Source organism: Malaclemys terrapin, chromosome 5 (genome assembly GCF_027887155.1).
Source record: "Malaclemys terrapin pileata isolate rMalTer1 chromosome 5, rMalTer1.hap1, whole genome shotgun sequence".
Lineage (NCBI taxonomy): Eukaryota > Metazoa > Chordata > Testudines > Emydidae > Malaclemys > Malaclemys terrapin.
Genome location: NC_071509.1, coordinates 1,452,710 through 2,013,323, shown reverse-complemented (window position 1 = coordinate 2,013,323; position 560,614 = coordinate 1,452,710). Strand labels below are relative to the sequence as shown.

At 55.2% G+C, this 560,614-nt stretch overlaps 12 protein-coding genes and 3 non-coding genes across 36 annotated transcripts; 7 read left to right on the top strand and 8 right to left on the bottom strand.

The window, feature by feature from the left end:
* The first annotated feature begins 125,734 nt into the window (after positions 1-125,734).
* CPXM1 (carboxypeptidase X, M14 family member 1) lies at positions 125,735-155,182 on the top strand. The gene is made up of 14 exons (XM_054030550.1): positions 125,735-126,021; positions 128,284-128,391; positions 134,267-134,376; positions 135,189-135,328; positions 135,540-135,624; positions 138,174-138,324; positions 139,545-139,633; positions 139,787-139,910; positions 140,650-140,846; positions 141,742-141,921; positions 142,632-142,929; positions 148,633-148,772; positions 151,287-151,389; positions 152,389-155,182. The coding sequence occupies exons 1-14, from the start codon at positions 125,805-125,807 to the stop codon at positions 152,658-152,660; spliced, it is 2,214 nt and encodes a 737-aa protein (XP_053886525.1). The 5' UTR covers positions 125,735-125,804; the 3' UTR covers positions 152,661-155,182.
* A 494-nt stretch (positions 155,183-155,676) lies between these two features.
* LOC128838510 (probable N-acetyltransferase camello) lies at positions 155,677-162,519 on the top strand. Of its 3 annotated transcripts, XM_054030760.1 has the most exons (3): positions 155,690-155,763; positions 157,015-157,109; positions 160,858-162,519. In XM_054030760.1, the coding sequence occupies exon 3, from the start codon at positions 160,864-160,866 to the stop codon at positions 161,527-161,529; it is 666 nt and encodes a 221-aa protein (XP_053886735.1). In that variant the 5' UTR covers positions 155,690-155,763; positions 157,015-157,109; positions 160,858-160,863; the 3' UTR covers positions 161,530-162,519. The 3 variants fall into 3 exon arrangements, with proteins under 3 accessions (XP_053886734.1, XP_053886735.1, XP_053886736.1); XM_054030759.1 differs by lacking the exon at positions 157,015-157,109 and having other exon boundaries at positions 155,677-155,763; XM_054030761.1 differs by lacking the exons at positions 155,690-155,763; positions 157,015-157,109 and adding an exon at positions 157,728-157,812.
* Positions 162,520-188,998: 26,479 nt separating this feature from the next.
* On the top strand, positions 188,999-195,644 carry LOC128838635 (putative N-acetyltransferase 8B). Of its 4 annotated transcripts, none has more exons than XM_054030993.1 (3): positions 188,999-189,291; positions 191,587-191,756; positions 194,816-195,644. In XM_054030993.1, the coding sequence occupies exon 3, from the start codon at positions 194,838-194,840 to the stop codon at positions 195,507-195,509; it is 672 nt and encodes a 223-aa protein (XP_053886968.1). In that variant the 5' UTR covers positions 188,999-189,291; positions 191,587-191,756; positions 194,816-194,837; the 3' UTR covers positions 195,510-195,644. The 4 variants fall into 4 exon arrangements, with proteins under 4 accessions (XP_053886968.1, XP_053886965.1, XP_053886967.1 ...); XM_054030990.1 differs by lacking the exon at positions 188,999-189,291 and adding an exon at positions 189,517-189,669; XM_054030992.1 differs by lacking the exons at positions 188,999-189,291; positions 191,587-191,756 and adding an exon at positions 193,493-193,655.
* A 7,526-nt stretch (positions 195,645-203,170) lies between these two features.
* Positions 203,171-219,241, bottom strand: PCED1A (PC-esterase domain containing 1A). Of its 2 annotated transcripts, XM_054031101.1 has the most exons (9): positions 219,164-219,241; positions 214,809-214,918; positions 214,025-214,104; positions 212,203-212,435; positions 211,096-211,246; positions 208,338-208,584; positions 208,048-208,131; positions 207,067-207,279; positions 203,171-204,242 (listed from the first exon to the last, which is right to left on the bottom strand). In XM_054031101.1, exons 2-9 carry the CDS (start codon positions 214,879-214,881, stop codon positions 204,016-204,018), a joined length of 1,308 nt encoding a protein of 435 aa, XP_053887076.1. In that variant the 5' UTR covers positions 214,882-214,918; positions 219,164-219,241; the 3' UTR covers positions 203,171-204,015. The 2 variants fall into 2 exon arrangements, with proteins under 2 accessions (XP_053887076.1, XP_053887078.1); XM_054031103.1 differs by lacking the exon at positions 208,048-208,131.
* Positions 219,242-270,973: 51,732 nt separating this feature from the next.
* VPS16 (VPS16 core subunit of CORVET and HOPS complexes) lies at positions 270,974-305,609 on the top strand. Of its 3 annotated transcripts, XM_054031051.1 has the most exons (24): positions 270,974-271,086; positions 280,062-280,150; positions 282,026-282,123; positions 283,412-283,540; positions 284,702-284,846; positions 284,923-285,038; positions 285,341-285,463; positions 287,491-287,546; positions 289,352-289,441; positions 291,128-291,222; positions 292,933-293,009; positions 294,794-294,925; positions 295,001-295,128; positions 295,957-295,992; positions 297,066-297,174; positions 297,266-297,400; positions 297,687-297,795; positions 298,376-298,473; positions 298,707-298,814; positions 300,014-300,091; positions 300,483-300,652; positions 301,499-301,595; positions 302,109-302,212; positions 304,681-305,609. In XM_054031051.1, the coding sequence occupies exons 1-24, from the start codon at positions 271,034-271,036 to the stop codon at positions 304,823-304,825; spliced, it is 2,520 nt and encodes an 839-aa protein (XP_053887026.1). In that variant the 5' UTR covers positions 270,974-271,033; the 3' UTR covers positions 304,826-305,609. The 3 variants fall into 3 exon arrangements, with proteins under 3 accessions (XP_053887026.1, XP_053887025.1, XP_053887027.1); XM_054031050.1 differs by lacking the exon at positions 270,974-271,086 and having other exon boundaries at positions 279,976-280,150; XM_054031052.1 differs by lacking the exons at positions 270,974-271,086; positions 280,062-280,150 and adding an exon at positions 280,159-280,822.
* Positions 305,610-306,331: 722 nt separating this feature from the next.
* IDH3B (isocitrate dehydrogenase (NAD(+)) 3 non-catalytic subunit beta) lies at positions 306,332-323,116 on the top strand. 2 transcript variants are annotated; one of them, XM_054031054.1, is made up of 12 exons: positions 306,332-306,402; positions 307,111-307,194; positions 309,370-309,462; positions 311,133-311,253; positions 313,316-313,376; positions 313,878-314,010; positions 314,879-315,012; positions 315,581-315,683; positions 316,567-316,713; positions 316,948-317,042; positions 317,204-317,264; positions 322,886-323,116. In XM_054031054.1, exons 1-12 carry the CDS (start codon positions 306,367-306,369, stop codon positions 322,961-322,963), a joined length of 1,146 nt encoding a protein of 381 aa, XP_053887029.1. In that variant the 5' UTR covers positions 306,332-306,366; the 3' UTR covers positions 322,964-323,116. The 2 variants fall into 2 exon arrangements, with proteins under 2 accessions (XP_053887029.1, XP_053887028.1); XM_054031053.1 differs by lacking the exon at positions 322,886-323,116 and adding an exon at positions 318,015-319,956.
* A 1,768-nt stretch (positions 323,117-324,884) lies between these two features.
* NOP56 (NOP56 ribonucleoprotein) lies at positions 324,885-334,481 on the bottom strand. Its single transcript, XM_054029853.1, has 12 exons — positions 334,426-334,481; positions 333,468-333,557; positions 332,305-332,419; positions 332,051-332,212; positions 330,253-330,451; positions 329,774-329,961; positions 329,077-329,228; positions 328,685-328,785; positions 327,779-327,927; positions 327,309-327,430; positions 326,963-327,103; positions 324,885-325,723 (listed from the first exon to the last, which is right to left on the bottom strand). The coding sequence occupies exons 1-12, from the start codon at positions 334,426-334,428 to the stop codon at positions 325,550-325,552; spliced, it is 1,596 nt and encodes a 531-aa protein (XP_053885828.1). The 5' UTR covers positions 334,429-334,481; the 3' UTR covers positions 324,885-325,549.
* Positions 327,188-327,256, bottom strand: LOC128838761 (small nucleolar RNA SNORD57). Its single transcript, XR_008445265.1, has one exon. It is a non-coding gene; the product is annotated as a small nucleolar RNA SNORD57 (small nucleolar RNA).
* On the bottom strand, positions 327,577-327,647 carry LOC128838762 (small nucleolar RNA SNORD56). The gene has a single exon (XR_008445266.1). It is a non-coding gene; the product is annotated as a small nucleolar RNA SNORD56 (small nucleolar RNA).
* Positions 330,032-330,167, bottom strand: LOC128838765 (small nucleolar RNA SNORA51). The gene has a single exon (XR_008445268.1). It is a non-coding gene; the product is annotated as a small nucleolar RNA SNORA51 (small nucleolar RNA).
* Positions 334,482-336,956: 2,475 nt separating the features above from the next.
* On the bottom strand, positions 336,957-468,113 carry DCTN1 (dynactin subunit 1). Of its 10 annotated transcripts, none has more exons than XM_054030299.1 (32): positions 468,007-468,113; positions 425,536-425,784; positions 411,909-411,987; positions 408,268-408,299; positions 397,345-397,365; positions 382,461-382,478; positions 376,817-376,837; positions 371,381-371,572; positions 365,938-366,135; positions 362,955-363,159; positions 359,477-359,555; positions 357,559-357,718; positions 355,385-355,489; positions 354,826-355,017; positions 354,018-354,134; positions 353,067-353,219; positions 351,816-351,976; positions 351,000-351,168; positions 350,010-350,078; positions 349,437-349,499; positions 349,103-349,252; positions 347,737-347,898; positions 347,285-347,416; positions 346,613-346,741; positions 346,070-346,212; positions 345,337-345,503; positions 343,611-343,625; positions 342,887-343,020; positions 341,872-342,061; positions 340,291-340,367; positions 338,549-338,638; positions 336,957-338,085 (listed from the first exon to the last, which is right to left on the bottom strand). In XM_054030299.1, the coding sequence occupies exons 2-32, from the start codon at positions 425,761-425,763 to the stop codon at positions 337,948-337,950; spliced, it is 3,789 nt and encodes a 1,262-aa protein (XP_053886274.1). In that variant the 5' UTR covers positions 425,764-425,784; positions 468,007-468,113; the 3' UTR covers positions 336,957-337,947. The 10 variants fall into 10 exon arrangements, with proteins under 10 accessions (XP_053886274.1, XP_053886275.1, XP_053886270.1 ...); XM_054030300.1 differs by lacking the exon at positions 468,007-468,113 and adding an exon at positions 467,894-467,963; XM_054030295.1 differs by lacking the exon at positions 468,007-468,113 and adding an exon at positions 441,229-441,416 and having other exon boundaries at positions 340,291-340,364.
* Positions 468,114-469,803: 1,690 nt separating this feature from the next.
* Positions 469,804-474,951, top strand: LOC128838260 (uncharacterized). Its single transcript, XM_054030305.1, has 4 exons — positions 469,804-469,949; positions 472,172-472,329; positions 472,593-472,759; positions 473,516-474,951. The coding sequence occupies exons 2-4, from the start codon at positions 472,179-472,181 to the stop codon at positions 474,839-474,841; spliced, it is 1,644 nt and encodes a 547-aa protein (XP_053886280.1). The 5' UTR covers positions 469,804-469,949; positions 472,172-472,178; the 3' UTR covers positions 474,842-474,951.
* On the bottom strand, positions 474,914-507,133 carry LOC128838261 (retinol dehydrogenase 13-like). The gene is made up of 6 exons (XM_054030306.1): positions 506,815-507,133; positions 495,277-495,516; positions 486,040-486,129; positions 485,609-485,797; positions 478,409-478,515; positions 474,914-476,433 (listed from the first exon to the last, which is right to left on the bottom strand). The coding sequence occupies exons 1-6, from the start codon at positions 506,969-506,971 to the stop codon at positions 476,239-476,241; spliced, it is 978 nt and encodes a 325-aa protein (XP_053886281.1). The 5' UTR covers positions 506,972-507,133; the 3' UTR covers positions 474,914-476,238.
* Positions 507,134-536,626: 29,493 nt separating this feature from the next.
* Positions 536,627-544,042, bottom strand: C5H2orf81 (chromosome 5 C2orf81 homolog). 2 transcript variants are annotated; one of them, XM_054030188.1, is made up of 4 exons: positions 543,952-544,042; positions 542,331-542,558; positions 541,036-541,248; positions 536,627-537,861 (listed from the first exon to the last, which is right to left on the bottom strand). In XM_054030188.1, exons 2-4 carry the CDS (start codon positions 542,553-542,555, stop codon positions 536,830-536,832), a joined length of 1,470 nt encoding a protein of 489 aa, XP_053886163.1. In that variant the 5' UTR covers positions 542,556-542,558; positions 543,952-544,042; the 3' UTR covers positions 536,627-536,829. The 2 variants fall into 2 exon arrangements, with proteins under 2 accessions (XP_053886163.1, XP_053886164.1); XM_054030189.1 differs by lacking the exon at positions 543,952-544,042 and adding an exon at positions 543,266-543,561.
* WDR54 (WD repeat domain 54) lies at positions 543,958-560,377 on the top strand. Of its 3 annotated transcripts, none has more exons than XR_008445119.1 (11): positions 543,958-544,097; positions 544,592-544,817; positions 547,627-547,689; positions 548,607-548,673; positions 551,925-551,981; positions 552,432-552,559; positions 555,203-555,303; positions 555,511-555,673; positions 556,083-556,157; positions 557,513-558,306; positions 558,366-560,377. XR_008445119.1 is itself a non-coding variant. In XM_054030191.1 (10 exons), the coding sequence occupies exons 1-10, from the start codon at positions 544,027-544,029 to the stop codon at positions 557,642-557,644; spliced, it is 1,083 nt and encodes a 360-aa protein (XP_053886166.1). In that variant the 5' UTR covers positions 543,958-544,026; the 3' UTR covers positions 557,645-560,377. The 3 variants fall into 3 exon arrangements, 1 of the variants encoding a protein (XP_053886166.1); XR_008445118.1 differs by having other exon boundaries at positions 557,513-558,548; positions 558,608-560,377; XM_054030191.1 differs by having other exon boundaries at positions 557,513-560,377.
* The last annotated feature ends 237 nt before the right edge of the window (positions 560,378-560,614 follow it).

Genomic DNA, 560,614 nt, shown 5'->3' with positions numbered 1-560,614 from the left:
CCTGGAATCAGGAATGTGCCTTTTGCTATTCTTGGGGGAGGGGGGGGGAAATGCCAAAATGTGGCTGTTCTAAACCTCTGAAAAAAATCTCCGTTCATACATGCTCAGTAGAGACTTGGTAGAATTTGGCAGCTAAAAACGGAGGGTTCCAGCCATGCGATCGCTCTTCCCAGCGGCTACTGACCCCGGAGAGCCGGCACCGGAACCGAGAGCAGGGAGACGCCCCCCAGGGCTCTCTGTGTTCCCCTTGGAGAGAGCAGGCTGCTTGAATACAGGAGGGACCAGAGCCAGACATTGGGGAAGGGGAAGTGGATTAAGCGAAGGAGCCAGGCGAGGGATGGGGACTAGGACCAGCTGGGCGAGAAGATTGCAGTAGGGAGCCGTGCAAAGGGGAATGGAGATGGGGAGGACTGGGAGCCAGTGGGGTGTTGGGGGTGGGGGACGACTGAGCTCAGAGGAGCCAGGGAAGTGAGGCGGGACAGGCTGGATGGACAAGGAGACTAGGAGAAGTCTGGAGGGGAGACTAAGACTGAAAATAGTCTGAGTCTTCCCCACCCCTGGCCCAGTCTCCTCGTCTACCCAGTCCCAGTCCCCACTCCTCAGGGTTCTCATCCCAGTCCCAGTCTCCTTGCCCAGCCAGTCTTCACCTCCCACTCTGGGCTTGCTGCCTGGGTCCCAATATCCCCAGCCAGTCCCAGGGTCCCTGCCCCCGGTCCTTAGCAAATCTCAGTCCCCCCACCCAAACCAGCTCCTCGTCCCAGACTCTTCACCCAGCTGGTCCCAGTTCCCCACCTCTACCCAGCTCTGTGTCCCCCCGCAGCCAACTAGCTCCCAGGCCTTCCTCCTCCGTTTCCCCCCGCAGCTTCCAGCCCAGGCTCCTTGCCTAGCCAGTCCCCGCCTCCCTCCAACTCCCAGGCACAGCTTGTCTCTCTGCAGTCTGGGGCACAGCTTGTCTCTCTGCAGTCTGGGCCCATGGGCGCTTTCGGGGCATGGGGCACGGCTCAAGGAGGACAGACTCTTTGGAGATTTTAGCTGTCAAACTCTAAGGCTCTACTGAGCATGTCTGAACTGATTTTTCAAAGGCACAGCAACTTCGGGCAGATTTTCACAGGAACAGCAAAAGGAACCTCCCTGACACACAGGCCACCCCGCTGCCAAATTTCAAGTCCCTGCCCCCAAAGTATGGGGGTGCTAGAGCTTCTCAGAGAAAAGGTCACCTTGCAAAACAATAGATTTTTCCTAAGCCACGTTCCTGGGAACAGCTGAACCATTTTGGCTGAAATTTTCCCATAACATCCAGCCCGGGGAAGACATCTGGCATGGAAAATTTCAACTCAAACAGTTACAATTTGGCAACATTACTGAAAACAGGGGCTTATAATGGGAAGCATCAGGCAACCTGGTTAATAGCGGCGCTATCAGACCTGCCTATACTTGATCTCACTGGAGAACCTAGAGGCTGCAGCAAGGCGAGGGCCTCATTGTGCTGGGTGTTGCACAAACGGGGGAGAGACAGTTGCTGCCTCGAAAACAGATTAAAGCAGGAGCAAGGAAGCATTTTTACCCATGCCTAGCAGAGGGGAAACTGAGGCAGAGAGCGCAATGACATGATTCAGGCAGAGCTGGGACTCCAACCCAGCACTCTTGGTCTTTGATGAAAGCGTTAACCACCAGCTCGGCCTTCCAGTGCTCCAGGGAGTGCCCGTCGGCTCCCCCGGGGCAGTTTGCGGCTAGGAACGCGGCTTAGCTGGGCAGTGCCCTAGTGGAGAAGATTGGAGAGTTTAGCTGTGACTTACACAGGGGGTAAAAGGCCCTAGTGGGTCTGTGAAAATCAAGGGGGGGGGAATCCCCTCCCCCTTGTCCCTGAGACAGGCCCAGACTCTCCAGCAGCTTCTCCTCTCCTTGCGGATGTTGGAGGTGAGCGGGCGCCGAAGCGCCGGCTGCCTCCCTGACGACTCCGGGCAGCTCCGTGGCGTGAGGCGATGTGCCGGCTCGCAGCCCACCTGGCTCCTCGCCCCCCCGCACACACATTCTCTCTCTGGTGTGGAATGAAGCCCCCGCGCTGGGCCGCGGCTCAGTCACGCTCAGAGACTCATCGGGCAGCTGGGCCGCCAGATGTGACAAGCTGCCTCAAGACATCAAAAAAAAAAAAAAAAAAAAAGCCCCTTCCCATCTGGGCTCCTCCGACGGCAAGAAAGACACGCGACTTCCTTTCCTTTAGCACGGACAGCGTGTCCATGGGCTGTAGCCACGCAGCCCTTCTCGGTGTGCTGAGCTCACACAGGGCATCCGCCTCTGCTTCCTGGGGGCAGCCTGGCACTGCCGGACAGCTGGTCTCTGCTTCCTGGGGGCCGGGGCAGCGTAAGTAAGTAGGGAAGCCCTGGGGCTGCTCTTTCTGACGCCAGGGGCAGGCGGGTCCCAGCGCAGCACCAGCGCACCAGCAGCACTGGGGAGCTCAAAGCCACTCGAGCCCCCGGTCGCTGTCTCCGCCTCAGGCACAAGGAAACAAGTAACTGGCACCAGGCCCCTGGAATCTACCGACACTGGGCCCAAAGCTGGAGTCTGGAGCCCGCCCTCACCTGACTCTTGGGCGTGGCTGAAATCCACACTGGGCTCCAGGCCTGACCCCCCTGAAGGATCCCCGTTTCTAGGGCAGGCACCGCAGTCTGGGGGTGCTGGTAACCCAGCCAGGTCTCCACACGCTGCCCCTTGATCCCACTGCGGGTCAGGATCAGCCACAGGGAGAGCGAAGCCGGCCGGAGAGGGGCCCAGCCTCCGGGCGCACAGCCCTGCAGGTTCAGGCGGTCGGACTCTCGCTCCGCTGGGTGGGACTGGGGTGGAGCTGCACGCAGCGGAGGAGCGGCTGGTCTCAGGACATCATCCCTCGCCCACGCCGGGGGCAGGGCGCCCCAGACATCTCACCCCAGACTCTGACCCAAACAGCCCAGGTTTGGCCACCCAAGGCCAAAGCGGAAGTTAAATCAGCAACCAGACTATGCAACCCCCCCGTCACGGCTCAGGGACTGGCTGGCACTCACACGGGCTGCCAGAGCCACCCCCCCCGGCCCCAATACCAGGGTGGTGGGTGCTGTATAAAAACCTACAGAGAGAGATGCCCCGTCACAGCTGCATTGTAGCAGATCACAGCCCCCAGGCTGTCAGCCTGCAGCCCCGGGGGCAGCTGGACATTTCATGGGCAGGGCAGGGCCAGGATCAGATTCTCCTGCCCTGAAGGCCTAGGCCCTGGCACAGGGTGCTCGACTCACCCCTGGAGCGCCTCCTTCTGGCCACATCCGGGGATGCGCTCAGCCAGGCCGACACCGCTCCGGTGGTTGCACTCCAGGCCAGCAAGCTCTGTCTCGGGACTCAGCTGCTCCCGCTTTGCGGCTTGGCCCTTAGGCCAGGTCACCAGGGTTTTCCCCTTCCAGGGAAATCAAGTGCCCCTAAGTCTCCTCAGACCCCGGTCCCAGGCTGTCTTCTCTTCACTGCCCCGTGCCCCTTAGCGGGGCAGGGGAACCCAAGCCCGCCCACCCTCTGCCCTGCGAGGGTTTGCAGCCTCTCTGCAGCCCCCTTCTGCTCTCAGCTACCTGGCTCTAGGCAGCCCCCATTCCTGCCCGGCCGCACCTCATCTCGAATCAGGCCTTGCTCCCTGGCTCCTCCTGCAGGTGCAGCCTGGGTGGCTAACTGGCTGACATGGCCACCTTAACCCCTTCCGGCCTTGTGTGGGGCGGACACCCCGTCACAGGCCCCCACCCATCCACGCTGCCAGAGAATCACCAGCCCTTGTTGCCCTATAAGTCACAGGCCCCTAGTCACCACCCTGTTTACACCCCTTCAGCTGGGTAAGAACATGCTCCCGGGGCCGCCCCACTCTCACTGCCAGCATGGGGAGCTGCTGCCCTCAGCTCCTTTTTGCCCTCTGTGCGTCTCTTTCCAAGCCGGAGCGGTTTGGGGGAGGCCCGGATGAGAGCCGGGGCAGAGAGGGGCCGAGATCCGACTAGCCAATCGGTCCCCGCTGCGCTGGAAGAAAGGGAAAGTGAGGCAAGCCAGGCTGGTCCTGAGCCTGAGTGGGGGGCAGACGGGAGTCAATCCCGGTGGCTTGTGCAGTCCTGGGACTCTCTGCTGGGAATGCCGGGGGGGCCGGGGGGAGGGTCGGTGCCAGTGCAGGGGCTGGCTTTTGTCCCGTGGGCTCATCCCACTAGGACCTGCCTGGAAACGCTCCGGCTCATTCACCCAGGGCACTAGCTACCTTCCCTGTCGCCCGCCAGGTGAAAGACGGGGGGGGGGGGGGGGAGGGGGCTCACCAGTCCTTGAGCCAGCTGCTCCCCCAGGGACACGGATATTAACAGCGGGAGATGAACCATCAGCCAGTTCCTGGGTGGAGGGAGGATGACATCTGGTGGTGATAGGCAGATCTGTTCTGCACAAGGGACCGCTCTGGTCTGCCAGCGTCTCTCTCCCTGTGAAAGGAGGCTGCCAGGTGTCCAGGGGGCATCACTAAGCAGTGCCCACGCCAAGGGGGACCCCTGTCACCCCCAAGGCCCACCTGACATCCAGCCCTTGTTAAGGGCAGGGCGTCAGTCCGAATGGAGGAATTTCACTGACAACATTTCCAGCTTCCGACTGTGCCGGGACCCAGCCTAACCACAAGGGTTTTCAGTCAACAGCTCCAGCGACACAACAAAACAGTCTCAGCCACGGCCCTCTCCCCTTTCCTAGCTCCTGCTAGCCAGGGATCTGCAGACGTTACCCAGAGCGAGTGGGATCATGGCCAGGAAGGCGTCTGTGTACCAATGGCCCCTTCGCGCTCAGCAGTCCTGCCTGCCGGTAGGTGCAGGGAGCCAGATCTGCTGGGGTTGGTGACAGAAATCCGTCTGGACTCCCCCCAGCAGAGCGGACGTGGTTCTGGGAAAGGTGCTCGGACATCATCAGCAGAGACTCTGCAGCAGGGTCCAGCACCACCTCCAGGGTCCTTCTGCAGCTCCCCTGCGGCCAAGGCCCTGGGGTCACCGAGGGCAGGATTTGGCCTGCAGAACCCTCTTACTGCTGCTGAGGCAGGCGGAGGAGAGAGTCCAGCTTGGCTTTCAGATCCCGGGGGGAGCTGGCTGGGCTGGCAGTTAGAAAATAACAATTTGACTTGTCATTTGAGCCCAGAATAAACCTGGGGCCCTACGGTGCCACTTTTCAGAGTCTAAGCGGCCCATCAGCCTCACGGTGCCCCCGGGGAGGGCAGTCCAGTAGTGTGCCCATTCTACAAATGGGGAAACTGAGGCACGGAGAGGCAACATTTTGCAGTAGCTCCCTTAATGTCTGGGACTTTCCAGATCTGTGAGCTGGGACAGTCCCCTCCCCAAAGAGCTCACAGCAATTGCACATGGCAAAGGCCCACCCCCCAGATTGCCCCCAGAAGTCAGTGGAGTCTGGCCAGTTGCACCGGATACCCGTCCTTCTCCTCTGGGGAGCTCCTGCCATAACCGGCCCATGGCAGCAGCCAGGCGACCATGTGGCACTGCTGTCCTCCGTCTGATCCCACCGGGCCGCGCTCTCCACCACTCCCTCTGCACTCACGCTGCTCGGCTGGAGAGACTGGAGCCTTTTCCTTCCCTCCAGCTCAGGATCCGCTGGGGCCAGGACCGGGGGAGGGCTGGGGGAGGGGGCCTGGCATTGCCCCGGGGGACCTTTCTTAGCATCTGCAGAGCAGTGAGCGAGGGGGAGGTTTAATCACCAAATGTCCAGGTGGGGTGCACGAGTCCACGGGGCTCTGATCCAATGTCGGCTCTGCTGGCGCGAGTTAGGGGGATCTGGGAACAAGCGAGCCCAGAGGGAATGGCCAATGACTCGGGTGCTGCCCCCTGGCAGCCCGGCCCAAAGCTCTCAGGACAAGCCGTGCCTGGTGCCACCACAGACGCTGTTATTCTTCCCACTGGGTGCTCCACGCCCACTCCTCCCTCTCCCCGAGGCCCCCTGCCCGCCACTGTCCGAGCACCTCCCGCCCGCCGCCAAACAGCTGCTCAGTGGTCCCACCGGACAGCTGTGGCTGGTGGGGGCTGAGCACCCCGTTTATTTTCCGTGGGTGCTCCAGCCCCGGAGCTCCCACGGAGTCGGCGCCTAGGGGTGGCACCTGATCCCACGGCCTGGCTGTAGCCACTCTCCTGGGCGCGGCTCTGGGACAGCCGGGGCAGCCGACTCCAGGTCCGACTCTTCCTTGGGCTGCCGCATCCCAGACCCGCTCGTCGTTAGCTGGGACCCTCCAGTCGGGCTCAGCTGTCACCTGCACGCTGCTGGGCCCAGTCAGCGGGAGGGGGAACGGGGGGACTTGGCACCGTCCGTGGGGGAGCAAGTGGCCCAGACCAGCCGTCAATGGCCTAGGCAGCTTTGCCGCCACCTCTGCAGGGCGGCCTCAGCGTCCGCGAGGCTGGGGGCTGAGCGGGGGCACGGCCGGCGGATTGTCCCGGTGCTCAGGGAGCCCACGTCCTGTGCACGAGGCAGGGCCGCGCTGGGGGTGCTAGGGGGAGGCGAGGCCCTTGGGGTCAGGGTATCTCCTGGGCAGTGAAACAGGGAGCTCCAGCTGGGGACCTGAGCCCACCCCCTGCCCTGGGATGGGGGTCCCTAGCGCGGAGGGAGGCCGTTCCAGGAGCTACAGGAGAACCTTGAGGCTCAGGTGAGAAATGCCCCTACTGCCCAATGTGCTGCTACATCTATGGCTCATCCTGAACCCGGATCCACGCGGCCGCCTCACCTGGGCTCACCGACGGTGGCTTGGCCCTTCCCCCTGGCTGGAGAGTGCCAGGTCCGGGGGGGGGGTGCTTTGCCCAGCTGGTTGCCATGGGTTTGTGGGTGGGCAAGCGGGTCTACCGGGAGGCGGCTTCACGAGCGTATTGTCCTTCTCCCGCCCCGACTTCCCTGCCCCAGCCAAGCCGCCGTGGAAAGCGTCGGGGATGAGCCAAACCAGGACACAACCGCCGGGAACCCCCTGGAGCGAAGGCAGGACTGAACGGCGAACCAGAGAGAGGCCGAAAGCCCTCAGGTTCTCCATTCAACAAATACCATTCAGCCAGAGTGGATGGACAGACAGACAGATGCTGTGCCTGGCCCTGAGTGCCAGGCTATGGCGGGCTGGCAGAGTGGGCACCCCAGAGAAGAGAAACCGGCATCTGCAGGAGACATCTGAAGCAGCCCCCAGCGCTCAGGATAGGCAGCGGAGATACCCCACGCACTCTCCCATGGGCAGAGGAGGCCTGTCCCATTAACCCTTCGGATGCACTGCGCGGGGTATCAGCCAGGAGAGAGCTGGGGGCAGCATGGGCAAGAGGCGAGCTGGTCCATATAGGCACAAAGAGCAAGACAGGGACGTGAGGTGAGGAAGAGCCCCCAGCCGATCCCACCCCCTGCCTCCCAACGCCCACCTGCAGCACCTGAGAGGAAGAGGCCAGCAGCGCGGGGGGTGGGGCCGGAGGCTGCAGCATCCGGCGGCCGTCGTGGGGCTGTATTTCAGAGAGAGACGCTGACATTTCCAGCAAATGGGACGTGTCAGGTGCTCGCTCTCACCCGCTCCTCGGCGCTCGTTAAAAGCCAGACGAGCCGCGGCAGTAATTGCTTTAATTTATTTGCTCACGGCTCGGGCAGAGGGAAAGAGGCATGTGGCACTTGCTGCCTTTATGGGGAACATATGGAGAGCATTTATCACCATTTGCCGCAACAGGGCGGGGGGAGCAGGGAGCCAAAGACTTTTATTAACTCATTTGTAATTTGAAACTTTTCTAATCAACCCCCTGCTGTGAGCTGCCTCGGTTTTAATATGGCCCATGGGCCATAAAGCAGGCAGCTGCCTCCGGGGCTGTCAAAGCCAGGCGGTGGGGAGGGGCTTAGCTGCCTGCAGCAGCATTGGCAGGCAGTGCGGTGGTGCCGGGACCGAGCGCTGAGGAGGGGGCGGGGAGTCAGCATACGGCCCCCACCGCAAAGCATGGCCGGGCTGGACCGAACACAAGGGGCCTCCCGGGCCTCGCTTCAGGAGACGCCAACTGAAGACACTGAGGCTTCAAGAATTCCCCCCCCCCAAAGTTAGGGGGAGACCCCGAGCGATCGGAGCCTTGCGCCCCTCCCCACCCCATGGCGGGCCCAGCGCAGAACTGTGCCCTGCACTGTGTGCCCGGCCTCGTGTTCACGGTGCCAAGCCATGGCCCTTCCTTCCCTCCGAAGATTGTGCCCCACGCCCCCAGAGGTGATGGTCCCTCAGTGTCCCATGGCCCCCCACTGCCCCCTCTGGCTCCTCGTCCCTCCGCCCTCCCTGTGCGCGCGAAAGTCAGGACCAGCCGTTTCCTTCCCTGCACCCCTCTGCTTTCATGCAGCGAATCTAGAGTTTGTCTCTGGTCCCGGGAACGCAGGGATGCCCGGTCGCCCCCGCAGACCCATGCCCTCTGTACCCCGACAGAAGAGGCCGTCGGCCCCCAGGCACCACGCCCTAGCAGCATGCCTTAGTCCTGCCCTGGAAAAGGGGTGCAACTGGCCTCTCTCATCCCGAGGGAGGCACCCGCTCCAGTGCTGCCCTCTTCCTGCTTTTAGCCCAGTGGCATTCTGGGAATTGTAGTTTCCAGGGCACATGGGCACTGCAGGCACCACAGCAAGGAATCCTGGGAAGGGAAGCTTGTATATAAGCAGCTCCCTTTCCCTGAGTACAGGAGAGACCAAGGAGGGGTAAAAAGAAGAACAGGAGTACTTGTGGCACCTTAGAGACTAACAAATTTATTAGAGCATAAGCTTTCGTGGACTACAGCCCACTTCTTCGGATGCATATAGAATGGAACATATAATGAGGAGATATATATACACACATACAGAGAGCATAAACAGGTGGGAGTTGTCTTACTAACTCTGAGAGGCCAATTAATTAAGAGAAAAAAAAAAAAACTTTTGAAGTGATAATCAAGCTAGCCGAGTACAGACAGTGTGATAAGAAGTGTGAGAGTACTTACAAGGGGAGATAGTGAACGTTTGTAATGGCTCAGCCATTCCCAGTCCTTATTCAAACCGGAGTTGATTGTGTCTAGTTTGCATATCAATTCTAGCTCTGCAGTCTCTCTTTGGAGTCTGTTTTTGAAGTTTTTCTGTTGTAATATAGCCACCCGCAGGTCTGTCACTGAATGACCAGACAGGTTAAAGTGTTCTCCCACTGGTTTTTGAGTATTTTGATTCCTGATGTCAGATTTGTGTCCATTAATTCTTTTGCGTAGAGACTGTCCGGTTTGGCCAATGTACATGGCAGAGGGGCATTGCTGGCACATGATGGCATAGATCACATTGGTAGATGTGCAGGTGAACGAGCCCCTGATGGAACAGAAAAACTTCAAAAACAGACTCCAAAGAGAGACTGCAGAGCTAGAATTGATATGCAAACTAGACACAATCAACTCCGGTTTGAATAAGGACTGGGAATGGCTGAGCCATTACAAACGTTGACTATCTCCCCTTGTAAGTACTCTCACACTTCTTATCACACTGTCTGTACTCGGCTAGCTTGATTATCACTTCAAAAGTTTTTTTTTTTTTTTCTCTTAATTAATTGGCCTCTCAGAGTTAGTAAGACAACTCCCACCTGTTTATGCTCTCTGTATGTGTGTATATATATCTCCTCATTATATGTTCCATTCTATATGCATCCGAAGAAGTGGGCTGTAGTCCACGAAAGCTTATGCTCTAATAAATTTGTTAGTCTCTAAGGTGCCACAAGTACTCCTGTTCTTCTTTTTGCGGATACAGACTAACACGGCTGTTACTCTGAAACTTGTCAAGGAGGGGTAGACTCTGTGGTGGGGGCTATAACAGCCGGGAGACAAAGCAAGGAGCCAGGAGGGGAGCTGCCTGGGAAGAAGGACGGGGAACCCCAGCCAGCGGGAAGTCTATGTGGGTTTTGTCAGAGTCCTCAAGGGGACAGAGCTGGGGCTGCCAGTCCAGGGTTTTCTGCTGCACCTGGGGAGGCGAGGCAGCCCGACCGAGCCCTGGCCTGAGAGCTAGCTGTGCCATGGGGAAGGAAGTAGCCGTGGGGAAAGAGAAGCAGGGGAGTCTGTGGTCAGACCTGAGGCCAATGTCTGTCCAGGGCCAAGGCCGGGCTCTCCGAGACAGGAACGGGGGAGCGGGAGGCATTTCTGTTACACCTGGAGACAGGAGTGGGGGGCTTATAGAATCATAGAATATCAGAGTTGGAAGAGACCTCAAGAGGTCATCTAGTCCAACCCCCTGCTCAAAGCAGGACCAATTCCCAGCTAAATCATCCCAGCCAGGGCTTTGTCAAGCCGGGCCTTAAAAACCTCCAAGGAAGGAGACTCCACCACCTCCCTAGGTAACGCATTCCAGTGTTTCACCATCCTCCTAGTGAAATAGTTTTTCCTGATATCCAACCTGGACCTCCCGCACTGCAACTTGAGACCATTGCTCCTTGTTCTGTCGTCTGCCACCACTGAGAACAGCCGAGCTCCATCCTCTTTGGAACCCCCCTTCAGGTAGTTGAAGGCTGCTATCAAATCCCCCCTCATTCTTCTCTTCTGCAGACTAAACAATCCCAGTTCCCTCAGCCTCTCCTCATAAGTCATGTGCTCCAGACCCCTAATCATTTTTGTTGCCCTCCGCTGGACTCTTTCCAATTTTTCCACATCCTTCTTGTAGTGTGGGGCCCAAAACTGGACACAGTATTCCAGATGAGGCCTCACCAATGTCGAATAAAGGGGAACGATCACGTCCCTCGATCTGCTGGCAATGCCCCTACTTATACAGCCCAAAATGCCGTTAGCCTTCTTGGCAACAAGAGCACACTGTTGACTCATATCCAGCTTCTCGTCCACTGTGACCCCTAGGTCCTTTTCTGCAGAACTGCTACCTAGCCATTCGGTCCCTAGTCTGTAGCAGTGCATGGGATTCTTCCGTCCTAAGTGCAGGACTCTGCACTTGTCCTTGTTGAACCTCATCAGGTTTTTTTCGGCCCAATCTTCTAATTTGTCTAGGTCCCTCTGTATCCGATCCCTACCCTCTAGTGTATCTACCACGCCTCCTAGTTTAGTGTCATCTGCAAACTTGCTGAGAGTGCAGTCCACACCATCCTCCAGATCATTAATAAAGATATTAAACAAAACCGGCCCCAGGACCGACCCTTGGGGCACTCCACTTGAAACCGGCTGCCAACTAGACATGGAGCCATTGATCACTACCCGTTGAGCCCGACGATCTAGCCAGCTTTCTATCCACCTTACAGTCCATTCATCCAGCCCATACTTCTTTAACTTGGCGGCAAGAATACTGTGGGAGACAGTATCAAAAGCTTTGCTAAAGTCAAGAAATAACACATCCACTGCTTTCCCCTCATCCACAGAGCCAGTTATCTCATCATAGAAGGCAATTAGGTTAGTCAGGCACGACTTCCCCTTCGTGAATCCATGCTGACTGTTCCTGATCACTTTCCTCTCCTCTAAATGTTTCATAATTGATTCCTTGAGGACCTGCTCCATGATTTTTCCAGGGACTGAGGTGAGGCTGACTGGCCTGATGGGCACTACATTAGCCTTTTTCCAGTCATCTGGGACCTCCCCCGATCGCCATGAGTTTTCAAAAATAATGGCTAATGGCTCTGCAATCTCACCCGCCAACTCCTTTAGCACCCTCGGATGCAGCGCATCCGGCCCCATGGACTTGTGCTCGTCCAGCTTTTCTACATAGTCCCGAACCACTTCTTTTTCCACGCAGGGCTGGTCACCTTCTCCCCATGCTGTGCTGCCCAGTGCAGCAGTCTGGGAGCTGACCTTGTTCGTGAAGACAGAGGCAAAAAAATCATCGAGTACATTAGCTTTTTCCACATCCTCGGTCACTAGGTTGCCTCCCTCATTCAGTAAGGGGCCCACACTTTCCTTGATTTTCTTCTTCAGGGGCTTTCTTTCTTTCTTTCTTTCTTTCTTTCTTTCTTTCTTTCTTTCTTTCTTCAGGGGCTTGGCAGGTAGAGGGAAATTGCTGAGCCTGCTGGGGGAGGGGGGGACCCGGGGACCAGCCTTGCATCTCGGGGGAGGGGGTGATGCAGATGCTGATCTCCTAGGGATGGGACTGACACCCACCAGACCCAGCTGGTCTTGGACCCATCGGCTGCAGCCCCTCTGGGTCGCTGCTGGCCTGTGAGCTGGCGGCGTGGCTCCCTGCGTGGTTCCCCGCCCCGGAGACGTCTAGTCTGGGGCTCGGCTCTCTTGGTATCGGATTGGAAGAGGGCCTGGATTTGCAGAGTTTCCCAGATACCATGGTGATGGGCTCAGAACAACGCTCATGTAAACACGCATGAGTTCTTCCCCAGACTCCGTAGGGCGAGGGCGGGGGCCTGAACCGGCGTCAGCCAGGCAGTTCTGTCGGCACCAGCCAAGCTCCTAAATCCGGATCGAGGTGTCTAACACCCAGCTTGGAAAAGTTGGGCCTGTCTGTGTCTTTAGCCTCTTCTAATTGGCCCTTGTGACCAGCCGGCGCCGCACGAGCCAGTGCGCCGGGGACCACACGGGGGACACTGCTGTATCTAGCTCCGCTCAGAGACAGCCAGTCCGTCAGGTGCAAACACCCCCTGGACTTGGAGCTGAATGGGCTGCTTGGGCCCACCTCTGCTGGCCCCCGGGGCTGCTGCTGGTCCTTCCTGCGGAGCAAGGTGCCCAGAGCTGCCTGCTCCTCCCAAAGCCCATCCTCGTCCTCCCTCGTCACAGTCCCTATGAGAGGGGAGGGGGACGGGTGACCTGCTCTCCCTGGTCTGAGCATCACACCCGAGATCTCTGTATCCCAGCTGTGTGACTAAGGGCTCCTCCATTATCCTCGCCCTCAGGGGTAACCCAGACTCACAGTCCTTCTCCGTCTCCCCACCCCCTCGCTGGCTTCCCCCTCACTCCGCCGCTCCCCCCAGCACACCACCCCTTTGCTCTGCAACATCTGCTCTGGAGATGAATAAATCAAGGCAGGAGACAGCTGCCATCCTGCAGCTCCCAGCTCCCCACCGCATCTCCAGTGCCCTGGCAAGCTGGCATCCCCACTCCGCGGCTTGCCCCGGACCCCTCCCCTGCACCCCTGTGTGCTAATTAACAGATTGCGTTCTTCAATGATCAAAAAGTCAGAGCTAATTCAGGGGCCACGTGCGCATCACTTATGCAGGGAAACGAGCTGTGCTCAGAAAGGCTGCACCCGAGATCAATTAATCTACTCCAATTAGCGAGGGCTGTCAGGCCGCATCATTGTCTCGCTAGCAACTTAACTTGAAGCAACAACAAAAGATGGGGGGGGGGGAAGGAAGGAGACAGGTATCACAGAACCACCCCTGGCCTCAGGCAGCTGCCGCGACTCCCGGAGACAGTGGGCCAGAGGACTCACCAAGGGGATAGCACCTTTCATTAAGAGCCAGTGGGGGCAATGCCAGAGTCAGGCAGGTGTGCCCTGAACTGACCGGCCACCCCTGGGTCCCCACCCCAGGGTCCTAGCTCAAGCAAGGTGCCGTGCTGGTACCGGGAAGCAGAGGGCTGTGGGAGTCAGGGACAAGGTTTTCCTGTGTTGGCATCCAGTGCATGCAGCTCCCTTGAGAAATCTGCCCTCCTCCTGCCTCACTTCCACCATCACCCCCGTGGGGAGGAGAGAAACTTCAACCAGACTCTGTTCTCCTGGCCCCGAGTTTGCCCTGGTACGGAGTCCGGCCACTCGCTGTATCGCAGACAGCTACCCAGACACCCACCATGCATGGCAAGGGCCACCTCGGCTGCAGTTACTAATACACTGTAAGTGCCATTTCGGGAGTGCGCCGAGTGCCACCTCAGAGATCACCCCAGATGGGAAAAGGGACAGAGAGAAGGGACGGACGAGGAGAAGGAACAGTAAGATGGAGAGAGTGAGGGGGAGAAGTGATGGAGAAAGGGGGAGGCATTATAGACCAATGGTCTGCCCATGAACACTGGTCCATATTATAGACTGATGGACCTGCCACCTGTTGCGGAGTGTGGGGGAGTCAGGGCCCTGCACCCCTCTTCCCGAGATTCACTGCGACTCTCAACCAGCCAGTAAAGCAGAAGGTTTATTTAAGGACAGGAACACAGTCTCAAGCAGAGCGTGTAGGTACGACCAGACCCCCTCAATTAGGTCCCTCTGGGAGGTTCAGGGAGCTTAGACCCCAGCTTGGGGTTCCCTGCGTTGCACCACCCAGCCCAAACCGAAACTAAACTCAAAACTCCTCCCGCTGCTCCTCTCCTTTGTTCAGTCTCCCGGGCAGAAGGTGTTAATTCTCCCCACCCCCGTTCCTGGCTCAGGTTACAGCTCAGGTAGCTTCCTTCAAGGGAAGTCCCACATCCCCAGTGCAACCCCCCTGCAACATTCCCAGGTCAAATCTGCCCTGCTCCCTGCTCCGTCACACCACCTGAAGTGGTCAGTCTGTATAGACCAATGCAGTGGTTCCTGGCACACAGTTATCACTCTTCTGGAGGCCACCATCCATTCCATAAGCCCACTCAGTGGCCTTAGCCCATATTACAGACCCACCAGGAGACAGCAGTCCATATCGCTGATCAGTGGATAGCCCAGAAGCATTGCTTCATATGATAGATCAATGGTTCTTCTGACGTTGTCAGTCCACAACGTAGTCTGATGGCCCACCAAGAGAGATCAGTGCAATGTATAGGCCGATGGCCTGCTCAGAGACATTGGTCCACATTATAGACCGATGGCCTATTGGAGACATCGGGACAATAGCAAAAGAGTCAAGGTGAAACTGATGAGATTCTAAATACACACACGGGGACACACACACACACACACATCTCCTGGATTAATCAACAGTGCAAATGTTTTTCACAAGGCTTCAGCGGAAACCAGCCAACGCTGAAGTCTGGACCCTTGGAACGGCCGAGGAGGAAATGCTGCATGGGGAAAACACAGCCCTGACTCATGTTGCTGAAAAGAGACAGAAGAGATGCAATGCCTGCAGCGGGGAAAGGGGCTCTGCTTCCTGACTCCCCCCCAGCACAGAGTGAGCCAGCAACGCGGCCCCTCCACAAGGCAAGGCCTTTCTGTCTAGAAGATCAAGGATCCCCTCGAGAAAAAAGCCAGAACACAAACATAGGAATATGGGGCAGGAGAAGCAGCCGGGTCCGGGACCCCAGCAAGAGAGGAGATCTGTACAGACACACTGACATGACGGAGGTGCCTGGCTCTTGGGATGGACATGGCCCGGGATGGAGATGTACAGTTCTTAGTGCACTGACAGCAGGGGATATTCATCAGGGTGGGTCTGACACTGGCAGACCAGCTGCCAGCTCATGCCCAGGCCCCCAGGCCTCGCTGAACACTGACGAATGCGCAGCTGGAGACCAGTCTGAGTCACCTGTGGGTTCGCAGTGTTTAGACGTTAGGTTGATCAGAATGTGGTTAGTGTTCGGACTTCATGAAATACGTGTGAGTTGCTGCCTGCATTAATCTCACTCAGAATACCCACGCTCCAGGGCACCCACCTTTACCCTTCCACGGGCTCCGGGCGTAATCCCACGCTCTAGGGCACCCACCTTTACCCTTCCACGGGCTCCGGGCGTAACCCCACGCTCCAGGGCACCCACCTTTACCCTTCCACGGGCTCCGGGCGTAATCCCACGCTCTAGGGCACCCACCTTTACCCTTCCACGGGCTCCGGGCGTAATCCCACGCTCTAGGGCACCCACCTTTACCCTTCCATGGGCTCAGGGCGTAACCCCACGCTCTAGGGCACCCACCTTTACCCTTCCACGGGCTCCGGGCGTAACCCCACGCTCTAGGGCACCCACCTTTACCCTTCCACGGGCTCCGGGCGTAACCCCACGCTCTAGGGCACCCACCTTTACCCTTCCACGGGCTCCGGGCGTAACCCCACGCTCTAGGGCACCCACCTTTACCCTTCCACGGGCTCAGGGCGTAACCCCACGCTCTAGGGCACCCACCTTTACCCTTCCACGGGCTCCGGGCGTAACCCCACGCTCTAGGGCACCCACCTTTACCCTTCCACCGGCTCAGGGCGTAACCCCACGCTCTAGGGCACCCACCTTTACCCTTCCACGGGCTCCGGGCGTAACCCCACGCTCTAGGGCACCCACCTTTACCCTTCCACGGGCTACGGGCCTAACCCCACGCTCTAGGGCACCCACCTTTACCCTTCCACGGGCTCCGGGCGTAACCCCACACTCTAGGGCACCCACCTTTACCCTTCCACGGGCTCCGGGCGTAACCCCACGCTCTAGGGCACCCACCTTTACCCTTCCACGGGCTACGGGCGTAACCCCACGCTCTAGGGCACCCACCTTTACCCTTCCACCGGCTCAGGGCGTAACCCCACGCTCTAGGGCACCCACCTTTACCCTTCCATGGGCTCAGGGCGTCACCCCACGCTTTAGGGCACCCACCTTTACCCTTCCACGGGCTCCGGGCGTCACCCCACGCTCTAGGGCACCTTTACCCTTCCACGGGCTCCGGGCGTAACCCCACGCTCTAGGGCACCCACCTTTACCCTTCCACGGGCTCCGGGCGTAACCCCACGCTCTAGGGCACCCACCTTTACCCTTCCACGGGCTCAGGACGTAACCCCACGCTCCAGGGCACCCACCTTTACCCTTCCACGGGCTCCGGGCGTAACCCCACGCTCCAGGGCACCCACCTTTACCCTTCCACGGGCTCCGGGCGTAACCCCACGCTCTAGGGCACCCACCTTTACCCTTCCACGGGCTATGGGCGTAACCCCACGCTCTAGGGCACCCACCTTTACCCTTCCACGGGCTACGGGCGTAACCCCACGCTCTAGGGCACTCACCTGTACCCTGCCACGGGCTCAGGACGTAACCCCACGCTCTAGGGCACCCACCTTTACCCTTCCACGGGCTCCGGGCATAACCCCACGCTCTGCGGGTGTGCTGGGTCTCTTACCAGTGGTTGAGCCTTATACAGTAATATCCCACCTAACCTCTACTTATTAACAATCCCCAAACCAGACGCACACGCTAAGCAGACAGTGCTCACCACTCCCCTGGGGCCAGTCAGGACCAGGTTGTCCAGGGACTCCAGTTTCTGCACGGTGTGATTGGCAGGTGTTGAGGTCTGGCAGCTCTGATCTCGGGCCGTGTCCTGCAGTTGGTTCCAATGAACTTCCTTTTGGACCCCAGTTTATATAGTGAAACTTGAGTCCTGCTTAGCTACACCTTAACCAATCATTGTAAACTAACGTCCTACAAAATAATTCTTTGACCAGTCCGAACATATTGTGAAACAATTCTTCACCCAATCATACCCCACCGCCTTCGTTGATTTAAATCTTGTAAAATTAATTATGCAACAGACAGAAACAATCAAAGAACCAGACAGAGACCATGCAGATAAACCAGAGAGAAATGGCGGCCATAAGGACAAAACAATAAAGAAGTAGAGATTTCACACCCACGGCTGTTGATAAGTGGTTTCTTGCCAGACAGAATTCTGTCAAACGAAGTTTTCTTTAACCATCTTAAGCTCTGTCTCTCTGCCTGGTGATGGAGGGGAGGGGGCTATTAGGACAGGAACCTCCTGAACAGCCGGATGTGACATCGCTTTCACGTCAGTTCGATGGGATGGGAGGAGGAGACTTTCTGCTTCGAGGCGCATGGCTGCTGCTCTCCTAACATGGCTGCAGACAAAGGCCTCCGACCCGACACGCTGAAACGTATTCAGGGCTCCAGCACTTCGGGGCTGGACCCAGGGCCGTCCCTAGGAGGGTGCGGGGCCTGGGCAGAAGTGACGTCACTTCCAGGACCAACCATGCCTGGGTGGGTAGGGGAGGCTGGGGGAGGCGGTGGCTCCCCAAACAGCCAGCCTGGCCCCACCCCCACTCTGCCCCCCCCCTCCACCGCAGGGCCCCGCTGGGCTCCAGGGGTCTGGGGCCACCCCAGACGCCTTCCCGGTGCTGGGGAGGCTGCGGCGGCACGGCGCTCTCCCTCGGGTGGAAGGGGCAGGGCTGGGAGTAGCCTCCCCCAGCCAGCGATTCACCCGCTTCCCATGCGATGCTGGCCAATAGCACCAACCCACAGGGGCCCCCAAAGCGCGGGGCCCGGAGCGATCGCCCTGATTCACCATCCCCTAGGAACAGCTCTGGCTGGACCGGAATGTGCCGCCACACTCGCTGAGCCAGCCACTAATGTGAGTGTCCAAGATTGCAGCTGGCTGTATGGTGGGAGTCCGGTCCAGCGGTCAGGGCCCTAACTAGGACTTGTAAGACCGGGGTTCACGTTGCTGCTGCAGCCCGAAAGTCACTTAACCTCTGTGTGCCTCAGTTCCTGTCTGTAAACACCAGCATTCCCCACTGCGGTGACTTTCTCCCAAGTCTTGTCCTGGTGACGCGATTGTGGGGAAAGCTCGGCTTTCACGCAAAAGGATGTTTCTAGCCCTCGTGATTGGGAAGAAAAGCTTGACCATGAGCTGCGAGAGCAGCCAGGAGGCTGGAGGCCCAGCAAGCAAACCGAACCCCAAGGGACCAGTCGCTTCTCAGAAATCCCATGTTTTCGGGGACCTGACTTGGGAGTTTTTGAATGTTAGGTGTTGACAATACTGAAGTGGGGAATTAATCCTTCTGTTGTAAGTCCTTCGCTGCAGGGGCTGTCTCAGCCCACATATGTCCAGTGGGGCCCTGCCCTCGCCCGGAGCGCCCAGTCACTGGGTAACCGATCTGCAGGCCACGCATTGCCCACTAGACTGTCACGGCACAGGGCGCAAGGCCCAGAGCTGGGGATTTTGCAATTGGCTCACGGACAATTCGCAACAAGGGGGAAAAAAGGCAAAAAATGTCTTAACAAATGATTCATGGCAAGTTCTTTGCTCAGCAACAGCAAGTGCTAGCCTCTGGCTTCCCCGTCCAAGCCGTTCACCCGCTGAAAGAGTCCTACCCCCCCCGCCCTCACCCTTTGGGACTCCCCCATCTCCAGTCCCTGCGCCAGCGGCTCACTGCACTGGGAGAGGCCAGCCTGGGGGGATGGAGCCGGAGTCCCTGCCTGGCCACGTTCTTCTCCTCCCAAGATGTACGGGGAAGCTGGAGGCCTGCAGGCGTCTCACACAAGGGCTAAACACGCTCCACCTGCTACTGTCCCGGGGAAATCCCAGTACTGCTATCCACAGCCGTTAGAAATCCTGCCTCTCAGAAAGCCCAGTACAAGGGGCGGGCGGAGGGGCGGGGGGTTGGCACGGCTCTGTATCGTCCCACCCCCTTTTAGCCCTTTGCCGCAGTATCACCCTGCCCACGCACCCACCCACGTCTGCTCCCCTCCAGCCCCAAACCACCTCACACACCCACATCAGGCCATAACCCCCCCATCTCCCCGACCCCCTGTGTCCTAGGGCCACCCCTTGCCAGCCAGCTGGGAAGAGAGGCTGAGCAGCCTCCGAGGGGGTCCCGGATGGACAGTAACTGCTCCCGTAATGAGAGAGCTTCCAGCTGCTACTGCGTCCGTATGCGCATTCCTGACCCCGGGTAGCCTAGAGCACCGCCTCTCTGTAGTAATTTCAGGCCACACAATGACTGGCATAGCAATGGAGCTGCCATGCAGAGAGAATGCCACTTCCCTCTGCCCCCTGCTCCAGGGCGCCTCGCCTCCGCCCACGTGGGCATTTTCTGTAATATTTTTATGAATTCTGTGTGTGCCTCAGTTTCCCTCTCCACTTTGCAGGCTAAAGCCTGCGCTGGGGGCAGAATTGAAACTGGGAGTGACTTTTCTGCCACCCCCCTCCCATCCCCAGTCAATGATCCTTTCCCCTGAACCCTGCTCTGAGTGCACGGGCATCCAGGGGGGCAGGAGCTGCTAGCGCTCGCCTCAGGCGGGGGCGTGCTGCCAAGTACCAAAAGGGAGACGGGTCGCTGTCCTGGAGCACTCCAGCCACCCCAGCAGGCAGCTAGTTCAGCCCATGGTCAGCGATGGGGAAGGAATACGTCTGGCTGACCGGGGAACCCGGTTGTGATGTCCAGGGGTCACTCCGGGTATGTCTACATGTATTAGGGTGACCAGATCACCCAAGACAAATATCGGGACGCGGGGAGGGGGGTGACGTGGGGGGGGGGGTGACGTGGGGGGGGCGTGGCCAAAAAAAAAACCCCTTCCTCCGCAAGCGCTGGAGGGAGGCCCGGAGATGCAGGGGAAGCGCGGGGCCGGGGTGAGTGAGAGTCCGGCCTGGTCCCGAGCAGGCAGGACTCAGTCGGGTGGTAGGGAGAGGAGGGGGGCGGCCCGCGGGGCCAGGCGGCGGCTGTTCTCCCCCCCGGGCAGCGGGACTCGGGAGCAGCCGCTGCTGCAGCTCCCACTGCCGCGGGGGAGGAAGCGGCCATGGCGCTCTGCGGCTGCGGCTCTGGCGCCTCCAAACCTCCCGAGCCGGGGCCTGCTGCGGGGACCCAGCAGCGCGCACGCTGGGCCCAGCCCCTGGCCAGTCGCGTCTGGGCTGCCCAGCTGGTGCAATCCCGCGGCGGCCCCGGAGCGAGGGCAGCAGGCCCCAGCCCCCCCGTCCCGCTCGGGTCCTGCAGGGGAACGAACGGGGCTGGGCTGCCGATGCCGCCGCGGGATAGCACCAGCTGGGCAGAGCCCAGACGCGACTGGCCAGGGGCTGGGCCCAGCGTGCGCGCTTCTGGGTCCCTGCAGCAGGCCCCGGCTCGGGGGGTTCGGGGGCGCCAGAGCCGCAGCCGCCGAGCGCCATGGCCGCTTCCTCCCCCGCGGCAGTGGGAGCTGCAGCAGCGGCTGCTCCCGAGTCCCGCTGCCCGGGGGGGAGAACGGCCGCCGCCTGGCCCCGCGGGCCGCCCCCTCCTCTCCCTACCATCCGACTGAGTCCTGCCTGCTCGGGGCCAGGCCGGACTCTCACTCACCCCGGCCCCGCGCTTCCCCTGAGTCTCCCGGGCCTCCCTCCAGCGCTTGCGGAGGGGGGAGGAATGGTGAGCCCGGGGAAGAGGCGGGGATTCGGGGAGGGAGCCAATCGGGGGAGGAGGGGGTGGAGTCGGGGCGGGGGGGGGGCGCGAGCACTTCCGGGCTCCGGGGCATTTCCTTGTTTGTCCAGTGTCCCGACTGCACGTCGGTCGGGATGCGGGACAAACAAGGAAATATCGGGACGGTCCCGATAAAATCGGGACGTCTGGTCACCCTAACATGTATGTATTGAACTCCCGTCCGCCAAGACACCTAGGCCTACCAAACGTGAATGAACCACTCTGGGCCTAGCATCTCACTAGACACCACGAGCATGTAAACCCAGCAGAGGCGAGACAGTGCGAAAACTGCCCCAGGCATGGTAATAACTAAAGACCATCGCCGCCATTCCCCCCACCCCCCTTTGTTGCAGCTCGGCACGCCCCCAATGAGACACACTGAGCTCGCTTGCTGGCTGGCTGATGGACTCAGCTGGAGCTGTTCAAACCACACTCTAAAGCGCATCCAGGAGGCGGAGGAAGGAGGAGCCGAGGCCCTGCAGGCAGAAGAGGAGGAACATGGCTGGGACGAGGTAGATGAGGAACAGGAACATGACTGGTAAAAGATGAGCAAAGAAGATTTTCCCGGCTTCGACGGTGGAGTGCACAAAGAGGACCCCAACTTCCATCAAGAAGAAGACTAATATCAGGCAAGCAGTCAGATCCAGGAGCCAGATGAGACAGGGCGGGGTGAACAGCAGGGCTTCCCCCATGACCCAGGGCCTCTCCCCCAGCACTCGCTCCCAACCGGCTTCGCTCCGCAGTCTCCCCCGAGGCGTCACGCTCTCCCTAAGAGGAAATAGAGGGAAAGTTGGGATGAGGCCTGCACTGTGGAAGGGGGAAATGGTGGTGGACAACTAACTCCTGCCAGTAATAGGTGCCTCTGCAAGTGGAGATAAGGGTAAGCAAGCTCGGGCTCCGTGGAATGTGCTGATAGCTGCCAGGCCAGGGGCCTGGGTTACCAGCCTAGCTGAACTAGCCTGCTTGGGTACGGCCAATCCCCCGTGTCTGATAACTCCTCCAGACACTCCTGACATGTGCTTCCAGGAGTGCTCCGCCCACTCCCATTTGACGCCTAAATACGGGCCAGAATTTCAGAAGTGCCCCCAGCCCGCGTTCTGAGCTCTTGTGAAAATCTAAGTCCCAGCTGGTGGCCGTTCAGCGAACCCATCTCGTTCACATGGAGGGACGACGAAGGGCTGTTGATTCATGGCCTAACAAGACTCGACATCGAACCTTCCCCCAGAATTATGGGCCAACTCCTTAGCCGGCCTAAACTGGTGTCACTCCACGGAAACCCCGCCAGGTTACAGCAGCCGCGAGTCTAGTCCTGGGATGTCCTCCAGGTTTAGAAAAACTGCATCTCTTGGAAGGGTATTAGCCACGTGGGGGGGAGTGATTGTCTAGGGTGGCCCAAGGGGCTGGAATTGGCACTGGTGGGGTCCAGGCGAGCAGAGGGAAATGTGGGATGGACAGCAGGAACCCCTCCAGGTGGCTGGTGCCTGGGGAGTTTATCACATGGACTCAGGGAAGAGGTGGAAACCCCACCCCATGGAGGATTTAAAAATAAATTGGACCCTGCGCGGGAGAATCTAATGTGTGAGGAAGGTTCTGCCCTGGCTGGAAAGGATGGTGCTGTCTGGGGGTCTTGCCCATGCCCAATATCTATTGGAGCAGCAAAGAGGGCAGTTTTGCCAGGGAGTGCTCCAGGTGAACGAGGATCGATTATGCGGCTCTGGGGGTGAGGCTGTGGTCACTTGTTGTTGTGCTGGTGCCTGCTGGCTCGCGGTTTATAGTGTGCTCAGTTTGGGGGTGGTGCGCTGAGCCCAGTGGCCTGTCAGCCTTCGGCTGGGCACTGGGGGTGAGCAGCAGGCAAAGGAGAAAAATCACAACTGCCTGTACTTCCGAAGGGAAGGGCTGGGTTCAGCACGATGCTGAGTGCCCGCTAGTCCTGCTGGCGTCCACGGGACAGGAAGCAGCTCAGCATCACTCAGGATTAGGCCCTGGAAGATAATTCACTGGCATGAAACTCCAAAGAAACTCCAGCCGCCAAACTCCATTGGCACGTTATTACTTGACAACTCACTCACGCCGGGAAACATTACAAAACTTGGACTAGAATCCTAGGACTGGAAGGGACCTCGAGAGGTCATCTAGTCCAATCCCCTGCACTAAGTATTATCTAGACCATCCCTGACAGGGGTTTGTCCAACCTGCTCTTAAACATCTCCAATGATGGAGATTCCACAGCCTCCCTAGGCAATTTATTCCAGTGTTTAACCACCCTGACAGTTAGGAAGTTTTTTCTAATGTCCAACCTAAACCTCCCTTGCTGCAATTTAAGCCCATTGCTTCTTGTCCAATCCTCAGAGGTTAAGAAGAACAATTTTTCTCCCTCCCCCTTGAAACAAACTTTTATGTACTTGAAAACTGTTATCATGTCCCCTCTCCGTCTTCTCTTCTCCAGACTAAACCAACCCAATTTTTTCAATCTTCCCTGATAGGTCAGGTTTTCTAGACCTTTCATCGTTTGTGTTGCTCTTCTCTGGACTTTCTCCAATTTGTCCACATCTTTCTTGAAATGTGGCGCCCAGAACTGGACACAATACTCCAGTTGAGACCGGATCAGCATGGAGTAGAGCAGAAGACTTACTTCTCATGTCTTGCTTACAACACTCCTGCTAATACAGCCCAGAATGATGTTTGCTTTTTTTACATCAGAGATACACTGTTGACTCATATTTAGCTTGTGATTAGCATGACCCCCAGATCCCTTTCCGCTGTACTCCTTCCTAGGCAGTCATTGCCCATTTTGTGTGCGTGCAACTGATTGTTCCTTCCTAAGTGGAGTCCTTTGCATTTGTCCTTATTGAATTTCATCCTATTTACTTCAGACCATTTCTCCAGTTTGTACAGATCATTTTGAATTTTAATCCTATCCTCCAAAGCACTTGCAACCCCTCCCAGCTTGGTATCATAGAATCATAGAATCTCAGGGTTGGAAGGGACCTCAGGAGGTATCTAGTCCAACCCCCTGCTCAAAGCAGGACCAATTCCCAACTAAATCATCCCAGCCAGGTCTTTGTCAAGCTGGGCCTTAAAAACCTCTAAGGATGGAGATTCCACCACCTCCCTAGGGAACCCATTCCAGTGCTTCACCACCCTCCTAGTGAAATAGTGTTTCCTAATATCCAACCTAGACCTCCCCCACTGCAACTTGAGACCATTACTCCTTGTTCTGTCACCTGCCACCACTGAGAACGGCTGATCTCCATCCTCTTTGGAACCCCCCCTCAGGTACTTGAAGGCTTCTATCAAATCCCCCCTCACTCTTCTCTTCTGCAGACTAAATAATCCCAGTTCCCTCAGCCTCTCCTCGTATGTCATGTGCCCCAGCCCCTAATCATTTTTGTTGCCCTCCTCTAGACTCTTTCCAATTTGTCCACATCCCTTCTGTAGAGGGGGGACCAAAACTGGACACAATATTCCAGGTGTGGCCTCACCAGTGTCGAATAGAGGGGAATGATCATTTCCCTCGATCTGCTGGCAATGCTCCTACTAATGCAGTCCAATATGCTGTTGGCCTTCTTGACATCGAGGGCACACTGCTGACTCATATCCAGCTTCTCGTCCACTGTGACCCCTAGGTCCTTTTCTGCAGAACTGCTGCTTAGCCATTCGGTCCCTAGTCTGTAGCAGTGCATGGGATTCTTCCGTCCTAAGTGCAGGACTCTGCACTTGTCCTTGTTGAACCTCATCAGATTTCTTTTGGCCCAATCTTCTAATTTGTCTAGGTCACTCTGGACCCTATCCCTACCCTCCTGCGTATCTACCTCTTCCCTCAGCTTAGTGTCATCTGCGAACTTGCTGAGGGTGCAATTGATCCCATCATCCCCGACCCCTGGGGTACTCTGCTTGATACTGGCTGCCAACTAGACATCGAGCGGTTGATCACTACCCACTGTGCCCGACAATCTAGCCAGCTTTCTATCCACCTTATAGTCCATTCAGCCAATCCATACTTCTTTAACTTGCTGCCAAGTCCACAAACTTTATAAGTGTCTTCTCTATGCCATTATCTAAATCATTGATGAAGATATTGAACTTCTCCTGAGCTGGGTAGTGTAGATCAATCTCTGATAATTTTCATATGACTTTACATTGTGCCTCTTCATATAACCTTGTGGTGGGTCTACCCACGTGTGACCTCTGTATCCTGGGACTTTGTATCAAAGCCTCATATAGAAACTTTGCATTGCCCTTGGTATAATATTATAGCCCCTAAGGACAGATAGAAGAAATTTTTCTGTTTGCTAGCAGTAGAACAAGAGCTCTCCTCCCCCACTCTTAATCAATTGCCCTGTTGAATGAATGAGGTGTGAATGAGCAAGGCATGGAAGGCAGCACCTCCAGACAGCCTCAACTGTTGGAGAGGGGCTGGGAGCCAGACCCAAGGACAATAAAACGTGTCAAGTGGGCTCATTAAAGACAAGCAGACATACCGACGGCCTCGGGGGTTAGAAGCAAGCTCCTTCTTTTGGAAACACCCTCTTTGCAGCATTGGGACAACACTCAAAAGAAAGCAGCACAAAGGACCAATGGACACAGACACAGAGTTGGAATCTGGTCTAGATTTGCATAAGAGGAAAGCTGCTATAAAAGTGAGGTGTCTTGCAGAGGACCCCGGGTCTCGTCTTGTCAACATGGGAGCATCGATCCGGATCGGCAGAAGCCCGGCTCCACCCCCTCCCCCATCTAACTCACCTGGCCAGTGAAGTTAAGGGGAGCAACTAATTGGTAACAACAAGACGGAGTGTGTTTGTGTGTGTGTGTGAGTGTAAGTGTAATATATTATTGTGACGAACTGGGCCTGTTCTCGCTGTGGTCTGTGAATGCTGACAGGGGAGTGTGACTAGGATGGTCTGCATTGCAGGATGGGATCTGCCCGAGGGCGCATACCTGAGTGTGTAACATGAGAACCCAGGAAGGGGTTGAAGGGGAGGCGACTCCTTAGCCCGGGAAACTGAACAAAGGCTGTGGGAGGGGTCGCTAAAGGCAGAGTGCTGGAAGCAGGCAGGGAGAGAGGGCTGGGGGGCAGAGATGGCTCTGACCTCCCAAGGGGGGCTGGGCTGGGATGCCCGGGGACCCCAAGATGGACCTAACTGAGGGAGTCCCTGTTGTCTGTGCCTGCAAGACCTGTCTTGGACTGTATTCCTGTCATCCAAATAAACCTTCTGCTTTACTGGCTGGCTGAGAGTCATGGTGAATCGCAGGAAGCCGGGGGTGCAGGGCCCTGAGTCCCCCAATACTCTGTGACAATTATATGCATATAATACAGTGTTAATGAATACATGTATTACTAATAAATGTGGCGTTTTGTCTTATTCCCCCTGAAAAGATCCTGTGCAGTACTTTAAGTACAACAGTAGATACTCTGAGCACAAGACATCGTTACCTGGGCACTTCAGAGCCCTGGCGTCTCCCCCTATAGCTAATTCGTGGCAAGGCAAGAGGTGAGGGTTTCACAAAGGGTTGGAAACCTAGGGCGAAGGGGCACTGGCTGCTTTCTTTAAGTGTCAAGTTCTTTTCCTGGTGCCACTAACTGGAGGCTCGAGGCTGCTGGGAGGAGGGGGGACGAGGGGAGATCTTCCAGCACGGTCCTGGGTGGGTAGCAGGTCTGAGCTGCTAGCAAAGGCAACATGAGAACACAATACACCTGGGACCACTTACCTGCACTGGGGCTGTTGGAATCGCTGGTCACACGAGATCGAGGAAGATGATGGACAGGGACAGGCACATGAGAAAGTAGAAGTAGATGAAGGTAATTGGGATGAGGAGGTAGGAGAAAAGGACAAAAAACGGAATCAGGTAGAAGGAGGAGATGATCACGGCTGGCAGCAGGAAGTAAAAGAGGACGATCGCAGCCCGTGACAGCAAGAGGAATAAGGCCACACAAATGAGGACATCCAAGATGCCTTCGGGACCATAAATGACTTCCATGGAGTGGGTCCCTGCCACTCACTGCTCAGCTGAGACCAGCTCCCGGCTGCAAATGTCTCGCTCTCCCTGCAGGGAAACAGAACAAATGGCTGTTAACACGGGGATCTCCACCCTCAGGTGAGACAAATCAAAGGAGTTGGGGGGGATTGCCCTGCACATTGGCCAGCTGTGTTCTAGGAGCATCGGGCCTTACTCCGATGCATGGGGTGTTGCCCACTGTCACAGGCCAGACTGATGCCCGAGTTCATGGACCAGTTTGAGCCAACACAGCAAGAAGCAGGATTCTGAATATTTGCGATGTGCAAACGGAATCAAGGCCAGAGCAGTGAGATATGTACCTGGTGCTTTCAAAGGGTCAACTGCACAAAGCCAGAAACAACTTGGAGCCCAATCCGCTGGGAGGAAGAGTTGAAATAGAAACGTGAATGGTAACTGGGAAGTGTTTAAGAAGCTGAAAAAGCCACTCAAGAAAGAAGCAGACGGACAGTCTGGTTTAGAGGGGAAGTAAAGGCAGCCGTGCTATAGCAAAGCGAATAAAGGGGAAGTTGATAGTAATGAATAGAATGATCAGAAGCTAGAACTGATAAGTGAGGCAAAGGGACACAAGGAGAAATCTATGGCCAGCGGAGTTAAGGACAGGACGGAGGAGTGGTTTTAAGTATACGTTAAGAACAAAAAGAATCCTAACAATGGGATTGTTTCATTACAAGATGGAAACGGCAGAATTGTCAATGCTGCAGAAAAGGCAGAGGTGGTCAATACATATTTCTATTCCGTATTTGGGGAAAAAAGATGTAGCCATATAATCTGATGACGATGCAGCACTTCCCTTTCCAAGAGTCACTGAGCAGGATGTTAAAATGGCAGCTACTAAAGATAGAAATTTTAAAATCAGCAGGTCTGGGTAACTGGCATCCAAGAGTTTTAAAAGAGCCGGCTGAGGAGGTTTCTGGATCACTAATGGTGCTTTTCAATAAGCCTCGGAATACAAGAAGTTCCAGAGTATTGAAAGGAGGCGAATGTTGTGCCAATATTTAAAACTGGTAATGAGGATGATCCAGGTAATATAGGCCTGTCAGTCTGACATTGATCCTGAGCAAGATAATAAAGCAGCTGATATGGGACTTGATGAATTAAGAATTAAAAGGAGGTTAATATAGTTAATGCTAATCAGCAAGGGGTTTATGGAAAATAGACCCTGTCAAACTAACCTGGTATGTGTCTTTGAGGAGATTATAAGCTCGGTTGATACAGGTAATAGTGTTGATGTAACAGACATACACTTCTCTAAGGCATTTCCCTTGGCATCGCACACTTTAATTAAAAAACTAGAACGATACTAAATGAATATGATCCACATTCAATGGATTAAATCCTGCCTGACGGCTATATCTCAAAAATATAGCCTGGTCCCTGAGCGGGGATGTTTCCAGGGGTGTCCCACAGGAATCGGTTCTTGGCCCTACAGAATTTAACATTTTTATCAACGACCAGGAAGAAAACAGAAAACCGACCCTGAGGAAGTTTTCAGAGGGCACAGCAGAGCCATCTGGATCACTCGGTAAGCTGGGCACAAGCAACCAACGTGCGCTTTACTACGGACAGATGTAATGTGTACATCTAGGAACAAAGACTGTTGGGCAGTGGTGCCCAAACGTCTCCCGTCACGCCCCCCTTACCCGTAATGGAATCCGTCCGCGCCCCCCTCCGTTACTGCCCCGTTGGCTCAGCAGAGGAGCTCAGGTGACAGCGCGGCTGGGGCAGAACTGGGGATGGGGAAGGAGCTGGGGCTAGAGGTGGAGCTGAGCTGGGGGCAGAGAGGGAACAAGGGCACAGCTAGGCCGAGGGCGGAGTGGATCTGCAGCTGGGGCTGGAGCTGGGCTGGGGGCAGAGCGGGGCTGGGGGGGCTCCCTTCCCACCCCCCATGGGCCTGGCCTGGGCCCCACCAACACATCCCCTCCCTGAATGTTCCTCTGTGTCCCCCTTAGGGGGGCACACCCCAGTTTGGTGACCACTGCTGTAGGCCATACATACAAGATGGGGCACTCTGCCCTGGGAAGCAGTGACTCTGAAAAAGACTTGGGGGTCATAGACTCCCGGGTGAGAAGGGACCACAAGGGCCAGCTAGTCTCACCCCCTGGCAAGATGCAGGATTTGATGTGTCTGACCCAGGGCCGGCTCCAGGCACCAGCTTGCCAAGCAGGTGCTTGGGGCGGCCACTCCGGAGAGGGGTGGCACGTCCAGCTATTCGGCGGCAATTCAACGGAGGGTCCCTCACTCCCGCTCGGAGCAAAGGACCTCCCGCCGAATTGCCGCCGCAGATCGCGATCACGGCTTTTTTTTTGCCTGCTTGGGGCAGCAAAAACGCTGGAGCCGGCCCTGGTCTGACCCATCCCAGACAAACGGCTCCCACATCCTTTCGAAACCCTCCAGTGAAGGAGCTTCCACAACCGCTCTAGGTGTCTGTTCCATTGTCCTACTGTTCTGACAGTGAGGAAGTTTGTCCTGAGATTTAATCTCAATCTGCTGTGCTGGAGTTTGAACCCATCGCCTCTCGTCCTGCTGTCTGTGGCAAGAGAGAACAATTTTTCTCCATCTTTCTAATGGCAGCCTTTCAAGTGCCTGAACACCGCTATCATCTCCCCCTTTCCAAAGCAAACGTACCCAGTTCCGTCAGCCTTTGTGCGTACGGCTTGCATTGCGTTCCGTCCCTTTGATCATCAATATGGTGACAATCAGCGGAACACGAGATCCCAGTGCGATGCTGTGGCCACAAGGGCTAATGCCATCCTGGGATGCCCAAACAGGGGAATCTCGGGCAGGAGCAGAGAGGTGATTTTCCCTCTGTATCTGGCCCTGGTGCGCCCGCTGCTGGGATCCTACGCCCAGGTCTGGTGCCCACCATTCAGAACGGATGTGGATCAATTGGAGGGGGGGCAGGGAAGAGCCAGGAGAATGGTTAAAGGGCTGGAAAACCTGCCTTCTAGTGACAAGCTCAAGAAACTAACTATTTAGCTGAACCTTCTCTTTGGTAAGGGGTGACTGGATCCCAGTCTACAGGCAGCTATGAGGAGAACCGACATTTGACAATGGGCTCTTCGACTCAGCACATAAAGATATGACAAGATCCAGTGGCTGGAAGTTGAAGCTAGACAAGTTCAGCCCGGAAATAAGGCGTGTGTTTTGAACAGGGCGGGTAACGAACCACTGGAACAACGTCCCCAGGGGTGGGATGGATGCTCCATCACTGGTGATTTTTCAGTCAAGACGGGCTGTTCTGCTCCAGGAATTATTTCGGGGCAGGACTCCGGCCTGGGCTAGGCAGAAGGGAAGAACGATCAGGGTTGTCCCTTCTGGCCTTGGAATCTCTGGACCGTGGGGCTGGTGTACCAGGAGATCAGACCAGGCTGTGATCCAGGGTGCTTTGGACAGCACTCGGGACTGTAGGAAGCTGGTGACTAGTGAGCAGGGCCAGGCAGGGACCCCTGTTTTTGCCCCTGCCACTTCACCCTGAGTCTGGCCCACTGAACACTGACCCCACCCTACAAATTAGAGATTTATTTACAAAATCAAAGTCGCCCGGTTCCACCGGCAGAGGGAATGTTGCCTGGGAAGTGGTGCCTGTTCACGGGCGATGGCAGGGCCCCTGCCAGCGTGCTCCACCTCCCCCGGGCAAGAGGGCAGCTCGGCCCCAATGCTCCACTCAGTCTAATACCAACTGTGCCGCTGGTTTGTGCGTCGAGGGCACCTGGTCCCTCGGGACTGGGCTGAGACCCCCAGCTCATTTCACAGCGGGGCCAGCGAACAGTCTCTAGGGGGGCAACTTTCCCTGACCCCCAGCCTGCCCCGGCAAACCAGAACTTGCCTCCTGCGTGGCCCGCGCTTCCGAAGCTCTGCATTTGCGAATGCGCATCCACTCTGCCCTTCAGTCCCTCATCCTGCTGCATGGGAATATGCCCCCCCCCCCGCCTCCCAGGGAGAGCCACGCATGGCAGCAACCTCATTGTGACACTGGAGCAGACGTGCTGCTTCTGACATCACAGACCAGGGCAGTGCACACCAGCCGCTGCGGAGCGAAGGGGGCAGCTGAGTTTCATTTCAGCCGCCCTCGGGGCTGGGCCAAGATGCACAAGTGGGGCCAGCGTTAGTGGGGAAGCACCTGGCTCCAGGAGCAGAGGAAGGCAGCTCTCGTGTTTAAAGCACTCGACTGGGACTCAGGAGATTTGGCTTCATTTCTCCAGCTGCAGAAGAGGGGTAACCATTGCCCCTTGTCCAGCAGCCCGGCGCTGCACAGAGGCGCATGCTGTGAACCGCCACGAAGCGGCCTGGCTCCCTGTGCGCAAGAGACACACGCAGCCAGGGGGGCCTGGACAAGCGGGGCCCGCCCCAGGGGACTCTGGGATGAGCTGGGCCAGGGCAGGGGCAGTGTTTCATAGAATATCAGGGTTGGAAGGGACCTCAGGAGGTCATCTAGTCCAACCCCCTGCTCAAAGCAGGGCCAATTCCCAACTAAATCATCCCAGCCAGGGCTTTGTCAAGCCGGGCCTTAAAAACCTCCAAGGAAGGAGATTCCACCACCTCCCTAGGTAATGCATTCCAGTGTTTCACCATCCTCCTAGTGAAACAGTGTTTCCTAATATCCAACCTGGACCTCCCGCATTGTAACTTGAGACCATTGCTCCTTGTTCTGTCATCTGCCACCACTGAGAACAGCCGAGCGCCATCCTCTTTGGAACCCCCTTCAGGTAGTTGAAGGCTGCTATCAAATCCCCCCTCACTCTTCTCTTCTGGAGACTAAACAGTCCCAGTTCCCTCAGCCTCTCCTCATAAGTCATGTGCTCCAGACCCCTAATCATTTTTGTTGCCCTCCGCGGGACTCTCTCCAATTTTTCCACATCCTTCTTGTAGTGTGGGGCCCAAAACTGGACACAGTATTCTAGATGAGGCCTCACCAATGTCGAATAAAGGGGAACGATCACGTTCCTCGATCTGCTGGCAATGCCTCTACTTATACAGCCCAAAATGCCGTTAGCCTTCTTGGCAACAACAGCACACTGTTGACTCATCTCCAGCTTCTAGTCCACTGTGACTCCTAGGTCCTTTTCTAGGAGAGCCCTGCAACAGTTCTCAACCAGGGGTCCGTGGCCCAGGGGGGATCCTCAAGTTGGTTTTAGGGGGTCCGCAAAGCAGAGCCAGCATTAGACTGGCTAGGGCCCAGGGCAGAAAGCCCAGAGGCCCAAGCTCTGGTGGCTAAAGCCCCGCTGTCCTGTGGGGCAGAAGCCCTGAGCCTCCCTGTCATGCTGGGCTAAAGCCCAGAGTCCCAAGCCCCGGCACCCCACGGGGCAGAAGCCCCAAATCTCAGCACCCTGCGCTGATCTGTCCTTCCATGACTCGGCCCTCCGGCCAGGCCTCTGGTACGTAGTCTGTAAGGAGTCCAGCGACAGGTTAGACAAGGGGCTCCGGGCTTCCCCTTGGGTTGGGGCCTCGTGGCCAGAGTCTTCTGTCTTCAGGGCCTTTCCTCAACTGGATTCCCTGCCCTGGGGTAGACGTCTATCGTCAGCCCTGCCTGGGGGTTGGGAGGGGAACCTGGGCCCACCCTCTGCATCTGGTTCCAATCCAGGCCCAGAGGTAAGCAGCAAAACCCTGCACCCCAAAGTGCTGGACTGGTGCCTCCTTGGATCACTCCCCTCTCTTCCCAAAGGATAAAGTCAAGTCATTCAACAGCTGGACTGGAAGGACCAGTCTCAGAGTTGCAGGGCCGTCCTTCTGGCGCTTGTCCACAGAGCTGGGCCCCAGGCTGCCGACACTCCTGCCACCCCCTTCCCAGGAGTCCCTTCCCCGCCACCGGCTGCCTCCTGTTCAGCTGCCCTCCTCCCCTTTTAAACTGCTCTGTGGCGGGGCGACGACTGTCCGGCACGGCACCTCCTGCTGGTGGCCCAGGGAATTAGCTCTTCCAGCCGGCTGATGCCTCGCCTGCCACTGGCCCCCATGTCCCTCCTGGACCCCAGTGCCCTTTGCTCAGGGGTTCTGCCCACCGCAGGAACCCACAATCTGGGTCTCCCCACCCAGGGGAACCCCCAACCCTCTATCCTCCCCTTGCCTCAGTGGCTACTGCCAGTCACCATCTAGCTCCTGCTCTCTGGGGCAGACGCCGTCTGTAAACCACTCATCATCAGCAAGGGGGGTTGGACCAGCTGCCTCTGGGCTGCCCCCCTGCAGCCCCAGTATCCTTTGTGGGCCCTTAACTCGGCCTGCAGCCTGGGGCTTTGCTAGGCCGGAGCTCCCCAGCTCCCTCTGCCCTTCCCCAGCCCTGCTCCACCCTAGGTCCCCTCCTCAGCTCCCAGGCAGCCAGGTCCTTCTCTCTCTAGGAGCTAGAGAGTTTTTTCTTCAGCTTCTGGCCCAGCGCCCTCTTATAAGAGACAGCTGGGCCCTGATTGAGCTGGCCACAGCTGTGGCTGCTTCTCCAATCAGCCCAGCTTTCCCCCCCCCCGGCCCAGCCCCCTCCAGGGCTGCTTTAACTCCTTCAGGGCAGGAGCGGGGGACCACGCCGTTACATGCTCTTCCAGCCCATGCATTGCAGGTGTGGCAGGGCAGGACCCCCTGGGCACAGAGCAGCTCTGCTGAGCCTGGCCAGTCCCTGCCACAGCCTAGTTTGGGGCACAGCTGGGGCCTCCGAGCTGAGCAGCTCCGTGGGTGTGTACAGAGAAATGGGCTCCGGCTGCAATCCACGCCCCCTCCCACTGGCTCGCCCTGACTCTGGACCAAAACCCATTAACAGTGCTGCCGTATAAGCTGTGGGTGCCACCGGCAGGGAGGGAGGGCTGGTCAGGTTCTGCGGGACAGCCCCTGTGTTTCGGGGTATCTGGGGGGTGGAGGGGCTGGGACTGAGGGGTGTCAGCAGAGCCACATTGCGGGGGCCCGAACCTGAGTGACCAGGGAGTGCTAGAAGAGCCTTGTAGACAGGGATTCCCGTTGACGGGGGACATCTTTGGACTGGGACGGCGAGTGCGGTGAGGGCACTGCTCGGGCTGGGCCCAGAGGAGACGGGGTCACTCAGTGACATGGAGTTCACCGCGCGCATGGATCCCGCTGGAACGCCCAGAGCCACGTTAGCCAGGTCATTGCACGGCCCAGAAACCAGCGCTCGCCCTTGGCTTGGCCCGAATGCCGTGCCGATCGCATGCTGGGCGACGGGATGTCTGTCCTGGCAGCTCCTGGAGAATTTACCTACGGTGGCGCAACATGCTGACCCAGCAACAGAACGAATGTTAATCGGTGGAGCCCCTGCCCCATGCAGCCACCAGCTGGTGTAGGGGGTGGGCCCCATTGGGGAGGTCCAGGGCCTCGCGGGAGAAGCAAAGGGGACCCTGATAGGGACTACAGTGGGGCAGATTCCCCCCCCCAGTCAAGAAGGGGTTAACGGGCTCCTCTGGGCACCGTCGGCCCAGCCGGCGCACCAGTGCGGCCCGGCCAGCCTGGCGAGGGCCGGCTCCTGGAAGGAGGATCCGGGCCCAGGCAGGGTGGCACGCTGCAGTGAGCAGAGCGAGAGTGTCGGGCTCCCTCGCCCCGCGGGGCAGGGCCGCCTCCCAGGACGGCTGCCGAGAAGCCCCTGCCACCTGCCCCCCGGGAGAGCCTGAGGGACCGTCTGTACTTTGGGTCCCTTTTCAGAGCCAGGGCGCTCAGCCGGGCCCCTCAGACCCACAGGGGGAGAAGGGCCCAGCCCCTCACACAGACCAGTCCCCGTTTGCCATGTGGGGAGCACAGGCTGGGCTCAGACCATCAGGAGTGGGGGCAGGATTCGTTTGTTTACCGTCTGGGCTGCAGCCATGGGAAGCTGCCTCCCTCGGACCCAGGGCCCCACCCCGAGCCCCACACGGCGCTGCAGTGATGTCTACGTCCGGGCAGGGCGTCTGGGATGAGAGAGGTGCCCACCCTCACCCCAGGGGGCACCCTCGAGGTACGGTAGGGTTACCATACGTCCGGATTTTCCCGGACATGTCCGGCTTTTGGGGGCTCAAATCCCCGTCCGGGGGGAAATCCCCCAAAGCCGGGCATGTCCGGGAAAATCGGGAGGCTCGGCCGGGGCCTCTTTGTGCGGGGCCGGGGGCATGGTGCCCGGCCGGGAGCCGGGCCGGGGGCCAGGCCGGGCCAGGGTCGCAGTGCCGGGCCGGTCCGGGCCCGCGGGGCCGGGGAGCCGGGCCCGGGTCGGGGAGCCGAACCGGGCCCGCGGGGCTGGGAGCCGAGCCGCGGGGCTGGGAGCCGGGGGCCGGGCCGGGCCCGCGGGGCTGGGAGCCGAACCGGGCCCGTGGGGCTGGGAGCCGGGCCGGGCCCGCGGGGCTGGGAGCCGGGGGCCGGGCCCGCGGGGCTGGGAGCCCGCCCACTTCCCGGTTCGCCAATACGGCCAATACGGCTGGGAGCCGAGCTGGGCCCGCGGGGCTGGGTGCCGGGCCGGGGTCGGGGTCGGGGAGCCGGGTCGGGGTTGGGGAGCCGGCCCGCGGGGCTGGGAGCCGGGCCGGGGTCGGGGTCGGGGAGCCGGGTCGGGGTTGGGGAGCCGGCCCGCGGGGCTGGGAGCCGGGGGGTGCGCCGGGGGTGGTCGGCCAGGGCCCGAGCCGACCCAGGCTGGAGCCGCCGGGGGCCAGCCTGGGCCGCGCCTCCCCCCCCCTTACCTGCTTCAGGCTTTAAGCAGGGGAGGGGGCGGAGACTTTGGGAGGGGGCGGAGTTGGGGCGTGGGCGGGGCTGGGGGCGGGGCCGGGGCCCCCAGGAGTGTCCTCCATTAGGAGGCACAAAATATGGTAACCCTAAGGTACGGCCTAGAACATCGCAGCACCAGACTGCCCCGATATCGCCTAACAACGATCCCCCCCCCAACCCCAGTGTTACTCAGGTGGGGGGGGGCTCTCTTGAGCAAAGGACACCCCCCCCCCAGTCTGCCTCGTTCCCTGGCTCTGTGCCGGCTGCGCGGAATGAAGAGGGCGGCCCCAGGCGATGCAGACGGCTGCTGTATTGAGCTGGGGCTCGGGGAGCTGCTCACCAAATGAGCAGGAGCAGCTGGATGGAAAAGGGCAGCAGGAGGTGCCTCCAGGCGAAGTAGATGACAATGGGGGGGAACAGGGAGACGAGGAAGGTGGCCAGCGCCGGGACGAGTCTGTTGAAGAAGTTGTCGGCGACTGGCCTCAGCGATTTCGCGAAGACGAGCGAGGCTGGCAGCACGTGGTCGTATACGATGAAGACGGGGAGGAACAAGAAGAAGACGAGCATGAACGCAATGCGGAGCAGGATGTCACAAAATATCACCGTGGCGAGGAAGGAGAGCACCCGCCGGAGGGCCCGGAGGGCGCTTCGTAGAATCGCATTCATTCTCCAGGGCCTCTTGCCCGGGGCTCAGCTGAGCCTGGCCCGCAGCGGTCGCTTCGCCTCCGATGTTGCTCTCTCCCTGCAAGGAAGCAGGAGGAAGGTGCCAGGGTGAGTCACCTGCAGCGGAAGGGGAACCTGGCCTCATTTCTCAGCCCTGAATTGATGCTGCTGATTTAATAGCTCTACAGTGGTAACACCTGCGGGCCAGGTTCCCCAGCTGTTATGCTCAGGGTTGTACAGACACAGCGGGAGACCTGGTCTGGCGATTTAAGGGGAGACACTGGGGGCAGATGGATTTCTCTGGCTGGCTATTGTTTCTGAAGGGGCGTGTGTGTGTGAAAGAGGCAGAAGGACCAGGGGAGCAGAGCAAGAAGGCAGCAAGGAAGCACCAGACACAGTGAGAGAAGCACGGGCAGCGAAGCCCTGAGAAAAAGCTAAGAGCTTTTGGGCCAAGTGCTGCCTGAAAGGGGCTTGGAGTTGTGAGCAAAGAAACTGTCTCCCCCTCTCTGTGTTCAGGGAAACAGGACTTTGACTATTCTTTGTAAATACACAGGATTGCATCAAATTTACCTGCCTCCATCCTCATTTCTCCTCGTAACCCAAACAACCCATAGGACCTGAAGTGTGGCTAATTGCCTGGTCCTAAGGGGTAACAGTACGAAGGGCGTGGTGTGGAAGACAAGCAGATACAGCGACGAGGATGTTTGCACTTCAGCCGTCTCAGGTTATAAGGATCAACAAACCTCTGCCTCAGAGCATCGCTGAGGTAAGAGATGGAAATGCCTGGCTAGGCCCCAGCCAATCCAGCTGGGCCAATGCAGAGTTCTCCCCGGGCGACCGCGTCCCAAACAGCAGGGCATCCGGCCCTTAGCCAGATCTGTCTCATGGGTCGTGTTCAGCCCAAACTACCCTTCCCCGGGGTCTGATTCTAAACTCCCTGACAGCAGCAACCCTCCACTGACTCCCCTGGAGTTCCTCCTGAGTTACACTCGTCTAAGGGACGTCAGAATCAATCCCTTCGTTTCCGGCTAAGGATCTGGCCCCATCTTCCAGGGCAGCCACTGCAGCACCATCTAGGCCTGACCCACACTAGGAAATTAGGTCAGCATGACTACGTCGCTCATGGGTGTGAAAAATGCACCCCCTGAGCAGGGCAGTTACCTGACCCTGGTCCCTGTGCAGGCACCGCTAGGTTGACAGAAGAATTCTCCTGTCTCTCAGGGAGGTGGATCACCCATGACTGGGCCACCATCGCGTTGTAAGTGTGGACAAGCCCTTAGAGAGGGACTGTCCCCTCCCGTCTCTGTGATAGGAAGCCTTGCCCCTGGTCACTCTGGCATGGCTCAGTCACTGTGTCCTGTCACCTGGAGGCTGAGCACAGGCTAGGAAGGAATTTCTCCCCACATGTACAAGAAGACAAGGGCGTTGTGGATGGGTTTTGCCTTCCCCTGAAGCATAAGGAATTGGCCACTGCCAGAGGTACTAGATGAGAGAGACCCGTGCCTCATCCAGTCTGGCAATTCCTGCAAACTCACGGATGGATGCTGTGACGGAGCAGGGAGCAGGGCAGATTTGACCTGGGAATGTTGCAGGGGGGTTGCAGTGGGGATGTGGGACTTCCCTTGAAGGAAGCTACCTGAGCTGTAACCTGAGCCAGGAACGGGGGTGGGGAGAATTAACACCTTCTGCCCGGGAGACTGAACAAAGGAGAGGAGCAGCGGGAGGAGTTTTGAGTTTAGTTTTCGGTTGGGGCTGGGTGGTGCAACGCAGGGAACCCCAAGCTGGGGTCTAAGCTCCCTGAACCTCCCAGAGGGACCTAATTGAGGGGGTCTGGTCGTACCTACACGCTCTGCTTGAGACTGTGTTCCTGTCCTTAAATAAACCTTCTGCTTTACTGGCTGGTTGAGAGTCGCAGTGAATCTCGGGAAGAGGGGTGCAGGGCCCTAACTCCCCCACAATCCGCAACAGATGCCTTTTAGGAGGGTTCTCAAGAAACACCGGCTTTTCACTCCCTGTGTCCCTCTGTAGGGTGGTGGAGTCCTGAGCTCCAGCCACGCAAGGCCCGACGGCATCTGCCTGCTCTGTTAATCTCAGACAAAGCCCAATAGCCCCAGGCCAGAGCCAGGAGAGCTAGGATCTCAGAAACAGGTCAGCGAAAGCAGAACTTGCCTCCCGTTTGGGCCAGAGCCTGGCATATCGCATCCCCTGCATGTACTCTAGCACTCAGGTCTTCCTCACGCTGGGTGAGAGCATCACCTCCCTCACGGCTCCTCTGCCGCCGGGCTCTGAGCTCGGCAGCCCTGGGCCTGCGACCCAGCCGGCTGGTGGCTACGCTGCCCGCTTGTGATGTCACAAACCGGGTGTGGGGCTCACAGTCTGGAGGGCAGCTTAGCAGTTGCTGCAGGGGTCCAGGGATTTCTTCCCTGTCCAAGACATCTCCCTGCGGTGCAAATCGATGGGGGCGATTTTCAAAGGCTCAGACGTTGGCGAGGCGGTGCACCCACCTCCTGGGGAAAGTCGATGGAGGCTGAGCCCCTGACCCCATCTGGGCCTCTGAAAATCCCCTTTTCCAAATCAATCAGTGACATCGATAAAGGAACCAAGCAGCCAAATATAATACAGGGGAATGTAGTGGGTCGGACTCCCCCCTGCGGCGCCTCCTGCTGGGCTCTTCTGGGAATTAGCTCAATTCAGCGTTGGAGCGCCCCCTGCAGGCCGGTGGTCTGTCTATCCCCTGGCCCCCCCTGTGTCCCTCCCTGGACCCCGGTGCCCTTTTACCTGGGGTAGGGTGACCAGATGTCGCGATTTTATAGGGACAATCCCGATATTTGGGGCTTTTTCTTATATAGGCTCCTATTACCCCCCACCCTCTGTCCTGATTTTTCACACTTGCTGTCTGGTCACCCTAACCTGGGGTGCTGCCCCCACCCACTATCCCCACCTCACCTCAGTACCAGGCCACTGCCAGTCACCATCAAGCCCCCGCTCCCTGGGGCAGACTGCAGTATCAGCCACTCATCACTGGCAGGGGGGGTAGGGGGGGGCTTGGACCTGCTGCTCTGCCTACCCAGGGCTGTCCCTTTGCAACCCCAGTACCTCGCTGGCCTTACTCTAGGCCCACAGCCTGGAGGGTTCCCAGGCCAGAGCTCCCCAGCTCCGTTAGCCTTCCTCCAGCCCTGCTTCCCTCAGGTACTGCTCAGCTCCCAGCAGCCGGGCCCGTCTCTCTCTAAAGCAGAGAGAACTGTCTGGGCCGCTGGCTGGCCTGGCCTTTATAGGACCAGCTGGGCCTTAATTGGGTAGGTCACGTCCGCACAGCAAGGGGCAGCCCTTGGCCCCAGGCTCGGAGTGCTCTCGTTGCAGTGCTGTAAATAGTGGGGCAGATGTTTGGGCACGGGCTGGAGCTTGGGCCATTCTCTGCACAGCTGTTTTCAGCACTGGAGCGGGAGCCCTGCGAGCCCCAGTCTGTCGCCCCAGGCACTGAGACTCACTGCCGTGGGCTGGGCAGGGCCGGCTCCAGGCACCAGCTTGGCAAGCAGGTGCTTGGGGCGGCCACTCCGGAGAGGGGCGGCAGGTCCAGCTATTCGGTGGCAATTCGGCGGAGGGTCCCTCACTCCCGCTTGGAGCGAAGGACCTCCCGCCGAATTGCCGCCGCAGATCGCGATCCCGGCTTTTTTGGGGGGGGCTGCTTGGGGCGGCAAAATCCCTGGAGCTGGCTCTGGGTCTGGGCCGACGTTCCAGTCTAGATGGAGCCCAGCCTCCAGGGCCATGCATGCTCTGGCTAGCAGGTTGTGCCAGTGAGTTGGAAGGCGCTAAGCAGAGGGGTAACAAGTGTAAGCCCTGCCCCAAGGCACTTCGCAGGGTACTTTGCTGTCTCCTGGCAACGAACCTCTCACTCGTAGGAGCTCATACTGCTGCCCATCGTAGAATCCTAGGACTGGAAGGGACCTCGAGAGGTGTCTAGTCCAGTCCCCTGCACTCGTGGCAGGACTAAGGATTATCTAGACCATCCCTGACAGGGGTTTGTCCAACCTGCTCTTAAACATCTCCAATGATGGAGATTCCACAACCTCCCTAGGCAACTTATTCCAGTGTTTAACCACCCTGACAGTTAGGAAGTTTTTCCTGATGCCCAACCTAGACCTCCCTTGCTGCAGTTTAAACCCATTGCTTCTTGTCCTATCCTTAGAGGTTAACAAGAACAATTTTTCTCCCTCCTCCTTGTAACAACCTTTTATGTATTTGAAAACTGTTATCATGTCCGCTCTCAGTCTTCTCTTCTCCACACTAAACAAACCCAATTTTTTCAATCTTCCCTCGTAGCTCATGTTTTCTTCCTGAAATGTGGTGCCCAGAACTGGACACAATACTCCAGTTGAGGCCTAATCAGCGCAGAGTAGAGCGGAAGAATGACTTCTTGTGTCTTGCTCACAACACTCCTGCTAATATAGCCCAGAATGATGTTTGATTTTTTTTTCCAACAGTGTTACACTGTTGACTCATATTTAGCTTGTGATCCACTCTGACCCCCAGATCCCTTTCCGCAGTGCTGGTCTGTATTTCCCTGGGGTGTCCTTAATCCCCTTTTAATAGCTGGGCACTATATTTGCCCTTTTCCAGTCCATTGGAATCTCTCCCATCTTCCAAGACTTTTCAAAGATAATCGTTAATGGCTCAGATATCTCCTCAGTCATCTCCTTGAGTATTCTGGGATCAGGGCCGGCTCTAGGCACCAGCAAAACAAGCTGGTGCTTGGGGCGGCACATTTTTAGGGGCGGCATGGCCGGCGCCAGAATCCCGCCCCTAAAAATGTGCCCCGGCCGCCCTAGCTCACCTCCACTGCTGCCGCTCGCGCGCCGCTACTCGCCCTCCCTCCCAGGCTCTTAAACCTGGGAGGGAGGGGGAGATCCCGAGCGGCTGCGGCACGCGAAACAGCTGATTCGCGCGCCGCTGCTCCCCCTCCCTCCTAGGCTTGAGAGCCTGGGGGGAGGAGGCAGGGCTGGGGATTTGGGGAAGGGGCGGAATTGAGGCGGGGCCGGGGGTGGGGTAATTAAAAAACGGGGGGGGGGGGGGTAGACAAAATTGTTTTTGCTTGGGGCGGCAAAAATCCTAGAGCCGGCCCTGTCTGGGATGTATTTCATCAGGCCCTGGTGACTTGAAGACATCTAACTTCTCTGAAAAAAGAAGAACAGGAGTACTTGTGGCACCTTAGAGACTAACAAATTTATTAGAGCATAAGCTTTCGTGGACTACAGCCCACTTCTTCGGATGCATATAGAATGGAACATATATTGAGGAGATATATATACACACATACAGAGAGCATAAACAGGTGGGAGTTGTCTTACCAACTCTGAGAGGACAATTAATTATAAGACAACTCCCACCTGTTTATGCTCTCTGTATGTGTGTATATATATCTCCTCAATATATGTTCCATTCTAGATGCATCCGAAGAAGTGGGCTATAGCCCACGAAAGCTTATGCTCTAATAAATTTGTTAGTCTCTAAGGTGCCACAAGTACTCCTGTTCTTCTTTTTGCGGATACAGACTAACACGGCTGCTACTCTGTAACTTCTCTGAGTAATTTTTAACTTGTTTTTTCCCTATTTTAGCCTCTGATTCTACCTAATTTTCACTGGCATTCGTTAAGTTAGATGTCCAATTGCTACTAACCTTTTTGATGAAAACTGAAACAAAAGGGTCATTTAGCTCCTCTGTCCACATTTTCTATTATTGTCTTCCCCCCTCATTGAGTAACGGGCCTATCCTGTCCTTGGTCTTCCTCTTGCATCTAATGTATTTGTAGAATGTTTTCTTGTTACCCTTTGTGTCCCTAGATAGTTTAATCTCGTTTTGTGCCTTGGCCTTTCTAATTTTGCCCCTACATACTTGTGGTGTTTGTTTACATTCATCCTTTGTAATTTGACCTAGGTTTCACTTTTTGTAGGACACCCTTGTATCTGTGCTCCTACCTCGTGAAATCAAGAGCAAAAGCAAAGTCCACAGTGGATTTCATGGCATCTCTAACAACTTTTCCTTTTGCGGGTAAAATCTCTGCTTGGGGTAGGTTTATTTTATTTGTTGAGGGGTGGTCAGTTGGGATTTGGGGGGGAGGATGGTTGTGGGTGTTATGCTCGTGGGGGAAAGGCTATTCCAAGGAGGAAGGTTTGGCGGTGTCTCCTAGTGACCTGCATTCGCCTAAGCACCTCTGGATGGTTGTCCCAGAGCCTGATCCCCTCCAGCATGATGTACTGAAGCACAGCTGCTGCTCCATCAGCTCCCCAGACTTCCATCCCCTGGCACGCACAGCCAAGACTAGCACATGCTTATTCCTCCGCACTTACCGCAGGCTGGATGTCAGGAGCCTGCTGGAGGGCAGAGTGGCTCAGAGGTAATTGCGTGGCAGAACTGTGGGTCTGGCGGGGACTGGACTGGCAGTAGGAGCAGCGACAAGACGGCGAGTAGAAAAGCCTTGTAGGCAAAGCTCTTCCTTAAGAGGAATGTACCTGGCTTGGCTCACGGACCGAGGGTAGGACAGGAGACTCCGTGCGGGTGACAGCAGCCACGTACCTGCCAGAGGGGCGACGGAAATCCTGGGCTCATAGCACTGGCGTGGCTGAGGAGTTGCTCTTTAGGTAACGTGAGGTTGTTTGGATCCCTCTGGGGGGTTTATGACGTCCCCTACCCTCTGCACAGGGCACGCACAATGAAAGGCGGCCAGCGCGACACGCAAGCACCTGACTGCTCCGGTGAGCCGCAGCCGCTCAGAAAACAAGCCGCGCTAACGTGAGGTACAAAGGCAGCAGTATGAGCTTCAAGGCCAAGAAGAGGGAGACAGGGAGAGAGAGGGAGACGAGGAAGACGGCCAGAGCCCGAAGCACATCGTGGAAGAAGACGTCTGCGACCGGCATCAGGGCTTGGAGGAAGAGCAGCAAGGCTGGTAACACGTGTTCGTATAAGGCAACGCCAGGGACCATCAGGAAGATGAGGAAGTAATAAAAGGCATCTCCCAGGGCAGCAATATAGATCACGAAGGCAAGGAAGCAGAGCACCCTCTTGAGCTCCTGGAGGAGGTCTCTGACGGTGGGATGCATGTTACAGGGCCCTGCCTGGCGCTTCCCTTTCTGCCGGCGCCTCTCCTCGGGTATCCTGCTCTCCCTTTGAAGGCTGAGTTGGGGCGAGGCCTACACAGCGACAGGGGGAACAAACCCGTTCTCGTTTCCTGCGCACTGATCACGTAGCGTTACAATGCAATGTTTATATTGCTGCAGCTCCCAGGGGCCTGGATCAGGACCAGCGCTCCGGTGTGCTGTGTATCCAGGTACATGTCAGGCCCCCTCTCTGAATCACACCGTCTTTGATGCATTTCAACTCACACCACCACTGTGCAGTAGGGAAGTGCTACTATCCCCATTGTTCAGACAGGGAACTGAAAGATACGGGCTTGTCAACATGGAGACATCCAGAAAGATCCATCCGAATTAACTCAAGGAGGGAATTTGAAGTGAATTATTTAAACCACATTAAATCCTTGTGTGGACACTGTTATTCAGAATTGAGGTGGCATTAATTTGGCTTAGTTTAATTCACTCTCAGAGTGAAGGCCACTGTAATTATTAAAGAGGGTGTTCACACAGGGATTTAATACGGTTTAACTAATTCACATCGAAATCACACCTTGAGTTAATTTGGATTAATTGTCCCAGATGTCCCCATGTAGACACGCCCCAAGTGACTTCTCCAAGATCACACCAGGAGTCTGTGGCAGGGCCAGGAACAGAATCTAGCTCTCCTGAGTCCCCCGCTAGTGTCCTAACTCCTTTCCCATCCCCCCTCTCACGCTCCCTTGTGCTGGGTGTTAACACGGAGGCAAACTCAATCCCTGCCGCAAAGCGTTGACCACCTAAGCAGATGCACAGCCCCTGGGGTGACAGATTGAGGGGGGGGAGCTGACCACGTGCAGACAGTCAGACGCATGTTGGCACTTCTGCTCAGTACACATGAGTCAGAGCATAGAGTCATGAAAACGGACCTCACCTCCCGTTTGGCCCAAACATTCACATCTCAGCGTTTCCTCATGTCACTTCCCCTGCACCTGCTCTAGGCCTCAGTCCTTCATCCGGCTGGACAGAAGCAGCGTCTCGCCCGGGGCTTCCCAGCTGCCACTGTCAGCCAGCGAGGTGGGAGTGTGGCAGCTCGGTCATTGAGTCCCAGCGAGCTGGTGACCCTGTTGTCTGGTTCTGATGTCACAAATGACCCGGTGGTGAGACAGGGGCTCCTAGGACGCACAGATTGCTGCAATGGAGGGGGAGGGGTTTCCTCGCTCCCTCAGCCATGCAGGGGGCACGCTGAGTGAGTTGGCAGGAGATGTTCCTTGACTTCCATCCCAATGCCCTGGTCGCTGGACCCTCCTTTTTACCGTCCGTACGCCGCACAGGGAGAACCAAAGTAAATGTGAACTGATTGTCCCCAGGGGCGCGGGGCAGTCTCTATCACCGGCAAACTTTAAATCCAGATTGGCTGTTTTGTAAAAGCTCAAGGAATTGTTTGGGGGCAGGTCTCTGGCCTGTGCCACACAGGGGGTCAGACTAGATGGTCCCAGTGGTCCTGTCTGGCCTTGCAATCTATGAATCTAGGTGATCCCAGCTGGACGTGTCCTCTTCAAATCCCATAGTGAAAAGCAACCCGCAGTACTGGGCAGTTATGGATAACGGGCCATAAAGTCACAGATTCCAAAGCCAGAAGGACCCGCTGTGCTCACCTGGTCTGACCCCTGGAGAACAGAGGCCAGAGCATCCCTGAGTTAATATCGGCTTGCACTCGAGCAGATCCTTTAGAAAAACAGCAGGTCTGGATTGAAAATTTGCCTGTGATGGAGAATCCCCACCCCCAGGTCGATGGTTCCAGTGGCTGGTTACCTTCACTGCTAACATTTATCCCTTATTCCCAGTCTGAATGGGTCTAGTGTCAACTTCCAGCCCTGGGGGCGATTAGATCTTCCTCTACTAGACTGAAGCTCCCTCTGGTGTCAAATACGTGTTCCTCCTGTGGGCACTTGGAGCTGTGAGCATCACGCCTTACCCTTGATCCCCGTGACCAGGCAGGCTAAGATTTAGTCACGGGTATTTTGGTAAAAGTCATGGTCCCTGACTTGTTCATCACTTTTACAAAAAATACCCCAACTAAATCTCTACGTCTGGGGCCCCGCTGCTCCGGGGGGCCCCTGCTGGGCGGGAGGGCCCTGCTCCAGTGCTGGGAGTTGACTGCCCCCCAGGGACCGCTCTCCAGTTGGCCTCTGGGTGCTGGGCCACGGCTCCAGCCGCCCCAGAACCGCTGCTGCTCGGGCGCTCCCTGGCGCCAGCCACACTGGGCGCTGTTCTGGCACTCCCCAGAGCCAGCTGCCCGGGGCCGCCCAAGCAGCAGCCGGTGCGGCTGGTCGTTGGGCCCTGATGTCAGCCGCACCAGCCGCTGCGGAAGTCACGGAGGTCATAGAATCATAGAATCATAGGAATCCCTGACTTCTGCGACCTCGGTGAAAGAATCGCAGCCTTAGTGATCAGGGAGGAGAAGGGTGGGGGGCAGAATGCGGGTCGCCTGGCGAAGACTTCCTGCAGCAGTGACGATTGCAAGGCGCGGGGTATGCTGGAGATGTACGGGTCCCACAGCGAGTGATCTCACCACCTTCATGCCTGCTGAGAATCAGAAGGCCTCTTTCCCGTCAGAGCCCGACTCCCAAACAAGAACCTCTCTGAATCCTCCTCATAGCAAGGGCATTGAGTGCAACAGGCTGCCATAGGCAGCGAAACTGCAGGCAGAATACACCAGGGCTCCAACAGGAGACCCTGCTAGCCCTTGGGAGGGAGCTGTGAGGACCCGAGGTAGTCTGGATCCATGCTTATGGTGAGCCGTGGGCCCTTGCCCGGTGCTTATTGGCCAGCTAGACCAGGCAGGCGCAGTCTGCCTGGATAATGACACTGACGAGAGGTGAGTAAAACCAGACCCGGCTGAAATCCTGGCCTCATTAACGGCTATGGGAGTTTTTCCATTGACTTCTATGGGACCAAGGTTTCACCCCCTCATCTTTTTATTGCAGGGGGACGATGCGGAAGCCCGGAGTTGAATGCATTGATGTGGAAAAGACGAACAGGGGGAAATGTTTAGATTCATAGAGTCTAAGGCTAGAAGGGACCACACTGATATCTAATCTGACCTCCTGCATAACCCAGACCATGGCGCTTCCCCAAATTAATTCCTGTTTAAACTAGAGCCGAGCTTTTACAAAAACATCCCATCTTGATTTCAAACTTGCCAGTGGTGGAGAATCCACCACGGCCCTTGGGAAGTTGTTCTGGTGGTTAATGACTCTCATGGTTAAAATTTACATCTTATTCTGATCTGAATTTGTCTCGTTTCAACTTCCAGACACTGGAGAAAGTTCTCTGCTAGATTGAAGAGCCCAATATCAGATATTTATTCCCTCTGTAGGTACTTACAGACTTCGGTCAACTCGTCAGCATGTTTTCCAATCCTTTGATCATTCTTGTGACTTTTCTCTGACCCCTGCAATTTATCAGCCTCCTTGTTGAACTGTGGACACCAGAACTGGACACAGCATTCCAGCACCAGGCGCACCATTGCCAAGAGTGATGTCATGGTAGGGGGTCTACTACTGACCACCTAGCCAGGAAGAAGAGGTGGATGAGGCTTTTTTTAAACAACTAATAAAATCATCCGAAGCTCAGGACTTGGTGGTGATGGAGGACTTCAACTACCCAGACATCTGTTGGGAAAACAACACCACAGGGCACAGATTATCCAACAAGTTTTTATTTCAGAAGGTGGAGAAAGCTACTATGGAGAGGCTGTTCTAGGTTTCATTTGGACAAATAAGGAGGAACTGGTTGAGAACTTTAAAGTGGAAGACCGCTTGGGTGAAAGGGATCATGAAATGGCAGAGTTCATGATTCTAAGGAATGGTAGGAGGGAGAACAGCAAAATAAAGACAATGGATTTCAAGGATGCAGACTTTAGCAAACTCAGGGAGTTGGTAGGTAAGATCCCATGGGAAGCAAGTCTAAGGGGAAAAACAATTGACAGTTTTTCAAAGAGACATTATTAAGGGCACAGGAGCAAACTATCCCACTGCGTAGGAAAGATAGGAAGTATGGCAAGAGACCACGCTGGTTTAACCAGGAGAACTTCATTCTTCAATGATCTAAAAATCAAAAAAGAGAGAATGTGGAAATGGCAGAAGTGCTTAATGACTTCTTTGTTTCGGTTTCCATCAAGAAGGCTGGTGGTGATTGGACGTCTAACATAGTGCATGCCAGTGAAAATCAGGTAGGATCAGAGGCTAAAATAGGGAAAGAACAAGTTAAAAATTACTTAGACAAAATAGATGTCTTCAAGTCACCAGGGCTTGATGAAATGCACCCTAGAACACTCAAGGAGCTGACTGAAGAGGTATCTGAGGCATTAGGGATTATCTTTGAGAAGTCATGGAAGACGGGAGAGATTCCAGAAGACTGGAAAAGGGCAAATCGTGTGCCCATCTATACAAAGGGAAATAAGGACAACCAGGGAATTACAGCTCAGTCAGCTTAACTTCTGTACCCGGAAAGATAATGGAGCAAATCATTAAGCAATCAGTTTACAAACATCTAGAAGATAATAAGGTGCTAAGTAACAGGATGGATTTGTCAAGAACAAATTGTGTCAAACCAACCTGCTAGCTTTCTTTGACAGGGTAACAAGCCTTGCGGATGAGGGGAAGCGGTAGATGTGGTATATCTCGACTGTAGTAAAGCTTTTGATACTGTCTTGCAGGACCAGCTCATAAATAAACTAGGGAAATGCAACCTAGATGGAGCTACTATAAGGTGGATGCAAAGCTGGTTGGAAAACCATTCCCAGAGTAGTTATCAGTGGTTCACAGTCATGCTGGAAGGGTATAATGAGTGGGGTCCGCAGGGATCAGTTCTGGGTCCAGTTCTGTTCAATACCTTCATCAATGATTTAGATAATGGCATAGAGAGGACACTGATAAAGTTTGCGGACGATACCAAGTTGGATCTATCAGGAAGAAAGGCATCCATTCCCAGGCTCCACTACCAGAGAAAAATTGGATGGGACTCCCCATCTGCCACTGGGCTAGATGGACCTTTGGTTTCACCCAGTCTGGCTGTTCTTGTGTTCTTACCTAGGGGATTTTGAAAACCTCACCCGGGCTCTTTCTGCCTCTTTAGGTGCCTAAAAGCCTTCTAGATCTGGCTCTTCACCTCTCTTGGCCCCAGATACAAGTAGCCCGGTCCTGCCTCACACGGGTCTTGTGAGGGTAAATACATTACAGATTGTGAGGCGCTCCGATACTGGGGCCAGATAAATACCTGAGGTAGACAGACACACGGTGTGCAGATGCCAGACTCAGGGATATTTGTTTGAAAACCTGTGGGAAGGGTGAAGTTCCCATTCCTCACCTCATCCAGGCCACTTCCTAAAGTAAAATCTGAGCCTTGACCGTGTCTCTGCTGGCTATGGATCCCAGAGGTTGTCTCTGCCTTATATGGTCATGTTGAAATGACACGGGATGCTGGAGCCATTGTTCGTGTCATAGCTGCCCCTTTAAATACAGACCAGCTGAAGCACCTCTTCTGAGCTCAGGGTCAGCATCAGAAAAGAACTGGCCTGGTGGAGCCTACAAGGGCTGCTCCTTTCCCCGCAGTTTTAATACCACCCCAGGCCCAAGACAATGGCGAGATGCCCCTGCGTGCCTGCTACCAGGAGGAACAAAAGAAGGGGGAATGGGGGGAGGAGAAGGCGAGCCAAGCATGGGAGGAGAAGGAGGCAGAGGAGAGGTAAGAGGGAACGTGGTGTATTGAAGCTGTTGGTTTTAGCTGTGTGTTGGAAGAGGGTGGGGCTGAAGATATTCTAGATCACAGCAGGCTACTTGCCAAACCCTTGACTGAGAAAATAGTTCCCAGCAACCTGGTTTAATTTCCCTGGTTTGTCCCCTTCCTGGTTTGAGTTAGAATTATAAACTCGGGAGCGGGAAAGAGGCCCCGGTCCTCCTTCACTGTCTTCTCTTCCTAGCGTTCACCACTCGCACTGTGTACTACTACCGGAAAAAGAGATAACCCACGACTCCTCCTCTTCTCCGGCCCTGGAACTTGGCAGCGGTTCCTGCGGCGTCCCCACCAAGGTGATGGACTGACTTTCCAGGATCCAGGAGCCCTCCTAGCAAAGGAACAAGGCCCGAGCCCTCATTAAACTGGCAGCTGCATTCCCTGCTCTCGGTGCCGTTGTTAGTTTGTCGCCATCCTTGGGCCCACACAGAACCTGCCTCAATGTCCAAGTTACACAAGCTGGTGGTTAAAAAAAATACTTGAGAACAAACAGGGAAGCTTGGGACGAATTTGTTCTTCGTGTTGCTCTGAGTTGTTAGTGCAAAGATCCCCCAGGAACACGATTCTGTTCATTTAAATGAACTGAATATTTTGAGTTCCCCTTGGGCCAGTGCGTGAAGTCCAGTTAAATCATTAGATCTCTGGCTGCTGCAGACTAGTTCCCTACCACTCCCTTCTCATTCTCCCTCCTCCCTACCAGGTACCCACTGTGGGAATGGGGGCTGTCGAAGTACCTTAGACAGGTATCTGAGCACCTCACAATCTTTAGTGGATTTACCTCTGAGGCCCCAGTACTGAGCTCAGTGGCCCAAGCTGGTGACATATCAATCAAGGAGGAGGGAGTTGGATTGGGATGTTCCTTGCATCTGTAATTGTGGGGCTCAATTTTGTGCATTTGTCCACTTGTGTCTCTGGATAGAGTTCCTCTGGCCGGCACCCACTAGCTCCCTTGACTCTTTCAAGGATCAGTGGGGACTGACTGGGTCTCTCTGCTCAGTATCTCCCTCGGTACCATGATTCTAAACAGTCTCATTCCCTGGACTTAGTTGATCTCAGTGTTTTTTTTCCAGTCCTTCCCTTCTGGGTTACGAGATGGATCCCCTTTAGGGTCCATCATAATCCATGGGGACCAGATAGGCCTGAACCTAGTGGCAACGACTCAGTGTTTGCAGGATTGAGGTCATAGTTTCTAGATTCTTTATGTGCCCCCCCATGGGAGTTGTGAGGCTAAAATCACTAGCGAGTTCAAGCTATCATCCCATGGAAGGCATAGTTAGGGTCTGAAGGTTACTCACTCTCCCTGGTAAAGCTGCCGTTCTTGTTCGGCGTTGCTCTGCTAGGCTAGGGAGCCCTTTGTAGCTGGTATTTTCTCCCCAGGAAAGTGCTCAGACACTGTAAACAAGTCACCGCTCAATCGCCTTTTTGATCAACTAAACCCAGTGAGTTCTTTAAGTCCCTCCTTGTAAGGGATTTTCTCCAGCCATCGAATTAAAAGAAACCCTTCAGCATATTACCCATAAAGCTTAACCGTAACTCTGAAAGACTAAGTGGGTTTAATAAAGAACCCTGGGGGGGAAGTCTGTAGATGGGCAACAAGGAAAAGTCACAGCCAGAATTGCATTGAGATGATTTATTGATCAGCGGCTCCTGCTGCCGGTTCTCTTGGGTCTTGCCAGGTTGCCCAGTTCTCCCGTTGGTTTGGTTTTGTGATGGGGGGGCTGCTTGTTCTCAGGAGCAGGAGGAGGGCACACAGCTATGGCTTCAGAAAACCATACTCCTCCGGTAATGGTAAGAGCGTCTGCCTGGGGAGAGACAAGAGACGGGGATGAGTGCAGGCCAGCCCGAATACTCCTGGACAGAACCCTGCTCCAGGGGCCCTTGTTCAGCACCTGCAACATACACGCCTTTCCCCAGTTCATTTGCAGTAACTTCAAACAGGAACGTGAAACACGTGTTTTTACCTCTCCTCGTGCGTCTCCTTCTCCTCCTCCTGGGTCTCCTCCTCCTGCTAGGCCTGGCTCTTCTCCGAGGCCTCCTTCGCCTGCATGAGCTGACATAGCGTATGTATCTGGACATTGTCCCTTTTCAGGCGATCACTGGGTTGAACTCGTCAGCCTTTTACATTAGATGATGATCTTCTGACCGAGCTGGGGAGCTGAATCACAGCTGGTCTGTTATTAGAGAGACTGACAAGTAGGACTCCTTGTGCATCACAATAGGTTTGAATTAGCATCTTCCATATATGGCAATGACCATACATGGACATGAAACTAACCTTAACAGTCACCAGGTCTCAGTGCTGAGGCCTAAACCTTTAAAAGTGGCCTGTAATGTTGGGTATCTCCAGGCTTGGATTTCAACTGGAGAGCTAAGTGCCAAGCACTTCTGCGAATCAGTTCTTAGGAGACTGAAGTTGGACACCTCAAAATTAGAGGCCACTTTGGGGCCTTCATATTTAACCAGTAACCTCTGACCCCAGGCGTAGATGGGCTGGATCCGGCGGGCTGTAGGATCTGCTGTGCAGGGGCTGTGGGTTGGGAGTGTTCCCCTTGGGGAGGCAGAGGCAGAGCAGGGAATCATAGAATCATAGAATATCAGAGTTGGAAGGGACCTCAGGAGGTCATCTAGTCCAACCCCCTGCTCAAAGCAGGACCAACCCCCAACTAAATCATCCCAACCAGGGCTTTGTCAAGCCTGACCTTAAAAACCTCCAAGGAAGGAGATTCCACCACCTCCCTAGCGAACCCATTCCAGTGCTTCACCACCCTCCTAGTGAAATAGTGTTTCCTAATATCCAACCTAAACCTCCCCAACTGCAATTTGAGACCATTGCTCCTTGTTCTGTCATCTGCCACCACGGAGAACAGCCTAGCTCCATCCTCTTTGGAACCCCCCTTCAGGTAGTTGAAGGCTGCTATCAAATCCCCCCTCACTCTTCTCTTCTGGAGACTAAATAACCCCAGTTCCCTCAGCCTGTCCTTGTAAGTCATGTGCCCCAGACCCATGATTATTTTCATTGACCTCCGCTGGACTCTCTACAATTTATTCACATCCCTTCTGTATGGGGGCCCAAAACTGGACACAGTACTCCAGGTGTGGCCTCACCAGTGCCGAATAGAGGGGAATAATCACTTCCCTCGATCTGCTGGCAATGCTCCTTCTAATACAGCCCAATATGCCATTGGCCTTCTTGGCAACAAGGGCACACTGTTGACTCATATCCAGCTTGTCGTCCACTGTGACCCCTAGGCCCTTTTCTGCAGAACTGCCGCTTAGCCAGTTGGACCCCAGCCTGTAGCAGTGCATGGGATTCTTTCTTCCTAAGTGCAGGACTCTGCACTTGTCCTTGTTAAACCTCATCAGATTTCTTTTGGCCCAATCCTCCAATTTGTCTAGGTCACTCCAGGGCCAGCTACAGGGTTTTGGCCGCCCCAAGCAGCCAAAAAAAAAAAAAGCCGCGATCGCGATCTGCGGTGGCAATTCGGCGGGAGGTCCTTCGCTCCCAGGCGGAGTGAGGGACCGTCCGCCGAATTGCCGCTGAATACCTGGACCTGCCGCCCCTCTCCGGAGCAGCCGCCCCAAGCACCTGCTTGAGAAGCTGGTGCCTGGAGCCGGCCCTGGGTCACTCTAGACCCTATCCCTACCCTCCAGCGAATCTACCTCTCCCCCCATCTTAGTGTCATCTGCGAACTTGCTGAGGGTGCAATTTATCCCATTATCCAGATCATTAATAAAGATGTTGAACAAAACCGGCCCCAGGACTGACCCTTGGGGCACTCCACTTGAAACCGGCTGCCAACTAGACATGGAGCCATTGATCACTACCTTTTGAGTCCGACAATCTGGCCTGCTTTCTATCCACCTGTGACGTTATTGACATAAACTGGGACCATGTAGATCATTGTTGCAACCAAGGTCCTGTAGTGGCACCCAAATCTTGTATAAAGGGGGTCAAATGGGGTGTCTAAGACAAGGTCATGGTTTACTGGTTATGATTATGCTGTCTATATGTGTGTATCAGTTTTGTAATTGAAGTTATGAATATTGACTCTATACTGTCTGTATGGCAAACTTATGCTATGCTTCTGGGTGACACCCCAGACAAGCTGGTGTTAGCTCTGCCTAGCCTGCTTGATGGCCTATTAAGGACCATCAGCTATACAATGGACCCATTGAGAGAAGGCAAATATGCCTTCAGACTCAGCAAAGTATGCAGGGACTGGCCCATGTGACTCCAGACTCCATTTTGCTGTAATTTTCCACAGTAAGAACAAAGAGGTGTTCTTACACCTGGAAAAGACTATATAAGGCTGATGCCTCATCTCCATCTTGTCTTCAATCCTGCTTCTGACCTCTGGAGGAACTTTGCTACAAACTGAAGCTCTGAACAAAGGACTGAGGACCCATCCCAGGGGGGGATGTATTCCAGAGACTTGATTTGAATCTGCAGTTTATTCTATTGCTGCTGCAAGCCTGAACCAAGAACTTTGCCATTACTGTATGTCATTGATTCCATTTAACCAATTCTAGCTCTCATCTCTATCTTTTTCCTTTTATGAATAAACCTTTAGATTTTAGATTCTGAAGGATTGGCAGCAGCGTGATTTGTGGGTAAGATCTGATTTGTATATTGACCTGGGTCTGGGGCTTGGTCCTTTGGGATCAGGAGAACCTTTTTCTTTTACTTGGGTATTGGTTTTCATAACCATTTGTCCCCATAACGAGTGGCACTGGTGGTGATACTGGGAAACTGGAGTGTCTAAGGAGATTGCTTGTGAGACTTGCGGTTAGCCAGTGGGGTGAGACCGAAGTCCTCTTAGTCTGGCAGGTTTGGTTGGCCTTAGAGGTGGAAAAATCCCAGCCTTGGGCTGTAACTGCCCTGTTTGAGCAATTTGTCCTGAGTTGGCAGTCTCAGTTGGGTCCCGCCAGAGCCGCATCATCACACCACCTTACAGTCCATTCATCCAATCCATACTTCTTTAACTTGCTGGCAAGAATACTGTGGGAGACTGTATCAAAAGCTTTGCTAAAGTCAAGATATATCATGTCCACCACTTTCCCCATATCCATGGAGCCAGTTATCTCATCATAGAAGGCAATCAGGTTGGCCAGGCATGACTTGCCCTTGGTGAATCCATGCTGACTGTTCCTGATCACCTTCCTCTCCTCCAAGTCCTTCAGAATGGATTCCTTGAGGACCTGTTCCATGATTTTGCCAGGGATTGAGGTGAGGCTGACTGGCCTGTAGTTCCCCAGGTTCTCTTTCTTCCCTTTTTTTAAAGATGGGCACTATATTTGCCTTTTTCCAATCGTCCGGGACCTCCCCTGATCGCCACGAATTTTCAGAGATAGTGGCCAATGGCTCTGCAATCACCTCAGCCAACTCCCTCAGCACCCTCGGATGCATTAGATCTGACCCCATGGACTTGTGCACGTCCAGCTTTTCTACATAGTCCATAACCTGTTCTTTTCACAACTGAGGGCTGCTCACCTCCTCCCAATACCGTGCTGCCCAGTGCAGCCGTCTGGGAGCTGATCTTGTCTGTGAAGACCAAGGCAAAAAAAGCATTGAGTACGTCAGCTTTTTCCACATCCTCTGTCACTAGGTTGCCTCCCCCATTCAGTAAGGGGCCCACACTTTCCCTGACCACCTTCTTGTTGCTAACATATCTGTAGAAACCCTTGTTACCCTTCATATCCCTTGCTAGCTGCAACTCCAACTGTGCCTTGGCCTTCCTGATCACACCCCTGCGTGCTCTAGGAATGAGCTAGGCTTGAGTCAAGTTCTTCTTTTCCTGGTTCCATGGTGACCCTGGGCCTTTAAGGGGACCGTGCTCCAGCCCCTGCTCCAACCAGGTTTGTGCCTGGCCTTGGGTCCCTTCTTGGCATCCTGGAGCAGCTCTAGGCTCCCTTGGGGGCAGAGAAAATGAAGGGTCTAGCTCTAGTGTCTCTCCCCCAGCATCTCCTGCAGAGGGGCTGAAGGGAAGGAGACTCCTGGCACAGGGGGGACTGGCAGGTGACAGGAAAACGCTGATGGAGACCCCTCTCCTCTCCCTTCCATTAGAACTCAGCACAGTTCCCTAGGATGGGACACCATGGGGCACAAGCTGGCTCTGTTCGTCGGTGACCCAGCCAAGGACATCCGCCGGCGGGCCAGTTCATCAATACCTAATAAGGAGCATGGTCCTCCGGCAGCAAAGACTGAATGTGGACCCCACTTGGGACAGGCCTACCTTGGAAATGGCCTAGACCTAGGAACGGAACAACAAATACCTTTATCGAATTCAGCCAAGATGTGTATCTTCTAATGAAGCCCAATGATTGTATTTGTTACTCGTTTGTTAGTAGCACTACAAATATGGGTAGAGATGGGCTCTGCTCCATGGAATTTACCGTTAATGAAATCCAAGTGAGATGGATTGGGAACAACATTGAGATTAGCCAACAGGTAGTGTCCCTTTTTCTGGAATCTGGAATCTTGCCTAGCTGCTCTCTGAATCCTGGGACTCTTACACCAGCTGGTCATCAGCAGCGGGTAGGAACGCCCCAGCACGTCAGCCATGCTCCTAGCGCACTAATCCTCCTCCTCTTTGCCCCAGCCACTAATGGGCCTCGAGAACATGCAAAACCACAGGGACCCATCGGCTTTTGGGATGAAGATCTACAGGGGAATGGACACAGCCCTTCCGCCGCTGGCAGGTTGAGCTCCACTGCCTCCAGGCCTGTTTCCCAGGGACAAATGGCTTTCCCCAATCACAAGGGTGAGGAGTATAATAAACCCACTTAGCTGACAGGGGAGCTGTACAGCAGTAGGTGCTGCAGAGGAAACTACAACGCACGACGTTCCCGTGACGCTTCTGGCTGTCGCTCATTCCCAGAGGCAGCAGGGATAGCAGTGCACACTGCAGTGCGGTGAATGACTTGCCAAACCATTTATAAATGGGGAAATTCCTTGTCTTCAAAAACGTTTTCACCTGTTAAATCTGTGTCCTCTTGAGGTAGCAGCTGTGCCGTGCCCTGGGATGGGGTGTGCTCCCCACGCTGGCCCTGCGAGAGCTGAACTGGGCCAGTCACCCAATTAGGCTGCAAGGGGGAGAATTAAGCCTGTGAGGAAAGCCCTGATTAGGGGAAGCTCAGCTCTGTGAGGATTGGTGGGCTTCTATCAAGACAGGAAGTTGGAAGCCGAGAGGCTGCGGGGAGGTAGCCTGCATCACTCCCTGGGAGGAGGGCGGTGTGTTTGGGGGTATAGAGACAAGTAGCCCATGGTTACCCCTAGAGGGAGGGAGTTGGGAGTTCAGCAGCCCCAGAGGCGTGGGGAGGGCCAGGAGGTAAGGAAGAGGCCCAGGGAAAGGCAGCAGGGTGTGGAAGGGAACCAGACCTTGGCTGCTGTTTGGAGGACCCTGAGCTGGAACCTGGAGCAGAGGGCGGGCCCGGGTTCCCCTGCCAGCCACTGCGGGAGTGGCACCTGGGGAAGCCAACGGGAGGACTATCTGGGGTCGCTGGTGAGCAGGACTTTGATACACATCACGCCCAGGAGTGGGACCCCCCCCCCAGTGAGCTGGCTGGAGTCACAAAAGGGAGCTGTGGTTCCCGGAGCCAGAAAGGGACCACAGGCTGAGATGCACGGCCAGGAGGAGGCGCCATCCAGCGGTAAGTAGAGCCCCCCCCCCCCCCCCCCCCCCCGGGTCACAGCTTCATTTTGAAAATGTTTATTTAAGCCTTGGGCCTATTCTGTATATGCAACTTGAACAGCACTTCCTCAGCACCTACGTCTTTGGGGGGCTTATATGAAAACCTGCCCAAGCAATATTAGCATGGTTTGTAGCAATCTGCTCATTTGGCTTTGGAGTGTGTTTGGAAACATGAAACTGTCTGGGGCTGGGACAAACATCTGAGAAGAAAAGACATCTTCCTTCCTCATCGTCTTCGTTCTTCCCACTCCCCGGCCTCACCACGCCCCTGGGCACTGCAGCTGCATCGCATGCTTGCCATTTCCTGGCGTGGGTTTGGCTTCCAAGCTCTCAGGCCCTGGAGCACCCCCCACCGCCCTTCTCGATGGAGAGGCAACCTGTCTAAGGTGAGTGCGCTGGAGTCTCTGAGATTAACTGGCCATTCTGTCCTGTACATAAAGAGGCGGATTCGTCTGCCGGCTAGCGCCCCGTCACTCACCTTTGAGGGACCATACTGTGTTCTGCGTGGGGTCTCTCAACTGCAGTGACCATATAAAGAGAACCTTACCATGCATGGCCACCAAAAAACCCCTGTCTATTGAAATGACCACATAAGGGAAATGTGGGATCATGGCCGGCCATCAAACAGCACTAGTGATAGAAATGACCAGAGATGGTAAAAACTCCAAAATCTTTGCCCAATACGCAGAAGAAATAAGTATAGTTGTTGCACTGAGCATATGAGACCAATGAACTGGGTATTAATGTCACACGTAGCACTAGTGTGGCCCGCAGCACGGAGAGTGATGACTTTGGGAGGAGGTGCTCCATAAAAGCTGGGTTGTGACCCACGTGACTACGGGACTCCTCCCACTTTTCACAAGAGCGAGACCCGAAACTGCAGAGCCCCTAGAGGTCACAGTGCAGGACCGGGACTTAACAGTTTCTGAGCTGGGTAATTACATTCTCTCTGTGTGATCCCTGTTGTTTTTCACTATAGACACAGGTGCCCCTCGGTGGTGGGGGAAGAGACCCCTGTTGAGGTGGTAGATCGGTGTGCTAGGCTGGGGGCACGCTGCAGGTAGATGGTGCTGGGAATATTCCTGTGATGGTTAATGGAACTTGGGCAATTACCACCAGTGTCCAATGATGCAGCAGAGTTGGGGGATGGCTGAGCAGCCAGAATTCCCCGCCCTGCCATTTGCCTTATTAATTACACTTCAGTGTTGATGACTGTCAGGGCCTGGCCGCTCCAGGACGTGCCGCTTGTTCCACACCGGTGCTGCTCGGTCCCTCTCTCCGCACACCTGCATATCGGGGATCGGCTGAGCCATGCCTGGACCACCACTGAACCTTTGTTTAACCAGAGTGAGCGTAACAGGAGCATAGCTGGCATTCAGTGACCGTCTCCTCCTGACTCCCAGAGGGGAAATCTAACCTGAGAAGTGCCTCCCTTCCTGACGACAGTCTAGCTCCCCGGCCCTCTCCATGACCCGGCTGCTTCTCGCCTCTGGAGCCAGCCAGTGACTCTTCACATTCAGTCCCCTCAAGTTCCAAACAAGCAGGTTGGTGAAATTTCTGCCCAGGAGTCCACACCCCTGTGTCTTGTGCACCCAGGGGCGTGGATTCCTTTGGTTGTCATCCAACAACACAGCCCAGCATACGATTTTCCTTAACATTGCTCCCGTCACAGCGTAAGAGCAGCCAGACTGGGTCAGACCAAAGGTCCATCTAGCCCAGTATCCTGTCTTCCCACAGTGGCCAATGGCAGGTGCCCCAGAGGGAATGAACGGAGCTGGCCATCATCAGGTGATCCATCCCCTGTCGTCCTCTCCTGGCTTAGGCAAACAGAGGCTAGGGACATGCAGAATATGTTTTTGCATCCCTGACCATCCTGGCTAATAGTCATTGATGGATCTATCCTCCAGGAAATTACCTAGTTCTTTTTTGAACCCTAGTTATAGCTTTGGCCTTCACAACATCCTCTGGCAAGGAGTTCCACAAGTTGACTGTGTGTTGTGTGAAGAAATACTTCCTTTTGTTTGTTTTAAACCTGCTGCCTATTCATTTCATTGGGTGACCCCTAGTTCATGTGTTATGTGACCATCTCACATCAGGCCACTGCCCATTACCGTAGTCCCTTCTCCACAATGATGTTCTGAGTATGTTCCAAGTAGTAGAATAACGAGCATTCCCTCACTACATTGGTGTCAGCCCTGTGCTTTCTTTCCTCCATGCTATGATCATTTTCTGGAGTGGGGGGCAGGATAGCTCAGTGGTTTGAGCATTGGCCTGCTAAACCCAGGATTGTTAGTTTAATCCTTGAGGGGGCCAGTTAGGGATCTGGGGCAAAAATCAGTACTTCATCCTGCTAGTGAAGGCAGGGGGTTAGACTTGATGACCTTTTGGGGTCCCTTCCAGTTCTATGAGACAGGTATAGCTCCATATATTATTATTATGGTGTGGTGAGGGGATCCAGCGGAGGGAAGACTGCTACACACACAATTCCAACAGCCCTCCTTGCATCCCCTAACTGATCCTTGGAGCCACCCTCTACAGGGGACCCACCTGACCTGACTAGCTTATAGAGTGAAACGTCTTGTGTCAGTAAAATAGATCTGAATTTAGGCCCATGACATCGGTTCATAGTTGTATGGAAGATAGGTCTCCTCACACAAACGTTATCATTTCTGGACGAGATCACAAGCTTGGATCATAAAAGTAACTGTGCAGACATCACAAACTCTGTGAGGCGTCTGTCCCATGTGACATTCTGTTAAATAAAAAATAAGTGCTGTGAAAAACCAGTGCAGCCCATGTCAGATGGACTAAAAACTGGTTATCGGATACATGGGAAGCAAAGAATTGTAAATGGGGAATCAGCATCTCTCTTAGGTACTTATAGGGCCCCCGTCACTGATCTGACCACCTACCAATCTGTAACATTTCTCCTCCCAACCCCTGTGAGGCAGATAGGGGCTATCCTCGTTGGGTAGGTGGGAACTGAAGCCCACAGACTTACATGAGGTCACCCGGGATAGAGCTGAGAACTGACCCTGGCTCTCCCAAGGGCTAGCCTAGGGTCCTGGGCCGATAGGGGTGTTTCTAGTGGGAGCCTGCAGGGATCTGTTCTCGGCCCCGTGCTGGTCAATATCTTTATCAGGGACCTGGAAGAAAATAACGGGCTATGCAGACTGACATGGGTCACTTGGTCAGGTGGGCCCATTTGAGCGACGTGTTTTAACCCAGCCAATTGCAAGGGGGGAAAGACTGTAGGTCACACTTACAAGATGGGGGATTGTAGCCTGGTAAGCAGCGACTCCGAACAGGACTCGGGCACCACAGTAAATAACCAGGCGAACGGGAGTTCCAGGTGCCCATGTGCTAGCTAAGAGGACAAACACCATCCTGGGATACATTCCAGTGTTGTATCCAGCCTGGTTTTAAAAATCCCCAGAACTGGGGGGTTCCACCCCTTCTCCTGGGAGAGGATCCCAAATTCTCTCTTCATAACAATCAGCCCCTTTGCACTTCTTGGGGTGGGACAATAAAACAAGGGATCCGGCCATCTCCCTCACTCCTCACGTGCCCACCGCGCAGGACATGCCCAAGGAAAAGGTTTATATCACGCATGAACGCGCCGGACGGCTCTATTGAGTGGGAGCTGTTCAGGGTGCTAGGAAAACAAGGTGGAACAGCTTGAAGTAGAAGGGCAGCAGAATGAGCTTGAAGCAGAAGAAGAGGAACACGGGGAGGGACAGGGAGGCGAGGAAGATGCCCAGTGCCGGGAACACGTGATTGGCCATAACGTCGAGACATGGCATCAGGGTTTGGCAGAAGATGAGCATGGCTGGGAACACCTGCTGGGAGAAGACGACTCCTGGGAGCAAGAGGAGCATCAGAAAGATGAAGGAAATGCGGAGAATGAGATCGTAACACAGAACGAGGGCAAGGAACGCCAGCAGCCTCCTGAGAGTGGAAAGGAGACCTCTGAGGACTGGCTGCATGTCGCAGGGCCTCTCGCTTGGCGCTCAGTCACAGCTTCGGCTATCGCATCCAGCCTGTGAAGGAGACAGGAAGGCTGAGCTGGGGTGAGAGAGGGAAATGAACCATCTCTCTAGCGCCTAGGAGTGCCAGTCATGAGCCAAACCCCGCTTGCACTGAGTGTGCACAAACAGAACAAAGACAGTCACTGCCCCAAAGAGCTCACAAGCTGAGGACAGATACAGGCAGACAGAGGAGTACAAGGGAACCAGGAGTCAGTACTGATCGGCTGGGGAGAAAACAGCTGGTTTCACGGCCATGGATCATTTCAGATGATCTGACGTGTGTATTGCACTCATGCCCAAAGGATCTGATTCGAACCAGGGCTGAGTGAGTTACAGACACAATCCCTGCCCCAAAGAGCTGATAATGGGAGAGGATGAGTGACACGTGGTACCGGTAGGGTTACCATACGTCCGTTTTTTCCCGGACATGTCCGGCCTTTCGGCACTCAAACCCCCGTCCGGGGGGAATTGCCAAAAAGCTGAACATGTCCGGGAAAATGCCAGCCGGGCACTTCCCGTCCCACGGCGGCTCTGTTCCTCCCCGGACTCTTTGGCTCTGTTTAAGAGCCGAGCTGCCCGAGCACTATGGGCTTCAGGCAGCCCCCATACCTCTGGACCCCAGCCGCCGGCCGGGCACTTCCCCTCCCGGTCTCCGGCGGTGCAGGGTCCGGAGGCATGGGGGCTGCCCGAAGCCGGTAGCGCTCGGGCAGCTCGGCTCTTAAACAGAGCCGAAGAGTTAGGGGAGGAGCAGAGCCTCCGGCCGCGGCGGCTCTGCTCCTCCCCTGACTCTTCGGCTCTGTTTAAGAGCCGAGCGCTACGGGCTTTGGGCAGCCCCCATGCCTCCGGACCCTGCGCTGCCGGAGCCCGGGAGGGGAAGTGCCCAGCCGGGGCGCAGGGTCCGGAGGCATGGGGGCTGCCCGAAGCCCAAGCGCTACCGGCTTCACGGTTTGCCGGGCAGCCTCCAGACCCTGCGCCCCCAGCTGGGCGCTTCCCCTCCCGGGCTCCAGCTGTGCTGGGGAAGCGCCGGCCGGGGGCGCAGGGTCTGGGGGCTGCCCGGCAAACCGTGAAGCCGGTAGCGCTCGGGCAGCCCTTTCTGTGTGGCTGGGAGTGGGAGGGAGGAGGGGGCGGAGTCAGGGTGGGGTTGGGGCGGGGAAGGGGCGGAGTTGGGGCATGGCTAGGGTGGGAAATGTGCGGGGCCAGGACCCCGTGGAGGGTCCTCTTTTTTTATTTGTTAAGTATGGTAACCCTAGGTACCGGGGGGGGAGCGGGGGGGGTCACAAATCCCCTTGTACTTCTGCATCCTAAGGGCCAGATGCTGAGCCCCTCCCTCACGCGGAGCAGTGCCGTGTTCCACACGCAAGTCACAGAATCGGAGCAGTGGGGGCTGCGAAGGGACGCGATAGGTCGCCTGGCCCAGTCCCCTGCGCCCAAGGCCGGGCCTGCCACGGGACTCACAGGAGCCAAATGAGGAGTAACAAGCTAGACAATGTGCAGAAGAGCATGAGAGTCTAGCCTGAAAGTCCCCAGGGTCCCCAGACAGGCTGCACATGGTCATAGCAGTAAGTGATGGAGGACACTGGCTCAGTCCCCCAGCTCCCAGGGGCCAAGGCAGCATGTTCCCGGCTCCGGTCCAGGCCGGGTTTAAAGTCTCACCTCTTTCCCTGGGGAAAAGGATGGTTCTGTGGGAATCCCCGGTTCTGTTTCCTGTGTGACCTTGGGCCAGTCACTCGGCCCTGCCCTGCCTCCCGGGCGCTGGGTAGAGAAATACCCAAAGCCTGCGAGGTGCTCACGTACTATGGAAATGGGGCCAGCTACGCGGATCCTGGCGGCCGGAGCTCGGCAGCCCTGGGCCTGTGACCCAGCAAGCTGGCGGCTCCGCTGTCCGCTTGTGACGTCACAAACGGGACGTGGGGCTCGCGGTCTGGATGGCAGTTAGCAGCTGCTGCTGGACTCCGGGGCACACAGCAGCCCTTGGATTTCTTCCCTTCTAAGACACCGATTCCAAGCCGTAAAGGAACGGACCAGCCCAACAGCCCAGGGAGGAGTCGCTCGAGGGCACAGTGCCTGCCAGGGCTGCCCCGGGTCTGTGCAGCTCAGGCCCTGACCCAATCTAGCCCTGAACGATGGGCCCAGGAAAGAGCAAAGGGCAGCAGATAACACAGGAAGCAAAGCGCGGGGAGACCCCAACCAATCCCACACAGGCCAGCCCACACCGACCAGACTGTCAGTGTCCCATACAGGCAGCTAGCAAGGGGCACGGGCCTGGCTTCGGAAGGTGTCACGGAGTATTGGGGAACTCAGGGCCCTGCACCCCCGGCTTCCTGCGATTCACCATGACTCTCAGCCAGCCAGTAAAGCAGAAGGTTTATTTAGATGACAGGAATACAGTCCAAGACAGGTCTTGCAGGCACAGACAACAGGACCCCCCTCAGTTAGGTCCATCTTGGGGTCCCAGGGCATCCCAACCCCCCTTGGGAGGTCAAAGCCATCTCTGCCTCCCAGCCATCTCACCAGCCAGCTTCCAACACTCTGCCTTCAGCGACCCCTCCCACAGCCGTTGTTCAGTTTCCCGGGCCAAGGTGTCACCTGGCCTCCAACCCCTTCCTGGGTTCTCATGTTACATGCTCAGGTATTCTCCTTCGGGCCGTCTCCCATCCCCCAATGCAGACTATCCTAGCCACACTCCCCTGTCAGCATTCAAAGACCACATTAAGAACAGTCCCACTTCGTCACATCTCCCCCCTTCGAGACCGAACTGAGCGGGGTCACTTTAGCCAGTGACCCGGGGAAGTTCGAACCTACCCCCGTTCCCATGGATGCCCCCGCATCCCTCCCATTCCTTGGTGGGAGTTACACCAGACCCCTCCAGTTTCACGCCCCCGTTAGGTCGGGGGTGCTTGATGGCACTCGCAGTTCGCATGTGGGAAGGTTTATGCGGCCTGTGCCCTTTTCCCACCCCAACACCCCTGGGGTTCCAACTGGGCTGGGGTCTTCTCCCAGCGCTCCAGTCTGGAGGTCTGTGCTTTGGGCTCTCTTGGTTTAGAGCCGCCCTTTTAACCTTGGCCACCCTCCGGAAAGGCTCCTCTATGCTGGGCAAGGGTCCTAAAGCTGTTTTCCCCTTGTCCCGGGCCTTCCTCCCCCTCTGACAGGGGTCACAGGATCCGCAGTACTGTCGGACAGTAGCAAAGACCCCAGGCCAGTAAAAGCTCCGTAGCAGCCTCTGCTGGGTACGCCAGGTTCCCTGGTGCCCTGCGAGGGGAATGTCATGGGCCCGGCACAGCAGCTGGCGGCAATACTTCTGGGGTACCACCAGCTGCCTCCTGATCCCCCCTGACTCCATTTTCCCTGGGGGAGCCCATTCTCGGTACAGGAACCCCTTCTCCCACAGGAACCTTTTCCGGCCACCTCGTCCCATGGTCTGTACCGCATTGAGGTCGGCCAGGTCCCTTATCTTCCGCAAGGAGGGATCTCTCTGCAACTCGGCCTGGAACTCAGCAGCTGGGACAGGGATGGCCACCTGCTCTTTCTCGCCCGCTGGGTCTGAAGCCGCAGCCTCCCTGAGCCATGTCCCTGGGCGTTCCCTCCCCACCAGGTTAGGGTCCTGCGCCTCAGGCAAGGTACCCCCCCCAAGGCCAGGGCGCAGTGCCCCTCGCCGGCTCTGACTGCGGGTCACAACCAGGGCACCCTGGGGGTTGCTTGGCCAGTCCTCCAGGTCCCCCCCCATCAACACCTCAGTGGGCAAATATGGGTGTACCCCCACATCCTTGGGGCCCTCCTTGGCCCCCCACTTCAGGTGTACCCTTGCCACGGGCACTTTGACTGGTGTCCCGCCCACCCCCGTCAGGGTCAGGTAGGTGTTGGGCACCACCTGATCTGGGGCCACCACCTCGGGCCGGGCCAGCGTCACCTCTGCGCCCGTATCCCAGTATCCACTGACCTTCCTCCCATCCACCTCCAGGGGAACAAGGTACTCTCTCCGGAGGGACAGCCCCCCGCCTACCGTATAAACCAAAAACCCTGAGTCTGGAGCATCCAGCCCCCATAGGAGCTGTCCTGTAGCTCTCCTCCCTCCTTAGCAGGTGGTATTCTGCCAGCCCCCCTTCCCTGGGAATGCTGCCTCTCGCCTGGCTGGGTCTCTACCCAGTCAACCCTCTGTGGGTTTGGTCTGCTCAGTCTGTCCCTGAGCCTGGGGCACTGGGCCCGTATGTGGCCTTTCTGGCCACAGTGGTAGCAGCCCATGTCCCATGGGTCCCCTTGAGTGGGTCGGATGGTCCTGACGCCGGATGTTCCCCTTTGATGGGGTTTTTCTGTATTTTCCCACGGGGAGGTCCCATGGTGACTCTCTCTCTGCGTTGTGGTGGGACTGTTCCTTTGGGACTCCTCCCTGTTATCCCCTGACCAGCTCTTTACAAACTCATCGGCCAGCCGGCCTGCATGTCGTGGGTTCTCTGGTTTTTTGTCCCTCAACCACAGCCTCAGGTCGGATGGGCACCGCTCATACAGTTGCTCCAGTACCAGCAGTTTAACCAGGTCCCCCTTCGTCTGGGCCCCATCTGCCCACTTGCTGGCGTATCCTTCCATGCGGACGGCTAGTTGCAGATATGAGATCTCAGGGGTTTTATCCTGACTCCAGAACCTTTCCCGGTACATCTCAGGAGTCAGCCCAAACTCACGTAGCAGGGCCTTTTTGAATAGTTCGTAGTCCCCTTTCTCTGCCTCTTCCAGTTGGCGGTACAATGCCACGGCTTTGGGGTCCAGTAAGGGGGTAAGGACCCGGAGTCTGTCCGCAGGATCAACCCGGTGCAGCTCGCAGGCCGTCTCAAAGGCCTCCAGGAAGTCATCCATGTCCTCCCCCTCCTTACGTGGGGCCAGGATGCACTTATCAAAGCTCCGTGCAGTCTTGGGCCCCCCCTCACTCACCGCAGCCGGGGGCTCGCGGCCCCTTAGCCTGGCCAGTTCCAGTTCATGATGCCTCTGTCTCTCATTCTCCTCCCGTTCATGCTGATGCTGTCTCTCTTCATGCTGTCTCTGTTGTTCACGATCCTCCAGCTCTCTCAGTTTTAGCTCTTTCTCCCATTCCAGCCAATTCCGCTCCACGGATGCCGAACGTCGCCGGGAGGCTCCTCTGCTGGCCGGCGAGCTTCGCCGGGAGGATCCCCTGCTGGCCGGGGGGGTCACGGCGCCCTCGGTATTTGCTGGGCTCCTCCCCACCCTTCCCCTAGGCATAGGAAGGAGGGGTCTCGGGAAGCCCTCAGCAGCCGGCTGACCACTCCCAGCTGGGACAGACACTGGTGCCTGCGCTGCATTTGCCAGGCTGCTTCCCTGAGAGACAGGGATCAGTTCATTCGCGCGATCTCCCGCCTCCAGCCGGGCAATGAGCTGTTCTTTGGTGAGCCTCCCAATGCGCAGCCGCCTCTGCTTGCACAGCTCCACCAGGTCGCTCTTAAGCCGCTTGGCATACATCTTCCTGCTGGCCACTCACCGCCCTGTGTGCTCACAGCTCCCCACAGTTCCCAGGGGGACCCCTAGTGTGCCAGCCCTTCTCGAGGTCACCGCCTCTCTGCCAGGGTCGAGCTGCAGACTCCTCCGCCCCTGGGACCACTCGCTGCGATCCCCCCGGGGGACCCTGTTACTGCAAAAGTCCTTCTCGCTGGTCACACACTCCCAGGGGTAATAACCGTCTCTCTCTCACTCTTCAGCCGGCCTGGTCCCCGTCAATCCCCCTTTGTTTTACTGCTCCCCAGTCACTTACTGCAGGAAGCGCCGTCCACGGGGTGCAGTAGATCCCGCCGCTGCCACCAGTTGTCGCGGAGTATTGGGGGACTCAGGGCCCTGCACCCCCGGCTTCCTGCGATTCACCATGACTCTCAGCCAGCCAGTAAAGCAGAAGGTTTATTTAGATGACAGGAATACAGTCCAAGACAGGTCTTGCAGGCACAGACAACAGGACCCCCCTCAGTTAGGTCCATCTTGGGGTCCCAGGGCATCCCAACCCCCCTTGGGAGGTCAGAGCCATCTCTGCCTCCCAGCCATCTCACCAGCCAGCTTCCACCACTCTGCCTTCAGCGACCCCTCCCACAGCCTTTGTTCAGTTTCCCGGGCCAAGGTGTCACCTGACCTCCAACCCCTTCCTGGGTTCTCATGTTACATGCTCAGGTATTCGCCTTCGGGCAGACTCCCATCCCCCAATGCAGACTATCCTAGCCACACTCCCCTGTCAGCATTCAAAGACCACATTAAGAACAGTCCCAGTTCGTCACAGAAGGAACTCCCAGACCTCCTGTGTTTGGGGCACCATGTGCCTGTCGCTGGATCTCACCCGGAGAACCTGTAGGCAGCAGTTCCAGCAAGAAGAAAATCATAGACCGATAAGACTTTACGGCCAGAAGGGACCATCGTGCTCACCACCCTGACCTCCTGCGCATCGCAGGCCACAGACCCTCCCCCGCCCGCTCCTGTGACAGACCCAGAGCAAGAGACGCAGGGCGCATCTACACTGGAGCGAGAGGTGTAATTTCCCACACCCACGTGATGCTGCCAGGCCAGGTGCCAGGTCATGCCAAGGCCCCCATGTCTCATCTCCACACTGACCGATGCACAGCTGGGCTCACTAGTGGGTTCACACTGACAGGAGAGAGATGAGAATTCTAAGGAAGTGTCTCGTGTCTGGACTCTGGTGAAAGCTGTGAGTTGCTGCCTGCATTGATCTCACCTGTAATACCTGTGTTCCATCCGGGTGGGGTGTGAGCCTCTGTGACCATATAAATCACCACATGGGAGAGCGACTCTTCTACAGACATTGTTACACCCCTCCCGAAAGAGGCGACCCATCCATACCAGATTGGCTCTGGTTGGATTTTACAACTGGCACCTCCCCACATCTGGAGTGAGAAACCATCAGCAAAAGGATTAAAGATTCGTATTGTCCCATTTTCTGCCCTGTGCAGATGAGACTGTCATGGAGTGTGGGGGAGTCAGGGCCATGCACCCCTTTTCCTGAGATTCACCGTGACTCTCAGCCAGCCAGTAAAACACAAGGTTTATTAGACGACAGGAACACAGTCCCAAGCCGACCATGTAGGTACAACCAGTACCCCTCAATCAAGTCCTTCTGCGGGAGTTAGAGAGCTTAGACCCCAGCTTGGGGTTCCCTGCGTTGCACCACCCAGCCCAAGACTGAAAACAAAACCTCCTCCAGCCGCTCTCTCCCCACTCCCCACAGCTCCTCCTCTCCTTTGTCCAGTCTCCCGGCCAGAAGGTGTCACTTCTCCCAACCCCCCTCCTGGCTCAGGTTACAGCTCAGGTAGTTTCCTTCAAGGGAAGTCCCCCATCCCCAGTGTAACCCCCCTGCAACATTCCCAGGTCAAATCCGCCCCGCTCCCTGCTCCGTCACAGAGACATGCAAGTGGACTCCTCCCATCTGCAGCTCAGGACAAATGGAAGGAGGGGGATAAAACCCCCAGACTGTTAAGGAACTAAAGATCTCTATGTTGCTTGGACTCTGGTGGGCCAGGTTTCTAGGCATAAGCAAGAGATCCCCAGCTAGCCATAAAGGATACAAAGTGCTTGCTTATTATAAAAATCTCTATTACCATTTGAAGCCTAAGACTGTACCTCATTTGTGTGTGTATGTTGCCTGCTTTAACCTTGTAGATAACTCTCTAGCTTCCTTTCCCTATTTAACACATCTTCATGGAGTTTATTACAGGATTGGCTACAAGCGTCTTTGGTGTGAGAGCTAAAGCACAACTGGCCTGGGGTAAGTGACTGGTCCTTTGGGATTGAGTAACCTGAACATTGCTGACAAGTTTCAGAGTAACAGCCGTGTTAGTCTGTATCCGCAAAAAGAAGAACAGGAGTACTTGTGGCACCTTAGAGACTAACAAATTTATTAGAGCATAAGCTTTCGTGGACTACAGCCCACTTCTTCGGATGCATCCGAAGAAGTGGGCTGTAGTCCACGAAAGCTTATGCTCTAATAAATTTGTTAGTCTCTAAGGTGCCACAAGTACTCCTGTTCTTCTTTTTGCTGAACATTGCTGTGACTCTTGGTGTAAGGGACAATGGTGCACAGAACGACGCTCAGCCGGGTGGCGAGACAGCCCGGAGTTCCCAAGGGGACTGGCTGTGACTCCATTTTGAGGCTGTTTTGGTGCCTGAGCAGTTTGCACTTGGTGCAGTTGGTTGGTGAAATCTACGTGTAGAACTCACAGCCAATCAGGAGTTTGTTCCCCGGGTTTTAACAGCCTCAGGGCCCTCACGCTCTAGTGTCACCATCGGGAGCGTCACAACCCACACTCGCTCGGATCGTGCTAGCATGCTAAAAATAGAAGTGTAGCGCAAGTGGGGGGGCAGGCTAGCTGCCCCGATACAATCTCCTCTGGAACCCCAGGGGTGTTCTCCAGGCAGCTGGTCCACTCCACTGCTCAGGCTGCGGTCGCTTCACGTCTGTTGTTTAGCACAGCGACTCGATTAGAGCTGGCGCTCGTATGTCTACCCGAGCAGAAATTACACCTCCATCTCCTGTGCAGACCTACCCCAAGCAGAACAGACTGTACCACAGCCCCGCACCACAGCCAACAGTAAGCATTTCTGCAAGATCTAACTCCTACACACTCAGCTTAACAGAGCACGTAAGATCATCGGCAGCAGTGACTCGCAATAATGTGACACGTCCAGTCCTGGCTGAACCTAAGGACTGAGAGCAGACCAGCCTTGGCCAGTCCTGACAGACACAGACCTAGAGTAAAATTCAAAGGGGTCTAAATGAGTTAAAGCCAATGTCACCTTCCAAGCCCCTCAATGTGCAGACTACACCAGTTTAGACGCAGTTCTCCCATCGGATGACATGTAAACAGAGGACGCTGGCTCTCTGTCTCAGACCACTGGTGACCCCAGTAACACCCACCCACCCAGTCACTAGGAACGCGGCAGCACACAGCCCCCAGTTCCTCCGGGAGCTGAAGGGAATTCCTGCGGGGAGAGGTCATCAGAGGGCCCGGGCCCAGCACCCGCTTGCCTCTCCTCCTTCCTGTGCCCTCGGATTGACAAAGACGGCACCACGGCGTAGCCAGGCCCGGCGCCTGTATTGCACAGGAGCTGTTCGAACTGCTCACCAAGCAAGCCGAAGCAACTTAATGAAAACGGCCAGCAGTATCTTCTGCATGCAGAGGTAGAGGAAGATGGGTGGAGACAGGGAAATGAGGAAGATGACCAGAGCTCGGAACACCTCATTGAGCAAGACTTCTGTGACGGGCAGCAGGGCTTTGACGCAGACGAGGATGGCTGGTAACACCTTGTTGACTAAGACGACCCCGGGCAGGAAGAGGGAGAAGAGAAAGATGCTGCCGATGCGGATCAGGAAGATGAAGATGATTGTGGCAGCAAGGAAGCACAGCACGCTCCTGAGGCCATGAAGGATGCCTCTTCCGACGGGATGCATGTCTCAGGGCCTCTAGCCTGGGGCCCGCTCGAGTTGTGGCTTCTCTGCAGACCCGGTGCCCGCCCTGTGAGCACACAAGGAGAAGAAGCTATGGTGAGGCCTGAGCAGGGAATGGGGGAAACAAACGGTTCCTCGGGAGAACGCTGCTGCTTTCATGGGCGCGACTAAGAGTTCATGGTTCTATTGCCAGCGGAGCTGGGGTCGCGCTGTGCTGGGCACGAGGCCAATGCAGAGGCAGCCAAAGTCTTCCCCAGAGATCTGCCAGGCTAAGCAGATGGGCAGCCCATGGTAGGAAGGGTTGAGGAGAGCAGATGTGCTCCGCATTCACCAAACCTCCTGCTTCACAGAACCACAGAGGTCAGAGAGGGGAAAGGCCAGTTGGGTCCCATCCTGCCTATCTCCCCTGGGGCCGGTGCAGGGTTGTTCCCTACGGGCCACCTCCCAGAGTTGTGTCCAGTCTGCTTTACAATTCCCATCGCAGCCCCTGAGCGACTGCTCCTCGGCCTGATACAGCTCGTGCCAGGACAGGTCTCCTGAGTTCCAGCCAGACTCTTCCCTTTCTCCGGGCCCGACTCTGATCTCCTTTGCACCAGTGGCACTCCGTGGCCCACAGTGGAGTGACTCCTGCTTCACACTGGTTGTAAGGGAGGTGAGAATCAGGTCCTTCCTTTCCTTCAGTTCCTCCTGCCTCTACCCCTGTGAGTCACGCTCAGCCATTCCTTTCCACGCTGGTGATCCCAGCCTTCCAGTGTCCGTCGATTAATGTGGTGTTCTCCCACCACCCCCCTGTCATCACACAGCCACCCTGTCCTGGTTTATCCCTTGCGCCACCCTCCAGGCATGGCTCTTCTCAGACACACACCCCGCCTCCAATTTGTCCGTCTCTTTCTGTGAACACGGTGCCCGGAACTGAGCATCATAATTACAGTGTGGTCCCCCCAGACAGTCACCAGCCATGGCTCCAGCGACTGCTGTCCTATCGCAGTGCAGACACCTGTCCGCCGGCATCCCTAGGTTCCTATTGCCGGTCGTGAATGGCTCCTGTGGCTGGACCAGCAAGAACCGCGTCACCCAAATACTGTTGTACAACTAGCTGAGGGCCTAGTTTGCCTTCCCCTGAAGCAGTAAGACTTGGCCATTGCCAGAGGCAGGCTCCTGGCCCAGGTGGCCCAATGGTCTAATCCAGTGTGGCAAATCCTACAGAGCCACTGGGGCCGCTGAAGATTGTCCCTGTGTAAAGGCATCGGCTTTCGGGGGCTAGGAGGGGACGGCCAGACTGGCTTTGTCTGCGATTCCCAGAGCAGGGAGATGCGAGCGGCCCCATGCAATAGCCCAGAGACCTAGGGCACCGGCAACAGAGCAGTGAAACCAGAACTTGCCTCCAGCTTGGACCAAAGGCTAATAGCTCCGCACCAATCAATCCAGCCCTTCCCCTGCCTCTGCTCCAGCCCTCAAGACCTGCGACCCCCGCGTGGCTCGCCAGCGGCACCACCACTCCTGAGCCGGGGCACAGCACCGGCATTGTGACACGGCCCAGCGCTGCCCAGGCTGCCTTCGGCTCCCGCTCCTGTGAGACCGACCACTCCCCGTTCAAAGTTCAGCAGCACGTGGGCAGCAAACGCTCCCACCCCACCGCTCGGGGACTCCACGTACCCGTCACCAGCCCTGTCCATCCCCTTCCTCTCATCTCCCTCCCTGCCTCACTCATACTCTCTCCAGGCTCCCCCGTCTCCTCTCCCACACCGGCCCCCCATACGTCCATTTCCCTTTCCCCATGCAGTCTCCTCTCCTCAGTCTCCCTTCCACATTTCCCTGTCCTGCCACAGCTTCCTCTCCATAGACCCCAAGGCTGCAGCCATCTTCCTTGAGGGCAGCTTGCCTTCGGACACATTAGAGACAATGGGGGAGACGGTGGCCATTTCAACAGCTCCTGCAAAGGCCTGGAGAAAAAGGTGGCCATCCTCTGGCTTCACCCCCCGGGGCAGTAATGGGTGATGGCAGCCATTTAAAGTAAGGGCAAAAGGAGACTTTGAAAAACCCCACGTACTAGCCCAGAGATGACTGTGGATCGTGCGACAGGAGTGAGTCTGGCCGAGGTCCCGTGAAAAGGGGCCACTGGCTGTGTTTGAAGCTTGTTCTTGCCACCTCGTACCCCCCCGGAGGGGCTAGTGAGGTGCCCCGAGTTGAGGCGGTGGCTCAGTGGATTAAACGCATCTTTAAACGGGGAGATGTGGCGCATCTTGCTTCCGGAGCAGATTCTGCCAGGCGACTTGTAGCCTGATGTCAGGAGGGGCCAGCAGTCAGGCCCGCTTGGTCAGTCTCACGTGCCTCGGATTAAATGCATCGTTTCATTCACTGAGTGTCTGTTCGTCCACCCTGACCACGCCGGGTGCAACAGCACGCGGCAAGCCCAGAATTCCTGAGTCTTTGCACGTTGGTTCCCCAGGTAGAACCAGTTAATTTGCTGATCAGGTTGTTTTAATTTTCAGCCAGGCCTCGGTAAGACTTCCATGTTCCTTGGACGTCAAGGTACGGTGATACCGTCCTAGCGACAGGCGCTTTCGGTCCTGGGCCAGCCCATGTCCGTTCAGGCTTTTGTGCATTATAGATGGGAAGTCGCTTTTTAGCACTAGGTTTAAGTCTCCCCCTTTCACAACAATGGTAGGGGCACAAAGCGGGTCCCGTCGGCTACCCCGGCAGTGCCCCACCTCCATAGGGGAAACCCGAGCCGTAACTAGCCGGACAAACCTTTCAGAGCATTCAAGTGACTGCTGCAGGGGCCATGTTCCAGGTCAGGGCCTGCAGTTCCCTCCCACTGCAGCCAGTGTCCTGCAGGAGAACAAAGCTCCCTGCGCCAGGCTGAGGGGAGCGGGGGTGTCATGGTAGCAGCACCTCACCTCCCTGTTGCACAGCTGTGTGGTCCCCAGTGTGTTCGTCGGTCCCTATCACTGTTACCCATTCACTGTGCGAGTCTCTTGCTGCAATGCCCTGGCCTCCTTTCAGCCCCCATGTGCTGCCCGCGGGGCAGGGCGCAGGCTGGCATATCCTGGGCCCCGTAGTGGAGGGAGGGCCCATCCCAAAGCAATACTCAGGTGCCTTGCCGACACCTGCGGGGCTCACGGGCCCACCCCTCCTGCTGCTCCGTCAGGTTCCCAGACTCACTGTCTGGGTTTCTGCTACCCCCCAAGCCGCGGTGCCAGACTGAGCCGGGGAGAGGGCTGGACTCCATTGTTAATGACTGGCCAGGACGCCGCCCATGTCAATGGCAGTGTGACGAGGTGGTTTGGCCCCTTAAGCGTAGTAGGGCCTAGGGCTCGTGCCACCCTGCCCCATGGTGTGGCCCCTTTAAGGTTTGATACCGCACGTGTAACCCACACACCTCCTGTGTAAACAGTCTGACTGAGCTCTCCCCTGACATCTAGTGGTGAGCTGTGGAAAAGGACTTCAAGAGCTGATCTCATTTGCATGGGCACACCCACCCTGCCTCGGTGCTCAGCATGATGGGATTCCTGGCCCAAATAACCAGGTGTGGCTGGTGCTGGATCCCCAGTCTCCTTGTTATTGGGGCAGGAGTAATAAAGGGGTGTTTTCCTTGTTGTGTGAATCGAGGGCAGCAGAACTGTACCTGGCATACCCCAATGGAGAGGCTTACCCTCAGCTGAACGGCACTTGCTAAGCAGGGGACATGGGGAGGATGAGAAAAGATATATACTTGTATGGTGGGGCTTGTTTAAGTGTCACAGTAACATCATTTGGTGTCTCAGTTCTCCATGGTATAACAAAAGAGCCAATTTAGACTCAATGGGGGGTTCTGTTACATGCTGTAGAAGTGAACTCAGCAATATTTAGGTTTAAGTATTAGACCTATTCTGGGACAGTGTCTGTAGTGCAAGGGACTGCCCAGTGTGCACCAGCAGTGAGGCTCCCCCCAACCGCTGAAATCACTGAGAGCTGTGTGAAGTGGGTCCCTGAAGACATCTCGGTGAGTGGCCAGCAGGGCGGCTGGCGGAGAGGGTCAGAGCAGAGCCTCACTGCTACACTCAGACTCGGTGCTTGCGAGAGGGGAAGTGTTGCCACTTAGAGGCATCCGGGGGTGGTGTGTAATTGTCCCAGGTCACTGGGTGGGGGCTCAAGCCGGTTTTGTGTTGTATTGTTGAAAAAGAAACCGGCCCTAGATACTGAACCCGGCCCTGGCTGCTGCTGGCTCCACCTGGCAGAAGGGTCACACCTGGGGGTGGGGCTCTGTCCCATCGAGTGGCACCGAGACCACGTAGAGGGAGATTAATGAGTCTGCTCGACAGCCTTCGCTAACGGCCACGTGGGTTTTAGCTCATGCAGTTGAGGCTCATGCACTAAGCTCCCAAGGCCCCAGGTTCAATCCCACCCACTGATGACCGGGTCTGTCAGTGTTACAGGCATCTAGGAAAATGAAAGGCAGCTATGGGGAGAGACGAAGTGGTCCCAGGAGCAGGGCCGGCTCCAGGCACCAGCTTCTCAAGCAGGTGCTTGGGGCGGCCGCTTGGGAGAGGGGCGGCAGGTCCAGGAATTCGGCAGACGGTCCCTCACTCCGGCTTGGAGTGAAGGACCTCCCGCCAAATTGCCGCCGCAGATCGCGGCCGCGGCTTTTTTTTTTTTTTTTTTTTGGTTTTGGCTGCTTGGGGCGGCCAAAACCCTGGAGTCGGCCCTGCCCAGGAGGAGAGTCTGTGTTTGGGGAATCCCTGGGCTGCTGTTCCTTTAAAGGCCTGGGACCTGGGCTCCCCTTCTCCGAGCCAGCGCTGGGGAAGGGAGCAGTCTATATTCTGCTTCGGGACATGGGGAGACAGCAGCAGGAGACGGCTGCCCGCTGAGCCCAGGGACTATGGAGGCGGGGACCAGCTGAAGGAGAAGCTGGCTGAAAGCCCCCACTGGCCTGGGGCGACGTGCACAGCCCAGCAAGGGGAGCTGTGAGCCAAGCAGGAGGGCCAGGAAGAAGACCCTAGCCCTGAAGAGGAGCCCTTTCGGGAAAGCTGTGTGAACTACGCAAACCAGACCCCCGGAGAAGGGGAATAGTGGTTAAAGACTCAAGAGGTGAGTGATTTATTTCTGACACCCCACCTCTGTCCCCCCCTCTGCGCGCCCCCCCCCTCGCTCCGGGGCCAGCCAGAGGGGCTGGGCGAGGGACTCTCCGCGCACAGCCCCCAGCCCCCGTGGAAATGAAGACACGAGGGCACGTCCGTGCCTCAATGCTGTATTGAGCTGGAGCAGGGCCGGGCGGGCTCGTGAGCCAGGATCTCGCTCAGCCACTGTAGACAGAAGAGGAGGAGCAGGGCTGAGAGCAGGAACTGGACGAGGAGCAGAGCGGACGGGAGCAGGCTGCTGAAGAAGACGTGCACGGCCGCGATCAGGAGGGCGGTGAAGAGGACGCCCACGTAGCTGGTGAAGACACATAACGCCAGGAAGAGAACGATGCTCAGCAGCATCTTGAGCCCGTCGAGCAAGTCTCTCAGGACCCCCCCGGCGTAGTGGGGCCGCCTGATCACTCTGCGGCAGGGCCTGGCCATTGGCTGCTGCTTCTGAGGAGACATGGCGCTGTCCCTGCGAGGGGGACACAGCGGGAAGGCGGGATCAGACCCCCACAGTGCCAGTGGGGAGCAGCCTCTCTCTCTGGGATGCTGAGCTCATCACCCCTGATAACACAGAGCTTGCGCCAAGCTAAACATGGCCCAGGCTCAGTCTTCAGGGCCCAAGACAGTGGAGGGTCAGGAAGGTTTTCATCTTGCACGCTTGGCCAGGTGCATTGGTGGAGTTGGGTTCACCGTGCTCTGCAGCACGGTGCATTGGCCACTGGCAGAGGCAAGATACTGGACTGCCTGGTACTTTGCCCTGCTATTGAAGGAGCTAGAGGGCACATTAACGACATGTATTAATTAATTGAGCCTCACAAGCCCCCCCTCGAAAATGCAGTGGGTAAGTGTTATTATCCCCTTCTGATAGATGGAGAAACTGAGGCACGGGGCAGGGCAGTGACTTTGGCCCAGGGTCACGGAGTAATAGAAATGTAGGGCTGAGGGGGATGTCGCCCAGGGAGCTGGAGACCTGCTAGTCCAGCCCCCCGCATGGAGGGAGGCCCAAGTGAACCTAGACTATCCCTGACAGGTGTTCATCCAACCTGTTCTAAACACCTCCATTGATGGATCCCACAACCCCCCTTAGACGCCTGCTCCAGAGCTTCATTCCCCTGAGCGTCTGACGGCTTTTCCCAATAGCTGACCTAACTCTCCCTGGCTGCAGATTAAGCCCGTTACTTCTCAGCGGGCAGGAGGGATAGCTCAGTGGTTTGAGCCATGGCCTGCTAAACCCAGGGCTGTGAGTTCAATCCTTGAAGGGGCCACTTAGGGATCTGGGGTAAAAATCTGTCTGGGGATTGGTCCTGCTTTGAGCAGGGGGTTGGACTAGATGACCTCCTGAGGTCCCTTCCAACCCTGATATTCTGCTTCTAGTGGACCCAGAGAACAATTGATCCCCATCCACTTTATAACAGCCCTGCACAGATTTTCTCAAGACTAACCATGGCCCATTTTTTGAACCTTTCCTCACAGGTCAGGTTTTCTAAAGCTTTTCTCTTTTTTGGATTCTCTCCATCTTTCTTAAAGTGTGGCCCCCAGACCTTGACACAGGACTCCACCTGAGGCCTCCCCAGTGCCAAGCAGAGCGGGACAATTACTCACAGGGTGAGTAAGTCACTGCGGCATAGAAAGACTCACCTACGAAGAGCGATGGGAAAAAAATGGGATTGTCACCTTAGAAAGGAGATTAATAAGAGGGGATGTGACAAATGTGTATAAAATAAGGAATGGGCTAGAGATGGTAGATAAGGAACATCGGTTCTCCCTCATAACACACAAACAAGGGGACAGGCAATCAAATGAAAAGCTGGCAAATTCAAAACCAATAAAAGGATTTTTTCCCCGAACAACATGTAATTAGCCTGTGGAACTCACTGCCACAGTAAGTCCTTGAGGCCAAGAATTTAGCCAGTTTCAAAAAGGGGCTGGACATTTATATGGAGAAGAGGCATACTCCGAGTGACCCTAGCTGATGCTAGCTCAGCTTCTGGAAGGGACATTAGACCTCGTGCTTCAGGGCTTAAACCAATCTCTGACTTTTAGAGATCAGGAGGTGGCCTTCATGGGGAGCCCATCACCCCACATCTGCTACTGGGAGATCCTTACACCTTCCCTGGCCCCTGTCAGAGCTGCCTGGCAAGATGGACCTCGGATCTGATCCCCTCTGGCCATTCCCGTGACTCCCCGTCCCCTCCGTGAGCGCCAGACCAGCCGTTCCCAGCCAGTGGGTGGCGACCCCTGGGGGGCAGGAGACGCTGAGAATGTTACTCTAATCTAACGCAACGAAGACTTCCCCCCGCCCCGCCCCTCCCTGCACACCCCTCCCGAAACGCGCCCAGAGCGACTCCACGGCTTTCGCACTGTTAGCGGCGCTACCGTTTTCACTCGCCCGTTTGCAGTGAGTGTAAGGGGCTCGCGGACACGTCTGTGGCCAGTGGGAACCGGTTGCAAAACACTCCCCTAGCCCTGCTCTCCAATTCCCGCCCGGGGAAGTGGGGTCAGGCCCTCCGGCACTTCACTAGCGCTTGGTTTAGAAAAGGGTCTTTGCTGCTGAGCCGGGTTCCTTTAGCACCACCTGGCCCCAGCTGTACTGTCTTGCCGAGGGAGGCCGGGTATTTCCCACGATTCTCCGGGAGGAACCCCCTCACCTCCATTGCTTGTTGCAGCAGCAGCCAAAATACTTTCCAATCCCCCTCCCCGCCTTCACCTGCTCCATGAACCCTCCGACCCTGGACTCCCCCTCACAACGCGTTTTGCCTGGTCTGTGCTGACTGCAGGCCCGTCGAGGCTGCCAGTTGGTGGCCATTGCCGGGGGGGGGGGGACCCCTACCCTCTAGGACATGGATGGAGACCCACCACCGCCTTCCCCAGGAGCTGCTGAGCAGTGACCGCTGGGAATGGCGTTCCGTCCTGGCCGCCCCCAGCCGTGTGTGAGCGCTGAAAAGAGAGAGAACCAGCACTCGCCTCGTTAGCGGCTCAGCATCAGGTGTGATCCTGGCACATCCCCGTGCTCTGGAGGTATCTGCCACACAGCTTCACAGCCGCCCCTCTGCCATGCCTGGCAGCCCGAGGGCACTGAGCTGGGGGCATGCAGCCAGCCCATTTGGACAGGCGTCTGCTGATGTCATAAACAGGACTGGCTGGATCATTTCCATCCAGGTAAAGCAGCAACCCCCCCCCCATAACTCAGGGGGTGGCCCTGGGCAGGACCTCGCGGTTCTTTGTGGCCCTCGGCTGCCACGAGCCGCTAACGAGCTCTGGAAATGGTGGCCTGGGTAACTTGGGGCTGGGGCTGGAGCAACTTCGGCTGGGTGCTCTGTGCTCTGACCCCCCCGATCCCTGGACGGGGGTGGCCGGGAAAGAGCAGTGTGTCTGGCTGCGGGCGGCTGGTTCGTTCCCATCCGGGAGGAGTTAACTCCCGGGCTGTGTGATTCTCTGCCCCCATTCAGCTCCAGCCAGGCTTTGTTCCCTTGCTCCTGGACCTCCTGTCACGGAGTATTGGGGAACTCAGGGCCCTGCACCCCCGGCTTCCTGCGATTCACCATGACTCTCAGCCAACCAGTAAAGCAGAAGGTTTATTTGGATGACAGGAATACAGTCCAAGACAGGTCTTGCAGGCACAGACAACAGGGACCCCCTCAGTTAGGTCCATCTTGGGGTCCCCGGGCATCCCAGCCCAGCCCCCCTTGGGAGGTCAGAGCCATCTCTGCCCCCCAGCCCTCTCTCCCTGCCTGCTTCCAGCACACTGCCTTCAGCGACCCCTCCCACAGCCTTTGTTCAGTTTCCCGGGCTAAGGAGTCGCCTCGCCTTCAACCCCTTCCTGGGTTCTCATGTTACACACTCAGGTATGCGCCCTCGGGCGCCCCCGGGCAGATCCCATCCTCCAATGCAGACCATCCCAGCACACTCCCCTGTCAGCATTCACAGACCACAGTGAGAACAGTCCCAGTTCGTCACACCTCCCCCAGGGGAGAGCTGGACCCAGCACTGCTGGCAGCCCAGGGTGGACTCCCAACGTGTGATCCCATGTTCCTGGCCTGACACACCCGCGGCTGCCTCCCTGACTGCACGGTGCTGGACAACACCACTGCCGACTTGGCAGGGCCTTTGGAACGTCCACCGGGCGTCCGGCAGGTGCTCAAGGGAGCTGTGGGGAGGCTGCACCTGGTGGCGGGACGCTCTTCCCAACTGCCGGGGGGGGGGAAGGAGCCCGGCACTGATGGTCGCTGGCCCAGCACAGCCCTGCAGCTGACGTCCTCCAGGGAAAGCGCTGTCCCTGCAGCACACTGGGGCCGTGCTAAGTGGGAGGGGTTATTCATAGACCCGGGGGCGACAGGGCCAGAAGGAATCACCTCGCCCGACCTCGGTCTGACACAGGCTGCCCTGGGTTCATTCCGGCAGAGCTCTCCGAAAACCAGCCAGCAATGGAGAGTCCCCCACAGCCTCGTTACTCACCCTCCTTGTCAAAACTGCACACTTTGTTCCCAGGCTGAGCCTGTCTGGCTGCCACTTCCAGCCTGTGCTGGGACAGCCTCCCCCCCCCGCCCAGTCAGGAAGGGGTTAACGGGCTCCTCTGGGCACCGTCGGCCCAGGCGGCGCACCAGTGTGGCCCGGCCAGCCTGGCGAGGGCCGGCTCCTGGAAGGAGGATCCGGGCCCAGGCAGGGCGGCACGCTGCAGTGAGCAGAGCGAGAGTGTCGGGCTCCCTCGCCCCGCGGGGCAGGGCTGCCTCCCAGGACGGCTGCCAAGAAGCCCCTGCCACCTGCCCCCCGGGAGAGCCTGAGGGACTGTCTGTACTTTGGGTCCCTTTTCAGAGCCCAGGGCGCTCAGCCGGGCCCCTCAGACCCACAGGGGGAGAAGGGCCCAGCCCCTCACACAGACCAGTCCCCGTTTGCCGTGTGGGGAGCGCAGGCTGGGCCTGGACCGTCAGGGGTCGGGGCGGGGGGAGAATTAGTTTGTTTGCTTTCTGGGCTGCTCTTACAGCCAGCCGTGGGGAGCTGCCTCCCTCGAACCCAGGGCTCCACTCCGAGCACCACACGGCGCTGCAGTGATGTCTACGTCCGGGCAGGGCGTCTGGGATAAGAGAGGTGCCCACCCTCACCCCAGGGGGAGCCCTCGAGGTACCACCTATCACACTGCCCTGGGTTCGTGTTATAGTTTTGTCTGCTAGAGTGAAGAGCCCATTATTAAATATTTGTTCCCTAGGCAGGTACCTACAGACTGGGATCAAATCACCCCTGAACCTGCTCTTTGTTACGCCAACTCGACTGCGCTCCCGGAGTCTGTCACTATCAGGCAGATGTTCTAATCTTCAGTCACTCTCCTGGCTCTTCTCTGACCCCTCTCCAGTGTATCCACCTCCTCCAGACACTTCACCGGAGAGCAAGCAGTCCCATGACCCAGCGACCTGCCCGTCTGCGGGAGGATTCCCCATAGCACCCCACTTCTAAACGCTTCCCGGGGGATCATAGACACGTCGGGCTCAAGGGTCATGTCCAGCCCCCATGTGCTTAGACCTGGTCTTAGACACCTCCCATGACGGGGATCCCAACCCCCTTGGACGCCTGGTCCAGGAGCGTGTGGCAGCTTTTCCTACTATCTGACCTAAATCTCCCTGGCTGCAGATTAAGCCCATTGCTTCCTGTCCTGCCTCCAGGAACAACTGATCCCCGTCCTCTATAACAGCCCTCAACATGTGTGAGACGGTTACCAGGTCCCCTCCCCCTCGGGCTGCTCGTCTCAACACTAACCAGGCCCAGCGTTTTTGCCTGGCCGCACAGGGCAGCTTTTCGAAACCTTTTCCTTGCTCTCCCCTGGACACTCTCCAGTTTGTGCACATCCTGGCTAGAGTGCAGCGCCCTGCACGGCATACAGGGCTCCAGCTGAGTTCTCACCAGGGCTGCGTGGAGCAGGACAGTTATCTCCTGCATCCTACATACAGCCCTCCTGTGAATACACCAGTGACGGGGTGTCCACCGCACACGCGGCCTCTCGGGGTGCAGGGCCAGTGAACTCCTGGAGGAGGAGCCAGGGAGCAGGGAATTAATTAGACATTAGGCTCAGCTGGGCAGGAGTAGGAACCTCTCCAAAGCCAGCAGCTGAGAGCAGAGAGCGGGATCTGCGGTCACGCCCGGGGAGAGGAGTGGGGGGCTATGGAGAGCAGGCTGCGGTCACGCCCTGGGAGGGGGGAGAGGAGTGGGGGGCTATGGAGAGCAGGCTGCGGTCACGCCCTGGGAGGGGGGAGAGGAGTGGGGGGCTATGGAGAGCAGGCTGCGGTCACGCCCTGGGAGGAGGGAGAGGAGTGGGGGGCTATGGAGAGCGGGCTGCGGTCACGCCCTGGGAGGGGGGAGAGGAGTGGGGGGCTATGGAGAGCGGGCTGCGGTCACGCCCTGGGAGGGGGGAGAGGAGTGGGGGGCTATGAAGAGCGGGCTGCGGTCACTCCCTGGGAGGAGGGAGAGGAGTGGGGGGCTATGGAGAGCGGGCTGCGGTCACGCCCTGGGAGGGGGGAGAGGAGTGGGGGGCTATGAAGAGCGGGCTGCGGTCACTCCCTGGGAGGGGGGAGAGGAGTGGGGGGCTATGGAGAGCGGGCTGCGGTCACGCCCTGGGAGGAGGGAGAGGAGTGGGGGGCTATGGAGAACAGGCTGCGGTCACGCCCTGGGAGGGGGGAGAGGAGTGGGGGGCTATGGAGAACGGGCTGCGGTCACTCCCTGGGAGGAGGGAGAGGAGTGGGGGGCTATGGAGAGCAGGCTGCGGTCACGCCCTGGGAGGGGGGAGAGGAGTGGGGGGCTATGGAGAGCAGGCTGCGGTCACGCCCTGGGAGGGGGGAGAGGAGTGGGGGGCTATGGAGAACGGGCTACGGTCACTCCCTGGGAGGAGGGAGAGGAGTGGGGGGCTATGGAGAGCAGGCTGCGGTCACGCCCTGGGAGGAGGGAGAGGAGTGGGGGGCTATGGAGAGCAGGCTGCGGTCACGCCCTGTGTGACGGAGCAGGGAGCAGGGCAGATTTGACCTGGGAATGTTGCAGGGGGATTGCAGTGAGGAGGGGGGACTTCCCTTGAAGGAAGCTACCTGAGCTGTAACCTGAGCCAGGAACGGGGGTGGGGAGAATTAACACCTTCTGCCCGGGAGACTGGACAAAGGAGAGGAGCAGCAGGAGGAGTTTTGAGTTTAGTTTCGGTTGGGGCTGGGTGGTGCAACGCAGGGAACCCCAAGCTGGGGTCTAAGCTCCCTGAACCTCCCAGAGGGACCTAATTGAGGGGGTCTGGTCGTACCTACACGCTCTGCTTGAGACTGTGTTCCTGTCCTTAAATAAACCTTCTGCTTTACTGGCTGGTTGAGAGTCGCAGTGAATCTCGGGAAGAGGGGTGCAGGGCCCTGACTCCCCCACACTCCGCAACACCCTGGGAGGAAGGAGAGGAGTGGGGGGCTATGGAGAACGGGCTGCGGTCACGCCCTGGGAGGAGGGAGAGGAGTGCGGGGCTATGGAGAGCGGGCTGCGGTCACGCCCTGGGAGGAGGGAGAGGAGTGGGGGGCTATGGAGAATAGGCTGCGGTCACGCCCTGGGAGCGGGGAGAGGAGTGGGGGGCTATGGAGAGCAGGCTGCGGTCACTCCCTGGGAGGGGGGAGAGGAGTGGGGGGCTATGGAGAGCAGGCTGCGGTCACGCCCTGGGAGGAGGGAGAGGAGTGGGGGGCTATGGAGAGCAGGCTGCGGTCACGCCCTGGGAGGAGGGAGAGGAGTGGGGGGCTATGGAGAGCGGGCTGCGGTCACGCCCTGGGAGGAGGGAGAGGAGTGGGGGGCTATGGAGAACAGGCTGCGGTCACGCCCTGGGAGCGGGGAGAGGAGTGGGGGGCTATGGAGAGCGGGCTGCGGTCACTCCCTGGGAGCGGGGAGAGGAGTGGGGGGCTATGGAGAGCGGGCTGTGGTCACGCCCTGGGAGCGGGGAGAGGAGTGGGGGGCTATGGAGAGCAGGCTGCGGTCACGCCCTGGGAGGAGGGAGAGGAGTGGGGGGCTATGGAGAACGGGCTGCGGTCACGCCCTGGGAGGGGGGAGAGGAGTGGGGGGCTATGGAGAGCGGGCTGCGGTCACGCCCTGGGAGGGGGGAGAGGAGTGGGGGGCTATGGGGAGCAGGCTGCGGTCACGCCCTGGGAGGAGGGAGAGGAGTGGGGGGCTATGGAGAGCAGGCTGCGGTCACGCCCTGGGAGGGGGGAGAGGAGTGGGGGGCTATGGAGAGCGGGCTGCGGTCACGCCCTGGGAGGGGGGAGAGGAGTGGGGGGCTATGGAGAGCGGGCTGCGGTCACGCACTGGGAGGGGGGAGAGGAGTGGGGGGCTATGGAAAGCAGGCTGCGGTCACGCCCTGGGAGGAGGGAGAGGAGTGGGGGGCTATGGAGAGCGGGCTGCAGTCACGCCCTGGGAGGAGGGAGAGGAGTGGGGGGCTATAGAGAACAGGCTGCGGTCACGCCCTGGGAGGAGGGAGAGGAGTGGGGGGCTATGGAGAGCGGGCTGCGGTCACGCCCTGGGAGCGGGGAGAGGAGTGGGGGGCTATGGAGAACGGGCTGCGGTCATGCCCTGGGAGGAGGGAGAGGAGTGGGGGGCTATGGGGAGCAGGCTGCGGTCACTCCCTGGGAGGAGGGAGAGGAGTGGGGGGCTATGGAGAGCAGGCTGCGGTCACGCCCTGGGAGGAGGGAGAGGAGTGGGGGGCTATGGAGAGCAGGCTGCGGTCACGCCCTGGGAGGGGGGAGAGGAGAGGGGGGCTATGGAGAGCAGGCTGCGGTCACTCCCTGGGAGGGGGGAGAGGAGTGGGGGGCTATGGAGAGCAGGCTGCGGTCACGCCCTGGGAGGGGGGAGAGGAGTGGGGGGCTATGGAGAGCGGGCTGCGGTCACGCCCTGGGAGCGGGGAGAGGAGTGGGGGGCTATGGAGAACGGGCTGCGGTCACACCCTGGGAGGAGGGAGAGGAGTGGGGGGCTATGGGGAGCAGGCTGCGGTCACTCCCTGGGAGGAGGGAGAGGAGTGGGGGGCTATGGAAAGCAGGCTGCGGTCACGCCCTGGGAGGAGGGAGAGGAGTGGGGGGCTATGGAGAGCAGGCTGCGGTCACGCCCTGGGAGGGGGGAGAGGAGAGGGGGGCTATGGAGAGCAGGCTGCGGTCACTCCCTGGGAGGGGGGAGAGGAGTGGGGGGCTATGGAGAGCAGGCTGCGGTCACGCCCTGGGAGGGGGGAGAGGAGTGGGGGGCTATGGAGAACGGGCTGCGGTCACGCCCTGGGCTGGGGAGGTTGGCTGACAAACCCAGAGAAGGCTCAAGGGAAAAGCCGCGAGGTCTGGGATGGTGCAGACCCTGGCTGCTGACAAGAGGGTCCCTGAGGTGGAACCCGAGCAGGGAGCGGGCCCAGGGTCCCCTGCCAGCCACTGGGGAAGTGGCACGAACCAGCCCGTGGAGAGTGGCCTGCCTGGGACAGTTCGTCTTGGAAGACTTTTTACCCCGGAAGGGGAGGACCGTAGTGCCCTGGCTGGACGGCCAAGTCCCGAACAGGAAGCTGTAGCTCCTGGAGCAAAAGGGGCGACAGGGGGAGAGAAGCAGGCGGGTGGAGAGACGGGGGGTGGGGTGCAGCACCTGGAAAGAGCTGATCCCCAGAGCAGCCGGGGGAGGTGTCCCCAGCGGTACGTGGACCTCGTGACAACACCCCAGAATAGATTTGCCTTTTTCACAACTGCCTCAAGTTGTTGACTCATTCTCAACTTGTGACCCACTACACCCCCAGCCCCTTTCCAGCAGTACCACCACCTAGCCAGTTATCCCCCAGTTTGGAGCCGGGCATTTGATTTTCCCTCCCTAAGCGAAGTACTTTGCACTTGTCTTGACTGAATTTCATCTTGTTGATTTCAGCTCAATTCTCTCAATTGTCAAGGTTGTTTTGAATTCACATCCTGTCCTCCAAAGTGCTTGTAACCCCTCCCAGCTTGGTGTCCGCTGCCAATTTTACAAGCACACTCGCCACGCCATTAGCCAAGTCATTAATGAACATATCAGACAGTACCGGACCCAGGACTGCCCCACTAGACTGTCCCGCGGGACTGCGTGAAATGCAGTGGAATGGTTTCTCGATGCAGTCGCTGCACCACGTGGCGGCCTGGCTGTCTAGGCCCCATGACGCTGTGAGTGGACCGTAGGAGTCAGCCATACTGCCCATTACTGGGGACTATGCCGGGCGGGGCCGAAGCGCTGGGGCCTGTCGGGGCTGGGCTCAGATTCCGGCGATGATTAGGTGAGACCAGGCTGGTGGGTGCACGTTGTTATCGTGTGTATCCAGGGCCTGCAGGGTCCTGGGCGCTGTACATACCCCAACACGCCCCATACAAGCGAAACAGACAAAGAGCAGGGGGAAGGGCCCCCTCCTAGCCAGAGAACCTGGCCCATGTCTGGCTCAGTGGGCCAGTCTCCTGGGTCAGACCCGGGATGCCCACCCAGCTTTGGGGCACTGCTGAGTGGTAGCCAGGGGGCAAGCACCCTCTGGATCCGCGTAAGAGGGTCCCTGTGTTCCCCCAGATGTGGCCACAACCTCCTCAGGGTGGCGTTCTGGCCGGCCCCCTACAAACAGGGCCGGGTTTGCCCAGAACCAGCCTGTGAACAGGACTGAGGGGCAGGCCGAGCTCTGCAGGGTGGCCAGGTCTCCAGCAGCGAGGAGGCAAGGAAAGCCAGTCCCTCCACCCGGCTCTCCGGACGGACAGCCCTGGGGAGAGCCCCCTCTCCCCGGTGCCATGCGCGTGGTACCCCGCCCCCAGGCTAAGCTGAGACACAGCAGCCTGGGCATGAAGGCGAGTGGTACTCGAGAGAGGGGCAGAAGAGGATGGTGGGGGTGGGGGAGATGTGGTAGGAGGGGGAGGGGCAGCAGTAGGGTTGCCAGGTGTCCAGTTTTCAACCAGAACATCCGGTCAAAAAGGGAACGTGGCAGCATTGGCTCAGCACAGCTGAGCGGATGCTGAAGTCCGGTTGCCTGCGGTAACCGGCCCCCGCCGCGGGGCAGCGGGAAGAGCAGCACTGCGCTGACGGGCAGGGGCGTCGCGGCTGCATGAGGAGCCAGACCCACCCCAGGAGCCAGAGGGGCTCGGCTGCTGCTGCGAGCCAGGGAGGGCGCGTGGAGAATTCCTGCCATGGGCAGTGTATGTCTGTGTCCCTCACTGGCTCCTCACCTCCGTGGAGACACCAAGCCCCATGTGTTCATGGACCAGCTGGCCCGGGAAGTGACAGGGTTCCGTGCCCGCCGCCGAGCCTGGGAAGTGCCAGGGTTTGGTGCCCGCCGCCGAGCCTGGGAAGTGCCAGGGTTTGGTGCCCGCCGCCGAGCCTGGGAAGTGCCAGGGCTTGGTGCCTGCCGCCAGGCCTGGGAAGTGCCAGGGTTTGGTGCCCGCTTCTGGGCTTGGGAGTGCCAGGGTTTGGTGCCCCACGGGGAAGTGCCAGGGTTTGGTGCCCACCACCGGGCCGGGGAAGTGCCAGAGTTCTGTGCCCACCGCCGGGCTGGGGAAGTGCCAGGGTTTGGTGCCCGTCGCCGGGCCAGGGAAGTGCCAGGGTTCTGTGCGCGCAGCTGGGCACCAGAGGGGCAGCATTGGGGGCATAGCAGTCAGTCTGGAGTAAGGACCCTTTCCCAGCAGTCTGTAGCCCTCTCACAGGTGCCCAGTGGCTGATCTTCTACCACACTGCTCGTGCCCACGCTGCCTCTTGCTACCCGGCTAACCCACTGACCAGCCTGTCCCTCCTGCCCCAGCCCAGAACACCCGGCGTTGGAGTCTGGCTGGCGTGGGGTCCTGAATGAGTGGTTGTCCCTCCTCAGCTTGTAGTAGCCCCCTATGCTGGGCACAGCGGGTTGGCTGGCGGGTGGGGGGCAGGGTTAGGGTTGCTGGCACTCAGGAAAGGAGGTCGGACAAACCTCCCGCCCCCAGCTGCGGCTCCGTCCGGCTCTCAGACTCTGTCCAGGGGGCCTTGTCGCTCCCGGCCTGGCCCGAGTAGGACCCGCAGACGAGAGCCGGTGTGGTGCCGGTCTGGGAATGGCGATGGCTGAGCCGACGCGGTGGGCAGGGAGGGGCTGCCAGGCCAGGGCTGAGGTGCTGCCCTCAGCACAGAAGAGACATGTTCATTAGGCAGCACCTGGCTCCCTTTGAACCGGTGCCGCAATCCATCTGCGCTGCCCCTTTATGGAACATTCACCCGCTCCGGAGCCCGGGCTGCCTGTGCCGGGGGTGGGGTTTGTGGTCATTACTGAGCAGGGGATCTGCCTCTCCCTGGCAGATCTGGGACTGGCACGGCTTCTCACCTGCCCCGGGGCAATTCACCGAAGAGCCGGTCGCAATGCATCACCCGTGCCCGCCCCAGTGGAATGGAAAGGGTTAGCACCAGGGTCGCTGCACCCTCTCGGCCTGGCTGTGCTAAGGCACAACGCCCAGTGCCCGGCTACACTGGGAACTACGGCCTAGCTTCACAAAAGGGCCTTGGCATTGTGTGGGGTTTAGGCCCCTCAGTGCTCTGGTGAGTCTGGGCCCATGTGCCAGCCCCACCATGGCAGCGGGGAGCCTTCCCCCCAGCTATGGACACTGGGCACCCCCGGATCTCCCCCAAACCCGGCAGCGCCGAACCCGTGTTGTCCCTGTCCCTGTCCCTGCTGTCCAGCCCGTGCCCAAGAGTGAACAGAAAGCCCCCAAGCCACGTCTCTGTCTGCGGCTGTATTGAGCAGGGGCTTTGCCGGGCGTTCACCAGCCAGGCGGGAAGGCGCGGGGGAGCAGGGCCCGCAGCCCCGGGATGCCGGCGTAGACGAGCGAGGCTGCTAACACGGACATGGAGAAGACAAGCAAGGCTGGGACCACGTGGCTGAAGGTGACGAGCGCGTCCAACAGCACCGGGACCATGGGGCCGAAGAAGAGGAGCGCGGCTCGGGACCGAATGGTGGCCTCAAGGATCCCGGCGCATGACAGGCACTGGCCGAGCGCCAGGAAGAGCGTGAGCTGTACGAGCCAGTCGAGAGCGGAGCTGGCGTCCACCCCAGTGCCCAGCCACCTAGACGGGGCACGGGCTGCAGCATCTCCTGCGACGTCTGGGCACTCGCCCTGCCAGGGGACAGGAGACACCGTGGGAGGGGGGAGAAGGGGACGTGCTGCTCCCCTCTTCACCGGGCCAGGAGACGGTGCCCCTTCCTCTAGTCAGAGGGAGCCCTGCCGCCCTGCCTCCCGCCGCAGCTCCCTCGGCCCGAACAGGTCTGGGGCAGCCTGCGGCAACGCACCCACGAGCAGCGATGTGCCAGCCCAAGGCCGTCCCTGCAGCCTCGACCAAGCCCCTCAGCAGCGTCCTTTATGGCACCTCCTTGCCCCCATGGTGCCTCTGGCTCCACAGAGCATGGTCTGGCGCAGCCCAGGGGGAGAGGACAGAGGTCTGGGGGGAAGGTAAAGTTCCCAGGGAGGGGGGGATGGGTGTAGCATTCCTGGGGGCGGGGTGGGGCAGTGCAGAGGGGACACATGCATAGGGATGGGGGCAGTCCAGGGGTGATGGGTGCAGGATCCAGGAGGGGTGGTGCAGGGGGGCATGGGTGCAGGATCCCTGGGGAGGAGGCAGAGGGGATGGTGCAGGATCTAGGGGGTGTAGGGGAGGATGGGTGCAGGATCCCGGGGGGGAGGGGATGGTGCAGGATCCAGGGGGGGATGGGTGCAGGATCCCGTGGGGGACAGGGGGGATGGATGCAGGATCCAGGGGGAGGCAGAGGGGATGGTGCAGGATCCGGGGGGGGGCAGAGGGGCTGGTGCAGGATCCGGGGGGGCAGTGCAGGGGGGGATGGGTGCAGGATCCGGGGTGCGGGGGAGGCGAGGGGATGAGGGGAAGGTGCAGGATCCAGGGGGGCGGTGCAGGGGGGGATGGATGTAGGATCCTGTGGGGGCACAGGGGATGGTGCAGGATCTGGGGGGGGGGGGCGGTGCAGGGGGTGATGGGTGCAGGATCCAGGGGGGGCGGTGCAGGGGGTGATGGGTGCAGGATCCAGGGGGGGCGGTGCAGGGGGGATGGGTGCAGGATCCCGTGGGGGGCAGAGGGATGATGCAGGATCCGGGGGGGCAGCACAGGGAGGGATGGGTGCAGGATCCGGGGTGCGGGGGAGGCGAGGGGACGAGGGGAAGGTGCAGGATCCGGGGGGGGGGCGGTGCAGGGGGGATAGGTGCAGGATCCGGGGGGGGGGGTGCAGGGGGGGATGGGTGCAGGATCCGGGGGGGCAGTGCAGGGGGGATGGGTGCAGGATCCGGGGGGGGGCCAGAGAGGGGCTGGTGCAGGATCCGGGGGGGGGTGCAGGGGGGGATGGGTGCAGGATCCGGGGTGCGGGGGAGGCGAGGGGACGAGGGGAAGGTGCAGGATCCGGGGGGGGGGCGGTGCAGGGGGGATGGGTGCAGGATCCGGGGGGGGGGGCAGAGAGGGGCTGGTGCAGGATCCGGGGGGGGGTGCAGGGGGGGATGGGTGCAGGATCCGGGGGGGCCGTGCAGGGGGGATGGGTGCAGGATCCGGGGGGGGGGGCAGAGAGGGGCTGGTGCAGGATCCGGGGGGGGGTGCAGGGGGGGATGGGTGCAGGATCCGGGGGGGCAGTGCAGGGGGGATGGGTGCAGGATCCGGGGGGTGGGGAGGGGAAGGTGCAGGATTCTCCCCAGGAGGAGAGAGGAGGCATGAGGACAGGTTTCCCGGGAAACAGTTCCCAACTCACCACTGGAGAGTAATGTCTGAGCTCCCCGCTCCCCCTCGGCACTGGGCCCCCCAGGCATGTGCTGGGAGCAGCCGCCACCAACGCCAGGCCTGCCTCCCTTCTCCGGCCTCACCGAGCCTGCCTGGGCCACCAAACGGCCCTCGGACGGGACCCAGCCTCGCTCTGCGGCTGGCTACCCGGCCCCCACGCAGGAAAGCGCCCGCCCCGCCCTGGGACTCTGACCCCGCAGTCCCCCCATTGTGACACACCAAGCAGAGCTGCTGCTTGCCCCGAGGTCATAAACCCGGCTGGCCGGGTAACCTCTGGGACGTTACTGACGGGAACTGGGACCGGATAGATCATGGCTGCAACCAAGGTCCTGTAGTGGCACCAAATCTTGTATAAAGGGGGTCAAATGGGGTGTCTAGGACAAGGTTATGGTTTACTGGTTATGATGATGCTGTCTATATGTATGTATCAGTTTTGTAGTTGAAGTTATGAATATTGGCTCTATACTGTCTGTATGGCAAACTTAGGCTATGCTGCTGGGTGACATCCCAGACAAACTGGTGTTAGCTCTGCCTAGCCTGCTTGATGGCCCATTAAGGACCATCAGCTATACAATGGACCCATTGAGAGAAGGCAGATATGCCTTGTAACTCAGCAAGGCAGGGAGAGGCCTGTGGACAGCACTCTGAGGTTTTTCCAGGCCATGTGCTGGACGGCTTGTCTTTGCTTTGGGACTGTAGCGGAGCGGGACTCACCCCTGCAGCGCCTCCTGCTGGTCTCTCAGGGAATTAGCTCATCCAGCCATTGGAGCACCCCCAGCAGGCTGGTGTCCCACTGCCGCTGGCCCCTGTATTCCTCCCAGGACCCCGGTGCCCTGTTATCTGGGAGTGCTGCCTCTCTGGCAGTAACCCCCAATCTCAGGGTCTCCCTTCCCAGGGGAACCCCCAACCCTCTAATCCCCACCTTGCCTCGGTATAAGGCTACTGCCAGTCATCAACTAGCCCCCGCGCCCTGGGGCAGACTGCAGTATCAGCCACTCATCACAGGCAAAGGGGTTTGGACCTGCTGCCTCTGTCTACGCATGGGCTGCCCCCTGGGTCCCGCCAGAACCAGCATCGTTACAACCTCCCCGCGGAGAAAGCAGCACTCATGGGGCAGGCTTGGTGCTGCCCGGGTTGGCTTGTGTGGCGGGCAGCCGGGGAAGAGGGTCTCTCTGGGGGGGCTCCTGTCTCCCCAGCACAGCCCCGAGGCGAGCGCCAGGGCAGAGTGGGCAAGGAGACCCTGTGCACCTGGCCCATGCCCTGCCTGTCGCCCGGCGCTGGGTTATGGCCGCTCAGAGCTCGGCACAATCCCCTCATTCTCCTGTGCTGGGGTTTGGCCGAACCGGTGCTCCCCCGGCCATATGACGCAATGTACATAATATATAATTTTATTATTTATATAGTTATGGAAAGTAAATAATACATGGAAGAAAGGAAAGGCTTTTTTTACATGGTTTTTTCTTTGTAGTCATCCCTGCTGGGGCCCCACCAAAAATGTTCGAATTGGGCCCCACACTTCCTAAAGCCGGCCCTGGCCGGGAGTATAAAAAGGGGTGCTCATCTGAGGCTAACCTGAGGGTTCGGGGGCTTTCTGGGGGGGCTGAGCTTGAAGCTGGGTATCAGGGGGACAGTGGAGAACTGGTTGGGGGCTGGGTCACAGCTGGGGCTGTTTGGGGTAAAGTTGGAGGCTGAGGGGGCTTTCTTGGTGGGCTGGGAGTCTTGGGGGCAGTTGGAGTGAAGCCACGTTCACTTACAGCCTAGTACCCCACAGAACCCAGGCTCCTGGCCGCCCGAAGGCGCTATGCAGTGACCCCAAACTCGGGCCAAATGTGGTTTGCAAACACCCCTGGCCACCCATGCTGCTCCAGGTCCTCCATCTGTCTGCACGCAGCTCCCTCCGCTCTGCTTCCCGTCTCCACCAGGGGCAGCTTCAGGGGCGCCTGCTCCAAAGCCGAGAGCAGGGGTGGGGTGCCAGGCTCGGGCTGGTGACCCCTGCGCCCAAAGGGAACGGGCTGGTCCGTGGGCCGCAGCTCGGAGATGTGTGGCGTTAATCGGGCCCCTGGAGCCTATTGTGCCACTCAGCCCTTCGCTGCCTCCTCGAGGCGTATTTATGAAGCTCCTCGAGTGGGCGGAGTGTGGGCGGGAGGAGGCGGAGCCTCAGGGGGAGGAGGCCGAGCGGGGGGAGGGCCACAGGGCAGAGTGGGGGCGGCGCCATGGTCTGGGTGCCAGTGCACCCCCAGCACTTCTAGGGAACTTCCGGTGCTCCCACCTGCCCAAACGCAAGTGTCATGCGCCCCTAGGACTGTGGCTCATGGGTGCTTGAGCCCCAGAGCACCCAGGGAGTCGGTGTCTAGGCCTGGATGGGGGCGGGGGAAGGGACAGCAAGCGGGGGGGGGGGGGGGCTGCCTGCACTGAACTGTATTCCCTTGTGCCAGGGGATGGGGTGAGAAGGGCCCCAGGTGCCCCGGCCTCTCCCACAGCCACCCGGGAGAGGAATAAAGAGGCCAAGCCACACAAACGTGGAGATTCTGTATTCAGCCCCTCACCTCCGCAGGCAGGGTCAGCCAGGACCCAGACGAAGACGAGGGGACAGACGCCGAGGCCAGTGAGAATCAGGAAGTAAACGGCCACCAGCGAACCCAGCCTGTCCAGGGGGCCCCCCAGACACAGGAGGACGTCCCCCCGGAGAAGCCCCTTGTCTTGGGGCCACTGGCCTGCTCTGTGCCCCAGGCTGCCACTTCTCCTCAGCTGCTGGGCTCCCCCTGCCAGGAACAGAGCAGAGAAGTCAGGGTGAGGTGCCCAGCTTGGGAGGGGGAGAGGAGCCCTGTTGGGGGAAGTACCGCCATGCCAGGCCTAGCCCCACTGAGAGAACAGGCACAGAGGGTCAGGGACTTGCCCCAGGCACTCTGGGGGCCAGTGGCAGAGCGGGGACTAGAACCCAGGTCTCCAGAGCCCCACGCTGTGCGCTCACCATTGCACCAACCCTCCTCCTTCCTCTCCCTAAACGTCTGAGCTCATCCGCTTCTCCCTCGCGAATCTGTCGGTAACCACGTATGAGCCGAGCAAAAAGAGGGAAAGAACTCCCGGTGCGCGTATACCCCGAGGTCAGGGCTGGGACAGATCTTCAGCTGGCTTAGATCGAGGTAGCTCCACTGATGTCAACAGAGCAACCCCAAATGACACCAGCTGGGGATCTGCCCCATTGACTCACGTGGAGTGGGGCTGATTCACACCAGCAGGGGATCTGGCTGACAGTATTCCATTTGTTGAAAATCCTGCAGCAGTGAGTTCCACCGGTCACTGCCAGCTCTGTGTGGATCTGTATTTCCCTCCCTTTGTGTTAATGTACCTGCTGTGAATTTCCAAGAAGAAGAAGCTCAAGGGCAGTACCAGGAAGAGGCAGGAGAAGGTGGCTGCAGCCTGAGAGAGGACGTGGAGAGCTGCCAGGAGCAGCAGGGTGTCCAGGACCCACTCAGTGCTGGCAAGGACGTCTGCTGGGAGGAGACTCCCCCCGTCAGAGGGACCCTTCCCTGCTCCTTGGGCCAGGCTGGGCTGGGGAGCCTTCTCCTGAAGCATCTCTCCGTCGCTGCAAGGAAGAGAGATGGAGCTGGGTGAGACCTCGGCAGATGGGACGTGTGACCACCCCAAGCCAAGGGCTTCAGCCAGTGCCGGCAGGGCCAGCAGTGTCTGGCTCTGGCCCAGACAGAGCCGTGATGGGAAGGTGCCAGCCCTGGAGACTGGAGTCCCCTGCTTATCCCAGCTCTGCCTTGAGCCTGGGCCCGGAGGGACCCCTGGGCCAGAGGGGGGTTCTGGTTCCACAGGCCGCTCACCTCCTTGGTCTCTCTGCTGAGGCTGGGTGTGTGTGTGTGTTTCTGTGTCTAGCACCCTCCGCGCCATGCAGCGACAGGCAGGAATAAACCAGCCTCCAGCCGGCTCCCGAGCGCTGCCCAACTCACCGGAGCCGGGACTCGCCTCCTCTCGGCCAGGCACACGCAGCTCTGCCTTGGCTCGCTGTGCCCCCGCAGCTGGGCCTGGCAGGCAGCGCCGGCCGGCCAGGGCACACTCAGCCTGGCAGCGCTCTCGCTGGGCACCCGCTACCTGACCCTGATGTCACAAACGGGGCCAGCTGGGTCATTTGCATACAAGATGAGCCAGTGTGACCTGGGCCGGTCATGTGGCTGCTCCATGCCTCAGTTTCCCCTTCCCTAGAATGGGGATGATGATCCTGCTGCCATTTGTGAAGCGCTTTGCGAACTCCACTCCTGATAAGAGCTAGGACTTGGGACAAGCATTAACCCCCCCCCGGAGCCTCAGTCGAGCACGCGGCTTCTCTGGGAGAGCTGGGTTTCCTCTGGAGCATTCCTGGCGATGGTGTCTGGGCTCCCGCCCTCGCACCCCGGCCGCAGTGACCCCGTGGGTGCAGAATCGCCCTAGCTCCTCCCAGCCCTGCGGCTGTCCTGCAGTGTCCCCCGGCCGCCCCTGCACAGCCCCACAGTGCAAAGGCAGCTGTGAACCAGGCCCTGTGCTGGCAGCCTGGAGGAGCTCTGGGATGCCTTGGGTTAGACCAGGACAGCAATGGCAGAGCAAGGAACAAACCTGCCGGGGGAACTGGGCCTGTCACATACTCCCCATCACCTTCCGCCCAAACCTGGTTCTCCCCCTTCCAAATGTCAGTGTCCGGCCGCTCCCCCAGACGGGGGCACGGTAAGACAGAGCACTCGCGGGGCACCGGGATCGCCTGAGTCTGACCGGGCCACTCCTGAGCACCTGCCGCCAGACCCCTCTCCCAGCACCCCCTGGATGGAGGGAGCGCCAGCCCCCAGCATGCACGGCTGCATTCTTGTGGCAAGGGACCTGGGGGAGGGATTCAGGGCAAACTCAGGTTTCAGAGTAGCAGCCGTGTTAGTCTGTAGCCGCAAAAAGAACAGGAGTCCTTGTAGCACCTTAGAGACTAACAAATTTATTAGAGCATAAGCTTTCGTGGGCTACTGCCCACTTCTTCGGATGCATCCGGTGCCACGAGTACTCCTGTTCTTTTTAGGGCAAACTCAGGTAGGTTTGGTCCTGGCTTGGTAGGACATGTAGCCACAGCCTCCCTAGGGGCCAGTGCCCCCCCCCACGCCCCCACCCCCTTTCCCTCATTGCCTTAGCCTGACCCAGTGTCCAGGGTGGTAGCTGCCCCCAGCTCCTGGCAGAAGAGGGACAAGGCAGCCCCGAGCATCGCAGAGCCGGGCAAACGCAGGCCAGGGAGGGGTGGGACACGTGGAGCTCTGTCTCCGGCTAGTGGTGATGGGGAAACGTTCTGCAAACAGGAGACCTGTGGTGTGCCCAGATTCCCAGGCCAGAAGGGCCCGTTGTGATCATTCAGTCTGACCCCCGTACAGCCCAGGCCAGAGACCGGCCCCCCAACAATTCCTAGAGCCGAGCTTGGAGGGAAACAGCCCGTCTTGGTGATGGGGAATTGGCCACGCCCCTGGGTAAATTGTTCGAATGGTTAATTGTCCTCCTTGTTACGAATGGACACCGGATTTCTAGCCTGAATTTGTCTAGCTTCAGCTTTCGCCGGTGGACTGTGTTCGACCTCCTGTGCTAGGCAGAAGAGCCTGGTACCAAATATTGTCCCCACGGAGGTGCTAGACAGGGATCGAGTCACTAGCAATGGAGCTCCGGGAGTCTGTCACGACCAGCCAGGTTTGCTGAGCCTTTCGTCCTGCTCGCGGCTCTGTGAGCCCTGTCCAGACTAGCAACATCCCTCTTGACTTGTGGGCCCCGGAATGGACCCAGGAGTTGTGACACCGGGATCGCCTTAGCTCCTTGGGCCACAGCGTCTCACAGGGAGCGTGTGCCGCTGATTATCCACCACACCCCCCGATTCGTTCTCAGACGCGGCTTGCCAGGATGCAGCCCCCAGTGGTACGTACGGCCTGTGGTCTCTGTTCCTAGGGGTTCACATTGACAGCAAGCCGTATTAACACGCTTTTCGCTTGCGTGCGCCCAGGTTACCGCCCCGTGCTCGTGGCACCTGGGTCAGGGTCAGGGGAGAGGTCCCTGCACAATTGGGGCCCATCAACCAGCATGCCCTGTGTAGTGCTTCTCTGTTTTTCAGAGCCCAGAGTGCGAGGAGAACAAAGATCATCAGCCCCATGATATGGGTGGGGAAACTGAGGCACAGAAGGGGAGGGAGAGAGTGTGCGAGAGCAATACAGAGTGTAATTTGTAATGAAAGAGGTGCAAGGGCTCAAGCAAATTTTTTACTTTTATAACTGATGTGGCAAGTCCAGAGACGCCGGGCTCTGACCTGCCAGGCCTGGAGGGGTCACGGCTCTGATCTGCCAGGCCCAGAGGTGCCGGGGCTCTGAACTGCCAGGCCCAGAGGTGCTGGGCTCTGAACTGCCAGGCCCAGAGGTGCCGGGCTGTGAACTGCCAGGCTCAGAGGGGCCGGGTTCTGACCTAGCACAAATTAAGCACTGGAGCGAGAGGTTTGCTCCAGGTCACACCGCACTGGGACAGAGCCCAGGAGTCTCGGCCCCCTCAGACAGTCGGTGCTCGAGCGCACGGTGTGTCTGAAGGCCTGTGTGGTGTGGTGCGGCTCCGGGGAATCAGCAGGGCTCACGCGGGAGCGATCAAGGGGCCACCCTTGGAGCCAGAGATGCTGCACCGAGACCACATGGAATGAAACGAGGGTCGCCCTGGCGGGGAGTGGGAGCTCTCTGGAGCCATGGGGCTACGCAGGGGAGGGGGAGGACAGCGCAGGGGGAGCAATGGGGGGGCCTGGGGGAGAGCCAGGCCTGGGGGAGGGTGCAGCAGGGGCTGCACAGCCTGGGGGAACTCCGAGCGCCACCCAGTGTCTGGGGATGACCCAGCCCCACTGTTCGGGGGAATTCCTCCCACGCCCCACGCCCCGCCTTTCCGTACTCCCAGGCTGGCCGCCAGCCCACCCAGCCCACCAGCGACGGGGCTCTGTACTGAGCTGCAGCTGCTGACGCTCCCCGCCTCAGGCAGGCTCCTCGAAGAGGAGGATGAGGGGCAGAATGAGCAGGAGGTAGAAGAAGAAGAGGGCTCCGTGGTACAGGAAGTAGAGCACGGCCAGGCACACCAGGGCGTCCAGGACTGTCTCAAATTCCCGGAAGAGATCCATCGGCTGCCTGCCCTCGGCACAGGGACCCGCTGCTGGACTCAGCTTCTCCAGAGCCGGCCCTGTGCAGGGAGAGAGGGGACGGGAGGGGCCCGCGCTGAGGAACGGGGCAGAGACTGAACACAGTCCGCAGTGAAGGCAGGCTGAGAAACGCTGATTCCTGCCCTGCCATGTGCACCATTCTGTGCAGGGACAAGACAGCAGCTCTCATGCTCCAGGGGACTGGTCACTGCAGTGGTCAGGAAGGGATTTCCCCTCCTCACCACGTTGGGTCTTTTATCCGCCTCTGAAGCATCCAGAAGCAGGATGCTCTCGGCCAGGCCAAGGAGGCGGGATCCCAGACTGAGGTGGAATCCAGTTGGGCGGGAGCCGGGAGACGAGGCCAGGTGGCTGTGGGTCTGCCGGGGTTGGGCAGGAGACAGGATGCCAGGCTAGACGCAGCAGGACTCTGACTGGCTATTGCAAATGGCACGTTGCTAACAGCACCTTCGGGTCTCGTAGCTGTTGGGGATTGTAGCAGGGGGGTCACCCCGCTCCTGTCCTGAGGGGCTTAAAGCGGCCCGGGAGAGGGCTGTGGCAGAGAAAAGCAGGGCTGATGGGGAAAGCAGACACAGCTGCAGTCAGTGCAATCCAGGCCCAGCTGGCCCTTACAAGGCTGGGTACCAGGGAGGCTGCGCTAGCCACGGGGTGCTGTGCCCGCGGGCAGTGGTGGAAACACACTGGCAGCCAGGCTGGAGGCACCGGGGAGGGAGCAGCCTCGCGCTGACCCAGAGGGAGTGATGAGCTGTGAGTCTTCCCCGTCTCTGATCCCTGGGTCCCAGCTCCCCACCTCCACTCTCACTGCTCCCCCCACTCTCAGACTGGGCCCCCACTGCCCCAGAAGGACCCCGCTCCCACCCCACAGGCGCCAAACCAGCCTCTGCTGGCCACAGCCTGCAAACCGTGCTTCAGACAACCTCCACTCCCCTTCCACCAGGCCCCAGCGGTCAAACCCTCGTCTGTCTGTCTGCCTCCTCCCTCCCGGCCACCTTAACTCTGCCTGCGCCTCCCAGGCCGATACGGATTGTACAGACCGGGCTGAACCTCCCCATACTCCTGCCCCTGCCTGGCGCGCCGGCCCTCTCCTTCCCCTTGGCAGGGTCTCTCCCAGCGCTGTTCATTATCCCCTCCCGCGGGGCCGTGTCTGGGACACGCTGAGCCTGGGACACTCGCAGCGCTGGCCACAAGGCTGGATTTGCAGAGGGGGATCCAGGCGCTGGCCTGTTCAGCCCGGGGCCGCTCTGCTGTGACTGCCCACATGGGGGCTGGACTGTGCCAGCCGTGCGCCAGAGCTGGTGCGGACGCCCGTCCATAGGGAGCCGGGCTAAGACCCACCAACTGCATTTCACGCAGGGCCACCCAGCCGCCACCAAACAGGAGCGGCTTCCGGTTGCCACGAACGCAGCAGCTGGCCCAGGCCGCCTGGGCAACCTTCCCTGCCCCACACTTACGTTCCCCTCTCGTCGGGGCTCCTCTGGGTGCTGGGTCCGGCGGGGTGGAAACGCCCCATTCAGTTCCCCTGCTGGCCCCTGACCCCACTTGCTCCGGAGCTTGTCTGCCCCACGAGGCAGCTGCTACCCCTGGCCATGCTGGTTGCTTCTGATGTCATAAACTGAACTGGGGGGTGGGGTCAGTGCAAATTCACACGTCCCAAGGCAAGAGGCGGCTTCCCAGGGGTGCATGGGTGGTGGGTGGGAGCTAGATCATGTCCGTGAGGGAGGCGGATTTGCTGTGGGCAAGCGGTGGGACCAGGGGGGGTGCAGGTTGGGAGGGGCACCAGCAGAGCTGGGGGGGCAGGGGGCTGCAGGTTGGGAGTGAGGGGCACCAGCAGAGCTGCGGGGACAGGGGGCTGCAGGTTGGGAGTGAGGGGCTGTTGCGGATTGTGGGGGAGTTAGGGCCCTGCACCCCTCTTCCCGAGATTCACTGCGACTCTCAGCCAGCCAGTAAAGCAGAAGGTTTATTTAAGGACAGGAACACAGTCTCAAGCAGAGCGTGTAGGTACGACCAGACCCCCTCAATTAGGTCCCTCTGGGAGGTTCAGGGAGCTTAGACCCCAGCTTGGGGTTCCCTGCGTTGCACCACCCAGTCCCAACTGAAACTAAACTCCAAGCCCCTCCCGCTGCTCCTCTCCTTTGTTCACTCTCCCGGGCAGAAGGTGTTAATTCTCCCCACCCCCGTTCCTGGCTCAGGTTACAGCTCAGGTAGCTTCCTTCAAGGGAAGTCCCACATCCCCACTGCAACCCCCCTGCAACATTCCCAGGTCAAATCTGCCCTGCTCCCTGCTCCGTCACATCTCTCCCCCCTTCGAGACTGAACTGAGCGGGGTCACTCTGACCAGTGACCTGGGGAAGTTCAGGGCTCCCTCTCCGGGACAACGCGTCCGCTATCAGGTTGTCACGTCCCTTCACATGGACCACGTCCATGTCATAATCCTGCAGGAGCAGGCTCCATCTCAGGAGCTTGGCGTTGGCTCCTTTCATCTGGTGCAGCCAGGTCAGGGGAGAGTGGTCGGTGTGCACGGTGAAGTGACGCCCAAAGAGATATGGCTCTAGTTTCTTGAGGGCCCACACCATGGCCAGGCATTCCTTCTCGATGGCCGCGTAGTTCTGCTCCCGGGGTAGCAACTTCTTGCTCAGGTACACGATGGGGTGTCTCTCCCCCTTTTCATCCTCCTGCATTAACACCGCCCCCAGTCCTGTGTCTGAGGCGTCGGTGAACACCATAAAGGGCTTGTCAAAGTCTGGGTTTGCCAGAACTGGGCCACTGACCAGAGCCTCCTTCAGCGCCCGGAGAGCCTCCTGGCACTCCTCGGTCCAGACCACTTTGTCTGGCTTCCCCTTCTTGCACAGCTCAGTGATGGGGGCGGCTATGGCGCTAAAGTGGGGCACGAACCTCCGATAGTATCCTGCCATCCCAATAAAGGCTTGGACCTGCTTTTTGGTTTGAGGAGCGGGCCAGTCTCTGATCACCTCCACTTTGGCTGGTTCCGGCTTTAGGCAGCTGCTTCCCACCCGGTGGCCTAGGTAGGATACCTCAGCCATCCCCACCTTGCACTTCTCCGGTTTTACGGTCAGCCCAGCCTTCTGGAGTCGGTCCAGCACTTGTCTAACCTGGGATATGTGGTCCTCCCAGGTCTGGCTAAAGACACAGATGTCATCGATATACGCCACGGCAAAACTCTCCATCCCCCTCAGTAGCTGATCCACCAGGCGCTGGAAGGTGGCCGGCGCTCCCTTGAGGCCGAAGGGCAGGGTCAGGAACTCATAGAGCCCCAGAGGGGTGACAAAGGCCGATTTCAGCCTGGCATCTGCATCCAGCGGCACTTGCCAATAGCCCTTTGTAAGATCCATGGTGGTAAGGTACCGAGCACCTCCCAGCTTGTCTAGGAGCTCGTCCGGCCTGGGCATGGGGTAGGCATCGGCCACAGTGATGGCATTGAGCTTCCGATAGTCCACACAGAACCGGATCGACCCGTCCTTTTTGGGGACCAGCACCACCGGCGAGGCCCAAGGGCTGGAAGACGGCTGGATCACCCCCAAAGCCAGCATGTCATTGACCTCTCTTTCCAGGTCCTGAGCAGTTTTCCCTGTGGCTCGGAAGGGGGAGCATTTTATAGGCGGGTGCGATCCTGTCTGCACCCGGTGGACAGTCAGATTAGTGCGTCCAGGCTGGTTGGAAAACAGCTGCTGGTACAGATGCAGCACCCCTCCGATCTCAGCTCGCTGGGCAGGGGTTAGCCGATCAGAGAGGGGAATTGCTTCCAGGGGGAAGCCAACTCTTGTCCCAGGGAATAGATCTACTAAAGGGTCATCTCCCTGCCCCTCCCACTGTCCACACACGGCCAACACCATATTCCCCCTGTCATAATATGGCTTCATCATATTCACATGGTACACCCGGTGGTGGTGTGCCCGGTTCGACAGCTCCACCACATAGTTTACCTCGTTTAGTTGCTTGACAACCTTGAAGGGCCCTTCCCAGGCGGCCTGGAGTTTGTTTTTCCTCACGGGGATGAGGACCATCACCTGATCCCCAGTGGCGAAGGCGCGGGCCTGTGCTGTGCGGTCATACCAGACCTTCTGCTTCCTCTGGGCCCTGGCCAGATTCTCCCTGGCCAGGCCCATGAGCTCGGCAAGTCGTTCCCGGAAGGTCAGGACATACTCCACCACCGACTCTCCGTCAGGAGTGGCCTTCCCCTCCCATTCGTCTCTCATCAGGTCCAGGGGCCCCCTTACCCGCCTTCCATATAGCAGTTCGAAAGGCGAAAACCCGGTAGACTCCTGGGGTACCTCCCTGTACGCAAACAGCAGGTGAGGTAAGTACTTGTCCCAGTCCTGCGGGTGCTGATTCATAAATGTTTTCAGCATCATTTTTAGCGTCCCATTGAACCTCTCCACCAACCCGTTGGATTGGGGGTGATATGCTGAGGCCCAGTTGTGCCGGACCCCACATCTCTCCCACAAGCACCGGAGTAGGGCCGACATGAAGTTGGACCCTTGGTCCGTCAAGACTTCCTTGGGGAACCCCACTCGGCTGAAAATGGTCAGCAGCGCATCCGCCACAGTGTCTGCTTCAATGGATGATAAGGGCACTGCCTCGGGGTAGCGGGTGGCGAAATCTACCACCACCAGGATGTATTTCTTCCCAGACCGGGTCGTCTTGCTGAGAGGTCCCACTATGTCCATGGCCACCTTCTGGAAAGGCTCCTCTATGATGGGCAAAGGTCTCAATGCTGCTTTCCCCTTGTCCCGGGCCTTCCCCACCCTCTGGCAGGGGTCACAGGATCGGCAGTACTGCCGGACGTTGGTGAAGACCCCGGGCCAGTAAAAGTTCTGTAGCAGCCTCTGCCTGGTGCGCCGGATCCCCTGGTGCCCTGCGAGAGGGATGTCATGGGCCAGGTACAGTAGCTTGTGGCGAAACTTCTGGGGAACCACCAGCTGCCTCCTGATCCCCCACGACTCCACTTCCCCTGGGGGAGCCCACTCTCGGTACAGGAACCCCTTCTCCCACAGGAACCTCTCCTTGCATCCTCTCCTCATGGTCTGTACCACACTGAGGTCAGCCAGGCCCCTTAGCTTCCGCAGGGAGGGGTCCTTCTGCAACTCGGCCTGGAACTCGGCGGCTGGGGAAGGGATGGGGACCTGCTCCCTCTTGTCGGCTGGGTCGGAAGCCCCAGCCACCCCGCGGCCTGTCCTTGGGTGTTCCCTCCCCACCCGGGAAGGGTTCGGTGCCTCCGGTGGGACATCCTTCCCAGGGTCCGGGCGTAGTGCCCCTCGCCGGCTCTGGCTACGGGTCACGACTAAGGCGGTCTGGGGGCTGCTTGGCCAGTCCTCTAGGTCCCCCCCCATCAACACCTCAGTGGGCAAATGGTGGTGCACTCCCACGTCCTTGGGGCCCTCCTTGGCCCCCCATTTCAGGTGTACCCTCGCTACGGGAACCTTGAATGGGGTCCCGCCCACCCCGGTCAGGGTCAGGAAGGTGTTGGGCACCACCCGATCTGGGGCCACCACCTCGGGCCGGGCCAGTGTCACCTCTGCGCCCGTGTCCCAGTATCCATAAACTTTCTTCCCATCCACCTCCAGGGGAACAAGGCACTCGCTCCGCAGGGACAGCCCCGCGCCAACCCTGTAAACGGAGAACTTTGAATCCGGAGCATCTGGCCCCCCAGAGAAGCTGGCCGGGGGCCCTTCTCTCTCTTGAGCAGTTGATAAGCTGCCAGCCCCTCTTGCGTGGGAAGCCTGCCCCTCGTCCGTCTGGGCCTCTACCAAGTTAACCCGGTGCGGGTTCGGTCTGCTCAGTCTGTCCTTGAGCTTGGGGCACTGGGCCCGAACGTGGCCTCTTCGGCCGCAGTAATAGCAGCTCAGGTCCCGTGGGTCCCCTCGAGCCGGTCGGTTGTCCCTGATGCTGGGCCTTCCCCGTGGGAGGGGATTCCCCATATTCCCCCTTTGGGAGGTCCCAGGGTGACTCTCTCTCTGCATCGCGGCGGGCCTGTTCCTTTGGGGCTCCTCCCTGCCACCCCCTGACCGGCTCTTTACAAACTCATCAGCCAGCTGCCCGGCGTGTCGCGGGTTCTCTGGCTTTCTGTCCACTAACCACAGCCTCAGGTCGGATGGGCACCGCTCATACAGTTGCTCCAGTACCAGCAGTTTAATCAGGTCCTCCTTCGTCTGGGCCCCACCAGCCCACTTGCTGGCGTATCTTTCCATGCGGACGGCTAGTTGCAGATATGAGATCTCAGGGGTTTTATCTTGACTCCGGAACCTTTCCCGGTACATCTCAGGAGTCAGCCCAAACTCTCGTAGCAGGGCCCTTTTGAATAGTTCGTAGTCCCCTTTCTCTGCCTCTCCCAGTTGGCGGTACAATGCCACGGATTTGGGGTCCAGTAAGGGGGTAAGGACCCGGAGTCTGTCCGCGGGGTCCACACGGTGCAGCTCGCAGGCCGTCTCAAAGGCCTCCAGGAAGTCATCCATGTCCTCCCCCTCCTTGTATGGGGCCATGATGCACTTATCAAAGCTCCGTGCAGTCCTGGGTCCCCCCTCACTCACCGCAGCCGGGGGTTCGCTGCCCTTCAATCTCGCCAGTTCCAGGTCATGCTGACGCTGTCTCTCATTCTCCTGTCTCTGTCTCTCTTCATGCTGACGCTGTCTCTCATTCTCCTCCCGTTCACGCTGATGCTGTCTCTCTTTCTCCTCCCGTTCATGCTGACGCTGTCTCTCTTCACGCTGATGCTGTCTCTCTTTCTCCTCCCGTTCACGCTGATGCTGTCTCTCTTTCTCCTCCCGTTCACGCTGATGCTGTCTCTCTTTCTCCTCCCGTTCACGCTGACGCTGTCTCTCTTCATGCTGTCTCTGTTGTTCACGATCCTCCAGCTCCCTCAGTTTTAGCTCTTTCTCCCATTCCAGCCAATTCCGCTCCCCGGATGCCGAACGTCGCCGGGAGGATCCTCTGCTGGCCGGCGAGCTTCGCCGGGAGGGTCCCCTGCTGGCCGGGGGGGCCACGGCGCCTTCGGTATTTGCTGGGCTCCTCCCCACCCTTCCCCTAGGCATAGGAAGGAGGGGTCTCGGGAAGCCCTCAGCAGCCGGCTGACCACTCCCAGCTGGGACAGACACTGGTGCCTGCGCTTCATTTGCCAGGCTGCTTCCCTGAGACACAGGGATCAGTTCATTCGCGCGATCTTCCGCCTCCAGCCGGGCAATGAGCTGTGCTTTGGTGAACCTCCCAATGCACAGCCCCCTCTGCTTGCACAGCTCCACCAGGTCGCTCTTAAGCCGCTTGGCATACATCTTCCTGCTGGCCACTCACCGGCCTGTGTGCTCACAGCTCCCCACAGTTCCCAGGGGGACCCCTAGTGTGCCAGCCCTTCTCGAGGTCACCACCTCTCTGCCAGGGTCGAGCTGCAGACTCCTCCGCCCCTGGGACCACTCGCTGCGATCCCCCCGGGGGACCCTGTTACTGCAAAAGTCCTTCTCGCTGGTCACACACTCCCAGGGGTAATAACCGTCTCTCTCTCACTCTTCAGCACGCCTGGTCCCCGTCAATCCCCCTTCGTTTTACTGCTCCCCAGTCACTTACTGCAGGAAGCGCCGTCCACGGGGTGCAGTAGATCCCGCCGCTGCCACCAGTTGTTGCGGATTGTGGGGGAGTTAGGGCCCTGCACCCCTCTTCCCGAGATTCACTGCGACTCTCAGCCAGCCAGTAAAGCAGAAGGTTTATTTAAGGACAGGAACACAGTCTCAAGCAGAGCGTGTAGGTACGACCAGACCCCCTCAATTAGGTCCCTCTGGGAGGTTCAGGGAGCTTAGACCCCAGCTTGGGGTTCCCTGCGTTGCACCACCCAGTCCCAACTGAAACTAAACTCCAAGCCCCTCCCGCTGCTCCTCTCCTTTGTTCAGTCTCCCGGGCAGAAGGTGTTAATTCTCCCCACCCCCGTTCCTGGCTCAGGTTACAGCTCAGGTAGCTTCCTTCAAGGGAAGTCCCACATCCCCACTGCAACCCCCCTGCAACATTCCCAGGTCAAATCTGCCCTGCTCCCTGCTCCGTCACAGGGGCACCAGCAGAGCTGGGGGGACAGGGGGCTGCAGGTTGGGAGTGAGGGGCACCAGCAGAGCTGGGGGAGCAGGGGGCTGCAGGTTGGGAGTGAGGGGCACCAGCAGAGCTGGGGGGGCAGGGCTGTGTGACATTATTGACATAAACCGTGACCGTATAGATCATTGTTGCCACCACTGTTATATATTTGCAGCAAATATTGTACAAAGGTTGTTGTGTGAGGTGTCTATCACAAGATTATGATTTGCTGGTTATAATTATGCTGTCTGCATGTACCAAGAACTTTGCCATTACTGTATGTCATTGATTCCATTTAACCAATTCTAACTCTCATCTCTATCTTTTTCCTTTTATGAATAAACCTTTAGATTTTAGATTCTAAAGGATTGGCAACAGTGTGATTTGTGGGTAAGATCTAATTTGTATATTGACCTGGATCTGGGGCTTGGTCCTTTGGGATCAGGAGAACCTTTTTCTTTTACTGGGGTATTGGTTTTCATAACCATTTGTCCCCATAACGTGTGGCACTGGTACTGATACTGGGAAACTGGAGTGTCTAAGGGAATTGCTTGTGTGACTTGTGGTTAGCCAGTGGGGTGAGACCAAAGTCCTCCCTGTCTGGCTGGTTTGGTTGCCTTAGAGGTGGAAAAACCCCAGCCTTGGGGTTGAGGGACATGGGAGCTTGTGAGGCCAGGAGGGGCGGCTGTGCTCACCTCACTGGGTCTCCTGCGTCGGCCCGGCCAGAGAACGGCCCCGCCGTGACTCAGAGGGGAATGAAGCTGAGCTTGTAGGAAAACCGCCACCGCGGCCCTGGGGAAATGGCCAAACACGGACATGTTGGGCTCCAGCTCCCAGCCCTTGCATTGTGTCGGACCCTCCTCTGCTAGCCTGAGGAGCCCGTGATGAGCGCTTTGCTCCCCTTGAAGAAGGAAGAGGCCAGTGCGCTCCTCGGCTCCCCCAGGTGGGGCTTGGAGAAGGCCCCAGGCCATAGAGATTGGCAGAAGCAGGAAAGGAGGGTGCCTGCAAACAGGTACGCGGAGCCCCAGAGGCCATGGGAGATGGGTGGTGGGTATCGTAGGCTGGGGGAGGCAGTGCCTCCCCAAACAGCCTGGCATGGCCCCGCCCATGCTCTGTCCCCAGACCTCCTCCTGCAGTTCCCAGTGCTCTGCCCTGGCCCAGGCTGGGGCTGGGGCTGGCCGGCCTGCCTGCCGCAGGGACTCGGGGTGGCTGCACTGGGGCCATGCCCGGTGCACTGGGTCTGGGGGTGCTCTGGGCACGCTCCTGTGGGGGAGGGGAGACAGGAGAGGAGGGCCGGGGCCTTGGGCACAAGGGGAGGGACCGGGGGTTAGCCTCCCCCAACAGCTGGGTCATCGGCCGTCCATGCATGGGAGGGAAAGCCCGGGTGGCTGGAGCTGCCCAAACCTGGGCCCTGACGAGCAGAAGGCTCGGGGGGCCCGGAGGAAAAGGGGTCAATTCAGCCAGGGCAGGGGAAGCCAAGGCAGGAGGGCTGGTGCTGGAGGGCAGGTCCCCAGGGGAAGGACTCGAGGCAGGGAGGTCTGGTAGCACAGCGCTGCAGCAGGGGAGCTGTCAGCTGCAAGAAGAGGCCAGGAACAGGAGGCAGGTCCCCGAGGGAAGGCCCCAGGGTAGGGTGGGGCTCGCAGGCAGGGTCCTGGACAGTGGGAGACCTGACACAGGGGCGCAGTAGAAGAGGCATGAGACTGGTGACTCTCCGTGGGGTGGCCTGGACAGTCGGGCCCTGGAGAAAGGCAAAGGACTGGGCAGAGAGTGCTGGTGGGCGCTGGGGCGGGGGACTGGGAGGAGATGTCCCCGGAGAGAGGGATGGGGAACCACTGCACTGGGCGTATGCAGGGCCGGCTTTAGGCCGATTCAGCCGATTCGGCTGAATTGGGCCCCGCGCCAAGAGGGCCCCGCGCTGCAGCTCTCCACCCCGCCCCCAGCTCACTTCCCCGGCCCCTCCTCCCCTCCCCTGAACGCCCCGCCCCCTCCCCTGCTTCCCGGGAATCAGAGGTTCGCGGGAAGTCTGAAAAGAAGAGGGGTGGGCCGGCAGCACAAGGTAAGCTGGGGTGGTGGGGGCGCGAGAAGGGCTCCGGGGAGGTGCCGCCCGTTCCCGCCGAGCAGGCAGGCCCCAGCGGCTCTGGCCCGGCTTGGCTCCAGCCCAGCCCCCGCAGCGCTGCTCGGGTCCAGCCCGGCCCTGGCCCAGCCCCCGCGGCGCAGCCCTGCTCCGGCTCGGCCCGGCCCCCGTGGTGCGGCTCGGGTCCGGCCCGGCCCCAGCGCGGCTCCCGCAGTGCGGCGCGGCTCGGGTCCGGCCCGGCCCCAGCGCGGCTCCGGGTCGGACCCAAGCCTGGCAACCCCGGCCGGAGCGCGGCTCGATTCCTGGGGGCGGGGCTTGCAGCAAGTCCCACCCCGAGGAATCGGGCCCCGCTCTTGCTAAAGCCGGCCCTGGGCGTATGCACCTGTCTAGCCGTGGCTTGATGCAGGAGAGGGCTGCCCCATTACACACCCGTTGGCTTCTCTTTGTTCAGCTAAACAGACTGAGCTCTTTGTGTCCGTCACTACAAGGCAGGTTTTCTAATCCTTTAACCATTCTCCTGGCTCCTCTCTGACCCCTCTCCAATTTATCCACATCCGTCCTGAATTGCAGGCACCAGACCTGGGTGCAGGATCCCAGCAGCGGGCGCACCAGGGCCAGATACAGAGGGAAAATCACCTCTCTGCTCCTACCCGAGATTCCCCTGCTTATGCAGCCCAGGATCACAGTCGCCCTTTGGCCTCAGCACGGGGATCTCGTGTTCTGCTGATTATCCACCACAGCCCCCAAGTCTTTGTCAGAGTCGCTGCTTCCCAGGATAGCGTCGTCCCCCCCCCCATAAGTGCAGCCTGCGGTCTTTGTTCCTAGCTGTATATCTCTGTGTTTGGCCATATTAAAACACACTGTTTGCTTGTGCTCAGTTTACCGAGCGATTCAGATCGCTGCGTTGGTGACCCGTCCTCTGCATTATTTACCCCCCCCCCCTTTGTGTTTGCAGATATGATTTTTGTTTTCTTCCATAAAAATGTTAAATAGGGCCCAGAACCAATCCCTGCGGGCCCCCATTAGAAATACACTCGATGAAAAGTCCCCGTTTTGAGACCTCTCAGTTAGCCAGTTTTTAATCCATTTAATTTGTACCATGTTAATTTTGGGTCATTCTCGCTCGGGGCCGGGGCAGTGGGGCCACGCGATAGCGGCTGAAGCAAAGCCCCTGCCTCAGTCGCTCGTTCTGAGCTTCCCCCCGTGAACGGCGCTGCTGCTTTGGGGGTCAGGCTAGATCCCATTAATGTCCCATGTCCTAGGATGGCCCCCAGGGTCCAGGAAGGGGCAGCTAGAAATGAGCGAGCACAGAACAGTCCCAGCAGCTCTGAGGCACTGGCTGGTGAATACAAACATCCAGTGCCCTGAGCTCACGAGACAGCAGAGCTCCTGCACCCAGAGAGACGCAGGACGGAATCCCCCGGCTAGAGACATCCCCTTGGGGAGAGAGAGACTCCATCTTTATCCTTCACCTCCGCAGACAGGGAAACCAGCACCTCCTACTTCTGACAGAGACAGTCAGCGGGGCTGGCCAAGGAATAATTGGTGGGAGAAAACTAGGACGGCGCCTGGCTAGAGCCCATTTTAGATTTTCCGATGCCTGTTTTCACTTCTGTTGGCTTGTCGCCATCTCCGCCTTCATCTCCTTCACTTGGCTTCACTTTAGCCCATGTGCTCTTGTTAATCAACTTGTTTTATTTCAGCCTAATCCAGCCCAGTGCAGGGTTTGAACTGAAGTGATTGTTAACTCCAGTTACCTGGCAAGCTCCTGGGTATTGACTCTTTTAAAGGAGCAAACAAACCTTGTTGTGTCTCTGAGTGGCCCAGGAGACTTCAGGCCAGATGGTTTGGGGGAAAGTCAGGACGGGGAGTGTGCTGAAGTCCCCTGATACAGCTCTGATTAGCCGAATCTAGTCCACATGGAGAACGGTACAAGTTCTCCCAGCCGCCATCAAGTTCTTCCACCTTTCTCACTAGGCCCATCATGGCCGCCACGCTGCGGCTGGGAAGGCTGTCGGTCTGTGGTCCTTTGATCACATACACTCTAAACGCAACGCGTTTGTCTTTGTGAGTTGTTTCTGTGGGAAACCGGCCCATGCCGTTCAGAAGCATCCCCGTCAGACACGCAACTTCCAGAAGTTCTAAGTTGCATTGGGGCGCCTGGCCCACATATCCAGAGGACACAAAGGAAGTGACAAGAGACTACTTTGCAGTGTGTGGACAATTAAATGAGTCAAATGGACTCATGATTAAAGGCGATTGTATTGTAATTCCAAGCGGAATGAGAGGAGAAATCCTAAACCTCATCCATGAAGGACATCAAGGATTAACGAAATGCCACGAACGGGCCAACCAGTCAGTATAGGGGCCGGGCGTCAGCAAGGACATAAAGACTAAAGTATTGTGAGTATTGCAGAACTAACAGACCAGCACAACACAAAGCCTCCACCAGCCAGACCTTGGAAGAGATGAGCTGCAGATTGATGTGAATTCAGAGAACATCATGACCTCGTTCTTGTGGACTATTTTCCTAGAAATATTTAAATAATTTACTTGGAAGCCATAACATGGAGCAGTGTTGTTGAGAAACTGAAGGGCACTTTTGCACACTTTGGTAATCCAGCACAATTAGTGATGGACAATGGACCTCAATTCACTGCAGCAGAATTTAAGTCATTCCAAATGAAATATGATTTTGATCCTATTCCCAGCAGCCCACAAAAGAAGTCTCTCCGCAAAAGAATTAATGGACACAAATCTGACATAAGGAATCATAATACTCAAAAACCAGTGGGAGAACCCTTTAACCTGTCTGGTCATTCAATGACAGACCTGCGGGTGGCTATATTACAACAGAAAAACTTCAAAAACAGACTCCAACGAGAGACTGCAGAGCTGGAATTGATATGCAAACTAGACACAATCAACTCCGGATTGAATAAGGACCGGGAATGGCTGAGCCATTACAAACATTGACTCTATCTCACCTTGTAAGTACTCTCACACTTCTTATCAAACTGTCTGTACTGGGCTAGCTTGATTATCACTTCAAAAGTTTTTTTTCTCTTACTGAATTGGCCTCTCAGAGTTGGTAAGACAACTCCCACCTGTTCATGCTCTCTGTATGGTGTATATATATCTCCTCAATATATGTTCCACTCTATATGCATCCGAAGAAGTGGGCTGTAGTCCACGAAAGCTTATGCTCTAATAAATTTGTTAGTCTCTAAGGTGCCACAAGTACTCCTGTTCTTTTTCCAGCAGCCCACGTTACCCAGAAGCGAATGGAGAGGCTGAGAGAGCTGGACAGACAGCCAAGAAAATCCTACAGCAGGAAGATCCATTCCTTGCTCTTCCGGGGTACAGATCATCACTGAGAACCACTACTGGATACAGCCCAGCACAGCTCCTTATGAGACGACAACTCAGAACTACTGTTCCAACTTCCACTCTCCAAAGTGGCCAGATGTCCCTTAGGGCAGGTCTACACTACAGACTTACATTGGTATAACTACGTCCCCTGGGGTGTGAAAAATCCATACCTGAGTGACTTAGCTAAACCAACCGAACCCCCCCGCCCCCGTAGACAGCGCTATGTTGGCAGGAGAGCCTCTCCCGTGGGCAGGGCTGCCGTCTCTCAGGGAGATGGGAGAGCCTCTCCCGTGGGCAGGGCTGCCGTCTCTCAGGGAGATGGGAGAGCCTCTCCCGTGGGCAGGGCTGCCGTCTCTCAGGGAGATGGGAGAGCCTCTCCCGTGGGCAGGGCTGCCGTCTCTCAGGGAGATGGGAGAGCCTCTCCCGTGGGCAGGGCTGCCGTCTCTCAGGGAGATGGGAGAGCCTCTCCCGTGGGCAGGGCTGCCGTCTCTCAGGGAGATGGGAGAGCCTCTCCCGTGGGCAGGGCTGCCGTCTCTCAGGGAGATGGGAGAGCCTCTCCCGTGGGCAGGGCTGCCGTCTCTCAGGGAGATGGGAGAGCCTCTCCCGTGGGCAGGGCTGCCGTCTCTCAGGGAGATGGGAGAGCCTCTCCCGTGGGCAGGGCTGCCGTCTCTCAGGGAGATGGGAGAGCCTCTCCCGTGGGCAGGGCTGCCGTCTCTCAGGGAGATGGGAGAGCCTCTCCCGTGGGCAGGGCTGCCGTCTCTCAGGGAGATGGGAGAGCCTCTCCCGTGGGCAGGGCTGCCGTCTCTCAGGGAGATGGGAGAGCCTCTCCCGTGGGCAGGGCTGCGGTCTCTCAGGGAGATGGGAGAGCCTCTCCCGTCAGTGCAGAGCATCTCCGTTAAAGCACTCAGTCCTTGGCTACATTGGTGCTGTACAGCTCTGCACTTGCTGCGCTCAGGGGTGTGAAAACGCCCCCCCCCCGAGCGCAGCGAGCGCAGCGCTGTCAAGCACCAGTGTAATCAGCACCTGCAGCGCTGCGAGCTACTCCCCTCGGAGAGGGGAGCGCTGTGAATTGCCAAGTGTAGCCAAGGCCCAGGGGTGTAGAACTGCCCGGCCTGGAACCTTCCTGTGTGATCCAGACCCACAGCGGAGAGTTCAGCAGAAACCATCGAACACTCAACGGCGCAAACGCTGCAGGTGGCCGGTGCTGGACAAGAAGAGGAAGACGCAAAGATCCCAAACCGGCCCCAGCCAGTCGTCGCAGTTAACGGGCAGCCGGGTGGCCAAGTTGTTGCGCGTTCGGGTCGTGTGATTAGAAAACCAGGAGCCACTGAACAGCCTGTTACATGCTGAACCTCACAGACTGGAATGTTAAACTGTATTACACAGTTCGGCCACGAGGTGGCGCCATGCACTCCACATCTTGTCTACACACGTACAACAGCTCTACCTGGCCCGGCAGTACAGGAGCTTGTGGGGAACAGACCTGGTCTGTATGTCTCTGTGGCCAGCCCGTCTCTGGTACAAGACCCTGATGTGCTAGTAGCAGCCCTGCCACCCACCATGTACAACGCATATGTGACAGAGCCAATCTAGTGCCGTTACTGCTTGTGTTACGGCCACACCCAGGCCCCCCGCCCGGAGGGAGGTGCTCGGTGCTGTACGTACGTAGAATGAGAACCAGGCCCTGCCCTGAAGAGATAAGGCAAAAGGTGGGAGAAAGGAAGGCGTATTTGTCCCATTTTACAGATGGGGGAATTGAGGCTCCTCAGAGTGTGATACAGTGATTGTACAGCAGCTGGTCCGCTGGGTGTTGGAGGTCAAGGGACTGTACGGCACACGGTCCATTGGGTGTCAGAGATCAGGGAGACATGGTGACTGCACCACAGCCGATCCGTCAGGTGTCGAGATCAGGAAGACATGGTGACTGCACCACAGCTGGTCCAGCGGGTGTTCGAGGTCAGGGGACTGTACGGCACACGGTCCATTGGGTGTCAGAGATCAGGAAGACATGGTGACTGCACCACAGCTGGTCCAGCGGGTGTTCGAGGTCAGGGGACTGTACGGCACATGGTCCATTGGGTGTCAGAGATCAGGAAGACGCGGTGACTGCACCACAGCCGGTCCGTCGGGAGTTGGAGGTCAGTGTCCGTGACCCCCTGCATATAACACATTGGGGCCAAAAGTTTCACATTTAGCTTCCCACAGTCCGCCCGCTCTGGCTGTATGTAGGTGCCTGGTGAGGGGTCTGCGGGTCGGGGTGCTGATTGTCAGCCTGCCCTGCAGGGGCTCAGGAGCGGGAGGACCAACCTCAGGCAGGCTGTTTGGAACCAGGACACAAAGCCCACGCTGGCCTGGAGTTCTGTACTTCCATTTCACTGTCTCGCTGCCCAGCTGAGCCTGCCTGTGTGACAGATGGTCCCTTCCTTACACCCAGAATCACAGCACTAGTCCGGTTACTCCCAGTCCCAAACCACCAGTCACTTACTCCAGCTCCGTTGCACCTTAGAGCTCACACCAAAGATGACGCTTGTCACCAGTTCTACAATAAACTGTCTACAGCTGTTGTGACGTTATGAGTGTGATATAATATTTCATTGGAAGGTGACAGGGCCAGAAAGAGTTAATTAACTCATAGACTGACCTGACCCATGGCCGAACTTTAGAAACTGGTTAGGAAGATCTGTAAATGAACAGAGCTTTGAAATGCAGCCGGTATTGTTAGAGGTAGAAGGGGAGGTGTTTGCTCAGGGCTTGTGATGTCAGCAAACAAGTCTTGTCTATTGCTATAGTTTTGATTCAAAGACCAAAAAAGGAATAGTAACATTTAGGAAGACACTTGAGGGAAATAGTATCATTGTCTCTATGTCTCTTTGAAGGTTGTGGTAACCTGGATCTGAACTATGTAATGGATAAATTACCCTGTGCTAATTGCCAGGATGTTTGGGAGAAGAAGAGTTAAGCCTATTGTTTTCTCAGGCCAAAAGGCTGCTGGAAATGTATAAAAACCCTGGGACACAATCCTGCTTCATCTCAGATCTGCTTTGGGTTTCAAGAGGGGGAAAGCTTAAGCCATAAGGATTGAGATCCCCAGTCACTGACTGGAGTCACCCTGAATATGGACATTGGACTATAACCTCTGGACTATTTCTAAAAGGAATGTTGGCAACTACAAGCTCATCTCTGCTATGCAACTGAACCTCAAAAATTGAATTCAAGTCTGTCTGTAGATTGATCTTTTAACCAGCACTCTCTCTCTTTTCTTTTTTAATAAATTTTAGTTTAGTTAATAAGAATTGGCTATAGCGTGTATTTTGGGTAAGATCTAAGTTATAATTGGACCTGGGTATGTGGCTGATCCTTTGGGATGGGAAGAACCTTTTCTTTTATATGATGAGATCAGATTTTCAGTAATCATCATCATATCTGATGTGTGTGTCTGGACGGAGGCCTGAGGCTGGGCACTTTAAGGGAACTGCGTTGTTTGGACTTCTGAGTAACCAGTGAGGTAATACAGGAGCTGTTTTGTGCTGGTTGGTAAATCTAAGTATTGGAAGATCCACCAGCTTTGGGGTTTGTCTGCCCCGTTCTGTTTGCAGTTCACCCTAATTGACAGCGCTGGCTCCGGGCACTAGCCCTCCAAGCATGTGCTTGGGGCGGCACCTGGAGGGGGGCGGCGCTCACCCGGGGAGAGCGGGGCCGCGGCCGGGCTCTCCGCCCTCCCCGCGGCACTCCAGCCGGCTGGGGAGAGAGGGGCCCGGCCGGGGAGAGAGGGGCCCAGCCGGGCTCGCCACCCTCCCCTGCCGCGCTCCCCTCCGGGGGGCAGCGGGAGGCTTTTTTGCCTGGGGTGGCAAAAAAGCCAGAGCCGGCCTGTAATAGGTCCTTGCCGGGGCTCGACCCTTCCGGGCAGGAGGGGAGCCACACCGACTCACTACTGTTGGGGTAAATAGTCAGTTATTTCAGCAGCTCCAGCCCTCCGGTGCAGGGGCGGAGCAAAACCGACAGCTAGCTCAGGGCTCGGGCCCTCAGACAGGGGCTGAGCAGGTAACCGTTAGTTCGGGGCTCAGGCCCTCTGGTGCAGGGGCTGAGCAAACCGCTAGGGAGCCCAGGCCCTGGATCAGGGCGGGGCACACACAGTTCTAGCCCAGGCCCTTAGGTGCGGGGGCTGAGCGAGCAAACCGCTAGGGAGCCCAGGCCCTGGATCAGGGCAGGGCACGCACAGTTCTAGCCCAGGCCCTTAGGTGCGGGGGCTGAGCGAGCAAACAGTTAAAGAACACAGGCCCTGGGTCAGGGCGGGGCACGCACAGGGATAGCTCAGGCCCTTAGTTGCAGGGGCTGAGCAAGCAAGCAGGTAAGGCACGCCTAGGCTCCTGTCGCCGAGCGTTGGGTGAGGGGGAAGCCTGCCACCCATGAGCGGGGGTGGCAGGGGGGGAACGCAGGCCCACCCACTCCACTGCGTTCCAGCCCGGGGCCCTAACAGCGGTTGCTGCCACTGCTGGTCAGTGGGGTATCCAGACCGCAACACACGGACATTGGCTCACACTCGTCTGCAGCCGGACCGGGGTCAGCTACCCCCGGGCTACTTCCAGGTTCCCCCTCAGAGCCTACCTCATTCATCACACCGGGCTCGGGCCAGTCCATCTGCATGGGCTCCTCTCGGCCAGGGCTCGGCGGCAGGTCCGGTAGCTCCGCCGGGAAATCCGGCCAACGGCACTCGGGCGGCTCCTCCAGGTAGCAGCAGGGGTGGAGGGGTTCGGGTGCAGTCTCGCCCTCAGGGTTAGTGTGGGGGGGCTCCCAGGGTTCCTCCCAGCGACGGGCTCGGACGGGCTCCGGCGGCTCCTCCTCGTAGCGGGCCCGGGGTAGCTCAGGCCAGCTAGGGTCCAGGCCTCGGGCCTCGGCGGTCTCCTGGCTGGGAGCTCCCGGCCGCACATCTGCTCCCTGTGATGGCTGGCCGCGGACTGAGCTCTGGCGGCCGGCCTTTATACTTCCTGTCCCGCCCCTTGACTTCCGGGGGGCGGAGACAGGCGGTGGTGGCTCCACCCACTCTGGTGCCTGCACGGGGGCTCCCTCTTCTGGGCAGGAGGGGAGCCACACCGACTCACTACACGCCCCTGCTAATTGAGTGACCTCGTCTGGCTCCCACGGGCAGCGCCGTCACAGCTGTATTAACTAGGGAAAGGAAAGGAGCGTTATTTACAAGGCTGAAACAGGTAAACATAGATACACAAACACGTTCCCATCTTAAGTTTCAAAAGGTAACAGAAGCTTCTATCATCCTTTAGGACTAAGCCACTGGGGTCCCTGGTATCTGCCTAGACACCTCACTCCCCCAGAGGTCAAGTAGCACAGAGATCCCGTCCCTTCTTGTGAGGGATTTCTATTCCCTTCCCCCACCTCCCGTGTGCGCCAAGCTGCAAACACAGCTGACAGAAGAAATCCCCTTGGCATGACTCGTCTTCACGTGCGGGGGAGGGCAGAACACAAAGTCTTTTGTCCTCTTTAATGTCCCGCAATAGTCCACCTGCTGTTGCTGGGCCTACCCTGGTGGCGAGGGGTAACACCTTCTGTTGGAGGCCAGCAGTTCACACTGTTACTGTCTCCCTCCTGTCTGGTGATTTACAGTGTCAGAGAGGCTCACAATACAAATGCTTCAATATTACCTTACAAGATGCGCTACAGATGGGATAAGTGAGATGAATGCTGGCAGCAACTCACCAGCATTCCAGAAAGTCTGAACGCTAAACACATTCTTACTGTCCTAGGAAAGTAAAAGCTTTGTTATCCGGCATGTTGGGGGAATGAGGGGTGCCGGTTAATCCAAATTTCCGGTTCACTAAGAGTTCTACTTGCCAATGGAATACCAATTTTCAAGAATACAATAAAATGAATAAAGTGTAAAATAGTTTGCATGTCCTCGCCAATCCAGTCGTAGTCTGCACTGCAGAGCGGCTGGGTTCTTGACGCACTCAGGTGAGCCAGGTAAAGTTTTCTAGACAGTACATTGATCTTACGACACTTCATATCACTAGGGGCGTACACCCAGTACACATGCGCACACCCAGATCACTACAACTACACAACACTAAAACTAGACTGAACAGAAGTGAATTTTCAGAAGGCGCGTCAGGATCTAGCAGTGCCTCAGGGTCATTCTTACCAACATCACTTATCGCTGTAGCTGTAGCAGGTGTCGGAGCTTGGGCGGAATCTGTACTGAGCCGATGACACACCCTGGAAGCTGCTTTTGTGAATAAATCCCAGAGATCAGCTTGCTTGTCTTCTGCCCCTTTCGCATAGCAGTTGAGTGCAGACTGTGCAGTGGGCAGTATACTGGCCCCGGTTACTAGACTGAAGATTTGTACTGGGAGAGATGAGAAACGCCGGTTACTAGAGCTTTCGGGTTGATAAAGTGCCGGATAACACAGCTTCTACTGTACCTATTTTACCAACCCTAGCGCCCAGGGGAGCCAGGCTGCTCCCGGCGTGTCTGCCAGTGTTCAGCCGAGAGGTGGGACCTTGGCATGAACTGGCACCTGGCCTGCCAGCGTCACAGCCCTCACCCGCACAATGTGGCCATTTGCCCTGGGGAAAGGCTGGGGGAGGGGACTCTCCGAAAGGCCCTACAGGTTCCATCAAACCCCTATTGTAACGGTGTCAGATGCCCAGGTCCCGTTGTTCCTGATGCTGCGATAGGGGTGTGTGTGGGGGGGTGACGCCCACCCCCACTTCCCAGGGACGTGCAGATGCCAGCAGCTGGTGCTGTCCATCCCTCAGCAAGCCAAGAGCTCTTTGCCCTGCCCTCCTGGTGCCTGACGCAGACCGGCTCCCCTCGGGGCCCTGGTGCGGGGTCAGCGCTCTGACAGGTGCCTCTGCTGCTCCTCTGTTGTCCCTGCGTCTCCGGGGCCCGTGCAGAGGAGAGCTGAAGTGCAGCTGGTTTGGGCAGGTGCCATGTGGTCATCGGGCTGCCACCAGTGTTTGCCTTGGAAAGGGGCCCGCAGCCTCAGCCGTGCCTCGTGGCCGCACAGCCGTGGGGAACTGGGGCCTGGCCAAAGGAAGGGGCAGCCTTGCTCACGTGAGTCCTGCAGGGGCTAAGGGGGCCGGGGCCAAGCCATGGGGCAGCCCAGATAGCCAGGGCACTGCCAGCATGGCAGGCAGGGGGCCGTGACCTGGGCGGTTTAGGGTTAGGCTGTCTTGGCTCAGTGGCAAAGCAGCCAGGAGATGGGGGTGCTGTGGGTGGGAACCCCTGCTCTCCATGGGCCAGAGGGGAGCGCCGTACCTGGAGGGGGGGCTGTGTCTTCCACCCCGGCCACCGAGAGCCCCAAGAAGGGCACAGAGAGTGACCAAGGGGGGAGGATCTTGGGGGGCCCTGTGGCTGTTCTGCCAGTGACAGCCCTTAGATATTCCACAGCCCCCCATCTCCGCCCTGTCCCCACACACAGGCTGCCCCTCCTGCCTGGTCTGGCACCACCTAGTGCCTTCTCCCAAACCAAGGACACTGGCCAAGCCTGATGGGACAACCCCACCCCCAGCCCCGATCTGAGTGCCACTGTCCCCGGGGCAATCTCCCCATGCTGCCATTCCCCTTGGGTGCTGGCCTATCTGCCCGGGGGGCTGGAGGGCTCTCTACAGGCCAAGGGCTAGAGAAGCACTTTCCAGGCAGCAGCGGCAGCCAGCAGGAACATGCAAAGCCCTGGCTAGTGGGTATGTGTGTGTATCCCACACATGTGCACCTCTGGGCAGGATATAAGAAGAATTGGTCAGCTGTGTATCAAAGGCCCTATACTGCTAACAGCTGGTGGGGATTCTCCTTTAGCTCAAATGCAAAGGCCCTGGGCTTTCGAAGGAAGAATTAGGTGCTATCCCTGCTGCCGCTGGGAAGTTCATGCCCTGCGGTGCAGTGGAGTGCCGGCTGTGGCATCCGGGGAGGCCAGAGATGAGTTGAACAGCCCCCCTGCCGCAGCCTGGCTCTCCACACGTCAGGCCTCAGCGTCCTCGCCACGTTCACTCCAGACCCAGCAGGTTTGGCCACAGCAGCCCCTTGGAAGGAGCAGTCCCCAGCGCTGCACAGACGGGGGTTACTGCCCAGCACCGGCAGGAACCCCGACGCTGCTCCTTTAAGGACAATTCCCTGCCCTGCTTGGCTGCAGGAAGCGGCACAAGCTGCATAGATGTGGCCTGAGCTTGAATCTCTTCCCAGTGCTTTGGGGAAGTGAATAAACGCTCTGGCTGTGCTGAGTCAGGATAAACCAAACCCCCGGAGCCTGAGCGCCACGTGCCTTGGCCTCGGCTTCCGCCTATGGAGCCAAACCCTGATCCCCCAGCCCCCAGCAAGCCCTGGCTCCGGACTGGCTCCACCACCAACAAAGAGCCCCCACCCCTCTGCTCCAGGGGTGAACAGCGGCTGGAGCGAGGCCAGCAAAGCAGTGTCAATCCCCTGGCCTGACCTCGGCCACCTCGGCCTTGTTCTCATCTGCCGGGAACCTGCCCCCGCCGCTCCGGTTACTCCAGGAGAGCCAAGGTTGAGCTGTGAGGATTAGCAAACAGCAGATTTTCTTCTCGCTGTCTTATCAGCCGGGAAGTTAAAAGGCCCCCATCAAAGGCTCCTTTGCCGGCCCTCTCCAGGCTACAAACCCGGCCAGCCAAGCCCAAGACTGAGCGCTTGCTCGCGATTTCTAGCCTCCCTTGTGCCAACTGGCGTGGTGATAACCACCATACTTTGGCCTCTGGTTGGGAGGCGTTTTCCCTGGAGTCCTCTAGATGTCACTAGAGCTGACTGGCTGGTGTTTCTGTGCCCCACTGCCCTCTACTGGGTGGAAAGGGGGCTGCCCAGCTGCGTGGCCTAGCACCCATACTGTAATAGTTAGAGATTCTCCCTCTCCACGGCAGTTGGGGCTTCAAAGCAGGGCACCCTGAATGCTGCTGCTGCTAGCATTTTCAGTGGGCCAACCTGAGTCATCTTGGGGCACTTCTCAAAGGCTCCCTACGGGCTGGGCTGCTCCACAGAGTCAGTCCCTAGGGAGCGTCTCCCCATGGGCAAGAGCACACGAACCCTGCACAGCTCACGGGGGGGCTGCTGCCCATGCCCGGATCCCCCGCCTGGGCGAGCGGCTCTCCCAGCTCCACCGCTGGGAACAGCACGCAGGCCGAGACAGGCAGTACTCTCTGCCTCCCGTCTCCCTGAGCAGGGCAGGACCTCCCTACCCCATTGCCACAGACCTTTCTCTGCGCTCGTGGGCACTGGGCTCAGCCTTTCTGGAGAGGGGCAGAGAGACACGGCCCAAAATACCCCTCCCACCTCCCTGAGTCCAGGCATAAGCCCCAGTCCCTTGTTAACGCTCTGTGCAGCAAGGCCCTGAAACAGCTCGGGGGAGAGGGAGGAGAGAAACCCTCTAACTGAGCGGGCGAGGGCTAGTGTGTGCATGCGTGTGTGTATGTACATCATCACCATCAACTGGAGGGAATCAGAACTGTTCAGCTGTGTGTCATGAACCCCATACTGCTAACCGTGGATGGAGATTCTCCTATAGCTCAGTGTCTGGGGCCTGTGCTTTCGCAGCAGGAGGAAGTGTGCTCTCCCAGTGCCTGTGGGCTACAGCCGGCGCTCGGGCAGTATGTCAGTCGCGTGGCAGCCAGTGAAGGACAGGCACCTGCGCTGGCCAGGAGGATTGTGTCTGACAATGTGAGCGTGTGACACATGCCCACCCAGGGGATAGTGCTGTCTGGGGGGGGGGCACTACTGTGGGGCCCCCCACCCACACTGTTGATGTGCACATGGTTGGGGCCAGCCGAGGCTGTGCAGGGTAGAACTGGAAAGTGAGGGCACTGTGAGACCCCTTGCATAGGCCATTGGATCATCTGTCTGACCTCCCGCGCAACCGGCCAGAGAATCCAGCCAGCCGCCCCTGCATGGAGCCTAGGGACTCCTGTCTGCCTGGAGCCAGGGTGTTTGTGGGGTCTCTGCCATTTGTCAGCCCCAGTGGGCCCTGCTGGGAATAATGGACGTGCTCAGAGTGGCTCCCAGTGCTCTCGTGAGGCGCAGCCAAGCCACTGGGGCCGGTAAATGCAGCCCTGTCTCCTCCTGGCCTGTCAATTCCAGCTTGCAAGGGTCTCACACAGCCTGGGGCGGTGCACGGCCCGAGGGCGCCTGCTCCACTCTGGCGATTGGAGCCCCTCAGCCTTTGGTGTGGAGCTGGCCGGCCTGTCCCAGGGCTGCTCTCATCCCCTAGAACTGAGGGCTGGAGTGCAGAGCCCCGCGGGCCTCAGCCCCCCACGCCCACGATTGGCCAAACCTTTGAGCTTGGGGCTGTATTGTGCATTAAAATGCAGGCAAAGGGCTGATTAAAAGCTGCTATCCCTGGCTTGCATTTCCTGTCCCCTCTGCTTTGCTCTCTAATGGAGCGCCTTGTAGCTGGCTGCTTTGGGGGGCTGGAGCTGAGTCACTTACATGTGCAGCGCCTGGAACCTTGGGCCCCACCCTGCCATGTCAATCGAGAATCACAACACGGGAATGACGTTCAATCACTCACCGCTCAGGCATATGACACACAGATGAGCAGTTCTGATTCTGAGCAACAGGGGGAAACAGGGTGTCACACATATATGCTAGCAAGTTCATATTCTGGGTGGTTTTCCCTCAGTCTTTTGGCCCTCATTGTCTGTGCAGGGACTAGGAAACACCTAACAAAAATGAAATCATTGAAATAAAATAAGAATTGAGCTTGCAAGGGCCTTTGGGGGGGCAGGGCTGAGGTCATCCGAGGCCAGTCAGAGCCCCAGGCATGGAATTGCTCGGATATTTCTGAGGCGCTCTGCTGGGGTTCAGTATTCAAGTGACAAAGCCAGCGCTCAAGGAGCCGAAGGCAGTCTCCAGCCAGCCCGCGGAAAGGGAAAACCAGAGCAATTCTGGAGGGGTTAAGACACGTGCAAGGGGGGGTGGGTCTGGAGCGCAGTTACATAAGGAGCATGTGTGTTTTTCCTGCAAAGGGAGGGAAAGAAAACAGGCACAGCCCGTGGAGAGAAATTCCAGCATTTCTTATCCAGCCACTTGGCTTGGGGAGACGGATCTGTAACCCTTTCCTGCACAAGCGTCTAGCACCGTCAGACCAGGGGCTCGGAGCACGTTCCCAGCGTGAATTAGGCCTCCTGGCTCTGTTGCATGAGGCATGGCCTTGCTAGCTACACTTGCTAGCCCTGCGAGCTCAACCGAGGTGCCGAGCTGGGGTCCTGTGTGCTCGGCGGGTTGGAATACAGAGGGGAAGGGTGGGGTTGTGGTGAAGGCATTGGGGGGGACCTGGAGACTCTCTGTGCCTTAGCTCCCCGTCTGTACAATGGGTGCACCGCCCATCCTGGGCCATCGCTTGAGACTGTGAGGTCTCTGGGGCGGGGGCTGCCGCTCAGTGGGTATGTCTGCAGGGCCCTGCCCGAGGCTCCTGACTCCCACCAGCCGGGAGGGGCAGGGCTGGAGTCACAGCTTTTGGGTCGAGTGTCCTCAGGACGTTCTGGACATTGTAAAGGAGTGAGTGGGCCGAGCGCTGGGACTGCAGGGGGCTGGTAGGTGGATCCAGGCTGTCGGACAGGCCTTCCCGAACATGTGTGATCGTTTCAGCACGGTCGCCTGATCGCTCTGTGCAGTGCTTGGTGCTCTGTTCTGGTGCAGGCTGGAGGCACGCAGGATTGGCGAAGGGTTCACCACCCTGACTTGCTCTTCGGGGCAGGACACGTCTGCGTCAGTGGAGCCTGCTAGGCAGGTTCTCTTGGCCTGTAATCCAACCTCAGCGTAGGCTTGGTGGGATCCGTTAGGTTCATCCTGTGTTTAGCAGCCTTCATTTTCTGCCATCGACGCTCGAGTTTCCAGACCCTTTCTCCATCCGGTGCCGGGAGTCGGGAACCGCGGCGATGTGGGCAATGGGGAGGGAGGGACTGCGGGGGCCAGCGTGCTGACAGAGGAGGCTACCGTGCAGTGACAGTGATTCGCCAAGTTCTCGACTCCTTGTCCTGTGGGGCGGGGAGGTCTGTCCCACGGGTCTCTCGTTGCTGGGGAGCTGGGAGAGTTCTGGCCAGGCCTGAGGGAGGGGGTGGTCTGCGCTGGGCAGTGGCTGGGCTGTGATGTCCTCGACACTGACAGTGAACCGGAGAGCAGGGCCCAGGCGTGACCGGCTGGTGGGCTGGACCAGAGACGACCTGCGAGAGTCCGCAGGAGAAGAGGAGTTCTGGGGCTGAGTGTTGAAATCTCCCAGGTTGGCTGGTCTGGGGTGTTTCCCAGCCGTCCCTTCTATCCCTTCCCCTCCAGCCTGTCCCTGTCCTGCCTCTTCCCCAGCCCAGGCTCCTCGTCCCAGTCCCAGTCTCCCCTCCTGGGGTGTCTTTTGGGGTCCTACGATCCTGTCTGGCCCAGGAGTGTCATGAGGTCATTCCCATCTCCCAGCCATTGCCACAGTGTCAGTCATAGAGACGAGCAGTCTGGGGGAGACCACCACGGACTTGTCTGCACAGCTCTTCTCTGAACCCACTCCAAGTGATCAACATCCTTCTCGATGTGTGAACCCCAGAACTGGGCACAATTTCCAGCAGTGCTCGCACCAGTGCCAAGTACAGCGGGAAAATCACCTCTCGACTCCGACTCGAGATTCTTCCAGGTCATTGATAAACGTGTTAAATAGCCTAGGGCCAAGAACCGATTCCTGGGGGACCCCACTGGAAATACACCCCCCCCATCACAATTCCCCATTCACTGTTACATTTTGAGACCTATTGGTCAGCCAGCTTTTAATCCATTTCATGTGTACCATGGTCGTTTTATATTGGGCTTGGTTTTTAATCAAAATGCCGTATGGTACCAAGTCAAACATCTTACAGCAGGCTACGTCTAGTACGTCAATGCTATTACCTTTATCGACCAAACTCGGGATCTTGTTTTGATGAGTTTACAAGTTAGTTTGACAGCATCTATTTTTCATAAACCCATGTTGACTGGCATTAACTGCATCGCCCTCCTTTCATTCTTTATTAATCAAGTCCCATATCAGCTGCTCCATTATCTTGCCCAGAATCATTGTCAGGATCTCTGGTCATCCGCTTTACCCTTTTTAAAAATTGGCACAACATTAGCGTTCTTCCAGTCTTCTGGAACTTCCCCAGTGCTCCAAGACTTGCTGAAAATCAACATTAATGGTCCAGTGAGCTCCTCATCTGGCTCTTTTAAATCTCTTGGACTTGCTGCTTTAAAATGTCAGACTTTAGCAGCTGCTGTGTAACGTCCTGCAGAGATACTGGTGGAATAGAAAGAGTGTTAGCACCATATGATGAGACTGCCTCATCTGTTTTTTCCCCAAATACAGAACAGAAATATTTCTTGAGCACTTCTCCCTTTTCTGTATTAACATTGATAGTTCTGCCAATTCCATCTAGTAATAGACCAATACCATTGTCAGGATTCTTTTTGTTCCTAATATACTTAAAGAACTTATTGTCCTTAACACTGCTGGCCATAGATTTCTCCTTGTGTCCCTTGGCTTCTCTTATCAATGTTCTTCAGTTCCTAACTTCTGATTTATATTAATTACTATCAACTTCCCCTTTCTTCCACTAGTGATATATATTTTGCACTTCCCCTCTAAACCAGGCTGGCTTTTTAACCAGTATAACCTTCTGTCTTGATTTTGGCTTTTGGGGCATCCAGTAAGGTGTCCTTAAAAGATTGCCAATTTTTGTTCACATTTTTCTGGAACCAAGACAGAGCGTGCCAGGCCGAATTCTGTCCTCAGTCGCCCTGGTGCAGGAGCCACGGAAGGTACCGTATTAATAGCGATACTTAACTCTCAGCGTTGCACGGCCTCAGAGTGTGCATGGTGCTGTGGAAGCACATGCACCCCATGGGGTTTAGGGCATAGTGAGAGCCACAAGGGTCCCCTCCCGCTGGACTTTCACTCCAACACCAGTTTAGCACCTTCCATCCAAGAAGCCCAAAGCACCTCCCAAGCACTAGTTCATTAACACCCTCTCCTAGGAGGCAGATGAGGAAGATTGGCCCAGTGGCTTGGGCACAGGCCTGGGTGTCCCTGGTTCCTCTGCTACCGCCCCCGGCGTGGCCTTGGACAAGTCACATAGACTCAGGTCCTTAGGAGTATTGAGGGGCTTAAAGCCCATTGAGCCAAAGTCTGTCTGGCCTCAGGTCCCGTCTGTCCAGGCAGATCACAGCCCTGCCCTGCTGCCCGGGGTGCGAGGAGGAGAAACGCATTAATGAGCGCGTGCGGCTCAGTCGCTGTGGCAAGGGGGATCTTGGCGGAGGGAAGCCCCATTTTACAGACGAGGAAACTGAGGCTCCGAGCTGTGACATGACTGGCCCAAAGCCGGGGGGTGGGATGGCAGGGCCAGGAATCAGGACTAGAAGGCAGGTCCCCTGGCACCTTTTCAGGGGGGCAGCAAAGGCCTGTAGATTCCTGGCCAGAGCCAACGCCCGATGCCATCGCCTGGGAACGATTGTGGGGCCGTCTGGCCTTGGACTCTGCGCAGGGGCTGTAGCGCCAGCCTGGCAGCCCCTCACCCGCGGGCACGCTTCGCCCACAGCCCTGGTGCCCTGGGCACGGGCGGCTCCTGGGAGCTTCGCTGGCAGAGCCGGGCAGCAAACAGCAGCAGGCTCGCCCCAGGGAGCAGCGGGGCGGGACCCTGCCCCTGGCTTTGGGGTCTCCGGGGCCCGGGCGCTGCGGGAACCGCCCCCCCTCCAGCCGGGAGCCCAGGCGCTTTTGGCGGGTCCCGCTACTCCGCGCAATGCGGTAGCTGTGTGGAGCCCGGCCGGGGGGCCGGGGGAGGGACCAGCCGCGCTGCGGGCTGAACGCACCGAGCCAGAGCTGCGCACCCCGCGTCCGTGTCCGCTGCGCCCCGCCTGGCCCCTGCGCCCCTCGCCATGCTGGCCCGGCCCCTGCTGCTCCTCCTCGCCCTGGTCCCCGCAGCCCGCCTGCCCGGCGCGCACGGGGCCCCTGGCCCCGCCACCCTCCGCCCGGGCGGCGAGCGGGAGGTGACGGCGGCACCCGCAGCGCCGAGCACCCAGGGGCAGCTGGGGGAGCCCGTCCCCGAGGGCGGGAGGCTGCGGCTGGCCGAGGAGAAGGCAGCGGGCGGTGAAGGTAGGGGCTGGAGCCCAGCCTGGCACCGGGGGGCTGGGCGCTTGGGGGGGGGGGTGCTCCAGCCTCCTGCAGTGTGTGGTTGTGTCTCCTGTGGGTGTGTTGGGTCCGTGCACTGTGCGGTGCCAGTTCTCTGCTCTGGGTGCCGTGTGGGTCCTTGGCTGGGTGCGCTCTGCTGGGCTTGGCTTCCCCGTGGGACTCTCGGGGCGTCCTGCTCGGGGCTGGCTTGCGTTGGGTTTTCCTTGCCGGGGGCGTCCTGTCCTGGGGGGTGCGAGGCAGTCCCTGTTGTGGAGACTTCTTCTCTTTCCTGTGGGCGTGTGGGCTGTGTTCTGTGGCCTGGCGTGTTGTTCTGTGGGGCGTGTTGTGTGGTGCCGGGGTGTTGTGTGCGCTCTGTGGGGCGTGTTGTTGGTGCCAGTCTGTGTTGTGTGTGCTCTGTGGGGCTTGTTGTGTGGTGCCGGGGTGTTGTGTGCGCTTTGTGGGGCGTGTTGCTTGGTGCCAGGGTGTTGTGTGCGCTTTGTGGGGTGTGTTGCGTGGTGCCGGGGTGTTGTGTGCGCTTTGTGGGGCGTGTTGCGTGGTGCCCGTGTATTGTGTGCGCTCTGTGGGGTGTGTTGTGTGGTGCCAGTCTGTGTTGTGTGTGCTCTGTGGGGCGTGTTGCGTGGTGCCGGGGTGTTGTGTGCGCTTTGTGGGGCGTGTTGTGTGGTGCCCGTGTATTGTGTGCGCTCTGTGGGGCGTGTTGCGTGGTGCCGGGGTGTTGTGTGCGCTTTGTGGGGCGTGTTGCGTGGTGCCCGTGTATTGTGTGCGCTCTGTGGGGTGTGTTGTGTGGTGCCAGTCTGTGTTGTGTGTGCTCTGTGGGGCGTGTTGCGTGGTGCTGGGGTGTTGTGTGTGCTTTGTGGGGCATGTTGTGTGGTGCCCGTGTATTGTGTGTGCTTTGTGGGGTGTGTTGCGGGTGCCTGTGTATTGTGTGCGCTTTGTGGGGCGTGTTGCGTGTTGCCCGTGTATTGTGTGTGCTTTGTGGGGCGTGTTGTGTGGTGCCGGGGTGTTGTGTGCTCGTTGTGTGGCTTGGGGGGACGGGATCTCTCACTACACAGCATCCCCCAAGAGTGCCCAGCGTGGCACACCGGACGCTCCCATTGCACTTCTCTGCAGTCACACACAAGCTGTGCGAAGTTGCAGAGAAGCCGAGCTGCGGACGGGCTGCGCCGCGCTGTGTGGGAGCGGGGGGCTCGCTTGGCTGCTGGGAACTGGGGTGGGGGGATCCTTCCCCGAGTAGCCCGGATCCCCTCACAGGATTTCTTCCCTTTGCTTTGCCTGCAGAGGGGATTGGCTGGCCGGGCTGCTCCCCTTGGCTCTCCTCCAAAGTGCAGGCCAGCAGCTTTCTGCTGAGCGGGTGATGGGGGAGGCCGTGACGGGCGGATCCTGGCCCGGGGTGATGGGCAGGACGCCCCTGAGCCTTGTTCCCAGATCCCAGCACAGCCGGCCCCTCGCCTCCGGGAGCTGGGCTTGGCTCAGGGGGTGGAGAAGCGACAATGGGATCTCTGAGCTGGGGGCCCAGGGAGAGGAGTCGGGGAGTGGAGCAGAGCGACCGAGCTAACGCAGTCCAGAACCCATCCATGCCCGCTAGCCCTAGCCTCCCCTCCACTGCCAGATCTCCGGGCGCTCCCCAGGCTCCTCCGGGCTGGGGGGAACTAGCAAGTCTGCGGTCAGGCGATCCCCCATGATCCAGCAGCCCTGGGTGCCTCCCTGCTCTGCCACAAACTCCCTAGGGCGCCGGGGCCCCAGCCGCCTTCGTGAGACGGGACCGAGCCGCTCCAGGCCGTGTCCCAGGCCCTGCGCTGATGGCCCCCCGTGAGCTCCTCTAGCCACAGCCGCTGGAGCCGGAGGAACCGAGTTCTGGCCCCGCTGTGGCTGTGCTGCTCCCAGCAGCCCGGACGTGCAGCACAGAGACAGCAATGGAGCTGCTTGGGGGCACTGTGTGTGTCACAGCGGACGGGACCCACACAGCTGGGCCCCTTGCTATGGGGCTGAGCTCTGGGGCAGCAGGAAACACCAGTCCCCAATTGTTCACAAAGGAGCCTTGATCTCTGGGTTAGAGGGAGCAGCACAATCCTCACAGCCACCCCCATGGCAGGCCTGGGGCCTGCAGCGCCCTGAATTGCAGCCCCCGCGTCCCCCAGCCCGGCTGCTCGGTCTGGAGCTCGCCCGCTCCCGGCGCCCCCTCCCTGAGGAGGAGCGGGGTGACCGTGTGTCTGGTTTGCCTTTCTCCAGCCAGGGGCACCACGAAGAAACCTGTGCGGGTTAAAGTAGTGAAGAAAAAAGTCTTGAAGAAGAAACCCAAGGCTTCGGGCCAGGGAGCAGCCACCGAGCAGCAGCCACGTACGTACTTCCCCCGCCAGGGGGCGCTGACGCAGCCCGGGTATCCCCGCTGAGCCCCATGCCGTGCCGGCCGCTCCACACGGTTCCACTTGGCCAGCGCCGGTCTCGTCTCCAGCAGTCGAGGGCCTGCGTCCTATGCGGCACATCCGTCCTACGCAGCAGAGACCCCGGAGTCCTGCAGCTCCCCCTGCCCCCGCCCCACCATGACCGCCCCATCCCAGGGAGCAGCCCGGGATTCCTGGTGGGGTTGGGTCTGATACCAAATTCCATTGATTATACGCTCCCGCTACATTGCCAGCGCCCTGCTCCGGTGCCCGACGCTTACCTGTCTTGCAGAGATGGGCAGGGCCAGCGGGGTCTTGGAAGTGCGGTTGCCACCTGCTCAGGTTTTCCCGGGAGTGTCCCTTGTCCTGGGAAATCTGTCGGGGTGCTACGTACACACGGCCAGCTGTCTTGCTGGCTCGGGGTCAGCCCGGATGTCCTAGTGTTTTTGTACCTCCGAGCAGGCAAACCTAACTTGTCCCGCTTGGGAGGCAGATGACACTGCCAAGGGGAGTCAACTCCTTCCTTCTCCCTTTGGGGCAGAGGTGACTTTCCATTGTGGAGGAGCAGGGTTGGATTCTTAACCCCCCCACACACACCTCAGCAAACCTTGTCAGCAGCCTGGTCCCCCACCCCGTGCCTGCCACTGCAACCGGCCCCCAGGACCTGCCCGAGCTAGAGGTGTCTGCAGAAAGGCAGAGTTACGGCTGTCATTAGACCAGCATTAACACCCATTGCTCCGGCTGCACCTCCCGTGCCCTGGGCACCCCGACGGGGACTGCCACGGGCTCACATACCTGTCAAAATGTACCCACCTCCCTGCCCTGGGCACTGACAAACATCCTTGTGTGCATGCCTGGGGCTGAACCCCCCTCTGTCTCCCCCCCACACACACCCCCACATGCACTCTCCCCCTCCCAGGAGCTCCTGCATGCACATACAGATACCCCCTGTGTGCCCCTGGGGCAGGGCCTCTGAACCTTTCCACAGACGGCGCCAGGGCCTGCCCGGGCTCCCGCAGGTTATTCTTGGAAAGCTGGCGCTGTTGTTTTTCCTTGGGCTTTTGAGGCTTCAAGCGGCACCGAGGAGCGTTTCCTGCTCAGCTGCGGTGCAGCCGGGTGGGACGTTGGCAGGAGCCCGCTGCTGACTGGGACGGCCTCGTGAGGCAGCGACGCCAGGGCAGTAGGGCGCCCGCTCTCGCTAGCCCCTGAGGAGCTGTACTGGGGAGATTTCCAGGGAACGTCTAGTGTAGACGCAGCCTCCGAGGACCAAACATGGAGCAAAACCCGGCCAGGGGCCTTTGGCAGCATCCCAGCAGGAGACGCCGAGTCTAGGGTGCTAGTCTCGGGCTGGGCACATCTGCGAGTGGCAACTGGGCAGTTTCCCCCATCACAGCGGGAGCTGATCACTAGCATGGGGCTGGAGGACATTCCCCTGCAGGGTGCAGTGGGGAGCCACTGTCCCTGGGCTCTGGGGATTGTGTTTCCCTGGGAACCAGCCAGAGAGATGGGCAGGTTTGGGAGGAGAGTGGGGCAATGGAGGAGACGCGGGGTCTCTGGGCTGTTCTGCCTGGCTGAAAGGGGGTACGGGGGTGAGACAGGGTTGCCAGGTGTCCAGTTTTCGACCGGAACGCGTGGTCGAAAAGGGACCCCGGCTGTTAAAAGTCCAGTGGGCAGCATAGCGGGGCTAAGGCAGGCTCCCTACCTGCCTTGGCTCCGCGTAGCTCCCGGAAGCAGCGGCATGTCCCCGCTCTGGGTCCTACGTGTAGGGGCAGCCAGGGGGCTCCGCACGATGCCCCAGCCCCAAGCACCAGCTCTGCAGCTCCCATTGGCCAGGAACCACAGCCAATGGGAGCTGTGGGGGTGGCGCCTGCGGACAGGGCAGCGTGCAGAGCTGCCTGGCTGCGCCTCCGCATAGGAGCCAGAGGGGGGACATGCCGCTGCTTCTGGGAGCTGCTTGAGGTAAGTGCCACCCAGAGCCTGCACCCCAACCCCTCTCCTGAACCCCAACCCCCTGCCCCAGCCCTGATCCCCCTCCCACACTCCGAACCCCTCGATCCCAGCCCAGATCCCCCTCCTGTACCCCAAACCTCTCATCCCCAGTCCCACCCCAGAGCCTGCACCCCCAGCCAGAGCCCTCACCCCAACCCCAGCCCTGATCCCCCTCCCGCCTCTGAACCCCTCAGTCCCAGCCCAGAGCCCCCTCCTGTACCCCAAACCTCTCATCCCCAGTCCCACCCCAGAGCCTGCACCCCCAGCCAGAGCCCTCACCCCAACCCCAGCCCTGATCCCCCTCCCACCTCTGAACCCCTCAGTCCTGCACCCCAAACCCCTCATCCCCGGCCCCACCCCAGAGCCCAGCCAATGCCCTCAACCCCTCCAACCCCCCTGCCCCAGCCCGGTGAAAATGAGCGAGTGAGTGAGGGTGGGGGAGAGCGAGCGACAGAGGGAGGGGGTTGGAGTGGGCCCCCTCAGGGAGTCCACTCGCTCTGGCCCCCCGGGGCCTCCACCCCCGAAGGGGTTGATGCAACCCTGTTCTCTAGCCCGGAGTGACTCTCAGCCAGCATAAAACAGGAGGGTTTATTGAGAGTTGAACACAGCACAGGAAACTCTCAGGGCCTGAGGCCTGGCCTCCCTCAGCCCAGCACATCCCAGTCTCCCTGCATCCAGGTGGGCTCTGCCTGCTCCCCCTCTCCAGCCCAGAGCCCCCCTGCTTCCCAGCTGGGCATCTGAGATCCCGGCCCCAGGCCCCGCCTCTGTCCATTGTCTTCTCTCCAGGTAAACAGGGTCGTAAACTGGGGCCACCTCTCCTCGCTTCTGTCCTCCGGCTGGAACCGGCTGGTCAGGTCACTGTGTCCTCACTCTGCAGCCCATTGTCTTCCCACTAGCCAGAACCGGCTGCAACTCCTGGGCTGGGTCTCCGGGTTGGGGTCTCAGGTCACCGGTCGCTGGGGTATCCATCCTCCAGGCCATTGGCTGGGGTCCCAAGTTCCCTCTCCGGTCCTCTGTAACAACAAACTCCCTCTCCCCTCACCTCGTTAAACCAGTAACACCCAGGGAAACTGAGTCCCACCCCCTCCGCATGCAAACCATTGAAACCCCACCGAAAACAAGAAAACAAACAAGAAAATCCCCCACTTTGTCACAGTCTGCAGCATTACCGGGCCGGATCTGCTGCAGGGGCCCTCGCTGCGTCCAGGGGCTGACCGGGCCAGAGGGCCCCGCAGCTGGGGGAAGCAGTGGGCCGAGGCCCTGTCAGATCTGGGGACTCGCACAGGAGCACAGAGGAGGGGCGTGCAAAGCCGCAGGGCCTGATCTCCAGCCCCCGAGCCTCCTGCACCGCGGGACCTTAGCCCAGGCAAAGAGGTGCTGCCCCGAGACGCCAAGGCGCTGGTGGGTGCTCGGGCCTGGGCTGGGTGCTGAGGGCAGGAACTCCTGGCATCCACGTGGCTGCTACTGCCGTGAGGTGCTGTCCTTGCCTTGGCGGTGCCAAGGTGCTGGTCCGGAGGACGTGGGAGTTGCACCGGGAGCGGAGTGACTGGTCCCCAAGGGGATTTCAGCTCCACAAACGCACTCGCAGGCTGGGCAGAGCCGAGCCACGTCCCCGCCGCTCTCGAAGCTCCGGCAGTGGCACAGTAGGGGCAGGGAACCCGCCTGTGTCCCTGGCAAGGCAGCTGAACCGCAGGGCGGGCTCGCTCCATAGTCTGAGAGCGTTTCCGGGGCGTAGAGAAGACGAGATCGCTTCCCCTGCTCCGCTCCAGGCTGCTGGGGTCAGGCTCGGGCGTTCCCGGGAGAAACGGGGCTGGGTCGGGCTGCAGACGCAGGAGCGAGGCTGCTCGCCCCGCAGCGGGTCGGAGAAGCCCAGTTCCCCGGGCTCCTCCCTGTGTCTCCACACGTGCCCAGGGCAGCCCCAGGGAAGCAGTAAAAGAACCCGGGTGGCATTGGCCCTGCCGCAGCTGTGGGGGAGGGAGGGTGTATGACCCCACTGGGCAAAGACCTCGTGAGAGCCAGTCCCAGCCTGTGGCTGGCCCGGCGCGGCTCTCCCATCGCAGGGCCTGCTGGCTCCCATGCTTGGGCTGTAGCACTAGTGGGGGGCGGGAGGGGTTTGTGTCCGAGTCACCCTGCGGGATCCCCTCTCTTCCCAGCATCTCCAGGGCGCCATCAGTGAGTCTGGGTGCCGGGGAGTTCCCAGGACTTCCCTTTTTACCCCCCTGCCTTCTGAGCAACGACCAGAGGGGGCGCCACAGAGCAGCGCAGTTACCTGCCTCCCCCGCAGGGCCAAGCCCAGCCTGCAGCGGGAGGTTCCACAGGGGAACAGCTGCGACCGGCCTGGCCCCATCCCCCGCACAGACCCCCTGGGATTGCGCCAGCTGTGCCGGGATATGATGGCTCTTTGACTCATCCTCGCAGGCTGTGGTTGTGGTTTCAGCACTCCGTTGTTCTCTGGTATCCGCTGGCCTGATCTCCGGCAGCGCTTGGGTCTCCAGCAGTGTGTTTGGCTCCAGGCTGGGCTGAGTGTGCTGCGCTCTTCCTGGGGTGGGGAGCGGGGGAAGACACCACCCGGGAGCTTGTTCTGAGTCCTGGCCGGGGGAGAACTGAAGCAGGTTGTCCTCACGGCTGTGTGCAGCCCCCTGGATCCAGGGGATCCCCACGGACTTTGTGCCCAGTGTAACAATAAATAATTCCCGTCCCTAGCACTAACACGGCGTTCTGGGTGGTGCAAACAGCTGTGCCTGCACTCCACCCAGCCGTGAAATGCTGCAGCCACCTCTGGGGGGGGAGCACGGCTGCTGCCTAATAGGCCGAGTAACACTGCAGTAATGTAGGCCAGGCAGCGAGGAGGAATGCCGGATGCGGTTTAAACTGCTGGGGGAATCAGGAAAGCTGAATGTAACCGGCCAGGCTGGAATTGGCTGGAACGCTGGGGTTAGCCCAGGGGCGTTAGCGACGGCCTGTGTCCCTGCACGGCTGGCTCTGGTACTGAAGTCTCTCGGCTCTGGCTCTGGGGGTAGATGCGTGAGCCCCTAGACTCATTCCCTGCTGATGATGGTTGCACTGTCTGTGCTGCCTGCAGCCTCTGTGACAGCCAAGACGTGAGGTCTCCAAGCCAGCAGCCCAGCGCCCCGTAGCAGCAAACCGGGCCCTGGGCTCTGTATCGGCTCCGAGAAAGAGCTCATCAAACACACTGAAACCAAGCAAAGGGAAACAGGAGGAAATACTTCCATCTCTCAGGCTGTGGGGTAACCCCCATTGCTGAGCACTTACCCCTAGACCCACTACGGCACTGGAGAATAGGCCGCAGGGGATACCCCTACGGCCCGGGTCTAGGGCAGCACAGAGGACAGGGAGCTGGGAGTGCGGAGCTCTGTCCCGCGGGTACGTCTGGGGGAATTTGCAGTCAGTGCCGGGGAGGGCTCTGGAGATAAAAGGCTCTGAGCAGGGCTCACTGGGGCCCGGGTGATGCTAAGTGCAGAGGGCAGCAGGGTCCAGCCAGATTTGGTACTGGCTGCCACCCAGACCATGGGCCCCTGGACATCACATCCCACTTGACGCCAGCCAGTGAGAGAAGGAGAGAGATCGTCCCTGACACCCCAGGGTGCCCAGCCCAGCTGGTCTGCCCCTGGGTGGGGTCTCCCCATTGTTCAGGGGATGGGATTCCAGGGGGAGCGGCTCCTGGCCCGGCCTCCCTCCCCTCCTGCCCCTGTTGCTGGCCGAGGCTCCAGGGAGGAGAGGTTTGTTTGCAGGTCACTGGAGTTGCACCAAGGATGCCTTTGGCCCCTCTGGCTTTTCGTTAAGCTGATTTTCTTTCCTTTCCCCCTTCGGCCTCCCACCAGAATGTCCCCCGCTGGGGCTGGAGTCTCTGAGGGTGTCGGACTTCCAGCTACGAGCCTCCAGCATCAAGCGCTACGGACTGGGTGCCCACCGGGGACGCCTCAATATACAGGTGTGCTGTGCCGGGGGGAGGGGGGAGCCCTTTCCTTCAGAGCGAGGCCTCTCCCCGCCCCCATGGCAGTTACCTGGCCACCAGCTGGGCGTCGTCTCCCTCCAGGGGCTCTGGGGTGCCATCCTGACAGCTCCAAAGAGGACGGCTCCTGGCTGCAGCCCCAGCCCCCTCATCTAACTCTCTCCCCCCCAGCAGGGTCACCCCATCCGTCCCCCACACTAGCCTCTTCACTGCGCCGTCTTCCACTGGAGGGTGAGAAACCTCCCGCGGCAGCTGGCTAAAGGGTCCTGCTGAGCATTTCCCCTCCCCAGTAGGGGGCGCCGCCATCGGGCACTGAAATGTACATAACGACCCAGCAGCCCCCCTGCCTTTCCATTTCGTTCAGAGCCGGAGAACTGGGCCCGTTTCTGCAGGGAGGGTTGGGGGGATTTCCCCACTGAAACCAGGGCTCTGTTTTCTAGCCAGGATGTGGGGATTTTGGGTGGGAAGCTGCCCCGTTCCCGGTAGCATGGTGGGGGAGTGCTCGTGACGTCTGGCCCAAGTCGCTCAGACTAGTCAGACCTGCGCAGAGCTGGTGAATTTCCCCGCAGTTCTGGGGGGGCGATGAGCCACAGGCCAGCTCGAGCTGGGTTACCTATTCGCAGTAGTGCTCGCTATCTCGGGCGGGGCAGTCCCTGCCGCGGGGAGCCCCAAGGAGCCCAGCTCCCCGGGGCGCTGGCAAGGGAACTCCCAGTGCACAGCTTCCCACGCTCCGCGGCTGCCCCCACAGTGACCTCCCGCCGCTCTCTGTTCCCCCCCGCCCCCCGCCGCAGTCCGGGATTCACGACGGTGACTTCTATGACGGAGGCTGGTGTGCCGGCCACGAGGACCGGGACCAGTGGCTGGAGATCGATGCCCGGCGGCCGACCCGTTTCACCGGCGTCATCACACAGGGCCTGAACTCCATCTGGACGTAAGCAGCTAGTGAAGGGGAGGGGAGAGCGCGGGGTGATGGATCCGGGGCCGCAGCCACTGGCTGGGTCAGCGAGCCCCTCATCGTGGTATCTAGGCTCTCGGACAGCTCTTGTGGGGCTATCAGTGAAGGGGACCAGGGTCCCTATAAACCCCTCAGTGCTGGTGACTGACCCCACGGCTGATTCTCTCTCCCCCTCTTCCCCATGTAGTTACGACTGGGTGACCTCCTACAAAGTCCAGTTCAGTAACGACACACACAGCTGGCAGCCAGGCAGGAACGGGACGGAGGAGGTGGTGAGTGGGGGTGCCCCAGCCCTGGGGCAGCGCGGGGACGGGAGGCTGGTGGGGCGACGGGCCAGCACCGGGGCGAATGGGCTCTTTTACAGTCGGTGGCTGTGGGTGGCAGCGCCTGCCGGGGCCTCGAGGACTGGGGGACGGAGGTGCGGGGTCAGAGCCTCCGGATTTCGCTGAGCTGTGCGCGGCCCCCCACGGGCACGGGCAGGGCACTGGGCACTTTAAGCGACATTTGCTGCCCTGGAGCCTGGGGTCAGGCTGTGCCAGGCCAGACCCCCTTCCTGAGGGCGCCTCTCACTCACCTCGGGGGCCTTTCCCCCAGCAGCAAGAGCCATGACAGCCCCCCAATGGGACCGGACCCCTCCCTGCTCTCCGCAGCCCTCTCCCGGCACCAGCCAGTCTGCGGAGGGTTAATAGAGCTGCGTGGGCTGTGCCCCCCCCCCCTCCCAGCATCAGCTGGGCTCCAGCCTCAGCACAAAGAGCGTCTGTCTGGGGTGCGGGGGTGGGGGGGGCAGCTCTGCTTCCCCTGGCAGCCCCCAGCAAAATCCCTCCCTCCCGGGCTGGAGGGGGTGAGTGTGTGTGTGTCCATGTGTGTAAATAAATCAGTGCAGTGTGTGTGTGTGTACAGACGGGCAGTGTGTGTGTGTGTGTGTGTGTGTGTGTGTGTACAGACGGGCAGTGTGTGTGTGCGTGTGTGTACAGACGTGCAGTGTGTGTGTGTGTGTTACAGACGGGCAGTGTGCGTGCAGTGTGTGTGTTACAGATGGGCAGTGTGTGCGCGTGTGTGTACAGATGTGCGGTGTGTGTGTGTGTGTTACAGACGTGCGGTGTGTGTGTATAGACGTGCAGTGTGTGTGTGTGTACAGACGTGCAGTGTGTGTCTGTGTGTGTACAGACGTGCTGTGTGTGTGTGTGTGTGTACAGACGTGCAGTGTGTGTCTGTGTGTGTACAGACGTGCTGTGTGTGTGTGTGTGTGTACAGACGTGCAGTGTGTTTGTGTGTTACAGATGTGCAGTGTGTGAGTGTGTGTGTGTTACAGACGTGCAGTGTGTGTGTGTGTTACAGACGTGCAGTGTGTGTGTACAGACGTGCAGTGTGTGTGTGTGTGTTACAGACGTGCAGTGTGTGTGTACAGACGGGCAGTGTGTGTGTGTGTGTGTGTACAGACGGGCAGTGTGTGTGTGTGTGTGTGTGTACAGACGGGCAGTGTGTGTGTACAGACGGGCAGTGTGTGTGTGTGTGTGTGTTACAGACGTGCAGTGTGTGTGTGTGTTACAGACGTGCAGTGTGTGTGTACAGACGTGCAGTGTGTGTGTGTGTGTGTGTGTACAGACGTGCAGTGTGTTTGTGTGTTACAGACGTGGAGTGTGTGTGTGTGTGTGTGTGTGTACAGACGGGCAGTGTGTGTGTGTGTACAGACGTGCAGTGTGTGTGTACAGACGGGCAGTGTGTGTGTGTGTGTGTTACAGACGGGCAGTGTGTGTGTGTGTACAGACGTGCAGTGTGTGTGTACAGACGGGCAGTGTGTGTGTGTGTGTGTGTGTTACAGACGTGCAGTGTGTGTGTCCGCGCTGTAGAATTCGCTGTGCTCTGACCTCTTCCTGCCCAATCTTTTGGGAAAGAACTGAGTTCGGAAAGAGGCAGAAAGCAATCAGCCTGGCGGGGGGACGGGAGGAACTGGCAGCTCCCAGCCCCCTCTGCACTAGGGGGAGACGGTCCCGCCTGGCTCGTCCCATCTCACTGGCGCCCCCGAGAGGGAGCCAGGCCTCCCTAGGGAGAGCAGTGGGGGTGGGCGTGTGGCCGGGCGGTGAGTGGGTGTCTGTGAGAGTCCCACACTGCACTCTGTGGCTCTCTCCCTGGGGAGCTCTGAGCTGGCACGGGCCCCGGCGGGCGCCTGGAACCCTGTTGGCCCGGGGCAGAGCAGCTGTTGGTTTCCCTGGGGTTTGGCACGTCCCTGTGGCACAAGCCTGGGTCTGGTGCCAGGTTCCAGCCTCTCGCAGGCAGCTCGGGTTGAATGGGAGCCAGGGGGAGCAGGCGGGGGCTGGGGCGGACGTAACCCTTTGGGTTCTGGTCCTGGGCCCTCGGAGCTGCCAACTGGGCAATGCGGACGCTGGACCCAGCCGCTGCTTCTCTAGTGCCAGGCGACACGGCGCGGCTCTCGCTGCCTGGCAGTCCAGAGCCTGGGAGAATCCCGGCTTGTCTTTGAAGAAGGACTCAGCATCCCGCCCCGGGAGGAGGGCTGGGCGTGTGGCCTGGAGAGGCTCTGGGCAATGGAGGCAGTGGGCCGCGAGGCGAGTGGGCACTGTCCTGCTCAGAGCAGGGGGAGATCCGGTCAGGCGGGAGGTCAGTCACTCCAAGGGCAGGGGGCAGCATGGGGGAACCCTGCTCCGGCTGCTGGGGGGTGCAGGGCTGGAGACCCTGGGCCTGGCACGCCAGCCCCTGTCACCAGCACCCACCTCCCCCAGAAGGACGAGTATTTATAACGGGGATAAGAAGGAGCCTCGCAAGCAGCCGAAGGCCAGGGCCGCATCTGTCTGTCTGTCTCTAGGTGTTCCTGGGGAACAAGGACCCCGAGACGCCCGTGCTCAATGCACTCCCCACCCCGGTGGTGGCGCGCTACATCCGCATCAACCCCCAGACCTGGTTTGAGAACGGCACCATCTGCCTGAGGGCGGAGATCCTGGGCTGCCCCTTGCCAGGTAGGACGCGCTGCTGGGGTGGGCTTGTCCCTGCGCTCTCCCTCCGAGAGGCCGTCTGGCCAGGCCTGTCCGTCTTCCCCTTCGTTCTGTTGTGTGGCATCAAGCCGGAGCCCTTTGCTCTCGGTCCCTCTGGCCTGTCTCCTCTGCAGCCCTCTGTCGTGCCAGCAGCCCCAGGTCCCCGGCCGGGCTGGCACTGCGAGCACAGACCCCAAATAGTCTGGGACGGGGCTGTCCGAGAAATGCCTCTCACCCAACAGCCCTGCCAGCTCGTGCACAGCAACACAGGAACCGCTGGGCCAGATGAGACCCGCAGTCCTTTTAAGCCAGGCTCTGGCAGTGACCTGTACCAGCTGCTTGAGAGAGTCCCTGAGGGATGGGATAACCTGCCGATGGCAACGTTCCTTCCTGACCACCCAGGAGCTATAGGCCAGGTCAAGCCCTGAAGCATGAACATTTCTGTCCCTCCCGGCGCGCTTGGGTATTTTAAAGTATTTACTGGTATAATTCTGGGTCATCTTGTTCTCCTGGAGATGCTGGCCAGGCCCTGTAGTTTAGGGTGAGTTTTGCACTTAAAGCAGGGATATAGCCTCTCTTCCGGAGGGAAAAGACTGTGTATCCTCCCACGTCGGGCAGCCCGGACTCTGAGCCCAGCACGCACGGACTGAGGTGTTATACCTGGATCCGCGAATTAGGTTGTGAACAAAAATGAATTCTGAAAATGGGTCCTTTAAGAAACGCCGCCCGCAGCGTCAGACCAGCTTTGTCCCTGTTGACATCTGCTCAGGTATTGGCCGTTTACACCCAGAGCGGCTGAGAGGTGGGTCTGGAGCAAGGGATAGATTTGTAGGTAACTTGTTAGGCTGACTGGTCATTTTTTGCCGTTATTCGCCATAAGGGGGAGTTTCTCTATCAGCAGAGGCTGCACAATAATCTTCGTCAGCGACGCTTGGGGCTAACTGCCCTCTTCCCAAAATGGTGGCCGCCTCTCCTTGTTCTAAACGGGACGCAAGCCGACCTCAGCGAAGGGCCTTCTCAGACCGGAAAGAGGCCGTGGGCTGCCCTTAGCCAAGATGGCCGCTGCCTTCATCCAACTGCTGAGGGCAGCTTCACCTGGCCCCAGCTGGGGAGAATGGGGGCTGGCGGCCCGCGGGCAAACACGGGAGCGTTTGGTGCCTGGACCTGGCGCCGGCCCCGAATTTCACGCCCGACTTTCCCTGCAGACCCCAACAACATCTACTCCTGGGAGAACGAGCCGGTGGTGACCGACAAGCTGGACTTCAGGCATCACAACTACAAGGAGATGAGAAAGGTATGTTCCCTTCGCTCCCTGCCTCCACACGGTTGGGGCAGGCAGCTCCCGCCCTGTGCCCACCCCTCGCGGTGCCCGCCGCCGGCAGGGAAGGCAGGCACGCGTTGGCCAGCCCCGGCAGGAGAGGCTAGCCATGCCCCTTGCCCTTCACAGCTGATGAAGGAGGTGAACGAGGAGTGCCCCAACATCACCCGGGTCTACAGCATTGGGAAGAGCTACCTCGGCCTGAAGATGTACGCGATGGAGATCTCGGACAACCCCGGGCAGCACGAGTTGGGTGAGTCCCCGCAGCACGGGGCAGAGGGGAGACGCCACCGGCACCGCTTCCCAGCCGCACCCCCGGCACTGGCAGACGGAGAGGGAGAGCTCGGGTTGCTGCCCCACGTGCCACACACAGAGAGTCCCATTTTGGTCGGGGGGACGTCCATCTACACCCCTGCTCTGCTGCCCCATGTCCCACGAGGCTGGCCTGGCTGAACTCCACCCCGAGCCAGGGCGCCGCGCTGAGTATGCCCCCAGGCGCCCTCCCCCCCCGAGCCAGGATGCCCCGCTGAGTCTGCCCCCAGACACACCCCTAGAGCCAGGGCACTGCTGAGTCTGCCCCCACAGACACCCCCCAGAGCCAGGGTGCCCCACTGAGTCTGCCCCCCCAGACATCCCCAGACCCGGGGCACCCACTAAGTCTGCCCCCAGACACCCCCAGGGCCCGGGCACCTCCCTGCCTGGAGTGTGTGAGGCTCTACCCACATTCAGTGTGTCCTGCCCCCTCTGGGGACGCAGGCAGCACGAACTCCCCCTCCAGAGCCTCAGGCCCAGCTGGCCCGGCCCGGGGCGGTTCCTGGAGCCAGTCTCTGCGTCGCTTCCCCCGGGAGTCTGGCAGGTGGGGGGATTTCCCAGGCGTCCAGCGGCCCCGGGGAGCGGGCGGGGTTGGCTGCGCTCTCAGCCTGGTGCCCGGAGGGTGGCGCCGGGCGGGCGGGCGGCAGGCTCGTGGGCAGCTGGCTGCGTGTCGCCGGCAGGGGAGCCGGAGTTCCGCTACGTGGCCGGGATGCACGGGAACGAGGTGCTGGGCCGTGAGCTCCTGCTCAACCTGATGCAGTACCTGTGCGGCGAGTACACCCGGGGCAACCCCCGCGTCGTCCGGCTGGTGAGCGAGACCCGCATCCACCTGCTGCCCTCCATGAACCCCGACGGCTACGAGACGGCCTACAAGCTGGTAGGGCCCGCGCCCAGGGGAGGGCAGCTCCGGCCGGGCGGCGCCACTGCGGGCCCCGGGGGACCCGTGGGCATGGCCTCACGGCCACTCAGGGGCCCCTGCGGACGCAGGGCGGCGCCACTGCCGGGCTCTGGGGAACAGGCAGTACAGTCGCACTGGGCACCAGCCGGGTTGGCTCCGAGAGGGGTGGCCTGGGAATCCCGGCCTGGCGACGGGGCTGGGTCCCTCTCTGCGCCCTGCTAATGCAGGGCCGGGCGGGGGCTGAACGTCCGCATGCTCTGCTCCCATGAAGCCAGCAGGAGGCGCTCGCAGCACGCCCGGCCGGCACAGTTCAGTACTGCTGGCAGGTGCTGGTACGGCAGAGGCTGCCCCCAGGCGGGAACACGGGCAGGGCGCTCGGGAACTTTAACCCAGTTCGCTCCTGGGGCGAGGCAGCTGAGCGGCGTGTGCCTGCAAGGGCCCGGCGCGGAGCAGGGAGTGGGCCAGAGGGGCCTGGCGGGCTCTAGGGGGACGGCCCCATGAACGGCGCTAGGGGCTGGCCGTGGAGCGCCCCGGCTGAGGGCAGTGAGGGTGATGGGGATCCCAACACAGACGCACGGGGAGGAAGGGGGGGCGACACGGGATGGGGGGCAGATGATGAGGAGGGAGGGAGCTGGAAGGGGGCATGAGGGCCCCTCTGGCCGGTGTGGGCTGGGCTGTCCAGGAGGGAGGGAGGCAGACGGGGGTGGGAGGGCCATGGCAGCCAGGGGATGTCACGGTGGCCCAGCCGTTATTGGGGGTCTCTGATCTGCGGTGGCTCTGAGCCCCACCTGCTCTGAATGTGCCCCAGAGAGCGGGGGGGGGCGGCGGGGGAGGAGGAGCTGAGCTCTCCCACTGCCCCCCCCCCGCCCCACAGGGCTCGGAGCTGGCGGGCTGGGCCGTGGGCCGCTGGACCTACGAAGGCATCGACCTCAACCACAACTTCGCTGACCTCAACACGGCCCTGTGGGACGCCGAAGACAACGAGCTGGTTCCTCACAAGTTCCCCAACCACTATCTCCCCATCCCGGAGTACTACACCTTCGCCAACGCCACGGTGAGTCCCGCTGGCCGCATGGGGCGGGGTGGGGGTGTGTGTGCGGGGATGGGGCAGTGCGGGATAGGGGGCACTGTGGAACAGGGGGTGTTGTGGAATGCGGGGACAGGGCGGTGCAGGGACGGGGAAGCTGTGGAGGACATAGGGGCACTGTGGGGTGCGGGGGACATGGGGAGATATGGGGTGCGGGGGGCAGGGGCGCTGTGGGGTGCAGGGGGTGCTGTGGGGTGCGGGAGACGGGGGGCTGTGGGCTGCAGGAGCAGGGTGCAGGGGGTGCTGTGGGGTGCAGGGGACATGGGGGGGCTGTGGGGTGCAGGGATGGATGGGGCTGGGAGACCTGGGGATTCTCCTTGCTGGAAGGCAGAGTGAGGGGCGGGGGCTGGGGTGACGGATGCGAACCGGGGTGTTCTGGGCCTGCTGCCCAGCGGCTCTCACGTGCCAGCGGTGGCAGTGGGACGATCCAGGCCCCGAGGGGGAGCCGGGTTCATGCCAGGGGCCTGCAGACACCATGGCCACCCGGCTCCTCCTGCAGCCCTTCACCCCAGGGCGAAGCGGGTGCGAGGGGCAGCCCGGGCGGAATGGCAGCCCCTCGCACGGGAACCAGTCCCAGACGAGCATCAGGCCACGGGCTTCACGCCCCATCCCTGCCCTCAGCGCCGGGGGCCCTTGTCCCCCCCAGCGCTCTGAGGCCGAGGCCTGTCCCTGCCCAGGTGGCCCCGGAGACCCGCGCCGTCATCGACTGGATGCAGAAGTTCCCCTTCGTGCTAAGCGCCAACCTGCACGGGGGGGAGCTGGTGGTGACCTACCCCTACGACATGACCCGCACCTACTGGAAGGCCCAGGAGCTGACGCCCACGCCCGACGACGCCATCTTCCGCTGGCTCGCCACCGTCTATGCCACCACCAACCTGGCCATGGTGGACGACGAGCGCCGCCTCTGCCACTACGAGGACTTCACCAGGGAGGGCAACATCATCAACGGCGCCAACTGGCACACGGTGCCGGGAAGTAGGTGGCCCTGCTCCGGAGCCTGGGGGGAAGGGCTCTTCGATCCCCTGGGGCAGGGAGGTCCTGGCAGTCCATGTGCCCTGCACTGGACAGGGAGTGAGGTGTCACGTAGTGTGGGGGGAGACAAGGCCCTGCACCCCCGGCTTCCTGCTAGTCACCATGACTCTCAGCCAGCCAGTAAAGCAGAAGGTTTATTCAGATGACAGGAACACAGTCCAAGACAGGTCTTGCAGGCACAGACAACAGGGCCCCCCTCAGTTAGGTCCATCTTGGGGTCCCAGGGGCACCACAGCCCCGTTGGGGGGTCAGAGTCCCGCCTGGGCTCTCCTCCATTACACCAGCCAGCTCCTGAAACTCCAACTCCCTCCAGCATCTCTCACCCAGCCTCCCCCCGGCTCCTCCCCCAGCCTTTGTTCAGTTTCCCGGGCAGAGGTGTCACCCGGCCTCTAACCCCTTCCTGGGTTCTCACGTTACATGCTCAGGTATTTTCCCTTGATGCCAGTCTCCCATCCCGCAATGCAGACCGTCCTAGCCACACTCCCCTGCCTTCCCAGCCAACACTCCCCACTCAGCATTCAAAGACCGTATTAAGAACAGTCCCAGTTCGTCACATCTCTCCCCACTTCAAGACCGAACTGAGAGGGTCACTTCAGCCAGTGACCTGGGGAAGTTCGAACCTACCCCCGTTCCCATGGATGCCCCCGCATCCCTCCCATTCCTTGGTGAGAATTACACCAGGCCCTTCCAGTTTCACGCCCCCTTTTAGGTTGGGTGTGCTCGATGGCACTCGTAGGTCGCATGTGGGAAGGTTTATGCGGCCTGTGCCCTTTTCCCACCCCAACACCCCTGGGGTTCCAACTGGGCTGGGGTCTTCTCCCAGCGCTCCAGTCTGGAGGTCTGTGCTTTGGGCTCTCTTGGTTCAGAGCCGCCCTTTTGACCTTGGCCACCCTCTGGAAAGGCTCCTCTATGCTGGGCAAGGGTCCTAAAGCCATTTTCCCCTTGTCCCAGGCCTTCCTCCCCCTCTGACAGGGGTCACAGGATCCGCAGTACTGTCGGACAGTAACAAAGACCCCAGGCCAGTAAAAGCTCCGTAGCAGCCTCTGCTGGGTACGCCAGGTTCCCTGGTGCCCTGAGAGGGGAATGTCATGGGCCCGGCACAGCAGCTGGCGGCGATACTTCTGGGGTACCACCAGCTGCCTCCTGATCCCCCCTGACTCCATTTTCCCTGGGGGAGCCCATTCTCGGTACAGGAACCCCTTCTCCCACAGGAACCTTTTCCGGCCACCTCTCCCCATGGTCTCTACCGCACTGAGGTCGTCCAGGTCCCTTATCTTCCGCAAGGAGGGATCTCTCTGTAACTCGGCCTGGAACTCAGCAGCTGGGACAGGGATGGCCACCTGCTCTTTCTCGCCCGCTGGGTCTGAAGCCGCAGCCTCCCTGAGCCATGTCCCTGGGTGTTCCCTCCCCACCAGGTTAGGGTCCTGCGCCTCAGGCCAGGCACCCTCCCCAAGGCCAAGGCGCAGTGCCCCTCGCCGGCTCTGGCTATGGGTCATGACCAGGGCACCCTGGGAGTTGCTTGTCCAGTCCTCCAGGTCCCCCCCCATTAACACCTCAGTGGGCAAATGGTGGTGCACCCCCACTTCCTTGGGGCCCTCCTTGGCCCCCCACTTCAGGTGTACCCTCACCACAGGCACCTTGAATATGGTCCCGCCCACCCCCGTCAGGGTTAGATAGGTGTTGGGCATCACCTGATCTGGAGCTACCACCTCGGGCCGGGCCAGCGTTCCCTCAGCACCCGTGTCCCAGTATCCATTGACCTTCCTCCCATCCACCTCCAGGGGAACAAGGCACTCGCTCCACAGGGACAGCCCTGCGCCCACCCTGTAAACAGAGAACCTTGAGTCCAGAGCATCCAGCCCCCCAGAGGAGCTGGCCTGGGGCACCCCTCCCTCCTGAGCAGTTGGGAAGCTGTCAGCCCCCCTTGCCTGGGCCGTCTTCCCCTCGTCCAGCTGGGTCTCTACCACGTTGACCCTCTGTGGGTTCGGTCTGCTCAGTCTGTCCCTGAGCTTGGGGCACTGGGTCCGTATGTGGCCTCTCTGGCCACAGTAATAGCAGCCCATGTCCCATGAGTCGCCTCAAGCCTGTCGGTTGGTCCTGACACTGGGCGTTCCCCTTGGGACGGGGTTCTCCATGTTTCCCCTTTGGGAGGTCCCAGGGTCACTCTCTTCCTGCATCGTGGCGGGCCTGTTCCTTTGGGACTCCTCCCTGTCATCCCCTGCCCGACTGTCCACAAACTTGTTGGCCAGCTGGCCTGTGTGTGCGGGTTCTCTGGCTTCTGGTCCATCAACCATCGCCTCAAGTCGGATGGGCACTGCTCATACAGGTGCTCCAGTATGAATAGGTCAAGCAGGTCCTCTTTAGCTTGGGCCCCAGCCGTCCACTTGCGGGCATACCCCTGCGCCCGGTTGGCTAGTTGTAGGTATGTGACCTCACGGGTTTTGCGCTGACTCCAGAATCTTTTCCGGTACATCTCAGGGGTCAGCCCAAACTCGCGGAGCAGGGCCTTTTTGAATAGTTCGTAGTCCTCTGTCTCCGCCCCTTTCATTCGGCTGTACCTCCATGGCTGTGGAGACCAGTAAGGTGGTGAGAAACTGGAGCCTGTCTGCAGGGTCAACCCTGTTCAGCTCGCAGGAATTCTCAAAGGCCGTCAGGAAGGTATCTATGTCCTCCCTCTCCTTACGCTGGGCCAGGAAGCCCTTATCAAAGCTCTTTGCAGTCTTGGGTCCCCCCTTGCTCACCGCAGCTGGGGCCCCACTGCTCCTCAGCCTGGCCAGTTCCAGCTCATGCTGACGTTGGTTCTCCTCATGCTAACGCTGTTTTTCCCGTTCTTCCCGCTCCTGCTTCAATTCTTGCTTCCTTAACTCAAGCTCTTCCCGTCTCAGCTCCCTGTCATATTCCAGCCACCTCCGCTCCAGGGACGGGGAGCTCCGCTGGGACGATCCCCTGCTGGCCACCGGGGTCAGGGTGTCCTCGGTATTCGCTGGGGTTCCCCCAACTCCTCCCCTAGGTATAGGTAGGCAGGGTCTCGGGATGTCCTCGGCAGCAGTCTGACCCCTCCCAGCCATGTCAGGCCCCGGGGCCCGCGCTGCATCCGCCGGGCGGCTTCCCTCAGGGACAGGGCTCGGTTCATCCAAGCGATCCCTCTCCTCCAGCTGGGCAATGAGCTGTTCTTTGGTGGACCTCCCCATGCACAGCCCCTCTGCCTGCACAGCTTCACCAGGTTGCTCTTAAGGCGTTTAGCATCCATCCTCCTGCTGGCCACTCGCCGGCCTGTGCTCTCCGCTTTCCACCGTTCCCGGGGGACCCCTAGTGTGCCAGCCCTTCTTCAGGTCACCCCCTCTCTGCCAGGGTCGAGCTGCAGACTCCTCTGCCCCGGGCCCGCTCGCTGTGATCCCCCGGGGGACCCTGTTACTGCAACAGTCCTTCTCGCTGGTCACACACTCCCAGGGGTTAATCGGCCCCTGAAGCGTCTCTCTCTGACTCTTCAGCCCCCCTGGTCCCCGTCGATCCCCCTTCGTTTTACTGCTCCCCAGTCACTTACTGTAGGAAGCGCCGTCCACAGGGTGCAGTAGATCCCACCGCTGCCACCAGTTGTCATGGAGTGTGGGGGACTCAGGGCCCTGTACCCCCGGTTTCCTGCAATTCACCATGACTCTCAGCCAGCCAGTAAAAGCAGAAGGTTTATTTAGATGACAGGAACACAGTCCAAGACAGGTCTTGCAGGTACAGACAACAGGACCCCCGCCCAGTTAGGTCCATCTTGGGGTCCCAGGGGCACCACAGCCCTATTGGGGGGTCAGAGCCCCGCCTGGGTTCCCCTCCATTACACCAGCCAGCTCCTGAAACTCCAACACCCTCCAGCGTCTCTCACCCAGCCTCTCCCCGGCTCCTCCCACAGCCTTTGTTCAGTTTCCCGGGCAGAGGTGTCACCTGGCCTCTAACCCCTTCCTGGGTTCTCACGTTACATGCTCAGGTATTCTCCTTCGGCCAGTCTCCCATCCCCCAATGCAGACTGTCCTAGCCACACTCCCCTGCAACCTTCCCAGGCCAAGACTCCCCACTCAGCATTCAAAGACCACATTAAGAACAGTCCCAGTTCTCCACATGGGGTCTGTGGATTGGAGCCCCGTCGTGTCCCGAGACCCCCATGCTGGGAGTGATCCTGGCTGTGCCCTGCCCGGGGCACTGGCTGGCACTCGGGGGCGGGGAGGACCTCCCTGTGTTTGGGATGGAGCTTCTTGGCTCAGGACGCAGACAGGCCTTGCCCAGCTGCCCTCTGGCCAGACCCAGCTGAAACAGCTTCTGCCGCTGTGTCCATCGCTCAGGAGTGACCCTGCAAGCAGGGCCCGTCGCTGCCACGTGACCCTCCAGTAACCGACCAGGGCGCAGGGCCCGTCGCTGCCGCGCGACCCTCCGGTAACCGACCGGGGTGCGGGGCCCGTCGCTGCCGCGCGACCCTCCGGTAACCGACCGGGGTGCGGGGCCTGTCGCTGCCGCGCGACCCTCCAGTAACCGACCGGGGTGCGGGGCCCGTCGCTGCCACGCGACCCTCCGGTAACCGACCGGGGCGCGGGGCCCGTCGCTGCTGCGCGACCCTCCGGTAACCGACCGGGGTGCGGGGCCTGTCGCTGCCGCGCGACCCTCCGGTAACCGACCAGGGTGCGGGGCCTGTCGCTGCCGCGCGACCCTCCGGTAACCGACCAGGGTGCAGGGCAAATGCAAAGTGCTCCACTTAGGAAGGAACAATCAGTTGCACACATACAGAATGGGAAGAGACTGTCTAGGAAGGAGTATGGCAGAAAGGGATCTAGGGGTTATAGTGGACCACAAGCTAAATATGAGTCAACAGTGTGATGCTGCTTCAAAAAAAGCAAACGTGATTCTGGGCTGTATTAGCAGGTGTGTTGTGAGCAAGACATGAGAAGTCATTCTTCCGCTCCACTCTGCTCTGATTAGGCCTCAGCTGGAGTATTGTGTCCAGTTCTGGGCACTGCATTTCAAGAAAGATGTGGAGAAATTGGAGAGGGTCCAGAGAAGAGCAACAAGAATGATGAAAGGTCTAGAGAACATGAGCTATGAGGGAAGATTGAAAAAATTGGGTTTGTTTAGTCTGGAGAAGAGAAGACTGAGCGGGGACATGAGAACAGTTTTCAAGTACATAAAAGATTGTTACAAGGAGGAGGGAGAAAAATTGTTCTTCTTAACCTCTGAGGATAGGACAAGAAACAATGGGCTTAAACTGCAGCAAGGGAGGTTTAGGATGGACATTAGGAAAATTCCTAACTGTCAGGGTGGTTAAGCACTGGAATAAATTGCCTAGGGAGGTTGTGGAATCTCCATCATTGGAGATTTTTACGAGACGGTTGGACAAACACCTGTCAGGGATGGTCTAGATAATTAGTCCTGCCACAAGTGCAGGGGACTGGACTAGATGAACCTCTCGAGGTCCCTTCCAGTTCTGATTCCATGAATTACAAACCAGGGCGCAGGGCCCGTCGCTGCCGAGTGACCCTCCAATAACCAACCAGCTACAGGGCCCAACACCCTGCTGTATTTCCCATTCCAAGTGCAGGCTGCCGTAAGGAGCTCAGCTCACTTCTCTGGCGTGGCACCAGATCGCCCCGTGCTTGTCTCCCTGTGCAGGTATGAACGACTTCAGCTACCTGCACACAAACTGCTTTGAGGTCACTGTAGAGCTGTCCTGCGACAAATTCCCGCACGAGTCCGAGCTGCCCAGGGAGTGGGAGAACAACAAGGAGTCCCTGCTGGTCTTCATGGAGCAGGTGCATGTCCTGGCCTAAGGGGGGCACTCCAGGGCCAGGGCAGTCCCGAATGTGGACTGGATGTGGGTATCTAGGGCAGTGCCTCCTGGAGCTTCTCCGCGAAGGTCATGTGGCCCTGTGGGAGCTGGGCAAGGCCCCAGGAGCAGCTGCTCCGGTCAAGGCAGGTTCTGGCTGGGTGCTGGTGCTAGCAGTGAACCCATCACGGCGCCAAGGCTGGAGAGACATGGGGCAGCACTTACCCACCTGGGAGGGAGGGAGACCCAGTGGTTAGACTATGGAACTGGGTGTCACTCAGGACAAAACCCAATCCCCTACCTCTTGAGCTAAAGGGGAATCACCATTAGCTAATAGCAGTGTAGGGGCAATGACACACAGAGTAATTCTGAATCCAGCCAGCAGAGGGCAATATGCACATGCATGCACAAGCACACAGTGCCAGGGGCTTGATAACAGGTTTTTAAAGGCTAGTCAGAAGATCATGGAAGATCGAGATGAGAGAGACGTTAGATATTAGCTCCCACAGTCCCCAGACACAGGGCACAGCAGATGTTAATGCCATCACACGGCTGTACACGGGGGTGCCGTCCCTTCCAGAGGCAGGGCAGCCCCAGACGCACGGCGCTTCGGTTTGTAGCTGAAATGTCCTCTGGACAGAGCCACAAAAACTGCCTCTCAGGCCCTGCCACCAGCAGCTCTGGGTTCCTCCAGCAGACGTGATCCGAGTAACAAGGAACGGCATAAAGCAGCCTGTTGGTTCCAGCTGAGACGGGCAAGCCCCTCCCGACCATGCCAAGCAGCCTTGGCAGTGCCTTTAGGAGAGCATGACGAGACAGAAGGCAGAGCACCCGGCCATGCCAACCACTGCGCGGCAGGGGCTGCTGGGGGACAGAGCTAAGAAGGGAAGAACGGGGTTGGTTAAAGGACAAGACGGGGAGCCAAGAAACCCGGGCTGTATTCCCTGCTCCCCTGCCCCCTTGCACCAGGTATAGCACCCCCACCTGGCCACGCAGGGAGAACAGACATCGGTTGTGCCTCCTGTTTTATTTATAACACACAAAATCCCAGATTCTGCAAATGGTCATTGATCTACAGAGCCATTTGTCCCCATCGCATCACCCCGCCTGCAGGGTGCCAGCAAACAGCTCCTCTCTGCAGCCCAGAGTCCTGCTTTCAGGAGAGAAATTCAGTCTGTAGCCACTACAGTGGTGCAAAAAGGCCTTATCTGTTTGCCACCTGTCAATTACATGGAGGGCAGGGGCCCCCCAAACAATAAATAGTGATATCCGGCTTCGGGGGGGCCAGCGGGGGCAGCGACACCTTCCTGAGGGATGTTCGCCCTTGTTGACACTGGGACTTTCACCCCCCGCCCATGCAGCAGCCTGCGTGCACTGCCTAGCGTAGACACTACTCGTGCAGTGCAATGCGATTTGCACCTGTGCAGTTTAGCCTCGTTTCAAACTACACCAGTGCTCAAACCCCAGGGTAGACGAGGCCTGACACCGTCCCGCGTCCCCAGGGATGGGCACTTGCCGAGATTCACTGAGCACACGTTGGACATACACACGGCCCGTACACCAGCAGCTGCTGGGGGCTGCGGAGGTCACTGTGGGGCAATGATCTGCCGGGGGGAATAGCGGGTAATTGGGGTCAGCTCTCCATGCCAGCTCGGTCCCTTGAGTGGCGTGTGCCAGGCAGGCAGGGGGCCCAGCCTTCTCTCACCCGTGTGGGCAGCCCACACGTTTCACACCCTTCTCTGACAGGCTTGGCCGGGCCGTGTAAGGTGGTGATTTGTTAATCTCTGGGCTCTCACAGCTGGTACCCCTGGGGCTCAGCGCTGGGCACCTCAGAGAATGGCAAAGGGTAGGGAGTCCCAGGCAGCGAGGGTGGCCAGCGGCTGAAGGCACCGCTCTCTGGGGAGAGGCTGAAAACTCCCCCTGTCTAGCTGGGCTCCGCACACACAGACAGGAGAGCCGCTGGGTGACGACTGAAACAGCCGCCGTAGCTGGTACGAGAGGCTGTGTGGAGCTGTGGGGTGAGCTCAGGATGCCTGGGTTCTAACCCTATCTCTGCCACTGGCTCACCACGCGGCCTTGGGCGAACCGCGCCTCCTCCGGAACCAGGGTGGTGACGCTGAGCCCTCTCCACGGGGTTAGTCCGTGAGCGCGGCGCGGTGTGACTGGCCGAGGGGGAACACCCTGGGAGGCGGGGAGGTGTTGGGGCCGTGAGCAGCGATGGAGCAAAGGGAGATCCAGGATCCCCTCCGGGGCGTTTGGCTGCAGGACAAGCAGCCACCCCAGCCATGGGGCACAACCCCCAGCGCTCCGGATGTTTAACCCAGGGCTGGACAAACTGCAGGGAGCCGCCCAGCAAGCGGTGCGCGGACAGTGGTGCCCCATAACCCTGGCCTGGGGGCCGGCTCGCTCTCCCCGCTGTACGCAGGGAGGGGCGGTACCTTGTGGACCATGTGGGCCCGGGAACCCCCTCTGAGATGTGCTGTGTCTGGTGTTTGCCCAGGTCCGCCGGGGCATTAAAGGGGTCGTTCGGGACAAGGACACCGAGCAGGGAATTGCAGACGCCATCATTGCCGTGGACGGCATCAACCACGACGTCAGAACAGGTATTGCAGGCGCCACAGGTCGATCGCCGCAGTGGCGCCCCTCGCGCTGCGGCCAGAGCAGAACACGGCGTCTGGCCTGCCAGGGCTGCGGGGCAGAGGGACGTGGGGGGGGCAGTGCCAGCCCCAGCTGTATGGCACGGGGAGACCAGTGAGCTGGGCAGCACTAGCCTCCACTGGACAGCTGTGGGGAGACATTAGGGGAGCAGCCCTGGGGGGAGCCGGGTCCATGGCCCGCGTTAGGAGAGCGGCCCTGGGAAGCCGGGTCTGTGGCCCATGTTAGGAGAGCGGCCCCGGGAGGTGGGGGGGTCCGTGGCCCGTATCAGGGGAGCGGCCCCGGGAGCAGGCGTCTGTGTAACCAGCGCTCGCACAAGGCTGTGCTCTACCCCGCGAGCGGCTGGACCAGCCCGCGGCCTGTGGGTGGAGTCCTCACTCCATGGACTCGGTGGCAAAGCTCCCGGCTTCGGTGGGGCCGGGGATTCCTGCTCCGAATGCACTGCTGGCTCCGAGCCGGTGGGGCTGGGGTGAGGCTCAGGCCTTTGGAGACGCAGGTCCTGGGGTCAGTCCCCTGACCACCCACCCAGGGATGTGCCGATGAGCTAATCCGTCTGGGTGGCTCAGCCCACGGGGAAGGGGGGATGACGGATGGACCTAGGGCCCCAGGGGGAAAGGAGCTGGGTGGGGTGGGCTCTGGATGGGTATAAATAGCGGGACTGGGGTGAAATCAGGGAAAGGGAGATGGATGCTGACAGGGGCCGGCCCCAGCAGTGGGAGCTGTGCCGTGGGACCAGTCACTCCAGCCCCAGACAGCACTGGGGGGAGCAGCGCGGCGTTGGCCCTGGGGAGGGCAGGGCCCAGGCCTTGTCTTCGCAGGACTGCTAGTCGCTGAGGTGGCCGCACAAGCCCAGCCCTCTGCAGACAGGCGCTAACAGACCCAGCCCTGTGACCCTGCCGCCCCTCAGCCCTCACCCGTCACCCCGGCCTTTATTGTCACCCCGGCAGCTTTCGACGGCGACTACTGGCGCTTGCTGAACCCGGGCGAGTACGAGGTCACCGCCGCGGCCGAAGGCTACCACCCCGTCACCAGGACCTGCCGCGTCTCCTACGAGGACAACCCCACCCTCTGCGACTTCCAGCTCACCAAGACGCCCAAGCAGCGGCTGCGCGAGATCCTGGCCAAGGGGGGCAAGATCCCCAAGGACCTGATCCTGCGGCTCCGGCAGCTGCGGCTCCGCAAGTTGAGGGCCCAGCGGCAGGCCCAGGGAGGGGACTAACCCCTTCTGGACTGTGTGGGGACGCAGAAGAGGGATGTGCTCTGTGTGGCTCGCGGTCCCTCCCCCACACTCTAGTCTAGCGGCTTCTTGCTCTCTGTGTTGTTTCGTGAGTCTGTAGCGGGGTGTGACTGCCGGCCCAGTGTCCTCCTGGGGCCTGTCCCTTCCTACCTCCTACCCTGCCCTGCCCTTCCTGCTCTCCAGCCCGCAGCCCCTGGCTACGTTCCTTGGCAGTCCAGCCCCAAACCCTGCTTCTGAGCCCCCAGATGCTCTCAGTTTGGGGGGGGTGTGCCTGGGCGTGGCAAGAAGACAGCGGAAATCAGTGGCGCAGACAAAGCTGCAGGCGTGTTCCCTAGGGGCACAGGCAGTGGACAGACACCCGGGACGGGCTTTGCCAGCAGAAGAGGACTTTGTAACACCTCAAAGAGCAGCTTTCCCCCAGGAGGGTCTCAGCACGGCTGCTGCCGTCTTAGCCAGACCAGGGACCCCTGTTTAGTGGGTAGAGCCTTTGCCTAAGGACACTGCAGGGCCCGGTCCAGCCACCCAACAGAGGCCTCTGCTAACTGGTTCCGTTCCACTCTGCCTGGCCACCGCTTGGCAAATCCCCCAGGAGGAATCCCGCAGGCAGCAGTAACCACAAGGCATTTGGACATCAGGTCCCGGGGCGTGCAGAAGAAAGGGGAAGGGCCTCAGGAATGGGAGCTGGGCTCAAGGTGAGGGCCATGGCTCTCTGCTCCTGACTGCGATGGGCAAGGAAGGGTCTTGTCCTCTCTCTACCTGAAAGGGGTGAGGTCAGAAGAGGGGGAAATCGCCCACCCGAGGGAGTTCAATCAGCTGTATTGCCTTCATTTACACCAGTGAATCCGTTTCTTTGGGGGGTTACTGACACGTGGGTGGCAATCGCTGGGTTAACAAGCAGTTGGCTCAGTAGTTGAGGGGATACAAGTCCGCGTGGATATATCTGCTGTGAGCCTGCGATGGTTCTGTTGTGCAGTGTAGGGGAGGAATCACACACGTAGTGAAAGGGGAACAAACTGGGGTGTGTTTGTGGTTGAGCTCAAGAAACAGGCCAGGCAGTGCAGCACACTGCGTAGCCACGGGGACGCCCCGTGACGATCCCCAAGAGCAGCGTCTGGCCCCGTGAAATGCCCTAAGTGGTGTCTATTCGAGTCTCCTGGGCGTGAGCGAGCGGCCGCCACTGATTCCTCGAAACATGCGGAGTCTGCATCTGAGACTCCAGGCTGGCCCTAAAAATAGCTCCTGGCACACAATGGGCATGACGCAAGCAGGACTTCGATTGCCTAGCACGGGGTCTGGCTGGGCAGGAATCCAGAGCAAACATACATCAGTCAGTCCGTACCAACCATGGTAGGGTGTGCGCTGGCTGGATTCCCAGATCCCTTGGGTGGAGGGATCCTGGTGCAGTCAGGGATAACCTGGTTCCGCCCCGTTGGTAATGACAGCACAGTTCCCAAGGATGTGCCCTGTAGAATAGCCAGCACGCGCTCGTTTGGCGTTCCATCATCCGACTTCACTGGACCATAGGTGACATCTGGGGGAGCCAATTCCTGGCCAGAGGGGTGGCCATGGCACCCTCACTGAAACCACCACCTGTGGCACCAATTGTCCCCCCTGGCAGTCTCCTCAGGGCCGACACAAGAGATACCAGCAGCCTTCTCAGCTGCGAGGCACCCCTCCAGAGCAGGGCAGAAGCACGTTAAGGGGACACAGGTCCTGATTTCGTATTGCTCCAGGTTCCCCGGGCATAACAATTAAAAGGCTGTTACTGAAGAGCTAACTGGCGCCTTGTCCGAGCCCCGACCCAGATCCTAGGCAGAGATGACTCCGCTTGGTGCAGTGAATGGTTCCTGTGGTTTCCTTTCCACTCAGCCTTTGTTGTCAGGGGTACTTGTGGGAATACAGCTCGTCCCCAGGGTGACTCCAGTAAAGACACTGCAGTTACCCCAGGGATGACTTTAGCCTCAGCTCTTTGTTCTCCCAGCACCCCGGTGAAGTCCCACTCCTCTGCATGAGCCGTCACAATTGTTTCCTTGGCACCGGCCTGCGATGTCACAGTCAGAGGCTGAGACTGTGCAGAACAGATGGGCTCCCAGGGCCAGCCGCTGACAGCCGTAGCGTGTCCGCTGCACCCGCCAGGAGCTGTGGGTGGGTCTCAGCACCGCTCTAGGGTCAGGCCCTCAGCGAACCGAGGACAGTGTCCAGGAACAGCCGCTGCCGAGGGCGTTCAGACGTTACTCAGAGCTTCCAGCTCTTCTGTGCAAGCCCAGGGCTAGTGGGCGCTTCGTTCTGCAGGCGGGACCTGACTGGAACAGGGCGTGTAAACAGCAGTGGAACAATGGCTCGCGGCTCCGACCTAACGGGGGCGGCGAGAAGGGACCACTGCTCGGGTGGGCACTCAGCTCAGCACGAGGCGCTGATGAGTTAACGATACAATGCTGGCATTCGGTGTCCTTGCTAGGCAAGTGACACCCTCAGCAGCAATAAACCTTCGCCGTTTTACCTTCCGGAGCGCCTGGCTGTGGGTTCGTTTCTCGTCACTTCATCGATTTCATTATTAATTCGGTGGGGAACTGCGGGGGGCAGAGACTGGGCGTGTGCAAAGCCCCTGGCATGGGCCACTCACAGCCGGGCCAAGGGGGCAGCCCTGTGGGGCGGGGAACAGGTGTGGGGGGGTGACCCCATGGCCCTCCCCAGGCAGTTTCCGTGTCCCTCCCTGCCCCTCGGGTTTCAGTCCTGCTGGCATCTTTGGTGAATAGGCCACGCCCCTAGTTTTTAGGCCACGCCCACCTGCGGGAGGGGTTAGTCTAGGGGATTATGCTCCACCCCTTGGGGATCAGAGCCCGCCCCCTTTCCCAACGTGAGGCCATGTGACATTAGGCCCCGCCTCTCTAAAGTGCGTCCTGACCCCTCGGGTAAGGCCACGCCCCCGCGCACGCCGCGCTGGCCGCCTATTGGCTAGCGAGAGTTTGTGGACGTGTCCCCAGAAGGAGCGCGTCCAATGAGCAACGGCTCCGGGAGGCATCACGTGGGTGCTCGGGGGGCCTCTGGAAGTGGCGTTGCAGAGCGAGGGAGCCCGGGGCGGTCGGTGAGTGGGGGCGGAGGGGCCGGGCCGGGCCGGGGGCTGTGCGGGGTGGGGGCGCACGGGGGGGCTGGGTTGGAGGCGGGGGCTGGGGGGCGCTGCTGGGGGCCCGAGTGCACGGAGGTGGGGCTGGGTGGTGGGTTGGGGGGGGTTATGGGGGCATGGAGGGGGCGGGGGTTGTGGGTGCACAGAGCGGGGCCCGGGATGGGGGCGGGGTTGTGGGTGTGTGGAGGATGGGGGGGCGGTGCACGGGGGGGGTTGCTGGGGGCCCGAGTGCACGTATGGGGGGGCGCACGGGGGGCTGGGTTGGAGGCGGGGTTGGGGGCGCACGGGGGGCTGGGTTGGAGGCGCACGGGGGGCTGGGTTGGAGGTGGGGGCTGGGGGGCGCACGGGGGGCTGGGTTGGGGGCGCATGGGGGGGCTGGGTTGGAGGGGGGGCTGGGGGGGCGCACGGGGGGGCTGGGTTGGAGGTGGGGGCTGGGGGGGCGCACGGGGGGGCTGGGTTGGGGGCGCACGGGGGGGCTGGGTTGGGGGCGCACGGGGGGGCTGGGTTGGAGGGGGGCTGGGGGGGCGCACGGGGGGCTGGGTTGGAGGCGGGGGCTGGGGGCGCACGGAGGAGGAGTGGGTGGAGGGTTGGGGGCAGGGTTATGGGTGCACACCGGGGGGGGCTGGGACCTGGGAGCTCCAGTACTGGGATTGTAGTTTCCAAACCCAACTGGGGAGAAGAGAAACATCCGCTCCCCGCCCCGAATCCCCTTTGGCTGTGGCCGTAGTCAGCCCCCAGGGGTCCCCTGAGGCATGTTGCCCGTAGCGTGCCCTGCCCCCCCCCCCCCCGACCCCCAGCGCACACCCCTGCATGGGCAAGCAGCGCCTGGCAGCGACCGCTCCCTTGGTGCAGCGTCCCTCAGCTAGGAGGTCACCGCAGCCGCCTCCCGCAGAGCCCAGCCGGGGTCCCGATCCCGGGACGCTGCAGCCACTGGTGCAGGCTCCTGCAGTGTCCTGTCCTGGGGCTTGAGGTGTCCCGCGGCTCTAAGGGCTTGCTGCGGCGCTGCCAAGAGCCAGCCCTGACCCCGCGGGAGCCGCCTGTCAGTGCGGGGGCGACTCCCAATAGCCCTGCGCTCCTGCCTCTCGGTCAGACAGCAGGCTACACCCGGACACTTGCCCAGCGGCTAATAACCCCGGTCAGACAGCAGGCTACACCCGAACACTTGCCCAGCGGCTAATAACCCCGGGGCTCAGTTCATTCTCTCCTCTGTAGCACACACAGGCGAGCCAGGCACTTCACAGAAAGCAGGTGGCCGGTTCCTGGGCTGAGGCGCTGAGCCGGCACTGGGGTCAGCATTGCAGAGCCTTGTGAGTCTGACTGAGGTCGCTGGAGCTCTGCGCGGGTTCCTGGGTCTGGTTGGGGCCTAAATGCTGTGGGATCCGTCCCTTTCAATTGTAACCACTTCCTTACTATTGCATTAACAAGGGGCTGCTTATTTGCATTTCACCGCTGTTTTTTTTAAAACGAGGGGGGGGGAAGGGGGCAATTAACTGATCCCAGTTACAAAAAGAAGCTCACACTCCACGGAGGTGAGTAACTGCTGTGTCAGGGCTGAGCCCCTTGGATAGCTTCTGGTCAGTGAAATGTGCCGCACAGGCTGCAGCTCCGGACAGATTCTCCTGAGCACGTGGAGATGATTTTGAATCTCCTGTATTTTTGTTCCCCAGTGGATTTTTTTCCAGCCTGAGTGGTGGCTGCACTCCAGAACGAACCCCCGTTATGGGCCAGCTCTCACCTCTCTGGGTGGAAAGCCACTGGGGGCTTTGTAAGGTGTGGGGGAAGGAGCTGAGCTCAAGCGTGGAGACCCGTAGGAAGCCACGTGGGAGTGAGATCCAGAGGTAGGGGGCTTCTTGCTTGGGGAGGTCTTGCAACCTTAACTGATACTTGCAAACTCCCATCATAGGAGTGCAGGTTTGAGCCTGGCTTATGTTCTCCTTCTAGGCATTGACAGAGCACTGGTCGCTGCCCCACCTAGGCCCCTGCAGTGGGGATGGAGCTCTAGCTCATCAGGTGGGGTTTTATTTTGCTGTGATGGGAGGCCAGGAGCCTCCTGGAATTTTTCCCCTGCTCTCTCCCCTCCCCAGGCTTCGTTCTCTGGCTCTGTGTTGTGGCCGTGTGCTCCCTCTCTCCCAAGGTGACTCCACCCGCTCTGTCCCGAGCCTCGGCCAGAGGACAGCTGTCACTCGAACCATGGGAGGTGCTAATATAACCCTCGTTGCACCTGCAGCACATTCGGCCCTGGGGCAAAGGATGAGCTCGGGTCCTGGAGAACGTGGATCCCCATTGGGATCACGCTGCCTGTAGCCCACCTGGGCGTTCTGGAGTAGGACGTTTTAGGGCAGGGGTGGTCAATAGGCAGACGGCAGGCCGAATCTGGACAGCCAGGCGCTTCTGAACGGACCCCAAAGGGGCTGAAGCAGAGCCGGGGCTGCGTGTGTGGAGCCGGGCTCACTCCCCAGCGCAGGGCCCCCCAGCAGGGAGCAGGCGGGTGGCAGGGTGCAGTGTCCCCAGGTGGCTGCCCCCACCAGCTCTCTCGGCTGGCCGGCAGCAGCGCAGGCACTGGCATCCGGGCCCAGTGAGTGGGGCGGCAGGAGCCTCGCTGGGGGCGGGGGGGCGATTGGGGGGTTATATTCCTGATGTCTCAATCCTGCAATGGGGAAAGTCTGAGGCTGGCTCTGACTCTGAGGAATGAGCAGCCGCTTTTCTCTGTCACTTCAGTCACCCTCCCATTCCCTCTGCTCATTGGCCTATTCTCCGCCCCCCGCCCGAGATCACTGTCCCCCACTCTGGTCTGTTCTGGTGGGGGCAGAGTGAGAGTTTGTCAGGGTCACCCCCCAGCCCCATGTGAGAGGAGAGGGACTGTAGCTGCAATCCATTGCCTTTCCCAGCTCAGATACAAATCGGGGGCATAACAGGTAAAACTGAAAGCTATTTGGTTACTGGTAGCCCAGAAACCTGCCCTCACTGAGAGCTTCCTCTTGCACCAGTGACGTCCATGGGAGTTTCCATGGACTTTAAAGGGAGCCGGATCCGAGTAGGGCGCTGTGAAACGTTCTGTTTTGACAGGAGCGTGACCACGTCTGAATAAATGGTGGCAGATCAGATTTGATGCAGTTAGCTCAGATGATTTGGATCTTGTGCCTGGAGTTGTGATCAGCCTGGGGTTTAATAGATGCGTAGCAGATAAAATAATGTCCTAAAGGAAAATAAAATAAAATAGAAATGTCATAAATAACAGGGAACAATAAAGGAAAACATTTGAACTGGTAGAAAAATTTTTGAACAAAGGTTTTTTTTAATGGAAAAGTGGGCTTCTCTGGGAAATGGAAAAAGTGAAAGTTGGTTTTTTTTCAACTTTGCAATTTATTTTTTCAAAATTTTGTTATAAACATTAATGATGGGGTTATGAAAAATGTTTGTTTACTGAAAACCCAGTTTTTCATTAAGTGAAAACATTTCTGGGCTGTGTTTTGGTTTTAAAACCAATCACAAAAATAGCAAGAAATTGTTCGATTTCAGAGCTGGTGAAATGGAGACAACTTTGATTTTTTTGTCACCAATTTTGTTTTTAAATTGTCAACCAACTCTTGAGAAAATAAAGTAGCAAAAAACCCAAATAAAATAATAATGTGGGAATAATATAATAAAATTACAATAAAAAGAAGAATGGAGTCTAATCCTATGATACAATAATGTAACACAAAGTAGATTAAATAAAGGCCTGATCCTGAATACACTTATTGCCTCGGGCCCCAATCCTGCAAATACTTCTGCCCATGCTTAACTTTACTGTCATGAAATCAAGGGGACTTCAAGGTAGTAAAGTTGAGCACAAAAGGGTTTGTAGAATTGGGTGCTAAACTTAATAACATTGGCCGTAATCCTGGAAAGACATAAGCATGTGCTTCATGTATACACTCTGAATAGTCCCATTGCTTCAGTGAAGCTACCCGCAGCGTGTGAAGCTGATCACACGTGTGCATCTTTGCAGCATAAGGGCCATTGTCTATTCTAGCTCCCTTTCCCACTCCCCTTCTTCCGTCCTTTGAAGCCCTGTCCTGTGACAGTAGCAGAGAAATGCACCGGTCGGTCGGTAGTTGTGATCAGGAGTGTCAATGTCCTCGAGAACTGACAGTATCCCGCGGTGTACACCTTCAGCAGCCTGCCGGGTTGAATGTATTCCCTCCGGATTGACAAAGCAAAGTCCCTCCCAGTACACCGACCCCCGAGTTTAATGCTCTGAAACTCTAAGCAATGGCCGCAGGCTGTATTACCCAGCACTGAATGTGTTTGTTGAGCAGGGGCGCTTGCAGTGGGAAGTCTGGACCTTGACACAAACTAATTGAGGACCCCGCTTTAGTGTGTGCGAACGTGGGCAGGGAAGCGGGCAGCTGGGGGTGCTGCTGTGGGGGGATGAAAAGGAGGCTGGTACTGGGGTGGAGCTGAGCCGGCGTCCTGCGTCCGTGTCTCTGTTCTGTTGCTGCGTCTGTCACTGTCTCGCTTTGGCCCGTTCACCTCAACCCTGCCTCAGCTTCCCCATCTGTGAGGTGGAGGCGATAGTTCCCTGCCTTCGCAGCTGTGGGGCCCTCGGGCGCTGTGCTGATGGGTCAGAGGGAAGCCTGGAAGTAGGCAGTGCAGTGATATGGCACCGGACTGGGAATCACGCCCCCGGGATCTCGGCCTGCTCCTGACACTGACCTGCAGCGCGACCTTGAACAAGTCACTTCCCTTCTCTGGGTCTCTCTTTTCCCCCTGACCCGGAGTCTGTTTAAACTGTCAGCGCTTTGGGACTCGTAATGTAGGTCCATGCGCAGCGTTTAGCAGTGTGAGGCCCTGGTCTCAGATGGGGCTCTAGGAGCTACACCCGCTAGTGCTCGCAGCCCCTCTGAGGGAGAGGTGACTACATGCACCTTTCGTCTAGCTGGGGAAACTGAGGCACGAGAGGGGGCAATGACTTGCCTGAGGCCAGAGAGGGAGCTGATGGCTTGCAGGCCTGTGCTCATTGCTCTGCTGACCCACGGCCTTGTGCTGAGCTGTTCTCTCCTCTCTCTCCAGGGCGCCATGGCAGACTATCGGATCCGCGAGTACAGAGACGAGGACTACGAGGCGGTGCGCGAGATGTTTGCCACTGGGATGAGCGAGTACGTCCCCACCCTGTGCATGCACGTGCTAAAGCAGCCCTGGGTGATCCTGGTACTGGCCTGCACCTTCTGCGTTCTGCTCACCAGCTCCAAGTCCCTCCTGCTGCCCATCCTGGCCGTCACGCTGCTACTGGCTATGGGGCGGCAGCTGCTCGGCTACTTCTGGACCATGTATATCGAGCACTGCTTAAAGGAGGACCTGCTGGACATCAGGACGACCTACATGGGTAGCAAGGGCTCCTGCTTCTGGGTGGCAGAAGCGGATGAGTGTGTGGTGGGCACCGTGGCTGCCAGGCCGTCTGACGAGCAGGAGGGGGAGCTGATGCTGAAGCGGATGTCGGTGCGGAAGGACTACCGGGGGCTGGGCGTCGCCAAGGCGCTCTGCCAGGCGGTGATCTGCTTCGCCCAGAAGCAGGGCTGCCGCGCCGTGGTGCTGAACACCCTGATGGTGCAGGACGAGGCCCGCCTGATGTACGAGCGGGTGGGCTTCGAGAAGTACCGTGACGACGTGCTGCCCACCATCTACGGGAGACTGGCCAACGTCACCATCTCCAAGTACAGGTACGGCGTCCCCCGCAGGAGCTAACGCGGGAGCGGACTCCGCGCTGCTGCCAAGGGCTGGAACCAGTATCTCCTCCTATTCCCTCGCCCCGGAGCATACAGAGCGCAGAGGGTGAGACGCAGCTGACCGGTCACCTTGCAGAGCGCTGGCCTGAACAAAGTGGTGTCTCGCTCTCGCTGGCCTATGCTACCGATGTCTGATCGCTCTGTGCAGTGGGGGAGAGCCGACCGGATCCGCTTCGGCCTGTTGCCTGGCTGCCTTCTCGAGGCACAGATGGTGTGTGCTGGCCTGACAGACCCCACTGACATTGTCCCGCTGACCTCCGGCCTTGTCTGCACCAAGGGCTGGGAGCTGGGCGGCCGGAGCTGGGCCTGGTGCGTTTGAGGCCTTTTCAGTACGCTGCCTTGACGCAGCAGTTCAGACTGGTTCCTCAGGTTTAGCGCATTGGGCTCCGGGTAGTCTGCGTGCACAGGAGACTCGCCCAGCCTCGGCAGGGAGGTTTCCATGCTCATCACTGGGACGGGATGACTCTGGGGGGTGGGTCATGGTGAGATGCTGGTAAGTCACTGGTTCAAACCCAGGTCACATGGTTGGATTCAACACCATTCCCATGTGCATTGCGTTCTTTCAGTGGCCTTTGAGGAGACCAAGTGGTCTTGGAGCGGGGTATCACACCTGGATCTAACTGGATGGGGTGTCGTCGTCAGCGTCAGAAGCCCTAGAGTGAGTGGGCCATGGGGACTGAAGTCCCCTCCTGTTTGGAGGAACCTCTTTGTAACCAAAACCTGTCTCCACCCCTGTCCATTCAGCCCTTCTTCCTAGCATTAAATCCACCTAGAAATCCGACCAGGCATTTGTGTCGTTCTCCCCAGCAGGCTGCCTGCGGGTGGTGTCCCGCCATCCGGCACGCTGCCTAGGCGCTGGGAGGCCCAGCTCTGGGCCCGTGCTGCGTTGCTGTAGTGTTGGTGTTGTGGAACTTTTGGTGAATAAAGAAATTGCTACATCGCTTTCTCATGCAAGCGTCTCTCTTCTGCGCCCTGCTACCGTCGCCCCCCTCTGCCTTGGGTGAAGCGTAAGAAGAGCCCAGAGAGTGGAAACGTCTTGTAACGGGTTGTGTGTGTGCGATATGTAACACCACAACGAGCAGCAACAAGGTGAATAGCACATCCCCTTCTCGTAGGGCATAAACAAGAGAATGGCCACTGTCATGGAAAGGCAATGCAGTTAAATCTGCTTGGGAAAGTATTACCTCTTAGTGTGCAGTTAGCCTGTGGAACTCATTGCCACTAGATGGGACTGTTCTGACCATCCAGTCTGTCTGGCCTTGGAATCTCCCTAGGAACCTCTAAGTATTATTGAGGCCACTGGCTCATCAGGGATCAAAAAGGGCTTGGCCCCATAGGGATAAGGAGAGCAGCCAGTGTGACCATATGTATATTACTAACGGCTGCGACAGAGAGACACTTCCCCGTTACTGCTACAGCAGGAAAGCCCAGATGCAGCGTGTTTGGAGTTGCCTGGGATGCAACTTGTGCATGTTTCACACAGCCCCAAAGTCCCTTCCCCACAACCAGCTCTGGGCACGCTCAGACCCTCTGTGACGAACTGGGACTGTTCTTACTGTGGTGTGTGAATGCTGACAGGGGAGTGTGGCTAGGATAGTCTGCATTGCGGGATGGGAGTCTGCCCGAAGGAGAATACCTGAGCATGTAACATGAGAACCCAGGAAGGGGTTGGAGGCCAGGTGACACCTTGGCCCGGGAAACTGAACAAAGGCGGTGGGAGGGGTCGCTGAAAGCAGAGTGCTGGAAGCAGGCTGGGAGGAGGCTGGTGAGATGGCTGGGAGGCAGAGATTGCTCTGACCCCCCAAAGGGGGGTGGGCTGGGATGCCTTGGGACCCCAAGCTGGACCTAACTGGGGGGGGCCCTGTTGTCTGTGCCTGCAAGACCTGTCTTGGACTGTATTCCTGTCATCCAAATAAACCTTCTGCTTTACTGGCTGGCTGAGAGTCATGGTGAATCGCAGGAGGCCGGGGGTGCAGGGCCCTGAGTCCCCCAATACTCCGTGACACCCTCTGGTCCTGCCAGGCTCTCAGCCCCTGGTGCGAGACTCTCCTCCCACTCGGGTGCTGGGAATTTCTCTGTCTGGCTCTCCCCTGGTTTTTCCCCCTGATCTTTCTCTCTTCTCTGGCATTTTCTGCCCTTGTGTTTCCCAGCGGGCAGACAGCTCTCCTGTCCCTCCCAAGGGGAACTCGCCCAGCTGCGTAGTGCAGGGCTGTCCTGTATCACTCCTGCGGCCCCTCGCCTCCTGTGACCCTCTGTCTTTAGTTTAGAGGTGAAGGTGGCTTAACTTTACAGGTAAGACTAAGCTCCCAGATTCCAGCCAGCTCTCTGGAGAGGGCAGCCGCTGCTCGACAGAAGCAGTGAGCTAGATGGGGCAGGAAGCAGGAGAGTTACGCCAGCCCTGCAAACCTGGGCAGGAGACACTAAGGTGCCGCTCAGTTGCTTGTGTAGAACGGCAGCGTTTTCCCGCCGCTGGGTGGTTACGTTCTTGGGGGCAATGATACAAACAGCGAAGGGGCCCGATTCATGGCGGCGTGTGGGATTGCAGTCAAACTTCCTCATCATCTGATAGCAGGATGAAGTTAAGGGGCAGAGCTCTCCCCAGTGGCTCTGTTTGCTCTCCCCCTTTCCCTGAGCAGCAGCGTGTCTCACCCATGGGCACAGAGGGCAATGTGCTGGGTGGGCTGGAGGGCAGCATGGAGCTGCAGTGGGGAGTGGGGTTCTCATCCACTGTCCCCCGCAGGTCAGTTCTTCAAGGTCCAGCTCAGCCCCCTCTGCTCTGGTCCCTGGTACCAGCAGCAGAACGGCCACCTGGACGATTTTCTCCCCACTCCAGCCATTTGGGGGGGTAGTTTCATGAGACGGAAAAAATATTGTGCAAGTCGCCAATTTTCCCTCAGCCAAACCGGCCACCGTGGGCCATGACTGTCAGTGGGGCTGGAGCCAGCAGGACGCCGCCATGGCCTCTGGTCTGTCCGCAGGGGGGAGGGAGGTGGCCACGTCCCACGGATGGTAATGAGACTGAAACCCAGCCCCTGGCCATATGGTTGCCAGCCTGTGGCTTGGGGCTGGGCAGGGCACACAAGTGCCTCTGTGAGGAGCAGAGGCAGATTGGGAGGAGATGGGGGCAGGGAGGAGGCTGAGGGGGGCACAGAGGGATGTGGGGGCAGGGGGAAGCTGAGAGGGTACACGGAGACATGGAGGTGGTGTAACGTGGTAGGTCTAATAATCACCCTAAACTGAATTGTAAAAAGCATGTGAAAGTCCCTAAGGTGTTGCACTAACCATGACAAATAGGTCGAGTGGTTTTTAGTGACGAATGTTGTAATAGAGGCAAGGAAACCGCCCGTGAAACTGTCTTAGCCCAAGCACAATGGCCTACAGGTGTAAATCCAGGGCTGCGGTGAGATTCTCCTTGGTAAACAAGCAAATGTGGGAACAACATTACCTCTGCCAACTTAGGCCTTGCGGAAATGGATTTGACTGGGGGACAAACGAATGAGGATAAAATATCCCCCCCCACACACTTTTACTACACTTGGGAGTTCTTAAAAACAGACTTTGCGGGAAAAGTGTCTTCATCCGTCAGCCTGCCAGCAATAACATTCCCCAAGGATAACAGGCCCACACTGACCCCTCCTAAAAGGTAAGGTCAGGATGACAGTACATAATCAAGATGTTTTGATCGAACCAACATGTACAAGGCAGATCCTGTATGGCAGATCCTGCATGGCATTCCCTTCCCTTGTTATGTTGGTTTCTGCCCCACGGTGTTTCCTCCTATCCTGTCTAACTCTCAGCTTTTTGTCATGTCCTGAAGTCAACTCTACTGCAGTCAGCCAAACCTGCCTTGTCTGAAGAGAAAGGATTCAACCCGATCGTAACAGCCAGGGTCCAAGCACCAGGTGTCTCGGTCAACCTGCCAGCCAAAGCATCCACTCAATTAACCTGCGGCCCAGTGTTCCAAAAACATCCACAAAAGCCGTATTTCCCCCGTTGTTTCTATCCTGTCTCGTGTGTGTTTGGCTGAGAACAGGCTCAGACACTGCCCCTCACATCAGGACAGAGCAAAACTAACCACCTCCTTTTCAGCAAAGAAGGGTTGTTCTCAAAATAAGGCACTGATATTTTGGCTTCGTCTCCACTGGGCTTTCGTCGGTAAAACTCGTCGTTCATGGGTGTGGGGAAAAAGCACTCCCCTGGACGACAGAAGTTTTACCACTACAAAGCGCTGGTGTGAACAGCGCTTTGTTGGCCAGAGCACTCTCCTGCCGACAAAGCTACCGCTGCTGGTTGGGGGTGGAAGGCTTTTGTTGGCATGAGGAGCTCTCCCCTGAAACGCTGGGACCCTCCAGGAAACTGATCTGAGGCAGTAAGCGTTAAACGGGGAATTCAGTGAATAGACAAGTGTGAACCTGGAAGCTGCAGCTTTGTTTCTGTGTAACTGGCTGCCTTGCGATTCTGCCTTTGAACAGGGCCGGGGGGGTTCTGTTCAATACAGTTTTTAGGTTTGTTTTCATCCCAGCACGTCTCTGTTGTCCAGGCTGGGTGGTGCCCACCTCCCAAAGGGAACTGATAACCGGGGGCAGGATTCCCTCCTTCAGAGGCGAGGAGGCAGAAGGGAAAAGGCTGGTAGGTAAGAACCAGGGCAGTGGGTTTGGGGAGCTCAGGACGAGAAGGGCTGGTGGGGTCACCCTGACTAGGCTGTGGGTGCCAGGGCGAGACTGTTACGCTTGTGGGCTGGCCACAGGTGTCAGGCTCTGAGCCAGTGATGAGCTCCCAAAATCCAAAGAACCAGGTCCTCGGCAGCGGGGGGATCTTCACTCACTCCCACTTTTTGGCGGCATTTTGACAGCAGGTCCTTCACCCGGAGCGAGTGAAGGACCCGCCGCTGAAGGCCCAGTTGGGAACTGTGGGGTGAGTACAAGCCCCACGTGCCTGTCTCCCCCCCCCCCCCCCAACCCCAATCCCAACCCACATCCTGCCCCCATCAGAACCCGCAAGTTTCTCCTCCCCCACTGGGGTAGCAGCAGCAGCCCGGGGCTCCGGGGGCTATTTAAAGGACCAGGACGGTAGAAGCAGCGGGAGCCCCGGACTTTTTATATCGCCCCTGGAGCCCCCCCTACCCCAGGGCTCTGGGAGCTATTTAAAGGGCCTGCAGCTCCCCTGCTTCTACCACCCCTGCTGGGAGCCCCAGACCCTTTAAATTGCCCCCTGGGGAAGCCGGGCCACCCCAGTACGGGGGCGGAAGCGGGAGGGGCCAGGGGAGCCTCCCCAGCTGGGAGCTCAGGCGGGCCGGGCAGGACGGTCCCGCAGGCTGGAGTTTGCCCACCCGTCCGCCGCTTTAGCAACCAGTTCTACACCAGCTTCTAAATTTAACAACTGGTTCTTGCGAACCGGCTCCAGTTCACCACTGCTCTGAGCCAGAGCAGCCTGGCATTACAGCACCCAAAGTAATGCTGACGGGTCTGGGTGATCCCCAAACCGGCACAGCAGGCAGGCTGAGGGGGGCTGGGGGAAGTGAGGGGCAGCTGGGGGAGGAGGAAGTAGAGAGACCACCTCTGAGGTACAAATGTTATAGCAATAAAAACTAGCAGGATCTTATTAAAGGGGACAAGATAAAGATGCCACATTTATTATGATAACAACTGGATTTATGACCAATAACGAATATCTTAATCCTTATACACACACACATTATACCTAATACCCACACACACACACACACACACACACACACATCCATCAGATGTTCTGTAGCTGCTGCATAGTTACTAGTCCTGCTTGAGTTTGCAGCTTGGATTCGTAGCTTGTGGCGGTAACTGGCCAGGAAAGCCGGGCACAAGGACGAGCTGGGTCTCTGTTGGGCGCACCGATGCCCTTCCATGTTGGCAGCAGAATGTTACCCTCCTCCAAAGTTTTCCATCTCACCCATCCTTTTTGTAGGCTTTAGTTTGAATCCAGAGTCTATGCATCTTGCTGTGTCACGCTGCCTCTGGGTTTGGTGATTGATCACCCGGCAATTGCAGACATGATTTTCAGCCTGGGACCGGGCTTTGATCTTCCTTCTATTGTACCTTTTCTTTTTAGGGTGGATTCTTCTTACTTTGTTAGGGCTCTTGTCTGCATCTTCAGCCTTCGGTGTTTGAACTCTATTTCATCAGGACAGGCTGGGGCTGGAGGTTGATTCTATCATCCATACATCCCTTATTCACACATCTAAATTAATAAGATTACAGCAGGGTTTGCAAAAATGAAGGTTGCAGCAAACCCTTACAAAATGGAGTCAGCGTTTTAAAATGGGGTTTGAATTACAATATGGCAAACAGTGAACAGAAGTTACAATATAGACAAGTATAATGGATGGCAAACAGTGAACAGAAGTTCCACTGTAGGCAAGTGTAATAAATGGTGAACAGAAGTTCCAATACTGAAACAGTGCAAGTCTCAGTGATTTAAGCAGGAATTGGATTGACAGTGAAACTTACGAAGGCAGCTGACTGAACAGCTATGGCTCTTAACAAGCATCTTAACTGTTAATTAGCCAGTTATTGGGGTAACTGGTTTTATGAATGAATATTGTTTCATTCATAAAACTTATGAAGTTACATTAATAAAGTGAACAATTAAAAACAATTTCATTCATCAGTTCTACAACTGGGCCGCAGGTTAATTGAGTGGATGCTTTGGCTGGCAGGTTGACCGAGACACCTGGTGCTTGGACCCTGGCTAGTTACGATCGGGTTGAATCCTCTTTCTTCAGACATGGCAGGTTTGGCTGACTGCAGTAGAGTTGACTTCAGGACATGACAAAAAGCTGAAGGAGCAAGACCAGACAGAAGGAAACACCGTGGGGCAGAAACCAACATAACAAGGGAAGGGAATGCCATGCAGGATCTGCCATACAGGATCTACCTTGTACATGTTGGTTCGATCAAAACATCTTGATTATGTACTGTCATCCTGACCTTACCTTTTAGGAGGGGTCAGTGCGGGCCTGTTATCCTTGGGGAATGTTATTGCTGGCAGGCTGACGGATGAAGACACTTTCCCCGCAAAGTCTGTTTTTAAGAACTCCCAAGTGTAGTAAAAGTGTGTGGGGGGGGATATTTTATCCTCATTCGTTTGTCCCCCAGTCAAATCCATTTCCGTAAGGCCTAAGTTGGCAGAGGTAATGTTGTTCCCACATTTGCTTGTTTACCAAGGAGAATCTCACCGCAGCCCTGGATTTACACCTGTAGGCCATTGTGCTTGGGCTAAGACAGTTTCACGGGCGGTTTCCTTGCCTCTATTACAACATTCATCACTAAAAACCACTCGACCTATTTGTCATGGTTAGTGCAACATCTTAGGGACTTTCACATGCTTTTTACAATTCAGTTTAGGGTGATTATTAGACCTACCACGTTACACCACCTCCATGTCTCCGTGTACCCTCTCAGCTTCCCCCTGCCCCCACATCCCTCTGTGCCCCCCTCAGCCTCCTCCCTGCCCCCATCTCCCCCCAATTTGCCTCTGCTCCTCACAGTGCCACTTGTGTGCCCTGCCCAGCCCCAAGCCACAGGCTGGCAACCATATGGCCAGGGGCTGGGTTTCAGTCTCATTACCATCCGTGGGACGTGGCCACCTCCCTCCCCCCTGCGGACAGACCAGAGGCCATGGCGGCGTCCTGCTGGCTCCAGCCCCACTGACAGTCATGGCCCACGGTGGCCGGTTTGGCTGAGGGAAAATTGGCAACTTGCACAATATTAAGAACATAAGAACGGCCGTACCGCGTCAGACCAAAGGTCCATCTAGCCCAGTATCCTGTCTACCAACAGTGGCCAATGCCAGGTGCCCCAGAGGGAGTGAACGTAAGAGGCAATGTTCAAGTGATCTCTCTCCTGCCATCCATCTCCACCCTCTGACAGACAGAGGCTAGGGACACCATTCCTTACCCGTCCTGGCTAATAGCCATTAATGGACTTATCCACCATGAATTTATCCAGTTCTCTTTTAAACTCTGTTATAGTCCTAGCCTTCACAACCTCCTCAGGTAAGGAGTTCCACAAGTTGACAATCTCATGACAGTCTTTTTCCCTGTCTCATGAAACTACCCCCTCAAATGGCTGGAGGGGGGAGAAAATCATCCAGGTGGCCGTTCTGCTGCTGGTGCCAGGAAGAAGAAGTGAGGTTTTTACTCACGAAACTTATGCCCAAATAAATCTGTTAGTCTTTAAGGTGCCACCAGATTCCTTGTTGTCTTAATCTTGTCACCCTTGTCAGGAGGGGTCTAGGTGTGTCTCCCAATGCCCTTCACTGCTCTCTGCAAGCCTTTTCTCTGATCGGTCTTGGTTCCTGTAGTTGCCAGTGGAGAACGCAGCTTCTCCGAGCTGAAGTTAATAAAAACACATCTACGCTCCACAATGACACAGGAGAGGCTGGTTGGCCTTGCAACCATCTCAACAGAGCATGAGCTGGCCCAGACTATGAACCTTCAGGAAGCAGTTCAAATCTTTGCAAACAAGAAGGCACAGAAAGCACCACCTTGATTATTCAAACAGATAAAAATGCCAGTGTTTACTATGCAGACAAGAAAAGTTACATTTGCTGTTCAGGTGTTTGAAAGTTAAGTGTTACTTAAAATTTTTGAACAAGGCATTTTAAGTTGTTAGTTCTCCTTTATTGGGTAGGTAGCAGAGCAGGACCATGAGAGGAGTAGGACAGGAAGAAGACAGAATTGAGACCTTTCAAAGTTTTGGCCCAAGTGAGGGGACATGGGGGGAGAGGCCTTTGAGCTCCCCGCCTCAGGTGCCAAAATGTTGTGGGCCAGATTCTCCTTCTTCCCTTTTCTAAAGAGGAGCACTATATTTCCCTTTTTCCAATGATCTGGGACCTCCCCCGATCGCCACGAGTTTTCAGAGATAATGGCCAGTGGCTCTGCAATCACATCCGCCAACTCCATCAGCGCCCTCGGATGCATTAGATCCGGCCCCATGGACTTGTGCATGTCCAGCTTTTCTAAATAGCCCTGAACCTTTTCTTTCACCACTGAGGGCTGCTCACCTCCTCCCCATACTGTGCTGCCCAGTGCAGCCGCCTGGGAGGTGACCTTGTCTGTGAGGCAAAAAAAGCATTGAGTACTTCAGCTTTTTCCACATCATCTGTCACTACGTTGCCTCCCCCATTCAGTAAGGGGCCCACACATTCCCTGGTCGCCTTCTTGTTGCTAACATACCTGTAGAAACACTTCTTGTTACCCTTCACATCCCTTGCGAGCTGCAACTCCAATTGTGCTTTGCCCTTCCTGATTTCACTCCTGCATGCCTGAGCAATATTTTTAAACTTCTCCCTAGTTCTGTCCAAATTTCCACTTCTTGTAAGCTTCCTTTTTGTGTTTACGCTCACTGAAGATTTCGCTGTTAAACCAAGCTGGTCTCCTGCCATATTTGCTATTCTTTCTGCACATTGGGATGGTTTGTTCCTGCGCCCTTAACCAGGCTTCTTTAAAATACAGCCAGCTCTCCTGGACTCCTTGCCCCCTCAGATTAGCCTCCCAGGGGATCCTGCCCATCAGTTCCCTAGGGAGTCAAAGTCTGCTTTTCTGAAGTCCAGGGTCCGTATTCTGCTGCTCTCCTTTCTTCCTTGTGTCAGGATCCTGAACTCGACCATGTCACGGTCACTGCTGCTCAGGTTGCCACCCACTTCTACTTCCCCTACCAATTCTTCCCTGTTCGTGAGCCGCAGGTCAAGAGGAGCACGGCCCCTAGTTGGTTCCTCCAGCACTTGCACCAGGAAGTTGTCCACAACATGCTCAAAAACTTCCTGAATTGTCTGTTCACTGCTGTATTGCTCTCCCAGCAGATATCGGGGTGACAGAACTCATGAGTTGGGCCCCCAGAAAATCCCTCGATATCTGACCTGTCAGTCCTCATCCTCAAAGGAAAACCTGCAAAACACTTTTCAAAAGATGAGCCTGGGAGCGTGAATTCAAAACGTTGCTAGACATTAAAAATCAAAATCTTCATAAAGATAGGTTTCAGAGTAACAGCCGTGTTAGTCTGTATCCGCAAAAAGAAGAACAGGAGTACTTGTGGCACCTTAGAGACTAACAAATTTATTAGAGCATAAGCTTTCGTGGACTACAGCCCACTTCATCGGATGCATATAGAATGGAACATATATTGAGGAGATATATATACACACATACAGAGAGCATAAACAGGTGGGAGTTGTCTTACCAACTCTGAGAGGCCAATTAATTAAGAGAAAAAAAACTTTTGAAGTGATAATCAAGCTAGCCAAGTACAGACAGTTTGATAAGAAGTGTGAGAATACTTACAAGGGGAGATAGATTCAATGTTTGTAATGGCTCAGCCATTCCCAGTCCTTATTCAAACCGGAGTTGATTGTGTCTAGTTTGCATATCAATTCTAGCTCTGCAGTCTCTCTTTGGAGTCTGTTTTTGAAGTTTTTCTGTTGTAATATAGCCACCCGCAGGTCTGTCACTGAATGACCAGACAGGTTAAAGTGTTCTCCCACTGGTTTTTGAGTATTTTGATTCCTGATGTCAGATTTGTGTCCATTAATTCTTTTGCATAGAGACTGTCCGGTTTGGCCAATGTACATGGCAGAGGGGCATTGCTGGCACATGATGGCATATATCACATTGCTAGATGTACAGGTGAACGAGCCCCTGATGGTATGGCTGATGTGATTAGGTCCTATGATGATGTCACTTGAATAGATATGTGGACAGAGTTGGCATCGGGGTTTGTTACAAGGATAGGTTCCTGGGTTAGTGGTTTTGTTCAGTGATGTGTGGTTGCTGGTGAGTATTTGCTTTAGGTTGGGGGGTTGTCTGTAAGCGAGGACAGGTCTGTCTCCCAAGATCTGTGAGAGTAAAGGATCATCTTTCAGGATAGGTTGTAGATCTCTGATGATGCGCTGGAGAGGTTTTAGTTGGGGGCTGAAGGTGACAGCTAGTGGTGTTCTGTTATTTTCTTTGTTGGGCCTGTCTTGTAGGAGGTGACTTCTGGGTACTCGTCTGGCTCTGTCAATCTGTTTTTTCACTTCAGCAGGTGGGTATTGTAGTTTTAAGAATGCTTGATAGAGATCTTGTAGGTGCTTGTCTCTATCCGAGGGATTGGAGCAAATGCGGTTATATCTTAGAGCTTGGCTGTAGACAATGGATCGTGTGGTGTGTCCTGGATGGAAGCTGGAGGCATGTAGGTAAGTGTAGCGGTCAGTAGGTTTCCGGTATAGGGTGGTATTGATGTGACCATCGCTTATTAGCACAGTAGTGTCCAAACCGGACAGTCTCTACGCAAAAGAATTAATGGACACAAATCTGACATCAGGAATCAAAATACTCAAAAACCAGTGGGAGAACACTTTAACCTGTCTGGTCATTCAGTGACAGACCTGCGGGTGGCTATATTACAACAGAAAAACTTCAAAAACAGACTCCAAAGAGAGACTGCAGAGCTAGAATTGATATGCAAACTAGACACAATCAACTCCGGTTTGAATAAGGACTGGGAATGGCTGAGCCATTACAAACATTGAATCTATCTCCCCTTGTAAGTATTCTCACACTTCTTATCAAACTGTCTGTACTGGGCTAGCTTGATTATCACTTCAAAAGTTTTTTTTCTCTTAATTAATTGGCCTCTCAGAGTTGGTAAGACAACTCCCACCTGTTTATGCTCTCTGTATGTGTGTATATATATCTCCTCAATATATGTTCCATTCTATATGCATCCGATGAAGTCGGCTGTAGTCCACGAAAGCTTATGCTCTAATAAATTTGTTAGTCTCTAAGGTGCCACAAGTACTCCTGTTCTTCTTCATAAAGATACTGGATTTATGGTTAATTACAACAATTTGCAACCCACTAATCTCCCCTTTTGTCCTGGGATTACAAGAGAGTTAATGGGCTACTTCACCTTGACTGGTCCCCTTGAATATGTGCTAACTACTTGTGCTAAACTATCTGTTAGATCTAGTGTTTAGCTGTGACACTGTTAGTACCTTTTCAGACCTGAAAAAGAGCTCTGTGTAGCTCGAAAACTTGTCCCTCTCACTAACAGAAGTTGGTCCAATAAAAGATCTCACCTCATCCACTTTGTCTCTTTTAAATAATGTGACAGCATAAGGGATTGTATAAAATCATGTGTCCCTGTAGCTAAACCCCATCACCCTGGTCCTTTTCAAGTGTTCATAGTAATAAGTTCAATAACAGATTTGCAGACCTTTGACATCTCTACTTAAAAATGACCTGACAACTTTCCAGCAACTGCTGAAAAGTGCTTTTTTGAAATGTTCTTTATACAATAGGCCCCTCCCATATGATTTCATATTGTAAAGTTTGTCTTTAAGTTTAAACTAATATTGACTGAAACTTCTGTTTCACCACACGATCCATTGTCTACAGCCAAGCTCTAAGATATAACCGCATTTGCTCCAATCCCTCGGATAGAGACAAGCACCTACAAGATCTCTATCGAGCATTCTTAAAACTACAATACCCACCTGCTGAAGTGAAAAAACAGATTGACAGAGCCAGACGAGTACCCAGAAGTCACCTCCTACAAGACAGGCCCAACAAAGAAAATAACAGAACACCACTAGCTGTCACCTTCAGCCCCCACCTAAAACCTCTCCAGCGCATCATCAGAGATCTACAACCTATCCTGAAAGATGATCCTTTACTCTCACAGATCTTGGGAGACAGACCTGTCCTCGCTTACAGACAACCCCCCAACCTAAAGCAAATACTCACCAGCAACCACACATCACTGAACAAAACCACTAACCCAGGAACCTATCCTTGTAACAAACCCCGATGCCAACTCTGTCCACATATCTATTCAAGTGACATCATCATAGGACCTAATCACATCAGCCATACCATCAGGGGCTCGTTCACCTGCACATCTACCAATGTGATCTATGCCATCATGTGCCAGCAATGCCCCTCTGCCATGTACATTGGCCAAACCGGACAGTCTCTATGCAAAAGAATTAATGGACACAAATCTGACATCAGGAATCAAAATACTCAAAAACCAGTGGGAGAACACTTTAACCTGTCTGGTCATTCAGTGACAGACCTGCGGGTGGCTATATTACAACAGAAAAACTTCAAAAACAGACTCCAAAGAGAGACTGCAGAGCTAGAATTGATATGCAAACTAGACACAATCAACTCCGGTTTGAATAAGGACTGGGAATGGCTGAGCCATTACAAACATTGAATCTATCTCCCCTTGTAAGTATTCTCACACTTCTTAACTGTCTGTACTGGGCTAGCTTGATTATCACTTCAAAAGTTTTTTTTCTCTTAATTAATTGGCCTCTCAGAGTTGGTAAGACAACTCCCACCTGTTTATGCTCTCTGTATGTGTGTATATATATCTCCTCAATATATGTTCCATTCTATATGCATCCGAAGAAGTGGGCTGTAGTCCACGAAAGCTTATGCTCTAATAAATGTGTTAGTCTCTAAGGTGCCACAAGTACTCCTGTTCTTCTTTCTGTTTCTATGTGACATTGACTCCGCTTATGCATAATATGCGTTTCTTTCTTTACTAATCACTTCCTTATGTGGGAAGTGTGAAACCAACCGTCTTGGCATGATTTTCCTAGTTTTGTGGCTGTGTTGAATTACTTTTTAAAATGTTAGCTACATTAATTTCTTTGTATGCTGTGGCTTTCTGAACAGTTTAAAGAGCAGGATACATCATTGCAGCTGGAATTGTTTTCTTGATTTAAACACTGCAAATAAAAAAAAGTTGGGGCATATTTTTGAAAGTTAGGTTAATGCAAATATCAAGTATTTAATCATGTAACTTTTTAAATAGGTTGTTTTCTAATAGATATCCCAGATTAATCCATACAGGGAAATACAACTAGAAAGTCTAGGGGGGGTTTTGAGTTGTGGAGGCTTGGCCCGTGCAACATGTGGGGAAGGGGACCCTGAGTGGCTGCAACTTACAACTCCCTGGTTCAGGTCGGCGCTGCGAAGGTTTCCTGCAAAGCCAGGCAGACGGTGATGGTCAGGAACATTTCCCGGGAACCCCAGTCTGCCTGGTGGCCACGGTCCACAGCAGCATTCTTCCTCGTCCTGCGCCACCTCCCGCTGCCTCCCCCAGGGCAGGAGCCAACGCCGGGCTCCAGGGACAGAGGCGGCGGGCGGCATCCGAGCTCGCAGACACCTCCTCCCCGGGCTCCAGCTTTCCCGGCTCCATGAACCGCAGGGCCCGAAGCAACTTCCTGCTCCCCTCTCCCCAGCGCCGGCTGCTGCTGCGCGGGGGAAGTGCCCGGCCGGGGGTGCACGGGCTGGAGAGCGGCGGGAGCCAGGAAAGTTGGAGCCCGGGGAGGAGGCAGCTGTGCGCTCGGATGCCGCCCGCTGCCTCTGTCCCCGCAGATCACTGGAGCCCTCCAGCAGGGGCAGTGGCGCCGGCGGCAGTTCACCTGCCGGGGAGCTGCAGAACCCAAGCGCGGTGAAGGGGGAACCGGGGGACACGCCAGCCCGGGCTGTGGCCCGGTACCCCCCCCCAGTGGGGCTCCTGCAGCAGATGCATGCGGGCGGCAGCCCCCGTGAGCCCCCCAGCTTCCCCCCTCACCGCGCTTGGGCTCTGCAGCTTCCGGGAGCAGGCTCAGGGCCCCGCAGAGCCCGAGTGCAGCGATGGGGGAGCCGGGGGGCGCCGCCCACATGCATCTGCTGCAGCCTGCGGGGGGGGGGGAGGGCGCCGGGCTGCAGCCTGGAGGCAGGGGGCGCGGCTGCTCCCTGCTAGTGACGCCGCCTTTGCAGGGCTGCTGCCCCCCTGCGCCGCGCCAGCTCCTCCGTGACTGGGACTCGCAGCTTTTTGGCGCCCCCAAGCACTTGGCGTCCTAGGCAACCACCTAGTTTGCCTAGTGGTTGCACCGGCCCTATTGTACAGTACAATTGTGATGGGAGAGTGGGGATAGGGACGTGCTGAATCTGGGACACATAAGGGTGGCAGCTTGAAAGTGCTGATTGACCCGGTCTGCTCAGACTCGCTCTGTTAATATATGGGGGGGGGGGGGGGTGTGGGTGTGCATCCGTTTCCGGGGCTGGAGGAACCCAGGCCTAGGGAACCTAGGTCCTGCAGGATAGCTCCATTGGGAGGGGACTTGCATAAGGGAGGAGTAGAGCTCCGTATGAAAACACACGTGACACAAACAGAACATTCATAGAATTACAGAACCCCCCTGAAAAGTAACCCGAATAAATGAGCAGACACCAAAGTAATGGGCAGATCTGTTAACATCTGTTCTTTCCTCTCATGTTGGCACCTTTATCGTAGCCCTGACGTCTCATGTCATCTATCACAATTCCCGTATCTTCCAGCTTTTTAAGAAGCACATTTGTCATACCAGCTCCTGTAGTATCATCAATGTCAATACATTCTAGAAAATACTCTCTGACAGTCACCAGTGCAGGGACATTTTCACTAGGTTCTGTTGTTGTTACAAAACGCACCATTAAAGTCATTTGTTCGGTATGGATGATGTCAGGTGTGCAGTCCAGAAAAACAGAGTAACATCTTGCTGACTTCAGATCTGCCACAATCTTCTGTTTGACTTTTGTTGCCAGCTACTGTGTGATCTCATTTTGAATTGTTTTTCCAAGGTAGTGGTGTGTGTACATTTCTCGGGTGGTGACTCTTCACAGGTGCTCCTGGAGTACAGCATCAAATGCAGCCATCAGCTCCACAATTTTAAGGAAGTTTCCATTGTTTGGCACATACAGCTGATCTGAAGTGCCACGCAGTGCTAGGTTTTGTGTAGCAAACATTCTCACAATGGCAATGAGCCTTTTCAGAACATTTTGCCAGTGAAGAGACTCTGATGCAATCTTCTCTTGATGCTGATCATCTATGGTGGCCTTTAACCTTAATTTCATCTCAAGCTCTTTCCACCTATGGAATGCTCTCTGGTGATTTGCTGCCTTCTCATGGCATGCAGGGCCGGCTCCAGGCACCAGCTCACCAAGCATGTGCTTGGGGCGGCACCTGGAGGGGGGGCGGCACAGCGCTCCGGCCCGAGAGCGGGCCCACGGCCGGGCTCGGTGCCCTCCCCTGCCACGCTCCTCGCGGCGGGGGGGGGGGAGGGGCGGCAGGAGGCTTTTTTGCCTGGGGCGGCAAAAAAGCCAGAGCCAGCCCTGATGGCATGCCAGATTTCTAGCCAGATTTTTCCAGTCCTTTGTTCCTGTAGAACCCAATGTGGCTGGAACATTAGACTGGAAGAGTTTGCAACAAAACCAGTATGCAGCATTCTGGGTTTTTGAGTACATAAGTCATGGCCTCTCCACTTTGTCACCATTGGGAATTTCACGCCAGCAATGTGTTGGATGGAAACTTCTATTTTCATTGTCTTTATGGAACATGACGTTTTTCACTTGCTGTGGCCCAGGCAGTACAAGGAAGTCCCTCAGGCTACTGCTCAAGTGGGTCCACAGTCCTGGATCATCTCGACGTAAGGAACTAAACTCAGCAGCAGCTGTTTCTTGCGCCTCCACCACACTCCTCTCTGATCTACACTTTTCTTCAGGAATGGGCATGGTCACATCCATTTGAGATGGAGATATGGATGCTGCAGTAGCTGCCAGGTCCCCTGCACTCTGACTAACTGGAAGATCAGGCATCTCCTCACCACTCACATCCTCACTGGGGCCGGAAGGTTCACCGTGAACATTTGTGTCTATGTATCTCAGGAGAGCTCCTTCCTGCTTAGATAGAAACGCTTCCTTTGCTTTCTTTCTGTTTCTGAATGCTGCCCCAGAGGGGCGTTTTCTTTTCACTCATGACGGCTGTTCTGTGCCAGCTAGAGTGGCTCTCAACACTCAATTGAAGGGGACAAATAAGCAGGCTGGTAGCAGGGCCTGAGTGAGGGAAGATATCAGTGTCTTAGGGCCTAACTGGCTCCTACTATTTCAGTTGACTGCCTGTTCTCCTCACGTGGGTTCAGGGAAGCAGCAGGAACCAGGAAGCTCCCTGAGAAGCTGGTGTGAATCAGTCCAGGCTCCTGGGGGTGCTGGAGAGGTACATAAGAGGCTCCTCCTCCCTCTCCCTGCAGCTCCTGCTGCTTTCTGTTATTCCCTCTCCCCTTTTCTCCTGCCTGTTATGTCTCTTGTGCCCTCCTTCCTCCAGCCCAGCACTCCACCATCGCTGTGCACCTAGAGCAGAGACAATACAGATGCACCCGCAGCAGACACAATTTTCTACACTCTGGGTCCTAGTGCCCCCCACACAGACACAGTCTGGCACCTGAGGCGGCTGCCTCAGTTCTCCTCATGGTAAGGCCAGCCCTGCCTGGGGATTACAGTGGACGAGAAGCTGGATACGAGTCAGCAGTGGGCCCTTGTTGCCCCGTATCTGGGCAAGAGGGACTGAGGGGGGGGGGGAAGGGCTGTGACTCCAGTTTGCTAATGTCACCCACCCCCACCCCAGTTCCACCTGCAACCGACACTATTCGTGGTGTGTGTGACCCCCGCAGCGGCTGGTCGCCCCATTGTCCTGCACACACGCAGCCAGACAGGCTCTGCCCCCAGCAGCTCCCAGTTGACAGAGAAGCCCCAGGCAAAGGGCCAGGCCGAACCGAGGGGATCTGGCGCATGTCAGGGCCTCCCCTGTGCCGGGCATGGAGCATTTCCCCGAGGGCAGCCATCGCTCACCATGCCCCAGAGCAGGCGAGCTTCTGAGCAGCACGAGGGGCCTGTAGTTAGAGCCCGTGGCTGGGAGTCAGGCCATCCGGGGTCTCCCCAGGGAAGTGTTAGTGTGCAAGGCCAGGTGTGCAAAGGGAGGAACTGAGCAGCCTGCCCCCATCACTAGCAGTGCCAGGCTCCCGGGTCAGTGCCCAACCCACCACCCGGCAGCTGCCTGGGATGGCTGCTGGCCTCCTGCAGGGGCTGGGTTAGGCTCACGTACTCCCACGACAAGGCCGTGGAGAATTTCCCAAATGTTTTTCTGTTCGTTGTGATCACTGGCTGGGGGAGACCAATCAAACTGCCCCATGAACGCTCCAGGGGGCCTGGCGACGTGGCCGTGCAGGGGGATTATGCCCGTTCGTGCCTTAAACAATCCCCGAGCTGTGTGCCTGCACCGGGGCTCCCACCCCTTCCCTCCCACCCCTTCGTTCCTCTCTATCCAGCTGACACCTGCCCCCTCTGGGGTCTCCCAACCCCTCCTGCTGCCCAGGCTTCCCCTCCCATCCCAGGGCTGGGCCCCCTGCCCTGCTCCTTGCTGGGGATGGTGAAAGAGCAGAGGAGGAATAGGGAATCCGGGAAGTGCCCCATGGAGTCGAGGAGCTTCCTGTGGGCTTGGTCCCAGCCAATGGTTATTGTCTTTTGTTCCCAGCAGCGTGGGGCAAAGGTCCCGGATACAGAGCGGCTGTCTTCTCCTGCTGGGGAGGTACCACGCTGGGCAAGGGGACGAGAGTGACGGGACCACTGCAGTGCGAGCTGCTCTGGGTGTGGATCTGGGGGAGGGGGAGACGCTGATTGTAACTATGCTGGTTCTGGTGGGACCCAACTGAGAGTGCCAATTCAGGACAAATTGCTAAAACAGGGCAGTTACAGCCCAAGGCTGGGGGTTTTCCACTTCTAAGGCAAACCAAACCAGCCAGACTAAGAGGACTTTGGTTTCACCCCACTGGCTAACCACAAGTCACACAAGCAATTCCCTTAGACACTCCAGTTTCCCAGTATCACCACCAGTGCCACTCGTTATGGGGACAAATGGTTATGAAAACCAATACCCCAGTAAAAGAAAAAAGGTTCTTCTGATCCCCAAGGACCAAGCCACAGACCCAGGTCAATATACAAATCAGATCTTACCCACAAATCACGCTGTTGCCAATCCTTTAGAACCTAAAATCTAAAGGTTTATTGATAAAAGAAAAAAGATAGAGATGAGAGCTAGAATTGGTTAAATGGAATCAATTACATACAGTAATGGCAAAGTCTTGGTTCAGGCTTGTAGCAGTGATAGAATAAACTGCAGGTTCAAATCAAGTCTCTGGAATACATCCCCAGCTGGGATGGGTCCTCAGTCCTTTGTTCAGAGCTTCTGTTTGTAGCAAAGTTCCTCCAGAGGTAAGAAGCAGGATTGAAAACAAGATGGAGATGAGGCATCAGCCTTTTATAGTCTTTTCCAGGTGTAAGAACACCTCTTTGTTCCTACTGTGGAAAATTACAGCAAAATGGAGTCTGGAGTCACATGGGCAAGTTCCTGCATACTTTGCTGAGTCTCAAGGCATATTTGCCTTCTCTCAATGGGTCCATTGTATAGCTGATGGTCCTTAATGGGCTATCAAGAAGGCTAGGCAGAGCTAACACCAACTTGTCTGGGATGTCTCCCAGAAGCATAGCATAAGTTTGCCATACAGACAGTACAGAGCCAATATTCATAACTTCAACTACAAAATTGATACACACATATAGACAGAATAATCATAACCAGCCAACCATAACCTTGTCTTAGACATCTCATTTGTCCCCCTTTATACATGATTTGGTGCCGCTACAGGACTTTGGTTGCTTCTATATGGTCCCGGTTCAAATCAATAACGTGACACTGATCCACAAACATCTGCCGTCCCCTTCCAGACAGGATCACAGCCCATTAATCTGGGGAGCTGCTGAGAGCGTGGGGCATGGACCTCCATGGCCAGCCTGTCGCCAGCTAGGGCTGGCGTTTAAAGAGGCAGCGTCTGCCTAGTGAAGCCCCCTGCCCTGCTCCTCAGCCCCTCAGTCGGGAGTGAGGGGCACCGGCAGAACTGCGGGGGCAGGGCTGGGCTAGCAGGAGCTGTGGGTCGGGAGTGAGGGGCACCAGCAGAGCTGAGGCGTGGGAGCTGTTTCAGTTCTCTCTCTCCATGGCTGTAACCTGGGCTCTTTGCTCCACGTGTCCTCGGTGCCAAGCTGTGACGTTATTGACATAAACTGGGACCATATAGATCATTGTTGCAACCAAGGTCCTGTAGTGGCACCAAATCTTGTATAAAGGGGGTCAAATGGGGTGTCTAAGACAAGGTTATGGTTTACTGGTTATGATTATGCTGTCTATATGTGTGTATCAGTTTTGTATTTAAGTTATGAATATTGGCTCTATACTGTCTGTATTTCAAACTTATGCTATGCTTCTGGGTGACATCCCAGACAAGCTGGGATTAGCTCTGCCGAGCCTGCTTGATGGCCCATTAACGACCATCAGCTATACATTGGACCCATTGAGAGAAGGCAAATACGCCTTGTAACTCAGCAAAGTATGCAGGGACTGGCCCATGTGACTCCAGACTCCATTTTGCTGAAATTTCCACAGTAAGAACAAAGAGGTGTTCTTACACCTGGAAAAGACTATATAAGACTGATGCCTCATCTCCATTTTGTCTTCAATCCTGCTTCTTACCTCTGGAGGGACTTTGCTACAAACTGAAGCTCTGAACAAAGGACTGAGGACCCATCCCAGCTGGGGATGTATTCCAGAGACTTGATTTGAACCTGCAGTTTATTCTATCACTGCTATAAGCCTGAACCAAGAACTTTGCCATTACTGTATGTAATTGATTCCATTTAACCAATTCTAACTCTCATCTCTATCTTTTTCCTTTCATGAATAAACCTTTAGATTTTAGATTCTAAGGGATTGGCAACAGCGTGATTTGTGGGAAAGATCTGATTTGTATATTGACCTGGGTCTGGGGCTTGGTCCTTTGGGATCAGGAGAACCTTTTTTGTGTATATTGGGTTATTGGTTTTCATAACCATTTGTCCCCATAACGAGTGGCACTGGTGGTGATACTGGAAAGCTGGAGTGTCTAAGGGAATTGTTTGTGTGACTTGTGGTTAGCCAGTGGGATGAAACCGAAGTCCTCTTAGTCTGGCTGGTTTGGTGCCTTAGAGGTGGAAAAACACCAGCCTTGGGCTGTAACTGCCCTGTTTGAGCAATTTGTCCTGAATTGGCACTCTCAGTTGCGTCCCGCCAGAACCGCATCATCACACAATCTGCCAGAGGCGCTGCCCAGGCCGGGGAGGAGAGAAGCCAAGAGCCCAAGGAACCAGGACCCCCCTTTCCTGGCACATCCTATTTCTCCTACTAGCTCAGCAGCGGAGCCCTCTCCTCCCGGTGATGCTGCACCAGCCCAGTCCAGCCCCCCCTTCCCCAGGCCTCGGAAGCTGCCACCTGGCAGCAGAAGCCAGGCCCAGGCCGAGCACCCGTCTCCTCGGGCCCAGCTCCGCTGGCAGGTACAATGGGTTCCGTGTTGGGCCCTATTGACACGGGGCCGTGGTGCTGGTCCGTACCTGGCTGCTGGTCGGTGGGCAGGACGCTGGGTCGGGGCTGTTTGCGTTAGCAACGCTCCAGGGGCTGGGCACAGAGTGCCCGCAGTGCGCTGGGGTTCCCACCCGCTCCGTCTGTGTAGGAGCCAGGCTGGGCTGCCTGCCAGTGACCGAGGCTCCGTCCTCTCGGGCGGCAGAATGGGCGGGGGATCTCAATCCTTATGGTTTAAGCTTTCCCCCTCTTGAATCCCAAAGCAGATCTGAGATGAAGCAGGATCATGTCCCAGGGTTTTTATACATTTCCAGCAGCCTTTTGGCCTGAGAAAACAGTAGGCTCAACTTTCCTTCTCCTAAACATCATGACAATTAGCACAGGGTAATTTATCCATTACACAGTTCAGATCCAGGTTACCACAACCTTCAAAGAGACATAGAGACAATAATACTGTTTCCCTCAAGTGCCTTCCTAAATGTTAATATTCCTTTTTTGATCTTTGAATCAAAGCTATAGCAATAGACAAGACTTGTTTGCTTACATCAAGACCTGAGCAAACACCTCCCCTTCTACCTCTAACAATGCAGCCTGCATTTCAAAGCTCTATTCATTTACCTGTCTTCCTAACCAGTCTCTACAGTTCGGCCATGGGTCAGGTCAGTCAGTGAGTTAATTAACTCTTTCTGGCCCTGTCACCTTTCAATGAGATATTATATTACGCTCATAACGTCACACCCCCAACGCAAAATTGATGCAGGAGGGGATGACAAACATCGCTGAGTGCATCCCTAGAGCTCCCCATCCTAGGTTCTGTCTCACTAGGGCTTGTACTGGGTTAGAAGCCGTATTAGTGTATAACAGAAATGGTTTACCAAAGTCATGTTCAATAACATGATTGAATCTCTTTACAAACTTGGCTAGAACAATAGTGGATTGGATCTGCTCTTGCAGCATGGTTCCTGTATGTCTCATGTGATCTTGCCAAGAGCTAAAGAAAACAGCTACTTTATCCATACAAGCTCTGGCAAATGTCTGGAACCCAACTAACATTAAGTCAATGTAGATATTAATGTTGTCCATAGTACGGGAATCTTGGCATTTAGCCATGAAAGCAATAAGCTAGCGTGCCTCAGTTTCCCTTCTTATACAGGGCATTAGGTCTGGAATGTCTTTTCTCCTGTGAAAAGTTCCAATACTGTTTACAGGCACTAACAGTCAACATCAGTATTACAAGGCCTTTTAACATAAGGTGTGTTCTTATGTATCACTTTCAACATGTTCAAGGGATTTTCCAAAAGATTAGGCACATTGTACATTTTTACAGTTCTTGGTAATAGTGACACATTAGTTAAAAAATTACCATTAGCAATAGCAACAAATCCATTGAAAGTGTCCATTTACAGTCATGTTTGTCATGGCCACACCTTTGACTCAATACCATTGGGGTTTTGGGGTTTTAGGACTATCCTGTGGCTTCTCTTTGCAAAATTCAGTTTTCTCTTTCCTCCTTGTCCTGAAGGATCAAAGCCTGATTTCTTTTGCTTAACAGAATTCACTGGCTGATTGGGTGTGCTCTCTTTGCTAATAGCTATTAGCAAATCTTTCTTCTCCCTGCCAGCCAGGTAATTTGCAAATTTTCAGCTGCTTCCAGTTTCAAGGCTTGTCTTAAAGAGAGACCACACGAATCCAAAGAGCCTGAGGGTGAGAATTGGCTTGCTCTCCCCAACAGCCTTAAGCATTCAGCCATAAAACTGTTCTGCTCTGAAACACCAGTAACCAAATCTGTCCTCAGACCCTGAAGCACAGACTGCTCACTCACAGAATTAGCATGGAGACAGTCCTGTTCCAACACCATTGTCTTCCCAACAAGCTGGCCACACACAGCCACTTGGTTATAGGGCTGCTCAACTTTCTTAACAGCTTTTACTCCATCTGAGACCTTCTCAGAGCTACCCACACTGGATCTTACAAAAGGAAAGTCAGTGGATCCATTCACAACAGAAAATTTCTGGCTGTTAGGAATTGAAACTTCCTGGATTAAATCACTTTTACACCCTTTAGCTGTAGCAAGCTGCTTGCACAGATTACCATGAGGATTCCTTTCCCTAGGAGCTTTTCTAAGCCACAGTTCACCCCTCACAGAAATTCTGCTCTTACCCTTCCTTGAGCAACAACAGACTCTTTTTGGGTCTTACTCACATCCATGATCACCTTCATCCCATCAGGCAGATTTCTACACAATCCCCTTGCAGACAAACTCATAGACTCACTAGATAAAAGGTTAGAAGCATTCTCCTTCCCTTTGCCACACACACAAGTTCAGGAATCTTTCCTTCTTGCTACAAGTTGTCAAACCATCAGTGGGTAACACAATTAAATCACCTTCTTGCTCTCCTTGTGCCCTGGCTAGGATATCACCCTGATTAGACAGAGTTGCTACATCCTTTTCCAACCACACATTAGCAATAGGCCGAATACAAGCACCAGAATTGTCTGGTCTCTGGGATTTTGCTAGGACACTAACCGGATGCCACCTAGTTACAGTGCCATTCTCCCCAGCAGACACAAACTTACGATCATTCCCTTCTGGGCTTTAGTTGAATCCAGAACCAACTCTGAGACAACTGAATCACCCTCGACCAACACAGTCTGCTTCACAGACAAAGAAGAGCCGGAGACACCTTCTCCTTTACCAGACACACAGCTCGGGATTTCATTTTCCTTGTCCCAGCACACAGGGCTGTTCACAGACAACTGCTTGGAGACCGAGGTAGCTTCCTCCATAGGCAAGTCAATACCCCTGACAGACACAGGCACATTTCCTCCACTGTCACAATTCTCCATACAGGTAACAGGTAAGGGATAGGGACACTCGTTTTCCACTATCCCTGCCTTCCCAAACTGCTGACTAGACAAAGCCATCAGCTCACAAGGCTGCCTGGGCTCATTCAAACTTTTCTTATTCTCCTCTCCCTTCGCTTGATCTAATTTCAGATTTGCTTCTGAGACATTAGACAGACATTCAGAAACTTCATTCATAGCCAAATAGCTCTCTTGCATAGACAACAATTTGGAGACACCCTCCCCAGGCAAATCATTGCCCATAACAGACACCGGTTTAAGCTCATTCCTTTCCTGTGATTGGCTACCTGGACTGAACAGAGCTTTAACATCTTCCCCAATCAAAAGATCCTTAGGCAATAACTTCCTTACACCAGCTATAACTTCACGCTTCGTACCATGGTGGATTCTGGCTAAAGACACGCGTATAGTAAACTCATAGAGGAACATCAACATTCACACTCTGATTTGGTAAGTGATCTTCCTCTTTGACAAGATCTGCTTTAACTAGAGTGATGTTAGAAGCCATCATTTGCCCTAAACAGCTTTTACCATTGACTTTTACACGCTCTATGATTTTTTCATTAACACTCCCATACCGAGCACTGGCCCAATGTATGGGGTCACCTTCTACTGAACTCACAGTAACGGCATTTACATAAAAGGTGGCAGCGCTGGGGTACATTTCGTTACACCCAGACAATTGCTCAGCGTTATACAACATACCAACATTGTTATCAACTGGACTTTCAGGAGGATACACTTTCTGCTGTTCTTCCCTTGCTTTTTGGACGTGGAGCTGAAGTCAGACCGTGTCCTGTTGCATCTGGTGAGCTTTCTCCTCAGCAGCCAGCACCTCCAGACGCCCCTTACGAGCTCTCTCTTCTCTCTCATCAGCCTCCCTCTTTCTTTGATCAGCTTCTCTTTCTAATTCTGCTATGTTTTGCTTTTCCAGCCATCGAAGATCTGCGAGCTTCTGTTCATGCTCAAGTTGCAGTTTATTTGCTGCCATTTGCATTCGAACTTTTTCTGCAGCTTCTGTAGCCTCAGGTAAGGGCTGTGCTCCTGCCTCCGGATCACTGGCCATTAACAGATCTCTCAGTTCTTCATTTGTAGCTTTCTCTCTAAAGCTGATCCCCTTTTCTGAACACAAACCTTCCAGGGCTTTTTTATCAGGGCCTCATATGCTCTTTGCTCAGCCATTGCAACTGCTCTTTAACCCACCAAACTCTCACTCCCAACATCCAGATGTGGATAGCATGGGGTTCTGACCCAGAGCTTCATTGACCTGGTTCTGTGCATCCTGCTGATACGGCATTGTGACAGCGCGGCCCGTGGGACCCAGCTGAGGTCACTCGATCAGGGTGAACTGCAAACAAAACGGGGCAGAGAAACCCCAGACACTGGTGGATCTTCCAATACTTAGATTTACCAAAGAGCACAAAACAGCTCCTGTATTACCTCACTGGTTACTCAGAAGTCCAAACAACGCAGTCCCTCTAAAGTGCCCAGCCTCAGGCCTCCGTCCAGACACACACATCAGATATGATGAGGATTACTGAAAATCTGATCTCATCATATAAAAGAAAAGGTTCTTCCAATCCCAAAGGATATAACTGGACACACCCAGGTCCAATTATAACTTAGATCTTACCCAAAATACACGCTACTAGCCAATTCTTATTAACTAAGCTTAAATATATTAAAAAAGAAAAGAGAGAGTGCTGGTTAAAAGATCAATATACATACAGACTTGAATTCAATTCTTGAGGTTCAGTTGCATAGCAGAGATGAGCTTGTAGTTGCCAAAAGTCCTTTTAGAAATAGTCCAGAGGTTATAGTCCAATGTCCATATTCAGGGTAACTCCAGTCAGTGATTGGGGATCTCAATCCTTATGGCTGAAGGTTTCCCCCTCTTGAATCCCAAAGCAGATCTGAGATGAAGCAGGATCGTGTCCCAGGGTTTTTATACATTTCCAGCAGCCTTTTGGCCTGAGAAAACAGTAGGCTCAACTTTCCTTCTCCCAAACATCCTGGCAATTAGCACAGGGTAATTTATCCATTACACAGTTCAGATCCAGGTTACCACAACCTTCAAAGAGACATAGAGACAATAATACTGTTTCCCTCAAGTGTCTTCCTAAATGTTAATATTCCTTTTTTGATCTTTGAATCAAAGCTATAGCAATAGACAAGACTTGTTTGCTGACATCACAAGACCTGAGCAAACACCTCCCCTTCTACCTCTAACAATACCGGCTGCATTTCAAAGCTCTGTTCATTTACCTGTCTTCCTAACCAGTCTCTACAGTTCGGCCATGGGTCAGGTCAGTTTAATTAACTCTTTCTGGCCCTGTCATCTGTCAATGAGATATTATATTACAGTTATAACGTCACCCCCCGTCTCCTGGAGACACCGCCCTGCTCCCAGTCTCAGCTCAGGGGTGGGGCAGGGCACGGACAGGGCTAAGGGGAGCACGAGGTAAAAACTTTGGGGACAGTTTCACTGGCTTTCAGCCCCCCACTATAAAATGTCCCTGCCCCACAGACAGCGCTGGCGCAGCCCGGAGCATCTCCACAGTACCCGCAGCGTCAGGGATGTCTCTCCGGCGCAGAGCTGGTACCAGAGCTTCGCACGAACTGGCCTTCAGCGAGCTCACGTGGGATGCCAATAACCCAGGGGAGGTTCCATTGTTCTTTGCATTTGCTGAGTGCCTATCCCCCGTATCTGGGCAAGAGGAACTGTGGGGGGGGGAAGGGCTGTGACTCGAGTTTGCTCACATCCCCCACCCCCACCCCACTTCCACCTGCAACCGACACTATTCGTGGTGTGTGTGACCCCCGCAGCGGCTGGTCGCCCCATTGTCCTGCACACACGCAGCCAGACAGGCTCTGCCCCCAGCAGCTCCCAGTCCACAGAGAAGCCCCAGGCAAAGGGCTGAGGGGAAACACGCCCAGGGAGGGGAAGGGACTGAGCCGACATCCCGCAGCAGGTCAGGGGCAGAGCTGGGGTAGCCCCGGTCTCCTGCATGCTAGCCCACTGCCCCAGCCACTAGCCCACACAGCCTGGCTTCTGGCTGTTAGCTGCTGCGTGAAGTGGCCGAGGCCTGACCCCCAGGGAATGTGCCTCGGCCGCTGGCGGGTGGGTCGTGCTGTGATCCCCTTACAGAGATGGGGACTCCCAGCCACAGAGCAGCTCTTTTGGTGCCATGCAAAGGCGACGAGACACAGCTATAATCTGCTTCCACGCCCAGGAACCAGCTTGAGCTTCCGCCAGCAAGGAGGGAAGCAGTTGGGGGGGGGCTCTGGAGTGCGTGGGGGGGGCGAGCAGCTTATTGCTGGAGTGCGGCTGTCGGGGGAAAGCTGAACTGTTGCAAAGACCCCGTCCTGTCCCCCCAGGCAGCGCTGCCTGCGTCAGGCTCTCTCTAAAGCCTGCTTTCCCTTTAAGCAGCCTGGGCCCTGCCAGCTGGCTGGATCCCCGGGGAAGGCGGCTACATCTCGGCTCTGGGCACCTAGCGGCTGTATCACTACTGCTCTGGAGCTCCTGGCTGGAAGTGGGGGGCTTTCCCTCCGGCTGGGAGGCACCTGGCTGGGTCTCTGCACAGGTAAGTCCTGCAGCTGGGAGAGGGGGTTGGGGGCACTGCAGAGTGTCGCTGCAGCCTGGGGCTTTGCACGGCCACAGAACAATGGCTGGCCTGGGGGGCCCTGTGCCATGGTGCTAAGGGGCTGCTCAGGAGAGGAACAGGCTTTGCTCCTGGCTGCAGCTGGCAGTGTTTCCTCCTTGGCTGCAAAAGCAGGAACTGAAACCGCTTCCAAGGCCCTGAGCTGGCCAGCCCACAGTGCCCATGCAGGGGCCATGGAGGTGGGGGCTGTTCCTGGGGACTGGCTGGCCAAGCCGCGGCTACACTGAGCTTTGGAGCCCAGGGTGTTCTGAGAGCAGGGGAGAGAACCCAGGCGTCCTGCCCAGCCAGGCAGCAGAACAGGTATGAGCGGGCGAGCAGTGACTGCTGCGCTCCCTCTCCAGAGCTTCCCGTGGTGCCTGGGTGTGTAAGGGCCAGGCCGAACCGAGGGGATCTGGCGCACGTCAGGGCCTCCCCTGTGCCGGGCATGGAGCATTTCCCCGAGGGCAGCCGTCGCTCACCATGCCCCAGAGCAGGCGAGCTTCTGCGCAGCACGAGGGGCCTGTGGTTAGAGCCCGTGGCTTGGAGTCAGGCCATCCGGGGTCTCCCCAGGGAAGTGTTAGATCCACAGAGCGTCGCACGAAAGTGTGTAAGGCCAGGTGTGCAAAGGGAGGCACTGAGCAGCCTGCCCCCATCACCAGCAGTGCCAGGCTCCCGGGTCAGTGCCTAGGGTTACCCTTCGTCCGGATTCCCCCGGACATGTCCGGCTTTTTGAGCTAAAAATAGCGTCCGGGGGGGGACTTGTAAATGTCCGGACTTCTCCCCCCCATGCAGAGCACGTGCGGCTAACAGGGCAGCCAGCCGGATGGTGCCACTTACATGGGGCTCTGACAGCCAGAGAGACCCTCCTCCGCTTCCCCTGCAGCAGAGATCACTCCCTCCCTCCCTGCATTCGCGGATCGCCTCCGGCAGTCTGGAGCTCCTCCCGCTCCCCAGCGTGCCGGGACGAACGGCTCAGGAAGTTCCTGAGCAAGCTCACCGAGACATTAGGCGAAGGCCAACGACAGGGGGGCCAGGGGGTCGGAGAAGGGGCAGGAAGGTTCTGGAGGGGGCAGTCAAGAGACGGGGGGGGTCGGGAGTTCGGGGGGGGCTTTCTGGGGGAGGGTGGATAAGGTTTTGGGCAGTCAGGGTACAGGTAGGGGGTATGGTTCTGGGGGGCATTTTGGGGGGGGGTCTTAGGAGGGGACAGTTAGGGGACAAGGAACAGGGAGGCTTAGGTAGTGGGTGGGGTTCTGGAGGGCAGTTAGGAGCAGGGGTCCCAAGAGGGGGCAGTCAGGGGACAAGGAGCGGGGGGGGGGGTTGGGAGTTCTGGGGGCAGGGCTGTCAGGGGGCAGGGCTGGGGAGAGGGATTGGAGCAGTCAGGAGACAGGGAGCAGAGGGGTTTAGATGGGTCGGGAGTTCTGGGGGGGGGCTATCAGGAGGTGGAGAATGGTTGGATGGAGCGTGGGAGTCCCAGAGGTTTGTGTGGGGGTGGGGGTGTGGATGAGGGTTGGGGCAGTCAGGGGACAGGTAGGGGGCCAGTTAGGATGGGGGGAGGGTCTCAGGAGGGGGCAGTCAGGGGACAAGGAACGGGGGGAGGGTTGGGGGTCCTGAGGGGGGGAAGTAGGAGGGATAGGGGCGGGGCTAGGGCAGGATGGGGAGGGGCTAGGGCAGGACAGGGGCGGGGCTCCTCCCGTCCTCTTTTTTGCTTGCTGAAATATGGTAACCCTAGTCAGTGCCCAACCCACCACCCGGCAGCTGCCTGGGATGGCTGCTGGCCTCCCCCGGGGGCTGGGTTAGGCTCACATACTCCCACGACAAGGCCGGGGAGAATTTCCCGAATGTTTTTCTGTTCGTTGTGATCACTGGCTGGGGGAAGTCCAATCAAACCGCCCAATGAACGCTCCAGGGGGCCTGGCGAAGTGGCTCTGCAGGGGGTTTATGGCCATTCCTGCCTTAAAACAATCCCCGAGCTGTGTGCCTGCACCGGGGCTTCCACCCCTTCCCTCCCACCCCTTCGTTCCTCTCTATCCAGCTGACACCTGCTCCCTCTGGGGTCTCCCCACCCCTCCTGCTACCCAGGGTTCCCCTCCCATCCCAGGGCTGGGCCCCCTGCCCTGCTCCTTGCTGGGGAAGGTGAAAGAGCAGAGGAGGAATAGGGAATCCAGGAAATGCCCCATGGAGTCGAGGAGCTTCCTGTGGGATTGGTCCCAGCTGATGGTTATTGTCCTTTGTCCCCAGCGGTGTGGGGCAAAGTCCCCGGATACAGAGCAGCTCTCTTCTCCCACGAGTCCAGGAAGCCTCTTCTGCTCCCGAGCGTGGAATCTCCGGGGACTTGGGATCCAGGGATCTGCTCCCAACACTCCTGCAAGGTCAGCAGGTCTTCCTGAGCAGCGCTGCACCCCCGCTGGGTAGGTACCGCGCTGGGCAAGGGGACGAGGGTGACGGGACCACTGCAGTGCGAGCTGCTCTGGGTGCGGATCTGGGGGAGGGGGAGAGGCTGATCCACAGACACCCGCCATCCGCTTCCAGACGGGATCGCAGCCCATTAGTCTGGGGAGCTGCTAGGAGCGTGGGGCATGGATAGGGCCGTCCTTAGGATTTATGGTGCCCTAGGCGGGATTATTAAACTGGTGCCCTTATGCCCGACTTGCTCTTAGCAGCACAAATATAAGCTTACAGTATTGGAAAACTTGCCACATGCACTTTATTAAAAACAGTTTAACTTAATTAAGCACACTGTAATGCTGGTGGACTAGCACTAAAGAAGTAGCGCTATAGAAAAAAATCTGATTTATTGACAGAATGAAGCAAATAATATAATATAGCCGTGAGTCTGTGACTTTGAGCTAGTGTGAAGACACCTCACAAGGCGCTCTGCCCTGACTGAGACACGGTAGAGTTGGAAACCCAGGTCATTTTTACAAAGCCACTTTTTAGTTTTAAAATGTATAGTGGGCATCAGTCTTAATGTTAGTTACAACTCTCTATCAACCTTCTACTGTAAACAGATCAATGGCATTATCCAGTTTAATAAGCTGGGTTTCCAAGCAGTGGGGAAATAGAACCCTAGTTTTACTCCTAGGTAAAGCACAAAGAATGAAGTCAGAACAGAATCATCTCCTCTAGATGAAGGTAGCACAGAAATGTTACACAAGTCCTATTGTGCCTCATTGTTCTTTGGAAAGACGTGAGCAATAGCAGTATATTTTGGGCACTGCCAGAAATACAGGATAAATCACTGCCTCTAAAGTTCCATCAGAAACTGACATTTTCACAGCTCTCGCGTGATCTGCTACACAGATTCTTCACAAGGAAGTGTCCCTGGCCTTTTTAACTCGTATTAACCATGTATTTACTTTATGAAAGTTGGACAAAACATTGTGAAAACGTAAGACATTGGCTGCCCAACCTCTGGCAGGACCGGCTCCAGGGTTTCGGCCGCCCCAAGCAGCCAAAAAAAAAAAAGCCGCGATCGCAATCACGATCTGCGGCGGCAATTCGGCGGGAGCTCCTTCGCTCCCAGGCGGAATGAGGGACCGTCTGCCGAATTGCCACCGAATACCTGGACCTGCCGCCCCTCTCCGGAGCGGCCGCCCCAAGCACCTGCTTGAGAAGCTGGTGCCTGGAGCCGGCCCTGACCTCTGGGCTGGCAAACGCTATACTGACTCACTGGGAAAAAAAGCAAGAGAATCCTACAACATATGGTCACTCTATGCACTAGTAAGGGGACGAGCATGTTACAGTGGTTGGAGGCTCTATTCAGCAGTAACAGGGCTAGAGGAAAGCCAGTCAACATTTTTTGTTTCTCTGATGAAAACTGGCCCACTCCCTGCCCCAAACCTGTCACAAATAATTGTCAACAACTTCATTTTCTGTTTTTGGCTAAGATATTGATTTTTTTTTGTAAATATTGAAATTGGATTCCGGACTGTTAGCCAGCATTTTTGGCAAACAAAGTTGTTAAATGACAATCTAAATGGCAACACAATACTGCTTACATGCTTGGCTCACCCCCAGCCTGCTGGTCCCACAGCTGCAGTAGAGGAGGAGATCGGTGGAAAACTGCAGGACCCCAAAATCCACCTCTTGGGGTGCAGAGTGGCAACAGCAGCAGCAAACCCTCAGGTCCAATCACACACCAATGGGCACCACCGCCAGCCCCACGGAGCATGGTGAAGTTAGCCCAGCATCTGATCTCAGGGACGGGGCACCCCTGGAGCCACCACAGCACGTCCTGCCCTGCGCAGCTCCCCCTGGATGAGATGGATCACTGCCAGCCCGGGGCAGAGACGCGCTCCCCAGCTACGGTGACCAGATGTCCTGATTTTTTAGGGCCAGTCACGATATTTGGGGCTTTGTCTTATAGAGGCACCAATTAACCCCCACCTAGGGTGACCAGACAGCAAGTGTGAAAAATCAGGACAGGGGGTGGAGGGTTAAGAGCCTGTATAAGAAAAAAAAACAACCAAAATTGGGGCTGTCCCTATAAAAGTGGGACATCTGGTCACCCTACCCCAACCCCCTGTCCTGATTTTTCACACTGGTCACCCTTTCCCCAGCCCAGCAGCTGTGCGTGACATCCCAACCCTGGCTAGCTGCGGAGGAAGTGAGTTAGTTTCACTTTCATTCCTCAGAGTCAGCACGCAACGCCACGCCCCCCCCCCCCCCCACACACACACACACACGCACCCACACACTTTCCCTAGCACCTCACCCAACCGAGCCCTGCCGGAGGGGAGGAGGGAGAGAGGGGTGCTCCGTGGGGGGGAGGGGGAAAGGGGTGGTGCTCCGTGGGGGGGGGAAGAATGGACCTTATAGGGGGGGCAACAAAGGATACTGCCAGAGCCACCCAGCCTGCCTCACCTCACGCCAGGGGAGAGAGTCACACTCACAGGTGAGTTCCTTCCCCCCCCCCCCAGACCCCAGCAGCCAATCCCCTCCCTCAGACTGTGCTGCAGGCATTCGGCTCTCTCTAGGACCCAGCGCAGCTCTTACATGCTCCACGGCTTGCCCTCTGTCTGGCAGAGCGTGTGGTGCCCTGGAAGAGCGGTGCCCTACGCGACTGCCTATGGCTAAGGACAGCCCTGGGCATGCAACCTCCACAGCCAGCCTGTCGCCAGCTAGGGCTGGCATTTAAAGGGGCAGCGTCCACCTAGTGAAGCCCCCTGCCCTGCCCCCCCCCAGCCCCTCTACCCTGAGCCCCTGGGAGAGATTGTCCCCCCCCGCCCCCAAACCGTTCCTGGTGCTCCTCTCGCAGGGCAGGGCTGATGGGTGGGTGCTGAGGTAGCTGGGAGTGGGGGTGATGAGATGGCAGGGCGGTGGGTGGAGGCGTGGAAGGTGTTTGCCAGGAGTCAGTGAGGGTGGCGTGGAGCCCAGTGCAGTGAGAAGCCAGGGGCACTGCGGGAAGTGGCCGGTGGATCAGCAATGTCCCAACCCGCTCCCCTGGTTTAATCTCTGTCTGCCCTAGTGTGCCTGGGCTGTGCGGCCCCATGGCCCTGTACCGCATCCGGCAGTACGAGGACGGTGACTACGAGGCCGTGCGCACCATGTTCGGACGTGGGATTAAGGAGCACGCTCCTGCTGGCTACATCCACGTGTTGAAGCGTCCCCAGGCCCAGCTGCTCTTCCTGGGCCTGTTCCTGGCGGTGCTCGCGGCCTTCGGGTCCCTCCTGGTCTCCCTCCTGGCTCTCCTGCTCGCTCTCACCGGGGGCTGGTTTTTCATCCGGTCTCTCTGGACCGATTATGTCCAGCAGTCTCTTCGCAACGACCTACTGGACATCCGGAGAACCTACGTGGAGGCAGCAGACTCTTGTCTCTGGGTGGCAGAGGCTGAGGGGGCGGTGGTGGGCATGGTGGGGGCCGTCCTACCCGAGGACCCGTCAGAAAGGGGGCACGCCCTGGAACTGAAGCGTATGTCTGTGGGGAAGGAGCACCGGGGCCGGGGCATTGCCAGGGCGCTCTGCAGGACGGTCATCCGTTTCGCCCAGGAACGCGGGTACAGTGCGGTCGTGCTGTCCACCTCCATGGTTCAGTACTCGGCCCAGCAGCTGTACGAGAGCATGGGCTTCCGGAGGGTCTCGCAGAGGTCCCCATCGCGCCTCGCCAGCTTCCTGCAGTTCTCCGTCTTCTATTACCGATACGAGATTCCAGGGTCTCGCTGAAGGCTCAGGGGTGGCGATTCTTCCCCTGCCTGCTCAGCCGCTGGGAGCTTTGTCTGGCTTGTTAATTAACCCCCAGCAAGTTGCTACTTTTTTACCTTTTGGGTTAAAAAATAAACAGAGCTTGGAGGAAAAGTCTCATGTGCGTGACACTGTTCTTGTGCTGGCTTGGGATTATTGTTCCCCCAGGGGCTCCCCCTTCCCCGCAGCCACCTGGGTCCCCTGGATCTGAACTTCACCCCTGGAGCTGAGCCGGCCGGGGTCAGACTCACCCCCATTTGCTCAGTGGTTCCTAGATGGCCCCTGACCCCTAAAGAACCAGGCGACCCTGGCAAGGAAACCTCTGTGAACGTTCATTTGAATTTTCACCCACTCGTCTTTGACAGGTTCGTGTCTCATTCCTGTCACCCACAGAAATGTCCAATCCTTGGATCTTGCCAATTTCTTCACCCCCCACAACACCCAGTAGCAGTGAGTTCCACAGGCTGGCTATGTGTCGTGTGGAAAAGGCAATTCCTTTGCTAGGTTTACAATTCCCACCTTTGCCTTTCGTTGGCTGTCCCCTTGTTGGTGTATCCTGAGACAAGGAGAACAGAAGCGCTGGATCTTCGTTCTGTAGCCCATTCGTTCTTTTATTCATGTTGAACACGTCACCTTAGAGAGGAGATGGATAAGAGTGAACAAGCCCAGGCTCGTTGATCTCTTCATGGGAGAGGTTTTTCCAGGCCCTTGTTGGTCCCCGTTGCCCTCCTCTGAACCCGCTAGTTCTGCAATCTCCTTTCGAAGACGGACCCTATCCAGATCGACCTCTCTTTGCTGGCCCTGGTGGGCCGGGCACGTGGCAGCCCTGGGTGCACATGCTCACTTGCTCTTGCTCCTCGCAGCCCAGAGTCCTCGGCACCTCCCCGACAGCCCCGCTCGCTCACCCGTTTCCAGGCAGTGCGAGGTGTATCGATTGCAGCAGCAGCCATGGCAGGAGACGAGCGAGGGTGTGAACGCCCCGCTTGGCCGGAGCACACAGCTCTGTCTGGGGGTTCGTGTCCTCAGCGCTAAGGGCACAGCTGGGCGGCTGGCTCCCAGGGCAGTCGACGGAGACGTGCTAGCTCTGATTTGAGCTGGCGGGCTAAAAGTAGCCGTGTGGCTGCAGTAGCTCAGGCTAGCCGGCTGGGTACATACCCAGGGGAGCGCAGCTGAGACTGGACGTGGGCGGCTAGCTGGAGCTATGGGTCTCCCAGAGCGGCGTGACCCCAATACCCTGGTGTGCCAGCGCCATGCAGCACCCCAGAGCCCCAGCCCCACAGCACACAGGGGCTGGGAGGTGCCAATCCGTTGGGGTCCTTGGCTGGGTGGTGCCGCCCAGGGGGAAAGCCCTGCACTGTTGTCACCAGCCAGCAGCTGGGATTCTGCGGCATCAGCTGCTCCCCAGCCATTCCCAGGGCAGGCACTCCTGCAGCCGCTGAGCCGGGCCCCAGGGGCTGGTGGAGAGCAGACCCCGCAGCGGGAGGAATGCCTGGTTTTAATCCTGCCCAGCGCAAGGCTGGGTGGTGCAGTGGTTAGGGCGCTAGCTTCGGACTGGGGCGATGCCGGTGCTATGCCCTGCTCCGCCACAGCCTGCCTGGATGTCCTTAGGCCAGTCACTTAGCCGCTCTGTGCTTCAGTCCCTGACTGTGCTGGGGCAAGCAGCCCTGCCTTACCTACGGCGGGGTGTGAGAACAGAGCTTGTTTTAGTAAAGGGAAATCATGTCTCACCACTCTACTAGAATTTTTTGAGGGGGTCAACATGTGGACAAGGGGGATCCAGTGGATATAGTGTACTTAGATTTTCAGAAGGCCTTTGACAAGGTCCCTCACCAAAGGCTCTTATGCAAAGTAACCTGCACCAGGATAAGAAGGAAGGTCCTCTCGTGGACTGATAACTGGTTAAAAGATAGGAAACAAAGGGTAGGAATAAATGGTCAGTTTTCAGAATGGAGAGAGGTAAATAGTGGTGTCCCCCAGGGGTCTGTACTGGGCCCAATGCTGTTCTACATATTTATAAATGATCTGGAAAAAGGGGTAAACAGTGAGGTGGCAAAATTTGCAGAGAATACAAAATGCCTAGAGTGGTAGCCGTGTTCGTCTGTATCAGCAAAAACCACGAGGAGTCCTTGCGGCACCTTAGAGACTAACAAACTTATTTGGGCATAAGCTTTTGTGGGCTAGAACCCACTTCATCAGATGCATGCAGTGGAAAATGGCCTTACCCCCTGCGTCCTCCAGCCCCCAGCACTGGGGCTGCTGCTGCCGCCTCCTCCCCCCACACCCCCCCTTACCTGCTACAGGCTTCCCGTGACTCAAATGTTCGCGGGAAGCAGGGGAGGGGGCGGAGACTTTGGGAGGGGGCAGAGGCAGGGGCGGGGCTGGGGGCGGGGCCGGGGCCCCAGGGAGTGTCCTCCATTTGGAGGCACAAAATATGGTAACCCTAAGGGTGACCCACCCCAGTGGCTCTGGCAGGGCCATTTGGCCCTTGGTAGGCCACATCCAGCTCCTAATAGGGCCACTGCCTCTCCTCCCCCCCCCCCCCCCGGCAGCGCTGCAGAGAGTCTCGTGACTGAACGGGCCATGGTGCCCCGCTCCCCTTCCGTGCCCCACAATGGCCCTTCCACCTCTGGCTGAGCCAGGGTGAGGTGCTGGGGGCTCGGTCCTTGGACTGGGCCTCAGGGGCCCTGGGTTCCAGCTGCCGGGGCCCTGGGCAAGTCATCCCCTGACCACCTCGTTGTCTGCCTTGTCAAGATGGGCTCGGCCCTCCCGGTGTGTTGGTGCAGCCCCTAGCACTCGGCTGCACCAGGCCCTGCTGCAAAGCTGAAAACGGCAGGAAGTTTTCCATGCTGCCCGGCTGTGGGGTGGGCTATGGGGCTGCTCATCTGGCAATGTGTGGCCTAACCCCCTGCCTCCTCCAGCCCCCCGCAGCGGGGCTGCTGCTGCTGGGAATGGGAAGAATCCAGAACGATAACAACGGCATTAGAGCTGCTCCTTTCTGGGCACTTCACGGCCCCATGCGAGGAGCCTGGTGGGTGGGCTAGAATTCACTGCCCTTCGCCAGTCCCTAAAACCCCCCCAACTCCCCTAGAAATGCAGCTGGAGCCCCAGAATTGTCCCTGAGGATTTCCGGCACGGATTGCACAGGCCCATTTCCCCACATTCACGTCCCCAAAAAAGCCAAGGGCATGAACTTAAGTACCAACTTTATAAAATCTTATGACAAAGAAACTTAACTTCATTTTTACACCATAACATGGCTACTTTATGATCGACATCCATTATCTGCAGTGATCCATCAAGAAAGAAAAGAAATGAAATCTAAACAGGCCGGTCCCCACAGCAACCCTGTGAGAAGAAATGCAGAGTTCCCAAAAGCTTAGGGTTAGGCCGGGTGAGTCTCAGTTAGTCTTTGATCCCCATATCTCTACAATCGGCCAAGTAGGGTTGCCAGGTGTCCAGTTTTTGACCGGCATGCCCATTCGAAAAGGGACCCTGGTGGCTCCGGTCAGCATTCGTGTCTGGGCCATTAATCCAGGCAGCAGGGCTAAGGCAGGCTCCCTACTTGTCTTGGCTCCGCACGGCTCCCGGAAGCAGCGGCATGTCCCCCTCCAGGTCCTAGGCGTAGGGGCAGCCAGGAGGCTCCACGTGCTGTCCATGCCCGAAGCGCCAGCTCTGTAGCTCCCATTGGTTGGGAGCTGTGGGGGCGGCAGCTGCAGATGGGGCAGTGCGTGGAGCCTCCTGGCCGCACCTCCGCATAGGAGCCAGAGCAGGGGACATGCCGCTGCTTTTGGGAGCTGCCTGAGCTAAGCACCGCTTGCAGCCTGCACCTTGGCCGCCCTCCCGTGCCCCAACCCCCTGCCCCATTCCTGATTCCCCCCCCCCCCCCCCCCGCCCTCTGAACCCCTCGATCCCAGCCCTGGGCAAGTTCCTGCTGCCTGCTCCTGGGCTCGGCTTCTCCCAGCCCACCAGGGCCTTTTGCAAAGCACCTGCCCGCTTGCCCTGCTGGAGTCTGAGTCTGGCTAGGGGACCCCGTTGAGCACACCCAGAACTATCACACCCAATTCCAGAAGCTTCTGGCTGGGGGGGGCTAATGGTGCTGCCCCAGACATGACTCACCCCCACCCCACAGCTCGCTGAAAGAGCTCTCTCCCCATTAGGCAGGGGGGTTACACCAGCACGGACTCACCCTTTGACCCTGGGAGGGGCTGGTTGGGCCTGGGGGGGGGGCTTGTACACAGGAGCCAGGAGTTCCTTCTCCAGCCACTCCTGCCTGGCCCCCTGTAAATGTGCTGCGGCCTGCGTGTGTCCTCGTGCACATACAGCATGGGGCTCTGGCACTCGTGTGTGCACAGCCGATAGCCTGCATGAACCAAAGCGGGGGCGGGGGGAGAGGTTCCTGCCGAGCTTCAGCCCACGGGTAAGTGCGAATTCCCGCGGCTGCCTGTGGCAATGAGCCAGCGTGGGAGAACAGGCGCTTTGTACCTGCAGGGGGACGGGGTTGGGGCCCTTTCCAGCCAGCTACCCTGTCCCTCTGGCACCCAGCCTGGCAAAGCGAGAACGGCCTGTCTGCCCATGTGCCCCCGGCTGGGGCTGGTGTGAGGCGTGGGGCAGGCCTGGAGGGGAGCTGGTGGAGGAAGGGCTGGAAGAGACGGGTTCTGTCAGCTGAGCGGCTGGAACCAAGTCAGTCTGAGCTCCCCCCACTCCTCCTCCCAGGAACCACCAGGTCACAGCAGCTCCGGGTCCCTCTGGCCCAGTGATGGGCAACCTAGGCTAGTGAGTGGGCTGCATGAGTGGCCCTCCTTTATCTCAGTGGGCCGCAAGATTGAAATCGGACATGTGCACTAACCATGACCCCATGAATAAAATTAAATCCATTTAATACACGCTGAATATTTCATAACAAGTTATAGAAATGTTTAATCATTCATTTATTAATAGAACGGTCACCAACCTCAACTAGTCAAAAAAGAAATACTGAAGCTTACCTACATCGTACTCAGTGTGAATTCTGCTTGGCTCGGGCCGCCACAGGCTTGCTTAGGTTAGGAGTAAGGGCTGTGCAGGTGTTTCGCAATTCAGCACTGAGCTTTCCATCCAGTAGCCTGCTGCGTTTCTTGCATTTGATGTGTCCCGTAGCAGAAAACGTCTGCTCGCCTGGGTATGTCGAGCCAAAGATTGACATCAGCTTTGCAATGCTGTGCCGGAGAACTAGACCAGAGGTATTCAACTACCGTTCTCGTAAACCTTTCCTCTTTAGCTGGTTAATTTCATCTTCATCCAAGGCACAGACATGAATTAATTCCTCCTCAAACTCCCTTTTATCCCCCCCAGAGCTCTGCCATACCACTCCACATTTGCCCAGATCAAACACAAATGGATGTGAGAGCGCTGAGAGGCAGGGCTTCAGAGCTCTCCGAGAAGAAAAGCGGTTCTCGAAACGCTCTGCCAGCGTAGCCAGCACTTGTCTGTGAACTGACGGATCAGATTCAGTTCCTTGATCAGTGTTTGTCCAGCATTTTTTCAAATGCGGGCAGTGAGTGTCATCACGTGGAGGTAACTGAGTTGACATTAACTGCAGGTGTAGCATGAATTTTCTGACCCTACAATTAGTGTGGGCAGAGGTGATTTTTTTTCCCCTGCAACGACTCGTTCAACACGTTCAGTTGACCAGTGATGCCGACGAGAAAAGCCACATCCAAAATCCAGTTTTCATCTTCTAACTCTGGGTCCGTTTGAGATTTCTGAGCAAGAACCTGCTGGATTTCTGGAGGCAGTGCCAGGAAACGGCCCAGGACTTTACCATGGCGTCACCACCGCACTTCAGTGGGCGTGACGAGGTCTCCATCTTCTGTTTCAATTTGGTGCACAAGTTCCCCACCCGGACGGTGAAGCAGGGGACGAGCGTGTATGAAGTGAACAATCTGCACCACGTTGTCTATTACAGCTTTCGGTCTGTCTCCCTTGTCAGGTTTAGTGCAGAGCACTTCTTGGTGTATGACGCAATGCACCCCAAATATGTCAGGGACACAAGCTTTCAACAAAGCACAAAGCCATGGTGTGTTCCTGGCATGGAGGGGCACCCATCTGGTGTAACCCGCTTCCAGCAACAAGGGCCTTGCCCAGCCGCTTGGCTAGTCCCTGCCCTGCCCCCTCCCACAGGCACTGCCCAGCCCTCCGCAGCCCCCAAAGTGTGCACCCCCCTTCCCAATAGCTGACCCTATAGCGTGCCTGCCACTCAATGAGCAGCCTAACCCCCTGCCCCCAGCCTCCCTACAACCCCCGCTTCTCCCCAGGGACAACCCCCCCCAAACACTGACCCTCCCCAGCCCACCTCCACCTGCCCCATGGCCCAACAGCTGGCGAGGGAGGATGGGCTGGCAGGCCGCGGGGAGGGGGAAGCAGCCCTGTTTGCTTCACAGCTTAGCTGATTAATCCAAACAGATGTAATCACCTCCCTGGCAGGTCCCCCGTCCCCCCTCCCCCCCGCCCATTCTGCCGCCCGAGGGGACAGAGCCTCGGTCATTGGCAGGCAGCCCAGCCTGGCTCCTACACAGACGGAGCGGGTGGGAACCCCAGCGCACTGCGGGCGCTCTGTGCCCAGCCCCTGGAGCGTCGCTAACGCAAACAGCCCCGACCCAGCGTCCTGCCCACCGACCGGCAGCCAGGTACGGACCAGCACCACGTCCCCGTGTCAATAGGGCCCAACACGGAACCCATTGTACCTGCCAGCGGAGCTGGGCCCGAGGAGACGGGCGCCTGGCCTGGGCCTGGCTTCTGGTGCCCGGGAGGGGCTGGTTGGGCCTGGGGGTTAGGCGCACCCCCGGCTCCCAGCCCCGCGCACCCCCGGCTCCCGGCCCCGCGACCCCAGCTCCCGGCCCCGCGGGCCCAGACCAGCTCCCCGACCCCGGCCCGGCTCCCGGCCCCGCGGGCCCGGCCCGGCTCCCCAACCCCGGCCCGGCTCCCCGACCCCACGCCCAGCCCGGCCCGGCACTGCGACCCTGGCCCGGCCTGGCCCCCAGCCCGGCACCACGCGCCCGGCCCGGCTCCCGGCCCGGCACCATGCCCCCGGCCCCGCAACCCCGGCCCCGCACCGCCGACCCCAGACAAAGAGGCCCCGGTCGAGCCCTCCCGATTTTCCCGGACATGCCCGGCTTTTGGGGATTTCCCCCCGGACGGGGATTTGAGCCCCCAAAAGCCGGACATGTCCAGGAAAATCCGGACGTATGGTAACCCTAGTCACCCTGAGCCTGATTAAGGCGAAGGACCATTCAGCCTCCCTCCTGTGCACATGGAGCCACCCACAAGTCATCAGCAGAGTCTGAACCCAGCAGCTTGGCTGCGTGAGCTAAGGGAATAATTCCAGCAGCAGGGTGCAGTAGTAGGCTGTTATCTAATAGGCCAGCCACTGGGGGGAGGACAAATGGACAACAGCCTCCAGTCAGTCAAAGCTTTATTATCAAGTCAACAAAACACAAAAGAACACTTCCTGTGAACAGCATTTCCTGTTCAATAACCACTGTGCCCGCAGCAGGGCCCCTCCCACCCCCCCGGGCCTGCGGGCGGATGGCCAGGAAGGGACTCAAGTCACAGTTATTCTGGTGCAACCTGATCGGCTCAGTGCAGCGGAGCACAGGTCTGGGCCAGCGAGCCGGGCTGGGGCTAGAAGGTTTTAGTGCAGTGAGCCACCAAGGGCTCGGCCCTACAGCCTGCCAGTGTAAAGCAACCTCAGAGCAGCATGACCCCCCACCCCAGCCCCCAGGGAGGAGCATGGGGGGCTGTAGTGCAGACCCACCTCGTGAAATAACACCCCAGGGAGGGTGCTGAAAACAGAGCAACGATTAAGAAACAAACTAGGCCTAAGAACCCCATGGAGAGCGGGTGAGGCCGCTGGCCAGCTCACAGCCATGGCAGTCCGGGGCCGGGAGCCTGGCAGGGGCAAACCACTCCCTGTCTGCCCCATCTGGGCAGGTTTGTAACAGCAGCGGATGGGGTGGGGGAATTGGACTCAAAGCTGGTGAGAGACTCAGGTTGGACAGCCGGACCCCCTTGGCAGATGGCTGGCATTCAGCGCCTCCCCCACATGATTGCCAATCCCGACCAGCTCCAGGAACCTGGCAGGATGGGGCCCTCGGCGAGAGCCACCGCCCCCATGGGCCTGGTCTACGGAGTGCTTCCCGGGGCGGTGCTCAGCGCTGTCCCCAATAGCGGGGCCTTTGTTCTGAGCCATACGGCGCTGGCAGATCACAGCCCCTTCTCTCAAGGCCCCCGCAGCCCTCGTCCCCCCCCCCCCCAAATACTACATGTAATAACTCAACCATCTGAGCGCCAGCCGCCTCCCTGCCAGGGTGCCCTGTGCCAGCCACGCACATGGAGACAGCCACGGCCACCCTACCCGAGTCTCTTCAGAGCTGGAGCTGAGCCCTTTGCAGGGAGCTCGCCCGCCCGCCCGCGGGGGGACACGCCCAGCTCTGCCAGGGGGCAGGGCCCCTCAGTAGCAACTGTAGTGGGGCCTGTTGTAGGGGTGCCCAGACCTCCACCTCACCGGCTGCCGCGTCATGATGAAGCCGTGGGAGCGCCCGCCGCGGCCTCTCCTGGTCGGGCTGTGGGGGTGCGGAGGGAAGCTGGGTGCTGGGTTTCCCGAGAAGCCGGGGCAGGGCCCCGGGGCCGGCAGAGCGTGCGGTGCGCCCCAGAAACCTTGAAAGCCGCTGCCAGGACCTAGGGCGAGAAGCAGGACGAGGGGGAGAGACGAGAGAGGGTCAAGTGCCTGGCGATTGGGCCCAGCCAGTCCCGGCGCCCGAGCCCCTCCGAGCAAACACTAATCCACCATTCCGGCAGCAGGGAGCACAGGCAGGAAGATCGTCCATGGCTGCAGCTCTCCCAGGGCTTCACCGGCTGGAGCCTGGGCTGAAATGCAGCCAGCTCCTTGGTGCAGCACGGCGGGTGTTTAACGCCATGGAACGAGGCGCAGGCCGGCCAGGAAGGGCTGCAGAACCACACAGCTCGACGGGGCGGGGGGGGTCAGAAGAGGTGGTTACTCTGTCGGAGTTGGGCCAGGAGCCCAGGACAATTCTTGAAACCAGGTAGGGGAGGCAACGTCCTTAATTGGACCAACTTCTGGTGGGGAGAGAGACGAGCGCTGGACCCACACAGACAGGTCTGGGCAGGGTGCTGGGAGGGGGGGGGAGGGAACAGATTGGGGAGGGTCAGCAGTTAACATGTTTCAAGGGACCATTCAAGATGAAGTGGCCTGTTAACACCTCTCCAGTCATGGGGGCGGGGGAGAAATAGGAGAGGGAAGAAAATAAAAAGGTGGTGGGGGGAGGCATTAGTGGGTTAACCCTCCCTCTCCCTCCCATGGTAGGGTCTTAACAGGGCACTTCATCTCCAGTGGTGCCTGGAAAGGTGTTAACTAGCTCTGCTAAACACCACCCCGTCCACACAGGGGATAACACCGGCTCAGGCTGCGGGGCTGGAAAATGGCTGTGTAGACATCCGGGCTTGGGCCACAACCCCGTCCCTGCGACCCTGCAAGTGGGCAGGGTCCCAGAGCCCAGCCTCCAGCCCGAGCTGGACCGTCTACACTGCAACTTTTAGCCCCACAGCCTGAGTCCTGCAAGCCACAGTCCGCTGACCCAGGCCTGCTGCAAATATGCCTCGCTCTGTGTAGGTCGAAGGCTTTTCTCTCTCCCCACCAGAAGCTGGTCCAATGACAGACATTACCTGCCACCCTGCAGCTCCCATTCGTCCCTTTCCCATCTCGGCCAGCCCCTGCTCTGCCTGGGTATGACGCTAACGGGGGAAGAGCGCCCCCTACTGAATCCCCTGGGACACCCATCCCCCCATGCAGGGGGCACAGCTGGGACCAGAGGATCTATGGGTCAGCCCGCCTGGCTCAGCGATTCTGCCCACCCCATCCCGAGCCGGGCTCCGACCCATGATTATTCAGGTAGGGTTACCATACGTCCGGATTTTCCCGGACATGTCCGGCTTTTGGGGGCTCAAATCCCCGTCCGGGGGGAAATCCCCAAAAGCCGGGCATGTCCGGGAAAATCGGGAGGGCTGGGTGGTGCTCGGCCGGGGCCGGCGGTGCGGGGCCGGGGGCATGGTGCCGGGCCGGGAACCAGGGGCGCAGGGCCGGGAACCAGGGGCGCAGGGCCGGGAACCAGGGGCGCAGGGGCGCGGGGCCGGGCCGGGGTCCGGGCTGGGAGCCGGTCAGCCGGGCCGGCGGGGAGCCGGTCAGCCGGGCCCGCGGGGAGCCGGGGGGTGCGCCGGGCCGCCGGGGGCCGGCAGTGCTGGGCGGGCCGGGGGTGGTCGGCCGGGGCTGGCACCCCAGGGCCCGAGCCGACCCAGGCTGGAGCCGCCGGGGGCCAGCCTGGGCCGCGCCTCCTCCCCCCACACCCCCGTTACCTGCTTCAGGCTTCCCGCGACTCAAATGTTCGCGGGAAGCAGGGGAGGGGGCGGAGACTTTGGGGAGGGGGCGGGGTTGGGGTGGGGGTATGGGCGGGGCTGGGGGCGAGGCCGTGGGCCGTGGAGTGTCCTCCATTTGGAGGCACAGAATATGGTAACCCTAATTCAGGAGAGGCCAGGCCCCGGCTCCAACGCTTTTCCCATCGAGCCGGGCTGAGGGGAGCCAGGGGACCCGCGCAGAAGGAGTGGGACACCGAGGTCTCAGCAGATGCTGCCCACCTGCCTGCCGATAGCAGAGACACGCCTCTCCTCGCTCAGTAAGATCCGAGCCACGCAGCAGAGGGAGCAGAGGGGGGGAGCGGACAGGGGCCGGCAGGACCAGGAGTCACAGGCGAGCGTGAGAACCAGCACAGGGCAGGAAGGCGGCAGCAGACCCATGAAGACGAGGAGCGCGTTGGGCCGCGGGAGAGCAGTCGGGGCAGGGATACACGGTCACAGCCGTAAGGAACATGGGAACTGCCCCATCGGATCAGACCCACGGTCCAGCCCAGGCGGCCAGCTGCTTCACAGGCAGGTACAAGAAATCCCAGAAGGCCCAACTATGAACCTGCCCCCAGGGGCGTTTCCGGACTGGCTTGGACCCCAAGCTGGAGGATTTAGACCCCCGCTCTAACCCTCTGGAGCGTAACTGCAGCCACTCTGTATGTACCAGGTCCAGTCACCTCTGAAATGCTACTAAGCGCTTGGCCTGAGTCACGTCATGTGGCAGAGAGTCCCACAGGTCAGTCACTTTCTAGTTTGTTGAGCAGCCTCCTGGTTCTAGGCTTTGGCCGCAGCAGGGCTGGAGGGAAGCCATGCCAGAGCCAGGAAGGCTGCAGCCGGCCAGACGAGGAAGGAGCCGGGCACGGAGAGGCGACAGCAGTGGGAATGGAGAGGAAAGGTCAGATTGTGCAGAGATCACAGAGGAGACAGGCCACCTGCGGAGGAGGCAGTAGAGAGAGAGGTGTCCAGGCCAGACTGAACAGGAGCGGAGAGAGAGATTGAGGCAGGAAGGCGTGAGCGCCAAGTGAGAATCCCCCGGGGCCAGGCGCACCAAGGGGGGTGCAGCAGGAGCGTGGGACCCAGGACCTACCCTCCGCACTGTAGCCGGGGCAGTTGTCAAAGCTGATGTATCCGGAGAGGGGCGTGCCAGGCCCCGCGTGGCTGGGGAAGAAGGGGGAGTCTTCCTGGAAAACAGGATCCTTGGAGGGGCAGCAGAAGTCGAAGGGGGGCCAGGGCGGAGGGGGCGGCGGGCAGGTGCTGGGCTGGGGCATGCAGGACAGGCGGCTGTTGTCCCACTCGGGCCCTGCAGAGGCAGAGACGTTACTGAGCGCGGCGCCTGGGACGGTCACGGCAGCTGAGCCGGGCAGAAGGGTTGAGAGCCTTTGCTGAGGACAAAGACTCCAATCCAAGGGGGGCTGTGCGGGGAGAAGGGGCAGAAGGAGCCATTCGAGACCAGGGCCAAGTTCGGGTCAGCTCATTCCCCACGGGCTGGTAGCACCGGCAGCTCCGAGAGCAGGGCCCCGTGACGCCGCTCCCAGGGCTCCGAGCCTGCTTCAGCCCCCCTGCAGCTCTCGGGGGGCAGCGGCCTCCGGAGACTGCGTCCTCAGGACGTGCCAGATTTCAGAGGCACCAGCAACGCGTTGGCTGGCTCTTGGCAGCAGTGACCTACACGGGCACCGTACCCAAAGCCCCACTGGCACGACCTGGGTGCAGTGGGTGGCATTAGGGAGCTAGGGGTGGGGGGGCTCAGGAGAAGAGCTGGGGGCTACCGCCCTGTCCCCCACCCCCCACCCATAGGGGCCTCATCAGCATCAGGACACGGCCACGGGCAATCCCTGACGAGTGTGGGGAAGGTGCCCACCCCCCACTCGACAGCACGGCACTCAGCCAGTTCCCCTGTCAGCAGCAGGAGAGAGGTGACCAAAGCCAGACACTGGCTGAGGGGGCTGGGAGCCGGCATCAGGCTACCCCCTAAGCGGACGGGGGTCCCTTCCCCAGCAGCCTCTCCCGCGCGGTTGCCCAACCTGAGGAGGTGCCCACAGCCCCTGCCCACCACCACCAAGATCTTTACCCCAGGGGCCGAGTGGCGCAGCGTGGGGCACCAGGCAGGGGGTGGGCTGCGAGCCCCACTCCAGAGCATTTGCCTGAAAGCAACCTGAAGAAAGGGAAAAGCGGATCCATCAGCTGCGTGGCCATCTCCCACCCCAGCATGCCCACCCCCACTCCCTCCTCCCGTCCCGCCACCGCACGCCCACCCCCTCCCATTCCCAACAGCAGCAAGTGCCGCCCCCTGAGGGATGATCCACATCAGCATGCCCGTCACCATGGTATCTGGGCACTGTCAGCCCCTCTCCCACTCACCATCCTGGGGTCTCTTCTCTGGGATCTCGATGCCCCAGGCGTCGGCCACGTGGGCCAGCAGCAGGTGGGTGACCCTGCGGTGGACGGCCCGGTTCCAGTGGACGCCATCCCCGCTGCGGTGGTGCACGTCGAAGCGGAAGTAGTAGTGCAGGTCCAGCACGTCGAAGTGGTGGCTGCTGGCCAGGACAGCCCCATAGAAGTTGCCCTCGATCACTTTGAGGGGCAACTTCTTGCCTTGGTGCTGCAGCTGGAGGCAGAGACAGGAGCCATCAGGCCAGGCCAGCGGGGCTCCCACCAACGGGGAGGGCCACGCTCCAGGGAGCTGGCCCCATGAGAACACCTCACTCCTGGGGATGGTACAAGACAGCGGGATGGCCCGGCAGACACAGCCATTCCTGGGGGTGCAGGGCCCCTTTGCCAACAGCCGCAGGCAGGGACAGGGAACACCAATGCCAGCTGGAGTGCTAGGGCCCAGAGCTCCCACCCCCTTCCAGCCTGTCCAGCTGGGGGCTTTTCCTGCCTGGGCCTGTTTAGGTTTAACCCCTTGGGTGCAGGCAGAGGCTCGGGAATGCAGGGAGGAAGAAGAGAACGCGGTTTCCTGCGGCAGGGCCAGGTAGCCAGTGGCAAGGAGAATGGTAAACGTTAATGGTAGCTTAGGTACAAGTGATCATGACTTGATCACATTTATAAGGCGCAAACAGAATAAAGTCCAGGCCAGTAACGTATCTTTGGTGGTTGAATAGGGCCAATTTCAATGGAAACAAATAGGAGACAAATCAGCTGAGAGGAAGAATTTAATGAGGAGAATGGGAATGATCACTGGGGGGGGGGGGGGGACAGCTTAAGAATTAGATGCCCCAAAAGCCACAATCGAGGAAGAAGGATGTGCTGGTTAGAAAACTGACCTGGGTTTAGAGTGGAAGTGAAGACAGCTAGAAAACAAAATTAAAAAATAATATGTAACAAATGGAAGAAAAGGGAAATGGATAAAAATGAACATAAATCAAAAGACAGGAATTGTAGAAAATTGATAAGCCAAGGGACACAATGAGAAATCTATGACCAGCAGGAGTTAAGAACAGTAAAAAGGAGTTTTTTAAATATTAGGAACAAAAAGACTCTTAACAATGGTATTGGTCCGTTATTCGATGGAAATGGTATTATGCAGAATAATGCCGAAAAGGCAAACGTTCAATAAACATTTCTATTCTGTATACGGGGGGCTGGGGGGGAACAGAGGATATAAAGTTGGGTATTGTTAAATCAGCGGGTCTAGATCACTTGCATCCAAGAGTTTTAAAGCAGCTGACTGAGGACCTTGGAAGTCTTGGAACATTGGGGAAATTCCAGAAGAAAGTTACTTTGTGCCAATATTTAAAAAGGATAACAGGATAGTTATATGCCTGTCAGTCTGACATCGGTCCCGGGTAAGGTAGTGGAGCAGCTGACATGGGACTTGATTAATAAAGAATTAAAAGAAGATAATGCAATTAATGCAACTCAACGTAGGATCTATTTTCCATTAACCTATCAAACTAACTTGATATCTTTGATGAGATACCAAGTTTCATTAATGAAAGTAATAGAGTTGATGTAATATACTTAGAATTCTTCAGAATATTTGATTTGATACCGCACAAAATCTTGATTAAAAAATTAGAACAATATAAAATCACCACGGCGCACATTAAATGGATTAAAAATTGGCTAACTGATAGATCTCAACGTGTGATTGTAAATGGAGAATCCTCATCCCTGTGGGATTGGTTCTTGGCCCTACTCTATTGAACACTTATCAATGAACTGACAGAAAAACTCTTCATCGAGAAAGTTTGCAGCTAGCACAACAACTGGGGGAGCGGGAAATAACGCCGAGGACAGGTCACTGATCCAGAGCGATCCGGTTCACGTAGTCAACGGGGCACAAGTAAAGAGTGTGTGTTTTAATACGGCTAAGCGTCAGTGTGTACCTCTAGGAGCAAAGGACGCAGGCCATACAAACAGGACAGGGGATTCTATCCAGTGCCTCTGGTGGTGGCTAATCAGCGGAACAGGAACTCCCAAAGAGCGAACGTGATCCTGGGCTGCATGAACAGAGGAATCTCAAATAGGAATCGAAAGGCGATTTTCCCTCTGTATCTGGCTCTGGGGCGACCACTGCTGGGATCCCGGTGCCCAGGTCTGGTGCCCATCATTCAGGACGGATGTGGATAAATTGGAGAGGGGTCAGAGAAGAGCCAGGAGAATGGTTAAAAGGTTAGAAAACCTGGGGGAATTTCTCTGGCCTGTGCCAGACAAGATGATCTAACATCCCTTAAGTCTCTGGCTCGGAGACTTCAGAGTAGGAAGCGGATCGTGAGAGCTGATGAGGCCTGTTTCCATCCAGTCCCATCGTGTCACAGCAAAGGCCCAGCCAGTACGAGGCAGAGCCAGGCTGAAGGGAACCCCTCACCCCCCCAGCAGCACTCTCGGCCGCAGGAGGCAGCGGGGTAACTTGGGAGCTGTGACGAGGATTTCAGACAAGCCTGTCCCAGGAGGGTGCCCAGTGGGGGGCTATGTGACCAGAGGGGTGTGCCCGCGTGTGCTGGAGAGCAGTGCAGCAGCAGGTACCAGCCCCCAGAGCAGAGACAAGGCACTAGGGTCGGGGAGCCGTGGGCTGGCCCTGCCCCTGGACTCAGTACTTTATCCCAGTCCCAGCCGCACCCCCGCCCCCAGCCAGCAGCACCGGGGTCCGGGGCGAAGCTGCAGTTTGCTTTACCTCTGGGATGAGGAAGCCCCCGATGATTTTGTGGCCCACGGGCATCGTCATGTTCCACACCAGGAGGCAGGCATGGGGCAGCACCTTGTCCAGCCGGTTAAAGGCCTTCTCCAGATTCACCCGGTACTGCTTCATGGACTTAGCGCCGTACCTGCAGGGGGGCAGAGCAGACAGAAGTCATGGCCCTCAGGACAGACACAGGGTAGGATCCTTCTGGCCCTCACGAGCGGCACTGGGCAAGGGCAGGAGCCTGTTGGCCAGCCACTCTACAGAAACGGCTCTCCACAGCAGCAACGGCTCACACCCATTTCTACAGGCGAGGCTGGCCAGGCAGGCTTTTCTGTACTGAGATGCCACCATCGGCCAGGGGCAGGGAGGGGAGGTTGCCCCACCATCCCCCAGCGTGGGACATGGAGTTTGCAGGGCAAGGGGGAAGCTAGAGGGGCACAGACAGCGAGCGGGCCCCCGAGATACCTCCTCCACACCCCCGAGTAGAGCACCGTGAGTGGCACCCTGAGGTGCTCAGACACCGTGGGCCTGGGCCAACAGCCAGGGCAGACGCAGGACCAAGCGCCCTTCTCTTGGGCAGGCAGCAGGTCGGCAGCCCCGTCACTGGTGCTGGCCGAGCCAATGCCCTCCTGGGTCCTCACGGGGCCTGCATAGGTCTCTCAGACTGGATTGGACTAAGTAACGCTGCTGGCTGCACACGCACAAGGGGGACGGAGGCTCCGTGAACTGACGGGACAGATGAGCTGAGTCAGGAGACGCTGGTTTTACTCTGCTGCTCTCCCCAAGCAGAACCGCACTGTAACCCCTGGGCAGCCACAGCACCCGGCCCCACAAAGTTCCCTTCTCAGATCTGGTCACCTCCCACAACAACAGGGGTGTTAATGAACCAGCTGTCATACGCCTATGTGCCCAGCGCTGCCCTCGGCTGGACGGACTCGGAACTGCTGATCTGTGTGTACAGGCCCTGTACTGCCAGCGGAGAGTCTCCTTTAGCTGCACTGGCCAGGCTCTGGCAGCCGGAGGGGCTAAGTTCTCTCCCTGAGAGTGACGCCGAAGAGGCCCGAGTTACCCTGCCAGGGCGGGGGGAGCAGCGGGTACCTGCTCACGTCCCATAAGCAGGAGTTGATGATGACGACGTCGGGCTGGGGCCCAGCCTGGAAGTCAGCCAGGATGCTCTCCATGTAGTCGGAGTAGATGCGAGTGACGAAGTAGAAGCGCACCAGGTGGTGGTCCGTGCGATACTGCCGCACCTCCCTGTAGTTGGTGCCGTTGGTCATCTCGCCCCGCATGCCGCCTTCCACCAGGCAGTCGTTCTCGAAGCTCAGCTCCCCCTGGCAGAGACAGGACGCAGAGAGCCCTCACTGGCGCGGTCCCCGAACCCTCCTATTGCCCGCAACGAGAGCCCTGCCCGGATACAAAACCTACAGCCGCGGCGAAAGCAGCAGCACGCCGGGCCGCCACTTGCAGGAGCCAACGCCCTGCGCGGGCAGCTCCTCTGGTGTGACTGTACCGCCCCCAGCCCGGCCCACTGGGATAGGCACCAGCTCACCAGCAGCTGTCCCTGGTCGCACTAGTGTGTGCAAGTCCAGGTGTGCGAGCCGCTTGCACGCACTAGTGCGACCAGGGACAGCAGCTGGTGAGCCTGGTACCTGCCCCATAGGCAGGGCTGGAGATGGGGCTGGGGGTGGTACAGCCGCGCAGGGGGGAGCTGCCCATGCAGGGCGCTGGCTCCTGTGAGCGGCAGCCTGACGTGCTGCTGCTTTCACGGCTGCAGTTCCCGGTAGAGCCCTGCAGCTCCGCGGATATAAATTCTGTACATGTGCAGGCTCTACCCACAATGGAGCGATGCTCTCTCATGGCCGCTGTCTGGCTAGCGCCCTCGGAGGTCATCCTCTGTCCGTCCCAGCCCAGAGAGCTACACCCAGCTACCAAGCCACGGTCTGCAGCCTTCCCGTGAGCGAGGGAGTGACACGAGACCTCTTCTGGGCACAGCGGAGCGGACCTGCCCCAGGACAGGGCGATCCAGGGCAAGGGCTGGGGTCGGAGCCCAGAGCCCCAGCTCCTGCCCAGCGCTGTTCTAACCACAAGGCCTTGCCTCCCCCTGGACCCAAATTACAAGACTAGGGGCTGTAGGTGTGTGCCCCTCCGTCCCCTCCCCATATCCGAACCCCACGGGTCCCCAGGCCAGGCAGCTTCCCAGCCCCTTCTCAAGGCCCCACCCCACCACTGCGGGATATCACCACTTTCACCCTCCCTCTGGGCGGCTGCAGTGTCTGAGCCCAGCCGGGGGGAGCGCAGTGGGACGATGCTATTCCAAACACCAGCCAGCAGGGGGCACTCACGTGGCAAGACATCCCCTAATCCTACATGTGGCACCACAGCCAGTGGGACGAGCCGGGGGCGTGTGTGCGTGTGTGTGCACGCGCACACACGCACCAGGCCCAAGACTGTTCTGCTTATTCGGCTACATTTGGGTTTCAAAGCCTCCCACCGGAAACGAGAAGCCATCCTCCCCCGCCAAGCAACACGGCTGGTAGAGGACACAGCTGGCCCACACCCAACAAGCTGTAGCTGCTTCCTGTACTGCTGAGCCGGGCCTGGAGCCAGGACCGCGCACTCTGCCTGCCTTTGGGAGGGCACCGGCTTGTCCGGCTACTGGCCACCAGGCAACCAGATTCGTTTTCTCCACTTCTCTTTATGCAGCACCAGTCGCCACCCAAACTGGTTCTGTCTCAGCTGTGCCCAGAGGGGGAGCACACACCAGAGCTGACTGCACCAGAAGCGACGGCTGTCGGGGGCGCAAGGCCCAGCAGGGGGCACCCAAGGGCCCGGAGGCCCAAGGAAATGGTGGCCGGGTGTGGTTTAGTTCCCCAGCCCTGTGGGACAGAGGTTGGCTGCTCCGGATTCGCAGGCATGGTACCTTGGCTTTCAGCTGGGACTGGCTGAGGAGAGCGTCCTTCTGCAAAAGCAACACCAGGTCCTTGTAAACCGATCGCTGGACTGAAAGGGAAAAACGGAGACAGAGATAGCCCAGGGATCACCCGTCTCCAGGGAAGCAACATCTTCGCCTCTTGGGCGCTAATGCAAGAACCAGCCCCAGGGCTCGTTCGGGGCGGGGTGGAAGAGGCCCTTGCTCAGAATCGGACGTGTCTGCGCTGGCCAGGAGTTCGTGGCGGGCTGCGGCCGGCGTGGGTGCAGATGTCAGGAATGAGACGACATGCCAGCTGCCGTGCTGGGGGTGGGCAGGGCAGTCGTGCTGCACAGACTCTGGGAGTGCCAGGGCAGTGCTGGGAGCGGAGACATGGGTCCAGCTCACCCAGCGTAGGGAACACCCCAGCCTCAATTACGGAGTGGGGCCAGAATGACAGGGCAACCAGAGGGAAGTCAGAGAAATCCACTCTGCTCATTGCAGGGCTTAAACTCCCCTCCCCCTGCCCCAGGAGGTGAGTTCAGAGGCCTGGCTTCCCTTTGCCTGTACCCAGCCAGTCCTGCCAAGGAAGGGGGTTACCCCACACAGCCGCTCTGTCTGTGCAAGCCAGGGCAAGACCATGGTTGCTGGCGAGGCAGAGAGCCCAGCTGGGGCTGCAGGGGGCTTGCAGCCCGGCATGCAGGAAAACCCCCTTTGGACTTGGAGCCAAAGACAGCTCGGCTCTACCCTGGCCAAGAGGGGTCAAGGGAACCCGCCATCCCCTAGGCTGACTCACCGGAATCCCCCACGATCACCACAAACTTGTTGTGCAGCAGTTGCTGGACTTCCTGTGTGAAGAAAGTGACCATGGCTCCTGCGGGCGGCAGCTCCCCAGCACGCAAAGCCCTGCTCAGTAGAGAAGAGAGAAGAGACTGAGGCCTGCATCCTCCTCCACCCACACTAGGAACAGCCTCCGCACCTGCCCCCAGCACAGGGAGGCCAAACACGGAGCTGTCAGCCAAGATCAGGTGCAGTGCCAACAGGAAGCACAAAAGCAGCTGCTGGGTTCGTGGTTTGTGTAACTATGACGTGTATTCAGGTCACGCTTCCCCTCCAAGTTGACTTGTGGAAAACGTCATTCAAAACACGGTAAGAAACTGGCAAGAACAGGTGTGGAAACCATAGGTTCCATCAGGAAAGTTGTAAAAAACTTTTACAGAGCAGAGGCTGAGCCTACACTGCTGGCGCAGACACCCCCAGGGCTCTCCCAGCAAACCACCTCCCGGCTGTGCTGCCCACGGGCCGCAGAACTTTGCCAGCACAGCTCCGGTGTTTCTCTCTCCCACCTCCCCCGGCATTCCTGGCAGACATCGCTGTGCCAGCGAAAGCACTGCCCTGCCGCCCAGGCCCAACCCGCCAAGGCCAGCCTCCCCCTCAGCGGGGCTTGCTTTGTTCCTGGGCGTGATTTTAACATTACAGCAGCCTGCCCTGTTTTTATGGGCGAGGGGTTACAGGACACTGACCCACCTGTGAACCCCCATCAACTGGGGAAAAGGGGGGTGGGATTCAGGCTAACACCCGCTGCAGAGGAAGAGAGCCCTTGTTTCAGCAGCTCCTGCCCGTTCTGGTCCCCGTAGACCCTCCCACCCCCCGAGTCTCCCTCTGCAGGCTCGAGGCCTGCTCTTTCCACACCATTTGTGCTACGTTGGGTAGGGACACGCTCACCTACGGGTACCGTTACACCAGCGCAAGGCCCATCCACGCTGGGCCTTGCACTGGTGTAACAGTACTGGGATGAAAGCTCCTTACACTAGTGTGGCTTGTTCCCCACCCCATCAGGGAATAACTACGCTGGTCAAAGCCCTTTTATCCTGGCAGGACGGCCTCATGCTAGGGGCTGGACTGCTTTCACTGGGCCGGGGAGTTAGAGCCACTGGCGCACAGACAAGCGCCAAGGTACAGAAAACAGAACAGGGGCAAAAAAATGTGCACAGCTTTCCGGCCTCTCTCCATCACCAAGACACAAAGCACAGGGCACAATCCCTGGGGGTGAAGTACTGGCCTACAACGGCCCCAGGGCAAAGCGCCCTTGGACTTCACTGGGGCCGGATTGCTCCCCTAGTTTTTTTCCTTTGTAGGTTTAGTTTAGCAGAAGTTTGGGATGCTACCCTCGTACCTGCCTTCCCCACCACCGCCGCCTTTCCCCCTCGGGGTAGACAGGGCCCGAACTGGGCACTTTTGACAGACCCATTTCAATGTCTGAGAGAGAAAAGCTAAGAACTATGTTATTGCAACATTAAGTCTGAGTGAGGAAACACAAGCGTTCGGGTTCCTGCAGCAATACTAACTAGACTGCATTGTAGCTGAAGCGTGGGGTTAAGTTACTCTCAGCCCACCCGGGGGGGGGGGGGGGGGGGGAGATAGAGAGGGGACCAGATGTCCCGATTCTATAGGGACAGTCCCAATATTTGGGGCTTTGTCTTATATAGGCGTCTATTACCCCCCACCCCCGTCCCCATTTTTCACACTTGCTGTCTGGTCACCCTAGGCAAGGGTCTATACTGCAGTGGTCTGGGTAGGGTCAGCCGCCAGATCAGCTACAGGAGAGAGGCTAGAGGGACACCACACTGCCCTTTCTTAACCATTATCTTTATTAGCCAACCAGGCAAACGCCCACCCCCTCCCAGCAGGGCACATGACCAGCACTTGCATTACTTGTCACATTCTCCATCCCAGACAGTCCTTAGGCGCTTGTCAGCAGGTCATCGCTTATCCCTTCTAGTGGGTTATGCTGACAGGCCCTTGATTTCATGCATATTCATGTGTCTTGGCCTCTTTTTCTTATCTAAGCTTCCACACCCATATCTCTGGGGGGGGGGGGGGGAGTCACCATACTGTTAATTAGTTACCTATTTACCTCATTAGCTTTTGTCAATTAGTTGCCATGGTATTTCTGTAACATCCCCACTGCTGACACCTGTAAGTTCAGGTGATACATATTCCTTAGACTCATCTTCAACTGTCAATAACCTTATAACTGCCCTTAATTCGTGGCTTCCTGTCACCTGCCCATCAGTTCTTCATGCCAAACTAATCCTAAATCCTAATTAGTGATGCTCAGCAAACTACCTTATAGAACGTAAGAGCGGCCAGACTGGGTCAGACCAAAGGTCCACGTAGCCCAGTATCCTGTCTGCGGACAGTGGCCAGTGCCAGGTGCCCCCGAGGGAATGAACAGAACAGGGAATCAGCAAGTGATTCAGCCCCTGTCGCCCACATGTCTTGGGAACGTGGGATCTCTCCTTGCATTACAGCATGAATCAACCTTATAAGCAAGGCTACACCATCCTATAGAGACAGCATCTTCTATTCCTCTTTATTTGGCTGCACAGCTCCAGCTTCCTGTGAAATGCCTGAGTCTATCCAAAGACATGTATCAGAGGGGAGCCATGTTAGTCTGAATCTGTAAAAAGCAACAGAGGGTCCTGTGGCACCTTTGAGACTAACAGAAGTATTGGGAGCATAAGCTTTCGTGGGTAAGAACCTCACTTCTTCAGATGCAAGTCTTGCATCTGAAGAAGTGAGATTCTTACCCACGAAAGCTTATGCTCCCAATACTTCTGTTAGTCTTAAAGGTGCCACAGGACCCTCTGTTGCTTTATCCAAGGACATGTCCATGAACTTGTCCATTGCAGGACTGAGATGTGAACTGCAATACTAACAGGTTTGCACTGGGTTCCATGAAACGAGACAGAAGCCCTCTCAAACTCTCCACCACCAGCCACAGCTTTCAGGAAAATATCCCGAGTGTAGACAGGGCTAAAGCAAGAGCAAGTTTTTCCATTAGTTTAAAAGCCACAAGTGGGACACAACAGCTACTTTTATGTCTCCCTGCCTCCAGGCAAGGGTCATTTGGGCTCATCCAAGATGGAAGAGGGTTTGATTCGTTAAGTTTTTAAACCCTTCTCTGAACCAGCACCAAAGCAGAGGAGAGCCCCCCCCCCCCCAGCCAGGAAGTGCCCGCCCAAGAGTTACTATTGTGATCAACTGTGAAGAGATCTGGAAGCGTAGAGGAAAGTGAAGCAATTACCTCCAATGTGTCCAAGTTCCAGGACAAACGGTGTTGGTGCAGGACCAGAGCGCGGGCCTTTTGCTGGTATTTACAGACCACAGGAAATCAGTGTTTGGTCTCCATTAGGTGACCAATCACATGGGGTTATTCGGGGATTAAAGGGACATCAATCAGAAAACCAAATCCCATCTCTACCTGAAACCTTTCTACCTGTTGCTGTTACAAAAGACACCAGCAACAGGTCTCAGCTCAAAGTTAACAAAATAACTCCCACTGGCACCCGCAGCAGCGTCCCCACTGTGGGAGCCCGGCCAGGGCCTGAGATCAGGAGAGGGGAGAGGAAAACAGGTGAGCTTTCCCATCTCTGACCGAGTTTTTTCATGTGCTTTGTGCTCGGTTTGTGGGGTCTGTCACACAGCAACAAAAGGAAGGTGAAGGCTTGTCACCCAAAATTGCAGGTGCGGGTGGGAGAGGAAGGGGAAGCGCAGGGGGGAGGGGGAACCGGCTAATTCCAGCGGTGCCCCTTTAACCCGAGCCAGGGGCTCCAAGCAGAGAGGGGGCAGCGCCTCTTCCAGCCCCCCCGGGAGCGCAGAGCCCAGGAAACACCTGGACGTTTAACAAGACAAAGCCCTTTGAAAAGCGGCGCTAGGTAAACCCGCCGGGGGCGCCCAGGGCTCGGGGGGGGGGGGGTAGATTGAATGCAAAGAGCTCGCCCAGCGGGGGGGGGGGGTATTTAGCACTCACTTAGCAGCGCGACACGGCGGGGAGCGAGTCTGGCCCCGCAGCCGGGGAGACGCCACCCCCCCCCCCCCCGGGCCGCCTGCCCGCAGCTACCCGGGTCCATTTCCACAGCCCCAAACAGCCCCCCTGCAGGTCCGCAGCCCAGCCCGCACTGCCCGGGGGGAGCGCAGGGGATCTCCCCGGGCTGGAGGGAAGCGCAGGCGGCGAGTTACAGCCCCTGTGACCGGGAGCCCGGTCCCCTCGCCCGGCGCCACCCCGCTGCAGCCCCCGGGGCGCGAGCCGCGTTACCCCGCGTCCACACCAGGCGGGGGGTCCTGGCCGTGTTCCGGTCCCCGTACCTGCTCCCCGGCGCCGAGCCCGCCTGCCCGCGGGGCGCATGGCTGGGCACCCCGCCCGGCCGTCCCGCGTCCTGCTCGGCTGCCTGCGTCTAGTCGGGCTCGGCTCGGCTCCCTCCCGCCTTCACACCCCGCCCCGCCTGACCCGGGGGAGGGGGGGGCACAGACGGCTGCTGGGGCAGAGGAGAAGGCTCTCGGGCCAGCCGCAGTGCGGAGTACGGACGGGGGGGGCACACAGGTCAGCTGGAGCCAGACCCCCCTCGGGGGCTGGAAAGCCTGAGCAGGAGGGGGGAGTCGGGACAGCGGGCGGTGCAGACAGGCAGCATGACCCCTGAGCCAGCCAGTCCCTCTCCCTGGCCTGGTACCTGTGCTCCAGAAAAGGGAAAGGCCCCATCTTGTACCATTCCCCACCCCCCATAACCAGCCAGTCCCCACCCTGGGGCTGGATCAGAGCTGATGCCCCCAAGAGGGGAGAGGCCCCGTTCTCTGCCCCGTGAGACAGCCAGTGCCCTGCCCTGTGGCCAGATCAAAGCTGGTGCCCCCTAGAGGGGAAAGACCCTGTGTCCCATTCCCACCCCCCATAACCAGCCAGATCCCCACCCTGGGGCTGGATCAGAGCTGATGCCCCCAAGAGGGGAGAGGCCCCGTTCTCTGCCCTGTGAGACAGCCAGTGCCCTGCCCTGTGGCCAGATCAAAGCTGGTGCCCCCTAGAGGGGAAAGACCCTGTGTCCCATTCCCACCCCCCATAACCAGCCAGATCCCCACCCTGGGGCTGGATCAGAGCTGATGCCCCCAAGAGGGGAGAGGCCCCGTTCTCTGCCCCGTGAGACAGCCAGTGCCCTGCCGCCAGATCAAAGCTGGTGCCCCCTAGAGGGGAAAGACCCTGTGTCCCATTCCCACCCCCCATAACCAGCCAGATCCCCACCCTGGGGCCAGATCAGAGCCAGCATCCCCTAGAGGGGAAAGACCCTGTGTTCCATTCCCTACCACCCTAAGCCAGCCTGTCCGCCTGCCTTGAGGACAGATTGGAGTCTGTGCCCCATAGAGAGGAAAGGCCCCCTATCCCCTCCCTGCCCCTGAGCCAGCCAGTTTTGAAGCCAGATTAGAATGGGGCATTAGAAATTATGAAAGGCCCCATTCCACAGCCCAGCCCTGCATTTCTTGTCCTTTGTTAAATAAAGGAACCCTTTCAGAGCCTACAGTTCCGGGGCCATTAGCCAAGAGCCCAGCTGACCCAGAGATGAGCCCTGAGCCATGCCACCAGACTGTTTGCTTAAGACAAAATCACTTAATCAAAAGCACCCTGCTCTGCAGAAAGGGGTATAAATGCTCTCCCTCCCCCTGCTCCTATTGTTTGTGAGATACATGGAGTGGAGAAACCCTTATCAGCGCTTCCAATGTGGCTTAGCTGGGAAGCAGAAAGAATTCAAGGCCATCCAAACATAAATCCAGATAGGACACGCTAGGTCTGGGGTAGTGTAGATTCACAGTAAGCGCACAAGCTGGCTGGAGACAACACACACACACATTATACTGTTTTGACCGGGGTGCCCACTGTTGGGGAACAATTATCAAGGCCCTAAAATAAAACACCCCTCAAAATGCAACAGGTAAACTTACTAACAAGATTTTTTACTAATTTACAAGTGTGATGCTAGAACTTTAAGTAAAAGTCCCCTGAAAAGCCATGTTTGAAAGAGATAAGAAATGTTGACATTAAAGGGTTAGCGTGTTCTCCATAACTTCCCCAGTCAAATAAAACTGAGTTCTGATAACAGAGACACTGAATGAGGATATTGAACTATAAAGATTGTTGACCTGAATTTGATGGGTTAATTGTTATGGCTCGCCACTGATTGCATCTGACCAGAAGATTTATAGGTTCTTGTCCAATTCAGACTACAGGGTCCGAGAACTCAGAGTTCTATATCAGGAGAGGACTCTTGGGGTCCTTGGCAAAAACACTTACCCTGAGGACAATACCAAATTGATAAAAGCTTTATTGAGATTAACAAAAGAATAATACACAAAAAGAAGAACAGGAGTACTTGTGGCACCTTAGAGACTAACAAATTTATTAGAGCATAAGCTTTCGTGGACTACAGCCCACTTCTTCGGATGCATCTAATAAATTTGTTAGTCTCTAAGGTGCCACAAGTACTCCTGTTCTTCTTTTTGTGGATACAGACTAACACAGCTGTTACTCTGAAAAGAATAATAAATGCAATGAAACTTATAACTGTGAAACAGTAAAAGAATTCCCAAACTCCTGGTGGTAATATTCATATTATAAGGAGTCTGGTGGCACCTTAAAGACTAACAGATTTATTTGGGCATAAGCTTTCGTGGGTAAAATCCTCACTTCTTTGGATGCATAGAGTGAAAGTTACAGATGCAGGCATTATATACTGACCCATGGAGAGCAGGGAGTTACTTCGCAAGTGGAGAACCAGTGTTGACAGGGCCAATTCAATCAGGGTGGATGTAGTCCACTCCCAATAATAGATGAGGAGTGTCAATTCCAGGAGAGGAAAAGCTGCTTCTGTAATGAGGGAGCCACTCCCAGTCCCTATTCAAGCCCAAATTAATGGTGTTGAATTTGCAAATGAATTTTAGTTCTGCTGTTTCTCTTTGAAGTCTGTTTCTGAAGTATTTTTGTTCAAGGATAGTGACTTTTAAATCTGTAATAGAATGACCAGGGAGATTGAAGTGTTCACATACTGGCTTTTGTATGTTACCATTCCTGGTGTCCGATTTGTGTCCATTTATTCTTTTGCGGAGGGACTGTCCGGTTTGGCCAATGTACATGGCAGAGGGGCATTGCTGGCACATGATGGCAGATATAACATTAGTAGATGTACAGGTGAATAAGCCCTTGATGGTGTGGCTGATGTGGTTGGGTCCTCTGATGGTGTTGCCAGAGTAGATACGGGGACAGAGTAGGCAACGAGGTTTGCTACAGGGATTGGTTCCTGGGTTGGTGTTTCTGTGGTGTGGTGTGTAGTTGCTGGTGAGTATTTGCTTCAGGTTGGGTGGTTGTCTGTAAGCAAGGACTGGCCTGCCTCCCAAGGTCTGCGAGAGTGAGGGATCATTTTCCAGGATAGGTTGTAAATCGTGGATAATGCGCTGGAGAGGTTTTAGCTGGGGGCTGTATGTGATGGCCAGTGGTGTTCTGTTATTGTCCTTGTTGGGCCTGTCCTGTAGTAGATGATTTCTGGGTACCCATCTTGCTCTGTCAATCTATTTCCTCACTTCCCCAGGTGGGTAGTGTAGTTTTACAAATGCTTGATAAAGATCTTGTAGGTGTTTGTCTCTGTCTGAGGGGTTGGAGCAAATTCGGTTGTATCTTAGGGCTTGGCTGTAGACAATGGATCGTGTGGTGTGTCTTGAATGGAAGCTGGAGGCATGTAGGTACATATAGTGTAGTTTCTTTTGGTATTCCTCAGTGGGATCAGAGGATAGTGGCCTGTAGAATGTGGTCTTGGAGAGTTGCCTGGCAGCCTCCTGTTCATAATCCGACCTGTTCATTATGACTACAGCACCTCCTTTGTCAGCCGCTTTGATGATCATGTCAGAGTTGTTTCTGAGGCTGTGGATGGCATTGCGTTCTGGACGGCTGAGGTTATGGGACAAGTGATGTTGTTTGTCCACAATTTCAGCCGGTGCACGTCTGCGGAAGCACTCTGTGTAGAGGTCCAGTCTGTCATTTCAACCATCAGGAGGAGTCCACGCAGAGTTCTTCTTCTTGTAGTGTTGGTAGGAGGGTTCCTGTGGGTCAGTGCACTGTTCAGTGGTGCGTTGAAAATATTCCTTGAGTCAGAGATGACGAAAGTAGGCTTCGAGATCACCACAGAACTGTATCGTGTTCGTGGGGATGGTGGGACAGAAAGAGAGTCCCCGAGATAGGACAGACTCTTCTGCTGGGCTAAGTGTGTGGTTGGAAAGATTGACAATGTTGTTAGATGAGTTGAGGGTACCACTGTTGTAGCCCCCTGTGGCAGGTAGGCGTTTAGATAGCTTACTGTCCTTTTTCCTCTGTAGAGAAGTGAAGTGTGCATTGTAAATGGCTTGTCTCATTTTTGTAAAGTCCAGCCACCTGGACTTTACAAAAAGTCATAATGAACAGGTCGGATTATGAACAAGAGGCTGCCAGGCAACTCTCCAAGACCACATTCTACAGGCCACTATCCTCTGATCCCACTAAGGAATACCAAGAGAAACTACACCATCTGCTCAAGAAATTCCCAGCTACAGTACGGGAACAAATCTACATGGACACACCCCCAGAACCCCGACCAGGGGTATTCTATCTGCTACCCAAGATCCATAAACCCGGAAACTCTGGACGCCCCATCATCTCAGGCATTGGCACTCTTACAGCAGGATTATCTGGCTATTATCTGGGTTCCAAAGAGGATGGAGCTCGGCTGTTCTCAGTGGTGGCAGATGACAGAACAAGGAGCAATGGTCTCAAGTTGCAGTGGGGGAGGTCCAGGTTGGATATCAGGAAAAACTATTTCACTAGGAGGGCGGTGAAGCACTGGAATGGGTTACCTAGGGAGGTGGTGGAGTCTCCTTCCTTGGAGGTTTTTAAGGCCCGGCTTGACAAAGCCCTGGCTGGGATGATTTAGCTGGGAATTGGTCCTGCTTTGAGCAGGGGGTTGGACTAGATGACCTCTTGAGGTCCCTTCCAACTCTGATATTCTATGATTCTATGATTCTATTTGGACTCTCTCCTCACACCTTACACTCCCAGCTATCTTCAAGACACCACTGACTTCCTGAGGAAACTACAGTGCATTGATGTTCTTCCTGAAAACACCATCCTGGCCACCATGGATGTAGAAGCACTTTACACCAAGATTCCACATGAGGATGGACTACAAGCCGTCAGGAACAGTATCCCTGATGAGGCCACAGCACGCCTGGTGGCTGAGCTTTGTGACTTTGTCCTCACCCACAACCACTTCAGATTTGGGGACAACTTATACCTTCAAGTCAGTGGCACTGCTATGGGTACCCGCATGGCCCCACGGTATGCCAACATTTTTAGGGCTGACTTAGAACAACGCTTCCTCAGCTCTCGTCCCTTAATGCCCCTCCTCTACTTACGCTATATTGATGACATCTTCATCATATGGACCCACGGAAAGGAGGCCCTTGAAGAATTCCACCTGGACTTCAACAATTTCCACCCCACCATCAACCTCAGCCTGGACCAGTCCACACAAGAGATCCACTTCCTGGACACTACAATGCAAATAAGTGATGGTCACATAAACACCACCCTATACCGGAAACCTACTGACCGCTATATGTACCTACATGCCTCCAGCTTCCATTCAAGACACACCACACGATCCATTGTCTACAGCCAAGCCCTAAGATACAACCGAATTTGCTCCAACCCCTCAGACAGAGACAAACACCTACAAGATCTTTATCAAGCATTTGTAAAACTACACTACCCACCTGGGGAAGTGAGGAAATAGATTGACAGAGCAAGATGGGTACCCAGAAATCATCTACTACAGGACAGGCCCAACAAGGACAATAACAGAACACCACTGGCCATCACATACAGCCCCCAGCTAAAACCTCTCCAGCGCATTATCCACGATTTACAACCTATCCTGGAAAATGATCCCTCACTCTCGCAGACCTTGGGAGGCAAGCCAGTCCTCGCTTACAGACAACCACCCAACCTGAAGCAAATACTCACCAGTAACTACACACCATACCACAGAAACACCAACCCAGGAACCAATCCCTGTAGCAAACCTCGTTGCCTACTCTGTCCCCGTATCTACTCTGGCGACACCATCAGAGGACCCAACCACATCAGCCACACCATCAAGGGCTTATTCACCTGTACATCTACTAATGTTATATCTGCCATCATGTGCCAGCAATGCCCCTCTGCCATGTACATTGGCCAAACCGGACAGTCCCTCCGCAAAAGAATAAATGGACACAAATCGGACATCAGGAATGGTAACATACACAAGCCAGTAAGTGAACACTTCAATCTCCCTGGTCATTCTATTACAGATTTAAAAGTCACTATCCTTGAACAAAAATACTTCAGAAACAGACTTCAAAGAGAAACAGCAGAACTAAAATTCATTTGCAAATTTAATACCATTAATCTGGGCTTGAATAGGGACTGGGAGTGGCTCCCTCATTACAGAAGCAGCTTTTCCTCTCCTGGAATTGACACCTCCTCATCTATTATTGGGAGTGGACTACATCCACTCTGATTGAATTGGCCCTGTCAACACTGGTTCTCCACTTGTGAAGTAACTCCCTGCTCTCCATGGGTCAGTATATAATGCCTGCATCAGGAACTTTCACTCTATGCATCCAAAGAAGTGAGGTTTTTCCCACGAAAGCTTATGCCCAAATAAATCTGTTAGTCTTTAAGGTGCTACCAGACTCCTTGTTTTTGTAGATACAGACTAACACGGCTCCCCCCTGATACTTGATTCCTATTATAAGTACCTTAACCTAACATACTGGGCCGCCAAGAGCAGGTTTGGGCCCCGGTGAAAAATTTTTTTCGGGCCCCCCAGCAAGGGCGGACCGGCTAAACAGCTGGGGAAACCTGGCCCCAGGCCCCCTTCTGGTAATTTGTACTGGCTCCCCCCCCCACCCGCCCCCTCTTTGGCCCTGCATACTCACACCCTTCCTTGAGGACCCGGTAATAGGAGGTGAAGGACCAGCCTTACTCCTGGCAGGCCCGATAACACAATGGTGCTGGCTTCCCCAGTGGTTAGGAACGTTGAGCTGATAGCGTGATGGAAGATAGTCTATAGAATATAGGAGAACAAAGAAAAGAAAAAGCTCTCCATGATATCCTTACATGGTATTTTATAGGATCCTGATGCTATGTAATTCAGGCCCAACCTACTATACCCAAATCTTATTTCCAGACCCTAAGAAATGTATGGGGGGCCCTTCTCCTATAGGTTAGTGGATTATGACATTTGCTCTGTACATATTAATAAGGATTATCTCACTGCAAAAACTGCCAACCTCTTGGTGACTTCCAGGTTTGTGGTGTGCCCTGCGGTTACCAACGCCGGATAAACGGCTCAGTGTTGTATGTAGTTCCTCCCTTTGGTTCCCCAAAGTTCAGGGACCATTCCTATCTGTGCCAAAGGTTGCCAGTTTTTATGCTGCCTTACTCTTAACTGATCATACTTGTAGCTATTTGCTGATCTTACTGGATACAGGCCCATAGGCTTCTTGCGTTTCAGCAAAACTTATTCTATGTATAATTATTAGGAAACATATCATACGCCTCAACACATCCTAATTTCATAGGAATTAATACTGATAAAATATAAGAATCAGATATGAGATGGATTAATTCAGAAAGAGAAACCTATTATTTGATACGACTGGCTGGATTAGTAGGATATAACAGCTAGTGAAATAGTCCTATGGGATACAAGATGAAGAATTGCTAAACGATAAAGTGAAAAGTTTTCTTACTTTAATAGTCTCTAATTATGGAGAGTCCTTTCCAGCCACAGGAAATCTAACCCCACGTCTCCAATGACCCCTGGGTGCAGACTGCCCTGTTCACTGCCCGGACCTTTGTGCATTCTGCGGCCCTCGTCCCTGGATTTCCCTGCCTGTGTGCATGTCAGCCTAGGGTCTCAGTTTAAAGCCAAGCAAAAACTTTGTGCTGGTTACTGCCCTTGTAAATCGTGCGATGCAATGGTTTCACTAGAAGATCCAGCTTGTATCCCTCCTGTAAACCTGGCCCTACTGGCCACAAAAAGCAAAGATTCCGTGGCTGCCTAAAAATGTCAAGAGCAACAATTCCCCTAGTTCTGGGGAAATCTGAGCTGCAGGAAGCTTGGTTACTCTGCAACAGCAAATCCCATAACTCCAAGGAATGGAAACAAGGGTTTGGAATAGTTCATCCCTCCCTAGGGGATGGGGTGTCACTTGCTCTGTTAGAGGGTGGCTGCAGCTCGGCTCCCATCGGATCTCATAGACTTTATGGCCAGAAGGAATCATCATGATCATCTATTCTAGTCTGACTTCCTGCACATTGCAGGCCACAGAACCTCAACTACCTACTCCTGTAACAGACCCCTGACCTCTGGCTGAGTTACTGACGTCCTCAAATCATGAGTTAAAGACTTCGAGTTACAGAGACGCCACCATTTATACTAGTTTAAACCTTCAAGTGACGCGTGCCCCATGTTGCAGCAGAGGAAAGCGAAAAAACCCCAGGGTCTCTGCCAATCTGACCCAGGGGAAAATTAAGAACATTAGAATGGCCAGCCTGGGTCAGACCAAAGGTCCGTCTAGCCCAGTGTCGTGTCTTCCGACAGTGGCCAATGCCAGGTGCCCCAGAGGGAATGAACAGAACAGGGAATCATCAAGTGATCTGTCACCCATTCTCAGCTTCTGGCAAACAGAGGCTAGGGACACCATCCCTGTCCATCCTGGCTAACAGCCATTGAGGGACCTATCCTCCATGAACTTATCTAGTTCTTTTTTGAACCCTATTATAGTCTTGGCCTTCACAACATCCTCCGGCAAGGAGTTCCATAGGTTGACTGTGCGTTATGTGAAGAAATGCTTCCTTTTGTTTGTTTTAAACCTGCTGCCTATTAATTTCATTGGGTGACCCCTAGTTCTTGTGTTATGAGAAGGAGTAAATAACACTTCCTTATGTACTTTCTCTACACCAGTCATGATTTTATAGACCTCTATCATATCCCCCCTTAGTCGTCCCTTTTCCAACCTGAAAAGTCCCAGTCTTATTAATCCCTTCTCATACTGAATCATTTTTGTTGTCCTTTTCTGAACCTTTTCCAATTCCAATATATCTTTTTTGGGATGGGGTGACCAGATCTACATGCAGTATTCAAGATGTGGGCATACCAGGGATTTACGTAGAGGCAATATGATATTTTCTGTCTTATTCTCTATCCCTTTCTTAATGATTCCCAACATTCTGTTCGCTTTTTTGACTGCCGCTGCACACTGAGTGGATGTTTTCAGAGAACTATCCACAATGACTCTAAGATCTCTTTCTTGAGTGGAAACAGCTAATTTAGACCCCGTCATGTTATATGTATAGTTGGGATTATGTTTTCCAATGTGCATTACTTTGCATTGATCAACATTGAATTTCATCTGCCATTTTGTTGCCCAGTCACTCAGTGTGAAAAGATCCTTTTGTAGCTCTTTGCAGTCTGCCTGGGACTTAACTATCTTGAGTAGTTTTTTATCTCCATATATTTATTGGGGGGCAGGATAGCTCAGTGGATTGAGTATTGGCCTCCTAAACCAAGGGTTGTGAGTTCAATCCTTGAGGGGGCCACTTAGGGATCAGGGGTAAAATCAGTACTTGGTCCTGCTAGTGAAGGCAGGGCTAGACTCAATGACCTTTCAGGGTTCCTTTTAGTTCTAGGAGATAGGTATATCTCCATATGTAAATTATCATCTGAAAATTTTGCCACCTCACTATTTACCCCTTTTTCCAGATTATTTATGAATATGTTGAATAGGACTGGGCCCAGTACAGACCCCTGGGGGACACCACTATTTACCTCTCTCCTGTCTGAAAACTGACCATTTATACCTATCCTTTGTTTCCTATCTTTTAACCACTTACCAATCCATGCGAGGACCTTCCCTCTTATCCCATGACAGCTCACTTTGCTTAAGAGCCTTTGGTGAGGGACCTTGTCAAAGGCTTTCTGAAAATCTAAGTATACTATATCCACTGTATCCCCCTTGTCCACATGCTTGTTGACCCCCCTCAAAGAATTCTAGTAGATTGGTGAGGCATGATTTCCCTTTACAAAAACCATGTTGACTCTTCCCCAACAAATTATGTTCATCTATGTGTCTGACAATTTTGTTCTTTACTATAGTTTCAACCAGTTTGGCCGGTACTGAAGTCAGGCTTACCAGCCTGTAATTGCCGGGGTCACCGCTGGAGCCCTTTTTAAAAATTGGTGTCATATTAGCTATCCTCCAGTCATTTGGTACAGAAGATGATTTAAATGATAGGTTACAGATGACAGTTCTGCAATTTCACATTTGAGTTTCTTCAGAACTCTTGGGTGATACCATCTGGTCCTAGTGACTTATTACTGTTTAGTTTACCAGTTTGTTCCAGAACCTCCTCTAATGATACCTCAATCTGGGACAGTTTCTCAGATTTGTCACCTAAAAAGAATGGCTCAGGTTTGGGAATCTCCCTCACATTCTCAACCGTGAAGACCGATGCCAAGAATTCATTTAGTTTCTCGGCAATAATTATATTATGGTCATTATTGCCAAGCGGTCCAGCTATATTCACCTCTTGGACCAGATCCTGTGCTCCACTTAGGACCAAATCAAGAGTTGTCTCTCCTCTTGTGGGTTCCAGGACTGGCTGCTCCAAGAAGGAGTTATTTAAGATGTCAAGAAACTTTATCTCTGCATCCCATCCTGAGGTGACATGTACCCAGTCAATATGGGGATAGTTGAAATCCCCCATTATTGAGTTTTTTATTTTAATAGTCTCTCTAATCTCTCTGAGCATTTCAGTCACTATCACCATCCTGGTCAGGTGGTCACTAATATATCCCTACTGCTATATTATTATTATTAGAGCATGGAATTCCTATCCACAGAGATTCTATGGTACAATTTGGTTCATTTAAGATTTTTACTTCATTTGATTCTACGCTTTCTTTCACATGTAGTGTCACTCCCCTAGCAGCACAACCTGTTCCTTCCCAACCCAAAATATGGCGATCAGTTAGACCCTGAGCATGTGGGCAAGACCCACCAGGCAGACACTTGGGAAAGAATTTTCTATAGTAACACAGAGCCCTCCCCATCTAGTGTCCTGTCTCCGGCTGTTGGAGATATTTGCTGCTGGCAGTCGCAGATCGGCTACATGCCATTGTAGGCAGTCCCATCCTATCACCCCATCCATAAATTTATCAAGCTCAATCTTGAAGCCGGTTATGTTTTCGTCCCCACTGCTCCCTTTGGGAGGCTGTTCCAGAACTTCACTCCTCTGATGGTTAGAAACCTTCGCCTAATTTCAAGCCTAAACTTGTTGATGTCCAGTTTAGAGCCATTGGTTCTTCTGTCCACACTGGTACTTAACTTAACTAAGGGTATGTCTACCTGACGAAATTAGGTCGATTTTATAGAAGTCGATTTTTAGAAATTGATTTTATACAGTCGATTGCATATATCCCCACTAAGCGCATTAAGTCTGCAGAGTGCATCGTCACTACCGTGGCTAGCATCAACTTACAGAGTGGTGCACTGTTGGTAGCTATCCCACAGTTCCCACAGTCTCCGCTGCCCATTGGAATTCTGGGTTAAGCTCCCAATGCCTGATGGGGCAAAAACATTGTCGCGGGTGGTTTTGGGTACATGTCGTCAGTCGCCCCTCCCTCCATGAAAGCAATGGCAGACAATCGTTTTGTGCCTTTTTTCCTGGATTACCCGTGCAGACGCCATACCAACATTCCCACTGTTATTGCTGCTTGCTGTGTGCTCCATAATATCTGTGAGAGTTAGGGGGAGACGTTTATGGCTGTGGAGATGATGGAAGAGGGGGACATGCATCAGGGCCCCAGTGTTGCCCTGGGTGATCGCTACTTCCCATCACCCAACACAGATGTAATGAGGCTGAGTAGTGTCCGCAAAAGAGAAACTAAAACAACTAATTATTCCTCGAAGGCTTTTAATGATTTATGACTATAAAGGCAACACAGACAGAATAAGAAGAGAAAAATTAAAGACCAGCACTAAATTAAGATTAATATAAATGACAGTTATACTGAAGAGAAGCACAAGTGCATACCAAGCTATCCTTACTCATTAATTAATCAACCTTGCATGTACTGTACCAGTTCCCAGTAAGCACAAATTCCTATGCAATATTGATACATTGATTAACTATATTCCACTAACTACCTATAACCTTATTTAACAACTTATAAACTCCTACTGACTTTTATTATAGAACTGAATGGCAAATTATACTGAAGACAAGCACAGCGACATGCAAACCTATTATTGTTCACAAACTACTAGCTTCACCGGCGCTGTGCCCGTTCTCAGCAAAGCACAAGAACATAGATAGTTGTTATCTATTGATTAACTATTTCCTATTACCATTTCTAAGCAACTTATTACTATTTTTAAACAATTTACTAGTATAATTAGTCTATAGCATTAATACAGACTTAAGATTAACCATCTCAAGCACAACCAGACTTCTTTACTCCAAAACCTTACCCTGCATTTTTCCGAGAATACGTTACCCTTCAGTCGACTGTCTTCCGTACTGGCCAGGTACAGATAGTCGGCGAAGTGCAAGTCCCTTTGGTTCAGGGGGGGCGGATCAGCCCAATCAAAGAGAGAACTCTCTGAGGACAAGACACACACACACACACACACACACCACGCATCTTTGCACCTCTTTATACATTATCTGTTGGCCGTGTTCCAAAACAGGTCAACCAGTTAAGGTGGCCAAATGTTTTAATGTGGTATGTTGCGGTTGTTTTTGATCTTATGAACTGTGCACCTGTGCGCAGCTCATCTTTTCTTTATGCGGCCTGTTGTCCTAATTGTGGTCAATTTGCTAGACTCAAACATTCGAGTCAGCCTAAAGAAGTATCTGGTTGCAGTGCATAGTAACCACAAGTCCATATCTACTTTTACAGAGCTTCGTTTTTGCTTAACCATAGTCTATAAAGCTTCCTAGCTAGATTTTGCTTATGCTTGCAGGATTTTATTGCACTCGCTTTTTACAACTTCCGGAAGGTTGAGGCCTGACACTGCCAGCCCTCATGCTTGACAAGACTTATGCACATTAATCACAAGGGTGAGGTGGGAGGTTGAGGCAAATCACCTGGCATCCGATTTCAGTCAGCAAGAGCACAGCAAGGCGCGCTGCGCATCAGAGAGGCTTTGAAAACCAGTTTCATGACTGGCCAGGCTTTGGTGTGACAGTTGTGCGTGTTCCTGCTTGATGCACACACTCTGGAGTGGAGTGGCTGTGGGCCTGGAGCCTTCCCCTCCCCTCCCACCCCGTTTTTGGCATCTGGGTGAGGAGGCTATGGAACATGGGGAGGAGGGTAGGCGGTTATACAGTGGATGCAGCAGAGGTCTGTGCTCTTGTTGGCTTTCCTGCAGCTCCAACAGACGCTTCATCATGTCCGTTTGCTCCCCCAACAGACACTTTATCATGTCTGTTTGCTCCCCCATTAGCCTCAGCATCATGTCCTGCCTCCGCTCTTCATGCTCACTTAATTGTTTCCTGGCCTCTGCCACCGAATACCTCCATGCATTGAGCTGTGCCCTATCAGTGCGGGAGGACTGCATGAGCTCGGAAAACATGTCATTGCGAGTGCGTTTTTTTTGCCTTCTAATCTACAATAACCTCAGGGACGGAGATGATAGGGGGAGCATAGAAACATTCTACGCTCTACAATTCTAGGGGGACTGCATGGTCACCTGTGCTGCTGAATGCTGCTGAGTTCGCCACACTGACTAGGGTGACCAGATGTCCCGATAAAATCGGTACTGTCCCGATATTTAACCCTTTGTCCCATGTCCCGATCAATGTACAATCGGGACACGATTTGTCCTGATATTTGGGTAAGGAGGCGAGTGGGAGGGAGGTGCTGACCCTGTGCAGCCAATTGCAGCCAAGCTCCCCCCTCCTCGCCTCTTTCTCCCTCCTTCACTCCAGCGCGCCGCATTCCCACTCCTCCTCCCCTCCAGCGTTTTCCACCGCCTAACAGCTGTTTGGTGGCGCTTAGGACTTTCCAGGAGGGAGGGGGGAGGAGCAGGGATGCGGCACGCTCAGGTGAGGAGGTAGAGAAGAGGCAGGGCAGGGGCGGGGACTTGGGGGAAGGGGGTGGAATGGGGGCAGGGCGAGGGCAGTGCAGAGGCAGGGGCTGGGCGAGCACCCACCCGGCAGAGGGGAAGTCGGCACCGTAGGGGTGAGTGGCGGGTGGGTGGGGTGAAGAGGCGAGCGGCAGGCGGGCGAGCAAGCGGTGCGTGGGGGACTGATGAGGGACGCAGCAAGCCAGCCGCAGGCTGGGGGATGAGAAAGGGCGCGTGGGGGGGGCAAGCGGGACCTGGGGCAGAGTGGGGGCGGCGCCTGGGAGGAGCGGGGATGAACTGTGGGCGGGGCTGATGGCACCCCAATGTGTCCCGATATTTTAGTATGGTGATCTGGTCACCCTAACGCTGACCAAACAGGAAATGAAATTCAAAAGTTCCTGGGGCTTTTCCTGTGTACCTGGCTAGTGCATCGGAGTTCAAAGTGCTGTCCAGAGCAGTCACAATGGAGCACTCTGGGATAGCTCCCGGAGGCCAATACCGTCGATTTGCATCCGCACTACCCCAAATTTGACCCAGCAAGGTCGATTTTAGCGCTAATCCCCTCAGGGAGGAGTACAGAAGTCGATTTTAAGAGCCCTTTAGGTCGACAGAATGGGGTTGGTTGTGTGGACGCAGTCATTTTTAAATCGACCTAACACGGCTAAATCCGACCTAACCCCGTAGTGTAGACCAGGGCTAACTCCTCTCCTCCCTGGTATTTATCCCTCTGGCAGGAGCCATACAGGACCAAAATAAGTCCATCTATTTAGCTTATCAAAGAGGTGACTTGATCACAGTCTACAAGTACCTGCCTGAGGAGGAGATTTCTGCTCGTAGAGGCTCTTTCATTGGGCAGATAAAGGCAGAACAAGATCCAATGACAGGAGACGGAAGAAAGCAAAGTGCAAACTGGAAATACCAGGTCCAGTTTTATCCGCTAGGGTAATTAGCCACCTGTTGCCTGATCTGAGGGGATTCATATGACTGTTTATATAATGTGAGTTGTAGGCTCACCAATTGATCTAATCGGTGGATAACACAGTTCTTGTCCCAGAGTCAGGCTCCACGGAGTCTTCCAAGAATCCGCGGGATGTATGACAAGGACACTCTCGCTGAGGTTAGAGACTTGTATTAAAAGAAAGGAAAAAGTTCTCAAAGCTCCAAAACACAGAGTCAAAGAGAAATAATAATACAGTCCCCGGGGGTATCCGTGGTATCATCCCTTACAAAGCTACTTAGACAAGCACACTCACGCCCTTCCTTGGGGACTTGCTGGTAAGAGACCAAGGACCAGGCTCGTCCCTCGTATGCCAAATGAGTCCGATGGGCCAGGTTCCTCAATGCCAAGATGCTGGAGAGAAGGGTGAAAGGCTGAGTAGCTAAGTTATACGGCAAAAGCTGAGCTGGTCCAGAAAGGGTTAAAGCCAGCCCTGGGAGAGGGCTGAGGCTGGGAAGGAAGGCTTGGACTGATTGGGGAAGGCAGTAATAGCTGGGGCCATGCCCCAGTCAGGCCCAGCTGGTCCCTATAAGAGGCTGCGAGCCAGAAGCCCAAACAGTCTCTCTCTGCCTTCAGAGAGAGAAGGGCCTGGCTGCTGGGACGCTCAGGGTGCCTAGAGTGAAGGGGGTTGGGGAGCTCCAGGCTGCAGGGCCTTGTCCAAGGCCCCAGAGAGGCACTGGGTTCCAGAGAGGGGCAGCAGGTCCAGACCCAACCTTGCCTGTGATGAGTGGCTGACACTGCAGTCTGCCCCAGGGAGTGGGGCTAGATGGTGACTGGCAGTAGCCTTACATGAGGTGAGGTGGGGTTAGTGGGTGGGGGTTTCCTGGGGAGGGGAGACCCAAAGAGAAAGGGGTTGCTGCCAGGGGGCAGCCCCCAGATAAAGGGGCACTGGGTCTGGAAGGGACACGGGGGCCAAGTGGCGAGGCGAATCACCGGCCTGCAGAGGGCGCTCCAAGGCTGGCAGAGCTAATTCCCATGGACGACCAGCAGGAGGCGCCGCAGGGGTGAGTCCACACTCGTACACCGTGTTAGTCTGGATCTGTAAAAAGCGACAGAGAGTCCACAGGGTGCCACAGGATTCTTAATAGCAATTCTGACAGGTTTCAGAGCAGCAGCCGGGTTAGTCTGTATCCGCAAAAAGAACAGGAGTCCTTGTGGCACCTTTGAGACTAACACATTTATTTGGGCACAAGCTTTTGTGGGCTACAGCCCATTTCATCGGGTGCGTAGACTGGAACATACAGCCAGAAGATATTTATACAGACTGAGAACATGAAAAGGCGGGAGTAGCCAGACCAACCGTAAGAGGCCAATCAATTGAGATGAGCTATCATCAGCAGGAGAAAAAAAACCTTTGAAGATACCATTAACTTAGGTTTGAATGGAGACTGGGAATGGTTGGGTCATTACACTAATTGAATCTATTGGCCCATAGAATGTGTGAGGATACTTAACATGGGGAAATAGATTAAATTAGTGTAATGACCCAACCATTCCCAGTCTCCATTCAAACCTAAATTAATGGTATCTTCAAAGGTTTTTTTTCTCCTGGTGATGATAGCTCATCTCAATTGATTGGCCTCTTACGCTTGGTCTGGCTACTCCCGCCTTTTCATGTTCTCTGTATGTATAAATATCTTCTGTTTATTCCATTCTATGCATCCGATGAGGTGGGTTTTAGCCCACGAAAGCTTATGCTCAAATAAATTTATTCATCTCTGAGGTGCCACAAGTACTCCTGTTCTTAATAGCAATTATGTCATTCTCAAAGCCCGTTACGTTTGGCCAGAACCATTCCTTCCATGTTCTTGGGGTGTATCTTGTGGTTACCGGTACGGCCGATAACCATTCACTTCCCTAAAGTCTAAAAGGGTAACCGGTAGGTCATTTATCCATGTCAAAGGCTACAAACACTCATGCTAACTTGCTCTAGCTAATCGTACAGGATACAGGCCTGTAGGTTCCTGGCATTACAGCCAAATACAATGAAGTAATGTCTACTGAAATTATTCAATACAAAAATATAAGCCAAAATAATATAATCAATCAAACCAGTAAATAAAGGCAGGATGTATAATTTAGCAAGCTAACAGGCTAGCCCCATGGCCTACAGTGGTAAGAGACAAAGGACCAATCTCGTCTCAGGCATGCCAGAGGAGTCTGATGGGCCAGGTTCCTCAATGCTCGAGTGGAAGATGAAAAACGTAGGAGAAGCTAGAGAGCGAGAAAGCCAGAAAACGAAGCCAAGACAGACCAAGGAAAACTAACCGAATGTCCCACAAAACGTAAGCATGGTGGGCTGCCTCTCACACCGTATGTCCAACCATCCACGTCCAACCTTCATTTCCTCCCCCTCATAACATCGGTGTGTGCATACTCCGAGGCTGGCACGCCCGTCCCAGCTAATGCGCCTCAGCCTCGCGTCTCTCATTTCTGGCCTGAATCGCTTTGGTGGCTTTTAGTCAAGGTGGTCAGGCTTCCGCTTCAGCCACAGGCACCAGGCTCGGACAGCGGCTTTCTGCCCTGGCTCCCAGCAAGTCTAACGCCAGCCCTGCTCGCTGGTTTCTTTTGGCAGACCCCTGACACCTGCTTGTACCCCCCCACCGCCTCCCAGGGGCCCGGGACCCCTTGTAGAGAACCGCTGTTCTTAAAGGTCTGCTCCAGCTCCGGGCAGGAGGCGGGACCCACAGTGGATTCTCTGCCCTGTGCTCCACAAGAGGTCAGACTGGATGGTTAGAGGGGCCCCTTCTGGTCTTAAAATCCATGAATCTCTGGAGGTTGTTTTATTAGAATAAAGATTTAATCAGCATTTTAAACCTCAGACAGCAACTCCCGGATTCTTTGGCATCTTAAATTGGGGCCTTTTTTCTGTTCTTTTTATACAAACCCCTTTGCGGTTCAACTTTAAAGGGACACTAAACATTCCTGGTTAACACAAGTGTCCTCCATCGCTCCCACCCACGTTATCGTGCAGAGAGGACGGCTGGTCCGGGGGTCATTGTGCTAGCCTGGGAGGTTGTGACACTTTCAGGGTCACCCAAGGGGCATGCGGCGAATCGCTACTCCCCGCTCACAGTATGGGGTGTAGCCCACAGAACTGGCGTAACATTCTCTTTAGCTGTAACGCAAGGAACCTACAGGCCTGTATCCTGAAAGGCAGCATTTCTCAAACTGGGGGGCCCAACCCAAAAGGGGGTTGCAAGGCTATTTTGGGGGGGGGGGGTTGTCAGATCTAGGGATACCATATTTCAAGTTCCCAAATAGAGGGGACTGCCGAGGGTGGGGAGGAACTGGAGGAGGGTACAGTTCTCTGGCCACCCAGCTCTGAAGGCAGTGCCGCTGTCAGTAGCAGTGGCTATTTCCCCCCACCCAGAAAACGTGTTTCCTAAATGTCCACATATTTATTCCTGAGAACCGTTGCTTTACACTCCTGGGAGTACGTACAGTAATTTGCTATCACTTTTTGGGGGGAGGGGGTTATCACAGCCTGAAATATTTTCAACGGGGGGGGCAGCAAAAATCAGTTTGAGAACCCAGCTATATAGAAGAACAGGAGTACTTGTGGCACCTTAGAGACTAACAAATTTATTAGAGCATAAGCTTTCGTGGACTACAGCCCACTTCTTAGCTTAACAGTTAGCATGAGGCTTTGAGCCTATGACCTCAGTGTAGATAAATAGCCCGACAGTGACCCTGAGTTTTGGGGAACTAGGAACAGTGTGCTGGGGGTGGGGGCAGTCTGTACGAAGCGATACCACGTAACCACAGGGTCACTGAACTGAAAGTAGGCTTGGATATTTTAAGATTAAAATGCTTAACCACAAACTTCCCTCTTCAACAAAATGAGGGGTGTGAGAATCAGCTGAAATCCCTGATCTACCAGCCTCTCAGATAAGGAAGCCCACTGGTGTTAGGGCGAGGAAGTTAGATATGAACAAGGGAGTCTGGACATTTGTATGAATACTCGTGACAGCCACTAGGCCCTGTGATAAGCCAGACCACCAGGGGAGGGAGAGACCTGGATATCAGACGCGTTTGGCATGCCAGGGGCAGAGTAGGACCTTTGTCCCTTACTACTAGTGAGTACGTACGTAAGGACTGGCACAAGACATTAGCTTAGGTCTGTATGACTGTTCCCTAGTTCTGTGGTCTGGGGCACTTGTGTCTTGGTGCTAATCAAATGATTTCAAGCTTTGCTCTGCCCTCAGTGTGAGTGATGCCGCTGTGCGCACCGGGGTGCCCAGCCAGACACTGGACTGGATCAGCCTGACTCTGGGCTAGAGCTCTACGATCCCCAGCTCTTTCAATTAGTGAGTCATTGGAAATCCATAATAATCAATAACCCCTAAAGACTCACGCCACAGAGAGAGCCTGGTCTGTGCCCACCGGGGAACACTCACCCAAAACTACCAGCTGCTGCCAACACATGTGCCCACTCCCCCCAGCTCCTAGGGTCCTGAGTGAGTCCTGGAGCAGAGCCGAGAGAACCAATGCACAAGATTCACTGCCGCAGCTCCCCTCGTCTACTGGCTTCTCCTCAGTTCAACACTCTCCTTCGCACCCGGCACTGAGGCACGTCCATAGTAAAACCAAATAGACCCTTGTGTGGCAAAGCTCACAGTGAAGATTTAACTAGAAGCCAGCATAAGAATTGGAAACACCCGGTCACAGGTAGAAGAAAATTATAAAACACGATCTAGAGCCTTTATGTATTCCCACGTCCCTTTCCTGTCTAACAAGGCAGTGCTCTTAACGAGCGGTCTGGGGATCAGCGCCGGCTCCTGGCGTTGGATTAGAGTAATAATTAATACATGTATGTTATGGGCAAACGTGAGAACGAATGGCCCAGAACAGACCCTGGATTGGGCCTGACCATTAGAAAGAAATACGCCCCTCAGCTGCTGGGTCTGTACTCATTAAAATGTGCCTGTCAGTTTACAAGGTCTGTGTTCATTGTAGAAACACATCCTGGGACAAAAAGTCTGTTCTAAAGTGATAAGATTCCCATTAAGGACAGCTGCTGTTACGACTGTTTTCCTGCACTCAGGAATGAGATCAGTTAACCCCCACGCTTGCATTTTTATCTTGCTTGTTTTCTTTTCATATGTAACAAGTGGTATGACTGAGTCTGTCATGCCTCAATGATCTTAGAATGGTTATGGTAAAAAACAAATAGGTTTTTTTTATATATATATATATATATATATATATATTAATAAATGGAGATATCCTAGCTCCTAAAACTGGAAAGGACCTTGCAAGGTCATTGAGTTAAGTCCAGCCCCCTGCCTTCACTAGCAGGACCAAGAACTGATTTTGCCCCAGATCCCTAAGTGGCCCCCTCAAGGATTGAACTCATAACCCTGGGTTTAGCAAGCCAATGCTCAAACCACTGAGCTATCCCTCCCCCAAATAAAAGGTAGATGTGATAGGAAATAGGTTAAGTGAAATAGAGTGTGATTGCAGTTGTATGTTTGGATGGGTAATAAAAGATTACGGCACCAGCCTTAGAATCATAATAAACAACACCACATCTGGAGGAAGAAAAACAACTACCCTCCGATAGGACCGTTTGGCCAAAGAATGTGCTAGGCGAGATAACCCGATAACCCTGAGGGCACACCGGAATCCACCCCCAATCACCCCAAGGACAGGGGGACCGAAGAAAACCGTCATTGCTGTGCCATCTGCGTGATTGATAATCACTTCAAACATGAGAACAGCATAACGAGGCAAATCCCATAGACTTGTATGAGGATGGATCCCTATAAAGACAGACCCTGAAGACTGAGGACTTTGGGTCTGGTTCTGCAACCAACCTCCAGAAGCATCGGCTGCGCATCTGACAAGACCCGGCTCCATCCTCGTGTCCAGGCCACCTGGCCAGTGACTTGGCAAGAGCAACGTCTAGGTTGGTAATTATAATAACAGCCTTGCAGAACGTGTGTGTGTGCGAATGAATGTGGGAGTGAATGGAATGTTGTAGCTATAACCGATTGCTTGCTCTGATTCTTTCAGTATTCACAATAAACGCGGCATATTGCCTTATCCCCTCAATAAGATCCTGCTGGTTTTTATTTTCTAAGTATAACACGGAGAGTTCCCCGACACAGTTTGGGAAGGGAGCAAGCTGGTCCCGGGTATCAAAACGGCTGAGAAACATGGGAAGAAGGTATTTCTCACCCCATGGTCAGTCCGAGCAGAGCTGGGCCAGTCCAGAGAGCTGGGATCGGCTTTTCATGAGACGGTCCCGCTGGCAGAGTGCCCATTGGTACCGGATGCCATCTTGTGTCCTGTGTTCTCCTATTATACACGTCTAGCCCTTTTGTCTCTTCTCATCACCAAGGCGTTCAGTTCATTTCAGTTCTCCCTGATGGGGCCTCAGTCAAGGTCTTTTCTTGGGCTTTTTTTGTGCTTTGCAGAGGCCCAAGCCCGCCCCTTGGCTAGTCTGTCCCCCCTTGGCTGGGCTGGGTGGAAAGATGTCCATTGCTCTCCCCCTTGATGGGGTTAGCTCTGAAAACAGCCCTGTTCCAATTCCAATTCTGCAGTTTCTCGTTGGAGTCTGTTTTTGACATGTTTTTGTTGGAGTATTGCGACTTTTAGGTCTGTAATCGAGTGACCAGGGAGGTTGAAGTGTTCTCCGCCTGGTTTTTGAATGTTATAATTCTTGACGTCTGATTTGTGTCCATTTATCCATTATTAATTTTGGAATTAGTTTGCAAACTTGGCACCATTAAATTCGGCTTGAATAAAGACTGGGAGTGGATGGGTCATTACACAAAGTAAAACCTATTTCCCCATGCTAATTTTTTTCCCTACTGTTACTCACACCTTCTTGTCAACTGTTGAAAATGGGCCATCCTGATTATCACTACAAAAGTTTTTTTTCTCCTGCTGATAATAGCCCACCTTAATTAATTAGTCTCATTATAGCTGGTATTGCAACACCCGTTTTTTCATGTCCTCTGTGTATATATATCTTCCTACTGTATTTTCCGCTGCATGCATCCGAAGAAGTGGGCTGTAGTCCATGAAAGCTTATGCCCAAATAAATCTGTTAGTCTCTAAGGTGCCACAAGTCCTCCTGTTCTTTTTGCGGATACAGACTAACACGGCTGCTACTCTGAAACCTATCCTGAAGATGGTAATTAAAGGATCCAGGCATGTCCCTTGGTATAGACTAATAGCCGTGAACCCTCCTATCTGTGGCCAACATGGGGCACGTGGGTCACAGAGGTTCAGTTTCCTGCACCACCCTTGCCTGCCTGTGTGACCTTGCGTAAGTGCAGTTGTACCGTGTCGGTCCCAGGATACTGGAGAGATGGGGGTGGGGGGCGGCAATATCTGTTATGGACCAACTTGTGCTGCTGAGAGAGACAAGCTCTGGAGCGACAAAGAGATCTTCAGGTCTGGGAAAGGTACTGAGAGAGTCACAGCAGAATGCCGGGTGGAACACACTGGTTAGGATAAGTAGTTAAATTAATTAACTGACAAGTATCAGAGGGGGAGCCGTGTTTGTCTGGATCTGTAAAAGCAGCAAAGAGTCCTGTGGCACCTTATAGACTAACAGACGTGTTACCCTATTCACCCACGAATACCCACTTCGTCGGATGCATCCGACAAAGTGGGTATTCATCCACGAAAGCTCGTGCTCCAGTACGTCTGTTAGTCTATCAGGTGCCACAGGACTCTTTGCTGCTTTTAATTAACTGAATTCACTTACATTCATTCATTACTGTGCTAGACACTAAAAATCAGGGATTGGACAGAGACACTGGATTTAGGGTTTATTACAACAATCTGTAACCCACTAACCCTCCTTTTCCTCCTGTGATTGCAGAGGTGTTAACAGCCCACTCTACCTGGAATGGTCCCTTACAATATGTGCTAACTCAGGGGTCGGCAACCTACGGCACGCGAGCTGATTCTGAGTGGCACGCAGCTCCCTGCCGCGGTCCCAGCCCCCCGCCCCACTCAGCCCCCCGCCCCACTCAGCCCCCCCGCCCACCGCTCTCCCCTGCGGGGGCAGGAGGCAGAAACTTGCTTCAGCGGCAGCCAAGCTTCCCCCCTCCCCCGCTTCTTCCCCCAGCGTGGTGCTTTCCTGCCCCCCCTCCTCTCCGTCCCTGGCCAATCAGCTGATGGCCCTTGCGAGGGGGAGCGGAGCAGAGCCAAGCGCAGCATGCACACAGCTCCATAGAGGACGCAAAGAGATGTAGGGATGGAGCCTGGGGGAAGGGGGCGGAACAGGGCATATCCCTCCCAGCCCCCTACCATGTGCCGCTCAGGGCAGGGGACTGGGAGCACCCCCACGAGCCGAGCACCCCAGCCTTCTGCCCTGACCCCTGAACCCCCCCCACACACATACATCCAGCCCTCTGCCCTGCACCCCCCATACCCCGCAGCCTTCTGCCCTGACCCCTGAACCCCCCCACACATACACCCAGCCCTCTGCCCTGCACCCGCCATACCCCCCAGCCTTCTGCCCTGGACCCCCATATCCCCCAGCCCTCTGCCCTGACCCCTGAACCCCCCCACACATACACCCAGCCTTCTGCCCTGCACCCCCCATACCCCGCAGCCTTCTGCCCTGCACCCCCATACCCCCCAGCCATCTGCCCTGACCCCTGAACCCCCCCACACATACATCCAGCCCTCTGCCCTGCACCCCCCATACCCCGCAGCCTTCTGCCCTGACCCCTGAACCCACACACACACACACCCAGCCCTCTGCCCTGCACCCGCCATACCCCCCAGCCCTCTGCCCTGACCCCTGAACCCCCCCACACATACACCCAGCCCTCTGCCCTGCACCCCCCATTCCCTCCAGCCCTCTGCCCTGACCCCTGAACCCCCACACACATACACCCAGCCCTCTGCCCTGCACTCCCCATACCCCCCAGCCCTCTGCCCTGACCCCAGAACCCCCCACACACACACACCCCGGCCCTCTGCCCTGACCCCTGAAACACCACCCCCCTCCAGGTCTGGGGTCCCGGTCGCAGGCCCCGCTCGGCCCGCTGCCGGCCTAGGTGAACAAAACCCCAGGCTGGCAGCGAGCTGAGCAGGCTGGTGGCATAAGATCAGCATTTTAATTTAATTTTAAATGACGCTTCTTAAACATTTCGAAAACCTTGTTTTCTTTACATACAATAGTTTACTTATATAAATATAGACTTATAGAAAGAGACCTTCTAAAAACGTTAAAATGTATGACTGGCACGCGAAACCTTAAATCAGAGTGAATAAATGAAGACTCAGCACACCACTTCTGAAAGGTTGCCGACCCCTGTGCTAACTACCTCTGCTCAACAATCTGTTCCACCTGTCGCTCTAGGAGTACCTTTCCCACACCCCAAGAAGACCTCGGTGTGGCTTGAAAGCTTGTCTCTCTCACCAACATAAATTAGTCCAATAACAGATTTAAAAATTTTATTAAGATGATGTTTTAAAAAAGTGAACGGTACAGAGTTTAAGCATAGAAGTTTCTGGTTATCAGAGAGTAACGTACAGATTATCGAGGGGTGCGAAGTTCGGTTTAAGATCAGGTGGCATAAGGAATACATAATCTGCAATATCCCCGATTGGGGGTAAAAGGCTGATGGGGCAAAGTACAGACATTGAGATATGAGGGTATGAAGTTCATAAAGTGGCTATGTTCGGGTGTGGATAATGATGAGTGGATATGATGATGAGGATGGATTGACCCTCATTTGGTGAGATTTAATGTTCAGGGGGTTTATGGTTCCAGTTCATATGATCCAACGGAGAAGGTCACTTGGTCCCTTTCTCGTAGTGGGAGAACGATGTCACTCTGGCTCACCCCTCCTGGTACTGTCGGTGGCCGGTGATGTGCTCGATGTAGATGTCCCTGGACCATCAGATGGTGTCTGAGACCATGAGGTGCTGCATGAGCCATGCGTAGCGTCGACCGATCCCGCAGGTCCACAGCACTCGCTCGTTGCAGTGGTCCCAGGCGCCCAGGGCTCCGACGATCAGGGCGTCCATTTGCACCTCATAGCCCTTTGCTCTCAGGGTGTTGGCCAGGGGGGCGTACTTTTCCAGCTTACGAGCTCAGGCTTCATGAAAGGCCATGATCCTGATCTTAAAGGAGATGGTGACGGCAACGAGGATGATCTTTTTCTGGGCCTCGTTGGTGACGACCACGTCAGGTCGTAGCTGGCTGTCGGTACCGGGGATGGTGGAGTTCACGGAGATCTCCCCCAGGTGCGGTGCGATGGCTTTCACCAGGCGGTTCTGGATGGTGTTGTGGTGCAGCTGCCAGGCTCTGGAGTGGGGTTTGCAGCTGCACAGGACGTAGGGCCGGTTCTCGTTGGAGTAGCCGCACTTCCTGCAACGCTTGTTTCGGTTCCCGTGGCGGACAGCTCCGTTGAGCGGGACACAGTTGAGCCGGGCACAGTGGATGAACCGCCAGTCGGCGAAACGGGTGAAGCTGCCCCTGGTGAGGAAGTGGTTGCTGGCGTTCCACTTGCTGGTCAACTCAAAGGCTTTACCCTGGTCCGGTTTACGCTTCAGGGTTTCCATGTACAGCGAGTGGATGGCGGCCTTCAAGGTCCTCTCCAGCAAGCCCCTGGTGCTCGGGGTGACGACGGTGTTGTCATCGGACCTGATCTGCGGCACCAGGACTCCCAGCTCCTGGCGCTCCTCGCACCACCCAGCGGCAGCCGATGCACTTCCCCAGGCGACGTGTGGCGTTGCGAATGCGGGACCACAGTGAAGCGATGTCGCCTCACACAGGGCATTGGCCGCGATGTTCCTTACCATGGCGTCGGGACATGTCAGCAGGTGGAAGGCGTGGGTGATCAACGCACACACTTGTCTCTCCGACCTTGGCCTGAGTCTGTGCAGCAGGGAGAACAGCTCCGTCTTCTCACCCAGAGATACGAGGATAAATTCATTAAAGAGTGTGAGACACTCTGTTGCTATGGTGATGAGAGTCACACACATGGTGGGATGGTGCTGAATTCATTATGAATTACCGTGGTGGACATGAGTTGGGTAAAGCTTGGTACGTCTGAATTTGCTAGAGGATTCTGGGAGCAAGGTTCTCTTAGCATCAGACAGGTTGTATGGAAATGTACCGAGTGCTGAAATTGCACTGGGACGCTGACACAACCGTGTACTGTGAATGTTTCAGCGGGGGCTCTGTGTGTATCTGTGCAGAGCTGGACGAGCTATGGGCATGATCAGCCATGTTCACCAAACAAATCACGCAGAAAACACGGAGATGGTGAACTTGGAACTGACTGAACTGGATTAACTGACCCTTTGAGACAGCACACCAGTGAATGATTGATGAGAAAGTAAATGTCAGCCACCTGCAGTCTGGGCCTCTTGTCCCTTCCAAAATATTCATCAGACAAACAAGCGATGAAACGCCAACAGGGCTTATTTCGGGGACAAGTGACTCCTTTGAGAAAAGGGTATAAGTATCAGAATAGCATTCGCTCTGGTTCCACCCCAATGAATATCTAAAGAGGCCTGTGATGCTGAAAGATGAAAAGCCCCAGGGGAGGTAGCGCCTTGTGAGGAGGGACTTTTGAGCCAGAGGGTTTCAGGGAGCCAACACCCTGCCCGAGGGATAGTTGACAGACCAAGTGCTGGAGAAGAAGAAGAAGAAGAAAAACAGAAGCTTCCATTGAGGACTGGTAACTGCACCTACTTTGTTTGCCAACTAGGATACTGTGTAGGGCCCCCATAGTCCCTGAGGGTTTATGCCTGGAGAGTTGAGGCTCATTAGGAAGAAGCATTGTAGAGCCTTTTGCCGCCTGTCTGTGATTCTTTCAGATAAACAGCTTTGCATTGAAGAAAACTGAATCCAGGTTTTCACTGGCATTAGTACTGTAAATTCTGTCGCCGGGAGAGGCGACCCCGTAGACTCTTACCACTGGGCACTGCTGCCACCAGTAAAAGGGCGGCTTCTTTGAACTCGTGTCCCGAGGCCCCACAGCCGCTGAAGTAAGCAGCCCCACATTGGACTCTTATTACTAGAGGGGGCAGCTCCTTGGACCCCGCTGACCCCCTGACATACACACATGTAACACATAACACTCCTGATTTAGTTAGTTACCAGCCCTACACCTTGTACCTGTTGATTCAAACAAAATATCTCCATCCATCAGCCTGTCTGCCCATCCTTGCCCTGCTCGGGGTCGGTGTGTTCCTGTACCAGCTCCCAGGAGTGTGTTTATGCCATAGCTGTAGGTTGGGGTGGATCTGTGCTAGCCTTCTGGAATGTGTTTACATGAATATCCTGGATCTAGTGCTTCTTACGAGTGCCTGTGTCTTAGCCACGCTAGCCGTGCCTTTACCAAGTTCATGTACTGGACGGTGAACTTATGGGCAAGTGGTTGCTTTATGACGGGGCCTGATTTTTGCTCAGGGCCTGGCCTTTGCTGCCTTTGGTTCAGGCCTCAGGGGATTGTTCCAGGCGCTGTCGCTCTCCAGAGCTCACCTGGGGGCAGACTCCAGGAGGCACTGTGCTCTGAGGGGGGCTGCTGCACCCCCTGCTGCCCTGCCCCCTTTCCACTCCCCCCTCTCCCTGGGAATGTGTACCCCCCCACACCCGGCTCTCATCTGGGGCAAGGTGCTGTGAGACACCGGGGGCACCTGAACTGCCCCCTCCATCAGCTCTGCCCTGCCCCACCACCCCCGTGAGATCCACCCCAGCAAAGCACTATCGGAGAGTAAAGAGAGAAGTGAGGAGAAGGCTCCTTTGTTCTCATTAGAAAAAAGTTAAAAAGTGCAATTAATTGATGGGGAAAAATAACATTTTCTCTCTTTCTTGCTTTTTCCTGCTAGAAAAGTGTGCAAATAGTGATAAAAGTGTATGATTTTAAACATGATTCCGCCCACGCATGCGCAGACACACATACTTAGCCAGTGGAAAAGAGAGGAGAAAAGTAAATAACTGAGAGAAACTGAATCCCCCCCCCACCTTCCCGTTTTTACTTCTTTCTGTGGCAAAGGGGAAAAAAGTTTTTAAAAGATTAAAAAGTAATTCTCTCTGTCCCCCTTGTTGTGACTTTCCACTAGACGAGTGCAGAAAGAGAGAAAGTTGGAAAAAAGCCATTTTCTCTCAGTTCTTTACTTTGCCCGCCACCCTGGGAAAAAGTAGTCAAAAGTAAAAGGAAGAAAAAGTGTGGGGAGTGGGAACTGAGAAAAGGATCCCTCCACTTTCTCCCCCACGCTCTAGTTGGGTGGGGGGAGGAAGTGAGTGGATGATGCCGGCAAACCAGATTATTTTTGCTTGCGTAAAGGCAGCAGCACAAATATTTCCAGTTCCAAACGTTTTGTTGAAAAATCAGTTTTTTCCATCACTTTTTTTAGAGGTGGGGGGCGGGGGGCACTTTTTTTAAAGGACAATTTGGTGTTTGAAATTTTTCAACGAGGATAAAACCTCTAATTTTTGGACCTGCTCTAATCCCAGCCCCTCGGGAACTCTGCCGGTCCCTTCACACCCAGCCAGGGCCTCCTGGGGAGATGAGTGACAGGTCTCCAGGCCGAGACCAGGGGCCCTGGCTGGGCATGTGGTGTCACTCCTGGAGGTGCATCTCTCAGCACCCTGGGGCCAGACGTGGGCTCGCCCATCCCCATGGCCGGGCTGCGTGGCTGGCTGCAGTAACGAATACCCCGGTGCGGAAGGTGACCAGCGCCCGCAGCAGAGAGCCCAGGGCAGGCTCTGGTGGGACCTGGGGCAGCGTGTCGCCAGCCTCTCCAGGGAACGCTGCTGCAGGAAAGGTTGCCCAGCGCTTTGACCAGGGCCCTCCAGGGAACGAGGGGCACGTCCCTGAGTGACGGGGGGAAGGGCCTCCGAGCACAGACAGGGCAGCCATGGAGTGTGTGGTGGGAGGGGGAAAGGAGAGGAGAATGTGACGCCAAGGCCCCTTTAAGTTCCTGCCCCAAGGTCGGAGGCCCTGGCTAATGAATGCTCCGCTGTGCCTCCCGTGCGTTGTTCAGGGCCAGGCTGCCAGCAGCTATCGCGCCTGCCAAGGACTCCCCCGACCCAGCAGCAGCTGCTCCGGGGCCGCCTGGCGAGGGAGTGCGAATGTGGGAGCTCAGGCTGCAAGATTCCTCTCTGCTTCGCGGCTCAGGGGGCGTCAGGGGAGGCAGTGCCCTGGGGAAGTGCTGCCCCATCCCCACCCTCCAGACCGTCCTTCAGCCCCTCCTGAAACAAAGGCTCCTTGGCTGGGATTAGCCTGCGGAAAGGGCTCCTAGTTCTACTAGGTCCTCGAGAAACAGCCGCAGGAGAGGTGGGGGGCGGGGGGCACTGGGAACGGGAGCCCGGCAGACTGCAGGTCTGGCTCAGTAGCGAGCACAGATGTTCCCCTCTGATGTGCGCTGGGCCAGATGCTCTGCAGGTGTCAGGTGGAGTCAATGGACAGCCACCGAGAAACTGGCTCTAGAGCTCGGAGTCGCACCAAAAACCTCCACCCTACGCAGCCCAAAAGGGCCCTGGAGACTTGAACTCCCTTCTCGTTCCCTGTAAGTGGCCGCCCATCTCTGGCGGGAACCTATGCAGCCCGAACATCTTCACACACCTCCAGCAGGCACCTGTGTCAGCCCTTTCACCCTGAACAACTCCCCGCACGCCTCCAGGAAGTGTTCCTCTCCAAACCTGCCAAGGATCTCCGGCATTCCTGGGCCTTTTCCGCTCCTGGCCTTGTCTCTTAACAACTGTCACTGTCTGCAGAGAAGTGGCTTATCTCAATCCATTGTTTTTCCTTCCTCCTTGTTTTTCTTGACAGCCCCCTACTAAACTAACCCAACAGGGTCGCACAGTGAACCCCCACTAACCGGCAGACGGCATTTGCACTCACTGCAGAGCAGCTCCGATTCCCGCAAAGTACAGTCCTGTGGGGAGCCCAGTTGCACTGTCCTTATTTCCCACCATTGCCTGGAAGTCACAGCCCGTGACCTGAAGTCCAGGGTTTCCTCTGGGCGCTGCTGTGATCTGTTTCTCATGGCCATGCCCCCGTTTTGTCTAATGGACGTGATGGAATTGCACCGGGCCCCAGCAAGCATCTTCCAGAGATCTGCACGCTCTCTCTCTTTCTATCTATCTATGGAGATATACCTATCGCATAGAACTGGAAGGGACCCCGAAAGGTCATCAAGTCCCCCCCTGCCTTCACTAGCAGGACCAAGTACTGATTTTGCCCCAGATCCCTAAGTGGCCCCTCAAGGATTGAACTCACAACCCTGGGTTTAGCAGGCCAATGCTCAAACCACTGAGCTGTCCCTGCCCCCTGTGTGCGCTCTGGGCTCTTCAGATTTCACAGCTGGGAGCTGGTTTGCTGGTGGGCTGCTCAGGAACGGAGTGGGGGAATCTACCAGACAATGTCAGGCAAGTCCCCCTCACCTTCACCTGTGGTTTCATTTCCAGCTCAGTGCTAGACCCCAGAGGTTTACCCAATGCCATTGTGAGGACAATTGCTTGTGTATAGGCCTTATGTAACATTTAACCCTGTGTATTTTAAATGGGTTAACCCAGGAATAAGGGTTCTGCAGGCCAAATTCCGCTCCCACCTCTGCACTCCTTTGCCAGGAGTGGGGTTGGATAGGTGTCACTGAGAACATTTTATGAAGTCAACAGGCTTGGAGAGGTGGCAAAGGGAACATAGCAGACAATTCTGCTGGTTGACTGAGATGCAGAATAGAGAACAGCTCCTGCTCTCCTGTCCGCACTGGCTGTGCAGGGCTCACCAGAGTAATGCCTTAGCCTAGAGGTGGCTGCCCGGTACAGTCTGCGATAGCTATGCCAGGATAACTCCCCATGTGGGCACTCTGTTGTCCTCCGTGCGGGAAGAGAAGGGGATGGGGGAACCAGGGGCAGGGGGGAAGGAAGGGGGTGGGATGAGGAGGAGATGGAGCGGTGGGGAAGGGGCATGGGATGGGGAAGAGAAGGGGATGGAGGAACCGGGGGCGGGGGGAAGGAAGGGGTCGGATGAGGAGGAGATGGAGCGGTGGGGAAGGGGCATGGGATGGGGAAGAGAAGGGGATGGGGGAACCGGGGGCTGGGGGGAAGGAAGGGGTGGGATGAGGAGGAGATGGAGCCGTGGGGAAGGGGCATGGGATGGGGAAGAGATGGGGATGGGGGAACCGGGGGCAGGGGGAAGGAAGGGGGTGGGATGAGGAGGAGAAGGAGCGGTGGGGAAGGGGCATGGGATGGGGAAGAGAATGGGATGGGAGAACCGGGGGCAGGGGAGAAGAAAGGGGGTGGGATGAGGAGGAGATGGAACGGTGGGGAAGGGGCATGGGATGGGGAAGAGAATGGGATGGGGGAACCGGGGGCAGGGGGGAAGGAAGGGGGTGGGATGAGGAGGAGATGGAGCGGTGGGGAAGGGGCATGGGATGGTGAAGAGAAGGGGATGGGGGAACCGGGGGCAGGGGGGAAGGAAGGGGGTGGGATGAGGAGGAGATGGAGCCGTGGGGAAGGGGCATGGGATGGGGAAGAGAAGGGGATGGGGGAACCGGGGGCAGGGGGAAGGAAGGGGGTGGGATGAGGAGGAAATGGAGCGGTGGGGAAGGGGCATGGGATGGGGAAACCGGGGGCGGGGGGAAGGAAGGGGGTGGGATGAGGAGGAGATGGAACGGTGAGGAAGGGGCATGGGATGGGAAAGAGAAGGGGATGGGGGAACCGGGGGGAAACTGGAGCCCAGCATACAGCATCCCCTGCACCTGGAACCCCCCAATGAGCTTCTGTGCATCCAGATCTCCCACTGAGCCGCCCGCACCCAGACTGCCCCCCAGAGACTCTCCTACACCCACCTGGATCCCCCACACTACGTCCCTCTGCACTGGGTTCCTGCTGCCGGGTTGAGCCTGCTCTGGCACAGGGGGGCAGGACACCAGGGTGTTTCTGGAGCAGGCCTGGCCCTTGCACTGTGTCAGGGTCGGGTGCAGCCTCATTGCCGAGTCCCTGTCCCGGCGTGGGGTGGGAGGAGGCTGCAGGGTGATCTCCCACCTCCATGCAACCAGTGGCCTGTGCTCCCCACTGCCATGTTGGAGCCTCCACATTTATTTATTGACCAATAAAATTTGCAGAATTTTAAAATATTGTGCAGAGAATTTTTAATGGTTTGGTGAAGATTCCCCCAGGAACATGGGGTGCTGTGTAGCTGAGATGGTGGGACTGTGAGGAAGGGGTGGGCAGTAGGGAGGTCTATGGGGGGCGCTGGGCGAGCGGTGTGGGGTGCAGGGTGCTGTGTAGCTGTGATGGTGGGACTGTGAGGAAGGGGGTGGGCAGTGGGGAGGTCTATGGGGGGCGCTGGGCGAGGGGTGTGGGGTGCAGGGTGCTGTGTAGCTGTGACGGTGGGACTGTGAGGAAGGGGTGGGCAGTGGGGAGGTCTATGGGGGGCGCTGGGCGAGCGGTGTGGGGTGCAGGGTGCTGTGTAGCTGTGATGGTGGGACTGTGAGGAAGGGGTGGGCAGTGGGGAGGTCTATGGGGGGCACTGGGTGAGCAGTGTGGGGTGCAGGGTGCTGTGTAGCTGTGATGGTGGGACTGTGAGGAAGGGGGTGGGCAGTAGGGAGGTCTATGGGGGGTGCTGGGCGAGCGGTGTGGGTTGCAGGGTGCTGTGTAGCTGTGACGGTGGGACTGTGAGGAAGGGGTGGGCAGTGGGGAGGTCTATGGGGGCACTGGGTGAGCGGTGTGGGGTGCAGGGTGCTGTGTAGCTGTGACGGTGGGACTGTGAGGAAGGGGTGGGCAGTAGGGAGGTCTATGGGGGGCGCTGGGCGAGCGGTGTGGGGTGCAGGGTGCTGTGTAGCTGTGATGGTGGGACTGTGAGGAAGGGGGTGGGCAGTGGGGAGGTCTATGGAGGCGCTGGGCGAGCGGTGTGGGGTGCAGGGTGCTGTGTAGCTGTGACGGTGGGACTGTGAGGAAGGGGGTGGGCAGTGGGGAGGTCTATGGGGGGTGCTGGGCGAGCGGTGTGGGGTGCAGGGTGCTGTGTAGCTGTGACGGTGGGACTGTGAGGAAGGGGTGGGCAGTGGGGAGGTCTATGGGGGGCGCTGGGCGAGCGGTGTGGGGTGCAGGGTGCTGTGTAGCTGTGACGGTGGGACTGTGAGGAAGGGGGTGGGCAGTGGGGAGGTCTATGGGGGCGCTGGGCGAGCGGTGTGGGGTGCAGGGTGCTGTGTAGCTGTGATGGTGGGACTGTGAGGAAGGGGTGGGCAGTGGGGAGGTCTATGGGGGGCGCTGGGTGAGCGGTGTGGGGTGCAGGGTGCTGTGTAGCTGTGATGGTGGGACTGTGAGGAAGGGGTGGGCAGTGGGGAGGTCTATGGGAGGCGCTGGGTGAGCGGTGTGGGGTGCAGGGTGCTGTGTAGCTGTGACAGTGGGACTGTGAGGAAGGGGGTGGGCAGTGGGGAGGTCTATGGGAGGCGCTGGGCGAGCGGTGTGGGGTGCAGGGTGCTGTGTAGCTGTGATGGTGGGACTGTGAGGAAGGGGGTGGGCAGTGGGGAGGTCTATGGGGGGCGCTGGGCGAGGGGTGTGGGGTGCAGGGTGCTGTGTAGCTGTGACGGTGGGACTGTGAGGAAGGGGTGGGCAGTGGGGAGGTCTATGGGGGGCGCTGGGCGAGCGGTGTGGGGTGCAGGGTGCTGTGTAGCTGTGACAGTGGGACTGTGAGGAAGGGGGTGGGCAGTGGGGAGGTCTATGGGGTGCGCTGGGCGAGCGGTGTGGGGTGCAGGGTGCTGTGTAGCTGTGACAGTGGGACTGTGAGGAAGGGGGTGGGCAGTGGGGAGGTCTATGGGGGGCGCTGGGCGAGCGGTGTGGGGTGCAGGGTGCTGTGTAGCTGTGATGGTGGGACTGTGAGGAAGGGGTGGGCAGTGGGGAGGTCTATGGGGGGCGCTGGGTGAGCGGTGTGGGGTGCAGGGTGCTGTGTAGCTGTGACGGTGGGACTGTGAGGAAGGGGTGGGCAGTGGGGAGGTCTATGGGGGCGCTGGGCGAGGGATGTGGGGTGCAGGGTGCTGTGTAGCTGTGACGGTGGGACTGTGAGGAAGGGGTGGGCAGTGGGGAGGTCTATGGGGGGCGCTGGGCGAGCGGTGTGGGGTGCAGGGTGCTGTGTAGCTGTGACGGTGGGACTGTGAGGAAGGGGGTGGGCAGTGGGGAGGTCTATGGGGGGCGCTGGGCGAGCGGTGTGGGGTGCAGGGTGCTGTGTAGCTGTGACGGTGGGACTGTGAGGAAGGGGTGGGCAGTGGGGAGGTCTATGGGGGCGCTGGGCGAGGGATGTGGGGTGCAGGGTGCTGTGTAGCTGTGACGGTGGGACTGTGAGGAAGGGGGTGGGCAGTGGGGAGGTCTATGGGGGGCGCTGGGCGAGCGGTGTGGGGTGCAGGGTGCTGTGCAGTTGTGGTGGGAGGCCAGCGGGGGAGGTCTCTGGGAGGGATGGGGGCTGGGCATAGAGATCTGTGGTGGAGGTCTCTGGGCGAGGGGGTGCTGGGCATAAGGGTGGGGCACTGGGCAGGGGGGCGGTGTGGTGCGGGCTTGCCCTCAAGTGGAAGGGACATGCTGGCAGCACAGGGCTGGGCAGGCCACTGAGCGTCTGGCAGCTACAGGTTTGTAAACAGTGCCCTCCTGCTGGGCTGCGCGGAGCAGGGCTGCTCCCATCGCGCTGTGCCCCATTGCCCCCATCCCGCCCTTCACTCTGGAGACTGACCATCCCAGCCCCCCTGCACTTTGCCCCACGGGGGCCCACAAATATGTTTGGTGCCAGGCGCACAAAAAGTGAATCCGGCCTTGCCCCTGATTGAAACATCTTTGAATGTCTGTGTTGATCCCGTGGTCTACATTGTGTGTAGATGTGTGATGGGGTGTACAAACCCCACACTGGGCAGCAAGGGGTTAAGGGGTTATTTTGGGCTCCGCCAGCCCCACCCCGCCACACCTGCAGCAACTGCTCCCTCTGCCGGAGGAATGAAAAGGCAGGGAATGAGCTCCTTTGGGTGGCAGACCTGCAGCCCCAGCAGAACGGAGGGAAGCTGAAGACCCTGACACAGCTGCCCCAAGGGGCCCGCCCTCCCTGAGGGAAGAGAGGACCTACCCTAAAGACAACCCGCAGGGAAGTATCCTGTGGACCTTGGACTTTGGTAACCCCCTCTCCCCTGATAGGGAAAGTCCAGCCACAATAGGTAACCTGGGACTGAGCAGGGCTGCCCAGAGGATTCCGGGGGCCTGGGACAAAGTGCGGGAGCTCAGTCTGCGATGGTGGCATTTTGCTGGCGGGGAGCCCTGCAGTCGCTCTGCGTCTTTGGCAGCACTGAAGGACCTGCTGCCGAAATGTCGCCGAAGACCCGGAGCGACTGAAGGGCCCCCCACCCCGAAGAGCCACCGACGAACCAGACCGCTGCTGTGTGAGGAAAGGGATTCTTGGCCAGGGCTCATGGGGCACCTGCGGGGCCCGGGGCAAATTGTCCCACTTGCCCCCCACCCCCTCCCAGGGCAGCCCTGGGACTGAGCTGAGCCAGGGGGAGGATGAGAGGAAGTGGCCCAGGGAGGACAGCCTTAAGCAGTCTTGCTTGCCAGACCACTGGTAGCCCAAAGGGTCCTGGGTCAGTCCCTGTTCCACCCTGGTCACCCCCGGTTCCATCCCCCCACTGCAGCCCCACAACCTGTTTGATCCTTTCTGGCCCCCCTTCTAGGGTTACCATATTTTGTGCCTCCAAATGGAGGACACTCCCCGGGGCCCCGGCCCCGCCCCCAGTCCCGCCCACGCCCCCGCCCCAACTCCGCCCCCTCCCAAAGTCTCCGCCCCCTCCCCTGCTTCTCACCCCCTGACAGCCCCCCAGGACTCCTGCCCCATCCAACCTCCCCCCCGCTCCCTGTCCCATGACTGCCCCCAGACTTGCTGCCCCATCCAACCTCCCCTTTCCTTCCTGACTGCCCCCCCATTCCCTGCCCTCTGACCGCCCCAACCCCTATCTTCACCCCCTCCCCCTGACCACCACCCTGAACTTCCCTGCCCACTATCTCACCACCCCTGCCCCCTTACCGCGCTGCCTGGAGCACTAGTGGCTGGTGGTGCTACAGCTGCACCACCCAGAGCACCAGGACAGGTGCTTTCTCTCACTGCTAAAAAGCTGCACCTGATTTCCTGTCTGAATTTGTCTAACTTCAACTCCCAGACATTGGATCTGGTTATACCTGGCTCTGCTAGACTGAAGAGCTAATTACCAAATTTCCGTTCCCCATGTAGGTGCTAAGAGACCGTGACCTTCCCCTTCTCTTTGATAACCTAAATCGATGGAGTTCCTTGAGTCTTTCACTACAAGGCATCTTTTCTAACCCTTTAACGTATGTGCATCAAAAGTAGACTTCACCTCGCGGTTGCTGGGGAAGTGAGCAAAGCAAAGACCACAGATTAGTTCAAGGGATGCATACATTTGCTTCTGAAAAAGGGCAGGGAAAGACCAGGAAAGTGGCCCTAAAGTATCATCTGAAGAGCAACACTTGGGCTAGAGGAATTTTCCTGTTCCTAAAAACACTTCTGTACTTTTATGACACAGAGACAGCACAGTTACATTGTGGATCTGATCTTAGGCTTCATGACTAGAGGGGAAGAGACCCCAGCCACCCACATATGGGAGCAGAGCCCCATTCTGGGGGAAAGGATGCCACACTTGGAAAGTGAGAAAGCTTACATCATACATCTGCTGACTGGGTCTTTAGTATTTTTATTGAACAGTCTGAATTCCTGGTACTCACATGCCACAAGGCTGGTGAGTGAAATTCACAACCCCGTGCGCAAAGCAAGAGTAACAGGTTGTGGGAGGTGGTGCTACACTGGTTTTGCGGGGAATGGAAAGAGTATCTGGTCCAACATCTCTCAAGGGATTTCTGACCCTGCTTGCCAGACCCTTCCCCTCCTTCAGCTCATAGGCCAGAGGTGGGCAAACTATGGCCCGCAGGACCCTCCTGTCTGGCCCCTGAGCTCCTGGCCTGGGAGGCTAGCCCCCGGCCTCTCCCCTGCTGTTCCCCCCTTCCCCAGCTCACTGCGCCACCAGCGCAATGCTCTGGGTGGCGGGGCTGCGAGCTCTTACCAGGCAGCGCAGCTGCAGAGCCAAGGCCGGACCTGGTGCTCTGAAGCAGGTAAGGGGGGCGGGGGGAGGAGGCGCGGCCCAGGCTGGTCCCCCCACGGCTCCAGCCTGGGTCGGCTCGGGCCCTGGGCTCCCAGCCCCGCGGGCCCGGCGCATCCCCTGGCTCACTCCCCGACCCCGGCTCCCCGACCCCGGCGCACCCCCCGGGCTCCCCGACCCCGGCTCCCCGACCCCGGCGCACCCCCCGGGCTCCCCGACCCCCCGGCTCCCCGGCGCACCCCCCGGCTCCCCGGCTCACTCCCCGGCGCACCCCCCGGCTCCCCGGCTCACTCCCCGGCGCACCCCCCGGCTTCCCGACCCCGGCTCCCGGCGCACTCCCCGGCTCCGGCTCCCCGGCTCCCGGCGCACTCCCCGGCTCCGGCTCCCCGACCCCGGCGCACTCCCCGACCCCGGCTCCCCGACCCCGGCGCACTCCCCGACCCCGGCTCCCCGACCCCGGCGCAACCCCCGGCTCCCCGACCCGGGCTCCCAGCCCGGCGCACCCCCCGGCTCCCAGCCCCGCGGGCCCGGCGCACCCCCCGACCCCGGCTCCCCGACCCCGGCTCCCGGCCCCGCGCGCCCGGCCCCGCGCCCAGCCTGGCCCGGCACCATGCCCCCGACCCCGGACAAAGAGGCCCCCCGAGCCTCCCGATTTTCCCGGACATGCCCGGCTTTTGGGGATTTCCCCCCGGACGGGGATTTGAGCCCCCAAAAGCCGGACATGTCCGGGAAAATCCGGACGTATGGTAACCCTACCCCCTTCCCTCCCCCCCCACCTCTGCAGCCCAAGCCCAGAGATGCTCTTCCCCCCACCATGGCCCTAGGGAGCAGCGGGGAGTGAGAGCTTCTCCAATCCCCGGGCTGGAGTGAGGTTCTGGGTGCTGGGACTTCTTCTCCCCTGTGCTTCTGCAGGGGACCAGGGTCAGGGTGCTGGGTCTTCTCCCACCCTGGCAGCTGGGGCTCCGGGCTTCCACTGCCCTGCAGTGGATTTTTTTTCTGGGGGTCCCATTGGCCTAGTAACTGATCTGCCCCGAATACATCACTACATTCACTTTGTAGCTTATAGGGCTAGCCTGCTTGCTTGCGTATATATCTTTTCTTATGGGTTTGATTTGTTTTAGTATCCTAGGTTTATAGACTTGTGTTAGAGTATTTCTGGCTACAATGCAAGGGACCTACAGGCCACATCCTGTATGTTGAGGTAAGGCACAGTTAGCAGCCACGTGTCTGGCACCTTTCACCTAGATAGTGGTGATGAGCTAAAGCATAAAAAATAATAATAAATGGAGATATCCCATCTCCTAGAACTGGAAGAGACCTTGAAAGGTCATCAAGTCCAGCCCCCTGCCTTCACTAGCAGGACCAAGTACTGATTTTGCCCCAGATCCCCAAGTGACCCCCTCAAGGATTGAACTCACAACCCTGGGTTTAGCAGGCCAGTGCTCAAACCACTGAGCTATCCTGCCCCCCCTTTTAAACTTAACAGGTACACCACAAAGAACTTTGAAAGAACTGAAATAACCGGGTAGGCCAGAAATAATGGATGTGAGAATGAGCTAATGTCATCAGTATGTACAAACCTACCCATGTGTGTGGCATAGCTGTGCCCTGACACTTTGGGTGAAGAAATGGAGTTTGGACATAGGGGGGCTCAGGTGTTCAAGCCCTGTAAGAGGGGGTGACTCACCAGACAAGGCTTCTTCATGCTTAGTTTATTATCCATTTGTTTTAGTCTATTTGTCCTTAATTGTAAGTTTTAAGCCAGTGAGTTCAGCTTCGTCAGTCTTTGATAGCTCTTAGCTCTCTAGATTCTCCTAAGCTCTGCACTTCCCTTTCAAGAATTGAGGAACCTGAACTCTCTTGGTGTGCCAGAGACGAGGCTGGTCCTTGGTCTCTTACCACCAGGTTATCAAGGAAGGGTGTGGGTATATTAATCAAAAGCTTTACCGTGCATAATATCACGTGTCCCTCTAGAACAATATTATTGCTTTGTAACGGATTATTGTATCATTTGATTACTATTCCATTCTCTCAATAAAAGTCTTTAAGGCTGTTTGTCTCCGTGTGAGTGTCCTGGTCACACATCCCGAGGGTCCCTGCAAACTCTGTGTAGCCTGATTCTGGGACAAGAACCTTATTCTCTTCTGAGCAGATTCATTGGCAAGCCTATAACCCATGTTATCTAAACAAAGCTATTAATCTCCTAACATCAGGCAACCACTTGAAACAAAACAGAAGGCTGTACCTGGGGGTCAGGCAAAGGCAGAGCTGTGGGGATTGTGGGGATTTCCTGCAGCTCTCACTGAGTGGAGAAGGTTTAACCCCAGCTGGGGCTGGCCGCTAGCACATCACTTCATCTCAGTCACTGAATAGCCATTCCTCAGTGTCGAACTGATCGTCGGAGCCCTGGGCGCCTGGGACCCCTGCAATGAGCGTGTGCTGCGGACCTGCGGGATCAGTCGACGCTACGCACGGCTCATGCGGCGTCTCGTGGTCTCAGACGCCATCCGATGGTCCAGGGACATCTACATCGAGCACATCGCCGGCCACCGGCAGTACCAGGAGGCATGAGCCAGAGTGACATCGTTCTCCCACTACGAGAAAGGGACCAAGTGACCTTCTCCGTTGGATCATATGAACTGGAACCATAAACCCCCTGAACATTAAATCTCACCAAATGAGGGTCAATCCATCCTCATCATCATATCCACTCATCATTATCCACACCCGAACATAGCCACTCTGTGAACTTCATACCCTCATATCTCAATGTCTGTACTTTAACTCATCAACCTTTTACCCCCAATCGGGGATATTGCAGATTATGTATTCCTTACGCCACCTGATCTTAAACCAAACTTTTCACCCTCGATAATCTGTATGCTATTCCCTGATAACCAGAAACTTCTATGTTCAAACTCTGTTCACGATTTTTTTTTAACATCATCTTCATAATATTTTTAAATCTGCCCTCTTGTGGCCAAGATAATAATGCAGATTCTGGGGTCAAGAGACTTGCAATGATGGTCCTCCCTAGGGTGACCAGACTGCAAATGTGAAAAATCGGAACGGGGTGGGGGTGTAATAGGAGCCTACATAAGAAAGACTGAAAAATCGGAACTGTCCCTATACAATTGGGATATCTGGTGACCTAGTCCTCACGGCCCCCAGCTGGCAGGGCAGGGTTAGCCCAGCGGGCACAGGGGAGAAGTGATTCTAAGGGTGCAGAGACCAGAAAGCAGGTGGAGCTCTCGGACTCGAGTACCTCTCCCTTGTTGTGACTTTCCCCCATGCTCTGCTTGTATCTTTCCTGAGACCCGCCCCTTCACTGACCCTCCCTCCTTTAACTCCTGCCTTAAGCCTGGCACGGACCCAGCAGATCGGTGCTATGGCCCCAGCTTTGCAGCAGTCTCTAGGAGGAACCAGCCAGGGGGCCGGAGCCCCAAGGAGGTCTCATCCTGCAGGACGAGCCGCACGCTTCACAGCCTCTACACTGGCCCTGTGGGTCTGCAGCCCCCCTGCTCCACAGCGTGCGCGCCGCTCAGCGAGTCCCACGGAGACAGGCGCTGATGGAGACAAGTACGCTCTGCAGGGATGAATGCCCCTCGCTCAGCATCGACAGCAACACTAGGGCTGCCGACTTTCTAATCCCACAAAAGCAAACACCCTGGCCCTGCCCCCACTCACTACATTCCCCCACCCTCACTCACCTTCACTGGGCTGGGGCAGGGGGTTGGGGCACAGTGGCTCCTGGGCGGCGGTGCAGTGGGGGGCTAAAGCAGGCTTCCTGCCCATCCTGGCAGCATGGACTGTGCTGCGCCCTGGAAGCAGTGAGCAGCAGGCAGCATTGCACACTGCTTTCAGCTGCAAGCATTGCCCCGCAGCGCCCATGGGCTGGGGTTCCCGGCTAGTGGGAGTGCGGAGCCGGTGTTCGGGGCAGGGGCAGCGTGGGGAACCCCATGCGCCCCGCCTAGGAGCTGGACCTGCTGGCCACGTCTGGGGTGCAGCGCGGTGCCAGGACAGGTAGAGACTAGCCTGCCTTAAACCTGCAGCACGGCCAACTGGGCTTTTAATGGTCAGGTCACCAGTGCTGGCCGGAGCCCCAGGGTCCCTTTTCGGCCCCGTGTTCCAGTTGAAAACCAGGCACCTGGTCACCCTCAGCGACATGCAGAGTGTTTATTCGCTAACTGGCACATGGCACAGGGAGCCTGAGGGCAGCCCAGAGAACTGCAGCTTCCAGCACGGTCCATCCTGGTCAGCCCAGAGCCCAGCCTGGCTGCAGTGAGCCTTGGTGCAAGCTCTGTCTGACCTGCTTTGCTCCAGGGACAGCCTGACTCCTGCCAGCAGCAGCGTTTGCTCTCTTCCCTCCCCCTCCTTGGATCTCCAGCGGGGGAAATGCTGTTCAAACTCCCTGGGAGAGGCCATACACAACAAGGAGTCTGGTGGCACCTTAAAGACTAACAGATTTATTTGGCCATAAGCTTTTGTGGGTAAAAACCTCAGTTCTTCGGATGCATAGAGTGAAACCTCAGTTCTTCGGATGCATAGAGTGAAAGTTCCAGATGCAGGCGTTATATACTGACCCATAGAGAGCAAGGAGTTACTTCGCAGGTGGAGAACCAGTGTTGACAAGGCCAATTCAATCAGGGTGGATGTAGTCCACTCCCAATAATAGATGAGGAGGTGTCAATTCCAGGAGAGGAAAAGCTGCTTCTGTAGTGAGCCAGCCACTCCCAGTCCCTATTCAAGCCCAGATTAATGGTGTTAAATTTGCAAATGAATTTTAGTTCTGCTGTTTCTCTTTGAAGTCTGTTTCTGAAGTTTTTTTGTTCAATGAAAGTGACTTTTAAATCTGTAATAGAATGACCAGGGAGATTGAAGTGTTCACTTACTGGCTTTTGTATGTTACCATTCCTGATGTCCGATTTGTGTCCATTTATTCTTTTGCGGAGAGACTACATCCACCCTGATTGAATTGGCCCTGTCAACACTGGTTCTCCACTTGTGAAGTAACTCCCTGCTCTCCATGTGTCAGTATATAATGCCTGCATCTGTAACTTTCACTCTATGCATCCGAAGAAGTGAGGTTTTTACCCACGAAAACTTATGCCCAAATAAATCTGTTAGTCTTTAAGCTGCCACCAGACTTTTTGTAGCTACAGACTAACACGGCTACCCCCGATACTTGATACCATGCAAGGCACTAAATTTAGCCGTATGGAGTGGAAATCCATCAACCTCAACAAAAAACTTGCACAGATACAGACAGACATCATCTTCCTCTCCAAATGCAAACAGATGGACATCATACCAAATGGACTGAAGTGTCTGTATATAATGCCTGCATCTGGAACTTTCACTCCACGCATCTGAAGAAGTGAGGTTTTTACCCACGAAAGCTTATGCCCAAATAAATCTGTTAGTCTTTTAGGTGCCACCAGACTCCTTGTTGTTTTTGTAGATATAGACTAACACGGCTACCCCCTGATACTTGGGAGAGGCCAAGAAGACCAAGTGCCACTGGGGCGTTGTTTGCTAGGTGTCAATGGCCTGGTGATTGGATTTGCCATTGTCTTAGGGTTACCATATTTTAACTTTAAAAAAAGGACACTCCACAGGGCCCCTTCCCCGCCCCAACTCTGCCCCCTCCCCTGAACGCTCCGCCGCCCTGCTTCTCCCCCTCCCCTGCTTCCCGCAAATCAAATGTTCGTGGGAAGCCTGAAACAGGAAGGCAGCAGGTAAGCTGGGGCTGGGGCGGGGCGCGGCCCAGTCCAGCCCCCCAAGCCGAGCAGCTCCCTCCAGTGGCGGGACGGCCCAGACCAAGAGGCTCTGGCCCCGGTGTCTCCCGCCCGGCTCGGGCCCTGGGGCGCTGGCCCTGGTTCCGGCCGAGCGGCCCCGGCCCCTGGCCGAGCGGCGACAGCCCCGGCCCCACGACCCCTCCCTCCCTATTTTCCCGGACATGTCCGGCTTTTGGGGATTTCCTCCCAGACGGGGATTTGAGGCCCAAAAAGCCGGCCATGTCCAGGAAAATCCGGATGTATGGTAACCCTACATTGTCTTAGCAGGTGCTGCATTGAGATGGAGACTCAGGCCTGGTCTACCCTAGCGAATTAGGTCAGTAGAACTGTCTCTTAGGAGTGTTAGGTAAAAAGCAAGTCCTTACTCACCTCTCCAGCACCCGAGTTCGTGCGGAGTTGGTATGGGGCTCACAATCTGTCAGAGACCAGACACCAATTCGTTGATCAACGGGCTCACACTATCCTTAGCTTGAAAAGCTTCAGAGTAAGTGTGGCAAGTTTATTAGGGGTGAGCATCAATATTTATACACAGAAGTAAACAAAGTGATTAACAGATCATAATGGTCATGTATAATCAATCAAGATTCTACAGGATAAAACAGGTTAAAATGTAAATTCAGAAAGAGAAAAGGGGAGATGGCTACTTAAGGGGAGGGGGGTGTCATGAGTAGTTCGCAGGTCAGAGCTTTGATTAAAAGTTCAGACAGAGATATTAAGTCTGGGTTAAGTTTAAGCTCATCAAAAGTTCAGACTCAACATTCCTCCATTTGTAGCTTTGGGATAACTATTTACCAAAAGCTACACCCCATTTTAAGGAGCCAAGGGCCGCTTGGCAATTTCAGCCTGGGCCAACTCGAAGAGAGTAAGGCCCTTGGCTGAAGTAGGAAAAGAATAAACTGACCTACATGAGTCTATGAGGGAGGGGACACACTGAATACAGCAACACAGTATTATAAGGATTACTATGGCCCCAACAATACCCACCAAGAGTTTTTTTAACCCACCCAAATCCAGGCAGCCAATTCCATAAGGCTCCCCACCAATCATAAGGTGGCTGGCCAGAGGAGTAGTTCTTAGCTATTTCCCTTAGATGTTTGGTACGTTGAAAAGTGTCAGAGTAGGTGTCATTTACAAAAACACAGCATTCTTCATTTATAAGGGCGCAAGTTCCTCCCTGGGCTGCTAACATTATGTCTAAAGCCATTCGGTTTTGCAAAGCTAACTGGCGCAGCTGGGACATTTCCCTGGCCTGATTCTCAAATAGGGTCGCAGTTTCATTGGTTAAAGATTCTAGTAGTCCCTGTAGACGGATGACACCACCCCTCAAGCTAATGAGACCAGCCCACCGCTGCCACGACAAACCATCACGGATATTAATATCTCTGAAGGTTTCACGGATGTTACGAACGTGGGGAAAATGAGGGGGAGTGAGGGAGATGCGAGAAGGCGGTGTTAGCCACGCTAAATAACATGACCCTGCCCAATCAGGGGAGAGAAAGTAATAAGCTTTGGGCCCGCACACCCAGTATGTTCCATACAATGCGTTTCGGGTATTCCATTTCTCAAAGTAGGAGGTAACCCACCACCCGTTGGACCACTGTTCCCCTGGTAACGCAGAGGGGTCGTGGTGCCAACTGCAGAGGCACAATTTGGTAGTGGTGTTTTCAAAGGGCAGTGTAGTACTGCTTGAGCAGTTGTAGAAGGCAATCGTATGTCCCTTAGCAATTAGTTGGACACCCTCGTGATCTGAGCAGGGCTTCTTAAAAGCTGACTCTGAAGGCTTGCCCACCCATGAAAAAGTTGGATCAGGGTGAGGGATCCACATATGGGATAAGTGGGATGCGCAAGGCTTGAAGCCAAGATTTTTACTAAAGGCGGTGCCATTAAATACATGTTGCATTTACTTGTTCCCACAAAAGTTGACCCCTTTTCTTTAACAAAATACAGTGATCCTGTCTGATTGGTTACCCTGAGATATCTGTTAACTGGCACTCCTGTTTTGTTCCATGTAAGATTGTGTTGGACTAGATCTTTTACTCTAGCGGGTGGCATCCAAGTCATATTAGCAGTGGTCAGGGGAATGGGTGTTAAGGGGAGTCCCTGTTCTGCATTTACTGGAAATTGAGTACATACCCAGCAATTACTTCTATTTCCTAAAATACGAGTTTTAACCTCGTGGGAATATCTAATAAAAGCATTATCTTCATAAGCAGAAAATAAACTAAAAAGACATAATAAAAAACATACAGTTGTCAGAATAAAAGGTCCTCTCATTTTTGCCGAGTCAATTTAAGTCTGATGTCTGAAAGAGGTAAGCTGGTCCACTGGTCGGAGGCAGTGTCCTCAGTGGTGGCAAGAGCTGCTGGTCCGTCACTGTGGTCCACTACGGCTGGCTTGACGTGGGAGTGGTGGATCCAGGATTTGCGTCCTTCCAGGAACACTGCAGTCTGGGTTGTTAAAAGAACCTGGTGGGGTCCAGTAAACCTTGGCTGGAGGGTGTCGCCACGAATGAACTTTTTGGCCCAGACGAAGTCCCCTGGTTGGAACGGGTGGATCTGTTCTTCCAGCGGCACGGTCTGGAAAAACTGCGAGGCTTTCCAAAGGGTACGGAGGCGAGCCTGTAGGGAGAGAAACTGGCACGCGGTCATATGATCCCCTCCCAATAGTGAAACATCAGCACGTGGTAGCGCCCCGCCTTTGAAAGCGGGGTGTCCATAGAGCAGTTCAAAGGGGGATAATCCCAATACACGGGTTGGGCGAGTACGAAGGTGAAACAGGACCAAGGGAAGTACCTGAGGCCACTTTAACCCTGTTTCCTGACAGTATTTAGCCAATGTAAACTTAAGCTCCCTATTCATACGCTCAACTTTCCCGCTAGACTGGGGGTGGTAGGGTGTATGAAAGGAGTGTGAAATGCCCAGTCCTTGTTCTAAACGGCCAAGGACATGACCAGTAAAGTGAGGTCCGCGATCTGAGTCAAGCACGAGAGGGATGCCAAAACGGGGTACAATGTATCTAAGGAGAATCTTCGCCACTGTGGCAGCAGTACAATTAGCAGTAGGAAAAGCTTCGACCCAGGAAGTCAGAGGGCAAACCAAAACAAGGAGGTGCTTTTTCCCAAAAGCCTTTGGCATATCTGCAAAGTCAATTTGAAGATGTTGAAATGGAGCAGCAGGCGGAGGTCTTCCACCCTTAATTTTGTTAAGAGGCGGAGCAGGTCCATTACGCTGACATGTGCTGCATGCTTTCACTATTGACAGGCAGTAGGGTTGAATGCCTGGAGCATACCAAAAGCGAGTGATGGTGTCCACAAGGGCGTGCGTGCCGTAGTGACCCCCCTTATCATGGTGCCAGCGAACTGCCACGGCGTATGTGGAGCGAGGGAGGCAGGCTCAGCCATCCGGCATAAGCCAGGTCCCTTTGACCAGAGTGGCTCCGAGGCTCTCCCACGACTGTAGTTCAGCAGCGGGTACTGGTACGGGGTGCGGTGGAGTAAAGGAGGAGGCTGCAATAGCCAACGTGGGCATGGCTAAGGGTAAGACGGCAGCCGTCTTGGCGGAGGCGTCAGCCAGGGCATTCCCACGGGTGACGGGGCTGTCATCTTTAGTATGGGCCCGGCAGTGAACTACAGCCAGGACCAAGGGTTCTTGGAGGGTGTCCAAAAGCTTGTGGATGAGGGGGAGGTGCTGAATGGGTTTACCGGCAGCTGTCTGGAAACCTCGAAACTTCCAGAGGTGGATGTGACAATGCACAACTCCAAAAGCATACTTGCTATCAGTAAAAATGGTAACGGTCTTACCAGCGGCCAACTGGCAAGCTCGGGCCAGGGCATAGAGTTCGGCGGCTTGGGCTCCCCAGTTGCCTGGCAGTGAGGCGGCCTCTTGAATGTCCCATTCAGAGGTGACTGCATAACCGGTGAAACGCTTGCCATCAACATAGAAGGAGCTTCCGTCCGAGAAGAGGATGCAATCAGGGTTGTCCAGTGGCACGTCAAACAGGTTGTCCCTTATCTGTAAGATGCTATAAACGACTTCCTCACAGTCGTGCTGATCCTGGAGGACTGGCAGGTCAGGAAGCAAGGTAGCTGGATTAAGGGGCCCACACCTTTCAAAAATTAGGTTAGTGTCTTCTAAGAGTTCGGCCTCTAGCTGTTGCTGACGATGGGCCGAAAAGACTTGGGTTGTGCCCCTACGCAGAAGGGCTGACAAGGCATGAGAGGTCCAAACCGTGGTAAAATGACCCAGGGTCAGGCTCTTTGCCTTTGTGATCAGCAGGGCAGCTGCTGCCAGAGTCCGGGTGCAGGATGGGGTTCCCTGAGCGACAGGGTCGATCTGCTGAGAGTAAAAAGCAAGCAGGAAATGGTGGGGTCCGCTCAGCTGGGTAAGGACGCCACTAGCAATTCCGCCCCTCTCGTGGACAAAAAGGTGAAAGGGTTTGCTGTAATTGGGGGGGCGGAGAGACATGGAGGAGGCCACACTGTCCTTGAGTAACTGAAAGGCTTGGATTGTGTCCGGGGACCACTGCAAAGGGTCAGGAGCAAGGTTAGCAGTGAGTCGGTGGAGCGGTTTGCTTAACTCCCCGCAGGACGGCAACCAGGGGCGACAGAAGCCAATTAATCCTAAGAAACCTCAAAGTTGTTTCTAGGCGTTTGGCAGAGGGCAGTTTTGGATAGTCTTTATGCGGACTGGGTCCATTTGTCTCCCCTCTGGGGTTAACAGGAAGCCCAGATATCGGACCTTCTGTGAGACCCTCTGAATCTTGTTAGGGTCTAACCTTGTGGCCTCTGGTGTGTAGGTATAATAAAAGTGCCTTACCATCGATGCGGAGGGCAGCTTCTTCGCGGTTACCTAATAGGATGTCATCTACGTATAGGACTAACGTGGATCCCTGCGGACTGGTGAAGCCTTCCAAGTCATGGCGGAGGCATTGGCTGAAAATCGTGGGGCTGTCTCTGTAGCCTTGAGGAAGTCGTTGCCAGACATAACTTTGTCCCTCCCAGGTGAAACCAAAGAGATACTGAGAGTCTGGATGCACAGGAATGCTGAAAAAGGCTGATTTTAAGTCAATAACAGTGAACCACTCAGCATCCCAGGGGATTTGGCTGATGATAGTAGCTGGATCAGGAACTACTGCATGAAGAGGGACCACATACTGATTAACAACCCGTAGATCCTGTACAAAGCGCCAACGAATAGGGTCTCCGTCCTTTTTAGGAGGCTTTTTGACAGGCAGTATAGGGGTGTTACAAGGAGTGCGCTGAGGGCGGACTAGCTTTTGTGCAATGAATCCCTCGATAATGGGGCGGATGCCCTCCCGGGCTTCCAGCGACAGGGGGTATTGAGGGACTGACGGGGGGGTCAAGGAGGGCTTCACTTGAATCCTTACTGGCTCTGCCGAAAGGAGCAGGCTAACATCAGTGTCAGAAATTCCCCAGAGGGTTAAAGGCAAGTCAGTGAGGTCAGGGGAGAGAGATGGGGGGGTTTCCCAATTACCCTGAGTTGGGGCCGAATCTCCTAACACTGTCATCAATAATCCTACCCCTTCAGGAGTGCAGGTTAAAGTAGCCTCAAGCTTACAGAGTAAATCCCGGATAAGCTGGGGAAAAAAGAAAACGGTGAGAAAAACATTTATCAGCATAAATAACATTTAGAGGCAAAGTGAGTCCCAGAGACTGTGGGTTGCCCTCCACCCCAGTTGCAGTTTTAACCTCAGAGGATAGCCAGGGAGAGGGGGCATGATTTAAAAGAGAGAAAGTAGCTCCAGTATCAATGAGGAAGGAGACAGGCAGTCCCTGGACTGAAAGGGTTAGACGAGGCTCTTTGCTGGGAGGGGAGAAAGTGAGGAAGGAGCCGGCTAAAGACATTAAGGAAATAAGACCATCACATTGTTTGCCTTCACCCCCGGGGTACCGTCATTGAGGAGGCTGAGTTTGCTGCAGCTGCTGCTGTTGCCCTTAGTTGATCCAGGCCTGGGGAACGGGCTGAGCTGGTGGTGCAGGGGTGTATTCGTCCCTGGTGTAAGTATCTGCGGATGCGACCGGACCCTCTGGGCGTCCCCAGGGGAGGGGTATGCAACCTGCTGCATCTGCTTGATCTTTTGCCTAGTAATTACTCCTCCCGAGGTGTGCCCTTCCATTTCCCCCTTCTCCCTCTGCAGAGATTCCGATCTGGAGTCCTGCAGATTCCCCTCTGCGCCCTGGAGAGAGTCCCCCTGCGGAGGAATAGGGGCAGGTGCAGTGGGGACCAACTGACGAGTCAAAACACGCCGTGGTTTACACCCTTCATCGAAATAACATGGAGGGGGTTCACTCTCGGGAGAATACCTGACTGCCATAATTTTTAAAGATTTCCACAGCTCTGCTGCTGTGTCCCAACAAAACCAGTAACATAACTGTCCCGGATGGTCTTTTTCGATCTGGCTCCTTACTCCTCTTAAGGCAGCCTGTTCGAAAGAGCCATACGAAGGCCACCTCATCTCCAGGTCGGCCAATACCGCGGTATACCCAGTCCAATTCCTTACACACAGTGTGTACAACTTCCTCCTAGACATTCCTGTCTGTACTGGGAGTTTCCCTTCGTTCCATAACTTATTTACAATCCCCAACGGACTCTCAAGAGGCACGCTAGTTCCTTGATCCACGGTGTCTGACAGGAGCCCTCCAACTGGCATTTACCCTGCTGTCCAGTACACGACCCCTCAATATTGAATTGGCTGGGAGAAATCTCCCGTGGCGCCTGCCAATTCGTATATGAGTGGTCTGACCACTGGACAGAGGCACCGCACCAGAAGGAAATCCCGGACGAGCCCCCAAATTGTTAGGTAAAATGCAAGTCCTTACTCACCTCTCCAGCACCCGAGTTCGTGCGGAGTTGGTATGGGGCTCACAATCTGTCAGAGACCAGACACCAATTCGTTGATCAACGGGCTCACACTATCCTTAGCTTGAAAAGCTTCAGAGTAAGTGTGGCAAGTTTATTAGGGGTGAGCATCAATATTTATACACAGAAGTAAACAAAGTGATTAACAGATCATAATGGTCATGTATAATCAATCAAGATTCTACAGGATAAAACAGGTTAAAATGTAAATTCAGAAAGAGAAAAGGGGAGATGGCTACTTAAGGGGATGGGGGTGTCATGAGTAGTTCGCAGGTCAGAGCTTTGATTAAAAGTTCAGACAGAGACATCAAGTCTGGGTTAAGTTTAAGCTCATCAAAAGTTCAGACTCAACAGGAGTGTGGAAAAATCTACACACATAGTTAATCTACATGCAATTAACCCAACCTAAACCCGCTCTAGACAGTGCTAAACTGCCAGGAGAAGCTGCTGCCTCTGGGGGAGGTGGATTACCTACTATGTAGACTTCACTGAAGTGCTACAGCGATACCAAACAGCTCGTTGACACCCACACCTGTCTCCCAGCCTGCCCTGAGCACAAACATCCCTTCCACACACTGGCTAACCATGGAGCACACAGGGGAAATTGAGGCACGCACAAGACTCATAAAAATATTCCTATTTCTTCACACAGCCCCTGGAGCCTGATACCCAAGAGCCAGGGAGCCATGCACGCCAAGTGGACCCTGGCCAGTTTGTAGAGACCCTTCTCCCCAGAGAGGAACAATACTCTGGAAATACACACCCTTCCATCTGCTCCTCCGTGGACTCATCAACCCTACAATGCTGATACTTTTTAATTCACTGCGCCTTTGGAACTGAATCCAACAACCAGTTACAGATGCCTCACCCCCAAAATACCCAAGGGTGGCCACAGCCGTGCCAGGCCTGTGCTCTCATTCCCTCCCTTCATGGAGTGGCTGGGAATTTCTCTCGCGCTCCTAATGCAGGGGGAAGCAGTAGACATGATGTTAGTCAGACTTCTGACACTGCACACCTCCGGCATAGCTGCTCATCTTGTGCTGGTCTCTCACTAGGGCCTAGTCTTGAGTGAGCTCACAGGGGCTGACAAACCTGCGCTGTGGTAAGCTCCCTTGTATGGCCGTTCTATGCTGGCAAGAGAGAGCTTCCCCCGTCAACATAATTACTCCACCTCCAACAAGTGGTGGTGGCTGTGTTGGTGGGAGCAGCTCTCTTGCTGACACAGCGCTGTCCGCACCGCCGCTTTTACCTTGCTCAGGAGGGTGGTTTTTTCACACCTCTGAGCAGCATAAATTATCCCCAGCTAAGTGGTATTGTAGACAGTCTAGGGCTTTGCAGACCCCACCTGGCCGTACTGAGGGCCAGCCGAGCCCTCCAGACACTGTGGGCAGTTTCCTGTTGTTGAGGTATATGTGTCTGTGTTATCAATCACCCTATGTTATAGTTTGAACTTTTCTTCCATCTTTATTGGACCCCCGGTGCATTCGCTAACAGCACCAGCTTCCCAGGGGGGCTCTGCTGCAGCCTGGGGGAGCTCCACGACGTCCGACAACCAAACTCGGCTCTAATCAAATATCGGAAGCACCAGTGGGACCCCAAACCTGCTTCCCTGGGGGCAGCACCGTCCTTCCTCTTGCTGGCCACGCTGCCAGCCTGGAGAGCGGCTCAGCACCCACAGGTGCCAGGCCTGGCAAACCCTGATGCCCCCTCAGTGCACACGGCCCAGCCCCTGCCAGCAGCGCTTCCCTCTCCCCCCCCCTGCCAAGTCCCCTGGCCCCTGCCCCAATCCCCTCCCTCCCTGGCCCCTGCCAAGTCCCCAATCCCCTCCCTCCCCTGCTCAGCCCCACCCAGCCCCTGCCCTGACCCCAATCCCCTTCCCCCCATGGCCCAGCCACTGCCAAGTCCCCTGGCCCCTGCCTCAATCCCCTCCCTCCCTGGCCCCTGCCAAGTCCCCAGTCCCCTGGCTCAGCCCCACCCAGCCCCTGCCCTGACCCCTGACCCAGCCCCTCTGGCCCCTGCCAGGGCCTTGACTCAGCCCCTATGGCCCCGCCCCCCAGCGCCTTCGCCTTCCCCTTTCCCGGGGAGGGGGCGGGGCCCGCTGGCAGGTCTCGCGGGAGCCGGCGGGGGCGGGGCCGCGCGCGCTGCCCTCAGTCAAGATGGCGGCGGCCGGGGTGGCTTCAGGCGCGGGGCGCTGAGGGCGGAAGCGCGGAGCGGCCGGGCCGAGCCGAGCCGAGCCGGGGCCATGGCCTGTTACACGGCGAACTGGGACCCGCTGGGGGAGGAGGCGTTTTACCGGTCAGTGCCCCGGCGGGCACCGGGCACGGGCCCGCCCCCTCGCCCCAGGCCCCCTCCGCCGCCCCCCCACCGCCCCCCCACTGCTCCCCGCCCCCTCCTCCGTGCGCCCCCCCACCGCTCCCCCGCCCCCTCCGCCGCGCCCCTCACCGCCCCCCACTGCTCCCCGCCCCCTCCTCCGTGCGCCCCCCCACCGCTCCCCCGCCCCCTCCTCCGTGCGCCCCCCCACCGCTCCCCCGCCCCCTCCGCCGCGCCCCCCACCGCCCCCCCACTGCTCCCCGCCCCCTCCTCCGTGCGCCCCCCCACCGCTCCCCCGCCCCCTCCTCCGTGCGCCCCCCCACCGCTCCCCCGCCCCCTCCGCCGCGCCCCTCACCGCCTCCCCACCCCCTCCTCCGTGCGCCCCCCACCGCCCCCCACTGCTCCCCCGCCCCCTCCTCCGTCCCCCCACTGCTCCCCCGCCCCCTCCTCCGTGCGCCCCCCACCGCCCCCCACTGCTCCCCCGCCCCCTCCTCCGTCCCCCCACTGCTCCCCCGCCCCCTCCTCCGTGCGCCCCCCCACTGCTCCCCGCCCCCTCCTCCGTCCCCCCACTCCTCCCCGCCCCCTCCTCCGTGCGCCCCCCACCGCCCCCCACTGCTCCCCCGCCCCCTCCTCCGTGCGCCCCCCCACTGCTCCCCCGCCCCCTCCTCCGTGCGCCCCCCCACTGCTCCCCGCCCCCTCCTCCGTCCCCCCACTGCTCCCCGCCCCCTCCTCCGTGCGCCCCCCACCGCCCCCCACTGCTCCCCGCCCCCTCCTCCGTCCCCCCACTGCTCCCCCGCCCCCTCCTCCGTGCGCCCCCCCACCGCCCCCCACTGCTCCCCCGCCCCCTCCTCCGTCCCCCCACTGCTCCCCCGCCCCCTCCTCCGTGCGCCCCCCCACTGCTCCCCGCCCCCTCCTCCGTCCCCCCACTCCTCCCCGCCCCCTCCTCCGTGCGCCCCCCACCGCCCCCCACTGCTCCCCCGCCCCCTCCTCCGTGCGCCCCCCCACTGCTCCCCCGCCCCCTCCTCCGTGCGCCCCCCCCACTGCTCCCCGCCCCCTCCTCCGTCCCCCCACTGCTCCCCGCCCCCTCCTCCGTGCGCCCCCCACCGCCCCCCACTGCTCCCCGCCCCCTCCTCCGTCCCCCCACTGCCCCCCCGCCCCCTCCTCCGTGCGCCCCCCCACTGCTCCCCGCCCCCGCCTCCGTGCGCCCCCCACCGCCCCCCCACTGCTCCCCCGCCCCCTCCTCCGTGCGCCCCCCACCGCCCCCCCACTGCTCCCCGCCCCCTCCTCCGTGCGCCCCCCCACCATCCCCCACTGCTCCCCGCCCCCTCCTCCGTGCGCCCCCCCACTGCTCCCCACCCCCTCCTCCGTGCGCCCCCCCACTGCTCCCCGCCCCCTCCTCCGTGCGCCCCCCCACTGCTCCCCGCCCCCTCCTCCGTGCGCCCCCCCACTGCTCCCCGCCCCCTCCTCCGTGCGCCCCCCCACTGCTCCCCGCCCCCTCCTCCGTGCGCCCCCCCACTGCTCCCCGCCCCCTCCTCCGTGCGCCCCCCCACTGCTCCCCGCCCCCTCCTCCGTGCGCCCCCCCACTGCTCCCCGCCCCCTCCTCCGTGCGCCCCCCACTGCTCCCCGCCCCCTCCTCCGTGCGCCCCCCACTGCTCCCCGCCCCCTCCTCCGTGCGCCCCCCACTGCTCCCCGCCCCCTCCTCCGTGCGCCCCCCACTGCTCCCCGCCCCCTCCTCCGTGCGCCCCCCACTGCTCCCCGCTCCCTCCTCCGTGCGCCCCCCACTGCTCCCCGCTCCCCCCTCCTCCGCCCCCCCACTGCTCCCCGCCCCCTCCTCCGCCCCCCCACTGCTCCCCCGCCCCCTCCTCCGTGCGCCCCCCACCGCTCCCCGCCCCCTCCTCTGTGCGCCCCCCACCGCTCCCCCCGCCCCCTCCTCCGTCCCCCCACCGCTCCCCCGCCCCCTCCTCCGTCCCCCCCCACTGCTCCCCGCCCCCTCCTCCGTCCCCCCACTGCTCCCCCGCCCCCTCCTCCGTGCGCCCCCCACCGCCCCATGCCTCTCCTGCCACTACTGTTCCCCGCCCCCCACCGCCCCACGCCTCTCCTGCCCCCCACCGCCCCCCACTGCTCCCCGCCCCCTCCTCCGCGCCCCCCACCGCTACACCCCCCTCCTCCGTCCCCCCACTGCCCCATGCCTCTCCTGCCCCCCACTGCTCCCCCGTCCCCTCCTCCATGTCCCCCACCGCCCCCCACCGCCCCACCCCCCTCCTCTGTGTCCCCCCACCGTCCCACGCCTTCCCTGCCCCCCCACTCCCTCCTCCGTGTCCCCCACCGCCCCCACTGCTCCCCATCCCCCTCCTCTGTGCCCCCCACTGCCGCACACCCCCTCCTCTGTGCCCCCCACTGCTCCCCACTGCTCCCCGCCCCCTTCTCCATGTCCCCCACTGCCCCCCACCGCCCCACCCCCCTCCTCTGTGTCCCCCACCGCCCCATGCCTTCCCTGCCACCCCACTCCCTCCTCCGTGTCCCCCACCGTCCCCCACTGCTCCGTGCCCCCCACCGCCACACCCCCTCCTCCGTGCCCCCCACTGCTCCCCACTGCTCCCCGCCCCCTCCTCCGTGCCCCCCACCGCCCCCCACTGCCACACCCCCCCTCCTCTGTGTCCCCCACTGCCACACCCCCCCTCCTCTGTGTCCCCCACTGCTCCCCACTGCTCCGTGCCCCCCACTGCCACACACCCCCCTCTGTGTCCCCCACTGCCCCACGCCTTCCGTGCCCCCCACTGCTCCCCGACCCTCTCCTCCGTGCCCCCCACTGCTCCCCGACCCTCTCCTCCGTGCCCTCCACTGCCACACATCCCCTCCTCCGTGCCCCCCACTGCCCCCCACTGCTCCCTGCTCCCTCCTCCGTGTCCCCCACTGCTCCCTGCCCCCCACTGCCACACCCCCTCTCCTCCGTGTCCCCCACTGCCACACCCCCTCTCCTCTGTGTCCCCCACCGCCCCACGCCTTCCCTGCCCCCCACTGCTCCCCACTCCCTTCTCCGTGTCCCCCACTGCTCCCTGTCCCCCTCCTCCGTGCCCCCCACCGCCACACATCCCCTCCTCCGTGCGCCCCCCCACTGCTCCCCGCCCCCTCCTCCGTGCGCCCCCCCACTGCTCCCCGCCCCCTCCTCCGTCCCCCCACTGCTCCCCCGCCCCCTCCTCCGTCCCCCCACTGCTCCCCCGCCCCCTCCTCCGCGCGTCCCCCCACTGCTCCCCCGTCCCCTCCTCCGCGCGCCCCCCCACTGCTCCCCCGCCTCCTCCTCCGCCCCCCCACTGCTCCCCCGCCCCCCCCACTGCCCCCCCACTGCTCCCCGCCCCCTCCTCCGTGCGCCCCCCACTGCCCCCCCACTGCTCCCCGCCCCCTCCTCCGTGCGCCCCCCACTGCTCCCCGCCCCCTCCTCCGTGCGCCCCCCACTGCTCCCCGCCCCCTCCTCCGTGCGCCCCCCACTGCTCCCCGCCCCCTCCTCCGTGCGCCCCCCACTGCTCCCCGCCCCCTCCTCCGTGCGCCCCCCACTGCTCCCCGCCCCCCTCCTCCGTGCGCCCCCCACTGCTCCCCGCCCCCTCCTCCGTGCGCCCCCCACTGCTCCCCGCCCCCTCCTCCGTGCGCCCCCCACTGCTCCCCGCCCCCTCCTCCGTGCGCCCCCCACTGCTCCCCGCCCCCTCCTCCGTGTGCCCCCCACCGCTCCCCCGCCCCCTCCTCCGTGCGCCCCCCACTGCTCCCCCGCCCCCTCCTCCGTGCGCCCCCCACCGCCCCATGCCTCTCCTGCCACTACTGTTCCCCGCCCCCCACCGCCCCACGCCTCTCCTGCCCCCCACCGCCCCCCACTGCTCCCCGCCCCCTCCTCCGCGCCCCCCACCGCTACACCCCCCTCCTCCGTCCCCCCACTGCCCCATGCCTCTCCTGCCCCCCACTGCTCCCCCGTCCCCTCCTCCATGTCCCCCACCGCCCCCCACCACCCCACCCCCCTCCTCTGTGTCCCCCCACCGTCCCACGCCTTCCCTGCCCCCCCCACTCCCTCCTCCGTGTCCCCCACCGCCCCCACTGCTCCCCATCCCCCTCCTCTGTGCCCCCCACTGCCGCACACCCCCTCCTCTGTGCCCCCCACTGCTCCCCACTGCTCCCTGCCCCCTTCTCCGTCCCCCCACTGCCCCACGCCTCTCCTGCCCCCACTGCTCCCCACCCCCTTCTCCATGTCCCCCACTGCCCCCCACCGCCCCACCCCCCTCCTCTGTGTCCCCCACCGCCCCATGCCTTCCCTGCCACCCCACTCCCTCCTCCGTGTCCCCCACCGTCCCCCACTGCTCCGTGCCCCCCACCGCCACACCCCCTCCTCCGTGCCCCCCACTGCTCCCCACTGCTCCCCGCCCCCTCCTCCGTGCCCCCCACCGCCCCCCCACTGCCACACACCCCCCTCCTCTGTGTCCCCCACTGCCACACCCCCCCTCCTCTGTGTCCCCCACTGCTCCCCACTGCTCCGTGCCCCCCACTGCCACACACCCCCCTCTGTGTCCCCCACTGCCCCACGCCTTCCGTGCCCCCCACTGCTCCCCGACCCTCTCCTCCGTGCCCCCCACTGCTCCCCGACCCTCTCCTCCGTGCCCTCCACTGCCACACATCCCCTCCTCCGTGCCCCCCACTGCCCCCCACTGCTCCCTGCTCCCTCCTCCGTGTCCCCCACTGCTCCCTGCCCCCCACTGCCACACCCCCTCTCCTCCGTGTCCCCCACTGCCACACCCCCTCTCCTCCGTGTCCCCCACTGCCACACCCCCTCTCCTCCGTGTCCCCCACTGCCACACCCCCTCTCCTCTGTGTCCCCCACCGCCCCACGCCTTCCCTGCCCCCCACTGCTCCCCACTCCCTTCTCCGTGTCCCCCACTGCTCCCTGTCCCCCTCCTCCGTGCCCCCCACCGCCACACACCCCCTCCTCTGTGCTCCCCGCCCCCTCCTCCGTGCCCCCCACTGCTCCCCAACCCTCTCCTCTGTGCGCCCCACACCTCTCCTGCTCCCCGACCCCCTCCTCTGTGTCCCCCACCGCCCCATGCCTTCCCTGCCCCCCACCGCTCCCCGACCCCCTCCTCCGTGCTCCCCACCGCCCCACACCTCTCCTGCCCCCCCTTCTGTGCTCCCCACGCCTCTCCTGCCCCCACTGCTCCCCGATTCCCCGCCCCCACTGCTCCCCGCCCCCTCCTCTGTGCCCCCCACTGCTACACTCCCTCCTCCGTGCCCCCCACCGCCCCACGCCTCTCCTGCCCCCTCGCCCCAGACCCCCTCCTCCGTGCCCCCCATTGCCCCCCACTACTATACCCCCCTTCTCCGTGCGCCCCACGCCTCTCCTGCCCCCACTACTCCCCTGCCCCATGCCTCTCCTGCCCCCCACTGCTCCCCGCCCCCTCCTCCATGCCCCCCACCGCCCCACACCTTTCCTACCCCCCACTGTTCCCTGCCCCCCTCCTCCGTGCCCCCCACCGCCCCACGCCTCTCCTGCCCCTATCGCCCGCCCCCCTCCTCCATGTCCCCCACTGCCCCACGCCTCTCCTGCCCCCCACTGTTCCCCACCCCCCTCCTCCGTGCCCCCCACCGCCCCATGCCTCTCCTGCCCCCCATCACCCGCCTCTGGCCCCCCCACTGCTCCCTGACCCCCTCCTCCGTGCCCCCCGAACACTGCCATTGCTTCATCTACCCCCACTGCCCCCCATCACCCCAGGCCTCTGCTCCGTCCCCCTGAGCCTCCCATTGCCCGCCTCAGGCCTCTCTGAGCCCCCCATCGCCCATTCCCGGTCTCAGGGCCAGGCTTCCCCTCTTCTGCCCCCCGCTGTCTCCCCCCTTGTTCCAGGCCCCCTCCTCCGGCCCCTGAATCCCCCCTTGTGCCCTAGGCCTCCTGCCACCCGAGCCCCTCATTGCCCCAGGCTGCTCTCTGAGCTCCACATCACCAGCCTCCCCCCCCGCCCTCCCATCGCCCTAGGGTTTTCCTATTGCCTCCTTCCCCTCCCCTTCCTGTCCCCAGAGGCCCTCCCCCCCATTGTCCCAGGCTTCTGCTTCCACCCCCAGAGCCTCTCTCTGTCTTAGGGGGCCCCCTAGCTCCCCCACCTTCCTTCTGCCCCCTCCCCTTTGCAAGCACAGCTTGAACCATCCCCTTGCCCACCCCAACTGTCCTCTGAAGTACCCCCAAAGTGCACCCTCGCCCAGCCTAGCTTCCTTCCCCACAATGTGCCTCTTTCCTCTCAACCCCCCAAAGCTCCCCCACACTCTCGCCCAGCCCAGCTTCCTCTCCTAACACTCTCCATCCCTTTAACACAGGCCCACCAACCCCCCCCCCCCCCCCCAGGCAGGGGGATGGTATTAGCGCTGTATAGATTTTATCCCCTCCTCCCCAAATGGCCCTTTGTGAGACCTCCCCAGCCACACCCTCCGCTGCACTTCCTCCTTCCCAGCATGGCCCTCAATTGTCCCCTAAACACCCTGTATTGCTGAGCCCCGAGCCCCGAAGGTGCTGTTGCTGGTGCTGCCCCTTTTCTGCAACCAGTGGCACCAGTCACTGGTGGAGACAGGATACTGGAGTGGTTGGCCCACAGGTCCAGTCTGGCAATACCTACGCCCCTAGGAGCGAGACTGGGCAGCAGTGGTTCTGTGTGTGTTTGTGTTCAGCTCTCTCCATCTACAGTGACACCCGCCATTTGGTTCCGGGTGTTCCCATCTTCTGTGGCAGCAGGGCCAGGAAATGTGTCCAACCTTCGTACTAGTGTGGGGTTAATACATGCTGCATAAAGGAGCTGCGTGTCCCTGTACGCCCCCCACCCCCTCCAATCAGCCAGGATACCCTGGGAATTGTATTCGCTTTGCAAAGGGTTTTTTTTTTTCGCTTTTAGCTTCAGGGAGACACTTGTGGGGTCAAAATAGTATGATCTATGGTGGTCTCTTGGGAATCTCTGAGAACTACAATAATAATAGATTCATATATTTTAAGACTTAAAACCTGTGTCTTTTGTAATCTCCAGCCCTACCCTGTTGCAGTCAGAGGATTTTATAACAGTATGTACACAGGACTCATTTCACTGCCAGTGAAATGCAGCTGCCTCCCTGAGGGAACCTGACAGCTCATGAACGGTCCAGAGTAACACTACAGAGTAGTTCAGAGCCAGGAGTGAACACAATCCCATAGCCCAGTGGCGCTCACACTTTGTTTCATTGCTGACCCCTTTCACAGAGCAAGCCTCTGAGTGTGACACCCCCCCCCCCAATAAATTAAAAACACTTGTTATATATTTAACACCATTATAAATGCTGCTGGTAAAGCATGCGCACCCCCCCCCATGTTATAACCTCATGACCCCTGAGGGGTCCTGACCCCCAGTTTGAGAACCCCTGGCATAGCCTGTTCAAAGTGCAGAGGGAATTGAGGGAGGCTGAATGAAGTTACCCAGACTGGAATTTAATCATAACACTGGGTCTTAACCCTTTTACGTCAGGTGTTGGATTTTCCTTGGATGATTTGTCTGCAGCTGATCAATAAGGTACTCCAATTATGACAATAACCGCAGCTGTCAGCTGAGGTAGGAAAGGAGGGAGAAGGTCTCCTGGCACTGAAGTTGCAGGTTACGCCTAGAAGGGACCAGGGGAAGAGTTCTCCGCCACTGACCAGACTGGCATCATCAGACCAGTGGGGCAGCCTGTAGATCCCCTCCCTAAGATCCCTCCCATCTCCTCGACCAAGCCCTGAAAGCTCTTTGCTGGGGTGAGAGGAAAGAGGTCAGAGAGGCCTGGCTCAGATTGGTAAATACCAGCCCTGACAGAGCAGCTGGTAAATAACGGATACCAGGGTAATGGTTTGAATCCTGAGTGTTGTGTGAACCTTGTTGTGGAAAAAGTCACCCACGCATTGATTTTAGTTCAGACTCAAACCTGAGGCCAGTTTATTGCAGTACATACCAATGCGTTGGGGATAGCAATTAGAAACTGCTCCCCCAAACAGAGTTCACAGGCTCCTTTTATTCTTACAAACCACACACATGTTATACGTCATTTACGAAAAATAAAGGGTTAGGGTCTGCTCCCTTTCCCGGCAACTTCCCCCTTTATTTTCCGAGAATTGGGTGCATATTGGGTGGAGGGCTTCTCAAGAAGCCTGATGCGGTCAAAACTTGGCACCAGTTAAGGTACATTCTCGGTAGGGTGCATGTTAGTTTTCTGGGGTGTTACCAATAGTGCACCGGGGGGGGGCGTTACTGGGCACCCAAAAGAGAGACATGATTGACTAGTTTTGCATTTAGCTAGAAATTCGGGGAGGTCACAGAGCACCCAGAAGGAACCATGATTGGCTACCTTGCATTTAGCTGGAATCATGGTGGGGGAGGGGCCACATCACCCAAAGGAGAAGCTGCATTTAGTCAGTTTGCATTCAGCTAAAGTTACCTATTGCTTCACACAAGCGGTTATTATATTTCACCAGCCATGAACATATTTCATTAGTTTTGCTGCTGGGGTTTTCATTCTTTCCCTCCTTGGCCCCCCTTCCTCCTCTGGTCATGACCCTTGACCGAGATTGGCAGAGAACATGACACTTAGTTTGGTTCAGGGTTGTGGCCTGCAGGGCGGGCCTATATGGCGAGTCTTCGCCGATGTTCAGATCAGTGCAAGGGAGGCCAGCCAGGCCTATTCCCTCACAACCTGCTGAGCGGTGCTGAAGGCAGGATGCTGCTCTGTGGAGCCCCTATCTGTCTCCATTGTTAGTTACCCTCCTGGTCTGTCATCCTGTGCCGTAGAGGTCAGCAGGGCGCCCTGCGAGTGCAGGGGGCTGCCGGCAGGGAGTTTATAGCAGGGTTGGGCCTTGCCGAAGGGATGGCTCTGGAGCTGACGGGGAAGGAAGAGCGAGTGATCGCTCTCAGGTCCCTAACTTCTCCTCTCGTTTGTTTGCTTTGCTGCAGGAAGTTTGAATTGTACAGCATGGCATGGAACCTGAAGGAGGATCTGCGGGATTGCCTGGTGGCTGCTGCACCTTATGGGGGCCCCATTGGTACGGCCAGGACAAGCAACCTCTCCTAATGGAGAGAGGGTTGTGGTGTGGGTTGTGTGACCTTTGATGTTCTCATTCTCCAAAAGCTGCTAGCTCTGCTCCAGGCCAGGGTGGGGGCTCAGTTTGCAGTAGGTGTATTTGGATCCTGAGGTGCCAGTTTGTCTTCCTGGCCACACGTGTCCCTGTCTCCCCAGGGCAAATAGCTCCAGGGCTAGCGCTTTAAAGCAGGACACATTGATTTCAACCAGAGGGATTGAAATCACTGATTGTAATCATGGTTTAAATCAGCCAGCAGGAAACCTTGATTTAAATCATCCATTTGAATCCTATTTTGCATTTGTACTTTCTAGTTATTTTCCTAAAATAAAGATTGATTCTCATTGGTCGGTAATCATTTAAATATGTAGATTTCCAACTAAGTTTAGCCTTTACCCTAAACTTCATGCTGCTTTTTGCTAACCAAGAGGCTACACTGTATCGATATGCATTTAATTAAGCAATTATATTTATTCATATTCTTAATTATTATGTTTTTTATGATGATGGAAAATGGTGACTGATGCATTTCTTATTTACTAGATGGTTAATTTTTTATTGTGGTTTGGCTCAAGCTTTATTTGGATGGAAATTCAAATTCAATTAAAATGCACAAAACCAGCATTTCATTTTTATGTAAGTAAGTAAAAATACCTTAAATGTGCTGTATACATAAGAAAAAAGTATCAAAGTTCATCAAAACACATTTTGCATTTAAACGTGATTTATTAAACAATAATGGGGATTGTGTCCATAGCGTCTGTTTGCCAGAAGCTGGGAATGGGTGACGGGATGATTCACTTGATGATTCCCTGTTCTGTTCATTCCCTCTGGGGCGCCTGCGTTGGTCACAGTTGGAAGACCGGATACTGGGCTAGATAGACCTTTGGTCTCACCCAATATGGCCGTTCTTATGTTATGTTCTTATTAAATAAAGGAAGCAAGTATTATCTTATCTTAGTGAATGGAACTGATTGTTTCTGGTTACCAACTCCTTCGGGATTTTAGAACTAGTAGATTTCATCCTCTCACACCTTGTTTTCTTCGTAGATTGGAAGAGGAAAACAAGCTTTCCTGCTTTTTCAACATCCATTTGGTTTCTTTGAATGAACTAGTCATTGAACTGGACTAGTTGAATAAACTGAATTGAAGAAAACATTCTCTGCACCTGCTGTCAAAAGCCGGTTTAGCACTTCAGCAAACATTAGTTCCCAGTGCTTAGCCAGTGACTATACGAGTTCCGTGCTTTGACTTTCTTAAAAACCTCAGCAGCAAACATACTACTTAATATTGTTTTTTGAATTTCATTTATTTTTATAGAGTGTAGTAAGTTTAGGCCTTAGTATAGGTTGTCAGTTCAAATTTAAGATTAAATAGGATGCACTTTTAAAAATAAACCTGCATTTAATTTTTTTTTTTAAAGAAAATCATTGATTCTCCCCCCCCCCCCCCTTTCACCCTGCTTTAAAGTGACCCTCTGCTAGAGTCTCGGTTGGGAAGAGGTTATTCTATTCCAGCCTTTGTGCAGAGTGTGTCTCTGCTAGACTTCTTACATCTTCCTCTGCAGCCAAACCCCGCAGCACAGGAGCTAATGGGGAGAACCAGGAAGGGAAACTGACCAGACTAGGGACATTGTCTGAGCGGAACTGAGGGGCAAGGAAGGATTATGTAAATTAGATGTGGGAAATGGTGAGCTGCTCACCCGTGATGCAGGGGAGGAGGCTGAGCCTTGTCCCGCTGCAGTCCTGGGGAGCACGGAGCCTTTTGACGGTCTCCCGAGAGCAGGGTGGTTTGGGTTTGGGTTCCCTTTGTTGTTTCACTGCAGATTGTCTCTTGCAGCTTTGCTGAAGAATAACTTCAGGAAAGAGAAGTCACCTGGTTCCCGACCGCTGCTGGAGATCTACTCGGCCTCGGGCGTTCCCCTGGCCAGCGTTCTGGTGAGTGCCTAGCTCGGTGTGGCCAGCTAGTGCCAACTCCCTGTGGGCCTGTCCTACTGGTAGCACCAGGACGCAGGCGATATCCTTTTAGCTCCACCATGTTCATAGAATCATAAAAGATCAGGGTTGGAAGGGACCTCAGGAGGTATCTAGTCCAACCCCTGCTCAAAGCAGGACCAACCCCCAACTAACTCCCTTTTATTTCCTTCCCATGTGTCCCTCCGAGGTGTCTTCAGGAGCTTGGAACTGGTTGGCCTGCGTCTGGGGCGGGAAGTCTGGAGCACAGAGCTTCCTAGGCTGCACGGAAGCAGTGACGTGTGTTGTGGTATCCCGCCTCCAGCAGTGGGCAAGGCCCAGTGCTTCAGATGCCAGTCTGACAGTGGCCTATGGGAGGAGGGGCTGGACACAGCCCGCCGACCCTGGCAGCAGTCAGGAGACGTCCTGAAGCAGGAGGGTGGATTATCCAAATTTTAGCTATTATTTATTTCCAGTGAAGCCCACAATGCACTCCATACCAAACAGGCTCGGGCCCTGCCCCCAGGAGCTTGCAGCTGGGGTGGACTAGGGCTTCCGAGATCATGTCTCTGTCACTGCCTTCCTATGAGGCCTTGGGCTAGTCATTTAGCATCTCAGTGCCTCGCTCCCCCATCATCTGGTCTGTGTTGATTTTAACGCTCCGGGGCAGGGGCTGTCTCTGACTATGTGAACAGTGGGGCCCCATTCTCCTCTCGATCCCCTTCTGTAACAATGAATGAATATCGCAGCCTGGGGGAGCCAGAGCTAGTGCCCAGGGTCTGGGTGTGAGCAGCGAGGGAGGTGGTGGTACCAGCAGCGACAGAGGCGGTGACGTGGAGAGGGCATGGCCGTGGGACATTGACCTTCTGGAGGAGACAGACTGAGTTGGAGGCGGAAAGGCTGGGAAAGGAGGGACAGGTCAGCAGGAGAAGAACGCACTTGAAGCTGCATAGGGGGCAATATGGGGAGAAAGGAGGGGGCCTGTAGGACCCCATGGAGATGGGGATCAGCTGGAGGGGGAGGAGGAGAACCAGGGCAGGGTGGAGTCATGAAAGGCCAGGGACAGCCCAGGTGCCAAGGAGGAGGGCCTGATGGCTGGGGTTGGAGCAGCAGAGGCTGGAGGCCCAGAGAGGTGGCTTGTGGCTCCAGCTCTGCTGTGCTGGCTGGTGTGAATTCCGCAGCGTAGTTACAGGGGTTTCCTGTCACTGTATGAAAGTGACCCCTCCGGGCAGCGGGACTGATGTGCAGGGCGTGGTTTTGTCCTTCCCCGCAGTGGAAGAGCGGCCAGGTGGTGCAGCTGGGTTGGACTGCCAGTGAGGACCTGCTCTGCATCCAGGAGGATGGCACCGTCCTCATCTACAACCTCTTCTGTGAATTCAAGCGACACTTCAGCATGGGCAACGTGAGTGCGGATGGCGCGGGCTGGGTGGCTTCGTTAGCGGAGGGAGGCTGGGCTGGGCTGGTATTTGGATCAAGAAAGTGAGAACCAGGACTTCTGGCTTCTCTTCCCTGCTCTAGTCGGGAGTTGGGGCTGGGAGCGGGGATTCTGGGAGCCCTGGACTCCTGGGTTCTATTCCCATCTGTGGGAGGGACTGTGTAATCTGGTGGTTAGAGCATGGAGCCATGAGCAGGACTCCTGGGTTCTCTTTCTTTATCTGCCATTAATTGCTGCATGACCTGGAACAAATTCGTTCCACTTGGGACTTCGTTCTCCTTTTCGGAGCTGAGGAGTCATGGGCCGGGCCTGGTCTGGCTCCCAGGGGATGATGTGAGGCTGACTCCGTCGCTGTGTGTACCGTGCTTTGACCCCCGAAAGGCACTGGCGGGGGTAGAGGGGAGGGGACTGTGTTCCGCTTGCCAACAAACTGGCACATTACACGCCTTTGACTGCGCTGGGGATGGTGAGGCTCCCAAATCCATCCTTGGCCTGGATCCATGCATGAGTCACTGCCTGGGCCCTGGGAGGGGGCAGCCAGGAAGCTGGGCACGGCTGTCACTAGGGCTGCGAAAATCCTTTGAATGGAGGCGTGAGCTGTGCGCGATTTCAGGTTGGCTGGGACGGCAGGTGTCCCTTGGGCAGAGCTCCCGCTGAGGCTTTCCGGAGGAGACAGGGCGGAGCTGGGCTCACGTACGAGCTGGAAATGCGGTTGTGCAAATGGTATTTCTGCCGTGCTTCTCAGGAGCCCTGCCAGCGCCAGGAGACCGGGGTCCCTGCTGGTGCTGGGGTCTCACCCGGGCGCTGGGCTCTCCCTGCCTCTTGCACCATGGCTGCAGTACCGGGGGGTTAGCTGACAACCACGGCAAAGAGGCCTGAGGCCTTGTATTGCCGGCTCACCCACCCCCAACTGGCTGCTCAGAGCGAGAACTAGCTAGCGGCAGTGTGGGCTGTGGCTGTGACTCGGAGCCATGCGGTAGAGCGAGAAGGGGCTGCCCCAGGCCCTCATCCGGTCGTGTCCATAGTTCAGGGTCTCATTCTCTGGCCCCCCGCTGGCGATCCCATGCTCTCCCCAGTCTCCGTGGCGGTCCCTTGGCCATGCCCCTGTCTCTCTGTCTCGTGGCTCAGGAGGTCCTGCAGAACCACGTGCGGGAGGCGAAGGTTTTCCACACGGAGTACGGCACGGGCGTGGCCATCCTCACCGGAGCGCACCGCTTCTCCCTCACCACCAACATCGACGACCTCAAGCTGCGCAGGATGCCGGAGGTACCAGGTACGCCGCCCCTGCCCCTGCCCTTTCCTTCGGGTCTGGGCAAGGGGCCTAACCACCTGTGTCTGCCCTCCGGCAGGTCTGCAGAAGCTCCCCTCCTGCTGGGCCGTCCTGTCCCAGGACAGAGTGACCATCATCTTGTTAGCCGTTGGCCAGGACCTGTACCTCCTGGACAACACGTCCTGCTCTGTGGTGGTGAGTGAGTGAGCAATGGGGAAGCAATCACTGGTGGGAGGGGCCAGATCCAGACCTGGAGACCAAAGGCCTCTACCTCCCCGCACAGCTGGTAAAGCCCGCGCTTGCCCTCCCCTTGGGTCCCTGGGGTGGCCCTGCCGCTGCTCACAGGCTGGAGAGAGAACAGCGCTCTCCGGGACTCTGCCCTTTCACAAGCACTAGTGGTGTGTTCAGTGCCAATCCCCCCAACCTGCGCCCTGCTGAGCTGCTGCTGTGTCCGTCTGTCCCTTTATCACCTCTGTCTTGTTCTCCCTGCATTGTAGACTCCACCTGGCATCAGCCCCCACGCTGGCGCGTATGTGCAGATGGCAGTGTCCTTCAACTACTGCTACCTGGCCCTGTTCACCGACACGGGCTCTATCTGGATGGGGACGTCCTCCCTGAAGGTGAGTGCTGCCCCTCGGGTGCTGCCTGTCCATCACATAATGTTATGCAGACAAAACTACACAGGATCGTTGTAGGGGGCAAGTCAAAGTTGCCACATTTATTATGATAACACAATTTGATTTATGACCAATATCTAATACCTATCCCCCCCCGCCCCCCACCCACACACCCATCAGATGTTCTGTAGCTGCTGCATAGTTACCAGTCCTGCTTGAGTTTGCAGCTTGGGTTCGTAGCTTGTGGCGGTAACTGGCCAGGAAAGCCGGGCACAAGGACGAGCTGGGTCTCTGTTGGGCGCACCGATGCCCTTCCATGTTGGCAGCAGAATGTTACCCTCCAAAGTCTTCCATCTCACCCATCCTTTTTGTAGGCTTTAGTTTGAATCCAGAGTCTACAGGTCTTGCTGTGTCACGCTGCCTCTGGGTTTGGTGATTGATCACCCGTCAATTGCAGACATGACTTTCAGCCTGGGACCGGGCTTTGATCTTCCTTCTATTGTACCTTTTCTTTTTAGGGTGGATTCTTCTTACTTTGTTAGGGCTCTTGTCTGCATCTTCAGCGGTTGGTGTTTGAACTCTATTTAATCAGGACAGGCTGGGGCTGGAGGTTGATTCCATCATCCATACATACCTCATTCACACATCTAAACTAAACTAATAAGATTACAGCAGGGTTTGCAAAAACGAAGGTTGCAGCAAACCCTTACAAAATGGAGTCAGCGTTTTAAAATGGGGTTTGAATTACAAGATGGCAAACAGTGAACAGAAGTTACAGTGCTGAAACAGTGCAAGTCTCAGTGATTTAAGCAGGAATTGGATTGACAGTGAAACTTACGAAGGCAACTGGCTGAACAGCTATGGCTCTTAACAAGAATCTTAATTGCCAATTAGCCAGTTACTAGGGTAACCGGTTTTATGAATGAATGTTGTTTCATTCATAAAACTTTACTTATGAAGTTACATTAATAAAGTGAACAATTAAAAGCAATTTCATTCATCGGTTCTACATAGTCGGCCACTAGGCTGGGGGGGGCCGTGGCTGCAGTCTGCTCTTGTGAGTCCCCGGAGCCTGTGGTGCAAGCAGCTGGGTCTGAGACAGCCTCAGTGAATCATAGACTATCAGGGTTGGAAGGGACCTCAGGAGGTATCTAGTCCAACCCCCTGCTCAAAGCAGGACCAACCCCAACTAAATCATCCCAGCCAGGGCTTTGTCAAGCCTGACCTTAACAACCTCTAAGGAAGGAGACTCCACCACCTCCCTAGGTAACCCATTCCAGTGCTTCACCACCCTCCTAGTGAAATAGTGTTTCCTAATATCCAACCTAAACCTCCCCCACTGCAACTTGAGACCATTGCTCCTTGTTCTGTCATCTGCCACCACTGAGAACAGCCGAGCTCCATCCTCTTTGGAACCCCCCTTCAGGTAGTTGAAGGCTGCTATCAAATCCCCCCTCATTCTTCTCTTCTGGAGACTAAACAATCCCAATTCCCTCAGCCTCTCCTCATAAGTCATGTGCTCCAGACCCCTAATCATTTTTGTTGCCCTCCGCTGGACTCTTTCCAATTTTTCCACATCCTTCTTGTAGTGTGGGGCCCAAAACTGGACACAGTACTCCAGATGAGGCCTCACCAATGTCGAATAGAGGGGAACGATCACGTCCCTTGATCTGCTGGCAATGCCCCTACTTATACAGCCCAAAATGCCATTAGCCTTCTTGGCAACAAGGGCACACTGTTGACTCATATCCAGTGGTGCGATGCTGGCTGGGGATTGCCCAGTTTTGGGCTCTTGGCCCGAGCAGATGGAGCAGAGCCGTACCCTGGTCTCTGTGTGGACGTGGTGCTGATGTTCCTGGGGGCGCAGACAGCACCGCGGTGCTAGTGACCAGCTCAGTGCGGCACGTGGTGCTGGGAAGGTTCCTACAGCTGCCCTAGCAGAGGATCCTGATGTCCCCGTCTGAGCAGAGCCTGCGCTCCTCTCACCTCCCAGCCGTACGTCCCTGTAAATCGCGTCTCTTCCCCTGCAGGAGAAGCTGGGTGAATTCAGCTGCGATTTCCGCACTCCGCCCAGACAGATGGTTTGGTAAGTGGGGCTCTTGTTTTGTTCTGGAATGGGGCATCTCCCCCCTCGAGCTGTCTGGGCCCCCTTCCTCCTCTGGGGCGCTGGCCTGGAGTGGGTACCTCGCCAGCGGCTGTGTGGCTCCAGGAGGGCACCGATGCTGCCATGGGCTGAGTGTGACTCTGGGAGGCTGGTGGGGAGGTTTGGGAACGTCTGCGGAGCGGCAGGAGCGGGCTGCAGCAGGCCGGGAGTTTAGGTGAGAGGGGCTGTGTGGAGGGAGGCTGGCGGGAGGTTTGGGAACATCGCTGCAGCAGACTGGGAGTTTGGCTGAGAGGGTGTGACCATGCGGTTCTGGCGGAACCCAACTGAGACTGCCAACTCAGGACAAATTGCTCAAATAGGGCAGTTACAGCCCAAGGCTGGGGTTTCTCCACCTCTAAGGCAAACCAAACCAGCCAGACTAAGAGGACTTCGGTCTCACCCCCTGGCTAACCGGAAGTCTCACCAGCAATCTCCTTAGACACTCCAGTTTCCCAGTATTAGCACCAGTGCCACTCGTTATGGGGATAAATGGTTATGAAAACCAATACCCCAGTAAAAGAAAAAGGTTCTCCTGATCCCAGAGGACCAAGCCCCAGACCCAGGTCAATATACAAATCAGGTCTTACCCACAAATCACGCTGTTGCCAATCCTTCAGAATCTAAAATCTAAAGGTTTATTCATAAAAGGAAAAAGATAGAGATGAGAGTTAGAATTGGTTAAATGGAATCAATTACATACAGTAATGGCAAAGTTCTTGGTTCAGGCTTGCAGCAGCGATGGAATAAACTGCAGGTTCAAATCAAGTCTCTGGAATACATCCCCCGCTGGGATGGGTCCTCAGTCCTTTGTTCAAAGCTTCAGCTTGTAGCAAAGTTCCTCCAGAGGTATGAAGCAGGATTGAAGACCAGATGGAGATGAGGCATCAGCCTTATATAGTCTTTTCCAGGTGTAAGAACACCTCTTTGTTCTTACTGTGGAAAATTACAGCAAAATGGAGTCTGGAGTCACATGGGCCAGTCCCTGCATACTTTGCTGAGTCTCAAGGCATATTTGCCTTCTCTCAATGGGTCCATTGTATAGCTGATGGTCCTTAATGGGCCATCAAGCAGGCTAGGCAGAGCTAACACCAGTTTGTCTGGGATGTCACCCAGCAGCATAGCATAAGTTTGAAATACAGACAGTATAGAGCCAATATTTATAACTTCAACTACAAAATTGATACACACATATAGACAGCATAATCATAACCAGTAAACCATAACCTTGTCTTAGACACCCCATTTGACCCCCTTTATACAAGATTTGGGTGCCACTACAGGACCTTGGTTGCAACAATGATCTATATGGTCCCAGATTATATCAATAACGTCACAGAGGGGCTGTGTGGAGGGAGGCTGGCGGGGAGGTTTGGGAACGTCTGCGGAGCGGCAGGAGCGGGCTGCAGCCGGCTGGGAGTTTGGCTGAGGGGCTGTGTGGAGGGAGGCTGGCGGGGAGGTTCGGGAACGTCTGCGGAGCGGCAGGAGCGGGCTGCAGCAGGCCGGGGAGTTTGGCTGAGAGGGGCTGTGTGGAGGGAGGCTGGCGGGGAGGTTCGGGAACGTCGCTGCAGCAGGCCGGGGAGTTTAGCTGAGAGGGGCTGTGTGGAGGGAGGCTGGCGGGAGGTTTGGGAACGTCTGCGGAGCGGCAGGAGCGGGCTGCAGCAGGCCGGGGAGTTTGGCTGAGGGGCTGTGGCGCTGGGCACAGCCTCACTCCAGTGTGTCCTAAGGGAACAGCCGTCTCGTTGCGACAGGTGCACGCGCCCCCGGAGCAAGCAGCGGGCAGTGGTGGCGGCGTGGGATCGCCGGCTCCTGGTGGCTGGGAAGTCCAAGGAGTGTATTCAGTATCCTTTGGAGCGGGGCAGCAGGGTACATCCTGGGGTGTCGAGGCAGGAAGTGCTCGGGGGGGCTGAGAAGCACTTTGGGGCCTCAGCCCAATTCCCCGGGGGCTGCTGTGGGACCGTTGCCTCTGTTACGTTTTCGATGCTTTGCCATTTCCCTCTGGCACAGCCCCGGCAGCGCTGCCTGTCAGGAGCCTGATCATCCTGTTACTTCCATTCCTCCTACCCCTACATCTACTGTCTTGCCCCCCCCGGCGCAGCCCCCTCCCCCGTGCAGTGTTTAACTCCTCAGAGTTCCCAGATGGTGTCGCGTCCCCTCGGTCCCTGGGCAGCCCAGCTGGGTGTGACGACAGAGGCTCCTTCCTCCCACCTTTGCTCGGACATCTGCCACTCTGCTCTCCACTGCTCCCTTCCCTTTTCTGAATGCTCCAGGCCTCGCTGTCTCTGCTAAGGACAGAACTGCCCCGCTAGGGACGGGCTGCTGCTCCCCCATGTGACGTCTTTGCACAAACGCGCCAAATCCCACTGGCCCCTCTGCCCCCGGCTCGCACTGCTAACTCCTGTCTGGCCTGCCGCCCTCCCTCTAGCTGCCATTGTGGGTTCCTCCCTTCCGCCGTGCGGCTGGTCCCAGGGCAGCCTGCCTCATGCTCCTCCAAGGGGAATCTCTGCTTCTAGCCTGACTCTGTTTCCCTCTCCTCATTCAGCGTATACAGCCTTGGGAGTGAGTCTGGCCCTGTGATCGGCCTTGGTCAGGCTCTTAGTCATTCCTGAACTGCACTTCTTGTTCTGAGTCAGAGATGTGAGTCGAGGGACCCCCGGGGGAGTAGAGCGTGGGATTGGGAGCCAGGAGATCTGGATTTGTGCCTGCCTCTGCCACTGACTGGGGCTTGTCAGAACGCAGGAGCTGCCAGACGGGCTCAGCCCCGGGGCCTGATGCGACCCCACCAGCTGCCCCAGAGGAAGGTATAAGAACCCTGCCATAGCCAATGGGGGGAGGGGGGGCATCATTGGGCCCCCACAAACAGGGCCGGCTCCAGGCACCAGCCTGGCAAGCAGGTGCTTGGGGCGGCTGCTCCGGAGAGGGGCGGCACGTCCAGGTATTCGGCGGCAATTCGGCGGACGGTCCCTCACTCCCGCTTGGAGCGAAGACCTCCCGCCGAATTGCCGCCACAGATCGCGATTGCAGCTTTTTTGCTGCTTGGGGCGGCCAAAACCCTGGAGCCGGCCCTGCCCACAAAAGTCTCCTCCTGATCCCTAATAGGTGGAGATCAGCTGAGTCCTGTGAGCTGCAGCTTGGTCTCCTGTCCCAGCGTGTTCCCATTAGCGATTACCACTCTGGAAAGACTCGGTCTCTCCACTGGGCCCCCCTTTGCCCCTCTCCCAAGCAGGGATAGCACCCCAGCCTTGTGACTGGGCTCGGCTCGGCGGGATCGCTGGGCGGGGCGGGGAGGGGCGGAGCCGGCTCGGTGGGATCGCCGGGCGGGGCGGGGTGGGGCCGGCTCGGCGGGATTGCTGGGTGGGGTGGGGCTGACCCTGGCGGGGAGAGGCGGGGCCGGCTCGGCGGGATCGCCGGGTGGGGCGGGGCTGACCCTGGCGGGGAGGGGCGGGGCCGGCTCGGCGGGATCGCCGAGTGGGGTGGGGCTCCTGGAGGCATGTTGCGGAGCTGTGGACCCTTAGCGGAGAGCATAGGTTCATTCTGGACGAGGATTCCTACCTGGTGCCGGAGCTGGACGGCGTGAGGATCTTCTCTCATACCACGCACGAGTTCCTGCACGAAATCCCCGGTGAGCCTGCGGGGGTGGGGATTCGGTTGCTGTTGGACGCGGATTTCCAGATTTCCAAACCCAGTTGAGATCCAGGGAGGGAGGGAGAGGGCGGCAGAGACGCGGGCTCTGTTGGATGCCGGATTGCATGTCCTCGTTGTCCTTGGCAGCCGGCAGCCAGGACTGGCTCTGGGGGTGAGGGAGCTGATAATCGGGTAGAATGTCGAAAAACTCCCTTCCTCTCCCACACAGCACATGCAGCAACCCCTGTTCCTGGCTACTCTGGTCCTGGGCTTCTATGCAGCCCTGCCCATGCCCCTCAGTCCCAACCCCTCCCCCCCGCTATTCCAGGCCTGGTGCCCCCTTCCCCACCCAGCCCTGCCCATGCCCCTCAGTCCCAACCGCTATTCCAGGCCTGGTGCCCCTTCCCCACCCAGCCCTGCCCATGCCCCTCAGTCCCAACCGCTATTCCAGGCCTGGTGCCCCTTTGCCACCCAGCCCTGCCCATGCCCCTCAATCCCAACCCCTCCCCCCCCGCTATTCCAGGCCTGGTGCCCCTTTGCCACCCCACCCCACCCTGCCCATGCCCCTCAGTCCCAACCCTTCCCGCCTGCTATTCCAGGCCTGGTGCCCCCTCCCTGCCCATGCCCCTCAGTCCCAACCGCTATTCCAGGCCTGGTGCCCCTTCCCCACCCAGCCCTGCCCATGCCCCTCAGTCCCAACCCCTCACCCCCCCCCCGCTATTCCAGGCCTGGTGCCCCTTCCCCACCCAGCCCTGCCCATGCCCCTCAGTCCCAACCCCTCACCCCCCCCCGCTATTCCAGGCCTGGTGCCCCCTTCCCCACCCCACCCAGCCCTGCCCATGCCCCTCAATCCCAACCCCTCCCCCCCCCCCCCCCCCCGCTATTCCAGGCCTGGTGCCCCTTCCCCACCCAGCCCTGCCCATGCCCCTCAGTTCTAACTCCTCCCTCCCCCCGCTCTTCCAGGCCTGGTGCCCCCTCCCTGCCCATGCCCCTCTGTCCTGACCCGCAGCACCCCGGCTCTTCTAAGCTTGACCCCTCCTCCCTCTGCTGCTGATGCCTCTGGCTCCGGCGCAGCAGAAGTTGCGGCTGAAGCCCTGCCTGGCCCAGCTGTGGCCGGGTGTGTCCTGGTGGCTTGGCCATGCGGGGAAATGTCTCCTGGAGGTTGGCCTGAGACCCCGACCACTCCTGTCGCCTGTCAGACAGGTCACGCTGGCCTGCAGTGCCCCCCAGGAGAGCCCTTGTTTCCTCCCTGGTGGTGTGAAGCCAAGGCCAGAAGCCAGGCCCCCTCCTCCCTTCCCTGTGCTGGGGGATTAGGGGAGCTCTGTGTCTCCGCAGAGCGCCCCACGGGGCTCTCCCTTCCCAACGATCGCCGGCCTGCGGAACACAGCAGGGCGAGGGAATTGCTGTAGTGAGCTGGGAGAGAAGCAGCTCTAGTGGAGAAGAGCCTGGGCTGGAAGTCGGCACACCAGGGTCTGGGTCCCAGCCTTGCCCTGGACTTGCGGGGTGGCCTTGGGCAAGTCACTTCCCTGGTCTGTGCCTCAGTTTCCCTATCTGTGACGTGTGGCTGTTGGTACCCACGTTCCTCTTTAAATCTGCGTGTGTGTGGAAAGGTCTGTGGAAGATGCACGTGGGGGTGGGCTCACCCAATGGCGGGTGGCTCGGCCCCCGGTCTGGGGCAGCGTCTGAGGGTGTTTTGTCCTTGTTTCAGAGGCCAGTGAGGAGATCTTTAAAATCGCTTCCATGGCGCCTGGGGCTCTCCTGCTGGAAGCACAGAGAGAGTATGAGGTAAGGGACACTTCTGCGATGGCATCCTGCCATCTCCCAGCCCCGTCCCCGCCTTCCCCTTGGAAATCAGCAGGGGCAAAGGGACAGTCAGTGATCCAACGGAGGGGCCAGGGAGGGTCACAGCAGCCAATGGGTCCCACGGAAACCGCATTCAGAGCTATCCCAGCTCCTCCGTAGCCCAGTAGCTTGCAGGGACCACTGGCCAAGCCAGAGGGGAGTCTGGCTCCAGACAAGGTGGTCCCTTCTCTTAGGGATCTCTCAGGTACAGATAAATCTATAGATCATTAGCGGTTTGGTCTTAGCCGGTAACAATAAAATAGCAAGACAGGAGCAGTCAAGCTTGATTGCCTTTATTAATAAAGTTGCCTTTGTTACTTAAGAAGAGCGCATGCTAAGAGTGGAAATACAGTCCCCAGTCCTTGTGCTGATGGCTGGCTGATCCCGGTAACTCAGCAATGCGTTCTTTTACCGATCGCCATTGCTGCTTTTCGTATACACATGGCAGTGGAACATGTTCCCCTTTGTCTATTACATGTTACAAATTCCCAAGCATGTTGCACTGTCCGGACGTCCCGTGCTAATGGGGTCAGTGCATTGGGGGTTGTGATAAACAGGACATGATACTGAGCAACTAAACTTTCCACTCTCCCGAGCAGTTACACCCCTTCTCGCAAACGATGCGGAAAGCTCGCTAAGGGGTTTGGCCTTTTCTTAGCTATTAAGCCAAGGGGCCTACAGCTGACCTCTGTGACGGGGCTGCGCAGAGACAGAGCAGCACGTCTCATGCTCCTTGCTCCACCCTCGCTCCTGTTTTTCTCCGACACTCCTGTCCGCTCCTGCCCTGCTCCGAGGCGCTGGGGCCGGGCTCGCTCTGCAGTCCCTGCGGCCCCATCCGTGGAGACACCGAGGCGGTTTGCGTTCAGGGTGGGGGTGGGTGTTCTTGATGGAAGGCCTCTGAGAGTGGAATTCAGAGCCCGGGGGAGCCAACTTTGTGCCCTGAGGGTGGGATTTTGGAGCAGGCTATTGGCACAAATCTCGCTCTCTGCCCCCCTGCAATGCCCGGTGACGTGCCTGAGCCACTTCTTAACCAGTGCGGGGCAGAGGGGCCCAGCCCTTGCTCTGGAGTAGGTGGCGCCGAGATGGCCTGGTGACGGCAGCGTGAGGGAGGCTGGGGAGCACGTTGGAACAGCCTCTATTCGGTTCAATGTGGCTCTGGGGGTGCTGAAAACCCAGCCCCCGCCCCCCTTTTCTTTTTAAACTAAGACTCCTTGAGCTGCACGGGCAGGTGGATTCCCAGCCTGCCCCACCGTGCCGGGGATGTGGGAAGCACCGGGGCTCCCAGGTCCCCATGCCCAGCTCTTCCCAGCCAGGCAGTGTCCCCAGCGGAGAATCCCTGTGTCTGCCCCCTCGGCCCTGAGAGATCCCAGAGAAAAGGGGCTACCTCTGCCCTGCACCCAGTGCCTGACCCCTAGAGCATGGCCTGGCTTTGCTGCATCTTGCTGAGGCCGAGAGGGAACAGGAGACCCCTGCGTTCCCGCCTTAATGGCAGGGCGCTTTGAGCCCCAGGCGGGGCGTGTCCCCCTGTCAGTGGTCGCTCTGGCTCTAACACCCTGCTCTGCAAAGAGCCTGGAGGCAGAGGCCATGCCAGGGACAGGAGCCGCGCTGTCTGCCCGCGCTGATCGTGGCTCCTCTCCCCATGGGGTGAAGGTTGCTGTAGCAGAGATGGGTCCTTCAGCTCAGGACGTCCCTGGCCTGACCCGAAGGGTTCTCTCGTCCCCTCCCAGAAACAGAGCCAGAAGGCGGACGAGTACCTGCGGGAGATCAAGGACCAGAATCTGCTCGCAGAGGCGGTGCGGCAGTGCATCGAGGCGGCTGGCTACGAGCACGAGCCGGAAACCCAGAAGTCTCTGCTCCGGGTAAGTGGGGGAGGATCTGGGGTGGGGGGTGTCTCAGCGCCCATTCCCTGAGCGCCGGCACATCTCTGTCCGCAGGCCGCCTCGTTCGGAAAGTGCTTCCTCGACAAGTTCCCCCCGGAGAGCTTTGTGCGGACGTGCCGGGATCTGCGTGTGCTGAATGCCATCCGGGACTATCAGATCGGCATCCCCCTGACCTTCGCCCAGTATCCTCTGCCGGCCGAGGGGTGGTGCTGCAGATGGATCAGGCTGGATCTGCTGCGGGAGGGAGTGGTGTGTGTAGCGCGTGCAGGGACAAGGGCCCAAAGGCACCACCTCAGTGTAACTCCACTGAAATCAGCAGTTACACCTCAGATGAGTTTGGCCCTGGGAATCAGGACTCCTGGGTTTCATGTGAGCCTGGGCAAGTCACCTGTTCCCTGTGTGAAACGGGGTGAGGCGCCTCTGTTAGATAAGGAACCGTGGGGGCGTGGCTGGCTGGTTCTTGCTCATGTGCTCAGAGTCTAACTGATCCAGAGGCGGGTCGGGGAGCTCAGGTTGACAGAGACACTGGGGGGGTCTCGCCTTGCTCTGCAGCAGGGGCACGGGTCGCTTGCCTGGAGCGTCTGGGCATGTCTCACCTCGGCTTCGGGCATTGGTGTCCCCTGGTCCCTCCTGGTCTCTCTCCAGTCTCCTGCGGGTGGTGAGATCTTGGTCTAGTCCCAGCTGTCTGGAGGGGGGAGGGGGGCTGGTGGCCTGTGCTGTGCAGGAGGTCAGACTAGGGGTCTGGGGGTCACTTCTGGCCTTGCACTGTGAGAAGAACTGCAAGCCAAGGGGGGAGGTGCTGTGACTGTTCAGGCCGTGGGATTGGATAGCTCAGTGGTTTGAGCATTGGCCTGCTAAACCCAGGGTTGAGCAGGGGGTGGGACTAGACCAAGTGGGACTAGATACCTCTATGATTCTATGATTGTTCCTCGTGGTGGGAGCTGGAACTCGCCAGCCCAGCTCAGCCCCCGTCGTTCCTTCACCCGGCTGCTCCTTAACAGGTGCTGTAGATACAAACAGCTCACCATTGAAGTCCTGCTGGACAGGTAACTGCCCCCTCCTGGCTGCGCGTGGGACCATTGCGTCCCCTCTGGCCTGGGCCACAGTCACTTGTGTTACTGCATCAGAAGCCCCTGCTCTGACATTCGGCTCGGCCTGTTCCTGCCTGGTTACTCAGCCCCCTCCCGGTCCCCATCTGTCCTCGTAGAAGTGTGGGGAGCATGGCTGTCTGCGGCAGCCAGGGGTCTCTCGACAAACCTCCACGACACGCACCAGCCTCCTCCTAGGGCTGGAACTAGCTTCAGTCGCCCTGGCTCGTTCCGGCCCTGTCCCTGCTGTAGCTGGGAACTAGGGCCCCAGGCGTCATGGCATCCTGCTACGCTCACTTGCCCACTGGGAAAGAACTGGCCTTGTTCCCCAGAGGCCATCGAACAGTCACTGGGTGGAGACAACTGAGCGCCCGGCCGGCCTGGCTCTGGGCCGGGCACGTGCAGGTGGAAGCCCCTCTCTCTCGCTCCCTGCTGGGCACCACGGGCTGAATGGACAGGAGATGTCCCTGGCTGGTCCCTGCAGGGCCGGCTGTGCGACCCCCACCTGCTCTCCAGTGGGTGTGTGGGGGTGGGGCCCTGCGCATCACTAACAGCTGCTTAAAAATAAATACAATTAAAACCCGCAGGCTGCCCCAGGTTACTGTTGGCATTCAACCCCTGTTTCCTGGGCTCCCTCGCTGCGTTTATCCCCATCCCGTTCGCTCCCGTGGGCTGCTTCCCCTCTCCCTGGCAGCGATCGCTCGCTTACCCGCCTCGCCAGGCCAGCTGCCGGGGACCTTTCACCCCGAACATTACGGCTGGGCCCTCTTACAGGGGCACGGCCCTAAATATTTCTCCCCGTCCCCTGCAGGGAAATGGGAACTAGTGTCACCCCCATCATGGCCGTTTACATGCTGCCCTGGCCACTGTCTAGGGCAGTGCCTAGCAGAGGCGGGTGGGGTGTGGCGAGGAAGGGCTGCTCTGGGGAGCTCTGAGGGCTCTGGGGAGCTGGCTGGGTTCCCACCTGTGCTTGCAGAGCTGCTGGTGTTCTCGTCCGGGGGCGTTTGACGTTCCCTTTGCCCGTGTCTCAGGTTAGTTCTGCGGCGGCTGTACCCCCTCGCCATCAAAATCTGCGAGTACCTGCGCCTGTCGGAGTTCCAGGGCGTCAGCAGGATTCTGGCTCACTGGGCCTGCTACAAGGTAGGCCGGGAAGCCAGAGCGGGGACAGTTCTTGGAGCGCTCCCTCTGGGTGCCAAGAGCTGGGCCCAGACCTCCCCTCCCGCCCCTCCAGGTGCAGCAGAAGGACAAGTCTGATGAGGAGGTTGCACACGCCATCAATCAGAAGCTGGGCGACACCCCTGGCATCTCGTACTCGGAGATCGCTGCCCGGGCATACGACTGTGGCCGGACGGAGCTGGCCATTAAGGTGGGGGGGGGGGAAGGGGGGGCTGGCAGGGCTCCCAAACACATGGCATTTGGCAGGGTGGCCGGTGATACCACCTGGCCCAGTGTACCCCTGTTTAACTCTGCTCACGGTGCTAGAGCAGCACGCGGGTACCTCTCCCGGCAGTGTCCTCTTGCCCAGGGAGCGGCCCTGCTGAAGAAATGGAGCCCGCCGGCCCAGCACCCCTACCCAGCACGTGGGGCCTGGGTCTGGCTTGGTGCTGACCCCAGAGGCCTGTGCACTGAAAGGGCTTCTCTCTTGGGGGCAGGTGCTGGAGTATGAACCCAGGTCCGGGGAGCAGGTCCCGCTGCTGCTGAAGATGAAAAAGAGCCAACTGGCCCTGAACAAAGCCATTGAGAGCGGAGACACAGACCTAGGTACAGCTGTGCGGGGAAGGGCTCCCAGGGGCTCCAGCGGCCAGAATACGCTGGAGCCTTTCCACTCCAGGCCCTGGCTCCCAACAGGCCCGGGTCTCGGGTGTCTGAGCCATGCGGGGCTGGCTCCAGCGGTCTCTGGGGAATGAGATTGGGTCTCGGGCCCATGTGCACCCCAAACCAGCAGGATCGGAGCCCCCTGTGGCCAAGAACCGAATGGGCCAGAGGAGCGCCCCCCCCCGACCTGCCCCGAGGAACCCCTCTGGCATGCACTGGCGGGGGGCGGCTCCCCCCAGACTAGCTCAGGGCCAGGTTGAGCTCGGAGCTGCAAGTGATGGTGCCTCCCAGCCCCTGGGTGGTGGGGAAGCTTGTCTCCCCCCCCCCCCCCCCCACCACCACCACCTCTCTGAGCTCAGCAAGCCCTCCCCTCCCCCCAAGCCTTTGCACCCCACATTCTGGGCCCCACTGAGAGCTGGCTGGCTGGACCTCCCCTGATTGCTGTATGTTGCTCAGCTGCCCTGGGGGCGGGGGTGGGGAGGAGTCTCTGCACCGTAGCCCCTCTAACGCGCTGTCTCTGCCTCAGTTTACACCGTCGTGTTGCACCTGAAGAACGAACTGAATCGTGGCACTTTCTTCATGACGCTGCAGAAGCAGCCGGTGGCTCTGAGTCTCTACCGCCAGGTGAGAGGCCGGCCGCCCCCTCTGTGCCCGTAAGCGGGGGGCTCATGGGTGTGGTAAGCTGCCAGGGCACTGACTGGGCTGGGCCCCCCCGCTGGTGGTGTGAGAGGTGACCGGTGCCGTGCTGGGCCGGGGGGCTGAGCGAGCAGGCTTCCTGTGACCGTGTCTCTGTAACAAGCCCGTTGACTCTCGTGGGGGCAGGGGTGTCGGCTGTAACCTTGTGTATCATGTCCCAGTTCTGCAAGCACCAGGAGCTGGAGACGCTCAAGGACCTGTACAACCAGGACGACGATCACCAGGAGCTCGGGAACTTCCACGTCCACTCCAGCTACTCCAGTGAGAAGGTGGGTCTTCTCGGAGCTGGCGGGGCCTTGCGGGGTGGAGGAGGGGGCTGCCAGACCCTCTGCTGGCGTTTGCTGGAGGATCCAGCCTCTGCGGAGGGGTGGACGAACTGGTGCAGAGGGATAAAGATGTGCTGAGATGGGAGACGCCTCCGTGCTGCTGGCCTCTCTGCGGGGCGGGGAGGACTTGGGGCCCGGCGCTGAGGGGGCACTGGCCTCCCTGCGGTAGGGGTCCGGGGGGAGGGGGGGAGAAGGCTGCTCACGTGAGGATCATGGGAAGATTGGAAAGTGCTTTCTCCTTAATCCCCCAGCCTTGGGGCGCCAGGCTGGGAGTTGGGTGGTTCCTGATGTGCGATGAGGAGGTGTCCTTCCCCCGAGGCTGGACAGGCTCACCCTGGACTGGCCCCAGCCCTTCAGGGCAGGCACATATGGGCAAGGGTGTGCCCTGCCTGGCATGGAGCCCGAGTGTCGGCCTGTGGGTTCCCTGCGCAGGGAGCGGGTCTCTCCTCTCCCGTTCCCTGGGAAGGCCCTAGTGTGCTGGGGAGGGGTGCCCGGGAGCAGCCTGGCCCCTCTCCCCATGGTGCAGGCTGGGCAACGACGGGGGAACTTGGGGAGGGAACTGGGCTGGGTGGGCGAATCCCTCGGGACTGGGATTCCGTCGGGCCGCTCCGTGCCTCTGCGGCGATCTCTGCCTGATGCTTTGAGCGCGGTGAAGTCTCCATGATGCATGTGGGGTGGGTGTAACTGCCCGCCCACCCCCCCAGGTCTGTTCAGCCTCCTAGCTGGTGGTGTTTGCCAGGAGTCTGGGGCCACTGGAGGCGAGTTTCCCTTGTCTGTGCATCTGGGCTCCCAGGAGTTCTCGAACTTGTCTGGCTCCGCTGGGGGGCAGGAAGGGGAATTCGCTGCCCAGGGATACTGAACAATAAGAAGCAGCGGGAGGAGCCCAGGTCCCGGAGCCCAGGCTACAGCTCCCACCCATCGCTAGGTGGAACTGTGCCTTGGTAGCCAGCTGCCCGGCCCGTCCCTGTCTCATGGGCGGTGGGCGAGTACTGCAGAACTGGGACCTTCTCTCGTCTGTTCGTCACAAGTCCTGACCCACAGGCACTCCGCCCAGAAGTGCTGGCTGGCTCACATGGCCGCCCCACCTAGTGTGTGGGGCGGGGAGGCTGTGACTAGCCCGGCGGTTGCTGTGTCCCTTCCAGCGGATCGAGGGGCGTGTAGCAGCGCTGCAGAACGCAGTGGACGAGTACTACAAAGCCAAGAACGAGTTTGCTGCCAAGGTGAGCGTGGCTGGGGGCGTGGGGGCATCTGGGTGAGCCGGCAGGGGCCAGCTGGTGCTGCCTCCGGCCAGGCCTGGCTGCAGAGGGCCTTCCTGCCGTAGCTAGGGGCTAGGGCCCGGCTGGGAGCGGTGCTCGGCACTGCCAGGTGGGGACCCAGCAGCAGGGGCTAAGGAAGCAGCGTGCTCTGCTCCTGGTGGCCCATGGGGCTGAGGGGGCCCTGGAATAGGGCAGCGTAAAGCACAGCCCGAGCCTTCCCTTGGGAGCCCTTCGTGACTCTGGGGACGCCCTGGGGGGGAACGTCCGGGGCGGGGCAGCCTTGCTCGTGGAGATGGATGCCCCAGGGAGAGGCCCAGCCCCTCTGAGGAGCCCAGCCCTGGTGTCTGCTTCACAGGCCACAGAGGATCAGATCAAACTGCTGCGGATGCAGCGCCGCTTGCAGGACGAGCTGGACAAACCCTATGTAGATTATTCCCTGCACGACACCGTCTACGGCCTCATCCTGGACGGCAACCACAAGCGGGCGGAGCAGCTGTACCGCGACTTCCGAATCCCCGACAAGAGGTGGGCGCGGGGCGGGCGCTGCCCCAGATGAGCCGTTCCAAGTACACGCGGCTCATATCCGGAGGGCCCTGGTCAGAGGCTGGGGCAGGAACCAGGGCTAGGGCAGGGGGCTGGAGACTGATGGCCTGTGGTTAGCACCATCCGTGCGGTGCGGACAGCAGCCATGGGAGAACATGTACCTGTGATGAGCTCCCGCTGCTGCTCTCGCCTGGCTTGGGGAGCAGCACTTCTCCGTCCTCTGGCCCCTGCAGCCCTTGGTGCCCTGGCCAGCCCTGGGGAGTAAATACCAGTGGCGGGCGGGGGGGGTGGGGGGGACTTTTTGTTGGGCAATTGGACCTATTATTATTTATCTGTATTGCCACAGTGCCCAGGGGACCAGTTGTAGGCACTGCACGAACAGAGAACAAAAAGACAGCCCCTCGGGGCTTACAACCAAAGTGGAAGATGACAGGCGGCTACAGACAGAGGGGGTGGGTACAGGGAAACAATGAAACCCTATTGGTCACATGACAAGCATCCGTTTGCATAGGGTGCAGAGCCGCCTAGATGGGATGACGGGCTGGATGCACGCAGAGCCCTAGGCTGCCTGTCCCATTGTCACCCTCTGTTGTTGGGGCCTTTCTCCCCTCACTCCTGAACGTCTGTGTTGGGTGCGGCAGCTGCCTAGCGTTGCTGGCAAGGCAGGGTGGGCTTTACTTTGGGGGGATATGGGGCTGGGCTGGTGATCGATGCACTGCCGGCCCCTTGGGAATTGGACCCAGCAGTCCTCCGGGACTGGGCGTTGGGGGGGGTTAAACTAGTTGACTTGATGGCCCCAGTAAGAGCCGCGAGGTATCTGCTCCCCAGGTTCTGGTGGCTGAAGATCGGCGCCCTGGCCGAGCGGGAGGACTGGGAGGAGATGGAGAAGTTTTCCAAGAGTAAGAAGTCGCCCGTTGGGTACCTGGTAAGAGATTCTCTTCACCATAAGAGACCCCCTGGCTGGGAGCGTCCTGCCCCGGCTCGCTCCCAGCTGTCTGCCTTTAGTATGGGTCCCACAGACCGGGCGCCAGGCCTTTGGTCTGACCTGGCCGGAAAGGGGGAGCTGAGTGTTGAGCTCAGGCTGGCAGGGAACGCAGGCCTAGGGATGCAGCCCCCTCTGGCCAGCTCAGATGCAGCACTGGCAAATTCCTGATGGGGGTTCAGGTCGTCCCAGCATGGGACCCTGGAAGCTCACCTCTCCTCCAGCTCCCAGTAGAATTCCACCAGCCCAGGGGGCGGAGTGTGAGGTTCCGGGCACAGGCACTGGGGCACTAAAGAACACCCCCAAAGCCAAGGGCAGAGGCAGGTGCAGCGGGAGGGGGGGGGGGGGGGCGAGGGTTGAGATGAACGAGGTTGGCGGCAGAGAGCCAGAAGAGCGGCCCCACGAGCCGAGCCTAATGCCTGCACCGATTCCCGTCTCCCTTGTTCTCCACACCAGCCCTTTGTCGAAATCTGCATGAAACATCACAACCGCCACGAGGCCAAGAAGTACGCTGCCCGCGTGACCCCTGAGCAGAGGGTCAAGGCCCACATCCTGGTGAAGTACGTCTGCTGGAGAGTTAACGGGGGGCGGCTCCAGCTCCCCAGGAGACCCTACATGGGCAGCATGTCTGAGCGCAGAAATGGGGGTGGGAGGGGGTCGGCTGGGTTCTGAGTGTAGGGTGGATTGCAGATGTGACCTGGGATTCATGGGCGTTTCCTGTGTGAACCATAGAATATCAGGGTTGTAAGATACCTCAGGAGGTCATCTAGTCCAACCGCCTGTTCAAAGCAGGACCAATCCCCACCTAAATCGTCCCAGCCAGGGCTTTGTCAAGCTGGGCCTTAAAAACCTCTAAGGATGGAGATTCCACCACCTTCCTAGGTAACCCATTCCAGTGCTTCACCACCCTCCTAGTGAAATAGCATTTCCCAATATCCAATCTAGACCTCCCCCACTGCAACTTGAGACCATTGCTCCTTGTTCTGTCATCTGCCACCACTGAGAACAGCCGAGCTCCATCCTCTTTGGAACCCCCTTTCAGGTACTTGAAGGCTGCTATCAAATCCCCCCTCATTCTTCTCGTCTGCAGACTAAATAATCCCAGGTCCTTCAGCCTCTCCTCCTAAGTCATGTGCTCCAGCCCCCTAATCATTTTTGTTGCCCTCTGCTGGACTCTTTCTAATTTTTCCACATCCTTTTTGTAGTGTGAGCCCTCACCGATGTCAAATAGAGGGGAATGATCACGTCCCTCGATCTGCTGGCAATGCCCCTACTTGTACAGCCCAAAATGCCGTTAGCCTTGGCAACAAAGGCACACCGTCAACTCATATCCAGCTTCTCGTCCACTGTAACCCCTAGGTCCTTTTCTGCAGAACTGCTGCCTAGCCTTTCGGTCTCTAGTTTGTAACAGTGAATGGGATTCTTCCGTCCTAAGTGCAGGACTCTGCACTTCTCCTTGTTGAACCTCATCAGATTTCTTTTGGTCCTGTCCTCTAATTTGTCTAGGCCCCGTCTGTGCCCCATTCTGTCAAATGCCACGAGCCCTTTTGATGCACTGGCGTCTGGCTCTGTACCGCGACTAACACCTCATCTTGTGGTTCAGAGAGAGGGTTGGGGGTCAGGGTCCCCCATCCCAGTGTGGGAGGAGTGTCACAGGGAGATGGGGAGCAGGTGGGCAGTTAAGCTGGGGTGATAGGGTTTTATGAGCAGGGAAAAACCCACCCCTTGCAGAGGAGGCGGGGCTACCCTCTCCTGCACCTGGGGCACCGAGGTCTGAGAGTGATCAGTGTGTCTCAGGTCCTGGGCTGCCGTAATTATTGCAGGGCCCTACCCCCAGAGCGAACGGAGACTCCATGAGCTATTAACTCCATGGCTCAGTGATTCTGCTTCTGCGCCCTAGTGGGCCGTGGTGCACATCTGCTCATCTTCCCCCATGCTGTCCTGTGCATTACAGTGTTGTGGAAAATCAACCACCCCTTGAGTTTGGATTAGATCAGCCTGAGGCTCCTTTATTGATTACAAGCGCAGGGTGGTAACAGCTCTCAGTAGCTGCCCCCCGATTCAAGAAACACACAAGCCTTTTAAAGCTTAAAACCACAGACAAATTACACATACAGTTCATGTATCAGGGGGTAGCCGTGTTAGTCTGTATCTACAAAAACAACAAGAAGTCTGGTGGCACCTTAAAGACTAACAGATTTATTTGGGCATAAGGTGCCACCAGACTTCTTGTTGTTTTTGTACATACAGTTCATGTTGATTACCTTCTTTGGAATACAATTGCAAAATTTAATAAAGGTCAAAAGCAGAAAGAAACAATCATCTCCCTTATTTGGCTTTTCCTGTTGTTGTTGTTCCTATCTAGCTCTTCTGTGGTTTGACTTTTCTAATGCTTCCACTGTGGCTATAAAAAAACAAGCTTGGCTACGGCAAATTGCGTTTAGGGACTTTCCACTTCACCACCTCATGCCTCCTGTACATACAAGGCCATTGTTCTGTTTTGGGGACTTTCCATCCCCCTTTTGCCTCTCCATGCCCCTTACATACAGAAGCAAGCTCAGCGAATACTTCAGGCCTATTAGCTTGACCAAAGCCTGAGGCCCTCTGTAAATTTTCCTTCACACAAGGAACAGTCCTGACGCTGTCTGCACGCAGCCAGGAGGTGGGGCACGTGCCTGCCTGCAAGGAATGAGCTTCCTCTCCAAGTGCCCAGCCTCCCGTGTGTACTGCATGGGTGTGTCCGTGTCCTTGGTGGCAGCTGCCTGGCGGCAGCTGCCTACCTGCAGCAGCATGCACCTTGGCGGGGGGGTCGGGGGGGTTGCACTTACCCGCGGCAGCATGTGCCCTATGGGGGCGGTGGGTGCCAGGTATCCCTGAACCGGCTGTGAGATCTCCAGCTAAGGCAGGGTGGTGTGGGTGGGTAGGTGGGATGGGGGTGGTCCCACAGCAGAGGGAACCGGGGGAGACGGAACCTGCCTTTCTGACTCTGCCCGTGCATGACGCTGACTCTCCCATCGTTTACCTACAGAGAGTTGGACCAAGCTGCCGATGCTGCCATTGAGCACAAGAATGAGAATGAGATGAACCTCGTCCTGTCCAAGTGCACCGCGGCCACCGACTCCTCCGTCGTGGAGAAGATCAATCGCGCCAAAGCTCAGATCCTGAAAAAATAATCCCTCCCACCCTGCGGCCGCCCCCTCGCAGCAGCCTGCTGTGAGCCGGCCTTCTGTATATTCCCGAGGGGTAGGGGACACAATCTTGGTGCTGATGTTACAAGGACAGGAGGCCTGGAGCTTCTCACACATGCAGATCCAGCCCAGGGGCCCACCAGCATGACCTGGGGCCTGGTATTGGGGAATCTAAGGTGGCAGCGATCCCTGTCCTTGGGGTGCGGTGGATTCCTGCCCTCTGGAGTTCAGGGTGCGTGGCTGGAGCTGGGAGAAGAACTCGCATGCCGTGTTACTCTGCAGCTAGCCTCCCTCTCATGAGTGACAGCCTATCCTACTTAGCCCCCATCCCTGCCCTGTGCAGGTGCATGTACCATCTTCCTCCCCTGAGCTAGCCAGCCCCCCCCAGCAGTTCTGCCTCTCCCTCTGCCAGCACCACCATCCTCCCGGCAGCAGCTTCTCTCTCAGCACAAAACCTGGTGAAGGAGCCACTGTTCAGATAGCAATGGGGCCTCTGGCAGGAGGGGCCTCCTCTCCAGCGTAGCCACAGTTCCAGCAGGCCCAGCTTCCCCCATCCTGGCGGTGTGGGGAGATTGGCTCAGCCAGGTGAGCGAGGGGGAGGGGTTGTGGTGCCCAGCGGAGCTGAGGAGGTAGAGGGGGCAGTAAAGTCTGAAGCTTAGTGAATGTGCTGTAGTGCTGGGGCCTCTGGTGTCTGGATTTACGTGGGGGAAGGGGAGATGGCCTGTCACGCTGTAACCTTCACTCGGATAAATAAATGGCTGAGACCCCACCACACGCTGTGTCTGACTGCTGGGGCCCTGGGGGGCGAAGCTGGGACTGCGTAGGGCACGTGTCCCTCAGCTGCCACCTTTCCAGGGGGGCAGGATGCCTCTTCCTGCCATGCTCACAGCCCCCCCAGGCGCTGGGCAGGGCGAGCTGCAGCCAGGCTCTGGGGGGTGTCTCCTCCAGGGGCAGGGGGGGTGGTGCTGGGGGGCAGTGCTATCTCTCCCCCCTCCTCCCCCCCTCAGACCTGGTGTGTTCACACAGCTAAGAGCTGGCGGGGGGAGGGGACATGGTCCTTCCTGGTTCCTGCCATTGGGGCCAGGCAGGTCAGCGTGGCTAGTTGCCCTTCCTCCTCCTCCTCCTCCTCCTGGAGCCTGGCATGAGCCGAGGGGGGTGGGGGGGGTAGAGCTGCCCCAGGGCCGGGGGTTCCTGCCACCATCCTCCCCCACCAGCCCCGGGCAGCGGCGTTCAGCGCTGTCAGCGCCCCTCTGGCGCCCCGGGCCGGGAGCAGCCGGGACCCCCCCCCCCCGCCAGGCTGTGACCCCGCGGGGGGGGGTCCCGGCCCGGGGGCGCCAGAGGGCGCTGACTGCGGGCGGGGGGGTCCCGGCTGGGACAAGGCACAAGCACGTGGCCAGCGACCCGGCCTGGGAGCCCCGCCCCCTCGGCGCTACTGCCTCCGGGAGGCGCCTAGCGGAAGTGACGTCACTGCGCTCGGGCCGTGGTGTCGTCACTTCCGCGGCTGCTTGGGCTTGTGGGATTGCAAGATGGCGACGATCAGCGGCGTCCGGGCAGTTGCCGGGGTGAGAGGCGCGCGGGGGCGGGCGGGGCCTGGGCTCCTCCCGCGGCGGGGGGGCGCGTCGCCCGGGACTGGGGGCGGGGAGTGAGGCCGGGGTCGGGCCGAGGGGGGCAGGCGATGGAGGCGGGGGGCGGATGGGACGGGAGGGAGGGCGGGGGCGGGACTGGGGGCGGGGCTGAGGGGGATCAGGTGATTGGGGGCGGGGTCAGGGGGCTGGGATTGGGTGGGGCGGGGCGGGCAGGGGAGGGAGGCTGGGTGGCAGGTGGAGGGAAGGGCGGGGTCAGGGGACGGGGGGGGGTGGGTAGGGGAGGGAGGCTGGGTGGAGGGGAGAGTGGGATCAGGGGGCTGGGATTGGGCAGGGGAGGGAGGCTGGGTGGAGGGCGAGGGGAGGGGAGGGAGGCTGGGGGCGGGGTCAGGGGACTGGGGGCGGGCTGAGGGGGGGCGGGCAGGGGAGGGAGGCTGGGTGGCAGATGGAGGGAAGGGCGGGGTCAGGGGACGGGGGGGTGGGTGGCAGATGGAGGGAAGGGCGGGGTCAGGGGACGGGGGGGGTGGGCAGGGGAGGGAGGCTGGGTGGCAGGTGGAGGGGAGAGTGGGATCAGGGGGCTGGGGGCGGGCTGAAGGGGGGCAGGCAGGGTAGTGAGGCTGGGTGACGGGCTGAAAGGAGGGAGGCCGGGGCTGCGGGTTTCTTATTCTCTGCCTCTTTCCCCTGCAGGCTGTTCTGCGCGCCCAGGGCCGCGGGGCCTGGAGGACCCTCAGCGCCGCCTCCGCCGCCCCCCAGCAGACACTGCGAAGCCAGGTGAGAGGCCACCTTGTACCCACGTGCCCTAGCCCAGAGTGGGGAGATGGCGCCTCCCATCCTCCCCCGCTCCCCTGGGGAACGCTGTGGGAGCAGGCGACGGGGGAGACACAGTCCTTATTTCAGGGGGGCCAGGTGGTGCTTGGGAGGGTTTATCAGGTTCACTGCAGCTCTGCTGCCAAGTTTGGTTCCTGGCTATTCTGTTCTTAACCTATTTAGGCCCTTGTTCCGTGCTCATCACCCTAGTAGCTAAGTGCCTCTCAGTCACGCACTGAGCAATGTGCTCACATATCCCGCATGTGGTGTTTGATCTCCCAGCTGCTAACGCGGGGGCTCTTCCGTGGATTTGGTTTTCAGGGGGCTGAGTCTTTCTCCAGCACAGAGTCAGATGGGGAGGGTAGCGGGTAGATGGATATTTCTCTCTATTCAAGGAGCAAAGATGCAGTGACCACAGCAGAAGAAATGAAGTGCAGAGGATGCATTAAAAAGCCACAGGAAATAACACGGAAAACACTATGTGGGATAACATGGACTCATCTGGAGAACGATGAGGCAGGGGCTGAGAGAACCATTTAGTGGCTGCTCTGTGCAATGAAAGGGTAGCCATTGGTGACTGCATCTTGAGGATAGAGCTGTGATTGTAAAGGCCCTAGTGTTGCCAACTCATGATTGTATTGTTTTTCTGATAGTACCTGGTGTTTTTCTTAAAGCCCAGCACCTGATGTCAAATGTTAGCAGCTCTCATTGTGCAGAGAAGAACTTAAAATTGTGAACCCCAAATGCTCAAAATCCAGAAGGCAAAGAAAGAACCCCAGATTATTATTTAAATGTTAAGACTTTTTTTTTTTTTTTTTTTAACCCATGACTTTTTGGAGCTTTGCCCTGGGTTTTTGAATGCTTGGGGCTGGCAGTACAGAAGTCCAGAGAGGATAATTACGAGTCCTGACGTGGAGTTTACATATGGGGAGAGATTGCAAAAGCTCAGGCTGTTTAGTCTAGAAAGGAGAAGACCTATAGGGACTTGACTGATGGGATTTATGACTTCTTGTGGAAGTTGGTTAGTGCCTTTTTTTAAACTTCGTCTCATGGGTCACTGAATATTAATGACAGGGAAATTTAGAACAAATAAAAAGAAATTGTTTATACAGAACGTGGCTAAATAATTTATAGACACATAGGATCAAGGTCAGATTTTTAAAAGGGCTGGCTAAGCTTGTAACTAAGACCATTCTGTAGAAGTTTGTGCTGAAATGGAGTAATAAAATCCCATGCTTCAGGATATCAACTGATCACTACAGTTATTAGGATGGGATATTTTGCCCTATATACAACAGTGGCCAGGTGTACTAAGATTTTTCATCTTTCTTTAAAGCATCAGGTGTTGGTTGATGTAGGAATGGATGGACTAATGGTCTCCTGTGTTAAAGATGGGTGCCCCGGTAGTCTTTGTCTCTTTCTCCATCGTGGGATGAGGAAAAGTTTATACAAAATCTCCATCTCAAGTGCTTGTTCTCTGACTCTTTAGCTTGTGATGCCTGTTGACTGACATTAACTGTAACTCTTATATATAAAGACACCCATTAATTTTGTATATGGGTGAATGTCAGGTGGTTTAAATTAAAGGTAAAGCTATCTCCTGGGTACAGGGAACAAATACCATGCAACCTCTGACCCTCTGTGCTACTTTCAAGTAGCAAGCTTTGCCCTGCGCATTGGGTCTTATCTGATTTAATCCATCAGAGAGAGTTTCATAGGGGAACTGAATGTTGCTACAGAGAGTCTTGGGTCAGTTTCTTCTGGAAGATTCCTGTATTCTCCTTCATCAGAGGCCAGGTGTTTCCCAGAGACATTGACCAACAGAGAGGGTCTTAGCAGCTCCCATTCATCCTTTGACCATTATAAGGACTCAAATCCTGGTACCAGCTCCACCAAGGGGATTGTCCCTGAGCATACCTGTGAGATCTAACGGCACTGATGACCCCCAATATTTTGAGAATGGCAATTCTCATCTTGCTGTTTCTGGCAGTAGCGTGAGAGCCACCTCTGACTGGGCTTGCTCTCTCAGAAGAGGTGGGTGCAGTATTGCAGGTAGGGAATGCGCTGTCCCACTCTTGTTGAGTGATATTGTGTAGGATAGTGGCAGGAGAATTAACCCCTCTCTATTTCCTGTTCCAGACAGAGATACATGAAGGGATGTTCAAGGTCACCATGCTGCCTGGAGATGGGGTTGGCCCGGAGCTCATGCATTCTGTCAAAGAGGTGTTCAAGGTAATGGCCACTTACTCCTCATTGAGACCGAGGGGGAGATGGAGAAATGACATAATGGCAGGAGTTGTCTTGCAGGGCAGCTGGATTGTGTATGTGGCTCCTGCCATATCCAGGCGGGATGTTCTCTTCCCGTTGCTCCCAGACGGTTGTGGATGGATAAAGCCATTTTAGTTCTTAAACCCTTTTCTGTAAGTTAATTGAAGCTCAATTCACTTCTTCTCTTTAGTGCTGAGGTAGGGTTCTAGACTGAGAATCCTGGAGGATGATGTCCCCTGTTCTCCCCAGAACAGGTTCAACATGGGTAGCAACCATGCCAAGCTTCCCACATATACCCCAGTGTGCACTGACCCTAACCTGCAAGGGCCCATTTCGAAGAGTGAGAAGATGAGTTCAGTTTCTCTGTCCCAGTCAATCCTCGTGTCTCTGATGTGACTGCCGAAAAAATCTCGTACCTGCTGTGGTGGTGTGTCTGATGTGGATGCTTGAGTCATCTACACCAGTTGTGTTAGGGGTTACAATGCTGTTGTTGCTCAAATGTTTGGAACCCTCTTAACTGTGTTTTAACCATACTCCCAATCCATCCTACAGTCCTGCCCTGACCAAGGGAGTAGCACAGTTTGGGGGCAAATTTAAAACACAGATAGACACTGGCTTTGTTACAAGACAAACCTGCTTTTAACCATGGCAGGAGCAACTGTCGTAAATGAATCTCCTGACATGGAGGTAGTTGTATAAAGTCTCGTCTGCACTATACTAAGAGACTGGACTGAGATCTGGGACCCAAGTAGTCATCAGATGGCAGAAACTTTCATTCGGAAAAATAATTTAAAATATTTCATGATTGGACACACAAAAGGAAATGACTGAATCTCTCCTAGTAGCTGTTAGGTTACTGGTCACCTCCCTTTGGGAAAAGAATCCAACTCCAGAGGAATGGCTCAAAAAATATAGGAGGTGGTTGTTATGGACAAATGAATACACCAGTTACGTACCCAGAAAACTAGCCAGAGGGCAAACAGATACTTTGGTATTTGGTTATCGTTTATTAAATACTCAAAATACATTCGCTTTCTAAAAAACCAGCACACCTCTCCAATTTTTTTGAATGTTAATATTTGATAGACATGCCTGGTTTGTTAAATATGCGTAATCAGAGAATTCACTCAATTTAATAAAATCACTGAAAATGACAAGTCCTGAGTAGTGTCAAGGTGCTCTCTCTAACAATGTAACACCCTGTTAGAGAGACCCATTGTTTATATTTCAGTATAATGTTTATCTAAACCAAAGTTCAGTGTTGTGATGATTATTGTTTGTGTCTGATAGTTACATGCCTAGGATTTGTAAACCTGTTATAACTTCCTAAACAAAGACATAGTTTCAAAAACAACAGCATTTCACTATGAATCTGGAGCTGGATTGAATAAGTGACCTAGAGATCAGAGGCTCTGATCCCATTCCTGATCCCTAAAACCATCCAGTCCCCCTCCTCCTCCCAGTACACACCATCCTCAGCCTATGCTCAGAGAGGAACCAGACACTTGAAGGTGAAAGGCTTCGTGTCCCAATCTCCTGATCCACCCAGTCACCAAGCTCATTTTGGCTAATACATATAAAGAGATTTAATGAACAGCCTCTGAACTCTTGACATCTGTGTCTGTATTGGGCAGGCTGCTGGCGTCCCTGTGGAGTTTGACGAGCACCACCTGAGCGAAGTGCAGAACATGGCGTCAGAGGAAAAACTGGATGAGGTTGTCGACTCTATGAAGCAGAGTAAAGTGGCCATTATAGGTATGGGATGGTGGCAGCTCACTGACTGCATCTGTCAGGTGTACACGGATCTTTGCCCACTCCATGCTATAGAATCTCCCCCAGCCTCCAAACCGCGCTTTCAGACTGTGGGGCTTTCTGTGGGCTGACGATTGGAGAAGGAAACCTGGTGCCAGTTTTCCTGATTTCTATCTCCAGCTCTGTGACCTGGAGAGGCTCACGTAACTTCCGTGCCTCAGTTTCTCATCTGTAAAATGAGACTGGTACTTATCATCTGACCAGCTGGGGAGTCTCAGGACCTTTCTGACCCTTGGATGGAAAGTGTTTGGCATGTTTAGTAATAAAAAGGGGACACTGAGGGTTTGTGATACTTTGGTGCAGGTAGATGAGGTGCTTCTAGGGTAATCTTACTGCCTCCCCACACAAGGGGGGGTCATGCTGCTGTCGCGTGTCAAGATGGGAAGGAGCAGAACAGCTTTTAGCTTTCTCTGCTCTGATGTGTTTCATATACCCGGGATCCCAAAGCACTTTGCCCAATGCCAGATCCACTGTGGTAGTGCAAGATCTGTGTAAAGAAGACTCAGCAGCCGTAATGCACGTAGCAGTGGCTCATACAGTGCAGGACCACTTTATCTTATGTAGTATCTTCTGTACAAACTAGCCTATGTTGGCTTATAGATCTGATACGAGGGCACTGCAGCTTGGAATGTTAGACCCTGCTGATGGCTGAGGGAGTATCGGGCAGGACACCGGAATTGTGCCAGATTCTTTAAAAAGTGCCTGGGGATTTCAGTCTTCTTCGCAGAAGTTGCCAAGGGTAGTTGTAGCAGTCTGGGTGGTCTTGTCTCCTCCAGCCAGCACTCCTAGTATCATCCTAGAGTCCTAGATTTTAAGGCCCGACAGGACCACTATGATGATTTAGGTTGACTCATTCATGCTGCAGGGCAAAAACCTTCACCCAGTGATTCTTACATAGAGCACCTTAGGGCTCAGATTTAAACACAAATCTTTTAGAATGAGAGCCAGTCTCTACGTAAAGACTTCAAGTGATGGAGGATTTACCACATCCGTTGGTGAGCTGTTCCAAAGGGGAATTACTCTGACTGCTAAAAAGTTGCATCTTATTTCCAGCTTGAATTTGTTTAGTTCCAACTTCCAGGCGTTAGATCTTGTTCTACCTTTGTTTGCTAGATAAAGAGCCCGCTAGTATCTGATGTCTTCTCTATGTATAAGAACTTATAGATGGAGATCAATTTGCCTCTTAATCTTATCTTCAGTAAATTAAATAGATTCAGCTTCTAAATATCCCGTGGAACTCTTTGCCAGAGGATGTTGTGAAGGCCAAGACTATAACAGGGTTCAAAAAAGAACTAGATAAATTCATGGAGGATAGGTCCATCAGTGACTATTAGCCAGGATGGGCAGGGATGGTGTCCCTAGCCTCTGTTTGCCAGAAGCTGGGAATGGGCGACTGGGGATGGATCACTTGATGATTCCCTGTTCTGTTCATTCCCTCTGGGGCTCCTGGCACTGGCCACTGTCAGAAGACAAGTATCCGGGGTAGCCGTGTTAGTCTGTATCTACAAAAACAACAAGGAGTCTGGTGGCACCTTAAAGACTAACAGATTTATTTGGGCATAAGCTTTCGTGGGTAAAAACCTCACTTCTTCAGATGCATAGAGTGAAAGTTCCAGATGCAGGCATTAGATACTGACCCATGGAGAGCAGGGAGGTGCTTCGCAAGTGGAGAACCAGTGTTGACAGGAGGCGGGATCCTGAGCTACATGGACCTTTGGTCTCACCCAGTCTGGCTGTTCTTGTGTTATCCTGACCAGGCATAAGTTCAGATTCTGCTGTGAGACTGGATCACATACTATGTGGCCCAGAGGTACCAAGGGGCCGGACCCCAGTGAACTCTGCGCATGTCGTGCAGCACTGTAAACTCCTTCCGCAAGGGTAGAAACCAAATCCCCTTTCCTCCCCCATGTCCCATGCTGTGGAGTCCGAGGGTTTATAGTAGCTGGTAGTTGATTTTGTACATGTGCTTTTTTTACCAGTTATGCTGACAGTTCTGTCATTACAGGAAAGATCCACACTCCCATGGAGTACAAAGGAGAACTGGCTTCCTATGACATGAGGCTCAGGTGTGTTTCTGTCTTGCATGTTCAAAGCCCCTGCACGTCAACAGAAGTCAGTAAGAAATCTCCTACTGCAAACGAGCTATTCAGGGTGTTCTGGACACCTCATTTATGAATGACATTCAGGCACTAAGTGCAGGGCAGGGGTGAAGTTCATGGGTTATCAGAGCACAAAAAGGCATCTGCAAAATCTTCACTGGCCAGACACTTTGTTGTTCTTACTCATGATCCGTTGACTCTGCTTCTTGCCGTGTCTTGGAGATCCTCCAGGAAAAGTCGGTAGGTGGGGTTCGGGATGACCGTTTATGGACACGTCTCACAGAGGGCCCAAGAGGCGTCACTGGAGAAGGGAAATGGGATTAGCAAGTGGCCAGCAACAGGGGCTAGGCTTGTATGGAAGAGTCTCTCTTTAAAATTCTGATCAAGACGGGTCTGTACTATCGCACGGGATTTATTACTGGCCTGGAGGTGGGAAGAGATCTCCTGATCCTGCTGTTCCTCTCACAGGCGCAAGTTAGACCTGTTCGCCAACGTTGTCCATGTGAACAGTTTACCTGGTTTTAAAACACGACACAACAACTTGGATCTTGTGATCATCCGGGAGCAGACGGAGGGGGAGTACAGCTCTCTGGAACATGAGGTAGGGGAGCCTCTGTCCTGCACCCCATCCCTTTCTGTGCCATACGGGGAGGCCAGTTCCAGGCCTTGTATCTGGTACTTCCCTGATGGCACAGCATTAGACCTTGGTGAGTTTCCCTGTCCTTGTGGCCTCGTCCTCGCAGAGTTTGGCTCACATCCTGCTTGAGTGATGGTGTTAGAAGGAGTGTGGCGATATGGGGAAGAGCCATCCTGTGTGATGTGGGTGTTTGGAGGGACAGACTGAAGAGGAGAAGATGCTTGTAACTAGAATGTGTGACAGCCAAGGGGGCAAAGAGGGGCTAGAACTATCTACAAGGACTGGAAGTGTGTAAAGCCCAAGTAGGAAGCGGGATCAGTGTGGAGTCAGGAGCTGTAACCAGGAGTGGTGGCGTGACTCCAGGGAAAGGAAAAAGGCCAGGGACTGGGAGAAGCTTCCTGCCAGCGTTCGGCTGGAGAATGGTCTCCCAAGGAGAAGTGGTGCTTTGGGGGACATACTAGTCTGGTCAGAGCCCTGGAGAAAAGACTCTCAGGGCCGATTCCACAGTGATGCCTGAGGAGATAGGCGGCCTTGAGTTCCTCAGGGGCCTCTCCCTATGGGGTCACGTGTTTGCTCGAGGGGATGCACTACATCTCTTCCTCTACTTTCCCCAAAGGAATCAGATGGGGAGTTAAACTCCACTTCCCTTGGAGCCTGAGCCCGGGGTCAGTCCAGGGGCGATAGCTGCAGGCAGTGCCATGAGGCTGGCGGGCCTGAGTGGGATCTCCTCGTTGGAGATCCCACTCAGCATCCAGCTGTGGCAGAGCACAGGGTTGTGTGGCACCTGGTCCAGCACAACCAGAGCCGCTAATGGGTTTCCGTCAATGTTCAGAGCGTGAAGGGAGTCATTGAGTGCCTGAAGATCATCACCCGGGACAAGTCGCAGCGCATCGCCAAATTCGCCTTTGACTACGCCACCAAGAAAGGGCGTTCAAAGGTCACAGCAGTGCACAAAGCCAACATCATGTGAGTGCGATGAGACGGGTCTGATAGCACAGGGACCAAAGTGGGTGTCTAGCAGTTATGGGATACGCAGCAGCTGCCACCCAGGAGCTCTTTGAAGTCCCCTCTCTGTCTCCTGGAAGAGCCTTTCCATGCAACTCGGAGTTGAGTGATGCTGACGCTTCCTTGGCATTAGTGCTCTTTGCACGTGCTTAAAACACCAGCATGGGTGTAACTGAGAGCCCAGCAGTGAGAGACAGTCGGGCCTGGCCGTGTGGCTGCAGGGTGTTGGCGGGGAGGGTGAGATGCTTGTTCACTCTCTGGGTGAAATCCTGGCCTCATGGAATTCATTGGCAGAACTCCCACTGACTTCACCTCTGTCTATCATCCATACACCTACGTCGGTGGGTGCAGCGCGACCTGCCCGTCTCTGAGCCGCTCTGGGTTCAGTTCAGACAGTGAGCGTTTTGAGAGGAACGGTCAGAAAGCGTGTTGGGTGGCTGAGTCCGTCGTCAGGCCCCTGCTGTCCCCGCAGGGGAAGCCAGGGCAGCCTGGAGTCTGTCACAGTGAATGTCTGTCGCTCTCTCCTCAGGAAGCTGGGAGATGGGCTCTTCCTCCGGTGCTGTGAAGAGGTGGCAGAATTGTATCCCAAGATCAAATTCGACACCATGATAATTGACAATTGCTGTATGCAGGTGAGAATGGCTGGCGGTCCCGTCCCCTGGGGCACCCCTCTGGTGCTGATCTTCTGCTTGAGCAAAGCAGGTAAAGAACCTAGCTTGGTAGCCAGCAAGCTCAGGTGCCACTTGGAATGCTGTCTGTGACCTGCCTTGTGAGGGGCGCAGTGTTCACTGGGCTGTCAGATCACCTTGTATCATGTTCTGTGTCATGCACATGGACTCCTTTCGGAGATATGCCAGGAGCTGTAGGTGCCCAGCACCTCTGGTGATCAGCCCCTCGGGACTAATTGCAGATAATCCCATCTTGCAGAATTCTGCTTGCCTGCAGGAGTGTTTCTGACAGATGAGTAAATTCTCTGTTTCACCATCGGTCCCCACAGGAAAGCTTGGAGGTACCCAGGGTTTGCAGGCTGGTACTTCTCAATGACAGTTTTGCCAGGTTTCTCTGATTTTCTTTCTGAGAGCGCGCAGGATCTCAGCCCTGGCGGTGGGATGTATGGGTGGGTGGCTTTATTTCAGTAATATTCCCAGTGCCTGTTGGTCCTCGGCTGCTCGGGCTCTGGGAGCAGCCACTCGTCTTGCTGCTGTACCCTGGGGACTCTTGAGGCAGCTACACTGTCATCTCAGTTCTCCTCTCAGCCCCGTGCGGCGGCCGAACCTGGGTGCGTCCCAAGAAGATTGTTTGCCTATTAATGCCCAGGCACTAATCTGTGAAGGTCATTGCTTATGCCCCTTGTTGGCCAGTCTGGGGCATGGGGAGATCTGCCCTTTGGGTGACCCCATCAGCACTGGTGTGCCCTGAAGGCCCCGAAGTGCTGCAGAGTAAGCTAGCCGTGCTGATCTGTAGCAGGGGGGGGAATGGTCTCATGCACGTCTACTTCTGTTCCCCTCGGCGTAGCTGGTGCAGAACCCCCACCAGTTCGATGTCCTGGTCATGCCAAACCTGTATGGAAACATCATTGATAACCTGGCTGCTGGCTTGGTGGGAGGCGCCGGCATGGTTCCCGGGGAGAGTTACAGTGCCGAGTACGCCGTGTTTGAGATGGTAAGGGACCCAGCTCTGCCACAGCTTCTGTCCCCCACTTGGGTGACTTCCCTTGCTCATCCCCTCTCCCAGTTGCTTTGTTCCCTGTCTCCTACCACTGGGCCAGGGGATCCAGAGAGCCCCTCCCAGGATGGGGCTGGACGGCACCCCCACACACACTCCCCCCACCCCTTCCCCCACACACACCACGGCAGCAGTGTAGAACATGGTCTGATTGTGGTTCTCTTCACGCAGGGTGCTCGCCATCCCTTTGCTCAGGCCGTGGGCAGGAACATTGCCAATCCCACTGCCATGCTGCTCTCCGCCGCCAACATGCTGCGGCATCTCAAGTAGGTGCTTGTTCTCGGATGTGCGCATGCTGCATTGCGTGTGGAGGGAGGGAGAGGGGGGCAGGGCATGCCGGTCTCTGGAGGGGGCAAGCCAGGGGGATGGGTGTGAATTCCACTGGCATACACAGGGCTGGAGCTGAAACGTTTGTTCTTTTTGCTAGCTTGGAATATCACTCCAATGTGATCTCCGATGCGGTGAAGAAGGTGATTAAAGTCGGTAAAGTGAGTACCAGGCAGCCCTGAGCCCTTACCTCTTGCCTGTCCTGGTCCAGAGCTCCTGGCGTATCTGCTTCCTTTCTGGAGCCTGCTGGCTGGAACTTCTTTCTGCTCGTGTCCCCGTGAGGGGGAGGCAGCGCATTGTTTGCCACTGGGTTGAGACTGTAGGGGAATTCTTTAGCCCGGGACTGGCCTTGCATAGCGTGGGGACTCACTGCACCAGAACAGACTGATTCTCAGGCCCTGTTCCACTCTTCTGTGTCGTTCTTACCTGCCCCAGACCGATTTCCTGTTGTGACGGCAGTGGAGATGTTTGGGCCCCACCCCAGGGGAGTTCTTGGGTAGAGTTCACTCTCCTCAGGAGAAATCAGATCCCCAGGCAGAGGTCACTGTCTCGCCATCTCCATGGCCAGGTTATCAAAGCTTCCACTGAGCCAAGCCGGCCAACTCGTTTGGGCTGTAGAACGGGACGCAGTTTGTAGAGGTTGCTGTGTTAGTGTCTCGCTCCCTGCTTGTCTTCACGCCTGATGCTGCTAGTCCCTGCTGGCTGTGGGGGCTTGGCACGCGTTAGTGTCTATTCCAGTTTGCAGCAGAGCTGTGGGGGGAGCGCAGGAGGTTTTCAGAAGGGGGATCAGGAGCTGGGGGAAGCTACTTTGCTGTCACCATGTTTCCTGTCCCATCTTGTGTTCGTTTCCCTGGGTTCACATCCACGTTTCTCCCTTTTTGTTTCTCCCCCTCCCTGTGTTGGATTTTTAGGTTCGGACGCGGGACATGGGCGGTTACTCCACCACCTCGGACTTCATCAAGTCTGTGATTGACAACCTGCACCCACACTATGGTGTCTAGGTCCCCACCTGAGTGTGGGAGTTCCTTGGACTTCACTCTGATCTCCGGCACCCATTTCTAGTGTACAAACCGAATGGACCTTTCTCGCCCTGCTCCCACCCCTAGGGGCGAACCTGTATCATGTCCCCCACTCTTGGGCTGCTGGAGCCAGCCCACCTGAAACCGCAACCCGAAGGGGGAAGGGACTCGCCTCTCCCCCAGCCCAGTTATCAGTTACCAACCTCAGTCATGGTCAGATGTTCACCACAAAGAGATGTGGTCTGAGTGCAGGATTGGGAGCCTGGGGTCTGATCCTGGCTCTCCCACTGGTTCATTGTGCAGCCCGGGGCGAGCCAGTTCACCTCTCTGTGCAGTAGGGATAGCGCTCGCCACCCTACGCTGCATGGGAGTTCAGGGTCAGCTAGGTCACCTTTGTACAGTGCTTTGAAGCTGGGAGGGGACAGCCTAAATATTCCACTGCTGCTCCAGCTAAGGCCCCCCTGCAGTGTGGCTGACTGGGGCTGTCACGTCCACGTGCTCTCGTCTCATCCCTGATTGCTGCAGGAGCATCTGCCTACTCCAGAGGGGCTTTGCTGTAGCTTGGGACCATCCGGGGTGGAGACCCCTGTCCACAAAGTGACAAAGGAAGTCTAGTATTGGCTTGGAGTGAAGTAGAATTTCATCCCTGTTAATCTGAACAGATGGAAAGTAGGAAATTTCAGTCTCTCCTGGTGTGTGTGTGGGGGGGGGGGGGAAGCTTTTAACTCTGTGTTCTCCTAACTTCATCCCCCTCCCAAGGGACGATGCTTTCCCCACTCTGTTAGCAATAAAATTCAGCACTGACCTTGGAAAGAAGTCTTAGGCACTGACCAGAGCTCGAGGGCAACAGGCCTAGCCCGCTCCTCCCAGATCAGAATGGCCCCACACAGGTAGGCTGACACTCCAGGACACGGTGATGTTTCCAGCTGACGCAGACCATCCTTGGGGCCTGTCTGTACCTCCAGGCTGCTTCTCCTTATGTCCTGCCAACCAGCCTCCCTGCTGAAACTCCAGCCCTTCCCTCTGGCTGGCTGCTGGGCAGTGCTCTAGGCCAGTTTGCCTGCCCCATGGGGTGCGCTTCAGAGCAGAGTGCAGTCCCCATTACTGTAGCATCGTCCTGCCTGTCGTGCACCCTGCCGCCCATCGTCGTTCCCTGCAACTCAGCGTGTGCTGGGCAGCCTTCCCCTTGCATTCGTATGGGGCTAAGCCGTGGGGTGCACCTGGGAGAAGCAGGGGGGTTATGAAGAGCGCGGGGCTCTGCAGTGACTTGTCACATTCCCCGAGAGAGCAGAGCAGCTGCCCTAGCCAGGCCTGTCTAAGGAAGAAGAGGCGCAGGCCCTGCGTGCTGTGCATGGGCCGCATGTTTAAAATGTTGCGTGAATGACGCGCTTGCTGCTTTGCATGCATGGTGTGCACTGGTGTCATTGACATGCCGGATGCCAGCACCTCCCCGCGCAGGCAGTCCTGCTCAAACACTTACACCCACGCGTGCATGTACACTAGTGGGAGCTTCTGAAACACTGGACCTAACAGTGAAGTCCTGCAGGGTTAAGGAGACCATGACCTCTTCCCTGGGTAGAATTCCAGCTGGGCCGGGGTGGGGTCTGGCTGTGGGGGAGACCGGAAGGACCTGAACAGCAAGGCTGCAGGTAGCTTGTAGGTGATGGATTAGGCAGGCAGGGCTGGGCCAGGCATGAACCTGCGGGCTCCCCGGCCCCTATCGCGGTGCTGGGTCGCTGCTGTGCGGGCTGGGAGCGCACTTCAGGAAATGCAGAATGTATTTATTGGGCTTTGTACTAATGCTCATGAATAAATTATCACACTCTCCCCTCCCTCCCTGCCTCTTCGCAGGTGCTGCGTGTCTCTGTGAGTCCTAGTTTCAGCCCTGCAGGCGGGGCTTTCCCCAGCGCACGTTACTGGGCACGGCACGAGGCACCCTCGGCCCTGCCCTGGTAGGCCAGTGCAGGAGCCACATTGCTCCGGAGAGAGAACCCGGCCATGCTGAGCCCTGAGCAGGGGGAGGGAGGGAGTTGGCCCCAGCAGGAGGGGAACTCTAGAAGCTGCTTTTTTCCTGGTGGGTGGAGGCGAAAGCGTTGCCTCAGGGAGCCAGCTGAGGGAGGAGCATGTCTGGGCCTCTGCGCAGGTCATAAGGATTGGCCTAATACCTCTGCTATGTAGCGATTCCTTCGGGGGGGGGGGGGGGGCGGCCCAGGAGTAGGAGAGCCTGGTACGCTCCGTCCCTGGAGTTCTGTGCCTGCCGTTTAACAAGTGTGCAATGTGTGTGCAGGTGTCGAACATGCACCTAGGACCCTGGTCACAGATCAGAGCCCCAGGCTGCCTGGTGCTGTACACAGAACAAAGAGATGGTTCCTGCCCATCTACGACCAGGCAGGTGGGGACTACAAGGAACCAATGAGAGAGTATTGATAGGCAGTGGTATCTGTGCCCCAGCCTCCTAACCAGTGTCGCGGGATTTCTTCTATTGGCGTCCCCTCGAAGGAGCGATGTGGAGGAGGAGGTGGTTTTGTGGCTGTTTCACAGGGACATCTTAAGGGTGAGGGCAGCAGAAGAGAGAGCAGGCCAGGGCGCCTTTGAAAATGTAGTGCTGGGTGCTGAGCTCATGGGCTGATTGGGGGCAGGAGCTGCTCCCTCGCTAGCGAATGGGATGATCGGTTGGGTGGGGACAGGCTGAGAAGGGCCTTGATGTGCCAGAGGAGGGCTGGGAAGAGAGGAAAATGGGCCCCAGCTGCACTCTGCCTGGGTCGAGGGGGGGCAAGAGGCTGGAGAGAAGGGCCTGGCAGGGGAGAGAGCCGGGGTGGGAATGGAAGAGGAAGGCTGAGGGCGGAGTTGGGTGGGCAGCAGATGGCAGCAGCAGTGAGGAGAGAAGAGGCAGGAGCAGGAGAGAAGTCCAACACGCCCACCACAGGGAGCGTGAGCAGGGAGCCCGCTGCAGAGGCTGCATCAGCCAGAGGGACTCAGGTGCCCTGTGCTCCAGGCCGGCTGCCCCCTCAGCAGCTTTGCGCGGGGGGGAGCAAGATGAGCCTGTTCAGACACTGGGACCAGTCAAAGCAGGGGCCGTCAGCTGCACGCGCCCCTGCCTGCCTCCGACTACCTGCTGGGCTCCCCTCCCGTCTCTCTGGTACTTTATTTAGCCCGATGAAGAGGGATGTCGGCCTGCAAAGCCCCTGCGTGTCCCCTACTACAGCCCTGGGGCAGTGCGGTCGGAGCCTGGGACGCGGTGGGGGAATTGCTGAGTAGCTCAAACGGATGGTAACTGGCCTTGTTACGGTTTGAAAGGGTTCGTACCAGCCCCTCAGGAAGCTGGTGCCGAGAGGGGTGAGGTAGGATCAGAGTGAGCGAGCCGACACCGGCACACCCCTAGGCCTGCCCTCCCTCCCTCCCAGGGCCAGTGGGTTTCTGGCCAGCCTGGTTTCCAGTCTCCAGCAATGAGGCTTGTGTCTCTTCTCACTCCCACGGGCAGGAAGAGTTACTCCTAGTGCTCGACCTCAGCTGCCCCCTTCATCCAATCCCATTCTTCTCCCTGCCCCCGATTGGGGGTTCCCCATCCCGGCTCAGTGAGCACTCAGGCCTGGGGTGGGCGGGCGATGTGACTACAGTGCTCAGGGGCATCACTCCCCACAGGAGGCCGTTACACTGACCTAAGCCCGGGTGTAGACAGCGCTAGCTCGTCAGGAGAATTCGCCCGTCGGCTTAGCTCCCGCCTCACGGGGAGGTGACGGACCCAGGCTGCCGGGAGAACCCGGGCAGAGGTTGTAGCTACTGTGAAGTGCTGTAGTGGCGCACGTGTAGACAAGGGGTCAGCAAAGCTGGAGCTAGATCTTGGCTTGCTCTAGCTAAGTCGATTCTCCCAGTCGCTCCCTGCCCCCCAAGCGAGGCCTGACCATCTCCTTGCTCTGCCCTGACGCTTGGCAGATGCAGCTCACAAGTATGTTACAGTTCTTTGCTCCTGTATCAAGAGCGCCAGCACCTCTGTTCCCCAAGAGTTCGGGGGGGGGGGGGGTTAAATGCTTGAGGGCAGGGTGGGCAAGGGTTAGAGTGTGATGGGACTGGAGGAGAGCTGCTGGGCACAGTGGGGTGTGTGTGCCAGGGCAGGGAGGAAGGCAACACTAGGTGGGCAGAAGACGGGACAGGGATTAGCATGGCAACCTGAGAGCAGGCGTTTGTGAACGCTTGCCTGGGGGGATGCTGGTTTCCATAGCGTGTGCGGGAGGCTGGCGCTGGGTTTACCTGCATGTGCCCAGCTTAATTGTGTGTCTCTGCTCATGTTTCTATTCGTGCTCGGGCTGATGGGCTCACGGCTCTGTCCTCACAGGTGTTTGCGGCTCCTACCCATTTAGTCCCCTCTGAGAGTGTCATTAACAGGCTGCAGTCTTCCCCTGCAGGCAGTGTCCTGCAGCAGCAGCGAGCCAGGCCCTGACACTGGCTCTTTCCCCTCCGCCCTTCGCGATAGGGCTCTTTATCATCACCCCAAGCTGTTTGGCGGTGGTGGCGAGCCTGGGCCCAGCCCTACACTGCTGGGAGTGGTTCTGCAGCTGGGCAGAACGCTGCCAGACTAAGGGGCGATGTCTAAACGGATGGAGGAGCAGCCCCGAGCGTGGGGGAAAGCCCTTGGAGCCTGGCCCCAGGGCAGGGCTCACCGCAGAGGTGAAGGCGGCTGGCAGAGCACACGGGCTGGAATGCTCAGAGGGCCCCTGCAGCGTACCGGTCTGCCGTGCTAACAGGTCCCACCCCTCTCGTTGCAGGTGCGGACGGCAGACATGGGCGGATACGCCACGTCCATTGACTTCACCCAGGCTGTGATTGCAGCCCTGGCTGACTAGGCCCCGCAGAGGCTGCAGTTCCTCCCGTGCTCCTGCTTGCTAATCCTCACGGCTTTGAATCCAGCTGCCTGGTAATTTATTGCCTTCAAGGGGGAGCGTCCCCGTGCACAGACCTGTCTCTGTCATGCACAATAAAGGAGCCTGCTGGCCACATCTCTTTCTGGGGTTTCTGCCAGGAGGGGTGCTGTTTGATCTCAGCCCTCCCTGCACCTGAGCCTATGGTGGACCCCAGAGCCAACACTAGGGGAGACAGAGGGACTGGGCATTCAGCCCACTCCGCCCCCAGGGTGTGGGGAAAGAATGTAGGAGGGGCTTATAACCAGTCCTTGGGAGAGTGCATCCCCCACTTCAGCAGAGGCCCAGCTGGGTGGGGGCATAGAATGGACATCAGCCCCTAGGCTGCTAGTTGTTAAAGGGTCACTCCAGTAGTGCTGGGGGGGAGGGGGAGCTGCTGGACTCAGCAGCCTCCACCTACCCCCACAGGGACCCCCACTCACAGCAGGAGAGTCAGACCCTTCCCTGCTCTCACCCCACCCAGGGCTCTTTCCATCCCCTTGTCCCAGGGCAGAGGTTGCTGCCTTCCCCCTGGGGGAGCAGAGCTCAGGCCACTGGCCAGGGGCTCTCAGCAGCACTGGTTGTAACATCTGCTCTGCATTTTGTCAAAGCCCCCCCCAGGCCTGGCTCAATGCTAAGAATTGAAACAAACACGAGGCACAACTGCTGTCTGACCCCCCACCCGCCTTCAGCCCTCTGGCCCCTGCTCATTGCTGTGCCATCTTTGAGCGGCAGTGACCTGCGCAGCAGTTACAGTTCGCGCGGATCACACACGACCCAGGCCCAAGCCGGACTAGATTCAGATGGGAAACCAGCCGGCGGTGATAACGGCTATAAAACTACAAATGCCTGGCGGCAGGTAAGGTCAAAAGGGCCCATGAGAGCAGCCAGTCTGTCCTCCTGCTTTCACACCATTCAACGGGACCTGGCTATCCTGCTGCTGAACCCAGCGATTTTAGTTAGGCTCACATTGGTTCTCAGGTGCCTAGACTGGTCTGGGGGCCAGACAGAGACTGAGACCCCAGACACTGCAGGGGATAGAGGTGTTGGAGAACCTGCCCACCTCTGTGGCATTTGTCTATAACACAGTAAGTGTTAGAGGCCCTGTAATACAGTAAGTGTTGGAGGCCACTTCTGATCAATCCACCATTGCAGGGAGTGTTCTAGGCAGCAGTGGCTAGAACTCAGCTGTTGGAGAAAATGGGGAAAAAAACCAGAAGCCCCGGCCTGCTTGTTGGCCCTGAGGCTGGGGATGTGCTGGCTTGCAATTGTCTATAGCCATTGGGTGCAACAGCCGTTCTGTGTGCCCCTCCCAGCTCAGGGAGGGAGCACTGAATGGAAGAGTTAAGCAAAGGGACCTGTCTCTGCTGTCAACAAACATGGGCAAAACTGAACTGCTCATTTCCAGCTTCTGGTCATCTCTGAACCCCGCCCCCCTGCATCCTACTGAGGTTTTATCCTCTCCCCCTTGCTTGGTTTTTAGGACAGGGGTTGTAAAGGGCCCTGTGGGGTGGTCTAACACAGGGAGGCAGCGGAGCCAGTCACCCCAGGGAGAGCACCCAACGGTTATCGTAGGCAAGCGTACAGTGCTGGGGTGCACCCCCAGCTTCCCAGTGCACACCATTGCTGGGGTCCTGCCTGCAACACGGGCTCAGCCATGCAGCCTGAAGGAGGGACTCACAACTGGACACAACCTGCCCTATTTTAAATCTTTCCCCAAGAAATGAAAGCCCTCGGGCCTGGAGCAATCGTCTTCCTCTGGCTCATGCTCTGGGCGGCTGCAAACCCGCAGAGCTAGAAGCCAGAGGCCAGGCCAAGCTGGGGCAGCACAGGGAAGACTTGATCTTAAAAACAAAGAGAGGCTTGAAAAGCTTGAGACATTTATTGTTAATGGAAGTGTGTTTCAGTCACAGGTAGGGCCAGGAGGTCATTCCACTCCCTCTGCTTCAGCAGTAACACCCTGTGCAGTGGACGGAGCTCAAGGCTTGAGCAGAAACACAAACCCTGGTCCCTGGCCCAGCAGTCCCTCCCCCCTGCAGGGCCAGGCTCCCCCTGGCCACCACTGCAGTGCAGAGGGAAGGTGGTAGCTGTGCCAGATGCTGAGTCCATGGGAGCACGTTCTGCAGTAGCCGCCTGAGAACGGAACAGCCCAACACAAGCAGCTCCAGAGGGGCGGGCTCCAAGGTCCCAGGCCAGACGCTCCAAGGAATAACCGTCTCGGCCACGTCAAACCAGTGGCTAGGCACAGCCCGACGTGCCGTGAATTTAGCCTCCGCCAGAGCGAGCCCAGAGCACTGGAAGTTCTGCAGAGACTCACGTGAGACGCCAGATACCAAACCGCATTTAACGCGGCTGCTCCGGCTGGGGACATTCTAGGACACGCAGCTGCCTTGAAATGCTCGACAAGAAGCAAGAGGTTTAGCGAGCCGGGCAAGGGAAGTGTCCTGCCACTGTCTGGGTGCTGAGCAGTCGGTCCTGCTGCAGCCCAGGTCCCCCGGCGTCCCACAAGCAAAGCCTGGTAATGCCCCCCCCTTAATCCTCCTCTTTGACCTTTTTCTTTTTCTTCTTCTTGTCTGACTGGGGGGGCTCTTCCTGGGCCAGTTTCTTTTGCTTCTTGGGCAAGGGCTCTTCTGCCAGCCCATTCTCCTCCAGCGAGGTGTCCTGGTGCTTCTTCTTTTTCTTCTTCTTGGGCTGTGTGTCGTTTTCCTGAAGCAGAGAGGGGGGGTTAGAGGGGCCCTGTGAACCCCCGGGGCGTAGCGCAGCACAGCCTGTGCTCACAGGCCCACGCCCTGCTGGTGCAGGAGGGCCTGCGGAGCAGCTCAGGTGTCACCTGGGCTGAAGTGCAACGCTCTGAAAGGCTGGCATTGGTGGATGCCTTCGCTGCGTGGACACGTGGTTTTCTAGGCCAGATCCCCTAGCAAGTCCCCTTAGAGCCACAGACCAACATGGACAGCAGCAGCTGAGAGGAGAGCGCCACCCAGGGGCTGGCCAGGACTAGGACCAGCCCATTTCACAGCCCCAGGACAGTGGTGGTCCCAGCCCCGTTCCCTTTGCTTTCTCCTCACTCCTGCCATGTGCTGGCTCCTGCCTGAGGATCTGAGACCTGGCAGACAGTGGCTGCTCCCACACTGCACCTGCCATTCCATCACAGGATTGCTCAGCGCATCGGCCTGCAGTGGCAGTGTGTCGGACCCAGAGCGTCTGAGCTCTGGGACATCATCCCCTGCAGCCAGGATTCGGGGCCTCCAGGAGCTTCAGCCATCGGAGGGAGACGTGCCCCCCCCAGCACATTCCCTGTGGAGGCAGGACACGGATCTACAAGCAGGCTGTGCGAGCGCACTGGGGCTCCAGCTGCATTCTCTCTCATCCTCAAACTCTTCCTTTGCAACCCTATATGGCAGGCCAACTAACAGTGTCGTCAGCCTGAGTCTGCAGGCAGCTGGGAACGGTAACTCCCAAACGTAGGAGCTCTATTCCCACGACGGGGTGAACGCTCTGAAGGGCCCACTGACCGGTCGGCCGTTGCACTGATTAAAGCATGCAGGCAAGGAGCATGTAACCAGATCTGTGCAATCGGAGGCATTGCCTTTGGGTGTCACAAGGGGGCTCAGAGCATGTCTGAGCGGCAGGCCGACAGACACTCAGTGGAGCTGAGGCCCAGGCCCCACGCACCGCTCAGCAGTTCCCAGAGCCACCTGCCTCTCCCCCAGCCGCTGCCTTGTGCCACTGTACACGGGAGCGGAAACCTGCATCGTTCCGAGCTCCCTAGGCAGGCGGGGGACCACCCGAGCCCCTCCTCTCCCTCTGCTGGTGAGGCTTTGGACAGGACCTGTCTGCATCACACAAGTCATGATGGAAATACCAGGTCCAGGCCTGCCCCATCAGAGAGCAACGCGAGGCCTCCGCGGCCAGCCTAGGCCCGAGGGCGCACTCCTGGTTCTTTACCTCTACCTCCAGGGTTGTCTCCAGCACAGAGTTCTCGGCTTCCTCAGCAGCTGCTGCCGCGGCCAAGGCTTCCAGCCGCTTCTTCTCCCGCTTCTTCTTCTTCTTCTCTTTCTTCTTGATTTCGGCAGCCACCTCAGTAGCCTAGCAAAGGGACAACGGGGCTCCATCAGCGCTGACCATAGACCATGGTGAGGGGCAGGCCGGGCTCCCCACTCCCTAGGTGTCGGATCAGCCTCATTAAATCAGTTTTTGCCTCCAGCAGTTGGTCAGGCAGGAGATTTCACATCATGTCCGGCACCCGCCCAGGAGTCCTGCAGCACCTCAGGCCCACTCCCAGCCCCCTCACCTCCACCATGGCCTCCTTCATGACATCGAGATTCTTGCGGGGAGGCTCTCCTGTCTCGTAGAAGGCCAGGCGCTCCTCGACCTGCTCCCGGAGCTTGTCCCCAAAGATGCTCGTCGGGACATCTGCAGAGAGGGGGCAGTGTGAATGACAGGCTGCTAGCTACAGCAAAGCGCACCCACCCCATTCACAGCCAGCTGCCCACTCCCCATCAACCTCCAGCCCCTGCCATCCAGCTGGCAGCCCCCTTTGCCCAGCCCTAGAGCCGGCTTTGCTCAGAAAACAGGTGTCACCATTCACTACGTGAAATGCTGTTGACGAAAAATATTCCCATCATTGCAGAAGCCGTTGGGATTTGCATGACTGACACTCCACTGGGCTCCAGCTCGGCATCTCGTGCCACTGGGAGGGGCAGTGCCCAGGCAGGACCCTCCCCCAGTCAGACTCAGCAGGGGCTCGGGTGAAAGCGGCACCTGAGAAGCAGTCTATCCTGGAGGCGATGGTGCACTTGTTGGCCAGGTAGCGGGAGATGCGCCCCTTGTTGCGGGTAGCCGCTCGCCCAATGAAGGTGGAGTGGAATATCAGCCCGTACTTCGGGGTGTTGCCACGAGTCTTCAAGGCCCTGGAACAAGTATGGGAGTGAAGGTTGCTCTGGAGCCCTGACCTTGCTGGGGCTGGTGACCGACCGCTCAGAGTGGCCTCTGGCCAGACACTGCCAACCCAATCCGACCTGCTTGGCCTGTGCTCAGGGGGGTGACCACACCTAGGTGGCTGCAGCCGTACTGCGGGTCTGAGGGCCACCCCCCGACCACCCAGCTCTACTCCTTCCTGCACCCCCAGAAAGCAGCAGAACCACGGCTAACGCACTAGCTATGCCGGACGCGGAGAGCTAGCAGGCGTCACACTCCTCACACAGACTGGCAGACGACAGGAAGTGAGGAGAGCCGCTTTCCCTGTGACCAGAAGGGAGCTGGCAGTCACCCTGGAGCAGCATCGACTATGGATGCCTGGGGGAGCCATGGTCCATCAGTACCTAACATCCCAGCTGCAGCAGAAGCTGCCTGGCCCCTTCTCCTTCCCAGGAGTCAGATCCAGGTGACAGCCAGGCCTGAAATCCAGGCCCTGCATGGCTGGCACTAGTGTCTCTCAGCCTCTGCCCGTCACTCCCCCGCCCCGCCCCCCAAGTGATCAGAACAGCTAACCTGCTGCAGGGGTTCCCTGGACAGACCCAACCGTTCAGCGAGAGTGAAGGAAAAGCCTCGGTGGTCGCTCAGAGACTGGGGCTGGTTTATCACTGACGCATGCAGCCGTGTCTGGCCAACGTGTCAAGCCCAGCGGCCCAGAAGCCTGCCATCACCACGACCACCCTGCAGCTGTACCTGAAGAGGGCCTTCTCCGCCCCCAGGATCTGCACCGTTGAGGCCGGGTACTTGGCCAGGTTCGTCAGGCTGCCGGCGTGGGAGATCAGACGGGCGCCCACCTGCAGACAAGCCAAGGAGACAAGCAGGGTGGTGAGAGAGCTGAGGCTCTACCATCCAGCTGTTTAGATTACAGGCCCCAGCATGCAATGCTGCACTCTGTGCCACCTGGGCACAGCCCTTGGTGGCCGGTTTGGGCCCTTCGGCTAGTATGGGCACGCTCCCCAGGGCACGGATCAGCAGTGACCGCGTCTCAGCACAGAGCTCAGTGGATTGACAGATTCTCACTAGAACATCATTTCTGTGGCCTGGGAGAGCACAGATCACCCCTGCCCCAGCCCGAGGGCACTCACCACTTCCCCGATGAGAGCGGAGAGACTGGGAGCCACTTGGCCCATCTTGGAGCGCAGATACTCCTGCAGGCCCTTGCGGTACTCGGACAGCGAGATCACCCGGCTGGAGAAGCTCTCGATGTTGATGAGGTCGATGGGGGAGATATCCATCCCTGCAGAGAGCAGATGTCAGCGCACGACAAGAACTGCCACTAGGCCAGGGCGACCCCCGGGGGGCGCTGCAACCCCAGAACTGCCACCCCCAAGAGAAGCAGCAGGTCAGAGTCCTGAGCTTCCCCATTACCAGCAGCCAGTACTAGCCTATGGGGTGGGGAGAGAATTCCTCCCCTGACCCCCCGCCCCTCCCTCAGCCTCTGCTCAGTGCATGTCCTAATCAAGAAGGAACAGGTCAGATGATACGGGGAGCCCAGAGCAGCCCTGCCCCCCACACTCCCCCGAGCCATGTGCAACATATTCATGAGCCCTCAGACCCCGGTGCCAGCACTACTGCCCTTCGCGCCCCCCCTCCCCCATGAGCCCTTAGACCGCAATGCAGAGACCCCGGTGCCAGCACTACTGACCCCCCCCATTGAGCCCTCAGACCCCGGTGCCAGCACTACTGACCCCCCCTCCCCCCATCCCATGAGCCCTTAGACCCCAGTACCAGCCCTCGAGACCCCCCTCCAGCCCTCAGGATGGTTTTAGAAGCACCGCTAACCCATGGATGACCGAGAGGCGTCCAGAATGGCCTGGGCCTTGGCGCTGTCCATCACGATCTCCTCCAGCCCCTCCAGACTCTCCTCGCTCAGCTCCTTGCGGTTCCCGATGCACTTGGCCAGGCGGCAGTACGTGTAGTTGTCACTCACGATCTTGATGAGCTCTGGGAAGTGATACCCGTACCACTCTCTGCGGGAGGCCAGAGGGGAGCAGTCAGGGAGGGGAGCCGATGGACCTGCTGTCTCCGCCCCCGCAGCAGACGTGTCTCCCTGCTAACAAGACAGCCCAGGTCACAGGCTCCCTGGCTGGGGTGTACGCAGGGCAGATGCTCTTCCTCCCCTTTCTATGCAGTCAGCGCTGGGCGTCGCGCTGCCTGCGGTAAGCACCGGGAGGGGGCGATGCACGGGCTCCACACGAACCTGCCATGCAGGCCGGTGCGCTCGGCACACAGCGCTACCCCCGGCCTCAGAGAGCCCTCACCTGACGCGCATGGAGAAGGTGTTGATGTCCTTGTCCAGCTGGTCCAGCAGGCTGATGGACTGGATGATCATGTTGTCAACTCTGTTGACGTTGAATTTCACTTTGGCCCGTGAGTAGCTGTGCCCCAGGCCCAACTGTGCCTTGGAGGCCGACTGGGCAGTGAGGCCCTTCACCAGGGTGTGGAAGTGCAGGCGGATCCCTGCGGGCACAGAACATCTGTGAGCACTGAGCCCCATCCCGGGACGGGCCAAGGAGTGAGGGCAGCCTGGAGTGAGCACCGGGCCCCTGCCCATCCGCCCCCGGGACGGGCCAAGGAGTGAGCGCAGCCTGGAGTGAGCACCGAGCCCCTGCCCATCCGCCCCCGGGACAAGCCAAGGAGTGAGCACCGGGCCCCTGCCCATCCGCCCCCGGGACAAGCCAAGGAGTGAGGGCAGCCTGGAGTGAGTACCGGGCCCCTGCCCATCTGCCCCCGGGACAAGCCAAGGAGTGAGCACCGGGCCCCTGCCCGTCCGCCCCCGGGACAAGCCAAGGAGTGAGGGCAGCCTGGAGTGAGTACCGGGCCCCTGCCCATCCGCCCCCGGGAACAAGCCAAGGAGTGAGCGCAGCCTGGAGTGAGTACCGGGCCCCTGCCCGTCCGCCCCCGGGACAAGCCAAGGAGTGAGCACCGGGCCCCTGCCCGTCCGCCCCCGGGACAAGCCAAGGAGTGAGGGCAGCCTGGAGTGAGTACCGGGCCCCTGCCCATCCGCCCCCGGGAACAAGCCAAGGAGTGAGCGCAGCCTGGAGTGAGCACCGAGCCCCTGCCCATCCGCCCCCGGGACAAGCCAAGGAGTGAGCGCAGCCTGGAGTGAGCACCGAGCCCCTGCCCATCCGCCCCCGGGACAAGCCAAGGATTGAGGGCAGCCTGGAGTGAGCACCGGGCCCCTGCCCGTCCGCCCCCGGGACAAGCCAAGGAGTGAGCACCGGGCCCCTGCCCATCCGCCCCCGGGACAAGCCAAGGAGTGAGCACCGGGCCCCTGCCCATCCGCCCCCGGGACAAGCCAAGGAGTGAGCACCGGGCCCCTGCCCATCCGCCCCCGGGACAAGCCAAGGAGTGAGCGCAGCCTGGAGTGAGTACCGGGCCCCTGCCCATCCGCCCCCGGGAACAAGCCAAGGAGTGAGCGCAGCCTGGAGTGAGCACCGGGCCCCTGCCCGTCCGCCCCCGGGACAAGCCAAGGAGTGAGCACCGGGCCCCTGCCCGTCCGCCCCCGGGACAAGCCAAGGAGTGAGGGCAGCCTGGAGTGAGTACCGGGCCCCTGCCCATCCGCCCCCGGGAACAAGCCAAGGAGTGAGCGCAGCCTGGAGTGAGCACCGAGCCCCTGCCCATCCGCCCCCGGGACAAGCCAAGGATTGAGGGCAGCCTGGAGTGAGCACCGGGCCCCTGCCCGTCCGCCCCCGGGACAAGCCAAGGAGTGAGCACCGGGCCCCTGCCCATCCGCCCCCGGGACAAGCCAAGGAGTGAGCGCAGCCTGGAGTGAGCACCGAGCCCCTGCCCATCCGCCCCCGGGACAAGCCAAGGAGTGAGCGCAGTCTGGAGTGAGCACCGAGCCCCTGCCCATCCGCCCCCGGGACAAGCCAAGGAGTGAGCGCAGCCTGGAGTGAGCACTGGGGTCCCCTTAATATCCCAGCACCTCCCCTCCAACTCAAACAGGGACACACACACGCAGGGCACTGGGGGACAGACCCAGGCGTATCGCCCCCCCCCCCCCCAGGGGGCCGACTGGCATCTCCACGCCTCACTAGAGCCCCTATCTCGTCTCACCTCGCGTGATCTCTGCCACGACCCCTCCAGTCTGGCACTGGTAACCCAGTTCCTCTTGGACGGCAGCCCCAATCTTGGCATCGCTGACTCCCAGCAACGCTTTCTTCTTCTTGACTGGCAGGTTGGTCTCCAGGAGCAGCCTGAGGTCCTCATGGAGAATCCCTGCCCCGGGAAGAGGGAGACGTTAATGGGCTGTGCAGCTACAGGGCACCAAGGGGAGCCCATAGGGGAGCAAGTCTCCAGTCCAGCCTCACCTTCCGAGATGGCATTGACGTTCTCCAAGGCACTCTGGGCGGATTTGAACGGGGAGAAGGCCACCAGTCTGACAATGCTGTGGAACTTGCCGATGTTCAGGATGCTCTCCTCCACCTGGAAGGGGCCACAGGGCAGCGGGTGAGTATCACACAGGGCCACCTGGGACCCCAATCCCGCAGGGGGGCCAGCATGGGGCCCAGCAGCACATATACTGACTGAGCACAAAGCCCCCCATGAGAAATGCGGCTAAAGCACAGGCTGCAGCCCCAACACACACAGCGTCTCTGTAAGAGCAGGAAGCGGCTGAGATTGAGATTGCTCGGGGACACTGCGTGCTGGGACCTTAAGTCTCCACCGGCTGTACCACAGACAGCACCAGCTCGAATCACCTGCCCCCTGTAAGCACCCTGGGAGCAGGGGAGCAGCGAATACCTCCCACCCTGGCCGGGCAGCGCGAGACCTGCGCACAGAGCCGGCGCCCGAGTGCTCAGACCCACGTGACTGACATCACTGCTTTCAGCGGATTGACAGATCTCGGATGTTCATCACGGCACTCACCAGGTGCCTGCCTTGCACAAGAGGTTCAGCTCCACTGGCTGGGTTCACACGCAGCCCAGAGCGACCCACCTTCCTAATGGAGTCCGGGCCCTAGCAGGGCCGCCCAGGGGATTCAGGGGGCCTGGGGCAAAGCAATTTCGGGGCCCCTTCCATAAAAAAAAATTGCAATACCACTTGCCCCCGCCCCGGGTCCTACCGCCATGGGACAATCCCACTCCCGGCAACCCGTCGTGCTACACCCCTCCATGCATCTGGCCCCCCGCAAGGGCCCATCTCAGCTGGTTTCCCTCCCCCCACCCCCAGAAAGGCCAGGGATGGGGGGGGGGGGGGGAAGAGAGAGAGAGAGAGAGAGAGAAGACCACCTGTTGTGTCAGGCACCAAATGTTTCCCTAAGGCAGTGACAAGCCTAGGACAGGGGTCCCCAAGGAGACCCTGAAACCTCCCGGGGCCCGTTCAGCTGAGCGAGCCGGGCCCCGCCACGCGCGTGGGCACCCACTGGCCCTGCCCTAGGGGCTCCAGCACCCCCCACCCGGGGCAGCAGGAGCAGGATAACCTCCCGATTCCCCGGGGCCGAGGGGCGCGGCTTGGGCCCGGGGCCCCGCACCTGGGGCAGCAGCAGGCTGATCTCCTCCACCTCCCGCACGGCGAACAGCGCGTAGCCGGCCGCGTGCTCGAACAGCACGTGCAGCAGCACCTGCGAGAGGGGGCGTGAGAGCGTGCGGGAGAGTGTGTGTCCCCCCCCCCGAAACAGCCCCCCCTCACCTGCCTCTCCAGCATCCCGCCCCCCCTCCAGCCCCCCCATAGCCCCGCCATCCACCCCCCGCCATCGCCTCAGCCCCGCCAGCCCCCCCTTCCCATCGCCCCCCTCCACCCCCCCCATAGCCCCGCCATCCACCCCCCCCGGCCAACCTCCCCCCGCCATCGCCTCAGCCCCGCCAGCCCCCCCTTCCCATCGCCCCCCTCCACCCCCCCATAGCCCCGCCATCCACCCCCCGCCATCGCCTCAGCCCCGCCAGCCCCCCCTTCCCATCGCCCCCCTCCACCCCCCCCATAGCCCCGCCATCCACCCCCCCCCCGGCCAACCTCCCCCCGCCATCGCCTCAGCCCCGCCAGCCCCCCCTTCCCATCGCCCCCCTCCACCCCCCCCATAGCCCCGCCATCCACCCCCCCCCCGGCCAACCTCCCCCCGCCATCGCCTCAGCCCCGCCAGCCCCCCCTTCCCATCGCCCCCCTCCACCGCCCCATAGCCCCGCCATCCACCCCCCGCCATCGCCTCAGCCCCGCCAGCCCCCCCTTCCCATCGCCCCCCTCCACCCCCCCCATAGCCCCGCCATCCACCCCCCCCGGCCAACCTCCCCCCGCCATCGCCTCAGCCCCGCCAGCCCCCCCTTCCCATCGCCCCCCTCCGATCCAGCCCCCCCATCATCTCCCGCCAACTCCCCCCCCGCCGATCCACCCCCCGCCGGGCCGGGCACTGGCCCCGCCTCCCCCCGCCGGGCCCGGGCCCCGAACCGCCCCGCCGCGGGGCCGATGGGCTCGGATGGGCCCCGCAGGCCGCTCACCATCCTGCTGCCTCCCCACGCAACGGGGCCGCCGAGAGACCCGCCGGAAGCGGAAACCGCTCTCTCCGCCAATCAAAGCGAGCATGCCCTCAGAGCCCGCCCTTTCCCCGAATCCGCCAATGGGGTCGCGAGAGCGCCCTCAGAGCCCGCCCCTTCTCCTCATCGGCCAATGGCGTAGCGAGAGCGCCCTCAGAGCCCGCCCCTTCCCCTCATCCGCCAATGGCGTAGCGGGAGCGCCCTCAGAGCCCGCCCCTTCCCCTCATCCGCCAATGGCGTAGCGGGAGCGCCCTCAGAGCCCGCCCCTTCCCCTCATCCGCCAATGGGGTAGCGAGAGCGCCCTCAGAGCCCGCCCCTTCCCCTCATCCGCCAATGGCGTAGCGAGAGCGCCCTCAGAGACCGCCCCTTCCCCTCATCCGCCAATGGCGTAGCGAGAGCGCCCTCAGAGACCGCCCCTTCCCCTCATCCGCCAATGGCGTAGCGAGGGCGCCCTCAGAGCCCGCCCCTTCCCCTCATCCACCAATGGCGTAGCGAGAGCGCCCTCAGAGCCCGCCCCTTCCCCTCATCCGCCAATGGCGTAGCGAGAGCGCCCTCAGAGCCCGCCCCTTCCCCTCATCCGCCAATGGCGTAGCGAGAGCGCCCTCAGAGCCCTCCCCTTCCCCTCATCCGCCAATGGCGTAGCGAGAGCGCCCTCAGAGCCCGCCCCTTCCCCTCATCCGCCAATGGCGTAGCGAGAGCGCCCTCAGAGCCCTCCCCTTCCCCTCATCCGCCAATGGCGTAGCGAGAGCGCCCTCAGAGCCCGCCCCTTCCCCTCATCCGCCAATGGCGTAGCGAGAGCGCCCTCAGAGCCCGCCTGGCTCACTGGGTGAAACCGCCGTAGCGCCCACGGAGCCCGGAGCCGGGCCGGGCCCCGCCCCTCCCCCGGCAGCCCGGCCCCGCCCCCTCCCCGCCCCCGGGCAATGAGCCCATCCCGCCAGCTGCCGGCCACGCCCCGTGTGCGTCACTGGCCTTCCCGCCCCCCCCGCCCATCCCACCGCTCCAGCATCCCGCCCCCTCCGCCCCACCCCCAGCCCTGTTCTGCAGAGCTGCTGCCCAGCCGCTCCGTCCCTCGTCCCTAACGGTGCCTGGGAGTCTTCCTTCCTCACTGCAGGACTCTGCACTTGTCCTTGTTGAACCTCATCAGGTTTTTTTCGGCCCAATCCTCTAATTTGTCTAGGTCCCTCTGTATCTGATCCCTACCCTCTAGTGTATCTACCTCGCCTCCTAGTTTAGTGTCATCTGCAAACTTGCTGAGAGTGCAGTCCACACCATCCTCCAGATCATTAATAAAGATATTAAACAAAACCGGCCCCAGGACCGACCCTTGGGGCACTCCACTTGAAACCGGCTGCCAACTAGACATGGAGCCGTTGATCACTACCCGTTGAGCCCGACGATCTAGCCAGCTTTCTATCCACCTTACAGTCCATTCATCCAGCCCATACGTCTTTAACTTGGCGGCAAGAATACTGTGGGAGACCGAATCAAAAGCTTTGCTAAAGTCAAGGAATAACACATCCACTGCTTTCCCCTCATCCACAGAGCCAGTTATCTCATCATAGAAGGCAATTAGGTTAGTCAGGCACGACTTCCCCTTCGTGAATCCATGCTGACTGTTCCTGATCACTTTCCTCTCCTCTAAGTGTTTCAGAATTGATTCCTTGAGGACCTGCTCCATGATTTTTCCAGGGACTGAGGTGAGGCTGACTGGCCTGTAGTTCCCCGGATCCTCCTCCTTCCCTTTCTTAAAGATGGGCACTACATTAGCCTTTTTCCAGTCATCTGGGACCTCCCCCAATCACCATGAGTTTTCAAAGATAATGGCCAATGGCTCTGCAATCACATCCGCCAACTCCTTTAGCACCCTCGGATGCAGCGCATCCGGCCCCATGGACTTGTGCACGTCCAGTTTTTCTAAATAGTCCCGAACCACTTCTTTCTCCACAGAGGGCTGGTTACCTTCTCCCCATGCTGTGCTGCCCAGTCCAGCAGTCTGGGAGCTGACTTTGTCTATGAAGACCCAGGAAAAAAAATCATTGAGTTCTTCATCTTTTTCCACCACATCATCTGTCACTAGGTTGCCTCCCGCATTCAGTAAGGGGCCCACGCTTTCCCTGACCACCTTCTTGTTGCTAATCTACCTGTAGAAACCCTTCTTGTTACTCTTCTCATCTCTTGCTAGCTGCAACTCCAAGTGTGATTTCGCCTTCCTGATTTCACTCCTGCATGCCTGAGCAATATTTTTATACTCCTCCCTGGTCATTTGTCCAATCTTCCACTTCTTGTAAGCTTCTTTTTTGTGTCTAAGATCACCTTTAAGGCTGAGCGGCTAACGAAGCTGTGACATCATTCCAAACAGCTAGTCTAGCAGAAGGCTGGCGGGCGGCCAGCATCACACGGCTCTTAGACACCACAGGACCAGGGTGATCCTGGGAATTCCAGCCCTGGCAGTGGGCCCAGTAGGCGGAGTGGAGAATAACCTCACTGTACCAAGCTGCGTTTAACAGTTGTAGCTTTATTCATTTCCAGAGCCCTAGAGTGCGAAGAACTGGTTACAGGAGGGGATGGGGCAGCAGCATGCGCTCATACCAACAGACCCAAAGCTCCTCCACTCACTCACCCACTAGCCATGGGGAACTCAGCTCCCGGCCCCCTGCACTGATGTGACAACCACAGCACGTGGGGGGAGAGGTTTGACAGCAGCAGCTGGTGGGACGGGCTTTGAACTCACCCCACTGTGGGTATCTGTAGTGTTCAGAGCGGGAGCCCCAGGGGCTCCCTTTCCCCTCTGGCATGAACCCTTCATCCCGTGACAGGAGCTAGAGGCACCGCCCGACCGTCTGGCCAGCAGCCCAAACCCCTCAGCACCGAGCAGGGCAGAACGGGGGCATCTCTGGCTGGGTTTCTCTTGTTGATCAGTTAGTCTGAGCTGGGCAGGGTTCCAATGCCGCTCCCAGTCTCAATGCAGGGCCAAGCCCGTCTCCCTGCTACTCCAATCCCACCTGGAGAACGGTGATGCTCCCTACAGAGCCCGCCCCGGGGGGTCTGCCAGGGGCTGAGCTCCTGGGCCAGGTCGGTGCCGTTCGGACAAGGAGCTGCGGGGTGGGTGTTGGAAGAGTTTTCACTGGTGAGTGTAATGTATACAACCAGGCCCGGCCCCTGACACCTCAGTCCCCCCCACAGGAGAAAGGCAGCTCTCAGATGCACCGGGAGAGCAGGGAGGAGAAAAGGCAGCCGGAGATGCAGGCAGGAGCGAACACACACGCACACACAGCTATGCCAAGGTCCCCCTCGGCAGGGCAGAAGGGTGAGTTGGTTCATTAGCTGGAACCCGGTGCTCCAGGCGGGGGCGCTCTGCTGGGGTCTGCTGCACGTACAGGCTAGCAAGTCCCTGCCAGGAAGGGGCTTGGAGAAGAGACTCAGCAATGGGTTGGGGAGAGGGGCTGTGCAAGGAACATCAGTCTCTGTGGGGGGTGGGGGGGTCCCTTAGGAGATGAGGCGGCCGTGCAGCTCACACAGCTGCTCCGGCGTCAGCACGAGCTTGTGCACTTGGCCATGCCCAGGCTGGCAGGGGAAGGTCACTTTGCCAACGTACACGGTGTCTTCCTTCTTCTCCTCTTTGGCCTGGAAGAGCAGAGCGGAGGGTCAGGGGCAGCAGGACTCAGGCGGATAAAAGCCACCCCGAGCGCCAGGAGGGTACCACTGTGTTATCTCCTAGGGGCCAGCTCCAGAGGGTGTCGCCCGAGGGGGGTTTCACACACCCCAGGGCCCGGTCACCTTTCCATGGACCCATGGAGCTCCATTCAGCCCAGAGCCACGCCCCATGGGGATGGCGTGTGCTACCCCCCAGGAACAGCGACCAGCTCCCCCAGCTACAGGTGCTGGGACCCTGCGGCCCCTGGACTGCTACTCCAAATCCTCCAGATTGTGGCAAGGGAGCTCCTGCACGCAGGCCACGGGAACTCAGCGCCAACCCTTCTGGGGCTTGGCGAGGACACCTGCCGGGCCACGTGCGCCCTCGGCCGTCGCCCCAGAGCTCCAGCATCCCGGGGCTGTGGGGAACGCTCCCAGGAGAGCGGCGTCTCACCTTGAGGAAGGCTGAGGATGGGAAGGTGGCGAAGTCAGTGAGGACATTGGCCCCGGGGTGCTGCAGGACCGTCTCCTTCATCACTTCATCCTGCAAGGGAGGAAAGGGGAGCAGGGCAGCATCATGCACCCGGCAGGGCACCCGGCACCCAGGTGTGGGGTGTGGGGCTCCCTGCCTCTCCTGCCAGGGGCTCCAGCCATCACCCACGAAGGGTGAGAGGACGGGGATGGCTAACCCTGCCTCGCCCAGGGTAAATGACAAGGTGTCTAAGCAGCTCCACAGATGGAGTTCCCTCCCCTCCCCCCCGACACCTGAGTATGCAGCATGCCCGAGGCAGCATGTGCACTGAGCACATGGACATTTTTGGGGGTGGGGGGGGAAGACGTGGCTATCTGGGGTTGTAGCCACTTTATTCACAGGTCTAAGGAAATATTTGTTCACATCAAAAAAGCACCACACGTGTAAGTCTCCCTTTAGATAGCAGGGGGCTGCGGGTCGGGAGTGAGGGGCACCAGCAGAGCTGTGGGGGAGCCCGGGGCTGGGGTAGCAGGGGCTGCGGGTCGGGAGTGAGGGGCACCGGCAGAGCTGGGGGTAGCAGGGGCTGCGGGTCGGGAGTGAGGGGCGGGGCCGGGCTGGGGGGGCAGGGCTGGGCTAGCAGGGGGCTGCGGGTCGGGAGTGAGGGGCACTAGCAGAGCTGGGGAGGGGCAGGGCTGGGCTGGCAGGGGCTGCGGGTCGGGAGTGAGGGGCACCGGCAGAGCTGGGGGGGGCAGGGCTGGGGTAGCAGGGGCTGCGGGTCGGGAGTGAGGGGCACCGGCAGAGCTGGGGGGGCAGGGCTGGGGTAGCAGGGGCTGCGGGTCAGGAGTGAGGGGCACTGGCAGAGCTGGGGGGGGCAGGGCTGGGGGTAGCAGGGGCTGCGGGTTGGGAGTGAGGGGCACCGGCAGGGCTGGGGGGGCAGGGCTGGGCGAGCAGGGGCTGCAGGTCGGGAGTGAGGGGCACTAGCAGAGCTGGGGGGGGGGCAGGGCTGGGCTGGCAGGGGCTGCGGGTCGGGAGTGAGGGGCACCGGCAGAGCTGGGGGGGGGCAGGGCTGGGGGTAGCAGGGGCTGCGGGTCGGGAGTGAGGGGCACCAGCAGAGCTGGGGGGGCAGGGCTGGGGTAGCAGGGGCTGCGGGTCGGGAGTGAGGGGCACCGGCAGAGCTGGGGGGGCAGGGCTGGCGTAGCAGGGGGCTGCGGGTCGGGAGTGAGGGGCACTGGCAGAGCTGGGGGGGGGCAGGGCTGGGCTGGCAGGGGCTGCAGGTCGGGAGTGAGGGGCACTGGCAGAACTGTGCGGGGAGCCCAGGGCTGGGCTTGCAGGGGCTGGGGGTCGGGAGTGAGGGGCACCGGCAGAGCTGGGGGGAGCAGGGGCTGCGGGTCGGGAGTGAGGGGCACCGGCAGAGCTGTGGGGGGAGCCCGGGGCTGGGCTCGCAGGGGCTGCGGGTCGGGAGTGAGGGGCACCGGCAGAGCTGGGGAGCCCGGGGCTGGGCTCGCAGGGGCTGCGGGTCAGGACTGAGGGGCACCGGCAGGGCTATTAGGAGATGCGTACGAGCGCGCCCACACAGCCCACGGCAGACTCGGCAGTGCGTTGCTCTCCGGGAAGCACTGGCTGCTCCCTGCTCGTGGCCTGTCCAGGCGCCCTGCTGCCCACTCGCTGCCTCGGCGCCAGGCGGGGCTGTGGGGCGTTGGCAGAGACGCCGACGGACCATTTACCTTCAGCTTGTCTATGGTGCTGCTCAAGGATGTCAGGCGGGCTGTCTGCTCCAGCAGCTGGGCGGCCGGGCTTCCTGCTGCGGGACAAGAGACCCGGTAAGGGGGCTCCCCGTGGTGCGGGTGCCGAGTGACAGTGACCTTGGCTAGTAGCATTCAGCCCCAAGCACCCAGCCAGGAATCCCATCACCGGCACTGAAATGAGCTGCGCGGCAGGGATAGCACAGCCTGGAGAATCCTGGAGCCAGGTTCTCGAATGCAGGGAAGTTCCCGTCCCGGAGGCCCATTGAAAGCAGGAGGAACAGGGCGACTAAGCCCCTGCTCCCCCATCTCCAGGAGGGTCCAGGATAGGAAAGGCAGCCCAGGGTGTGAGCGGGACCCTCTCACGCAGCTCCCAGGGCAAGGGCATGGTCCGGTCCTTCAGCCCGCAGCTCCTGCCACATAAACCAACAGCTCGGCCTGTGGCGGGCGGGGGCTGATCAGTGTCCAGGAGGCACTTGGAGATCTCCCATCTCCTAGAACTGGAAGGGACCCTGAAGGGTCATCGAGTCCAGCCCCTGCCTTCACTAGCAGGACCAAGTACTGATTTTGCCCCAGATCCCCAAGTGACCCCCTCAAGGACTGAACTCACAACCCTGGGTTTAGCAGGCCAATGCTCAAATCACTGAGCTATCCCTCCCCCCCTGAAGTTCTGGACCCTTCAGAAGGAAACCTGGTAAGGAAACCACCACAGCCCAGAGGCGTGGCTCTGCATCGCTCTGCCTACAGGGCGTACGCAGCCAGTGAGGCCGGGGGCCCAGGATTCACGGTGGAGGACCCCTTTGGCAAGGGGAGGCAGGAAATGGCCAGCCCCACTAGGGGCACGGGGCACTCTGTGGGCTGCACAGCCAAGCACCTCCAGCAGGTTCCAGGGACCCTGAATTCCTAGCGCGTCCGGCTCCCGGTTGGGGAGGTGGGGGGGGGGGGGTCTGTGTTCGGTCCCCTGGGATACTGAGCGCAGATACACCACAGCAGGGGCACTGGGCTGCCCGTGAGTCGGTAACTGCAGTGACAGCACCAGTCATCTCCAGCGAAAAATAAAACCTTGACGGGTTAAACAAGCAAAAATCTCCAGGCTGCTTCCCTGGACGTCCAAACGTGTGCTTCGCCTGTTCCCCAGTGCTGGCCCCCGTGCCGTCACCCCTGGGGGAGCCGTCTGAACGAGAGCGGCCGCAGCGAGGCGTGGGGGTTACGGACTGAGCACGACCAGCAGATGGGCTTCATACAGAAAACTGTGGGACAGCCCGGGCTCCGCCCCAGAGACAGCAGCCACCTCCAGGAGAGGACAGACGTCCCTGGCCGGTTACAGTGTGACCTTCGGACCCACAATTCTGCCCTGGGCATGGGCCGAGAGACGAGCATGCCCGCGGGCCCCGCCCACAACCCGTCCGAGATGGGCCCAGCCAGCCTCTGGCGCTGAAGCTGTTATCGCCAGTAAGTTTGCTAGCAGACCTGGACCCAGGGGCCCCCCTGGGGTCCCAGCTGACTCCGCTGACCTGCCTCCTGGAGGCGCCTGCGCCCAGGAGTTGTGTGTGCAGGACGTACCCGAGCTTCTGCGCGCGACATCCACCACCTTGGCGTTGGCGCTCATCTGGTAGAGGGTCTGCAGCAACTGGCTCGTCTTCCTGTACAGGGTGCCGGAGGCCACCTCCTCTCCCTGCCGATCTTTGGGAAGCGAGAGCTTCGGGACGTGCAGAGGGGGCAGCGCTGCCAGCTCCGCCTTCATGTGGGCTCCCTGGGCACGAAGCAACACAGGAGTGTAGGCCCCGGCTCCGCCCCAGCCCCAGCGCGCCGGCCAAGTGACGGGACTTGGAGGGAAGAGGGGCCCGCCCATTCTCCGATCGGCAGCCACAGGAGAACCAGAGCTCCTTCCCCAGGGATACCTGGCCACCAGCTGAGCCACGCAGTTCCCCTCGTCAGGGGGAGCCAAGACCCTCCCTCCCACTCCCCCAGGGCAAACTGCATGAGCCCAGGGGAGCAGGGACCCAGACTCCCACCCTGAGAAGCTGCTCTCCGTTCCACACCCCAGCAGTTCAAGCAAAGGAGAACAGGAGCTGCCCTCCCGGAACAGAGCCTGCTGTCGCCTCCGTGCTGACTGGCAGAGGAAGGAGGGACCCCTCCCCCAATGCACAGCACCGTGCCCTGGAAGCTGGTGGTGCCGGGGAGGGGAAGGACAAGGAACACCTGCCTGAGGCAGGGGAGCCCTTGGCATTTTCTCCTTGCGAGTGGGTCTGCAAATGCCCCTCGTAGAGCAGAGGGGTCTGACGTGCCTGTGAGTTTCAGCTAGCGATTAGCTTCAGTAATAACCTGTGGACCTCCCTGCTGCAGGGCAACGGTACATTTCCTTTGCATACCACCGATGGCCCTTTGCTCCTATAAACAGAAGCCAGTCAGCCAGTCCCCTCTAGATTCTCACTACAGCTCCAGTCCATCTGCAATCCCCTTCCTACTGCCCCCCGGGAGGGACCGGCTGGAGAGCAATGGGTGATTCTGGTAGCCAGTCGGGGCGTGTGCAGCCCAGCCTGGCCAGTGGTGCAAACCCCAAGAGAGGCCCCCTCACCTTGAGCCGGTTGTTCTCAGTTTTGAGGTGCTCAATGGACAGCCGCATGGCGTCGATCTGTTGGAGGAGAAGAGGCGAATCCTTCACCTGGACAGGTCCTGAGCCACCTCCCATCACCTGGCCAGCGCTGACACCTGCAAACGGGGCGAGAACATCAGTGGAGCCGGCGTGGTCTGTGCATGCAGGGTCAGGCCGCAGGCTGAGCGGGCGGAAGAGGTAAACGTGGCTGTGCCAAGGAGCTGCAGCAGGAACGCCCCTGGCCGGGGCACAGAGCGATGGATCACGCAGCCAGACATGGAGAGCCCCGTGGCAGTGCCCTGGGGGCGAACCCATGCAAATACCCTGACAACACCCCAGGCCAGGATCCCACCCCTGCAGAACAGCCTCTTGTCTGCAGCAGAGGCTGTTCTGGCCCATTCCCAGGAGAGCCGGGCACTGCGCGGAGAGGGGATGCGGCCCTGCATTTCCTCGGTGGAACCAGCTCTGGGCGCCTTTGTGGATCCATCTCCTGTCTGTTCCCTGCCCCTCTCGAACACTGGGCTAGCTGCAGGACGCTCTGGCCAACGAGCCACGTGGCTTCATAGCAGTTGAAAACAGCAGCACTGGAGTAGGACCAGCGCCTCCCGCTCCACCTCGGAGTCCCAAAGCCTCAGAACCCCCTTCGCACATGCACTGGGGCCTACAGAGACTGGGAGAGTTGGCAGGCTGGAGCAGGATACTGTACCTCTCTGCTGTTCCTCTGTAGTGCCAGGAGCGGAGGAAAGCACAGGAGAGACGAGAAGAAGCAGAATTAAAAGCGGAGGAGCAAGTCTCGAATGCAGCTCTGGCCAGAGAAGCCATTGTAAAAATGGCACCGTCTTGCCCCCCAGATCTGCTCCCTACGCACATTCACACCCAGTCTGCTGCCTCTTACTCCAGGGACCCTCACGGGGCCACACGGCCTTGGAGAAGGAGCTGGATTCCATCCTGGCTCCCGCACCGCCTGCTGAGAACCTGCATTGGGGGCGCAGGACCGGAGAGCCTGGGCTGAATCAGCAGAGCGGGCTGTTTCCAAAACCACACACTGGACAAGCACGCAGCCCGAGATGCCATTCCTAGAGCAGCTGCATCACAGGATGGATCCTGAGACCTGCTGACACCTCCCACCCGCTCCGTGCTGAGAGCACGAGGCAGCCAGACGGCTGTGTGAACCACAGGCAGAGACAGAGAAGTGAGCCAGAGCTGTGAGCGCAAGGAAGGGGGACACGGGACTCTCCTTTCTCAGCTCTGCCACCGACTCACTCTGGGGCCTTGGGAAAGTCCCTTTGCTGTCCTGTACCTCAGCTCCCCTGCTGCAAACCGGGGACCCCCTGTGACGGTGCACCCCATAAGGCTTCATGGAAATATACTTATGAATGTATTTATGATATAACTAGAATGTGTGTTATGCTACATATGCCACGTAACATATCTCTGTAAAGGTTATGATCTACTGAATCTATTCCTCCTATTTGTATGCATGTGTTGTTGTATTCGAAGTTATGAATACTGGCTGTGTACTGGTTCGGTTTCTAAGTAGCCTTTGTAAAGCATTTGGGCAGCTTCTGGAGAAAGGAATGTGCAAACTAGGTGCCCAATCAAGAAGCACTGAAGGGACAATGGATCTTGGGAGGCTCCAACCCACAGAAGACGTCTACATGAGGACGTTCAAGGGAGCAGGTAAGCCACGGCTGCTGCCTGTAAGAACCGAGTCACACATGAACATGTGACTCGCCCAGGTGACTCCAAAACTCCATCTTGGAGTTGGACTTTGCATAGGAGAGAGGAGGGGGGGTCTCCCCCTCAAGAGATAGTCTACTTAAACCCCTGGGAGACCCCTCCATTTTGTCTTCAGCTGGCTAAAGAGAGAGCCTCTCCACCCCCCAGGATACCGGAAAGAAACTGGAACAAAGGACAGTAACTACAGGGATGGGAGTGATTGCTGGACCCAGACTAGCAGGAGATTAGTCTGTAAAAGGAAGCTTACTGGAATTCCTCTAAGGGTGAGGTTTTTATCTGTATTCAGTTTTATTACTGTATTAAGCTTAGATTTGCGTGTTTTATTTTATCCTGCTTGGTAATTCACTTTGTTCTGTCTGTTACTACTTGGAACCACTTAAATCCTACTTTCTGTATTTAATATAATTACTTTTTACTTAGTAATTAACTTAGAGTATGTATTAATACCTGGGGGGTGGGGTGGGGGGCAAACAGCTGTGCATCTCTCTCTGTCAGTGTTACAGAGGGCGAACAATTTATGAGTTTACCCTGCATAAGCTTTAGACACTGCTCTGCCTCTGGGAGGGAGACCGGGAGGCCGACTGAGCTCCCATGAGGTCCCACTCCCCATCCCCACAGGGCCTTTGCCCCGGGTTTCCTTTCCGGCGTCCGGGCAGTGAGGCTGCAGGAGGGGGCATGGGCGGATCGCTCACCTCCTGCAATGCCCGAGACGATCGACGCGATTCCAGAGGCAGGGGATCCCCGCAGCCCCTCGATGGTGCGTTTGGACTGGTTGTTCAAGCGCTGCTTTAGCTCCATCTTTTCCGACTCCAGCTGGTCAATATCAGCCTGAAGAGCGTCCATGGTCTCCTCAAACTCCCTGCGGGGGAGAGAGACGCCCCCCGGGGAAAGGAGACACAGCTCATCTGGCAGAATCACAGCCTCTACCCAGCAGGCTTTGCAGGATCCCATAAGGTTCGGTAACTTCCCGCATCCTCCCCCATCCATACGCTCCCCAGCCAGCTCAGGCCTTTTCCCTCAGTCTGTTCTGCAGGCGAAGAGCTCACGCGCAGGAAGCGTTTCCTGACAATCAGCCCTCCGTCCCTTTGGCTTTATCCTGGTTCTAGCTCCATCAGGCTGACCGTCGCTCTCTCCCTGGGAGTTCACACCGCACCAGCCCCCTGGTTCGGATACCCGGGTCTGGCAATGGTGTGAAATGCAAACGTCCTGCACCTCACCGAAAGCAGCCAGAATGCAGCCTAGTCCGAGACATGTCCTCTCTGCCCTGCCCAAACCTGCCTCACGTCAGCCACTCGCTGCCCCGCCACCCCTTAGCTCCAGAACAGCCCTGGAAACCATGGCAAACTGCTGTCGCTGCTACCCCTCTGCGCAGGCGCTCTGCACTGGCCTGGACCACCCCGAATCCCCCGGGAAACCCACACTCACTTCTCCTTCTTTTTGAGCAGAGCCTGGGTCTCGTCCAGCTTGGTCTGGATCTTCTCCACCCGGTCATCCGCGTCCTTGGACGCGCTGTCAAGCTTCTTCTCCAGGAGACTGAGACGCACGTTGGCTTCGCTCAGCTCCTCGCCCTGGAGCGGCAGGGGAGAAAGCAAAGTGCTCCAGGCCCCTGGGGATGGACAGCGTGTCCCGGTGCCCTGGAGTGTAGCCAATAGCCGGCACACGCCACCATTCCCTACTGGCTCTGGGAATCAGGTTAGGCGTACACGGACCAGCCACCTGGGGGAAGGGCTGGCAAGTCTCTTATGGCTGATGCCACAGGCCTCTGCTACGTGGGCAGCTTGCGTCTCCCCCAAATGGCCTCGTGGTCGCTGGGGAAACGGATCCAAAGGGCTAACAGCTCCGCAGGCAGCACTACGGGAAGTGGGAGCAGCTCAGGCAGGCAGCTGTCTACTGCCCAGGTGAAGGGTGCACCCCCAGGTACAAGGTTCTGCACTGGCAGATTAGGGAACAGACCAAGGATGGGCTCACCTTGATTTTGAGCGATTTCTTCAGCTCTTTGATGACCGTCTCTCTGTCTTCCAGCTTCAGTCCCAGGCCCTCGGCATCTGTGATCTCGGCCCGGAGCGCGGCTGCCCTCAGATTGACAGGGGGAGGGGGCTGCAGGGACGAGAGAGGGGGTTGGTCGGATATTGCCAGCTGATGGATTCCAGTGCTTGCTCATGGTGAAAAGTGGGCAGGACGCTGCTAAGGGAACGTCCCCCCAAATCTGCACGCGACAGGCAATGGCCTGGCTCCCCAAGTCCCTGACAATCCAGGGAGGGCTGGTCTCGCTGGCTGAGAAGGCGATGGACCCTCGTGAGGTTACACGCGGTAAGGCTGAAGGCTAAGACACCCCTGCCAGTTTGTAAGCATCCACCTCGCTGCACAGACTGCACGTGGGCTCCTGATGCAAGGTGCTGGCCCCTCACCCTGCTAACAGCGTCCAAGCAGAGAGCCCACTCCGCCCAGAACACACCCCATAAAACCCAGCTACGAGGGGCCGTGCCCATCAGTGTCTGCTGTGTGCGCTGCAGCTTGACCATCCTTGTCGGCACACCCCAGCCCCAGATCAGCGGCAGGTTTTCCGTCTCCTCCCGCCATCCACAGGACATCAGGGCCTCGCCTGGCCCAGCCCGAAGGTGCCCCCCAGCCATGCCCCACCTTGGTCTGTGGCCGGTCGGCGTCGTACTCTCCCTCCTGCATAGCCGTGGCCATCTTGTTCATGGTCGCAATGAGGATAGTACAGGACTGGCGCAGGCACTCGTACGGGTTGACGCCCTGGCTGCCGTAGATCTGCAGAGGATGGGGAGAGCCAGAGCGAGAATTACCCCGTTTCAAGGTGTGCTCTGCACCCACGAGCCAAGTACCTCTGCTAGGTAAGGCTTCCTGCACTCGCTCCTCTGAGCCCAGGCCTGTGGGGCAGTCGGCCCCTCTGGCGATGAGGGGGTAGGTGATGGCAGGTCCCTATGCTTCAGCGTTAACTGGCTGTCACTCCACCCGGGCCCATCCCAAAGTGCCCGGGGGCTGGCGTGAGATACAAGCCCCTCTGAGGCTAACAGGTATTCGTTCCCCGGGGCAGAGGGCTGTAGGGAAGCTGAGAACAGGGTTCCCACCTGCTCGCTTGCTTTGAAGGCCAGATCTTCCAGCTTCACGGCCAGGAGCCCTTCGTTCTCCGTCAGCGGGGCGATCATCTGGGCCCCCGCGGCAGCCACTTCCTGCAGCACCGCCACCACCCAGGTCAGGTGCTTGCGGCAATCCAGCAGCGTGTCCGACACCTGGGGTCAGGCAGACACACGGCGATTACGGGATTCGCTCCCAGCAGAGGCAAGTTTCTCCCCGTGCTCGCCAGGCGTCACAGCACTGCACTCACCCCAACGGCTAAGAGATCGCGGAGGGCAGTTCAGTTATCGCTAGGGAGAAGAGCCCGGGCAGCAGGAAGGAAGGAAGCCCAGGAAGCAAACAGGGTGGGGAATTCTTATCACCACCTGAGCCCAAGGTTCCTGCTCTCTGCACTAGCTCACTGCTTCCCTCATCTCCTTCCTGCTGGCGTGGCTGCAAGCCGGGCTCCTTCCCAGGGCTGTGTGCAGGCCCTGCTGTGACACGGGCCACGTGGGCTCAGGCGCCTTTACCCAGGGAAGTTCCGTTACCGGGACCACATTACAGACGGCAGCTCCAGGCCGTGGCTCAGGCAGGAAGAAGTCAGGGCTCTCCTAGCCCTGTCTTGTGCTCTACCCGCCAGCCCCTGTGACTCCTGGCCGAGCCTTCCTCCTCTCAAAGCGAGGGCTCTGCCCCGCAAGGTGGCTCTGCAGTGTCAGTGTCCCACTCCTCCCGCCCCCAGTCCGTGTCCCTGCTCGCTGTTCTCTCTGCCGTGCCCCAGCCCCAGCCCTTCAGGAAAAGGGCCGGGGCAGTCACCGCACAGCCACGTTTCGATGCTCGGCCCAGGTGCGTGTAACACAACACAAAGAGAAGAGACCCGAGCAGCGAACGCCAGCAGTCCCAGCCAGGCAAACAAAGACACGCGCTGGCTCGCCAGACAATGCGCTGACTGCACCGGCTCTCCCCCGCTGCGCACGCTGCCTCCGCTCTCCCCAAGGGACCATTCGGGCCAGGCAGGTGACAACAACCCTAGCACCAGACTGGTACTAAAAAACCCCTCTCGTCGGCGGGGAGTCACCCGGAGAGGAGGTGAGGGAGGGAGAGAAGATGGCACCTGTTGTGCGGGACTATAATGGAGCTGGCAAAAGTGGGAGCCTCCCCTTCACCGGAACCCAAACGATCCTCCCCATCCAGCCTGCAGCGGCCTCCCCGATGCAGCACGGCCTGCTGGGATGTGTATTCTCTGCAGGCTGGGTGGCTGCAATGTTCTGCGGTTCATGGTATTGGCGGTGCCCCTGCGGCTCCTGGCAAGCTGCCAGCGCAGCCCCCGCACGGGTGTTCAGCTGCCCTTTTCCCGGGACTGTTCGGCGCTGGCTACCCCACCTGCTGTCCGAAGCCGAGGGCTGCGGGTATCCCAGGTGCGTCTGTTCCAGGCATGCGGCGTCTGATCTTCTTGCAGAACTGGCGGATGTCGCTGCAAGAGGTCTCCAGGTCCTTGAGGAGGATGGCGAGGTCGGACGCCTCCTGCCCTGTCTGCCAGGCACATGGAAGGAAGGGGGAGAGAAAGCTCAATGCGTGAGATGCCGAGGGCCAGAGCATCGGCTGGCTCACGTCGGCGTAGCTGCTGACTTCAATGGAGCAACGCCAACGTACGCCAGCCGAGGCGCTGGCCCCGAATGCAGAGGGGAACCAGGGTGGCAGGAAGTCGGCTGCTCACCTGCAGGAAGGACCGCAATCGACCCACTTCCACGCCCATGCAGTCCAAGGCACTCTGGGTGAACTGTGGGACAAGCACGAGCGCCATTAGTTGAGGGCAAAGCAGACGAAGCGAGACGACCTTGCCGGGGGCAGAGCAGGGCTGAGCTCTCTGGGATTACAGGCCGCCAGAGCTCGGGGATCCTGGCTCCACGGGAGCCGGGGCTGCTTTGCTCTAGGGGTGGGTTATGTTGTGAGGCACCAGGACACAGGTGGTTTCTGAAGGGAGGCCTGGCAGCGCCGACTGCTCTGCTGCAGGTACCGGGCTCGGCGCCGTGTTCTCAACACCTCTTCCCTGCCCTTTACTCACCAGAGCATTGGCAGGGCCCATCCCACAACCCCTGTGTCCTTGCCCTTCCCCCCGGCCCGCCCCCCCACTGGTGGGTGAGAGGAGCCGGGGGAGGAGCGGGCAGCTGGTAAGCCCAGGCTAGCAGGGGATGCACCACTGGGAAAGAGGCAGGACTGCGTCTTGGGAGGACTGTGCAGTGACTCCTTCCCACGGGCCCGCAGCACGGGCCGCAGTGCTGCTACTCACCTTAATGTGGTCTGCCAGCTGCATGGTGCAGTCTTCGGCTTGCTCCACCAGGTGGATGCTGTACAGGTGCTGGAAAGGAGATGGAGAGAGGCGTTAGCTTCCCCAAAGCCCTGCCAGAGCCCCGTGCTGGTCGGGCTTGCGCGGGGCAGCGAACATCGGCCTGCCCCATCTGCACGCAGCCTGCTGGGAGCTGGATGAGGGCTAACGTGCCGCAGACGATAACACGGCAGCACAAGCACGCTCACGGGTTTGCCCTTTGGAGCAATAGAAACAGAACGGAGTTAATCCAGCATAGCCACAGGCTATCCCAGCTGTCCCCAGCTCCCTCACCTGGCTGCATCCGTTTGGGGAGAGGGACGCGTGCTGGGGCAGGGGTGAGGACAGCAGATTGGCTGCAGTAGCAGATGCTAAGGGGCTCTCTGGAGTGGACAATCAATCAGATACCCCTCTTGTGAAGGGGGCCTGATCCCATGGATTTAGCGGCGATTCTCCTGCTCCAGTATACTCCTCTGTGCTGGGAAAGGGGGCCTGGAGGGGCTGGGATTATGGGAAGTTCTGGGAGGTCTATTTCAGTCTCTGACGTGGGGACATGGTCCTGTGGGATAGCGGTGACGGCTTCTGCAGCCAGTGTCCTAGGACGCCCAGATAAGGGATCCGGGCACAAGAATGGCTAGGCATCTCCCTTCTCTAGGGAGGGAATTCAGAGCACTGGAGAACGGGAGATCTAGTCGTGGGCCAGCAGGGGAACCAGATCTCGGTGTTCAGGAGGCAGAGGGGAAAGAAGGAAAGGTGGTGACGGGAACCTAGCTACGTAGCCTGCAGCCTGGGAGGTTTCCCTGAAAGCAGCAAAGCCACCTGGGGCGCTGCAAACCTCAACCCCCCTTCGCTGCTCCCACCCCCTACAGCTCAGCTTGCCCTGGGGCCAGTGCCCGTAGTGCAGGGAGGGGCACGGAGCTGGCACCCGCCTGCAGCACAGACCGCACCTCCTACCTGGTAGTATTTGATAGCTTTGGTGAGTGGCTCCACGTTGACCGTCTCATCCAGCTGGTCCTTGTGCAGCAGCTGAATCAGGAAGTCCAGCGAGCGCTCATGGACACTCATCTCCGGGTAGAGCATCCCCACCTTCTTATAGACCTCAACGCTGCACTTACTCAGGGCCCTGGCGGGAGGAGAAATACAATCAGCGAGCCTGGGGCAAGGGTCTGGGCTCTCCAGAGGCCCTGCAGTCTCGCGGGGGCTCTAGTTCTGGATGGCCACACTTGGGCCTGAGGGTCAGAAGTGCTGAGCAGCTCACAGGAGCGGCCGGTGCCCGGCATCCATCCCAAGCCCAGGCCCCCAGGACAACCCAAGGAGAGGGCACTTCTGGCGACTGGGACCAGCAGCACTGGGGCTACGGGGAAGGGCCACGGCAAGAGACAGTCTGTTCCAATCTCTGGGCTCACGGTCAGGCTTTGAGCATGGGCCAAGCGCCGTTGGATGGGCACCGGGGAGGTTTCTTTGCGTTTCAGTGGCGCGTGTGGAAGGATTCTCCATCTGACCTCGGCAGCAGTACGTGAAACGTCTGAGCGCGGACTGCGGCACTCGGTGCTTCTAGTGGCTGTTCCCAATCCCCTCAGATCTCTGGGAAGGCCTTCCCGGAGACCACACACACCTCCCTCGGCTGCTGTGCCCAGGACGAGGCGCCTCCCTGGCCCTCAGCCATTCTGGACAGGCTCTGCAGGAACGGGGGCACCCGAGGTGCTCTCCTCACAGAGCGCCGGGGATCCAAAGGCTGCGTGCACGGTGCCGGACACTCGGGGGACTCACTGTTCGTATTTGTGCAGCGTTGCTTGCAGGAGGCTGAGCGAATACACCAGCCCCGCAGCGAAGCTCAGCTGCTCCCCTGGGGCACCCCGGAGGCCCGTGCGCTCGGCCCAGTTTTCATTCAGCTCGAACTTCTCCTGGGCCTGTTTGCTGATCAGCTCGGCCTGTTGCAGAAGAGACAGAGCAGTCTCAGTCCCCGCTGCCCAGCACGGCGGCACATCCCTCCTGCTCCCTGCTGCCCCGCATCCTGCCACCGAGCTGCGCTTGCTGAGACAGGCTCTGCCATGGGCCTGACCTGGGCAGGCGCCAGCTCACGCCGCTTCAGGCACACTCACGGCTGCCATTTTATCCCACTCAAGGGTTTTTCTTGTGTTTCCATCAGCTTCACTCCCCTGCAGCCTGCCCAGTCAGAGCCTCTCAGCTCTGCTCCCATCTCTGGGGGCCCTGAGACACCACGCCTGCCCCCCAGGGCCCCCCTTTCATCCCGCTCCCCACACTAGCCCTGCTGGAGCTGAATTAGGCCAGGTGGGCCCTATCAGCTGGTTTGGCTGCAAACAGGGGAGCTTTAGGCTGGAGGCGGCTAAGCAGGGAGACGCTCACCTGCTAGACACAGGCAGGGAGCAGAGGGGCTGCAGAGACGAGTTGCCTGAAGTTACTCCCGGGGAGGAGGGAGTCGAGAGGCCAGCAAACCCAGGAGGTATGAAAGCGGCTCAGGAAAAGGCAGCAAGGACCCAGCAGGGAGTGGCCCTTGGCTGCTGTGTGGAGCCCCCGGGCTCCCCTGTGGCACTGGGAGGCAGTGACGTGAGACTGCAGGAGCCGCTGGAAAGGGACGAGGATGCTGCTCCCGAGTGAGAGGAGATACTGAGGGCATGTACCTGCTGGAAGGGCTGTCAGCCTTGACAGACAGAGCTAATCCCCAGAACCGCCAGGAGGCGGTGCCATCCAGCGGTGAGGAGAGCGACTCATCACAGGCCCCCAGCCCCCGTCCTGGCAGACGCCGCCCAGAGCCCAGCAGTGCCGCTCGGGGGCGAGAGGGGCTCACTGAAGCCCTGCGGGAGGAAGGGCCTAGCTCTGCCACACAGCGCCACCCGGGGGCAATGGAGCGGCCCTGAGCACCTCAGCTCAGGCACAGAAATAAGCCGAAGGGAGGTGAAAACAAGCCGCTCGCTTTGCTCCTCCGCCGCTCCCTGCCCTAAGCGTGTCAAAGGGAGAGGTGCTGGTGCAGGCGGGCCGGGGGCGCGTGCCCTTCGCTACCTTGCAGATGAGCCGGGGGATGAGCAGCAGCACCAGGATGCAGTCGTGGTCCCCTCCATGGCGCAGGAAGCTGTCAGGCATGAAGGAAGTGAGGAGGGAGACGTGCCGGTTGGCCTGCTGCACCTCCATCTGGCGCAGCTCCATCTCTATGGCCTGAGGAGACAAAGGGAACGTCAAACGGAGCCTGGAAGAAAGGACCAGGAACCGCGCGAGGCGTCTCCCCGGGCGTCCAGCCCGCTCGTTGGCATTACACGGGGGGCACAGACGGGCCAGTCAGTCCAAGCCCCTTTCCACCCCCTCCCAGAGCCACATTCCCACGGCTTCCTTCTCACTGGGTCCAGAGCAGGCCCCGAAGGGCAGGGTCCCAGTCCTGAGGAAGGCAAACGTCCAACATCCCGGCTGTACACTTGTTACCGTCCTTCCAGCCAGCGCAAGTTCACGTCATGGCTCAGGACACGTTTGTGTCACAAAACCCCATTTTCAGGTACTTGCTGCTGTGCGAAAAACGTTCCAGTTTGGGCCCCCGTTTCTCAGAACAAAGGTTACGCCCCTTCCCCGCCCCCACCCGGTAATGCCGGATTTCTCCAGCCGCAACATTCACCCTTCCAGCCCCCCTGCCGAGTAGCTACGTGCGCCGTTCTCACAGCCTGTGCCAGAGCGCGCAGGCGTCCCTGGCTGCCAGGGTTCTGCTAGCCCACTAGCCCACACTGCTAGCCGTGGCCTCAATGGGGAAGAGGCGTGTTTCTCAGCAGTTACGCCATTTTGCAGACTTTTGGGTACTCTCACTCACTAGTGACACAGCCCTGGGGGAGGCCTCCGACACCCTCCGAATAACATGGCAGCCTTTGGAAGCTGCCCGAGCACAGGAAGCGATGCCGGACGCTCTCGCCTGCACCGGGGAATACACACACCTGGGTCCTACACACCGACATGCACAGCTGCTCACCGTACCTTCGCATGGGCCTTCGTCTCTGCAAATTTAATCTTGAAGTCGAACATCTCTGGCGGAGGCTGCTGTTGTCTCTCAACAGAAGCTTCTTGCTGGTTTGTGAGCTCTCGGTTCACATCCTGATTGCAGGAGGAGAGGGGAGAATTAGCAGAACTACCCTCCCCTCGCCCCGAATACCCCCGGGGGGCCAGGCCTCTCCGTGGTACGAGGCAAGCAAGGAAGAGGAAGGGGAGCTGAGTATCTGGGTGCACTCAGCTGAGGAGTCGCCCCAGCGCTGGGCCTAGCACCAGTTCCCAAGGGGACGCAGGGCAGACTGCTCCGGGCCCAGGAGAATAAACACGCAGGGTGGGGAGGAGAATAGATCCGTCTCCCCGCCCGCATTTCCATGATGGTCTCACTTGCCTGCTGCCAGCGCCCCCAGGAACCCTTCGGGAATCCCATCCACCTGCTCACGTGGGGCGTCTCTCATACCTGCAGCCCCCGGGACACAAGGCAACGTCCACACTTGGGAGCACGTTAGCGCACCGGTTCCAGCAGCTCCCAGCCTGCGCTGCCCCGCTGCGGAGCAGGTGGGTGGCCAGGAGGCAGCAGGAGCACAAGCGATCGGAGGACGTTTCCCTTGGCGTAAACTAGTATTCAGGGTGCTCTGGCTTAGCTGCACGTTCTCGGTAAATCCCGTCTAAACCAGGAGCCCAACTCCTAGGCCCCAGCAGCTGGTTCTGGGGGCGTCTGCAGTGCCAGCAGCAGCCCCTGCAGGGTTGGGCCCGTCCCCTCTCCTCTGCAGTGGCAGGTGGTGCTCAAGGACTTTACCTGCAGGTGTGCAGTCAGCTCCCTGTATTTCTTGATGGTCTGCTGGTAATCTGCCACTGTCTCCTGTGCAGCCTCCACGCGCTTCTCCGCCTCACGGACCCGCGCCGTTGCCATGTCCAGCTGCTCACGCAGCTCCAGCTCGGTCTCCCTGGCATTCTCCTGCAGCTCGTCATTCATCTCGTTCATGGCTTCCTAGCGGGAAGAAGGGGAGGGGGCTGCCGCTACACAGCTCGGCCTGCCAGGCCACAGGAGCGGGGGCTTTCAGAGGAGGGAAGGGGCACAGCTTCGGGGCTGCCAGGAGATCAGCTGCGACCAGCGTGCCCAGCGGGAGCTTGGGAGATCAGCCAACCCTGGTGACTTCACTGAGCCTCGCCTGAGCCCGTCCAGCATGGCTCTGCCGTGGCAGGCGAACAGCCCGCCCAGCACCGCTCTCCCGCTGCTGCGCCCCGGCCTGCGAACAGCCTGGCTGCAGACCTCACACAGACAAAGGAACAAGCGTGGGTTCTGTCTCATTCCTCTCTGACCCATGGCAGAGACCTCCGCCTGCTGGGCAGCTTACCAGGTCGCCGACGGTCTCGCGCAGCTCCCGGACCTTCTCCTCCAAGTCCAGGTTTCTCTCGGTCAGAGTCTCCACCATCTCTTCAGCACCCAGCGCAGCATCCACCTAAGGACCCAGGGCTCAAAAGCTTAACCCTGACCTGGGCTCCCACATTCCAACACCACTGCATAAGAATGTAAGATCAACCATCCTAGGTCAGCCCAATGGTTCATATAACCAGTGTCCTGTCTTCCCACAGCGGCCAGTGCCAGACGCTTCAGAGAGAGTGAACAGAACAGGGCAATTATCGAGTGATCCATCCTCTCTCAACCATTCCCAGCTTCCGGCAGTCAGAGGTGTAGACACACCTGGAGCATTGGGCTGCATCCCTGACCTGCTTGGCTAATAGCCATTGATGAACCTGTCCTTCATTAACTTATCTACTTCTTTTTTGAACCCAATTATACTTTTGGCCTTCACAACATCCTCTGGCAAGGAGTTCCACAGGTTGACTGTGTGTTGTGTGAAGAAATACTTTGTTTTGTTTGTTTTAAACCTGCTGCCTATTAAATTCATTGGGTGACCCCTGGTTCTTGTGTTATGTGAAGGGGTAAATAACACTTCCCTATTCACATTCATGATTTTATAGACCTCTACCCTATCCCCTCCCTTAGTTGTCTCTTTTCTAAGCTGAACAGTCCCAGCCTTTCTAATTTCTCCTTGTATGGAAGCTGTTTCATACCCCTCAGCACTTTTGTTGCCCTTCTCTGGACTGTTTCTAATTCTAATATATCTTTTTTGAGATGGGGCAACCAGAACTGCACGCAGTATTTATGATGTGGGCGTACCATGGCTTTATATTGTGGTCATAATAATATATTCTATCTTATTACCTATGCCTTTCCTAATCACTCCTAACATTGTTCGTTTTTTTGACTGCCGCTGCACATTGAGTGGATGTTTTCAGAGAACTCTCCACAATGACGCCAAGATCCCTCTCTTGAGTGGTAACAACTAATTTAGACCCCATCATGTTATAGGTATAGTTGGGATGTTTTCCAATGTGCGTTACTTTGCATTTATCAACACTGAATTTCATCTGCCATTTTATTGCCCAGTCACCCAGTCTCTGTGGCCTGCACTGCTTGCCCCAGCTCCCATTGGCCGGGAACCGTGAACTATGGCCACTGGGAGCTGCGGACGGTCAATGTAAAGAAACTGTCTTGTGGCCCACCAGCGGATTATCCTGACAGGCTGCATGCGGCCTGCGAGCCGCACGTTGCCCACCACTGTGCTAGAGGAACACTCAATGTTCCAGCAGGGTGAGGAGATGGGAAGAGACACCTGGCTTCAATCCTCACAGCCACTGTGGCCACAGAACCTGGAACATCATGACACTAATCCTAATGTGCTTTTATGAAACCTCCAGTCACTTTCAAAGGCCTCAAAGAAATCTGTCTTCTACTGCTTTGCCAGACCTGAGCCCAGCTTTTCCAAAGCGCTCTGCTCTGCACTGAAGCCCGGGACAAGTTATGGGTCAGATTTATCAGAGGCATAATGGGAGCTCAGTCTCTTTACATCTGAACAGGATTCATTATTTCTCTCCCTTTGCGTATGATCAAGTGGTGTCAGTGATAATTATCACTCTCCTACCAAGCCAGGATCATGCGAGAGTATCCGTACTGTATCGCCTGCTTCTTCCACAGCAGACATTCAGTGCCTGCCTCTAGGGAGCCCGTAAAATGCAAAGGAGAGCCCGCTGCATTGTAGTCAATAAGGAACCTTCCCCCAGGGGCCCCCACAACGTCACTAGAACCTCTGCATGGCTGTAACTCGCCCGTCCTCCTGACTGCACCATGCTAAGACAAGCATGTTCAGGTGGCACTGAATTCCAGAGGTTAGACTCTCCTTTGGAAAGGTTTCTAAGACACCAGGTGCAAAGCGTCTCTTCCATTCAAGGAAGCAGCCTGCAGCCACGCATGAACTACAGCACAGAGTCCGACCCAGCTCGTGCTGGAGAAGGGCACACTCTACAGCAGGATCCCCTGGGACTCCCTTACTGCCTCCTGGGATGCTCTAAGCGTGTGATTTCTAAGCAAAAGCCCCACACCAACAGTTCACCGGAGACACCAATTTGCCTGGCAGTAGTTCCCTGACCCTTTTTGAAGCCCCAAAGCACCCTGGGGTTGACTTACCTGCTCTTTCAACTCATCAATGGTTCTCTCTGCCTGCTTCACCTCCTCCTGCAGCTTCTCCTTCTGCTGACGCAAACTCTCCAGCTCTGAATTCTTCTTCTCCATGTGTTTCTGAAGCTTCACATGCTCCTGCTTCTCTGATGCAGACAGATCCCGCATCCTGAAACAGAGCAAACACACTCCGAGCAAACGGAAAGGGACCCAGGGACTGTGACCATTCCCTGTCCTTGCCATCACAGCCTTCCTCAGGTGTTTGCAGCCCTTCCGAGTCAGCTGGGCTAGGACACCTGTCCTTTCACCAGCAGTGACCATCCCAGACAGGACAACTTGTGGTCCCGGTGCTGAGATACTGGGGCAGCCATGCTGAGTGCAAAGGGAAGTCATTTACCCGAGCGGGCTCAGACTTCCGTTCCATGGTAAAGGGACTCCCAAACGAGACAGATTTGCAACCATCAGTGCACATTCACTCAGAGAAGTTTCAGCTCCCTAGATACGGCTTGTAACCTAACTTCATGGGAACAGGGCAGATCAGACTCTCGGACTGTGACCTTGTAGTGACTCGGTGTGGCTCCCCTCCTGCCCAGCAGAGGGAGTGCCCTTACAGACACCCGAGTGGGCGGAGCCTCCACCGCCTGTTCCCGCCCCCCGGAAGTCAAGGGGCGGGACAGGAAATATAAAAGCCTGCCGCCAGTGCTCAGTGAGGCCCCAGCCACCGCAGGGAGCCCTCCGAAGCCGTGACCCTAACTGGCCGGAGCTGCCCTGAACCCACTACGAGGAGGAACCACCGGAGCCCATCCGCTCCCATCATTGGGCGGAGCCGTTGGAACTCCCGCACACCAACCCTGAAGGCGAGACATCACCAGGGCCCTTCCGCCCCTGCTGTTACCCGGAGGAGCCACCTGAGTCCACACCAGACTTCCCCGAGGAGCTGCCAGACCTGCCACCCAGCCCCGGCCGGGAGGAACCCATGCTGATGGACTGGACTGGGCCTGGTGCCACGGACGAGGTAGGCCCTGAGGGGGAACCTGGAAGTAGCCCGGGGTAGCCAACCCCGGTCAGGCTGCAGACATGTACGAGCCGATGAGTGTGTTTCGGTCAGGATACCCCACTGACTCGCAGCAGCCGCTGCTAGGGCCCCAGGCTGGGACGCAGTGGAGTGGGTGGGCCTGCGTTCCCCCCTGCCACCCTGCTCACGCTGTATTGTTGCTCAGCCCCTGCCTGAGGGCCTGAGCCCCTGAACTGGCTGTTTGCTTGTTCCACCGGTAGAGAGTCGGTGTGGCTCCCCTCCTGCCCAGGAGGGTCGAGCCCCAACACGAACCTTCTACAGACCTGAAGAGGCTAGTCAAAGACAACTATAACAGGTACATTGGTGGGACCATGCAGGGGAGGCTCTCTCCTAGGACACTCAGAAGTTGTCCCCGTTGGGGCTACACAGAGATGCAACATCCGTTTCACAATGTGAAGCAGTTCAGTAGACACCTGGCCAGGAGGTGTGCAGGACACTGCCAGAAGCCATCCCAATCTGGTCACCACAGCAAACACACACCTTATCAACCGGCTCCTGTATTTAAGTAGCATGCTCATAGCCAGAGTATCAGAAGAAAGCGGAGTGATTGCTTTCTGCAGCATTTCACGTTCTCTGCATCTATAACCTCAGCAGACCCACAGTGACCTATCCCACTTCCTCTCCTCTGCGGTTTAAAAGATGTGCCCGGAGTTAGAAAGGAACTGAGGGGCATTTGGGAGGTGTGTCTGTGTGGGACTAGGGGGTTAATACCCTGGCTTGAGAACAGAGGTCCATGGGTCACTGCTTTGAGGCAGGTTTTGTTGCCAGGTGGCAGGGCATGGGAGCTTGCAGTGAGGATCTGCAGAGGTGATATCACAGAGGAGGAGATTTAATAGGGAGGAAGCGTTATACCTGACGAGAGCTTCCTTGAGCCTCGCGTTTTGCTCTTCTAGCTGTTTGACCTGGTAGCTGGATGCAGCCCCATCCGAGCCTGGAGAAAGGAGAAGCAGAGAGACGTTACCCAGCATTTGAAGGAAAATCAGCTGTTATCCAGAGGCAGTTCTCTCAAGAGCAACTAAGTTTTTAAACCTGGGAGTTGGGAGGACAAGGCTCAGGGGGTTAACCCACCAGCCTATCGCCTCCGGCAGCCGGACTCCCACTCAAACTCAGAGGTAATGGGACCTGGCGAGTTGCTGCTTCCTACTGACCAGTCTGTGAATAAGGGTCCTACCACTTCCTACTGACCAGCGCTGCAAAGCCAAGTAACCGAACTGTATGCAAAGGATTGAAAGCATTTAGCTAGATGTCTAAGGAGCTATCACAGCAATCCCACAGGGGCAAATCCTAACATCAGAATGGCCAGACTGGGTCAGACCAAAGGACCATCTAAGCCCAGTGTCCTGTCTGCCAACAGTGGCCAATGCCCGGTGCCCGAGAGGGAATAGAACAGGGAATCATCAAGTGATCCATCCCAGTGCCCATTCCCAGCTTCTGGCAAACAGAGGTTTAGGGACACCCAGAACACGGGGTTGCCTCCCTGACCATCTTGGCTAATAGGTCCTCAAGGAATCAATTATGAAACGCTTAGAGGAGAGGAAAGTGATCAGGAACAGTCAGCATGGATTCACCAAGGGGAAGTCGTGCCTGACTAACCTAACTGCCTTCTATGATGAGATAACTGGCTCTGTGGATAAGGGGAAAGCAGTGGATGTGTTATTCCTTGACTTTAGCAAAGCTTTTGATACAGTCTCCCACAGTATTCTTGCCAGCAAGTTAAAGACGTATGGGCTGGATGAATGGACTGTAAGGTGGATAGAAAGCTGGCTAGATCGTCGGGCTCAATGGGTAGTGATCAATGGCTCCATGTCTAGTTGGCAGCCGGTTTCAAGCGGAGTGCCCCAAGGGTCAGTCCTGGGGACGGTTTTGTTTAATATCTTTATTAATGATCTGGAGGATGGTGTGGACTGCACTCTCAGCAAGTTTGCAGATGACACTAAACTAGGAGGCGTGGTAGATACACTAGAGGGTAGGGATCAGATACAGAGGGACCTAGACAAATTAGAGGATTGGGCCAAAAAAACCTGATGAGGTTCAACAAGGACAAGTGCAGAGTCCTGCACTTACGACGGAAGAATCCCATGCACTGCTACAGACTAGGGACCGAATGGCTAGGTAGCAGTTCTGCAGAAAAGGACCTAGGGGTCACAGTGGACGAGAAGCTGGATATGAGTCAACAGTGTGCTCTTGTTGCCAAGAAGGCTAACGGCATTTTGGGCTGTATAAGTAGGGGCATTGCCAGCAGATTGAGGAACGTGATTGTTCCCCTTTATTCGACATTGGTGAGGCCTCATCTGGAATACTGTGTCCAGTTTTGGGCCTCAGACTACAAGAAGGATGTGGAAAAATTGGAAAGAGTCCAGCGGAGGGCAACAAAAATGATTAGGGGTCTGGAGCACATGACTTATGGAGGAGAGGCTGAGGGAACTGGAATTGTTTAGTCTCCAGAAGAGAAGAAAGAGGGGGGATTTGATAGCAGCCTTCAACTACCTGAAGGGGGGTTCCAAAGAGGATGGAGCTCGGCTGTTCTCAGTGGTGACAGATGACAGAACAAGGAGCAATGGTCTCAAGTTGCAGTGGGGGAGGTCCAGGTTGGATATTAGGAAACACTATTTCACTAGGAGGGTGGTGAAGCACTGGAATGGGTTACCTAGGGAGGTGGAGGAGTCTCCTTCCTTGGAGATTTTTAAGGCCCAGCTTGACAAAGCCCTGGCTGGGATGATTTAGTTAGGAACTGGTCCTACTTTGAGCAGGGGGTTGGACTAGATGATCTCTTGAGGTCCCTTCCAACCCTGATATTCTATGATTCTATGAATAGCCACTAATGGATCATCCTCCAGGAACTTTTCTAGTTCCTTTTTGAACTCTGTTATAGTCTTGGCCTTCACAACATCCTCTGGCAAGGAGTTCCACAGGTTGACTGTGTGTTGTGGGAAGAAATACTTCCTTTTGTTTGTGTTAAATCTGCTGCCTAGTAATTTCATTGAGTGACCCCTGCTTCTTGTGTTATTATGTGAAGGGGTAAATAACGCTCCACACCAGTCATGATTTTATAGACCTTGAGCATATCCACTCCTTTAGTCGTCTCTTTTCTAAGCTGAACAGTCCCAGTCTTTTTAATCTCTCCTCATACGGAAGCTGTTCCATACTCCTAATCATTTTTGTTGCCCTTCTCTGTACTTTTTCCAGTTCCAGTATATCTTTTGGAGATGGGGAAACCAGAACTGCACGCAGTATTCCACATGTGGGTGCACCATGGATTTATACAGCGGCATTGTGATATTTTCTGTCTTATTATCTAACATTCTGTGCCACTGCACATTCAGCAGATGTTTCCATAAGACTGTCCACAATGACACTAAGATCCCTTTCTTAAGTGGCAACAGCTCATTTAAACCCCATCATTTTATATGGATAATTGGGCTGTTTTCCAACGAGCATTACTTTGCATTTATCAGCATGGAATTTCATTGGCCATTTTGTTGCCAGTCACCCAGTTTTGGGAGATCCTTTTGTAACTCCTTTCAGTCAACTCTGGACTTAACTATATTGAGTCATTTTGCACCATCTGCAAACTTCGCCACCTGTTCACAGCTCTTTCCAGATCACTTATGAATATGCTGATATCTGTACCGGGACCAAGGTTCTTTGCGGAACCCCGTCACTTAGCGCTCTCCACTGTGAAAACCGATAATTTATTCCTACCTTTTGTTTCCTCTCTTTTAACCAGTTACTGATCCATGAGAGGACCTTCCCCCTTATCCCATGACTGCCTGCTTTGCTTAAGAGCCTTTGGTGAGGGATCTTGTCAAAGGCTTTCTGAAATTCCAAGTACACTATATTCACTGGATCCCCCTTGTCCATGTTTGCTGATCCCCTCCAAGAATTCTAGTAGATTGGAGAGGCAGGAGTTCCCGTTACAAAAACCATGGGGACTTTTCCCCAACGAATCATGTTCATCTGTTGATTCTCTTCTTTACTAGAGTTTCAACCAATTTGCCTGGTACTGAAGTCAGGCCCACCAGTCTGTAATTGCTGGGATAGCATCTGGAGCCTTCTATTTATTTATTTATTTAAACGCTCTTGGGTGAATCCCATCTGCTCCTAGTGACTTATTGATTGCCATTCATGAAATAAACTAACTCCTCAATGGCAAGGTTCCCACTGACTCCAAGGGGTGCGGGATGTATCAGTGTAGCTTGATATTTATGCTGCACTCATCACAGCAATGGGATCTCCCTCACATGTAGATTTACTTCCCAGCCCAGGTTTGCATTAACACAGGACCCTCCCCCAAGGCCATTTCACAGTGGGTGGGCCCCGCACCTCTCACCTTTCTCTTCTATCTCATGTTTCAGGATTTCCAGGTCCATCGTGAGATATTCCACCTTCTCTTTCAGGGACTCCACCTCCTGCTGCAGGGATTCGGCCCGCTCCTCCGCCATCTCCTTGTCCAGAGTTGCCATCTCGATAGCATCAGCCGTATCGGCCATTTCCTCCATGTAATGCTCCTTGGCTTCCAATGCATCTTTGGCTTCCTGCAGGCAGAAACAGGGTGAGGACACCTTGCGATGGACGCCTGACGGGACAGGGGCGCTACTCAGACTTGGTCACTAGCCAAAACCATTACCCAGCTGTATGGCTCAGATACTCCTGGCTGGGACAACGTTCCCGTAGGGGGACTGCATGGAGTCAAATCCCAGCTAGTAAACGCTTACCGGGCGTGCAGGGGAAAAGGCCACTGCCACGAAAACGGTCTGATTTCTGTTCCACCTCAGCACCTCATCCCCACTCAGCCCAGCAACTGCACTCCCAACCCCTCCCTCCTCCACCCAGGAGCAGTAACACAGGGGCTGAGAGGCCACCTGGGAGCAAGGAGAGAGAACCAGTTCCAGTCACGCCGCCAGACGCAGGCCTGGTCTACACTAGAGAGTTAGGGCGAAGTAACCTGCCTTATGTGGACCTAGCTCTAGACATCGACACTAAACTGTCGCTCCTACCGATGTACGTCACTACCCTGACTTAATAACACAAGCGCTATGCCTCTTGCGGAGGTGAAGTTGATGTAGTTAGGTTGGCACACTGTCAGTGTAGATAGTCTGCTACTTACATCGACTGTTGCTGCCTTTCAGAAACCATCCCACAGTGCCCCACACTGCCAGCTCCATGGGTGCACGTGCTCCTGGGGAGGACCCACACAGCTGAGTGCAGTGGGGTGTGTAAAACCGATTCAATGACTGTGGTGGCTGTACATCCATGTCACATAGGTCGACTTAATTTTGTAGTGTAGACTTGCCCTCAGATTTAACCTTTGCGTGATGAATTCCTGACTCCACTGGTAACCAGGATGGGCGGTACCAGCAGGTTACATTCTGAAGTATTACATGCAACAGGACACAACTGTTTCATTTTCATTAAGGGCAGTTCCCCAGACCCTAATTGGGGATCACTCAAATCTAAGCAAGGAGTTACCCTGGCAAAAGGCAGGTCTGATGGGCTGCTTTCTTTGTGCACCTTACAGAAGGCGCCAAGCCCCAGCACTGGCTCACGGGCCAGGGCTGCACTTTCAGTACGGACACACATCAAGCATATTGTTCCTTTCTTTGTAGTAACGGCATTTAGCCTAGCCTGTTAAAATGGAGCAGTGATCTCGGCTTGTCCCCGCCAATCAAACAGACGGCTGCTGGGCCGTCCCTGGAGGATGGCGCCAGCAGACGGTACAGAGCAGGTTGGCGGCTGTATTAGGGTCTACACTTCTCTTTTCTCTTGACCCAGGCCCTGCCCCACTCCACCCCTTCCCCCAAGGCCCCACCCCCCAATTCCCCCAAGTCCCTCCCACCCACCGAGGAGCTGCACAGATCAGCACCTCCCCCTCCCTCCCAGCATCCTGCATGCCATGAAACAGCTGTTCGTGGTGGGTGGGAGGTGCAGGGAGGGAGGGGGAAGTGCTGATCTGAGCGGCCTTTCGGTGGGTGGGAGGCACTGGGTGGGTTGGGGGGGCTGCTGGTGGGTGCTCAGCACCCATCATTTGTTTCCCCATGGGTTCTCCAGCCCCAGAGCACCCACAGAGTCGAAGCTGGAAGCCGAAGAGAAACTCACTCATCAGGTCCCACCTGGAATCAAGGGAACAGCGCTCCAGAACCAAATACACTGGCTGCTAAAACTTGTGATGTACAAGGTGGGTGAGCGAATATATTTTATTGAACCAATTTCTGTTGGTGAGTGAGACAAGCTTGGAAAACGGAAGTTGGTCCAATTAAAGATATTACCTCACCCACCTGGTCTCTCTAATATCCTGGGACCTACACGCCAAAGGCGTGTGATAGCAAGGGGAGGGAGGCAGGTCCATTCTTACTTTCCGGGTGAGGGTCTGAGAGAGGGGGCACTGGACGAAGAAAACCCTCTCCCAGAGGGAGCGCACTGAGTGCATGCATCCGAACATGGCCACACAGGAAGCACCACATTAAAACGCGATCCTGTAACTAACAGCGCCAGCATCCCAGATCTGATCGGAGGCTTGTAATGTGTTTAACTGATTGCCGGATGGAGCCCAGGCCACAGCATCTCCTCTCCTCCTCCTTTAAGGAATCTGACTGATTGACTAACTACAAACAAAATTTGCCCCCTAGGGCAGATGAAAGAAAAGGACAAGGAAAGCGTTGAGGACAGTGTGTGTGACTGGAGCCCGCTGCACTTTCCGTGGTTAGAAGGAAGAGAAGGGGGGAACCCCTGGACTCCTCCAGGATGGGAGGGAGAAGGGAGAGGCCTAATGGCCACCACTCTCCAGAAGATTCCCATCGGGTCAAGGTGCTTTCATCACGAGGCACAAGTGGGAATCTGCAGACGCTCCTGGCAGAAGGGACACATTATACGAAGCACTGCTTGGTTAAAGCTGGGCAGCGTGGCTCCATGACAAAACTCTTGCCTCAGATATGGGGAGAAAATAGGCCAAAATAAACCACAGGAAGATGCCACCAGGATAATGGGCCCAGCCATATTTAGCGCCTTGTACAAATTAATTCAGCACTGAACGTAGTTTACTTCCATTTGGCTTTTGCATTCTCAAGTCAGTACAAGAGCCAATGTTTGCTGTGTTGTGGTCACAGGTTGCTTTAGGGCCCACATCTCTTCAAAAGGCAGGATTTGGGGGAGTTCATATTTTTATGCTAGTGGATGTATCAAAAAATAAAGTAAGAACTCCCCAATCTGATTTCCAACAATTAAATAGCCTTGAATTTACTGGTTCCCTTGAGGTGTCATTAATGTGAGCTGCACAGCTCTGGCTGCTGCCACATGCCTGCCAGGAAGATGCTCACCTTTTTGGCCTCCTTTAGACGTTTCTGGAGGTCAACCTGTTGTTCCTGCATTTTGCTCTTCCACTCCTGCACCTGCTCCAACTGGATCTTGTATTTCTCCAGCTCTTTCAGCTTTGCTTTGTCTTCATTTCGCTTCATCTTCAGAGTCTCCAGCTTCTCCTCCAGGTCTCTGACTTGAGAACGCAGGTTCTCCTCCTCCTGCACAGCCAGGGGAAAATGGGAGGTTACTCTGAGAAGTAGAGATGTCATGTAACAATGGAGCAAAGAGTCCTGTGGCACCTTATAGACTAACAGACGTACTGGAGCACGAGCTTTCGTGGGTGAATACCCACTTCGTCGGATGCATGTAACAATGGATTTCTCCAAATACCTCTAATTTAATGCACAGGCAACAAAACCTTCTAAGTCTGACCCAGTCCTCAGAATTCACTCAACCCTTTTCCAATAGCAGCCTCATTAAAGGCCTCTTAGAATAATTTCATTCACTTTGTTCTTCCACTTCCAAAGCCTGTACAATGTTTTAATCTCATTGAGTTTCATTTCACCCACTGTACACGGTTAATACTTCTCGATGTGCTGAGAGATGGCCTGGTCCTCAAAGGAGCTGTGCCCCTGGTACTCAGCCCTTCTGAAAACCAATAATGTACAAAATTAACTCCTCTAATTCCCCTCTCCTGCCCCTAGGGGTCAGAGTAATGACTCATGCATGGAAAAAGTGTCTCCGCTAACAGGACTGGGGCTCTAATGTGACAAGCAATGGGATTTTAAATTATAGCATGTGTAATGGCTAATGCTTTAAGCGTATTTAAACGAAGTTTAACAACTCGCAGACACACGCAAACTGTGCCCACTGTAAACTGGAGAGTTATTAGTTGATGCCACGGGGTTACTCTACTGAGTGTCAAAGGCACCCTAATCCTTTCCCATCTCTCCCCCGTCAGTCGCTCCGATATGATGGGGCGGTTACTATGCCAAAGGGGGTTAAGCACGGCTAAGAGAGATGGTGTACGTTGGATTCTGAAGGTTTTGGAATCATGGCTCTGGACACTCATCTCTAGAAGGAAAGGCTCAGTGCAAGCACACGTGTAATTCTTCACCCAGGTAGGGATGGAGCATGGCCCTGATCTCTCGGCAAAGTGACAGTGCCGTAAAGGCATCTCCACTCTGAACCACAAACTAGCCACATGGTCTGACAAGCCTCTTCCAGGCTTTTCTAACAAGTGGGCTCTCCAGAGAGAAGCAGGTTAGATCTTTCCCACTGAAAGATAATCCAGGTAACCAGCATCAACAGGAAGTCACTCAGCTCTGTTAGGACAAAGAGTCACTGGCTGAATTTGGGCTGTACTGGTTAGCTTTCAAACCCCAGTTCAAAGACATCCTGGCCTTTTACAGGGATAGCCCACAGAGGGTTCTGGTGCCAGCAAGCAACACTCCATCTTGATCTGAGCAAAGGCTGCTCAAAGATGGAGCAGTGTATGCTGGGACCTGAAGTGTCTCCTCCACACCAAAGTTGAAGGTGGCTGCAATCTACTCCAGTGCATGAGAATTCCTGGCAAGCTTCTAATGCAGCCCTCTTGGGTCCCACCCCGTTGAGGTGAAACATCTCTTCCTGACGCCCTTCATGCTCCAAGGGGGCTTTGACTCTCCCTAAAACATTTTTTTTCATAGATTCTAGGGCTGGAAGGGACCTCGAGAGATCGAGTCCAGTCCCCTGCCCGCATGGCAGGACCAAATACGGTCTAGACCATCCCAGATAGACATTTATCTAACCTACTCTTAAATATCTCCAGAGATGGAGATTCCACAACCTCCCTAGGCAATTTATTCCAGTGTTTAACTATCCTGACAGTTAGGAACTTTTTCCTAATGTCCAACCTAACTTCCCTTGCTGCAGTTTAAGCCCTTTGCTTCTTTTTCTATCCTTAGAGGCTAAGATGAACAAGTTTTCTCCCTTCTCCTTATGACACCCTTTTTGATACCTGAAAACTGCTATCATGTCCCTTCTCAGTCTTCTCTTTTCCAAACTAAACAAACCCAATTCTCTCAGCCTTCCTTCATAGGTCATGTTCTCTACACCTTTAATCATTCTTGTTGCTCTTCTCTGTATCCTCTCCAATTTCTCCATATCTTTCCTGATATGCGGTGCCCAGAACTGGACACAATATTCCAGCTGAGGCCTAACCAGCGCAGAGTAGAGCGGAAGAATGATTTCTCGTGTCCTGCTCACAACATACCTGTTAATGCATCCCAGAATCATGTTTGCTTTTTTTGCAACAGCATCACACTGTTGACTCATATTTAGCTTGTGGTCCACTATAACCCCTACATCCCTTTCTGACGTACTCCTTCCTAGACAGTCTCTTCCCATTCTGAATGTGTGAAACTGATTGTTCCTTCCTAAGTTGAGCACTTTGCATTTGTCTTTATTAAACTTCATCCTGTTTAACTCAGACCATTTCTCGAATTTGTCCAGATCATTTTGAATTATGACCCTGTCCTCCAAAGCAGTTGCAATCCCTCCCAGTTTGGTATCATCTGCAAACTTAATAAGCGTACTTTCTATGCCAATATCTAAGTCGTTGATGAAGATATTGAACAGAGCCGGTCGCAAAACAGACCCCTGCAGAACCTCACTTGTTATACCTTTCCAGCAGGATTAGGAACCATTAATAACTACTCTCTGAGTACGGTTATCCAGGCAGTTATGCACCCACCTTATAGTAGCCCGATCTAAGTTGTATTTGCCTAGTTTATCGATAAGAATATCACGCGAGACTGTGTCAAATGCCTTACTAAAGTCTAATGCCTTACTAAAGTCTAGGTGTACCACATCCACCGCTTCTCCCTTATCCACAAGACTCGTTATCCTATCAAAGAAAGCTATCAGATTGGTTTGACATGATTTGTTCTTTACAAATCCATGCTGGATTCCCTGTCACCTTACCACCTTCCAAGTGTTTGCAGATGATTTCCTTAATTACTTGCTCCATTATCTTCCCTGGCACAGAAGTTAAACTAACTGGTCTGTAGTTTCCTGGGTTGTTTTTATTTCCCTTTTTATAGATGGGCACTATGTTTGCCTTTTTCCAGTCTTCTGGAATCTCTCCTGTCTCCCATGACTTTCCAAAGATAATAGCTAGAGGCTCAGATACCTCCTCTATTAGCTCCTTGAGTATTCTAGGATGCATTTCATCAGGCCCTGGTGACTTGCAGGCATCTAACTTTTCTACGTGATTTTTAACTTGTGTAAGGCTAACATGTCGTTCCCCGAAAACCTATCTGCCTGGTCACTGGAGAGCTGCCTGCACAGGAAGGAAGCAGCACAAAGCCTGTAAGGTATTATGCAGCCATGCATGGGCTTTTCCTGATGAGAGAATCACAGATCCAAGCAGAACTCCCTGTGCCTGGGTGACTGAGCAGACAAAGACATTCTCCCCCTGCACAAACGTTCACCTGCCCTACGTGAACAAATGGGGTGCTGCTCAGCGTGCTGCCGGCAGAAAAATCCCTTCAGGTGTTTTGGAAGATTCTTTGCTTGACTACAAATCATGCAGCTACAACACTGGCACTCACTCTTGATTTAAACTTGGGTCCCCCATCCATTTGAAGTCTAGTCCTTTTTTTTTTTTTTTTTTTAAAACAGCTGCAACTAGCTACACCTGCTCCCAACCACCCCACCAACACCTAGTGATTTTTACAATCACATTTTCCTATTTTCTTTTAATTTCTCCCCCTCTGCTGTGTGAAAAACCCACACAAACAACAGCACAAACTGACTGACTCTACAGAGCAAACAGTGGAATTGATGAGGCTCTAAGTGTTGTCAAATACCAGAGTTTTTTCCCTGTGTTCTCAGCTGATTTAGGTGTCAGTAACAACGCTAGCAAACGAACCCGTTTCAGGCACAGGTGTAATTGAAGATGAACCCCGAACTAAATGAGAGGCTGGAATGCCTTTTCCCTTCACTAGGTGGTGCTTTTTCCAGCTCACAACTTCACACAAAACCTCAAATGCTTTTTCACACCTTGTGCTATTACTTCTTTGCCCTCATGTCCTAAATCTTTCATAAGCTCGAAATTCAACTAATTAAGAAGGTGCAGGAGGGAAGTAATGAAAAACTATTTTAAAGAACAAAATTGGCCTAGATAGTAATTATCACCCAGCCCACCTCCAAGGCCAGGGCAGGTTGTTCCCCAAGGGATATTCCCTAGCAGTTTGTCCTGTCCCAGAGAGTGGGGCTTCTCCGCCTTCCCTGGGGGAGAATATTCCTCAGCCCAGCACCCTCTCAAGGTCAGGAGATCAGTCTCGATATTCAGGCAAAACAAAAAACAAAACCCACCCTTTTGACTTTCCCCACCCGAAAGACCTAGAGCATGAGCCATGGGACAGAGTCAAGGGCCAGGGGTCTAGTCCCAGCTCCAATCTGTGTGACCTTGAGCTCTGTGCCTCAGTTTCCTCATCTCTAAAATGAGATGCTGCCATATTCCAGTCTCACGAGGATGCTGGAAGGGATAATGGTTTTGGTCCCCCCACTACAGAAAGGATGTGGACAAATTGGAGAGAGTCCAGCAGAGGGCAACAAAAATGATCAGGGGGCTGGGGCACATGACTTATGGAGGAGAGGCTGAGGGAACTGGGGTTATTTAGTCTGCAGAAGAGAAGAGTGAGGGGAGATTTGATAGCAGCCTTCAACTACCTGAAGGGGGGTTCCAAAGAGGATGGATCTAGACTGTTCTCAGTGGTGGCAGATGACAGAACAAGGAGCAATGATCTCAAGTTGCAGTGGGGGAGGTCTAGGTTGGATATTAGGAAAAACTATTTCACTAGGAGGGTGGTGAAGCTCTGGAATGCGTTACCTAGGGAGGTGGTGGAGTCTCCTTCCTTGGAGGTTTTTAAGGCCCGGCTTGACAAAGCCCTGGCTGGGATGATTTAGTTGGGAATTGGTCCTGCTTTGAGCAGGGAGTTGGACTAAATGACCTCTCCTGAGGTCTCTTCCAACCCTAATCTTCTAGGTTTCTATAAATGTTTGTAGAGTGCTGAGTTAAGCAGCGTTATTCTCACCACCCTGAAATTCCTTTCCAGCCTTGGGGTTTCACCCCACATCTGCCCTTGATCTACTCTTAGCCATGCTACACAGATTCATCTCAGAAGACAATCCATTCAAAACCCCCAATTGTTTTTGCAGCTCTTCCCTGTATTGCTTTCAGTCTGTGGCAGTGTGGTGCCCAGAACTGACCGGGCTATTCCAGGGGCAGTCACATGAACGCTGTTTGGACACGGAACATGAGAGCGCTCCCTGGCCCTTTTTGTTGGAGCATGGATTAGGGTGGGCTGAGAAATGGTTCCCCCGCCATACCCCCCTGCCTGTTCTCTTGCCTCCTTGCCTTTGACCCTCCCCCTCCCCACTCGGGCAGAGCAATCAGACAGCCACGCGCTGTTTTACCTTCGTGGGGGACGGAGCTGACGGAGGTGCCACCGGAGAGGTCAGGGAAGGAGTCGGAATGACCGGCGCAGCCAGAGGCGTCTGAGCAGGCGTGCTGGGCTCACTGCTACTCATCTCACCTGCCGAGGCGGAAGCGGAGCCAGAGGGCCCAGCTGTCCCGCTGGATGCTGCGGAGCTGGGAGTCCGGGTAGGCTGCAGAACAACATCGTCAAGGGGGAAGAGTCAGAACAGCACTTGCTTTGGGAGGGATCTGCCAGCGCTCAACACCGTCTCCATCTTTCATTCCGGCCTCGCTTTGAACTTTGCCTCCACCTTATTCTTAAACCAAGCCCTTCCTGGGACAGAACACCATTACCAACTGGTATGACTGAGGGCCTGTGCCTCCCAGCGCTGGTTCCAACCCAGCCGAACCCAGGGAGTGAAACCCTATAGGCTGTAATTACTGCAGAACCGAAGGACTTACTGACGATCCTAGAACACGCAGGCACTGTGCGATATTCTACTTACCTGCAAGGGCCTGTGCTGGGCACGAGCGCACAGTCCCCACGAAGCATACCCAGTACCTCCAGAAAAGGGCTTCGGGCAGGACTGAGGGCAAGAAACATTTTGCTTCACCAGTTAGAGGGTGGTAATAGTGGGCAAGGGAATTGTAAAAATGGGCCGGTGCTAGCCCAGCAGATCCACGCCACACCTTGAGTCCTATATGCTGATATGAAGGGACAACACTACGATTTTGGTTTCCTTTATTCTGAGAGCCCTGCAGAGCTACCACTGCTCTGGGTGAGGGGGCTGGGATCCCGTGCTCAGGTCTGGTGCCCACAAGGCAAGACGGATGCTGATAAATTGGAGAGGGGTCAGAGAAGAGCCATGAGAGTGACTGAAGGGTTAGAAAACCTGCCTTGTAGGGATACTCTAAGAGTTCAATCTATTTAGCTGAACAAAGGGAAGTTTAAGGGTGATTTGATCCCTGCCTATAAGTACCTACATGGAGAAATAATGGGAGCAGAGGAAGGTCTAACATGATCAAATGGCTGGAAGCCAAAGCTAGACAAACTCAGAGTGAAGATATGGTGTACATCTTTAACGATGAAAGTCATTAACCTTTGGAACAATTTACCAAGGGTCATGGTGAATTCTCGGCCACTGACACTTTTAAAATCAAGATTGGCTGTTTTTCTAAAAGCTCCGCTCCGGAAGTATTTTGGGACCGGTTTCTGGCCTGTGCTTTGCAGGGGGTCAGACTAGATGACCACAATGGTTCCGGCTGGCCTTGGAATCTCTGAATTTTAGGGGACTAGAGCGGGGCGGATCCCAAGAGTGACAATAAATGAAGCAGCAGTGAGGAGTTTGCTAACGTCTAACAAAGGCTACATAGAGAAATAATGGAGGTGCACTGATGGAGGAGGTGGCAGTAGAAGAGAAAGCCGGACACTCGTGACAAACAGACCAGCCTTTGGACCTGCAAACCTGTCAAATCACCCAGCCTGGGTCCAGCCAAATATAGCTTTGGATGGAGACTCCTACATAACCAAATGATGGATACACCTAAGTCTGACAAACTTCAAGCAAGAGGGCCCCGAAGGCCTCCAGAGCCGGCCATTTGTAAATGGCATTTGCGTTTTCTGAACTTGAATTCAATGTATTATTCAGAATTTAGCGAACAGCTGGTACTAGGTACTTGGAGATTTTCAATTTTAAAGTCTGAATTGTTTTAATTTGCCATTTTAATCTGGTTTCTTCAGCAAACCCTTGCCGATTTCACTCCTGCTTCTTGGGAGAGTTCAATTGTCTCTTTTGTATACTGTTCTTTGTCTCTAACTTTAGGACACAACACGGAAGTTGGTAAATTCTGACTTCCTCTAGAAGGGGCCAGGCTCAGTAATGAAGCAAGCCTACGACACACCATCACCGCATGGTAACAACAGACACAGCCCTGTGGAATGGCGCCTATGCAGCTGTGCTTTGGACGGGTGGGGGCTCCCGGCAGTGTGGCGTCAGAGGGCTGCAGTACAGGTGAGGAGACGAAGGGAATCTGGAGTCTACAAAAAGGCAGCAAACTTCTCAGAAAGTGCTGACTAGTGCTTACCTTCAACTCCTCTCTGACATGCATTTCTAACGGACCCGTCACTGGGGTACCCAGGTGTGTTCGAGTCAGTCAGCTATTTACTGAGCGTTAGTTTCATTTTATCCCTTGGCACCGGCTCTTTGGCGCATACACCGTATTTATCGAGTCTCAGGGCTGGGAAATACTGAAAACGTACCTCGGCATAGCCATTTCTCAGGGGTGTGACAACCCGAGGTACATTGCACTAGGATTCTTCCGTCAACCCAGCTATCGCCTCTCGGGGAGGCTGATTAACTCCGCCATGAGCGTCTACACCGCAGCCCTACGGCTTTGTCGCTAAACATTAGCTGGGGTACAGCCACGCCCTCCCTCCAGAGCAGCACGTGCCCGGGCACACGAGAGCCATTTACGGCAATGAACCAATGCTGCTTGAGCCTGCCTGAGCAGCAGCTGTTCAGTAAGACACTGAAACCAGGCCCCCAGCAGGTGCCACGCTGCATCTCCAGAGTGTGAGCTCTGGGCGTATGATGCAGAAGTCTGGCCTACACAATTAACTGATGGAGGTACAGGCTGCTCCATGTTTCCCTCTGAAACTGGGAGCGTCCAGCCTTGGTCCTGGGAAGAGACCTTGTGGCATCAGCCTTTGCCAGGCACGCCCCCCCTCTGAGAAGCAGGCTACTCTACACCAGCAAATCTCTTGGCTGAAAGGAATTTTCATAGTACTCTGCAGATAAAACCGCGTAGCCAGATCGAGCGGTCAGTGTCACCAGCAGACAAACCCAGGCGAGTCTTCAGGGAGTAACAGTGCTGAAGGGCTGGAAGTGTTTGGGGTGCTTAAAGGCCACCAACTGCAGCTTGGAGCCTGGACCATCCTAGATGGGTAGGGCCAGGGGGAGATGTTGGACCCAGAGCTTGTGGAGACTGGTAACACCTCTCTATGGGAGGGTAGGACACCAGGTGTTCTGAGAGCAGCATTGGCAAGGCCCCTATTCAAAACACCACTGGAAACGAACCACCCTGCTAGCTACCAAATGATACTGCAGCTCCCATTTTGGGACGAGTTCATGGTGAAGCAGCTCTGGCATTGCCTAGAGCCCTCGGACTTCAGACCTGGGTCTGGGGAAAATTGCATTAGTGGCACCAGCCGATGGACTCTTCCTAGCCAAGGCTGAGGATATGGTGTTCAGGCTGACTTAGAACATTTACCACTGACCACGAGGGGCTGTGGACACACCTAAGGCCTGTCAGAGTTAGCTGGAATTGCCTAAGGACAGAGAATCCCACTGGTAAGTGTGGGCGATAGCTTTGGTTCTGACAAACACTTGTCTGGGGTCCTGCAGGGTTTAATTCAGTCTCCCCTTCTAATCAGGTGCAGCAGGGGACACTAGGAGGGGTAGTAAGGAGACATGGGGGAGGTGCCTTCAGTATAACACGATACTCAGCTCTGCAGAGGGAGTGTCTGCCCGCGGCCTTGCCCTGGAGGAGCTAGCCAGCTGAGATAATGCTGGCAAGGCTGGGGGAAGGAGCTGGCAGAATGGTTAGTACTGTATCAGCATCTGCTATTGGTCACTATAGTTTGTAACTTGGGCTTTAGTTAGACCCCAGGTGCTACTGGACGTGGAAAAAGCAAACATCACCAAGGTGCCATGCTACTCTCTGGGTGGAGTGGGGTGACTAATGGCCGTGTCGGTCAGATGCAAGCCTACTACACTTATCCATGCCTTTGTTTCCTTGAGATCAGACCATCATAAAGCGTTCTACATGGGGCTACATCTTAACATCACTCAAACTGAAGGGGATGTAGAATGCAGCAATCCCCTTGAGCCGTCTCTCTCTCACTGGGAGCCCCCTGGGAACTGCACTGGCTTCTGGGTAGAATTCAAAGGGGTGGCTCAAACTTCACACCCTAAATGGTCTGTCCCATAATTACCCCAAGCAGCCACCTCTCCCCCTTGTGCCACATGACCAGAGCAGCAATCAGTCCAGGCATTCAGGCAGGAGCCCTCTTGCTGTACGTGAGAGTATGCTGCTGACAGGGTACAAAGGCTGCGTGACAAACTGGCCTTTCTTCTTGATCCCCTAGGGCAGCTACGTTAACTCGGGTCACACAGCAAAGCCAGTCACTTCTCCCAGGCATTTGGGAGGGGACGTTTAAGGGGACGGGGACAATATTACTGACTATTGGAGTTGTGTGTGAGTGTGTGAGTGTGTAAGTGTGTGTAATTCATTTACTTTTGGTGGTAGCAGCAGTCTGTTATTGGCTGGATTGTCAACTCTTGAAGGCAGGAAGTGTATACACACATTTGTGCCACACCTAGTTTGGTGGGACCCCAGCCCACACTGGGGTTTCTGGGTGCAACTGCAGTATGAACAAACACTTCCATAGGGTAAGGACTGAAGATTTCCAGTATTGTCAGAGCACCAAATGGGAGCCTATCGGTGGAACAACATCTTTTTATAAACTGAATGAACAAATAAATACATCTTCCCTGCCTGGAGTTACCCACGCAACCCAGTGAAATCAAAGACATGATCAGAGCCCACCACCTCATGAAATAGAATGCAACTGTTTAGAGAGATGAGGTGAATGAGGTAACATCTTTTATTGACCAATTTCTGTTGGTGAAAGAGACAAGCTTTTGAGCTTCACAGAGTTCTTCTTAGGTCATCTGAAGAGCTCTGTGTTGCATGAAAGCTCGACTCTTTCACCAACACAAGTCGGTCCAATAAAAGATACCACCTCACCCGCCTCGTCTCTTTCATATCTTGGGACCAACATGGTTCCAACAACACTGCAACCCAAGTAAGTGTTTGCCATTTACAAATCATCATGTAGCCACAGGCTTCCGGAGGGTGTGTGTCAAGCTGAAGTCTCCCGCAACCCTGCTTCTCCTCTGCACTGCTAGCAGCAGATTTTGTTACACACAGCAGGCTCTCTCCACAGCTTTACCAAATCCTGGATGACTTTGTCACTGTCTCCTTAAAAGAGACTACTCAAAACTCCCTCGCCCACAAACAACCTCAAGCCCCCTGCGGCAAAGTACCCCATAAGGTAACGAACAGCAATGAGTGAGAACCAAGGTATAATGTTACCCCAGGGGCGCCTCGAGGGGAGCTTCGGCCATAAAGTGGAAATAGGATCACCAAGGCATTTTTATGCTCTAATTCGTTAAATTAGTTCTGGGCAACAGCAGAGAGTAACAGCCTTGATGACAATTTCACCCTTGTAGATTCACCCGGGGAAGCATCTCTATCTGTAGAGCTTTCCCAGGTTTCACAAAAGGACGGGAAAAGGGCCACAGGAAACAGACATTGGCGTTTAGCACTCAAGTAATGATCAATGCCCACTGACCACAGCTGTTGGTTCTCACCTTGGGCCGCCTGGTGGTGGTCTGGAGGGCAACAGGAGTAGAAGGCAGAGTAGGAGAAACATTCATACAGGGAAAGACAGGAACAGAGATACAGAGACAGCAGCGGCAGCAGCAGCAGATGCAGCAAAGAACAAGGGAAAGGAAACAAAAAGACATTACCGCAATTAGTGTGCGTAGCATCAGGTCTACATGCTCCTTCCCCTATGCTCCCACGACAGTCCCAGGTGAAACAGAACCCTGATGTGGCTCACCTCACACCCAGGCTAGAAAAATCTTTCAGTCATTTGCACTGAAGACACCAAAGTTCTACCATGGCCACCCCTATCTTTAACATGCAGATGCAGGACCGCAAAGATCTTCCCAACAGGAAGTCTTCCGTATGAGACAGGAAGCCTGACTACTTGGACAACGGAGACGCCCAGCATGCTGAGACCTGCTGTCCTTGCAGCTGCCCTCGGGGCACCCACAACCTGATCCATCTAGTGGACTCCTAGAAAGACCTCAGGAAGGCAAAGTTTGGGCTCCCTTGGCTTAGCCAGAGACGCACCCTGCTGAGTTGTTGTACTGCCCAGGGTTCTCAAGGCTTCTGCTGGCAGGAGCCTGGATTTCACTCACACACAGCTTTTCCTTGACGAGGTTACTGAAGCGCAAGTGTCACTAACTGCCCAAAGAAGCAGGAGCAAGAGGAGTCTAACTCCTTCAGTTACACCACCACAGGCTTTGCATTTGTGAAGCGTCACCTCCAACACGGAGGCGTTTCCCCGGCAGCAATGCCATTTCCCCCTGGGCTCCGAAGAATAAAATGGGACACGTTAGCAGGTAGGCCCATTCAGCCTAAAGCACCTGTCCTCTGTATGAAGGAAACTGATACAAGATTAGGACAATCAATCTGGCAACCCCACACCTAAGAATTTTTCACACTACGTGCCTCCTTGCTGTGTGGTTGCAACACACTGACTGTCCCATTCTGTGGTGCCTTGTCGACAAAGATTTAACAGAAATCAAGACACCAGGCAGAAGTGAACTTGGAACAGCTTTCTTTGGCCAGTGTGTAGCAGGGACAGCATGAAGGGATATACTCCCCGTCCATGTCACTCCCATTACTGGGAGCGAATCAGACAAGGAAAAGAGATATTCTTACAGGTGGAGCTTCTGTTCTGTCACACTTAATGGCCTACATTATCACTGGGGCACATTAAAGCCCATTACATTCTGCTTTCCTTTACCATTAAAAGGTAAAACAATGGACTAGAAAGTCTTAAGGTCAGCAGGACCAGAGTAGGTCAAAAGAAACCAGCCCTCACGCTCTTCTCCCATTGGCTGGCACTAGGGACGAGGCCTTTAATCACACGAAGCCCACTGGCAACTACCTGGCTGCTACAACCACAGACGCGCTGGCCAATGCAAGGCCCTGTAAAACAGCTGGGCTGTATGAGAGAGACAGGAAGACAAAGCTTCAGAGTTTAAGCGAGGCAGTGGTCCACATCTTTACCTGAGGGGGATGGTCTCATTCGCACATAAGACTTTGGTAAACCAGGTAACACATGGCTCCTAGTAATCCCTCTCTTCCTTTTTAATATCAGAATTGTACAGAATAGTCTAAGGGACACACAGTAAAATGCAAATCCCTTTGAACACCTGATATCTGGCACATCCTTAGGGGATAAATCCGACTTCACTCACAATTCCAGAAGAAAACTTCCCAGAGGGTCTAACTCTGGGTAGCTGCTACTTTTAACGTAGACGTGAAAGATTTACATCCTCCAGAGCAGTTTTCTTACTTTGCAGAACACTCATCAGGAAAGTGTTCCCACCAAGCAGTAGATGCTAAAAAACCCGGAGATTAATTTCATGTTGAGGACTGGCAGCGTAAGGTCTTCCAGAGTGCTTTGGAAAAGCTGAGTCCCTCAAAACATCCACAAGAAAACCCATTCTGTGGAATGAATCTTTGAAAACCTGATGCAACTATCTGTTAACGCTGGCCCTCCCCGGGGGGGGGGGGGGGGGGAGGGAGAGACTGTAGAAGAGCTTCCATAAAGCAGCCCTGCTCTGAGAAACGCTCTCTTCTCAGGGATTTAGCAACCCAGGCATGTTCCAGTGTTTCACTCCTTGCCAAGCACTGGGCTGCCACTACAGCATGTTAAAGAGGAACTCAACAGAGTCTCTATTGTCAGAGAAATGTTGCTTCAAACATGGCTCCTGCTGTCCCGTTATGGAACGGTTAGCACCAGAAAAGCCAGCGCCAGCAATGGAAATGCTAGCTGGATGGGCCTCTTGGCTTACAAGAAGCAGATATAAGGAGTTCTTGGTACACTTCACCAAAATTAGAAGCCAAGGGCTGGAATATTTTCAACTGACCACCAATTTTGCACATTCAAGAAATATGTTAGTACTGCCTGTTCCAACAGATGGATTTATACTACCCATAAATACCCCCGAGGGTGTTAATGAAGCCCCCTGAAAGATACAGCTGCATCTCAGATCAACCAACCTTGAAATGGTCACTTCTGGGGCATGAAGGAACTTGAGATCATCTTTCCTAGATTACACTATACAGAATCCTAACAAAACCTGTCTCCTGGCAGCTCTAACTAAAATTACCCTGCCATTTCCATTAAAGGAAACACAACTAAGGAGTGGGCAATAGCATTTTTAATCCTTGTGCTGTTTCCCCTGTGTTATTAGGCCTAGTTTAAGGGTGGAAGGTTATCGGTTTGGTCCCAGCCCACCAAACTCGCTTTGTTACGATGATACAGCCCGAGGTGTCAGCTATAAGATTCACTGGGGGAACGGCTCATTTCTAAATGAAGGTCATAACAGTGGTTCATTGATCTCATCAGGGTGTAGAATAGACTGGTCTTGACGCTGCCTAGGCAGACCTGCTCCGTGTGTGTGTCCTGTATAACATTGCTCGTTTCTTCTAGTGAATGTTAGAAAAATACAATCAAAAACTTCCCTCCCTTTGGCAGGCGTTCCAGAGCCCCGGGGTCTGTCTACACTGCAGCCCGGGCAGGAAGCCTCATGCCAGCGGGACTAGAGCTAGCATGCTAGCGTTAGCAGAGGTCGGGCTGCAGCTCAGCCTCTCAGGCCCACTCCACTCCCTAGGCGGAGAGCCCAAGCTCCAGCCACACCTGCAACAGCCATGCTGCTAATCTTAGCGCACGAGGGTGAGACTCTAGCCGGGCTAGGCGACTCACTCCAAGCTGCAGTGCAGACAGATCCTCAGGGTCTAGGGAGCACTGCAGAGAGCCAGCTAGTTACAGGTGCGAGCTCGTTTCCAGCCAATAAAGCCCTGGAAATATATTCCGTACGTTCCCGATACTCATTTTCCATGTAAGAATGGCTGCAGGTACCACAGGGAAGCGATAGGATTGCCAGTGGAAGGGGAGGTGGTCTGCAGGACCACGAACAGAAGAGGTGCTGGTACTCTAGTAAGAAGTGACCCGCTGCTACGAAAATGTTTGGGAACCTCTGTCCTATAGCTGTGTCTCATACCTGAGCTTTTTGAGGTTCCAGAAGAACAGGGCTACCAGCTTTACCAGTTATAGCCTAATGAAGGACTGTGGGACCGCTTAAGAGCTCAGAAAGCTCCGTATCAAGTATTCCAGCCATGAATATTTCATCAGTCGGTGGTTCTGAACTGTGCTGCATAATGCAAATAAATATTTGATGCCATTCTGTAACCTTTGTTCCTCCACAAGTTCCACATTCAATAGGAAGAGAAGTATCTGGGACCTAAAATAGAAACACACCGGCTGGGAAAGCTTCCCTGCCAGCATGCAGAAATCAGGAAAGCCACCTGCTAGCTACCAACATCTAAAAGAGCAAAGCCTGGCCTAGGAAGTCTGCCTTGCCCTGTCCCCTTCCTCTTCAATATAAGGGCGCAGCCTCCAGGCCCTACTGGTCCCAACACACACCATTCCATCTGGAGTAGAATGCTCTCAATTTGGATCAAGATAGCAGTGTTCTAGGTAGGTGTGCGCTGCACCAGTGTAGTCACTACGAGGGCAGCTGCAAGACTCTTCATTTTAAGGCCTCTAGGTGTGCTCAGTGAGCTCCTGGTAAGTTATCACAGGCCCAAAGCCAGGGCTCCGGAACCACAGGAGCACCACGCAGCTGGAACTCTCTGGTTCCATACTGAGTGCAGGATGGGAGCACACGCTCTTTTTAACTGCATTTTTCCACACAGGCTACTCCTATAGCTCGTGTGAGCGTTTCCAGCACCCAATGGGTGAGCCCTGCTTGGACGTTAGAGGAGCTGGCAGCTGCTGAAGACAGGTATCCTAGGAACACAAACACTTTACTTCACGACTGCAGCATCTGAGTCCATTGCTCACGTCTTCTCCAGAGAATGCTCAGCAGTTGAATAACCCTGCAGGAATTCGTGTTACTACCTGCATAGCTCTCCATTAACATAATTACATGGCTTCCTGGTTATTCTTGACAGTCGCGTGTTCTGTGCATTGTTGCTAGCTGGACCTTACAACAAGAAGCTTCACATGACACCTTCAAGAATCGGAGAGACCTAGTGCATGACGGGCTTGCTCACTCTCAGAAGTGGCCAAATACAGAGCAATCAAATGAGAAAAAACCCTACCAGGAAAGGAAGTTTTAATATAGGGAAACTGCATATAAATCAGGTAATGATGGCAGACTTTAAAACTTCCCTGGAAGAAACGCAGACTGGCCCAACAGCCATCAAATCACCAGAAATTGATGTATATGGAGCATGTTTTCCAGACTTGGCCATAGCTCCATTATCTTTCTCCTCCCAAGAGCGATCCAGAATTAGCATTTGCAAAACTTTTCTTTTGGAAGGGGATTTTAAAGGAGCTTTTTAAAAAATCACCAACCAGGAAAGTGTGTCACTCCCTTTGGTCAGCTTAAGATTCCAGATCCATACACAAGGTGCATTTACTGGAATATAATTAAGAAAACACCTTCTGGCTGCTGCAGCCAAAACAATTAAAGTGGCAGGGAAAGGTGCACATTTCCTTTTGGGCTATTTGTATTGTTAACTTATTTCTAGACAATCAGGTACAAACCCTCACTAATAGCTCTTTAGAACTTCACTCGGAGATCCTGATTATGGTAAAACACAAACGTAAGGACACCCAGAGAACAAAATCCGAGTCTGTACTGTAACCTACAGAGAAATATCAGCTTGACACAAGAAAGCCACATAATAATCATTTGAAATTCTTAACACAGGCAAAAAATAAGAAACAAAAGAATCAATTAGCCAACACGGCCAGAGACGAGAAATAAAAACTATTATTAGCATGCAACTTTTACACAGCAAGCAGCAATACCCTCCAGCAGCAGTAACGCAAAACCCCTGTCCTCTGATTTGAGCTGCAGAGACACTGCATGCAACACAAACATCAGGCTGTCAGGTGAAATGGAAAAAGGACTTGACCACAAACTCAAAAGAAAGACCACCAATTAAATTCAATTGCATCGTTTTGTCATTACACACCCACCCGCCCGGCTTGTCTCCCCAGAGACACCTCAAAACTGAGTTGGAAACTCAAAATTAAAGCTCTGCAGTCGTAACATACCAAAAAAAAAAAAAAATAAGAGCCAAACAAAAACTGTTTAGAAGCAGCGCTAGAAATGATCATGTGGCTACAGCGGATTGTACCTTCCGTGTTGTTGGGGCCTGCCTCATCATTGCAGAAAAGACAGATGAAGAGAGAGAAAGAGAAAGAGGGAGGCAGAGAAAGAGAACGTTAAAACATTCAATCACAACAATGCAGCTCTCTGTAGACAGTCTCTCTCAAGCACAGTCTGCCCAGGAGCGCTTGCAAATGGCTGCAGCTTTTCCTTTTTATCTGCCATCCATTGACCCTGATAATCCAGCAACTGCTTCCCGAAACCCAGACTGCGACGGACGCCGTTAATTAGCGAGACTCTAGTACGCTGGAGTGCGGGTCCATCCTAGCAGCCGGAGCCACGGGCCATACTTCCTTTCTCCGCTGGCCTCTCCAACCACCGCCCCGGGCTCCTCATTACATCATCACTTATGGATTTTTCCCTCCCCTCTCCAAGTTCTTAGGCAGCCCTTGGATCCAGGCACAGCACCAGGGATTGAGCTGATGCTTTCCTTCCACAGGGAGGAGGGATGCACAGGGACGAACGTGCTCCTCTGTAACCTAGCAACACTTTAGGCTCAGCTGTCTCACTGGCTAATTAGAACATTTCTTCATCCCTCCTCCAGCAATAATGGGCCCAGCTCAGCATCTACGCATGCACGCAGAACCCTTGCAAATCTCTTCACATGATACAGTCCAGCCTGCCTAGCTATTGGGAGCAGTCTACACACCAACCGCTGGATCTACCAGAGCCTAACGAACTGGTTCAAGGGGCAAGTTTGTTAGTTTCTGCAATTTCAAACACACAAGCCACCTTATAGTACTGAGAGTTCACCACCCAATCCTACTCCTGTATTCCCAACTCCCCCATTCATTCTCTCTCTCACAGACACCCAGCGTCACAAGCACACAGGAAATGCAACAGCAAAGAAGGGTTTGGTTTTTTTTAAGTTTATTCAATTGAATAGTTGCGCACCAAAAATAAAGCCACAGTGAAACCCGCATCAGAGACCAGCCTTGAGAGTTCACCCAAAGGGCCACCAGTGCCTGGTCAGGAGGACTGTTCCACCATCACCAGGAGACACTGCGGTTAAGCAGACATTTCTGAGCACTAACAAACTGGCTTCAGTGCACTGACAAGTTAAACCTCAAATTTAACACCTTTAAATTTTTCTATCATTCCCAAGCTAATACCTGTTGAGAGGCCAGAACGTACTTCCCTTAAAACTCAGGCAAAACCCTCACTAATGCTGTAGAACAGAGGTGGTCAAACTACGGCCCGCGGGATTGTCCTGTCCGGCCCGGCCCCCGAGTTCCTGGCCCGGGAGGCTAGCCCCCCAGTCCCTCCCCTACTGTTCCCTCTGCCCTGCACCTTCAGCTTGCTTGCCCGGCCGCTGGCGCAGTGCTTTGGGCGGTGGGGCTGCGAGCTCCTGGGGCAGCGCAGCTGCAGAGCCCAGCCTGACCTGGTCTCTGTGCTGCGTGGTGGCGTCGGCGGCATGGCTTGGCTCCAGCCAGGCAGCATGTCTGTAGCACTGCCAACCACCAGTGCTCCAGGCAGCGCGGTAAGGGGGCATGGAGCAGGGGTGGGGTTGGATAGAGGGCAGGGGAGTTCGGGGTGGTGGTCGGGGGATGGATAGGGATCAGGGTGGTTGGGGGGGAACAGGGGGTTGGATGGGTCAGGGTTCCTGCGGGGGGGTGCATCAGGAATGAGAGGAGGGGTTGGATGGGGCGGCGGGAGTCCGGGGGCAGTCAGGGGCCGGGGAGTGGGTGTGTGTGGATGGGGCAGGGGTCCCAGAGGGGCTGTCAGGGAACAGGGGGGGTTGGATGGGGCAGAAGTCGGGGGGGGGGGGGGGGGGCTGGGCCATGACCCCCTCCCCTAACCGGCCCTCCATACAATTTACTAAACCCAATGCGGCTCTCAGGCCAAAAAGTTTGCCCACCCCTGCTGCAGAACATGAATTTAAAAGCTACAACCGTCTGGAAATTCTAGGTTAAGGCTTCTGTCCCTCCTGGCATCAATCTCCTCTTCCCCCGCTCCCCGTTATAACAGCCTTCCACTTCAGGCCAGAGACCCTACGAGAGTGCTAGCCCGTGTGAGGGCCTGGGAGCTGGCAGGCTGGCTATTGGGGTAAAGAGGGGTCTCTCGGCTGTATCTGGAGAGAATAGTCTCTCATTCATGCAGGGAGGGTGACAGGCCAAAGCAGGATCTCAATCCTGTGCTCAGAGGAGGAAATCTCGGGCCTGGAGCAGGAAGGTGTAGGAGGTTGGGATAATGGTTCCCAGGCCAGTATGCAGAGCCCCGGTCTGACCAGTGCAGAGCTGTCGGTGCCTGTAGTGGAAACCCTGGTGAAAGAAGAGGGTGTGTAGCCTGTAGGAGGAGAGGGGGAGGAAAGTAGGGCAGTGGTGACAGCGCTGGCACATTAGCTAGGAATTCCCTGATTTACAAGAAAACTACAAACTCTAGTTTTTAAAATTCTAACATTCTACAGAATAAGGGCTTAGGCACTTTTTAAAAAAAAATAAAGGAAATATTCTTAGCCCTGGATCCTGGACGTCATGTGTCTGGGAATTATTGACCCTAAATAACTTTTTAAACTGGGGAAGTGAACTTTGTCCAATGCATCCATGATAGGAGTTCTCATCTAGGACTAGTGAACTCTAGACTGAGGTTCTACAGATAGGAGTAGCAAAAAGGGTTTCTAAAACTGAAACCAACTTTTTTTTCCACGTCTCATAACAAAAAATGGGTTGGTCAATCACTTCAGGAAGGTCTGACGTTCTTCTCCTCTGGACCACAGACCAAGTATGAGACGTTTGAGGGCAAACAAAAAATATTTTTTTTGGGGGGGGGGGGGGGGGAATAGATTTTAAAATGAAAATCTAAATTAGGAGTTTCTAATGGGATGCCAGGATGACTGGAAATGTCCTCAGGTATCAAAGTATCGGTTTCAAAATCAGGCAGTGAATGAGTTAAAATCACCCCACACTGGTCTAAGAAGTCCCCGCATGTAAATAAATCTGTGCCCTCCGTCCACTATCCCAAGAGATTCCCCAGCACCGGATGGGAACTATACTTACAAATAAGAGCCACACACGGAAAGCGCAATTCCAACAGTATCAGCAAAAGGGGGGCTGTTACTCCCTTAACCTGAAGTAAGAGCTTTTATTATCCAGCATTTACTAGAATTAATTTTGAGGAGTAAAAGATGTTGGTGGAATCAGAAGGATTCAATAGAACAGGTATCAAACTGGGGCCAAACTCACCTTGACAGCGTCCCTTGAAATGAGAGAGGGTACGCTGCTGACATCCTTGATAAAAGATTTTTTAAAATTACATTAAATTTACCCTCACCTTCTCTGCCTCTTCCCCCAACAATACAGGGTCAAGGAAGAGGCACCAATGGATAACAACATGAACTCGACATCTGGATGTTCCTACCATATCATGTATTTTTCAGGGGCTGCAACATTCAGATTTCAAGGTTTTATTCATAATTTTGTTGATATGTAAAAAGAGAACATTTTCCCTCTGAAAATTATTCATATATTTAGCATTAAAAGCACCATTTCCAAGCTCCTTCCCTGGCCTATCAAGCTTTGAAGTGTCTTAGAAGCTGACCGAATGAGAAAGGTTATTTGAACAGACCGGCATACATATGGCCCCAAACTGAAATGGCGACCAGTCAGCCCATCTTTTCATTACATTAACTGGACTTGATCAGAAACGTGTGTTGATTTAAAAGCACTACCAAATGCACTGGGTTCAGCTACAAAAACCGTGCAACAGCCTAAAGCTGGTTTTCAACCTTTTTTCCATTTGCAGACCCCTAAAGATTTCCAAAGGGAGATGCGGAGCCCTTTGGAAATCTTAGGCATAGTCTGCGGACTCCCAAGAGTCTGTGGGCCAGAGGTTGAAGAGCACTGGTGGGAAAGGGGAAAGGAAAGCAGATTCTGGGGGGTTTGTTACACATTAAGAAAATAAAACTGATTTAGGACAATGGGAGATCAGCATAACAGGCTGCTCACCTATCACAGCCCCAGTTAGTTTGGCTTTCAAGAGATGGATTGCTGAATACTGCTCCTATCAACAGGGGAGAAAGCCCCTTTTCTTGTTAATATCTGCCCAGCTGACACTCAACAGGGCAACTGTGAATCTCTTTTGGACAATACAGTACAGATAAAGCCCATAGCACTCTGTCAGTCTTGAACTGACTTTTTCACTTTAAGCACTTTGGACCAGAGTCAGTCTGGCTCTGTGCACATCCCTTGCCGTGCAAGTCCTGGGAAGAAAATAAACGATGCAGAGCTTGGTTAAAGTCTGAGGTACAGAAAATGGAGAGCGTTTCTAACAATGCAGGCCTATGTTGTGCCACCATTTTGCTGCCAAGCGTCAATTTAGATCTGAAACACTAAATTGCCAGGCCAGAGAATGTGTCTTCCTCTTGGGAAGCAGCTGCAATGCCTAAAACCCCTGACGAGTACCAATGGAGAGCACAGACAGGTCCTTTGGGGACTCGGACTTCATTCATTGGTAGACTCTATAGCACGTGATAGAGATGACAGAGCAGAGGAGCGTGCCTTGGTTCCAAGCTGGATTAGAGAGACACAGAACATGACCATATTTTTCAGAAATCTGCTTTCTGGCAACAATTTACAGAGCGAGAACACCTTAGCAACAAGAGGGGATTTCTGTTTAATTATTGAAAACATTTTCCTCTAGCAGCATTATAGATAAAGGATGTCTTCAAGCACAGAATCCATACTAGCTGCCTACAGCATCATCATAATATGGAGGCAGACACAAGTTAGAGATCCCAGGACGTAACACGGCTACACACTCAGCTCAAGATGTGGTATTGCAGGCTTGGGCTTATGGTTTCCATAGGCTGCTTCTCTGTTGTCATCTGTCCTGCGCAATTTAGATACAGCCATCTGGCTCCTGGCAGGTGGCCAAGTGCATCCATCAGGCTACTTACCCATACTTCCTGGTGCAGGGTCAGAACCTTCAGCAATGCTACATCGGAGGGGCTAATGGGACGTGGGAGCCCACTGCACATGCCAATCAGTTAGCCAGGGGCATAGGCCCCTTCTGTTCCTGCCCTGCAGGGTGGATAAGAGGGTGATACTTTATGGGCAGGTTCCTTTCACTTCCCCCAGCAGGAGGTGGAGGAGCAAGGAAACATCGGGCGGGTTCAGTCAGCATCACCTTCCACAAAGTGCTCTCTGGATGATCTCCACACAGGGTCTCTTTAGCAAGCTGAAGGTACTCGAGCTTTTCTAGATCTCTGTGGAATTCGGATAAAGACCAGGGTCTTTCTGGGCATCTACCTCGAGGCAGCAGCTCTCCACACTACATCAACAGCACGACATACTTGATGTTGGCCATGGCAATGCCTTTATATTAGAGCATGGATTATCTGGCAGTGGTGAAAGCTCTGTTCCATAGCTAGACCTGCCTTTTGCTACAGAACCTGGTCTCCAGAACCTGTAAAGGAGCAGCTCACAGATCCCGGCAGTACTAAAGTGAGGTTTGGCCAGTCTTACCCCTGGGCATTGCTACCCCAACCACTACGTTCTCATGAAACAAGAGGGTGGGAGAGGGCAGCATCCCCAGCGCAAGATATCCCGATTTTCTACTCCCTTGGTCGAGGAGAGAGGCGGGAGGCGTCAGGCGTCCTCCACACTTTCAGCTACTCCTCAAGAATAGGCTACAAAGGCAAGAGCGCTTCTATGGCAAGGCTGCTCTTCACCTAGCTACTCTGGCCCTTAAGAATTCCCTGAGTGAACCAAAAAGAATTAACTCAATCCAGCGGTTCTCGCAAGCTGCTTTAAAGGTGGCGAGAAGGCTGGATTCTCCAGATCACAATCACTTGTTTGCTGCTGTGGATATGTATTTGACCTTTAGCAAATCCTGTGTGTCCTCAGTGTCCAAAAGGTAGCGATAGTCCTCAAGAAAATACCTCTGCTTATTGATGCCCCAGGGTGGGTCAGGAAGGGTCAACTGCCAGTGGCAACACAGCAACAGCTACCCCAGCTGGCAGCAAAACCCTTACAGCATGCGGTTCTGAAGGTCTCTGCAACTACATTTTGTTGGCCACGTTAAGCCAGCAAAGCCAACTCCCAGCGCGCATCTCAATGCAGGATCCTCGGAGCTGCATGTTAAATGTGGCACTTCTGTCTCTGGGATTAACCTGATGGATCAGGCTCTGATCATGCGCTGTAGTCAGAGCTCTTGAATTCTTCAGTTTGGAGCTGCCTGGAGTCGGGCTTCCGCAGATGCACATCTGATGGCAGTTGGCACTGCCTCCAGGGCAATATCAAACATGGGAGGTCTCAGCAGAGCCATGTCAGAGAAACTGCAGCTCAGTACATCGATACGAGCAGCAAGGCTCTCAGACATCTGACAAAGCAGATCTACTGAACCTAATGGGAAGCTGAATCCAAATCAACACAGGCACCACACACTTAAAACTCCAGTTCCCAGGGGTGGGACCTGTTTTAGGCGTCCGCTTAAAGGATGAACAACCAACCAACCAATCCATTGAAGCAGCAGATCACCAGAAAGGAGCACTGAGAACAACCTCTAAGAGCTGCGACACTGATGCACAGCAATAACAGAGCTGCAGAAATTATTCAAGAGATGATTTCAGAGTCAAGGCCTTCACAGGGCTATGGAAAGGAGCCCAGCGCTCCAGGGGGGCCATGCAGAGTGGGGTGCGCCGGAGTGTTTGAGAGGCAGAGAACTGAAACAGACATCACAATTATTTGACAAAGGAAGGATCAACCCCAGACTGGACACCCAGAAATGGAGCATGCCAGCTGAGCAGAGCCCCAGTCCATGTCTAAGTGCAAGTCTCTCTCCACCTTTCTGTGAGTGCTCTTAGAGCCAGCCACAGCCAGAGAACTGACGACGTTTCCACAGGGATTTATTTATGAACCTTTCACTCACTTTTACCCACACAGTTATAGCAGAACACTCAGGAGTTTGCCTTTAGCGTGCAGTTCTACCCACACCAATCAGTCTGTACAAATGGCGTGGGGGACCCAGATAACACACACCAGCGTACAAGTGCGACACACTGAGTACATTTCCCAGAGCTCGGTGTGGCTCGAAAGCTCGTCTCTCTCACCAATGGAAGTCAGCCCAATAGACGATATTCCCTCCCCCGCCTTGTGTCTCGAGACCCTGGGACCGGCACAGCAACCTTGTTTTCTAAATGGCATTCATGGGAATGTGCCATTGGCAGAGTTTAGTGCAATCTAGATGTACACTATGTTATTTGTGTGTATTGCAGTGAAGACGATTGTCTGCTATTCACTGGCCACACACAGGCCTGGTTTACACTAGAAAGTTAAGTAGGTTTAACTACATTGGCCAGGGGTGTGAAAAATCCACACACACCCCTCCCGGCGCGGTATAGTTAAGCCAACCTAAGTCTCCGTGTAGACAGCACTTGGTCAATGCCAGAATTCTTCCATCCATCTAGCTTCCGGCTCTCGGGGAGGTGGATTCCCTATGTCGATGGGAGAATCCCGCCCACTGGCGTAGGCAGTGCTACAGCACCGCAGCTGGGGTGGCACAGCCATGCCGCTGTATGCAAGCCCACAGAGAAAGACTCCTGGAATGGACTTTGACGGCACTAACAGCTATTTACATTAGCACGTTGCCACGTTCTCAGTTTGGAGATTAGCTTGAGTTTGCAATTTTACCCAAGCAGTGCCCAACACTCCTCTGGAATAAGGTCTGTCTACTAGCCAAAGGCAACTGAGGGCCGCTTGTCGTACGCCCCTTCCTTGGCAGTGTGCACAGCACAGCGTTCACTGAGTCACCCAAAAGCTGACAGGGATCCTATGAGAAGTGGAAAGGCCATCGACTGACTCAACGCCTTTTCTAATACAGGTGCCTGATTTTCGAAAGCTGGAAGACACGTGCACCTGTCCAAAAGGAGTGTCTGTGTCACTGGGGTGCTGGCAGCATCTTTTACAACTGCATTAGTCCTGAGACAATACTAAATAGGTAAAGCTACAGAGGAGAAAACACACTGGTTCTTAAATGGAACAATCCACAATTCAAAATGTGAGAGAGCTGATCACACTGTCCAGTAAATAAGCGCTCTCAGAGCTGGATGGCAGGTACGCACTGAAAAGTGACTGATTTCATGGTCAGAGGAAGCAATAAAGGGCTCATGGCGCCAGTACATAAACTAAGACATTTAGCCCTTCCCAACTCCTCTGGGCAGCGGGCCCGATACATACTTTACTTCTGTGTCTTTAACGAAGGAGCTGCTGCCAGGCCACTACTCGAACGGCCCGTCTAAGTGAGAACTCCGGTACACACTTGCAACAAAAAACAGCAACTACCGGCCTGTTCCACCATCTACTGCTCCTGCGGAACTCTGCAGCTTTCACCCGATTAATACGGAAATGGTCATGCTCCTGCACCAAAGATACTGCCAGTAAGTAACAGTGCTCATTCCTTAGAGAAATTACACGTGGTCATCACAGCTTATTGGCTGGGCCAGAGAAATATTTCCCAGGTAAGTGAAGAATTCACTGTAAAAAGAAGAGTTCTCAAGTGCACGGGATCCACTCTGCCCCCCTCCCACAAAAAGGCTCAGGAAAACTGACACGTCCACCCTGCAATCCAGATGAGAAACACACACTTCAGAAGGATCATCTGATTCTTTTTTCATTTAAAAAATTTAATTGGGCTTGGGTCGTTCCATTTTCTTTAAAGAAAACCAAAATTCAGGCCATCCATAAGCAGACATGCACCTGGTCCCTCTCAAGGACAAAACAGGCGCATCTGCTCAAGAAACGGAGACATTAGTACAGTACACAAACTCCTAAGAGACACCCCTGGGAGTGGACACTGCGGGAAGTAGTGGAACAAGAGACGCAACATGAGATGGACAAAGTAGCAGCAGCTGCTGAATGCATGAGAGAGGAGGGAGCCCTGTTTGTTATGAATCTTTTGTATTTGGGCTCAGAATACAACCCTTAAAAATGAGTCCCAGAGCACTGAATGTTATGCTGATAGCTGAATGGTCTCTGGGATGGTGCAAGCAATGGGGCTGCTTCTATAGGTCACAGGAGGAAGCTTGGGTAGATTCTGCATACAGAGAATTATAAAGCTAGGCTAAATAAAGGCAGGGAACAAACTGGCTCCAAGCCACCTGCTATGGGGCAGACACAAACTGTTTGATGAATCACTGAATCAACTCCTCCCAATAATGCTCCCTAGAAACAGAGTTTTTCATTGTCTCCATTCAGCTGTGGTATAAAATGGACAAAGCACTAGCTGGCTACGCTCCCCCTCACAAGGGCCTCAAACTTCCAGGATCAGATGGAACAGGCCCTCAGTTTCAGCTCCAGACAACTCTGCCAGCCACAATCTGCCCATTGCAACTGTTTGACTGACTGCTGCCCTGTCTCTTTTCAGCTCGGAACCCGCTAGCCAGTCAGGCAGCTCCCCTGGTTGGCTAATTTATAACTCGGGACAGTGTATCTGCCCAACCTTCAACTAAACTGTCCCATTTAGTTCTCCTATCTATATTTTAAAACAACCCAGCATCTTCTGCCTCTCTGTACAGCACGAGGGGCAATGGAGGAGTCTCTTTTGTCCCCAAGAGCCAGCAACTTGTTCTGAGCACAGAAATGTGGTAGAGTGGTACTGTAAGTCCATACATATATGTTCGGTGTAGTATACACATTAATAGGTATTACGTGCATGGTATTAACATAATGTGTACTATGTATATGGGTGCTGGGAATTAATATTAACTGAATGCATTACCCTCTTCCCACAATTCTGTTCACCCGTGTCAAGCATAGAATCATAGAATCTCAGGGTTGGAAGGGACCTCAGGAGGTATCTAGTCCAACCCCCTGCTCAAAGCAGGACCAATCCCCCACTAAATCATCCCAGCCAGGGCTTTGTCAAGCCTGACCTTAAAAACCTCTAAGGAAGGAGATTCCACCACCTCCCTAGGTAACCCATTCCAGTGCTTCACCACCCTCCCAGTGAAAAAAGTTTTTCCTAATATCCAACCTACACCTCCCCCACTGCAACTTGAGACCATTACTCCTTGTTCTGTCATCTGCCACCACTGAGAACAGTCTAGATCCATCCTCTTTGGAACCCTCTTTCAGGTAGTTGAAAGCAGCTATCAAATCCCCCCTCATTCTTCTCTTCTGCAGACTAAACAATCCCAGTTCCCTCAGCCTCTCCTCATAAGTCATGTGTTCCATACCCCTAATCATTTTTGTTGCCCTCCGTTGGACTTTTTCCAATTTTTCCACATCCTTCTTGTAGTGTGGGGCCCAAAACTGGACACAATACTCCAGATGAGGCCTCACCAATGTCGAATAGAGGGGAACGATCACATCCCTCGATCTGCTGGCAATGCCCCTACTTATACAGCCCAAAATGCCGTTAGCCTTCTTGGCAACAAGGGCACACTGTCGACTCATATCCAGCTTCTCGTCCACTGTGACCCCTAGGCCCTTTTCTGCAGAACTGCTGCCTAGCCATTCGGTCCCTAGTCTGTAGCAGTGCATGGGATTCTTCCGTCCTAAGTGCAGGACTCTGCACTTGTCCTTGTTGAACCTCATCAGATTTCTTTTGGCCCAATCCTCTAGTTGGTCTAGATCCCTCTGTATCCTGTCCCTACCCTCCAGTGTATCTACCACTCCTCCCAGTTTAGTGTCATCTGCAAACTTGCTGAGAGTGGAGTCCACACCATCCTCCAGAGCATCCCACAACGCTTTGCAAAGCTAGAGTCAGCTTCGGTGTTCGAAAACTGGAAACATACCAAAGCCAAGATACATGAATACATTGTACCAAGGACAGTTACCGAATGCTTTCCTGGCTCATCAACGCTTGGAATGTAGCATTCAAAACGGAGACATGAGAAAGTACAGGGAGGCACCAAGGACAAAGGTGGCACAAAGTAGTGGGTTAAACTTAAAGTGACGTGTAAAGAGTTTTGTAACTTATAAAAATCACACCGTAAATACTAGTAGCTGAAATGCGCATCTTTGAAGCACACCTGTGTAAGATGAACACTCAGTGAGAATTTGCTTCCCAGAAGGAGAGTGTGTGTGTCTCCTTCTCGCACTGTACTGCTTTATCTTTATACATTGGACTAAGTTCGGTTATTTGGTCCTAAACATTAAGAACGTGTACTCAAACAATTGGCTACATCCGAGTCAACAGGACACTATGCACCAGCCTGGGCGTTCCATGCAGCTGCCCATAATCCCACACGTGAACTCTCCAAAGCCACTGTCCGGGGAGGCTGGGACCACTGAGTGTGGAAACAGGACACTGCCCGTCTTTTTCAGCAAAGATCAGGATGTATCTCATGGAAAACAGAGTAGGGCAGTGCCCACCACAACCATCTTCGGCTGCCCATTGCTATTCCCCAAGTTGCTTAGGGAACCTCAGGCACCTCTCCCCATTACTGATTGGGGTCAGTCTCCTTAAATGAGCTGCACCTTGGAGCATCTCAGAGCTTAAAAACCTTGTCTCCTCAAGGAACAAAAAAGCTGGTTCCTGAGGCTGATCCCACTAAAATGGCAATGTTGATTACTCACATCTGACCGGAGCTTCTCAGCACATGGGAAGCAGAAAGGCTCCTGGATCCCGGCTTCCAACCTCACCACAACCTGAACTGCCAAGCTCATGGGGCCTTGTGCCAACCTGTACATAAATGAATGGCTTTTCCACCACTCCCTAGTGGACACGACTCCAGGCTGAGCTACGGATACGTCCAAGGCAGATACCTACAGGTTTGGGTTAAGACAGAAAGGGGTCAGGCTTTTTGCTCATTTAACCCCTCAGATGTCAGTCTTTGCAGCTGTTCCGTGCTACTATTCCACTGCAAGGCTGACATTTCAGTGAGGGGGGCCAGTCCCAGGTATTTGAGGCAGGATTTGCTCTCTGCACAGTAACTGCTCCGCCAGACAGCACTGTAGCAATGAACAGAGGATTGTGTGAGCTGTAATTTCATTCCAAAACTGGAGAGAATGGCCATCTTGCTGCCTTTAAACAGCTAGCTTACTCGCCCTTCTCCACCAGCCTGTCACATTGCAGGTGGCAGGAAGTTTCAGCACTCTCCCGGTGTTGCACTCCCTAGCGAGCTGTTCACTCAGCTGTGTTCTTTACTCGTGCAAGTGCAGCATGGGCCGAAACATCAAGTGCTCCCCTCAGCAGATTCACAACGCCTGCTCTTGGCATCTCTGGTGGGATGAATGCAGAATGACACGAGCAGTGGATACCTTTGGGGAGGAATATGAACTTCGTTGATCTGTAAGACCTTGTGCTACTGCACAGCTCCACCGTTACCAGCAAGAAGCTCCTGGCCTCCCCCTGCACCCAGTATGCAGGCCTTAAAGGAAACTGACCCAAAGGCACAGCAGAAGTTCCTTGAGGTGTCATGTGGAAACAGCACCTGTCTCAATCCTTGAGAGAAATAGGCAATTGGGAGCCCTCGAGAAGAGTCACTCTGACTCCAATGGAGGCCAGGGTGGAGTTAGTGTTACTCTCTGAAGGTCATGGAGAGGCAACACCCCTGAAGCAAGAGGCTGCCTATTCCACCCTCCCTGCTGAATACCTGGCTCCAGATGGCAGGCAGAGAGTGGAAGAGGTCTGATTATTTGTATTTGCTCTTTGCCCCAGTTTAAGAGGTGACCAATCTCGGAGGACTGGGGCCATCTGCCACCCAAAATAGAGCAGAAGGAAACAGCTTTTAAACCGATTAAAGTCCAACATGTACCACGCACTGCAAAGAGCTACCTAATCTCATTAATATGGATTTGCCTACTAATAATGTTATTTCTTTTTAGGCATTAGTAGTTTTACCAAACAGAACTTTGATTCCCAGACACTAAAGTGGTCACAAGGAAAAGAGCTGGCAAGTTGATTGATGGTTTCAACCCTTAAAATGGAACAGTGAGGAGCAGGGCGAGAAGAAACTTTACAAATGAGCTGAGGCTGGGAGGAAGTTCTAGGACATACCTGTCCGATCTTGGTTTCCATCCCAGGGTTAGTCCCACAACGTTAGTGAGGAAACCCCACTCGCGTCATGGGCTCTCTGGTTTCGGTCCGACTTAGAATTACTCCTTTTAGAGTGAGACAATTAATACCCTGACCAGATGGTACCATGCCTGCCACCAACCCAATCCAGCGGCGATCTTCACAATGAAGTAAGGCAAAACTGGAAAGTAAAACCAACACACGCTAGAGGTTTGCCATCAGAGAAAGCGTACAGAGCTGGGAAAGCCAGAGCTGGGTGTGAGTAACAGCAGCATGCAGAACAGCAGGGACGAGAGCTAGCAGGAGAGTGAAGTAACAGGGCAAAGCGCATGCAGATCAGTAAGCTCAGACACATGCAGAGATTTCAGACTGGACAGAGGTCACAGAGTTGGTCAGAACAAAGAGGCTTGGAACAGTTACTACAGAACACCAAACTTCCAGGGGAGCACAGCTTCTCCTCCTGCTCTGCTCCCCATTTGTGCTCATTCTGTGGAAGGGACAGACGGAGTTCTGGGCTCGGATTCTCTCTCCTCCCAAGTGCCGAAGGGTTATATAGACTGGAAGTGAAAGGTCCACAGCAGCACTACATGCCATCACTCACAGGAACAAGCAGGTACTGTCTCATTGGCATTTCTAATGGGCCCATCAGTGTAGTATCGGGGGGCTAGAGTTTTTGCAGGGTTTCCTTGTCCAGGTTACAACATGCCCCAGTCAGACAGCTAAGCTCCGCTGAGATCCGCATAGCTTTCCTTTTGATACAACTGCAATGTGAAACAAACGACAGATCTGCTGGGATTTTCTGGCCTTCTCCTTTGCCCTGGCTGCTGCCGGGATCTAACAGGGGTGGGTGTAAGGGAGGAGGCTCTTTCGAGAGAAAAGTTAGTGTGAAAAAGAGGGACTTGGGAAAAGCTGTCATTTTACAAGTATTACATTTAGGCAAAATGGTGACTTGTCTTCAAATCAGAAAGAAAAGGTCCGGTAGCCGATGTGTATCAATTTGCTAAGGGAGGTGGGTTGACACTGGAATATTTTGTGCAAAGTATCCAAAATAGATAGCCAGGAAGATAAACCCAGCAATAGGGAAAACTGTCTCAAGAGAGCAAAAAATCAGAGTTTGGAAGCAGGTACAGCTGATTCAAAACCATACCATGCCCTGTGACGGCACCTCTCTGATCATCCAGAGCAATCGCGGTCTGTTTTCATCTCTCCCTTAGACAGTACATTCAATGGGGCAGGGAATGTGCCTACATCTATTGTGCCCAGCTCTGAGCACGCTGCTGGGGCTTTACACAGGAGATTTACATCCATTACAGCAATAGTTGGAAGGAAACAAAGCACCAGAATGTGAAAGCCAAGGTTAACCTATCAGCCTAAGCTACGGGATGGAGATCACAATACGTGGGTTGGGCCTTTGATTCTAAAGCCGACTCGTGTGTTGATGTCAAGAATTTCAATACATCACCCAGAGAGAAATATGGTGGTCACATTTCACAAGTACAAATAGTTAATTCACACTCAGCACTGGTGTGAAAGCTTTATCCTGATGCTGTGAAGAAACAGCAGAAAGTTCTCAAAACTCCCAAGAAAAATAACATCGTTTGATTTACGAAGCCACGTTCCCCACCGGGTTGCGTGGCAGGCTGAGAAGTGGTGACAGATACTTTCCCATAAAGCAATGGTCTTCCCCCAGTGCATTTGGACTCTGATTACTAGCCCCTCGTAAGCAAGCTGGGCCAGCCGAGGAGAAGGGGAACACATGCAATGAGTAAACATGCGACCATACAATGGAAGGCACAGCAGCAATGAGTGACAATGAGCCGAGATGTATTTGGGGGCATTTCATGCGGCCAGGAGATTCTGCGACGTACAGATGAATTGCCAAAAAAATGCACCACCTTTTTAGGTTTCGCTCCACGCTGCATGAAGAGGGGACAAAGGTTAGAAGTTAGAGTTTACACTGCCTGGACGGACAACAGAAGTGAACCGTTCACACAGTGGTTATACAGCTTTCCCTGCTGTTCCTGAGGAAGGTACTTTGATCTGTTCTGTTGAAGTCACCAGATCTCAATAATACGTACAATCAGCAAGGAAGAAAGCACCCAGATTAATCTAAACAAGTCTGTGAAATGTGACCTGCTGGCAGTTGCCTTGAGGCTCGTGGGCTTTATCCCAGAGTGGCTATAATCAGGCTTTGGCTCCTAGGGCATTAAGGCTTCTAAGGTTCCAGCAAAGAACATTTTGAAAGGCAAATGACTGCACTTGACAGCTTAGTTAATTGGCAGGCAGTGGGGCCTTGTGAAGAAAGCACTGGACTGGACTCAGGAGACCTGGGCTCTATTCCCAGCTCTGCCACTGGCCTGCCGGGTACCTTGGGCAAGTCGCTGCCCTTCGGTGCCTCAGTTTCCCCACCTGTACAAAACAGATAATGCTATGGCTACTGCCCTGCTCTGTGAAGGGCTTCACACTCTACTGACAAACGTGGTAAGAGCTGGGTATTATTTTGTTTCCCTACTGTCAGTCAATGCATTTGCCCCCAGAAGCCAGGGATTGCTAGGGAGCTAGGTCTGCCCCAACCTCATCCCTAGCAAACACTGTTCATATTCCAACTGGAGCCCCAGGTCAGCAATCTCTGCTCAGGTGCTGGGTGGGGCGGGGAAGTGTGTACAGACGCGGCTGCGCTACCCCTGGTGAGTTCTTTGTATGTTACAGCCAGCTACAAGTCAAGTTCCCCAATGTAAAATTAGAGCGGAGTGAATTCAAACTGGGCAGACTTGCAGTACCCAAGAGGGACAAGAACAATTGCTCATGATTGGGTTATAACTAATATTTAAGGCTCAAATTATACAAAGATAAAGGCTTGAACATGCCACTTTCCCCATTAGACAGATCTGCCCTGGCTGTGTCGAATCTATCGACCAAACCAGGCCGAAATATGTTGAGAGAGAGAGAGAGAGAGAAAAAAAATGAGAATTTTCTCCTTTCCCCAAGTAGCACTGACCTCTGCAGACATGTACCATGAGTCACTTCTCCATATCAAAACCAGAAGCACCACCATTATTTCAATTACCACAGCAGTCAGAGTGAGGCCTAGGGAGAAGGCTACTGCTGCCGTATTTACACATTTGTGTAAGCCTCTTATTTCATCCATGTTAACACAGGTCCTGTGTCCACCTTCCCAGAGATTAGCAGAACCATTCTGCTTTGCCACCTCTATTCTAGCTTTATCAAGCAGCATGCTTACTGACTGGGCGCTCTCAGTCGGAGGCTGAGATGACAGACGCCCTTAGGGAAAATGAACAGGTGGTGTTCACCTTAGATTTAAATACCAGGAGCTTTTTTACATAAACAGATTCAACAATAAATGCATTTACTTATCCTCCATTTGGATAAGGACACAACACAAGGCACAAATTCTATGCTATTATAAAGTGCCAAGGGAAGCCTTAAAGCAGTGAGAATCTCAGATTTCTAATTGGCTGGTTACCATGATGCAGTCACAGATTACCAGCATTTATCCCTGGGATTAGCAGAAAGGAGTGGAGATAAAATTCACAGGAAATCCAACCCCAGCACAGAGACACATTTGAGTGATGTCAGGAAACAACAACTTCCCTGTGTTATGTGCACACTGCAGTGTGTTAACAGCTGTCCACCGCCCTGCTGGTTTACTGTTTACATTGCAATGGCTTTGGACCAAGAAATAGACCATTTCATTCCATTTTGGGGCTCTCATGAGCGAGCTTCAACAATGTGTTCGAGACAATATTTTAATTAAGGCAGGAATGTTTCCTAGTGATTGAAACTGGAACTGGGAAACAGAACTCCTGGGTTCCATTCTCAGCTCTGCCACTGACTGGTCGGGTGCTCTTGGGGGGGGCGGGGGGGTGTGCACGTGTTAACAAGACACTTCTCCAATTTGCATCTCAGTTCAAAGTAGAAATCCTTACCTACCCACCAGGGATGTTGGATCAGGATTAGTGGAGGTAAGACAGGATCTTTGGATGCAAGTTGCTATAGGTCTGGTCTATACTACCCGCCTGAATCGGCGGGTAGAAATCGACCTCTCTGGGATCGATTTATCGCGTCCCATCGGGATGCGACAATCGATCCCCGAATCGGCGCTCTAACTCCACCAGCGGAGGTGGTAGTAAGCGCCGCCGACAAAAAGCGGCAGAAGTCGATTTTGCCGCCGTCCTCACAACGGGGTAAGTCGGCTGCAATACGTCGAATTCAGCTACGCTATTCACGTAGCTGAATTTGCGTATCTTAAATCGACTCCCCGCTGTAGTGTAGATGTACCCATAGAAGGGCAAAACAAATCTGTCTGTAAACACTTTATACAAAAATCTGAGGTCTAAATTATCCCGTGGCCCTTTAACCTTGGGGAGACTGAAGAAAAGGGAGACTATTTTGGCTAAAGGGATCATCTTAAAGACATGGCTGGTAACTTGACTATAGGGTGGCAAAGTTAATCCCCAAAGGACCTGGAGACCATCAGCTTTTCCTGTCACGTGCCACGTTAGACCACTGGACACTCGGTTTATAGCTCAACGGGGCACAGAGCACTTTCCCTTGACTCTGGCGTCATCTAGTGGCAAAATACTGTTAATCTGCAGCTCGACTGTAAGGAAAGGCAACAAACAGCAGTAAGCCTCTGTCCTCGGGAGAGATGGGAAGCTGCTCTGTGATGTCCTCAAGCGTCTCAGACAGTATTTTTACTAATACAATTAGGCTCTTCTTGAAGAGCAGCAGTATTGCCTCAAGCAACAGTCAGGGTGCTCTGCAAATCCAATACACAATCAAGGGACAAGAGCAGTTGTAAAATGCACTTCAGCACAGAGACGCGATCACTCCTCATGCCCAGTAAAAACAGGAAAGGTCTTCAGTATCATTCCGACTACAGAGAGGATGAAACCAAGGTAGAGAGGAGAAGTTATGGGCCCAAAGTCACACAGAATCAATAGAGGCTTGTCTACACAGGAAGGTAATTTAGATGAAGGTAGGATGTGAATTTAAAGCGGAATAGCTATTCCTGATTAACTCCCTGTGTGGATGTTCTTCGATGCTCGTATTCCAGAATAAGAGCATCCACACAGGGAGTTAATCAGAAACTCTTCCCTGTATAGACAAGCTTTAAGTAGCTGAGCACTGCAGATGGCCTGAAGGAGAGCAAGGCTTGGCTTTGATGTCTCAGGGCCTGACTTCACTGCCTTGCACCTTGTAGAGTTATTTACCCCTGGGCAAAGGGGATGTAAAGGCTCCCCGCAGGGTGAGTGAATGAACTGTTCTGATTTGGTAGCATTTTTACACCCACTTTGCACCCACGTTCCATCGCCTTCATGCTCTTGGCTTTGTGCTAATGACCATGCTGTTTGAAATGGCCTCCACTCCCCATCTGCCAAGTCCCCTCTTCTTCTGGTAAACCCACGTCCTTCCAGGAACTGATCCTTCTTCCTCACTCTTCCTGAGACGCTGTCTCATGACTTGCCTAAACGAGACTAAGCCTTGTGAGGGCACAGAACACATCTTACTCTAAGTGGGGTTTAGTATCAGACTGAGCCCAGTAACTTGCGTGACTATCAAGGATTAACTGGATACAGTTCTAGGACGCTGCTCTTTTTGCTTCTCGCTACTGAAACAGTCTTCAAGAAAAGGGGACCTGACACCATATCCCCTTCCTGAAGGGAAGGAAATATGTCCAAAATAGGCAAAGCAGAGAAATGAGGAGAAAGCTATGAAGTCTGGGGAGGAATAGCTCAGTGGCTTGAGCACTGGCCTGCTAAACCCAAGGTTGTGAGTTCAATCCTTGAGGGGGCCACTTAAGGATCTGGGGCAAAATCAGTACTTGGTCCTGCTAGTGAAGGCAGGAGGCTGGACTCAATAACCTTTCAAGGTCCCTTCCAGTTCTAGGAGATATGGAGATATCCTATCAGTCCCACCTTGGTTCTTGGTACCACATTCTCAGAAGCAGAGAAAGCAAAGAGGTACCACGTTAACAAGAGAGAACTGCAACGAAGGAGTAGTTATCTGCCAAGATCAACATGCTAGAAGAGATGCCACAACACAGAAAATCCACATCTCAGAGACAGATATTGTGATTTCTAAGGAATTTGTGCTAATGACATGCCAGTCTAATCAATGGATAGTCCACTCCTAACAGGCCACGCTTCACACTCAGGGTACGTCTACCCTGCGGCTAGGAGGTGTCATTCCCAGCTCGAGCCAGCACACTACAAATAGCAGGCAAGTATCAGAGGGATAGCCGTGTTAGTCTGGATCTGTAAAAAGCAACGAAGAGTCCTGTGGCACCTTATAGACTAACAGATGTATTGGAGCATAAGCTTTCGTGGGTGAATGCCCACTTCATCAGATGCATCAAGGCTTGTGCCTGACGAAGTGGGTATTCACCCATGAAAGCTTATGCTCCAATACATCTGTTGTCTAGAAGGTGCCACAGGACTCTCTGTTGCTTTTTACAAATAGCAGTGTGACTGCGACGCCATGGGCCAAGCTAGCCACCCAAGTACGCACCTAGGCTCTAGCTAGCACACGTACATGCACCTGAGCTAGGAATTTCACGACCCAACTGCAGTGTAGACAGCCTCTGGGACTGCAAGGCAGGAGTGACCACTGCTTCGCATGAGCTTGATTTGTTCTTATACTAAGCATTCTTTAAGGCTGACTTTACTGCGAAAGGTTCTATTGATAATTTTCTGGACTTAGATGATTCAGTGTCTCCACAGAACGCGTGTCTTTGTATAGGTGCTAAAAACTGGATTCAGGATGAAAAACAATTGTGGCAACGTGTGGCGAAGGCTTGCACAGAGACGTCACTCAGAGTAAAGATGGGCTTCTCAGACAGAGAACCATGGGCTACAAGCAGAGGTGGCCTCCAACAATGGGCTGGGAACGCTGCTGACAACAATGCCATGAAGCTCTCAAGCAACCACTTTGGATAGCCCAGTAGCTCTGAGTTTTACAGAGTAACATCGGGTCTTTCTTGGCCAAGGGAAGGGTCATCACACAGAGGAGGAGAGGACACTGATTTTGACAGCATTTCCTAAGCTAGTGCCATACTCCCTAGCAAGACACTTGCTGTGTACTTTCAGCCAACAAACGTTGGCTCCTCCATAACTGGCCAAAGAACAGGGTTAGTGAAAACAAGACTTGCTTGTAAGCTACCAAACCTGGATCAGACGATGGTAACTTATCAAACCAATCCCCCTTGCAGCACTCCGCTCTTGTAGTTTTGAGTGCGAAGAGCCTCAGGACCATCAGCAGCAACGACTGAAATGGGCAGCAATGCTGGGGAACGTTCAGCCTAGAGCACGTGCTTTGTTAGGGATTTTGTCCCAGCACATTTGGCCCTCAGCACCAGAGCATCGAAGCAAGGGCAGCGTCTCCTTGCATGGGGGGACATGCAGTCTCTAAAGCAATCGATATGGAGCTTTGGCTCGTTTGCGTAGGATTTCGTGCCGGCTCGGAGCCACATTATCAAGCATCTAGGCACAGGCTTGCCACGCGCAGACAGACAGGCCAACTGGGCAGTCCGAATTTTTAACATTAAGCCCTAAAGCAAAACCCATTCGAAGTATCTGGAGTATTTATAGGGTACCAGTCAACAGAGTGTCACTTACACCCAAGCTACATGCGCCGCTTGCCCACACATGAGCAAAATGCTGAGTGCAGCTCAAAGCCTTTAGCCCACGTTGTTTCCATGTGCGCAGCTATCCCAGCTCGCAAGGAAAGCGGTGTGATCAATGCAGCCTGAGCTGGCAGAGCCCTAACGTTTCCAGCACTGAAGCTGAAAGGAAGGCTGTATGTAGCTGAGCATGCAGCTCCCCCGGGGATCAGTGGGCGTTTTGCACCCTCACAGCATTCAGAGCAGTTAAGAGGATGCCCAAAGAACCCTACAGTACATGTAGAACACTGGCAATTGCCACAGTGAATGTTTAGGAGGAGGAATATCCACAGCGTGTTATAAAGCAGGAATCACTAGATGGGACAGACTGCATGTAGTCCAGTGTCTGTCTCGGACAGTGGCCAGCATCAGATTCTTCAGAGGATGGTGCAAGAAAAACCCCAAGTGAGCCACTATGGAATAACCCAGAGGTTCTCAAACTGTGGGTCGGGACCCCAAAGAGGGTCGCGACCCCATTTTAGTGGGGTCGCCAGGGCTGGCTTAGATTTGCTGAGGCCCAGGGCTGAAGATGAAGCCTGAGGGCTTCAGCCCTGCGTGGCATGGCTTTGGTTACAGGCCCCCTGCCTGGGGCTGAAGCCCTTGGGCTTCAGTTTTGGTGTCATCCCTCCCACCCCCCCGCCCCACATGGGGCAGTGGGGCTTGGCCTTTGGCCCCCCCATCCTGGGCCATAGGGCTCAGGCTTCGGTCCCCCCTCCTGGGGTCGTGTAGTAATTTTTGTTGTCAGAAGGAGGTCGCGGTGCGATGAAGTTTGAGAATCCCTGGAATAGCCTGTCTGTTGGGGAAGTTTCCCCCTAACCCCAGCGGTTAGCGTTTGGCCTGTGTTATGAAGATGTACAAAAACTGTGCAGCCATGTAACAGTGAATGTCCTTAGCACCCATATACATACCGAGCCTTTCTAAAGTCTGAGCAGCTCTTTGACTGAGTGTGGTCAGACTGTCCAAAGTCTCCGAAGGGTTAAAGAATGGCATCTATGCCTCTGCTCCAATTTTCTATTGGCTCAGGAAACATACCTTAAACTAGGTTTGAAGAGGGCAGGTGACCAAAGCCCACAGGTAAATCAAGAACCTGGAGACCTGGGAGAAGGGTCAGAATTTGTGGGGGAACATGGGCTGTTATAGAATCATAGAATATCAGGGTTGGAAGGGACCTCAGGAGGTCATCTAGTCCAACCCCCTGCTCAAAGCAGGACCAATCCCCAGACAGATTTTTGCCCCAGATCCCTAAATGGCCCCCTCAAGGATTGAACTCACAACCCTGGGTTTAGCAGGCCAATGCTCAAACCACTGAGCTATCCCTCCCCCTAGCAGGGATAAAGGAGAGACAAGACAGAATTGGGGGTGGAATCAAATCAGTATCTTAAATGTCTGTATATGAATGCAAGAAGTATGGGGAATAAGCAGAAGAACTCAAAATACTAATAAATAAAAACAATTATGACATAATTGGCATCACAGAGACCTGGTAGGATAATACACGACAGGAATATTGGTACAGAAGGGTACAGCTTGCTCAGGAAGGACAGGCAGGGAAAAAGGGAGGAGGTGTTGCCTTAGATATTAAAAATGTATACACATGGACTGAGGTTGAGATGGAAATAAGAGACAGACTTGTTGAAAGTCTCTGGATAAGGATAAAAAGGGTAAAAAACAAGGGTGATGTCATGGTAGGGATCTACTACAGACCACCTAACCAGGAAGAAGAGGTGGATAAGGCTTTTTTTTAAACTAACAAAATCATCCAAAGCATAGGACTTGGTGATGATGGGGGACTTCAACTACCCAGACATCTGTTTGGAAAATAACACATCAGGGCACAGATTATCCAATACGTTCTTCAAATGTACTGGAGACTTTATTTCAGAAGGTGTAGACAGCTACCAGGGGAGAGGCTGTTCTAGATTTGATTTTGATAAATAGGAAAGAACTGGTTGAGAATTTGAAAGTGGAAGGCAACTTGGGTGAAAGTGATAGAGTTCACGATTCTAAAGAATGGTAGAAGGGAGAACAGCACAATAAAGACATGGATTTCAAGAAGGCAGACTTCAGCAAACTCAGGGAGTTGGTAGGTAAGATCCCATGGGGAAGCAAGTCTAAGGGGAAAAACTATTGAAGACAGTTGGCAGTTTTTCAAAGAGACATTATTAAGGGCACAAGAGCAAACTATCCCTCTGCGTAGGAAAATAGGAAGTATGGTGGGAGACCACCCTGGCTTAACCAGGAGATCTTCAATGATCTAAAAATCAAAAAAGAGTCTTACAAAAAGTGGAAACTAGGTCAAATTACAAAGGATGAATATAAACAAATAACACAAGTATGTAGGGACAAAATTAGAAAGGCCAAGGCACAAAACAAAATCAAACTAGCTAGAGACATGAAGGGTAACAAGAAAACATTCTATAAATACATTAGACACAAGAGGAAGACCAAGGACAGGGTAGGCCCGTTACCCAATGAGGAGGGAAAAACAACAACAGAAAATGTGGAAATGGCAGAAGTGCTTAATGACTTCTTTATTTCGGTTTTCACCAAGAAGGTTGGTGGCGATTGGACATCTAACATAGTGAATGCCAGTGAAAATGAGGTAGGATCAGAAGAGGCTAAAATACGGAAAGAACCAGTTACTTGGACAAATTAGATGTCTTCAAGTCACCACCGCCTGATTAAATGCATCCTAGAATATTCAAGGAGCTGACTGAGGAGATATCTGAGCCATTAGCGATTATCTTTGAGAAGTCATGGAAGATGGGAGAGATTCCAGAAGACTGGAAAAGGGCAAATTAGTGCCCATCTATACAAAGGGAAATAAGGACAACCCGGGGAATTACAGCTCAGTCAGCTTAACTTCTGTACTCGGAAAGATAATGGAGCAAACAATTAAGCAATCAATTTGCAAACATCTAGAAGATAATGAGGTGATAAGTAACAGCATGGATTCGTCAAGAACAAATCGTGTCAAACCAGCCTGCTAGCTTTCTTTGACAGGGTAACAAGCCTTGTGGATGGGGGGAAGCAGTAGATGTGGTATATCTCGACGTAGTAAAGCTTTTGATACTGTCTCGTGTGACCATCCCATAAATAAACTAGGGAAATGCAACCTAGATGGAGCTACTATAAGGTGGGTGCAAAACTGGTTGGAAAATCACCCCCAGAAAGTAGTTATCAGTGGTTCACAGTCATGCTGGAAAAGGGCATAAAGAGTGGGGTTCCACAGGGATCAGTTCTGGGTCCAGTTCTATTCAATATCTTCATCTATGATTTAGATAATAGCATAGAGAGTACACTTATGAAGTTAGCAGACAATACCAAGCTGGAAGGAGTTGCAAGTGCTTTGGAGGATAGGATTAAAATTCAAAATTATCTGGACAAACTAGAGAAATGGTCTGAAGTAAATAGGATGAAATTCAATAAGGACAAATACAAAGTACTCACTTAGGAAGGAACAATCAGTAGCACCTATACAAAATGGGAAATGACTGCCTAGGAAGGAGTACTGCGGAAAGGGATCTGGGGGTCATAGTGGATCACAACTAAATATCAGTCAACAGTGTAACGTTGTTGCAGAAAAAGCTAACATCATTCTGGGATGTATTAGCAGGAGTGTTGTAAGCAAGACACAATAAGTAATTCTTCCACTCTGATACGGCTTCAACTGGAGTATTGTGCTCAGTTCTGGGCACCACATTTCAGGAAGGATGTGGACAAATTGGAGAGAGTCCAGAGAAGAGCAACAAAAAATGATTAAAGATCTAGAAAACATGACCTATGAGGGAAGATAGAAAAAATTAGGTTTGTTTAGTCTGGAAAAGAGAAAATAGAGGGGACATGATAACAGTTTTCAAGTATGTAAAAGGTTGGGGGGAGGGATAGCTCAGTGGTTTGCGCATTGGCCTGCTAAACCCAGGGTTGGGAGTTCAATCCTCAAGGGAACCACTTAGGGATCTGAGGCAAAAATCAGTACTTCATCCTGCTAGTGAAGGCAGGGGGCTGGACTTGATGACCTTTCAAGGTCCCTTCCAGTTCTAGGAGATAAGATATCTCCACTAATTTATTTTTAGGTTATTACAAGGTGGAGGAAGAAAAATTGTTTTTCTTAACCTCTGAGGATAGGACAAGAAGCAACGGGCTTAAATTGCAGCAGGGGAGGTCTAGGTTGGACATTAGGAAAAAGTTCCTAACTGTCAGGGTGATTAAACACTGGAATAAACTGCCTAGGGAGGTTGTGGAATCTCCATCTTTGGAGATATTTAACAGCAGGTTAGACAAACACCTGTCAGGGATGGTCTAGATAATTAGTCCTGCTACGAGTGCAGGGGACTAGACTAGATGACCTCTCGAGGTCCCTTCCAGTCCTATGATTGGACACCCAGACACCCACATAGGTCTTGTATGAGCCACGAGAACTCCTGGACAAAGATAATTAGGGCAGTATATATAAAGCTTAACTGTAAACTAGGCACATATCCAGGAAATCCAACAGGTTTTCAGCAGAAAAGGTGAATTTAAAATATGCTGTTAACGAGAGGGTCATTTCCGTCTCTGAAATGTAAGGGTCATTTGGAGGGAAACAGCGATTTCACATTACTGGAGAGCATTCAGGGGCAAGCTCTGCAATACTGAATCAAATGAAGAATAACCCAAAAAAAAAAATCTATAGCAGGCTGCAGTGCTGGACTGTTGGCCTCCCTCCCACCGGTGTGACCCCACCGGGAGAGGGCTGTTTGTAACGAACTGAAAAGGTTTCTGGTCATTTGGAATAAAGCTATTTTTGATGTGCCTGGCTCTCTTGACTGACCCCAGAAGGAATCCCTTGTGTAACACCCGGATAACGCAAAAGCTAGACTTTCCTCACCAGCCATTTTATTTGGGGGGTTCCTTTTTTGCCCCCTTTAATCTGAGATGTTCATTGGCTGAAATCCCGGCCCTGCTGAATGCATGGTTACTAGTTCTGTGAGGCTGCAGACAGACGTCTGGTTAAACTCTGGAAAGGCAGGAAGAGCTAATGAAGGGAATTCTGCAGATTAGTGTGTGCAAACCCTCCCCTCCCAACAGCCATCACACTGACGTGGTGGAATGAGTTTCTCAAGCAGGCAGCAGGGTTTCAAGCTGAAGTACTCACCAATTTGCTGGCTTTGGCAGCTTCCAAAGATTCTGGAAATAAAGCAGAAAAACAAAGAACCATGAGATGTTTGACACATGTACCACACAGGGCTCTTAGCACATGAGCAGCAGGGCAGAGGGGAGTCCCAACTCACTCTCTGGAATCCTTTGCTTCACTGAGAGAGTTAAGCCCAAAGTCTAGGTCTAGCTGAAGGATCACTAGATGTGTCTCTAAAAGGAGGAATTAAAAGTCTGGGAAGAAGCAAGGTTACAGTGCAGCAAAACGAGCAGGCGTGCTGAATTAGATGGCCTTTTCTAGGGCAGCAAGTGTACTGTGTTCTTATGGATAACTCAAGTTGGTTTTCCTTGGTGTTGTGGTCCTGCTTTGAGCAGGGAGTGGGACTAGACCTCCTGAGGTCCCTTCCAACCCTCATCTTCTATGATTCTATGATCCAAGGAATATCAGCTATTTCAGACTAGAACAGCAAGCCCCTGACATCTTCCCTGCCTCTGGTTAGATGACGGCAAGATTTCAGAGAGCTTTGGATCATCTCAAGCCTAAAAAGCCCCTTTTTCAGGAACACAGAAGTACGGACACATGACCCTGCCTCCCCCAATTAGATTCCATCTGGTAATCAAAGGTGATATATCTCCATAAAACAGGGCCAGCTAAAGGCATCTCAGGCCTGTAACATCACTTGGTAAACTAAAATATGTTTCTATAGTTAGTCATCTGAAATTCTCCACACGGCTAACTTATGAGCACAGGTCAGGTATCTTACTGAGCACAAGGAAAGGTAGACATTTAACCAGCTACATGTGTGCAAATAAAATTAAGTGCATAGAAGAGACAAGCTGTATGAGGCAAAGTCTTGCCTTCTGAGCTTCTCTTAAAGGTACCTCCAAACTTCGAGTAGGTTTCTCCTCCACCTTTGTTAAATGACCATCTCTGTTCAGCAACCAATGCTTGTCGATCCCTCAAGAGAGGTTGCACAATACTTGATTTGCACACACATGTAAGTTGCACACTCAAATGTATCTGTGCAGTTGTCTGAGTTTAACCTTGAAGATCTAGATTACAATGTAATGCGTGGAGAGAGCTGAATGCTTCTGGGGCTGTGATCCTGTCAGGCTCCAACTGATCAGGGTCAGGCTTTCTCACTACTAGAATGGGAGACCGCCCAGGAGAATCCAATATCCTGTAGCATACGTTGACTATTCTGTAGCTGGCATTCTTCCTTGAATGATCACGTTAAAGCCCCATAGGTCGTTATGAGGGGTTGTGTCTGTCATAGTTGGCCAGGGGCTCCGTTTGCGGTTTCCTCTATAAAACAGCAAAGAGAGCTCCTGACCAACTCTGACAATCAAGGGTGTCCTGGCATTTACATGAACTGGTGCAAACGCTGGAGTCTGGGCTGAAATCCAATTCGACATAAAGGGCCCTGGCATTTTCACTTGGATTCGGGATTTTTCTTCACCCCCTGTCCTGAACGGTTTGTATCTTTGATGTACTCTGTTAAACAGCTGCTGCATTCCACTCCAGAGACAGCTATAGTTTAGTGGTGAGCAAAGCGATTCCCATGTACAGGTGTGCGTAGACATGATCAAAATGTACAATTTTAGCATACAACCTTGAGTTAAGGGCAGAAGTTGTGTGTACTAAGCACAGGAGAAGGATTTGTTTGTGTAAATTTCATCCTTTGTTTTGTTCCTGGATATTTGATGGGTCTGATATTGTGGCTTGCAGCCATGGTAGCTGTTTGTATGGCATTCCTTGTGGGTAGCACTCTGTTTGCGTGCGTGTATTAAGGTGAAATGAGGCATCAGCTGCCCAGATAACAGACACTCTAGAAGCAGCTCATAAATCAAAGACCCCAACCATCCCCACTGTGCTTCTTACACCTTTACTCCTTTTAGCAGAGAAGGTGCTCGATTTATGGGAATTGAAATCTCTGCATCATATACTGCAGAGGCAGAGACTGCAGCAGACGCTGCTGTTTCTATGGAAACTCCCTGGCATGCAGCCACGCTTCATGTGTCTGTATTTTGCTTCTCCAAAGAGCACTGCAGCCGACCCTGTGTGCTTTGACCCCTTCCACCTTCCTCATTCTTCTTGGTCTCCCACCATCACCTCTACAGCTCACACGTTTGAGCTACTCATCTCAAACACCTGTCTTATCCCTCTGACCCAGCCGACTGCACCTCACTGTTCACACACACACACACACACACACACACTAGTTCAGAGAGGGTGAAGTGTGTGTGTGTGTGTGTGTGTGTGTGTGTCCGTCCCTCCCTCATTTTCTGAGGCAATTCCCCAGATCCCTCTGTCAATATCCACCACTCTAGCCTCTCTGGCTTCTCACGAGCTCTTCTTCTCCCCCAACCTCTTACTTCTTCACACAGCACTCGCTGGGATGCCTCAAGGTACAGGAGTCCAGCTACCAGGGCTGGAGAAAGCAGGGCAAACTGGAGCTCACTCCCCACCAGGAGGTAGGCAAAGTCCAAGTCACAATCTACAAGCCTTTCTCCAGAATCTCTCTCAAATGAGGAGCTCCAGAGGGATCTATGAAAGCTAAACAACGGGGCAGCACAATGGCCAATGACATTCAGGGCAAGGTAATGCACATGGGAAGGTACTACCTGAACTGCCCTGACACAGCTCACACGGCACTGGAAACCCAGCACTTCGGGAAAAGAGAGACCTGGAGATCACAGTAAGCAATTCAGTGAGAGCGACTCCTCAGTGTGAAGCAGCAAACAAACCATTAGGAACAGGGTGAGCAAATCCTGCCGCTGTTCTAATACTACTGGCTAACTCCGGGGGACGCTCTCCCTGGATACTGCGTTCCGTTCTAGTCATCTCCTCAAGAAGAATGCAGCAGAAATGGCTGGGTGGGAGGGGGGAGGACGACAAAGGGCAATGGGGATGAATAGAGGCCTAGAAAGACTTCCATGTGAGGAGAGACTGAACATTAGGGACTATTTAGAGAGGAGACAGAAATGGGATGACAGGCTCATCCTACAGGGACAAACAGAGGCCTAATGACATTAAAAGGCAGCAACATTTAAAAAAAAAACAAGCTGCCACCCACTGCCCGGCCCCCTTACCACTGGAGGCTAGTTCTGGACCGTTTCACTTAGACTGCCTTTCTCCAGGCAGTTATGGACATGCTCCTTGCCTCACTTACCTATCGCCCACCAGCATTCTACTTGAGCTTAAGCCGGTGTGGATTTCAATACCACTGAACGCTCGAGGACTTGAGGAAGAAATCAGTGATGTTCTCGCCACCCTGGACTTGAATCCTAACCTTACCTGCATGATGGCAAACTTGACAGCAGCCTCCCAACAACTTCAGAGGGCTCTGGATCCAGCCCTTAGTGGGGATCCTGGGTGGCCTTTATAGCCTTTCCCTGGGAGCTTGTTGAGATGCCCTTGGAAAGCTAAACTAAAGGAGCGGTGCACCAGTAAGTGCTATGCTTGCACCTCCACGTGCCCCAGCAGAGACTCCCCTCTGGCAGGAGAAAAGGTAGAAGGGATGGGTGAAGATTTCCCCAAAAGCTCCAATTCCAGGCAATGCTGGATGTCTGACATATGGATTCCTCTTGGGCTGGAATGAAGGGAGATAAGGACTCGTAAGAAAGACGAGTGAACCATACCTCTTTTGGGGACCTTTGAGGCAGAAGATTCTGGGGTTTCTGGAGATGTTGTATCTGCTCCATCTTCAAAAATCTGGATCTGAATAAATGGAATAAATTCAATGTTACCAGCGAGGAGTGGCATGAACACGCAGCAGCCCCATTCTGGAGTTGGGGCTTTAACACAACAGACTTCACTTTGTGCTGATTTTTTAATCTCATTTCTTGGTGTTCCTCCCTCCCCAACTTCCTGAAAACTTATATTTAAAATGAACTAAAAACCCATTGTGGATTTGAGGACCCAGTTGCCCAGGCAGTCTAAAGCAGTTTACAGGTTGCTATCTACTTCAGTCCAAGCCAAGCTAATGACTTTTGGTCTGTCGATCAGTTTAAGTTTCTGAGCGATAAGGAGAAGCTAGGATTTGTTTTTAAAGTATATTTTATCTGAGCTGAACAGAATTGTAAAGACTCCCACACTCCTCAGTACGAAAAGCTGCTTTTCTCCAAGATGTAGCAACCTGTGAGGGCTCAGAACACCAATACAATCACCACAGAGGTCCTAGTGAAAGCTGCCACGCTCTCAGGGAGAGTCCAGCACCTGAAAGCAGACACGGTCTCAGGTTTGGGGCAATGCTATGAAATCTAAAGCACAGGTGTCCTAGGGGTCTTTTTAAACAATCTTTTTTGGCCAGGCTCTTGACTGACAAATAACGGAGGATAGGAGGTTTGTTAACAAGCAGGCACCTCTGCGGTAGCCTGCCAGTCTGTAAGTGGTTCCTATGTAGGTACGGTGCCCAGAACAGCAGATAAACAAGCAGGAAGAGGTATTTTAATGAGACGCTATGCCAGTGGCTCTCAACCTTTCCAGACAGACTACTGTACCCCTTGCAGGAGTCTGATTTGTCTTGTGTACCCCAAGTTTCACCTCACTTAAAAACTATTTGCTTACAAAATCAGGCATAAAAATACCAAAGTGTGTCAGCCCACTAGTACTGAAAAATTGCCGACTTTCTCATTTTTACCATATAATTATAAATCAATTGGAATATAAATACTGTTCTTCCATTTTCAGTGTATAGTATATAGAGCAGTATAAACAAGTCATTGTCTGTATGAAATTTGAGTTTGTACTGACTTCACTAGTGCTTTTTCTGGAGCCTGTTGTAAAACTAGGCAAATCTCTAGGTGAGTTGATGTCCCCCCCAGAAGACCCCTGCGTACCCCTGGCTGAGAGCCACTGCTCTATGCTATAGAAATAATGACAACACCATCAAAGGCAGCGAAAATACTCAGAGCAGTGTTTAAAAGAAGGTGGAAAAGGGGCTGACAGGGCACCTCTCCAATGAAAGCCACGTGCTGCTGACCTCTTTTGGTGAGTTCTGTAAAGGGGAGGCTTTTGAGCCATCTCAGCAGTGCACAAGGGAGAACTTTTCACTTGGCTTACAGGAATCCATCCTAGGAGGAGATTATATAGTCTTGATAATGGGGCTTCCCACTCCCTCATACAGCCGAGGTCACCAAAAATGAGCCTAGGAATTCTAAGCACCTCTGACTCGTCTGTCTAGTACAGGTGGGGTCAGATACACTGGGCATGGGATGACCAGCAGTGACAGATCAGTGTTTAGGACTGTTTTCCTACAGTTGTATTTTATCACCACCCTGATTTCAGGAGGAGACAAACAGGCACTGATCACTTAAAGGTCCCCTGGCACTTGCCCCAGAAGGGTCTGAGTTCCCTCACCAATAATCACATTCCGCCGTCCTAAATTCCTCCTGCGATTTTAACTGAATACACGAATTGTCATTTCTCCTTCCACGCCACTAACAAAACCAGCTTTGCAGTGGGGCTAGAATAGAACGGAGGCTGCATTTCCGTCCCAGAGGTGGGTGAAGTGCCCCCAACAGTACATGGTCTGTAAAGCACTCTGGGATCCCCGGACTGTCAGTAAGTGACATGAAGCGGAAAGTGAGGAATTAGAGCTGCGGGGGGAGTGGTTATTTTTTAGTTTAGAAAAGCACAGTAACGTACAGGACATGGTGCTGAGACATAGCTAGGATTGCTCTGCCTACAGCCATCAGCCCTCTCCATGGCATGGGAATCAGCACTACTGTACCTGGTGACAAACTCTAAGGTCTCCACCTGTTCTAGGAAGACTCTGATGCTTAAAATCCCTGACCCAGTGAACGGAAATCCCAAGTATTTTAAAGCTGCCAAAACATGCGCAGGAAACACATCCGTGTTGACACAGTTGCTCGCAGTACTGTTCCAGGCCTTTGGTGAGCAGTACAGGGAAACGGATGGGAAAGGCACGGTCAGAAACAAAGAGCAGGGAAACAACAGTGGCTCTCCCTACACCATTTCCATGCTTGAGTCCGGTACCTACAGTCTCCTGCGGCAGCTTACCAGGATGCCAGATCTAACCCCCTCAATGTCCATTTACAAAACAAGTCAGCCTCTCCTCCTCCTGCTGTATCAAACCCAAATTCCCTCCATTAACTTCCATTCAGTACTGGCTAGGAGGCACTCAGTTCCAATCCAGCCCGGCTGCTCACTACAGCTGCCTGGAAATCCTCCAGCAGAACAGGTCTGCATCAGGGATGGCAGATTCACCTAAACAGAAACGTCGCAAAGACGGTATGATTTTGACGAAGCTCCAACAGAATCCAGACAGGTATCCAGACAGCCAAGTCTCCTGCCAGCTCGTCCGCCTAGCAACTCGGCATCCCATCTGGCATGCTGCCAGGCACCCTGTACGTCCAGCCTCCTGCCTGGTGGGCTAATGGGGACCCAAGACCCCAGGAGTTTGGAAGCTGGTGTTTCCAGCTCCCTTTCAGCCCGCCAGGCAGAATTGTTTGGAAGGAAGGAAGAGAAGGAATCCACCTAACGAAGAGCAGGAAGCACCTCTTCGCAGGCAGGCTGGCTAACCTAGTAAGGAGGGTTTTAAACTAGGTTCGCCGAGGGATGGTGACCTAAGCCCGGAGGTAAGTGGGATACCGGGAGGAAACACAAGGAAGAGGGAGTAACAGGGGAGGCCTCGTGATTCATACTGAGAAAGCAGGGCAATCGGCTAGTTATCTTAGGTGCCTATACATGAACGCAAGAAGCCTGGGAAACAAGCAGAGAGAACTGGAAGTCCTGGCACAGTCAAGGAACTATGATGTGATTGGAACAGAGACTTGGTGGGGTAACTCACATGACTGGAACACTGTCATGGATGGGTATAAACTGTTCAGGAAGGACAGGCCGGGAAGAAAAGGTGGGGGAGTTGCACTGTATGTAAGAGAGCAGTATGATTGCTCAGAGCTCCCGTATGAAACTGGAGAAAAGCCTGTTGAGAGTCTTTGGGTTAAGTTTAGAGGCAAGAACAACAAGGGTGATGTGGTGGGAGTCTGCTATAGACCACCAGACCAGGAGGATGAGGTGGACGAGGCTTTCTTCCGGCAACTAACAGAAGTTTCCAGATCACAGGTCCTGGTTCTCATGGGGGACTTCATCACCCTGACATTTGCTGGGAGAGCAATACAGCAGTGAACAGACAATCCAGGAAGTTTTTGGACAGTGTTGGGGACAACTTCCTGTTGCAAGTGCTGGAGGAACCAACTAGGGTCCGTGCTCCTCTTGACCTGCTGCTCACAAACAGGGAAGAATTGGTAGGGGAATTAGAAATGAGTGGCAACCTGGGCAGCAGTGACCATGGATTGGTCGCGTTCAGGATCCTGACAAAAGGAAGAAAGGAGAGCAGCAGAATACGGACCCTGGACTTCAGAAAAGCAGACTTTGACTCCCTAGGGAACTGATGGGCAGGATCCCCTGGGAGGCTAATATGAGGGGGAAAGGAGTCTAGGAGAGCTGGCTGTATTTTAGAGAAGTCTTATTGAGGGTGCAGGAACAAACCATCCCAATGTACAGAAAGAACAGCAAATATGACAGGCGACCAGCTTGGTTTAACAGCGAAATCTTCAGTGAGCGTAAACACGAAAAGGAAGCTTACAAGAAGTGGAAATTTGGACAGATGGCATGGAAGGAGTACAAAAATATTGCTGGAGCATGCAGGGGTGTAATCAGGAAGGGTAATCACAGCATAATCACACTTGGAGTTGCAGCTAGCAAGGGATGTGAAGGATAGCGAGAAGGGTTTCTACAGGTAGATTAGCAACAAGAAGGTGGTAAGGGAAAGTGTGGGACCCTTACTGAATGGGGGAGGCAACCTACTGACAGAGGATGTGGAAAAAGCTGAAGTACTCAATGCTTTTTTTGTCTCGGTCTGCACAGACAGTCAGCTCCCAGACTGCTGCACTGGGCAGCACAGTATGGGGAGGAGGCGACCAGCCCTCTGTGGTGAAAGAACAGCTTAAAGACTTTTTAGAAAAGCTGAACATGCACAAGTCCACGGGGCCGGATCTAATGCATCTGAGGGAGTTGGCTGATGTGATTGCAGAGCCATTGGCCATTATCTTTGAAAACTTGTGATGATCAGGGGAGGTCCCAGACAATTGGAAAAAGGCAAATATAGTGCTCATCTTTCAAAAAGGGAAGAAGGAGAATCCAGGGAACTACAGACTAGTCAGTCTGACCTCAGTCTCTGGAAAAATCACGGAGCAGGGAGCCCAGAAATTCCTGGTCACCTCATTCGTGCAGAGGGACAAACCCCTGCCATCCAGGTGGAAGCTGCAGCATGCTGCTTTATCATAGGGCAATCACCACTGCTCCAGCCTCCATTATTAGTTTTTTTAATATACCTACTTCCCTCTGGACAAGTAAAGGCATCGTTAGTGTGCACAAGCCATAGGAGAGACTTTATAACAGCTTGCCGTGGCGCTGGGGATCAGCAGAGCAGCCTTGAGCTGAGGCCCGATACGGGCTCACTCTCTCTGTGTGTATCTACGCTACAAGCACCACAGAGGCACAGCTACAGCCGTGGTGCTGGAGCGCAGACACCTGCTATAGTGACGGGCTTTCATTCCTATAGTAAACCCACTCGCTTGAGAGGCCGTAGCTTGGTCAATAGTAGAATTCTTCCATTGGCTGAATGGTGTCTACACCATTAGACGGATTGAACTAGGTCTCTCCGGAGTGTGACTATTTCACACCCCTGAGCTACATAGCTAAATTGACCTACGTTAAAGGTGCAGGCAAGGCCTCTGGAAGAGGTTAGCACTTTCTCACAGCTTACCATAGAGTTTGTTTTTCCTAAAGGGATTTATCAGCTCCAAGACACTTATTCTGCCTGGTATATTTAAGATCTCTGAGACTTTGTTTTTATGAACAGTCTGTTTTTGAAGCTAATGCTCCACAAACAAGTTAGAAGACTACTGCTGTGTTTTATGGATGCAGTTTCTATTTGCACTCATTTGCAATGGGGTAGGGTTTGGTTGGTTTGTTTTTTGGAAGGAGAGTGGGGAAAGTTTCTTTGGGCCTTGTATATTCCAATAAATAGTTTTTATGGGTTTAACAGGACTGTGGTTACATCAATTTGATTAAAAATCTGTTTTATTAGCAAAAAAAAAAAAATCACAAAGTTAGAACGCTGCTCAGGAGAGCCTCGTTTATTGTTAACATCCCACGGTCCCACATTGCACGTAACCACAGAGTAGCGATGTGGCAGTGGCTTTTGAGGGTGACCTAGAGACGAAGCATGGGGGTGAAGCACTAGTTTCATTTATAGCCGAGAACATGAGCAGGACATGAATTCTGTTGCAAGCGCCTCTAAAAGAACCTTGTCATTTTCTGATTTATTTTTTTTAAACTGATCCTTCAAAAATTAACATTGGTGTTTTAGTGGTTGCTTTTGGTTTAAACTGAAAACTGGAACCCTAATGATAGGTGTGAGCCCTTGCTTATGCACTCTAAGTGGTGCACAGAACAAGTAATAGAGAAAGCAGCACACACAGCACAACACCACTCCTAGCCCCACAATTTGCTTGCATCTTCTCTTCTCATGACAAGAGACCTAACCTGCAGCAAACTCCCGTTCCAGCTGACAACATTGCTATAGCAACCGAGCGGTGCTCCCTAGCAGCATCAGAAAAAATTTCATTAAAGAAAACAGGGAACAAGACGTTCAGCCACCCAGACTCTCAGATAGCCCCAGTTTGTGCCAACCCCCAACCTCCCCCAAAAGCAAGACAAACACAAAACGATCAATGTTCTTAACCATCTAACTGCTGGATGAGGAAAGAACTGAACAGCAGTGGGCACCTCTCTCTCCAAAGCTGCTTCTAGTCGTTATTACAGATTGATTCTCCTCCTCTGCTCTCTTTCTGAGCTCTCAGGCTGGAGCCAGTCATGCGCCACAGAAAGGAGCATTATAAAAAAGAAGTGAATACACACTCTTACAGGACCAGGCTCTAAGAACAGCCCAAGACGTTATGAAGCAGCATGCTCCTTTCATACGGAGCAGACATTTTAAACCGCTCATGGATTTGGAGTCCACCCTCCCCAGCTCACAGCTGCCATGCTGCATTTGCTGCTCTAAAAGGATCCAAGTCCTTGCGGCTGCTTCAGAATTCCGCTTGTAGCGGCAACTGTGCTCCCAGGCAAAGTCAAACCTGCCTCACAATTTAAAGCCAAGTTTTAAATCTGGGGAAAGAGCGGTTACTCGCCAGCCTCTGCACGCTAGTGGGATGTGTCCCTGCCCCGTATAGCTCACAGGTGTGCCCAGGCAGAAGCAATGCACTGCAGGTACTGAAGAGTAACTCCTTTAAACAGGACAGCTGGTGCACCTTGCCCGAAGAGGAGGAGAGACTGAAAGAGTGTGCAACAAATAATCCAAGAGAAAGATATGGAGACAAAAGCACAGGCACAGATAGCTATCTGCTGTTCGGAATAAGTCCCTTCCACTTCCAGGAAGAACATTTTAAGAGACACTTTCCTGGAACGTAGCAGAATTTGTCAAACTCCCACAAAACAGGCCAGGCCAGTAATGGTCTCTGGGATCCAAATAATTAGATGGAACAACTGCAGAGCGGGATGAAGGACAAGAGGCTTTCTGACACAAGAGAACTGGTGACACCAGTAAATGATACAGAGACTCCCATGCAACGTCTCAAGGAAGAGTGTATCAATACTGACTGCACGAGACAGGGCCATCAGACTCTAACCAACAGCTTGGCATAACTTAGCCCTTTGCTCCAGTCTAAGAGGAATGCACTGGTGATCGAGTTTGCATCCATTTCTGCTCTGGATTCAACACACTTTGCATTGTTGGTTGGTGTGAAAAGATCTACCAATGGACTGTCACATTTCTTGAATACCTCTACTAACATCTGCTTAAGCAATCACTCATCCTGGTCCTGTAGCCTGAAACTTTTCTTGTAAGCTAGCACATTTTCTTTCCCAGATGAGTGGGCTAAGGGACACACCTGATAGACCAGGTACCAGTCCAGAGGGCCAGCAAAATGGCTGGGAGTGAGCACCTCCTTGCTTGATGATATTGAACATTGCTGTGACGCTGTCTGTCAGTACTGGACCAACAACCCTTTTAATCATTGTCAGAAAGGACTTCAGAACCCACCTGACGGCTCCTCCTTCCAGACCATTTACTTGCAGCTTGGCTTCCCATGTATTCCATCAAAAACATCCCATCACATTTTGGACATGGGTCAGCCCAATCAGGGGCATCTGCTGAGACTCACATGGCTGGGGATGGAGGACAGAAATGAGCTCTCACTCAGCATACCGCCCTTAGCTACCACAGGGCCACAAATTTAAAGTGAGGAATAACTACTGTTAATTTTTCCCTGGAGGACACTTGGAGGCAAGGAGTCAGACAACTGTTGGATTGGTTAGCCATCTCTAACCCAACCATTCTGTCAGGGTGGGACTAAAAAGATTTTGCGTTGCTTGGATGCAGTGAGCTGGCCATTCCATTGGAAAACTGCACAAAGGGACCATTAAAGGTGAATGGATTAAAACTGTGTTTGCACATCGCCTCGTACAACAGGGTCCTGGTCCACGACTCGGGCTCCCAGGCACTACCGTAACACTAATACTAATTTAAAATTAAAAGTTAAAAAGCTTTAAATCCAAGTTACTAACAATACATGTTTAAAGTGACACTACACCCCATGTTCTTCATAGAGATATTATTATGATATGATTATGGCATAACTATCATGTATTTTATGCAAGATAGGGCATGTACTATGTCATTGAAAAGGTTATGATTCACTGAATATGATTATCTTATTTGTATGCGTGTATCATTTTGGTATCTGAAGTTAGGAATATTGTCTATGTATCTGTTACAAATGTGTTTACACCTGGGGAACTCCCACTAGGCAGAATGCAATCAGTCTAGACGGCTGGCTGGGAAGGGCCATTAGGGAAAACAATAGGTCTTAGAAGATGCCAATCTCCCATTGAGGACGCCACAAACAGCCTCCATGTCATGGCTACTGTGTCGCTACAGGGACATGTGACCAAGTCACCCGGTACTGGACTCCATCTTGGAATACCAGTGTCTTTCCACTGAAAGGCGTGGGAAGTAAAGTTGGAGACAAAGGGTTTCCGCCATATACAAAAGCTATTTAAGGAAGGGGAGTGACGACATCTAGTTTCTTCACTGACTCCCCGCCAAAGAAACTGCTGGAAACACCTGAGGAACAAAGGCTGGACTAGGGGAGAAGGGCTGAATTCAGGCTAGAGGGGTTTCTAGCCTGTGAAAGGAATACCTGGAGTTTTAAGCTGCAAGCAAGTGCAGCTTGCTCTCAAGAAACTCTGTAAACTGCCTAAAACAACATTTAGGGTGAGAATTTGCTAGTCATATCCAATCTCTTTAGTATATTAAGCTTAGCAAATAATTACCTAGCAAATAAACATTTTTGTTTATTTGCTAGGTAATCTGCTTTGTTCTGTTTGCTATCCCTTATAATCACATAAAGTCTCTGTTTTGTAGTTAATAAACTTGCTTTTGTTTTGTCTAAAACCAGTGAGTGGAAATCATAACTGGGGGCCGAAAGCTGTTGCATATCTTCCTCCACATTGAGGGAGGGGGCGAATTTCACAAGCTTATGCTGTACCGTTCTCTGTGCAGCACAAGACGGTATCATTTGGGGTTTACACTCCAGAGGGGGGCGGGGGGCGTGCCTTAGCAACTGGGAGGTGCCTTAGCTGAGCCTTCCCATGCAGAGCTAATCTCAGCATCTGTGTGAAGCTGGGTGTGTCCCTACCTGTATGTGTGCTGGAGGCGCCTTGCGGGCCTGTCACAGCAGGGAGCCCAGGCTGGTGGGTCAGGCGGGCTCAGTGGTACCCCAGTTCCAGGTAGCACCCCGGGGGAACCCGTCACATAGAGTTAATTCCTCATTCAAGTTTAAAATGATGTAATTTCCTGCTTCACTTGAAGGTACCTGCCCAGCCTCCACTCCCAAGTTTTCCTTGCTACAGTCATTTAGGGTATGCCCACACTGCAAAGAAAAACCTGTGGCACCAAGTTTCAGAGCCCAGGTTGATTGACTCAGGCTCACGGGGCTCGGGCTGCAGAGCTACATCCCGGGCTCCGAGACCCACCCCCTCATCGAGTTTCAGAGCCCAGGCTCCAGCTCAAACATCTACACTGCTATCTTCAGCCCCTGCAGCCTGAGCCAACTGACCTGGGCTCAGCGACTCGGAACCACAGTCCTTTATTGCAGTGTAGACATACCGACACTCTTGGGAGTGTTACAACCACCGCACTGTGGTTTTGGTGGTTGTAACACCATTCTCTGCTTCATGAAAAACACCGGCTTGGCCTAGCGACCTTCCCAACAGTACTATCACCTAGACCAGGAGTCGTCAATCTTTCAGAAATGGTGTGCCGAGTCTTCATTTATTCACTCTAATTTAAGGTTTCGCATGCCAGTAATACATTTTAACATTTTTAGAAGGTCTCTTTCTATAAGTTTATAATATATAACTAACCTATTGTTGTATGTAAAGTAAACAAGGTTTTTAAAATGTGTAAGACGCTTTATTTAAAATTAAATTAAAATGCAGAGCCCCCCGGACCGGTGGCCAGGACCCAGGCAGTGTGAGTGCCACTGAAAATCAGCTCACGTGCCACCTACGGCACGCGTGCCATAGGTTGCCTACTCCTGACCTAGACGCTATTCCCCATTTTGTAACTGTGCATTTGATTTTTTCTTCTTAAGGGCAGTATTTTGCCCTATCTTTATTGATTTCATCTTGTTGATTTCAGACCAATACTCCATTTTGACAAGGTCGTTTTGAACTCTAATCCTCTCCTACAAAGAGCTCACAACACCTCTCAGCTTGGTCTCAGCTGCAAATTTTATAAGCATACTCTCCACTCTATTATCCAAATCATTAATGAAAACATTGAATAGTACCAGACCCAGGCCTGATCCCTGCAAGACCCCACTAGATGAGATCTCCCCATTTGACAGTGAACCATTGATAACTACTCTGAGTATGGTCTTTCTGTGACCCTAGCAGCCTCCCAATGGAAGAGGGCAAAGGGCTCACTGCCGAGCGTTCTAGATGTCCTAACCAGTTCAGCGTACCCCACCGCATGAATATCATAACCTGCATCTAAAAGGCCTCAAGTAGGATATCAATAGAAAGCTAATAACATACTCATCATTAACATTATTGTGGGGTATATGTATGGAGGACAAATGCAAAATTACAAACATGTTGGGAATTATGTTCTTAAAGTGTGTCTGCCAGGCAGGGTTCAAGTTACCCCTCCCTAGACAAAGGAATATGGTTCTGCCACCTTGAAGGTACTTCCAAAGTACATTAAGAAATTATGGGAATGCATTTACATAGAAGGTAAACAGAACCATCAAGCTAACAAGGGAAGAAGATAACTACTCAGCATCACAGCAGTGCCAGGAGATTGGCGGAACAGATCAATCTGCATTTTAGCAAACACCAGCAGTGGAAGAAAGCAGCATGAAACTTCCCTCACCACAGACTCCATGTCATCTTTCTCACGGCTTGAATGAACTTTACTTTGGGGGGTAACCATCAGAAGAATCTATTTCAAAGGTTCACTGGACCATACAAGGGGCAAAGACCCCAAATTATCTTTCACCTAAAACAACAATGGAATGGAGCACTTTGGACTTTAGGGGGCATCCTGGCCAAGGGGGTGGTCAGCCATCTTGCTGGAAGGTAGTGTGGTGAGAATCTGACCTTGAACCAAAACTGTAGTATTGTTAAGTCTTAGTCTCTAGAAAGAGTTTTTCACTTTTATTCGCTTGTAGCCATTTCTCACTGCCCTTTATACTTGAACTCGCTCACAATTCTCTCGCCTTTTGTTAATAAACTTGTTTTAATTTAATATAAACAACCCAGTGCTGTCTTTTAATTGAGGTGATAGCCTGACTCCAGTTGATGCAAAAAGCTGGGCACTTTGTCTCTTCAGTGGAGCACATGAACCTTATGGCTTTGAATGGCCCAGGAAAGGGCTGGACGTTGCAGAGCACACGGTTTGGGGGAAATGACAGGGGGCACTGGGGCATCTTCCAGGTGTAACCAAAGCTGCTAGAAGCCAGAATGAGGCTCTGGTGCAACAAGCAGGCTGCTCCAGTCAGAGCTGCTGGCCGAGGGTGGTTTATCACACAGATACTCAGTGCACAGTGCACGCCTGTACGCTGGCAGGGAGCAGCCAAACAAGGGAGCTACAGCAGCAAAGCACTTTAAGGCAGAGTTACAGGGCAAGTCTCTATCACACCCCAGAATGTGACCTCCACCTTCGAGTCATTCCATCTAGACCGCATTTCCCTAGCTTGCTTATGAGAATGTGTCAAAAGCCTCACTGAAATCAAGATACATCACCATCTATTGCTTCGCTCACCCCAATCTACTAGGCCAGTAACACTGTCACAGAAGGAAATTAGGTTGGTTTGGCAGGATCTGTTCTTGACAAATCCATGCTGGCTCTTCCTTATCTCCCTATTATCCTCTAGGTGCTTACAAATAGATTGTTTAATCATTTGTTCCAGTATCTTTCCAGGTATCTAAGTTAGGGTGACTGGTCTATAATTGCTCAGGTCCTTTGTTCTCCCTTTTGAAGGCAGGTACTATGTCTGCCCTTCTCCAGTTTTCTGGGGCCCCACCTGTCCTCCAGGAGTTCCCAAAGATAACTGCTAGTGGTTCTGAGATTGCTTCAGCTAGTACTCTAAGATAAATTTCATCAGGCCTTCCCAACTTGAAAACATCTAACTTATCTAAATATTCTTTAACCTGTTCTTTTCTTTTTTTGGTTTGCATTCCTTCTCCGTGGTTGTTAATATTATTTGTGTTGAATATCTGGTCACCATTAACCTTTTTAGTGAAGACAAACAAAATGGGCATTAAACCCTTCCGCTTTCTTGATGTCATCAGTTATTGGCTCATCTTCCCTGCTAAGTAGAGGACATACATTTGCTTTTGTCTGTCTCTTACTTCTATTGTATTTAAAGATCATCTTCTTATTGCATTTTTTGTCCCTTGCTAGGTGTATCTCATTTTGTGTGTTACATGCTTGTGCTATTCTTGCTATCAACAATCAGCCCATGTTTCCACTTTTAGTAGTATTCTTTTTTGATTTTCAGATCATTGAAGAGCTCCTGATGGAACCACGTTGGCCTCTTACTATTCTTCCTATCTTTCCTTCACATCAGAATAGATTGCAGTTGTGTTTTTAATAACATCTTCTTGAGAAACTGCCAGGTCTCCTGAACTCCTTTTTCCCTTAGACCTTTTTCCCCACAGGACCTTAACTACCAGTTCTCTGAGTTTGTTAAAATCTGCTTTTTTGATGTCCACTGTCCTTATTCTGCTGCTTTCACTTCTTCCTTTCCAATGAAACACGAAATCTATCATTTTAGGATCACTTTCACCCAAAATTGCCTTCCAGCTGGAGATTCGCGATCATTTCCTCCCTGTGGGTAAGAACCAAGTCTAAAATGGCTGTCCTCTTGGTTACATCCTCCACTGTCTGGAACAAAAAGTTGTCCCTGATACATTTCAAGAACTTATTGGATATGTTGTGTTTTGCCATATTACTTTTCCAACAGATGATTGGGTAGTTAAAATCCCTCATTCCTATCAGGTCTTGTCTTTTGGATATTTCTGTTATTTGTTCTAGGAATGCCTCATTCATCTTCTTTTCCTGACTTGGTGGTCAATAGTAGACCTCTACCATGACATCACCCCTATTTTTTACCCCCTTTATCTTTACCCACAGACTCTCAACTGCTCTGCCTGCCATGTCCGTCTGGATCTCAGAACAAGTGTATATATTCTCGGTGTATAACACCTGCTCCCTTTTTACCCTGAACAAGCTGTACCCCTCTATACCAATATTTCAGTATAAGACTTAACTGCCATCACAGACTGACTGGGTGGGGTAAGTCATACGTTAGTTTGTGGACTAATACTTCTAGTTCTTCCTGTTTACTCCCCATACTCCTTGAATTTGAACAAATTCCCCCATGGATTCCCTCTTATTTCTCCTTTGACCCTATTGCAATTTTCCATGTCCCCCACAACATCTAGCCCTTTGTTAAGGTCCCCTCTATCTAGTCTATACTTACCTGTGGGCTTCTGTCACCTATCCCCTTTGAACCTAGTTTAAAGTCCCCCTCATTAGGCTGACGACGCAGGAGCAGCAGCCTGGCACGCACAGACCAGACCACGCTGCCAGGAGGAAGAACATACCTGTGACTGTCGCACAAAGATGCCATGATTCTCTTCACAGGTGAAATATTTCCTGCCCTGCACAGTGCCATCGTTCTTGCCCTTCGCGTCATCCAAGATGACTCCAACCCACTTTCCTGTGGCAAACAACGTGGCTCCAACATATGCCACTGTCCCACGGTGTCCCTTTCCGATGACTTCCACTCGGGAGCCCACTTTCAAGGGCTTGCCACTAGCTTCCACACTCATCCTGGTTCCGGCACTTGACGCCTAGAGGAACAGCAGGAAAATAAAAATGTCAGCAAGTGAACATATGAAGTTACTATCAACTGTATTTCTCTCACTATTTAGGAGACTGAAATCTCATTCTCAGTTCAGCTGAAAACAACCACCACGTTTGATGTGACCTACGTGAGGACAGCATGTGTCTTCCATTTTAGGATTTTGCCCGGAGTCAGATGAGGTGGAGGAAAAGGTTTTGAGCAAAGTAGGCCAGTCATCATAAGAGTCATTTCTACAATTTGTTATTTTCAGAAGCAAACATAATATATGCCCTCACACCTTGGGGCTGTCACAAGCATTAAAATCACGCACACCAGCAAAGCCTCTGAAATATTAATTACTGCTCCTATTAGTTTTTAATACACACCTGAAGCACATATACAGTATATATTTTTGGAAGATCCATTCAGTGGCTTTGGGAAAGACCAATATGAAGCAGTAGCCCTTTAGCAAGTCACCATATACATCTGACACTGTGACAGACGGTCACAGATCATCTTCCAGTGCGGGAGGCACAGGATCACGGTCTCAGAAGAGACAATTTTATCGCCCTGCCCCTAGCCTCTAGCATTAGAGGCCCCTATAACCAGGGCTGTTGGGTTTGTGAACCCTCCTCTTCCACAGCATCATGCTTTCCTACCTCTCCTCAAAGAGACATGGCTGGTCCATGTCTGATATTTGATAACTAGCAGCCTATCTGTGTGGATTTAGGAGACAACCTCTGGGCCAGGAGCACCCATTCACAGCTTTACTAGAGCTCCAAATCAGGCACTAAGCAGTTAATCAGAAAATACAGACATTAAACGCTCATTATGTTTTCAAGACATTCAGTATCCTCCTAATTACCCATCCACGCTTGTTAAAGTCTAATGTGCACTACTGCGTTTTTAAGTTGTCATCATCTCAAACCTATATCTATCTGCCTAGGTACAACAAAATGCATTCCAAGATTCACTTCTGCTGCAGAGAATAAGGCCATGGGTATAAGCAATTCCATAAATGAAGTGTTTTACACACTCAGAATCTTACTAGAAATACACACGTGTTAATGTAACTGTGAAGCACATGCCTCCATTTTCAATTTACTTTTCCAGGGGCTGTGGGCCCCCTCCGTTCTACTGTTGGGCGAGATGTCACTCACTGAAAAGCAGAGTTCCATCTCTATTAATACCACCTGCCTAGACAATAATGTTGCTGTCACATTTCAGTGGCCTCTCCAGGCACTCATACTGTGTCCAGGACAAAAAAAGAGTCTAAAGCTTTACACAGTTAACTGCTATCAGAAAGACTCCATAATATAAATGCTTACACACCACTTCAAGGCATCCTTAGCATACAGGGTTCTGAAGAAAAATGTTCGTAAACAAGAAAGAAACTGACGTGGGAAGAAAGGGAACGGCTCAAACAGAAAATGCCTCAGCCTCATCCGTATTCCAGTAGCTCTGGTAACCTGCAAGGTATTATTCTATTTGACTGAAGAAGCAAATACTATTTAACAGCCAAGTCCACAGGAAGTTGCATCCATCTTCTAGTGTAAAGAAATAGACTTGCAGCTCAGCCAATGGCTAGCCTGAGTTTCGGGGGCTCCTTATGCAAACGACACGATATTTATACTTCCATTCGTTATTCTAGAGATGTGACATTCTGTTACAGAAACAGCAAACCCCAGGTTAGCTCCAGCTTGGCCTAGCGACCGGAGTTTTCTTCTAGATCATGAAGCTGTACAGACAGTATTAACCACCATGCTTGATTTGTAAACATTATACCATGGCCCTGATCTGATGAAACAGACAGATTCCTAAACCCAATTCAGAGTCATTCATCGGGCCAATGGGCCAGGCCAGGGGTGGGCAAACTACAGCCCGCAGGCCAGATCCAGCCCGCAAGCCATTTTAAGCCAGCCCACGAGCTCCCGCTGGGGAGTGGGGTCTGGGGCTTGCCCCGCTCCGGGGCTCCAGCCAGGTCAGGGGGCGCACCACGAGGCTCCTGGAAGCAGCCGCGTGACCCCGCTTCAAGGGTCAGGGGCCACGCCATGCGTAGGAACCGGAGAAGGGACATGCCACTGCTTCCGGGAGCTGCTTGAGGTAAGCGCCACTGGGAGTCTGCATTCCTGAGCCTCAACCCACGCCCCAACCCCCTGCCCCAGACCTGATCCCCCTCCCGCTCTCCAAATCCCTCGATCCCAGCCCGGAGCACCCTCCTGCACCCCAAACTCCTCATCCCCAGCCCCACCCCAGAGCCTGCACCCCCAACCAAAGTCCTCACCCTCACCCCAATTCTGTGAGCATTCATGGCCCACCATACAATTTCTATTTCCTGATGTGGCCCTAAGGCCAAAAAGTTTGCCCACCCCGGGCCAGGCTGTCAGGGCCAGAGCCTTCAAGAGTTTTCTTGGCTAAAATCTGTTAAATAGAATTGATGACCTGAAATGACCTTAATTTCTCCAGATTGGGGACCTCACAGCTCATGTGACCACCTCATGAGAGACATAAGTTCTCTTACAAGTTGAGCTTTCATTTTACAAATGAGCTTTCAGTTGGAACTCCCCTCCCTGATACACAGAAATCCATAAACAAAGGGTGCCCCAACCCTCAATAGGAGCGCGGACATCAATTGTGTAGGTCAGCCTGTTACAAACCATTTCTGTTAGCTATACAGACAGGAGGACGATCCCTGCTGGAAAGGGTAGAGAACGGAAGCTAAAATCAAGATGAATGAACGGAATTCTAGAGCACTTGTCACATCAGCTCCAGCGATATGTTGGGAGAAGGGCTGAAGAGATTTTTGCTTCGCGGTTTCATTAGTAAGCGTGCCTCTGAAGGAAGGACTAGGATTTGTGGGCCTCCTGGATAAAAGCATGTTCTCAGGAGGGCATTCCAAACACAAGGACAGAGGGAAGATGTGGAGATAAGTGCATGAGGAGGACATGAACAAGACAGGAGTACTTGTGGCACCTAAGAGACTAACAAATTTATTAGAGCATAAGCTTTCGTGGACTACAGCCCACTTCTTCGGATGCATATAGAGTGGAATAAATATTGAGGAGATATATATACACACATACAGAGAGCATAAACAGGTGGGAGTTGTCTTACCAACTCTGAGAGGCCAATTAAGTAACTAACACGGCTGCTACTCTGAAACATGAACAAGACAATTATCCAACTTAGCAAGAGTGAAGGGAACAGCCAAGTTGGACACCACCAAAGAATCAAGGAGATGAAAGCCAGTGAAGGAATATGAAGAAAGGCCAGATGTGGCTGGAATAATGGCAAGGTATATTACGCCTGCATTGTTCTGGATGCATTCAAGTGGGACAAGGTGAGAATCATGGAGGCAAGAGAGCAGGAAGTTATGGTACTCAAGGTAGTTTAAAAGGTGACCTGCAAAGGTTTTTAAATTCTCTTTCCCTAAAACTATTTTATTATGTATAAAGATTACCTGAATAGTTGATGTTAAAACAAGTGTTTTTACTTCCTTTTACGTTAGCAAGATCATGAATGTCAAGTCTGGGTTTGCTGGAGGAATTTGTGAGTATCTCAGATATTTATTGTGAGCTCCCAAAACCTTAGTTGAAAGGGTGAGAGTGTTTAATCTTGAACAGATACCCTTTCTCCAAAGCATTCATTAGGCATTGGAGTAAAGCAGGTATTAACAAAAACAAGAGTTTTAAGCCATCTGATTAAACAGCCAATCCCAGTCACTATCTATGTTTTATTAGTTCTCTGACCACCATGGACTCTTCCAGGATAGAAGAGACCTGACCTTTTAATGGGGGAAAAAAGTAGAGTCTCTTTAAAAAAAAAAAAAAAAAAAAAAAAAAAAAAATCACACAAAAGCCTTCTAGCCCTGCTTTCCACATCATAAACCGGGCAACAAAATGGCAGATGAAATTCAATGTTGATCAATGCAAAGTAATGCACATTGGAAAACATAATCCCAACTATACATATAAAACGATGGGGTCTAAATTGGATGTTACCACTCAAGAAAGATATTGGAGTCAGTGCGGATGGTTCTCTGAAAAACATCCACTCAGCGGCAGTCAAAAAAAAAGCAAACAGAATGTTGGGAATCGTTAAGAAAGGGGTAGATAATAGGACAGAAAATATCACATTGCCTCTATATAAAGCCATGGTACACCCACATCTTGAATACTGTGTGCAGATGTGGTTGCCCCATCTCAAAAAAGATATATTGGAATTGGAAAAGGTTCAGAAAAGAGCAACAAAAATGATTAGCGGTCTGGAACGGCTTCCATATGGGGAAAGATTAATAAGACAGGGACTTTGCAGCTTGGAAAAGAGACCACTAAGGGGGACCATGATAGCGGTCTATAAAATCATGACGGGTGTGGAGAAAGTAAATAAGAAAGTGTTATTTACTCCTTCTCATAACACAAGAACTAGGGGTCACCCAATGAAATTAATAGGCAACAGGTTTAAAACAAACAAAAGGAAGTATTTCTTCACACAACGCACAGTCAACCTGTGAAACGCCTTGCCGGAGGATGTTGTGAAGGCCAAGACTATAACAGAGTTCAAAAAAGAACTAGATAAGTTCATGGAGGATAGGTCCATCAGTGGCTATTAGCCAGGATGGGCAGGGATGGTGTCTCTAGCCCGTTTGCCAGAAGCTAGGAATGAGCGACGGGATGGATCACTTGATGATTACCTGTTCTGTTCATTCCCTCTGGGGCACCTGGCACTGGCCAGTGTCGGTAGACAGGATACTGGGCTAGATGGACCCAGTATGGCCGTTCTTACGTTCTTATAAAGAGGGGGTGCGTGGAGAGAAAGCACATGCCCAATTTTTTTATCCTTTGAAAATCACCTTTTCAGACCAACATGCTGCTTTAAGAATTAGCAGCAAGTTCCATGCTACACTCAACACAAGCAAACACCCTTATTGATCGGATTGGAAATTTCAGAGCATCTCAGTTCAAACCCATTTAGACATTGATTCCTGCCACAGTCACTTCCTTCCTTTTCAGTAGAAGAGGGGGCACTCAACCAAGAGAAAGAAAGGGCCTTTTCCCAATCTCCTGCTGAGATTGCAGCTAACCAACCAGATAATGCAGTAGCAAGAAATGAATTCCACAGATTTTACTGGAGAAGAACTTGTAAGATTTCATACAGGTCTGTATCTAGCTAGCTTTTTATACAGCGCTTATCACCATGTAGCCGAGTGCCTTAGCACTGCACCTAAGCAACTGGAGAAACCCAATGCCCAGATGAGAAGAGAGTTAAGAGTCTCTAGAATGTTCTGGTTTCCTGATGATTCTTGCACACAAACAAGCTACAGAAAGAATACATTTGCAGAACAGAATTATTTTCTGTAATGTTATAAAGGGAAAAACTATGGCCCTTTCTTATGTACATTACCAGACCAAAATACGTTAAAATTAACTGACTCCAGTTTAGTGTACAGAAAGGTAACTGACAAGCCAGGACATTCCTGCTATGCCTTTCAAAGGTCTTTTTCTCACCAACTGCCACAATCTTCACTGCCAAGGAAAGGAAGACTTTGCTACATATCTGGTCATCCATGTAAGGCATCTGAAGATTACTTTTAAACTGGTATAACTTTATGGAAAACAGTTTTCTGCGAACCATAAAAGAAACATCTCTCTAAAATCATCTGTGAGGGAGACAGACTCTAGATGTAGTGGACAGTAAGGGATTTATCGATACCGTCTCTCTCTGTAGTTTCGGAAGCCACTTCCATGAACGCCATCTTTTCTACAAGGTTACTATACGAACTGTCGTATTCAGATGCAGTACATTCACTAGCATAGCGGTAAACCTATTAAATCATCCAGGCCATCTCAACTGATGGACAGGTGAACTGGTTGAGCTAATCGTTCCTTTTCCATTTCTGACTTCTTGGACAGATAATTCACTGCTGAGGCATTAGGCTCATATCAAATCTTTCAACTTTTAAACTCAGAAACCCTAAAGTCCTACTGGCTTTGCTGATCATCCACCGGGAATTTTCCAAAATCAGTAAAATCCCCCAATCCTAATATGAGGTCTGTAACTTTTCTATTCCACTGTAAAACAACTATTCTTGAAATCTGATTGCTGACTTTTTTTCGTGGTCTTTTGCAAATCAGTTAAGCTTTTTGGGTGACATTTTGCTGTCTCCGAGATCACTGGGGTTGGTTTGGTGTAAGTGAGGGTTGAATTTGGCCTTCTGCATCTCAGCTACCCCCCAGTAAAGTGGGGGAAATACTTGCATACTTCACGGTGAGACTATAAAGCTAAATTAAGATTTGTAAGCACTACATCACTGCTAAGAGTTAATTAAAAGAAAAGATTATAGCACTTCAGTAATTGAAAATGGTGAATAAGGAATTGAGAAAGTGAATAAGGAAAAGTTATTTACTTATTCCCATAATATAAGAACTAGGGGCCACCAAATGAAATTAATGGGCAGCAGGTTTAAAACAAATACAAGGAAGTTCTTCTTCACGCAGTGCACAGTGAACTTGTGGAACTCACTACCTGAGGAGGTTGTGAAGGCTAGGACTATAACAGGGTTTAAAAAAGAACTGGATAAATTCATGGAGGTTAAGTCCATTAATGGCTATTAGCCAGGAGGGGTAAGGAATGGTGTCCCTAGCCTCTGTTTGTCAGAGGGTGGAGGTGGATGGCAGGAGAGAGATCAGTTGATCATTGCCTGTTAGGTTCACTCCCTCTGGGACACCTGACATTGGTCACCATCAGTGGACAGGATACTGGGCTAGATGGACCTTTGGTCTGACCCAGTATAGCCATTCTTATGTTCTTAAGTAATTGATCAATTAAAAAGGGCAAAATTCATTCCTAGCTTCACCCTCCCCCCATCTCCCTTATCTTCTTCCCTGCAATGTCCCTTCCTTTATCAAATCCACTCCCAACAAAACCCTAACCAAAACATTAAAGTGAAACTAAAATCATGGAATTACCGTGACATTTGCAGGCCACCATATTGTTCACTCTGCAGAAATGTTACATTCCTTCCCTCCATCCATTTGTCTGTCTTGTCTATTTACACTTCAAGATAGTGACTGACTTATTCTGTTTGTACAGTCCCCAGCACAATGGTGTATTGAACCTAGTCGGGGCCCCTAAATACATTAGCTACAGATATTAAATGGACTGTTTTATCTGTGTTTCCAGATACTGTACAATTTAGCAAGAATTCTATTTTTGATCAGTTCCAAATACTAGTTTTAACTAAAACATTTGATTTAGTTATTTAAACAGCTGCATCCGATGGCCTCAGTTCTGAAGGTATACTTAAGATGTACTTTCCCTCACATCTGAACTGAATGGTATTTGCTATTAAGTTTTTAATTAATAAAATGGCATCTAGGAAGAGTTTTCCCTTAATTTGCTTCATTTTTCATTCTGTATTAATACACTTGCATGAAACTAACTTGCATGAAAATAGTGCGTCAGTTTCTGAGTTTATTTCTCATTGGAAGTCAATAGTTGGTTGCTGTAATTATTAACACAGCTGTCAATTGGTGTCATAGGGGTATGTGGCACCTCAAGTGATTAATAACCCAAGACACTCACATCATTCATGCAAGTGTCATCAGTACCGAATGAGGGAAGAGAAAACATTAAATTATACCTGGTGAAAAGAGGGATAGCTCAGTGGTTTGAGCATTGGCCTGCTTAACCCAGGTTTGTGAGTTCAATCCTTGAGGGGGCCATTTAGAGTTCTGGGGCAAAAATCTGTCAGGGGATTGGTCCTGCTTTGAGCAGGGGATCGGACTAGATGACCTCCTGAGATCCCTTCCAAGCCTGATATTCTGTGATTCTAAATGAAAGGGTTTCACAGTTTATGGAGGTACCAGATGTGCCTTTATTTTATTTTTTTAAATCGATTCACACAGCAATGTTTCATTGTCAAACTAGTAAGAAAGTAGATTAGAAACTTGATGGCATGCCCATGCTGCCAGGAGTCCCCAAACATGTCAGGTTTGCAAGTTGTAGCTCAAAAAAGCCTATTTTAAATTTACAAACCTATTGTCATCAGTTTGGACACAGCAAGAACTTCTTACAATGGAAATTTCCACCCTGACCAATGCAGTGCTCTACTTTAAGTATATTCCAAAGGTTCCTTTTAAAAAGGGAACTTTACTACTGGCACAGTTTACCAAAACTGATAAGCTACAAAGAATTATGCTCCAAAATCCAGAAGCTGCGTCCCGCAGGCTAATTCCAACACTGAAGCAGCCAGCAGCCTAGCCAAACTACTACCCCACCAGAGCTTCTGAAATGCTAATAGATAGCTGAAACAAACCCCAAACCTGCTAAGCTGGAATGGCGGCAACAAGGTTTTCTGCAAAGCAAAGTTCACAAGCCTCCCACTGAATCCACCCTACAGGAGCTTCCCTACTGCAAACATCTGAAAAACTGATTTTCAGAGGCTCATTTAGCTTCTCTCTCAAGTTACCACTTACACTGGAGGATACTGCGAACAGGTCTGTGGTCAGTCCAATGGAAATACACCGCTACCTCGATATAACACTACCCGATACAACACGAATTCGGATATAACGTGGTAAAGCAGTGCTCCGGGGGGCGGGGCTGCGCTCTCTGGTGGATCAAAGCAAGTTCAATATAACGCGGTTTCACCTATAACGCGGTAAGATTTTTTGGCTCCCGAGGACGGCATTATATCGAAGTAGAGGTGTATAATTTTTCACTCAGAACAGTTAGACAAGAGAAGCTACGTGTGGTCCCAGAAGTTACAGACTAGCGCAGGGATCGGCAACCTTTGGCATGCAGCCTGCCAGGGTAAGCCCCCTGGAGGGCCGGGCCAGTTTGTTTACCTGCCACATCTGCAGGTTCAGCTGATCGCGGCTCCCACTGGCCACGGTTTGCCACTCCAGGCCAATGGGGGCTGCGGGAAGTGGCGCGGGCCGAGGGATGTGCTGGCAACAGGGGAATGACCCAGCCCCTTAAGTTTTCACCAATTGAAACAACTTCCACAGCCAGGACAAGTCAATTGCACTTTCTTAAATTACAGATTGTGCTAAATACAAGTGGAAAACGTACAATTTCCCCTACTGCAGAGCATGGGAAATAACCCCTAACTACACAAACCCAAATCTTTGAATGTTAATTTCCATCTAAGTTCTGAATGACAATCTCGTCTCCAGGCTGGGCCATACCATTGGACTTCAATGCTCAATAAAAGGACATTTTCAGGTAAGCACAGATACATTTTCCTATTCTCCAGTGTGCTAAGGTTCACAGATCTGCTACAATGCGATTTTCACTGCAGCATGCCCCCACTATCATCCTTTAAATATGGACATCCAAAATGAGGTATATTACACGTCCTCCATCTTCTCCTGGGCACTAAGGTGTGGAGAGTGCTTCTGCCAAAAAAAAAAAAAAAAAAAAATGACACTGGGTAAAGATTGGGTGGCCAATATGTAAAGTTGGGGTGAATTTAGGCATTGGTGGCCATGTGGCAACCTAGCAGATCTCAGTGTAAAAGACGTAACTTCTCTGCGCTACGATCATCCGTGCCCTTAAGGAGCATACTTTGATGATTAGGGATATTGTTTCTCGAATTTACCGTGGGAGCGAATGCTACAAGTACAATAGCAGTGGCACCAACTGGGGAGAGGGGAGAAGAAGACGCAGACACCAAGATTTTTGCACTTGCTCACAGTTCCATAGGCTGCAGAACCAGGGGGGCCACGCCCACCCACTTTTAAGCAGTGATCCTGTACTAAATCAGTACAGCTGCTGCCAGAGTAGCCCAAAGCATCGCTCCAGCTGTGTGGTTACAACGCCAAGTTTCAGTGAATGATGTTGTGACCTGGTGCATGGGGTCGCAACTCAACTTGGGCTCCAGATAGAGGGGTGGCTGGGCCAACGGTGTTGTAACCGGACGCCCAGAACATCTGTTCCCGTACAGCAGAGCACAGGGGAGTCCACTGACAACTCGCCTCTTGGTGGCACCAGCCCATGTGCCGTGCTGACGAGAGGGGAGACTCCCTTGCCGAGGGAGACCCAAAGTCCCTACAAGAGCAGTGGGGACAAGTGGGGACCAGAAGAGGGTCCTGGATCAGAATTTGGCCCCTCCCCAATTCCAAAATAGCTGAATTGCTGCCTGAATTGTGGTCTCATCTGAGAAAGCTCCCAGCTGATCAGAAATAGGTGATGCATGGTTTCATTCAGGCCCTGGAATTTTCAGGGGTTTCTTGAGAACAGGAATGGGACAGAGCTGTTCCTGCAATTCTTGCACAGTACTACGGATTACTGCCTCTGGCTACTCTCCAGGGACCTCACTTTAACCAAAGCTGCAGGGAGCAATTTACTCCCAAAATAAGAGCCTGGCACCGATCTGTGTCTACCTGCAGACAGGGCTGGTTCGGAGTCAGAGCTCTGAAGTAACTGAGAGCAGCTGCTGACCTTGCCACAGCAACCTGCCCTTGTTTGAGCTACCACTCAAAGAGGTATTTTCTCCTGCTGTAGTTCAGGGACGGCTTCCACTTGCCACACGATCGGTATTTCTTTCTATAGCACCTGGCAGGAGTCAGGACTGCAAGTTCACTTTTCTGATGACTCAGAATAGCCCCAGCTTACCACAGAGCTCCCCACTGTATCCATAAGAAAGCTAGGAACTGATTTGCCCGAGCGCCTGATTTCCAGGGCCAGAACCACATCTATGCCCAAAGGGGGGGGCTTAGGCAACACCTGCCTGCACTTGGTGGCCTGTGAGGAGGCCACTTGCAGATAAAAACTGCCCATGTTGGAAACAGAGAGTCCTTGGCTACTGGGGAAGGTAGCCACATTTACCTGGGGCAGTGACTCCAGGTTGGAGTTGGACAGGTGCACACCGAGAAAGCGCCTGCCTTTATGAAATGGAGGCCAGGGGCTAGAAAGAGGTAAAGGATGGGCCAAGGGCTTGGTCTTCTATAACTAGGCTGCTGCCCCCTTCTTCACCCCGTAGCCAGGTGCTGGGGGGAAAGGAAGTGCTCGTGACGCACAGCAACCTGCAACAGCTGCTGGGAACAGCCCAGAAGTTAGGGTGTGACAACCCACAGCAGCAGCCCAATACTCTCCAGTCTTCCAGGTGTGCCAGGAAATCCCCCTCTGTCTATTACAACTTCTAGGAGAACACCAGAAGGGATACACAGCTACCGCTTGTGCGAGGTGACGGCAACCTCTCTCAGCATAGCTTCACAGTACCCAGAATTCTAAACGGAAAGTGTTCATCCTCTCTTTTGTTATTTTTAATAGAACATAGATCAACTATTATTTTATAACCCCCTAACTCTGATCTGGACTGCTGGCTCCCCTCTCCAAAGGCGGAAGATTCCCTTTATGTATGTACACACATGCGCGTGTGCGACACACACAAATCAGCATGTCTATCGCCTGGTCTTTCTGCATTGATCCACCACACTGCGCTCCGTGGAGGTTAGAAGGAGAAACAAGCACTGATTTTCCTCCCCCCTTGGGAGTTTGTCCCTATCAACCTGCTTTGGAAAAAGTGAGGGGATGAACTGGGCTCAGGTCGCTGAGCTCTCGGTGATCCCCCTGTTCTCAAAGAGGCTGGGCTTATTCTTTTCCCTCCCCAACATGGGCCCCTTTCTGGGTTTCTCAAGGAAGGTGGGGTTCAAGAATGGACTTCCTAGAAGCTCTGCCCCTCTCTACTGCAGGAGTGCTAGGTGGGCTTCCCACGGGGTGCCTGGGCTATCAGCCGGGAGCCCTGTTACAGAGATGGCAGCTGGAGGGGGGAGCTGGCCCTTACTCACCTCTGGCGTGCCCATGAGGTGGCCGGTGCTCTCTACCCATGGCCTAGTGGGAGGCGGAGAGGGAGGAGGCAGCTGAGCTCTGCCATCTGTTGGTGCGAGCCATAGGGGCTTCGTGTAATTCTCCATCTGGCATGCTGCCCCTCTGGTTTAACACCCCCACCCCCCATACTGAGATGGGGGCGCTTGCCCCACAGCCAGTTCTTTTCCAATACTATGCGTCTCCTTTCCTGACTAGGGCAGAGGTGACCCGCCGGGGCCTGGGCTAAGGGAGGGGAATACGTTCTGCCCCCAGAGCTGGTCAACCGCCTTGAGACTCTCCAAGGGTCCGTCTCTTGTTCCCCCCTTATCTTCCGGCCTCTGGCTTTTCTCACCGGAGCTCTCCCTGAAGTCTGCAGGGAACCAGCCACTGCAAACACCTCAGCGGGGGAAGCAGAACTCAGGGACAAATCCCAAAGGGCAAACACAGCCCTGGGATGCAGCTGGGAATTGGACTGACCCGTTACGGGGGGTCAGTCAGAAACGTGGAATAAAGACTGGAGTTTCCCTGCAGCAGGGAAGAGTGGGGGAGCCAGAGGGAGCAGACCAAACTGGAGGCACTTCAGAGGCAGGGCGTTCCCCTTCTGCCAGTGACTGACTAGCTGCAAGCAGACTGAAGTACCCATTGTAATAGATCTATAGACTTAGAACAATGAAGGCCTGGCCTTTGGTAAGTTAAACTTCTAGGATAGGCTAACAATAATGCCATGCATGGCTGGGAATGTCTGGTATAGGTCTGGTGGTAGTCAGGAAGGTGGATGTAGAGCAAAGTGGTTAGTTACATTTGCCAATTACACAGTCAAGGCAATAAAGGATTGTGAGGAATTCTAGGAAGATCTAACAAAAGCAAGTAACTGAACATTCTAAAGACCGATTGAATTCACAGACTATCCAAGGTGAGGAGCACTGGAAGGAATAATTTAAACCAGTCATGCACACTGATGGATTCTAAATTAGTTAGAACCCCTCAGGAAATGTATCCAGACATCACTGTGGACAGCTCAATCATAACATCAGCTCAATGTACAGTAGTGGTCAAAAAGGCGAGTAAGCGAGTAGGCCATTCTAAAAAGAGACAAAGCTCTGAAAAACATGCTGATACGGAAACCCATTGCTCCGTTCCCACCAAGCTTCAGAACCATCCGGTTAGTTCAGAGCCTATCAGGTGCAGCATTCCTGCAAAACTCCTTCACCCGACTGTGCCTCAAATCTTGGGTGCGTAGGCGGCTGGATGTCTCAGGCAATTGTGGATGGGACAGATTACTTTTCACACCCAGAAAAATGGTTCAGCTCCTCCCCAGGTCAGTTCTCTCTCTCTCTCTCTCTCACGCACACACGCACACACAGCTTTAAAAAATACCAACAACTGAATATATTTCAACGTACTTATGATTTAAGCACAAATATTTGGGTCACTAATATGTGTCGCCTGCACACAACAATTTTAGAGCCTTGTTTCACCATGGCACATAACCCCCTCAAAATGTGTGTGTTACTTTTTGAAGCCAGGATCATACATCACGTGGGCGCACAGTGTTACCTTCCTACATGCAGAGGTGACTAATTGCACCCTTAAACTGTCACTCAAAGTATAGATCAAAAGTTTGGGGCAAACCTTGAACACAGCAGCACTTCTCTGGAAGTCTCCCATGAAGAGGTTCAGAACTGCAAGTTAAATCTGAGGCTAAGAGGATTTTAAGAGGTAGCTAAAGAGGACTTGAAAAAGGAGAGACCTAGAAATAATTCTAGTCTTCGTTTGCGGTAAGGCTAGTTATTACTGAATATATCATATCTGGTGCTGCCATATTCAGTCCTCATCAAAGGCGATTACTCAGGATTAATAACAGACCCATCATCCAGTGACACAATGCGGGCGGCTGCTGTCTCATCTAACAGAATCTTAAGCAGCCTGGATCTGTTGCTGTTAGACTTGTAGATGAACTAGCAAGGCGTTGCTGTGACAAAGCTCCTACTGTGCGAGCACCACTCCAGTGCTGGACTCACTCCGGTTTGACACCTAAAACAAGCAGTGCAATTTCAAATACGAGATTAGAAGACTATGGTAGGGGAAAACAGGGCACAAATACTTGTCAACTCAGCAAATGGAAAAAATACTAAGCTGAAACCACTAACCCCCTGCCAAAGGAGAGAAAGTACCTCAACCAACCAGCTCTCTCTAGAGGGGCTCTCACAAATCTGGTTCTCTTGACACTGGAATCTCAACATGTAGTTTGAGTAAATCGTATTTAATGTTGACTAACTTAAACCCAAACAAACCCCACCTGGCCGTAGCCAGCGAATGGAATTAAACCCAGCTAACAGAACACTAGTGGGAAAGCCTCCGAACCACCCCATGGATCAGGGACGGAACATCTTAGAAAAATCCAAACTCCGGGAAGCTAGTGAGCAGCACGTACTCCAAGGCTTGGCTGTCAAGAGCCGAGGACAATCATAGGAGACCTAGTCAAAAAGAGGGGTTCTACAGCAGCATATCACACACACAACCCACATTCTTTCACCATTTCTGAAGCAGTTTAACTTTTCAGACACATTCCCTAAGTGACCATCTTTAGTTGCTATGCACCATGGCCTCTGCTACTTCTATCATCTAGCTAACCAGGGGTAACAGCAAAGAAACAAAACCAACCAAGTCATTTTGACCATAGAGATTCTTAAGTTAAACCAAAAATCAACCAATGATTCGTTGCTGTGTTGTCAACTTCCCGAACAATGCTCTTTACTGGGAAGCCAGTGCAGTTGCACACTGCATTCTTTCAGTGCTTTTTCCTAAAGGAGGTTTGAAATGAGTTCAGCATAACCTGAGGTGATAAGAAAGGTCTCTTTCTTCTCAGGGTTTGCAAAGATGAAGGAAGACAGAACCATGGCCCGATAGTGTTTGTGATCAACCTCGAGTTACAGAGCACTTTGCCAAGTTGGCAAGCACCAAGTAATAGAGAAGCCTGGAAATGCACTAACCCAGCCTCTCCAACACCTAGAGACTCAGACAGAATACACTAGAGTCGAGAAAAAGAACAAAAACGGCAAAGAAAGAAACTCCAAAGAAAGGCCTCATTCATTGTAAGGCTATTGCTCATTTTAAGTTCTAGTGCTGACTTCACAGTCCAAGCTTAATGGCAATTTGGTAAAACCTTGGGCTTCCAAATATCTGAAAATCATTTCAGCACCTCACGATGCAAGTTGGAAAACAATCAGATGGGAAAAAACAAAGGGGGGGGACGGACGACAACCCAGAATCTTTGTGCTGAAAAGCACTAGAAAGATTCTGTCATCGCTGGAGGCTCAGCTGACACCTCATTACATTATCAGCAATAACTCACAAGAAATAGAGACTAATTTAAATCAAAATGGAACGACTAACAATATAATTCAGGCTATTTATCCACACCTTCCTCCCCCTCACCCCAGTATGTATTAACGAGTGAGAGATTGCTAATAGCCAGGATGCACAATTCAGAAAATGGGAACAGCATAGTAAACAATCTATATTTCACAGTAAATATCTATAACCTTCATTGCACCAGATAACGTTCAGATATATTGTAGACATAATAGAGCCAAGTAGTTTGTAAATAAGTCCAGTCCCCTGCCCCCCAACTTACCCGACTGTATGTGTGTCTCTTGCTCTGGGCCATGCTGCCGTTGCTCTATTTTAATGATTTTTGTTTTAAATGATGGTCTCAGTTCATGGCTAGTAGTAATTCAGGAAGGATTTGGCTTTTATGTTCCAGCTGATTCAACCATACCCGCACCCCAAGCCACGCTCTGTCTGGCCACACAGAGGAAAAAACCCTTTTCTGTTAGAGGATTCTTGAATACAAGGATATACAAATATCCAGCCCAGCTGACGGAGACTCACTTTGCGCTAGTGCTGCTCCAGACTCTTGTCACAGATTTTGCCAGCCCACTGGGTCCTAATGCTAAACAGTTTCCTATTTGAAAGTGGAAAAGAAAAGGCACTGGAGATACAAAAGCCATGAAATGATATCAACGAGCTTCTCCGGACCAACACTAAAAGGATCTACACGGAACACAGCCGTGTCCTGCTTTGGAGGGAAGTGCCAGATACGCTGTGTGATACGCTCCTTGCTAGACAGGGCCAGCCGCATTCCTGCTTGCATGGAGCTGATGATAAATACCCAACATGAAGAATTCAGAGTTGCCGTGAATTTTACTCAAAACCAAATATTTTCAGTTGCTCTTTTCTGCCCCTCCCTTCCCAGCTGGAGCTGCTGGCTCTTCAGGTTTGCTCTACATCCAATCCATGCCTCCCCCTGCCTAGCGCTTGCCAGTGCTACCCTAGCATCTCGAAAGGAATATACAGGAAAACGAAGCTGAAAATGACCATCCTACACGCAAAGCTATCTTGCTATTTACAGAGCCATCAGCCCAAACACATTCTTACACTTTACTATAGGATTAACGAAATTCTTAAAAAACTAAGCGATGCTGCAACCTAGGTGGGACAGAAGCACAGGTGTGGAGACCAAACAGTTAATCATGAGGCATTTTCAAAATCAATAATTGCTCTTCCTATGGCTGATCTGAATAGATGTCTAATTAAAGTCATCAGCCTCTCTCTTCAGGGCTGCCTACAGCATTAATTGCTGCCTGTGAAACAGCAAGCGGGGGCTGGGGTGGGGGGACATGCCTGACAGGAGGTTTTGGCAAAACTGGGGTTCCCAGTGTGTTCCACTCGGCTTTCTTCATTATTTCAGGACATCACAGCTGCACTAGTGTTCCAGTAATCATCCTCCAGTTCTTACCCCCTTCCCCCACGCACACCGCAGTCTTTGAAATAGGCCTCTAGGACCCCAGCTTCCCCTGTGCTCAGCACTGACTCGGCAGATGCAACTCAACCTCGCACTAAGCTACCTCAACTTTATCCCGTTCATATTCCCAGATCTGTCCAAACACACTCCTGCTCTCATAACACCGCACATCTGGATTGTTAAATTCTCACCCTTCAGCTCCTGAGGGGAGACAGGAGTTCTACGTAGGTGCACCTGGTTGTATACACTGCCTACTACAGAAAAGAAGATTAAAAGGAGGAAATCCCAATCCTTCCTTGGCCAGGACACGGACTACATGGGCCAACATGCTCTATTCCAGCTCTGATTTCCATGATTCTGATGGAAAATACTAATTATAGAAACGTAGAACTGGAAGGGACCCTGAGAGGTCATGTCCACCCCGCTGCGCTGAGGCAGGACCAAGTATCCCTAAAGCATCCCTGATAGATGTTTGTCTAACCTGTTCTTAAAAACCTCCAACTCCACAGTCCCACAATCCCCTTGGTAATCTGTTCCAGTACTTAACTATCCTTAGGAGTCAAACAGTTTTTCTTAATATCTAACCTAAATATCCCTTTGTGCAGATTACGTCGACTGCTTCTTGTCCTACCTGCAGTGACATGGAGAAGGACTGATCACCATCCTCTTTATAACAGCCCTTCACATAGTTAAAGACACACCTGTCCCTTTTCTCAAAACTAAATATTTCCCTTTAAAAAAAATTCCCTCATAGGTCTTACTTTCTAAACCTTTATCATTTTTGTTACTCTCTCCAATTTGTCCCCCCCTTTCTTAAAGTGTGACACCCCAAACTGGGCACAGTACTCCAGCTGAGGCCTCACCAGTACCAAGCAGAGTGGACAAGAACCTCCCACGTTTTACATACGACACTCCTGTTAATACATCCCAGAATATATGAGCCTTTTTCACAACTGCATCATATTGTAGACTCTCATTCAGTTTGTGATCCACTACAACCTCCAGACCCTTTTCAGCAGTACTACTCCTACACAGTTATTCCCCATTTTGTATGTGTACATTTGATTGAACTTCCCAAGTGGAGTACTTTGCACTTATCTTTACTGAATTTCATTTCGTTGATTTCAGCCCAGTTCTCCAATTTGTCAAGGTTGTCTTGCGTTGTAATCCTGTCCTCCAAAGTGATTGCAACCCTCCCAGCTTGCTTCATCTGAAAATTGTACAGGCAGACTCTCCACCTCTTGTACAGCATGTAAAGATTATCTGACACAAAATCTGAAGTTAAGTTTGCAAATAGCTCTCACTTTAACCCTCCGACTTTTCATTTACTGAGAACTTTTGGACAAAGTTTTCTTTTGGGCTGACAGGTTCCATGCTTGGTCACGAGTCCAAAGGGTGAGTTGTCTTTCTGGGTATGTGAACGTTTGAGTTAGATTAGTGGAGAGAGAAAGCATTTTTCCTATTTTAAACTAATCATTTTTGCAGGTGACTAGCTCAAAAATGGCTGAAAAGGTTACATTTTGCAGGTGGTTAGATGTCACACGTACCATTTGAACAAGATATAAAATCAACTACGATTAAAAGCAAACTTTTGATTAAATATAATACACAAATTTCTATTAGGTGTTTAGTTTTCTAAATAGCTTTATAACACCCATAATGCTATAGCTTGAATTCTTATTTTCTCTCCCTCCAACTGCTTTGCCCCTTGAAAAAAATATATCAAGGACGTTAGCTGGGAATACCTAAGTTAATGCAACAATAACACTGCAAATCTGACCATAGAAAAGTAAGTAAATGCAAAAAGTAGGAGTTGAATACCAACTCTGCCACACTGCACATCCAGGGTTAAGTTACTGTGTACTGAGAACAGAATCAAGACTATTCTATAAATTCAATACAGCTGAGCCAGTGCTACTAATGGAACCTTACGTTTTGCATTTCTTGAGAGCATTCGGTTTTTATACACATCTCCAGCACCTTTCAATGAGGATCTCAGAGGGCACAAAGATTGAGAAGGATTATTCTGTGGCAAAGGCTGAGAATGGGGAATACCAGAGTGCTGTGTTCCCAGCTCAGCCACAGATTTGCTCTCTGTCCTTGGTCTTGTCACGTCACCTCTGGATGTCTCAGATCCCTATTAACTCGGACAGTGGTTTTCAACCTGTGGTCTGCAGACCCTTGGGGGATCCACTGTGACGGGTTGGATCACAGAAACCCCCTTGGGAGCTGCCACCCAATGTGCAAAGACTACCCCTGCTTCTGTTTTCCCTGCCAGCTCAGGACTCCAGCACCCTGTCTTGCTGAGCCAGACACTCCTGTCTGGCTCCAGACACAGACCCAGGGTCTGAATCACTTGTCCCAAAGCTGCAAGTTTACCTGAAAACAGCTCGCAGTAGCGTGCTTGTCTTTAGCACTCAGATGCCCAACTCCCAATGGGGTCTAAACCCAGATAAATCCGTTTTGCCCTGCATAAAGCTTATGCAGGGCAAACTCATAAATTGTTCGCCCTCTATAACACTGATAGAGAGATATGCACAGTTGTTTGCTCCCCCAGGTATTAATACATACTCTGAGTAAATTACTAAATAAAAAGTGATTTTATTAAATACAGACGGTAGGATTTAAGTGGTTCAAAGTAGTAACAGACAGAACAAAGTAAGTCACCAAGCAAAATAAAATAAAATGCGCGAATCTATGCCTAATCAAACTGAATACAGATAATTTCCTCACCAGTTCCAGAGTGCTCCCTTTTACAGGCTAATCTCCTTTTAGCCTGGGTCCAGCAATCACTCACACCCCCTGCAGTTACTGTCCTTTGTTTCAGTCTCCTTCAAGTATCCTGGGGGGGGGTGGAGAGGCTCCTTCTTTAGCCAGCTGAAGACAAAATGGAGGGGTCTCCCACAGGTTTAAATAGACTCTCTCTTGTGGGTGGAGACCCCCCTCCTATGCCAAGTCCAGCTCCAGGATGGAGTTTTGGAGTCACCTGGGCAAGTCACATGCCCCTGCATGACTCAGTCTTTGCAGGCCGATGCCATTGTCCACATGGCATCTTGCATGTCTCCAGGAAGACTTCTCATGTGGATTGGAGCATTCCAAGATGCATTGTTCCCTAAGTGTCTCCTGATCAGGTACTTAACCTGGCGAATTCCTTCCTAAAGAAGCTGACCAAATGCCTCACAAAGCTTACTTAGAAATCAAGCAAGCATACAGCCCATATTCTTAACCTCGAGTAGAAAATGATATATATGTACAAATTGGATGAATAGATATAATAGACCAGAACCTTTACGGAGATATGTTACATGGCACAGGCAGCACAAAACATATTCCAGCTATGTCATCCATACATTTATAAGCACCCCCTCCCCATAAAGCCTTATAGGGTACACTGTCACACCCTCCCCCTGAACTTACTGCCAGAGACTTGGACACTGTCCATGGCGGAGGCAGTACCTGTAAAATTTCTGTTTGTTTCTGGTCACACTCCCTTTCAGTATCTTGAAACCATATGATGTCACCCCTAGGGGTTCTAGCCCGTTTTGGGGTTCCTGATCCCCAGATGCTTGCAAACAGGTAGGGATGTAGTATTGCTAACAGAATGCAGGCAGCAATACTCGTTAACGTGGAGGTATCTTGGCATTTAGCCACCAATGCCATGAGGCGGTGTGCCTCAGTTTCCCCTTCTAGACAGCAGCATGGGCCTGTTATGCTTTTGCTGCTTTTTACAGGTATGGGCTGTAAAGTAACATGCTGGTGGGGCTGTCTTGTCACCATCCCCAGCATGTATAACAGCTTATTCCACAAATCAGATATGTTCCACATCTTTAAAGGGTTTACCACTAGTGTGAATTCTTTTGTTTTATCCCATAGGTGAATTAGCAAAAGACACAAGGTTAACAGCAAATCTACAGTGGACAGGCTTTGTTCACTCAATTTGACTTGTTTAGCATCTATTGCGTTTTCCCAGTTCTCTGTGCCCTCTGGTAGACCTTCTGATGCAGATTCCTCTGCCTCTTTGGGGAAGACTTCTAGTTCGGGCATGTGCTTGGGTCTTTGGCCAGGAAAGGGTGTACTACAACCATACTTGTCCTCGGCCCCTCCCTCTGGAGTTTCTCTGGGCTGGGCCCCACTCCCTTGTGAAGTTCCTCCCATGAAGAGATTTTCCCCCCCCTGTCTTGGAGAGAGAGTTTTATCTCTTGCAAGTGTAGCAAGAACAGCAGCTTTCCCTGGGGTGCTCTGGACCCCTTTGGGCACCCCACTTTCTGTTTCCAATGGGTCAGCTGGATAGACCCCCTCATCCTGGAGACCTGACCCCCAGGTTTCCCTTAAAACCTGATCCACAGGAGAGCGGGCTGGCATTTCGAATGCAGACTTTTCACCCTCCTCCTGGGAAAGCCCCTCCCCACAAAAGGTGGGTGGACTCTCTGGCCCCCCCTGACCTTCCATCTGGGCTTCCCTCTTTGGTCTCCCCTCTGGGTCCGACACTCTTGTGTCCCCTGAAAGGGAAGGTGAACCTGCCCCAGCTGTGGACTCACAGCTACCAGCTACGACAGACCTCTCACTGGCCAGCAAAATCCCTCCCCTTCCACTCGGGTTGGGCTGGCACTCAGCTATAGGGTCCTTGGGGCCTGTTCCCACCACAGCAGTCCCCAGGACCCCAACTTCCACCTTTGGGACACACGCCTCTGTGCACCCCAGGGCAGGCCCGGCCCCCTGCTGACCTGCAACTTCCTGGCAGTCAGCGGCTGTAGTGGCCTCCTTGCTACAAGGTGGTACATCCCCCTCCCCCGGGGAGATGATTACAGGACAGGAGCTGGCTTCATCCAGCTCCCCCCTCTGGAACTTCCCTTGAGACCCAGGGCTACAGGAACTGGCCACAACCAGCCCTGCCCCCGAAGCTGCATCCTTTACTGCTGCAGAGGAATCTAAGAGACACTCTCCTATTCCCCCAGCAGTCCGTGTGACTTCGCCCCCCCCTCTGGGGCTTTTAGCACAAGATTCCTTCTCACTGCTAACCAACCCTGGGACAGATTCTGCCACACTAAAGAAATCATTCCCCAGTAGAAACGGTGCAAAATTGTGTGCCACCGTTGCAACAGTCAGCTCAGCCTGCAAATCCCGAGTTTGCATGTGTACTTTAGCTAAAGGTGCAAAGACTTTGTAACCCCCGACCAGCTCTAATTCTGCCATTTTACCTGGCAACAAATCCTTTTCTTGGATCAGGTCCCTCCTGACCACAGAAATCTCAGCACCCGTGTCCCTTAATCCAAGAAGCATTTGACCATTCAATTTAACAGCATGCATATGCTCATTGCTGGGTTGTGTGGAAGCAAGCTTTACAAATCCTGTGTGGAAAGAGGCCACAGCCTGGCTCTGAGAAGCCGCAGCTTCACTCAGTAAGGGACACTTATTCCTCAGGTGCTCAGTGGACTTACAATGATAGCACCTCTTGGGCTCCTCTGCTTGCACAGGAAATTTGGGTCGAGTACCAGGGGAATGGGGAGGTGACCGCCCAGCCTCTTTTTTCCCAGACCCAGGGGTAAAACGGTGATTCTGCTTTCCCCCAACCTTATACCCTTCTGCCAGTGGTTTGTGTTTGATTGCAGCTTGGGCTTGTTCATAAGAGTCAGCATACTCAGCTAATTCACCCACTGCATTTACCTTTTTGTCCCACAAATACTGTTTTACCTCATCACTGCACATATTCAGGAAATGTTCCTGAGTAACTAGATCACACATCCCTTCAAAGCTGGTAATGCCTCTCCCCCGCACCCATTTATCTACCAAATCTCTCATTTCATTGGCATAAGCCACATTACTTAATCCAGATCCCCTCTTAAGGCTCCTGAATTTAACCCTGTAGGTTTCAGGTGTAACCTGAAACTGTTTCAAAACCAGTTCCTTAAATTTACCATAGTTTGAAGCATCATCAATAGGCATCTTATTGAATATGTCCAGAGCTCTGCCAGTCAATTTTGCTATCAATGTGGTCATCTTCTGATCTTCAGGGATGGCATGGAGGGTGCACAGTCTCTCAAAGGTGATGAAATATTCGGCAATATCGCTGGACTCATCATACTGTGGACATAGCCGCTCCCATTTATGGATTTTTGGGGAAGTGGAGCCAGCAGGGGGAGGGTTTCGTCTCTTGGACTCCATAACAGCCAGTTCATGCTTCCGGGCCTCCCTCTGGGCCTCCATAGCCCTCTCGTGGGCAGCTGCCTCTGCCTCCACTCTCGCTGCCGCCCTTGCTGCCTCTGCCTCCGCCCTCGCTGCCTCGACCTCCATAGCTCTCTTGTGGGCAGCCTCTTCCCTTGCATGTTCTGCCTCCATGGCACTAATTTCTAATTGTCTTAGTTCCAGCCGTCTCTTATGTTCACTTTCTCTCTCTTTTGCTTCCAACCTGGCCAGCTTTAGTTTAATAGCAGCGTCACTGGTACTCATTGTCCTGCTTTCTCGTGCTGGGCTACAACCACTCTGCAGTTCACTGGAACTGAGATCACTAGTACTCATTGTCCTGCTTTCTTGTGCTGGGCCACAACCCCTCTGCAGTTCACTGAAACTGAGATGCACTCAGCTCAGGGGATTCTTAGTTAACAGAGAGCTTCCTTTTCTGTCCCTACTTCCCTTGCCCGAAATAAGCAAACAGAAAATAACAAACCAGTAACCACTTTGTCTGTTCTCCAGCCACCACACTTAAAACTCACTTAAAATCACTACCAGTATCTCAAAGCAATCAGCTGTGCACAGATCCTGCTCGACTACGCCACTGTGACGGGTTGGATCACAGAAACCCCCTTGGGAGCTGCCACCCAATGTGCAAAGACTACCCCTGCTTCTGTTTTCCCTGCCAGCTCAGGACTCCAGCACCCTGTCTTGCTGAGCCAGACACTCCTGTCTGGCTCCAGACACAGACCCAGGGTCTGAATCACTTGTCCCAAAGCTGCAAGTTTACCTGAAAACAGCTCGCAGTAGCGTGCTTGTCTTTAGCACTCAGATGCCCAACTCCCAATGGGGTCTAAACCCAGATAAATCCGTTTTGCCCTGCATAAAGCTTATGCAGGGCAAACTCATAAATTGTTCGCCCTCTATAACACTGATAGAGAGATATGCACAGTTGTTTGCTCCCCCAGGTATTAATACATACTCTGAGTAAATTACTAAATAAAAAGTGATTTTATTAAATACAGACGGTAGGATTTAAGTGGTTCAAAGTAGTAACAGACAGAACAAAGTAAGTCACCAAGCAAAATAAAATAAAATGCGCGAATCTATGCCTAATCAAACTGAATACAGATAATTTCCTCACCAGTTCCAGAGTGCTCCCTTTTACAGGCTAATCTCCTTTTAGCCTGGGTCCAGCAATCACTCACACCCCCTGCAGTTACTGTCCTTTGTTTCAGTCTCCTTCAAGTATCCTGGGGGGGGGGTGGAGAGGCTCCTTCTTTAGCCAGCTGAAGACAAAATGGAGGGGTCTCCCACAGGTTTAAATAGACTCTCTCTTGTGGGTGGAGACCCCCCTCCTATGCCAAGTCCAGCTCCAGGATGGAGTTTTGGAGTCACCTGGGCAAGTCACATGCCCCTGCATGACTCAGTCTTTGCAGGCCGATGCCATTGTCCACATGGCATCTTGCATGTCTCCAGGAAGACTTCTCATGTGGATTGGAGCATTCCAAGATGCATTGTTCCCTAAGTGTCTCCTGATCAGGTACTTAACCTGGCGAATTCCTTCCTAAAGAAGCTGACCAAATGCCTCACAAAGCTTACTTAGAAATCAAGCAAGCATACAGCCCATATTCTTAACCTCGAGTAGAAAATGATATATATGTACAAATTGGATGAATAGATATAATAGACCAGAACCTTTACGGAGATATGTTACATGGCACAGGCAGCACAAAACATATTCCAGCTATGTCATCCATACATTTATAAGCACCCCCTCCCCATAAAGCCTTATAGGGTACACTGTCACATCCACAAACTATCTCTAATGGGTCTGTGAAAGGTGGTTGTTAACATAGAACATTGGTTTTCAACCCGGGGACTGCAGACTTTGTTTAGATTTCCAAAGGGGTTCACACCTCCATTTGAAATTTTTTAGGAGTCCACAAATGAAAGAAGGTTGAAAACCGCTGCACTAGGATAAAGATAGCTTCACCAGAACCCTGTGAGAGTGATTATCTTAATACACCTCTACCCCAATATAACACAACCCGATATAACACGAATTCGGATATAAGCGGTAAAGCAGCGCTCCGCGGGGGCGGGGCTGCACACTCCAGCAGATCAAAGCAAGTTCGATAAAACGTGGTTTCACCTATAACGTGGTAAGATTTTTTTGGCTCCCGAGGACAGCATTATATCGGGGTAGAGGTGTACCTATAAAGCACTTGGCAATCCTCAGGCAAAGGTGCTAAAGAAGGGTAAATATTATTACTACAGGGCTTGAGGGTGGGATACGGGCTTTGAAGTACGGAAACTTAAAACACCCAGCACCATACTCGACAGACATTGGGGGCAAGTTCCAGTATTGTGAATGGGAAGTAGGATCCCAAGTTAAAGTATTACCTCTCCTCACTCCCCTGCAAGGAGTTCCCTTCCCAGGGCTAACCCCTTTCTCTGCCTCCACGGCAAGTACTGAACTGAGAAGCTCCTCTTTGCTCTCTGTCGCACTGCCAGTGTCTACAGCAATGGACAGGAAATGCGAGAAGGTAGTGGCATAAGGTCCCTGCTCAGCCAGGACTCTAGGGGCCACGAATTCGCCCACCTTGGGAGGGAAATGGCTGGCATGATTCTGAAGTGTGTAACCCCCACAACTGTGCAGAGGATTCTATAACCCCCTGATTATCTGGGTACTTAACAAAATTGCCTGGAGCATAAGCATTGTCACAAGGGGTGACAATGGATCCAAAGACCATTAACAAAGAGTAATGATAAACTAGCAGTATCGAATACAGAGCTGGGTGGGGAGGTCAGTGGGCTGCCACAGGAATTAGGCTGATTTAACAAAGACGTTCATTTAAGAATTAACTAAATTCTTAAAGCTAAAGCACAGGACTCAGAGTCAGGAGACCTGGCTCTGTACAGATGTTACTGCCAGGCCTCAGCTTAACCCCTTTGGGCCTCAGAATTCACAGAAGAGCAAAAACAAGGGTTGGCTAGCAGGGCCAGATCTATGAGGAGGGATTAAAAGAATTAAATATGTGCAGAGCTTTCAGCTGAACAACTACTACTAAGTGAAGGTCAGAGTGTGCAAATATTTGAAGGGAGTAAACCCCAACCAGAGAGAGAAATTATCTAGAGACATATGACAGGGCAGAACTACAGAAGATGGGATAAAAATCCAGAAAGGTAACATTTAGGTTAAATATCAGGAAAACGATCTTGACAGTGAAGGGCTCTGACTGTAGAATCACATCCCAGGAGGAGGAGAGCTGTTCTGTTCACTCCCTCTGAAGCACCTGGCATTAGCCACTGTCAGAAGACAGGATACTGGGCTAGATGGACCTTTGGTCTGACCCAATATGGCCATTCTTAGGCCACTCAGCACATTTAAAGCCAGACTAAGCAAAAAATTAGAAAGTGCAAAATAGTGAACAATCCTGGGCGGGCCACTGAGCGAGAACTAGATGAGACCTAGTCTTCTCTGTCTCTAAAACGTCCATACATTTGAGTCTGTTATGCCTAGATTCCTAGAAGTAATGAGATATAACTATGCAAAGGGAAAACTCAGGCTGAACATCAGGAAGAGTTCTCTACTAATAAGGTCAACTGTAGGAAGGAATAGTTGGAGCACTATCTTTGCATTTAGACCTGAAAGCAAAAAATAATTATAGATATATATACATACACACTTTTCTCACTTCCTTCAAGCAAAATTTAAAATAGAAGGTTAAATCCTGCTGTTTTGTTTTGCTTTTTAAATTTCCCCATGGAGCCAGCCCCCAACTTTGTTGAGGTGTTGCAGCATTGTCCAATTAAAAAGCCAGTTGCTCCAATGGTCAACATCTGTCAATCAACTTGCAAATAACATGACCTACACCTTTACTGGGCCACTTGAGTGCCTGCTGACAGTGCTGGTGTGGAGGCCTTCACCCAGCCCACACAGTTCCACTCTCAGCAGCACGACACACATTGTCAATGACAGTACTGTCCAACTAATGATGCATTTCCACTCATAGTAACAGCAGCAGCAGATTCATATGGCTATGATGTAGCCATAGTGGCATGTAGAATGGATTTCCATCTTTAATAGTCCCTTGCAAGTCTTCTTCCTTTGGCAAGACTCAGGATGGAGGATTTCGGTTTCTTAAATCCCTCAAAATTGCATCTTCCAACCTCATTCACAGTTGACTTTGTTGCTCTTCTTCCTTCAATCTGAGCTCTATAAACCTTCTGTAAAAGCAAACATTCTTCTGCACATTGGACATGACCCCGCTACTGCAGTCATCTTGTTCTCAACTGCTGCAAGATTGCAACTTGCCGGGATCATCTAAATATCTCCTCATTCATGACAAAAATCAGACCACACTGTTAAGAATACACTGTAACTTTTGATCCTGACAACTGTTTGGTTTCCACTCCTTGGCTGCTTTTAATTGCCATGTTTCTGATCCATTTAATAAGCGTTATCACTACCGAGGTGAACACGCAGCTCCTAGTTGTCACACAGACATCCCCCTGCCCAGACAGAGGCTTCTGGAGCTCCAATGCCAGTGATGCAAGACCAATCCAACGTAAGACTTTTGACATAGAACCTCCTGTTGTCAACCAACTACCCAAACAGATAAAACTATTCACCCATTCAATGTCACTGCCATCTACATGTAGTGTTGGCAAGTCATTCCTTTCTGGTTTATAGGAGGCACACACAGCTCCTACAATATCATGCATTTTAATAGCTACTTGGGGACCTTGATAACATCATAAAGAAGCTGAAAATATTTATATAAAACCTGGGAGGAAAGTGTCTTATTTGAAAAACAAAAACACAGTTAACCCCCAAATTGCTATTTTCACCCCATTTTTAAATCCCCAAATCTAAAAATAAAAGCTGAAAGATACCATCTTACAAAGGAAGTGGTGGAGGCCTCGTCTTCTGGGTCACTGAAGGGAACACTTCTGCCTTGGCACCTAGTAGGACAGACTACACAGAACCAAAGAGGGCACTCGTTTCTCATTTCTAGAGTTCTAGGACTGGGACTGGGTAAGCACAAAGTTCTGCCTCCTCTGTGACAGAGCCTCTTAAAACAGTGACACCACAAAATGACTAGAACGTGAGCAGCAGTGACGGCTGCCAAATGAGCCTTCAACAAAATCCCTTGAAATCCTGCCACAAAGAGAAAAAATTCCACAGCTATTGAAATAGGTCAAGAATGAGAACAGAGCCATCTGTCTCTCATACTTATGGAAAGTCTTTGCCACTTAAAGGCACGTGTCTCAAGAGCTGAGGCTTGAGAGATTCCAAAGTTTAATACCTCCCAATCTCAATCTCTCTCTCGCACACACACACACCCAGCCAGCCCGCCCAAGAGCTGAAGTGCTACATGGAGGAAAAACTGGATCAGCGTGGAGAGGATTCTGTTCCTTGTAGGAAAGAGGGAAATACAAGAAGAAAAGCAACATGAATAGAGGTGTCTGAAAACAGAGATGGTTCAGGGATCACAGCACCTGGTTAGGCCTGCTGGCTAATAAGCAACACTGTCCTGCCTTGCCCCACGGAGCACCCTGAGAAAGAGAGAAGAGTAGCTGCGAGGAACAGAGGTTTCCCAGGGAGGCAAGAAGACGTCCATAAGCCCATGTTAACCAGTTACACTCCTCAGGCAGAAGCAACAAAATGTTCAACTGGTGGCTATGGCAAAACAACCGCCAGAGGTAACTCCATGAGGGGAGCATCCTCTCTGCACCTACATCTACACTTACGGTGGCACTGCACACCCAGCTAGCACAGGTATGTAGACAGTGAGACTTGGTTTAGGCGAACAGACTAGACCAGCGTGGAGCACGGACGCTGCATGCCTGAACCCTATGGAATATACCACACAGTTCTCTATAGGGCCGGCTCCAGCATTTTTGCCACCCCAAGCGGCAGGGGGGAAAGGGGGGAGAAGAGGAGCCGCGATCAGCACGTCTACAGTCGCCGCTTCATTCTTTGGGGGCAATTCGGCGGCAGGTCCTTCCCTCTGAGAGGGACTGAGAGACCCGCCGCCGAAGAGCCAGACGTGCTGCCCCTTTCCGTTGGCCACCCCACGCACCTGCTTGCTTTGCTGGTGCCTGGAGCCGGCCCTGGTTCTCTACACACCCAAGCAGTGCCTCCCACATCTATACTCCTATTGTGAGCGATGTAGCGTCCTGCTGCCGGAGCCTATCCCCACAGCAGAGAAATGCTCTGGCGAGGGAAGGCTGCCGGGAAATGCTTGCAACACATACATAAGGGACCCTCACTCCCTTCAACTCAGGCTGGTCACTGCAAGTACTTCCCCTGCAAGCCAAGACCATCTCCTTACCTACGAGACCTGAGCCCTCCCACAGATGATTGAGACAGTCCACTGCTACTGAGCAGTCTGCAAGGATCTGGAACAACTTGGCTGGGATCACTAAGGAAAGGGTCCGAGTCAAACCTATAGTTCATAACTGTAGCTGCGGTGGCCAAGAAACTTGTTTCTATTGCTGTCCTGCACAGCAGCCCTGATCGGGGTTTGCTAGGCACCCGACAAACACCCAGGAAGACACAGTCCCTGCTCCAAAAACTCATAATCTAACTCGACACGATGGAGACAAATGGAAGTAGAAGGGAGAATAGCACACATGCAAAGTGAGCAGGGTGATCTTTGGCACATGGTATGTTAGCCCCAGAACTTTAAAAAATGTATTAACTTACTTTTATTTAATTTTATTATGGGGCCAGGTCTGGGGCATTAGCAGGAGTAGGTAGGAGCAAGGGAGTGGTGGGAAAAAAGGAAGGGGAAAGAGGGGGAAAGGGAGAAAGGAGCAGGGAGAGCAAAGCTGGTAGAGGAAGTATTGAGATGGAGGGAGTGGGGAGCAGTCAGACAATAACATCCAGACTCAAATTGTAGACAGCAGTCTGCTGATACAGCGGCCTGCCCAGGGCACACAAAGGTATTAAGAGCCCTTGCTGATCCCAAGAGCTGGCTGCAACACTAGAAGTCCCTGTTCTACTTTCCCCAGCCCTTTGAGGGAGGGGTGTGTACAGGGATCTGGTGCACTCCTCCCGCCCTTTGAACCTCAAACACGTACAGCCTTTTCTTTCCGATGCGGCCACTGCCACAGCTCTCTATGCTTGTGTCACTCCGAGACATTGGTGCTGTAGTGTGCTTCGCACAGGGACCAGCTAGAAATGAAAATCATTGCAGAACAATGCTATACATTTGAGCAGTGCTTCCTAGAGAGCGTCCACTGCATGGGTGCTGCTCTGTAGTTCACACTGACTCCAATTAGCTTTAGGATGGAGTCCCTGGATAGGTCTAGACTGCAACCGCAGTTCATGTAGACACAGCCAAGCTAGCTCAGAACCAGAGCAGCGAATGCCAGGGCAGGCTAGCTGCCCAATTACCCAGCGGTCCATCGGGCTTGTACAGCCCATGCTGAATCCCAAGCTGCCGTGGTTTCACTACTCCAATACCTAAGCTAGCTAGAGAAATGCTGGCTCAGGTCCGTCTACACATGCTGCAATCCCACCCAGCAACTGCAGTACAGACATTCCCAAAGACGGTTGTTTTGACCTAGAGTCTCCTAAATGGCTGGATCACGGCCACTGTCCCATGCCCAGCGTAGGTGCTTGAGCTAGCCAGCCCTGGTTTCAAAGGAGAAGAGTGCGTGCAGGGTGCATTCCATGAGACTCTAGAACATACTCCCCGAGTGCTGCACAGGGCGTGAGCCTTGTCAGGTAGGTCTCAAAAGCCTTTTGGGGCTCTATAGCCTCTAGGTCACAATCAACAGAATTCCCAGGAACCCCCCATCAGCCAGTGCAGATCACAAGAGTACTGACATCAGGTGGTCCAGCAAAGGGCACTGTTTAATGAGCAGGCTACTGTATATTGTCCCGGCTTCAGTTCTGGGAGAGGAAGTGTGCATAAGATCATTTCCGTATTAAGATGTGGGCTACGCTATGAAAACTTCGGAGAACCCTGCTTAGGGCGTTGTGATATTTTGCGTGATATTTACTCTTTGTAATACACAACTAGAGGCCCCAGCCATGCCTCACACACACAAAGGCAGCCGCACCAAAGTATAAAATCAGAGACAGCAGGTGGATACAGATTGGGGGGTGAGGGGGGGCCCACAAGGGAACAGTGAGACGGTAAGTGTAATAAGCAGCGGTCAACAGCACGCCAACTGTCTTGCGTTTTGCAGGCATTGTGGCAGAGGGGAGTTTTAAGGAGAGATTTGGAGGCTAGCATAGTTGCTTTGCAGATATTTACAGAGAGCTTGATATGAAGTAGGAAATATACAAATATTTTGTATTTTATGGTATATTTTCCCATGATCCTTAAAAGCCAAGTCAAAATATGTATTTACTACATAGGTTTACGTTACCATTCATGACTGAATTAGATAAACTCAAGGCAGAACAAAGTAATGAGGTCATCTGTGCTTGACTCAGTGAGTTTTCTACCATGACTTGCTTTAATCTGTTCAAACAGGAGTACTGCTACATGACTGACAGCTTCTGCACCTTTCTAACAAAGGAGTAGGTGGCAAAAGCCATAGTTCTACCAGCTAGGGAGATTAATTTCTGCCAGACTTCCTATGCACACTGAAGTCCAATGGTCTTGATACCAGTCTTGAATTTTCACTCTGCATTCAAGGTTTCCCTTGAGTCAAGAAGTTAACTTCTGAAGCAGGATCTAGCCAGGTGTCTTTTAATGGAGCACTAAATAGGATAGAAGACTATCACAGCAATAAGCACCTTAGAGAAAGCTGATAAGAGAAACATATTGTAGGGAATCATCCCGCACTGACAAGGGAATAGACATGACTGCTCCTCAGTTCACTGGCGAGCAGCAGCACAATCCTCCCCTTAGATGAGGAGCAGGCTACTGTACCTCACTAGCCCTTCCTTCCCGGGGGAGTGAGACCCAAACACAGCCAGGAGGTCATCCGGCTAGACCAGTGGTCCCCAACCTTTTTTGTCTGGCGGCCGCCAGACAACAAGCCATGGAGGAGCGTGGCGGCGGACGAGCATCTGCCGAAATGCCGCCGGCAAGCGGCAACGTCAATAGGCGTCGCCGCCAAAATGCCGCCGACAAGCAGCGTCATCCAGAGACGTCGCCGCCGAAATGCCGCCAATTGGCGGCATTTCAGCAGTGATGCCTCTGGATGACGCTGCTTGTCAGCGGCATTTCGGCGGATGCTCATCTGCCGGCCAGTACGCAGGTGCACTTAGATGCCCCGGCAGGCACCATGGCGCCCACGGGCACCGCATTGGGGACCCCTGGGCTAGACCCATGTCGAATGGTGTTTTTGCACCAGTGCTATAGATGTGAGTCGTCATTACTGGATCATCTCTAACTAGCTCACGTGAGAGGACGGCTGGTCTTGTAGTTAAGGCAGTGGACATGTGGGGTCTATTCTTAGCTCTGCCACAGACTCAGTCACTCAGTTGTTCCCCTGGTGCAGCGTGGGGATGTTATTCACCCAACCTCACAAGGGAACTGCCAGGATAAGCTCATCACCACAGAGGTTCTTACGTTTTTCATAACACGGACTACATTTTAAATGGCAAGTGAGCACCTCTCAGGTACTTCCCGCATTTGCAGTCATAGAACATCCCCGTAGCAACTACAAGAACAATCTATGTGAGGTGCCCCTATGCTAGGGAAGAATGCCATAGATATTACCCTAAATATCAACAACAAAGCCAAAGCTTTTTAACTAAAAACCAAACCTTAAAATCTCACAGGACATGGGGAGTCCACTGGAGAGAGCAGCTAGCACATTATAAGAGCAACCTGATAATTCAGTCAGCTGAACTGAGCAAAAAGTTTAAGAACCTCCACAAGCGTCACCGTAATTTATTAACAAACAGCAAAATTCTGTCAGGCTACGTTACGCTTAACACGCTATTGGGGTCCCTTGAAATAGCTTCAGCACTTGTCAAACCTCTTGCGGACCTTTCAGCAGCTTGGAGTCTTGCAGCGAGATGCTGGTGTGAAAAATAATTCTAAAAACAACACTGAGTTTCCATCTTTACTGTGTCAATCTGACTCCAGATCAAGTCTGCTCAATTTGCAAGCAAGAAGATGGTTTTTCTAACTGCCAGCCCTGCAAACTCCCCTGGGGACCTGAAAGTCAAGCTGGGTTCTTGCTTGTTCATGCTTCAAAAACAGTAAGACTCTGCAGGCCAGATTCTGCCTTCAGTTACATGTATACAATGATCCTATACTATTTAAAGCCTGCCCTCAGTTACACCTAAACATAGTTTTCAGAGGGGTGTAAGTAAGGACAAACTTTGGCCCTGCAGATGGGGCTTATTAACCCTATAGTTGATGCATGAGCCAGAATAAAACCCAGCTCCCTCTGCTGTCGCTGTGCTGACTCCTGGAAAGCCAACAGGAGTAAAAATCTTATTTGTGTCCCTCACAGTGTGCAGCTGTGACCCCAATACATACAGGGAGTGGATCTGCTGAGTCAGGAGGATCACTCCTTAAAACTCTTTTCCACGATGCCCACACAAAAAAAACTGACAACAGCTAAGCACCTGCTGTGCTGAGACCACTGCCCATCATCATGCTGACCAATATTGCCATATTGTGTCTTTGTACTCATCAGTCGGTCTGTAACCACCTGTTGTCTCTTGTCTTATATTTAGCTTGTAAGTTCTTTGAGGTTAGGATATTCTTTTATCTGTCTTTGTACAGCGCCTAACTCAACCAGGCCCTGTCTGTGATTGGGTCTCTTAGGTGCTTGCTACAGTATTACACATACAATAGTTTCCGGTCACTTTTCAGAATAAAATGACATCTGTCAGCTGTTCTGTCTGTACAGCATCTGGCAAAATGGGATCCCAGCCTGGTAAGTTTCTAGACACTGCTGCAATAAAGGTGTTAAAAGAAGAATGAATAAACCCCACTCTATAAAGCAACAACCACTACCCCCCCATGGGGAAACAGAGTCAGGGCAGGCCCCCACCCTCTCTGTAGGGATGGGGGTGGGGTGGAGTGATGACTGGTGCCCCAAACAGTGGCTACTAGGTAACGGAAGCTGCTGAAAGTTCAACAGACAGAGACCACTGTCATCAAAACACCAGAAGTCAAGTTCCTATGACCCTGTCTGTCATTCAAGCCCAGCAAACAGAAAAAGAAGTTTGTTACAATATACTTTAGGCAAATCACTGCTAACTCTGACCTACAAATAGCCAGAACACAGGAGGTTAGGGCCTAGCTATTAGCTACAATAGTGACAATCAGGTCAGGTACTTTGTTCACTGCAGGAAACCTCAACTTCATCTTAAAATGAGTCTTGATTCACTTGGCACTAGGACCCTGCAGATGAGTGCTGCGAGTCTGCGCTCTGACAAACTGCACCATTTCACAACTTCGGCCACAGTCAGAGAAGCAACAAAGCCAGACTGCAAGCACTGAAGGACAATGAGGTTGTTATTTTTGTTTTCTATTCCTTATGCCACCCATTCCACGTTTTTCTGTTTAGCTAAAACTGAAGCGATCAAGATTGCAATCAATCTATCAGAAGCACCTAATTGAAAAGGTAACCATAGCAACACACGGAGGAACACAGGATGCTGCATCCAAGCTACATCTGTCTGGTAACAGGAGGTTAGTCAATTTCAGCTCAAGATCATCTCCATCAAAACAACGCACCCATTATTTCACAGCTGAACACCTTTCCATGGTCATCAATAGCTCTGGCCTTTAACCATCTATACACTGTACATATCATATAACCTTCATTGTTTCTGACTGTATCAAGGGTAAACCCTTTTAAAAATACGCCTACTCTGCTCTTATAACTCAAAGATTTAAAACAACCAAAACAAAGGTTTTCACTGTTCCTTCCTTATTTGGATTTAAACGATACTGCTGTCAAAACATAATTGCTTTTTACCTATTAGCCGCACTCCTGTCATTTTCCTCTGCCCTCTGAATGATTAATACACATTTTTTAATTCAACTCACCTCATTCAGTGCATTGCTGGTTTTCTGACATGCAACATTATTCTTTATCTTCAAAATACTGAAAAACTGAAATTAAGGCTCATTTATAGAGGGATCTAGGAAGAGAAGCAATATAACTCGAGAAGAAATCACTCACATTGTAGCATTAACACATACACGCAAATCGTTTAACAACCCAAACAGACAGATGGAGAAGAACATTCACCAGGATGCTGAAGGGGAGATATGGCTAAAGGTTAATTTTATATCTGAGTATATCATAATCCTCATGTATTTTCTAAATTATTTCTGTTCTGACTCATTTAGTCATGTATTATTCTTTAGAATGGGTTTAATCCAGACCTCCCAAGCCCTCGGAGGGTAAATGCAGAAACCCCTGCAATTCAGCACCCAAAGGTCCCCATGGGGATTTGGGTCTTTATGATGCATCAGACATCTCACAAATGGAGGCCCAAACCTCCAAACCAATAGCTCCAGAGACCTCCCTCCTAATAACCAGTTACACTTGGCACTGCTAGACCTTTCCAGCAGAGGATCTTAAAGTGCTTTGCATTTCATTTAGCAATGAATCTTCCCCAAACATTTGTGAAGTGCGTCAATATTACTGACCCTATGTGAAGTGGGGCGAACTGAGGTACAGAGAGTGACAAATGACTTGCCCGAGGTCACCTGGCAAGCCTTTGGCAGAGCCAAACGGAATCCAGATCGCCCATGTCCTAGTCTGAGACTGTCCCTCCCACCTACATAATAAATGAGGTGATGTTACAGGACTCCACCAAACACGCTCAGTGAATTTACTGGGCTGCACCTGAATGAATTGGAAAAAGTAGTGAATTTTGGCTCAGAAAAAAGAGCCCTCTACTGGGAGTTTCTCTTAGTAGTTGGTGCAGTGTTCTAGAATGCAGCCATTCAATCAGGGGCACTATCTAGGCAGACACATCCTTGTGTGGCTTACTGCAATTATGAAATGGCCTGATTCAGTCTGTAGTGAGTCTCATTGAAATTGTTTCTTGCCACCAAAGCCATCTGGAGGAAAGATTTAATTTGTAATAATGAGATTTAAGGTCTGTAATGGCATTTACACAACACGACTGCATTATGCAAGTTAACTGGGGAAAGTGTCTATTAGTCATTTATCTTTGATGTCAAGACACGAGCATCATCAGGCCGAGTTTTCCATTCAGAAATGAGGGTCGTTCACTTGCCGTGATAAAACGATCCATCTGACAATGAAGCAAGCGGAGGGGAGCTCTCTGCTCTCCAACTCATCCATTCAAGGTCTTTGGGAAGAATTGGTTACAGAGGCTGACTCTCTCAAGAGAAGTGCTGGAGGATGAAGAGGGTGTGCATAGGTACCTGAGAGGGGTAGGAAGAAAGAAGGGCATAGGAGGCAGTCAGGCCTCTCAGCTGTGCTCTTTGAGGGAAGGAATCCATGGAAGTGAGCTCTATCAAGGAAGAGTGCAAACAAGAGAGGTCTGGAGGGTGAAGGAGAGAAAGCAGGCCACCACCACCAACTTGGTAGTAGTCAGAGACTCCTTCCCTCTTTGTGTTATGTCATATCTGTATGGTAGTAGCACCTCAATGGCCCGGTCAGAATCAGGGCCCCATTGTGATGGGCACTGCACAGGCACATAGGAAAGAAGAGAGCCTGCCACTACCAGCCTCCCCCAAAGATCTGCTATTGTAGATCCTGACAGCTTACACCACTCCAAGTTCCTGCTGAAGAACCAGTGCATTTAACAAGTCTCACTCTTCAGAGCTGCTTGTTTGTGACTCTCATGGAAGGGTGCTCGCTCTCTATCGGAGCACGGGGGGAGGGAAGAGACATTCCTTCCTTCCCTGCGTTAGCAGCACAGAAGGCCTGCTGTCTTACTGCCTCCATCCCTCACCTCTGATAGAAGTCCCCACTAGGCCCTGGGCAAAGATCCAGCGATGTCACCAGAGCAAAGGGCCATCCCCAGCTGCTGCAGTTAGAGGTGTCATCCTTCAGACCAGCATTACACCAGGGTCCCCACTCCTCATTGCCAGTGACTGTTCACGTGGAAGCTAGAGGATAAGGGGACATTCTCATGCTCAGTACCACGGTGAGGTACCACTGAGTGCAGAAAAGCTGCTCACAGCCTGACTGCACCAGCGACGTCTACCTCGTTATGTACGAAAGGAGTTACCAAATACCAGCTTCTATTCAAATACCTCATGTGGAGGTTCATGTTTATCAAGTCTTTTAAAGATGACAGCTTACATTGAGCACAGAAGTAAACACACTGGACAATAACAATGAGGCAGAGCTAGGATGACTGTCTCAACAAGCACTGCTGTATTTACCCAGTGCCCAAATATCAACACTAACACTAAATTACAGAGCTAATCAAAGTCCTGGCTTTCAGACACCTACCTAAGCACATAAGAACGGCCACACTGCGTCAGACCAATGGTCCATCTAGCCCAGTATTCTGGCTTCCGACAGTAGCCAATGCCAGGTGCTTCAGAGGGAATGGACAGAACAGGGCAATTATTGAGTGATCCATCCCCAGTCATCCACTGCCAGCCTCTGGCAATCTGAGCTAGGGACATTCAGAGCACAGGGTTGAATCCCTGACCACATTAGCTAATAGCTATTGATGGACCTATCCTCCATGAACATATCTAATTCTCTTCTGAACCCCATTATACTTTTGACCTTCACAAGATCCCCCGGCAACAGGTTCTACAGTTTGACTGTGCATTGTGTTATATTTTGTTCTTGTGCCCAAGAAACGATAGTGTCTGGCACAGAGCAGATGTATTTAGAAAAATACACAGGATTGAGGAATCAATGCCATTGGCTAACTAGAGCTCCAACCAACCTGTGCCTTAGGGGACATCTGACTGGCAGAATTCTCAGCCAATCAGAGGAGTAAGCTGCTGTCCAGTTACTGACCCATACCTGTAGAAGTATTTCTCAAAGACTATACACCAATAGCCAATAAGAAAGCAGGGATTTGCATGAAGAGCCTCAACGAGCCCATATTCACTTGTACGGATGGGATATTATCCGAGGGCTCAGATTTGCTACTGCCCTCAAAATATGACGACACTTTTCCCTGCAGCAAATGATCAGCACCTCAACTTCTGCCCCGGCAACATACGCTCCCCAGGAAGGCTTACCCCATAAAAAGGAGCACACTTTTAAAGCTTTCCCTCCCTATGAACGTGCTTTCAGATGGAAGTCCAGACTACACGTAAAAGTTCACTTATGCTGGCAAAGATGTGGGGCCAAGGACTTGTGGTTTGTCCCTTAGAGGAGTTTCATACCAGGAAGCAGGCAAATCTGTAGTTCTAGAACGGTGTAATCATAAAAAGGGAAATAAAAACAACCCAGGTAACTACAGACCAGTTAGTTTAACTTCTGTGCCAGGGAAGATAATGGAGCAAGTAATTAAGGAAATCATCTGCAAACACTTGGAAGGTGGTAAGGTGATAGGGAACAGCCAGCATGGATTTGTGAAGAACAAATCATGTCAAACCAATCTGATAGCTTTCTTTGATAGGATAACGAGCCTTGTGGATAAGGGTGAAGCGGTGGATGTGGTATACCTAGACTTTAGTAAGGCATTTGATACGGTCTCGCATGATATTCTTATCGATAAACTAGGCAAATACAAATTAGATGGGGCTACTATAAGGTGGGTGCATAACTGGCTGGATAACCGTACTCAGAGAGTTGTTATTAATGGTTCCCAATCCTGCTGGAAAGGCGTAACGAGTGGGGTTCCGCAGGGGTCTGTTTTGGGACCGGCTCTGTTCAATATCTTCATCAACGACTTAGATATTGGCATAGAAAGTACGCTTATTAAGTTTGCGGATGATACCAAACTGGGAGGGATTGCAACTACTTTGGAGGACAGGGTCATAATTCAAAATGATCTGGACAAATTGGAGAAATGGGCTGAGGTAAACAGGATGAAGTTTAACAAAGACAAATGCAAAGTGCTCCACTTAGGAAGGAAAAATCAATTTCACACATACAGAATGGGAAAAGACTGTCTAGGAAGGAGTACGGCAGAAAGGGATCTAGGGGTTATAGTGGACCACAAGCTAAATATGAGTCAACAGTGTGATGCTGTTGCAAAAAAAGCAAACATGATTCTGGGATGCATTAACAGGTGTGTTGTGAGCAAGACACGAGAAGTCCTTCTTCCGCTCTACTCTGCTCTGGTTAGGCCTCAGCTGGAGTATTGTGTCCAGTTCTGGGCGCCGCATTTTAAAAAAGATGTGGAGAAATTGGAAAGGGTCCAAAGAAGAGCAACAAGAATGATTAAAGGTCTTGAGAACATGACCTATGAAGGAAGGCTGAAAGAACTGGGTTTGTTTAGTTTGGAAAAGAGAAGACTGAGAGGGGACATGATAGCAGTTTTCAGGTATCTAATAGGGTGTCATAAGGAGGAGGGAGAGAACTTGTTCACCTTAGCCTCTAAGGATAGAACCAGAAACAATGGGTTTAAACTGCAGCAAGGGAGGTCTAGGTTGGACATTAGGAAAAAGTTCCTAACTGTCAGGGTGGTTAAACACTGGAACAAATTGCCTAGGGAGGTTGTGGAATCTCCGTCTCTGGAGATATTTAAGAGTAGGTTAGATAAATGTCTATCAGGGATGGTCTAGACAGTATTTGGTCCTGCCATGCGGGCAGGGGACTGGACTCGATGACCTCTCGAGGTCCCTTCCAGTCCTATAATCTATGAATCTATGAATCTATAACAGAGTGCCCCAAAACCACTAACGATAAAGCTTTCTAAATCAACACCTGTGTCAGGAAAAGTGCTTTATACGTGTTTCACGGACGCATGTTAAACTTTAATCTGTTTGTTGTTTAAAGCATTCTGAAGATGTTATAAGTGTGAAATGAATTGGAATACTTTTAGTACAAGAGATGCTATAATCAGATTTGGGTTTCTATGGGCAATCCATAATGATGGTGCTTTTTTGTGATTTTATTACACACTACAGAGTTCTTGATCACCAAATGCAAGATGTTTGAAAGAATATGGAACTACAGTCAGCAAAATGAAACCTGCTTCCATGCCTTAGATGGGTTGAAGGTTGCAAGCATCCCACCAAGGAAAAAGGTGAATTACACTAAAACTTTAAAAAATTGTAGCAACAAGCAGCATCTGAGTTAAACTGAAAAAAAATTGTGTTTTTTAAAAAGTTCTCTGCAGGTGTCATTATGTTTAAGAACAATCCTGCTTCTGTACGAGTCTCTGGGGGTATTTTGGCCTTTCTGATATGCTCTCATTTGTTTTTAAGTTTGCTGATAGGAACAGCTGCACAAAAACAGAATCTGTGTTTCCACAAATAGGTCACCTGCTTGTTACTGTGGAAATAACTGTTACCAGATTGTGGAAATAGTTCATTCATTGACATTTGTACTAGCACGTCTTTTCCTAAACGGTGAAAGAAAACACCTTTCCACATCCCTCTAACAGTGCCACTGCTGTATGTGTGTGAACTGTATCCAAGTGCTGTCTGGACAGCACTCATACAAGTGGAAAGGGCTTTACAAATGAATAAACACCACTACTAATGTTTGGGTCTCCGGGTGGGGCAGAAAGCAAATGAATTAATAAACAAAGCACCTGTTTTCATACAATTATCCCTAGCAACTTTATCAATGGGGAATATAAAGTTTAAATAAAGCAGAATTGTTTCTAACCACACACTGGTTGTGGTCTCAGATGAGAGCTAGGAGCCCAGAACTCCAGAGTAATTCCAACTATGCCGATAACTCACTACGGGGAAATTATTTCACTTCTTTGTGCCTGAGGTTTCCCGTCTATAAAATGGGAACTCTGCCACCTACTTACCTCATAGGGGAAATGCAAGGTTCTATTAATGTTTACACAGCACCTCAAAGAGCACGGTTTAGAGCAGGGGTTCTCAAACTGGGGGTTGGGAGCCCTCAGGAGGTCACAAGGTTATTACATGGGGGGTTGTGAGCTGTCAGCCTCCACCCTAAACCCCACTTTGCCTCCAGCATTTATAATGTGTTAAATATATAAAAAAGTGTTTTTAATTTATAAGGGGGAGGAGGGGTCGCACTCTGAGACTTGCTATGTGAAAGGGGTCACCAGTACAAAAGTTTGAGAACCACTGATCTGGAGGCTAAGTACATCCTTATTAAAGAAAGGATTTTTTTTTTAATTTACAGTAAAACATTAGCAAAATTCCTGATTTCTGTGCTGCCCCCACATCATATGGGAACCAGATTAGGAATGAGAACAACTGCCAAAGCATTGGGCGATTCAGCCTCACTCTTTTCTTGAAGCATTTTATGGCCACACTGATTTCGAGAGAGAGCTGGATTAAGCTTCACCACCACAGGGAGGCAAAGAGAACGCCTGCTGGGTTACAGTGCCCCCTTCCCGCAGAAATGCCAGGGTGAGCTGGGTACCGAGCAATGCTAAGCGTCGCTCATTTCCTCGGCACTTGACCTCTTTACACTACAGAAACCAAATCCTTAAAGCTCCATGGGGTAGGGACGGAAATCCACCTCCTCCCTGTGTCTGTGCAGCTCCCAGGCCGCCAGGGCCAGAGCCCAACCAGGCACCACTGCAATATGAACCCTAAACCGCCAGACAAAAGGCAGGTCTGGGCTGCAAGGGCCACATCAGCAGCCAACAGGAAAACCGGCTGCACAGAGAAACTTCTGCAGTGCCCCGCCCTGGCACCAACCCGGGACAGGGAGGTGGGGCTGCGACATCCCAGCGCCAACCCCCACAGAGGGGAGCCCCCCGCCCTGGCACCAACTCCCCCAGGGCCACCCCCCATTCCCCGGGGGGCTGCCCCATCCCAGCGCCAACCCCCACAGAGGGGAGCCCCCCGCCCTGGCACCAACTCCCCCAGGGCCACCCCCCATTCCCCGGGGGGCTGCCCCATCCCAGCGCCAACCCCCACAGAGGGGAGCCCCCCGCCCTGGCACCAACTCCCCCAGGGCCACCCCCCATTCCCCGGGGGGCTGCCCCATCCCAGCGCCAACCCCCACAGAGGGGAGCCCCCCGCCCTGGCACCAACTCCCCCAGGGCCACCCCCCATTCCCCGGGGGGCTGCGACATCCCAGCGCCAACCCCCACAGAGGGGAGCCCCCCGCCCTGGCACCAATTCCCCCAGGGCCACCCCCCATTCCCCGGGGGGCTGCCCCATCCCAGCGCCAACCCCCACAGAGGGGAGCCCCCCGCCCTGGCACCAACTCCCCCAGGGCCACCCCCCATTCCCCACGGGGCTGCCCCATCCCAGCGCCAACCCCCGGCCCCGCCCCGCAGAGGGGGCCCTGTCCGGTGCCGCGGGGGGGTCGGTACCTGCTGCCCGGCCGCCCCCTGGGCTGCTCACCCTCGGCTCCGGCCCCCGGCTCCGCGCGCCCAGCCCCGCCCCGCCCCTTGCCCGCGGTTGGCGATCGCGCCGCCTGACGCACCCACACGCGCCGGTCTCCTCAGTGCGGAACTTTCCGGTCAGGCATCGCCAGGGGCAGCCCGCGGGGGGGGGTCCTACGGAAAGGGTCGCGCAGGCGCGGTGAGGCGCGGAGGCCAAGAAGCAGCGGGGCGTGAGATCACTGTACGGCAAGAGGAAGGGGACACACGGGGCGGGGCGCGCGCACTGCTGGGAGGGGCTGAGCGCGAGGGACCCGGTGCACGGGGGCGGCCCCAGGGCGCAGCTGCCGGGGCGGGGGCTGAGCACCCCTGCCCGGCGCTCTGGGGTGTCATAGCTGTCAGGGGGGAGCAGCGCCGTGATCCCGCCTGGCCAGAGACTCCACCCGCCTTTGCCCTGCAAAGGGTTAAACAGCTCGGGGACCGGGCTGGCCCCTGGCCCACGGGCCAATACGGGGACAAGATACTTTCAAATGGGGGCGGGGGGGTTCGCTCTGGGGACTGAGCGGGACCAGACCTCAATCCAGGCTCTCCCCATCTTTCTGAACCAGTCTCTCCTATTGCAAACTTGTAAGTACAGCCAGGCAAGGCGTGGTAGTTTATCTTTGTTTTCTCAACTTGTAAATGTGCCTTTTGCTAGAGTGTTTATCTCTGTTTGCTGTAACTTTGAACCTGAGGCAGAGGGGAGTCCTCTGAGCTCTTTAAGTTTGATTACCCTGTAAAGTTAGTTTCCATCCTGATTTTACCGAGATGATTTTTACCTTTTTCTTTAATTAAAAACCTTCTTTTTAAGAACCTGATTGATTTTTTTTCCTTGTTTTTAGATCCAAGGGGGTTGGATCTTGATCCACCAGGAGTTGGTGGGAGGAAGGAGGGGGATGGTTAATTTCTCCTTGTTTTTAGATCCAAGGGGGTTGGATCTGTATTCACCAGGGAATTGGTGAAGAGTTTCTCAAGGCTTCCCAGGGAAGGGAATCCACTTGGGAGTGTTGGCAGCGGACCAGATCTAAGCTGGTAGTTAATCTTAGAAGTTTTCATGCAGGCCCCCACATCTGTACCCTAAAGTTACAGTTAAAGTTAAAGGGGAAGCAGCCTTGACAGGGGTCTTGGGCACCAGGTGCTAGGTGTAGGAGGGGGTTGCAACACACACACACCCCTAGTTCCAGCACCTACACACACCTACACATGCACCCCTTGTCCAGCACCTACACACACACCCCTGGTTCCAGCACCTACACACACACACACACTATATGCTTTCTAGCTGATTTCTAGTGTCAAGCAAATATTTTTCACAAAGCGATCACTCCATATCTGACCTATCCGGCCTCATCCTCAACGGAGACCTGCCCGCTCCCAGAGCAGCCTGGGCGCTCACGTTCATAACTTAGCTATGAACTAAAAATCATGGTCTTAAGTTACAGCACCGTGTAACCCGCTAGCCTGGCTTTTGGTCCTATGGCTGCAGGGGCAGCTCCTTGAGGGGTCCCTTAGAACATGTGCTCACTACCTATGTTGTGCTATCTGTGGGCTCTTGTATCTAGCTGTGACGCTCAGAGAACATTTCCCAGACCCGGAGAAGAGCTCGGTGTGGCTCCAAAACTCGTCTCTCTCGCCCACAGGAGTCGGTCCAATAAAAGATATTCCCTCCCCAACTTGTCCCTCTATATCTTGGGACTGCTCGGCTACAACGTGCTGCCTGTGGCTCTTTAGACAGCAGGAGGCGAGGAGAGGAAACTTTCTCTCCCCTCCCTCGGGAAGGTGGGGCCAGCCAGCCACTGCTGTTGGGACAGGAAGCAGGGGAGCCTAGCTGATGGGGAGGGCTGAGGTGGGGTGGAGTTGCTGCTGGTAAGGAAGGGGCTGTCACTTGGAAATTGTCGTGCCTGTGGGGGAAAAGAGCCAGCCCAGGTTTGCCCTGTCTGTGCTGCGGTCACTGGGATCCTGTCTCTGGCAGCCGCCGTTTGGCTCTGTCGCTGTTTCGTAAGCTGAGGTGGGAACCGAGAAGGGCTGGGAAAGGGTGGATCAGAACCGGGAGGAAGCCGGGAGGGGGGCATGTAGATGGGATTGTGAAAATCAAGTAATGGCACATTAAACGTGAGAACCCCGCGGTAATAAAACGCCTGGGCAGCTTTCAGACCTCCAGTGGGGAGTCAGCCAAAGTCCGGCTCACGCTGGAGGCCTCTGTCCCACCCTGTGCTAAATGCAGGGGGAGGGAATGGATGGGGAAACTGCCCCTGAAAAACATGGCGAGTGCGATCATGTCTTGTATTGGACCAGCTTCCGGTGGGGAAAGAGACAAGCTCCAAACAGCTCCAACCACACTGCAAACAAGGAGAGAAACAAAGGCAGAGCTCAGGGGGGCTGGAACAATGGGAATAGTGGGGGGCTGAGAGCCACTGAACCAAACTGTAACCCCTGCATGGGATGGAAAGCGCTTCGAGACAGGGGGTGCAGCTAGCAGCCCCCCTAGATCCAGCACCTGTGGCAGAGCTTGGGAGGTCTCCTGGGGAGGGGGGGGTGCCAGAGAGAGCGAGCCTGCGCCTAGAGCCGGGGCGGGGGGAGTGGAACACAAACACTGGAGTAGCACAGCAGCCCAGGGGTTTCCTGTCTCTGGCAGGGGTCAGGGGCCAGGCCTCCGGGCTCTGAGGGACTGGCTTGACCCTGGGGCGCTTGGCCAGTAGATGGGGCTGCCCACCCTGCTGTGCTGTGCTGTGCTCCAGGAGGAGAGGCAGCCTGCTTCTCTCGCTTTCCTTGAGCAGGTCCTGCTGGAGGGTGCTCCCTGCCCACCCCTCTCCCCTGGCCTTCTGGACCGCCTCATCAGGCCCCACCCTGCAAGCCTCCCCAGCACGCCCCTTGAGTCAGCCGAATGACATCCAACCAGTCCCTCTCTGAGCCGCACCCAGGAAACAGCTGTACATGCTCTGCCTCCTTGCCCTCGTGTCCCACCCCGGCCTGCTGCCAGCTGAGGAGGGCGAGGAAGGGCCGGTGGCCAGTCTGTGCTATTCTCCCGGACAGACTGTGGAACTAGATCAGCTGGCAGCTCCTCCATGGAGCTCTGAGCATGGGCACGTACCTGGCACAGTTCATCACTCCCCTGGCATCTGTTCCTTGTGCAGCTAGAGGGAGACCCTGGCATGTATCTGTGGAGGGTGCATCAGCTCCTTCAGAACCTCTTCCTGAGATTCTGGCCCCACTTCTCCCCACCCCTCCTAATTCACACCCCCCTTCCAATCCATGGCCCCACAAAGTTGTGGGACCTCCTCCTCCACCTCCTCCTGGCGCTGGCCAGGATGGCCATCCGCCATCCCAGGAAGATAAAGCTGGAGGTGCCTGTAGGGCCCGTTTCTGCTCTGCAGAGTCATGCCACCGAGCAGAGGTCCTCTGGGCGGCATCCACCGGCACCTTTGAGGAGCAGCGGGTGCTGGCGGGGGTTCTTTGACCCATTCCAGTTTTTTCGTTAGTTGTCCCGAGTATTTACTTGTGGGCTGTGTCCGCTGCCCACCCCCCCTTGGTTGAGGGGCGGGCCCTTAGCTTTAGGCAGGCTTAAGCCCACCTCTCCTGGTAACCGCAATGGGACCCGGGACCTCAGCGGCTTCTGAAGCAGACCCAAGAAACCTGCTAGCAGCCAGCCAGGGAATGAGCTGCCTGGAGTGGCAGGGGCGTGGGCGAGATGGCTGGTGGTGTAGGAACGAGGGCGCAGCAGAGATTTGAGGGGAGAAGCAAAAGAGACAGAAAATCTAGGGGAGAAGGAAGAGCTCCTGGTGTAGGGCAAGAAAGAAACCAGGGGAGTGTGAGGGAGAGAGGCCTGGAAGACATGCAGGAGGAGAGCCCCAGGGCTAGTCCAGGGCAGAGGTGGAGCCTCCCAGCAGACTGGCTCAGCTCCCTCTTGACCCTGTTAGTGCCCCTGGGCTGTGCATGCTGCCTCCCCGGCACGCCCTGGTGGACTTGCACCCAGAGCCCTGAAAGGAGGCAGGACAGTCGTGTGGCTGAGGCACAGGGACTGGGGACCAGGATTCCTGGGTTCTATTTCTGATCCTGCCGCGGAGTCGCTGCGTGAGTCCCTTTCCCCATCAGTCCCTGACCCTCCCTGCGTGGCGTCAGTCCCTAGGGTGGGCCAGTGCTCTGAGCTCTGTGGCTGGCCGGTGCAGACAGGGCAGGCAGAGCTGGGGATGTGGGATGCTCCCCTCTGAACCCCTCCTCTCTTCCCCCCAGCAGCCAGATGCCCCAGAAGAAAGTCGTAGCGCCGCTGAGCCGCTTGTGCCTGGGCAACGTGGCCAGACACATGCAGAGCGTGTGGGTGAAGGATTACAGCGAGAACTACCTCGACGAGTACCAGTTCCGCTACGTCATGGGGCCCTTCAATGAGCTGGGTGAGAGGCAGCCGTGTCCCTCTGCCCCCGCCACCCTCCCATCCCAGAGCATCTCCTTGCCTTGTCCCGCTGGCACCCGGGAGGGCAGGAGACCACCTGGGCACAGCAGGGAGGAAACGCACTGCAGCGCTGACTTCCTGGCCTTGCCATTTCACAACGCAGACACCCTCCTGCCCTGCTGCCCCCTGCCTGCCATGGGCAGCCCCTCTGCCGGCACAGCCCCGTGCCCAGGGAGGCTGATTATCACGCTGTCTCCTACACAGCTGGCTGCTTAGTCCAGGACCTGCTCCAGTTACTGGGCGAGAGTCGGCGCCTGACGCGGGCCGCACTCCACCTACTGCTCCTGCCCCACCTGACAGAGCTGAGCCTGCGCTCCTGTCCGGGCCTGGTCAGCAACGCCATCACCCAGCTGATCACGGTGCGGTGCCAGGTACGCAGAGCCCCAGCGACCTCCTGGGGACGCACGTGTGATCAGGAAACAGGAGGGAAGGGGTCTGAGTGGATGAACTCCTGGGTTCGGTCCCCAGCTCTGGGAGGAGGTGGGTTTCCAGTGGTCAGACCAAGGCGGACTGGGAGCCAGGACTCCTGGGTTCTCTCCCCAGCTCTGGGAGGAGGTGGGGTCCACTGGTCAGAGCTGTGGGGAGGCTGGCAATTATGACTACTAGGTTCTATCCCCGGCTCTGGGAGGAAATTAGTCTAGTGTTTGCGGAGCGGGAGCGGGGGCGGGGGGGATATTGTCTGGGAGTCAGGACTCCTGGGTTCTATGGTTATGTCCCCAGCTCTGGGAGGAGCTGAGTTCAGGACTCCTGGGTTCTATTCGTGCCTTAGCCGCTGATTGGCTTTTGCACGGCAGGTCAGTGGTTCCCCCAGCAGCATGCGGAGTGGGTGTGGTGGGTGACGGGCTCCCAGTGTAAATAGACAGGGGGCGGGGTGCTGGGCACGCAGTCAGGGGAGTGGCTGCCTCTCTCCAGCACAGCACTGACCTGCTGCCCCTCCCCAGAGTCAGGTGAAGCCAGGATTGGACAGGTCCCTCTCCACCATGAGGGTGGGGCCTTGCCCTGGGGGGAGGGGAGAAGCTGCTGCGACCCCTGCCTGCGTCCTGGAGCTAATGGAGGAGCCCGTTGTCCCCCCCCGTCATTAACCCCCCAAGGAAGCGCCTGGTCTATCTCCCTGGTTTCTGTTGCAGAACTTGTCCTCCCTGGACCTCAAGGGCTGCAGCCGGGTCCCGACGGCCGCGCTGGTGGACCTGCTGGAAGGGCTGCCGCGTCTGCGCAAGCTGGGCCTGGCGGAGACGCAGGCCAACACGCAGGTGCTGGCGGCCGTGGGCTCCTGCTGCCGGCGCCTGCGGGAGCTGGACGTCTCACACTGCCAGAAGGTGGCGCCGGACTCCCTGCTGCACCTGGCCTACGACCAGACCGAGAGCGCCCTGTGCTGCCCCGCGCTGCGGGTGCTGCTGGCCCAGGGGATAGAGCCCAAGGCCCACAGCCAGGACTTGGTCAGAGCCCTGGCCTTCGTGCTGCTGGCTCTGCCCAGCTTGGAGTTCCTGGCCAACAGCTACCTCAGGGAGGCGCTGTGTCTCATTCACACACAGCAGTTCAGCGGCACGCAGGGCTTGCCGGGATTCCCCTCGCTGGAGGAGCTGGCCCGGCGCAGGCAGGGTGTCCGTGCAGCCGGGGGCGACTCCTGGCTCACGCTGCCGCTCCGGCGGGTGGAGGAGGTGGAGGATCCCTTCCTCCCCACCTTCTGCTCCGTGTGCCCGGAGGTGGCAGAGGCGGCCGTGTCGCTCAGCGACGGCCCTTGCACCAGCTGGGGCAGCCTGGCCTGGAGCCGCCTCACCCAGCTCACCGTGCACTGCACGGGGCACCGGGGGCGGGGGCTGGCCGAGATGCTTCCCGTGGCTCAGGGCCTGGGAGCCCAGCTGCAGTCCCTCTCCCTCCACGGCTTCTCCTACGATGACGAATTTTCCTTCTGCACCCTGCTGAACTGCTGCCACAACCTCACCGCCTTCAGCAGCCACCTGAGCGTCCCCGCGGGGCCCGTGCGGCCGGCCGCCGCTGTGCCCAACGGGGAGCCTGCCGCGGAGCCGCAGGACTGGGAGCTGGACCTGCTCCGCCACCCCTTCCCCAAGCTCCGGCACTTCAGCTTGGGCCTGGCCAGCTCGTGTGAGCCTCTCCCTTCCCAGCATGCCTGTGTCCTGCGGGCGAGCCTGGCCTCGCTACTCAGCCACGCCCCCCGCCTGGAGACCCTGGCCCTGCTCAGCATCCCCTTCTCCCTGGACGGCGTGTTCCAGAAGGTGCTGGCTGCCCCTGGCGCTGCCCTCCGCAATCTGCGAGAGCTGTCGCTGGCCGAGAGCCAGGTGTCCAGCCCGACCCTGCTCTGCCTGCTGGCCTTGGACAACGGGCTCAGCTCCCTGAACCTGGCCGGCTGCCCGGCCATCCACCGGCGGGACTACGACCAGCTGCTCCGCACCGTCCGCAAGGAGAGGCTGGAGCTGGACATCGCATGGCAGTGAGGTGTCCTGCCTCGCCTGGGACACTGCCCCTCTGCCCCGTGCCGCGGGAAGGAGCCCACACCGCACGCAGGCCCCAGAGAGCTGTGTTTAATAAAGCAGAGTGAACACGGGGGGGGAAAGCGCCTGCGAACGAGCTTCTGTCAGCCTCCCTGGGACTGCGCTTTCCTCGGCACAGCCTTGAACAGGGGCAGCGAGGGCCTCGTTGTGGGGGGCCCGGGGGAGATGGCGAGGGGCCCAGTGCCAGGCCTGCCTCAGGGCTCTGAGGAGGTGGCTGACTGGCTTGGCCCGCCCCCCATCAGCAGCTGCGCTGTAGAGGCTCCTCCAAGCAGGGCCCCCACTGGAGGGGGGTAGTGTAGACAGGGCCCTGAACTGTTCCCCAGATAACGGGCGGGGCTGCCACAGGCGGCAGGAAGGGTGGAGGAGGAGCTGGCACTCAGCAGCACGGAGACCAGTGGGCCCTTGCAATAGGGTTGCCAGGTGTCCGGTTTTCGACCGAAACGCCCGGTCGAAAAGGGACCCCAGCAGCTCCGGTCAGCACCACTGCCTGGGCTGTTAAAAGTCCTGTTGGCGGCGCAGCGGGGCTTAGGAAGGCTTCCTGCCTGCCATGACTCCACGCAGCTCCCGGAAGCAGCAGCATGTCCCCCTCTGGCTCCTAGGCGTCGGGGCAGCCAGGGGGCTCCGTGCGCTGCCTATGCCCGAAGAGCCAGCTCCACAGCTCCCATTGGTTGAGAACTGCAGCCAGTGGGAGCTGCGGGGGCAGCGCCTGCGGATGGGGCAGCGCGCAGAGCCTCCTGGCTGCGCCTTCGCATAGGAGCCGGAGGGAGGACATGCCGCTGCTTTCGGGAGCTGCTTGAGATAAGCGCCGCTCAGAGCCCGCACCCTAATCCCCTGCCCCAGCCCTGATCCCCCTCCCGCCCTCCAAACCCCTCGGCCCCAGCCCAGAGCCCCCTCCTGCACCCCAAACCCCTCCTCCCACCACCAGCCGGAGTCCTCACCCCCCTTGTACTCCAACCCACTGCCTCAGTCTGGAGCCCCCTCCCGCACCCCAAACCCCTCATCTCCCACCCCCAGCCGGAGTCCTCACCCCCTCCCACACCCCTACCCACTAAGCCAGCCCGGTGAAAATGAGCAAGGATGGGAGAATGAGCGACATGCGGGAGGGCTCGGAGAAGGGGCAGCGGTGGGGCAAGTGTGTTTGGTTTTCTGCAAGTAAAAAGTTGGCACCCCTACCTTGCAATGACTTAGCTAATTCCCACCCTCCTGCCAGTCTGGCTTCTGCCAGCAGAGCCCCCACCTCCCCTCCTGCTCGCCCCAGGTCCCAGCTCCCGCAGGCCACCTGGCCCTGCGCCTGCGGGAGTAGCTGGGTTCTGCAGGGCAGGGGCGACAGGCTCCATTGTTCACATGCGCCCGCTCTCCGTGAGGCCCGTCAGTCGCTCCGACTCCTCCCACAGCTTGCGCTCCAGGCCCGGGTCGCGGGCAGCCGCACAGGGCAGCACCAGCCTGCAGTCGCTGTCGAAGTACTTCCCCGTGATGTCCGCGACCTCCTCCGAGACGGCGCAGTAAATGGTGCTGGTTGCTCCCTCCTCGGCGGACTAGAGAGAAGAGGGGGGTTAAAAGCAGCCTCAGCAGCGGCTCCCCACCACACCAGCCCCCCACAGGCCCCAGGCACTGCACAAACCCCACCTGGCGGCACCAGAGGGGCAGAGATCAAGCCCCGCACTGAGGCTTTCATACCATCCTGGCCCCACAACTGCAGAGACAGGGCGCAGCGAGTGGGAACAGGGCTCTAGAGCAGGGAGGGAGGGACAGCGGGGCCCGGGCACAGTGTGGGGAGCTGGGTCCAGGGGTGGGGCAGGGAGGCAGTAACTGAGGGTATGGGGAGCAGGGCAGGGGGCAGGAAGTAGGTGGGTTTGTGGAGGGCAGGCAGCAGGTGTGGGTGTGAGGACAGGCCGTGGGTGAAGTTGAGGGGAACAGGGCAGGGGGCAGGCAGTAGGTTGGCATGGGGGGACAGGCCGTGGGTGAAGTTGGGAGCAGGGCAGGGCTTGCGCAGAGGATTGAGTTGTGGGGGGCTGAGGGCTCCAGCTGGGGGTGAGGGCTGCAGGGGGGGCTGGGGATCAGGGGCTGGGGCATAGGATTGGGATGTGGGGGTGAGGGCTCAGGTAGGGCCAGGGATGAGAGGTTTAGGGTGCGGGAAGGGGCTCAGGGCTGGGACAGAGGGTTGGGGTGCAGGGGGTGAGGGCTCCAGCTGGGGGTGCAGGCTCTGGGGTGGAACCAGGGATGAGGGGCTCGGGGTGCAGGCTGCTCCGGGGCTGCAGCAGGGATAGAGGACTCCCCCCAGCCAGGGCCGGCTCTAACTTTTTTGCCACCCCAGGCAAAAAAGAGCACTGCCCCGCCGTAACACCCCCCCCCCCCCCCGAGTGCCGCGCCAGGCCGTCCAAACCGCTGGAGCGCCACGCCGGGCCACCCAACCCCGCCCCCGAGCGCCACGCTGGGCCGCCCAAGCCCCAAAACCCCGGAGTGCTGGGCCGCCCAAACCCCCGGAGCGCTGGGCCGCCCCCCGGAGCACCGCGCCGGGCTGCCCAAACGCCCGGTGCACCGTGCCAGGCCGCCCCCTCCCAGCACCACCGAAGCCCCTGCCCCAGCGCTGCCCCGCCAAAACATCCCCCCACGCTGCCCGGCCAAAACAAAAAAAACCCCTCAAGCGCCGCCCCACCAAACAAAAAAACAAGAACACTGTGAGTGCCCCCTGCCACCCCAACATTGGCCGCCCCTTCTAAGGTGCAGCCCCAAGCACGTGCTTGGTCGGCTGGTGCCTGAAGCCGGCCCTGCCCCCAGCCCTCTCTCGCTGCAGCAGCTCCGAGGCTGGGGAGAGGCGCCTCTGCTCGCCTGCGCGGCCCTGGATAGCCTGCTGTGCGGCCGCGGGGCCGGGCAGTTTACAGGGAACGTAGGTCCTGGCCTCGCCTCCACCACAGCTCTGGCCAGGGCAGCAGGGGTAGGTTCTCTGCTCTCTTCAAGCTCAAGTCACGACCCCTGTGCATGGAGGGGAGGAGGGCTGCTTAATGGTGCAGGGTTCAAATCCCCCCCAAGGGGACTTGGCTAAGTCCCGCTCAGTGCAGAGGGTGACGTGCCCTGGAGGTGGGAATTAGGGTAAAGCCTCCCTCTACGGCTGCTGCTCCTCCCCCTGCATTTGCTCGGGGACGCTCCTGAGGGACCCCAGAAATGCCCCCACCTCCCTTGCTGCAGCACCCTGGCACTCCGGCTCTGTGCACCAGGAGCTCCCCACCCTGACCACAGCTGCCTGGACCCTCAGCCAGCCCCACTGAGCTCGACCCCAGGGCCAGACCTTCCGGGGGCAGGGTGTGGGCCGAGGCTTTGGGGATCCCGCTGTACGTCAGCCCACAACAGAGCCAACTGGAAACTTGTGCCCTGCCCCCGAGGCTCTGCGCTAGTCACTCGCTGGCCCTACCCTGCCCCCATCCCGTGGGGCGAGCGGTCTGCCAGAGCAGCCCTCCGGGCCCCACACCCTTCCGGGCCTTGGGCCCCCCACTGCCCCACCATTGCACGCACCATGAAGAAGATGCTGGTGATGCTGAAGAGCAGACGAACCAGCCAGTTGAAGTGGCGCATGATTTCTGTCCTCACGATGCCGGGGTTGATGGAATTGGCCGTCACCCCTGCAGAGGAGCAGAGCCAGTCACTGCGTGGGCGCGGGGGGCAGGGCCCTATAGCCAGACCCCCTGGAGCCCTGAGGGGCCGGGGGTGAGTTTTGTACTCGCCAGCCTAGAGCCAGGGGCCTGTTTATTCCTCGAGCAGGTGCCGCCCAGACACGCTCCAACGTGCTCTCCCCAGCCTGGGAGGCCCCCTGCCCTGGGGGGCCAGGCCCTTTCAGAGGCGTTAGACTGAGCCCCACCTGTGCCCAATTACCCGCCTCCCCGGTGCTTGTTGGGTCCGTGACCAGGCCTCACAGGATGATGGGGGGAGTGATTAGGAGCTGAGGGCAGGCTCCGGCAGCACGCTCTGGGGAAGAGAGAGACAGCTGGGTTCAGGGGAGCACGAGATCCCCCAGGGGCCGGGACGCAGCTCTCCATGTCAGCCAGGCGGGATGGCCCGGAGCCATCCGCAGGGCTGGGCAGGAGTAGCCCTTCCACGAGGCACTGGGCCAGCAGCCTGGCGAAGACACTGGGAGTCTCTGGGGGTTCAACTGGTTCTTTGATGCTAATAAAACAGGCCCAGCCAGGCGAGTGACTCAGAAGCCCCAGGTATCGAGGCCTGTCTGGCAGCAAAGAGACGGGGTAGGGCCAGGGTCTGGCACAGATGAGGCAAGACCTATCCCAGCTCCTTCTCACGGGATTCTCCTGCCTGGGTCTCATGCTTCCAGGGTGAGGCAGGCTGGGAACGCCCACAGCTGCACCCCCGCTGGCCCGTCCTTCCCTCAGAGACACTGTGGGGTGCTGGAGCCTGGGCCAAACTGCCATTAGCACCTCCCACTGCCTACACCCCACTGGGATGCCGGCCCTGCTTCTGTGTCACCACGGTGCCGTGCCAGTGACTGAAACTCTGAGCACCCAGTGGCTACAGCAGTGGGGCTCTTCCTACAGGGCAGAGGGAGCAGGCTGTGGGGAAACCATGCCTGGGGGCGGAGGGGAGATATCCAGGCAGCCTATGCGATTCCTGGATTAGGCCTTCCGGGACGGGGGAAATCACTTCAGTGGAGCAGAGACCGTCCAGCCCTGCATGGGGCGTGCAGTGGGGAACGGAGATGTGTTTCTCTCATAGGGACTGAGGCGTCTCTGGGCCGTTCCAGCACCCCAAGCTCTGGTGCCGATGGCTGTGCTTCCCCAGAGTGGTTCTGAGATGCTTGGCGCCCAACCCTGCTGCCGGAGCAGTGGCAGCGCTCCCCCCAGGTGATCGCTCACCATAAGGGCACCTTGCCCGAGGCCAGCCCCCAACCTGGTGTGCTCAGAAGGGCACACGCACTGTTGGGAACGGCTTGTGGGGTAGAGCAGGCAGGCCACGTGCCTCTGTTTCCCGGGTTTCTGACGTTTGAGTTTTGCTGAACTCAGCATTTGGGAAGAGCCCGAGATACCCCAGGGCAGCCCGACCTCTGCAGGTGTAACCCACACACCTCCTGGGTCCCGCTAGTGGCACCAAGACCACTTAAAGAGAGAGCAAAAATGAGTCAGCTTAACAGCCAGTTGGCTTTTAGCTCGTGCAATAGAGGCTCATGCACTGAGGTCCCAGGTTCAATCCCACCCGCCGACAACCGGGGTCTGTTGGGGTTACACAGGCACAAAGGGTTTGTCAGTACCTGACGGTCAGGCCAGCTCCGATGCAGAGACAGGTTAAAGTAGGGGGCACCTTGCAGACGGTGGCTACTGTAGTATCATGGGGGAACGGAGAGAAGCTCATAGAACCGTAGAGTTAGAAGGGACTGCAGGGGTCATCTAGTCTAACCCCTGCCAAGATGTGGTGTCTGACCCATCCCAGACAGACGCTCCAGCCTCCTTTTGAAACCCTCCAGTGAAGGAGTTTCCACAACCTCCCGAGGCGTCTGTTCCACTGACCGACTGTTCTCACAGTGAGGAAGTTTGTCCTGAGATTTCATCTAAATCTGCTGTGCTGGAGTCTTTCAAGTATCTGAAGTCCACTATCATGTCCCCGCTTAATCTTCTCTTTTCCAAACTACCATACCTGTTTCTTCAGCCTTTGCTCGTACGGCTGCATTCCATCCCTGTGATCATCTTTGTCGCTCGCCTCTGGAGCCTTTCCAGTTTTTCTACATCCTTTCTATACATTGGTGACCAGAACTTCAGCTGAGGCCTAACCAGCGCTGTCACCTCCTGTGACTTGCAGGCGAGGCCTCTATTAATACAACCTGAGATTGCATTTGTTTTTTTTTTTTTGCAACAGCATCGCATTGCTGACTCATGTTGAGGTTGGGATCCACCCCAACTCCCAGATCCTTCTCAGCAGTGCTGCTGCCAAACCAGTTTCCGCCTGTTCTATATTTGTGCATTTGTTTTTTCTTCTCTAAGTGTAGCACCTTACATTTCTCTTTCTTGAATTTCATATTGTTGGCTATAGCCCAGTTCTCCAATTTAGCAAGATCCCTCTGGATTTTAGCTCTAGCCTCCGAAGTGTCTGCAACCCCCTAGCCTTGTGTCATCTGCAAACTTGATCAGTTTGCGCTCTATTCCTACATCCAGGTTATGAATAAAGATGTTAAATAACGTCGGACCCAGAACAGATCCCTGTGGAACCCCACTTGAGACCTCCCTCCAATCTGACATCATTCCATTAACAGTGACTCTTTGTTTGTGGTTGTTTAGCCAATTATGTATCCACCTAATGGTAGCTCTGCTGAGGCCACATTTCTCCAGCTTACTTATCAAAATGTCATGTAGGACTGTGTAAAACGCCTTGTTAACATCCAGGTATATTATGTCTACTGCCCACTAAATCAGTTACCTTGTCAGAGAAGGAAATCAAGCTGGTTTGGCATGCTTTGTTCTGGGTAAAGCCATGGTGGCTGCTAGTGATCACCCTCCATCCTCCAGGTATTTGCAGATGGAATGTTTTATACATGGCTGTAGTAGCTTCCCAGGTATGAAGGGCAGGCTGACTGGTCTATAGTTCCCTGACTCCTCTGTTTTCCCCTTTTTAAAGACGGGCACTACCTTAGCCCTTCTCCAGTCTTCTGGGACCTCTCCTGTCAGCCATGAGCTTGTAAATATTATTGCCAGTGGCGCCGAGATTTCTTCAGCCAATTCCTTCAGCGCCCTGTGGTGACTGGCACCAGCCCTGCTGACTTGAATTCATTCAAATTAGTCAGAAGATCTCTGGCATGTTCTTTACTTATCCGGGTCTGCATCCCTTCCCCTGTATTGCCTATGGTAAGCTGGCTAGCTGTCTGGTCAGATGATATTTTTGTGAGCAGACTGAAGCAAGGTAGGGATTGAGCAGCTCTGCCTTCCTATCATCTTCCGTTACCTGCTCACCTTCTCTATTGAGCAGCGCCCCCACTCCGTCCTTGTGCTTTCTTTTTTGTGTGACATATTTGTAGAACCCCTTTTTCTTGTCTCTAACATTCCTTGCCAGTTGTAACTCCTGCCTTGCCTTGGCTTTCCTGATACATGGGCTGTCCCATGTATATTTCCTTGGTGACATGCCCCTCCTTCCATTTCCTGGGTGGATCCCTTATCGTTTTTAAAAGCTCCCTGGTATCCAGATCCTACAGGTCAAGACCAAGGCCCAGAGACCTAGTGGGAGCCACTGGAGATCACACAGCCCACTTGCTCCCTGGGAGAAGCAGTGTGTAATACATTCTGCACCAGCTGCAGGTTCTGAGTGGCCTTCAGGTACACCCTATGTGGAACTAATGGCACTGACCCAACTTTCAGGGGACATAGGCCTGGAGAGCTACTATGGGGTCTGCCACCAAGGGGCCAGCTCGCAGTGGGGCAGGAAGGGCCCTAAACAGCAGGGCGAGAGAGCTGGGGCCAGCGAAAGCCCTGGAGTGATGGAGGCCCCTGAGAACGGATGATCAGACAGACTTTCTGCCATCTAACATGCAATCAAGTGAACAGCGTCGGCTAATCACAGCTCCCCCCAGGGCAAGGAGCCAGGCCTTGAGGCCACACCGTGCGTCGGCACAACCCAGATGGAGACATCTGCAGATGAAAGCAGGGCTGATGTAAGGACAGGATGAAATAAACGAGACCCAAAGATTATGCCCAGCCTGTTCTCAGGGACAGCTGTCTCCCGGGAAGGAGTCACCATGCTGAATGACTCAACGGAAAGGCCCAAGGCAGTGCGGCAGAAGCAGATTCCAGCTGGAGACAGCAGCCAGGCGAGGAACTCCAAGGAGCTGGGAGCACATGGGGCATTTCTCACCTGCTCCGGGCATGCCCAAGAAGCTGTAAGAGGAGATGAACCCGGTTCCCCTCTCACTAACATTGGTGTGGATCAGCGGAGCTGCCCCAGGTCAAAACCACCTAAACGAGGGGAGAATCGGGCACTGTGAGATACTGAGAACACAGCAGCGCTGAAAGAGGCCTGGGGGGGCAGAGATGCCAGTCAGGGCACAATGCCTGGGGATCAGAAACTGCGAATCCGTAGAGCCATCGTGGCCATGCTGCCACACCAGTAACATGGGACGAGCTGGAGGAGCACAGGGCTTGGCCATGCCAAGTTCCCGCAGAGTCTGTAGGAGAGAGAGTCCAGCCGAGTGCCCGTTTCTAGACCCGGTGGATGGACGGGGGGGGGGGGGGGGGGAGAAGGAGGGTGTTAGCCCAGGACAATGGGCTACAGACAGGTGACTTGCCAAAGTCTGCACTCCATCCAACTTGGTCTCCTGGTGCTGACAGTGACCAGGGCCAGCTGCGCCAAAGCGAGGAGCAAGAACCCAGGTGGGAGGCAGTGATGGGATAACCTGCCCAGGGGGAAATTCCTGACCCCTGATAGTTAGAGACAGAAAAGTTCCCAGCCTTTATTTCTGTAACTCTGATTGTTCTCATTATCCAGGTGACCCTTCACTGACCCCTGTTAAACCCTTGGTCTCAACCACATATAAGAACATAAGAACAGCCAAACCGGGTCAGACCAAAGGTCCATCCAGCCCAGTGTCCTGTCTACTGACAGTGGCCAGTGCCAGGTGCCCCAGAGGGAGTGAACCTAACAGGCAATGATCAAGTGATCTCTCTCCTACCATCCATCTCCATCCTCTGACAAACAGAGGCTAGGGACACCATTCCTTACCCCTCCTGGCTAATAGCCATTCATGGACTTAACCACCATGAATTTATCCAGTTCTCTTTTAAAGAGAATGGTGGCAGTGGGTTCCACGGGCTAATTACACACAGTGAACGGTATTGCCTTTGATCAGTTTTAAATGTTCTGCCTGTCAGTTTCATTGACTGTTGCCATGTTCTTGTGTTGTGAGAGGGTCAATACAAGTGCCCCATTTGCTCTACCCCGTTCCTTATCCTTTCCCCAGGTATTCGCTCCTCTCAGAACAAAACACCCTGTCATTTGCCAGGAGAGCTGCAGGAGGGGCAAGATCACGCAGGATCTGTTCTCATTTCTGTCCATCTCAGGTGCTATCACTGTAGTATCTGAAGCCTCACAACCTGAACCTTAGTCTTTAAGGTGCCACCAGACTCCTTGTTGTTTTTTTAACCTGAACCTTCAGTGCCTTGATCCTCACAGGCCCTGCATGCAGCAGGCAGTGTTCCAGCGACTGGTTCAGTTAAACCTTGTTATGGGTCAGGCCTGGTCACCACCTTCCGTGGAGGATAGATGTAAAGAAATCATTGTAAGGAGGTCGCTGAAACAATAGCAGTAGCCCCCCAAAACACAGGCACATGGAAATGGTGTGTAGAAGCTAAAACATGTGGCCCAAGAGGATTGGTGGAAGGGTGTGGGGGGGATAGGGGTGAGGGGTGAGAGAGAGGGAGGGCATGTTGAAGCAGCAAGAGAAAGCCCAGTACACAGTAACAGACAACTAGTAATGTGGCCATGAGTGAGAGCTAAGAGAGACAGCTCTTTGGGCGCAGAGCGTTGGTGGCTAGGCAGGCTTGGAGCAGCGAGCAGACACTGGCTCGTGCTGTTTGATTGCTATGTTCAGGGGAACAAGACTTCGTACACCTTTTGTAAATAAACAAGACTGCACCAAAGAAATCCCTGACTCTCACCAATTCATCCTCCAACCTGGAACAACGAACAAGAGCCCCAACTTTTGGCTAGCTTCTCAGGTCACAAAGGGCAACACTGTTATCCCCACGGGTACAGAAAAAACCTGAAACCCAGAGATTGATTTCAATGGGCGTTAGGCACCAAAATACCTGGAAAATCTGGCCGTTGGGTCTTGATTTCACTGTGGCATCGAGAGGGTTGGAAATGTACATGGACGATGAGAACAACCCGAGTTACAGAAAGAAAAGCCGGTAATTCCTGCTGCCTGGTTAGCCCAGCCTGGCCCCAAACCCTCGCCAGTGGGGCCACATGGAACTTGCTGGGAAGTCAAACCCCACCCCACTGCCTGGGGTACATGCTGGAATCCTGGCAGCTTCTCACCAAGCCCTAGAGAATGTCCCCGGTGCTGTGTCCTCTGTAGCGCCGGAAGCAGCGGAAGGGCTAGAAGAGCTCGCCATGGAACGAGCAGCCCGGGGCACAGCCAGCCCGGGGAGCAGACAAGCTCTCCTGCGAGGAGACCCCCCGCCCCCCACTCCTGCACAGCTCACAGCCCCCCCAAAACGAGGAAGCAGCGGCGCCTAGCAGCATCTGTTCTGTGCCTCGGGGAGTCACACCCCTGACAGCGTTGGTGAGTAATTTGGAAATGTTGCAAACAGAGACTCCCCCCCGCATCCCCCGGTCCCACGACTGGGGCGAGTCGAGGGAGCGCGGCTGCCCAGCGGAACGGGAGCCGGGGCAGAGCACCCGCAGCAGCGGTAACTGGGCCAGTGGGTGTTTGCAGGACAGGGCAGCCAGGCCTGGCCCCTCTTAGCTGGCAGGGATTAGGCTCGGGACCCTCCACAGTCCTGACCACAGTGCAGGGAATTCAGGGCTGGGGGGGACCTCCCGGGAGGCCTGTCTGCTGGGACGGTGCCTCTGGATCCCAGTGCCAAGGCCATCGCTTCCCTTTCTGCCAAGGTGCCGCATAAATCCAGGGGGATGTGAGGCGCGAACGCAGCTGGGAGGGGTTCAGGAGGGGCCACGGGGTGCTGGCCTCTGCCGGCCCCGGGGGGGGGGGGGGGGGATCACACTGACCTGTGCCCTGCAGCCTCCTGGCCAGCTCATTGGTGAACAGGATGTTCATGAGTTTGGTGCTATTGTAGGACTGGTCAAAGTTCTTGGGCCTCTCCTCCCCGGCCAGGTGCTTCACGTTGGCCGTGCCCCGGACATGTCTGAAGGACGAGACGTTCACGATGCGGGCGGGAGCGGAGCCCTTCATGGTGTCTGTGCGGGGGTGGGGCAAACCCAACAGGCTCATGTCAGGGGGTGGCGTGGTGGGGGAGGGCCCCAGGTGGCCGGGGAGAAGCCCCAGCTCAGAGAGACCCTTGGGCAGCAGACGGGGAGTCGGCTAGCAGCCCCGGCACAGCCAGCGCAAGGCCTGGGTCCATGCCCCAGGGGAATGCCGGGGGCAGCAGGGTAGCCCTCCCCCAGCCGAGCGAGTGCCCAGTTCCTGGGGCAGCCCTTACCCAGAAGCAAATTGGTCAGAAGAAAAGGGCCCAAGTAGTTGGTGGCGAACGTCCGCTCCAGCCCCTCGGAGGTGATGGAGAACGGCAAACCTGGAAGAGAAGAGGGGACTGGCACCGCAGGCCCTGGCTGGGCACTCGGGGGTGGGTGCCATTCGGATTCGTGCTCCCTGCCCGCCACAGCCCCAGGCTGAGCAGAGACAGCTGCTTTCTGCTAAGCCTTGTCTGTTCACTGGTACCACCTCCCACGTGTCTGTCCCAGCCCCGGCCGGGCTGTGGCCTGCAGGCTGAGTGCTCTGGTGGAGCGCCTGGCCCAGTGGGCCCCGCTCCCTGATGGGGTACTTCGGTGCCACTGTCAGACCGGGAATAACCTCGGCGTGGGATCTGCCGCGGGCTGGGTCATGAACAAAGCTCTCCCAGCCACCCAGGGAGACCTGGCAGCTTCGGCGAGACGAAATGCAGAGGTCACCGTGGCAAGGGCCAGCCGTGCCACGTGCCCGGTTAGCAATGGGGTATTGGGCTGGTGCTGGGCACCTCACAGCAGGCCCGCCCATCTGTTGGGATAACTGGGCGACAAAAGTACCCGACTTGTGAGCTCCGCTATGGAAAGCAAGTGCGCGGTCGTAGGATGTGACCTAGGGTGACCAGACAGCAAATGTGAAAAATCGGGACGGGGGTGGGGGGTAATAGGAGTCTGTAAAAGATAAAGACCCAAAAATCGGGACTGTCCCTATAAAATCGGGACATCTGGTCACCCGAATGTGACCGTAACCGACAACAACAACCACAGAGAGGCAAAGGCGGGTCAGGCCTCATGACGGAACTCAAAAACTGTGCTAAGCCCGGGCCTGGGCAAGGAGAACAGCACGGAACCAGGAATCAGGGGATCCAGATTGGTGTGTTGGAAACTAGACCTTGCTGCTGGACAGGACAATGAGGGGACGGGCTGGGATGACACGGGCTTGGACATTAACAGCAGCAGCAGCTCCAGCCTATCTCAACTAAAGTCGTCTCCTTTCCCCAGAAGCACAGTTATCACCAGCTTTCGCTGGTTTCTCTTCTTTTCTGTATCTTTAATAACCGGCTAAACGGACGTTTAATGGGGTGTTTGCCATGGCGCTAAGTAGGCTGAGGTCTGCGTGTACCAAACTCCAACCTGGTTTAAACACTGTGTGATGTGGCTGGGTTACATTAACACCTTTAGCCCATATATTTCATCGAAATTCACACATTTCTGGCACCCAGTGTGGAGCCTAGAGGGTCCATACATACTCAGAAGCCAGCACCTTAGCAAACAACTGGAGGTTGCTTATCTGTACCCGGAGGTTCTTCGAGATGTGCGGCCCCAGTCTGTATTCTACGCGTGGGGTACACATGCACACCTGGGCCTGAAGCCAGAATTTTCTTAGCAAGCCGTGTCCGTTGATCCGCACATGAACCAAACTGAGGGTATAAATGACCATGCAGCCTGGTGCCTCTCCAGTTCCTTCTCTTACAGCAAATCCAGATAATTGCAGTAGAGGGGATGGAGAATCATAGAATCATAGAATCTCAGGGTTGGAAGGGACCTCAGGAGGTCATCTAGTCCAACCCCCTGCTCAAAGTAGCACCAATCCCCAACTAAATCATCCCAGCCAGGGCTTTGTCAAGCCGGGCCTTAAAAACCTCCAAGGAAGGAGATTCCACCACCTCCCTGGGGAACCATTCCAGTGCTTCACCACCTTCCTAGTGAAATAGTGTTTCCTAATATCCAACCTGGACCTCCCCCACTGCAACTTGAGACCATTGCTCCTTGTTCTGTCATCTGCCACCACTGAGAACAGTCTAGATCCATCCTCTTTGGAACCCCCCTTCAGGTAATTGAAAGCAGCTATCAAATCCCCTCTCACTCTTCTCTTCTGCAGACTAAACAATCCCAGTTCCCTCAGCCTCTCCTCATAAGTCATGTGCTCCAGACCCCTAATCATTTTTGTTGCCCTCCGCTGGACTCTTTCCAATTTTTCCACATCCTTCTTGTAGTGTGGGGCCCAAAACTGGACACAGTACTCCAGATGGGTGTGGGATACAGATGGGACCACACATCTCTGTGGAGGAAAAAGTTTGCTAGGGCCTAAACTTTAGTTGGCTCGGGCCTGAACTTTGGTTCAGACCTGAACATTAGTTAAGTCTATTGTAGGTGAAAGGTTTTTAGAGGCAGAATAGAGGAAAAGTATAAAAGCAGAACTATCTATAATTATAAGACCTGTGATTCATAGTACTGTATTGACAGTTTTGGGGAAGTCTGGAAATCGCAGTAGGACAGACTGTGAAAAACAGGAAAGCTTGCTAAGTTATATTCCTATATGGAGAGTGTATTCCAAATATGGCAATAATGCTGATAAGACAGTATGTATCATGTAATTGTGGTTTTATGCTATATAAGCTGTGCAAGATTCTGTAATCAGGGGGATTGCTAGTTTATTGGTACCCCCCATGCATGCATGAAAATAAAAAGGCCTCAGGCGATTCTGATCCAAACACAACGCGTGGTCATTTTTCCACAACATCTCAAAGAACCTCCAGTTACAGGTAGGTAACCTCCATTTCTTCTTCAAGTGTGCAGGAGCTTAGCAAGCAGTGGTCAAACAGGAGGTGGGTGGGAGGAGGCATAAGAACATAAGAACATAAGAACGGCCATACCGGGTCAGACCAAAGGTCCATCTAGCCCAGTATTCTGTCTACCAACAGTGGCCAATGCCAGGTGCCCCAGAGGGAGTGGACCTAACAGGCAACGATCAAATGATCTCTCTCCTGCCATCCATCTCCATTCTCTGACAAACAGAGGCTAGGGACACCATTCCTTACCCGTCCTGGCTAATAGCCATTAATGGACTTAACCACCATGAATTTATCCAGTTCTCTTTTAAACGCTGTTATAGTCCTAGCCTTCACAACCTCCTCAGGTAAGGAGTTCCACAAGTTGACTGTGCGCTGCGTGAAGAAGAACTTCCTTTTATTTGTTTTAAACCTGCTGCCTATTAATTTCATTTGATGACCCCTAGTTCTTGTATTATGGGAATAAGTAAATAAATTTTCCTTATCCACTTTCTCCACATCACTCATGATTTTATAGACCTCTATCATATCCCCCCTTAGTCTCCTCTTTTCCAAGCTGAAGAGTCCTAGCCTCTTTAATCTCTCCTCATATGGGACCCTCTCCAAACCCCTAATCATTTTAGTTGCCCTTTTCTGAACCTTTTCTAGTGCCAGTATATCTTTTTTGAAATGAGGAGACCACATCTGTACGCAGTATTCGAGATGTGGGCGTACCATCGATTTATATAAGGGCAATAATATATTCTCAGTCTTATTCTCTATCTCCTTTTTAATGATTCCTAACATCCTGTTTGCTTTTTTGACTGCCTCTGCACACTGCGTGGACATCTTTAGAGAACTATCCACGATGACTCCAAGATCTTTTTCCTGACTTGTTGTAGCTAAATTAGCCCCCATCATATTGTATGTATAGTTGGGGTTATTTTTTCCAATGTCCATTACTTTACATTTATCCACATTAAATTTCATTTGCCATTTTGTTGCCCAATCACTTAGTTTTGTGAGATCTTTTTGAAGTTTGTCACAGTCTGCTTTGGTCTTAACTGTCTTGAGCAATTTAGTATCATCTGCAAACTTTGCCACCTCACTGTTTACCCTTTTCTCCAGATCATTTATGAATAAGTTGAATAGGATTGGTCCGAGGACTGACCCTTGGGGAACACCACTAGTTACCCCTCTCCATTCTGAGAATTTACCATTAATTCCTACCCTTTGTTCCCTGTCTTCTAACCAGTTCTCAATCCATGAAAGGACCTTCCCTTTTATCCCATGACAGCTTAATTTACATAAGAGCCTTTGGTGAGGGACCTTGTCAAAGGCTTTCTGGAAATCTAAGAACACTATGTCCACTGGATCCCCCTTGTCCACATGTTTGTTGAACCCTTCAAAGAACTCTAATAGATTTGTAAGACACAATTTCCCTTTACAGAAACCATGTTGACTATTGCTGAACAGTTTATGTTTTTCTATGTGTCTGACAATTTTATTCTTAACTATTGTTTCGACTAATTTGCCCGGTACTGACATTAGACTTACCGGTCTGTAATTGCCGGGATCACCTCTAGAGCCCTTTTTAAATATTGGCGTTACATTAGCTAACTTCTAGTAATAGAATGACCAGGGAGATTGAAGTATTCACTTACTGGCTTTAACGCTTCAATCTCCCTGGTCATTCTATTACAGATTTAAAAGTCACTATCATTGAACAAAAAAAACTTCAGAAACAGACTTCAAAGAGAAACAGCAGAACTAAAATTCATTTGCAAATTTAACACCATTAATCTGGGCTTGAATAGGGACTGGGAGTGGCTGGCTCATTACAGAAGCAGTTTTTCCTCTCCTGGAATTGACACCTCCTCATCTATTATTGGGAGTGGACTACATCCACCCTGATTGAATTTGCCCTGTCAACACTGGTTCTCCACTTGCGAAGTAACTCCTTGCTCTCCATGGGTCAGTATCTAATGCCTGCATCTGGAACTTTCACTCTATGCATCTGAAGAAGTGAGGTTTTTACCCACGAAAGCTTATGCCCAAATAAATCTGTTAGTCTTTAAGGTGCCACCAGACTCCTTGTTGTTTTTTTAAGGGTAAGTGGATATTCCAGGACAGCAGGGACCCAGGCAACTCTGGAGATAATGGGCCTTGCTGAGCTCAGGAGGAGAAATGCCTCCATTTTGCTGAGTAACTTTTCCTAGTCGAGTCTTTCCTGCTTCGGTGGAGGATGCTTTGCACCCTGTTGCAACACGAGCGCTCTACAGCAGACGCCCATCCAACCTCCAGGCTCTGAGGGCTGTGTTTCTGGATTGGGGTGCTTGGAAGTGCCCACGGGGCATGTTAGAAGGTCCAAAATGGGCAGATGTTTGTGGGCATGGAGCTGAGAGTTTCAGTAGATGCATGAAGCAAAACTATCTCAGCAACAATAAGGATGACTCAAGCTCTGTCCTGGCAGATTTTCCGTAGGGTAGGACTGGAATGGGAGGGAACGGGAAGGCATACCTCAGGAGACCCTTCCAGAACAGCAGGAAGGCATCTCCCATCTCTCTCACACACACCTAAGCAGACAAAGGAACCAGCCCTTTGACTTTGGGGGGATCCGGACCTGAGAATTTGGTCCCCCTGTTGCTGGGAACGTGTGGTGAGGATTTTACCTTGAATCAAGTCTAGCTTGTTAAGTTTTAGCTACTAGGAAGATTTTTATCTTTATTTCTCTTGTGCCCATTTCTGACGGTAATGCCTTACACTTGCACTCACTTCAAACCTACCTCTTTGGAGCGAAATAAACTTCTTGTATTTTTAATCTAAACTAACCCAGTGTTGTGTTTTAACTGAGCTGTTTGGGTAACTCCAGTTAAATCAGCGACTGCTGGATACTGACCCTCTACTGTCTGAGCTGCCCCGGAGAGGGCTGGACGCAGTGGCGTAGCCAGGTTCTAAGTGCAGGGGGAGCAAACATAAAAAAGATGCCCCCCTTGGCTCCTCTTCTGGCCACGCCCCCCCTTGGCTCCTCCTCCGGCTGCTCCGCGCCCCCCCCCCTTGGCTGGCTCCTCCGGCCGCACCGCGTCCCTCCCCCCTTGGCTCCTCCAGCCACGCTGCGGCCATGCTGCACCCCCCCTCGGAGGGACTCGGGCCGGGGGGAGGGGGCCGGGTGCAGCCTGGCCTGGCCAAGGACGTTTTTAGGTGCGGTCGGAGGGGGGGAGAAGAGGCGAGAAAGTTTCACGCACCCCCAGGCGGGACTCATCAGCTGCCGACCGACCTCGGAGGAAGTCATGACACCGCGCCGGGCGGCCGCCGGGGGAGGGGGAGGGGAGAGGCGCGCGGGAAGCTCCAGGCGGCCTGGAGTCTCGGATGTGATGTGAGCGAGGAGCGGACGGTCGGTCCCTGACCCCCCCCCCCAGACACGCCGCTCATTGGCTCATTGGGTCCGCGCTTACCTGGCTGCCCAGGTGCCTCTGATGAGCGACCTCCTCCTCCCCCACAGCACCAGGCAGGGCCGGCTCCAGGCACCAGCCCACCAAGCATGTGCTTGGGGCGGTGCCTGGAGGGGGGGCGGCGCGGCGGGACGCTCCGGCCCGAGAGTGGGGCCGCGACTGGGCTCGCTGCCCTCCCCCGGGTGCTCCAGCCGGTCGGGGAGACGGGCCCCGGCCAGGCTCGCCGCCCTCCCCACAGCGCTCCGGCCGGTCAGGGAGAGCGGGGCCCCGGCCGGGCGTGCCAGCCAGTCAGGGAGAGCGGAGAACCGCGGCGGGCTCGCCGCCCTCCCCCTAGCGCTCTGGCCACCAGGGAGTGGAGAGCCCCAGCCGGGCTCTCCGCCCTCCCCCCGGCGCTCTGGCCGCCAGGGACTCTCCGCCCTGCTCCCGGCGCTCTGGCCGCCGGGGGCTCTCTGCCCTCCCCCCGGCGCTCTGGCCACCAGGGAGAGCAGAGAGCCCCAGCCGGGCTCTCCGCCCTCCCCTGCCGCGTTGGGGGGGAGGGGGGCGGCGCGTGGCTTTTCTGCCTAGGGTGGCAAAAAAGCCAGAGCCAGCCCTGGCACCAGGGCGCCCAGCTCCTGCTGATTCCCGCTGAGTCCAGCGCGACCTAGGAGCAGGTTCCCCACGGGGAACGGAGTCTGTGGCTCAGGCGGGGAGCTTCCAGCTCGTCTCCCCCTGGGCTGGGAGCAAGTGCCGGGCTCGCCGTCCCTCCTCCCCAGCAGGGGCTCAGGTGGAGAGGGCTCGCTGGGGCTGCTGGCTCCCCCCGGCGGAGCAGCAGGCGCAGCCTTCGGGGGGGGGGGCGGAGGGCTCCTCATGGCGGAGGTTGGGGGAGAGCCCCACGGCTCCGGCTGCGTTCCGGGAGTGGGGCCGCAGGGACGGGGGTGGCTGCACACCCCAGCTTGTAGCAGGTGTCCCCGCCCCACCCAGGGGGGCGGGCTGGCTGACGGACGGGGCAGATGTCCTGCCTTCAGCCCTCTGCCGCGCAACTCTGCCCGCCTCAGCCTGCGCGGGACCCGCTCCCCGCGTGACCGGGCAGCCCCCTTACAGAGACCAAGCAGCCGGTCCATCCCCCTGCGGGCGGCGCTGCTCAGGGGGCACTTTGCCCCCCACCGCCCGGAGAGCTGGAGCAGCAGCAGCACCTGTGCCCGGGGAGCGGCAGCGCCTCCTCCCGGTCCTCACTTTCTTCTCCCGCGCTCCGAGCCGGGCGCCCCGCTGCAGCCCCTCCACGCCGCGAAGCCGCCGGCGCTCTGCCTAGTGCCGGAATGTCTTGAGCTGCCGCCACAGCAGCTTCCCCCCTCCCGCCGCCGAGCCGCGCCGCGCCGGGAGCCACAGCTCCGGCAGCCGCTTTTTAAAAATGTGCTGAGGGGAAGTGACTGCTTCCCCTGCACCCCACTAGCTACGCTACTGGCTGGACGGTGCAGAACACACGATTTGGGGAAAATCCGGGATTGGGAGTGACCCTGTAGGTAGTGACCAAGGCTGGTGGAAGCCAGAGGGTGGCTGGTGTGTTGCTGCCTGGCTCAGAGGTGCTGGACCAGGGCTGTAGCTATGCACAGAGCTACAGCAGCAAAGCATTGTGAGGGACCCAAGGCTGCAGAGCAGATGGTGCACAACCCCTCACTGGTCTGGACTGCACCCCCAACGTGACACCTTCTCTTTAGGCTTAGAGTCTTAGCCTCCATTAACAAACTCTTTCTTTCTTTCTAGTACTTGCCCTGCCAATTTTGTGGCCTGTTGTCTTCGCCATCTAACAGCCCTGGCCACGGTTTGCAAGATCCTACATTTCTTTACACTTCTTCTTCAAGGCTACAGACTCTGGCACTGCCTTACCGATTCCAGCCCATGTCTCCCCACTTTCTTTGTGAACTCGGACGGCCTGCCTTGACCTACTCCCCAGCACGTCCACACCTTATCAAACTCCGGGGCGATCTGGATGGGGGGGATGAGGGGATTCCTTAGCTCAGAGATTTCTACCATTCTAGGCCACAACTCCTAGAGTGGGCACCCATCAAATCAGCGGTCGGGGTGCCTGGTGGTGTGCCGGAGTCAGCTGCAGCCGCAGAGAACGCAGGGTGCTGATCCCGCAGGCCGCGATGGCCGGCGTAAAGAAGGCCCACAGGCTCAGCGCAGCGGGGAAGGCGCGCGGCCAGGTTTCTTGTCGCCAAAGCGTGAGCCTAGCACCCGATACGAGCTGCAGGTGCACTAGCACGAGTACGCTCGCCACAACGAGACCAGCTCAGTCAGGACACCAGGGCCTGCCCCTAGACCAGCACAAAGACCCCCCCTCCTGTGACTTCTCCTTTTCTACCGGGATACGAGCAGGGGCCGTGGGACACCCTACTGCTTTTGGTTATTATCCTGCACCTTCGAGCAAAACATCCCCCTCCAGTCTCCTGTTGGTCCCTCCTCATCTTACGCGGGTCGGGGTGTCCCTGGCCCAGCTCCCAGGAATGTGTTCAGGCCATGACTCTGGTGCTGCTGCACCATGCTCCCCAGTCAGGAATGCGCTGACTTGGGGCTGGTTAATACCTGCCCCGCCCAGGCCTACTCTGCTTCACCGTCCCTTGTTCATACAGTCAGTTATGCCAAGGGCTCCAGCAAGGCCTACAGGGAGTTCTGCAGGCAGGGGTTGGGCAGACGTGGCTGGCATGTGGGCACAGGGGAGGGGGGTTCCGCCAGCAGGGGCTGGGCAGACGTGGCTGGCGTGTGGGCACAGGGGAGGGGGGTTCCGCAGGCAGGGGCTGGGCAGACGTGGCTGGCGTGTGGGCACAAGGGAGGGGGGTTCTGCAGGCAGGAGCTGGGCAGACGTGGCTGGCGTGTGGGCACAGGGGAGGGGGGTTCTGCAGGCAGGGGCTGGGCAGACGTGGCTGGCGTGTGGGCACAGGGGAGGGGGGTTCTGCAGGCAGGGGCTGGGCAGACGTGGCTGGCATGTGGCACAGGGGAGGGGGGTTCCGCAGGAAGGAGCTGGGCAGACGTGGCTGGCGTGTGGCACAGGGCAGGGGGGATCTGCTGGCAGGGGCTGGGCAGACGTGGCTGGCGTGTGGCACAGGGCAGGGGGGTTCTGCTGGCAGGAGCTGGGCAGACGTGGCTGGCGTGTGGCACAGGGCAGGGGGGATCTGCTGGCAGGGGCTGGGCACACTCTGCTGAAGGCCTGTCCCCATCCCTACGCGACGCCACCAACCTGCGACTCCGGCGTTATTGACCAGGATGTCCAGTCGCTTCTCCTCCTGCCGGATCTGCTTGGCAAAGCGCCGGACGGAGGCCATGTTGCTGATGTCCACAATCCTCAGAAGCACGTTTGGGTTCCCGGTGGCCCTCTGGATTTCCTCCACCGCCGCCTGCCCCCGCTCTCTGCTGCGGCAGGCGAGGATGGTGCGGGCGTTCCTACGGGCCAGGTCCAAGGCCACGTATTTCCCGATCCCTGTGGACACAGGCCCGCGTCACATGGTGACGCTCTAACTTCCCCTTCTCCCTCCAGAACTCAGCCCCTTTGTCTGCCCCAGTGCCCGACATCGCTCTGCCGCGCCCCTGCCAACATCCGCCCCCTCCCCGGTCACTCGAGAGCGAGCAGGTGGGGGACACGCCGCAGGGGTATCGCAGAAGAACTGGGTTTGCAGGAGGGTTGAAAGGAGGGGCCGGGGCAGGGGGCAGGAAGGAGAGGGAGCCCGGGGGAAGCAGACAGGTAGGAGCAGAGGCTTCCAGCAGCGGCCAGGCTGGAGCAATGGCAGCTGGTGTCCTGCAGACCCCAAGGTGACCACGGGAGGTGGTGGGGAAGGGGCAGCCTGGGGGAGATTCGTAGGAGGGCAGGACGTGCTTAGGGAGGCAAGTGGGGCAGAGCAGCCTCAGGGGCTCTCTGGGGTGGGCAGTTGGAGAGGAGGAGGACGGGAGATAGGGAAGGGTCTGGGAGACGGTATTAGCCGCAGCGAGGGAAGGAAAAAGCCAAGGCCTCAGAACACAAGATATGGGCGAAAGTTGGGCCCTGGATGCCCTGCCCGTAGGAACAGCCTCCCCCAGGCCCAGCGGCAGGGCTGGCTGCTAAGACGGGCCAAGCAGTGGCGCTGATCGACTCGCACTGCATGGAGCAGTCAGAGCATAGGTGCCGACTCCGTGGATGCTCCGGGGCTGTAGCACCCTTGGGGAAAAATTAGTGGGTGCTCTGCACCCACTGGCAGCCAAGTTCCCTGCCCCACCTCCCCTCCCCTCCTCCGCCTCCTCCCCTGAGCGCGCCGCATCCCCATTCCTCCGCCTAGCTCCCAGCGCTTCCCACCCGGCTGCCGCCAAACAGCTGTTTGGCAGCGTTAGCACGCCCCGGGAGGGAAGGGGAGGAGGCGGGGCCGGGGCGGGGATTTGGGAAAGGGGTTGGAATGGGAGTTGGGAGGGGGCGGGGTTTCATGGAAGGGGTGGACTGGGGGCGGGGCCAGGGGTGGAGTGGGGGTCGAGCACCCAGAGGAAAGCAGGGAAGTCGGCACCTATGGGAGGACGCCTCTGACCCAAGGAGCAGAGGGGTCTCAGTGCTGGCTCTGGGGACCTGGGCCCCCTGCCTATCCTGCCTGCGAGGGGCAGCACTCAGCTCCATGGGGCCTGGGCTCAGTGCGGGGAGGGGGAGAGTGGCCAGACGGGGCCCCGGAGGGGCTGAGGGCTGGGGAGAGGACGGCCAGACGGGACCCCGGGGTGGGGGGAGAGGATGGCCAGACAGGGCTCCAGGGGAAAAGGATTGCTAGATGGGGGCCTGGGGGGCTGAAGGGGGGAGAGGATGGACAGAGAGGGCTCCGGGGGAGGAGGGAGGGGAAGAGGACAGCCAGACGGGGCCCTGGGGGGCGGGGAAGAGGACAGCCAGATGGGGCCCCGGGGGACAAGGGCAGGGAGAGGATGGCCGGACGGGGTCTCGGGAAGGGGGGGGGGTTTCACTATGTGGGTATTCACTGCGTGACCTGAACTTTACTTGTCTTCTCTCCCTCAACCATTCTGCCTCGCCGCACTCACTGCCTGCCCCCCCGCCCCCGCGCCTCTCCCTGCCCCGGCTCCTCACTCAACGCCTCCGGCGCACCCCAGCCCGCAGCTGCCCAAACCTCCCTCCTCAAACCCCCCTGCTGGGCCCGGCATGAGGCAATTGCTGGAGGGCAGCCAGCCCCCTCACCCCCCATTCTGCTGCCAGTGAGCTTGCCCCACGCCCGTCCCCGCTGTCCCGGGCCGTGCTCAGCGCCTGCTGGACGGGGTGTCGAACGGTGGCGGGGGGACATGCTGTATCAGTGGCATGATGGCCGGGGCGTCCCCTCCTCTCGGCACTCACAGGCTCAGGCGGGTCGGGGGAGGGCAGAGCAGGTTGGTGGCTGCTCCACGGAGGGTCTCTCAGATTTGGCAATCAGACGGGGGGGTGGTCCCCTTCCCACCCGCTGCCCATGGGGCTCCAAGCTTCCCGGAGGGCCAAAGGGGGCAGAGGTCCAGAGACAGGGGTGGGGGGCGATGTGCCCCTGGTGTTATCTGGACCGGTGATCTGCGAGGTCACTCCAATCCTCGACTCTGGGAGGCAGCCTGACCCTGCTCACTGTGAGATCCCCCACTCCTGGGCTGTTCACGCACAGCCTCTCGCATGTAAACTGCTCCTTGGATTCTGCAAGCGAATGACACTAGCCAATATCTCCGGTCCCAGACGCAACCCTTCCAGTGTCCAGTTATGCCCGCTGGACGCTGCAAGCTTATATGAGTTCGTCAATTTAACAAAGAAATTGATATGTTCCAGGCTTGTTATCCCAAGGAGAGTCTCTGACACACTGCAAACCAAACACACTGCGTGACGTAGAACAAACACATTTATTAAAGTATCAGAGGGGTAGCCGTGTTAGTCTGAATCTGTAAAAAGCAACAGAGGGTCCTGTGGCACCTTTGAGACTAACAGAAGTATTGGGAGCATAAGCTTTCGTGGGTAAGAACCTCACTTCTTCAGATGCAAGTCTTGCATCTGAAGAAGCGCGGTTCTTACCCGTGAAAGCTTATGCTCCCAATACTTCTGTTAGTCTCAAAGGTGCCACAGGACCCTCTGTTACATTTATTAAAGATAGATTTAGTGATTATAAGTCAAAGCACAAGAAGTCAGATTTGGTCAAATGAAACAAAAGCAAACACATTCTAAGCTGATCTGAACACTTTCAGCACCCTTACAAACATAGATGCTTCTCACCACAGGCTGGCTGGTTGCCCTTCAGCCAGGCTCTCCCCTTTGATCAGCGCTTCTGTCGCTTGGTGGGGGTGTCTGTAGATGGAGGTGGAAGAGAGAGGAAGAGCATGGCAAACGTCTCTCCCTTTTATCATGTTCCTTCTTCCCTCTTGGCTTTGCCTCCCCCCCCCTCAGAGTCAGATGAGCATTACCTCATCGCAGTCCCAAACTGACCAAGGGAAGGGGGGTGACTCATTTGAGAGTCCAACAGATCCTTTGTTGCTGCCTAGGCCAGTGTCCTTTGTTCCTGTGAGGCTGGGCTGGGTTTGTCCCATACATGCCCTGATGAGGTGTGAACTGCCCCTCTGCTCTTGGAGAGTTTTGTCTGGGCTTATTTTAAGCCATAAGGACACATTTTCAGCTTCATAACTATAGACATGAAATTACAACCTATAACAACGATTACTATAACATCTCTAGAACAACAATTCTCTGTGCATCAGGAGCCTTCCGAAGACACTCAACATGACAAACTTTGCATTGGACACCCCACAAGCATATTATAAGGACAAACATGGGGGTGCAGAGAGTTTCCCCAAGGTACACAACGTCACAAGGGTGGCTGCTCCACGGAGGGTCTCTTGAATTCGGCAATCAGCCGTAGGGGTCCCCTCCCCACCTGCTGCCCGTGGAGGCTCCAAGCTTCCCGGAGGGCCAAAGGATGCAGAAGTCCAGAGGGGGGGGTGAGGACAGAGCCTCTGGGGCTGGGAGTTGGGGGCAGGGAAAGTGACCTGGTCCTGCTCCGTTCTGGTTTCTGACTCCTGGCTCCAACTGCTGGCTGCAGCTCTGACCCTTTGGCTGAGGCTTTGGCTTCTGACTCCAGTTCTGCCCTTCAGTTTGGCCCCCCAGCTCTGACACCAGCTTCACCCTGGGACTGACGCCTGAATCCACACTTGGCATTTCTCTGGGCTTCCACCACAGGCGCCAGGCAAGGTCCTGCTCCACCCCTAGGTAGGCTGCCAAGGCCCTGGCCGCTTGCAGTTCGAGCACCCAGAAAAGACCAGACGTAGGAAGGGTGCAGGCTGAATGACGTGGAGGTCTCTTCTGGAACTACCACAGCAGGAGCCCTGCACCCATAGGTGCCGACTCTGTGGGTGCTCCAGCCCTGGAGGCGGGGCGGGAGTGGGGGCTTAAAATAAATAAATGAATGGAGATATCCTAGAACTGGAAGGGACCTTGAAAAGTCATCAAGTCCAGCCCCCTGGACTCAGTACTGATTTTGTCCCAGATCCCTAAGTGGCCCCCTCCAGGACTGAACTCACAACCCTCGGTTTAGCAGGCCAATGCTCAAACCACTGAGCTATCCCTCCCACCAAGGGCAACCAACTAACAGAACGAGGGCAGGAAAAGCCGTGCATCAGCCAACCCCTGTTGAACCGGCTCCTTCTGCCAGACCCCGAGCCAACACAGAGTGACCACGTTCCGCCCCAGCTCTCCGCCGATGAAACGGACCGGCGCCGAACTCCAGGACTCTACCTGTACTGTGGGGAATCCAGGCATTTTGCAGTGGGTTGCCCAGCCAAGAACCTCTGCCCCAGACAACTCCAGGACCCAGGTCCAGCAGCAGGGCCGGAGCTGGGTCAGTACCTCACTCCACCACACCGTGAGCCACCCCGCTGGAATCCTAACACCCCTAACCAGAGCACCACTCCACTTCGTCTGACCTCCCTTTCAGCACCCTGCAATGCCCAGCCTCCGCTTGGAGGCATTGGTCGACTCGGGCACAGCTGGTAGCTTCATTGATCAAGAAATTGTCAAGGGTCATCGGCTTCCTCCCCCCGCCCCTCAGGACTCCCCTCAGCTCGTTCAGACAATCGAGGGGTCACTTCTCTCTTCGGGGCCCATCACCTATCAAACAGCACCTCTGGAGGCCATCACCAGCAGCGGCCACGGGGAATCATGCAGTTCAGGGTGATCGGTGCCCCGCAGTCACCAGTTGTCCTTGGTGCCCCTTGGCTTGTCGCCCATGACTCCCTAATCGGCTGGTAATCACTGCTCACTGCAGTGCCAACGAGAATGCCTCCCGAGCCCCCGTCCACAGTCGGCCATGCTCTGTGGTTCACGCCAAGCCCCGAGACTCCAGGAAAGGCAAGCAGCAGGCCCAGCCACACCGAAGATTCCTGTCAAATACCTGGAATTTGCCCAGGTGTTTGACAGACTGAAGTCAGACCCCCTACCACCCCACCGCCATACAACTGCCCTGGTGAACTCGGCCCGGGAACATGCATTTACGCTCTCTCTGAGCCACAGCTCCAAGCCCCCTGGGAATAGCTAGAGGAAAACCTGCGGAAGGAATTTAACCTTGGTGCCTCTATATTCTGGTAGCCAAGAAGGATGGTTCTCTCCAACCCTGCATCGAAGACCTGCCACTAAATCAAATCACAGAATGCAATCGGTATCTCCGTCCCCTTATTAATGAGTTCCTGCAGAGACTCCTTTTCACAAACTTAGTCCTGGATGGAGCATATAACGTGGTCAGAATCAGCAAGGGGTGACCCCAAGAGCGCTCTGAACAAAGTACGACCAGTTTAAATATTTGATCGTGCTGTTTGGCCTCTGTAATGCTCCCATTACCTTCCAGCGTTTTACAAATGACATTGTTAGGGATATCCTTGATCAGTTCATGGTCATCTAGAGGACGTTCTCATCTTCTCTGCAAATCAAGAGCTCCGTGACCACTATGTATGTATCGTTCCAGATAGACTTTGTCCGAACGAACTCTGTGCCAAGCCCGAAATGTGTGAATTTGACAAGGACACAGTGGAGTTCCTAGGTTACATCACGTCCCCAGCAGAACTAACCCGGACCTCACAGAAGAGCAGCAACCAGAGTGGAAGGCACCATCTAATGTGCTGGGCAGTCAGCGATTCTTGGGCTTTGCAAATCTTAACAGGCAATTCATTAAGGGGTTTGTTACGCTGCACTCCATATGTTTTATGGAAATATGCTAACGAGTGTGAATAGGATGTAACTGGAATATGCTTCATGCAAAAGGTCTCTTGTGAGGTATCATTACAAAGCTTATAATCTACTGAGTGTGGTCATCCTATTTGTATGAATGTATCACTTGTGTATCTGAAACTAGGAATATAAACTATAACTCTGAGGTACTTTTGTAATTATGCAAAGTGTGGGCCATTAATGGTGGTTTGGAATCTTGATGGCTCCCAGTGACTAGGACAGTTGGTTGTAAATGGCTCTGTTTACTTGCAAACCTTCCTGTGTTTGTGTAAGCCAGCCCAGAAAGAATGGAGGTTGGGGGTCTCACAGGACATGTGATCATGTCACATGATGCTGAAATCCATCTTAAATCTGGTACTTTTCCATTTAGAAGGAGGGGTGGGGACCCAGAGAGACAAAAGATTCCCGCCTTGGGCCAAAGCCATATAAGGGGATAGAACAGAACAAAGGGGGCTGCAGTCATGAGAAATCCCCCAGCTACCACCTGAGCTGGAACAAGGACTGTACCAGGGGAAAGGATTGGGCCCAGACTAGGAAGGAGTCTAGTCTGTGAAAGAAGCTCATTGGAACATCTCTGAGGGTGAGATATTACCTGTAATCAGTTTCTTAACGTATTAGGCTTAGACTTGCATGTTTTTGCTTTAGTTTGCTTGGTGAGTTACTTTGTTCTGTCTGTTATTACTTGAAACCACTTAAATCCTACTTTTTATACTTAATAAAATCACGTTTGTTTATTAGTAAACCCAAAGTAAGTGATTAATACCTGGGGGAGCAAACAGCTGTGCATCTCTCTCTGTCAGTGTTATAGAGGGCGGACAATTTATGAGTTTATCCTGTATAAGCTTTATACAGAGTAAAACGGATTTATTTGGAGTTTGGATCCCATTGGGAACTGGGTGTCTGGGTGCTGGAGATAGGTGATCTGCTGAGCAGTTTTTGGTTAAAGTCTGCAGCTTTGGGGGTGTGAACCAGACCTGGGTCTGTGTTGCAGCAGGCTGGCGTGTCTGGCTCAACAAGGCAGGGTTCTGGAGTCCCAAGCTGGCAGGGAAAACGGGCTCAGAGATAATTCCAGCACATCATGTGACAGTCCCAAGGGGATCTTTGTGACCAAACCCGTCACAGTGGCGGCGTCGAGCAGGGTCAGTGCACAGCTGATTGCTTTGAGACACTGGTGGTGATTTTAAGTGAGTTTTAAGTGTGGTGGCCGGAGAGCAGATGAACTGGTTACTGGTTTGTTATTTTCTGTTTGCTTATTTCAGGTAAGGGAAATAGAGGCAGAAAATTGGCAAAATGGGTGAGAGTGAAGCTCAGAAGAAGCTAGAACTGCACAGGTTGCACATTGCTAAGAAGGAATGCGAGAGCCAGCAAGCCCTGCACTTAAAAGAAAGAAACTGAGGCCCAGAGAGAAGCACAAATAGAGACCCAGAAGCAGGAACTGGCTGTAATGGAGTGGAAGAGTGGGACAGAGACATGGATCCTGGAGGTGGAAGTTGGAGTCCGGGTGACTGCTGCAGTGGGAACAGACCCCAAGGTCTCTGTAGCTGAAAGCAAGCCCAACCTGAGGGGGGGGGCGGGATTTTGCTGTCCAGTGACGGGTCTGTCATAGCTGGTAGCTGTGAGCCCACAGCTGGATCAGGGTCACCTTCCCTTTTGGGGGACACAGGAGTGTCTGACCCAGAGAGGGGAGCCCAGACGGAAGGTAAGGGGGGACAGGAGGGTCTGACCCAGAGAGGGGAGCCCAGACGGAAGGTGAGGGGGGACAGGAGGGTCTGACCCAGAGAGGGGAGCCCAGACGGAAGGTGAGGGGGGACAGGAGGGTCTGACCCAGAGAGGGGAGCCCAGATGGAAGGTAAGGGGGGACAGGAGGGTCTGACCCAGAGAGGGGAGCCCAGACGGAAGGTGAGGGGGGACAGGAGGGTCTGACCCAGAGAGGGGAGCCCAGACGGAAGGTAAGGGGGGACAGGAGGGTCTGACCCAGAGAGGGGAGCCCAGACGGAAGGTGAGGGGGGACAGGAGGGCCTGACCCAGAGAGGGGAGCCCAGACGGAAGGTAAGGGGGGACAGGAGTGTCTGACCCAGAGAGGGGAGCCCAGACGGAAGGTGAGGGGGGACAGGAGGGTCTGCCCACCTTTTGTAGGAAGGCCTGGAGAAGGGTGAAGGATCTGCATCTGAAATGCCAGACCCCTCACCTGTGGATCAGGTTTTAAGGGAACACTGGGGGTCAGATCTCCTGGAAGGGAGAGTCCACCCAGCTGACCTGTTGGGAACAGAGTGGGGTGACCGAGGGGACCTAACAATCCAAAGCACCCCATTGAAAGATGTTGTTCCTGCTATGCTTGTAAGAGATCACACTGTCTTTTCAAGGCATGGGGAGGGAAAACATTGCATTTGGGAAGCTTCACAAGCGGGTGGGGCCCAACACAAAGAGATTCCCGAGGGAGGGGCCGAGGGCAGGAATGGCTGCAGTGCACCCTTTCCTTGCCAAACCCCCAAACACATACCTAACTAGAGAGCCTTCTCCAAAGAGACAGGAGTATCTGTACCTGAACACTACCATGGTACACAAAGGAATTGAAAAATGCAATAGACACTGAACAAACCAAACTGTGTGAACAGAGTCTGTCCGTCATAGATTGGCTGTTAATCTTGTGTCCTTTGCTACTCCACCTCAAAAACCAGTGGGAGAACACTTTAACCTGTCTGGTCATTCAGTGACAGACCTGCGGGTGGCTATATTACAAAAGAAAAACTTCAAAAACAGACTCCAAAGAGAGACTGCAGAGCTAGAATTGATATGCAAACTAGACACAATCAACTCCGGTTTGAATAAGGACTGGGAATGGCTGAGCCATTACAAACATTGACTCTATCTCCCCTTGTAAGTACTCTCACACTTATTATCAAACTGTCTGTACTGGGCTAGCTTGATTATCACTTCAAAAGTTTTTTTTCTCTTAATTAATTGGCCTCTCAGAGTTGGTAAGACAACTCCCACCTGTTTATGCTCTCTGTATGTGTGTATATATATCTCCTCATTATATGTTCCATTCTATATGCATCCGAAGAAGTGGGCTGTAGTCCACGAAAGCTTATGCTCTAATAAATTTGTTAGTCTCTAAGGTGCCACAAGTACTCCTGTTCTTCTTCTTACTCCACCTCTGTGTCAAGACAAAGGTGTTAATACTAATGGGAAACCCTTTGAAGATGTGGGACATACCTCATGCTAGGGGTGGGGATAAGACAGTCCCACAAGCATGTTGCTTTTCAGCTTATACCTGTAAACAGGCTGGAGGCTTGGCACAGCAGCAAAAGCAGAACAGGTCTACGCTGCTGTGTGGAAGGGGAAACTGAGGCACGCCACCTCATGGCATTGGTGGCTAAATGCCAAGACATCTACACTTTGACAGATATTGCTATCTGCATTCCGTTAGCAATACTACACCCCAACCTGTTTTCAGGCACCCGGGGACCAGGAACCCCGAACCTTGCTAGGACACCTATGAATGACATCATAGGCTTTAAAGGTACTGGAAGAGGGGGTGTAACCAGAGACAAACCGGAATTTTACATGGACAGTGGCCAAGTCTCTGGTTGTACGATCAGGAGGAGGGTGCGATGTTGCACTCCATATGTGTTATGAAAATATGCTAATGAGTGTGAATGTGTTGTAAGTGGAATATGTTTTAGGCCAAAGGTTTCTTGTGAGGTATCATTACAAAGCTTATAATCTACTGAGTGTCGTCATCCTATTTGTTTGCACGTATCATTCTTGTATCTGAAGCTAGATCTATAAAGGATAACTGAGGTACAGGGGAAACGGGCTCCGAGGTAATTCCAGTATCGGGGGTAGTACTGTACGAGTGGCTGGCTGTGGCTGCGGCCACCATAACTGGGAGTAACTCACACGCTGGTGGCTGGGTGTGAGCAGACCAGGAGTGTGAAAGCTGCCCAGGCTAGAGAGCGGAGGGGACACCGCTGTTCGTCAGTCCAGATGCCCAGGCAGCCGGTGCGATCCCTGTGGCGTCCCTGTTCCAGGCAGAGAGCAGGTTTCTGGGGCTCACTTCAGTCAACTGGGAAGAGGTTTAAGCTAAACCCCGAGCAGCCTCGTCAGCCCAATCAGCACATGCCCCCGGGGCTTAGCACCGGCCTGGCTTAGAGCCTGGCTGCAGTTAGAGCAGGGCCCCGTCCCGTACGCTCGGGACCTTGGCGGTGTGGCTGGAGCGTCGCTAACAGCCATTTCCCACCGGTGGAGTTCAGAGCCCTGAGCAGGTGCTGCCGGACTAGGCCGTGTCCTTGACAAGGAGTCATTAACCGCAGGGAAAGCCATTGCAGAGGGGAAGGAAGGGGAGGAGAGCAAAGGGGTGTGTGTGTGGGGGGGTATTAACACATTGGTGTAGGGGGAATGATCAGCAAATGGCTTCTCTCCTGGTAGCAATGGGGCTCTGGGGCTAGCGTCAGGCTGGAGAGGAGCAGGGGAAATTGAGGATTACAGAGGATTTGAACAGTCAGCTAAGGGGTGAGAGGCCCCCTGTCCAGTGTGAGCCATCCAGCCCTCCCCACCCCACGCCCTGTGTGAGCCGTCCAGCGATACCCCCCCGCACTGTGTGAGCCGTCCAGCCCTTCCCCCCCCGCCCTGTGTGAGCCGTCCAGCGCTTCCCCCCGCCCTCTGTGAGCCGTCCAGCCCTTCCCCCCCAGCCCTGTGTGAGCCGTCCAACGCTTCCCCCCCAGCCCTGTGTGAGCCGTCCAGCCCTTCCCCCAGCCCTGTGTGAGCCGTCCAGCCCTTCCCCCCCGCCCTGTGTGAGCCGTCCAGCCCTTCCCCTCTGGCAATGCCACGGTAGGAACCAGTTGCGCTCCCCTCCTGTGCTCAGTCTCCCCTGGCCCCATCACCAGCCCCACTGCGCCCTCCTTCCTCTGAACCTCCACCTGCCGGGAGAGGAAGTACTCCCACGCTGCGCTCAGGCATGCAGGGCCTTGTGGGGCCGGAGGCAGAAGCAGCCCCTGCATGCACCTGTACATACACCTGCATGCACACGCAGCCACACGCATGCACACGCAGCCACACGCATGCCCTCCCTGCACTGTTCATTTACATTTCTCTTTTAAGCGACTGATTCCCCCGCAAGCTGGATCCCTCCCGTTCACCTCACACGTCATTGCTGCATTAATCCGGCCCTTAGTAACGCTGTAAAACCCCCTCCCTGCCTGGCAGCAGTGGTGGGTCCCTTTTCCTCTCTGGAAGCCCAGCCATGAGAGGGCACCACGGCCCACTCCCCCGGGCGGGGCGTATTTCTGTCCGGTCTCCCCCTCCCCACAGGCCCAGGGGAGCAGGGCTCGGGAGCCGCAAGGCGCGGGACCCCCAGCCCCCTTCTTCCCCTCTCCCTGCCCAGCTCCACTCCCTGCAGCCCAGCTGCTGCCACTGTGGACAGGGTGTGCCGGGGGAGAGGGATGGATGAGGCTGGTGCCTCCAGCTGCTCCTAGTGAACAGCACCAAGTACTAGCCGCCCCCCCTCCCCCGCTGCACCCAGGTGGCTGGGGCCAGACTCACCGCAGTTGGCTCCTGTGACAATGGCTGTCTTGCCCGTCAGGTCAGTGGGAGACATGCGGGGGAGCCAGGCGCCCCGTCTCCTGGCTCGGAGGAGCAGGGCCAGCACCAGCACACACGCAGCCCAGCCCAGGTGGCTGCCGAAGCAGGAGAGCTCCATAGCAGGCTGCAAACTTCAACTCCTCCGGGATGATCGATGTGGTAAGTTCCCCGGGAGGCTGGCATCAGGAGCAGGGAGTCCGCCCGCCCGCCACACCCCAGGTTGCACTTCCAGCTCCTCAGAGTCTGAAACTTCTGTCACACACTCCTGACTGCCTCTGCCAAGAGGAGAGAGGAATGTCAACTGCCACGCAGGGAGGAGCAAAGGGCAGGCTGATATTGAAACTGAGCACACGCTGCCTGGCTGCAATGCCCGGCCACACCAGCCTCCCTCCTGAGATAATCAGGGCCCGCAGTTTCCCTCTGGGGTGGATTTCTGGCTGGGTCAACCCCCCTGTCTCAGTCAGGGAGCCACAGCCCCCCAGCCCTTCCCCCCGGGGCAATTCCCAACCAACTGACCCCCGGCCCTTCCCCCCAGGGCGATTCCCGGACAATCCACCTCCGTTGGGGAGCCACGGCCCCCCGGCCCTTTTCCCCTGGCCGATTCCCAGACAATCCACCCCCGGCGGGGAGCCACGGACCCCAGCCCTACCCCCCGGGGCAATTCCCAACCAGCTCAACCCTCACTGGGTAGCCACAGACCCTGGCCCTTCCCCCCAGGGTGATTCCCGGACAATCCACCCCAATCGGGGAGCCACAGACCCCCGGCCCTTCACCCCGAGGCAATTCCCAGACAATCCACCCCTGTCGGGGATCCACGGACCCCTGGCCCTTACCCGGGGGCGATTCCCGGACAATCCACCCCCGTCGGGGAGCCACAGACCCTGGTCCTTCCCCCCAGGGTGATTCCCGGACAATCCACCCCCCGTCAGGGACTCATGGACCCCAAGCCCAGTGGGGTAGTGAAGCATACAAATCAGACACTCAAGCGATATCTCTCAAAGGTCTGCCAGGAGGCTTCCCTACGGTGGCCTGATGCCTTACCCCTAATTTTGCTCCGAGTTCGCGCTCTCCCAAAGGGCAGGTTAGGGCTCAGTCCCTTCAAGATTATGTTTGGAAGGGCATGGCCTATGAATGGTACACCGGTTCTGGCAGGGGAGTGGGAGGTAGGCTATGGCTTCTTATCTCAGTACATGTGCTCTCTGTCTGTTGTTCTTTGTTCTCTCCACAGGTATACCAAAGATTTGCAGCCTCTCCCCCTGGATGCCCCTGTCCACTCCCTGCAACCAGGTGACTCCGTTCTCGTTCGTACCTGGAAGGACGAGCCTCTCCAAGAGAAGTGGAAGGGACCCCACACCGTCCTGCTGGTCTCGCACACAGCAGCAAAGGTTGAGGGACACAAAAACTGGATCCATCACTCTCGTCTAAAAGCAGTGCCCGCTCCTGAACGGTGGACCGTCCAGCCTACGGAAAAGACTGCCAGCGACGACCTGGGACTTAAGCTGTTATTCAAAAGACAATAAGGTCTGCTGGGAATGCCCTGTGACCTCTTTGGACAGTCGCAGCGCACTCCCCGTGAAAACTCTGAGCATTGGTTGTGTTTATTTTCACAGGGCCGGCCTAACCTGGTGGCCTGATCCCTTTTGTTTTTAGTCTGCCTGCTATTGGTAATTGTTATTTTGTGGGTATTTGGGGATTTGTAATTGTTAGACCCCAGGGTCACCTGCCAGGAAAAGGTCTGGTGCGAATCAAGCAGTATCCGATCAAAAGGGCAGCCAGAGAGGGATTGCAGGAGACTATAGACCAGTTCCTAAAGTGCGGGGTACTTTGAGAATGCCAGTCAGCTTGGAACACTCTCATCTTGCCCGTACGAAAGCCCAATGGCACATACCGGCTGGTCCAGGACCTGAGGGTGGTTAATGAGCGGGTTAAGACTCTGCACGCCCTTGTTCCAAACCCGTATACACTGTTGGCCTCTATGAGGGGGCAGTACACCCATTTTTTGGTCCTAGATTTAAAGGACGCTTTCTTCACGATTCCAGTCGACACCCAATCTCAGGAGATTTTCTCCTTCGAGTGGGAGGACAAGAGAAGGGTTAGAAAGCAGCTTTGCTGGACAGTGTTGGCCCAGGGATTTAAAAATCCCCCCCCCCCCTTTTCGGCCAGGCCCTGGCCAGAGACTTGGAGGAGTGGGACAATGAGGACAGGGTCCTCCTCCTGCAATATGTGGATGACTTGTTAATTGCTGCTGTGGGTCTAACCCCTTGCCTTAAAGCCACTGTGAGCCTCCTGAACTTTGTTGGACTCCGAGGATATCGGGTAGCACTGAGTAAGGCTCAGATCGCCCTCCCAGAAGTACAGTACTTAGGGTTTCACATAAGACAGGGGGAGCGTCAGCTTTCAAACAAGAAGAAGGAAGCTATCTGTCAAATTCCTATCCCAAGCAATCGTAAATGGCTCAGGGCGTTTCTGGGCATGGCAGGCTTCTGCAGAATATGGATCTGGGCTAAACCCTTGTACGAATGTGTTAAGGGAGCGGATCATGACCCCTTTCACTGGTCCCCAGAAGCCAACAAGGCATTTAAGGTTTTAAAAAAGAAACTGATGGAAGCCCCAGCCCTGGGTCTGCCGGACCGCACTAAGCCGTTCCAGCTGTATGTGCATGAGAGGAAAGGGGTGGCTCTGGGAGTGCTTACTCAGTTATTAGGCACCTGGAAACGTCCTGTGGCATATTTCTCTAAACAACTGGATCAAGTCGCCCAGGGGTGGCCAGCATGTTTACGGGCGGTCGCAGCAACTGCCCTAGTGCTTGGGGAAGCCGAGAAACTGATGCTGGGGGGGATTGTGCAAGTGTATATTCCCCATATGGTCCAAGCCCTGCTGGATACTAAGGGTGGTCTCTGGCTTACACAGGCTCGAGTAGCTCGGTATCAGGCTAAACTTTTAGAAAATCCTAAGTTACTCTACAGGCCTGTCCCTGCCTTAACCCAGCCACCCTGCTACCGGAGACAGAGGAGCAGGAACATGACTGTTTGGAGATCATAGATGCCCAATACTCCAGCCACCCGGACTTAAAAGATCAACCGCTCCCTAATGCAGAGTGTGAGTGGTGCACTGACGGCAGTGGTACTGTTACAAACGGGCAAAGGAGGGCGGGCTATGCTATTGTATCTCTCCACGAAACCGTGGAAGCAGAGGGTTTACCTGCTGGGACATCAGCCCAGCTGGCTGAATTGGTAGCCTTAACCCGTGCACTTGAACTGTCCAAAGGAAAAAGGGTTAACATTTTTACTGATTCCAGATATGCCTTTGGAGTACTACACGCTCATGCAGGTCTGTGGAAGCAGAAAGGAATGCTAACAGCCCAAGGCTCTCCGGTTAAGCATGGGCTTCAAATTCTCCGGCTTTTAGAAGCGGTACAGCTCCCCTCAGCGGTAGCAGTGGTGCACTGCAAGGCTCATCAAAGGGAAGATCAAGATGTGGCTAAGGGTAATGCCAGGGCGGACAGGGAGGCCAAGCGAGCTGCTACCCTGGAACCACAGGAAGCTGAAGATGCCCATATGCATGCCCTCATCCCATCAGTGGGGGAGCTCCCGGCCCCTCAGTACTCTCACGAAGAGAGGAACCTGGCCGACACACTTGGGCTCCAGGAAAAGGAGGGATGGCTCCACTCCACGGAAGGAAAAATCCTCCTACCAAAGAATCTAATACGGCCAGTGCTACAGAAACTACATCAGACCACCCATGCCGGCAAAGAGGGTCTTACCCAGCTTATGAATAAATATTTTCTAACCTCTGGACTTAGACCCCTGGCCTCCCAGGTACAGACTGAATGTCTAGTCTGCCAAAAGAACAACCCTCGACCGGGAGTGTCAGTGCCATCAGCCACTCTGGAACCTACCCCAGGCCCAGGACTGGTTTAGCAAATAGACTTTACTGAGTTCCCCCAGACCCAAGGATTCAGATACCTCCTCGTCTTGGTGGATCGATTCAGCGGATTGCCTGAAGCCTTCCCATGTCGGAATAACACTGCCAAAACGGTGGCTCTTAAATTTGTCAAGGTAATCATTCCCCACTTCGTCCTCCCCCAGTGGATGGAATCTGACAACGGAACACACTTCACATCCCAAGTCGTTCAGAAGATATCGGATGCCCTACAGATCCCCTGGAAGCTCCACACGCCATGGCGACCGCAGGCCAGTGGGGTAGTGGAGCGTACAAATCAGACACTTAAGCGGCACCTCTCAAAGGTCTGCCAAGAGGCTTCCCTACACTGGCCTGATGCCTTACCCCTTGTTTTGCTCGGAGTTTGCGCTCTCCCAAAGGGCAGGTTAGGGCTCAGTCCCTTCGAGATTATGTTTGGAAGGGCATGGCCTATGAACGGTACACCGGTTCTGGCAGGGGAGTGGGAGGTAGGCTATGGCTTCTTATCTCAGTACATGTGCTCTCTGTCTGCTGTTCTCTGTTCTCTCCACAGGTATACCAAAGATTTGCAGCCTCTCCTGCTGGATGCCCCTGTCCACTCCCTGCAACCAGGTGACTCCGTTCTCGTTCGTACCTGGAAGGACGAGCCTCTCCAAGAGAAGTGGAAGGGACCCCACACTGTCCTGCTGGTCTCGCACACAGCAGCAAAGGTTGAGGGACACAAAAACTGGATCCATCACTCTCGTCTAAAAGCAGTGCCCCCCCCTGAACGGTGAACCGTCCAGCCTACGGAAAAGACTGCCAGCGACGACCTGGGACTTAAGCTGTTATTCAAAAGACAATAAGGTCTGCTGGGAATGCCCTGTGACCTCTTTGGACAGTCGCAGCGCACTCCCCGCGAAAACTCTGAGCATTGGTTGTGTTTATTTTCACAGGGCCGGCCTAACCTGGTGGCCTGGTCCCTTTTGTTTTTACTCTGTCTGCTATTGGTAATTGTTATTTTGTGGGTATTTGGGGAATTGTAATTGTTAGACCCCAGGGTCACCTGCCCAAAATGGAATCAGGTCCAGGGTCTGCCACTGTGTTACTCTTTGCCATAGGGGCACTCCTCTCATTGACTCCCGTTTCCCCCCCAGGCACATGCGGGATGGAGAAAAATCCCTATCAACTTAGAAACAAATACGTATGAGGCCCTGAAGGTTTGCTTTGCCCAAGAGTTTAACCTCTCTAACTGCTGGGTATGCTCCCAAATCCTGCACCATGTGTCAGGGTTACCTTGGAGGGTGGTCCCCCAAAATTGGTCAGATATCTGCTGGGGATGGTTCAGTAGGGGAAAAAATACCTCGGGTACCCCCTTGTCGCAAAACTGTACCATTGAATCCCAGTATGCATTAAGGGATGACGCCTGGAAGTCGCAGGCCAACTCAACACATCTCCCTTCCCCTATTAGGCTGCGGTCAATGGCCCCCGGGTTGGTGTGCTATAGACAGTTCAAGTCCAGCAATCACACCTCGTCCGCTGGGAATAGCACCTGTCAGTATTATTTATCCCCTGACAGTAACGCTTCCGTCCCTGTCTATGTTAACGGCAGATCCAACTCTACCACCCGGTTCAGACCGCTTAGTGACACCCAAACAAGTAGGTGGAGTAGCGGTTATAATGGCTTGGTAGGGAATGGCCACTCCTTTTACATTTGCGGTACCTCTGCCTATAAGTGGCTACCGCATCAGTGGTATGGAAGCTGCTATCTAGGATATCTTGCCCCTCCCCTTCGTGTCCGCCCTAAACTACCCCCTGGCCGCGCCAGGCAGCATAGATCTTTGTATGCCACCCCAGAGCCCATTATGGAAGGAGACAGATTGGGTATGATCCTCCTCCCATCCTATGGGGTGGGACGGCTGGCTCAATTTTATCGTAGGCTCTCTGTGTTTCTCACCAAGTTCGCCAATGAAACCTTGGCCATAGAGAAAAGCCTTAACTCAGAGCTTTACGAGCTCCGGTTGCTGTCCCTGCAAAACAGACAGGCCTTAGATTATGTTTTAGCCTCACAGGGCAGGGTATGTGCCCTTATTGGGAGTGAATGTTGTATTTATGTCCCGGAAAACTCACAGGACATTAACAAGCACGTCCTGTCGGCCGAACAGGCTTTCGAGCAGTGGAAGGCCCAGGAAAGGGAACCCACAGTTTTCGATTCCCTTTGGAGTTGGTTGCCCAACCTGGGAGGACTGGGGGGTGGCCTTGTGCGTCTGCTCCTCACAGGTGTGGTACTGTGCCTGGTCACTCTCCTCCTGATTGCTTGTTTTAAAATGCTCCTCCGTAAGCTTTGTGCCCCCCGTCCCCCAAAAGTCCCGATATGCCCTCTCATTTATAACCCCAGCTCCATGGCACTCAGTCGTATCTTGTCCACAGAATATGAGAAAACTCAGCCCAAGGCTTGTTGAGTATTCTCAAAGGAGGGAGTTGTTGGTGTCATTAGGCATAACCCTAGGTAACTCGGGAGGGTGGAAGACCATGAGTGTCAATGAAGCCTTCCTGCACTAGGCCTAAATGAACCAAAGTTCTTCCATGCTTAAACTCTAATCGACCCCAAAAGCCAGGTGCAGAAATCGGAATGTGTAACAGCCAGTTATCAGTTGCTTTCCTGAGGCCTGCAGACTTCTGGATGAAAGACAATATAACAAATCAAAGGAAAGGGACAAGATAATAATTCAAAGAGAAGTTATTAACAAGCTGGACTTCTAGCGGCCAAGATGATTTAACTGCTTAAATGTAATTGCTTGCTACTTGCTTAATGTAAACTATTACAGGGGGAAAGGGGGGGAAGAAGGGGAAAAGCTTAGCTGCAAAATGTATAAAAAGAGAAAAGCTGCTTATGATGGTGTGCTTGATCTGAGACGTGCCAGTCTCCTTGCACCGCTCTGAGAGCTCAAATAAACTTTGATTGCTTCTCCACCTGGTGTGTTCATTGGCGCGAAGCACACCGGGCAACGAACCCGCTGTTGCTTTCCTCGGGCACTCTGTGCTGGCAACACACAACCCGGCCAGAGCGTGGCTCGATTCCTGGGGGTGGGGATTGCCGCAAGCCCAACTCCCAGGAATCGGGCCCCGCTCTTGCTAAAGCCGGCCCTGCAGGGAAGGGATAAAAACCCATAATGGACAATTCCAGACTAAGCTGCGTGTCCCAGGTGAGGTGGCCCTCTGGGGCTTTGGGGCTCAGCCTGCCCTATGCCCGCCTCAGCCCACCGTCCCAGGCAGAGGGGATGAACGCAGGATCCCGTGGTGGGAGCACGTGATTCAGAACCAGGCCTGCTGGGGTGGGAGGACGAGGGCAGCCTGAACTCAGCCTGGGGCAGGACTGGCCTCTCTACCACGTGTAACCCTTCTGCCCATCTGAGTTGGCAGCAACAAGGGCCGGGTTCTGTATCTAGGGGTTCCGTTTCAATAATGCAATGCAAAACCGGCTCGAGCCCCCACCCAGTGACCCGGGACAATTACATACCAACCCCCTGGGCGCCTCTAAGAGGCAATACTTCCCCTCTCGCAAGCACAGAGTCTGAGTGTAGCAAAATCCTTTGAATAAAGGAGGGAAACAATGCAGTATCATGTTGGGGAAACACCACAAACAGGATTCATACCGCAAACTATGAGCAAAAGACCCACCCCCAAGTAAGTTTGGCAGTATCCTTTTCCCCTCAGGGTCTTAAGTCCAGCAACCCAAAAATCACCCAAAAGTCCAACAACCCAAAGTCTCTGTCCCTGGTCGGTGCAGCCCCAGAGTTCAAAAGTTTATCTGCAGAGTTTTACCTCCCAGCCTGGGTGGAAATGCCCCCCCCCTGGGGTGTTAAGGGGCACCTTACGTGGTCCAAGGCTGACTGCCCCGCCTCTCCGTGGGGTTCTGCTGCAGCCTTCACCGCAAGCCACTCCGCCAGCTGCTCTGCTCCACTCCACCAGCTGCCCCGCCAACTGCGCCGCTCCGCCAACTGCTCCACTCCATCAGCCGTCCCGTGAGCCGCTCCAGCCGTCCCGCCAACTGCGCCGCTCCACCAGCTGCTCCGCTCCATCAGCCGTCCCGTGAGCCGCTCCAGCTGTCCCGCCAACTGCGCCGCTCCACCAGCTGCTCCGCTCCATCAGCCGTCCCATAAGCCGCTCCGCCACCTGCTCCGCTCCATCAGCCGTCCCGTGAGCCGCTCTGCTCCACCAACTGTCCCGCCAACTGCACCGCTATGCCAGCTGCTCTGTCATATAGCTTCAGCCCCCCCACCCACTTAACACGGCACTCAGTGATTTCAGCTCTTTAGTGAATTCAGCTTGTAGTAGGAGAAGCCCCAGTGCTAGTGCACCATTGGCCCAAGATGAATTCAGTTCAGCAGCCTGTAACTAGACTCCTAATAGAATCAAGATTAGCTCTAATATTCCACAGTGGGGAGAGAAGGTGCAATTAGTGTATGAGGCCCTCAAAAGGGACCCATGCCATGAGGTACAAATACCTGTCCCCAGCCTCTCTCCATTCACTGGGTTTTGTAACCCATGTCCCTCGTCTAGTGAGTGCTATTTAGTTGATGATGAGTCCCTACATCATAAAATGCCAAGTACAGTTCTACTGCCCTTGATTCCCAGAATCAGGGTAACAACACTTTATTCTTCCTGCCCCAATAACAGAGAAACTGGGGATCCCACAGCAGTCAAAGTGACTATTTGCGCTGCCGTGGGATCAGGCTAGGTAGGGTGGGTGTGTCTATGCAAACAAGATCAGCCCCTGAAGTTCTTTTCCACAACCCGCCACAATTCACCACCAGATGTCAGGGTAGAGCTCATCCTGATCTGCTTACAGACGCTTTCTGCAGCACCAGTCTGGCCACGACAAATCAATTCACACCTTAAGGATTTCCTCAGCTATTCCCTCTTGAACGGCCGGCTGATGCAACAAGACCCCCCCATCCCCCCCCAGGAACTGAGATCCGCCAGGCATGGCCAGGAGGGTTTGGATGACCATGGAGAGCTTTCTCGCCTCCTAGATCGACCCAAGCAAGGGTGATGGGAAGAAATGGGTTCAGAATTGAATTTCAAGCATTCCAGTTGCAAAGCCCGGCAAACTGCTCAGATGAGTGTCAATGGTAGTCTGGGCAAGAGGGAATACCCAGATACACCCACTTCCCAGGGCAGCAGCGGGGGCAAAAAATGTAACTGGCGTCAAGACAGAGTTTGAGAAGTTTATGGAGGGGGTGGTATGAGGAGACTGCCTACAATGGCATGTAGCCGATCTGCAACTGCCAGCAGCAAATATCTCCAATGGCTGGCGATGGGACACGAGATGGGGAGTGGGTCTGTGTTACTAGAGAGAATTCTTTCCCAGGGGTCTGGCTGGTGGGTCTTGCTGAAATGCTCAGGGTCCAACTGACCATCATATTTGGGATCAAGAAGGAATTTTCCTCTGGGTCAGATTAACAGGGACCAGGGAGGTCTTTCGCCTTCCTTCGCAGCCTGGGGCACGGGTCACTAGCAGTGTAAATGGAGGATTCTCAGTAACCCAAAGTCTTTAACTCACGATTTGAGGACATCGGTGATGCAGCCAGAGGTCAGGGGTCTGTTACAGGAGTGGGGGGTGCGGTGCTGTGGCCTGTGATGTGCGTGAGGTCAGACGAGATCATGATGGTCCCTTCTGGCTGCAAAGTCTACGAGTCCACAAGTGCCCAGACGTGCCTGGCAGGTGTACTGCCCCTGCATCCAACCAGTGTCTCAGTATTATCCTGAAGGGGGTCATGTGTGGTCTCTGCCAAGTGCTAGGAACTAGCGGATTGTCATGGGCCTTGTGAGATGTTTGTACGGGAAATAGTTTATGAGCTATGTCAAATGGAGACTATTAGGTTGCAAAGCTGCTGAAGTGACTCGTCACCTGGGGCGAGGCGGGTTTCAGGTCTAGTTCAGTCAGCACAGAGAACAATAGATAACCATGGGGACAGCACCTCGGCCTGGCCTGCACGAGGGCCTGGTCTATGCTGGGATGGTGCCAGATTGGTGTGGCCGTGCTGAAGGAATGGTGTGAGCACAACTTGACATGACTGAAACACGGCTGACGGGGATCCTGGGAGCAGGGCCCCTTTACGCAGAAGCAGATTTGATAAAGGACGGGCAAAGCCTGCGTGTGCGATCGATATTGAACCTATGGGCCGGCAAATATGGGCCTGTGCAAAAGTAAATATCACATGTATAAAGTTCCAGCCTGGAGCACCAGCCGACCTGGTTATAGTGACCCTACAGCAAGGCCACCACGCAGCAAGCCAGAGTGAATGATTGATGAGTGAGTAAACGTGGAGTGGTCTTTGTTTGGGCCCCGCCCCCAGCTCCTTCCAAAATACAAATCAGCCAAAATTAATAACCACACGCCTACTGGGCATGCTTTTGAGACATCTGACTCCTTTGAGGAAAAATGAGTATAAGAATCAAGCAAAGTAAATTACTGGAGAGAGAGGGGATTCCTTAATTGACGCTTGAAGAAACTGCTAGACCAGAAGTGGGCAAACTACGGCCCGCGGGACAGACCTGCTGGGACCTTGAGCTCCTAGCCGGGGAGGCTAGCCCCCCCCCCCCCCCCGCTGTCCCTCCTCCCCCACAGTCACACTGCCGTGCAGGCAGTACTTTGGGTGGCGCGGCTGGCTCCAGCCGGGCAGCATGGCTGCCAGACATGCTGCTCTGAACGGCATGGTAAGGGGGTTGGAGGCGAGGGGTTGGATAAGGGGCAGGGGGTCCCAGAGGGCAGGCAGGGACAGGGAGTTGGGGGCGGTTGGATGGGGTGGAGGTTTGGGGGGGGCGGTCAGGGGACGGGGAACAGGAGGGGGTTGGATTGGTGTGGGAGTCCCGGGGGGCCTGTCAGGGGGCGGGGGTGTGGATAGAGGTTGGGGCAGTCAGGGGACAGGGATATGGGGGGGTTGGATAGGGTGGGGTTCCGGGGGGAGGGTTAGGGGCGGGGGTCCTGGGAGGGGGTGGTCAGGGGACAAGGAGCAGGGGGTTTGGATGGGCAGGAAGTGGAAGGGGCAGATAGGGGGCAGGGGCCAGGCTGTTTGTGGAGGCACAGCCTTCCCTACCTGGCCCTCCAGACAGTTTTGCAACCTCAGTGTGGCCATTGGGCCAAAAAGTTTGCCAACCTCTGTGCCAGACAGAGTAGCCAAAAACTCTGCTACGTGGGCTCGAGTAGGACTGTGACCAGAGGGGCTTCCAGGCACCCAAGGCCTGGCCTCGAGGGGATCAGACCAGAGAGCTGAGGAGACCAGACCCGGCGAGAAGAAGCCGTCCCTAGAATTGGTAGCCATCTTCTCTGTTTGCCAAGCAGGAACTGTGTGAGGCTAGCACGGGGCCTGTTCGTGTATGTTTGTGAGAGAGAGACTCGCTAAGAGGAATGTATCGCTTTTAACGTATAGTTCTTGAATGTCTAACATAGGAGTTACATGCTTGATGTAACCCTTCACCACTTGTGTAATTCCTTCTCGAATAAACTGCTGAGCATGCAAGACAATGACTGGGGCCCTCTTCATTGGCATGACAGTGATCTGCTCCATTGGGAGCCAATGAAGATCCATTCGGGGTAGTAGCCCCCCGGTGCCAACATCTGGTAGCAGAGGATGGTTACTGTTGTGTCCAAGAAAAAAAGGTCTTTAAACTGAATCAAACTGTTTCTGAACTGGTTGCTTGTGAAGAACTTGGTATCTTGAATCACTGGTGTTAACCAACTAATTCAAATATTGTTCTGAATCAACTCTCCCTTCTATTAATTCTCGCTCGGGGACCAGATTGAGTTACAGTATGCAGAGAGTGAAATATACCGGTGAGCAGGATTGTACTGGTCGTTCCTATGTTGGATTAAAAGTAATAATTAATACATTTATGTTGTGGAAAATGTAGGAAACAATGATTCCAGAACAGACCTCAGATTTGGCCTGACCATTAGAAAGAAATATCTCTCAGCCGGCTCTCTCAATCTGCTGAGGTTTTGCTAATTGACACAGGCCTGCCAGTTTGCAAGGTCTGTGCTAATTGTAGAAAAACACCCAGAGACAAAGAGTTTGTTCTAAAAGTAACAAGATAACAGCTGTCTTTTATGGCTGGTACAACTTTGTTTTCCTGAACTCCAAAATAAGATTTGTGAACCCTCACCCTCTTGCATACTTACCTTGTTTGTTTCCTTTTAGATGTAACAAGTGGGATGAATAGACTTATTGAAGTCTGCCATGTCCCACTGATTTTAGAATGGTTGTGTTAAAGGATGGGTAGGTGACAAAATGCAGCTGTGACAGGATATAGGTTGGAGTGTGAGTGTGATTGTATGTGTGATTGAATGAAGAATGAAAGATTAAAACTGAGGTGCCAGTTTTAAAAGAAGACCGTTTGGCTGAAGAATACAGCGGACGAGATAGCCGCTAACCCTGAGGGCCAAAGAACAAGATAGACATTCTGTCATTGCTGTGCCATCTGCACGATTGACTATCACTTCAAACGTGAAAACAGCATGATGAGGCAAATACATGAGGAAGGATCCATATAAGAACCAACCCTGAAGACGGAGGATTTTGGGTCTAATTCTGCAAACCAACTTCCAGGAGCATCGGATGCGCATCTGACAAGGCCCGGCTCCATCCTCATGTCCAGGCCACCTGGCCAGTGGCTTGGCACGAGCAACTCTAAGGCTGGTAACTATGATAACCTTGCAGAACCTGTGTGTGTGAATGTTGCCAGCACAAACTGCCCAAGGACAGCAACAGCGGGTTCGTGGCCCAGCGTGCTTTGCGCCAATAAACACACCAGGGGTGGAGGAGCAAACAAAGTTTATCTGAGATCTCAAAGCGGTGCAAGGAGACAGGCACGTCTCAAATCAAGCACACTAACAAACAGCTTTTCTTCTTTTATACATTTTGCAGTCAAGCCTCATCTCCCCCCTACCCCCACTACCCCTCCCTTCCTCCCCCCCATTCCTCTCTCTCTACCCCTCCCATCCCTGGTAACAATTACTAGGCAAATAGCAATTACATTTAAGCAGTTAAGTCATTCTTGGCAGCTATAAGCCTAGCTTGTTAGTAACTTCTTTAAACCGTTATCTTGTCCTTTTTCCCTTCAGCCAGAAACATGCAGGCCTCATTATTACCGCTTGGTACTGGTAAGGGGGGGGGGGGTTACCACTGATAGCAGGTTGCTTACACATTCCACTTGCACCTGGCTTTTGAGGTCGATTAGAGTTTAAACATGGAAGGAGTTTGGTTCATTTTAGGCCTGGTGCAGGAAGGCTTCATTGACACCTGTGATTTTCCACCCTCCCGAGTCACCTAGGGTGATGGTGATGCCCGGTGACGTCAACAACTCCCTCCTTTGAGAATACTCAACAAGCTTTTGGCTTGTCTCATATTCTGTGGACAAGACACGATTGAGTGCCATGGAGCTGGGGTTCTCAATGAGAGGGTATGTCGGGATTTCTGGGGGACGGGGGGCACAAAGCTTACGGAGGAGCATCTTAAAACAAGCAATCAGGAGGAGGGTGACCAAGCACAGTACCACACCCGTGAGGAGGAGACGCACAAGGCTATTTCCCAGTTCTCCTAGGTTGGGCAACCAACTCCAAAGGAAATCGAAACCTGTGGGTTCCCTTTCCTGGGCCTTCCACTGCTCAAAATCCTGTTCGGCTGACAGGATGTGCTTGTTAATGTCCTGTGAGTTTTCCGGAACATAAGTACAACATTCACTCCCAATAAGGGCACACACCCCGCCCTGGGAGGCTAAAACATAATCTAAGGCCTGTCTATTTTTCAGGGACAGCAACTGGAGCTGGTAAAGCTCTGAGTTAAGGCTCTTTTGAATAACAGCTTAAGTCCCAGATCATCACTGGCAGTCTTCTCTGCAGGCTGGACAGTCCACCGTTCAGGAGCGGGCACTGCTTTTAGACGAGAGTGATGGATCCAGTTCTTGTGTCCTTCAACCTTTGCTGCTGTGTGGGAGACCAGCAGGACAGTGTGGGGTCCCTTCCACTTCTCTTGGAGAGGCTCGTCCTTCCAGGTCCGAACGAGTACGGAGTCACCTGGCTGCAAGCAGTGGATCGGGGCATCCAGCGGGAGAGGCTGCAAATCTTTGGTATATCTGTGGAGAGAACAAAGAACAGCAGACAGAGAGCACATGTACTGAGATAAGAAACCACAGCCTACCTCCCACTCCCCTGCCAGAACCATTCATAGGCCATGCCCTTCCAAACATAATCTCGAAGGGACTGAGCCCTAACCTGCCCTTTGGGAGAGCGCAAATGCGGAGCAAAACAAGGGGTAGAGCATCAGGCCACTTAAGGGAAGCTTCTTATCATAGAATCATAGAATCATAGAATATCAGAGTTGGAAGGGACCTCAAGAGGTCATCTAGTCCAACCCCCTGCTCAAAGCAGGACCAATTCCCAGCTAAATCATCCCAGCCAGGGCTTTGTCAAGCCGGGCCTTAAAAACCTCCAAGGAAGGAGACTCCACCACCTCCCTAGGTAACCCATTCCAGTGTTTCACCACCCTCCTAGTGAAATAGTTTTTCCTGATATCCAACCTGGACCTCCCCCACTGCAACTTGAGACCATTGCTCCTTGTTCTGTCATCTGCCACCACTGAGAACAGCCGAGCTCCATCCTCTTTGGAACCCCCCTTCAGGTAGTTGAAGGCTGCTATCAAATCCCCCCTCATTCTTCTCTTCTGGAGACTAAACAATCCCAGTTCTCTCAGCCTCTCCTCATAAGTCATGTGCTCCAGACCCGCCTTTCCCACTGGCTTCATTCTGGGGCTTGCATGGCTGAGGGCTCAGTTGCAAGGGTCATTATCCAGGCATTCTCTGGGGGTAAGGTGAGGCTTATTTCATCTTGAGTGAAATGCAGGGTGGCACCTAAGCGACAAAGCAGGTCCCGTCCCAGTAGAGGCGTTGGACAATCGGGGAGATAAACCCATTTGTGAGATAGAGTTCTGTTTCCAAAGCACATTCCGCTGGGGCATATACTGGGCACTTGGTTCCTTTCCCTGTGGCTCCCACCACAGTGAGGGAATCTGACACAGGCAGCTGCAGGGGTTGGTTTACGGGGGTTCGTGCAGCTCCAGAGTCTATTAAAAAGTCTATGTCCGAATCTCCCACCCGCATGTTGACTCGGGGTTCCGGGGCAGGATAGTCTGTCTCCCCTGACACCCCTATTCTTGATCCTCTGCTGCCATCATAGGGGTACCTTCCTTTTCGGGGCACTCATTTTCCCAATGTCCCTCCTTTCGGCATCTGGCACGCTGGTTGTGACCCAGACGCCTTTCCTGTGAGCCAGGGTGCCCACGCCCACGTCCTCTCATTCCCCGGCCCCTTCCACCTTCCTGAAATCTTCCCCTGCCACCAGCCTGTACTGCTGCAACCATCATTTTCACTTGCCTCTTTTCCTTTTCTCCCTCTCTAAGGCTGTAAGCCCTGTTTGCAGTTTCCAGAATCTGTGCTATGGTCATGCCCATCAAATCCTCCTTTTCTGCATTTTCCTTTTAATATCAGGGGCCGCATGGCTGGTAAAGATACGCTTTATAATTGCCTCAGTTTCCCGTTCATCAGGGTCTACATTAGTAGTTTGCCTGATGGTATCCCGAATACGCTGCAGAAAAGCAACCAGACTCTCTTTTGGCTCCTGTACTAGCTCATACGGCTTAGCCCAATTGTTATGTGGGACAGCCGAGTGTCGGAGACCATGTCATAGGAGCTCCTTGTACACAGTGAGACGGGTTTGGCCCATAGGGTCATTAGGGTTCCACCCGGGATCTGCTAGGGGGACCTGGACTGCAGCAGTAGGGACGTGAATTGGATTCAGATCATGTCTCTTCTGTGCCTCTTCCCTTGCTCTAGACACAACCTGATTCCGCTCCACCTCAGACAGCAGGGTCCGCAGAAGGACATTACAGTCATCCCAGTCAGATTTACAGCTAGCCAGACACCCTTCAAAGGCTGAGATAAACTTGCTTGGGTTCGTAGAGAATTCCCCTGCCTGTGCCTTAAAAGTTGCCAGGTCCACCGGGTTAAAAGGCACATGGGTGTAAACCTGCATTGTAGTGGCTGGGTGATTTTCTGATCCAGGACGGGCTATCCGAGTCTCAGTAATCAATGGATAGAATCCCACCGAGGGGGCAATCTCTGGGATCTGAGGGACCCTGTCTTTATATGGTGGGGGTGTTGGAGCCAAAGGGGACACCAACTCTGCCATCACAACCAGGGGGGAGGGTTCTGAGGACTAACAGTAGTTACTACCGAACCTGTCGGAGTCAAATTGCACCTTTGCAAAAGATCTGATCTATCTTTTAACAACATAAACAACTGTACATACATATGTTCATTCCATTTACCCGTACGCTGACAAAACAAAAGCAATTGAAGGATCGTATTATAATTAAGTGATCCCTCCGGTGGCCACCTTTCCTGGTCCTCTAGCTGATATCGAGGCCAGTCTACTGTACAGAATCTTTTTAATTTACTTTTAATCAACGGATCCGATCCAACACTTTCCAGTTCACCAGAATGCATTCTAAGGGCGTACACCTTGCCCTGCCTGCAGTACTCTGTCCCTGCCCCATATTAGGGAGACTCTGGGCGTCCCCAGGTCAAAACAGGTAGACACTGGGCGTCCCCAGGTCAAAACAGATAAAGTCCCCACTGGACTGTTCCTACCTTATCCAAGGGTCCGGTTCTGCACCGTCACCGTCGCCCTATCCACAGGACCAGTTCCCCACCGTCGCCCGCAGCTGCTTCTCCACTACTTGAGCGCGTTGCACCGTTGTGCCCTCCGGGGTCGACCAAACCACGTCTCCGCCGAGGCCCCCGATGAAGTCACCGGTGAGCTCTGGGCGTCGGTCGTCACCGTAGTCCGTTGGCCGCCAGGAGGGATCCGGGCAAGGCTAAATTTCAGCCTCGAGTCCACCCAGGGACACCAAAACTGTTGCCAGCACAAGGTGCCCGAGGACAGCAACAGCGAGGTTCGTGGCCCGGTGTGCTTTGCGCCAATAAACACACCAGGGGTGGAGGAGCAAACAAAGTTTATCTGAGATCTCAAAGCGGTGCAAGGAGACTGGCACGTCTCAAATCAAGCACACTAACAAACAGCTTTTCTTCTTTTATACATTTTGCAGTCAAGCCTCATCTCCCCCCTTCCCCCACTACCCCTCCCTTCCTCCCCCCATTCCTCTCCCTCTACCCCTCCCGTCCCTGGTAACAATTACTAGGCAAATAGCAATTACATTTAAGCAGTTAAGTCATTCTTGGCAGCTATAAGCCTAGCTTGTTAGTAACTTCTTTAAACCGTTATCTTGTCCTTTTTCCCTTCAGCCAGAAACATGCAGGCCTCATTATTACCGCTTGGTACTGGTAAGGGGGGGGTTACCACTGATAGCAGGTTGCTTACACATTCCACTTGCACCTGGCTTTTGAGGTCGATTAGAGTTTAAACATGGAAGGAGTTTGGTTCATTTTAGGCCTGGTGCAGGAAGGCTTCATTGACACTTGTGATTTTCCACCCTCCCGAGTCACCTAGGGTGATGGTGATGCCTGGTGACATCAACATGAATGAATGTGGGAGTGAATGGAATGTTGTAGCTATAACCGATTGCTTGCTCTGATTCTTTCAGTATTCACAATAAACGCGACATATTGCCTTGTCCCCTCAATAAACTCCTGCTGGTTTTTATTTTCTTGGTATAACATTTTGGTGGAGAATTGCGAAAGAGGGGATATTGCCATATGTCTTGGTTATTGTGAAAATTGGTGCACACACCACCAGCTCTAGCGAGCTTGGCTCTTCAATCTTGCCAACCAGACAAACTCTGAAGGATATAGGAGTTTGTCCACCGCCTAGGTCTTGAAGGATATATATAGACGGGGTAAATCAACCTCCTGGCCTTGAAGGATATATATCGGCAGAGGTAAATATTATTCAGCTACGATTTCAGAATCCAGGTGGTGTCACTCGCTGAACTGTGTCAGGGGTGACGAGAAAGTTTCCCAGAACCTAGGCAGTGTCACTCGCTGACCTGGGTCAGGTGTGATGGGAAAGTTTGAACAAGCTTTTAAAAATATATTCAAGAGAAGGCAGGGTAAGCTCTCGCCTGAAGGGGGAATAGAACTAGAGGGAGCCCCAACCTCACCTTTTGTTCATGAGATCACCCCTTTAAGCAAATCCTTCAAAAATGTGGGCCCAGTCCTTGGACTGAACAAGCCCTAGCTAATGTCTGCACCATTTCAGACTTAGAGGATGGATTGACTCAGTATCTCCTCATATACAAACCCTCTAGTGCTGCCAAAAGAGATGCAGCAGCAATGTGGTTGTCGTGGGAGGCATGTAATGATCGTTACCTCCGCTTAGCTTCCTGTAAAGAGGAAAAGGCATCTCTACAGGAAAAGCTAAACCAAACGGAAAAGGGAGCAGACAATTGGGAGGTACTGGCTATGAATACTCAGAGCCAGCTAGAAATAGTAAAAGAGGCACTCTGGGAATGCAGAAAGAGAAAGAAAGGTTTCAGAGTGGTAGCCGTGTTAGTCTGTATCAGCAAAAACAATGAGGAGTCCTTGTGGCACCTGAGAGACTAACCAATTTATTTGGGCATAAACTTTCGTGGCCTATAACCCACTTCATCAGATGCATGGAGTGGAAAATACAGTAGCAGGTATATTTGTACATAGTACATGAAAAGATGGGAGTTGCCTTACCTGGTGGGGGGCAGTCTTACAAGACAATTCAATTAACAGTAGAATACCGAAGGAGGAAAAAAATCATTTTTGTAGTGGTAATGAGGGTGGCCCATTTCAAACAGTTGACAAGAAGATGTGAGTAACGGTAGGGGGAAATTAGTATGGTAAAATTAAGTTTTGTAATGACCAAACCACTCCCAGTCTTTATTCAGGCCTAATTTGATGGTGTCTAGTTTGCAAATTAATTCCAGTTCTGAAGTTTCACACTGGAGTCTGTTTTTGAAGTTTTTCTGTTGAAGAATTGCCACTTTTAAGTCTGTTATTGAGTGACCAGGGAGGGTTAAGTGTTCACCAACTGGTTTTTGAATGTTGTAATTCCTGATGTCAGATTTGTGTCCATTTATTCTTTTGCGTAGAGACTGTCCGGTTTGGCCAATGTACACGGCAGAGGGGCATTGCTGGCACATGATGGCATATATCACATTGGTAGATGTGCAGGTGAACAAGCCCTGGCAGATCAGGCTGAAGCCTCGGAGAGAACTGAAAAAGAGAATCATGTGCTCCAAGGCATCGTAAAAAAAAAAATTATAATTAACCTTGGAGCAGGGCAGAGCACCTCCAAATCATAGTTGTGGCCAATCACTAATTGAGAGCTTGAGACAGAAGTTGGGCTTTGCCCCTCAGCTGGTGGCAGCCATTACAGCGGGTGAAGGGGGAGAAAGTCGTATGTACGGCACCCCCAACCACGAGGAGAGCACCCCGTGGGATGATTACGAAGAGGAAAGGGACCAGGAGGGGTGGGGGCTAGTTGAGGAGCCCACCCTCCTTGCTAAATGGGTAGTGGGACAAAGCCTGTGCCCAGAGGAAGGGGCGGTTCAGTGAGGAAAGCAGGATCGGGCAGGCAGGCAGGCAACAGATACAGAGATTGGAAAACAGGTTGGGAGCCCTGAGGGGCATATTAACAGGAGTAAGGGGAGCAGTAAGTCCAGGCCTGGGAATTCAGATCCCGGGACAATACTTGGAATGGTGAAATCTGAGCTAATGAAGGGGTCATTTGGGAGATAAACAAGTGATTTAAGAAAAAAAGAGTGAGAAGTTAATTCCTGCCAGCCTCTGCGGAGTTAAGCAGTTGAACGTAAAATGTAAAAAAAGGAAAAGTGTTATGGGAAGAGAATTCTTGGTGTCTTTGCGGCCATTCTGAAGGGAAAATGGGCCCTTTTCCAAAGGAATGTCTGTAAATAAGCCAGGCAAAGAGACTGTCTGATTGAAATCATTTGACTATGGACAATTTAGTCAAATTTGCTAAAAGAACATAAGGGGTTTCTGTTGGAACTTAACTGCCCCAAATATATGAAGGGAATGTAACCTATGTACAGCTGTGTAACCATAGAGCAGTGTCAGGGATGTTAAGAAAAAAGAATGTGCGTGTGTATTTATACATTGTGTAAATATGTGAGATTTTAAGGACCTAACTCAACACTCCTGGTTTGTAGGTTTAAGATGAATTGGTTTTGTTTTGTTTTTAAATAGTGCCACAAAAATCCATTTGAATCTTTCATTCAAAGCTGCAAAACTGACAGACACTTTTTGCCAGACACGGGTAACTGGTGTTGTTTGGCTTTGGGATTTAGCATTTAACTCTCAAGGTACCTCAATGCTTTATAAAGTTCAATATCTTTTCAAAGACCAAAGTCGTGACTGCAGCAGAGCAGTCAAACCCAGGAGAAGGGGAAGAGATTTTGGATTTGGTTTTTGGTAACAAAATAGTAGATAAGAGCTGAAGTAAAAGAAGAAGAAATTTAAAAAGACAGTGCCCCCTGGAGCAACAGCAGGGGTGAAGCGCACAAAACAAAAAGGAGCAATGTTAGAAACACTGAGCCTTAGGTGGCTCTGAGTAATCAGACTGTCACTTTAACAAAGGTACTTAAACTCTGAACACAAAGAAACAGTTACACCTTATGGAAAAATTAATATAGCTAATATGTTATAGAAGTTAAACTCTGAAAGAAATGTGCATTTTCCCCAGGACATGTGCAGTATATATTGGAAAAGGGGTAAAAGAAATGCAAACAAAACATGCTACTTAATTAAAATCCTATTAGGGCTCCAAAAGGAGCCATACTAGGTTGTGTTTTCTTTTTCAGAGCTGTGTGTTCTGGAAGCAGGAGTTAAAAGTGAAAAGTAATCAGAACTCGGGTGGAAGTTGATTGTGTCCCTTTTAAGACAGAATCTCTGAGCTGCTGATGGCTTTGAATCCATAAGCAAGCCAGAAAGGGTCTGTGTTAATGCAAATTACCGAACTGACAGAGGAAGGAGAGAACTGCCCATACATGGCAGCACAAAGAAGCTGCCGATAATGAACACGCCTGGTCAGCAAACAAACTACCTGAAACCAAAAGGCTCAAATTCTGACCCTCCGGAGGAAGGTGGAAAAAGGAGTCAAACCTAAGAATGAGAGAGGAACAGGTTAACCCTAAGTAGAAAATTCAATATGCAGGGCTGAAATCTGAAGACAGGTACAAAAGGGGTCTGCTCATATGCATGACACCCCTACCTTTTAATTCACCCAAACCCCAAGGATAGAGTTCATAGGATAACAAGATCTCGTTAATAGATGAGATGCTAATGGTATTGTTAATATTAAACATTGGAATACATTGAATGTTAATAAGTACCCCTGTAACAATGGACAGTGTGTATGATAAAACAAAACCAAACCCCACCTTTACGCTCAGATGGTAACGATGCTTCTCAGCTATTACCGGTGACTAAACTTTATACTTCGCACAGCAGAGAAACATTACAAGCCTGGCCTGCCTGTAGAATAGAAACACAGGAGAGTATGGGGGTGATTCCTCTGGTTTGCGTGCAATCAGCAAGGGGATTTGTAAAAGGAAGGGATATTTTAAGCAATAATCTGCCACCCCAAAAGGGGTAGAAACATGTTGTTTGTGTCTTTCAGAAAATCAGGAAAAGTTGGTACCAGCTGAAGAGCAACCCAGAATACCACGGATCTACTGTCGTGACAAAAATTGAGTTTTGTGTTTTATGTTTTGTCTTGTGTTGTTTTTCTTGTTGCTAGCATTGTTGTGTATTGAAAACTACCAATGTTGCAGAAGGGCAGAGGTCAAGGAATGTGATATATGCCATCATGTGCCAGCAACGCCCCTCTGCCGTGTACATTGGTCAAACCGGCCAGTCTCTACACAAAAGAATAAATGGACACAAATCAGACATCAAGAATTGTAACATTCAAAAACCAGTCGGAGAACACTTCAACCTCCCTGGACACTCAATTACAGACTGAAAAGTGGCCATTCTTCAACAAAAAAACTTCAAAAACAGACTCCAACGAGAAACTGCAGAACTGGAATTAATTTGCAAACTGGACACCATCAAATTAGGCCTGAATAAAGACTGGGAGTGGATCGGTCATTACACAAACTAAAAACTATTTCCCCACGCTAATTTTCCCCTCCTACCATTACTCACACCTTCTTGTTCTTATGTTGTTCTTATGACTTGGGTGTCTAGGTGGAGGCCTGAGGCTGGGTTGCTTTAAGGGAACTCTTCTTGACCTGCTGCTCACAAACTGGGAAGAATTAGTAGGGGAAGCAAAAGTGGATGGGAACCTGGGAGGCAGTGACCATGAGATGGTCGAGTTCAGGATCCTGACCCAAGGAAGAAAGGAAAGCAGCAGAATACGGACCCTGGACTTCAGAAAAGCAGACTTTGACTCCCTCAGGGAACAGATGGGCAGGATCCCCTGGGAGAATAACATGAAGGGCAAAGGGGTCCAGGAGAGCTGGCTGTATTTTAAAGAATCCTTATTGAGGACGCAGGAGCAAGCCATCCCGATGTGTAGAAAGAATAGTAAATATGGCAGGTGACCAGCTTGGCTAAACAGTGAAATCCTTGCTGATCTTAAATGCAAAAAAGAAGCTTACAAGAAGTGGAAGATTGGACAAAAGACCAGGGAGGAGTATAAAAATATCGCTCAAGCATGCAGGAGTGAAATCAGGAAGGCCAGATCACACTTGGAGTTGCAGTTAGCAAGAGATGTTAAGAGTAACAAGAAGGGTTTCTACAGGTATGTTAGCAACAAGAAGAAAGTCAAGGAAAGTGTGGGCCCCTTACTGAATGAGGGAGGCAACCTAGTGACCGAGGATGTGGAAAAAGCTAATGTACTCAATGCTTTTTTTGCCTCTGTCTTCACGAACAAGGTCAGTTCCCAGACTGCTGCACTGGGCAGCACAATATGGGGAGAAGGTGACCAGCCCTCTGTGGAGAAAGAAGTGGTTCGGGACTATTTAGAAAAACTGGACGTGCACAAGTCCACGGGGCCGGATGCACTGCATCCAAGGGTGCTAAAGGAGTTGGCGGATGTGATTGCAGAGCCATTGGCCATTATCTTTGAAAACTCATGGCGATCGGGGGAGGTCCCGGATGACTGGAAAAAGGCCAATGTAGTGCCCATCTTTAAAAAAGGGAAGGAGGAGGATCCGGGGAACTCCAGGCCAGTGAGCCATCACTTTTTTCCACAATGAATATAAACAAGTCAAAATACCAAACACCTCAGCCCACATCTCCAGGGAGTCCTCGGTGGATGAGAGTGGAAGCCAGGCCCACCCTCTGCTCTGGGTTCCAGCCCAGGGACCCTGGAGCAAGGAACTAAGGTCCGTCTATTCAGCTCCCCTGTGTCCGCCCTGGGGCTACTTCCCACCTTGGCCTGTCACTGGGCCTGTCTTACAGCCCCTTCCTGGTCTCACTTGTTACCTGTCAGCTGTGTGTTCTCGGGGAACCAGGTGCAGTATCCAGCCTGTCTGACGCACGAAAGACCTTCTCCTGCCTCTGCTTGAACCAAAATGAATCAGAAGAAAGACTTACCAAAAACAATGAAAAGGCCGTGGGAGACCCACTGAAACCCCTCCGGACAAGGGTGACAGGATTCAGGCAACGCCCCGAGCCTCATTTGCATCAAAGATGGGACAGGGAGGCAACTCCATTAGCATACAGAATGGAGAACAGAGATTCCAAGGCAAGAACTGCACTGAACTCTGGGATCAGAGAAGCAGGGCAGCAGTGCATGATGGGGGATCTCTGCTCCAGATGTCAATGAACCCGCCTGCACACACCCAGCTCAGCAGTTATCAGACCAATTCTAGTCATAAATCCTTGATTGGGATCCAAAATAGTGAAACTGCCTAGTTGCATTGTGAGCTCCCTCCAAGGAACACCGCCCACAGCCAGGAATGAGCAGTTCCCATGTCTCGCCTGAACAAAACAACTCTGGTATCTCCCTTGAGCCATCAGTTCACCCATACACAAATCTAGTGTTCTCCCTTGAACCATTGTATTTTCTCTACAAAAACTCCTACCCAGGCCTGGATCCAAAATCTGCATCAGTTCCATTGGGACTTCATCTTCTCCTGACTGATCGTGCTGGGGGCTCTGACTGTCTCCAGCACTCCGGATCCTCAGCTACCATCACCACCTGGGAGCCCCGATCGATTCCAGCTTCACGGAGTGGTGAGAACTCAGCTCTCTCTGTCTCGGTGTAGCCTTCTGACCCTGACTGGTGGGATCAGTGATAGTTTTCTAACTGACTTTTATAATCAAATGCAAGTTAGATTTAATATTGTAACTGTTTTGTTTGTTTGGCTCCCCTGTGGTTACTACCTGGCAATAAATAGCTTTCATGGTTAAGCGGTTGCTTCTCTCTCTCTCTCCCCCTCGGGGGTGTTTTTTGGCTTCCTCATTTTCTCTGCAGCAACGCTCCTCGTACCTAAGCTAAAGATCCCTGCAGCGCCCAAAGACCCGGTGAGGTTTGCTCACCAAGTGGGTCACTGCCAGGACAATTGCAACGTGAAAGTGGGGACAGGGACGTGCTGAACCTGGGACATACAAGGGTGGCAGATTGAGCGTGCTCCACCCAGCCCTGCTAGTCCGGTGCTGTGCCCATGGCATATGAGGGCAACAGCTTGGAGGTGCCGCTCGACTGAGCCCGGGTGTGTGTGTGTGTGTGGGGGGGGGGCTGGAGGAACCCAGCCCGGGGGAACCGAGGCCCTGCAGGAGAGCTCCACTGGGAGGGAACTTGCAGCAGGGAGAAGCAGAGCTCCGTATGAGAACACACGTGACACAAGCAGTACACTGATAGAATTACAGAACTCTCCCCCCCCCCCCCCCCGGAGAATAACCCTCATAAATGAGCGTACCCCAAAGTAATGGGCAGATCTGGTAACACCCTGCTCCGCAGAGCCCACCAGGAAAGGAGATGAGCGACAGTGAGCAAAGCAAAGGTAAAGGACCTAGGCCAGGCCTGCCTGCCCCAGGGGGCTCTGGCATGTGGTTGCCAACTTTCTAATTGCACAAACCCAAACACCCTTGCCCTGCCCCCTGCCCCGCCCCTTCCCTGAGACCCCGCCCCCCACTCAGTCCATCTCCCACTCCCTCCATCACTCGCTCTCCCCCAACCTCACTCATTTTCACCAGGCTGGGGCAGGGGGTTGGGGTGTGTGGGTGGGGTGAGAGCTCCGGCTGGGGTTCCAGGGTGAGGCCAGAAATGAGGGGTTCAGGGTGGGAAGGGGGCTCCAGGCTGGGGCAGAGAGTTGGGGTGTGGGAGGAGTGAGAGCTCTGGCTGGGGGTGTGGGATCGGGGGTGGGGCTGGGGATGAGGGGTTTGGGGTGCAGGAGGGGGCTCATGGCTGAGGCAGGGGATTGGGGTGTGGGGGGGAGGAGGAGGTGTTCTGGGAGGGAGTTTGGGCTCGGGACAATGCTCAGCACCGGGGCGATGGGTTGGGGTGTGGCAGAGGACGTAGGCTTTGGCTCCCAGAAGCAACCAGCATGTCCGGCTCCTTGGCTCAGGGGCGGCCAGATGGCTCTGCGTGCCCCCATTGGCTGCAATTCCCAGAGTCGGCATTTGGGGTGGGGCAGGGGGGCAGCACGTGGAGACCCCCTGGCCGCCCCTGCACGTAGGAGCTGGACATGCCAGCCACTTTCAGGAGCTGCACACAGCCAAGGCAGGTAGGGAGCCTGCCTTATAAAAATAAAAAAAAATAATATAGGGAGATATACCTATCTCCTAGAACTGGAAGGGAGGGTCATCGAGTCCAGCCCCTGCCTTCACTAGCAGGACCAAGTACTTATTTTGCCCCAGATCCCCAAGTGGCCCCCTCAAGGGTTGAACTCACAACCCTGGGTTTAGCAGGCCAATGCTCAAATCACTGAGCTATCCCTCCCTTAGCCCTGCTGTGCTGCCATCTGGACTTTGGCCTATTGAAATCTCCCGGCGTGCCTTTAATAGTCACCAGGAGATTGAGGCCAATTCCGGGAGACTCCTGGCCAATCCGGGAGAGTTGGCAACCTTACTCTGGCATCTAGTAGTCTCAGGATAGACCCTGCCCCTAACCCAGCCCAGCCTTCCTTCACAGGGCTAGCACTACAGGGCCACTCCCTCGCCCAGTCAGCCAGGGTTGAACTGGGCTTTTCTTCTTTTAACTGGTCCCTCTGGCCTGCCACACCCCGCAAGTGTAATGGGGCCGAGCGGATTGAGCCCACAAGCTCTCATTAACCTAGGGTTACCATACGTCTGGTTTTTCCCGACATGTCCGGCTTTTTGGTCCTCAAATCCCCGTCCGGGGGGAATTGCCAAAAAGCCGAACATGTCCGGGAAAATGCTTTGCCAGCATCCCTGCCCCCTGCTTACCTTAGAGCGGCTCCGGCGGGCTGCGAGCTGCAGGCGGATTCCCCCGCGATGGCAGCGGCTGCTGCTCCCCCCAGACACCTCAGCTCTGTGCAGCTGAAGAGCGGAGCTGCCCGAGCACTACCGGCTTCACGGTTTGCCGGGCAGCCCCCAGACCTCCAGACCCTGCGCCCCCAGCCGGGCGCTTCCCCTCCCGGGCTCCGGCTGCGCTGGGGAAGCGCCCAGCCAAAGGCGCAGAGTCTGGAGCTCTGGGGGCTGCCCGGCAAACCGTGAAGCCGGTAGCGCTCGGGCAGCAGTTTCGCCTGGCTGGGAGGGAGGAGGAGGGGGAATGCAGGGTGCTTAGGGGAGGGGGCAGAGACTTTGGGGAAGGGGTTGGAATGGGGGCGGAGTTGGGGCGGGGCCTGGGAAGGGGTGGGGCCGGGGCCCCTAGGAGTGTCCTCTTTTTAAAATGTTTGAATAGGGTAACCCTAATTAACCCCTTTCCACCCAGCATGGGGACTGTGCCGCCCATCACACCGTCCTGGCCTGGTCCACCATCTCCCTGGGCTGTGGGCTGCAGGTATCCAGGCCCCGCTCTCAGACAGTGGCTCATTGAAATGCACTCCATGGGATCCTCTGACGTTTGGGAAGGTAAAGCTGGTGCAGAGCAGAGCAGTTTTCTGGGGAGACAGTTTCGTAGGCAACTGATCTCTGGTTAACCCGCTGCTGGACGGGGCTGTCCTGCCCACGATCTCTGCAATAGGATGGTGTTGGAGGGCCGGTCTTGGGTCATTGGAGCAGGCAGTGTAAACACGCCTGTCACATCGCTGGCTGCATCCAGCACCAGGGACTAAAATCCTGCTCCACTCTGTGCAACCTTGTGGCTGCCACCTCTCCCAGCCCTGGTGAACCTAACTCCCTCCCTAGACCGAAGACGAGAGGCAGAGCCTCTCCAGTAATGGTCATTCCAACCTGAACAGGCAGGAGCAGCTGCTCCTTAGGAGGATCACGCAGGGATGGGGAACTTTGCCCTGCTCCCTACCCCAAACAGCTGCTGTTAGGGAGCCCCCCAGAGCTCTTACCCCGGCTAGGGAGCGGTTCTGGGGAGACTATTTTTGTCAATTTCGGTACTGCCCATGGAACCTTGTTATAGGCCATTCCTTGAGGTCAAGAGATGGGCACCATCTCTTCCAGACTCCCAGTCCGCATTCCACAACCTCCCCACTGCACCCTCGGACATGGGAAGAAAGAAATGATTTAGTGCAACAGTGCAGTGGCTTGCTGGTCTACCCTCCAGCGTTCGAAGTGCTGTTCAGTTCCTCTCCCTGGCTGTTGGGCTCCACGTTTAGTACTGAATCTCCCTTAGCAGCTACTCCACTCTCGCTCCTCTCGGTCGGTTTACAGTTCGGGTTTGGAGCTTTGTATGTTTTCTTTCCCTTCACTCTGCACCTCAGCCTCAAGTCTGATCAGAGCTAAATCAAAGAAAGAGCAAAGAAAAACGTCGAGCAGCTCCCCAGTGTCTGGGCAGGGGCAAGCTTTTGTTGATAGTCCAGTTGGCCAAAAAAGTCTCTGGGAATGCCTGGCCTAGGGAGAGTTTTCGTAGCGGTTGGAGTGTTTGGATTTGGGGTGTGATTTATTTTTTTACCAAACTAGTTGTACCAGTACAACTCCAGAGGTGAATGCAGTTCTCTTGGCCTGGAGGTACATTATCCCTGTAAAGTGCGATTTCCCTTCTGTAATCAGGCGTGGACTCACCCCTGCGGCGCCTCCTGCTGGTCGTCTCGGGTATTAGCTCACCCAGCCTCCGGAGCACCCTCTGCAGGCCAGGTGTCCCGCCTGTCGTTGGCCCCCCGTGTCCCTCCCAGACCCTGCTGCCCTTGGCTTAGGTGCTGCCCCCTGGAGGTATCCCACTCTCTCTCTGGGTCTCCCCACCCAGGGGAACCCCCACCTCCTATCCCAGTGTCACCTCAGTTATGGCTACTGCCAGTCATCATCTAGCCCCTGCGCCCTGGGGCAGACTGCCGTCTATCAGCCAATCATCACCAGCAACAAGGGGGTTTGACTGGCTGCCTTTACCCACCCTCAGTCTGCCCCTCTGCAACCCCAATACCTATGTGGGCCTAGGACTGGGCCCTACAGCCTGGGGAGTTGCTGGCCTAGGGCTTTCCAGCCCCCAAGGCCTTTCCCCAGCCCTGCCTCACTCTAGGTCTCTGGTGAGCTCCCTGCAGCCAGGCCTGCCTGCCTGTCTCTCTCTCCTGTCACAGGGAGACTCCTCTGCTCTGACTACCCTGGCCTTCTTATAAGGCTGAGTGGCTCAGTTTGGGGTGTGGCCCCAGCTGCAGCCACTTCCCCAATCAGCCGGGGTTTGCCCCTTTACACAGCCCCAGCCAGAGCTTTTCCAACCCCTTCAGGGCTGGAGCAGGCGTTCACCCCGCTACACCGTCCCATACAGGAACAGCTCTGCTGCTCTGGGAACCTTTGCTCTAGTCTAACTGGATTGGTACTGGGGGGTAGGACTGGAGTAACTAGACCAGTAGTGTATAACTTGTCTGTAGACCAGTGTGGTCCAAAGTGATCAGGAGGAATCACTGCTAGGACTGGCTCTATTGCCGTGACAGACCACCTGCACTGCACAGACCAAAGTCTCAGCCTTGTGGCAAGGGGATAAATACAGCTGAAGTCCTGCTGCGTGACAGAGAGTACTCCTGGGAGCTGTTGGGTACAATCGTCATGGCTCACAGAAAGTCCTAGAAAGGCTGTCATGGGATGCCAGAATTTGAGGATCGAAGCACCATAATGCCAGTCAATTTGGCTTTATGGGAAACAGATTTTGTCAGACAAACTTGCTATTGTTTTTTAATGAGATTACTAGGCTAGTCTGTGACGCTAGCAGACCAGGTGCCAGCTCATGCCAAGGTCCCCAGGTCTGACCTGAACTCTGACAAATCCATGGCTGGAATCAGCCTGGCTCCCCTGAGTGTTAGGGCTGTTAAAACAGGTACTAGGATTAGAAGATTGTTTAGACTTTACTGAATGCTGGGGAGTTGCTGCCAGCATTAAGCTCAGGGCATGTCTACACTGGCAGAGTTACAGTGCCGGTGTAGACCTGTAGCTCAGGGTTTGAATGGTAACCAATGAAGGGAACTGAATTCCTCCCTGCAACCTCCAGTCCCTCATCCACTCACACCCACACAGCGAGGTGCTCAGGGACCACAGTGGTGGACAGACCGACCACGGGTTGGGACTGATGCTAACTGGTCTATGGAGACCCTCTGAGAAAAGAGAGGGGAGGAACATTTCATTAAGCAATCATCCCTGCTGCAGCTGGGCGAGGTTCCAGCAGGTAAGTTAATAGCATCCAGGGGGCATGTAGCCTTGGGGCCCAGGCTGTCCCCCTCACACCGCGGGGTCTCCTGGGTCAGAGGGGCTGGTGTGCAGGGAGGTGGAACCAAAGCAGGCAAGTGAGTCGTGCTGTGGGTGCTCAGGATTTATTGTCACCAAGAGCTGGGGAAGATGAGGAGGTCAGCGCAGGCAGGTCCCTCGTCACATGCACCAGCTGGTCACCACAGCCAAGCAGCAAGACGCCCCTGCACACCACGCTGGCTGGAGAGGCTGGGGGTTGGTAACAGGCCGTGCGATGGTATGGCAGAGGGGAGGACGGGGAGCGTGCTCCACTTACACATGCTCTGGCCCCGATGACATGAGCGATGTGAGCAGAGCCATTGGCCGGACCTGGGGCGTGTGATCACGGATGAGCTGCTCCACAGCAACCGCGGGCAGCGGCACTCTGGGGCGGATGGGCCTGAGCTTTCTCTGGAAGACCCCTTCCCCTCCCTCTTCACAGAGTGCCCCAGGGTGGGGCCCACGCTTCACACTGCTGCTGTCCCTGATTGCCACTCCCGGGGCCAGCTCAATGGAGTCCAGCAGGTTGCTGGGCTTCCAGGAGACGTGGCTGCTGGGTTCAAGGCTTCTCCCTGTGGAAGGCAAATGCTGAGCTCTCTTGTCTGCGTGTCTCGGACAGACAGCCTGGGCCAGCCCCCCACTCAGCGTGGGCCCCGTGTCCTCCAGCAGCTGCGCGCTAATGAGCTCTCCTACCCCTGGCCCTTGGGCTGCACGGCTGTGGGACTTCGGACTCCTGTGGCCACGCCCGGAGACGGTTTGGAGAACTTCCTGCCGCTTGGCCTCAACGTCTGGATCCAGCACCTCCACCTGAGGCTTGATCCAGCACTTGGGTAGACGGGCTGGGTCCAGCCTGGGCATGGCGATGACCGTACCAAACTCATCATACGTCACACCCCTGATGGTGGGGGGCCTGCCCATCTGGATCTTCAGCAGGTTGCTGCACGACATGGGCAGGAGCTGGTGAAGGCTGCCAAGATCTTCCGGTGGTGATTCCTCAGGCACGGTCTGTGCGAGCTGCTGCCGGAGCAGCTCCTTCTCAGGCTCCTGTAGGGCCCTGGCCGTGCTCTTCAGACTGGCTGAACGCAGCAGCCCGCGAGGGGGCCTGTATGCTTTTCTGGTCTTGGGCGAGGGGGGTGGGGCTGGCTGGGGACGCAGATTCTGGGGCCTGGATGACTTTGCAGACTTGACCCCCTTCTCCTGAGAAGGCTGTTCTGAGGGGGGGCTTGCTGGCACCTCGGGGGATCCTGTGTAGGACCGCGTCTCCTCATGGGAAAGTGTTTCCTCGGGGAGTTTGTCCAAAGACACCTGTTGGAAATAGCCATTAATGTCAAGAGGAAGCCTCAGCTTCACAGGCCAGAGTGGCCACCACACCCAGGACAAGCTGTTGCCCACTTAGCAGCAGGGCCTGAGGGCCATTTCTTCATACCCCAGCAAATGGATGGAGGGCAAGAGCCAGGCCACAGCGCAGGGGGCGTTTGGGGTCAAGGTCTTCGGTGTCAGAGAGGGAGCTGGTTGGTGAGGTCAGGTTGGCACATCGCTCCTCCCACGCCCCTTCCAGTGGGCAGCCTTGGCAGGACGAAGGACTGAGCTAACTGTGCTGTTCACCCTGCGCCTCCCCTCTACCCCTCCTGCCCAAGCAGCTCCAAGAGACGCTCCACCGGGGGACCTCTTGCACCTGCTGCCAGGTCCTACAGCAAAGAAACCCCTTTCCGTGCAGGCGGCGACACATGGGAACGAGCTGGGCCCCTGATCGTCCTGTTCCTTTCTAACACATCAGCACCCTGTGACACTGCAGCCCGTATTCTTCATAGTGGTATTGTTCGGATAGGATTATGGCAGGATTACGATGCATATTATGCAAGATGGGTCATGGAGGATGTCATTGAAAAGATTAAGATTGGCTGAATATGATTATCCTATTTGTGGGCATGTATCATTTTTGTATCTGAAGTTATAAATACTGACTATGTATCTGTACTTCAAATGTAGTTACACCTGGGTAATGCCCACTAGACAAGATGCTTTCAGTCTAGACAGCAGGTGGGGAAGGGCCTATTCAGGGCAATGGGCCCTTAGGAAAAACAACAGGCCTTGGGAGAAGGTTATTCCCCATCTGGGGAACCTTCCTGAGAATGCTACAGACCGCCTGTAAGTAATGGCTGCTGTGACTCTACAAGGACATGTGACCAGGCCACATGACGCTGGTCTCCATGTTGGGATGACAGTGTTTTTCCACAGACTGGTCTGGGAACCAAGCTTTGGAACAAAGGGTTTCCGCCATATGTTAAAGCTCTATAAGGCAGGGAGTGACATCAGCTGGGGTTCTTCACTCCCCACACAAGAAGACCCCTGGAAACACCTGAGGAGCAAAGACTGAACTGGGGGAAGTGCTGGACCCAGGCTAAGGGGATTTCTGGCCTGCGTACGAAGGATCTGGGGTCAGGGCTGTCCTTAGGATACACAGCATACCCAGCTCCCTAGGGCACCCGAAAATGTGGGGGAAGCAGGTAAAAGCGGGTTGGCTCCTGCACACGCAACGTGCGCTGCAGTGTCCTTAGGCAGGGCCTGTATTCCCAGAGCCGAATGTGCCGGCACGGCGCATTCTGCACGAGGGAGAGAGTATGGGGGTCTCTGTGGGGAACTGAGACTCTCCACTGGTGTGAGGGGCAGGGGCGACTCTAGCTTTTTTGCTGCCCCAAGCACAGCAGGCAGGCCACCTTCAGCAGCTTGCCTGCGGGAGGTCCCCGGTCCCGCAGCTTCGGCGTACCCGCTGCCCAATTGCTGCCGAATCCGCGGGCCTCCCGCAGGCATGCCACTGAAGGCGGCCTGACTGCCACCTTCCCAGGGACCAGCAGGGCACCCCCCGCAGCTTGCCGCCCCAGGCATGCGCTTGGAGCGCTGGTGCCTGGAGCCACCGCTGGTGAGGTGGGCCGGGCAGCTTGGTATCCTTTGCTGCCTCATCCCTCCCCACCAGGCTCCGAGCCCGGGCTGCCGCAGCGTCTGCTGAGTATGAAGCTCAGTGTTTGTCAGCAATGGGGGGGGGGTGTCTTCTGGGGGTCTGTGGGCGGGGGTGGTGGCTGTGCCCCAAGTCGGACACAGGGGCACCAGTTTAATAATACTGCGTAGGGCCCCATAAATCACAAGGAGCCCTGCCTGGGGATTCCAAGCTGCAAAGCAAGTGCACCTTGCCCCTTAGGAATCTGCTGCCTGCTGGTATCATCTCTCAGGGGTGAGACTCTGCTATTCATAGCCAGTCGATCTAGTATATTAAGCTTAGTTTGCACTTTTTGTTTATTTACTAGGTAATCTGCTTTGATCTGTTGGCTGTCACTTATAATCACTTCAAATCTATCTTTTGTATTTATTAAATTTATTTTATGTTTTAATCCAAACCAGTGAGCTTTGACTGGAGTGCTTGGGGAAAATCTCAGTGTGGTTACCACAAGTGGGCGTTGTTCTCTTCACATTGAGGGAGAGGTGGACCAGGTATTAACCCATAGGCTGGCTGCATTTGACTGGGGCAGGACAGTGCTGCTCTGGGGCCTAAGCTGGGAAGCTGGCGGTCAGAGAGCCTGCGTGTAACTGCAGCTGGGTGTGTCCCTACCTGTGTGAAGGCTGGAGGGTTTTGCACCTCATCACAGCAGCACAGTGTGAGAGGGAGCCCAGGCTGGTGGGTCAGAGGCTCAGTGATACCCCAGTTCCAGGTGGCAACCCAGGGGGAACCTGTCACACATCCCTGCATTGGCTGTGTGCCCAACGACAATGGGTCTTTGGCACATGGGACCTGTCGGAAGGGCTGTAGGACAAGCAGGAATTGGGAAGGAAGTATTTACACTCCTATACACATGCCATGTTGACTGACTGTCCCATGGTGGCAGGGCCTGCTCTGATGCACATCCAAATCTCAGCATGTCTGTGGCACCTCACTGGCTTGGCTGGTGGGAGCGGACGAGCTACCTCACTGAGAAGGGAAGGGGGAAAGCCCATCATCCATGGGAGGGGTAGGCATACCAGTGCAATTTCTAGGGGTCAGATGACCACAGCACAAAGCCCAGCATTGCTTGACATGCTTATTGACTGGCTTGGCAGAGAGGGGGTGGCTGGAACTCCTCTCTCATCCATAGACAAGATCTCAGAGGTTGTTTGGCTCAAGATGAAGCATCGCATGCTGGGACATGTCGTCTCCGCAGGCAACTCCATAGTGAAGAAGGCACTTGCAGGATCTACAGGCCGCAAGGGCATCCTGGTTTCCAGGAAGCTCGGGGGTGGGCTGATAGGTTTTTTTCCATGGCATTCATCCCTGTAGATTCCACAACCAGACTGAAGTACTAACCAGATTGAAGGCAGTGTCAGGTCTCATCTCTTGTGCCCCAGAATGCCTCTGTCAGGACAAGCACTCGGGAGCAACCTGCTTCCCTCGCCCCACCCCCCACTGGCCCAGGGCCAGTGCTCCCAAGGTCAGCCCTGGTGCTAGAGTACCTCTCTCTCCTTCGGGAACAGGGTCAGGCTGGTTCGCATGACGGGGACTGAGCCCTGTGCCCACGAGTCTGTGACACAGGCCACTGGCTCTTCCTCCTCCTGCCAGGTGGCATCTTCTTCCACGGTGGCCTCCCCCTCATCCCGCGCCAGGAAGCGCCATTCGGCAATCTGCAGGATTGCATCCCGTGCCTGGCTGATGGTGAACGGGATGCACTGGGAAAGCAGAGCAGAGCAGAGACAGAATGAGCCCAGCACCACTCACTTGCTTCCTGACTTTGGCTAGAAGTGAGGCAGGAGACCAAGACTCCATCTCAACTCCCGTAGACGCACCCCACCCATCAGTGTGCCCTTGCTGTCCATGCCAACTCTGACTTTGACCCACTGAATCTAAGGGAGTCCAAGCTGGTGCAGCTCACGTGCAGAGTCAGAAGAGAGGCGTGTGGCCAGGGAGGTGACTGTCAGGACGGTGCAGGCTCGGGTACCTTTCCAACTAAGCAATCTGCATATAGTAAAATAATCCACATTGCACGAAGCTCAGCGCTTCAGAGCATGGACGCAGTCCCGCCCCTGGAGAGCAGAAGCTATTATCTCCATAATGGAGCTGAGAGGCGAGTCGAAGGCCAGGAGGGAGACGCCCATTCTATTCAGGGTCTCATACCACACCCATCACCATGGTATCTGAATGCCTAATGGCTGAGGGCAGGAGATGACAGCGCCACCAGTGAGATGAGTGACTCGGGGTGTACTCAGCCTGGGAGCCATTGCCTGGGTCGATGGGAGCATGAAGACTTCTGTGCAAGCAGAGAGATTTCCCCTGGGGTTCCAGGAGCTCTCAGCCTGAGGGAGGGGGAGACATACCCAGCTTCGAGCAAGGAGCTGGGCAGCCAAGTCAGGATCACACAAAGGCCACTGCAATAGGAACCTCTTGCCCCATCCCCTCCGGACGCTCCATTTCTAGTGGCCACAGAAAGGGTCTATCCTGGATCCCTGCTCTGCTTTCCTTTCTCTCCAGGAAGCAAGCAGCAGCATAGAGCTGCTCTGAGCCAGATGGCCTGGTCCCTCTGGACCAAGCCCTTTCCCCAAAGCCCTTCCATCTGTTTCCATAGTGCTTGGTTTCACACAGCCAGTGTCCTCAGTGGCTCCCTATGGAATGCAGGCAGAAGCCAGGCCCTGCAGCTGGGTCCATTCAGATGTAGTGGGAACAAAGCCCTGGAGAATAGTCCTGCCCTGAGCCCGAAGCTGGGACCATCTCTACCGCTTGGATTCCATGGAAAGCCGCGGCCTGGCACGCTCACCTGCCGAGCCAGGTACACTTTATAGCACTCGTCCATCACTTGGTTTATCATCCCTTCCAGGATATCTCCCATTCCATCCTCTCCTTCCTCCATGGTGACCAGGGAGATCCATTCTGACTCAGAGAGGCGTCCTGGGACGATATCCACTTGAGGGATGGGTACTGTGGGGGGGCGTGACTTCTCCGCCCGTGACTTGGAGAGAGGCACACGGTCCCGGGACGTCATTTTCTACAGGGAAATATGACAGTGCCCGTCAGCACCATCCCATTAGCACTGTACTCATAAGGACATAACATAACAAAGGCCATGCTGGGTCAGACCAAAGGTCCATCTAGCCCAGTATCCTGTCTTCCAACAGTGGCCAATGCCAGGTGCCCCAAAGGGAGTGAACAGAACAGGTAATCCTCAAGTGATCCATCCCCTGTCGCCCATTCCCAGCTTCTGGCAAACAGAGGCTAGAGACACCATCCCTGCCCATTGCTGCACATTGAGTGGCTGTTTTCAGAGAACTATCCACAATGACTCCAAGATCTCCTTCTTGAGTGGTAACAGCTCGTTTAGACCCCATCATTTTATATGGGGTCTACCCAGGGCAACAAGCAACATGGGCAACGGGGCCACCAGCTGGGGATAACGCTGAGTGAAGGACCAAGCCAGGGTGCCCTAGTATGGCCTACATACCACATGCAGTTCCTGGCACTGTATACTGTGGCCCACAGCCACCCTCAGCTTTAAAATGGATGCAAGGGCCACAGGGACTGTAAGCACGTTATGCTCTGGAGGCAGTGCTCTGGTGCCTCTCCCATCCACTCCTCACAGGAGACCAGGGACTGGTGACAAGGATCTGTGCAGGGCTTCATGTGAGTGTTGTTCTGGTATCTCCCCGTCCTGGGAGACAGCAAGGTCTAATGCATCGGAAGAAGTGAGGTTCTTACCCACGAAAGCTTATGCTCCCAGTACTTCTGTTAGTCTCAAAGGTGCCACAGGACCCTCTGTTGCTTTTTACAAGGTCTAATGGTTAGAGCAGGGGTCTGGCCATCAGGACTCCTGGGTGCTGGAACATTCCCCGGGGGGACTGGGCTCTAGTGGTATTCCCTGCCTCTAGCGCGGGGGACCTTCGCTGGTCACAGAATGCAGGGGGGCTCTGGCAAGTGACGCTGGGACAACGAGGCCAATCAAGGAGGCAGTTCAGTGGGGGCCTGTGGCGCTGGCCTCCCCTCCAGCACCGCCCTGGCTCCCCATGGCAGAGCAGGGGGGGGGTCACTGCCTCTCCTGGCACTTTTTATGTGTGACCTTTGAGTCACTGTGTCCTAACAGCACCCACCAGCACCTCCCTCAGTCACCCCCAGCCACGCCCCTCCCCACCTCCACTGCTCCCCCACATCCGGCACCCCCAGCCATGCCCCTCCCCACCTCCACCACACCCCTCCCAGCCACCATTGCAGCCCCCACCCCCAGCACCGCCCTCCAGCCACGCCCCTCCCCACCCCCACTGCACCCCCCACATCCGGCACCCCCAGCCACGCCCCTCCCCACCCCCACTGCTCCCCCACATCCGGCACCCCCAGCTGCGCCCCTCCCTGCAACCATCGCACCCCCCACCCCAGCGGTGCCCCCTCACCGAGCTGGCTGGCGCCCCCCTTCCGCTGGCTGCGTCCCCGTCACCAAGGCAACGCCAGCCCCGTCGCGGGCCGTGATGTCATCGCCCTGCGACGCCCGCGCCCTGACAACACGCTGCGCCGTCTCCATGGCTGCGGGGGACACGGGGTGAGCGGGCGGGATCGGGCCCCCTTCGACCCCCCCCGGCTCGGGCTCTGCCCCGGCCCCGCCAGCGGCGGGCCCCTCCCCCCGAGTGCGCGTGCCCCCATCCCGCGCGCGTGCCCGTGACCTAGCCCATCTCCCGCCCCCGGAGTGCCCGTGACCCCGCCCATCCCCCCAGCGCGCGTGACCCCGGCTCGGCTCCCCCCCCCGCCCTCCCCGCGTGCCCGTGACCCAATCGCCCCCCCCCCAGCGCGCGTGACCCCGGCTCGGCCCACCCCCCCGTGCCCGTGACCTAGCCCATCCCCCACCTAGCGCGCGTGCCCGTGACCCCATCCCCCCCCCCAGCGCGCGTGACCCCGGCTTGGCCCACCCCCCCGTGCCCGTGACCTAGCCCATCCCCCACCTAGCGCGCGTGCCCGTGACCCCATCCCCCCCCCAGCGCGCGTGACCCCGGCTGGGCCCCCCCCGGCCCGTGCCCCGCTGACCGGCTCGCCCCCCAGGATGTACCGCAAGGAGCGGAGCGTCCCGCTGAAGAGCAGCAGCTCGGCGCTGTACAACAACCTGAGCGTGCTGCCCCTGCGCGACAAGCAGCTCACCTACTTCGCCGCCGTGCACGGCAGCATCGTCAGCCTGGCCAGCGCCTCGGCCGACGGGCTCAGCGTCTCCCACCGCCAGCTGCAGGCCAAGGAGGGCGGCCTGGCGGTCAGCGCCTCCATCGTCACCCAGGTAGGGGGGCGGCCCCGGAGCCCCGGCTCCCCGCAGGGCAGCAGCTCACACCGGCTCCCCGCCCAGGGGAAACGGCGCTCGGGACAGGGGGCATAACCAAGGGCAGCACCAGCCAGGCTCGGACACGCCAGTAAAGTCAGCCCGCCCGGAGGGGCCGGGTTCGGGGCACAGACCCCGTGTCACCGGGTGGTTAGCGCACCAGGGAGTGTAAGAAAGCGCTCCTGGGTTCACTCCTGAGTCTGCACTAGCTCACGGTGGGCACATGACTCGCCCTCACTTCCCTTGCCCTGCCTTGGGAAGTTGGGGAGAACAGCTCCCTCCTTCCTCCCCCTGGAGGCCACAGCAGCCTCCTAGAACTCTGGGGGCAGTTTGGTGTCAAGGCCGGGCCACCCCAAAATGGCTCTAATCCCTCCAGCATTGCCCAGACTAACCTCCTCCAGCCACTCAGCGCGGGCGGGAAGGAGTCGTCCCAGATTGTCTCTAGCTTCTAGGATCCTGTATGCCAGGCTTTGCCGCTTGAGCCGGGCTCCTGGAGAGCAGTGCAGGCTTCTTGCTCCTCTCCCCTCTCTGCCTGGCCCTCGCTGACCTGCTGTTATGGCTAGAGGAGACCAGTGTGGTCAGCCAGTCTGACTTCCTGTATGACACGGGCCAGAGATCTGCCCCACAATAATTTCTGGAGCAGAGCTTTTCAAAAAACAGCCAGTCCTGATTTAAAAATCACCAGTGACGGAGAATCCACTTTGCCCCTTGGTAAATTGTTCCCAGGGTTAATGACTCTCTCTGTTAAAGTATTCCTTGTTTCCAGTCTGAATTTGTCTAGTTTCAACTTTCAGCCATTGGCCCATGTTAGAGCTTTCTCTGCTAGATTGAAGAACCCATTACTAAGTATTCATTCCCCATGTAGGTACTTTAATCAAGTCATCTCCTAACTTTCTCTTTAAGCTAAATAGATTGAGCTCCTTGACTATCAGTATAAGGCATCCTAATTCTGTAATCATTCCTGTGTCTCTTCTCTGAATCCCCTCCAATTTATCAACATCCTTTTTGACTTGTGAGCACCAGAACTGGACACAGTATTCCAGCAGCAGTCACACCAGTGCCAAATAGAGGTAAAATAACCTCTCTACCATTTATGCATCCCAGAATTGTGTTAGACCTTTTGGCCACAGTGTCACTCAGAGAGCTCATTGTCAGCTGATTAGCTACCACAACTCCCAAATCTTTTCCAGAGTCACTGCTTCCCAGGATAGAGTCTCCCATCCTGTAAGTATGGCCTATGTTCTTTGTTCCCAAATGTGTGCATTTAGCCATATTAAAACACATATTGTTTAGGGCATCCAGTTTACTAAGAGGTCTAGATTGCTCTGCTGTCCTCTTCATTATTTACTGCTCTCTTAATTTTTGTGTCATCTGCAAATTTTTATTAGTGTCACTAATAAACACGTTAAATAGCATAGGGCCAAGAACCAATCCCTGCAGGACCCCTCTGGAAACACACTCAGTTAGTGACTATTCCTCATTTACAGTTACATTTTGGGATCTATCAGTTAGCCAGTTTTTAATGCATTTAATGTGCGCCAGGTTAATTTTATATAATTCTAGTTTTTGAATCTAAATGTTGTGTGGTACCAATGCAAACACCTTACAGCAGTCTAAATATATTACTTCAACACTATTACATTTATCAACCAAACTTGTAATCTCATAAAAAAAAAAATCAAGTTAGTATGGCAGGATCTGTTTTTCCATAGAATTGCATTAATTATATTACCCTCTTTCAGTTCATTATTGATTGAATACTATATCAGTTGCTCCATTATCTTGCCTGGGATCAATATAGGCCCATCAGCCTGACAGTTACCTGGGTCATCCTGTTTACCTTTTTTTTTAAGTTGGCACATTAACTTTCTTCTGGAACTTCTCAGTGTGCCAAGACTTATTTAAAAAACAAAAAAATCAACATGAATGATCCAGTGAGCTCCTAGGCCAGCTCTTTTAAAACTCTTCGATGCCTGTTCTCTGGACCAGCTGATTTAAAAGTGGCTTGTTTTAGTAGCTTCTTTTTAATATCCTCCAGAGATACTTGCAGAAAGGAAAGCGTGTTAGCACCGTATGATGAGACTGCATAATCTCCTCCCCCCCCCAATATAGAACAGAAATATATATTGAACACTTCTGCCTTTTTTGCATTAATATTGATAATTCTGCCATTTCCATCTAGTCATAGACCAATACCATTGTCAGGATTCTTTTTGTTCCTAATATATTTTTAAAACTCCTTATTGTTCTTAGCTCTGCTGGCCATATATTTTTCCTTGTGTTCTTGGACTTCCTGTATCAATTTTCTACAATTTCTCACTTCTGATTTATATTCATTACTATCAACTTCCCCCTTCTTCCCTTTGTTATATGGTACAGCTGCCTTCACTTCCCCTCTAAACCTGGCTGGGTTTTTTAAACCAGCACAGCCTTCTTCCTCTAGTGTGGCTTTTGGGGCATCTAGTAAGGTGTTCTTAAATGATTCTCAATCATCATTCACACTTTTCAGGTTAAATTCTTCCTCACAGCTGATTTGGCCCATAATCATTTTCAGCTTTGTGAAATGGGCCTTGTAAAACACCAAGTATATCTATTACTGATCTGGACTTTATTCTGTTTGTACATTATAAGTGGGATCAAGTCATGATAATTTGTACCTAAGCTAGCATTAACTTTTAGTGCTGTGATCAGTTCCCCTTTAGCTGTTAGGATAAGATATTGTGTAGATTACCCCATGTTGGCTGCAACAGCTCCTTTCCCTCCCTTTCAGGCCTCCTGGTGTGTCCTGCCTTCTCGAGTTCTCCTAGTCCTGACCTCTCAGAAAGGCATCCAGGTAAGAGTGCTTCCTTTTCTAGGCTCTGGGAAAGGAGTGGGTTGAGAGCTGTGTCTGAACAAGGCTAGCCTCCTGAGCTGCAGGAAGGTCAATGGAGGCATGTCATAGGGCATGACTGCCCCATAGTACCCTCTGCTGGGGAAGTCTGGCTCTGCAGGCACTTCCTGCCTCAGTTTCCCTTCACCGGGATTTCCTGTCTCTCCCAGGTTTCACATGGCTCAGGCCTCCAGCTGGGTCATTCTCACAGTGCAGTCCCCTTCCAGGGTAATAAAAGCCCTAAACAAATTTTTTTTTTCCACCCCACTTGGACCCCTCTTCAGCCCAGCCTCAGTTCCCTGTCCCTTCGGAGTTTCTCTAATCTCTCTGTTCCGAGATGGAGCACTGCTTCCCTGCACTCCTTCCTCGGGAACACAGCTTGCACTTGCCTGTCAATCGGCTATTCCACTGTGTTCTCGCTGCCTTTCCATAAGGCTCAGGTGTTTCAGGCTGTCAGCCCAAGCCCAGTCCAGCCATCTTAGGCTGTGAGACAAGTCATTATGGCACCGGCCCGGTGTGCTGGAGCTATAGGTGTGGCCCCTGGCTCGAAGCGATAATAGCAACCAAACGCCTAGCTCCCATCACGTATGGGGTTATAGTGTTGTTTGATGGCTTTCAGCACTGCCCCTGTAAAAACTGTTCCCATGCCTGCACAGATGCGGCTAGCCCCAGGCCTCTTGGCCCATCTTGGCAGCTACCTGTTACAAGGTGCCTTCTGGAGGTCCTTGTGTCCAGGACTTTGAGGGCCCCAGGGGTGCCTCCCCCCTCTCTGGAAATCTTTGTGGGGGCAGCACTCAGGGTTTCTCCTGATGGCTTCAGGCTCATCGACCCCACCCAGAAGTGACTCTGCAACGAGCTGACCAGGTGTTTTCACTCCCCAGATGTACGAGTCAGACGGCTCCATCATGGTTTATTGGCATGCCCTGGATGTCTTGGAACCACCGTCAGGTAAAGAGAGATCCCAGCTGGGGGCAGTGCTGCAGCAGGAGCCTAGGGAGGAGGGCTCTGCAGAGCCACCAACTGCCCTGGAAGGGCAGGCTGAACCATGGGCATGGATTTTGTGTGGCACAGTTTGGCTCCCTCCACCCCAGGAGCCAAATAGCCTGTAGGGGGCTCTGGCCCAGGGAGCCAGCAGAAGGGAGGATGTTGGTTTTATTTAGGAATTAATTCCAGGATGTCTATTGTCCATTGTGACGGTGCTGCCTGTGGGAACCAGCTGAGGTCACTCACTCAGGGTGAACTGCAAACAGAACGGGGCAGACAAACCCCAAACGCTGGTGGATCTTCCAATACTTAGATTTACCAACCAGCACAAAACCGCTTCTGTAGTACCTCACTTGTCACTCAGAAGTCCAAACAATGCAGTTCCCTTAAAGTGCCCAGCCTCAGGCCTCCGTCCAGACACACCTGTCAAACATATGATGAAGATTACTGAAAATCTGATCTCATCATAGAAAAGAAAAGGTTCTTCCAATCTCAAAGGATCAGCCACATACCCAGGTTCAATTACAACTTAGATCTTACCCAAAATACACACTATAGTCAATTCTTATTAACTAAACTAAAATTTATTAAAAAAGAAAAGAGAGAGAGTGCTGGTTAAAAGATCAATGCACAGACAGACTTGAATTCAATTCTTGAGGTTCAGACACATAGCAGAGGTGAGCTTGTAGTTGCCAAAAGTCCTTAAGAACATAAGAACGGCTGTACTGGATCAGACCAAAGGTCAATCTAGCCCAGTATCCTGTCTACCGACAGTGGCCAATGTCAGGTGCCCCAGAGGGAGTGGACCTAACAGGCAATGATCAAGTGATCTCTCTCCTGACATCCATCTCCACCCTCTGACAAACAGAGGCTAGGAACACCATTCGTTACCCATCCTGGCTAATAGCCATGAATGGACTTAACCTCCATGAATTTATCCAGTTCTCTTTTAAACGCTGTTATAGTCCTAGCCTTCACAACCTCCTCAGGTAAGGAGTTCCACAAGTTGATGAAGAAGAAGAACTTCCTTTTATTTTTTTAAACCTGCTGCCTATTAATTTCATTTGGTGACCCCTAGTTCTTGTATTATGGGAATAAATAAATAACTTTTCCTTATCTACTTTCTCCACATAACTCATAATTTTATATACCTCTATCATATCCCCCCTTAGTCTCTTCTTTTCCAAGCTGAAAAGTCCTAGCCTCTTTAATCTCTCCTCATATGGGACCCTCTCCAAACCCCTAATCATTTTAGTTGCCCTTCTCTGAACCTTTTCTAGTGCCAGTATATCTTTTCTGAGATGAGGAGACCACATCTGTACGCAGTATTCAAGATGTGGGCGTACCATCGATTTATAGAAGGGCAATAATATATTCTCTGTCTTATTCTCTATCCCTTTTTAATGATTCCTAACATCCTGTTTGCTTTTTTGACCGCCTCTGCACACTGCGTGGACATCTTCAGAGAACTATCCACGATGACTCCAAGATCTTTTTCCTGATTCGTTGTAGCTAAATTAGCCATCATATTGTGTGTATAGATGGGGTTATTTTTTCCAATGTGCATTACTTTACATTTATCCACATTAAATCTCATTTGCCATTTTGTTGCCCAATCACTTAGTTTTGTGAGATCTTTTTGAAGTTTGTCACAGTCTGCTTTGGTCTTAACTATCTTGAGCAGTTTAGTATCATCTGCAAACTTTGCCACCTCACTTTTTACCCCTTTCTCCAGATCATATATGAATAAGTTGAACAGGATTGGTCCTAGGACTGACCCTTGGGGAACACCACTAGTTACCCCTCTCCATTCTGAGAATTTACCATTAATTCCTACCCTTTGTTCCCTGTCTTTTAACCAGTTCTCAATCCATGAAAGGACCTTCCCTTTTATCCCATGACAACTTAATTTACCTAAGAGCCTTTGGTGAGGGACCTTGTCAAAGGTTTTCTGGAAATCTAAGTACACTGGCTCCCCCTTGTCCACATGTTTGTTGACCCCTTCAAAGAACTCTAATAGATTAGTAAGACACGATTTCCCTTTAGAGAAACCATGTTGACTTTTGCCCAACAATTTATGTTCTTCTATGTGTCTGACAATTTTATTCTTTACTGTTGTTTCAACTAATTTGCCTGGTACTGACATTAGACTTACCGGTCTGTAATTGCCTTTTTAAATATTGGCATTACATTAGCTATCTTCCAGTCATTGGGTACAGAAACCGATTTAAAGGACAGGTTACAAACCCTAGTTAATAGTTCCGCAATTTCACATTTGAGTTCTTTGAGAACTCTTGGGTGAATGCCATCTGGTCCCGGTGACTTGTTAATATGAAGTTTATCTATTAATTCCAAAACCTCCTCTAGTGACACTTCAATCTGTGACAGTTCCTCAGATTTGTCACCTATAAAAACCAGCTCCATGGGTTATAGTCCAATGTCCATATTCAGGGTGACTCCAGTCAGTGACTGGGGATCTCAATCCTTGTGGCTTAAGGTTTCCCCCTCTTGAAACCCAAAGCAGATCTGAGATGAAGTAGATCGTGTCCCAGGGTTTTTATACATTTCCAGCAGCCTTTCGGCCTGGGAAAACAATAGGCCTAACTCTCCTTCTCCCAAACATCCTGGCAATTAGCTCAGGGTAATTTATCCATTAAACAGTTCAGATACAGGTTACCACAACCTTCAAAGAGACATAGAGACAATAATACTATTTCCCTCAAGTGTCTTCCTAAATGTTAATATTCCTTTTTTGGTCTTTGAATTAAAACTATCGCAATAGACAAGACTTGTTTGCTTACATCACAAGCCCTGAGCAAACATCTACCCTTTTACCTCTAACAGTGCAGACTTGCATTTCAAAGCTCTATTCATTGACCTATCTTACTAGCCAGTCTCTAAAGTTCACCCAGGGGTCAAGTCAGCCTGTGAGTTAATTAACTCTTTCTGGCCCTGTCACCTTCCAATGAAATATTATATTACACTCATAACATCACACCCATGTCGTGCAGGAGGTCAGACAAGGTGACCCCAATGTTCCCTTCTGGCTAGACAATCTGTAGTTTCTCTGTGATCTGGCCTTAAATCGGGGTGTCTGGGTCCCTCACACCTTGTGGCCCTGACTTTCAAAGTGTCCCCTTGTGGCCTGGGGTCTCCATCGAGCTCTGGGGTAGGAGCTGCTGCAGGGGTGTAATGGGCCATCCGTTTCCTTCCAGCCCAGGCAGTGTTTGCTCGAGGGATCGCTGCTGCCAGTGGGCGCTTCATCTGTGTGGGTGAGTGGGGTAGGGAAACGGGAGGCTGGGGGACGGAGTGAAGGGGAGATTAATCTATGTCCAGGTGCAGCAACAGGGCACCTGATCTTCTGCATGGTAGGGCTGAGGCCATGGGCAGGGAGGAGAGGTCTGGGATAGCGGGGAAGCAGAGGGCCTGCGTACAGCAGCTGGGTGAGGGGGCTGGGCGGTGGATGTGCTGCACTAGGCACGCTTGGGCCCAGGAGGATGGGAGTGGAGTGTGCGGGGAACAGGAAGAAGGGTCTAGTCAGGCTCCTGGAGCTGGAGGAGTTATTGAGATGAGGGCTGGGGAGAGGGTGAAGACTGGTTTGGGGTGTGGGGGGGTCGAGACTGGTTCCCAAAGGTGGGAAGACCAGGAGGCTGATTCCTAGTGCAGAGTGGGGCGGGGTCCAGTACCTGGCTGCCAGTGGCATCTCCCTCGCTTGTCCGCAGGGACTTCGTCGGGACTGGTGCTGGTGTTTGACATCCCCAGCAAGGGAACAAACATCACGCTGAGCGAGGTCCTACAGGAGCATCACGACTCCATCACTGACATCGCCTCGGAGGTCGGTGAGAACCCGGTATGGAGCCCCCGGCACTGCGCACAGCTCCTATCCCACCCTTACAGCCGGGTTGCCAAATGCCAGAGCAGCCAGTTGGGCCGCTCCTTCCTTGGGAACTGGAAACCAGTCTGTCAGCCCTTCCTCTTTCCCATGTGCTTCCCAGTGCGGGAGACTCAGAGCTGAGGCCCCACCTGCACTGCCCAGACACTAACGATGCCAGAGCCCTTCCTGGGAGAGCCCAGACCAAAACCTTTCGTGCCGAGGCTTTCCAGCGGCCAGGGTGGTCCTTACTGTGCACCAGAGGTCAGTAGAGACGCCTCACCCCCACCCAGACCCAGCCACCGCAAAGACAGGGCTCACTGACCCCTCCCAGGCCTGGTACAGTCCCTGCAGGATGGTACAGTCGGTGGCTCAAACCCTACTCTCTCTTCTCCTATGCCTCTCTAGCCCATGTGGAGCAGAGGCCCTTCACCACAGCTGTCCTTCCTTGCCAGTCTCCTGCCACACCCTTAGCTTCTTATCAATTCTGCTTCTGTTATCCTTGGGCTACCTCGTTGCCTTTTGCCCTCGGGGCTCCAGTTCAGTGCCTCTCTTGTTACATTGTGCAGGTCTTTGCGCCATGAGTGTCCGAGCCAACTCCATTTTTGTTCCATAGTTTCCTGTCCTTTTCGTTTTTGTTTCGTCCTCCTCCAGAGTTCTTTGTTCGTGATTTTTTTCTGGCTATCTGATATAGAGGGTTTGTCTAAGGCAACTGAGAACTTGGAGTTTAGGTAGTAAGGTCTTAATAAGTCTCCAGGTTTCAGTGCTATATTTACAATGATGTTAAATATTCAAAGTTTAGTTTGGAGGCAAGATTTCTATTTCTCCAGATCGGCCTTAGAGATACAAAGGCCCATCTGGCTCTTTGCATTCTGGCTGTAATGTCTTTGTCTGCTCCACCTATTTTACTTACAGTGCTGCCAAGATACATGAAATATCAGACCTCTTCCATGTCAGAGCCAGAAAGTGGTATCGGTGTTTCTTGTTGTGTGTTGATACTCAGAGTTTGAGTTTTCTCAGTGTTGATTTTCAACCCTCCTAATTGTGCATAGGCCTAGAGATTACTGGTTTTAGCTTGCACGTCTCTATGGGTGCGGGATAGCAAGTTGATTTCATCTGCAAGATCAAGGTCCTCTAACTTCTGTGTGAAAGTCCATTGTCTCCCCCTTGGTTGTTCTGTGGTCTCTCATTACCCAATCCACTACCAGTAAAAAGATCACAGGAGACACAAAGCATCCTTGTCTGCTGCCCGTAGTAACCTTGAATGGTTTAGTCAGTTCACTCTCATGTATTGCCTGGCAGGTGATGTTTTCATAGAAGCTCTGAATGATGCTCACAAATTTCAGAGGCTTTCCATAGTGGCGTAGCAGCTTCCATAAACCTGTCTTACCCGCTGTACCAAAGGCATTTTGGAAATCCCCACAATTCATATGAAGTGGTTCTCTTCTGGCTCTGTCACCACAAGTGCCACAAGGACTCCTTGTTCTTTTTGCTGATACAGACTAGCACGGCTACCACACTGAACATAGCAACTGACCAGCTCAAGACAATGAGGACATCTTAACAATAAAGACCTTGGAACAATTAAATCGATGGAGGCAGCACTTTAGTTAGCTACTTTGCCTAAGCCCAGTGAAATAGAAATTAATGGAGATATCTTATCTCCTAGAAATGGAAAGGACCTTGAAAGGTCATCAAGTCCAGCCCCCTGCCTTCACTAGCAGGACCAAGTACTGATTTTGCCCCAGATCCCTAAGTGCCCCCCTCAAGGACTGAACTCACAACCCTGGGTTTAGCAGACCAATGCTCAAACCACTGAGCTATCCCTCCCCCGTGCCAGAACCATCGCTTGGCCAGCTGTGGGCTATGAAAGCCTCCCTGAACTCAAGGCCATTTATTAGCGGGGTCAGACTGTATCCACTCCCTTAGTATCAGGGGGTAGCCATGTTAGTCTGTATCCACAAAAACAACAAGGAGTCCAGTGGCACTTTAAAGACTAACAGATTTATTTGGCCATAAGCTTTCGTGGGTAAAAACCTCACTTCTTCAGATGCGTGGAGTGAAAGTTCCAGATGCACTCCCTTAGTGTCTCTGCCTGACCACCCTTACCCAGAGCTCCCCGCATCCTTGCCCCGCCTCCCACGTTCCCACTGGGGCCGTTGTTCATCCAGAGGCGGGGGCCAGTAAAACCCTTTGGGATGAAAGCGCAAGAGACAGGTCAAATCCAGTCACCTGGCACGTGGGGGTCCCTGTGCTGCATAACACATTCTCACACTCCTAAAGCCCAGACCCTGCCCACTGGAACCAAAGGAGAGTCTCCATCCGCTGTTCACAGGACGGGGGAGGTGCCACACAGCTAACACTTCTCAGTCCGCCCACTAGAGGCCAGTGACGTGCACCAGCTCATTAGTTATTCGGAGAAGGATGGGTCAGTGTCAGTTTCCTGGGAGCTCATTGGCTGAGAGGAGTAGATTATAAAGCAACTTTCCTGCACTTCTGCGAAAGAGCGCTTTGGGGACTGGCTACTCTGTAGTATCCTTACTCATTGCTGACTTCCCCGTGCCCCGATTGGCTGAGAGGGGTCCCATGGCACGGCACTGACGGTTGCTCCTCCCATTGCAGGATGGAGCTGCTGACCTGGTGACTGCAGATGACTCTGGGGCCCTGTGTGTCTGGAGATCCAAGGAGGAGTTCTCCCTGCTCACCAAAATCTCTGCCTTTGGGTAAGGGAGGGTGGGGGGCTCCCACAGCTCCTTGGGGCAGTGAGATGAGCCCAGGGACCTCCCCCTGGGCCTTGCTAGAGGGGGCCCCAGGCGAGGGGGGAGGACACTCTGATGCAGTGTGGACAGTGTGTTGGGGGGAAGGGGGAAGCCCATAACTCCCCCGCCCCGGTGGCGCCAGTGGGGCTGACATGTCTCCTTTGTGCCCAGGTGGACCTGCTCCTCGGTGAAGCTGTGGAACGGGGTCATTGCTGCTGGCTATGGGAATGGGCAGATCCGGCTGTACGAGGCCACGAGCGGGGCCCTGCGTGCCACGGTCAGCGCCCACGCTCGCTGGATCTACGCCCTGGACCTGGCCCCCCTGACGGGGAAGGTAAACCTGTCCAAGGCCTCCCGGCAGTCCGCCTGCCAGCCTTCTGCACACAGCTTGGCTGAGCTCCTCAGTTACCTGCCTCAATCCTTCGCTGAGGCTGGGAAGAGCTGCAGCTCCCACGCTAGCCAGCAGGGGGCGCACACATACCATTGCATTCTGCCCCCCTCTGCCCCAGGCGGTGCTGCTGTCCTGCCCAGGGAGAGAGGCCCGAGCCCCAGAGCCAGTGTGCCAAGGAGAACTGCCTCAGTCACCGCATGCAGCAGGCTTCGGCAGCATCTGGTGGCACTGGTGCTGAGAGGCTCTGCTCGCTGCAGTGGGCACTGGGCCCGAGCTCAGAGGCTGGCAGAGCCCCCCCGCCACCCCAGGAGCCTGCCGCCCCCTCACGCCTCTGTTCTGCCTCCCACTGCAGCTGCTGTCTGGTGCCGAGGATTCCTATGTCCAGATCTGGAAACTCAGCCGGAGCCCAGACACCGGCAACATCGAGGTGAGGGGCCAGTGCTGTGATGGCCACACGCCCCTGCAGAGAACCATGGGGCCTAATGGTCTGAGCATGGGGCTGGGAGCCAGAGCTCCTCAGTTCCAGCCCTGGCTCTGCCACTGACTCAGTGCAGCCGTCAGCCCGTCACTGCTCCTTTGTGCCTCAGTTTCCCCTCCCCCCCGTGACATTCCACCACTGCCACAAGGGGCTGTGAGGCTGAGCTGGGGACTAGGTGCTCTAGTTGCACAACAAGGCCCCAGAGGGCCCTGGGGCAAGAATAGGTGAGGGGCCTGGGCCCTCTTCCTGATTCTAAAAGCCACCCCCCTCCACCTCCCCCACAGCCCCAGTCCAGCTCACCGCTGCCCCTGCCTATTTCCCTCAATCCATGCACCCCTCTAGGGCCTTTTAGCTCCCCTCCTGCCTCCCACTGCCCTGATCCACCCCCCTAGCCCTGGTTCAGAGCTCCCCACGCGGTCTCCTCCAGTTCTGCACCAACCCCTGCCTACTCCCCCATCCTCCCAGCTCTGATCCAACCCCCACAAGCTGCCCTCCAATCCCCATCCCCCACCCTCAATAGCTCCACCCTCCCCCAACCCTTCCAAATTCCCCACACTTCCATGCCGCACGCAAAACAGCCAATGGTTTTACCTTGCCCTCTGTCTCGGGGGGGCTGTCTGACCCCCCTCTAGACTCCCCCACTCCCCTGCATGTCCTCCAACACTATAATTCCCCACACCTCTGCATGTCTTTGCCAGTTGCTGGTGCCAGAGGGGCCCCCATATCCCAGCCACCCTCCTGCCCCAGGGGGCCAGCTTGTCCTACTCTCCTGGCAGCCCCTCAGTCGGGCCCTGGTGTGACCACACCCCTTGCACTATTCCAGTTACTCCACTGAGGTGCTCAGAGACTCAGACTTCCTCTTCCCTCCACAGGCCCTGCCCTGCTACCCCCACCCCACAGCCTGCGCCTCTGTCAGCTCCCCTGAGCTGCTCTGTCTGCCCCACATCCTCCCCACTGAAATCCCTCTGAGCCGGCTGGCTGGCAGCCTGGGGCTGGGGAGGGCATGCTGTGCCTCCATTTCCCTCAGCGCTGCCCCAAGCCTGGGGCTGGTGTTGCAGCGAGGGAGGGGCTGGATGCTGGGGAGGGGAGAGAGACCCGAGCGTGGTTCTTGTATCCCTGTGACATTCCAGCCCCCAACGTTCAGATGAAACACTGTGTCCCCTTGCTGCAGCCTGCAGGGGGCGCCTGCACTCGAGTCCATGCCCGTGGGGGATTCCCGGGGAGGCTGCTGCGGGGAAACCTGTCTAGCCCTGGGGCCCGGCTGGGCTGTGTAGTCCAAGCGCGCTGTCTCCTGCCCCCTGCAGATCGAGCACTGCCACTCGGAGTGCGTGACTGACACCCAGCTCTGTGGCGCCCGCTTCTGTGACCCTGAGGGAAACTCCTTCGCTGCGACCGGCTACGACCTCAGCGAGATCGTCCGCTATGGCCAGGTCTAGGCTGCCCCGCTGCAGGGGGGCTGTGAGCACAGGGCGGGGAGGTACCTGCAGGCACTGTGTGCTGCTGCATGTCCCAGCCCCCCTGCAGCTGCCTCCGGGACTCTGTGCAGACCCCTGGCTCCCGTTGCACAGGGGCTGGGGCCGCTGCATGCAGCTGAGGATGCCCCCCACCTCGGTGGAGATCAGACAGGTGGGGGCCCAGATCTCTTCAAACTTCAGAGTCCCTCTGGCCAGATGCCTGCCCACAGCCCAAGGCTGCTCATCTCCCCCCTCTCCTGCCTCCATGATCTTTCTTCCCTGTGGGCAGGCAGCTGCCGTGTCCTGCCTGCCACAGCTCTGTCGTGCTGGGCCCCTTGCCCAAGGCCCCTGCAGGCTGTGATTCCCCTCTGCTCCTGTATGGAGCCCAGAGTCTGGAGAGGTGCAGAGCCGGGCCCCCGGGCAGGCCCTGAGTTGGGGGGTAGGGACAGTAGCTGAGGAGGTGCAGAGCTGCCCCCCCCCCCCGGCAGGCCCTGAGTTGGGGGGTAGGGACAGTAGCTGAGGAGGTGCAGAGCTGGGCCCCCCCGGCAGGCCCTGAGTTGGGGGGTAGGGACAGTAGCTGAGGAGGTGCAGAGCTGGGTACCACAGGCAGGCCCTGAGTTGGGGGGCGGGCAGTAGCTGAGGAGGTGCAGAGCCGGGCCCCCCCGCGGCAGGCCCTGAGTTCGGGGGGGGAGTAGCTGAGGAGGTGCAGAGCCGGGTTTCCCCCCCCCGGCAGGCCCTGAGTTGGGGGGGACAGTAGCTGAGGAGGTGCAGAGCTGGGCCCCCCCCGGCAGGCCCTGAGTTGGGGGGTAGGGACAGTAGCTGAGGAGGTGCAGAGCTGGGTACCACAGGCAGGCCCTGAGTTGGGGGGCGGGCAGTAGCTGAGGAGGTGCAGAGCCGGGCCCCCCCGTGGCAGGCCCTGAGTTCGGGGGGGGAGTAGCTGAGGAGGTGCAGAGCCGGGTTTCCCCCCCCCGGCAGGCCCTGAGTTGGGGGGGACAGTAGCTGAGGAGGTGCAGAGCTGGGCCCCCCCCCGGCAGGCCCTGAGTTGGGGGGTGCGGCAGTAGCTGAGGAGGTGCCATCCTTCATTCCAAGGCAGGAGCAAACGAATCCCTGCTGCCGTGGGGCCCACCTGGCTCCTTTCCTCCCCTGAACTCGGGCTGCAGAGAGCTCTCGCTGGGGCACAGACCCTGGGCCACTGTACAGCAGCTGGGTCCTTGCCCTGGGGTGTCTGGGGCAGGCGCAGCTGTCACCACTCTGCTTTCCAGGCCCCTGTAGCATCCCCGGGGCCATAGTCTCACCTCCATCTCGGCACAGCCCCCCATGTCTGTGCCAAAGCCCCATCGCTACTCAGCCATTGCACAGCTTCTGCGCAGGCCCCAAGCTCGGAGAGCAGGCAGCACCGAATGGGGCTGGCGGTGTGAGAGGCAGTGTGTCCGAGAACACAGAGCACCTGACTGGGACTCAGGAGACATGGGTCTGCCACGGGCCTGCTGCATGACCTTGGGCAAGACCTTGCTCTGTGCCTGTAAAATGGGGACAGCCACACTGCCCTCCACTGTAAAGCGCGGTGAGCCCTACAGCTGGAAAGTGCTAACTAAGAGCTAATACCATGATCTGAACCGATTTGGATTTGGCCTCATCCCCTCAGCTGCCTAGAAGGGGTGCCAGCTCAGTGACCACCCAGCTGGGGACAGGCAGGGCGCGCTGGCCTGACATGGGAACAGCTGCTGGGCTCAGCTCCCCCAGGACAAGGAAGCTGCAGGATGCGGGCTCCCCCCAGGAGCCCCTCACGGGCGGATTGTCCCTGCATGGCCCCTGGCTCTCAGTCCCAGATACTGCCCCCTGCAGAGCTGCCGGGAGGAGATTGGAGCTGGCATGGCCTGGCTCAGGGGAGCCCCTCTCCAAGAGGGGGTGACATGCCCCTTTGGGCACAGGCTACAGCCCCTGCTGCCCCAGCCTGCCGAGAAGGTTCTCAGGTCATGGAGTGTTTGAGGCTGGAGGTGGGGGTCCCTTGGAAATGCTTGTCACTCAGGGCAGGTGCCCCTCCTGCAGGGCAGTTAGTTTAGAAAACCAGGGACCCCGGCAAGCAGCACAGACCCCCCTGGATGGCCCGAGAGGCCGGCGTTCTCCTGCTGTCGGGAAAAGTGCATGACCTTTCCCTTCCTCTGCTGCTGTTGGGTGGGGGCCTCAGCCTGCCGCTAGCGTCTGGTGTCCTTTACCATGGTACCAATAGACCTAATTAGACACAGTGCTGGAGTAGGGGGTTAACCCCGCTGGCTGGGCTAAGTCCCGTTCAGTGCCCCATAGCCCCTGTAGTGTGTTAAACGCAGCACGCTTTGACCCTGCCGTGTAGCGTTTGTGGGGGCTGTTAAACAGCCACCAGTGCTCACCCTAGAGGTGGCTGCATTTCACCAGTGGGTGCATGTAGAGTGTTGGAGGTGAAGTGAAACTTGCTGTCTCTCCTCCAACCCAGCCCTGCTGGCACGAGGCTTTGAAACCCCTCCCGCCCCTCCTGAAACTGCCCCTGGGCCCGTCTGTTGTCTCTGTCTTGGCCCTGGGCTCTATCATCCCCTCTGCTGTGCCTGGCCCTGCAGCACGCGCAGAGGAGCAGTGCCCGGGCTCCCTGCCACTGGCAGTACCACGGCCCAGCAGCCCCTCCACAGCTTCGCTCTGGTGCCCAGGGTGTGCTGCTGCTGCCATAAATCAGCTTGAACCCTCCTCATGTGCCTGAGCTCATTTATTGGAGGGGGAGGGCCTCTGGGAGGAAGGTAGGGGAGACTGCAGGAGAGGGGTGAGGGTTCTGGGGGGAGGTTGGGGAGTAGATGGGTCTTCAGGGGAGCTTTGGAGGGGAGGTTAGGGAGCAGAGGGGTCTTTCCCCTTGCAGCAGTGGAACCTGTGGAACTCCTTGCCAGGGGATGCTGTGAAGGCCAAAACTATACCAGGGCTCAAAAAAGA

What these genes read in the sequence shown, in the direction of transcription:
- DCTN1 (XM_054030294.1), bottom strand. Translation starts at nt 441,261, where the DNA reads ATGGCCCAGAGCAAGAGACACACATACAGTCGG. An exon ending in CTCAAAGGTCCCCAAAAGAG is followed by an intron (nt 408,300 to 411,908) that starts GTATGGTTCACT and finishes CTTTATTTCCAG; the next exon opens with AATCTTTGGAAGCTGCCAAA. An exon ending in GTCTAAAGGAGGCCAAAAAG is followed by an intron (nt 363,160 to 365,937) that starts GTGAGCATCTTC and finishes TTCTGCCTGCAG; the next exon opens with GAAGCCAAAGATGCATTGGA.
- PCED1A (XM_054031101.1), bottom strand. Translation starts at nt 214,881, where the DNA reads ATGGTCACTTTCTTCACACAGGAAGTCCAGCAACTGCTGCACAACAAG. An exon ending in AGTCCCAGCTGAAAGCCAAG is followed by an intron (nt 212,436 to 214,024) that starts GTACCATGCCTG and finishes TGTCTCTGCCAG; the next exon opens with GGGGAGCTGAGCTTCGAGAA. An exon ending in AGAGAAGAGACCCCAGGATG is followed by an intron (nt 208,132 to 208,337) that starts GTGAGTGGGAGA and finishes CCCTTTCTTCAG; the next exon opens with GTTGCTTTCAGGCAAATGCT.
- LOC128838261 (XM_054030306.1), bottom strand. Translation starts at nt 506,971, where the DNA reads ATGGAGCTCTCCTGCTTCGGCAGCCACCTGGGCTGGGCTGCGTGTGTG. An exon ending in TGTCACAGGAGCCAACTGCG is followed by an intron (nt 495,517 to 506,814) that starts GTGAGTCTGGCC and finishes CTGTGTCCACAG; the next exon opens with GGATCGGGAAATACGTGGCC. An exon ending in CAATAACGCCGGAGTCGCAG is followed by an intron (nt 486,130 to 495,276) that starts GTTGGTGGCGTC and finishes CTTCTCTTCCAG; the next exon opens with GTTTGCCGTTCTCCATCACC.
- C5H2orf81 (XM_054030188.1), bottom strand. Translation starts at nt 542,555, where the DNA reads ATGACGTCCCGGGACCGTGTGCCTCTCTCCAAGTCACGGGCGGAGAAG. An exon ending in AAGTGTACCTGGCTCGGCAG is followed by an intron (nt 541,249 to 542,330) that starts GTGAGCGTGCCA and finishes CTGCTTTCCCAG; the next exon opens with TGCATCCCGTTCACCATCAG. An exon ending in TGTTCCCGAAGGAGAGAGAG is followed by an intron (nt 537,862 to 541,035) that starts GTACTCTAGCAC and finishes TATTTCCAACAG; the next exon opens with GTGTCTTTGGACAAACTCCC.
- LOC128838260 (XM_054030305.1), top strand. Translation starts at nt 472,179, where the DNA reads ATGCCCCAGAAGAAAGTCGTAGCGCCGCTGAGCCGCTTGTGCCTGGGC. An exon ending in GGGGCCCTTCAATGAGCTGG is followed by an intron (nt 472,330 to 472,592) that starts GTGAGAGGCAGC and finishes TCTCCTACACAG; the next exon opens with CTGGCTGCTTAGTCCAGGAC. An exon ending in TGATCACGGTGCGGTGCCAG is followed by an intron (nt 472,760 to 473,515) that starts GTACGCAGAGCC and finishes TTTCTGTTGCAG; the next exon opens with AACTTGTCCTCCCTGGACCT.
- NOP56 (XM_054029853.1), bottom strand. An exon ending in CCGCTCTCATCGGGGAAGTG is followed by an intron (nt 328,786 to 329,076) that starts GTGAGTGCCCTC and finishes GCTTGTCTGCAG; the next exon opens with GTGGGCGCCCGTCTGATCTC. An exon ending in AGACAACCCTGGAGGTAGAG is followed by an intron (nt 325,724 to 326,962) that starts GTAAAGAACCAG and finishes TCTCTGCTTCAG; the next exon opens with GAAAACGACACACAGCCCAA.
- WDR54 (XM_054030191.1), top strand. Translation starts at nt 544,027, where the DNA reads ATGTCATCGCCCTGCGACGCCCGCGCCCTGACAACACGCTGCGCCGTC. An exon ending in ATGGCTGCGGGGGACACGGG is followed by an intron (nt 544,098 to 544,591) that starts GTGAGCGGGCGG and finishes CTCGCCCCCCAG; the next exon opens with GATGTACCGCAAGGAGCGGA. An exon ending in ACCAAAATCTCTGCCTTTGG is followed by an intron (nt 555,304 to 555,510) that starts GTAAGGGAGGGT and finishes CTTTGTGCCCAG; the next exon opens with GTGGACCTGCTCCTCGGTGA.
- VPS16 (XM_054031050.1), top strand. Translation starts at nt 279,976, where the DNA reads ATGGCTCTGGAGCTGACGGGGAAGGAAGAGCGAGTGATCGCTCTCAGG. An exon ending in CCCAGAAGTCTCTGCTCCGG is followed by an intron (nt 294,926 to 295,000) that starts GTAAGTGGGGGA and finishes CTCTGTCCGCAG; the next exon opens with GCCGCCTCGTTCGGAAAGTG. An exon ending in AGAACGAGTTTGCTGCCAAG is followed by an intron (nt 300,092 to 300,482) that starts GTGAGCGTGGCT and finishes TCTGCTTCACAG; the next exon opens with GCCACAGAGGATCAGATCAA.
- LOC128838510 (XM_054030759.1), top strand. Translation starts at nt 155,677, where the DNA reads ATGAGCAACGGCTCCGGGAGGCATCACGTGGGTGCTCGGGGGGCCTCT. An exon ending in GAGGGAGCCCGGGGCGGTCG is followed by an intron (nt 155,764 to 160,857) that starts GTGAGTGGGGGC and finishes CTCTCTCTCCAG; the next exon opens with GGCGCCATGGCAGACTATCG.
- LOC128838635 (XM_054030990.1), top strand. Translation starts at nt 189,532, where the DNA reads ATGCAGGGGCCATGGAGGTGGGGGCTGTTCCTGGGGACTGGCTGGCCA. An exon ending in CCAGCCAGGCAGCAGAACAG is followed by an intron (nt 189,670 to 191,586) that starts GTATGAGCGGGC and finishes CTTTGTCCCCAG; the next exon opens with CGGTGTGGGGCAAAGTCCCC. An exon ending in CAGCGCTGCACCCCCGCTGG is followed by an intron (nt 191,757 to 194,815) that starts GTAGGTACCGCG and finishes TGTCTGCCCTAG; the next exon opens with TGTGCCTGGGCTGTGCGGCC.
- IDH3B (XM_054031053.1), top strand. Translation starts at nt 306,367, where the DNA reads ATGGCGACGATCAGCGGCGTCCGGGCAGTTGCCGGG. An exon ending in AGCAGACACTGCGAAGCCAG is followed by an intron (nt 307,195 to 309,369) that starts GTGAGAGGCCAC and finishes TTCCTGTTCCAG; the next exon opens with ACAGAGATACATGAAGGGAT. An exon ending in AACATGCTGCGGCATCTCAA is followed by an intron (nt 317,043 to 317,203) that starts GTAGGTGCTTGT and finishes TCTTTTTGCTAG; the next exon opens with CTTGGAATATCACTCCAATG.
- CPXM1 (XM_054030550.1), top strand. Translation starts at nt 125,805, where the DNA reads ATGCTGGCCCGGCCCCTGCTGCTCCTCCTCGCCCTGGTCCCCGCAGCC. An exon ending in ACGAGACGGCCTACAAGCTG is followed by an intron (nt 140,847 to 141,741) that starts GTAGGGCCCGCG and finishes CCCGCCCCACAG; the next exon opens with GGCTCGGAGCTGGCGGGCTG. An exon ending in CTGGCACACGGTGCCGGGAA is followed by an intron (nt 142,930 to 148,632) that starts GTAGGTGGCCCT and finishes CTCCCTGTGCAG; the next exon opens with GTATGAACGACTTCAGCTAC.